Source organism: Pongo abelii, chromosome 13 (assembly GCF_028885655.2).
Source record: "Pongo abelii isolate AG06213 chromosome 13, NHGRI_mPonAbe1-v2.0_pri, whole genome shotgun sequence".
Lineage (NCBI taxonomy): Eukaryota > Metazoa > Chordata > Mammalia > Primates > Hominidae > Pongo > Pongo abelii.
Genome location: NC_071998.2, coordinates 89,293,874 through 89,767,424, shown reverse-complemented (window position 1 = coordinate 89,767,424; position 473,551 = coordinate 89,293,874). Strand labels below are relative to the sequence as shown.

Below are 473,551 nucleotides of genomic sequence, written 5' to 3'. Positions count from 1 at the left end.
AAAAAAAAGAACGAGGCCATGAGTTCGTCTGACACTGGATATTTCCATTTTACATGCTGGCCTTCATTCCAGCGGAAGTCCCTCCTACTTTGGAAGAGGCTGGGTGTGGTGGTGATAGTTTTAGTTTTACTGGTGTGTGAAATCCAAAAGTTTGAGCAACACTGTTCTGGGACACTTTTGTGATCCCTTCCAGCCCGTTGGTTCTATGAAACGCTATAAAAAGAAGGGGGAGTGGCTCCTCAATAAGTTCAGCATAGAATGACCATGAAACCCAGCACTTCCACTCTTACGTATATGCCCCCAGGGAACTGAAAATAGGTATTTAAACAAAAGCTTGTACGTGAATATTAATAGCAGCATTATTCACAATAGACAAAAGGTGGAAACAACCCAAATGTCCAATGGGTGAATGCACAAAATTTACATCCATTCAATGGGATATTATTCAGCCATAAAAAAAAAAAACAAAGTTGATACATGCCGCAACCTGGGTAAACCTTGAAAACAGTAGGCTAAGTTAAACCAGACACCAAAGGGTACATATTCCATGATTCCATTTATGTGGAATGTCCACAATAGGCAAATCCATGGAGACAGCAGGTTCATGGTTGTCGGGCTGGGTGGAGAATGGAAAGTGACTGTTTAATGAGTAGGGGGTTTCCTTTCAGGGTGATGAAAAAGTTGTAGACTTAGCTAATGGTAATGTACAACGTTGTGAATGTCCTTAATGCTACTGAACTGTAGACTTAAAATGGCTGGTTTTGTGTTATATACGTTTCCATAATTTTTTTAAAAGGTTTGCAGGGGGGAGGTTGTGGGCATGCCCGTGACCTGGCTGGTGTTTCGCCTTCAGTGAGTCTTGTTCATCTCTACCATGCCGTTCAGTGTGACAGGTGTGTGGCCCTTCTAGGGTCTTCCCTTTCCTCTCCCTCCCACATCCATGTGCCCCTTCGTCAGAGCGGTCTAGATAGACCTGATGGTCTTCAGCCAGTATCCCCAGAGCCCAGCACAGAAAATGCTTTGAGAATGAGCCAGCGAATGAGGTGGGGCTGCCTGGTCCTGTGGAGGGGAGAGGTCAGGACGTTCTCAGGGCACCAGCTCATTTCACCTGCTCCACGCCCCTTCACCGCTCCTCTGGTTCTCATTTCCTGTCTCAGCGTGGCTCAGAGCTTCTCTGCCTCTTGTGCTCACAGCTCTTCAGCAGGATAATTGTCTCCACTTTAATCATGACCCAGACACTCCCTTTGAGTCTGAAGATGAGTGTTCCCTGAAGCACCCAGGTGTAGGCATGGACACCCACTTGACTGACCTGTTCAGCTATGGGTGCCCTCGAGGCAGCTGAGGCTGCCCTGTGGACTCCCATGGACTCCCGCTCCCCTGCCTCAGCCACAGCCGTTGGCCTCTCCTTCTGCGCAGTCCTACCTTTCTTCTTCCCTTCCACAGGTGTCTGTCCCAAGACCAGTTCCTAAGCAACAGGCTGCAGGCTCTGCTTCACCTCAGAGCGCACTTCCCAGGGAACCCGGCCTGTGACAAGGGGCTTTCTGAACTGTTGGGTGTGCGTGGAGGGGAACCTTGGCGACGAAGAAAGAGCTAAAGCTGGAGGCTGCACACCATTGTCACTGCAGCTTCTGTGGGGTGACTTCATGGGTGTCACATGACTAGGAGGCTGTGTGGGGGTGCTGACAGCCTTTCTCAGGTAGGCGAGCAAGTCCATGCAGCAGACACTGATGGCACACCCTCGTCGGCATGGGGGATGCACCAGGGAGCAAAGCAAATTCCCTGCCCTCTAGGAGCTTGTGATCCACTGGCGTCACAACACCCCGGCTCACAGGGCTGCTGCGAGGACTCACATCGTTCAATGTCCAGCACAGTACCTGGCACATGGAGGTGATCCTCGGGCACAGAAACTTTTAATCATTCATTTTCTCACTGTTCCTTGGAGGGCATAGGAGCTCCTCATCAGCAGTCACCATGCCCCTGGAGCTGAGAGCAGGCAGAGGAGCTGGGATATGGACCTGTGGCAAGGCCTAGGGATGCACTGGCCAGACTTATTGCAAGAATAAATGGAAAATATTTGTTAATTAGGTAGCAATAAACACACATAATTTAGTTTACAAACCATAGTCACATAAGGAAGAATATGGAGCAAAGGAAAATGGGGGGAAGCGCAAAGTGCAGACTGTTTTTAGAGCCACGTGATAGGTCTCCATTGATCCCCTGTCTGTCATGAACTTGAACATAGGCCACTTATCATTCCTGGGTCACACTGACTTCGCTTTTAATTTAAAGTTTATTTTAAAGAGTTCACAAATCATTATCAATAAATTTTTTTTGTTGTGCAAGATGTAACACATTGATGTTTTTATGTCCTCTATTGAGAACAAGATCAGGGAGAGGTTTCACCAGAACCCTGTAAGAGTTCCAGGCTGTTGCAGAGCCCAGGGCTCGGGCCGAAGGAGCCCTTCTGACAGAAATCTCACACCCCGATAAAATTGCCCAAGGGGCTCCTGCTCACCTGCAGTGAGCTCTTCAAGCTTCTTGAGCTTTCTACTGCTCGGGGCATGGCTCTTTGCATGATTGATCACTCATAACACCTGTGTGGGGCTTTCCTAGCTACAGCCTTGCTACTCAAAGTGTTGTCCATGGACACTTGTAAGAAATGCAGGCCCTGCAGGGTCCTCAGGGGATGCACATGTGCACTGCAGCATGAGCGGCGGCGCATTCATCTTCTCAAGCACCATGTGCGTGTGAGCACTGTGATGCTGTTCCCTCCTACATTGGGGGAAGCAGGCTCTGCAGGCAAGATGACCCACCCAAAGTCACACAGATAGGCAGGGCAGAACTGAGACTCACCCTGGCTTCTCAGGTTTCCCTTCAACCCCAGTAAGTATTTCTTCTGGTTGTACATGCATACTTAATCCTCTCATCCACCCAGAGTTACCGTTATTACAACCCATGTTACAAATGAGCAAAGTAAGGTACAGAGAAGTAACTTGCTTAAAGTTGCCATGCCTTGATTAGACCTGATTTATTTGTGGAAATGATCATTTAGGAATCCTAAGCATAGTAGGTGATCTGCAGGGCAGGGTATTCATATTCATCCTGGCACAGTGGGGGTCCAGAATCATGAAACCTGGATTTGACTTCTACCTACACCATCGAGGGCTGAAAGCGCAGATCACCTCATCTCTGAGGCCTCAGTTTTCCCATCCATAGGATGGGGGGGTTAGCAAATGCTATCTGGCAAAGCTGTGGTGACGATTAAATGAGGTAATAACTGCTGGAGTATATGGTAAACTGTCAAATGCAGTGCACATGCTGGTTAGTGGCTTTATTCTCCATGGACCCAGCATGATGGTGGAAGAGGAAGAAGCTTGGAGAACAGGGAAGTTGCAGTAGGTGGAACTTCAGGGTTGCCATGGGAACCAAAGCTCTGAGGCTGATCAAGGCAGGAAATACCATCTGGTTTTAGACACCAAAAAGCTTCGACTCACACTGGACTTATTTCTGTAAACAGCAGAATTAACATCATCCTCTAGCAGCGACGTCAACCCAGGCAATCTGGAGATTATTTGTCTTTCTCCTGATTTCCATGGTCAGATCTGGACAAAGTGTCTCAGGAACTCCGTATTCATCGCCTGTCACTTCCAGAGAAATGTGGACAAGTCACTTAATAAGTCTGAGCTTAAATGGAAGAAAAACACCCAACCCCTTCTCTTCCCAGGCTTTGCAAGCTCAGGAGGAAAGCTGGAGGTGGTGCCCAGGGACAGCAGTGGGGAGAGCTAGGGTCCCAGTGGGTACTAAAGCTGGAAGGGCATTTGGAGAGCATCCCGTCTTTCCTCCAAATTATGGGAGATAAACACCCAGAACCAGATGGTACCAGTACAAGGTCACACAGCAGATCAGTGACAAAACGAACTTGTGCCTAAGTCTCTCAACTCTAAATGCACGATTTTTCCACTCCACCAATCATATCTTCCTTTGATGTTTGTTCCAGCATTGTAGTGATGCTCCCCAGGAAACATTAGACTTGGGATTTCTCAGGTTCCCTATGGATTCTACAAGAGGAGAAGCAGAATATTTCTTGAGTCCTACGCCTCCCGGGGATTTCACACAGGAAGCCATCGTTTCTTTGTTGTTTTCTTGGGAGAAACAAGATTTCTGTAAATCCATGAAACAAAATGGTTCAGGGTGAAATTTTAAAACTAAGAGGGCTATGCCTTAAAGTTTTCAAAATCTAGAGTAATATCCCTAGTTCAATGCAGCCCCAAATTTGGCAGAGGTCTCATGGGATGAGGGCTTTTCTCACGGGGCTGCTAGGAATGATTTAAGCAGACAGCATCACTGAGAATGTAAGCTCAGGGTGACATCTGTTGTGCTGAGCAGCCTTGCTTGCCCTCTCTGAGTCTGTTTTCCCCATGTACACTGTAAGGCAGGTTTGATGACACCATCTCTGAGGTTTCTTCCAGCTTTGACAGTCTGTGACTTGATAATCATTTTCTAAGAAAGGAAAGGAGATTCATTGCTCCTGGAGTCACCTAATGCTTTGTTCATCTGCTGACATGAACCTGCATTGAGAGGGATCAGCCCTGGGCCCTTCAGTGCTTGCCAACTGGGACCTGGGAGTTTCCTATGAATGGAGCTCGGAGGGAAAGGGTCTCTATCCAGTCTCAAGGGGAGGGCAACACCTGAGCCTGCCATCCCCAGTCATGGCCCCAGGATCATTAGCATGAGCTGGCAGGTGACACCCAAGGGTAGCTGCCAGGGCAGCTGTCCTTCCATGCTGTATTTACTCCAAGTCACCCCAATACATCCTCAGATACCCAGGCTGTGCCCTCAGCACCTCCGTCCTGTGTCCACCGGTGGGGTTCCAGGCAGCTTCATCTCCGGGGAGTGGAGTCAGGGGGCTTAGGAGCTGGGCAATCTCCCAACTCCTAGTGATGGGAAGCTACATCACTAGGGCTCTCTCTCACCTTCTGCCCCTTGGGATAGACAAGGTCCTCCTATCGCTTTTCCACTTGCTAGGAGCTATGGGAACCACTTCAGAGCTGTCTCAGGGGACCCTCTGAGCCTCTGCAGCTGGGTTTGGAGATCTCTGGGGTTGCCAGAGTGTGGAGAACCGCCTCAGCTGAGGGGAGGGAAGATCTGGAAAGCACTATCTGAAATTTGTTTCTAACCTGGTTCCCAGGGCACGAAAATGGGATGCTTCCGTCTGAAATAACTTGACAAATACAAAATAGAAAAGCTAAGATCCCCAAAGCAGAGAGCTCCATGTTTCCAGTCCAGCTAAGGGAAGGGGAATAACAATCCCAGCTGTGTGAGCCTGAGGAAGTTTCTTAATCTCTCTAAACCTCTGGATCTCTCAGTCTTCCCACCCGTAAAATGGGTATAATACATTTATCCTTCTATGATGGTTGTGAGGATTAAATGAGAAAAAGTATCCCCAGTGCCTAGCACTTAGTAGGTGCTTAAAAAATTTGTAAAAGTTGTAAAGCACTTCCATTTCCACTCTCCAAGTGAAGCTTCTTAAGGAAAAGTGTACATGGTAAATTGCATTTTACAGGCCAGACAAAACTGCAGCTCCAACAGGTGGGATGACTTGTAGAAAGATCACAAGTCAGCTCCAGTTAGACTGGTGTCTGTCTGACATCTGAGTTCAAAGCTCTTTCTGTCTTTCTACAACCATGATATGTATCACTTTCTGAATTTTTTTTAAATTAAAGGAATGAAAATGAACTTGAGGCATGTTTATTCGCTTGAGACATGACACCTGAGGAAGGTGAGAACTGAGAAATCCTCACTTTCAACATTTTTCTTGCTTCCTTTTCTTGCAGTCATGAGAGGCACCTGGTTTGGAAACCTGTTTTGTTGCGTGCATCTTTCCTTCATATTCTTCCTTGCTGTTTTCAGCTGTGGAGCTGTTTGTGCTGCCAATGTCTAGTATGTTCTCTAAGAAGTTAACACCCCAGAAAGCAAAGTCTTCTTTAGCGACGAATACTCAGCCTGGGAAACACAGGTAGAGAACATCCCTATCTGAGAAAGTAGCTTGAAATTGGGTCATGTAGAAGATCTGGAGAAACAACCAAGCTTCTTCCTCTCTACAAGTGTAGGACTATAGAATTGTAATCCAGGAAAGAGGGGACGTGAGAGAGCTGGTAAGTGGAGCTAAACTTCTTAAGACACAAAAAGCACAAAGCCCTAAGGCAAATAATAATAAAAGATTTGACTACCTAAAAATTAAAGATTTATTTTTAAATGAAGGGCACAATGTTAACAGACAAGGAGAAGTTATTTGCAGTATCTAAATCTGACAAGGAATTAATAAGGGATTAGTAGCTAGAAATATTTGCAAACCAAGAAAAGGTCATTGACAGAAACAGACACTTGAATATTTGACAAGCATAGGAAGAGATGCTCAACCTTACCGGTAACTGAGAGACATGCAAATTACAGTAAGAGTCCATTGTATACCCATTAATTTCAAAAACTAGGAGGGTGGATAATGCTAAGTGTTGGCAAGGATGTGGGTCATGTTCACTGGCATGGCCATCTGGAAAGCAGCCTGGCATATTTAAGGGAAGTTGGGTATGTGCCTGCCTGCAGTGTGCCCCCCCAGGCCTGTGTGCCCTGAGATGGGTCTCATCCTCCTCCTGCTGTAGGCTGTGTCATGGGAATTGGTCCCTCCAGCTTGCATTTCCCAGGCTTCTTGTCATCTGACTCCCACTGAGTGGCCCTGATGGGCTCCACTCTTTCCCCTCGCGGAAGAAGTCACTGTATGCTAGGCACTGAAGATACTTTTTCTCTCAACACTGAGCTGTGTCGACTTGGGGCAAGGACTGACTCATGAGTCTGGGACTTCCTATCCTACCATCTTGCTCCCAACACAAGAAATATGAGAAGTTCTGCAGACTGTCAGAGGAAGGAAGAAGCCAGGGTGTTCTCCTCCTCCCTTGGCCTCAGGTGGCATCTCCAAGCAGCAGCTGCATCCACAAAGGGCCAGCTGTGGCCAAACAGCTCAGCTGGGATTCCAACTTTACCAGCTAACCTCTCCCCTCTGTCCCTCCAGCTTGGGGAAGGGGGCAGTTTCCTGCTGTTGCTGTTGTGGATGGCTGCCTCCCCATCCCCAAGTTACTTCACAGCTCTTCTATCCTCTGAGTAATTAATTCCCTGCATTCAAGTCCCCCTGTGTTACGTACTCAAGCAGTTTCTACTTTCTGTTAGGCTGATGAATATACCTGTGTTCCAGCAGTCCCAAGCCTGAGTATATATCCTTCAGAGAAACTCTCCTGCAGGCCCCTAAGGGAAGATGTACAAGGACATTTACAGTGTTGTTTGTAAAAATGGAGAGTTAGCAGTAGCCTGGGCACTTATTGCTAGAGGAATGAATATTTTATAAGCATAGATAAATATGTGACATGTATCCAGCACATTGGAGGAGTGACCATGTTGGGGGTTGGGAGAAGAATGGGAATTAGGGATGAAGGGAAAAACAAAAGGGGAGAAGGGCCTTGCATAGAATGGAAGGTGAATGTGTCTCTAACCAAGGAGGTGGTTTGCTCAGCCTCTGCAAGTGAAGTTTAAAGCAGTGTACGCTCTATCCTCAAAGGATGGATGTGATAGCACAGGCAGAGGGAATAACATAAGAAAAGGAACGGAGGCCTAGAAACAGTTTATCCAGGGAACAGCAAGAAGTAGGATGTGTCTGGGTCCTGGGGTCTGTGGCTGGAAAAGCAGGTTGTGGGAGTCTCTTGGGGCTTCAGGAGCCTTATCAAGGATGCTGGACTCAGTCCTATAAAATCACAGGATGACAGCCACACTCAAAGGAGCTGGAAGATCTGTTGAACCTCTTGTGATTATAGGTGGGGAAACAGGTGCAGAGAGGGGTGGGGATTGGGACAAAGTCATGTGGGGCAAAACTGGTCCAGAGCCGGAATTTCCTAACTCTTGTTTAGGGAATTTCTAAGCCCCCAACTCTGCTGAGAACTGTGCTGGCTCTGGGGACACAACCCCAGCCCTCAAGGAGTTCCACTCATAGGAGACAGACACAGACTCAGATAGCCCTGACTGATGGTGAGATGTCTGTGACATTGGTGGCCCCCATGAACTGTGTCTCCCAGCATCCATGCCATTTTGAAGGCCAGCAGAAGAACTTTGAGCTGAGCCCAGCCCCGATTACAGTCATAAGCAAGTAAAGTGATGGTTATTCTAAGCCATAACATTTGGGGATGGTTTGTTATGCCAGCAATATATTACCAAAACATGCAGTGTCAAGTGAAGACTGGGGGAAAAGCTGGAAAGGACAGAGTACATGGAGGGCCAGAGAGAGTGAGAGCGAATTGGACCCAGCAGTTGCTGAGAGCAGATAGGCTTATAGGAGAAATTATAGAGAGTGTGGAAGACGAGTCTTGGCCATTGCCAACGAGTCTCAATAGATCTCTGAGGACCTACTATGTGCCAGGCCTTGGACTGGAGGGGAGACAAAGGATAGACACAGTGTGGTAGAGAGGCAGCTCTGAGTCTCAGCAGTGCTGGTGGTGCCAGGTGGAAAGTGCTCAGGGCCCCGCAGGAGGTGGAGGTAAAGAACTGGGGTCATGCAGAAGACAGAGGTGCCAACTCCTTGGAGAGACACCAGGAAGGCTTCACAGAGAAGGGAGAATTTTATCTGGGCCCTGAAAAGTGGGTGGAGTTTAAAGTTGGTGGGGAAAGCTTTCCAAGGGGAGGGTTTTGTGTGTACAAAGAAGCACAAAGGTCATGACATTCGGGCGGGCAGCAGGGGGTGAGAAGTGGCCAGTACCAAAGCGATCAGAAATCACAATGAGGGATGATCACCTTGCTTTCCATCTTGAATACACCTTCCAAACCACACCTATGAAAAGATCTTTTAAAATTAAAGCAAGCCCGAATGACACTCTGGTTATGTGAATTAGGGAAGAATGAACCCAAAATGAGTGAGATTCCTTTCAAAGTAGTTCACATTATCATCATGGGTTGGGAGACCCTAAATGCCTAAGAATAGACACAGAACATTAATTTTTCATTGATCATAATATTATTTTCATACACATTAAAAATGTAGACTTTTGGCAAGAAAGGTTTCACAAAAGGGAGAAGGGAGGTATGTGGAAGGGCGTGCCATCTCTTTTCTCATCCCTTTTGATCTACTGCCAGTCTTTCGGAGGGGGCCTGTTGGGGCCTCAGAGTCAGGGTGGGACGGTATAGCTTGTAGGGTAGAGGGCTCTGGAGACTCAAACCAGTCAGAACCCCAGCTTTGCCCCTTCCTAGCTGTAAAATGCTAAGCATGGAGTCCAGCACATGGTAAACGCTCAAGATGGTTTTTGTTGCTAAAATTGCTCACATGATCACTCATCCCATTTTAAAAAGAACCAAAGCCAAGGGGCCCCCAATTGTCAGCATAATGGGAATGGGGTGCAAGTCTCCTGTCTCCTCCTTTGACTCCCCTCTGTCTCCTCCCTCACCCTACCTGCCTTCCTTGCCCCCAGAGGTGGTGCCACCCATGCCAGGGTGCTGCAGTGAGAGGGATGGAACTCCAGGGCCTCTGACTCTCTTCTGGATTGTGTCTTGAGGACCTCCAGTGTGTCAGTAAATCAACTCACCTCCTCAGAGACTCACACCCAGCATCAAACAACGTCCAGAGAAGAACATGCAAGCCGCAGGTCTCCTCATTCGAAGAACCAGCAAAGAAACAGTATGAGGCAACAAGCACCCTCTTTCAACAAAGGGGAGTCAATAATATGAAAAGTTACAAAATCAGTTGTTTACTTAACCTTCAAGCTGTGGTGTGGTGGAAAAGATTGGCTGGCCGCTTAAATCCAAAATTACTGTCCAAAATTTGTCACTATTCCAGTGCTGTCTTGGGCAAATCGTTCAACCTCTCTGAGACCCCATTTTCTCTTCTGAAAAGTGGGCATACAGATGCCTCACATAATTGTTAAACATAACTACATGCAATGATATATACAAAGGGTAATATACCCTAGATTGCACTGAAAAGATATTAGCCTCAGGTTGGGGAAGGGCATGACCCCTGAAGCTGCCTGCACTTTCCTTTGCATGAGAATCTGTAGCTCCCCCAGACTCTTTTTTGTTGTTGTTAAATGAAGTCTTACTCTTTCGCCCAGGCTGGAGTACAGTGGTGTGATCTCGGCTCACTGCAACCTCCACCTTCCGGATTCAAGTGATCCTCCTGCCTCAGCCACCTGAGTAGTTGGGACTACAGGTGCATGCTACCACGCCCAGCTAATTTTTGTATTTTTAGTAGAGATGGGATTTCACCATCTTGGCCAAGCTGGTCTCGAACTCCTGACCTCTGCTGATCTGCCCACCTCAGTCTCCCAAAGTGCTGGGATTACAGGTGTGAACCACCGCGCCCACCCCCACACCAGATTCTCTAAAGTGTTCCTAACAGCTCCCCCTCCCGAAGTTTAGAGACACTGACATAGTTTTTTAAAAATTTATTTCTATTATAAGATCAAATCTAATATTGAGAAAGACCAGAGGAGAGATAAAAAGAAAATTGAAACAGGAAAAACAATAGTAAATATAGAAACCAAATATGGTGGGTTGGTTGCTGTTTTGTTGTTGGAGTTTTTTTAAATGAACTGGACTTGTCATCCTCTGCACAAACTTCACAAAAGGAAAAGAAGAAAAGGAGAAAAATAGAAACAAAAGCAATAACAAAATGGCAAAGTGATATAAGAACCTTTTTTTAAATAAAAGGAATATATGCTTATGGTAAAAGATAATTCAAACAGTATAGAAGGATATGAAGTGAAAAATAAATCTGTTCTTACCCCTCCAGTTATTCCTTATCCTTAGACTTATTAGCCAGAGTTTGCCACTCTTGACAGAAAGAAACTTTTTATTTATTGTTTTTTTCACATTGCAAGCTATGGTATCCATTTTCTGAAGGAGAAGATGGAATTTAGAAAATTCCCAGAGGCATCTAATTTGCCAAAAGATAATGAACATCATATGAAAGAATTAAGTGCTTTCCTGGATCCTGACAAAATAAAGATATCAATCAAAGAAACTCCCCAAAGGAAGTCCAGATGGCCATGCAATTGAACTTTATCATGCTCATCGGTTTGGCAATCCCCATGCCCTTGAAATACCCAGGAAAACTACCCAACAGAAAGCAATACCTGATACATATAGTGATTCTTTATAAAGCCAACCTAAAACTGGAGGAAACCTTATAAAACTGCTACCTTGTTCAGTAATCCTAATGAACACAGGAGCAAACTTTCTCCTCAACCAATCCTCTAAACATAGCCACAGATCCATCTGAATTCATGGGGTCTTGTGCAGGCAGGATAGTGCAATATCTTGCACAATATATGTGAGTGTCACTCATCATATAAAGTGGATCATCCCAAAGCATTTGACTATGTTGTAATTCCAAATTTCAGAAGCATGTGAAAAATCAATAGGACACTGCTACGGTCCCAGTGTTTGTGTCTCTATAAAATTTGTATTAAAACCAGCTGGGTGCAGTGGTTCACACCTGTGATCCCAGCACTTTGGAAGGCCGAGGCAGGCGGATCACTTGAGGTCAGGAGTTTGAGACCAGCCTGGCCAACATGGTGAAACCCCGTCTCTACCAAAAATATAAAAAATTAGCTGGGTGTGGTGGTGCGTGCCTGTAATCCCAGCTACTCGGGAAGCTGAGGAAGGAGAATCACTTGAACCTGGGAGGTGGAGGTTGCAGTGAGCCGAGATCGTGCCATTGGACTCCAGCTTGGGTGACAAAACAAGGCTCTGTCTCAAACAAAACAAAACAAATTTATGTTAAAACCAAATCCTCACTGTAGTGGTATTAAGAGGTGGGCCCTTTAGGAGGTGATTGGGTCATGGGGGCTCCACCTTCTTGAATAGGATTAGTGCCCTTATGAATGAGGCTTGATGGTGCCTTCTGTGTCCTCCTTCTACCATGTGAGGACACAGAAGGCGCCATCTACAAGGAACAGGTCCTTGCCAGACATCAAGTCTGCTGGTGCCTTGCTCTTAGACTTCCCAGCCTCCAGAACTGTGAGCAACAAATTTCTGTTTGTAAATTACCCAGTCTAAGGTATGTTGCTATAGCAGTCCAAATGGACTAAGACAAACATACCGGCCTTTACCTAAACCGCCTATACAATTTGAAAGGCTGAAATATGAAGAAATGGGCAAAAGGTAACTGAAATACCACTAAAGTCAGATGCCAGCCTATCTGTGTCCTTTGTTATTTACTATAACATAGAGTGGTTGTATGGGCAGGAGAAATAACTGATTTCATTAGGAAAAAGCAAATTAAAAGACTCACCATTGTTACTCAAAAAGAGAGGCTTGGAATAAGATTGGCACAACAGGATGCTACTGCTTTCTATCACAGCATGCTCCTGAAAACCAGGCCATAAATCAGATCCTTGAGAAGCAAATCCTATTTACCCAATAGGAATGATGTTATAATTAAATGAAGCTTGCTTTGCTGATCAAGGATTGGGCATTAAACTAATCCTATGTAACTTCTCCTCCCCTGCCCCGATGCAAGCTAACATGACAGCCAGCCACAAGGAAGAGAGACTTCTATGGCTCTCTCCAGCCCTCCACCACTGTCTCCTGGGCCTCAGCACCTCAGGAGGAAAGGGTAACTCTTTCAGCCTTGTGAGGAACCTCATGAAGAACCACACTAGGAGGTCTTCCCTGCCACACCGCCTCCCATGACTTAGTAAATGTTCATGTACTAGTGAACGGTGCACATCTCTTCATTGAACAGATTGCTGACTTTGTGCATGCCTATGGCCTCACACATGAAAAGGAACACAGAATTGTAAACAACTAACTATACAATGCGGTGTGACAAGCTTTTCTAGAATATGCTGAGATAAAAATGAAATACTGTATTCCACTGCATCTTAAACACCATTATTTTATGTATCAACAAGAAAGAAAAATAATACTTCCAACTATAAGATGCCATCAATGGCAAAGTGCATCCTGATTCCAGAGATGAATAAGAATATATGTGTTAGAATGGTGAAATGTGGTAATTAACTTTTAAAGAAGTGATAAGTATTATCTCTCAGCATGAACCAAGCCTTACTATGGATGCTGAGAAAAGGTAGCAATTATTTCTGCTGGAGTGACTGGAGAAGGTTTCACAAAGGAGGTGACATTTGACCTGAATTTTGAAGGATTTTGTCAGTGGGATAAAGAGTGGGAAAAGCGTTCCAATTCGAAGGAATAGCATGAGCAAAGGTATGGAGGCAGAAAAGGGGTCCATGTTTATGGGTCAGCTAATATATTCTACGTAGTTAGAATATAAAAGGTGTGGGGAGAGAGAGCTGGTTGCTAAAGCTGGAAACATTGGAGCCACATTGTAAATGGCTTATAATACCAGGCGTGGGAGTTTGTGCCCCAGAGGTTGTAGGGAGCCATCAAATGTGTTGAGCTGGGGGGTGACATGATTTGGAAAGGTCAATTTGGCAGGGTAAATGAAGGATAGTGTGGAGAAATGTAAGAATAGAGGTAGGAATAGATACAAGTGAGACTGCAACCAGCCAGGTTGGGGGTGGGTGGAGAGAAAATCATATACTCAGATCTTTGTGATGATGTCAGATTTTTAAAAGTGCAATAAGGGCAATAAGTGCCCAGGCTACTGCTAACTCTCCGTTTTTACAAACAACACTGTAAATGTCCTTGTACATCTCTCCTTAGGGGCCTGCAGTAGAGTTTCTCTGAAGGATATATACCATACAGCAATGGGAATAAAAGATCTACAATCATATACAACAAAATGGGTGACTTTCACGATGTTGAGTGAAAGAAGCCAGGCACAAAAGAACAGATGGTGATTCCATTTATATCAAGCCCAAGAAGAGGCAAAACCCAATCTACAGTGTTAGCAGAGTCAGCATGGTGGTCACCCTTGAGAAGGTTAGTGACTGGCCAGCAACATGACTTTTGGGTGCTGGTAATGTTCTGGTTCTTGATGGTTACATGGGTGTGTTCACTTTGGGAAAATTCATTGAACTGTCTGTTATATTTCAATAAAATTTATGAAACACACTTAGGGCCATGGAGAGAAACTGAAAGTCAGGATCTGGAATGGAGGTATCAGGAAGCTGTTGGACCCTGCAGGCGCTCAATCCCAGAATGACCTGAAGCGTTGGGATAATGCCATGGACCACAAAAGGGACTTTGTGTGGTGCATTAGGAGAAAGCATGGATGTTTGTTGAAAAGAATGCAGAATTTTCTCATCTCCAGGCCTGTAACAGAGACACACAGGATGTATTGGTGGAGAATGACCAGCAAACAGGAGATAGTGGAGCAAGCATAAAATGAAAGATGAGGAGACTGTTAGAGGGCACCTAGATGCTTTCAACGAGCTTATGTCTCCAGGGCCAGATGAAGTACTTGTCAAGACAGCAGGACACTGTAGCTGGGATCCAGAAAGAGCATCTGAAGGATCTTTGGGAGATGAGCAAAAGGGAGGGTTAGGTGGCAGGGGATGCAGCAAGGTTCAGGTTTCCTAAGAGCCTAAAATGGTGACTTCAGCAGTAGGGGATTTGGGTGTTTATTGTCAGCAGCGTTTGAGAAGAGCTGATTGGATAAATGATGTGTGATCACACAGAGGAGAGCAGTGCTCCCTAGGAGTGGCTGTGTTCACCAAGAGCCAGCCCAGTTACGACCACCCTTATTCATGGAGTTATTCATCTGACAGGTCAGAGAAATTAAGAGGTAGCATGTATCAGGGTTTCAGCAGGGCTTTTAGCAAGGCTTTTCATGATTTTCGGGAGTGCAAGATAGAGAAATGAGGACTGCAGAATGTGGAAGTTGGGAGCAATTTTCAGTAGGTTTAATTGTAGAACCAGAGGCGGCAGATGACCCCCAGTGTGGGCAGTCACAGGGAGTGTCTTTGGCATTCTCCTATTTAACATTTTGACTAATGCTATAGGACGAGAAAGAAAATCCTATTGTGCAATGACAATGGCATTAACTGAGAGAGATGGTGAATATGAGTGATAACAGACTCACCACGCAGGATGCCTTCAACAGGCTGCAACATCAGGACATGGTCAAAGGTGAAATGTTTCAATCCTATTCAGAGGCCTCCAAATTAAACGGCTGATAAGTAATGTTAGAGAGATGTGGCTTGCTGTTCTTTTGAAGTATCAGCAACAATAACCCCATAGAAAACAAACCTAGGGCTCTTAGAGAACCACAAGCTTCCTATAAGCCAAAGGGGTGATGCAGCTGCTAGCAAAATGTGGGTAAATCTGGACTATAATGACAGTGGGGACAGCAGTCAGAGGTCTGAGCACAGAAGGGCGGCTATGCTCTTCTACATCTTCCTTGGCCCAGGTGGAGGGTTTGGTGGTTGGTTCTGGGTAGTGTCTTTGAGGAGAGCCATGAGCAGACTCTAGATTTGTGGCCAGGGGAGGTTTGGGGGCATTTCTCCCAAAGAAGACTTGGCTAGAGGTGGAGAGTGAGGGGGTGCCTGGGAACTATCTCTGGGAAAGAACTGCCAAGTGTGAGAGGCAGCGCTGTGGACTCCTGCATTGCCATGGGTGAGAGGGAGTGCTGTGGACTCCTGCCACAGGTTTAAACTCGGTAAAAGCTGTAGAAAGGCCTACTGGTGGAGCCTAAGAAAAAAATGTGTGAAAACCTCATGAATCAAGTAATGAAGTGGGAACCTCAGCAGGCACTGATCTTGCCATCTTTAGCAGTAATATAATTATTTATTACATGCCTAATAAGTACCTAGTACTGTGTTAGGAACTTTATATGCATTATCTTAATAAGGGAGATAATTACATGTAAAGTGCTTTAAACAGTGTCTGGCACATGTGAATGCTCACCATGTGTTAGCTATTGTCATTAATCCTCACAATAACCCTACGAAAGAGGAACCATTATTGTTCCCATTTTACAGACGGAGAAAATGAAGCTCGGGAAGTTAAATTACTTACTCAAAGTTGCACCACTAATACTTAGCAAGCCAGAATTTGAGGCCACGGCTGCCTGACTCGAAAACTCACCCCTGTCCCTAAGGGGTAAAGAGGGACTCATATGTTTGAAGGGGTAGGAACAGAGGCTTCCTAAGGCTGTTCTTCATCTAAGGTTCTGTTCTAAAACTCTGCCTCTTGTCCATCCTGGGTCCCCTTTGTTAGTAATCTAATTGTTTTTGAAACCTCTAAATGAGAGAGGATTTAATCCCTGTTGCCAGTCTGTGTTGTTCCGGAGACCACCCAATTACAAGCTAAATGTCCTTTCTATGTTCATTCAGGACCTGTCCCACTGACCTGAATCAATCTTCCACAGTTCTCAAACCACATGAGGAGTATGGGTAAAGGAGGAGGCTCTGGGTTCTCTGTCCTGCCCTAGCCTTGCCGTTGACTCTTTTTTTTTTCTTTGAGATGGAGTCTCGCTCTGTCACCCAGGCTGGAGTGCAGTGGCCCGATCTCGGGTCACTGCAACCTCCGCCTCCTGGGTTCAAGTAATTGTCCTGCCTCAGCCTCCTGAGTAGCTGGGATTACAGGCCCTTGCCACCATGCCGGGCTAATTTTTTTTTTTTTTTTTGTATTTTTAGTAGCGACAGGGTTTCACCATGTTGGTCAGGCTGATCTTGAATTCCTGACCTCATGATCCGCCCGCCTCGGCCTCCTAAAGTGCTGGCATTACAGGTGTGAGCCACCGCGCCCAGCCGCTGTTGACTCTTGAAGGATTTAGTTATAGACGCTCCAGGCCAGACACTCTCCTCCCTGATAACCCAAAAGAGGACCCAGATTCTCTTTAATTCAGTGGAGTTCCCTGGCTAGCTCATTTCACTTCTTTCTGGTGTGGACCTCCAGCAATGTTCTTTGTCTCTTTAAGGCTGTCCTATTCAGTTCTATAAAGGCATCTTCAAGGAGAGGTAAGTAGAGCAGAGACAAATGCAGGAATTTGGGGTCAGACAGGACTGGGTTTGACAGGACTGGTCAGACAGTACTGGGTTTGGGCCCCCTCGCTGCCTTTGCCAAGTATCATTAGGCACACCATTTCATCAAGCTGGACCTTAATCTCTTAATTTGCAAAACTGGGATCCTAACAACATTTTCAGGCAGATGTGAAGATTAAGATGATGCATACCAAGGTGTCTGGCACAAAAGGTAGGTGTTTAATAAATGGTAGCTATTGTTATTACTCAAGCTGTGTCACCAGACCACATTTGATACCTGAAACCTAATTTTATGGTTTAAAAAACATGTCTTGTGAAAAGGGATATGCAACTTAGATTCATTCAGTTAGTCTTTTTTAGAGCCATCATTCATAACTTACCATTTTTAAAAAAGAAAAGAAATGAAAATAAATAATGCACTTCAAGAAAAAAAATAGGCTGCCAACTACTTGGTTGAAACAAACATTTCCATATAAACACGAATGAGAAATAACATGGGAGATGTTTGCAAAGATGGCATGTGTGTGCCTGTGTGTGTTTGTAAACCATACACACACACACTCTCTCTCTCTGTCACACACACACACAATTGCAGCTCCACCCTTCCAGTCTCAATCCTATATATTAGTTTGGTACAAAATAATTGCAGTTTTTGCCATTACTTTCAGTGGCAAAAACTGCAATTACTTTTGCACCAACCTAATATCAACCTTATACATATATATAGTTTGTTTTGTTTTAAAGAAGAAAGTGAGAGAAGACCTTGCTGCTGTTAGGAGTTAGAGTAGAGGCAGGCATGAATAACAATCAAATGGGGAAAATGGTGTTAAAAACTGGACCCAGTTCCTGGAAGGAGGCAGCTCTGGAGGGCAGATCTGAGCAGCCCTGGGTGGCACGGGGTGTCAGCCCAATAAGGAAGGAGAGCAGACAGCAGACAGAGGCCTGGTTAGCTTCCCAGCATCAGGATCCTGTTCAAAGGGACGGAGTGTCCTGTTGACAGGCAGCCAGCTGGACCATGGAGCCCCAAAATCCCCAGAAAGGAAGCGGGCACCATCTCTCAACCTCTGAGCTGGGGTTTAGAGACTGGCTTCTGTGTGTAGGCAGAGGGTTTGCGAGAAAATATTGCTAAGGAAACAGGATTATGGAAACAAGATAATAATTTAAGCCATGCAGGCCTAGGCTAACATGGATGTTTCATTACTTCCTGGAGGTGCAACCTGAGCACGTTGCTTTCTAAGTCTCTATTACATCTCTTAAAAGGTAGATGAGTTCAAGGGAATCAAGTGTTTTCCACATTCTGGGACTTGGCCAATGCATTTTATTCCAATTAATAAGAAGCACAATGATTAGCCAATTCTCATCCTCTCTTCTGCTTATACCCTGGCCTGGCCACCAAATGTGCTTATTGTAGTAGAGACTCCTAACAGGTATTCCTGCTCATGCTCTTTTCCCCTGCTAACGATTCTTCACTCTGCAGCCAGAGTGATCCTCTTAAAATACATCAGATCATGTCACTGCTCCACCCAGTAGCCTCCCACGGTTGCTGTTTCATGTGCCCTCCCAGAGCTGAGGCCCCATACAGTCTTACCTGCCTTTGACCTTGGATCCGATTGCTTTTCCCTTTGCCCACTCTGCTCTACCACATTGGCTTCCACTTTGTTCCTTGAACATGCCAGGCACACTCCTGTCTCGGAGCCTCTGCCCTTGCTGTTCCTCTGCATGGAACACTATTTGCCTGTCTCTCTTACTTACCTTCTTTATGTCTTTGCTGAGGAGTCACCTTAGTGTGTCTTTCCCTGACCTCCCTATTTCAAATTGCAGCCCCACTCTGCCAGTCTCAATCCTCTTTCCTGCTTTTTTGTTCACCATAGCACTTTTCATAAATGGGCATACTAACATATCTTCTTCTTCCTATTTATTGTCTCTCTTTCTCCACTAGAATGTCAATTCTACAAGGGCAGGGCTTTTGGTCTGGTTTTTTCCTTCCTATATCATCCTCTCCTAGGACAGTGCCTAGCAGGTAGTATGCCCTTCAAAACACTGGTCAAAGGAATGAATGATTATTATAAAGCAAGATGCTGGACCCCAGCTCTGGAGGAACATGCATTCTAGGCTGGTGACTGAGGCAGGAACTCAGACTCAGGAAGCACATCAGGGACGCAGTTACCCAAACTGTAATACCAGGCCAGAGTAAGATCTTGGAACCAGAGGGATGCCCAGGCATTAGGAGTGGGCTGTGAGATCAGAGATTGGCCTGGAGCCATGCTGATGGAGAGTGAGATTGGTGCCCCCTGGGTCAGGGCAGATCCCAGGTCATGCGTCTTGGGGCCAGGTCACCCCACCATAAGAGAAGACAGAGGGGCTGTAGGGCGGGATGCCAGGTAGGGCCTTCAACCCCCTAGTAAATGTCAGGCAAGTTACCCAGCTTTTAACTTATTCCCAGATGTAGGTGTCAGTGGACACTCTATATTGGCACAGCTTGCAAGGAGGACACAAATGACTAAAGGAAAGAATTAGAAAAAAGAAAAAAAACAAGTGAAAATGCTCATTCAGAAACCTGAGCTAAGGGTTTGAGGAATGGCAGGTGCCAGAAGACTATGACTGGAGGATATTTGTGACGTCAAGTGAGACAGCAGTTGAGCGAGTATCTGGGGATTACACTGTCCTTTGGACCATTTCTTTCCCTCCCTCCCTTCCTTCCTCCCTTCCTGGAGGAGATTCTTAGGTGAGTTCTGTTCATGCAAACCCTCCAGCTTGGGGAAAAGGAAATGCCAAGTGGAGCCGGGAGAGGTGGTGTCTACAGAAGCCTGGAAAGAGAAGTTAGGGCAGAGAGAATTTGGCCTGGTTTCCCTGGCGCTGTCCAAGGTACTTTCTAGTAGTTCTGCTCAGCCTCCACTCACATCTTCGTGCTTCCTAACAAGTCAGCCTGGATTCAGAGCTGCCCTTGCCTCACTCCAGTAGAGCTGGTGTGTGGCCATCATCATCATCATCCGGTCCAAATCCCTCACCATATGCCGGAGGGAACCGACGTCCAGAGCAACTGAGTCAGGGCAGTGCCCCTCCTGGAGAGGAAACTTGCTGTCCCACATACCTGGCTCCCACTGCACTGTGCACTGAGTTCGTGCTGGCTCTGGGTTCCGGTCCTTCAGTAGCTCTGTGTGCTTCCACTAGCTACAGAACCTCTCTGAGCACCACTGTATTCGCCTGTAAAGTAAGGGTGAGTAACACAGTATGCTTACAGGGCAGTTGTGGGGATTACATCATAAGGCGCACAGTAAGTACTCATCGAAGGTCAAACTTCCATTCTTGTTACAAGGTCGTCGATACCTCCCACAGTCCCTGGTTCAGGCTCAAGTATGTTTTGTGATTTGATGTCCTACTGTGTTCCTCGCATTAATCAGCCCCTGGGACTTTATAGATTAATGACCACGTTTCCCATTCTTGAAGTATGCAGAAGCACAAGGAACCCAAGGTCTTAGGTCGGCTCACTCGGGTACATCTGGCTCGGGAGTGCTTTGGCTAAGATTGGCCAGTGCGACCTGGCAGAGAGAGGGCCAAGTCCAGGGGCGCGCGGCCCCGCCCTGGCCTGAGGATAGTGCTCCCACCCCGGGAGACTTCTAGGGCGGGGCCCATCAAGAATGGGGACGCGGGGAGGTCAAATGCCTGGAGGGGGCGGTAGCGCACGTAAGGTTGGGACCCCAGCTTTGCTTGGGGTTGGCAAAGGGCGGTCGCTCTGTCTGGTGGGGAGGAAAGGGGTGTCCTCAGCCAAGGCCCTAAAGGCCGGGCAGCCTGGCACCAACGGGCGTTCGAGCACCGGTGGGCGTCTTCAGCGACCCCCGGGACTCGGTCAGGGGCTTGTGGGCGCCAGAGCAGAACGGGAGAGCGTAGGCTGCAGATGCCTCTGGGACGCCTTCGTGGAACGTTCTCCTGCCCAGACCTTCCCGGCCAGACCTCCGAGAAGCGGTTCCAAACCACCGTGCAGGTGCTACAGGCAGCGCTCGGCGGAGCGGCGGCGGCCACTGCGTGTGCCAGCGCGCGGTCCCGGTTCCCAGATCGCTGTCTCCGGGCGCTCTGGTGCCTGGAGGTCAGCGGTCGGCGGGCAGCGGCAGCTGGCGCGGCGGAGGGCCAGGGGCGCGTGTGTGCGTGTGCTGGGAAGGTGGCCCTCCCCGCGGCCGCCGCAGCGCCAGCGCCTCCCCCTCCCCCGGCGCGCACGGCTCGTCCCCGTCCCTGGAGGCGGCCCGAGCCGCCCCTGAGCAGCCTCGCCTTCGCCTCCCGCGTTTCCTGCCGTCCGCCCTCCCCCGGCCGAGCTCCAGGGGCTGCCGCCTAGCAGCTCCCGGCGGGAGAGCGGTTCAGAGCGCGCACGCGGGCGGGCGGAGGCGGCCCGGTGCGGGGCGGCCGCGCTGGAGAGAGGCGCGCGCGGAGACGCCGGCCCCCCTCTCCGCGTTTGCTGGCTTGCTCCCCGCCTCCCGCACTCCGCTCGCTCCCACCCCTTCCCGGCGTGATTGATCCGTCACGGGCGCCGCCGCTGCCGCCGCCGCCGCGGCCGTTCTGAGCCGAGCCGGAACCCGAGCCCAAGACGGAGCCGGGGCCCGGGCCGGCGCCATTGCGCGGGCGCCGCGGGAAGAGCTTGGCGCGGGGCGGCGGGCCGGGCCAGGCCATGCGGGCCGAGTGAGCCGGCGCCCGCAGCCCGCGGCGCGGCATGGCTTCCCCGCGGAGCTCCGGGCAGCCCGGGCCGCCGCCGCCGCCGCCACCGCCGCCCGCGCGCTTGCTACTGCTACTGCTGCTGCCGCTGCTGCTGCCTCTGGCGCCCGGGGCCTGGGGCTGGGCGCGGGGCGCCCCCCGGCCGCCGCCCAGCAGCCCGCCGCTCTCCATCATGGGCCTCATGCCGCTCACCAAGGAGGTGGCCAAGGGCAGCATCGGGCGCGGTGTGCTCCCCGCCGTGGAACTGGCCATCGAGCAGATCCGCAACGAGTCACTCCTGCGCCCCTACTTCCTCGACCTGCGGCTCTATGACACCGAGGTGAGTGTCCGGCTGCCCCCGCCGTCGGGGCTTAGGGGGGCATTGGGGTGGGTGGTTTGGACAGAGGCAACCTCCGGCCTTTGGTCAGAGCCCCGATTGACCGGCCCGCGCCTGCCGAGGGCAGAGAGGGCTGGTGCCCAGTGTTCACCCCCGCGGTCCTGCTGGGCTTGGCTGGCACAGCTGGTAACATTTGCCGAGCACCCCCTCCTCTGGTCTGATGTGTGTATGTGTGTGTGGGGAGGGGAGGGGGTGGGATAGAAGACTGGGGTCTCTTTTGACCGGAGAAAAAGGAGTGGAGAAGGTGCGGGCTGGACCCCCAAAGGCCTACATTGATTGTCCCTGTCCAGGTCCCGCTCATGGGGCTGCGAGGTACCGAGTGGGAGGAACAGGCGCATTGACTGCAAACTGGGCCACCCAGGGCCGGAGGGGCCGCGGGCCTGCTCACAGGCCCCCAGGGAAGCCGAGCCGCGCTTTGAGGTCCGGAAGGCTCCGGAACCCAAGGGGCTTGAGCGTGCAGCGTGGCTGGGCGCCTGGTGCGCGCCAGCAGCTCTAAGCCCGCTCGGCGCGGGCAGGTGTGGGGCCACCGGCTCTGCAGCGCTTCTGCCTGGACGTGCCCGGCGCTGCCTGTGGCCAGAGCGATTTCGGGAGACCCCCGCCTCGGGTTACTTGCTCAGAAAGTGCCCTGGCAGTTCTCGTCCCGGACGTGCAGTGGTGTCCGGCCGCGCCGCTCCTGTTGGCCAGGCGGCTGCAGGCAGTTTCTCACGGCTCAGGCTTGAAGCATCCTACCTAGCAGCCCGAGCACAGACTTGGAGAGCAGTCCTGAGCGGAGCCAGAGAGCCAAGGGCTTTCCATCCCAAGACCCCTCCCCACGCCCTCGGTTTGGGTTCTGCCTGAAGCCCCAGAGCGGACCTTCACCGCCAGCCCGGGGCTGGAGCGCGCGGAGCGGGTCTGGAGGAGCGATCGCTGGCCGCGCAAGGTCGGGTTTGCGAGTTTTTCCGGACTGGCGAGCCCCTGTGCTCCGGCCGCAGCGTCTGAGACGCAGCCTGAAGGGGGCAGTGATTTCCTGTGCAGTACGCTCGGTTGGCGCCTCTTCCATCGCGCGGAGCGGGGCCGAGGTGCTGGGCTTGATCCTGGCTTCCTGGGACTCTCCGGGCGCTTCTGCTGGAGTCCAGGTGCAGAACCCTTTTGGGAGGAGGGTCGCGCTACTGCTCTGGTGGTGCAATCTGGGCTTCCCCTCCTCCTTGGTCGGACCCTCTTTATGTCCCCAGAGAAAGAGCAGAATCTAGATTGTATCTTATTCCCTGCCTCCCCCGCTTCACCGGTGAACCAGCTTGCTCTGCGCTGTAAATAAAAGGTGAAGGAACCGGTGGCAGTTGGCAGCGGTACGCGCAGGCTGCTGCAGGCGGAGAGGCGTCCTCTGCCCCAGAGGATGCAAGCTAGCTGGCTGTGCAAGGCTAACCCGGTGTGAAATCATTTCCGAATGACATTCCTATCGCCCTCGTCTTTGCCCGAGCATCTCAAGTTCTGTGGGGGTACTTGTCTGGCACACATAAATGGAGACAGCAATGCAGTTACACGGAGGCATATCTTCTTGACAGTTTCTCTGTTGCTACTGCACATATTCTTCTGGAGGGGTCACTGCAAAGCCGGTCTTTTGGGGACAAACACATTTTTAGATAGGGCAGCCCTGCTTGCATCATCACCAAGTATTGTCAGCTGCATAATGTTTTCATCATCAGTTTCTTCCCTTTAGAAAGCTTCCCTGAAAGAGATTTCATACTGGCCTGTTTGTGGCAGCAAAGAGATGGGTGCTTCATTTCAGGGTGTGGGTTGAAGCCTTTACATTTTATTTTTCGAGTGTGTCTTGATGACTTTCTGAGTGAAAGGACCCAAAGTCAAGAGGATGAGACAGTCAGAAGACTCTTCAATTCGTGGGAATATTTAGAAAACAGTGGGAAGGAAGACAGAAGATAATTTTAGCTTCGTGCAAACAGAGAAGTGTCTCTAGCCTTTTGAAGGGGCCCAGAGCCAGGGCTTTGGGGTAGGTGGGGCCTGGGTTTTAGTGAGAAACTGGTTACTTTCCACCCTGGATGACCTTGAGCTGGGTATTTAATCTCTTTAAGCCTAGGTGGGAATATTATGTGTACTCTGCAGGTGACACACAGCTTAAGGAAGATAACAGGCCAGGGTAGAAGATGCCCTGAGCTGGCAGGCTCAGCGGCCAGTGCTGTGGCATGCTGTAAGCACTAAATAAATGTGTCCTGCTGCCTCCCTTCCTCCTCCTCCTCCTTTTTTTTTTTGTTTTTTGTTTTTGTTTTTTTGAGTTGGAGTTTTGCTCTTGTTGCCCAGGCTGGAGTGCATTGGCATGATCTCGGCTCACCGCAACCTCCACCTCCCAGGGTCAAGTGATTCTCCTCCCTCAGCCTCCTGTGTAGCTGGGATTACAGGCATGTGCCACCATGCCCAGCTAATTTTGTATTTTTAGTAGAGATGGGGTTTCTCCACGTTGGTCAGGCTTGGCTGGAACTCCCGACCTCAGGTGATCTGCTCACCTCTGCCTCCCAAAGTGCTGGGATTACAGGCATGAGCCACTGTGCCCAGCTCCCTTCCTTCATTTTTATTTCCTGTGAATTCACAAGTGGCCTTGTCTTTAAAGTAGAGGTGCTTTCTCCCTGAGCCAGAGTGAAGGAAGGATCAGTCTAGGTAATTTGCAGCAAAATCCAGAGCGATCTAAAGAATGTTTGTGGCTAGTGTTAGAGTGTTTAGGGTCTAGTTTATTCAGATTGGCTGTCTTTGTGGACACTGCCTAATTATTTGCAGGCTGTGTCACATTGTTTGTAGACTTGAACACAGGGTGGATGTGGTGAACAGATTTTGGCTGGATTTGCTGACATTTGCTGTCAATCAGTGGCCTCAATGGCCAGTGACTATGGGCACCAGTATGGACCTTTATCCATATGGTCTGCAGAGAGATGGAGATTTAGCAAGGAATGGGTTAATCTGGTCCCTGGGGACAATCTGTCTCAATAAAGGAGCCTCCTACAACCAGATTGACTCTCTTCTGTAAGTAGAATAGTGGTAGATTTTCAAAACCCCACTCAATGCCATGTGTTGGCAAAAATGAAACAGCCTAACAGAATACCTGTCTATCAGAACCTCTGCTTCTCTGGTGTAACACCAAATGGCTTCAGCAAATACTTGTTTATATATTCCAATGAGGATTTGAACAAGCAAGATGACTGAAAATACAGATAAAAGAAAGCATCAGAAACTATGTAGAAGCATAGAAGTTACTATACCAAGAACCTGGGCTAAAATTTATTGCATTGAGTATTATATTTTAGCTCTGAGCTTCCTGGCAGTCAAGGTAAAAAGGTAAATGTACCATATTACTTAATGTTTGATCTAAAAAATCTGAGAGACAATGACTTTTTTTTTTTTGAAAGAGTTGGGGGTCTCATTCTCTTGCCCAAGCCAGACTGCAGTGGTACATCATAGCTCACTGCAGCCTTGAACTCCTGGGCTCAAGTGATCTTCCTGTCTTCAGAAATGTTCTCCATGTGGTTGTTTCTTATTCTAGCCACACTAATAAAATAAAATAATAGCCAAGGAATGAGTTAAAGATAATGTTTTTTTTTCAATTTGATTAACGTTCATTGTGGAAAAGCTGAAAATTACAGAGAAGCATAAAGAAAAATAATTGCCCATAATCCATCTACACAAAAATAATAACATCTAATAATTAGCATCATTCCCTTCCAGTTGTCATTTTTTACTGTTTTATGTACTTGAGATCATACTCCATGTGCTCTTTTATGTTTTTTTTCCTTCAGTTAACATTGTATCATGGGTTTTTCCCCATGTCCTCAAATCTTCCTTGTAAAGATGACTTTTGGTGGCTGTATGCTATTCTATCCTGTGGGTGAACCACACGTATTTAATCATTCCCCTATTGTTGGACCTATATGTTTTCTCATGTGTTACTATCTTAAATCATTCAATAATAAACTTAGGGAAAGTTCAGGGAGCCAAGGAGCCCAGTCTAGGGGTACAACTGTCAGAAAGACCACCCTGATGCCAAGATCCAATGTAGAAATCCCAGTGATTGGTGAGCATGTCTTTTTTCTTGAGTGGCTTTGCCAAATATCTTTTCCCTTATTCACTATGCTTTAAAAAGGATTTAAAGGACTGTTGAATTGAGGCTGTGCTTCCTAAAAAGGTCTGAGTACAGCTCAGCAGGTGTTTACTGAGCACCTACTGGAGCTGTTGATGCTGCTGAAAGGTGTAAAACATAGCCCTGGTTTTGAGAGAGGCAGCTGGTGAATAGAGAACAGGGCAAGAACGTATTCATCATTTCTAATGCAAGGTAGAAAATGATAGTGGAGATGGTTGCATAATTCTGTGAATGTACTAAAAACCATGGAATTATACACTATATATATATAAAATATCACCCTTTTAAAGTGTATAAGTTAATTAAATCTCAGTAAGATTTAACTGTATTAAATCTCAATACAGTTAACTAAATCTCAATACAATAAAATATAAATTTTTAATTTTATTAAAAAATAAATTTATTTTTATTTTATTTAAAAATAAAAAGATAGGCTGAGTGTGGTGGCTCATGCCTGTAATCCCAGCATTTTGGGGGTGCTGAGGTGAGAGGATTGCTTGAGGCCAAGGAGTTCAAGACCAGCCTGAGCAACATAGGGAGACCCTATATCTACATAAAATAAAAAATTAGCCTGACATGGTGGTATGCGCCTGTGGTCCCAGCCACTGGGGAGGTTGAGGCAGGAGGATTGCTAGAGCCTAGGAGGTAAAGGCTACAGTAAGCTGTGATTGTGCTGCTGCACTCTAACCTGGGCAACAGAGCAAGACTCTGTCTCAAAAATAAAACAAAATAAAAATTTAAAATTTTAAAAAGAACGTGAGCTCTTTCAGGTTCAGGCTTACATCTTCTTTGCAGCTGCACCCCCCACTGCCCAGCATGCTGCCTAGCCCTTAGTAAGTGTGTTGTTTAGTACTCTTGATGCAAATGACAGAAACCCAACTTTAACAGGTTCATATAACTGAAAAAACCTAAGGTGTGCTGTATGCAGGCATGGCCGAATCCAGGGGCTCAATTGATATCTTTAAAAATATCTTCCTCTCTGCCTCTTGGCTTTGATTTCTTCTGTGTTGGCTTCACTCTCAGGCAGGCTCTCCCCATGTGGTGGCACAGATGGCCTCTAGAAGCTGCAGGTTTACACACTTCCAGTTTAGAAACTCCAGTAAGAAGAGTGTTTCTTTCCCAACTGTTTCAGCGAAAGTCTCAAGCTTATATCTCATTGGCTTGAATTCGGTCATGTGTTTATCCATGAAAAAGTCACATGACCCTGATGGGACAAGCCTAGAACTTCTGCCCTCCTTTCATGATAAGAGAGGGAGGTGAGGTCAGCTTCACCCAACCACCTGAACACAGAGTCGGGAAGAGGTGATTCCTCCAAGGAAATCAGAGGCCATTAAGAGTTTGTATGCCAGTGGGTCTGATCACAAATAGCCACAAAGGCAGGCAGTTGGGGAGTGCTAAATTGAAGAACGAAACAATGGAAGCCAGGGGCATTAAGAGAAAGGGAAGATCATATAGGTCCAGAGAGACCTCCAGGAGAAGATAAGCCTGGGAGAGTGAATATAAAGTTGACAGAGAGAGGCAGAGGCTCTGGGAAATGGACATTGGATACCAGGAAGGATCTCCAGATCAAAAGCAAAAAAGTGTGCAGTGTGTTTGGAGTGCACTGATGTTATGTTTTTGCCCAGATGCAGGGTTTGTAGAGGGAAAAGGTAGCTGGTGCTGGGTGTGGACGGCCTTGAATGCTGTGTCAAGAAGGTCGGACTTTAATCTGGAGCTGCAAGGAGCCGTGCGATGTCTTTGAACATGGGTGTGATCCTATCAGTGCTGGTGAGCATGTAGAGGCTGGACTGGAGACAGAATGAGCCTGGAGTCGGAGGGGCTGGGAAGCTACTCTAACAGTTGAAGGGAGTGGTGATGGGGCCTGAATGGAGACAGGAAGGCAGGAGGGGGTGTTGTGAAGAACGGGCAGCACTGAGACCCGACAGGGCAGGAGGGGCAACAGAGAGGGAACCAATGTCTGGGGAGGGGGTGTGTGTCATTGGCAGAACAGTCACTGGAATTAGATGCACCCTAGGGGAACAAGGAGAGAGGGTCCCTGCAGGGGTGAGGCCACGTGCTCACTTCACACCTGTCCAATGAGTCCTGGCCCTAGGGTCAGGAGACCTGGGTTTGTATCCTCATTTGGGCACCACTCACCTGCTTGGTGACCTTGGGGAGGTCTATTTGCCTCAGTTTCTTCATCGATGAAATGGGGCTGATATACTAACTGCCTTATCAGGTGCATAAGGGACAAATGAGATGATCCAGGTGACATAATCCAATCAATGCTCGGCACACTGTGAGTGCTCAGGAAATATCGCTGCTCTGTTGTTCCCATTGTTATTATTTCCGTACAATCTGGGGATCATTGTGCTGACCTCACAGGGCTGTTATGAGGAATAAGTCTAATGGGTGGGGCAGCTCAAAGCCTAAAGTAAATACAAAGCAGTGTGACGGGTCCCTTGTTTTCTGGTGCTGTGTTGCAGAGAAGGCATGCTGGCAGAAGAGGGTGCAGACACTGTGGCATTTATTCATGTGTGTCTCCCAGCGTGTCTTTCCTTCTGCCGGTGTCATAGCTGTTTGTGGCTTTCTCCCCTGCTGGCCGGCAGCTCTTGAGGGTAGGGTCAGTCTCATCCCTCAGGGCCTTATGGAGCTTAACGAGCAGCCTGCATGAGTAAATGGTGAGGAGCTGAACTGGAGGTGCATCGATTCGAGTCTGCTTTCTGAGTTGGCACCCTCTGGGATGGTTGGTCTTGTCACTTCCCCAGGGTCTTCCTCCCTCATTTAAGGACTGAGGTGGCACTACATATCAGGGCTAAGCAAACTGCTGAGCTGTAGCTGCCCTCTGCATGTGCCTACCAGCACCAAACCCTGAGCTCCCCAACATGAGGGCAATATGAGCGCCCCAGAAATTCCTCACACCTAGCCAGGCACCCACGGACATACCTTCTCTGTCCCCAAATTCCTTTTTAAAGACTGAGTTGGGGTGGTGGGTGGAACTAATACACTAAGGGCCTGTTTAATGTTTGGTATTGGGCTAAGAATGTTAGCATACTCACTTTATCTTTAAAGGGACCTTCTTTGTGTATTTGACTTTCCCTCCCTGTGGGCAGAGTAACATCAACTTCTTCATACAGAGATCTGAGATCTCAGCAGGGAAATTAGCAAGCTGGAAGCACAATATAATGATGCAACAGGGGTAGTAAACAGGTAGTATCTAGGATATATGTCTTTTGTTAGTTAGGGTAGGTGAGGCTATGCTGCATTAAAAACAAATCCTGAAATCTCAATTGCTTAACACAGTAAGATTATTCATTGCCCACACAAAGTCCAGTGTGTCAGAGGTCGTCCTGGGTGGCTCTCCTCCAGGTGGTAATGCGAGGAGCCAGGCCACTTTTGTATTGTGAGTCTCCCATCTTAAGGCTTCAAGAAGATGGGGATAGAGAAGAATCCAGAGGGAAGGCACACTGGACTTTAACCACCTTCACTTGCAAGTGACACATATTATTTCTACCCATATTCCACTGGCCAGAAATAGTCAATGGCCAGCCTAACTACAGAGGAGGCTGGGAAACATAAGGAGCATATGGATGCCATGGACACTTGTCAATTGGGGTCCTTCAGGAAGGAGATACCAAGATAGACTTGTAAGCATAAGAGATCTTGGAAGCCATCCCTGTGAAAGATAAAAGAATAGGTAGGGAAATGCTCTGTCCATGATGCTGTTCTGACACCTGTGGAAGGAGACGGGAAAGGAAGGAGAGTTGGGTAGGAAGAGCTCCAGAGCCAAGATTGCCCATTACAGGAGTTTCCTATCAGACCCAATGAGCCAGGCTCTAGAATCCCCATCAGTGATTGGCTGTGGTCTGCCGTGGGAGATCTTGCTCTTAGCTTGAAGGCTATGGCTGGTCTTAAAGGTGTTGCAGCTGATGACCATTAGCTGATTGCATCTCCTCCTGTAGGTTCTCTCTTTAAAGGAGGGTGGGGCCTACCTGGTTGGCTGCCACAGACACTGCCTGTTTCTTCTACAGTGCCCTACTACTTACTACACCTGGCCCTATTCTAGGCTCTGGGATACAGAGATGGATGAAACACAGATCCTGCCCTTGAGGAGCTCACTGTCCAACAGGTGATCAAGATAGACAAAAACAATTACACGTGGCATAGCCCAGCCACAGGAGGGGTTAGCAGAGGATGTGGGGGAAGGGAAGGCATTCCCCTTCTCCAGGCACCTGGTTGGTCATCCTCCATGTTGTTTGGGAGTAAAATGTAAGTGACTTCTTATCTCTAACTTTTTTGTTACTTATTTTGGTTTTAGGAAGGTGAGGAAATTAAATGGCACAGTTTGCCCAATGAGCAGCTGCATTCTATTACTTTCTTTTGTTCTTCTTCTCTAGCGTTATGTAACAGTGCACAGTGAGGCTGGTGAAATGCCTTCCTGTCTGTACCTGGCTTTCCAGGGATGCGCAGGGGAGCCAGGCTGAAACCATGGGTGTATGAGCCCCAGATAGGGTCAGCATCTGCGTTTGGTGCTGGGTTAGTTGCTGAGACCACAGGGAAGTCTTTGCTGTTCTCTGTGAATTGCAGCACTAATCGAGGATCCCCACTCCACTGTTAGCACCAAAAGGGCAGGCACTGGGTGTGTCTGGCTCCTCTGTGGTCCCACTAGGCACTATCTCAGGGCCAGGCACAGAGCAGGAGCTCAATAAATATTTATCGAACAAATAGATCTAAAAGCCTGGATTCCAGCTCTCCAGTTCTAAGAGGATTAATGGGCAGAGTTTTAACAAATGGAGGAAGTGCTTTGTATGCCAAGCCGTGTGGGGGTGAGCTTTCTGCTTGCTCTTTATTCATTCTTTCGGGTTCTTATTATTTAGTGCTTTCAGGGGCTCTGTAGTTGTGGTGTAAAAAGGGGAAAGGGTGCTTGGATGTTCCAATAGAAGATTTTGTGCAAAGCTGATGTCATTCTCTTCTTCTCTGACAAATATATGCAGCATCCTCCAAGGTACATCAAAACCTAGGAAATAAATACTTTCCGGCTTCTGAGAAGCATTATGGTTTTAGGAGGTCAGTTTATTGGAGCAATACGCTAACCAGTGGATGGAGGACTTAGGAAACATGTTCTGATATCTCACTCTCGCCTCCAGAGAGCATGAGAGCCAAAGGAGGCTAGACTGGGCTCTGGTCCTAGCAGAAATTGTGGGAATGAAGCCAGTTTATCAGCCTTGGTGAGTCAGGTGGTCCAGTGCAGATCTGGGCATAGTGAGAAAATATGTTCCCTGGAATTCCCTAATAGCAAGGCTTCTTCCAGGCTCCCTGCTCCTGGGCCAGAAGCTTCTGCTCTTTATTTTTCTATGGCCAGGACTAACTCAGGAACTGGGTATGCTCAGCTTGAAAGGGACCATCTCCCTGATGGTGACAGAATAGGTCTGGACCCCAAACTAGATAACCAAGATTGTGAGTAAAGGCCAGGCGCAGTGGCTCATGCCTGTACTCCCAGCACTTTGGGAGGCTGAAGCGGGTGGATCACGAGGTCAGGAGTTCGAGACCAGCCTGACCAACATGGTGAAACCCTGTCTCTACTAAAAATACAAAAATTAGCTGGGTGTGGTGGTGCGCACCTGTAATCCCAGCTACTCAGGAGGCTGAGGCAGGAAAATCGCTTGAACCTGGGAGGTGGAGGTTGCAGTGAGCTGAGATCATACCACTGCTCTCCAGCCTGGGTGACAGAGTGAGACTCCATCTCAAAAAAGAAGAATTGTGTGTAAAGTAAGAGCACATTGGTTATGAGCTGGGGTTTAAGAGTCTGAAAATTCTTGCCTGTGTGAATGAATATTGAACACTTTTTTGGGCTGATCGGGGCATTCTTTTGCCAGTTTTCTACTTTTCTGATTTTTTTAGAGTAGTCTGCATTGCTGGAAGGATGAAGTGTCATTGTCATCTAGAAAATTAGTGGTAGATCCAAAGTATTGAGTGAGTGGACTCATCTGTCTTCATCAATGCCCATGTTCTACAGCTGCTGGCGGAAGCAGACCCCCTTCTCCTGCCATTTGGCAAGGACATCATCCGTTACTGTTCAGATAAAATCTAGCCAAAGAAGGACTTTGTGGAGTGATGCATTATTGCTGCTCTCATGGTACAGGGTCAGGAGGTGGCACAGAGAAAAATGATATTTTTCACACTCTTCTTATGATCCACTTGACTTTGTTCAGAGAAAACTGATTTTGAAAGCAACAGCCATACTTATAATAATCATCACTGTATTATCCAAATCGTCTTGTTTCTAGAACTGCCATTCACTGAAGCCTTTCTGAAAAATGCCCAGAGTTGTTTCAGGGATGTAAGTAGCAGATGGGGACCCGCATGCCCACTCTGGGGCAGATGACCAGAGCCCGTGCGAATGCCCCCACCCAGTCCAGCTGAGAGTGACTTGGCTTTGATGGAAGGGAGAGTTGGCTTGGTTGTCACTCCACAAAGCATCCTCTGGAGCCCAAGTAACCCTTCAGAGGTCCTTCCTGGACTCTGGGAATTCTAGAAACTTTGGGAAGCCCTTAGAGAGCTTCTTAATGTCATGGTCATAAACAAAGGAAAAGGAAAAAGGAACATTTAGTTGCAGGTGGGTAGATGAAGAAAAAGCAGCTAGAACAACAGTAGCTCACTTTTATCCAGTGCTTACTATATGTCGGCACCTATGTCAGTGCTTTGCAGCATTCATTCATTTCGTCTTCACTACAGTCCTATGAGGTCCTTACTCTTCTTCTTCTTTTTTTTTTTTTTTTTTTGAGACGCAGTCTCGCTCTGTCGCCCAGGCTGGAGTTCAGGGGCTCCATCTCGGCTCACTGCAAGCTCCGCCTCCCGGGTTCACGCCATTCTCCTGCCTCCGCCTCCCGAGTAGCTGGGACTACAGGCGCCTGCCACCACGCCCGCCTAATTTTTTGTAGTTTTAGTAGAGACGAGGTTTCACCGTGTTAGCCAGGATGGTCTCGATCTCCTGACCTCGTGATCTGCCTGCCTCGGCCTGCCAAAGTGCTAGGATTACAGGCGTGAGCCACCGCGCCCGGCGGTCCTTACTCTTATCGTCTGCATTTTACAGATGAGGCTTAGAGAGCTTATGTGACTTATTTAACATCACAACCAACCAAGTGTCCGGCTGGGATTTGAAATCTGGATGGTCTGACTTTGATCTCTGCAGCTTACGCTCTGAGTGAACCACAATCTTCATATAGTTATTCTCCTCCCATAAAAGCAAGCGGCAAGTTTTTTTTCTCCGATAAAAACAAGCGGCAATGCTTTTTTTGCTTGCAAATTTCACCCCCAACTGCTTGCCTCTCTCTCGGATTCAACCCCACCCTCTCCCATTTCTCTGTCCACCCACTCAGTCATACACAGCCAACCCTGCACTCTCTACTCACTTTAAGTGTCTGTCTACACACCTGACTCACACAGATCTGCTCTCTATCCCCTGGCACCTGAAGAACTTGTCGCTTGCAGAACTTGTCACCTTCGGTTGTGTTTACTCAGAATGGTAGTGTTTATGTCTGGGTGTGTCTCCTGATAGACTCGGATCATCTCAAGGGTAATGGTGGTGCTTCCTTTATGAATTTAGGCTATACTTGCTAAGCACCTACTTGGTGTCAGGCTCTGGGTTTGTTACACAGTGTAGGGAGATAACTCCAAAATAGCTGTGCTTTCAAAGGCACATGGGGGAGGAGGCCCAGGGATCGTTACCATGCAGCATGAGGAGTGTGATGGTGTGGATGGGTACCCCCAGGTACAGAAGACAGTTAAGACCACTGACCCAGCAAACCAGTCCAGCGGCCTCCCAGCTTGATACCCTGCAGGGACTCACCATTGTTCTTGGGGTGGGAACACAGCTTCTCCCACAGCTTTGCAAGCCCTCTGGAGTCTGTCCTGCCCACTCCCAGCATTGCTGCTGAGCACTCTCCCTCTCTTCCTCAGGCCCAGCCACATGGTCCTTTCTGTGTCTTGGGTGAGTGTGCTCCTCGCTGCACAGGGCCTTTGCACAAGCTGTTACTGTGGCCTGGAATGTTCTTGCCACCTTTCTTCATCTTTTAAATCCTAGATCAAGTGTGCATTCTCTGTCCTCCCTGATTAGGCAAAATCCGCTATATCACGTTTTCTCTAAGAAACATGAACTTTCCTTTCTAGTGCTTATCACAGCCGCAAGTTAACTTTTGTTGGATTATTTGATCCCTATTGGTCTCCCTCCTGCTTCACAATGGGACTGTGAACTCCATGAGTGCAAGAACTGGTTTGTTTTGGCTCACCATAATGTCCAGCACACTTTCTAGCACATAGTAGGTGCTCAGTAACTATTTGGAGACTGAGTGAAGGCTGGAGGATTCTGAGGCCAATCTTGATGTTTATAAATGGCATGCTAGTTTGTTTTTCAGTGCCTGTGGGGTGTGGGGGAGACAGCTGGACACTGTAGAAAGACACTGGACATCGGTCAACCTGTGTGTGCATGCTGACACTGCCTGTCCTCTGAGCCCCAGTGTCCTTGTCCGTGAGATGGGGATGATACTCTCTGAGAGAGTTATTTTGAGGGTTGACCTGGAACATTCATGTAAAGCATTGAGCACAGGGATCCACACTGAGTAGATTTTATACTAAGTTTTACTGTTATCATTTTATTATAATGCATATGAAAATGTGAAATGCTGTGTAGCAGCATAAAAACTGGTTCTTATTTCAGTGGGGGACTGTGTGTTTGAGGCCAATGAAGAAGTTGTGATCTGTGTCTGAGCTTCATTGAATGGGGTTTTTAAGTTAAGGGGTGTTCTTAAGCCCCATCCATTTCTGGAAGGATTTGAGGTGCACCGAGAGCTCAGTAGTGAACCATCCACTGGCCCTTGGGGCTGGTGTCCCCAGTGAAGTCTTTATAACTCTGCTTTATAATCACTACTGGTTATTGTCCACTGCCCCACCAGGCTATGAGCTGGGCCAGCCCATGAGGACAGGCACAGCATCTGTTTGGTGTCTGCCATGCCCCAAAGCCTAGGACAGAGCCTGTAGGTACTCCAGAATATTTGTGAGTGAATGAAGGTCTCTGTGTCTGGAGCACCCAGCACAGCCCCTGGCGCATTGCAAATGCGTTTCGCATGAGTGGTGCTAAACACAAGGTAAAACAGAACAATTTTGGATAAAAATCACAACTGGGCCCCTAAGTGGAACAGAGAGAGAAGATGTTATCAGGTATCTGTGAGGAATGGATTGTTCCAGTTGAACACTGGATTTGAAGGCAAGAGAGAGATGCTCTGATGTTCCTTTGTGATGAGGACACATTTCCTTTTAGGCTCCAGAGACAAATCTTTTAGGTTAGAGGCAGGGCAGTTCAGTGGAAAGAGCTCTGGATTCTCCATGGGTGACCCAATGCTGATGCTCTCTAATGGATGACCTTGAGCTGGTCATTTAACTTCTCTGCACCTTAGTTTTATCACCTGTAAAATGAGAATAGTAATGTCTGCTCTGCTTTTTCATAGAGTTATTATAGAGATCGGAGAAAGAGAGAGAGAGAGGAGGGGAGAGAAATAAGATTAATGTGAAAGGGCTTTAGGAAGCTGTAAAGTGGTGCAGATATAAAATATGCCTGAAACACAAAGAGTAATTAATTCTGGGCCGTTCTCTCAGGACCACTGGATATTTCCAATAACATCTTTATAGAAGACACAGCGATGTCATTCATGTGAGTGATTCATTTAACCCCCTAATAAAGGAGGACACAGTATTAGCTTATAACACTCTGAAAGCAGTTCTTCAGGGGACTGAGGTTCTGTGACCCTAGCAGGCTGTCTTACTGAAGAATCTAGAACAAGAGGTAGTTAACGTGTTTCCTCTCAACTGTCAAATGTCTTCAAAAACCAATCATCTGTCTTTGGCAGGTGTCAGGCCCAAGGCCATCCACTGCCAGGCTATTGATCAGGGGTCTCAGGGCAGAAACTTTGGAGCATGAAAGTTAGTGAGGGCTGTCTTCTGTAAGCATCAATTTGGGATCCTGGCCATCGGCGGGACCTAGACCTCAAATCATGGGGGGTTGCTAGTTGGGTGGCTGGGGGAGAGCCTAGCCTACCAGCTTAAAATATGAAATACCCAGACTGGGCCAGTCCACTGCAGCCCAGGAGTGGGTGGCTGGAATGCCTGTGTGCTGGGCATTTTCATTTTCTCCAGAAAGAGCTTTGACTTCTCCAAGCAGATGTACAAGTGTTTGGTGGAGATCTCAGGGTTCTGGGCCAGGCAGTGTGGAAATGATGAGTCTGGCTTGAGAGTTTGGGGACAACAGTTGCTAGCTGGCTACCTCCTCCTCAAAAGGAGAGCAGCCAGGCTCCTGTGGACACTGGGTTTTTAACCATCAGATGGGCTTTGACCTGGCTGCTCAGAATTCTCTGCATGCTGTGGCCTGGAAGGCCCTAATTCCAACCTTGTGTCCACAATGGAGAAAACAAAATGACAGGGACAGGTCCTTATTGAATCCCTACTATGTGCTGGGCACTGTGTGGCTGCTTTCATATGTGCACCTGGATAGTGGCAAGGTGTAGTAGAAAGAGCTTAAAACTTGTGAGATGGAGAGGCCCAGGGTCAGCTCTGAGCTCTGGTCTGGCTCTGTATTCAGATGACATTCTAAAGCCCCTCCCCTTAGGAAGCTTTCAAGTCATTGAGGATCAATGGCCATGTTGTCTAAAGAACAGTGGGTCCTCTGGGAGGGAAAGGAATGAGAGTGACTCCAAGCCTCTGGGGTTGAAATTGTTAGGATGTAGTGGGGCCTGCGGGCAGGAAATGCAAAATGATCTGCAAGGGAGACCTTGCTTTGAGTGGAGGCCAGAGCATGGGCTGCTGAGGGCAAGGCTAGTTTAGAGATATAACTGATACTGGAGCCCCCTGCTACCACCTGAGGACATGGAGGGGCCCAGGGATGGCGTCTGTGTGGATCAGTGCACATGGAAAGTGCTCAATGCCTGGGACTGAAACCCTCAGTTTCTGTTTTGGCCCTGAGTGGGTGGCCCTAGAGAAGGAGGCCTCTGTCCCAAGATTGGCCTCCTCAGGGGGCAGGACCTCATCCTGGTTTCAGAGGAGACCTCAGGCTTCTGATGAGGCCATGGCAGCAAGGCAGAGCTGAAGGGAGCCGAGGGTGGCAGCCATGCCTGGCTTAGAGGCTGGGATTGAGGAACCTCGAGGTGTCCGGGTGAGGAAGACTCACTGATCTATCAACAAAGGCCACGCCGGGGGTCGAGGGAGAACTGGGCCACGTGTTACTGAGAGAAAGCCCAGACTGCCCTACCCCCCTCTCTTCTTTGAGCATTCCAAGGAATATGTCATTTGTATCGACCTGGTAAAGTCTGAAGGACAGTTGGTGTCTCATTTAGTTCTTATAAAATGGTTCCTCTGTTACCACGGTGTTACTGAATGAGGCATTTGGAAGAAATAGTCAACTCTAGCACTGCACAGCATTTGTAATTCTCATTGTTTAATTGTTGGTATTATTTTAACAACTAAACAACAAAAGAAGAATTCTTGCCCTTAGTCCCATTCATACCTGGGGAAACTGTGGCTCTGCATGGTGAGCTGGTGTGAGGCAGCGAGTCTAAGTTGGCCTGACTCTGAGCCCAGTGCCCTTGGCACCATCCACAGCTGCCGGGCATGTTACAGTCCAGCCAGATGGGGTCTGTGGTCCTGCTGTTTGGGGTCCTGGGATCCAGCCAGACTCCTGGGAGTCACCTATCATGGCTGTTCCCGAAGGCCCTTAGGCCAAACCCCAGAGGGAGTGGAAGGTGATAGATAGTAAGCTGTATGTGTAAACACTGTTGGCTTCATGGACGAGAATGCACTTTCTATTTCATCCTCCTAAGCACCTCAAGAAAGACTCTAAAGGTGGCCCAGGGAGGCGCTCAGAGTGGCTGAATGTTGGGTGGACTAATATCCATACTGCTGGCCACCACAGCTTGCCACACAGGGGAGGCAACCTCATGCTGGATATTGAGTTCCATTCAGGAGCAAGCTTGGAGCACCTGCCTCCTGCCAGGCCCTGGGCCATCCGAACTTGACTTGGGTGTGACCTCTGCCCTTAGGGAGCTCACAGGACAATGTAGGCCACTCACATGCAAGCAAGTGACCCTGGTAAGAGCACTTACTAGCTGTGTTAGTTTTGGGCGAGCCACTTTATCTCCCTGTGCCTCAGTGTTCTTCTCTGTACAATGGGGTGATAATAATAGTACCTGCTTCATATGACGGCTACCAAAACTGATAGTTATCAGAGACTGCTGAAGACTTCAGCCACTGCCTGATACATAGTAAGTGTCATAATAGTGTCAAATACAAAAATGCTGTGAGGAAGATTTGAAGATCCTCTTAGCAGAGGCTCCAGTAAGAACTCCAGCAGCACAAAGAGGAGGTGGTGAATTGAATTCTCACAGGGTGGAACCTGGAAGGGCCTTTCACTGCAAGCAACCTTTGAGCTGGCCTTGAAGGACAGGAGGTAGAAGATGTGGGAAGAACCCTGTGGGAGGAGGGAATTGTGCGAGCAAAGCTTGGAAGGTAGGACTTTGAGGGGATAATGCTGAGCCATTCAGATGTGGCCAGCACATAGGTGACTGACCGCAAGAGACACTGTGGACAGAGAGCTGAACAGCCTGGGAAACAGTCACCTTTGGGCCCGCAGTGTCTGAAAGCACATTTTTTAATCAATCAGTGCTCGCCGAGGGCCTCCGCAAGGTCCTGGCTTCTAGCCTTGCTGTCGGCAAAGAGTTTCCTATTGGCCAAAGCTGGAGAACCAACCCCAGTCACCTGAGAGCTGGGCAAGGTCACCTCCAGGGACATTGCAAAGACTAGGGCACAGGGCAAGAAAGGTGGATTAGGTTGACTTGGAGTTAAACCCTGGCTTTGTCACTTCCTAGGGGCGACAAGCCCTGTAACTCATCGAGCCTGTCATTCCCCCTGTGTAACAGGGAGATGAGTTTACCTGCCTTGCAGGGTTTGTCCATGAGGCTAGGATGAGAGTATGTATTCTGAAACACCCCAGCTGGAGCTAGGCACTCCACGGATGCCTGATAACACTGAATGGGAATGGGACCCATCCTTGTTTGACATCACTTAGATTTGGGAGTGAGTCTGCCCTCAGATCATTCTAATTTTAACAATCGAAAAATGACTCAGGGTCTTGAAGAGGGCCCAGGAGGGATTTTAAAGCTTACTCTAAGTTGAGTCTGTAGGTGGACATAATAGATGCAATCAGCTTTACGTTTCTCTTAATGGCTTTCTTGATGAAGGGAAGCAGTGAATAGCAGTGATCTGTGCTGGTATAACTGTCATGGAACTCAGCAGTGAGAGGCCAGGTTGGCAGGCCTGGCTGTGCAGTCACAGGGCAGAAGGCTGGTGCTGACTTCCCCAGGCTGTGCCTCTGGCTGATGGGCAGCCAGTCTGGCTGCAGAGGAAGTTGCCCTTTTGATGCAGGTGCACACACAGTGTTGGTCCCTAGGACCTGTCTCTGTCGGAGTGTGGCAGGATATCTGGTCTGGGTTGGGTTTCTCCTTTATTCCCTGATGGGCTAGGTCCTGGGTTTGGACAGCAGCGCTCCGGGGGCCACTGTCATTCTGGATTCTAGGGATTAATCAGCCCCTCTTGAGAGGATCACGGTCTTGGTTCCCAGCTGGGATGCAGAATGGCTTTCCTTCTGAGACTTGCCAGGTTCCAGCCCCTTGCTACCTGCCAAACATGACTTCTTCTTTGGGTGGAGAAGGGCAGGCTATTCCTTCTCTACACATTTGGATGGAAGAGATTCTGAACAGAGCAATACAGTGGTTTTCTCACAATCACTGATAAAGAAGCTGATGTATAAAGATGAAATTGGATTTATACCAAAAATAAATCAGTTTTAGGTGTTTAGCAAAAGAGGGCTGTAATGGCTTTGGGGGAGCCCAGGGGAAAGGAAGGATGTGTTCAGAATACAGGGTTGGATCTTGGAAGGCTTGGTCCTGGTTCCTGAAATTTGGGTTCTCTGAGACTCAGTTTCTTCACCTGTAAAATGGGGAAAGGCACCTGCTCCAACCTCTCTCAGGGTGATTTTATGCTTAAATTAGATAATGACACTGGAAAGTCCTTGACCAAAGTCAAGAAAGGCATATCTGGGATTGCTGAGTGTTTCCATGAGAGCCCTGCTGTGATAGGTGTCTGAACGTGTGAAGGAGGAAATCATGGAAGCTGCAGAAGAAGCAGTGTTGCAACGATAATGGGGACTCAAGTAGGTCTCATTTCAGTTTTAGGAGGAAATAGGGCAGTAGATGGAAAGATTGAGCTATCTATTTTTGTTTTTAAGTCACTTTGCAGGGAAGAAATTGGGCAGTTGGATTCTTTCGTTCTCTATAGTCAGAAGTCAGAATGTCAGGGTAGATTTAAGGCCCACCTGAAAAAACAAATAAATATATCCTGAAAAGAGTTTCTTGTGTGGTTTGGATGTGTATAAGAAGCCAATTTAAAAGCGTTCAGATCTTTGTATGGTATATGTAATGATAACTGACATAATAGCGTTAGGAAGAACATAACCGTGTCATAAACCCTATCATTTTGACTCTTTTGAAGAAAAGCTGGGCAAAGAGACATCAGGGATAGAGGATGATCCTGACTTTTTTACTAGCTGCAAAAGCTGCTTTCTGCATTCCAGCTCCTCTTGTTTGGATCTGTACAAGATCCTTCAGAGACCTGGAATGTGGGAATCCTGGGTTATTGTCTACATGCACTAGGCACAGGCATGAGCTTCTCTAAGTGAAAATGCAGCATATCCTACTATTAGCACCGCCAGCATTGTCAAAGCAAACACATTCCCCAGTCTTAGCCTCTTCTAAGGACTTTATAGGTAGTAAATCATCTACTTCTCACCAAGGTCCTATGAGGTAAGCATTCTCATTGCCCCCATTTTTCAGATGAGAAAACTGAGGCACAGAGAGGTTCAATAACCTGCCTAAAGTTACATGTCTAGTAAGCTGGGATTCAAACTGAGGCAGTCTGCTTCCAGGGCCCACATCCCTAAACGTTATACACCACTGTCTTGTGTCTGGCTTCCAAAGGGACCTCAAGAAATCAACTGGTGCAGTTGCCTGCCTTCCTGCAGATAATCTGATCGTTATCTCCATTTTACACATGAGAAAACTGAGGCTCAGAGAAGGGCAGAGGCTTGACTTGCTAAAGCCACACAATAGGATGGCACAGGGATAGGACTAGAACCGGAGTCTTCATGATAGTGGTGACCTCCTCCAGAAGTTTGCCCTTGCCTTTCGCTTATCTGTCCTGAATGTCCTTTCCCTTTCTGAGACAGTGAGGGCAACATCAATATCTGGCTCAGATCGGGCTCTTTCTTCTCATCTCCACACTCTGCACTCTCCCTTTCTAGAACCAGCAGGTGCTCCTCGTGTTGCCTGGCTCACCTGGCCAGGACCCTTCCCTGGAACGCCCCTCCCAGCTGTCCACAGAGGCCTGCACAAGTGTGATATGGAGGTTGGTGGGAACTATAACCAGCTGTGATTCCAATGTGGATGCTCAAAGGGTGGTTTGAACAATTAAGAGAGGACGTGATGATCACTGGGGTCACCCTGGGTTCATTTAGAGCAAGGCCTTCAGGACTGACCACTCTTTCTTTGTTGAGAAAATTACTAGACTGATTAGATCAGGGAGCTAGGTCCTAGCAAATGTGAATTCCATGAAGATATTTGACAAAATCTAATGATTTTTCAATGAGATAAAGATGGTCTATTTAGGCACATCTGTTAATTGTTGAAACTCCAAACCCAAAAGATATTCATCTGCAAGTAATCTGTGGTGGTTGTCCATGGGACTCTGTTCTTTGCCTGGAGATTATGTGTATATGTATATATATATATAATATATATTTATATATATATTAAATATATATTTTTATATATATTTTAAATATATATTTATATATATATGAAACCACATATTCTTTCTTAAATTAATGATTTGGATAGGTCATAAAAGTCATACTGATCAAATTTTGCTGATGATGCCAAGATAGAAGGATTAGCAAATATTTGAGGTGGCAGAGCCAAAAAACAAATTTCCTCTTGTTACATTCACCCCATTGCTCCAGGATTCCAAGATTCTTTTTTCAGGATTCACTGTGTCATTGGACACTTAGTTTCAGAAAACCAACTGCTTAAGGACAACACAAAGTCAATGAGCCTTAGAGGGAGTAGGTGTGAAAAGAGGCAGAGTCCCTTGTTGACCGTGACTCATTATGATCTCTGGAGGGCAGGGGAGCTGAGGTCTGCTGCTCAGTGTATGTGTTCATGTAAATTCAGACTACCCTGGCAGGCTGGAGCCCCCAGGTCTCCTGAGAAGAGATGTCCTTTGGGGCATGTGCTGGGGAAGGTGATCCCAGTGAGACCATTGAACATGCCCAGAGATGAGAGAAAACACTTCCATTGGTGGCTTTGAATTCATCTTAGATCCTTCCCCTTCACCCTCCTTCCTACAGATGTTTATTACAAGACCTCTGTGTGCTAGGCACTGTGTTGGGCATTGGTAGGTGGTCCCAAGCATTGTCCCTGTCCTGTGGAGCCAATAAGCTTTCTACATTGTCTGTGGGTGGTGCCAAGGACCTGTGGAATGGTGACAGACCGAGTTGTGGGAAATCCAGTCATTGCAAGGTGGGCAGCCTCGGAGTCAGGAGCTGGAGAACACAGTGGGGGCTGGGGGATGGGGTAGCAGATCCCAGAGCAGGCAGGAAACAGCCCTCTGGCCTCGACAGAGTCTCTCCTTGACCAAACTTTAGTCAGGCTCCTCTGATCCTCTTCTCAACCAGGCCCTGACCTTTGGGCTTCTGTGTCCATCTTTGCATCACCCAATTTTAGCAAGAATCCTGCTAAGTCAGTGGAGTGAGAATTCCCCACCCTCAATATCTGATCACCCCTGATATCTGATCAAATTCCTCGTCCTTCACCAGCCCCAGGTGACGTCTGATCTCTCTGGCCTGACTTCAGCAAGAAACCTGTTAAGTTGGTTCAGCCAGAATTCCCCCTTACACCTGACGTTTCCTCCTAGTAATATTCCATCCGTGACCTCCCACCCTGCCCCTTGGCTGTAAATCCCCACATGCCCTTATTCTGCTTGGAACTGAGCCCATGTCTAGACTGAGGTCTCTTGCCCCCAGTTGCAATAACCTCCTGAGTAAAGTTTGTTTTCACTGCTTTAACTAGTGTCTAGATCTGGCTTCTTTGACAGCCCTCAGCAGGAGAGGGCCAAGAGGACAAGGAAGTCTGTGGGTTGAGGCAGGGCAGGAAACCTGGTTAAAGTGCAGGGGAAGGTCAGAGTATGTCGAGGGAGGATCTTTGTCTTGTTTGTTTAGAAGCACTGACTCTGCTGAGGGAGGGTGGTCTGGGCTCTGCTGGAGGTACAGGGCTGGGGAGAGGCAGAGCTTGGAGGGCTGTTGTGGACACCCTTGTGTTTGGTTGATGGGTTGTGGGGGTGACAGGGAGGAAGCAAGGAGCCAAAGCTCTGTGGATGGTGGGCCCTTCACTGACTGAGCTGGGAGCCCTGGACAAGGGGCAGGGTTTGTGGCTGTTAAAGAAAACCGGAGCCAGACAGAAGTTAAAAAGGTAAAAATAGATTTTAGGCCTAGTGCAGTGGCTCAGGCCTGTAATCCCAGCACTTTGGGAGGCCGAGATGGGTGGACCACTGGAGGTCAGGAGTTCGAGACCAGCCTGGCCAACATGGTGAAACCCCAACTCTACTAAAAATAGAAAATTTAGCTGGGTGTGGTGGCGCATGCCTATAACCCCAGCTACTCGAGAGGCTGAGGCAGGAGAATCACTTGAACTCAGGAGGTGGAGGTTGCAGTGAGCCGAGATCACCCCACTGCATTCTAGCCTGGGTGACAGAGTAAGACACGATCTCAAAAACAAAACAATACAAAACAAAAAACAGATTTTATCCAGGGACTATTGCAATAGAGGAAAAGAGACCCCAGTGCAGATAGAACTGGACTCAGTTCCAAATACAGCGTGGACCAATGGCGAGCCATACCCCAAGAGCAGGTTGGGAGGGATGGGAAATTATTATGAGGAAATGTCAGGGGTAAGGGACAATTCTGGCTGAACCAACTAGGCAGGGTTCTTGGTGAAGGCAGGCCAACTGGGGAGATCAGACATCACCTGGAGCTGGTGGGAGGATGAGGAATTTGATCAGATATCAAAGGTGAAGGATTCTAGCTAAGACAACTTCACACGGGTCTTGGTAAACTTGGATGATGCAAAGACATGGAAGCCCAAAGGTCAAGGCCTAGTTGGGAAGAGGATCAGAGGAACCTGACGAAAGTTTAGTCAAGGCTAGGTGCAGTGGCTCACACCTGTAATCCCAATACTTTGTGAGGCCAAGGCGGCGGGAGGATTGCTTGAGGCCAGGAGTTTGAGAACAGCCTGAGCAACAGAGTGAGACCGCATCTCTTAAAAAAAAAAAAATTAGTTGGTCATGATGGTATGTGGCTGTAGTCCCAGCTACTTGAGAAGCTGACATAGGAGGATCTCTTGAGATCGGGACTTTGAGAGTACAGTGAGCTATGATGGTGCCATTGCACTCCAGCCTGGGCAACAGAGTGAGATCCTGTCTTTAAAAATAAAATAAATAAAATAAAAAACTATAGTTTAATCAAGGAGACACTGTTTGTCATGGGACGAAGAGATCCAAGAATGCAGAAGCAGAAGACCTGCCCATTTGGAGCTCATATTCTAGTGGGGAGATAGACACCTGAAAGAAATAATTCATAATTTAAATCAGAAGGTGTGCACTGAGGGCTTGAAGCATCATTCATGCCCTTATTCATTCAACAAGTATATTAGAGTTCTCTAGGGAACTCTAGAGGGTTCGGGACTGATAGGATAGATGTATACATGAAGGGGAGTTTATTAAGGACTATTGACTCCCACGATCACAAGGTGAAGTCCCACAATAGGCCGTCTGCAAGCTGAGGAGCAAGGAAGCTAGTCCGTGTCCCCAAACCTCAAAAGTAGGGAAGCCAACAGTGCAGCTTTGAGTCTGTGGCCGGAGGCCTGACAGCCCCTGGCAAACCACTGGTGTAGTTCCCAAAGTCCAAAAGCTGAAAAACTTAGGAGTCCGATGTTCTAGGGCAGAAAGCATCCAGCACGGGAGACAGATGGAGGCCAGAAGACTCAGCCAGTCTAGTCCTTCCACGTTCCTCTGCCTGCTTTTATCCTAGCTGTGCTGGCAGCTGATTAGATGGTGCCCACCCAGATTGAGGGTGGGTCTGCATCTCCTAGTTCACTGACTCAAATGTTAATCTCCTTTGGCAACACCCCTACAGACACACCCAGGAACAATACTTTGCATCCTTTAATCCAATCAAGTTGACACTCTATATTAACCGTCACATCAATGCCTCATTCTACGTTGATCAGGGCAGTTTTGGGAGGAGGTGGTGATGCAGCAGCTGGCCTTGAGGAAAGCCCAGAATTCCATCCTTGAGGCAGGGAATTCAAGCAGAGGCCACTGTGCTGATGAAATGCAGATCCGTAATAAGAGAAGCTTTGGATGGGGCAAAGTTTATCTCTACCATAGATGTTGCTTTCGTTCTGCTTTTGAGAAACGTTACTGTAGAGTATCGCACAATATTTGGTTTTGATGTTTTAGGATAGATGCATTATCTTGGAATCACAAGCCCCCTTTCCAGAATATATCAAGGAATTGATAGATATCGAGTATCATGAGCAGTTTCGGTTGGACTTTGGATTATAGCCAATATCATGCCAATGGAATCCGTCACCACTGATGGTTGGACCTTTCCCAGCTGGGAAGGGAAATGCATACTTACAAGGACATTTCCATCTTCTGAAAAATCATCCTAACAATAAACTCCTATTTTCATATTTGGAGAGTTTGCATTTTAAAAAAGATAACTAGTAGTGTTTTTATCTTATTATAGAAGTAATTTATGTTTATTGTAGAAAATTTGGAAAACGCAAATAAAGAGAGGAAAATTCAAATCACTCATAACCTGACTATCTAACACAATCACAATCACTGTTGATACCATGGTGATTTCATCAGACTTAAAAAAAATAGACTTCATATCATCTGCTGCTGTTACTTGAGTCCCACCCCCCACAACCAATTTTTTTTTTTTTTTTTTTTTTTTTTTTACTGTGGTAAAATGCATTCTTCTTTTTTCCTTTTACTGTATATCTTGAAGAGCTTTCTGGCTCTGCCAGAGTCTCTACTTCATATTTTTAAGTGCCTTCCCAAAATTCCACTAGGCCATAATTTATTTGGATAATTTTCTTTTCTTTTTTTTTTTTTTTTGAGATGGAATCTCACTCTGTCACCCAGGCTGGAGTGCAGTGGCGCAATCTCGGCTCACTGCAAGCTCCGCCTCCCGGGTTCACGTCATTCTCCTGCCTCAGCCTCCCAAGTAGCTGGGACTACAGGCACCCGCCACCACGCCTGGCTAATTTTTTTGTATTTTTAGTAGACGGGGTTTCACCATATATTAGCCAGGGTGGTCTCGATCTCCTGACCTTGTGATCCACCCGTCTCGGCCTCCCAAAGTGCTGGGATTACAGGCGTGAGTCACCACGCCTGGCCTGGATAATTTTCTGTTGTTGAACATGCAGGTTGTTTCTAGTTGCTGATTTTTTTTCTCTTCTAAACAAGGCTGCCGCATACAGCCCCAAAACAAAATAGATGCGCATCTCCATGATTAGTTTCTTAGAATCTAGCATTGGCTGGGCCAGAGGGGATGCAAAATTTAAGTATTTTAACATGTAGTCATCTCGGACATTTGTAGAGAGCTTACTATGGGCTTTTACATGCATGATCTCGTTTAATTTTCATAGCATAGGTAGGAGCTGTTATTATTCCTCCTTCAAGATAAAATATCAGAGGCTTAGAGAGGTTTAGTAACTTGGGCCGGGCGCAATGGCTCACACTTGTAATCCCAGCACTTTGGGAGGCCGAGGTGGGCAGATCATTTGAGGTCAGGAGTTGGAGACCAGCCTGACCAGCCTGACCAACATGGTGAAACCCGGTCTCTCATAAAAATAGAAAAATTAGCTGGGCATGGCGGTGCATGCCTGTAATATCAGCTACTTGGGAGGATGAGACAGGAGAATCGATTGAATCCGGGAGGTGGAGGTTTCAGTGAGCTGAGATCACGCCATTGCACTCTAACCTGGGCGATAGACCTAGACTCCGTCTCCGGGCAGGGTGGCGGTGCGGAAAGAGAGAGGTTTAATAACTTCCCAAGACCTCAGAGCTGGCCAGTGGTATAGAGGGGATGAAGCCCCCTGAGCCCACCACAGGACCTGCACTGGAATCCAACACTGTACTTCCTGCCGAGCTGTCCTTGGACAGCAGTGGGTGTGTAGACCCTTTCCTAGAGCACAGGACTGAGAATTATTTCTTAAAAAAACGAACAAACAAACAAACAAAACAATCAAAAGCTCTGTCAATTGGGCAGTTGATAAACTTTCATTTTGCATTTCTTTGTTTATCAGAAAGGTTGAATGTATTTAAATGTTTAATGAGCCTTTCATTTTTAGTGAATTGACTTATATCTCTTGCTTATTTTTTAAAATTTGAGTAGCTCTTTCTTGCTGATTTGTGAAACTGCTTTATGTGTTAAGATTGGTAAAATCAGGCCAGGTGCAGTGGTGGCTCACGCCTGTTATCCCAGCCCTTTGGGAGAAAGAGGCGGGTGGATCACCTGAGGTCAGGAGCTCGAGACCAGCCTGTTCAACATGGCGAAACCATGTCTCTACTAAAAATACAAAAATTAGTTGGGCGTGGTGGCTGGCACCTGTAGTCCCAGCTACTTGGGAGGCTAAGGCACGAGAATTGCTTGAACCCAGGAGGCAGAAGTTGCAGTGAGCTGTGATCATGCCACTGCAGTCTAGCCTGGGCGACAAAGCAAAACTCTATCTCAAAAAAAAAAAAAAAAAAAAAAGATGGTAAAATCCATCTCCCATCTCATGTGTGTGGTAAATATTTTTTCCAGTTTTTTCACTTGCCTTTAATTTTACATTATTTTTCAATATACGTTTTTTTGTTTGTTTTGGGTTTTTTTTTTTTCTGAGACGAAGTCTTATCCTGTCTTGCCCAGGCTGGAGTGCAGTGGCGCAATCTCGGCTCATTACAGCCTCCACTTCCCAGGTTCAAGTGATTCTCCTGCCTCAGCCTTCCGAGTAGCTGGGACTACAGGTGCGTGCCACCATGCCTGGCTGATTTTTAGTAGAGATGAGTTTTCGCCATATTGGCCAGGCTGGTCTTGAACTGCTGAAGTCAAGTGATCTCTGCCCCCCAAAGTGGGATTACAAAGTGCTGGGATTACAGGCATAAGCCACCGCGTCTGGCCCAATGTAGGGGTTTTAAACATCTTCACATAGCTAGATTTATATCTTTTTAGTTTCTGCTTTTGGTGTCGTGCTTAGAAAGTCCTGCAAATACTCCATGGCTTTATAAATAACCCACTTAGATCTCCTTTTGGTTACAGTAATGGTTTGATTTTTAAATATTTAACTCTTTACTATGTTTGGAATCTATTTTTTATAAAGTAAACTTCTAATGATACATATTTTTCCAAATGGTTAATCCAGTGCCCCAATACCATTTGTTGAATGACTCATTTCTCTGCTTACTTGAAATGACACATTATATACAGTTGGTCTGTTTCTGAACTTCTATTCCATAGGTATGTCTGATGCTTTCTGGGTCAGTATCCTGGTATTTAAGTTACCTTACGTTTATATTATACTTTAATATCTCATAAGGGAAGTCTCCTCCATGATGAAACTTCTCTTTGCAAGGATTGTCTTAACTGTTCTTGCCTGTTTATTCTTATGCTAGAACTTTAGAACCATTTTGTTGAGTTCTAAAAATAATAATAGAGGCCGGGCACAGTGGCTCATGCCTGTAATCCCAGCACTTTTGGAGGCCGAGGCAGGCGGATCACGAGGTCAGGAGATCGAGACCATCCAGGCTAACGGAGATCGAGACCATCCAGGCTAACACAATGAAACCCTGTCTCTACTAAAAAAATACAAAGAAAATTAGCCGGGCATGGTGGTGGGCACCTGTAGTCCCAGCTACTCGGGAGGCTGAGGCAAGAGAATGGCCGTGAACCTGGGAGGCGGAGCTTGCAGTGAGCCGAGATCGTGCCACGGCACTCCAGCCTGGATGACAGAGTGAGACTCCGTCTCAAAAAATAAATAAATAAATAAAATGATAGTAATAGAATTAGTATTTTGGTTGGAATTTGGTGAACTTAGAAATTGATTAAAGGCAAATAAATTTTTTTTTGCAGTATTGAGTCTTCACATTTGGAAGCAAGGTACATCTTTTCTTTTATTCTTACCTCTTTCATATCCCTCTGGAAGAAAATCGTAGTTATTCATTTGTAGGACAAGAAAAGATGTTTTTTCCCTCACTCATTGCTAGGTTCGTGGCTTAGGCCCCTATAACAAAAGATAGATTAAAGAGAAACGAGGAAATATACAAATGTATTTAATATAAGTTTTACATGACACAGGAGCCTTCATAAGGAAACAAAGGCCCAAAGATGCAGGTAAACTTGTGTATTTTTATGCTTAGGTTTGATGAAAAAGTGGATAGTTGTGGAGATAGTTGATTGGACAAAGAGAGTGTGATCTAATGGTAATAAACTGGGAGGAATTTGCCAAGGCCTGTTTGTTCAGATTCCCCTCTGTGCTCCTGTGTCTTCAGAGATAAGGATGTTCCTTTCCCCTTGGTATACAGAGGGCACCTCTCGATGAGGGTCTTCTGACTTGCTTCAAGAGAAAAGGGTGGGAAAAGCTCAAAGAGTGACTTCCCTAGGTTTTATGACCTGCTCCAGGGGAGAAGGGTGTGAGGAAGGTGAGAGTGGCCTTCCTGCTACTGCTGTTTTCTCAAATGCCAAGGTGCCAGATTTGGGGATAGTGTGTCCTGAAGGCTATCCCATCCATTCAACAAACATTCTTGAGCAGCTCCAATCATTACAGCCCTTTTCATAGAAATTCTACTTGTTTCATTAAGTTAATTACTCAGTATTTTAATCTTTGTCACTATTGTGAGTGATATTCTTTTGCTATTATAGTGGCTTCTCTTCTCCACAGGTATTTTCTAATTAACTATTGCTGGTGTGTAGAAAACTTGGATTTGTGAATATCACTTTCCTAGTCAGCTGCCTTATAGAGCATTCTCATTGGTCCTGTGTTTTCTCACAGGTTTCCTTGGGGTTTTCCAGGAAGACAGTCATATTGTATGCAAGTAGCAATACTTCTGCCTTGTCCTTTCCAATATTTTAATCTTGCCTCTTTGTCCATGGATTGAATTGTCATCATCTTTGGGGACTGGACTGGGCAGAAGTCACGAGCATCCACATTCTTGTCTACATCCTGAGTTTGATGGAATGATTGCTGTTTGCCTATTGCTTGGGGTACTGGCTATTTGCAGCAGACTTTGTCATGTCCTGGAGGTATCCTCTTTCCCATTTGCTAAGAGGGTTTTGTTCAAAATCAGAAATGAGGGCTGAATTTTATTAAATGCTTTTTCAGCCTCTTCCATACAAATGATTTGCATTTCAGAATTATTTCTGCAGGCAGGTGGACCATAAACACCTTGAAGTCAAGAACTGTCCTCAAGACCATCATAGACAGTCATTCATTCCCAACTGTATAGAAACCTTACAGAGAAACAACCATATGAAATTATCAGTCTTCCCTGCAGTAGGTACTCAGTCAACATGTATTGGAGCCCATGGGTGCAGGCTCAGTCACTGGCATGAATTTTAGGAGGATGTGAAAGAGAAAGCACTCTGAAAATTTGGAAGTGGGATGGCTGGGGAGCTTCACCTCCCCATATGCACTGATTAGGAGGCCATAAATGTGAGGAGACATTTCATTTCATCCCATTTTCCAGATGAGGTTAGTATCATGTTTGCCTCAACAAGGAACTGAATTACAATGCCATAGACATTTAAATTGCGGGCCATAAAGTGCTTGTCAAGTGCTAATTACAGCCTTGCTGGGCTCCTGTATTACCAAACTCATGATTCTGCCAGCTGCCAGCAGGGGCAGGCTTTCCAGCGAACCACCTCACAGGAAAGGTGCCTTCGCGTTGGGGCGCATGCTATTTGCGAAATTAGACTTGCTTTCTAAGTAAATAAGCGGTTAGGGTGCCAGTGGTTAGAGCTGGCAGTGGTTGGTAGTGTCCCCAGGATGGTACTAGTTGTTTTGGCTGAAAACAAGTTGTTCTAAAGCAGGTTGAAAACAATATGATCAAGGTGAAAATTAGGTCCAAAGTAATGAGTTGGCAAAAAGAAAAATCAATACTCCCCAGTACTGGATTTCCATGTGTTGGTAATTCTGGTGCACTCTTCATTTAGTCAACAAATATTAACCATCTATTATAGGTTATAGACAGTGGGGGATGATGGAGGGTGCATCAATGAACAAAACGAGAGTTCCGTCCAGAGAGCTTGCGTGCTAATAAAGGAGACAGACAATGCAAAAATAAATACATCTTAGATAGCTAGCTAGGTAGGTAACATGTTAAGTGGTGATGGCACTAGGAAAAAAAAACAAAAACAAAGGACAGTCAGGCCGTAATGATTTACGGGTGGGTGATTTCTGTTTGAAACTGGTGTCCAGAGAAGGCCTCTCTGAGATGGCGCTGGAGCAGAGATTGGATGGAAGGAGAGAGAGAGCCCTGTGGAGGTCGAGGCTGGAGGGAGAGCCACTGCAGGCCCTCAGGCCAGTGTACTTGAGGAGTTCGAGAACAATAAGAGGGCCCACAGGACTGGAGCAGAGTGATGGAGTGGGGCAGGGTCAAGTGTGAGACAGGGAAGGGATGATCCCATAGGGATTTCTGGCCATGGGACATTTGAGGACTTTGAGCAGGGAAATGACATGATTTGACTTATCTAAGGGCCATTTTCCAAACTCTGCTCTTAGGTATTTTTGGTTCATTTCTCAAAATTTTTTTGGCAGAGCAGGCACAATTGGCTGAAAATGAACGAGGTCTAAAGAGAGAAAACATAGCCAACAACCAGAAAAAAAATTCTGAAAAATCAGCAAAACTGCTTGAATGCCTATAAGATGTTGTAAACCTGTCTCAGGTATCCTCCAGTTATTAATATGTGAAAAGCCAATGACCAGGGCTCTTCATTTTTGACTTGATTGCTGTCTGAATCAAGCCTTCAGCTGTCTGGGGGCTGGCCAGTGTGCAGTTTGCCAGACACCTCCCTTTGGTCAAGAGCCTGGGTCTGGAGGCGTGCAAGTGGCCCAGACCTATCTTCTTGAGCTGAAAATAACTGCTGCAGATGGTAAGACTTGGGCAACGGTAGTGCAGTTGGGCTCCAAATAGTGCAGTAGTCTTCTTGGCTATGTGAAAAGATTATTTCATCTTTAGTGCTACCACTGTTGTTTTATGGGCCTGTAAGGCAGGGGAGGTTGAGGCTGAGGGCATAGCTTGAGTGGATGGCCATCTGAGGTCCCAGGTCCCAATCTGGAATTCTTTCAGTTGCATCACAAGAGACTTCTGTGCCCCCAGAGCATCTTGCCCATCTCTGTATCAAAGCATTCATCCTATAATAGTGTAAAGATCTGTTTCTGTGTTTGTCCAGCTAAATTGGGACTTACTTTAGTCAGTATGTTTGGGTTACAGGTAAGCTGCTGTGAAAAAGAGGCTCAAAAATATAGTGGCCTCAATAAGTTGAACACTTATTTCTCCCTCAGTCAACAGTATGGCTGGTCCAGACATCTCTGCTCCACAAGGTCATTCAGGGATCTAAGTTCCTTAACTCTTGTTGTCCCATCATGCTGTAGGATTTGTCTTCATTGATGTAGTTGCAATAGGCTCCCTGCCACATTTGTGTTTTAGCTCACCAGAAGGGGAAAAGAGGGAAAAAAAATTGCAGAAATCCAGAGCAAGCAACTTGTCCTAAAGCTGAAGATGGCTTAGAAGTTGTACATGCCACTTCTTTTCAATCCCATTTCAGAAATTAGTCACATAGTCATATCTAGCTGCAAAGGAAGCTGGTTATATTTAATCTCTAGCTAGATAATGGCGTGGCATATTAGTTTTCTATTGTTGCTATAAAAATTTACCACAAACTTATAGCTTAAAACAACACAAATTTATTATCTTATAGTTCTGGAGGTCTGGAGTCCAAAATGAGTCTTGCTAAGGTCAAAAGCTTGTCAGGACTGATTCCTTCTGGAGGCTCTGAGGGGAGAATTCATTTCCTTGCCTTTTTCTTTTTTTATTTTATTTTATTATTATTTTTTTTTAACCTAAGTTTTTTTTTAAATTTTTATTTTATTATTATTATACTTTAAGTTTTAGGGTACATGTGCACAATGTGCAGATTAGTTACATATGTATACATGTGCCATGTTGGTGTGCTGCACCCATTAACTCGTCATTTAGCATTAGGTATATCTCCTTATGCTATCCCTCCCCTCTCCCCCAACCCCACAACAGTCCCCAGAGTGTGATGTTCCCCTTCCTGTGTCCATGTGTTCTCATTGTTCAATTCCCACCTATGAGTGAGAACATGCAGTGTTTGGTTTTTCATCCTTGCAATAGTTTACTGAGAATGATGATTTCCAATGTCATCCATGTCCCTTCAAAGGACATGAACTCATCATTTTTTATGGCTGCATAGTATTCCATGGTGTATATGTGCCACATTTTCTTAATCCAGTCTATCATTGTTGGACATTTGGGTTGGTTCCAAGTCTTTGCTATTGTGAATAGTGCCGCAATAAACATGTGTGCATGTGTCTTTATAGCAGCATGATTTATAGTCCTTTGGGTATATACCCAGTAATGGGATGGCTGGGTCAAATGGTATTTCTAGTTCTAGATCCCTGAGGAATCGCCACACTGACTTCCACAAGGGTTGAACTAGTTTACAGTCCCACCAACCATGTAAAAGTGTTCCTATTTCTCCACATCCTCTCCAGCACCTGTTGTTTCCTGACTTTTTAATGACTGCCATTCTAACTGGTGTGAGATGGTATCTCACTGTAGTTTTGATTTGCATTTCTCTGATGGCCAGTGATGGTGAGCATTTTTTCATGTGTTTTTTGGCTGCATAAATGTCTTCTTTTGAGAAGTGTCTGTTCATGTCCTTCGCCCACTTTTTGATGGGGTTGTTTGTTTTTTTCTTGTAAATTTATTGGAGTTCATTGTAGATTCTGGATATTAGCCCTTTGTTAGATGAGTAGGTTGCAAAAATTTTCTCCCATTTTGTAGGTTGCCTGTTCACTCTGATGGTAGTTTCTTTTGCTGTGCAGAAGCTCTTTAGTTTAATTAGATCCCATTTGTCAATTTTGGCTTTTGTTGCCGTTGCTTTTGGTGTTTTAGACATGAAGTCCTTGCCCATGCCTATGTCCTGAATGGTAATGCCTAGGTTTCCTTCTAGGGTTTTTATAGTTTTAGGTTTAACGTTTAAGTCTTTAATCCATCTTGAATTAATTTTTGTATAAGGTGTAAGGAAGGGATCCAGTTTCAGCTTTCTACATATGGCTAGCCAGTTTTCCCAACACTATTTATTAAATAGGGAATCCTTTCCCCATTGCTTGTTTTTCTCAGGTTTGTCAAAGATCAGATAGTTGTAGATATGTGGCGTTATTTCTGAGGGCTCTGTTCTGTTCCATTGATCTATATCTCTGTTTTGGTACCAGTACCATGCTGTTTTGGTTACTGTAGCCTTGTAGTATAGTTTGAAGTCAGGTAGCGTGATGCCTCCAGCTTTGTTCTTTTGGCTTAGGATTGACTTGGCGATGCAGGCTCTTTTTTGGTTTCATATGAATTTTAAAGCAGTTTTTTCCAATTCTGTGAAGAAAGTCATTGGTAGCTTGATGGGGATGGCATTGAATCTATAAATTACCTTGGGCAGTATGGCCATTTTCACGATATTGATTCTTCCTACCCATGAGCATGGAATGTTCTTCCATTTGTTTGTATCCTCTTTTGTTTCATTGAGCAGTGGTTTGTAGTTCTCCTTGAAGAAGGTCCTTCACGTCCCTTGTAAGTTAGATTCCTAGGTATTTTATTCTCTTTGAAGCAATTGTGAATGGGAGTTCACTCATGATTTGGCTCTCTGTTTGTCTGTTATTGGTGTATAAGAATGCTTGTGATTTTTGCACATTGATTTTGTATCCTGAGACTTTGCTGAAGTTGCTTATCAGCTTAAGGAGATTTTGGGCTGAGACAGTGGGGTTTTCTAGATATACAATCATGTCATCTGCAAACAGGGACAATTTGACTTCCTCTTTTCCTAATTGAATACCCTTTATTTCCTTCTCCTGCCTAATTGTCCTGGCCAGAACTTCCAACACTATGTTGAATAGGAGTGGTGAGAGAGGGCATCCCTGTCTTGTGCCAGTTTTCAAAGGGAATGCTTCCAGTATTTGCCCATTCAGTATGATATTGGCTGTGGGTTTGTCATAGATAGCTCTTATTATTTTGAGATATGTCCCATCAATACCTAATTTATTGAGAGTTTTTAGCATGAAGAGTTGTTGAATTTTGTCAAAGGCCTTTTCTGCATCTATTGAGATAATCATATGGTTTTTGTCTTTGTTTCTGTTTATATGCTGGATTACATTTATTGATTTGCGTATGTTGAATCAGCCTTGCATCCCAGGGATGAAGCCCACTTGATCATGGTGGATAAGCTTTTTGATGTGCTGCTGGATTCGGTTTGCCAGTATTTTATTGAGGATTTTTGCATCAATGTTCATCAAGGATATTGGTCTAAAATTCTCTTTTTTTGTTGTGTCTCTGCCCGGCTTTGGTATCAGGATGATGTTGGCCTCATAAAATGAGTTAGGGAGGATTCCCTCTTTTTCTATTGATTGGAATAGTTTCAGAAGGAATGGTACCAGTTCCTCCTTGTACCTCTGGTAGAATTTGGCTGTGAATCCATCTGGTCCTGGACTCTTTGGTTGGTAAGCTATTGATTATTGCCACAATTTCAGAGCCTGTTATTGGTCTATTCAGAGATTCAACTTCTTCCTGGTTTAGTCTTGGGAAGGTGTATGTGTCAAGGAGTTTATCCATTTCTTCTAGATTTTCTAGTTTATTTGTGTAGAGGTGTTTGTAGTATTCTCTGATGGTAGTTTGTATTTCTGTGGGATCGGTGGTGATATCCCCTTTATCATTTTTTATTGCGTCTATTTAATTCTTCTCTCTTTTCTTCTTTATTATTCTTGCTAGTGGTCTATCAATTCTGTTGATCCTTTCAAAAAACCAGCTCCTGGATTCATTAATTTTTTGAAGGGTTTTTTGTGTCTCTATTTCCTTCAGTACTGCTTTGATTTTAGTTATTTCTTGCCTTCTGCTAGCTTTTGAATGTGTTTGCTCTTGCTTTTCTAGTTCTTTTAATTGTGATGTTAGGGTGTCAATTTTGGCTCTTTCCTGCTTTCTCTTGTGGGCATTTAGTGCTATAAATTTCCCTCTACACACTGCTTTGAATGTGTCCCAGAGATTCTGGTATGTTGTGTCTTTGTTCTCATTGGTTTCAAAGAACATCTTTATTTCTGCCTTCATTTTGTTATGTACCCAGTAGTCATTCAGGAGCAGGTTGTCCAGTTTCCATGTAGTTGAGCGGTTTTGAGTGAGTTTCTTAATCCTGAGTTCTAGTTTGATTGCACTGTGGTCTGAGAGACAGTTTGTTATAATTTCTGTTCTTTTACATTTACTGAGGAGAGCTTTACTTCCAAGTATGTGGTCAGTTTTGGAATAGGTGTGGTGTGGCACTGAAAAAAAATGTATATTCTGTTGATTTGGGGTGGAGAGTTCTGTAGATGTCTATTAGGTCCGCTTGGTGCAGAGCTGAGTTCAATTCCTGGGTATCCTTGTTAACTTTCTGTCTCATTGATCTGTTTAATGTTGACAGTGGGGTGTTAAAGTCTCCCATTATTATTGTGTGGGAGTCTAAGTCTCTTTGTAGGTCACTCAGGACTTGCTTTATGAATCTGGGTGCTCCTGTATTGGGTGCATATATATTTAGGATAGTTAGCTCTTCTTGTTGAATTGATCCCTTTACCATTGTGTAATGGCCTTCTTTGTCTCTTTTGATCTTTGTTGGTTTAAAGTCTGTTTTATCAGAGACTAGGATTGCAACCCCTGCCTTTTTTTGGTTTTCCATTTGCTTGGTAGATCTTCCTCCATCCTTTTATCTTGAGCCTATGTGTGTCTCTGCACGTGAGATGGGTTTCCTGAATACAGCACACTGATGGGTCTTGACTCTTTCTCCAATTTGCCAGTCTGTGTCTTTTAATTGGAGCATTTAGTCCATTTACATTTAAAGTTAATATTGTTATGTGTGAATTTGATCCTGTCATTATGATGTTAGCTGGTTATTTTGCGTGTTAGTTGATGCAGTTTCTTCCTAGCCTCGATGGTCTTTACAATTCGGCATGATTTTGCAGTGGCTGGTACGGGTTGTTCCTTTCCATGTTTAGCGCTTCCTTCAGGAGCTCTTTTAGGGCAGGCCTGGTGGTGACAAAATCTCTCAGCATTTGCTTGTCTGTAAAGTATTTTATTTCTCCTTCACTTATGAAGCTTAGTTTGGCTGGATATGAAATTCTGGGTTGAAAATTCTTTTCTTTAAGAATGTTGAATATTGGCCCCCACTCTCTTCTGGCTTGTAGAGTTTCTGCCGAGAGATCCGCTGTTAGTCTGATGGGCTTCCCTTTGTGGGTAACCCGACCTTTCTCTCTGGCTGCCCTTAACATTTTTTCCTTCATTTCAACTTTGGTGAATCTGACAATTATGTGTCTTGGAGTTGCTCTTCTCGAGGAGTATCTTTGTGAAGTTCTCTGTATTTCCTGAATCTGAATGTTGGCCTGCCTTGCTAGATTGGGGAAGTTCTCCTGGATAATATCCTGCAGAGTGTTTTCCAACTTGATTCCATTCTCCCCGTCACTTTCAGGTACACCAATCAGACATAGATTTGGTCTTTTCACATAGTCCCATATTTCTTGGAGGCTTTGTTCATTTCTTTTTATTCTTTTTTCTCTAAACTTCCCTTCTCGCTTCATTTCATTCATTTCATCTTCCATCACTGATACCCTTTCTTCCAGTTGATCGCATTGGCTCCTGAGGCTTCTGCATTCTTTACATAGTTCTCAAGCCTTGCCTTTCAGCTCCATCAGCTCCTTTAAGCACTTCTCTGTGTTGGTTATTCTAGTTATACATTCGTCTAAATTTTTTTCAAAGTTTTCAACTTCTTTGCCTTTGGTTTGAATTTCCTCCTGTAGCTCAGAGTAGTTTGATCGTCTGAAGCCTTCTTCTCTCAACTCGTCAAAGTCATTCTCTGTCCAGCTTTGTTCTGTTGCTGGTGAGGAACTGCGTTCCTTTGGAGGAGGAGAGGCACTCTGCTTTTTAGAGTTTCCAGTTTTTCTGCTCTGTTTTTTCCCCATCTTTGTGGTTTTATCTACTTTTGGTCTTTGATGATGGTGATGTACAGATGGGTTTTTGGTATGGATGTCCTTTCTGTTTGTTAGTTTTCCTTCTAACAGACAGGACCCTCAGCTGCAGGTCTGTTGGAGTTTGCTAGAGGTCCACTCCAGACCCTGTTTGCCTGGGTGTCAGCAGCGGTGGCTGCAGAACAGCGGATTTTCGGGAACCACGAATGCTGCTGTCTGATCGTTCCTCTGGAAGTTTTGTCTCAGAGGGGTACCCGGCCGTGTGAGGTGTCAGTCTGCCCCTACTGGGGGGTGCCTCCCAGTTAGGCTGCTCGGGGGTCAGGTGTCAGGGACCCACTTGAGGAGGCAGTCTGTCCATTCTCAGATCTCCACCTGCGTGCTGGGAGAACCACTGCTCTCTTCAAAGCTGTCAGACAGGGACATTTAAGTCTGCAGAGGTTACTGCTGTCTTTTTGTTTGTCTGTGCCCTGCCCCCAGAGGTGGAGCCTACAGAGGCAGGCAGGCCTCCTTGAGCTGTGGTGGGGTCCACCCAGTTCAAGCTTCCTGGCTGTATTGTTTACCTAAGCAAGCCTGGGCAATGGCGGGCGTGCCTCCCCCAGCCTCACTGCCACCTTGCCGTTTGATCTCAGACTGCTGTGCTAGCCATCAGCGAGACTCCGTGGGCATAGGACCCTCCGAGCCAGGTGCAGGATATAATCTCCTGGTGCACCGTTTTTTAAGCCCGTTGGAAAAGTGCAGTATTAGGGTGGGAGTGACCCGATTTTCCAGGTGCCGTCTGTCACCCCTTTCTTTGACTAGGAAAGGGAACTCCCTGACCCCTTGCGCTTCCCAAGTGAGGCAATGCCTCACCCTGCTTCGGCTCGTGCACGGTGCACTGCACCCACTGTCCTGTGCCCACTGTCTGGCACTCCCTAGTGAGATGAACCCAGTACCTTAGATGGAAATGCAGAAAATCACCCGTCTTCTGCATCACTCACGCTGTGAGCTGTAGACCGGAGCTGTTCCTATTCGGCCATCTTGGCTGCCAGAGCGACATAAATCTCCTTGCCTTTTTCAACTTCTTGAGGTCACCTGCATTCCTTGGCACATGGCCCCTTCCTTGCATCACTCAAGCTTCTTGATTCTGTTGTCACATCTCTTGCTATTCACTCTGATTTCCAGCCTCCCGCTTATAAGAACTCTTGTGATTACATCAAACCTTGCTGGGTCTAGGATAATCTCCCTGTCTCAAAATTCTTAGTCACATATGCAGAGTCCCTTTTGCCATGCAAGGTAACATATCCACAGGTTTCTGGCATTAGAACATGGATATATTTGGGGTGGTGTGCTTTATTCTATCTATTACAGGTGAGAAGAGGTTTTATTACTAAAAGAAGGAAAGGGAGAAATGATATCAGAGGAGTGTCTTCTTAATGCCTGCCACACAGATGCTCAGTAAATGTTGAATACAGCAACATTTGGTGGGGTATTGCCTGCCTTCCTCCATACCACCCTGAACTTCATTGGTTCAACCAGTATCTTTTTATAGAAAGCAAAAGGTGGTAGATATCCAGTGCTGGTCTTTAGGTGCATAGACTCTCAATCTGGGGCAAGGGAAATAAAGAGGAAGCCCCTAGGACAGATTAGCTGTCCACACTTGTTACTGTTAATTTCATATCCTTCCTGGATTCCACTCACCCACTCCCACCTTCAGAATAGACACATAGCCCTACACAGCTAAAACTGAGCCCATTATCTGAGGCCGCAAATGTGGCTTGTTCTCCTAGTTTTCCAGAACTGTCCTCATTCTGGTCACACAAGCTGAGGGCTTTGGCGTCATCTGTAACCATTCCTTTTCCTTGGCCCTCCTCTGTGTCCGCTGACTTCCTTCACATTTCCAGATCTCATGGTGTTCACTCCTAGCCTTTCTTCATAGCCTCACTGCTCATGGAACTGGCCCAGGCCTCATCACTGTGGTTAGTGCACCTGCCACAGCCGTTCGCCTGGCCTGCCTTCTTCTGGTTCCTCCTCCTTCAAGCCTCTTCCGTCCATAGTGGCTCCTGCTTTGGCCACTGACCAAAGCACCATTGCCATCCTGCTGTGCTTGCTGGGAAGTCGCCACCTGGTTCCCAGTTCATAGCAGGTGAAAAGATATCTGCGTTCACTCTCCATGTGTTTGACCTGGTGTGGGAACTAGAAAAGGCCCTTCCCTCTGAGTCAGAGCCCCCAGGTTCCATCCTCTGCCCTAGACCCTCTAGGAAGCCTGGGGAAGACACATGCTTCCTGTGAACCTCAGTTTCCAGCTTTGCTAGATGGGAGAGGCTGGCCAGCTGAACTTTCACTTTAAGATTTGGGGATTCCTTCCAAACTAGTCCTTGGGACTCCTGCCACTGAAGCCTAGGGAAGCAGAAAGAGAAGAGGGTGTAGAGAGAAATGAAGCTTCCACACTGTCCCCTCCACAATGCCCCTGTGGATGGCTTACATGCACAGCCTCTTCCATGGCCTCGAACTCTCCAGTCTCAGGGTCTCCCTTATCCTCCATGAGCCCTGTTCACAGCAGGAGTACTGACATCTCTTCAGCTCTGAGACCCAGCTAAGGGCTGTCAGTTTGGCCCCACCATGCTGGGCCACCACCTTGTAGCCTCTCTTCTTGTCTCATCTATCATGGACTCTCCTGTGCGGGCATCTCACTTCTTTCATCCATCACACCCGAGTCCTGTACTGTAGGTGTGTGAGATGCCAGGTGCCGCCCTGCCCTCTGCTACACAGGACTCCTGTAGTGCCTGGAACACAAAAAGTCCCATGGTGGGGATTTTTTATTACCTATTTCTGCCTCTCCCCCCACCCTCAACCCTCACTGCCCACCCAGGCACCCAGCACTCAGGGCCCCTAGACCAGGAGCCAGCACTTAGAAGTGAAAATGGACAAGGTGAAGGATCCTATGGCACCCCCAGATGTTCACGTGGCATTCCTGGTTTTCGTGATTGGGTGAGATCTGTTTGTTCAGAGTAATGTTGGTGACACCACTTGATTCCTGGGCTGTGTGGATGGATTTAGTGAAGTCACTTGTAAGAACAAGCAACTTAACTGAATCTGGACATGAGAATCCTGTGGAAGTTTGGATTTCCATGCCATTTAGCTACTCTATCTTAGGCTCCTTTTGTGTTCCAGGCACCATCCTGGGCACTGAAGTAGAGAACTGCCAAGGGAAGTTTATAAAACCCCACTGTTCCCTCTCTAGATGATGATGGAGACAGAAATGACCACACAGCCTGAACTGTGCAAGGCTAGAGGAGGGAGTCTCTAACTGTTAAGCAAAGTTTATAAACCGTTGCTCCTTCCCTAGAGGATTGATGTGGGGTGTGTGGACAGGATTTGCATTGACTGATGGGCCTCAAACGAGGCTTTGCCCTTAAAAAAACATTATCATTTATCTCCTCCTCAACAGGGCTCCTCGTGACCTTCAGAGGCAGCAGCTGAAGTGTTAGCAGTGAGCGTAGGTCAGACAAGGGCTTGTGTGTCGAACAGTGCTTTATAGGAAAACCACAGTGATAGTGGCAATTATGCAAGGCTTTCCATGTTCCGTTATGCCCCGTTTATTCAGGATCTTTAGGGCATCAATTGTACTCAGGTGCTTATTTTCAGGTACCTAAAATTTTCACATTTAAACACCAAAAGTGTTTTCTTTTAGAATATTGGCCATCCTGTGTATCTTTCTAAAATCTTTTTATTCCCTGTTTTTTTTTTCAACTTAGAAAACTTTTTCTCATACATATTCATGGTAGAAGAAAAACCAAGAAAATACTTATAAAGTATAATAATTTTCTTCCTTCATCTACTCCTCTCAGAGATAAGTCCTGTTAACATTCCACCTTCTAAGATATGGTGATTTTAATTCAATCTTTATTGATGACTCAAGATCTTCATCTCAGTCCTCATTAGTTGTTCTCTGCACATGTAGCCTTTTCCCCTCCATGCACTATGATTCTTGGTATAAAAAGTGCTGCACGAGGCGATTATCTATTTTGCTATTTTATTCTCTTGGTGCCAGCTGGCACTTTCTGCGGCTGTACATAAACCTTATATTCCTTTTGCTTCTCTATATGCACCAGGTCTTCTTGATTCTAAGATGCACATCTTCCCTGGACATTTTAATGTTTCTGAAACCAGGATGTATCTTGCCAGAGGACAAAGGAATAAGTTCTTGTGGACATTGTCACCGTCTCCGTGTACATGGGGTTTCATCTATTTCCCACCTCAGTTGCTATGGTCACTTATTTCATTGGAGACCTTACAGTCACTTGAATTTTAACTTACATTTGGAGTCCTAAATGATTGCTTATTATGTGTTTTAAAAGATGACACTATAATGAAATAATACAATTATTGTGAATGTAGAAGATTGCCTGTCTTGTGCCAGCCAAGATGATTAAAGGCAGTTGAAATTGCCAAATCTCCCAGAATAGATCATAAAATTTTCAGAGTTAAGGGAGGTGGCCGTGACCAACTTTTGTGTCATGAAGGAATATCAAGTGCCCGAAATTATTAAAAGCTTTGGACAGACTTTCAAGATAAACTGTCTAGTTCCCATCAGCAGATAATTTAATTAAGGAAAAGTGAAACAGCAAATAACCAACTAGGAAATTCAGATGAAAGGCCCTTATCTCCTTTATTCTTGGGTTTGCCTGATAATTATTCTGTTCATTTGAAAGATGCTGAGGGGTTCAAGGTCTTGCAGTTTGGGTCACAAACAGCAGGGTTTCAGCAGAATGTTGTGCCCATCTGGCCAAGACAGGCACTGACTCAGATGAACCCTGAGAATCTGGATCTGAAGAAGGCTTAGATTCAAACTTTGAGTGTAGTATTAAAGAAGAAAGTGGTTTGAATAAAACTATGCTTTTTGCTGGTCAGTAAAAAATATTTCTGTGTTCTCACTTAAAAGGGAAGTTCTGACACATGCTATAGCATGGATGAACCTTGAGGATATCATGCTAAGTGAAATGAGCCAGTTACAAAAAGACAAATACTGTCTGACTTCACTTATATGAGATATCCTGAGTAGTCACATTCACAGAGACGGGAAGTGGAATCATGGTCGCCAGGGCTGGGAGAGAGGGGAAATAGGGAATTGTTTTTTTAATGGGTATAAAGTTTCAGTTTTGCAAAAATAAAAAATGCTGGAAATTGGTTGCACAACATTGTGAATATGCATAACACTACTGAACTGTGCATTTTAAAAAGGTTAAGATGGTTAATTTTATATTATATATTTTTTCATCACAATTAAAAAGTATATTTCTGGGTTCTCTTGGTGAGAGCACCATCATCCACCCAGTTCTACAAACAAGAAACCTTTGATACCTCCTTCATGCCCCCACCCAGTGATCTCCAGACCTTGTAGGTTTTATCTGCTAGTTCTCCAACTGTCTGCTTTTTACCATCTCTTCCATCACAGTCCAAGCTACCATCATCTCGAGACAACAGCGGTGGTCTCTTAACCACAACCTCATGGACTTCTTGCTGTCCTCAAATTCTTTCTCCAGAGTGAACTGTTCAAAAGTCTGAGTGTATCAGGCCCCCATTTAAAAGCCTTCCTTGATCAGGCAAATGCAGATCAAAACCACAATGACGTATCACTTCACACCCACTAGGATGGCTAAAATCCAAAGTCAGATAATAACAAATGCTGGTGAGGATGTAGAGAGACTGGAACCGTTGTTCATTGCATGTGGGAATGTAAATGGTCTTTGGAAAACAGTCTGGCAGTTGCTTAAATGATTAAACATAGAGTCACCATATGACCCAGCAGTTCCACTCCTAGGTATGTACCCAAGAGAAATGAAAGCATATATCTACCTAAATACTTGTAGATTCATGCTCATAGCAGCATTATTTAGAATAGCCAATAAGGTGGAAAGAATCTAAATGTCCATCAACTGACGAATAGACAAACAAAATGTGGTAGATCTATAAAATAGAATACTGCTTGCCCATAAAAAGGAATGGGTACTGATGCATGCTACAACATGGGTGGACCTTGAAAACATTGAGTGAAAGAAGAAGCCAGTCACAAAAGATCCTGTGGGATTCCATTCGTGTGAAATGTCCAGAATAGGCAAATACATAGACAGAAAGTAGATTAGTAGTTGCTTAGAGGTTGGCAGAGATCAGGAAGTAGGGGGTGGTTGCTAAAGTTATGGGATTATTTTCCTGTTTTTCTTTTTAATGAAGGCAAGATAATATCTGTTTATTGGTGTCTTTTAAAAAATAGGTCTGGGTATATTTAGGTTGCATTTTCCATTTTTTAAATCATGGTGAAATACACATAACATCAAACTTACCTTCTTAGCCATTTTAAGTGTATGTACAGTTCAGTGGTGTTAAATACATTCATAATGTTGTACAGTCATCACCACCACCCATCTCCATCACTCTTTCCATCTTGTAAAACTGAAACTCTGTATCCGTTAAACCATAACTCACCATTCTTCCCACCCTCTAGCCTTGGCAACCACCTTTCTACTTTCTGTCTCTACAATATTGACTACTCCAGGTACCTCTGATGAATAGAATCATACACTATTTGTCTTTTTGTGACTGACTTCTTTCATTTAATACAATGTCCTCAAGTTTCATCCATGTTGTAGCATATGTCAGAATTTCTTTCCTTTTTAAGCTGAATAATATTCTCTGGTATGTATACACTCCATTTTGCTATTCACTCATCCGTCGACAGACATGTGAGCTGCTTCCACATTTCAGCTATTCTGAATAATGCTGCTATGAACATGAACACAGAAATTTCTGTTTGGGATCTTGCTTTCCATTCTTGCGGGTATATATGCAGAAGTAGAATTGCTGGACCATATGGTAATTTTTTTAGGGGAACCACCATATTGTTTTCCATAGCATCTGTATCATTTTATATTCCCACCAACAGTACCCAGGGGTTCCAATTTCTCTATGTCCTCATCAACACTTGTTATTTTCTGGACTTTTTTGGTAGTAGCCATTATAATGGATGTTACATAGTATTTGGGGTTTTTTTTTTTTTTTGAGGTGATGAAAATGTTCTAAAATTGACTATGGTGATGGTTATGCATATGTGTGAATATACTAGAAAGCATTGAATTGTACACTTTGAAGGGGTAATTTGTATATGTGAATTATATCTCAATAAACCTGTTTATTTTTAAAAAGCTTTCCATGGCCTACTGTTCCTAGTAGAAAGTCCACAGTCCTTCGGCTGGCCCTTCTGCCTGGCCCTCATCCTCCCCTAGTCCCATCTCAGCTGGAGACTGCACACGTGGCTTGCTGGCATTCTGCCCTTTGCCTGGCTGCACCCTCCCACCCCCGCCCTGGTCACTTGCATCGTTCTCCTGGTTGCATTCTCTTGGTTCTACCTTGTTAAGATTCGAGCTCAAACATTACCTTCTCAAGGTGGCCTTTCCTGACTCCTTGGACTAGATTCCTCATGATGTGTGCTTCTGGTTTCCTGCACGTACATGCCCCATTGACTGTGCCAGCCCCCAGCCCCTGCCCCTAGTCTGTTCTGCATCCTCAATCCCAGCAATAGTCCTCTACATGTATTTGTGGAATGATGAATCAATAACATCCTAGGTCTTAAGACTTATGGTATTAATATTCTGCCATTTTCCTAAAATGATTTGAAGCAACATAAAGCAAAACAAAACAACAGCTAATAGGATGACTTATAAAGCTATGTTAATTAAAACATTGTGCTCTAAAACCAAAAAAGAGATAGCCAGTCAGTGGAACAGAATAGAAACTCTAGAAGCCTGCCTGAATAAATACAATAATTTAATATATAATAAATTAGAATGTGAAATGATTGAGAAGAACTGAATTTATCAACAAAAGGTATTGAGGATGACTGGTTACATTTAAAAAGTTTAAATGTTACAACAACCTAATTAAAATGAGCAAAGGACTTGCATAGACATTTCTCCAAAGAAGATAAACGAATGGCCATTAAGCACATGCAAAGATGGTCAAGGCCACCAACCTTTAGGGAAATGCAAATCAAAACCACGAGTCACCACTTTACACCCATTAGGATGGCTTTTATTAAAAAACAAAAAAACACCGCAGAAGCAAACAAAATGACAAGTATTGGTGAGGACGTGAAGAAAATGGACCTTTCTGCATTGCTGGTGGTAAAATGGTACAGCCACCATGGAAAACAATATGGCAGTTCCTCAAAAAATTAAACATATAATTACCATTTAATCCAGTAATTCCACTTCTGGAAGGACACTCAAAATAATTCAAAGCAGGGACTCAAACAGATATCTGTACACCAATGTTCATAGCAGCATTATTCACAATAGCTGAAAGGGGAATCAACCTAAGTGTTCATCGACAGATGAAAGGATAAACAAAATTTAGTGTACACACACACACACACACACACACACACACACACAAAATGGAATACAATTTATCCTGAAAGAGGAAGGAAATTCAGACATATGCTACAACATGGATGAGGCTTGAGGACATACTGCTAAGTGTAATACAGAAGACAGGAAAAGACAAATATTCTATGATTCCAGTTATGTGCAGTTCCTGTAGAAGACCAATTCTTAGAAAATAGAATGGTGGTTGTTAGAGGCTGCAGAGAAGGAGGGAGAATTGGGAGTCAGTGTTTAATGGGTATAGAGCCTTAGTTGGGGGTGATGAAAAAGTTGTAGAGATGGATGGTGGTGGTTGTACAACAATGTAAATTTACTTAAAGCTGCTGAACTGTACATTTCAAAATGGCTAAAACGGTCAATTTTATGTTATGTGTATTTTACCACAATAAAAAAGGAATTAAGAAAGTTAAAATGTTAGCTTTCTGCTCCCCAACCTCCAATCTTTACAACAAAATCATTTCCAGCTTTAATATTTCAGTGTGAAAAAACTCATAAAATAGTAGAAGTGGCTACTAATATAACCATTGGATGCTGCAGGGCTTGCTAAGCATGATAGCAACGGGCAGCAACCACAAAAGCAAAGACTGGTAAATTTGAATACAAAATTTTAAAATGTCTGAAAATCAAAGCCACTGTTATGTTAAGTTGGGATCCCAGGAAAAAGACTCTGAGATGGAGAATTGCCTGCAAAAGTTTTATTGGGGAGTGCATGGGAAAGTCAACTGTGGCCAAAAGAGGATGGTAGGAGGGAGGGGGCAGAGGCAGAGATGGACCACCACTGTGGTTTCAACTGATGCTGTTGCTGATCTCAGGGAGAGCCCTGGAGCTGTAATGGCCCTTCAGGATGGTCCCAAATTGAGGCAGTGGGACTTGGCCTTTGTTTTCCTGCATCAGCCAGTCACTGGCCCTGGGCTGCCCCCTGAGATGAGGCAGCTCCCTGACACTGAGGGCAAGTTCCGGTAAAGGACTCAGTTGTTCACTGTCAGCAGCCGATATTCCTAGCAGCTGGGAGGACAGGCATATCAGCCCAGCAAAAGGGATTGAGGTGGAGCCCCACAGTATCCACTATATCTATAAACAATAACCAAGGCAGATATTTACAACACAGGCCAGATTTCTCGGGAAACTGGCTCCAAACAGATGTGCGTGCAGGAGCTTTATGTTGCAGGGCTATTCTCCAGAACAGTACCTGTAAGGGAGAGAGGGAAGCAGGATTGGGCACAGAGAGATTGAACTGCCACATAGCACACAGTTGCAGCAGAGGCCTCAGCTGATGCTGCAGGGAGCCCTGAAGCTGGGAGAGCCCTTCAGATTTGTCCCGAATCAAGGCAAGGGTGTTGGGTGTTTCTGCCCCTATGTCAAATAGTTGCTGGATGTGGGCTGCCCCTGGGGAGGGGACATAAATGTGGGTAACGCAGCTCACTTGACCGAGGGTGGCTTCTGGTCAGCAGCCAGCACTCCTGCAGCTGGGGGAGCAGTGCCCAGCTCCTGGAGGGGAAGGGAGGACCTGGACAGTGGATGGCAGCCCCACCCCACCCAGTGCTCCTGCTGCTGGCATCCACTTTCTCTGTTTAGTAAGTTTACCCCTCTGGCATATCTTCCCTAGAATTCTATGGTTTGTTTTCCTAGGAAGCTTACAAGAGGAAGTTAGAGGGACAAACTACAGCCCCCACTGCTACAGTGGGCTTTAGGAAACAGCTGAGACCCATCATCTCTCCTTTGCTCTCTGTTCTGTATTCCCTAGCATCTCTGCTGATCTAAGTGGCTTACTGGGTGGGCTGAGCCAGACCCTCATTCCTGAGGACCCTGAGCCCCTGGTCCTGTGTTCTTGTGTTCTTGTCAGACCATGACTGCTGCACTGTCTATTTACTTGTCAAAATTGGGCAAAGGACCACAGAGCACTCTCCCAGTGGATCACTTGGGCACCAAACGCACTCTTCCAGGCCCCCATCACCTAAGAGCAGCCCTGCCCCTCTTGATGACCAGGATCAGTTACCCCTACCAGGGCAGTGGCTCCTCTTCTGGTCTGCTGGGTTCTTGGCACAAGGGGCCTGAAGTAACCAGGTGGTCTCTGTAGCTGAAAGATTAATGGTACTTTTACCATTGTCTCACATGGAAAGCCTTCCCTCTCTGGAGCTCAGGCCCTCTAGACCTGTGCTGTCCAATATAGTAGCTGCTAGCCATGAGTAACTACTTAAATTTAAATAAAATAAGCCAGACACAGTGGCTCATGCTGTAATCCCAGCTACTTGGGAGGCTGAGGCCAGAGGATCACTTGAGGTCTGACCAGTCCGGGCAACATAGCAAGACCCCATCTATGAAAAAAACAAATAAAAATTCAGTTATCCACTCATACTAACCACATTTCAAGTGCTCAGTACCCACAGGCAATTTGTGCATTGGACAGTGCAGGCGTAAAATAGTTCCATGATGACAGTAAGTTCTTTTGGGGCAATGTCTCTAGACCTACCATAACCTAAAGCTGCAAGGATGTGAAGCATGAATTCTCCAAGTGGGTCACTGGGAGTGATCCTGAGTGGAGCCATTCCAACTTCTAGCCCTTGGTTCCCAGACCCATGTATTCTACCTGTTGGGCCACAGCACCATGTAATGATCATTCATTTAGATTGTTCCTTTGGGTTCATTAGGTTCCTTCCTGGAACATGGTACCCAGTCCTGCAGGGGATCATCTCCAGGCTGGCCCCCTCACCTGAGCCTTCAGAAGGCCATTCCATTGCTCCATCAAGCTGGTAGCTTCTGAGTGATTCGGTCTGTGAGAGGCTCCATAGTCATGTGACCACTGCTACCTTTCCTTTGCTGTCATGCAGTTTCCTTGGTTTGAGGTGATGTTACGTAGGATCTGCGTTAGTGGATCAAACACTCTGTAAACCCCAGACAGACAGTGGTGCTGGCTAAGGCTCTTTGGGCAGGACAGGTAAACCATACCAGAATAGGTGTAGATTACAGTCAAGATAAAGCACTTCCTTTCTGGGGTTGAAGATGTTCAAATGTAATCAACTTGTCTCCAAGTGGCTGGTTGCATCCCTCGAGGGTTGGTGTCATATGGGAACGCAGCTCTGGTCTTTGTTGCTGGCAGGTTGGACGTTCAGCAATGTGAGAAGTTAGATCCGCCCTGGTGAGTGGGAGTCCACACTTCATCTCCTCCAGGGCTCAGAAGCACATTAAGTGCTGCCTTTCAAGCAGCATCTAGTTCTCTGCTGCAGATGGCATGGCCTTGCTCCAGAACCCTAGGGTCTGTGTTGTGATTGTCCTATTCAGGCTTGACACAAACTCCACATGGTGTTTTTTCCCCACAAGATTCCTCTAGTACTGTAGGGTCTGCTGGGTCATATGGCTGAATTGTTAGGGCTGCTTGTGCTGCAGCCTGGACCTAATGCAAAGACCTTTTCTGCCCTGGGATCTACGCAAAGCTGGCAGCTTTCTGTGTCAGTCAGTAAATGGGTCAGAACAGTATTCCCAAGTATGAAATATGCTGCTTCAGGAACCTGAAGAGGTCTTCTTAGTGTTGAGAGGTGCAAGATGCAATAGTTAGTTATCTTTAATTTTTTTGTTGAGCAAGTGAGAGAGAGAGAGAGATTGAGAGACAGAGACTGACTCACTCTGTCAACAAGGCTGAAGTGCAGTGGAACGATCATGGTTCACTGCAGCCTGGACTTCCCAGGCTCAAGCGATCCTCCTATCTCAGCCTCCTGAGTAGCTAATACAACAGGTGCATGCCACCACACTGGGCTAATTTTTAAAAATTTTATGTAGAAACAGAGTCTCATTCTGTTGCCTAGTCTGGTCTTGAACTCTGAGGCTCAAGTGGTCCTCCCACCTCAGCCTCCTGAGTAGCTGGGACTACAGGTACATACCACCATGCCTGGCTAATTTTTTAAAATTTCGTTTTGCAGAGATGGGGGTCTCACTGTGTTGCCCAGTCTGGTCTCAAACTCCTGGGCTCAAGCGATCCTCCCACCTCAGCCTCCCAAAGTGCTGGGACTACAAGCTTGAGTCACTGCACCTGGCCCAATAATTAGTTCTTTCCTTTGACGAGAATATCTCAGACTTCTGGATCCCTAAATACTTCCCTGATGTGGTAGGCCCCTGAATCTTTGGAAGGTTTGTCTAGTTCCCTTTGGGTACATGTGTCTGACTCGGTGTCCAGCATACTTGCCTCTCTTGCTCCGCTGGCCCAGTGAACAAGATTGGTCTTTTGAGATAAAAGACCAATATGGTGTCCTGCACAATGTCCAGAGGCCCTTCAGACTGTTACTGAGAGTAGGAGGATTAACATAGCACTGAACAAAAACCATAAATATCTCCTGCCATTTGTTCTATGTAAATGCAAACAGCTTCTGATTTTTCTTCCCCATTGGATAGAAAATAATGGATTTGCCAACTTGGTGGCCACATATCATGTACCTGAGGCTGCGTTAATCTGATCTAGCAAAGCTAGTGCTCTGGGAGAGCAGTGTAATTGAGGTGCTACTTGGATGACTTTGCAGTGGTCCACTGTCATCCACCAGGATCCATCTGGTTTTTGAAGAGGCTAGGCTGGTGGATTAAATGGGAATACAATGGGGATCACTAGCCGTTTATTCTTAAGTCTTTGTGCTATTCTCTTCCCACCCCCAGCAGGATGCCATACTGTTTTTGACATAATATTTTGGCTCGGAAAGTGGGAGAAACAGTTTCAGAAGCTTCTGCTCGGCCTTGCTCAACTCTGATGGCTCTTACTCTATAGACAAGAGAACCAATGTGGGGATCCTGTCAACGCCCAGACATGGCCTTTCCAATCACACATTTGACAAGAGGGACGTACCACTGGGTGGGTCTGTGGACCTAGTAGACTCATTATGATCTGGACCTGGGCCGGGATGCCTTTTCTTAGCTATCCCTAGTATAATTCTATTCTAACAAGCTGGCCATGTTTGTGTCCCTGGGTAGCAGTATCGACTCAGACTGTGTATTTAACAGTCCTCAAAATGTCTGGGTATTTCTCTTTCCCCAGTTTATGGTTACTTGTATAAATTTGGGAGGTCCCTCTGGAGAAAGACAGAGGGAGTCATTGTTATATACATTTGTTGTGATGTTACAGGGTCTTTCCTCATGGGAACCTAGGCCTTCCTTCAGACGGAGGCTTTCAGGTCTGCAAAATGTCTCAGGTCCATAAACTGGACAAGGGATCATAATTTTTTTTTTTTTTTTAGTGGGGCAGCTGCTTTCAGCCTCCTGATCATTCATTTTTGATTTTTCAGTTTTTGGCTCCATAAATGAAGGAATACTTTTGTTGGCTGCCCATCTATCTTTCCCCGAGGAACACCATTCTGTTAACCATCTTCCTAGATCTCTGTGGACCAGGCCCCTGACTGCTATTCTGACCTTGCCGCTAATTATGACAGTTGCACCCACCTTGCTTTTGACAGTGAAGTGCTGCTGTCTGGCCTCTTAGTATTTGGGATTCTATCATGCCCATTGCTATCAGGAAGACCAGTTCTGTAACAGCGTTTTTTGCCATCATCCCCGGTCTGCAGAGGAGAGCCAGCACTGAATATCTCCATGACCCTGTGCCTTTCCTCCAGTTCCCTCCGCTCCACCCCACCCCACTCCACCCCTGCCTGTCCCCGCATGGTCTCCTGGCCTTGGTTAAATTTCCTCTCTAGTGAGTTTACTTCCATGAGCTTTGTGATTTCTCCCTCCACTGTCTTGATGACAGTTCTGGCATTTCTACTTCACTTAGCGTAGGCCAGGCTTGTAAGAGCCATTGTGTTAACTCCTTGTCTCAGGATACTTACCAGGGCATTATATTCTGTATCATGGGAGGGTCTTCTCATCATGATCAACCCATCCTTAATCAACCTGATGCTCCATCCCCCCATGAGCCACCACTCTCACAATTCAGTCCCACATATCACCTCTTGGCTCCTGTGGGACATGCTGTCTGGGTCGCACAGCTCTGGTGTGTGTTACCTTGTCTGGGCTTCCATGTCTGGCTGTGTTGTGATTTGACTCTAGTTTTTGGTCTGGTGGTCAGGAATAGATGTGGGGATACACATGCCTGGGGTGGGCATGTGTAATAGCATCTTTGGATCATCTTTAAGCAAGGTGACACCCTAGCCTGTGTTAGGGAGGAGTGGGTCAGTACTGCAGGCCCGGGGTTCAGGAGAATCTGGAGAGCAGGGTCTTCAGGTACATTGACCTGGTGTCTCCATTCCAAGTCTCAGGTCCCGTTCCCCAATTAGAGCCCTGATTTCAGCATAGCAGATTTGTCAGGGTTGGAAATTTACCCTTCTCTGGAGCCCTGCTCCCCTTTTAAATAGCTCCTGGGGTCCTCAGCTTTTTCTGCCCTTCATCTACGTGAGATGTGAGTTTCTTTATATGCTACTAAGAAGTGTCTTCAATTTTCACACTCCTCTGAAATTGGTGATTAATCATTCTCAGCCTCTCTTCATCTTTCCCCAGCACATTGATTGTACCCAGCAACAGCCATCTGATTCCAAGTTCCTTATGATCATTGCTTCACTCAAACCTCTCAAATGCCTGTGATAGTGCCCTCTTCCATTCCAGCTGGCCATGGTGAAAGTTTGAACAATTTCACTGCTTCAGCATACCACAGGCTATGAGTGTCCCACCTACCACCAACAGTGGAGTTCTCACTGCCAGCTCCAAAATCTCATATTAGATTTTGCTCTGAAAATGATTTCTGAAGCCAGTTCCTTAGGTTGGATTCCCTGGGAAACTGAGATTCTAAGATTTGTATGTAGGAACTCTTCTTTGGCAAGTGCTGTTAGGAATAACACCTGTAAGAGTGTGGGAAGCAGGACTGGAAGGGGGAAGAGTTGAAGCAGAAGTTGAACTGAAGCGGGAGAAGTTGAGCTGCGATGTGGTTGCAATAGGAGCCTTGACCAATTCTCCAGGGAGCTCTGGAGCTGCCTGAATCAAGGCAAGGGGTCAGGCCTTTGTATTCCCACACTGGATGCAGGCTGCTCTGAGGGACGGGGCCTAACCTAGACCGGAAGAGCTCCCTTCAGACCAAGGCAATTTCTGGAGAGACTCACTTGTGAGCCACCTAGCAGCTGGGGAAATGAGTGCTGTGGTCCAAAATGAATGATTTGGGCAGTGGCCTGCAGCATCCACTAACATAGTTATCACGGGCCAGGCACGGTGGCTCACGCCTGTAATCCCAGCACTTTGGGAGGCCGAGGCAGGTGGATCACCTGAGGTCAGGAGTTTAAGACCAGCCTGGCCAACATGGTGAAATCCTGCCTCTACTAAAAATACAAAAATTAGCTAGGCATGGTGGCATGCGCCTGTAATCCCAGCTACTCAGGAGGGTGAGGCAGGAGAATCACTTGAAACTGGGAAGTGGAGGTTGCAGTGAGCCAAGATTGTGCCATTGCACTCCAGCCTGGGCAACAGAGTGAGACTCCATATGGGTGAGGAAAAAGTCAACACATCTCAGTACACAAAAGGAAAAATAAGAAAGAGACGAACACTCCAAGGAACGAGGCGCAAAGGGCCCACAATGTAGGCTTCATAATGCCTCGCTCCAAGATGTCCATATCCTCATTCCTGGATCCTGTGAATGTTGCCTTCCATGGCAAAAGGGAGTTTGAAGATGTGATGAGTTAAGAATCTTGTGGCCGGGTGCAGTGGCTCACTCTTGTAATCCTAGCACGATGGGAGGCGGAGGTGGGTGGATCACTTGAGGTCAGGAGTTCAAGACCAGCCTGGCCAAATGGCGAAATCCCATCTCTACTAAAAACACAAAAAGAATTATCTGGGTGTAATGGCGCATGTCTGTAGTCCCAGCTACTCAGGAGGCTGAAGCAGGAGAATCGCTTGAACCCAGGAGGAGGAGGTTGCAGTGAGCCGAGATTGTGCCATTGCACTCCAGCCTGGGCAACAGAGCAAGACTCCATTTCAAACAAAAAAAGAATCTTGAGATGGGGATATTATCCTGGATCATCCAGGTAGGCCCCAGGTAATCACAAGGGTTCTTATAAGAAGGAGGCAGGAGGTCAGAGTGAGTAGTAGGAGACATGGGCATGGAACCAGGAAGTTTGAGTGATGAAAGAAAGGGGCCATGAGCCAAAAAATACAGGTGGCCTCTAGAAGCTGAAAAAGGCAAGGAGCTTCCTCTCAGAGCCTCCAGAAGGAACCAGCCCCGCCAAAACCTTGACTTTAGCCCTGTAAGACTCATTTTGGATTTCTGACTTCCAGAACGATATAATAGTACATTTGTGTTGTTTTAAGCTGATAACTTTGTGGTGATTTGTTATAGTAGCAATAGGAAACTAACTCAGACTCCATAGGAAACTCACCAAAGAATAAATACAATTGGCCAATAAAGGCAGTTAAAAATGTGGAACTTAGTCACAAATATGTGTGCTAGCTATCAATCAAATTAAAATTAATGCAGTAGGATACGCTTTTACTCTCAGGTTGGTAAAAGCAAAAAATGGTAATTCCCATTATTGATGAAGATTAAGGAAATATGTATTCTCATACTGGTGGAAGTGTTGTGTAAATTGATATAACTTTTCTGGAGGGTGATCTGAGAATATTTATCAAACAACTTTAAAACATGTATCTTGTTTGATCTAGAAAATTCATTTCTAGGACTTTATCCTAAGGTAATGGTGGAAGTATTATCTATTATAGTGAAAAGTGGAAACATCCTAAATGTTTGAGGAGAAAGAATTGATTGAATAAATATTGATATAGCTGTGCAATATTTATACAGTGTTTTCTGTATCCAGTTTTGACATAGAAAAATATGAGGGAATTATTGTTAGATGAAAAAGGCCAAAAATTAGTGTGTATAATATAATGCAGATTTCATTTAAAATATGCATATAAAATGTCTTAAAGGATATGTACCATAATTTTAATAGTGGTTATTTCTGGCAAGTAACAGTTTAATGTAGTTTCTAATCCATATCACAGGTCGGCAAACTACAGCACCATTTTTTTTTTTTTTAAGCCTGCAAGCTAAAAATGGTTTATACGTTTTTAAAACGGTTGTTTAGGCTGGGTGCGGTGGTTCACGCCTGTAATCCCAACACTTTGGGAGACCGAGGTGGGCGGATCACTTGAGGTCAGGAGTTCAAGACCAGCCTGGCCAACATGGTCAAACCCCGTCTCTACTAAAAATACAAAAGTTAGCTGGGCGTGGTGGCGGGTGCCTGTAATCCCAGCTACTTGGGAGGCTGAGGCAGGAGAATTGCTTGAACCCGGGAAGCAGAGATTGCAGTGAGCTGAGATTGTGCCACTGCACTCCAGCCTGGGCAATAGAGCAAGACTCAGTCAAAAAAAAAAAAAAAAAAAAGAAAAAGAAAAGAAAAAAAGGTTGTTTAAAAAAAAAAGAAGAAATAATATGGGACAGTGACTATATGGTCTTCAAAGACTAAAATATTTACTATCTGGACCTTTACAGAAAACATTTGCTGACCCTGATCTGTATCGTCTGATTTTCTGCAGTGAATAAAACAATGTTAACAATGTAAAACAAACAAAAAAGATGTATAAACATTTCCAGTGCAGTGCTTTAAAATAAATAGCTCAGCTGGAAAATTGTAAAATATGCTAAAGGGAGAACTGTAAAATGAAGACAGGAATGAAGTGAGTACAGAGAAATATATGCAAAAGGTCTTGCATGATTGCCAAAAGTGAATAAGAAATTTGGCCCTGAGCTTCCTAGTGGAAAAAGCAAGAATATATACAGGGTCTCTTTCATGACCCATAATATCTAAAACAACCCAGTGCCTCAAGACGTATAATAGTTTTTCTTGACTGAGAAAATACCACCATTGCAGCTTTATAAAGTGAATATTTCATGTGGTCAGACTTGGAGTATTTTGCCCAGAGTGAGAATAAATTGGCTTTGAGTACATGGAAGAAAAGTTCTTATGAAGTAAAGTCTTAAATTTCAGAGCATGACATCCCTTATGCTGCCCAGAGCTCTTGTCTATTTCCTTTCTGTTTCTCATTCGTTCCAGATAAGGGTCTTCTGGGTGAGTTGGGGGTCTCACGACTAGTACTAATGTGGCTTGTGATCCCTATGAGCCACAATTGTTACCACGGGACATTCATGAGGTCACATGTTGCCCCCAAGCCAGGGCTTTTTTCCTTCTGCATTACTTGAACAAAGTTCTCTGCACACACTGCCCTAGGGAGGAAGCCTACTCCTGAAGGATACTGGCAGTGGTTCCTTGGAAGAACCTGTTTTTAAGATGCCACATTGAATAAGGATTGGTCTTTGTGTGAGAGTGCTGGTTCCGCCTCTGGAGGGTTGACAGAGCGGTGGATGGGAGCAGGCACTTGTCTGCATGTGGAGACTGCTGTAGGGTATGTCCAGGTGACATCATCTAGTGGGAAAACTAGTCGGTTACTTGAGTTAGCCAGGTCACACCAGCATTCGTTCATTCATTCATTCATTCATTCATTCAACACAGTGGCTCTCCACTGAAGCTGTACCCATGGAGCACCTGGGGAGCTTTATAAATAAATAGGGATGCCCAGACTCTACCCCAGTCAGAATCTTCTGGAGGTGGGGCCCAGGCTTGTGTATTTCTAAATACCTCCGTTGGTGATTCTGGTGTGCATCTCCAGTGGAAACCGCCCGTGGTGGTAGACCTTGGGTTTTGGTGTTTGGATCCCAACTTCCTTGTTTATTAATCGCTTGACTATGGGTGGATGACTTATCCTCTCTGAACCTCACGTTTCTTGTCTGTAAAATGCGTTAAAAGGAATATATGTGAAGTATTTAGCATGCTGCTTAGCAAGCAGTCAGTGCCTAATAAAGGCTCTTGGTGACTGTATTAGTCCATTCTCACACTGCTATGAATAAATACCTGAGACTGGGTGATTTATAAAGGAAAGTTTTGTTGACTCACAGTTTCGCATTGCTGGGAAGGCCTCGGGAAACTTACAGTCATGGCGGAAGACAAAGGAGAAGCAGCCATCTTCTTCACAGTGGGCAGGACAGAGAGAGAGCAAGCAGGGGAAATGCTAGACACTTAAAAAACCATCAGATCTTGTGAGAATCACTCACCATCATGATTACAGCATGGGGGAAACTGCTCCCATGATCCAGTTACCTCCACCTGGTCCCACTTTTGCCATGTGCAGATTTGGGGGATTATAATTCAAGATGAGGTTTTGGGTGGGGACACAGTCAAACCATATCATTTCACTATCATCAGAATCACTATCACTGAGTTACCCGAGTTGGCCCTCACCCTGGATCCTGGTTCTAATAACTGACTGTTGATCTTTTTTGTGGCCACGTGTTTTTCATATTCCCTTCCCCTAAAACGGGGTCCCTTCCTTACATCTGAGTCCCTGGCCAGGGTTCCACAGGGGCTGGCCAGATAAATGTAAATGAATGAAGAGAACAGGCGTAAGGGAAACAGACCATGGCACACTGTGTGTTACGCCTGCTGGAAGGGTTTTTAATTCTGTAAAGAAATATACCCTCCATTTTTCTTGGAAACATACAGTCTTCTTGGTTTATGTTTTGTTTTTCACTTTTAATAGAGACATAGATACAGAGAAATATTTCTTTACCATAAGAAAAACAACACTTTGCAACCACAATGATAAATATCAGCTGACACTTAAAGTTGGGTAAAGCCCTAAAGATGGGGCATCATGGAAACGTTGTAGATGGGAGAGCCCTCCCCCTCTGCAGGGGCAAAGGCTGCTCAGTTCCAATTGATTGTTACCGCAGGGAAACGTGGCCCAGTTTGACCAGATCTACTGAGTTTTCAAGAGAAGCTGAAAATTTGGATTTTTAAAATGTTGGCTCAGTTTTTAAAAAGTAGCATTGTATGAGTCAAATAAAACATATTTCAAGGTTGAATATGGCCTAAGAACCACCCGTTTGCAACCTCTGATCCAGCATCTAGGGCCAGCTTTGCTCTTGCCAGCACCCCTACCCAGCTGCCTGTTAATAAACCTCCCTGCTGCTGACCCCTTCTTGTCTGGACTTCCCCATGTTTTTTGTTTCCATAATCATGTCACAGTGCTCTGCCCTCCTGTGGGGACACCCTCACTCCTAAATGTGTTTTGGAAATGTGGCTGTCCTCTGATAGGTTTCCTTAAGAATGGATGAAATGAGTTAAGGCATAACTGGTAATTGGCTCACTGTTCTTTGGCAATGGAAAAATATTCCTTGCCAATAATTTCTCTCAACACTTTTTCAGGCAAAGCAACATACGGGGTAATTATTTTTAGATCAGAAGTAATTTGGGTGTTATAATGTCAGTGTACGTAAACCTGGTAAGATTATAGGAAGGTTTTAAAATGAGTTTTGAAACTAGTGACATATAAATTAAATGTTGAAGTACTTGCCCACTTATTACTGAAAATATCAGCTCGACTGTTGTTTTTTTTTTTTCTTTTTATAATAAGACAGCAACACAAGGCTGGGATTAGCCCAGGGATGAGGCCTGTCAGATGTGACTGCAGCACCTTCCATTTAGTTCTTCTCCATGGTCCTGCATTTTCTTTAGGGATGGCCCCATCATCCATGCATTTCTGCAAGCCAGAGGCCTACAGGTCTTCCTCCACACCCCTTCCTCCTCTCCGCCATATCCACCCTAAATATCTCCTGGATCCATTTACTTCTCCTGCCCTCTGCCATTATCTGCTGTAGGCCACGATCACCCAGCTCTTTGGTGACTACACTGGCCTACTAATTATCTCCCTGTACCCACTTTGACCTCCTCTCGGTTCCTTCCATACCCTGCAGCCAGATTTTCATAACTTAAATCTTATATCATCCCTTTGCTTAGGACCCCCAGTGGCTTTGCGTTAGCTAGGATAAAGTCCAAAATCTCTATTATTATTATACTTTAAGTTCTGGGATACATGGGCAGAACGTGCAGGTTTGTTACATAGTTATACACCTGCCATGGTGGTTTGCTGCACCCATCAACCCGTGATCTACATTAGGTATTTCTCCTAATGCTCTCCCTCCTCTAGCCCCCCGTCCCCCAAAAGGCCCCAGTGTGTGATGTTCCCCTCCCTGTGTCCATGTGTTCTCATTGTTCAACTCCCACTTATGAGTGAGAACGTGCGGTGTTTGGTTTTCTGTTCCTGTGTTAGTTTGCTGAGAATGATGGTTTCCAGCTTCATCCATGTCCCTGCAAAGGACATGAACTCATCCTTTTTTATGGCTGCATAGTATTCCATGGTGTGTATATGCCACATCTTCTTTATCCAGTCTATCATTGATGGGCATTTGGGTTGGTTTCAAGTCTTTGCTATTGTGAATAGTGCTGCAATAAACATGTGTGCATGTGAAAGACCAAAATCTTTAACATCACTCTTAAGGTCCCACATGGATTGACTCCCATGCACATCACCACTCTTATCTCTTCCTTTGGTCTCCTTGTTCTCTGGGCCCTAGCTTCTGTACCTTTTCTTTTCTTTTAAAGCAATTTTAGATTCACAGAAAAATTGAGAAGAAGATACAGAGATCTCCCTTACACCCCCTGCTTAGACACATGAACAGCATCCTCCATTATCGACATCCCCCACCAGAGTGGTACAATCAATGAACCTACTTGAATACTTTCTTATTGCCCAACATCCACAGTGTACGTTAGGGTTCACTCTTGATGTACATTCTGTGGGTTTAGACAAATGCATAATGACAGGCATTCACCGTTACCATATTACACAGAATAGCTTCACAGCCCTAAAAATCCGCTGTGCTCCCCTATTTATCCCTGCCCAACCACCAATCTTTTTATTGTCTCCATAGTTTTGCCTTTTCCAGAATGTCATGTAGTTGAAATCAAGCAGTATATAGTTTGTTCAGATTGGCTTCTTTCACTCAATATGCATTTAAAGACCCTCCAGGTCTTTTCATGCCTCGATAGCTTATTTCTTTTTAACAATGAATAATATTCTTCTGTCTGGATGTACCATGGTTTATTTATCCATTCACCTACTGAAGGACATTCTTGGTGGCTTCCAAGTTTTGGCAATTACAAATAAAGTTGCTGTAAATATCCATATGTGGGTTTTTGTGTAGACATAAGTTTTCAACTCCTTTGGGTGAATACCAAGGGGCTCTGCTTTTTTTTGTGTCTTCATACACGCGATGTAGTTCTCTCCTCTTGGACTGCTCCCTACTCCCCACTGCCCTTGTCTAGTCCTTCTGAATTCAGCTCTGATGTCACTTCTTCAAGGATCTCTGCCTCTCCCCTTCAGATCTTCTTGTTGTTTCATGTCCTCTAACCCTCGGTGCTTTTCCACAGCACCCATCCGCTTGTTTGACTATTTGACTAATATCCATTTCACCACTAGTATGTATGCTCCATGCCAGCATGCTGTTGAGTTCCCACCATCTGGCACATAGAAAGCATTCAGCAAATATTTGTTAAGTGAATGAATGATGACGAAGATAATACTTATTCTTTCTCCCCATCATGGGCTCTTAAAGGAGCTCACATGTAAGACAGATATTTAAACAGACAACATGCTGGGGCTGAGATGGGCCATGACAAGGCTGTTTACCAGGTGCAGAGGGGCCCAGAGTTGAGGCACTTAAACAGTGCTTGACTCTGTTTCCATAGAGCCTACCGTGGTGTCAGGGAAGAGTGGACACCCACAATTGCTTGTTGATATTCACAAGTACCTGACCAGTGCAGCATAGGTCTGCTTTCCTCATCGTGTGTAGCTCTGTGTCTGTACACATTTTGTGTGAGCAGGTGAGAGCGATGTTATGGCTGTAAGACAGAAAGACTACTGAATTAGAGCCTGAAAACCAGAATGTAAGTCCCAGGATAGTCCTTGTGAGCTTTGTGACATTGAGCAAATCACTTAATCTCTCCAAACCTCAGTTTCTTTGTGGATGCAATAGGAATAAATATACCCACTCACTGTGTGGTTGGAGAGCAGAGAAATGAAGCATGAAAATGCTCAGGCAGTACCTGGCATACTACATGCATCCACTAAATGCTAGGACTCAGTTTCTTCATGAGTTAAAGGTCAGCACTGTATGCAGATTCTCCTCCCTTCTGATTACATAAAAAGAGGTGTGTGTGTGTGGGTGCACGTGTGTGTGTGTCTGTGTGTGTGTGTGCTGAAAACCTCAGGGAAGTCCTTTTAGGCACATAAAGACGAGGCTATGCTAACAGCCATTAGAGACAGAGGTTGGTTATAATATCCTGCTGGATTTTGAATTGATATCCAGAAAGAGAAGTTAGAAATTTCTGTTTTAGAGCTCAGGTAGAAAAAGGAAGACAGTTGAGGTAACCTTATTCTACCTAGGAATCATGGAGGTTACATTTCTTTAAATCTCGCTCTAACTTAATCTGTTTTTCAACCAACATTTACTGTGCATTTATTTATGTGTTATGTTTCTACCAATGCTCATTTTCTTTCAGGCATTTATTTTAAAACAGTTTCTTTTTATGGGTAAAGAAGACTAACTGCTTAGAGAAAGGATCCTGTCGTCTCTATAGCTGTGGTCCACAGCTCTGGCTGTGCTTTAGAAATAGCTAAGGGCTAGGTGTGATGGCTCATGCCTGTAATCTCAGCACTTTGGGAGGCCGAGGTGTGAGGATCACTTGAGGCCAGGGGTTTGAGACCAGCCTGGGTAACATAGAGACTCCATCTCGAAAAAAGTAAAAATAAAAACTTAGCTGGGCTCGGGCAAGTGCCTGTAATCCTAGCTACTTGGGAGGCTGAGGCAGTGGGATTGCTTGAGCCCAGGAGTTCGAGGCTGCAGTGGGCTATGATTGTGCCACTGCACTCCAGCCTGGGTAACAGAGCAAGTCCCTGACTCTAAAAATAATTAGTTAAAAAAGTAGCTGAGGAGTGTAGCCAAACACACATGGCTGAGGCCACCCACACCAATGAGGTCAGTATCTCTGGAGATGGGGCCTGGCACTGGTGTGTTTCACTGCTTCCCTGGTGATTTAAATGTGCAGCCAAGGTTGAGAACCACTGCTCCTGGGCATGGGGAGTGACTGCAGAGCCTGGTTGTTCAGACCTCAGAGCCCCTCTTGTGGCCACCTGGTAAGGCCACCTGGTGCCAGCTCTTCTCACCTGTAGTGCCTTGGAAAAGACCCATTGCCTCCAAATGTGAAGCTGGAAAATGACAGTGAGAGTGACACTCCACTGGCGGGAAAGTGACGCTTTCTCTGGGGGGAAAGGCTTTAGCCTACTTGAGGAAGACATCGGAAATGGGCTCTAGCCTCACTTTGAAGGAGAGCAGGGAAGAGGCGGGTGTGGGAGAAGGCAGAGCTTTTTCTAGAGTGTGAGGAGGCTGGGAGCTGGAGAAAAGCAGCTGCTCAGAGAGGTGAGAGAGGACAGACCTAAAACTACCGATTCAGGTGTCAGTCCCAAATCTGCTGCTTGCTGGCTTGAGCAAGTCACTAAAGTCTCAGGGACTCAGGGTCCTCATCTGTAAAATGAGGTCAACTTCTGCTGACAAGCACCCTGCAACTGGGAGGTTGTTGACTACTTCAATACCTTAAATGGATGAGCCATAGGAAGGGAGTTCGTGTTGGACCTGAGAGTGCAGAGTGGGGCTGGGAGGGAAGGTCCATGGCTTCTGTATTCCTAGGTCCTGAGACTGGAATTCATTGGAATTAACCAGACTAAACTAAAAAGTGGTTATCTCAGAACAGTGCCAGGCCCTTGAGAACAAAAATAATACACATAATGTAACTATGATACATACGATAATAAACTGACCATATTTTATTATGGAAACCTACAAACATATAGTAGACAGAATACCCCATGTACCTATCACCCAGCTTCAACAATTGTCCACTCACGGCAAGTCTTGTGCTATGACTATCCCAATTCATTTCCTCTTCTCCCTTATTATTTTGAATCTAATCTCACATGTTATATGATTTTGTTTGTATGTCTAAAAGATAAGTACTCTTATAAACCATGATCACACCCTTTTAAAAAATCAACATTAATTCTTTAATATAAAAAAATCCAGTCAGGGTTCAAATTTCCAATTGTCTAATAAATGTCATGTGTTTGAGTTTGTTTTTGTATCAGGCCCACACATTGTGATTGGTTGTCATATCTCTTACACATCTTTAAAAAAATTGTTATAGACCAGGAGTGGTGGCTCACACCTATAATTCCAGCACTTTGGGAGGCTGAGGTGGGAGGATCACTTGAGGCCAGGAGTTTGAAACCAGCCTGGAAAACATAGCGAGACCCATCTCTAATTCTTTTTTAAATTAGCAAGGTTGATGGTGTGTGTTTGTAATTCTAGCTACTCTGGAGGCTGGGACAGGAGGATTGCTTGAGTTTGGGAGTTTGAGGTTACAGTGAGCTATGATTATGCCACTGCACTCTAGCCTGGGCAACAGAGTGAGATTCTGTCTCTATTTTCTTTAACTTATTATCTTGATAAGCTGGGCACAGTGGCTCACGCCTGTAATCCCAGCACTTTGGGAGGCTGAGGCGGGTGGATCACCTGAGGTCAGGAGTTCAAGACCAGCCTGGTCAACATGGTGAAACTCTGTCTCTACTAAAAATAAAGAAACTAGCTGGGCGTGGTGGTGCATGCCTGTAATCCCAGCTACTCAGGAGGCTGAGACAGGAGAATCACTTGAACCCAGGAGACAGAGGTTGCAGTGAGCCGAGACTACACCACTGCACTCCAGCCAGGGTGATAGAGTATCACTGTTTCAAAAAAAAAAAAAAAGCAAAACAAAAAACCAGTGTGCGTATGTGTGTGTGTGTATAATCTTGATAAAATTTACATAACATAAAATTTACAATTTTAACCATTTTAAGTGTACAGTTCAGTGGCATTAGGTATATTCACATTGTGGCCAACCATCACCATCGCTACTCAATAACCTTTTCCATCATCTCAGACAGAAACTCTGTACTCATTAAACAACTCTCCATTCCTCTCTCTTCTGGCTCCTGGAAACCACCATTCTACTTCCTGTCCGTATGAATTTGAATGCTTTACGAACCTCATGTAAGTGGAATAATATAATTGACTGGCTTTTTAAACACAATATCTTCAAGACTCACCCATGTTGTAGCATGCATTGGAATTTCATTCCTTTTTAAGGCTTAATAATCTGCTATTGTATTTATACACCACAATCTGTTTCTCTGCTCATCTGTCAATGTGTACGTAGGTTGCCTCCCCCTCTTGGCTTTTGTGGATGATGTTGCTGTGAACATGGTGTATAAATCTCTCTTAAGCATCTTTTAGTATAAAGATTTTCCTTTCATTTCCCTCCTCTTTTTCTTTTTTTTCCCTTGGAATTTATTTGTTGATGAAACTGGGTCATTTGTCCTGTAGTGTCCCACTATCTGGGGTTTTGCCGATGACCTCATTAACTTTTGGGCTGGCAAAGGTATTTTGAAATTTGTCAATTATATTGTACTTATTGTGTGCCAGGCACAATTCTAAGGACTTAAAAAATGTAAATGGAGTTAACCCTATGAGATGAGTACTATTCTTTCAACTTCTGTTTTAAGGACAGGGAAACTGAGGTTGAGCAGAGGTTAAACAACTCGTCCTCGGTCACCCAGCTAGCAAGTGGCAGGGCCAGGATTCGATCCCAGGCAGCCTGGCTCAATTATTCCACACTGCTGCACAGGCTAGGGCATTATTCAGTGAAAAGGAGGTGATGATTTTGATTCCTGGGGAAACAGGACTGAAACACATGAAAAATTTTTAAAAAATAATGGAGACAGAAACTGTAGTTAAAAGAGGAAATATTACAAGACCACACCTGATTAGTTTCCAAATGAGTAACGTATCTTGTGAATGTCAGGGAAGAGTAATGGAAGGAGAGACCTCTTTATAGCTCTCACTGAAGTCAGTGTAAATCCAGACATATGAATTACTTCAGGGTATGTTATTAACATAGCTGTACATGCTTATTGTTGGAGAAAATATCCAAAATAGATGGTCATGTCATTGAGTGGAAATAAAGCAAGGTAAATGGCCACCTCTCTCTTCCCAATAGTCCCTGGATGCCACCTTTCCAAGACCTTCATATGTTTTTTGTAAAGTTTGTACATATTTTTGAAACAACACAACACTATCTTGGAAAATGGAGAAGAAAATAATTAATCCTACCATTCATTATGCCTATTTTTCTCAACCTGTTTTTCCTGTAGGCATAAACATAGGCATATTTTGTATTGTTGCGGCACTTTCAAATGGGGAGTCTTATTTCTAAGTGACTGAACTTTAGTCCCCGGGCTTGTGAATTGAGGAGGAACGCATTCTTCTTGTTTTGCTGCTGTTTGTATCCCACCGCTGCAGTCAATTTTGGGTAAAAGGAAAATGAAGACATTGTTGAGTGTTCTTTTGTAGCCATGGGATCCCTGGGAAGGACTAAATTAAGCTGGAGGCAGTGGGTGTGGTGGAGAAGGCATTCTCCTCCTTCCCTGTCACTCACTAACTCTTTGGGGCCATAAGGGGTGAAACTAGGTGACCACTCAGTCTTTCCAGCTTTGAAATTCCAGGATGCTTCGATTCTAATAAAATCAGTATTTTTTAACAAAGAAGAAAACTACATTTGCCTCTGAGCTGTAAAGGAGGCTCTAAGGTTATCTTTCTGAAAAAAGAATACATCTTTTGCAGGAGAAAAATTGGTCAAATTGAGTCTTCCTGACTGGTGAGTTAAATCAGTTAGATTTAAATCAAATTCACCCAGCTCTGCCCTTTCATCACTGAGAGACGAATCAGGAGAAATCTGCCTTTGAAACTGACCTGGATTTGGAGACATCCATCACTTTTTAATGGAACTTTAGGATGTGGACTTTCCTTTGGGCTCTGTGTTTTCTGTTGATGCCTGTGAATGAAGAAAAATGATAGCCAGCATGACCCATTTAAAAAGAATCATATTTAGGAAAATGGAAAGTAACTCAGATGCCTAGAAATTGGGGAATTATCACCAGGTATTAGTTCAGTGAGGTCATCCAAAAGGTAGACTATCAATACTGGAAGTTCTAGTCCAGCTGGTCTGTGGCTGGACACCAGACTGAGTCCTCTGGGAAAAGGGTCTTGCTAAACATCCAGGTTTCCAGGCCCCATTCTTGAAAGGTTCGTTCTGTGGGTTGGGGTTGGGGTAAGGCCTGGAATGTCGGTATTTAAAAGCTATTCAATTGATTATGATGCTAACTAAGCTGGGTTTGGTAACCCCCGATCTAGTCCAGACCCATCATGCGACAGAAGAAGAAACTGAGACTTGGAGAGGGAGAAGTGGGAGCAGTGACCTGTGGCAGAGCAGGGCCTGGAGAGGTGCTGTCAAGTACTTGCCACTATCATACCTCCCTTAAAGGGGCAAATTTGAAGGTGATGTCAAAACGTGGAGATGCATCTTTAAATGCCGTTGGGTGGTAGAAGTATATCCTGTATGGGCCGGGTGCGGTGGCTCATGCCTGTAATCCCAGCACTTTGGGAGGCTGAGGTGGGTGGATCACCTGAGGTCAGGGGTTCGAGACCAGCCTGGCCAACATGGTGAAACCCCATCTCTACTAAAAAATACAAAGATTAGCTGGGCGTGATGGTGGCCGCCTGTAATCCCAGCTACTCAGGAGGCTAAGGTGGGAGAATGGCTTGAACCCAAGAGGCAGATGTTGCAGTGAGCCGAGATCGCGCCACTGTACTCCAGCCTGGGTGACAGAGTGAGACTCCACCTATCTAACTATCTATCTATCTATCTATCTATCTATCTATCTAATCTATCTATACATACATGCATACACACACACACACACACACACACACCCTGTATGATTAATGATAGGGGAAGGGGACTTAATGAAGAGTCCACTTCTCGGGAACCGTGACCGTTGGCAGTTTTCTTTCCTTTTGCTGTAAACTTACTTGGAGAAAAAAAAACAACCAAACACTTAACAAATAATGACCATTTCAATCGACAGTGTATGGATGGTATTCATTCTTATATATGAGAATTGTACTTGAATAACTGGCATCTTTTCAGTGACTAACCTTCGTATCGGAGCCAGCGCTCAAGGTAATGAGGTCAAATATTTTAACATCACTTGAGTAGCAACTTTTACATTTATTTAACTTATGAACAAAAGATGGGATCAGAGAGCTTATTACCCTCTTGCATTTCTTCTCAATGTAATTAACCTAATTCTTCCTCGTGTTGGTGGAGCAAGGAAGGGAAAGTAGGTGGCCTATTCATAAAACTGGTACATCCAGCACTCAGTATCCAGGGGGATAGGGCACAACCTGTCGGGTGCCAGGCTCGGGGCCAGGTTCAGGTTTCGTGCAGTCTCCTCCGCCCCTGTTATTCACAGATAAAGAAGCGGAGAGTCAGAGCCTCATGGAACTTGCCAGAATCCCAGAGCTAGCGTGAGGTAGAGCTGAGATCAAACTTGAAGCCATCTGTTTCCAAAGCCCTCTACATCTTCTCCGGCAGCCACCTGCGCATTTCCTGGGCTGGGCTTTCTCTGGAGGAGAATGTGGAGCAGAGGAAGTGTCGGAGAAAGAATAGAGCTGTGTGAAAGGGTGCTGGTCTGGCATGATCAGGTAAATGCAAAATTGCTGAATCGCAGGGTCAGATGCTAGATCTGACAATGTACGAATGGGCCTGTCATTCCCAGTGATGGGCAGCTCAGTCCTTCAAAGGAGGCCTCTTCCTAGAGGTGAGCTCTATAGCACAGGGACCTTGCCTAGTCCTTTAGCATCTCCAGAAGTCCAGCACGTCACCTATGTTTGTTCAATTTATTTGGGAGCATACCCTAATTCAGAAAGGGTGTTTATTATTCCTTATATTGCAAACAGATATCCTCCCTGCCCCTTCTCATTGTGCCTGGTACTGCCCTCTGAGACAGATCATGGGGGACCCCTGGATAGGAAGTCAAGAGACCTAGGTTCTAGTCCTTGAAGATGTCACACACCCATTCTGAGCCTCGCTTTCTCTGTAAGTAAAACCACATTGCTGGCATTACTCATCACTGAAGGCCTACTTTTGATGCCCTGTGGGGACAAGATAGGTGTGGGAGGACCCTCTGGGAGATAGCTCCTAGAGAACTCTGCTAGCCTTGGGACCTTGTGCCAGCCCAGTGCTGGACAACCCATTGTAAGGCATCCTGCAACACCAGAGAGATAGTCTGTTGTAACATATGAGGAAGGGCCTCGGAACAATGTCACCCAAGACCAACTGAACCAAGACTTCCTATGATGTTCTTTCAGATGATAGCTTTAGGGCTTTTGAAGATGCATTGGAATCCCCAAGACCACCTCTAAGCTCGATAATTTGCTAGAGGGACTCAGAGTACAATAAGCATCCAGTTGTACTCACAGCTATGATTTATTACAGCAAAAGGTTACAAAGCAGAATCCACAAAGGGAAAAGGCTGGTGGAGAGAAGTCCAGAGGAAACCAGGTGCGAGCTTCCAGGAGTCCTCTCCCGGTGGAGTCACATAGGACACACTCAACTCCCCCATCAACCAATGGTAACAGCACTGTGAAGTGTTTCTACCAGGAAAGCTCATTAGAGTCTCAGTGTGCAAGGTTTTTATTGGGCACTGGGCATGTAGGCACCCTCTGCTTAACACATACCAAAATTCCACACTCCCAGAAGGAAAGCAGATGTTTAGTAGGAACCATATTGTCTGCACAAACAATTTAGGCCCAGTGAGCCATTCTTATCAGAGGATGGTGGGAACTCTCTTGAAGTCCAAGTCCCCAGATACCAGCCCAAGGCCAACCTCTCCAGCAGATCTTTCTAGGGACACAGTCTCAGACCTGCTGTGTTAACCCTTTTCCACCCAGAGAAAGTATTGCAGTGCTCATCAATAGGGATCCTGGAGCCAGACTACCTGGGTTTACATCCTGGCTTGCTGTTTGCTAGGTAATTGTGGGCAAGTTATTTAAACTTTATGTGCTTCCATTTCTTCATCTACAAAATGAAGATAATAATGGTACCTACCTCATAGAACTTGTGTGAGGATTAAATGAGTTAGTCTATGTAAAGCACTTAGTGCCTAGCACATAGGAAGCACCAAGTAATACTTACTAGCTTAGCTGCTGTTGTTATTATTACTATTGTTATTGAAGGTTCAATAGTGCTCAATATACATGCTTGGCTGCAGTAGGGGAAGTTCCCAAAGGAACTGTACTACTGTTAATTAGAAGTATCCTGCCCACACTGTGTCTGGTCCAAGGCAGGGCTGGAGAATGGGGTTTTCCCATACACAGGGACATTCAGAACCTTAGGGGTGGGGTGGGGACTCAGTTGCTGATAGTTTTCTGAGCACTGGTGAATTCACCCTGGAGAAAATCCTGATGAGAGTTGTTGATGGAGAAATAAAAGGCTGAAGGTGCAGGGTAGCCCTCCAATTTCAACACTCTGATGATAGTAACAGAGTGAACTAGACACCCTTCTTCTAGCTTCTTTCCCATGCAATGGGAAGAGCACCAGCCCAGCTTCTAGTTCCAGAGATGCCACCAGCTTGCTAAGTAACCTTAGACCAGCCCTGCCACTCCCCAAGGCTGGACACTATGCTTTTAGTCTTCCAGCTCTGACAAATTGTGCTTCTAGGAGCAAAGTAGGTTCACTACATGCTGGTTACCACCGCAGCCCGTTGTACCTTGGGCTGCACTTTGCCTGCTTGCCTGAGTCTGGTGAGGCATAACACTCACATACAAGTTACATGAAGTGGCTTATTCCCTACAGGTAGGCAACAAGGGTCAACAGAAGCCTGGGATTCATGGCAAGCCAGTCTCTCAAGGCTCAGGAAAGCTGTCCAGAATGAATGGAGTCTTGTCGGCATGTGCCTCACTTGGTCCGAAGCTGAGGAACCCCAGAAAATAGCCCACCCTGGGTTTTATACCTTGGGGTAACACGTATTGCTGGGCTAAAGTGCTGAAGGACATCCTCTTTCTAGCAGGGACAGGAGCAGGACCTAGTTGTTCTGGCCAGTCCATCCTTATATCAGAATGTTACATTCCCAGTATCTTTTTTTGTTTTTTATTTTTTTGTTTTTGAGATAGTGCCTTGCTCTGTCACCCAGGCTGGAGTGCAGTGGCATGATCTTGGCTTACTGCAGCCTCTGTCTCCCAGGTTCAAGCGATTCTCCCGCCTCAGCCTCCTGAGTAGCTGTGGCTGCCACTATGCCCAGCTAATTTTTGTGTTTTTAGTAGAGATGGGGTTTCACCATGTTGGCCAAGCTGGTCTCGAACTCCCAACCTCAGGTGATCCACCCGCCTCAGCCTCCCAAAGTGCTGGGATTACAGGTATGAGCCACCATGCCCAGCCCATTCCCAGTATCTTCTACAGTTATTCTTGAGAACTACAAGTGAGAAAGTGGGGAGAACCGGGTTGGCCCAAGGCCACCTGGAGAACTGTCCCGCACTAGAGGCCTCTCTGGGGCTGGATCTGGGTTAACATGCTGGCAAATTCCAAGGTCCCCATGTTAAACCCAGGGTTCGTTTTAGATTGACACAGGCAACCAAGACCTGCTTCAGTTCCCTGACTCCTTTCCCACTGTCTTATCCTTTCTGCTCTTTGCTGCCCACAATGTGTGTAATTATCCACCACATCTGCTTTGGAGGTCATGATTATGACTGGTCAGTGACCGTGTGTCTACGTTTGCCAGTGGTCAGGGCTGCAAGTGTGTTTGGGTGGCGTCTGCACCACAACTATCTCTGTAGACACCATCTTTCCCTACTGTGTGTTGGGCAATGTGGAGATCCAGATGGGTCATTGCTCTGCTTTCCAGGTGACAGTGCAGTGAGGGAGAGACAACAGGTGGCACTGGATGGAATTCTGGGTTGTAAGTGACAGAAACTCAGTTCTAGCTAATTTCAGGAGGGAAAAAGAATTGATTTGATCAGAACGGAATCATTCAGAAACTTTGGGGAAGGCTAGCCCCCGGAGGCTTAGGCAGTGTCACCAGGACTCGGCTCCCTTGTCCCCTCCCTTCCTGGGTGTTGGCTCTGTTCTTTTGAAGCTTTTCTCCTCTTGGTGGCAACATGGCAGTTAGCAGTTTTCAGTAATGCCAGCAAAGAAATGATACTTTTTCCTAACAGTAAACAAATGTCCTCAGATTGAGCTTCATTGGGCCTACTGGGGGCTGTGCCCATCTCTGCCCTAGTCCCTGTGGCCACAGAGATACAGTTGGCTCACATGGACTAAGGGTGGAAGAAGGGCAGTTCCCCAAGGGAAATATGGGTTCTCTTTTCAGGAAGAAGAAGGTATGAATGAATATTGAGCTAATTCCATCCCTCTGCGCAAGGAGCTCGTGGTCTTATCTGGCAAAGCAGGCACAGACACAGACATAGAAACAAAGGAAGGGGCTCCAACTAAAATAAAGGCAGAATAGACTCTCTTCTCTCTTAAAATCTTTCTATCAGTGAATTTCAGGAACAAAGACAATGGAAAGAATGTCCACTATGCAACTGGAACCATGACACCTCTGTGTGCCTGTGTGGGCACGTGCGTATTGAGCATGGCAGAGCAGAAAAGCAGATTCCGTGGAGGAAATGACTTTTGTCTAGAACCTGTGTAGCCACCCCTGTCACTGCCCCATCCATCGCTCTTGGGCACTCACTATGCCCTTGCATGCTGCCCTCGCAATTTCCCTCTGCCAGGATCTCAGCAGTGGCTGGCAGGGTTGGTGGGTGAATATCTCAGCTCCCTCTCCCCTCCGAGTGCCCAGTGGGAACTGCAGTTGCCCACGGCAGGGTCCTCCTCAACAGTGCCCCCTGGACTGGTTCCAGTCCCTTTTGCTTCACTTTTCCACTTCATTTCCCATGCCTTTTGGGATCACTTCCCAAATGCACATCTTTATCTCAGGGTCTGCTTCTGGGAGAGATCAGCTAAGACAGCCTGGAAGAATGCTTACGATGTGGATAGATGGAGGTGGCAGGTGGAGAGAGGCGAGGGAGACAGTGCAGGAGGAGGGACTCATGTGTGGGAAACTATGGCGATGAAACAGTGCACAGAGAACAGAGCAGAGGAGCAGTGAATTCAGCGTGGCCTGAGCAGCGCTTTTCAAATCTTTCTGACAGATCCACAGTAAGATGTGCATTTCATAATGTGTTACAGTGCATTCACACCTACACACACACACGCGCGCCTAAAACAGAATTTTCACAAAATGAAAACTTCCTATGCATGATGCACACCTATTCTATTCCATTAAAAATTCCTGCTCAAGATGTGCTAAAATAATATGATGTCTCACTCATAGGGTGGGATCTGCAGTTTGAAAACACTGGGCTAGAGGGAAGGGTGTAGGAAACAGAGTGGTGGGAGATGAGAAAGAAAGCTAGGTTAGACCAGACCTCAGAGGAGCTTGATGGTCAAGTTGAAACATTTGCACTTGACTCCATTGCAGGCTTTTGAGGAAGGACATGATAAATTCCTAGCTGAGATGCAAGAAGATTCTTAGGACAGCGTGGGGGATGGGCTGGAAGAGGCATAGAGACTGCTGAGGAGTCTGTTGCTAATGTCCAGCTGAGAGGCTATGGGGTCTGCGTTAGTGCTAGGGCAGGGGCTGGAGGGACGGGAGCAGATGCTGGAGGCAGTGGGCCTCAGTGGCTAATTGGACGAGGAGACTGAGGAAGGAGAGGAGGAAGCGTGGGGTTCCCAGCTGGCTCTCTGGGAGGAGGGGGAGGCCGTTACCTTCCTTGGTTGTTGATGAACTATTTATCAGGGCATGAAACTTTCATTAATATTATTCCAGTCTGAGAGTCTGGAAATGTCATAAAGGACTTGTTGAGTGGTCAAGCAGCTTGTACTTAATGCGCCCTGGAAGCAGAACTGTTCCCAGGGCTGCCGTAAGTGGGAAGTAGCCGTGCTGGAGGAGCCTTGCTTTTTGATGGATTTCATTTTTACCACTCCTCTAATCGCCCCTGTTCTCCCCTCGAGTGAGGCTGCTGGGGTCCCCCTAGCCCATTGACCTACTTACTGCACAATTAACATGGAGCCAGGCTCAGGGACTGTGGGGGTGGTGCTACCTTCTCTCCTTTTATTCTAAAACACTTACCTGGCCAGGGCCCTGCTGGATGCCAGGGATGCTATGAATAATTTGGTTCCTCCTCTTAAGGAGCTCACGGTCTTGTTTGGGGGAAGCAGACACAGAAACCAACATAGAAACATGAAAAGGACCTCTACCTAAAATTAAGGCAGAATGGATTCTCTACTCAAAACCTGTGCAATCAATAAATTTCAGGAGCAAAGACAGAGGAAGGAAGAGGAACTCACTTTATGAGCAGCACTATGTGCCACATGCATGCCCGTTGCTTTATGTACCTTGGATAACTTAGGTCCTAAAATAACTGAATCAGTGATTTATGGGTTCGTGGACCTCCCTCTTACCCCATGAGAATGCTGTGACAGGTATCTGAAGGAGGGGACTTTAAAACACAGATTTTTGGCTGGACGTGTGATGGCTCACGCCTGTAATCCCAGCACTTTGGGAGGCCGAGGTGGGCGGATCATCTGAGGTCAGGAGTTCGAGACCAGCCTGATCAACATGGTGAAACCCCGTCTCTACTAAAAAAAAAAAAAAAAAATTAGCTGGGCATGGTGGTGTGTGCCTGTAATCCCAGCTACTAGGGATGCTGAGGCAGGAGAATTACTTGAACCCAGGAGGTTGTAGTGAGCCGAGAACGTGCCACTGCACTCCAGCCTGGGCAACAGAGCAAGACTTCATCTCAAAAAGAAAAAAAAAAAAAAGAACCAAACCACAGATTTTTGTGTTCTACTTCAGACCTCTGGAATCAGACTCTGTAAGTGCCTCAATAGGGGTGGAGGGGAGAAGGAAGCCCAGGAATGTGCATTTCAGTAAGGCCTCCAGGCTATTCTTACGTGTGCTAAGAGTTGAGAATCACTGAGGAGGCAGATCTTACTATCTCCATTTTGCAAACGGGGAAACTGAGGCTCCAGAAATTTCAGAAACTCAGCCATATTCAATCTGTTAATATCTTACTCCACATTCCATGCATCAGACCTACTGATTAGCTCGTGTGTCCCTCAGGCACACACTGCCCTGTCTCAGAATCTCTGAGTCTCCGCAGTGTGATTCCGCTCACCTTGCAGAGCCTGATTCTGCCGACACTGCTCAGATGGAACCTCATCCATGAAGTCCTCCAAGATGCCTTACCCTCCTCCTCCTCTCCAGGGGGTTAGAATTCTCCCTGCTCTGGGCTCGCAAAACACAGTTTACCCAAAGCCTAGAATGATCCTTTTCTGTTTGTGGCACCTCTTTTCCCCCAGAGGGCATCTCGTACACTCCATGTACATCCATATATGGTACCTGGTAGGACTGTTCTGTCTGTGGTCCCTCAGCATCACGGAGGGTGGTTTCTGGCCAGCAGGACCTGGGGCATCAGAGTGGTTTCATGGAGGAAGGAGTATTTGCGCTATGCGTTGCAGGATGAGGGTAATCTGCCCCTGTATGCCACCAGCAGGTTTACTGTGTCTTTGGCAGTTAGCAGCTGAGTTTAGAGAGCAGAGTGAGATTCATAATGTCCACGACTAATGGAGTTTGTGAGTCTATCCCCAGGATATGTAAGGTTAGGGGATTGAATTCAGTTCAACATGTGTTACTGGTGCACCTACTGTGTGCTATAGGTACAGCAGATCCAAAAGTGAATAAGACCCTGCCCCTGCCCTTATCAAGGGGACTTTCAGCTGTTTTGAGAAAATTACTATCAGATTGTTTATATATATATATGTATATGGTTGTATTTTCAAAGGCTCAAAACTTTAAAAACTATTCAAATAAAATGGAGGTCTTAAAAGTTGAGCTTAGTGGAATTAAGCCAAGAATCCCTTTTAAATGCAAATGAAGCAATTGCCAGGGAAAGAGGTAAGAATGGAGTTTCAGAGACAGTTCAAGGTGATGGAAGACTACCTGTCCTGGTTGCCACTATGCTGTCTCTTTCTCTGGCTAGGAAGGAGGAATCGGAATGGTGGGAAATGCCTTGTTTTCTCCCAGGCTGGGCAGGGCAGGTCTCAGAATCAGCAGAGTGCCTCTCGAGATAACGCTATTTTTAATGAGACCACCGGGACCCTTGGAGCTGGCAGCTGGCAGTGACAATGCTGACACTGCAAGTTGCAAACCAGCAGCTGGATCTCTGGGAACAGGCTTCTGGGTCAGGGAAGGGGATAGTAGGAGGTGCTTTCTAAAGCAGAGTGTGGAAAACCAGAATTTTCTTGAACCATTGTAAGTGGGTCTTGTATTTGAATTTTTTTTTTTTTTTGTCTATGCATGTGTGAGAACAATGGTTGATGATTAGATATGAGGCTACAATTTATGCCAGGTTAATTAAGTTGTATTTGTAAGAAAAGTGTGTCGCTGCAAGGTGTGCTGTTTTTCCTCTCCCAGGGGTGGTGGGGGAGGCACTGGGTCCCTAAAGTCCATTTCCAGGGCAATGACAGTCTTCTGGCAGCTGCTATCTTCATTAGTGTGATGGTGCAGGTCAACCCAAACATGCAAGGTGGTGACAGATGGTAGCACACACAATGGACAATCTGGGTGACTGTGGCCTGTTTGTGTCATGATTGCTGGCCCATCTAGGAGCAAGAGGCCTTGCCAGGTGAGGACACTGCTTTGAGACATCATAGGTGCAGGCCTCCCAGCATCTCCTTCAATGTGCCCTGGATGGAGTGACCCACTCACCTTAGCCACTCATGGGCCTTCACAGACTCTTCTGGAAGGAGGAAAGGAGGGCCAGGGTGAGGGGTATGGAGAAACCAGCACTGGAGGTGTTCCTGGACCAAACTGAGCATCGGGCTGCTATTTCTTGTGGCCCAATAATGAGATGCAGATGAACTGGGGAGGAAGAGAGTTTTTATTTCTGTAACTGGTTATAGGGAGAAGGCCTGGAAAATATCACCAGACCAACTTAAAATTACAAAGTTTTCCAGAGCTTATATACCTTCTAAGCTATATGTCTATGTGTAAGTGTGCATTCATCTAAAGACAGAAGTGATTAACTTTTTAATCTATAACTAAGATCTGAGTTCGGAAGACCTTCCTCTGGAGCCTCAGTAAATTTACTTAATCTAAATGGGTCCAGGTGCTGGGGTGATTACCTTTATCTTGTCTCTTGCTAAATCACAGGTTTGGGATGTTCCTTTAGACCCCCAATAAACTTGTCTGTGGAGGCCTGGGGAGTTTCTTCAGACTCCCAATAAAACTTGTTTAATCCTAAATGGGTCCTGTTAAGAATTCTTTCATTATCTTGTCTTGCTGTAAGTCTCAGGAAAGGCCTATGCAAAACTCTTGGTGGGTTTTTGTATCCAGCCTTTGTATAAAGGCACTGGCTCTTTCAACTTTTAATATTTATCTTAACCACTCAGTCAGTACTAAAACAGGGCCTGCATTAGTGAGAGCTGGCCTGCCACAGAGAGGCCCTGGGCACTGGGTTCCAGCCCCATCTCTGCTTTGCTTCTCTGTCCTCTTGGGCAAGGTGGTTATTCTCTTTGGATCTTATTCTCCCTAGCTTTAACCTGATGGGTTTGACCTAGACTGTCTTCAAGCATGCTCACAACTCTGATGATTTGAGTCTGTGGTTTCAGACTTGGACCATAGGCATTTCTTAGGAATCCTAGGACAACCTTGGGGTAACTGTATTGTGATTATGTATTTTGTTCTGGGTCTTTCCTTTCAGATATTTTCATCTCTTTGTTCCCATTTTCTTACTCTTAGCTCCTCATTTTCCTGCCCACCCTTTCTTCATAAAGGATTTTGGAGACAGAACTGGGTTTGAATCCAGGCTCTACCACTCTGTCTGTATGACCCCGGGCAGGTTATTTAGTTTATTCATGCCTCAGTTTTCTCATATGTCAAAGGGGAATAAAAATAACACCTATCCTTAAGTTTTTGTTAAATGGAATATTACATGTACACTATCCAATGTATAGTATATTACTATATCATCTGGCCTATAGTAAGTGTATTAGATTTCTCTTGCTGCTGTAACAAATGACCATAAACTTAGTGGCTTGAACAAACACAACTTTATTATCTGACAGTTCTGGAGGTCAGAAACCCAACATGGGGCTTGGTGGGCTAACATCCAGGTGTCAGCAGAGCTGCTTTCCTTCTGGAGGCTTTAGGGGACAATCTTTTTTCTTGCCTTTTCCAGCTTCTAGAAGCTGCCTACATTTCTTGGCTCATGGTCCCCTTGGATCTTCAAAGGCAATAATGGCTGGTCAAATCTTTTTTACATAACATCACTGGGTACTCACCCTCCTGCCTCCCTGTTTCACTTTTAAGGATGCTCATAATTACAGGTCCACACAAATCATCCACTGTGAGCTCCCTACTTTAAGGGTCAGCTGATTAGCAACCTTAATTTTATCTTCAATCTAATTCCCCATTGCCATCTAACCTCACGCAAGTTCTGGGAATTAGGATGTGGGCATCCTTGGGGGGCCATTATTCTGCCTACTACAGTAAGCATTCAATAAATAATTTTTATTAATGTCATTACTCTCTCCTTTCTCTTAGGAAATAGGAGTGCAGGAACACAAGAAAGGGCTTGGGGTGGGGGAAGTTAAAGTTTCCCAAAGTAGCCAAATGTGTCTCCCTTTTCACATGCAGCACGTGCAGTCAGTAGGTAAGTCCTGTGTGTAGACTTTCGTACCAGGCAGCCTGTCACAGAAGGATTAGATTTTACTTGGACTCACTGCAGAGGCTGGGAACTTGGAGCACTTGGGCACAGGAGGAAGTTTTCAGTTCAATATCAGATGAAAGTTTTTAAGGGTTGCAGCTCTTCAAAGTTGGGATGGGTTGCCCTTGAAAGGAAGGCCCTCCCTGTCCTTGGAAGTTTGTAAGAAGAGGCCGGGTGAGCTAACTGTTTCCAAACGTTCCTCCCCTCAAGAATTCCTTGGCTCTACTATAGACCCATCAAACCAGAGTCTTCCAAGGAGGGCCCGGGACTCTGCATTTATGGGCAATTCAGAGTGAGGTATTTGGAGACATTTTAGTGTGGGTTGGGAGATTGGCCCAAAGGAACTTCTGCTTCTGAGATGCTTTGCTTCCCAAATTCTTGCTTCTGAAATCCATTTTTGCTTTTCAAAAACAAAATGCAGCACTTTGGGAGGCTGAGGTGAGTAGATTGCCTGAGCTCAGGAGTTCAAGACCAGCCTGGGCAACACGGTAAAACCCCATCTCTACTTAAATACAAAAAATTAGCCAGCTATGGTGGCATGCATCTGTAGTCCTAGCTACTTAGGAGGCTGAGGCAGGAGAATTGCTTGAACCCAGGAGGTGGGGGTTGCAGTGAGCTGAGATCATGCCACTGCACTCCAGCCTGGGTGACAGAGCGAGACTCCATCTCAAAAAAAAAAAAAAAAAGGAAAAAAAAGAAAAACAAAATGCAATGTCCATGTCAGTCTTGGTAGCCTCTTTGTGAAGAAATGACCTGTCTCCAAGGGCATGATTCAGTTTCATCTGAGACACTGGAGCTACACCCCAAGTGCGCTCACCCTGAAATGACCTGAGGGTCCCTCTCTGCAAAGTATAGGCAGACTCTGAGGCTCAGGGGGAGAGTGGCAGCCCCAGAATCCACTGCTCTGCCCACAGAGGTAATTTTTTGAAAATTCTTGGCCTTTCATTTTTGCCAGGTACCTTGATGGAGACTTGAAATTGGTTTTCTTTCCCCAGTGCATTTTTTTCTTATGAACTTAAATTGCCAGTATTTCTGGCATGACCTAATATGTTGTTATGCCACCCACATCATTTTTCATAATGGAGAAGGTAAGAAGCCCAGGACTACTTCCCAGGTGAGATCTCGACTCCTGTCTTGGAATCACCATGGCCCCATGTTGTTGCAGAAGCCCAGGCTCCACTTTGATGCATGGAGTCAGAACTGGGGGCATGGTGGGGTATGCGAGGGACACAGCATGGCAAGGCTAAAGTCTGCTTGTGAAGCAGGCTCCACAGGTGACTTCTAACACAAACTCAAGTTTGAGAACCGCCATCAATGCCCAGTCTCATGCGAAAACACAGCTAAAGAGAGGAATCCTGTACCCAGTCTAAGACCATGTTTGACTTCAACTTCTATTCTTATCTCTTCCATTTGCAAATACTCCAGCCACAGTGAACTTGTCGTCGTTCCTTGAACATGGTCTAAAGATTCAGAAGTTCCTTCTGCCTGGTCTGTCTATTTTTTCAGATTGTCACATCTGACTTAAAGACCCAACCTACAGACACCTCTTTCTAGAAGCCTGCCCTGATTCCACCTCAGGAGGCGGTCACACCTCTTGCCTCTGTGTGTGTCTTTCTTTTTGTTGAGTATGTTAGAGTTAGAGTTAGAGTATGACAGGTAAATGAGTCATGCTGAGAGTTCTAGGCAGTATTTCTGGCTCTGTCTCCCTCATGGTTGTTCTGGGAATAACTTGCTGGCAATTACTCCATTCCTCTCTCTCTAGCCCTCTGACTTGCCCCCACCCTCAACTCCCATCCCCCCAATCCCACCCTTATGGCCAGCCCACACTCTGGCACCTGGGAGTCACTCTCTAGAGGCCTGTGGAATGAAGGGACCACTCTTCCTGAACTTGGGTTTGGTGTGCCCACCCAACCTCAGTGGCTGTCCCCAAATGCCCTGTGGTTGCTAGAAGTTCTGGGTGTGCCAGTTTTGTGAATCCCTGATGAAAATAGAGACAGAGAAGTATGCTAATCAGGGAAAGATTGTCTTTATAGAGTACAGCTGATAAGATCATTTGCATATTCTGGTTCATTGTTGTATTTCGAGTAAGTTACATTATTCCTTAAAGGAACTGGGACTGAGTAGCCTGTAGGAAGATTTAGCAGGAGATGGGCTGTTGAGAGCAGGCCAGCTCTCAGAAAACAAAGCTAGGCTGGAAGCTAGGGATTACAGAGAGGCAGATGTTTATGTCAGTATAAGGGAGGGGCTTTGTGGGAGTTGCCGGAAACAGAAGCGGCCTCACCTAAATGTAGTTAAGTTCTCCTGCACTGGAGGTGTGCGAGCAGGAGGCGTGACACGGGGAGAGGCATGGGTCGCATGCGTTCCAGTTCCAAGGATCACTCGTTGGGTTGTTGCTTTCCTTCCCCCAACCCTTGATGTCTACACTTTTGATGGGGATAGTATAGTCTATTATTTCCCAGGGCTGCCATAAAAAACAACCAGAGACTGGGTGGCTTAAAACAATAGAAATGTATTAGCTCACAGTTCTGGAGGCTAGAAGTCCAAAATTAAGGTGTCAGCAGGGCCCTGCTTCCTCTGAAGACTAGGGCAGGATCCTCCTTGCCTCTTCCAGCTCTGGTGGCTCTGGTGTTCTTTGGCTTGTGGCACCATCACTCCCATCTCTGCCTCTGTCCTCACGCGGCCTTCTTCATTTTGTGTCTCTGTGTCTTATTCTCTTCTTACAGGGTTATCAGTCATTGGATTTAGGGCCTGTCCTCAATCCAGGAGTATTTCATCTCAAGATCCTTAACTGATTATATCAGCAAAGACCCTATTTCCAAATGAAGTCACATTCTGGGGTTCCAGGTGGACATGAATTTCGCGGGGACACTAGGCAATCCATTACAAATAGAATTTAAAAATTACACCCATGCAGCAGGCTCACATTTAGAAGTTCCACATTCTTTTTGGCTAGGCCTCTCTGCGTGTATAGACTGAAGTAGGGCCCAAAGTCGGCGGGGAGGCAGTTGGGAGGTGAGCTGATGCTTATTGTCCTACCCTACATCTATTAGGCACTCCTATAGTCAGCGGCAGTCTCGTGCATGCTGTTGGGGTCCCGACTCAAGGCCCCACTGCACTTCCCTGGGTGTCTGCCTCTAGGCCACTCAGCCCCGTGTGACAGCTCTGAAAATTCACCTCTGTGCTCTCTCAGGAGTGGCCAGTGTAACTGACCACAGCTCAGTGGCTGTGCACTGAAGCCGGTTACCATGTTCATGCTGAGGCCATGCTTTTGTTAGACAGCTCCCAACCGGCACTGAGCTGAGTGGGGACACAAAGGCAGAACCACTCCTGAGAAACACAGGACTTCTCTGATGGATGCCTTTAACTTGGAGACTCTCCATCCACCTTGCTGAGCACCCCTAAAAAGGCACTGCAGACTAAGGCTCTTCTACGTCACTCCCCGCCCTGGCTCCTGCAGTTGGGGTCCGACTTGCATTGTGGTCTGATGCTCTGTCTTCTGGTGATATTGAGGATGGGCCTTTTATCTGTTCTTATTCTTTTTTTTTCTGAGATGGAGTCTTGCTCTTGTTGCCCAGGCTGGAGTGCAATGGCGTGATCTCAGCTCACTGTAACCTCCACCTCCCGTGTTCAAGCGATTCTCCTACCTCAGCCTCCCAAGTAGCTGGGATTACAGGTGCATGCCACCATGCCCAGCTAATTTTTTTGTATTTTTAGTAGAGACGGGGTTTCACCATGTTGGTCAGGCTGCTCTCGAATTCCTGACCTCAGGTGATCCGCCTGCCTTGGCCTCCCAAAGTGCTGGGATTACAGGTGTGAGCCACTGCACCTGGCCTGTTCTTCTTATTCTTTGTAGTTTTTTGGAGAAGACATTGAGAGTTTTGGGTTTAAATGGCTGCCATTACCTGGACTGGCCAGCATCCACTTGCACCTGACATTTTGCCATGTTTTTCATAGCACTTCTCACACTTCTCACACACACCACCCTGACAGTGGTGTTCTGGAGCTGGCTGGTACTGGCTCATGAAAGCTGAGGTTAAATTCTCAGGAATTTTCCAAGCTGGGTGACTTCACTTTTGTTCCTTGAAATTGGCAGTGATAGGAATATTCACACCACGGATATCTACAAACACTACAAACTAGGGCCTCCCCAAACCCCAGCTGTTTATTAAACATTTACCAGCACACCACTAGCTATTTACATTTATGCTTCTCCACTAGCCTGTACCTCCTGAGGCTGTCCAGAGCTCACTGCACTTCTTTGCTCTTAGAAGGCCCCAGTGAATGCTGAGTGAATGAATGAAACCTACTGAGTGTTTCAGTTACTTATTGCTATTTAACAAACCATCCCAAACTTAGTGGTAAAAGCACCATTTTATCATGCTCAAGGATTCTGTGGATCAGAAATTCAGACCACAGCCGGGATGGCTTATCCTGCTCCATGACAACTGGGCCCTCAGTTGGAAACCTTGATGGGCTGAGTTGACTCAATGGCTGAGCTTAGCTAAGACTGTTGACTAGATGACCTGACCACAACCTTTCCACATGGTTTTGGCTTCTCCAGCATGATGGCCGGGTTTTGAGACAGAATCCCACGACAGCCAGGAAGCAGCTGCACAGACTTTATGAAACCTTGTCTTAGAGGTTCCATAGTGTCACTCTCACCATACTCAATATTGATCAGAGCCATCACAGTCTGCTCAGGTCCAGGAGGAGGGGACACAGAACCCATCACTCAAGGGGAGGAATGTTTAAGAGTTTTGGTGCCATGTTTTAAAGCTGCCACACTGAATAAGGCAAGGAATTCCATTTATTGAGCACCTACTTTGGGCCAGACATTTTACATACATTATCTCTACTTCTTCACAACTACCTGGAAGGTGTTGTTATTATTTCCATTTTTCAGTTGAGGAAACTGGAGGCTTAGAGAGGTTAAGGAGCTTGCCTAAAGTCACACAGCTATAATTCACCGTGACCCTTCCACTAGGACATACTTCTTTCATTTGTGAAGGGTCCTGGGGAAGACAAGGATAAATGATACCCAGTCTTGCTTCAGAGAACACAGAACAAACGCTACCTGGCATACATACCACCCTGGGGCATCTTAGTGTCTAGACAATTGGGGCTGGGTGTGAGCAGTCATTTTGCTTCCTACAAACCAGTCATGGCAATTTGTGCTGAAAGTGCTGAGTATTTGCTCTTGTCCAGGCTAATTCAGCTTCATAACCTCAAGTCTGAAATCAGTAGTGTAGAGTACTTTAAATTAGCTGTAAAATTTCAATCCAATTGCTAAACTGCCTAAATTATCAAGTTTGCTCATTGCTAGTTGAATGCATGCATAATTAATTTTTTCTAAAGTCTGGACTAAAAGCTGCTGAAATCAGATCTTTTTCTTGAATTAGATTCAAATGTCATAGTGAAGTGTTTGGTTTTATGATGTAATCCAAAGCCGTACATAAGTTTAAAGAACTTTTAGCTGAGATTTGTATTTGGGAGGGAGATGAGTTAGAGGACTCAATTACTTTAAAATTGAAATTACATTCTAACTGCGAGTGGACTGAGTCTCTATTAAATTCAAGTGTGAATCATAGTATTGTCAGACTATTCACATTATCAGGATTAATGGCTAACATTTGCTAAAATCTTTCAGAATGTAAGCTCTGTGAGGGCAGAGATATCTGTCTGTTCCATTCATTACCTGTTTTATCCTCAATGTGTTGAATAAATGGTTGCTGGCACATAGCAGACCCTCAATAAATGTTAGTTGAATGCATCAGTTAGCTAATGTGATCATAGCAGCAAATAAGATAGAAAGTTTTATTATCACTTTACAGATGAGGAAACTGAGGCTTAAGAAGGTTAGTTATCTTTTCCAGGGTCACACTAGCAGGAAGTGTGATAGTCAAGGCTTGAATCCAGATTTTGGGACTTTGTACCCTGTGCGGCTTTTTTCTTAAGCGTATAGACACACCACTGAGGTTCATGAGGCGTTTTCTGAGTTGAAAATCAACTCAGTCTAATTTTGGAAGTTCATGAGATATTTCTGAGTTGAGAATTAGTCTGATTTTGATGGATATCACCATAGTTTTTATATTAAGATAGCATTTCGTTATGTTTTCTTCACTCCCCAGCAGCGCTGTGCAGTAGAAATTCTTGTGATGATGGAACCGTTCTCTATCTGTGCTGTCTCAAATGGTAGCCACCAGCCACGTGTGGCTAGTGAGTACTTGAAATGGGGTTAGTGTAATAATGAAGGAACTGAATTGATAAATTAAATTTGATTTGAATTAATTTAAGTTTAAATAATAGTGACCTGTGGCTAGTGGCTGCCAATGTTGGACGGTGCAGCTCTATGGTTTAAAAGTATTAGTTGGTTGGTGTCCTCTTAAAAGCCATCCTATTCAACTCTCCTTTTTCATTTTTTTTAACAGAGACTTGAGGCCTCTCACACTGACTCCTTTCCTTTATTGGGTGGTCTTTGCTGGCTTGAAAATTTAGTTTCCCAATTCCTAGTGGTCTCCCAATTTTCTAAACAAATTCTCTTTGCTTCTCTTTTCTCTTTTGGCTATCTGTGTTTTGATCATTTCTCTACCCTCTTGCTGCTGAGCTAAGGAAAAGCACATGAAAGCAGGTGAAAATTAAGTCTGTCCTGCCTCAGTAGGTCTTTGGGCCACTGCTCAAGCTCCTGTAGTCCTCACAATGCCTGTGTCAGTCACCTGATGCCAGGTATCCACAGTCACGCCTCAGTCATAATGATGAAAGCAAGATCATGACATTAAGTACCATCATGTAGTGAATAACACCACCTCCCTGCCAACCTCTTCTCTCATTGAGTGATCTTGCCTATTAGGTGGTGTTATCTCCACTTTACAGATGTGAAAATTAAGGCCCAGAAAGACTAGTGCCAGGGGGATTTAAGTCAGGGTTTGACTGATTTCAGATTTAGGCTTGGCTGCCTTCTCTGGATGCTTCTCACCCAGTGATCCTTTGTGTCTGTTGTTCCAGGGTATCTGGATACCCTTGGCTGCCAGTAATAGAAGAGCCATGCAGAGTGACATAAACCATATAGAAATTCATGGGCTCACAATGAGAAGCCCATAGGTAGGGTGGGATTTGGAGTCAACTCAATCCTGTAATAGGGCTCAGTTATCCATGAGGCACATGAATACTTTTAGAAGCCCACAAAAGTGTTTTAATTTATTTTAAAATAAGAAGAAAAGAAAAACCTTGTAGATTGGAGAAAATGTTTTGATGTAATATTAATATATTCATCTTAATACCGATGCAGTATTAAAATGGAGGAAGGAAGGGGCTCAGAAAGGCAAAAATATATGGATCGTCATAATGCAACTCTCTTTAATAACCTCAGTGACCTTTGCTTGACAGTTTATTGTCCCAAATTTTCCAAGCACAGCCTTCTGGGAATTGTATGTTCTCATTGGCTTACACCTGAACCAATCACAATCAAGAAAAAAGGGGTGAGCCAATTGGTTTGGACCAAGGCACCAGTATTCCATACAGCATGGCTTTCATACATACATGGGGAAGGGGTGACCCCAAATGAAAATCAAGTCTATCTAAAATGTAAGAAGGAGTTGAATGCTACGTGGCAGACCATCAATGTCTACTACATCCAGTTAATATCTGTTGGCAGAGAATGTTGAAGCTATTGGAGGTAGGAGTGAAATGATGGCCTTTCCTTTCAGGCTTGGTTTTTATAATCTAGTCTTGAGGAAAAGAAAATGGCTTGTAATTTAAGGAGCTCCCAGCAGCAAATGTGCTTGCTTAGGCTGAATGATTAGAATCAACTTAGGTATAAATAAGAAGAAGACATTTTTTGGCTTATCATATGATCACTTCTGGTATTTTCTATGAAAATTATTCTTTTTTATTAAAATAGTAGCATAAACCTGGATAATCTCTATTTTTCTCTTTGTAAATAAAGAGGCACATCATTTTCGAGCATATCCAAAAATACATCAATATTAAGTACAAATGAATTCCTTTGCTCATTAAACCTCAACTCTTCAGTCTCTTTTTAGATTAACTTTAGTGTTTTGTACCAGTTGTGTATCAGAATGATCCCTTTCCTTACCCAGAATGGTTTTTTAGAATCTGAAGCTTTGAGGATTTCACCTTTGGTTCTGACTTAGACTTCGTTTCAAATTTGGTAACAAGTTTAACATTGATCAAGAAGGCAAGCCCTTCTCTGATAAAAGCAAGGCCTATAAAGGACACAGTGTGGAGAAGGACAGAATGGCCCTGGAGCTGCAGCCCCTGTAGGGGTCGGTGCACGCGCGTGCATGTTTGCACATGGCCTTTTCAGCTTCACAGGAGGAAGCTGGGGGATCCACAGGTAAGAGAAGCTGGCTGGAGGGGGACCCACACTCTATCATATAGCAAACCCTTGCCCTTCCTCTTAGGGAAAAACATCTCGAGAATGAGTTGGCAGGAGGTTGTTGGAGGCAGGGTGGTGTGTGAGGGGTGAGAAAGTTCCATTTCCAGGTGTGGTTTGGATCACACAGACAACAGACAGCAAAGTGTTTTCTCTGAGGAAAAGTCAAGTACAGCAGCGTAGCTAATAGAAAAGCTTTGAAAAAAGCCATGGATATACTTTTTATATAAAAGAGAAAGAAAAAGGTGTTGCCATCTAAAGTGGGCAATTTCACAGCAAGCTCAAGTGTTTTGCAGCCAAATGGTGCCCCGGAGCTGATAAAATCCCAGCAAAAGCCCAGGGAAGGCTGTCACTTCAGAAAGTGAAATTCGGAGGACGTTTGTAGCCAGCAAGCTGCTTAGATAATTAGCTACCCTGCCTTTTAAAACTGATATATTTCTTCATAACATATGACTTTAGGATACCTGGGGTCATTGCAAAAACCTTTTGTTTGGAGGAGTGGGTTTGGAGTCAGCGCAAGCTTCTAGTTCTTGCTTCGCTGAAGCTTCCCTGGTCTTTACCCTCCTCATCTGATAAATGAGCTAAAATTTAAAGGGTTTATTGTTGGCCTAAGTGGGATACTTTTAAACACACCTAAGTTATTCTTGTTGTATCTTATATCGTGTAACTTTTCAATTGCTAATTGTAACAGTGCTTAAGGGAAAGCTACATTTTTCTAAAATTTTCTGTGCTTTTTGAGATGTGTCCTTATTTGATTAAAAGCCATTTAGCTGCAATTGGAACATAAAGTCTTGAAACTGTTTTTTTCAGCAGAAAGTCTGGCTGCCTATGTCCAACTTCAGGCCCAATTGAACACGCCAATTTAAGACTCCAGGCTCTGCCCTGAAGAGCTGCGTGACCTTGGGCAAGTTAACTTCTTATCTGTAAAATCAGTTTTTTCCTTCTTATCTGTAAAATCTGTAAAATAGAGGGGCCAGACTAGATGGCCTCTGGGACCCCTTCCAGGTCATTTGGTTTCTGCCTTTTGTCATTGACTGAGCTTCAGGCTTGGGGGACAGACACCGAGGAGAATGGCCATAGGGCTTCACAGATCAGCCAGCACACGGACCGCTTCAAAACACCCTGATGGGTGCTCATCTGTCACCTGCCCTGTGTGGACACTTCTGTGTGACAGGTCGATCGCTCCTTCACAACATAGCCTTTCTCTGTTCTACCGCTTACACTGTTGGTCAGGTTTTCCTAATGAGACTAACAGACCCGAGTGGGGACAGCTTACAAAGCCCTCTGGAATGCAGTCTTTCACATGACTGTCCCAATGATTCCTGCATTAGCCAGAAGAATGAACAAGAGACTGGGGAATAGCTTGTCTCAACTCTCTCCATCTCATACACAGCACCTCAACCCTTGAAGCCATAGCCTGTTTCCTGGGTCCATGGCCCCTATTCTCCCTACCAAGCTTCTGGTGGTCCAGGCACCCTTTCTCAGGAGGGATTTGGCCTCTGAGGAAGATGATGGAGAGGGCCACAGCTTGCTGACTGCTTGGCCTCCGGTCTCACTAGCTTATTCACGGAGAAAGTCCCGGAGTCCGGGTGGGCTGTGAGTATCATGTGGACATCTGACATTGGGGATCACTGTCCCAAATCGGCCCACCAGTGGCTGAGGCTGACCTCCCTGAAGCTGATCCCACACCCTTATGGCTCAGGTGCCTCATCTTGTTTAGGAAGCAAATCTCAGAGACCATGAAACACAGGAAGCATCTGAAAAGCATCCGAGGTTCTCCTTGCAGTCCTCACTCAAGAAAGGCGGTTTCAAACCTAGGCGTTTCATGTTCTCACTTATTTCTGAAGCAGGATGATGTCAATGGTGTCTTAGAAATCACTTCCTTGTAACTTCTGTGCTGGTTCAGCCCTCCAGGAGCATCTGGAAGAGAAGTTCAAGACAGAGGCAGAAATTAGTGCTCGTTGACTGACTGAATGAATCCTTCCTCCAAAGAGGAAGCATTTTAGGCCACTGCATCGCAGAGCAGAGGATGCAACTCTACATAAACAACATGCAAATGCTTGGTGTTGCTTCAGATAATAAAAATAACAGCAAGCACTCATCTAGAACTTATAATGAGCCAAGCCTTTTTAAGTACGGCTATTTACATAATCTAACTCCAACCTCATAGTCCTAAGAGATATAAGTATTGTTATCCCCGTTGTACAGAAACTGAGGCACGGAGTTAAGTGACTTGCCCAGGATCACACAGAGAGCAAGCAGTAGATCAGGATTTGACCCAGGCTCTTCACTACCTCTCTACGATTTCACCTTTAGTTAAACAAGAGGTCCAACTCATTTTCTTATCCTTTTAAAAAGAATAACAGCTTTTCTGAAATCTTAATATAATTCACCTAACACACAATTCACCCATTTAAAATGTATAATCTAAGTGTTTTTGATATATTGATAGAGTTGTGCAACCATCACTACAGTCTGTTTAGGAACATTTTAATCACCCCAGAAAGAAATCCTGGAGCTATTAGCAGTCACTCCCCATTTTCCTCCAATCCACCCAACCCCTGGCAACAGGCAATCTACTTTCTGTCTCTTTGGATTAACCTATTCTGGATATTTCCTATAAATGGAATTATACAATATATGGTCCTTTGTGACAGCCTCTTTCACTCAGCATGATGTTGTCAAGATTCACTTCCGAATCTCTGCCCAGGCAGGTCCCATGGCTGCAGTGCTTCTTCTCCCGGTCAGAGAGCTCTCCCCTCTACTGTTCTCCCAGGGCCTCCCTATGCATGTTCCTGAGCCCTGGCTTCCCTGTCTTAAGCTCTGTCCCCTGTTTAAGGTACGTCAGGCTTTGAAGGCAGGCGCACTTGGTGTGAATCCAGATCACTACATATTGTGTGCTCCTTGGCTCCCTTTGCCTCTCTGAGTCTCAGTTTCTTCATCTGTGAAATGGGCAGGAACCAGTCCCTGCTTCTTGGGGTGCTCTGAGGATGAAAGGAGAGAGTTGCCTAAATGCATTCCCTCCAGACTGTGACTGGCCTGTGGGGACAGGAGAATATGGATTTGATTCATCTTAGGTCTGTCTTAAAGACGGAGGGAACCTCTGACATCATAGCTGTGCATGAGTCCTTGATGAAGAGTGATCCTAACCACACTACCTCTGTGTAGAGCCTTCCAGTTTGTAGGGGACGGTCACCCTGTTGTCTCATTTGACACTCTCAGCAGCCTGGCGAGGGGGTATCACTGCCCCTCCCAGAGAAGAGGCTCAGGGTCTTTTCCAAGACCCCCCAGGAGGAAGTGGCAGAGGCGGTTTCTTCCCAAGTCCTCATTCTCTCTGCCCAAGGTCTCCTGACACAGCTCTCAGGGCAGCAGGCTGCCTTCTCTCAGGGGCCTGGGCCACGCTGGGTCTGAGGACAGGCAACAGTTTCCACAGAAGGGCAGTGTGGACGGTGGTATCTCCTGTACGGTCCTGAGCCCTGAGCTGGGCATCAGTGACCAGGAGCTTCCTTCCCTGGGCAAGTGAGTGGAGGTAAATGTGGGAGTAGGGCAGGGGTGGAGCAGCCTGGAGGGAGCACAAGCGTGCCTTTGGGTGGGCATGCCATGTGGCAACTGGGGCGTGGGCTAGGTTGTAGCCCCCTTTGTGGGGCCCTCTGCTGGGGCCTTGACACGTCATCCAGCAGTATGTACGGGCTCTGGTTCCAGGTTCCCAGACAGTAGCCTGGCTGGGCTTGGGCTGCGCTTCCCGAGTGCAGGTGGCCAGCAAAGCCTCTGGAGGCTGGGAGGAGGGCTTACTGGCAGTTACACCAGGGCAGGTGATGGAGGAGGGGTTCTGTACTACAGAAAGCCCTGTGGAGCAACAGGCTGATCCCTCCTCTCCACAAATACACATGGGGAAACTGAGGTGCAGAGAGAGAAAAGCCTTTGCTCAAGGTCCCACAGTAAATTGATGCAAGCTGCCTCCCTGTCTGCCCCTGGCTCGGGGCTCCTACCTGGCCCACCACTGATTCTCAGTGCATTTGCCAGCGGCCGGCCTCAGCGTTCTGCAGCTCCCAGCTTCCTCTGCATCCTGTGCAGGCCAAGTTCCCTAGGCGGGCCCACGGAGACCATCACAGACCGTGAGGTCAAGGTGTCTGCTTGGCCTGCAGCTTGCTTCCTTGGCTGCTGCCAGCGGCTCCTTGCTGCCTCCTCTTCCTCTCTCTTCCCGAGAGACTCTCTTCCTCCCTACTCTGCCTCCTACCCTAAGTCTCTCTGTCTTTGTTACAACCACCCGCCCACCTTTTGTTTAACATCTCATTTCTTTTCTACTAGAAGACAGTATTTGAACAATTAGGATAATTGAAGTTTTTCTCTCCCACAGTTCTGGCCAAAATATATCCACCTCTCATGGAACGGGGGTGAGACGCCAGCATCCCAATGGGGGCCAAGTTCTCTAGGCAGGTCCACAGGAACCACTGAGGCTGTGAGGTCATGGTGTCTGCTTGGCCTGCAGCCTTGTGCTGAGACTTGTAGGCCCTGGCCCTGTCTGCTGCTAGCCTTCCTGCGCACGCTGCCTGTGAGTCCAAGGGGAGGCCAGATCTTCGTGGGACTCACATTGCACACCCCTCAGGACCTTGTCCAGCCCCTCCACAATGCCCAGGACCACTGCCATTGACCTCCCCTGCCTTGCCCTCCTTATTGTCCTTGGCTCTCCAGCCAAATGGAGAGGCTCAAACATCTCTGCACCAGCCAGGTGACCTCACAGGACAGACGGAGGGCTTGGGCTCTGCAGTTTGACTGTGCCTTTGAATCCCAGCTCAGCCACTTGCCCCATGTGAGACCTGGGAGGTTACAGAGCTTCCCTGTGCCTCATGTTGCCCATCTGAAAAATGGATATGAAGAAGACTGTGGTAGGCAGAAAAATGGCCCCCAGAGATGTCCATGTTCTCATGGCAGAACCTGCGGCTATCTTACTTTCTACATAGGACAGATGGGATTAGGTTAAGGATCTAGAGATGGGAGACTATCCTGGAATATCCAGGTGGGTCTGAAGTAACACAGGGATCTTAGAAGGGAGGCAGCTGCGTCAGAGGCAGAGAAGGAGCTGTGACAACAGAAGACGGGTCAAAGAGAGATTAGAAGGTGCTGCACTGCTGGCTTTGAAAATGGAGGAAGGGGCCATGAGCCAAGGATTACAGGTGGCCTCTAGAAGGTAGGAAATGCAAGAGAATGAGTTCTTCCTTAGTGGCTCTAGAAGGAATGCAGCCCTGCTGACAACTGGATTTTAGCCCAGTGAGATCCATTTTGGATTCTGGCCTTCAAAACTGTAAGACAATTATGCATTTTTGTATGTTTTTTAAAAAGACTTTTTTATTTATTTATTTTTGAGACAGGGTCTTACTCTGTTGCACAGGCTGGAGTGCAGTGGCACAACCTCAGCTCACTGTAACCTCTGCCTCCCACGCTGAAGTGATCCTCCGACCTCAGCCTCCCAAGTAGTTGGGATTATAGGCATGGGCCACCACCCCCAGCTAATTTTTGTATTTTTTGTAGAGACAGGGTTTTACCATGTTGCCCAGGCTGGTCTTGAACTGCTGCATTCAAGCAATCAAACTGCCTCGGCCTCCCAAAGTGCTGGGATTACAGGCATGAGCCACCGCGCCCCGCCTGAAGACTTTATTTTAAAAATAAATTTTTAGAGCAGTTTTATGTTCACAACAAAAATGAGAGGAAAGTAGAGAGATTTCCCACATACTCTTTGCCTCCCACACATGCACAGCGTCCCCGATTATCAACGTCCCCACCAGAGTGGTCCATTTGTTCCAGTCGATGAACTGACGTTGACACAGTGTCATCACCCAGAGTCGATAGTGTTGTACATTCTGTGGGTTTGGACAAATACATAATGATACGTAGCCACCATTCCAGAATTGTACAGAGTATCTCCATTGCCCTAAGACTCTTCTGTGTTTGTCTCTGTGTTATTGAAGCCACTAAGTTTGCAGTGATTTGTCTCAGCCGCCATAGGAAATTAATACAAGTACCTGCCTCACCACTGTGAAAAGTGAAAGAGGTGACGTCAAAGAGTACCACCCCAGGGCAGGCCACATGGGGCTGGGGGGCCACTGCAAAGACTTTGGCTTTGACTCCAAGTGAGACAGGGCACCGCAGGAAGGTTTTGAGCTGAGGAGTGCCATGGTCTGACATACGGTCTGACTCTGAGCATCCTGAGGACAGGTGTGGGTCGTAATCATTCTTGCTTCTCTTGCAACTTGCCTAGACTGCAGTACATAGCTAGCTGAACAAACATTTATTGCTTTCCTTCTTTTCTGTCATGACTGGGGGTTTTTGTTTGGTGGTTATAAAATATGGGAGTTAGCACTTTGGGAGGTCGAGACAGGAGGATCGCTTCAGTCCAGGAGTTCAAGACCAGCCTGGGCAACATGGTGAAGCCCCATCCCTACAAAAAAATACAAAAATTAGCCAGGTGTAGCAGTGTGTGCCTATAGTCCCAGCTAATCAGGAGGCTGAGGTGGAAGGATCCATTTAGCCTGGGAGGTTGAGACTGCAATGAACTGTGATGACACCACTGCACTCCATCCTGGGTGACAGAGCAAGACCCTGTCTCAAAAAACAAAGCAAAACACCAATAAAATAAAATAAAATAAAATATATGTGAGTTGCAGGTGGGATGAAGGAAGAGTCACCAGGTTCTTAAGTAGAGGATGCTCTGATAATTATAATATTTGGGCCATTAAAGAATGCATTTTTAGTTGGGATGCCTAAAGACCATTTTTTTGGTGGCAAGACACTTTTTTTTGTCTTAAAATCTTATAGTCAGTTGTTTTGTATTTTGATTAAAAAATTGTGCATTTTTCATGCAAGCCCATAAAGAATTGATTTTCAGATTCTTGATGTGACTGATGTATTGTATAGATACACTTCCATTCCTTCTGCATGAGGCTTTCAGCACCGGATATCTGTAGGCACATTATTACAGGGAAGCATTGATTTTTGCCTAGTACAATATGTCTTCTCTTTGAGGAAATGAAAATCATGACAAAAAGCCATTTTTCAAAATGACTTTGATTCTTGTAGTTTATGGTTCAGAAATGAGGCCTGGGAGAAGGGACCTTAATTTTCTGTGCTAATTATTTGGCTCCCGTTGTAAAGGAGCAGGTTTTTCCTGAAGGAGCCCTTAGTAGGCCCACAGTCTGATAGCAGCAGTGGCTGCTTTCAGTCTGCAGAATGCTTTGCAGTTCACAGCATGCCTTTCTGTTTTGCGCTCTGTGAACACTAGCTGACTGACGAGGTGGAGGAATCATATTCCATCTGTGGTAGGGGACAAGGGCTCTGAGAAGCAGAGTCACAAAGTCTGTCCAGACTGAAATAAGACAGAATGTGTGTTCTCAAGGCAAGAATGGATGGAGAACCACACGATGTGGATGCCATGGATACAGAAAAAGAACTTGGAACTGGACGGTGGGATGGCAGTGGTGCCCCTGCTTCACTCCGCAAGTCCTGGTTCCTTCTGTAACCAGCTGTAACCTCGGCCAAGCTGTTCAACCTCTCTGAGCCTCGAGTCCCCTCTCTAAGGTGGGGATAATTGTCCCCACGTGGCCCACTTCCCTGGACTGCCATGCATTCAACAGGAGATAATGGAGAAAGTGCTTCATAAATTGTGAAGGGCTCTTTATAAGCCAAGGGTAATTGCTGCGCAGATAAGAGCTTTGTAGAGTCTATAATTCCTGCAACATTAATAACAGTAATAGCTTTTTTTTCCCCACTGAGCCATTGCTGTGCCTGCCGTTGTGCCTAGTGTTTCACATGTTTAATTCTCGTGATGGCTTTATGAGGTAGGCACAAATACTAGTGCACCCATTTTGTGGATAAGGAAACTGAGACTCAGAGGTGGAAGGTAGTTTGCTGAGGGCCACACAGATAGCGAAGTGGGATTCAAACTGGGCTCTGTGTGACTCCAAAAGCCTCTGAGCCTCAACTCCCTCCACCCGAGCAATAATGGGTGCTGAGATGCGCCTGTGCAAGCCGCCAATTACAGATAATGAAAACATCTGCAGAAAGGAAGCATGAAGCTCAAGGTTACCTGGACCCAATGCCTCAGAGAAGATTCAAAACCTAATTCCCAGAGTTCCTTCTTACCTCTTCTGCTACCAAGTTATCAGCTATTCTTTTGTCCCCTGCTTGCTTTGGAGGAATACCATTTAAAAAATCAAGGGTGGGTTGGCAAAGAGACATTGACAACCACATGTAATGTGTGAATTTCTTTTTAAATCTACGATTTAAAACAACCCATAAATACATTTTTGGAACAACTGGGAAATTTAAAGTATTGATTTTATTTTAAATAAGATTATTTTAAAATATTCCTTTTTAAAAGGTATAGAGTAGTAATGTATGTAGAAGACGGTCCTTAACCTTAGGTGATACATCCCTGATATTAGAGGTGAGGTGGTCTTATGTTTTACACCCAAATAATTTGGGGCTGGGAGGGGGGAGAGAGAGAGAGAGAGAGAGAGAGAAAATATTAGTGATTGGTGAAAAGACAACAGGTATATGAGTATTAATTGTACTATCCCTTCAGCTTTACTATAGATTTGAAAAAATAAAATGTAGCAGTAGAGAGAAAATAACTCAAGGGGTTCGGGAGAATTGGCATTTGCTGACTGCCTCCTGTGGGCCAGGCTCTGGGCCAGACATCCACATGTACTATCTCACTGGTTTCTCGCAGCCTCTCTATAAGATAGGTGTTAAGTCCATTTTGCAAATGACCCAACAAAGCACAGAGAGGGTAAGTGACCTGCACAAGGCCACACAGCAGGTGAGTGGTGAGCTGGGGTTCATATGCAGGTGTGCGTGAAGCTTGGGAAGCTTTCAGCTAGACCACAGATGAACCCTCCTTTCTCACCCACACTGCAACCCTTCCTCACCTGGCTTTTTCATGATGGAGGTGCATACAGAAATTACTTTGTATATCCCAGTGGAAACCCTAAAGGCTCAGTGAAAAACATCATACACTATTAATCAGGGCCCTCAATCAGAAGCAAGAAAAACAAGGAACTCCAAGTATCAAAAGCTTCATTTGCTGACCAGAGTCCCCACAGGAAGGAGAGTTCTGGAAAAATAAATGTTGACATTTGACACCACAGGAGCACCAATTTAAAAAGGCACTTTAAACCAAAATTGACTTCACAAAAATCAATATTGAAAAATCAGACTTGGATTCCGATGAAATATCAGTCTCTTGATGTTTATTGACTTGGGTAAATGTTGGCATTTTACAGCCCAGAATTAAAATAATAGAATTTTAGAGCCAGACAAGACCTCTGAGATCATCCTGTTACCTGCCTGCAAATCTCTCTTTCTGGGCTGTACTTAATGATCTTGTTTTTATTATGTTTAATTATCCCTTCTTAAACTATGTTTAATTTTATAAATCTGCCTCAAATCTTGGTTCCACAGGTGCAAGGTCTAATAAATTTTTTCTGGGGCAGGGGTAGGGGGTTAAAATTTTATTTTGTGCTTATATTTGCCTTGCTTCTTACAGGTTTCTTTTATTACCTTCTTTTGGGTTTGTCTAATTTTATTATTTCTGTTTTCCTTTTGCTAGGGAGCTATAATGTTGCTATTCTTTTAACATTTACCCTCAAAATTGAAAATATATAATTTCTAAAATTTTAAACTTAATATATGTATGCTCATTACAGGCAGTATAAAGATCTTAGAACACTTAACTTCACTTTTCCCCACCAACTTATGTTCTTATTGAATGTTTTCTCTTTTTTCTTTTTTATAAATATTTTTTAAAAGAAAAGTCAGGCCAGGCCTAAACTAAAGCTGTCAGTTTATAGAAGAGATCATCAGCAAGAAGGGGAGTGACTTGCCTGAGGTCACAGAGTTGGGACCAGAAGCCCCAGACAGTCACACTGTGCCTCACTTTCTCCTCTGGGCCTGTCCCTTCTGGAGTCTTTCTGTCATGATCACATCAAGGAGTGAGGAGCACTTAGCAAAGGCTGATTCCCCAGGGCTGCTGGGGAGGTGGTAACCATGTTAGGCAGATGTCAACTGGAGAGAGAGGAGCAACAGAGACAGAGAGAGACACACTGAGAGAAGCACTCACAGAGGCAGAGAGGGAGACAGAGAGATAGAAGCATACCCAGTGACAGAGATAGAGAGAGAGAGAGAGAAATAGACAGAAATATTCAGAGAAAGAGACAGAAAGAGTCAGAGAGACAGGGAGAGAGACAGAGAGATGCAGCAGACCTTTTTTTTCCTTTGCATGGAAGCATCTTTTGTCATTGTTGCAGGGTAAGATGCAGAACATGTCATTAAATTAGAGATACTGTTGTTTCATCCTAACATGCTTTCATCTGCCTAATTAAATACCGCGCACAAACCCGCAACTATTGTGATTGAACAATCCCCACAAAGTCAAGATTACAAAAAGGGCACAAGACTAGTAATTATGCCAAGTGTGGTTCCCCTTCCGAGGGTGCCTATGATTAAGCCATTTAGAGGGATCTTGTGGAATAAAGGTGGATGCCCTTCATGAAGTCTGAGACCAGAGAACCACAGCTACTCTTTTTTGAGCACTTTGTATAGACCAGGCACTGGGCTAAGCTTTTTCTGTACCCATTTTTTATCCTCACAGAGAAGCCAATTGGATAGATGTCATCCCATTTTAATAGATGAGGAAATGGAGGCTCGGAGTGGTAAGGGGACTTGCTCCCGGTCACACAGACTACAGGTAGTGGGAGCATCACTGGGTGCAGATCTGTCTGGCTGTAAGTCCACTCTGGCCATGATTCTTCCATCACTGCCTGTGGCCTTGTTCTGACTCCACAGTGAGCCTGTCTCTGCTGTGACTTTAGTGTTGGGTTTCCTGAAGCTTTTTTTTGTGTGCCAGCAAATGGCCTGGGTCTCCTGCATTCACTAGAGGAGCGGTTAGGATTCCCAGGATCGTGGCTCGAGAGGATCTAATCAGAGAATCAAGGCCAAAGAAATCCCTTTAGGGACCCAAGTTCTCTGACTGTGCAGGAGGTTCCATCTCCCTTGTCATTCCTTCTGCTGAATCTTGGTATTTTTGTGTGGTCCACAGCAATGTCTCTAATGTGTATGCTTTCATTATGATTCCAACAAGTACAAAAATGTGACTATGAAAATAGAATCAGAAACCTTAGAGGTACTTGGGGCTCCCAGTCATTCAGTGTCCCTGCTCTCCCAGGCTGCATTTGTGTCTCCTTGTCTAGACATCCTCAACTCCTTTTAGGATTCTCTCCCTTAACTTCTTATGCTGCCTTTCCTTTCGCTGGGCCCCATTTCCCCACCCCTCCAGACCCTCACCTCCTTTGGGGAGCAGCTGGGTCTGGCTTTCCTTGGTACCCCCGAGCACCCAACCCAGAGCCGGCACCCGGTGCATGTTTGGTTTGTGGCATAGTTTAGCATTCATTCACACGCACATCTGACAGAAACTTGCGATCATCCATCATAAAGAGAATTTATCATGGTGGATTGGGAAGTTATTTAAATGCAATGCAGCAGGCACCTAGGAAAATTCTAGGTCTCATTTACATCTTCAGAATGTGAATGGAGGAGAGTGGTTAGAACTGACGTGCAGTACCTGGGGAAGCCTGGAATGTAGATATTTAAAGTGAAATACACAGTCCAAGGGATTGCAATTCATGGTTCTGCATTTTGAGGGCAGAGAAATTAACAAATGCCTAAATCAGAAACTTTAGTTTTAAAATGTGGAAAATATATTCTTACATCAATACCTCACTTATCCAGAGAACACAGATCCAGTCACTTCATCTATCCAAAACCCAGCTGACTCTGCAGGTCTCTAAACTGCCAAAGTAGAAGACTTATCTTTCTTTTTTTTTTTTTGAGACGGAGTCTCACTGTCACTGAGACTGGAGTGCAGTGGCGCAATCTTGGCCTACTGCCACCTCCTCCTCCTGGGTTCAAGCGATTCTCCTGCCTCAGCCTCCCGAGTAGCAGGAATTACGGGCATGTACCACCATGCCCAGCTAATTTTTGTATTTTTAGTAGAGAAGGGGTTTCACCATGTTGGCCAGGCTGGTATTGAACTCCTGACCTCAAATGATCTGCCTACCTCGGCCTCCCAAAGTGTTGGGATTACAGGCGTGAGGCACCGCATCCGGCCAACTTTTCTTGAGGCTCATTTGGTTTGTCTGGGAGCTCTGCTTCAGGCTTCTCTCAGTTCCTAGCTGCACCTGTGTTGTGCACTTTTCTTACCAGTTGTATTATCTTTGGTTTCCAGACTACAGCAAGTCAACCAGTTAGGAACGAGTGTAGGGTTGATAGCCAGCAGCAAGAAATGTCAGCTTACTGCCTGACCCGGAGGGTGAGAAAGGGAAGAAATGTCAAAGACCCTGAGGATTTGAAAAGCATGTTGGGAAATTAGGATGGAGGGCAGTGTAACATCCCATACCCTGTATCTTCCCTGGGGGCCACATGTGTTCCTGGCAGGTCCGTGGCTTGAAATTCATAACCGTTCGTTGGATTGGTAAGTCATTTAACCTCTCTGAATCTCAGTTTCCTTATCTATAAGATGGAAATAGTAATTTATCAGCTTTCTATGTGTCAGACACTGTTCTTAGTTCTTTACATGTGTGAATTTAATTCTCACAATTTACCATGAAAGAAGTACTACTTATCAGCACTAAGCAGTTGAGGCACAAACAGGTGCAAACTTGCATAAGCTTACCTAGTTCATAGATGACAGAACTGGGATTGAGAGTCAGGCAGCCAGGCTCTGGAGCCACATTCCGGACTGTGGCTTTTGTTCTGGGAGCAATGACCCTTCCTCCCACACAGAGCTGTTTAGAGGGTGAAATTAAATATGTATCAAGGAGTCCAGCACAGTTCTGGGCACACACTGAGTGGCCTGGAAGAAAGGATCTGGGCTATGTACAGCACCATGTGTTTTTCGAGAGCAGGGAGTCGACACCGATTATTCCTGGAGGGTGAGATTGGAGGCAAGGGAAGTGGGGAGCAACTTGGCGCCTCCTGCTTTATCCATGACTGTATTGTTGGACTCTTCTAGAAGCACGTTACCTTAGCAATTTCAAAACATCCTGGGGGTGGGGAGGAGAAAGAATTTTGAACAATAAGGGCATGTCTAAAACCTGCAGCCATGTCTAAATTCCATTTTAAAAGTTAGTCTATCAAACATGGCTTAAGTTGGAGCACTTAATGATATACGCTTTATTATGTAGAACTTCACTTCCGTGGAACAGCTGATGCCTTTTCACTGGTCTGCTGTGAATGCCACCTGTTACTGTGCTGAGATAGGCTTGTGGTCCTTCCTCCTTTCCTCAGTAAATCTCACACCAGGAGGACTCTCTGTGCCTCTGGGGTCTACATCTGAGCCATCCAGACCATCTGCATTGACCGTGTGCTCTAGTGTGTCCTACATCCTGCTAGGGGCTGGTGATTCAGGGGTGAGTTGGGTGGCATCCCTGCCTCAGGAGCCTATAAAGTGAGAGAGGCAGAGGTGGCCAGCCAGCCCGGGGCTGACCCAAGGTTGTCCCTGAGTGGGGGCATTTCTTCTCATGGAAGGATCCATCAGAGTGGTGTGTCAGCTGAACAGAGGGAGGTAAAGAATTTTGATTGAAAAGGCTACAGGACAGAGAAGCTGTTCCAGGTTGAGAGAACAACAGGCAGAGGGAAGGTTAATATACCCTGAAAGTCTGTTTCTGGGCAATAGCATCACTGAGACCTGTGTTAAAAAGAGCCAGCTCCTGGATGAATTGAGTTTACAGTCTCCATTTGTGGTCAAGTTCTATAGGGTTGATCTTCACATATGTCTGTCTGTCTCCCTAACCTCCCCAAAGCATCTTTTTATCCTTCTCCATTCCCATTTCCCCCCTTCTTCCCTCCACAGAAACAACAGCTATCTAGAAATTCTATTTTTCTCATCTCTATTGTTATATCTTACTGCAGATGTACATGTCCATAAACAATCTATAGTATTTTTAAGCTTTATGTAAACATCATACTATATATAACATTCTATAACCCATTTTGTTCTACTCATTTTAGTTTGTCTTTTATTTACTTAATTAATGAATTAATTTTTTTGAGACACCGTTTCACTCTTGTTGCCTAGGCTGGAGTGCATTGGCACGACCTCGGCTCAACTCAACCTCTGCCTCCCAGGGTCAAGCAATTCTCCTGCCTCAGCCTCCCAAGTAGCTGGGATTTACAGGCATGCACCACCATGCCCAGCTAATTTTTGTATTATCAGTAGAGGTGGGGTTTCACCATGTTGACCAGACTGGTCTTGAACTTCTGACCTCAGGTGATCCACCTGCCTTGGCCTCCCAAAGTGCTGGGATTACAGGCATGAGCCACCGTGCCCGGCCTAGTTTGTCTTTTAATAGGTGGGTTTAATTGGTTTATATTTATTGTGATTAGTGATATATTTCTACTCTTATTTTGAGCATTCCTTCTGCGACTCCCCCTTTTTCCTCTGCTGATGTGGTTATATCCTTAACACTTTAGCATATATCCTAAATAAATTTCTTTTTTCTACTCAAATCTAATGCTATTCAATATCATTCTCCTTTACTGAATCTGACGAGAATTGTAATCATGCCTCACAACCCACTAATACCTGTTCATCATTGTTTCCTAGAATTTTGTTTCCAAAATTTTTAATTGTTATTATTTTCGTGTTACAGTTAGTAGCTCATTAACTTTACCAACACATTTTCCTAATGCTTTTGCTCGCCACTGTTTTTTGTGCCCTATTCCTTCTTCTGGGTTCCCTTTTCTTCTGGCTGAGTTCATTCTCAAGTTGTACTTAGCGCATATGGTGAGTGCCAAGGATGGTCAACGCTCTTAATATTTGGATGTCTTAAAATGTCTCTGTTTTCCTCTCACTTTTGAATACTGCTTTAGCAGAGTTCAGAATTCCAGGCATGCAGTTACTTCCCTGCAGAATTTGTCTTTTGGGTCTCTTGTTGCTGAAGAGATGTCTGCTGTCCATCCAGTTTTTGACTCCTTAGAAACTGTCTTTTTCCGGTAACTCTTGAGGCCTATGCCTGGAACAGGCTTCCTCTCGTTTTTATCATATTCTTTTGGCCACATCAAGTCACAAGGCCAGCCCAGATTCAAAAGGTAGAAAAGTAGACTCTACTCTTTTTCTTTTTTTCCCCCTGAGGTAAGGTCTTTCTCCGTTACCGAGGCCGGAGTGCAGTGGTACAATCGTGGCTCACTGTAACCTCAATCTACTGGGCTCAAGCGATTCTTGTGCCTCAGCCTCCTGATTAGCTGGGATTACAGGTGTGTAATTACAGGTACAGCCACCATGCCTGGCTAATTTTTAAAAATGTTTATAGAGATTGGGTCTCATTATGTTGCCCAGGCTGGTCTTGAACTCATGACTTCAAGTGATCCTCCCACCTTGGCCTCCCAAGGTGTTGGAATTATAGGCATGAGCTGGTCATGGGTGCCAGCTCACCTTTTGATGGTAGGAGATTCAAAGTCATTTCAAAGGCTATGGGTATAGGAAGGGGTGAGTAACTGGCCATGTTTGCATTCCATCTGTCACAGTTTTCCACCTTTTCCTGCCATCCAGAGCGTGCAGCTTCCTGTGGGCTGAGGCAGCAGATAGCAGTTGGTAGAACTTCATCCCAGCTTTCCTCTAGAGCAGAGGAAGCCCTTCTCTACCTGCTCTGCTCCAACCCTTTGCTTCAAATAGTGAGCTTGACTGTAGTTCTCTTTTGCATTGATTGTGGCTCTGGTCCCCGCCTTTACTTGGGCATGCTATGAGTCTCTGTTACCCCAGAGAATTCTCAATGCCAGGCACCTCTGTCTGTATTGCACTCAGAGCCCATCAAGCCTGCAGCTTCATCTCTACTTACCATGTTGTGGTTTTTTTCCCCACTGAGAATTTTATTTTTGAGTAATGCTATGTCTTTAAATTTTCTATTTTTGTAGTTCAGCTATCATTGCTGTGTGTTTGTTACAGCAAGGAGGAGGAGACCTCAAAATGTGAATTTAATTTGTGATACCACCTTGGCTGGGATTCTTTTGTTTGCTTTCTTCGTAAAACAGTGCTTGTCACATTCTCCGGGAAACAGATGAGGCTGTGACAGCACATTAGAATGTACATAACTGTGATAGTGAGAACAAAAGCGCAGACTCTCTGGGTTAGAAAGGTCCCTCTATTGCTTGAATCCCTCCTCAGCCTATCACACAGGTGGGCATCTAACACCTGGACAGCTCCAGGGCTCGCTGACTGGCCACCTTTCCATTGCATCCAAGCATAGCCCGAGCTTTGAAAAAGATGTCGTTATTCTCCAGCTGGTGCCTGTCTCCCTGTAGCTTTCTGCCTCAGCCCCCCATATCCTAGTTCTGGTCCTTTCCTCTGGAACCAAACACACCGCATCTGTGCTCTCTGCCTCTGAGAGCCCATCAGAGCTATGCAGGCCATGCTGGGCCTGAGGGGGCCCTTCTACTGGCTGAACAGCTACAGGCTCTGCAGCCAAAACTCATGGGATATAATTGGCTGTCCTCTCTCCAGAATGGCTGACTCTGGGGACACTCTGCAGGTGGTCCCTTCTCTCTTCCTGGGCAGGGCCCAGATAGAGCCTCAAAGATGGGTTTGGATAGACCAACCAGAAACTGAGCAGGCCTGTTCTCCACGTCCTTGATTCTGGAATGAATCATTCTCCTGCTGTAGCCTCCAGCTATATTGTGAGATGAACTCACATGGCTGCTCGGTCAATTGCCATTCATTCATTCACTCCTTGGGTGCATCAGGGAAGCAGTGCTGAACAAGGCTGCCATGGAACATGGGGTCCAGTGAGGCAGACAGATGTAGTGTGACCACAGCCACGAGGGCAAGGTACACGGTGGTGGGAGTGTGCGTGGCTGGGGAACCTACCCAGAATTTGGGAGGCTTTGTAAGAAAGTGGTGTGTGCTCTGAAGAGCACTTTCTCGTTTTCTTAACATTTCCAAATCCAGATTCTCAAGAGAGAAAGTCTCTTCCTTGCCAGCTCATTCTTCCTGGGCCTGCAAGGTTATGGGTCAGCAGCTAGCCTATGGCTTGAGTTTACATACCTTGTCCAGTTAGCTATGCCTGGGATATATGAATCTTCCAATTTCATTCATTCATTCATTCATTCATTCATTCATTCATTCATTCCTCGGGTGCACTTGGGATGTGATGAAGGAATCCATAGCAGTTTTCATTGTTGGAGAAGCTCAAGTAGGAAATAGGTAGGGCAGGGATGGGATGGGGTGACAGTAAGTGTGGTGGCTCCATGGCTGAAGGAGACATGCAACTACAAGGGACTGTGACTGAAGCCTAAGACACCAAGGTGAGCAAGGGACAAGGTAGGCAGTGGAAGTGGCAGCGGCCATGCCACGCAGGGCCTTACAGGGCAGGAGGCGGGGGGTGCCATTGATCTTTATCCCAATCTTTATCTCGGGCTGGTGTTGGGGACTGAGGAGCCCATTGCTGGGTGGAAGTAGCCCAGTTGGGAGAGGACAGGATGGTGGTTCTATAGGCAGCGGGGAGGAATGACCTCCCTGGACACAGGAAGACTTGAGAAAGCAGTGGAAGGTGGGGAGAGCGATGTCAAGGAGGCACCTTGTTTTTTTTTTTTTTGTTTGTTTGTTTTTGATACAGAGTCTCATTCTTTCACCCAGGCTGGAGTTTAATGGCACAATCTCTGTTCACTGCAACCTTTGCCTCCTGGGCTCAAGCAAGTCTCCTGCCTCAGCTTCCTGAGTAACTGGGATTAAGGAGGCACCTTGTATTTGCTTTCTGTGGCTGCCAGAACAAATGGCCACAAACAGGGTGGCTGAAAACAGCACACTTTTTTTTCTCTCACAGTCCTAGAGGCCAGAAGTCTGAAATCAAGGTCTTGGCAGGGCCAGGCTCTCTCTGGAGTCCCTGGGGGAAACCAATCCTTCTGTGCCTCTCCCTGCTTTTGGTGACTGTTGGCATTCCCTGACTCGGGTCTGCATGGTTCCAATCTCTGCCTCCCTGGTCACATTGTCTCCTCTCTTCTGCCTGTCTAGTCTGTTTCTGCCTCACTCATGAGATTTATAGCCTACCTGGATATTACAGGATAAGCTCCTCCTCTCAAAAGCCTTCACTAAATCACATTTTTGCCATGTAAGGTAATATTCCCTCTTTTACCATATAAGGCAGCATTCACAGTTCCAGGAGTTAGGGCATGGGTGCATATTTTTGCAGGCTGCCTTTCAGCCAGTACAGTGCTAAGGACCTGACTATAGAAGTGAGCCCTCACGTAGTGCAGGCTGTGGGTCAGGCTCTGTGTCCTGACTGCTTCAGATGGGTTGACTCATTTTAAACCTCATGAAATAGGCACTAGTGTCATCCTCTCTTTATAGGCAGGAAACTGAGGCTCAGAGAGGTTAAATGGGCCCACTGTCACGCCACCAGGAAGCCACCAACTAGGAGTTGAGTCCAGGCAGCAGTTTCTGGAGCCCTTGGCAGGCTGCACTGCCTTCCTAGGCGGGGCGGATGGAGGATGGGTGCTGTTCACTGAAATGAGGCATCTGGGAGAGGGGTGCAGGGAGGACAGGAGTTTGGTTTGGGGCATGGTGAGCCACAGCCCCTGACATCCACATGCTTCTATGTCCCCTTCATTGCCAAGTGCAGCCTCCGTGTCTGGGTTTCTGACCTTGGCCATGGCCCCTCTGCCCTTTCGGCTTGTGGAAACAGCCTCCCAGTGCTTCGATGGCAAGCCCTCTTCAGAACCACTAGCGCCACTGCCCAGTGTCCTGGCTCTGAGCCTGGGTTTGGAGCCCTCAGTGTCCGCACAAACTGACAGGGCATCACAATGACTTTGAGGATGTAAGGGCTGTGCCACTGGCACCCAAGGAGCCTGGAGCCCAGCTCTGCCCCAGGCCACTCCCAGCAGCCCCACCCTTCTGAGGGGCCTGAAAGCTGGAGGCCCTTAGCGCCATCTCCCCTGAACCACGCCTTGCTCACTGCCAGAATCCCACCTTGGAGCCCTGCCCTTCAACCAGTCTTGCCACTCATTGCTTAGGGCTTAGGGCTCAGCCCACCCAGCTGCATTATAGCTGGGAGGGGTTAGGTGCTCTGTTATGTGGAAAAATCACCCAATGAAATGTCAGGAGACCATTCCCACTCCTCCCCCATATTCACTTGAAATATGAGTATGCTTTGGATTTCATAGATGGAAGGGAAAGGGCATTTGAGGTGCAAGAAACTGCGGGGAGGTGAGGAGCAAAGGCACAGAAGTGGGAAAAGATAAATTCTGCTTGGGAAATGCCAGCTGCAAGATGACTGTGATGTAGAGCACCTGAGGTGGGTGACGGAGGGGCTGGAAGCGGTGAGTGGGGGCAGAATTCAGGCTGTCTGGGATGCCAGTCTGTAAGAGATGGAATAATGGTTTTATAAGAAATGATTCTATGTCAATTGCAGAGATTCTCCACTGATGCATGTTGTTTGTACTTTTTTAAAATATCACAACATGGTTTATTATGTGAATTTTTTACAATACAAACAAAAAATACAGAAATGCAATATATGAATACAGCTAAATGCAGAATGGTGACTTTTTTCTCTTCAAGAGGCTGTGATTCCCATTTCTAGTAAAATTAAGAGACTGCATATAGGTAGAAACATGTTGGTCATTAGCTTCACAATTTTGCCTAGAAATGATCTGTAAATGCATTTTTCCCCCTGCTACTTACCATAAAGTGTAAAAAGGAGTTAAAGAAAGTTTCCTTGTTGGTTCCTACCATATGAAAGATGCTATATTCTATTTCAGCAGGGCCAATATGTGAACACTATCTAAATTAAATGTTACTACAAAAATGAAGTAGTAATGAGATTCTGGCTAAAGAGTGCACTAAATGAGAATAATATATATTTAAAGAATCCGAAACAAACAAACAAAAAGAGGTTGTTATAAAAAAGCTCTAGGTGCACTGTAAGCATATAGGGTTTTTTTTCCATGTGTATTTTTAAACAATGAAAGTGTCAAAACATAGGGTCAACTGTGTTAGACTAAATTACATTATTGTATATGCTGCATTGAATGGAACCTTTGTATTATAATTATCATAGAGAAGCATAGTTTGCATCATATTATGGCCTTTTATCCTCAATGAAAACCTTCCAGAGTTCTTTTATTTTGGAATATCCTGTAAACAATCAAACCGTCAGAACATGATTGTACAACAGTAAAATGTTTTCTTGCATTAAACTGAAGATAATCTGTTCAATAAAAAAAGAAAAAGAAAAAGTAGGAAAGGTAGAGCTGTTACTTTCTAAGTAACAACACCCTAGACAATTAAAGGCATCTTAATCTCCATCAAGAACAACAGCAACAAAACTAATGTTTGTCATGCTGTTAAATCCATCATTATAGATAAAACTGATGCAAATTGGTCAAATGGATCCAACAAACACTGATGTCCAAGCTGGCATATTGGCAACTAATACGTAACTGGTGGTCAACAGAGAGTTTAAAAGCTCTTCCTTTCTTCTTGTTCTTTTCCAAGGTTCTCAAAGAGTTCTGTTGTTCTAAAATACGTTGTTGAGCTTCCCAGTTTGCTTTCTCATCCTCTGATGACTTTTTTCCTCTAATTGTTTATGCTGTGCTTCCAAATTCGTTTTCATTTGCTCATGGTGCCGCTGGAGCTCAGCTTCAGAGTTCTTCAGTTTTGAACTTTTTCTTTGACCTTCATCTCAAACACCTGCTCCATCTCCAGCTCCATCTTCTTCATTTTAGCTACATGCTCCCTTCTTTCTTCTTCCATTTGTGCCAGAGGGCTCTTGGTCAGCTGCCCTTTATTCTTGTTGTTATCAATTCCATTATAAGTCACAGCTGCCAGTTTTCTGCTTCTGTAGTTCTCATAGTGGATATTATTAGTAACATCTTTCAAGTCCTGCATGGGTGTTCTTATCAACATATTTCTTAGAATTGTAAAATCACAATGTTCACCATTTTCAACTTCAGCAGTACCCCAAGGATACTGCTTTCCTCTGATCATTTTGCCATTAACTTCAATGATAGTATTACTACCTACCACACCAACAAGTAAATGGTCCTTTATCTTTTAAACAAGTTTATTTTCTTCTTTATTGTCTGTTTCTAGAAATTCATATATTTTAATTTTATGTTCTTGGATTTCTTTCATTATCTGTTTTTTAAACTGTTAGCATTCCTCTGGTGTGAGTGTGTCTGCTGTGGCAATAAGTGAGATGATACTCTTTCATGCAAACGCTTCATAAACTCAATATTCAATGGTTTAAGTCCATGTCCTGAAGGAGCAATGAAGTATAAACAACCCTGCACCCTGTTATCAGGCATCTGACGTCTGTTCACGCGCGATTCTGCATTTAGGTAGTCCTCAAATTTACTATCAATGTAGTCGATTGTAAGGCTGCCAGCAATTACTATTATCCACTGCATCTCCAAATCCTGGGGTATCAACTATTGTGAGCAGCAACTGAACACCACCTTCTTTGATTAAAACTTTGGATTGTTCCACCCACTACCATAGCGTGAATTCGAAACCAGATCTCTTAACTAATTTTCTGTATACTTGATTTGGAAGATTGGCAAATCCCACATAGGCTTCAAGGGTCTTCTGTTGAGCTACCGAGCGACATGGGGCGAGCAGCGGTTTGGATGCCGGCGGAGCCGGAGCCGCGGGCGAGCAGGAAGAATATGAGTCTTAAGTCTGAATGCCGAGGAATTCATGTGGATCAGTCGGACCTCCCATGGTGCTGCTGTTGACGCTTCTCTCCTCAGCAGCAGCGGCTCTCGCACTGTTTCTACTTTTTTTTTAAAAAAGGAAAGTGATCATAAAAAAATGATGATAGGCCGGGCACGGTGGCTCATGCCTGTAATCCCAGCACTTTGGGGGGCCGAGGCGGGCGGATCACCTGAGGTCAGGAGTTCGAGACTAGCCTGACCAACATGGAGAAACCCTGTCTCTACTAAAAATACAAAGTTAGCCGGGCGTGTTGGCACATGTCTGTAATCCCAGCTACTCGGGAGGCTGAGGCAGGAGAATCGCTTGAACCTGGGAGGCGGAGGTTGCAGTGAGCCAAGATTGCGCCACTGCAGTCCAGCCTGGGCAACAGAGTGAGACTCCATCTCAAAAAAAAAAAAAAAAGATAATAGACACCACAGTGCTTCTGATCTGCCAGGCATTATTACAAGCAGTTTGTACGTATTTACCCTTTAAATCCTCACATGAGGTGGGACTATAAACTAGTTCAACCATTGTGGAAGACAGTGTGGCAATTCCTCAGGGATCTAGAACTAGAAATACCATTTGACCCAGCCATCCCATTACTGGGTATATACCCAAAGGATTATAAATCATGCTGCTACAAAGACACATGCACACGTATGTTTATTGTGGCATTATTCACAATAGCAAAGACTTGGAACCAACCCAAGTGTCCATCAATGATAGATTGGATTAAGAAAATGTGGCACATATACACCATGGAATACTATGCAGCCATAAAAAAGGATGAGTTCATGTCCTTTGTAGGGACATGGATGAAACTGGAAACCATCATTCTCAGCAAACTATCGCAAGGACAAAAAACCAAACACCACATGTTCTCACTCATAGGTGGGAATTGAACAACGAGAATACTTGGACACAGGAAGGGGAACATCAAACACCAGGGCCTGTTGTGGGGTGCAGGAAGGGGGGAGGGATAGCATTAGGAGATATACCTAATGTAAATGACAAGTTAATGGATGCAGCACACCAACATGGCACATGTATACATATGTAACAAACCTGCACATTGTGCACATGTACCCTAAAACTTAAAGTATAATAATAAAAAAAAAATCCTCACATGAACTCGAGGAAAACAGTTCCATTATCCTGAATTACAGGTGAAGAAATGGGATGCTATGAGGTTAAATGATGTGCTGGGGTCTCATGGCTAGTCTGCTTATGTCACGCGGTTTGAAGCCTCAGTTAAAGATGTGAAGGTGGCAGGGTATCCTAGAGGCACTCCTTGCCATAGTCCCAAATGGCAGCAGCAGTCTCTAGACCCTTAGAAGATCCATTAAGGAAAGGAAGTGGGCCCCTGAGGAATCACAGTGATTGCCGACCTCAAGCTGGGCTTGTGGGTTTCCCCATCACGTTCATGTGGGCATCACAGTAGCTCTGTAAGGCAGGTGAGAGTCCATAGCCCAAGATGCAGACACAAGCTTAGCCTCAGGGTGGCGAGTGGCCCACTGCGGATCTGCAGTACCGTCCTGGGGAATGGCAGCTTGTACCAAAGCCACCTTGCTCCACCCTTTCTGAAAATCCCCATGTTCATGCTGAGAGCTGTGCTCCCCTTGTTGCCTCCAAGCTCTGGGGCTCATAGCACCTGAGACTGGCAAGGCAGGTGCAGTTGGAAACCTGACCTGGGGATGGCTCCTCCATTGTTGCACTGTACATCCCTGTGGAGGCCTCAACAGAAGGAGAGGGGCACTGCTGCCCTGGTTTCGTCTCATGGGCGTGCCCTGACTTGTTCTGTTATGCCTTTTGGCCTTGTCATGTACATATCTTGTCTCCTGGCTGATGGCAACTTCCATGTCATTAGGGGTGATGTGGCTGGGAGACCAGGAGGGCAGGGACCATGTCAGCCTTGGCTCTTGGTCCTTAGCTCTGGTGTGGTGAATGGGATATCGTGGGGCTCAGTCATTATTTACTGGATCAGGGAAAGAATGATTGACTCCTGGGAGTTGAGGGGTCTAGATTGGAGTACCAGCCCCGCAAAAAACTAGTTGTGAGTCCTCAGGAAAGCCACTTAATCTCTCCGAGCCTCAGTTTGCCATTTGTAAAGTGGGTGTGATAATGTTTGTTTTGAGTGTTACAGATGACTATCAAGGGGAAAATGTGTGACATATCTTTGTAACCTAGAAAGGGCCTTATATAAAGATCTTTCTCACCAGCATTATTATTATGATTACCATTGTTGTCTCTGTTAGTATGAGCATCCAGCCAGCATTAAAAACAAATGCATATGTAAGGACCAATCTTCCAGTGAGTGTTCCAATTTATGCAGGTGTTGGTCAATCAGTAAGCAATTTCTGAGGCCCTACTCTGCCCAGCCTTCTACATGTTGTGGGTAGAAGGAAAAAGCATGGCAGCACAATCTTCTGGAACAAAAGCAAACATTAGGAGCCCAAAGGGTGGCTGGTGGCTATTTTAGGAAGGGTGAGGGCGATGTTGAAGCAGAGACCAAGACATTGAGAACTTCGGTGAACCTGCAGTCTGTGACTCCATAGAGCTGCATGGATGTCCTGTCCTGCAGAAACTGTTGCTCAATAAAGCCGATGAAATGGATGTGTGGGAGGTTGGGTGGGGGAATAAGCAAAGCTCCTTGGCAGGAAAATGAGCTGGCATCTCAAACTTCAGTGTGTACCCGGATCATCAGGGATGTGTATTAAAAATGGAGCAGCCCTAGAGATTCTGATTTGGTAGGTCTGGAATAGCACTTGGGAAGCGGCATTTTAACAAGCCCCCAGGTGGTTCTGATGCAGTGGTCTGCATCTTTGAAAAGCACCACCCTGTGCCCGGGCGGGTCTCCAAGCCTCAGCTTCCAGCTGTCAAAACCCAGCCAAACATAGCTACTTAAAAATGCACAGAACACAATGAGAGAGCACACATCTGAATTCTAGGTGATATTTTCAGATGGAACGGGACGTTATTTTTGTCCATGTTGGTAGGAAGGTTCTTGGGGTTTAGTGAACCAGAGCGGAGTCTGTTGCTCCATGCTGCTCTAATTATGGTCCCTGAAGCTCTCAGTGGGAAGTAAGAACCAGAATATTCTTTCTGAAGATCTTGTGTGCTACCCTGGAAGGTCTGTTTTGCAAAATTAATCAGCTTTGGGCCAGTTTCTTATCTTGAACCATTTGAGATTTCTGAGCTGCAGTTGCAGAAAGCATGCTTAGGGAAAATCACATCTTTGTGTCTTTGTTTCTAGTGCACTGGTGGAGCCTCACTTGTGTGCCAGGCCCAGGGTGGGAGGCAAAAATCAGAGAGGTGATCCTTGCCCTTGAGGGAGGGCAAAAAAAGCAGATGCAGAGCTGGAGCTTGAAGGAGAATAAAAGAAGTGTTGTTGGAAGGCTCAGTAAGGATCTTGAAAGAATAATATCAACCAAGGGGAAACTGGATAAGAAATCAATTTCAAAATTTCCAGGATGAAACTGCTCCCTAAAAAGTAATTAGCGATATTAAATTCCTCCTCTCTCTACCATGAATGAAACTTGGCCATTGAGGAAACACAGTGGAAAAGTTCCAGACCAAATCCTTTGCCTGAGACTGTCCACCCAGATCTTAGTTGTAACAGGACAATGAGGAAGTTGCTGGAAGAATGATTTCCAGCCTTCAGGGATCTTGTTTATCTTTCTGAAACAGGGAATGCCTTGGCAAATGAAATGAGGTGCTCTGTAGGAGACAGGGCAGAGAGAGTGGGGGTATTTATTGACATGAAACCCATTTCTCTCTCAGTCCAAATTTGCTGAGCATTCAGTCTTCTTAGCAACACCAAGAATACCAGCAGTAGTCCCTTGGGGTGGCCAAGTCCTTGTGTTTCCAGAGCCTGTGTTTTCCTGTATCTGCCGGCCCTCCCTACAGCTTGATAAGGAATCACTACACTTTATAGACAGGATTGGAAGGCCCAGAGAAGCAAAGTGACTTGCCTAAGGCCACACAGCTGAACCCAGGCCATGTCTGCTTCTGACTGTAGCATACTGGACTCTCCACTACAGACTATGGCCCCACGTTGTGGAATCCAGCAAATATTTGGGTGTTTCAGGGAAGACTGTGGCAGGCACAAGGTAGTTTGCTAAAAAAAGAAACCGAGCATCTCCGTGAGAACTTGCACTCTCTTTCCTCCAGTTTTCTCCTCTCCCACTGAATCAATTAACAATTTCAAATTGTTCCCTAGTGCTTGGGCAGGTTTGTTTTAGGATTATTATGATCATCGTTATTACAGGGTGTGCTTCCTGAGCGATATTAAAACGAAGAGTTGTAGGCTGGGTGCAGTGGCTCACGCCTGTAATCCCAGCACTTTGAGAGGTCAAGGAGGGAGGATCATTTGAGCTCGGGAGTTCAAGACCAGCCTAAGCAATTTTTTTTTTTTTTTTTTGAGACAGAGTCTAGCTCTGTCACCCAGGCTGGAGTGCAGTGGTGCGATCTTGGCTCACTGCAACCTCCGCCTCCCGGGTTCAAGCGATTCACCTGCCTCAGCCTTCCGAGTAGCTGGGATTATGGGTGCCTGCCACCACGCCTGGCTAATTTTCGTACTTTTAGTAGAGACGGAGTTTCACTGTGTTGGCCAGGCTGGTCTGAAACTCCTGACCTCGTGATCCATCTGCCTCGGCCTCCCAAAGTGCTGGGATTACAAGCGTGAGCCACCGCACCCGGCCACCAACAATAAAAAAAAAAAAATTAACCAGGCATGGTGGTGCAAGCCTGTGGTCCCAGCTACTCAGGAGGCTGAGGAGGGAGGATTGCTTGAGCCCAGGAGGTTGAGGCTGCAGTGAGCTGTCATCACACCACTGCACACCGGCCTGTGCAACAGAGCAAGACTCTGTCTCAAAAAAATGACAATGAAAAAATAAAAGAAAGAGCCGTTCAAGTAAATCTTTCTAAAACCAACTCAGCAACTCAGCTAAGGGTCTTCCCTGTGGTCACATTGTTTGTGCTGTACTTGACTTTGACAATCGCAGGCAGCTGGGTCTTGACATCCACTACCCCACACTTGCATCTTCAGGCTTAGCCTGGCAGTGCCCACCTGAAAGTCACTTACAGCTTCCAGTAGGAGATGGGAACAAACCAGGAAACATTCACAATGACCAGCCCTTGGGCCATACTGGCCTTAACAGAGCTTCAAGAGACCATGGTGCCCTGAGGAAAATAAGAATAAGTTTTTAACAGAGCTAACTTTGTTGTTTTAAAGAACACCCTTCACTTTGAGACGGTGCCCTTCCTTCCCTCCTCCTCCTTCCTTCTTATGTCCTTTAAAAAATTAAATTGTGGTGATAGCAGACGTTAGGATTTGTTTATTGATTTATTTATTTCATTTATTATTTTCTTTTTTTAAGAGCCAGGGTCTTGCTTCATCCTCCAGGTTGGAGTGCAGTGGCATCTTCATAGCTTACTGCAGGCTCCAACTCGTAAGCTCAAGTGATCCTCCCGCCTTAGCCTCCCAAGTAGCTGGGACTACAGATGTGCACCACCATGCGCGGCTAATTTCAAATTTTTCTGTAGAGACGAGGTCTTTCTGTGTTGCCCAGGCTGGTCCCAAACTCCTGGCCTCAAATGATCCTCCCTCTTTGGCCTCCCAAAGTGTTGGGATTACAGGTGTGAACCGCTGCACCTTGCCCTTGTTTTGTTTTTTAATGTCCTTACTTGAGAAAATAAAATTTGACAATCTACATTGGTATTCTGATACGTTTTGTTTTGTTTGGAAATCGTGTGTTTTATGACAGTCTGAGCAGCACTGTTATTGTTGTAGAAGTTTGTATGAGGTCAGTGGGGCACAGGGTAGAAGCGGTCAGTCCTGTTTACTGGGATCAGGGAGGATTTGGAGCAGAAAGTGACATGTGAGCTGAGCCTTGGAAAGCACAGTAATAGGGTGCTCACCGGGGGACCAGAGGGCCATGAAAGCCTTTTGATCAGTGAGGGACATGATAAGCTTTTCATTTTAGGGAGATCACTCTGGAGGGAGGTGACCAGCAGAGTCACCTCTGCTGGTAGCAGGCCTGGAAGCAGAGTCACCTGCCATAGTGAGGCCAGACACAAGCATGTGGCGGTGTGGTGCAGAGGCTGGCATGGTTCTGTGGATACTCAGTGAGTAGAACGTATAGGACTTGAGACTGGCTAGGTGTGAGGGGCTAAGCAACGATGGAGTCTTGGACGGCTCCCAATTTTCTGCCTTGGGGAACCTGCAGAGGTGAACGTTGATATTAACATGAATGCAAATAACAATAGTCATGGTGACAGCTGATGTTTACTGAGCCCTTCTTTGTACTGGGCACTTGCTGAGCACCATGCCTATCCAGAAGGCTTATGCAGAGAAAGCAGGTTTCTCAGAGTCAAAATCTAGAGCCCCTCTCTCACCCAGTCACATCTGTATTCCGCCTTCTGGGACACTGACCACATTTTAGGGGAAGATGGCAAGTCCAGGTTTGGACCTGTGGGTCACCCAGGTGGAGATGTGTGGTCTGGAGCTTCAGGGAGGTGGAGGTTGGGATTTGGGGTCATCAGCCTACAGATGATGGTTGATGCTATTGGAGCGGGATGCTATTGGAGCGGGGAGGTCAGCTAGAAATACTCCCTGGGAAGAAGTGTTTTGCCCAGCAGAGAAGGAGGAGCTGTTCCATCTTTGCAGCCCTGACGCCTGTCATCTTAGCTGTGATTTGGGCCTCTGGTTGTATATTTCCTGCAGATGTGCCTGGAATCATTGAAATGAGAAAAGGGGAGATTTGGGGGGCTGCACAGCCCTTCGTTGTTCTTCTTATTTTTTCTTGAGCTTTTTATGATGGGTGATTTCAGATGTATGCCTCCGTAGAATGAGTAGGATAAGCTGCCTCCATGAGCCCATCCCCCAGCTTCAGCAATTAGCCAGCGCGTGCCTGCCCCTTTCTTAATTGACTCTTCGCATTCCCAGCCTCTGCATCCAGGCAGTTTCTATTAATACTTTGGAGATCCTGCTCTGCCCATTTCTCCTACTGCCTGCTTTAGGCAGACCGGGCTGGTCAGTCCTCAAACAGCCTTGTACGCACCCCCATCTCTCCCTGGCATTCCTACCTCACCTTCTAATTCAGACACTGTCCTGTCCCTCTCTTCTCAACTTGGGCAAAGCCTCCTGGTGCCACATGGGGTGGGGTCCCCAGGTCTGTTTTGTGTCCTGAGTTTACACCTGAGCCTCCTTGGGCAGGTCACTGTATACCCGTATGCCTCGCTCAGAGCCCGTCAGCACCACTGCATACTGTGTCTGAGGGGCCTGGGGCCCCATGCTCCGTAGGACAGAGGTGGCCCCCTCAGCCTGGGATTGAAGGTCATGTGTAATTCAGCCTCCATCGGGTCAGGAGAAAACACTGGCCCCTCACCTTATGTTGAAACTTTAAGATTACCCTTGTTTCTTGAGAGGTTTTGTTTTGTTTTCTCTGTTCATTTGCTAAACAGGCCTAGTGTGTCCATTGCAGGTCCTAGGTTGAGAGGACCCAAGGTGATGGAGTGAGGCCCAGCCACTATGGCAAGGCCCTCAGGGGGCTGCTCTAGCCTCCTGGTGTTCGTTGTTCTGCTTGGCTACAGAACCCTCCATTCCAACAAAATTTGCTAGAAGCCCACATATAAAATCTCCAGAAGGGAACCCTTCTGGTTAAATGGTGGTGGGGACTCAGAGCCCTGCTCAGTAGGGTCATGCCATGTCAGTCTTTCTTCAAGAGGCCTCCTGAGGAACTGAGTTTGAAACCCCTAGGTTGGAGTCCTCACCTTCAAGGCCACCAAAGATCCCACCCAGGAATGAGGCCTTCTCTGCCATTCCCCCGAGATGCAGCAGCTGGGGATGCGCGTCTTGTCTCCTGGTCAGCCTGAGCTCAGTGCCAGGCCCAAGAAAGATGGCACAGGCATGGTTCTTGCCTTCAGGTAGGTCTACTCCAGGGGGATAAGGGGGGAGGAGGCAGGGGAGCCATTTATGTCTATAAGAGGCTCGTTAATGAAAGAGTGAAAACCATATAGAGGACATGTGGTGTACTGTGATGGAACAGGGAAAATTCTGCCCATCTCACGTGGCCTGTGGGCGGGCTTGGAGGCTGGGTTGCTGTGTGATGCCGCCTCCTAGGTAGCGGGGTTCATGCTCACTGAATGAGCTTTTAGGTCCAAGTGTCTGCCAGCCATGTGGAAGCCCATTCCAGATGCTTGATCTGCTGTGTGCGCACCCCTGGTTGGGTGCTGCTGTGACAGCTGAAGACGAAAGTCCCACCCCACCCGCCCCAAGTTAGATCTGTCGTACAGACACTGGTTATGCACGTTTGGGGATTTTTTTTTTTCTTCTTCCCTATGTGAAGTTTTAGTTTTTCAGTAAACAGTAATTAAAACAAATGTACACAGAGACAACAATGCCGCATTTTAATTTATTTATTTCAGCTGACTGCACCCGCCAGCCTCCTAGCAAAATTCCTTTGTTTTCTTCTTTATGCACGATATTAACAATAGATCTCCCTGTGTAGTTTTGTGTTCACCCTGTTTCTAGAGAGTGTGGAGGATGCAATGGGTGTGGCATATGAATCTCATACCTTCTACCTGTAGAGGAGGTGATGCACTTCCTGAACTGTGGAAAATGAAGACGCTCCTGTCCTTCCTTTTCAAAAGCTTCCTCCTCCAAGATGTCTCTCTGGCCTCCTCAGTTCTAGTCACTGGCCTCTTCTAAGTAAGAAATTTTTCAGGTGGATGTTGTCATTGAATGAGCCTAGCTTAGGGCACAGCTCCTAGAACTTGCTTATAAGTAGGCTGGGCACAGTGGCTCACACCTGTAATCCTAGCACTTTGGGAGGCCAAGGCAGGTGGAGTGCCTGAGCCCAGGAGTTCAAGACCAGCCTGGGCAACATGGTGAAACCCCGTCTCTATTAAAAATACAAAAAATTAGCCGGAGGTGGTGATGCACGCCTGTAATCCGAGCTACTTGGAAGGCTGAGGCAGTAGAGTTGGCTTGAACCCGGGAGGCAGAGGTTACAGTGAGCCAAGATTATACCACTGCACTCCAGCCTGGGAGACAGAGTGAGACTCCGTTTCCAAAAAAATGAAAATAAATAAAATAAAAAGAACTTACTTATAAGTGAATACTCTCTTCCCTGCTTTTCCCAATCATCTACCCTTCCCCTCCCTGGCATTTTTTCTTATTGCTCTGAGTGCATTGCTGGAAATTTCCTTACCTGTGCCCTCACCCCAGGTGGCTCTGGGGATTCTGGGAAGGCAGTGATGCTTGCTGCCACTTCATCCTTGAGCCCCACAACCACCAAGATTCATGAGGTTGTGGGTGAGTGCACAGACAGGCTGGCCCCAAGCCCAGCTTCCCTCCTGCTGTCTGTGTGTCCTGGAGTTGGTTATGTAAACTCTTTGAGCTTCTGTTTCCAACTCTGTAAAATGGGGGTTGCTGTGGACATGCAGCTTCATGAGATTATGCTTGTGAAGTGTGCAGGATTTTCCCTGCCACATAGCAACCTTCAGGAGTTGAGTGCCGTTGTTATTATTTCTGGCTGCTCTTATTGCCACCCTAGCGGGCACTCAGCCCATGCATGTTGTCCCTGGCATGTTGTTTGTGATCGCAAAGTTCCCAGCATAAGAATAAAATTCTGTGTGCTCTGTTGTGCAGGAGAATACACACATTCTTTGCCATCTATTTTAGAGCAACATGTATGGAATCTTGGTGGGGTGGCCTGAATCCTAGGCTGACAGGGGTGGGGGCCTGCAGATCTCAGATAAGCTGCACCACTTGGGTTCACAATGCAGCGCTTGGCCCAGACAACCCCTGGGATCCCTTGTTGACCTAATATTTCCTAAAATATGAGTATCTGGAGACTGAGCACAGCATAGGGGTGGGCCTTATCAGCTCCTGCTGGGGAAGGCGAGTCAGCCCGGGGGTTTTATGCAAGGCTTCGAGGTGGTCGCCTGGCCTCCCTCTGTGCTTGCCTAAGGCTTGCAGGCTTTGGGGAGGGGAGCTGACAATTCCCATGCATATTGGGAGTAGGGATGCTGGTGGGAGGTCTCACCTGCTGCCTGCTCTAGCTGTTAAGAGGAGGGGGTCTTGCAGAATCTGTGACTTTGCCCCTCCAACCACGGAGGCAGCTGGTGAATGGAGGCTGTGTTTTGCAGAATGCAAGCGTAAGGATGGAAACAGAGCCCTGGGCGGCAGGGTCTAAAAGCCTGGTTGTCATGTCAACAGATTGGCCCAAAATAGTGAGAAATAGCAAGGGGCAGGTCCCCATATGGTCCTGTCGTGACCACATCACCCGCTCCTTCCATGGCAGGGCTGGGCTGGGCCAGGCTGTTATAGGAATAAAATGGGGAGGGGGGCTTTGAGGATATCCCCCTACCATTTCCTCAGGAGGGACCAGAGAGGGCAGGTGTGGTCCTGATCCTTCATAGCTGTATAAATGTGAAGCCCGAGAAGGGAACCCATAAGCCAGAGCCCCCATCCCCAAGGCTGTGCTGTGACTGCCTTTATTTCCCCCATTGGGAAAATTCAGCAAACAGGTAGGAGCACTCAGTGGTGCAGGTACAGGGGTCCTGAGGCAGTACATGGAACAGCTAACATCTCCCAAGTGTTCACTGGCGCCAGCACTCTTTCCAGCCCTTTGAATGAATGAATTCATCTGACCTTCACCATAACTGCATAATGTAAACACTATTATCATCCTCATTTATGGGGGAGGAAACTGAAGCTAAAAGTCTGCACAAGGTCCTTCAGCTAGTAAGTGGGATACTTGAAATCAGACACCTGACTCCAGAGCCAGACCCTTGACCATTAAGCTACAGAGATGTAGGAGACAGGGGCTCCATGGGCCTTCCCCAACAGAGGGTGCTGGCTTAGCCTGTGGAAGGGGCATCTCACCTGGCAAAGACTTCCAGAAGAAAGCAAGATGCATGGACTTGGCCAGGCAAAGGGGATGGGACACAGGTGTCATGGCAGAAGCCATATACCCTCTTAAGGGTTTGGGGACCTGTGGCTGGGGAAAGAGGACTTACGGCTGGGGGAGGAGACCCAGATCGGCTCAGCTCCATTGCTGTGTACTCTGGGCAACCTCCTTCTCTCGCACAACTCGTTTCCTTATAAATACAACCTCCAGCCTCCTGTCCATCCAGGAATTGGCCCTCTAGATATGGGGCCATTTTGTGCTTTTGTATATCATTATTTAGTTCCATTTTGATTTCTCTTTAGTTTTTTTTTTTTCTTGTAAAGTATCATTTGGAAAATGCTTTCCTGACCTGGCAGAGAACAAAGGCATGGATTCTCTCTCCCTACCAAGCTCAAAGAGTAGGGAGGAATGGGCTGGCCGTGGTGGCTCATGCCTGTAATCCCAGCACTTTGAGAGGCTGAGGTGGGCAGATGGCTTGAACTGAGGAGTTCCAAGACCAGCCTGGGCAACTCTGTCTCTACTAAAAATTACAAAAAAGTAGCTAGGTGTGGTGGTACACGCGTATGGTCCCAGCTACTCGAGAGGCTGAGATGAGAGGATCGCTGGAGCCCTGCGTGGTTGAGGCTGCAGTGAGCTAAGATGGTGCCACTGCACTCCAGCCTGGCTGACAGAGTGAGACTCTGTTACAGAAAAACAACAACAAAAGAATAGGGGAGAATGGATTTCTCCCCGATTTTACAGATGAGAAAACTGAGTTTCAGAGAGGCCTGGAGACTTGTCCTGAGGGAAGTATTACCTTCCTGATTGTTTTTTTAATTGTGACAAAATATGCACAAAATAAATTGACAATTTTAATCATTTTTTAAATATACAGCTCAGCAGCATTAAGTACATTTACATTGTTGTACGACCATCACCACTATCTATTCCCATAACTTTTTGATCATCCCAAACTGAAACTTCATACTCATTAAACACTAGCTCCCCAGTCCCTTCTCCCCCACCCCGGGCAACCATGGTTCTCCTTCGTGTCTCCATGAACTTGACTACCTTAGGTACCTCATATAGGTGGAATCATACAGTGTTTGTCCTTCTGTGTCTGCCTTATTTATTTTCCTGCTAGTTTTTTTTTAATTGCAAGAAAAACTGGGTTCAAATAGTTTTCAAGTTTTAGGAAGGTTTTGTTAAACCTAATAAGAAAACTGAGTAACAATTTCACAGCAAGGTTGCTATTCAGAGAAAAAAATAATACTTTTTTTCTGCATGAAAGTGAATGAACCCCAAAAAGCCCTTCTGTCTGCAGGATTTGGGAAAGTAATGTTTTCTTTGCCTTTGGATCTGAGAAAGGGCCCAGGAGGATGTGACAGATGTTTATGGAGCAAAGTTCTGGGGAGGGGACAGTGGGGGCGCCACATGTAGCCTTACTTTTCCCTGTGTCTGAGCAGGGAATGCCTCGTGGTTGGAACCTGGGCACCCTGCTCACGGTGGGCCACCCTCCTTCACCCTGTCCATTTGGCTGACTTCTCCTTATGCATCAAGACTCAGCACAAGCACCAAGCACCCCGCCCCTGCAGGAAGGCGTCCCTGATTCCTGGCACTACATCTGGTGGCCGGCTCTAGGCCCCACACTCTCTGCTGCCTCTTTCATTGTATGCTCTCCCATCGGCTGCGGTCTAAATGTTTCCTTCCCCCCAAGAGTCATATGTTGAAATCCTAGCCCCCAAACTGATGGTATTAGGAGGTAGGGCCTTTGGGAAGGGGGGTGATTAGGTCACGAGGGTGGAGCCCTCATGAATGGATTCTGCCTTATAAAAGAGGTGCAAGGGAGCTTGTTCTCCCCTCCCACCATGTGAGGACCCAGCCAGAAGGCGCTGTCCATAAACCAGGAAACCAGCCTTCACTAGACACCAAATCTGCTGGCGCCTTGATCTCAAACTTTCTGGCCTCCAGAACTGTGGGAAATAAGTTTCTGTTGTTTCTAATCTGCCCAGTTTGTGGTATTTTGTGATGGAAGCCCAAGCAGACTAAGACACCATTCTCTGCAGTGACTGTGCCCTCTCTCATCCCCGCTAGCACGTGAGCTCCCTGAGAACCGGGCTCTGACCTGTTTCCTCCTGTTTGCCGAGTGCCTGGCAGATCTCGGCCTGAAAGAGATCCTCAGTAAACACCTAGCACATCAAACTGAATAAATTCAGCATTCATGGTTAGCAAAGGGCTCGAGCTTCTGCCCGATGGGGCTCCCTCAAGTGCCATGGTTAGGCCTTCCCAGCATTACTTCCCTGTTATACAAAGGGAGGACCAGGCTTGTGAGCTCCCCTATCAGATGTGGCCTTTGACTTTCCCCTCTGGGGATGGGCTGCCCTGTGCAGGTCTGCACCTCTCTCTGGCCTTCCAAAGGCTGCTGCTCTTCAAATTTTGCCAGCCACCTGGTCGAGAGGTCCTGCCGAGGGGCTTCCCCAGAGGCGGTTATGCTCCTAAATGCACTGGTCCCAAACTGCTGCCTCAATGAGCCACAGGAACCTTCCCTGGGCCCCACCCCTCCAGCAAATTCCTCTCCCGGAGCCCCTCCCTTCCCCTCCCCTCCAGCACTTGGTGGTGTCTGTTTGCTGGTCTGTCCATCTAGCAAGGTTCCAAGCTGAAACCCCTTTGCCCCCTTTCCTAGGCAGGGAGAGGCCTCACATTCTTCCGTGAATCCAGGGGCAGCGCCAGGTGTCACTCCCTGTGCAGGCAGTGTGGTGATGGGCTTGGGGACCCCTTAGCAGGCTCTCAGCCATGGGGTGGGAGGCAGGCCAGAATTGAGTCCTGGGGCTAGACACTGGGAAGGTGCATTAGGACTTCAGATGTAGAGGAGCTGGGACCTGGGAGCAGGATGTTGAGATGGGAACACAGCTATGCCCAAGGCTGCTTGTGTAGCCTGGACCCCAGAACCCCCTTACAACCTCCAAGTGTGGGCGACACTGTGCCTGTGGGATCAGACCTGAGATGTTGGGGTGTTGGGGAAATCACGTCTGGGAGGGGCCTCTGAAAACAGGTGCCTGCAGCAGCTTGTGATGCAGAGAGGCGGAAGGACTTAGGCCAGGCTTGGAGAATTGGAGCCCTTGAGTAGAGTCCCTGGTCACAGTGATGTGTGACAGCAGCCCAGCCCTCATCTGTCAGGTGGGGGAGTGACCACCATGTCCCCAGCTGGAGGACAAGCGAGGCACATAATTAACTCCAGCTGAGTCACTGCAGATGGAGCGCGGGCACCTGAGGAATGAGTGTGGCCACGGTGACGGGGTGAGGACCCACCCTACAGCCCCCCTTCATCGGTGAGCAGGCGCCCAGTGGGTGTTTGCACATGGAGGAGCTGTCAGGATAGCTCTGGCCCGTGTGCTAGGAAGGACTCTCAGATTCGGGGACATGGCTCCCAAGGGAAAGTCGGTAGTGTGGGCAGCTGGCCAGTGCCTCACCAGCCTTGTGCCCAGTGCTGGACTCAGCGGTGTCCCCTGGGCCCAGCACCCCCTCCTGGCTTCTCTACCTCAGGGGGTCCTGGTGGCCCAGGCTCACACAGCCCCTGAAGGAAGCTAGGACTCCCTTCTCTCCCAGAGGCTGCTCTTCCTCTTGTTCTGATCTGACCCCTTCCCCCTGCTCCTGCCATTGCCCCTGGACCACTGCACTGGTCTCTCACCCCTCCCCACGCCCTGCCCTTCCTCACTTGAATAACGCCCTTCAAATGGCTGCCAGGGTCGTCGTCCCTGTCCTCAGCTCTGGTGATGTCATGATAAGGTCGAAGCACTCTTGAGAAGCTCCAGGGTTTAACAGGTGTGGAGCTTTTCTGTTTGGGATGATGAAAACCTTCTGGAAATAGACAGTGGTGATGGTTACACAACATGGTGAGTGCACTTAATGCCACTGAATTGTACACTTAAAAATAATTAGAATGGCCAGGCATGGTGGCTCATGCCTGTAATCCCAGAGCTTTAGGAGACTTAGGTGGGAGGATCGCTTGAGGTCAAGGAGGTCAAAGCTGCAGTGAGCTGTGATTGTACCACTGCACTCCAGCCTGGGCAACAGAGTGAGACCCTGTCTTCAAAAAAGAAAAAATAGATAACTAAAATAAAGTGGTAAAACAAAACAAAGGGAAACTCCCTATGGACTGAAAAATAAGGGGCAACCTCCTTAAGCTGGCACTGGCTGGCTCAGGGCCTACCAGAGGCTGCCCCAACCTCCCTTTCCAGTCTCACCCCTCGCATCTCCCATTCACCCTTTTAGTGCTCCAACCTGGAGAGTTATTGGACTTGCTGTTCTAAGACATATCCTCACTTTCCCTGGCTTTTTGCCTTCCCTTATGGATTCTCAGGATTAGAATCTATTCCTTCACTTGGTGAAATAATCATTTCTACAACACTCTCCTGATGACTTATCACTGCTTTCTGAGGCCTTTTATGCTATCTCTGGCCAGCTCTAAAGAGATGGCCTTATTCCTAAGAGCATAAGGTTTGGAGTATGATAGCCTGGGTTTGAGTGCAGGCTTCATGGCTTACCAGTCATGTAATCTTGAACTTGTCAGTTAAGCTCCCTGAACCTGTCTTTCCGCCTCTGTTAAATGAATGCTGATAACAGTATCTACCCCATGGAGTCATTGCAAATATTAAATATAAATAGTAAGTGGGCTAATGCATATAAAGAATTTAGCTTATTTCCTAGCACATAGGTCAGTATTAAATAAATGTTAGCTGGATATGTATAAATTGAACCAAAATCTGGCCTTGAGTGCAGACAAAAACATAGACTGGTAGGCTGGAAGAGATCTGAGAGATCATCTGTGGCAGTCATAGTAGGCTCCCAGGTATCTGGTTCTCTCCTCACTTAGTAAGTTGCGCTTTGTGTCCTTTATACTTGGGTGGGGCCATGCCTGTCTCATGGGCCATGAACAGTCAATGAAGTCGATTTAATTGCTGGCTGAGCCTCTCCAGAGTTTTCATTTTCCTTCCTGATTAGCAACTGGCTGCATTCAAGATGGCGGTTATTCCATTAGTTTGGGATCCTAGGTGTCTGGGATGTGTTAAGCGCCCCCCTTGCTTAAGAGAGGAATCAACTTTTCCTGGGGTGACCCACTGACATTTAGGGTTTGTTTGTTGCCAAAGTGTAGCCTGCTTTGCTTTGCAAACTCTGCTGAATGACAAATCTGCTAACTCAACATTTTTGTTTTTTAAGTGAAGCACAGATGAGGTGGGGTCACAGAGTGAGGCAGTGGCAGGTCTGGAGCTCATGTCCTATGCCTGACATAGCTGGTTTATTCTTTCTTCGATCTCTTTCCTCATCAGTCTCTCCCATCATTGACCTCCCATGAAGGAGACTACTGAGATGGACCCATTTGAACGAGTCTTGTTGATATCATGAATTGGTCAAATCCACGCCTCACAGGCCTTTAGCTAATGAATTCCCCAGTGGACACACGTCTTTCCTAGGAGTGGTAGGTCAAGTTGCTTGCCAAGCCATCCACCAGCACTTCATGCCTGGACCAATGCACCCACCTGTCCCTAGCCTCCTTCCTCCCCATTGGGTCTTCCTCCTCTGTCCCAGCTGCCAGAGGCATCTGTGTAAAGCAAGCACCTCTTCCCTCTCGGCACTCCCCTGGTGAAAGTGCTGCAGTGACTTCTTACTGCCTGAAGGAAAGAAAACCACACCTACCTGTGTTCAATGTTCCGGACGCACTGGCTCAAGCCAGTCCGAACCCACCCATCCCTTCTCCATCCTGTGCTCCCGCTAGTGAACACGATGGACCTTTTCTCCAAGGTGCCCTGCAACTTCCTATTTCCAAGCCTTCACTCTTGCTGGTAACTCAGCCTGGTGTGCCCTCCCACCACCTCAGTCTCTTGTTCCTCTCACAAGGCTCAGCTCAAATGCCGCCTCCTCCAAGAAGTCTTGGCAGAATATCTCAGTGCGATTTGAATATTCCTTTCTTTTTTGCGTGACTTTTGTCTCTGCCGTTGCTCCCACCTCTATCCTGCCCTGTGTTATGGCTTTTTGTTTGAATCTTCTCTTCCCTCCTGAATGGAAAGCTCCCTGATGGCCAAGACTGTATGTCACCTTTTATGCGTCTTCAGCATCTACCATGAGACCTGGTTCTTCATCACCCAGGGGGCGTTTATGGGATGAATGAATATTCTCTAACTCCAGGTCCAACCCTCCATTACACCATTTACTACATGTTGCTAAATTATTTCCATGTCTCTCACCCACTCCAGATTATAAATCCCATGAGAGCAAAGACCCAGTCTTACCCATCTCATCTTCCCCTACCTAGCTCAGGCACCCAGCCAATGTTGAACCAATGTGCCCCACAAATGTGGAATGGAAAGGAGTAGCAATGGCTTGGTGGCACACGTAGTTGGAGTTTGGTATCTCTTAAGAGGGCGATCCAGCCCCCACCCCCGGAGAAGGGCTGCTAACATGTGATATTTGCACAAACCTGCAGAAAAGAGCACCCCTCTCCTGATCGGCAGCCCGAGTACACTTTGTGTTTGTGACCCTGACTTTTAAAAATGTCACACCTGCATATGTGGGGAGGCTTACTGACAGCTAATTAGGAAACGCAGTTTGTATCTCCCAGTCTTTGAGAAACATTTTGTAAATTGGGTAATTGGCTTTAACAGTGCAGAGGAGAGATGTGTGCTATGGCTCCATCATCCTCAAATAACACAGTCTGCAGCCGGCCAAGAATTCAGAGTGACAGCTTCAGGGAGAATACAGAAATGCCAGTTTTTCTCAGTATTCAGGATGGACAGCCTGGCTCTCTGGAGACTTTTAGAAGCAGATGGTCTGTCCATCACCCCAGGGAAGGGGTGTGAAAAACTCAAGATGGCTGGAGTTAATAAGCTGTTTGGGACAGAGCTATGGATATGACTACTTTTATTTCAGGCTCTACCCACCAGCAGTGATTGTATCTGCCAGGCAGCAGTAATTTAGTCCAGCTAGGATGTATTAAACACCTGTTTGGGGCCAAACTCTTTGATAGGCAAAGGGGGACAGAGGGGAATAAGACAACCTAGTTCAGCAGGGCATGGTGGCTCATGCCTGTTATCCTAGCACTTTGGAAGGCCAAGGTGGCAGGATTGCTTGATACTGGGGGTTCAAGTCCAGGAGTTCAAGACCAGTTTAGGCAACATAGTGAGACATGTATCTACAAAAAATTAAAAAATTAGTGTGGTGGTGGTGGTGTGCACCTGTGGTCCCAGGTACTCAGGAGGCTGAGGTGGGAGGATCACTTGAGCCCAGGAGGTTGAGGCTGCTGTGAGCCATGATGGCACCACTGCACTCCAGCTTCAGTGACAGAGGGAGATCCTGTCTTTAAAAAAAAAAAAAAAAAAAAAGACAGCCAAACTCAGCACACCTTAGTTATATCTGGCTATATCCCTGAAATTCTGGTTTGACGTAAGTGTCTTGAATGATAGGAGAACACTTTTTAAAATGTAAGGCATATATACTTTGTACCCTTTCCCATAATCTTTTCTTGTCTCTCTCAACTGTCTTTACCCTTCTTTAATAGTTCCCCAGGTGTGCTGATTCTTTATGTTTCAAAATGCTTACAGCAGGCGTTTAAGGATGTTTGTTAGATGATGCGGCCTCTCTGTAGTGACTACACCTCTATAGCCCAGAAGTTTCATGCATGAAAGTTATTTCTTGCTTATGTCATTGTCAAGTGCAACTTGAAGGGGTGTGTTTGTTGGTGTTCTGGGAAGCAGATGCTCAGAGTTAGAGGGGCCCTGGGGAAATTCCTTTGAAAGGATATGAAGAGAGATGGGTAGGGTGAGCCTTCAGACTGTGCGGTGGGTCTGACATCAGGAAAGGGCATGGGGAAGGAAAGAGGCTTGGGTAGGAACAGTCCCTGGCAGCAGCGCTGCTCTAAGAAAGTTCCAGCTGGACCAGTGGGCTCAGAGATCACGTGTAGTCAAGTCTTACACTGGCCAGAAATAAGGAGCCCTTGTTCCTCTGCCATGCTCAGTCCATGGTTGGTGGGGTCTGGGAAGAGGGTGGCCTCTTCTGAGGCATACCCAAAGACACCACACCTGGAGGCTGTCGGCTCCTGAGGCTGCCCTCCTTGGGATGGTTTCTCTCGTGACATGGTGGTATCCCCTTCCAGGTTTGCCATAGGGATTTGGGATCTGGGGGGTTTCTTCCTGTTTCAGGTCCTTGCATTTTTTTCCCTACTCACACTATGGATGGAAAAGAGCACAGAATGCCCATGGAATGGTTTTACAGGCCAACCTGGGCATGGCACACATCGTCTTTGTTCATATTCCATTGCCCAAAACTCGGTGGTCACACCTAATTGTCAGGGGGGGCTGGGAAATGTAGTCTTACCCTGTGCCCGAGAAGAACGGAACATGGATATGATGGAGCATGGACTCTGGAACCTGACTCCATGGGTTTGACTCCCAACTCTGCCCCTCACTCACTGTGTGCAACTTGGGGCAAATTACTCACCTCTCTGTTTTTTCATCTATTAAAATGTGGATAATAATGGGACATGGTTCATAGGGTTGTTGGGAGGATTAAGTCAGTTAGTGTATATACAGCAATTAGAATAGTGCCTGGCACAGGTAAATGCTATGTAAGGGCTCACTGTGTTATTATTATTACTATTCTTGTTTCTAAATTTAACACTTCAGTAAATGTTTCTTGGGTACCTGTTCTGTTCAAATAATTTTTATAGGTCACATGAACTTACTGTTTCCTGGACAGCTCCTAGTACTTAGTAGGTGATTGAAAATGTTTCAATGAATTAGTTGCAATGGCAAAACAATATAGTGTATATTTAATTCAGTTGGATATGGTGCTGGGCTAATTTTGAACATGATTTAGCAATGATAAATGTTAAAGTCTGTTCTTAGGTTCAGAAAATCACCCACAGATGAACAGAAAGAGGGAAACTTCAGTGATTGAGAAAGCATCCTGGGTGTGGAAAGCTTACCAGTTTAAAAATGACTTTCTGTCTTTATAAAAGTAATCTGTATTTTTTTTATTTAAGTAAAAGAAGAAAGTAACAAAAAACCACTGAAATCTCATAACCTTTAACATTCGATGATTCTCATTCCAGACATCTCTCTATGCATATATTATAAAGAAATAATTTTATAAAATGAGATCATTATTACATCCTACTTTTGATCGTTGTTGAATTTTATTTGCATATAACAGGAGAAAATGAGGAAAAGTAAAATAGAAGGAATTGCTCACCATTAAACAATTTTGCCTTTGCAACAGAAAATATTTGTTTCCAAAATGTCTCTCCAAGGGTAATAAAAGATTATGAAAAGCAGTGAGGTTAAAATCCTGGCTTTTAAACTACAGTTTTCAATTTTAGATAGTATCGATTAAAGCCCTTCTATGGAAGAAGAGGAAATTAACAATCTTACAACTTCTCTTCCCTCCTCTGCCTCCTGCATTTTATGTTCCATTATTATCTTCACATTGCCAGTTGTTTCATGTTAAATGGGTCTGGCTCTCACTATCACTCCTTTTTTACCACGAGTCCTCCTCCATTCCTGAGATCTATATTTTTGATTCATCTTTTGATTGGCTGGATTTTATCAAGTAGGTTTTTTCTCCCCTGGGCACCAAGGAAGGATTGTCGGTGTTTTGCTACCCAAGATAATAGGTGCTGATTTAGTAGTTTTTACTGACAGCAATCTCTGTATGATGTAGGAGCCCAATAGAAGGTGTGCAGACTGAAGCCTCATTAACAGAAGTCAATACTCAGAATGCGGGAGGTGATCGTTTCATTCAGCTTGGCATTGTGGCTGGGAGTGCTCTGAACAAATCAATAAGGAAAAGACAACCCAGTAGAAAAATGGGCAAAGTCACCAGTCCAAAAGAGGAAACACAGGCTATAAGCATATGAAAAGATGGCTTAACCTCTTTAGTAATCAGGAACATACAAATTGAAATGTGATATCAAATACCCACAAGACTGGCAAAAATTAAAGCTGGCAAGGATATGGAGCAGTGAGATCTCTAAAACACTGCTGGTGGGAGTGTAAATGGATTGAACCACTTAGAGAACATGCAGCAAACGCTATGATTCAACAATTCAATTTCCAGGTTTATACCCTAGAGAAACTCTTCACATGTGTGCAAGGAGGCATGTATGCAAATATTCGACCATCTTGCTTACAGCAGCAACCAAACAAAATGCTGGAAACAGCCCAAGGGTCCATTGGCAGAGGAATGAACAAACAAACGGTGGCATATTCACACAATGGCATAGTACACAGCTATGAAAAATGAATGAACCGCAGCTATATTCAGCGGCAAAAATCTCACAAATGTAACGTGGAGCCATAAGGGCAAGTTTCAGGTGAAATGTATAAACACAATTCCACTTATATGTATGTTCAAAAATGAGTAAAATTAAATGATATAGTGTTAAAGAAACATGTACATATAAAACTGTAAAGAAAAGCAAAGAAGGGGCTGGCGCGGTGACTCACTTCTATAATCCCAGCACTTTGGGAGGCCAAGGCGGGTGGATCACTTGAGGTCAGGAGTTCAAGACCAGCCTGATCAACATGGCAAAACCTCGTCTCTACTAAAAATACAAAAGTTAGCTGGACACAGTGGCATGTGCCTGTGATCCCGTCTACTCAGGAGGTTGAGGTGGGAGAATCACTTGAACCTGGGAGGCAGAAGTTGCAGTGAGCCAAGATCATGCCATTGCACTCCAGCCTAAGTGACAGAGTGAGAGTCTGTCTAAAAAAACAAACAAACAAAAGAAAAAAGAAAGAAAAGAGAAGAAAAGAAGGATAAATGCAAAATTCAGGCCTGGGGCTCCCCCTGGGTAAAGGAGGGCTATGTGCAGGTGTGGGCACAGAGGTCTTCAGTGTAACTGTGATGCTGGATATACTGTGTGTTCACATTACTATTTTTCATACTTTATTAAGTTATTATATATGGAATATTTTCTGTGAATGAAATATTTCATAGCACATTCTTATTTAAAATAAAACAGTGCTCTGAAGTTAGACTACCTGAAATTGGGCAACTTATTATTTCTGAGCCTCAAATTCTTTATCTGTAAAAGGGAAATAACAGTACAGGTTGAGTACCCCTTATCTAAAATACTTGGGACTAGATATGTTTCAGATTTGGGGGTTTTTCAGATTTTGAAATAGCTGCATTATATTTAAAGACTGAACATCCCAAATCCAAATATTCAAAATCCAAAATGCTCCAGTGAACATTTTTATTGAGTATCATATTTGTGCTCAAAAAGTTTTAGATTTTGGAGCATTTTGGATTTCAGATTTTCGAATTAGGGATACTCAGCCTATACCTTTTAATAATATTGAGAGGCATAAATAAAATCCTTGACATCAAGTGCTTAGTACTGTGCCTAACATATATATATTTTAATTTTATTATTATTATACTTTAGGTTTTAGGGTACATGTGCACAACGTGCAGGTTTGTTACATGTGTATACATGTGCCATGTTGGTTTGCTGCACCCATTAACTCGTCATCTAGCATTAGGTATATCTCCCAATGCTATCCCTCCCCTCTCCCCCCACCCCACAACAGTCCCCAGTGTGTGATGTTCCCCTTCCTGTGTCCATGTGTTCTCATTGTTCATTTCCCACCTATGAGTGAGAACATGTGGCGTTTGGTTTTTTGTCCTTGCGATAGTTTGCTCAGAATGATGGTTTCCAGCTTCATCCATGTCCCTACAATGGACATGAACTCATCATTTTTTATGGCTGCATAGTATTCCATGGTGTATATATGCCACATTTTCTTAATCCAGTCTATCGTTGTTGGACATTTAGGTTGGTTCCAAGTCTTTGCTATTGTGAATAGTGCTGAGGGCACAGTATACATTAACTACTGTTGCTTTTCTGGGCAGGGTAGATGGAGGTATTTGGGGGACCATTCTAGGTGCTACATGCCCAAAAAATCTGTCCTCCAAAGGCTGTTTGTGAAATGACTCTTAGACAAGCAGGCTGTAAAACTATCCTGTATTGGGATGATTGGAAGTGCTAAGGGTAGTTTAGCCTGAAGACATCTCTCGGAGTCACTCTGCAGAGCTTAGCTATCTGATTTCCAGGCCAATGATAGGAAGAATTTTCTAAGAAGCAGAGCTGGCCGAGGACAAATTAGCTCCCTAGTGAGAGAGTGAGACTCCTGGCACTGGAGGGACAGACGTGAGGAGATACTGAGTGCTCCTGCACGGGAGGCCCAGAGGGGACTTTCTAACGGGGGCAGGTTGGACACATTAGCTTTTAAATTCTCTTTCCATTCTGAAATTCTGCATGGAGTAATTCCCAGTTTCAGACGGGTTGTTATTAACTCTGACATTTTCTTGGCATTTTTACATTTTAAGTCTCAGCAACATTTTCTTTGAAATTTTTAAATCAAAAAAGTATTTTAATTCTTTAAAAATGAGATTTAAATGAAAATGGATTTCATCTGGAGCCTCACTTTTTCATTTGAAAATTGATTTTCATGGCTTTTGGATCTGTTCCCATGTTTAAGTGCTGAATTTTAAGAGCCTATATGTGCCAATGGTGATTTCTCTGTGACAAGTCCTTTTAGGGAAGGAGAAGCCCTTGGCAGGGGAACAGCAGACAGGAGTTGTGAGGTGGTGACCATGAGCTACAGTAGAGGAGGAGTCAAAGGAAGGTAATAACAAATACCAGAGAGAAGAGGGAGGGAGGGAAGGCAGCATTTATTGAGCACCTACTATGTGCTAGAGCCAATGTCCAGGTGGCAAGACTGAAGACAGAGGTTAGGCCAGTCATGAAGCTTTGAGTTATTGCATGAGAGTATGAACTGTGATTAATTGCTTCCTGCCTGCTGGTCAAGTTGTGGCCATGCCAACCAGTGAGAATATCCTCTAGAAGTGAGTGGGGTTTCCGGTCGGGGAGGTGGGGTGGGGGGAAAGGAGAGCATGATAAAGCCTATAGCTTTCATCCAGGACACAGACCCCCACTTAGAGTGGCTCTGAGAGCAATTCATCAAAAACCAAATCACAGAAAGACAACTTGCTGTAAATAACTTCTCAGAATGATGGTTTTGCCCAGTGAACATCTCACTAAAAGCTGTCAGACAGACACCTTAAATGGGGTATTGAAAAGCTTCTGGCATTTCCCTGGCTCAGGCCAGGGCTGGTCCACAGGAAGAGGAGGGCAGTCAACAGCCCTTTAGGGGGACATCTTCAAGTGCAACATTCGAGAAGGGAAAATGTGAAATACGCATAACATTGACTTTAACCTGAGCGGGAAGGACAGATCCTGTGACATGGCTGTGGCAATGTGTCTGCAAGGAGTCCTTCAGGAAACTAAAACTTAGAGAAGTTCCCCAGTGATTTGGTGACTTGATCATCAGGTACATTCATGCGCAGTGGATTAACTCGCAGTGAGTAGCCTATAGCGTATATGCCGAAACGCCTTGCTTATAAAACATTCACCCACCCTTCCTGAGGCCAGAGACAAACACTATACTCTGTAAGGACCTCCAGGGTCATATTGGTGGTTTTCAAACATTTTTGCTACTAGCAATGAAGGCTGCTTTAAAATTAAGTGTTCTGTGGAGCTCTGATGCTACAGCTGAAGCAGTTGGGAGAGGAGCTGCTGGTTGAAGTGAAGGTGAGGAGTTCAGTGCTTCTTTCACTGCCCTATCTGCTGGGCTTTAGGCCCCTGAGGGGCTGAGTTTAAAAAACTCTTTAAGCTGATCCAGCCCCCAAAATTGACCTTTGGTGAGCTGGAAAGTCCATCTATTTGGGATACGAATCATGTCAGGTAAGAAGATACAGCATTAGAAATTAGGATGAGGGAAAATAGCGTCGAAAATGGGACAGATATATCCATGTTCATGTGATTTATTTTGTTATTCGCTGCAAAGTTGCTCCCTTTAGCGGATCCAGGGAAGCATGCTTGGTGCCCAGTACGTTGTTTCTCTTGCTTCTAGCCAAGAGCTCTGATCTGGAGGAGACCTGGGCTTGCGGCATTATCCTGGGGGAAATGGTCTTTTCTAGAATGCTGTTAGCTTTAACCTTCTCTTCTCCTGTTGAGTCTCTAGACTATTCGAATGCTGAGAGACTGGGAATCCAGAAATCCCTCTCCTAATCCTGGCAAGACAGTGGACAAATGCCTTGTCTCTGGTCCTCAGTTTCTGCATCTGAAAATGAGAGTGTGGGGCTAGATTAGCAATGCCTAGATGTTGGGATTTCACACACCAAGAAGGGGAGGGCCGTGGAACAGAAACTTACATAGTGTGAAATTTTTTTCTATTTTATCATGTCAGGGCATTAAAAACAAAACCTCTCTCATTTCTATCCTTTTATAACAGAAAAATATTTCAACACCATTCAACTACAAAGGACCTTATCTGTAAATTAAGGATCATTTTTCAAATGGAATTAACTTTAAGGAAAACCATACTGTGTCATTCTTATTTTTCACATTTTACCTGAGTGTATTTGCTTTCTATGCTGCTGTAACTGATCACCACAAATTTGGTGATGTAAACCACACCTATTTATTGTCTGACAGTTCTATGCCAGAAGTCTGGGCACAGTGTGGCTCCCCTGGGTCCCTTGATCAGGGCTTCATATGATCAAAATCAAAGTGTCATCTGGGCTGGGTTCGTATCTGGAGGCTCAACGGGGGAGATTTGCTTCCAGGCTCATTCTGGTTATTGGCAGAGTTCAGTTTCTTGCAGTTGTAGAACAGAGGTCCCTGCTTTCTTGACACGTGGACCTCTTCATCTTCAAACCAACAATGGCATATCAAATCCATCTCATGCTTCCAATCTCTGATCTTCCGTCTGCTATTAGGTAAAGAAAGATCTCTGCGTTTAAGGACTTATGTGACTACATTGGGCTTACCTATATAATAATTTAAGGTCAACTGATTAGTAACCTTCATGACATCTACAAACTCCCTTTTGCCATGTAACATAAAATATTCATGGAGGTAATTCCAAGGGGTAAAGGTCAGTGGGGCCAAAACTTTGCCTACCACACCCACTCTGGTGAAAATTCAGTCAGATAAATATTTGGGAACGTTGTAAGATTCTCCAACTCCAATACTGGTTGTCAAATAGTCTCAGATATTTTAGTTGACATATCCCAGTGTTTTGTATTTGTGAGAAGCTGAGACATCATTACTAATACAGAATCTTGCATGGACTGGATATTCAGAAAGTGTTTGCTGAGCAAACATGTATTAATAAATTTATTGTTGCTAATATTATTTTAATGCAACTTTGATTATAAATCCTGTGGTACTGTATTATTGTCATTAGCTACAGATTAGAAAAAAAGCCAAAGTCATTACAGAAATGTATTAAAACTATAAATGCTTCAGTAAATCATGGTAGATTCCAAAAAAAAATCGTGGTAGAAACAATTAAAACATGAACTACTCTGTTATTATCTGCTCATGCTCTGTTGGGGGTGAGAAGTGTTGCTTTCAATCAAGGAACAGGGATAATTAATAGAGGGCCCCAGAAGCAGTAAGAACTTAATCTTTCCTCCCTCCCTCCCTCCCTCTCTTCCTTCCTTTCCTCCTTCCTTTCTCTCTTTCTTTCTTGGGAAAATAAAGTAACTTGGCCAGTTTTTAAATTAAATTAAAAATTTTAAATTGAATTATTTACCGAAAATCTGTAGTATTCAAACTCCCTACCCTGATGTTGAGAGCTCTAAGCCTTCTCCCTGGCCACCTCATCCTTGTCACTCACTGTTGAAGCAAGCTGGGTTGTTTCTGTTCCCGTCTCACTTTTCCACCTCCTTGCCTGTATTCGTGCTGCTCCTCCGCCTACGATTCCCATCTCAAGTGTTCCCTCTTCCAGAGCCCTCCCTGGCTTTCCCTGCAGTGCCCACAGCCTGGATCTGCCTCTGTCCCACAGCACCGGCCACCATCCCCCACGGGAAGTGACCACATGCCCCGGCCTCACTGCCTCCGCCATCAGTGAGCTCCCTGAGGCCAGGAACCATGTCAGACTGAGTTCTCTGTCCCTGTTGGCACAGACATGGGTCACAGTTCAGAGGAGTTTCTCAAATAAATGAAGAGGGAGCAAGAAATCCTAGTTCACTCTGATCCCACATAGCGGTCACTTAAGGGGAAGGTAGAGAACAAGCAGAAAAAAATGAGGACACAGAATGGAGAGAAAGACAAAAATAAGGAGAGACGTGGAAGTGTAGAGCAAGGAGGAGGAAAGCAGATGAAGGGAGAGTGTCCAACAGATTTTTTTTTTTTTTTTTTTTTTTTGAGATGGAGCCTTGCTCTGTCAAGCTGGAGTGCAGGGCGCGATCTCGGTTCACTGCAACCTCTGCCTCCCAGGTTCAAGCGATTCTCCTGCCTCAGCCTTCTGAGTAGCCGGGTTTACAGGTGCGTGCCACCATGCCCGGCTAATTTTTGTATTTTTAATAGAGACGGGGTTTCGCCATGTTGTCCAGGCTGTTCTCAAACTCCTGACTTCAAGTGATCTGCCTGCCTCGGCCTCCCAAAGTGCTAGGATTATGGGCGTGAGCCTTCGTGCCTGGCCCCAACAGATCTTACTGAATCTTTACTGAGGCCCCTCTCCAAGCTCTGGGGAGACAGCAGTGAAAACGATGACAAAATCCTTGCCCACCTGGGGCTTTCATTCTAGTTGAGGAAATCAGTCAATCTACAAGTGAATAAAAAGTAGACAAGATGATTTCAGATAATTTTAGGAATTATGTTAGGGCATTAAATAGGGTGGCATGTCAGGGAGTGAATGGGGGCGGGAAATATTTTGGGGAGGGTGACCTGATTGATGGGAAGGAGTGAGCCATGCTGAGAACCAAGGAAATTGTGTTCCCAGCAAAGAAAACAGCAAGTGCAAAGGCCCAGAGGTGGGAAGGAAAGTGCTTTTGATTTCAAGGAACTGGAAGGAGGTTGGTAGGGCTGCACTTGGTGAGCAAAGGGAAGAGAAGAGGGAACTCAGGCCAGATTGGGAGGCAGCAGCTGGACTGAGTGGCTTCCATTGTGATAAGGAGTCTTAAGAAAATGACCCCAAACCTGTACATAATACAAAGATGTGATTCTGTGACCCTTTACCCTAATACTTAGAGCATTTTCCAACAGTCCTGCCTAAGGGTCATCTGACTGCGGGAATAGAACTTTGCTCAATCAATTAAGACCTAAACATTTTGCAATCCTCTAAAACAGATAAGATATGCTGGTTTTCAGTGATTTTCTTTTCTATCCCCAAAGGCTGTGGTTTTATTGCCCTGTAGGACATTAACAGTTTTGTATCTAATTTGGCAATCTTATCTTATTCCTTTTTTCAGTCCCGGTTCCTTAAATTCTCTTTTGAATCCACTTTGCCATCCTGCAGATCTCCTTATTAATGAGTTAAATAAAACTTTGACGTGTTCACTATCGATTTTCATGAGAATTATGTTTTTAACCTTTCGAGAGTTATATTCTGATAGGAGTTTGGGTTTTAAGTGCATGGAAAGCAGGAAGAGTGAGAAGAATTCATTGATGTTTGACAAAGGACCCTCAGACTGCTAGACGGTGGAGGGGTTGAACTTGCCCATGGGGAGGTAAGACACCCAGTAGAAGCCAAAGCCTCTGTCCAGGGGAGAGATGACCACAGGGTTTGACTGAGGGAGGTGGGGATGGAAAGGCGCTGAGTGAGCCAGAGCTGAATCCTGATACTCATCGTGGGCCCCTGGCCTCTTTCCATTCCCATGCTGGGTCACCGTGAACTGTTTCCTTGGCCAACTTGGAAGCTCCTTGGCAGGGGCTGCATCCAATTTTTATGTTTCCTCAACGTCCAGCCCTGGACTGAACACAGAGTAGTCCTTGGCAAGTGTTTGCTGAATGAATCTTCTCTTTAGATTTATCCTCATCATCATTTTTTTAAAGACTGTGGTAAAAATATATATAACCTAAAATTTGCCATTTTAACCATTTTCATGTGTACAGTTCAGTGGCATTAAGTACATTTACATCGTTGAGCTACCATCACCATCATCCACCTCCAACACACTTCCATCATCCCCACTGAAACTCTGAGCCTGTCAAACAATGAAGACCCCTTCCCTGCTCCCCCCAGCCCCTGGCAACCACCATTTCTACTTTCTTTCTCTATGAATTTAACTACTGTAGATAACCTCATATGAGTGGGATCATATAATAGCTGTCTTTTTGTATGGCTTATTCTATTTAGCATAATGTCCTCAAGGCTCATCCATGTTGTAGCATGTGTCCGAGTTTCCTTCCTTTTCCAGGCTGGAAATATTCCATTGCATGGATACACTACCGTTCCATTATCCATTCACCTGTTGATGGGCATTCATGTTGTTTCCATCTTTTGGCTATTGTGAATGATACTGCTATGAACATGGGTGTACAACTATCTCTTCAAGTCCCTGCCTTCGATTCTTTTGGGTATACTTCTAGAGGTGGAATTGCTAGATCATATGGCAATTCTATGTTTAACTTCTCCAGGAACCACTATACTGTTTCCACAGCAGTTGCACCATCTTACATTCCCACTAATAGGGCACAGCAGTTCCAGTTTCTCCACACCCTTGCCAATACTTGTTTTCTGTGTGTTTTTTTAATGATAGCCATTTTAATGAGTGTGGGATCATCCTTAAAATATAAATGGCCATGAAAAAGTGAGATCCCAGGGCGAGGCATTATGGGACTTTTCCTAAGTGTGCTCTAAAGGGAGATAGCTGGGGTGCTGGAGAGAGGTCCTAGATTTGGAGGGCACTTAGCGGGAGCAGAGACAGGATAGTGAGTATCAAGACCACACTCTTGGAGCTCACAGCATGGACTCAGGGCTAGCTTAAGGAGACTCCCCACCATGGGAGAACTGAAACCCAGAAGGTTTCCACGAGGAAAGATTTGTTTGTTGGGCTCATGCCCCTGGGGAAAAGCTGTTTCTAATTTGGACCTTTCTTTCTATGTGTTGCTTCCCAGTGCGACAATGCAAAAGGGTTAAAAGCCTTCTACGATGCAATAAAATATGGGCCGAACCACTTGATGGTGTTTGGAGGCGTCTGTCCATCCGTCACGTCCATCATTGCAGAGTCCCTCCAAGGCTGGAATTTGGTGCAGGTAAGATCTGAGCTACCTTCTTTTGTGGGGAGGTGTCTTTGGTTGGCCCTCAGTCTTTTGCAGGAATTATTCCTTGTACAATGTGGTTTCTGTGTTGCCTGGGTCAGGCCTCCTGGACTTTCTCCTGGGTGACAGCACAGCCTTTCACTGCTGGCCTGACCTGGCATGGCCCCCGCGGTGGGTCTCTAAAGGGCAGCCCTGATGCTACCACTGTGTATTTGAAGGCTTCAGGGCTCACCACTGTCTCCCTAGCCCAGCTTTCAGAGCCATTGATGCCAGTCCAACCTGCCTGCCCAGTGTTATCTCCTGCTCCTTCCACTTGCTCCACAGCACAGCCTTGCCAGACACCCTGCCTTTCCACACATGCGCCCTGGACCTTTGGGCCTCAGAGCCCTGCTCTCGCCGTTCCCTTAACCAGATGACTCCTCATCAATTCTCTGCCAAGCCTCTCTTTCCCACTGAAATTCTCTTTTGTCATCTAAGACTGCCTTTGTCCTCAGTTAAGTCTTTCCTGGTCTCCTTGCCAGTTATTCACTCTTTGCCCTGGCAGATTTTATACATCATTGAATGCTCCACCAACATGTATATAGTCTATTGTAGGTGAGACTTGCCAGTGTTAGCTGTTATTTGGGATGGGAAAGAAGAGTGTAGAACTGTATGACCACCAGGGGTGAGTGGTGGCCCATACACGTTTACTTTTTTGCTCCATCCATCTAGCCATCCATCCATCCATCCATCCATCCATGCATCCACCCATCCACCCGTTCACCTATCCATTCATCCGCACATTCACCTATCCATCCATCCATCTGTCCATCTATCCTCCATCCATTTGTCCATCTGTCTGTCCATCCATCCATCCATCCATCCACCCACCCACCCACCCACCCACCCATTCACCTATCCATCCATCCATCCATCCATCCATCCATCCATCCATCCATCCATCCATCCAACAAATATTATAGGCAACTTACTCTGTGCCTGGATTTTGGTAGGCACACTGGGGATACAATGCTGAACAGGATAGGTATGGTTTGCATTATTCTGGAGCTTACATTCTAGGAGGAAGACAGGCAAGAAGCAAGTAAGTAATTAAATAATAATATTATTAAGGTTGTATATGGAGGGTCTGCCATGTGCTAGACACTGTTTAGTATTTTTCTGCATGAACTCATTTAATTTTTATATCTGCTGTATGCTTTAGGTACCTTATCCCCATATTATAGATAATGGAACTCAGGCACAGAAAAGCTATATAACTTGCACAAGGACTCACAGCTAATAATTGTAGGGCCAGGATTTTAACTCAAGCAGTCTGGCCCTTAAGATAAGACTGTAGTAAGGAAACTTGGTTATGACAGAAGTAAACAGGGTGATGAGATATATAGTGACTGCCTTGGGGGGTAGTCAGAAAAGGTCTCTTGGAGGAGGTGACATTCAAGCTGAGACCCGAAGGGTGAGAAGGAGACCATTGGGTGAAGCGCATTCCATGTCAGTGAATGGAATAGCAAACGGAGGAAGGCAGCTTGTGATAGGAAAGAACCTGGCATATTCATGGAACAGAAAACAGGGAAGTGGGGCTGGAGCATGATGGGTGGGGAGCCAGGGTGAAGAGAGTGAGTGACAGGGTGAGCAGGAGCCTGACCACGTAGAGGATCTGTTTCATTTCACTTGCACTGGCTGAGGACCTCCTCTGAGTCTGGTGCTGCATGCATGGGGTGCTGGGGTGGAGCCCAAGCTTGCAGCCACGAGGGGTGGTGGGCACAAGCTATGGCAGGTGTGATGAAAGAAAGGTGGGGCCCAGGCAAGGGCCCCTCACTTAGCCCCGGGTCAAGGAAGCCCCAGGGCAGGTGCTATGGCAGGTGCATGAAGCTGGCTGCTGAAGGAGGAGAGGGCGTTGGACAGTTGGAGACATGGGGGAGAGCGCCGCTGCAGAGGAAACTGGGCGTGCAAAAGCGGGAGGTGGGAAAGTATGTGGGCTTGGGGAGTGCTGAGTCATTCCTTGTGGCCGGAGCAGGCCACACTGATTGTGGGTGGATGCGACAGGAAGAGGAGGCCAGAAAAGCAGCCATGTGCTCTGGTGCAAACCTAACCACAAACCTAACCACACACCTGAAAGCCAGCATGGCTCAGTGTGCCATGGGAGCCTGGCCTCATGCCCTCAGGGTGCCCAGGACAGCTGTGGAGACCTTGGACCAGTCACTTAGCTTCTCTGGGCTTGAGCTTGCTTTCCTGAACATTGAGGAACACATTCTCTACTAGTTAGAGCCATGTGCTGCCTCCCTGAGCCTCAGTTTCCTCATCTGCATAATCAAGGTAGTAATAGGACTGCTTTCATTGGTTTGTTGTATGGATTGAAAGACTGAAAAAGGATTAAAGCTGTGTCTGGCACGCAGTAAGTGCTAACTAAGTGTTCTTTGTGGTTAGTCCTGCCCTGTCTCCTCCCACTCCCCAAGATGAGTCCCCCGATTACTTGTCATTCCTGGTCTTTCTTGCATTCCCACCTTTTCTTACACTGTTCCTACCACCCAAAACATCCCATTCTTCCTATACCCAGTGTGTCAAGTGCTACCCATTCTTTGAGACCCAGCTTAAATGCTGCCTCCTTCAGGAAGCCTTTCCTGCCTGCTACTAGGGGACTGCTAAAGTAGGGCCCTAGAAAGCCTATCACTTCCCCTTGTTTAATTCTAGCAGAGCGTGTGCACAGCCCAGTGTGCCACTCCACTCTGCTTGTCCCTCTCTTAGGGTTTTGCAGATTTGGGGGGGTGGTATTTATAAATGTTTGTCTCTCCAGCTGGGCTGTGAGCTCTTTAAGGACAGAACCTGTACTTCTCTTTTTCCCTGTGCCTATCATTTCACAGTCTTCATTAGAAATCTTCTCAATGATCAGAGGGATGGAGGGAGATGGGAAGGGTTGGAAGGATCTGAAGATGGACACTTTGTCCAGGCATGAGAGGCTGAGGTCCCAGGGAAATCCCCTGCCCAGAGAGAAATCCAACTGATTCCACTGATTCTCAGTGTCACTTGGAACCACCTGTCCCTCAGAATTCCCTGAGGAGTTGCAGGAACAAGCATAACGTTGGAAACTCCCAGCTTGCAGACCACAGCTACCTGGCCTCTCCACGAGCAGGACAGCCCTTCAACCTAGAGGAGTTGATAAGACATGGAACTGGGTTACAAGATGGGGACTGTGTTAGTTATTTATCACTGGGTAACAAATCCCCCCAAATTTAGTGGCTTAAAACAGCAATATTATGTATTATTTCATTATTTCTCTGGTTCAGGAATTCAGACACACTGAATGGCTTGTGTTTGCTCCATGGTGTTTGGGGCCCAGCTGGAGGATTTGAAGGTTGGGGGCTGGCATCATCTGAAGGCTTGACTGGGTCTGGAGGATCTGCTTCCAATGTGGCTCCTCTCCATGTGGAGGTCTCCATAGGACTGCCTAAGTGTCCTCATGACAAGGCAGCTGGCATCCCCCAAAGTGAGTCATGAAAAGACCAAGGCAGAGGTGACAAAGTCTTTTAGGACTTAGCTTTGGAAATTGCATACTATAAGTTCTGCTGAAATCTGTGGATCACACAAATTAGCTCTTATTTAGAGAGGAGTAGTACCAAGGTATAGTGGGAGGTGAAGCTCACTGGGTGCTAGCTTGGAGACTGGATACTATAGTGACTAATGTCTGGAGGAAGGCAGGAACTCCAGTTGCCCAGCAAGGGGGACTTGATGCTGAGGCCCTGCCCTGTTTTGCAGAACTCCAGCTCATCCTTCAAAACCCTGGATACCACTTCCTCTGTGATGCCTTCCCTGATCTCCTTCTTCGCCCCCTTTCCCTCAGTGCCGCCCATCCCCAGCTCAAAAAGTAAATTAATTATTTCTTCCTCCACTACACCCTGCATTCCCAATAGGGGGTGATATCTTCTCCAAGGGAGTAAACATTGGTTCTTGTGGGGAGGCAAAAAAAAAATCTTACTTTTTTAATGTATAAAGCATAGATATAGATGTAGTACACAAACAGATCTATGCATGCCTGTGGTATTACAATTTCACCAGGGGGCAAGAGTAGGAAAAAACAGCCAGAAAGGCTTCTTAGGAGACCAACAGTGAAACGAAGGTTGAGAAACACTGTTCTACATCCTTCTATATTGTGTACAGTATTCTCTTATTAAATAAATTTCATGTCAATGAATTGTACACTTAAAATTGGTAAAGATGGTAAATTTTATATGTATATTTTACCTCAATTAACAAAAATAAAATTTTAAAAATGGGCTGGGCATGGTGGCTCATGCCTGTAATCCCAGTGCTTTGGGAGGCCAAGGCAGGAGGATGGCTTTAAGCCAGGGGTTTGAGGCCAGCCTGGGGAACATAGTGAGACCTCATCTCTGCAAAAAATTATAAAATTAGCCGGGTGTGGTGGCACACTCCTGTAGTCCCAGGAACTTGAGAGGCTGAAGTGGGTGGATCGCTCAAGCCTAGGAATTCAAGGCTGTAGTGAGCTATGATCATGCCACTGCACTCCTGCCTGGGCGAAAAAGCGATACCCTGCCTCTATTAAAAAAAAAAATAAGTGTTGTGAAAAATAATTTGTTCTATATGCCAGTCTTCTATATCAGATTGTGAGCTTCTTGGAGGCAGCCCTTCCCCGCCCCTTCTTCATCTCCTGGTTCCCAATGTCTGGTGCAGGGTCTGGGCTTACCGTAGGTCCTCACTGAGTACTGAAATGTGCTAAGTGCAGAGGATAGGCGGACGGAGGGGCCTGAAATGCTCCATGGCGGAGCCTCTCACAGTGTGGCCCTGACTGTAGGGTGGGGAGGGCGGTGGACCATGCAGAATCTCAGCCTCCACCTCCACAGAATCGCTCTGCATTTTCCCAGGCTCCTTGTGGGCGAAGATGCTCACACCCAGACAATACTGCCCTAGCATTCGCTACTAGACACTGGGGCTGGATCAACGGCTACAACTGGACGTGGATGGGGCATGCTGGGGGGCTTGGAACTGGAGGGTACTCAACAGTTTGGACTTCTCTGAGGACCTGGGAGGCAGAATGGTAGATGAGCCCAAGAGAGTGGATTTCTTCCAGGCTTGTGCAGCCAGGCAAGGAAGATATAAGAACAAAGATCAGGATCTTGATCTGGGAGTAGCCTGGGAGCCTGGATTCCTGCCTCCTTCTCACTCTCAGGAAACATAGACCCATTTATTATGAGCCAGACTCTGTGGACCTCCCAAGCCACCCCAACCCCAACACAGGGAGGCTAAGCTTGTTTCCAGAGATGGTGAAGGGGTGGATGGGTGGGTCTACAGGTGCCCAAGGGATCTGATGAATCTCTTAACTTACTCAAGACTGGGCTTCAAAACAGAGCTTCACAAATGGAAAACTGCGTGTAATTTGTGTAATTGAAAAGGAGCTCTGGCTGCCCTTTTTGGAGGAGCAATGCTTGCTGGACAGAGACAGCCAGGAATGCGTAATCAGTTGTTTCTGTTTCCTTGTGTCACAAAAATAGGGATTCACACACCAGAGGGGTGAAAATTCACCCTGGTGCTGAAACGGGTTAAATTTAACTTTTGCCTTTTGCTAGGCCTCTTGATTCATAGCTGCTGCACAGAGAGGCTAATATTGTTTTAGTCGTGATGTGAGTCACTTAGCCACTGGGAACCTGTTTCTCCCTCTATATGCAAGGACCTTCATAGAGTCCAGGGTCTGACATGCAGGTGAGATTGGCTCTGTCCCTCTCCAAACTGTCAGGGCCTGCTCAGGGTACAGGGCTCTGATCTGGGCCTCATGCTTGGAGGAACCCACTAGGGCATGACCCAGGAAAGCATCAGGGAAGGGTCAAGGTCTAGACATTGGAGAGCTGAGGGTGTTCAGCCTGGAGAGCACACGGGACACTGGGGAGGAGGGAGGAGTCCAGACCTCCAGCGTTGCATGGCTGTCTTTGATAGATTTTGCCAGTTCTCTGGTGCAAGTGGCGAGAAGCAGGAGCCCCAGCCGAAGTTAGCAGGGAGCAGGGTTTCCATCTCCTGCAAGCAAGCCCTGCCTCTGGAAGCTTCCAACATGGAGCAAGCTGCCTGGCTGTGAAGTCATGAGTTCCCTGTGGGCCAAGGTTCCCTGAGAAGTCCGGTTTCAGCCAGGCCTGCTGTTGGGGAAATTTAATACACAGAGTAGGCATAGACCAGGTCAGTGGCTCTCCAACTATATGGGAAGAGTCACTTATGGGGGTTCTTGGTAACAGTGCAAATTCTAGGGCTCCACTCTGAGCAGGTATAGGTTAGGGGATTTATCAGATCCCTCTAGGACTGTATTCCCCGCTGATCAAAACCACAGCCATTTCAGTACCAGTGGCTCAGGTGACTGATGCTGTTGGCCCCTGGAGACTTGCCAGGCCAGGAGCTCTCTAAGGCCTGTTCATCCCCCAGACACCTGGGCTCTTTAACAAATGCTGCTGGTCCAAAAAACTCCAATTGATGCTGCCCGTGTGGGAAAGAGGACATGGAGGAGGTCATGGGGGGATGCTGCCAGGGCAAGTATCCCAGTGCTGCTAGGATGAAGCTCACAGTCCATGGAGTGCACCATCACCTTGCCATTTTCCCAGCCCACCTCCTGCCCCTTCATGCTGCCAGCCTCAGTACAGGCTGCTGGCAGGACTATGCTCATTCTTCCTGGTGCAGCTTGGGTGTCCCTTCTTTGCAAAGCCCCCGATGGCCTCCCCTGTGCTTCCTGACCTGACCTGCACTGCACGTCCCTCCCAGGGTGTTTGCTATGTCTGCCCACCCCCGGCCTGTAGCTGCCTGAGGTTAGAATTGTGTCTCATTCACCCTGCCCCTTGGCCTGGTACAGGCCTGGCAGTGATGCCAGAACAGTGCTCAGAGTGTATTTGCTGACGGAGAGCCAGGTGCCTGCCTTCTAGGCCTTGGGTTGGTCCCCTAAGAACCAAGGGCACGTCATCAGAGTGTGCCAGACCTAAAGTCACCCAAGGACTCTCCAGCTGCAGCCTCTTGTTAAACGGACACAGAGGGAGCCCTAACACAGCCTTGGGCTCAGCCTCAGCCCGCATCTCCCATCTCAGGAACCCCCGCCCCCCGGTTTTCTAACTGATAAGTTTCCTTTGCAGTTTTTTTCAGACCCACCCAGAATCCTGTCCTCAGAGACCTAAGGGTGGCTTGTGTTTGCACTTTTTGGGGCAGTCCTGCAGATCTCCCACCAGCCTGATCTGTCCTGAAAGCATGGGGCCTGGGAAAAACCAGGAGAATTTGGAGCTAGGTGGGGAAGATGGAGACAGAGCATGGGAAAGGTCCAAGAGATGCTAGCGAGAGGGAGTTAGACATCCTCAGAGACCAGGACCACACTCCTTCCTGCTTGGGAGTGAGATTATCGCAGCTTCAGCTTGCAGACAGAAATCGTCTTGCTGATGAAAATAAAGTCAGATTCCTAAAGGGATAAAGGGCTGCTCGTAGGAAAACGCAAACACTATTTCCTCAAGAACTGCATCCCGCAGAGCCTGTCCTTTAAAAGACAGCCGTGGCAGATTATTAAATTGTAGATGCATTTCTCCCAGCGCTGTCCCCAGCCGCCCCTCGACAGCCCACCCTGCCTTGTGGCCCACCTTGGCACTCCCCACAAGGACCTTCCTGGGAAGGAACATTTCGGCTTGTGTCATGGGGCTGTCTCCTTGGAGAAGTTCATGTGAGGGAGTGGAGGCAAGGATGACTTTCAGATGGGAGGATGTTGACTCTGTGTGTGTAGAGGTATTGGCAATGGAGTCCCAATACGTTTAGGACTTGATTTCTGAAAACTCGAAAGCATGCCTGGTTTTGACATTTAAAAAACAAATCAGTGAGAACGCCCAAATCAGGCCTTTTGCTATTTACTGGATTCTGGCATCATTCTAAATGGTCAGTCAATGCCATTTTACTTCATAGGAACAGAAATTTTGTGATCTGACATGATTTTCTCAAATGATTATTTTATTAAACTGTAGGCTGTCTGAGAAATCAAAAGATTTCTTGTTGCTTAGCTGTGGCTTGTGGAATTTGAGGTAGATTCATGGAATGGCAGAGGTGGTAGAGGCTTAGCAGGCATTAGGTCCAGTCTCCCTGTTGTACAGACTGAAAAACAGAGACCAGATGGGGTAGGGGCCTTGCCAAAGTCTCACAGTAACAGCAACACTGGGCTCCGTGGCTCACCCTCCAGCACTTTGCAGCATGTGCCATGGTCTGATTTTCTCTCCCTTAGCCTCACTTTTCTATTATGTAAAATGGGAATAGCAATCCTGCCTTCTATGTTTTATGCAGTTGTTTTTTCTCCAAGGGAAAGCGCTTTTATAAACTGTAATCCGGTAGCTGCTGTTATGATGCCCAGGACTCCTTTGCTAGAAGCAGATCTCTGATTACGGCCATTGGAGTTTAATGCTTTGCAGGGACAACAGGGTTTTTTACTTTGACACTGCAGACTCTGAAAATAAGGAGTCAGGGATGGAATGGGGGCTCTTCAGCAAGATGCTCAAAGTACGCACAATGTCTGCCTCTCAGCCCCCAACAGTCAAAACCCACCCAGGCCAGAATCCCGCCACAACCTGGCCCATGTGACTGCCACACCCTTCCACAGAACATGCAAGTGAGCCTGCAGCCTTGATTGGAAACCATTTAGAAGCAACAGTACGATGAGGCACAGCTGGAAACTGTTGCTGCTGCTCTCTAAGAAAGAGAATAGAGGCCAGTAATCCAGCACGGGTTGGAGCCATTTCTTTGCACTGGTCTCCAGGGGGGCCATTTAGCACATTAATAATCTATGAGATGCTTCCACCTTCTGGATTCATTAAAAACAAGAAGAAAGGAAAGAGGAGAAATGATGCTAAGGGCATGCACTATGGGCCAAGCAGAGAGGGCAGAAGAGACCCCAAGGACCTGGGGACTTTGGAGGGTCCTTCCTGGCTGTCATCCGATGCCCAGTGCAGTCAAGCCTAGTGTTGAAAGTGGGCAGCATGTCACACATGAGGTGAGGAAAAGCTTGGTAGCTTTTTGTTTGGATACAGTTGGTAGAAGGAAGAAGGAACCCACAGAAGGGTTTTCAGGACAGAGGAGTCTGGGAGTTGGCTTGAAGCGGGACCCATGGTGGCCACGGCAACAGCATTCCTAGGACACAGGGCTGTGAGGCAGCTGAAGGCCACTGCAAAGGCCAGAGTGATGGAGAGGGGAGCATGTGGCAGGCTCCATGGCGGACAAAGTGCTGGCTGGTGCCTGCCCCTCCCACCTCATTTGCCCCAAATCTCCCAGCTCCAGCACCCAGAGTCCCTTGAAGCTGCTCAGCTGCTCTGTGCTCTTTGAAGGCCCCAGCCTTCCCCTGAGTGGTCCCCACTCCTGCAGGCCCACCCTCTCCTTTTCACTTTGAAAACCATGTCCAGCCTGTGGGAGCTGGCAAGTGAGTTGCTGGCTCTTCCGAGCCTCTGGGCATGTTACACCATGTGTCCAGCATCCCTTGTTACAGGATTGTCTCTACACCACAGTGTTATCATTGTCTCCATTTCTGCCCCCCCCATTTGACTGTGGTACCCTAAAGACAGTGGACATGTCTGATTAGTCTCTCCGTGCCTGGTCCCACTTACAGGGACCCAATAATGTGTGTGAGGGTTGGAGGAGGAGGTTCACTCCACAGCTTTCAGTTGGCCTGGGGTATCACTGCCCTTCATGATCCAAACCCCCACTCCTTTGGTGGAAGGGGTGGAGACGTGGTCCCTGCATCCAGCCTGGCTTGCATGGATCCTGGCAGCACCCACCGATCTTCAGGGGAAGAGAGGTTCTGTTCTTACTCATCCATCCATCCATCCATCCATTCATTCATTCATTCACTGACTGATGCTATATTTATTCATTCATTCTCTCACTCAACAAGTGTGGCGCCTGCTGTATACTCTCCCAGGCTCTTCTGGAGCAGTGCAAATCCACCACCCAACACCACCATCCCAAGAGAGGGAGACATGGCAAAGAGGCAGTTTGATGCAGGAGCCTGAACAGAGGACTGGAATTCCGAAGCTGCGAGTCATTTTCCCTCTGATGCCTCTCACTGACAGAGGGAACTTAGGCAAATTAGCAGCCCCCTCAGAGCCTCACTGAACTCACAGTATCAAGGAGATAATCCTGTCCACCCTTCTGGGGCTATTGAGAGCATTAGATGGGACAGGGATGCTGGAGCATGTGGGAGCACTTTGCAGACCGTCAGGCCCACTAAGATCTCAGGTGGTGATGTTACCGCCACTGTGATGCCACCCGGGCCCTGAAAATGTATAGGTCTCCATTTGTCTTCAGATCTAAAGTTGTGTGGATGAAATTAACTATCACCGACCATGAATGTGATTCAGAACAGTAAAATTAAAACAGAGAACTTACAGGAGAGGCAAAAGAAGCCCCAGGCAGCTGTTAGAGGGCACACGCACTCTTTCTGGTTTTCAGAGAAGCAGAGGTAGGTTAAAGAAGGGCTGGATGCTATCGAGGGCAGGGCGGTTACCAATCTATTCCTGCAAGGACCCACCCCATGTCTTTCCTGTTGGCCTGGTGAAAGATTCAATTTAAGGTTCTGACCCCTATTTTTAATTCAAGATCATGGTCTCTAAAGTAGTATCAGTTCCCAACATGTAACTCCAATGGCCTCATTGTTTATGCGTCTTTCACCGCCAGCCACTTCAACCCTTTTCTGGGAATATGTGGGCTGTAAATAATTCATTCTAAATAAATAAATCACTTGCGCTACTTATGGTACAGCTGGTGCTGCTAGTGATCGGCACAACTGCAGATTACATAGAGTTGAGTCTGGAATTACAGATTGCGTCTAGAAAGAACTGGAGAGGGAATTTGAAAATGAGCTCCCTCCAGGGACAAACATGTAAAATGGGATTAACACAAACCTAATAAGGTTGGGATGAGAGATAGAAATAATAAATGTGTCACACAGTGCTGGGCACCCAGCAGGCATGTAATCTTCTTCTTTCTTATTTCTTTTTCTTCATCATCTTCTTCTTTTTTTTTTTTTTGACAGGGCCTTGCAGCCTTGACCTCCCATGCTCAAGTGATCCTCCCACCTCAGCCTCCCTGAGTAGCTGGGACTACAGACACATACTACCATGCCCAGCTAATTTAAATTTTTTTTTTTCTTTTTGAGACGGAGTCCCACTCTGTCGCCCAGGCTGGAGTGCACTGGCACAATCTCGGCTCACTACAAGCTCCACCTCCCAGGTTCAAACGATTCTCCTGCCTCAGCCTCCCGAGTAGCTGGGACTACAGGTGCCCACCACCGTGCCCAGCTAATTTTTTGTAATTTTAGTAGAGACAGGGTTTCACAGTGTTAGCCAGGATGGTCTTGATCTCCTGACCTCGTGATCCGCCCGCCTCGGCCTCCCAAAGTGCTGGGATTACAGGTGTGGGCCACTGTACCCAGCCATCAATATTATTCTTAAAACATCATTCCTGTAATTGATGGGTGAAGGTTACTATTTTGTTGAGGAAAATTGACTAAAAATGGGCTTTTTTTATGGTGGTGGTTCTCAAACTTAATGAGTATCAAGATCCCCTGGAAACTTGGTAAAATACAAAAACCCACTAGGCATAGGTTGACCAATCATACCTGTTTTGGGATTGAGAGTGCCCCAGGAAGTAGGACTGTGAGTATTCAAACCAGGAAAGTCCCAGGCCAGCCGAGACAAGTTGGTCACCTTTGCCAGCTCTCGTCCTACTTCTAGGCGCCTCGTCCTCTATGCTGTGTGTTAGCACCCTAGGTGATTCTGAGGCACAGCCGTGGGTGGGAACCACTGCCTTAGAGTGTGAGACTGGGAAGATGCCTGCTGAGCCGCTGGGCAGGTGCTCTGCGGACAGACACACAGGTGCATGTGGTGGCATAGCACTGACTGCCCCGTCCCGTGTTGTGTTTGGTAAGGTGTGCCCATCTGTGCAGATGGGCAAATGGAGGGCCAGAGAACCAACATACCAATAATACCGGGTACACGTCTCAGGCTTGGGCAGATAGGCTGGGGTTCACATCCAGGCTCTGGTGCTTGTTAGCTGGTGCCTGGGTCAGGTTGCTTAGCCTCTTCCAGCCTCGGTTCCTGGTCTGGGGCTTGGTAGTGGCATTATGCTGACCCTGGATGCTGGTGCATTGCCTTCCTTCTTCCTCCTGTGGCCATCCACTCAAGGACATAGTCACCCAGGTGGCATCTTGGCCTATCTCTGCAGGTAGAGGCAGAGCCCTGGGATCTGAGGTCACCTCCATGGGATGAGCTATGTGGTCTTGGGGTATCTCTTGCTCCTTGTGGGCCCCTGTGTAAGAGGAGTGGGTTGGACCAGTTGATGGGCCTTGATAACCTTGATAATGTCGTGTCATTATGCCCTTTGGCTCAGAGCCATCAGTGCCTGCCTTAAGCCTGGCATCATCCCTCTTGGGCCTCTGCATGTGATTTCCCTGGGCTCATAAGGCCTGGTTTCCCCTCCATGTCTAGAAGCTGTGAGAAGGAACCAGGCAAGCACTCAGGGGCTGAGGCCACTCACACGTAACTCCACACAGAGTAGAGGAGCAGCCTTGCAGCTGTGCCAGGCCTTCAGCTTTAATGTCTCTTGATCTCCACCAGAGCTTTCCAGGTGGAGGACACCCCTTCTTCAGAAAGTGAGGCCCAGAGAGCTGATGCAGCCTGTGTAAAGTCATACCTCAGGTAGGGCAGAGAGCTGTGGTGCCAGCCTTTCTGGTGGCCTTCCCCATCTGGTCCTTTCCCCTCATGCTAAGGCATAGAGCCTGCTCCCCACAGCTCAAGAGCTGTTGCCCATGTTGTTCTCACTGCATGATGCCGTTTCTGCTCCCCCTCCTCGCCGGCTCAGTCCTCTGTATTTCCTGATATTTTTTTCAAGTCTTACCTCCTTCTCCAGGAAGGCTTCCTAGTCTTCCCCAACCCTGGTCCCAGCTGGAGGAGGTACCCAGCGTTTTCCTCACTTCCTTTGTTTTGCCCATTCCTCAATATATTACAATCCCTGATGAGGTTTCAGTGTCGCCTGCCAAACAACTCCTTCAGGCCCAGACAGTCCTTGCTCATCTGAGTCTTAGCAGTACCCCAAGGGCCTTGCCTCAAGTAGGTGCTCAGGAATTGTGACTGGACACACCTGTAGGGCCTGTTACAAAACCAATTTGTAACATGTCTATGGCCTTTGCCACGGGCCAGGCATGGTTCTAAACACTGTGCATAAATTAACTCATTTACTTCACATGCCAACCCTAAGAGGCTGTTATTCTCCTCATTTCACAGATGAGAAAACTGAGGCACAAAGAGATTTAGTGCCTTGCCAAAGGATTGCCCTTCTTAAATGGCTCCAGAGTTCCTGCTTGCAACCGCAAGTCTATACTGCCTGTCACACAGTATCATGTAACCCTCACTGTACTACTTGGGATTGAAGAGCAGGAGTCATCCCAGTTAGGCCTGTTCTCAGATTGGGGAAAATAAGATTCAAAGAAAGTAGAGTCTGGCCCTGCTTCTTGCTGTAAGCAGGCCACAAGGTGAGGTCTCCCGAAGGCCTCTAAGAGTGGCCTCTCTGGGGGCCGTGGAGGCTCTAGACCCCGGGTCTCTGCCTCCCTCTCCAGCTGTGTTGGCAAGGAACTTCCTGCCCGTCCATGGAGGACCCAGGCAGTACGTGTCCCCTGACACAGGCTGTGTTCTCCCTGTAAATCATTCATGACCCCCACACACCCACACATGCACACACACATGCATACATAGCACTTTTAAACTTATTACTCATTCAGTAACTTGTTGTGTATAAAAAATAAATGATTCCTTCAAACTCAGAAAATAGATGGACTGGTTGTTGGTGAAAATCAATAACTATGCTAAGTATTTCAAGAATAGTACTTGTAGTCCTACTCTGGATGGTTTTATAAGGAATAAGCTGATTTTTTTCTAAATAGAGCATAGTCTACATTAGTTGTGAATTATACAGAAGACTTTTGCTTTGAATCTGTTTCCTAAGACGATTACATTATTTATTATTTCCATGATGAAGAGATTGAGCCTTATACAGTGGGAAGGGTTCAACTTGAGAAAAACAATCCTAGGTTAGATAACGATCTAGACATTCATAAATGCTGATTTAAGCATAATTTTCTCAATTTTCCCCACGTTCCCATAAAAGCTATTACATAGTACTGTCTTAGCCTCTTCTAACATGATGTGTTGGCTTTGCAAGTATCAGGGAATGACTTCCTTCACATCCGGGGTGTCTTCTGAGACTCTGGGCCCATTCCTAGAGGATTGGGCACAGGGACCTTTGGCACAGCAAAGCTGTTTTGGCCCAATCCGCTGGCCCACGCTAACAAGAAGGCTTCAGCACCACTTCTTTGGGAAGCCTTTCCAGGGCATGCCTCCGGTGGATGCATCCGTAACCCCCGCTGCCCACAGCATGCTCACTTCCTCCTTCAGTGCAGTCTTGCCTGATAGTTACCATTCTCTCTCTGAAGTTGAGGCAGCATCTTCTTTGTTTGCGGGGGGAACCTTAGAGCCCAGCTTATGGCCCAGAATCCAGGAGAACCCCTGTGAATCTTTGGTTTCCATTTTGGTTTTCGGTGCTCTCAATCTTTCTCTTTAATGTAAGTAGCATCATGAATTCATAGATTTTCAAAAATACATTAAGTGTACTGTATTTCAGTAAGTTGGAGACATTATTTTTAATGCAGACAGTGTTTTTGCTGCTCTTTTTTTTTTTTTTTTTGGACAGGGTCTCGCTCTGTCACCCAGGCTGGAGTACAGTGGCATGATCTCAGCTCACTGCAACCTCCATTTCCCAGGTTCAAGCAATCCTCCCCCCTCAGCCCCCCAAGTAGCTGGGATTACAGGCGCACACCACCATACCCAGCTAATTTTTGTATTTTTTGTAGAGATGGAGTTTCGTCATGTTGCCCAGGCTGGTCTGAAACTCCTGACCTCAAGTGATCCTCTCACCTAGGCCTCCCAAAGTGCTGGGATTGCAGATGTGAGCCACCACGCCCAGTATTTGCTGCTCTATTTATGTTTCTACCTTTCCCCCAAAATTCTCCTCCAATTTTGTTATTTTGAAAGTTACTTTAACCTGCAACAAGAAGTTAAAGTACAATGAACATCATTTACCCTTTATCTGGATTGACAGTTGTTTACATTTTGCCATATTTGTTTTTGCTTTTCCTCTCTCTCCCCGCACCCCTCCCCCACACACACACGCTTGCACAGTCACTGATTTTTTTGTTGAAGCATTTGATATTAGTTTGCACACACAATGACACTTCACCCCTAATACATTAGCATGCATCTCCTAAGACAATTATATCATCTTACATAACCCTAATATAACCACATCTGAAAAATTTAACAGTGATACAATAATATTACCAAATATATGGTCCATATTGAGATTTTTCCAGTTGTCCCAAAATTGTCCTTATTGGAATTTATTTGAACACAAGCAAGGAACATGCATTGTCTTTGTTGCCATATATTTTTGGCTTTCAGGACAGTGATCTTTTTTTTTTTAGAAAACCCAAGCCAGTTGTTTTATAAAATGTCCCACAATTGTCATTTGTTTCCTCATGATTAGATTCATGAGTTTTGGCAAGAATACTACATTTTTTATGCTGTGTTCTTCCCAGTGCATCAAGTCAGGGGGCCCAGGATGTCAATTTGAACTATTATTGATGATACTAAATTTGATCACTTGGTTAAGGTGGTATCTTCCAAATTTATTGTAAGTATACATTCTTCCCCCTCTGTAATTATGAAGTAATCTATGGGGTGAAACGCTGAGACCATATGACTATCCCATTTCCTCACAACCTTTTACTCAATGGTTTTAGCATCAATTTATGATGCTTGCCTGCCTCAGTATCATATTGGTGTTGCAAAATGGTAATCTTCTTTTCTTTTTTTTCTTTCTTTTTTTGAGAGACAGTCTCATTCCGTCACCCAGGCTAGAATGCAGTGGCACGATCATAGCTCACTGTAACCTCAAACTCCTGGGCTCAAGGGATCCTCCTGCCTTAGCTTCCCCAGTAGCTGGGATTATAGGCACATGCCACCATGCCAGGCTAATTTTAACATTTTTTTGTAGAGATGGAGTCTCACCATGTTGCTCAGGCTGGACTCAAACTCCTAGGCTCAATCGAGCCTCCTGCCTCGGCCTTCCCAAAGTGCTGGGGTTACAGGTGTGAGCCACTGCACCCGACCTCCTTTTCTAATTATATTTCTTCTACATTCTTCTGAATGTAGCCAGCATTCTTCTCTCCAGAACAGCTTTCCCTTTTTTGACTCTTTCTTCTCCTCCTCCTGCTTCTTTCTGTTTCTCTTCCCCTGCTAATTTGAGCACTTAATATTTACCTGCCTTAGTCTTGGAATCAGCCATTCCTCCAAGGAACCCTGATTCTTCCTGGTAGGAAATTGTATTAAGAAACCAACATTTGGGTACTAGGTATACTTGTTGCTACTGGGGTTCATTCCTTCACAGTTGTTTTTTTTTTTTCAGTGGAATGAGCTTGAAAATATAATTTTTAATATCTTTAAAGTGTTTAAACTGTAATCTATGAGCAGATAATCAGACAAATATGGGTCATTCTATAATTTACCTGGCCTGAATTCTTAAAAAGTCCATATTGTGGAAAACAACAAGAACAACCACATAAAGCCAACCTAGACCTGTTGTAAATGAAAAAATAAAATAAATACCAACAAAAAGCAAGGCATGAATATTGATTGGGTCCTGAATTTTTAAAACAAAAGGGCATTTTTGGGAAATTGAAGAAATTTGAATATGGACTATGCATTAGATGATACTGAATTATTGTTCATTTTCATAACTGTGATAATGACATTATAATGATATAGGATAATTTCATTCTTTCCAAGATGCACTCTGAACTATTTAGTTATGAGGTGTCATGATATTTGTAAGCTAATTTCAAATGCTTCAAAAACAACATCATTAAGTGTATGTGTGTGCATATATGTATATGTGTGTCTGTGTATATATATATATATACTATATAGTATATATATAATACTAAATATAATATATACTATATATATTTTAAAAGAGAGAGAGGAAAGCAGATGTGGAAAATGGTGAATCTAAGTGAAAGTATTCCTCATGCTATTGTTTCAACTTCTTTGTTTTAAATATTTTTATTTAAATATTTTTGAGTTTATAGGAATGCTATACAGTGTTCCTCGTACTATTCTTTCAACTTCTTTAAATATTTTTCAAAATAAAAAGCTGTGAATGTGCCTGTGTGTGTGTGTGTATGTGTGTATGTGTATTTTGTGTGTACGTGTGTGTGCGTGTATATATGTGTGTGTGTGTGTGTATGTGTATGTGTGTGTGTGTTTGTATGTGTGTATGCGCACGCGCACATGTGCTGGGTGGTGGGATAGTGGAGAGGAAGAATATGTCCTCCTTGGCTGGACAGTGAAAATGTGTACAAAAGTCTCTTTACACATTTTTCTCCATGTGACTCTATTAGAAACTTAATATATTCCTAGATTCCTTTGTCCTGGTTTGTTTTCACTGTTTAGGGGTTAATTTTTTTTCTCCTTGTTGATTAATTTTATTTAAAAAACTATACACAACTTTTATATGATTACATAGTCAAATGTATAGCAGAGAATTCTTGGCTCCAATCTAAGCTCTCTCCATTCTGTTCCATGCCATCCTTATATAATGTGACCATTGTTATTAGTTTTTAATTTATCCTTCCAGTTTTTCTTATTGAAAATATGAGCAAGCGTGTGTGTATGAGTGTATGAGTATATATGTGTGTGTTTGTTCCTCATTTCTTCTTTTTATGCAAAGGGAGCATGCAGTCTACACTATTCTGCACCTTGCTTTTTTTTACTTAATTTTCCCAGATTTCACTGTATTATCATTGTAGAAAGGCATTCCTTTTTTTTTACAGATGCACAGCCCTGCTTTGTATGGATGTACCATAGTTTGTACAGCCAGTCCTCTACTGATGGACATTTGGATTATTTCCAATCTTTTGGAATAACCTTGGCCACATTGTCACATTTGTGCCAGTGTAAACTGGGTATGAATTCCTAGAAGTGGAATTTCTGGGTCAAAGGATAAATGCATCTATAATTTTTCTAGAAAATAAATCTTTGTTGAGAAAACTAATGAACGAACTTGATTAAAAAGAGCTGAAAGTAAAAGGCTAATATCTAAATGGAGACATAAAACAATTAGAATAAATAAATCTCTTTGTGAAAGAGGCTGATTTAAAACCTTTTTGGTGGCATTATCTCTAGTTCAGCAATTTTCATTTTCTTGCCCAAAGACAGAATAATTTCTCTTTGGTTTGTAAATTAAACATATGGCTCATGCCTGTAATCCCAACACTTTGGGAGGCCAAGGTGGATGGATCACTGGAGGCCAGGAGTTTGAGACCAGCCTGGCCAACATGGCGAAACCCTATCTCTACTAAAACAAAAATTAGCCAGGAGTGGTGGTGCGCGCCTGTAGTCCAAGTTACTGGGGAGGCTGAGGTGGGAGGATTGCTTAAGCCAAGGAGGTGGAGGCTGCAGTGAGCAGAGATCACACCACTGCACTTCAGCCTGGGCAACAGAGTGAGACCCTGTCTCAATAAATTAAATAAAATAAAAATAAATTAGTTAATTAAACATATAATTACAAAATCATGAAATTTTAGAGCTGAAATAAAAACTACCTAGAACAGTCTCCTTCAGGAAACCAAGGCCCAGAAAGGGGAAGGAAGGAACAGAAAGACTAAGAAAAAAAACCAAATTCAGTCCAATTCCATGCAGTTTAATAAACAGTAAGTGAAAGAGCTTCTTTGTAATAAAGCACGATGCTTGTTTTCAGTTTCTACGAAGAGTCAAACATAGAACTGTACTATTGAGAGCCCTGGAGATACCCTATCCGCAGCACGTGGTTCAGATCCCTGAGTGCTTTGCTGTCACAGTGACAACTCCTTCAACAGAACTCGGTGTCAATGGACTTTGTTTCACATCTTTTGTGTTATTCTAGGGCATTTCAGTGTAGTCATGATGAGACACTGGATCAGGTGGAGGGTTTGAGTGGCTGTGGGTGTCCTGGCTGATGATGTGAGTGGTCATGTTTGCTCAGGATAGTCTGAAGTTATAATCGTGGCATTGGAAGGATTCTGTTTAGATTCTGAGCAGGCAATGTGGAGAAGCGAATGGGTTTAGCCCTGTCAGCCATGAACTTCGGGGGCAAGACTGGGCAAGTCCCTTCTTTCTGGTCTTCCGTGTATAAAATGAGGAGTTGGACAAGCCCAGAATGGCACATAAATAAATGGCGCCCATGGTATTATTTTATCCTTCTATGCTAATTGTAGACATAACTAATAGATCACTAAACGCTCATTCTTCACTCCCTTAGCCCACTTCTCAGTAGCCCCCATCAACCTACTGGTGATACTGCATAGGTTCAGCTCTTTACCACAGCTGGCCTGAATGGTTACTTAGGGTTAGCAGGTAAAATACAGGATGCCCAGTTAAATTTGAATTTCAGATACACAAAAAGGTTTTTTGCTTTGTTTTTTAGTGCAAGAATGTCCCAAATGTTGCTAAATCTGGCAAAGCTATCGCTTAGGCCATTTCCATTATTTCTCTTTTTTTTTCTATGTAGCTGATTTCTCTTAAGGTAACTGCCCTCTCTTCTTGACACTTCTGATAGTGCCCATTCCCCAGTGCCCAAATAAAAGTCTAACTCATTCTATAATTGTTTAAATTCACATTATGACCTAATTTAATTGAAGGCGATAGAGATTTGGGTAGGAGACTTTTATTTCTGAGGACCATATATTCTGGTAAAAAACTCTTTGATGAACCTGTAATCCCATGTATCCCTGACTTTATCATTTTCATATCACTTTCTTGACTCTGCCAGTGCATGTACAACTTGTATTATTAACTTAATTAGTATGTTCCCTTAAATTGACTCATAATTTTATCTAAATGCCATGAATGAAAAATCAGTATCATTTACTAAGAAAGTAGTATAAAAGCAAATTAAGGGAAAGCATATCTCTTAAGGTATAAAATAGTCATCTGGGGCTCACTTGAAATCACTGAGTATGCTCCCTGGGATATAAAGCACACCACTGACTAATTCAACTCCCTGCTGATTTGGGAATCCCCTCTGTGACTCTGGCAGATGATCTCTGAGGATCTTCTTGAATACCTCCAGTGCTGGGGAACTCAGTACTTTGCAAGGTTTTGATTCACTCTTGAATACCTTACTGTGAACTGTTTCTTCTTCATATTGACCATATCAGCCTCTCTGAAACAGTTATACACGGACCCTGGTTTTCCCTCTGAGACCCCACACAGTAAGTTTGCTCCCTCTGCATTCGTCCATGCATTCATTTATTCAACACATACTTGAGTGCTTATTCTATGACAGCTTGAGTGCAATGACAGTACATGTGATAAGGTCTGATGGAGGTGCAGTAGGGGAGGCACCCCCTGCGTAGACTGGAGGTAGGAAGGTGTTCAGAAAGGCTTTTTCAGAGGAGAGTGGAGGAGAGCCTGCTTTGGGAAAGAAAAGGCTGGAGTGAGGGGGTGAGAGAGGACGCTGGAGCAATAGAAGAGGTGGAGAGGGAGCAGGCCAGGTGGGCCTCATAACCCTCATCTCCTCATCTTCTATTATAGCACTAGGACTCATTTCCTATAAAACAGGTTCATATCCAAGTTCTCAGTGTGTTTACTTATTTATTTTTGAAGTAGGGTCTCGCTGTGTTGCCCAAGCTGAAGTACAGTGGCACTATCATGGCTCACTGCAGAATTGACCTCCCAGGCTTAAGCAATTCTTCTGCCTCAGCCTCCCAAGTAGCTGGGACCACAGGCATGGCCACCGTGCTTGGCTAATTTTATTTTATTTTTTTCCATAGAGATGGGGTTTTGCCAAGTTGCCCAGACTGGTCTCCACTTCCTAGGCTCAAGCGATCTGCCCACCTCAGCCTCCCAAAGCGCTGGGATTCAGGCGTGAGCCACCGCACCCGGCCTCAGTTTATTTTTAACACAGCCCTGCAGAGTTATTCAGGGCAGGACTTATTCTCCCCATTTCACAGGCAAGGAAACTGAGGCCTAGCAGGTTGGTGGCGGGTTTGCAGCTGACCAGAGAAGCTGGGTCTGTGTGTTCCACAGGCACACAGCGGCACTCACTTCCGGGTGCTCTTGCCCATGCGCAGCCCCAGCCCCGCCCCAGCCACTGATCCTGGATGACCCTCTACCCCATGGAATAAAACTTCTCATTCTGGGAAAGCATCTTTGAATCTTTGAACTTGACTCAGCTAAGTTTCCTCTGGACTGACCATGAAGCACATTTCAGAGGTGTGGAGTCTCGTGTTCCACTTTCTTGCCTGTGGAAGGCGTTGGCTCACAGGGTAAACGGAACCTAGGATGACCCCTTCTTCTCGAGCCCCGGTGTCCCTGGGATTGGGGCTGTGAGGTGCCCAGTGACTGCCACCCTGCAGGCCCTCCCATGTCCTCTGAGTGTCAGTGGGCAGGTGGCTCTCAGGCCTCCTTGGCAAGCTTGGCCTGTCTGGTTGAGTGATTCCTTGGTACGAGTCTGCCGCTCAGAGCTTTGCCTGAGCTGTGTCTACTCGGGGGGGGGTTGGGGCGCAAACCCTGTTTTCCTCAGCCAGAGAAACCAGCACTTTCCTTCCTCCTCTGCTCTGTTTTGTGTGACAGCTGGGTGAGTTCCTGTCTAGAGAAGACAAGTGTGAAGGCATTTTGTGACCCCTCCTGTCTCCCTTTCCCCTCCACTTCTCCCGTGGCTACAGAGCAAACTCGCAGACAGCCCTCAATGAGCTCATAGAGCGGTCAGTGAAGTGGGCCTGGCTGCCCATCACTTCTCAGTGCCTCACCACAAGGGGAAGAAACAGTGCTGGGAGAACTGAGGGAGAGCAGGGAAGGCTCCCTGGAGGAGGTGTCTGTGAGTGGGCCTGGACAAATGAGTAGGAAGTATGTTCCCAGAAGTAAGAAATGCTGCATCCTCTCCCACTCAAAGACTCGAGCTGGGGCCCCAGCACCCCCCACCCCCGACAGATGTGATTTCAACTTGTGGACTGATCAGAGGCGCCATATTGACATGAGGAGACATGATTTCTGCAGTGAGGTAATTAAAAGGCAGTTGGCTTCACAGCTGTGATCACACGAGAACACTTCTTACCCCTAAAGACGTCAGCTGAAAGCCAAGTGCAAAGGAGCCAAGGAAACCAAAGAGGCTTCTAATGTAATTTGTTAATTTCCTGCATTTGTCACCTGCACAGCTGTGAGGCGAAAATGGAACATTTTACCAGAAGTTTAAGAGAAAATTAAAGACATACATTCTAATTGTACACAATTAGACAAGCAATACAATCATTATTATTTGTTTAATTAACAAACCATTTTAAAATAATAGATTAGGATTTGGAAATCCTGCTTTAGAATGATGTCCCTGCCTGGTGGCAGCCACTTGAGTTTGAGCGAGTCCTTTCCTTCACTGAGGCTTCTCATCTGTAAAATGGGTATGCTCCTCCCCTGCCTTCCCTAGGGAGGTGGAATATTGCAGGAAAGGGCTTTGTAAATTAAAAGGCCTTGTGTGATTGTAAGAAATACCATCTAATTCTCCTAACTTAGTTCTGGTAACTTTTAAGTCTAGAAATTGTGGTCTACTGTAAGCCGTCATTAACTGGGTGCTTGTGCTGTTCCAACCCTCATGACAGCCCTGAAATGGGAATGTGCCTGTCTGACCCCGGTCCATTTACAGAGGAGGAGACTGAAGTTCCCAAAGTTGGAGGAGTCTTCTGACGTTGCATAGGGAGGGGCGGAGGTGGCATTCAGACACAGCCTGTCCAAACTGAAACCCAGCATTCTTACCCTTATGAGCCACACTGCTTTCTCAGCATTGACTTGGTTTTGCCATTTCTCTAATTTACTCCCATTTTTGACTTAAAATAAAAGGATTTGAGGAACTAATAGTTGTTTTCCAATCTTCTTTACGTCAAGTAGTAATAGAAATGTTAAAGAAGGGAGTGAAGAAGGTAATAAAGAATCATAGAATGCCATATAGCAAAAACAATTCTATCTTAAAGAGCAAAGCATTAAATGACTTCACAATTTATCATAATAAATAAATGCTGTCTCTTAAACTGGGTGATAGGCAGCTTGATTTGGTTTTGCTATTATTCTTTAAAAGTATCTAACATGCTTATGTATGTAGTTTCTATTTGACAATAGAAGTTTAAAAAGAAAAATGTCCAGGATGAAGAATGTTTTTAAATATAAGTATGATTTTTGTTTCATATGTTTTCATTGGACCATCTTAGAGAATCAAAAGCATACTAACCCACTGATGAAGTATTGTTTTTTCTTTTAAATAAATTTTATTTTTTCTTTTCTTTCTTTTATTTTTCTTTCTTTCTTTCTGACAGGGCCTCACTCTCACTCAGGCTGGAGTGTAGTGGCATAATCCTGGCTCACTGCACCTTAACTCCTGGGCTCAAGAGGTCCTCTTACTTACCTCAGCCTCCCAAGTAGCTGGGACTACAGGCATCCGCCACCATGCTCGGCTAATTCTCTCTTCTTTTAAATTGCCCTGGTTGCTTTCTAGTCTTAGCCTCAGATGCCTCCCTGAGAAGCAGCCTGGAAAATTGGAGAGAGGACTTCATTCTAAGAACAAAAGTCCCAAGCCCTAGCCTTGCCATTTGCTAACATGTGGCTTTGAGTAAGTCACCTGATTTTGAGTAAGTCACCTCTCTGAACATCAGTTTCCTTATCTAAAAAATGAGGGTAATAAAGTCTACTCTACTGATATCATGGGTTTTTGTGAAGATCAAAATTAAACTAAAGAAGTAAATATGTTTTGGGAATTGTTAAGTCACAGAGAAGAATCATAGCACTCTGTGGAATGAGCAGGGACTTGTGACATTGGTCTCCCTGCTCTGCCAGTTGCTGCGGTGTGATCATGTGCAAGTCACTTATCCTCTCTGAGGCTCAGTCTCCTCATCTGAAAAATGCAGATCAGAATCACATCTACTTCATAGGGTTGTTTTGCACATTAAGTGAAGAAGTGAATGCTAAGCCCTTCATGCAATGTTTGCTCCACGGTACGTGCTCATTATTTCATAATTTCAAGAGGTCAAAATATCTAAGCTCAGGTCCCAGCTTTGCCTCTCTTTTTTCCTCTTTTTGAGAAGGGGTCTCCTCTGTTACCCAGGCTGGAGTGCAGTGGCACAATCACAGCTTACTGCAGCCTCAACTTCTCAGACTCAGTTGATTCTCCTGCCTCAGCCTCCCGAGTAGCTGGGACCACAGACATGCACCATAATGCCTGACTAATTTTTTGCATTTTTTTATAGAGATGGGGTTTCACCATGTTGCCCAGGCAGGTCTTGAACTCCTGGCCTCAAGCAATTCTCCTGCCTCGTCCTCCTAAAGTGCTGGGATTACAGGTGTTAGCCACCACACCTGGCTGCTTTGCCTCTTACTAGCTATGGGGCCCCAGGCAAGTCGCTATACCTCCCTGAGACTCGGTTTCTCCCACAGGAAACAAAGGCAATAATGTCTCCCTTACAAATTGTCACAAGTTCCCCATAAGAATATGCCGAGTGCAGTGGCTCACACTTATAATCCCAGCACTTTTGGAAGCCAAGGCAGGAGGATCACTTGAGGCCAGGAGTTTGAGACCAGCCTGGGCAAAATAGCGAGACCCCTGTCTCTACTGAATATAAAAAATAAAAAAAATAGCGAGGCATGGTGGCACATGGGTATAATCCCAGCTACTCAGGAGGTAGAGGCAGGAGGATAGCTTAAGCCCAAGAGTTCCAGGCTGCAGTGAGCTATGATCATGCTACTGTACCCCAGTCTGGGTGACAGAGTGAGACCCTGTCTCTAAGAAAAAGAAAAAGAAAAAAAAGACTGGCCACGGCAGGGGGTGGTAAAAACTGAACTGCTGTGCATTTCTGAGTGATGAAAAACTAAACCTCATTAACAGAAAGGAGAAATGATTGTTCCCCAAGAGGTTCTAGCCCAAGCTCTCCCTGACTAAAGAAATTTAAAATCGTACAGCCAGTCTATGCACGACATCCTAGAAGGCCTTTTGTTGGAGTGAGGCTTCCAGAACTCACTCAAACGCCAGGCATTCATTTGCCCTTGTTAACTGGGGAAATGCTTTGCAGCCGCCCCGCATCACATTAATCTCACCGGCATCTATGTTGAGGCACTTTTTGTCCAAACAGTTTTTTGCCAGGGCTTGAGCACAGCGGCGACCTGGCGCAGACCTGAAGTGGACCCGAGTTCCCAACACACACCGCCCGGGGCCTTTGTATACATCCTGGCACTGGCCACAAACAGTGTTTTGTCAGAAGCTTCCTGAGAAAGTTGCGTTCCATTCATCTCGGCTGAAAAGAACCCTAGATGACAAATACCTCCCTCATTTAATTACAGAAACAGTCAGCAAAGTCGTGGAAAAAGATTAAACCAACAGAGAAAAGAGCAAGCCTCAATCATTTTCTCATCCCTTTGCATTTGGCCTGAGTTCCTTACCTAGGACTTAGCAACTGTGGTCCCCCCTGCCCGATTATACCTGCCTCCTGAAAAAATGGTTTATTTTTGCAGAGAACCTAAACTCGGATGCCCCAAAACAGGTAAAGAATGAATTGCATTCAGGCAAGAATTCGTCAATGGCTTGGAATGTCATAAAGATCCTGAAGCTGGGAGATGCATTTACATTTTTCGTCTGGGTTCGTATCTGCAGATGGAAGTGAGGCACAATGGCAGTTATCTGCATAAATCAGATTAAATAAAACACACACCCACGCAAGACCAACAAACTCCTTAATCATTTTCTTCAGTGTTGGAGAAGCATAGATTTTTGTGGTTGCAGAGAATCTTTGAAATCTTTGGTCCAGTCCATCACTTTCAGAGATGAGAAAAACAGACATCTAAAACGGGGGAAATGACTTGCCCTTGTTCTCTCAGTCACAGGGACAGGGTTAAGCCTAAGTGTCCCGGCTCCCTAAAGAGGCCTTGTAGCTGCATGAGCTCACCACTTCTCTCTGCATTCAGGTGCTTCTTGTTAAAGTGACTCATGGTTCAATATGCAGGCCCTGAACGCTCATGAAACATATCACGGCAGGCTAGAGGCCTCCGGCTGGAGAGAGATGCTCATGGCTCTCTTCCCATCCCATGCTGCTGGTTAAATGTGTCTCCTGCAAAACTTGCTGTGTTTGAGAGGCCCTGGAAGCCACGGCATAAATTGTTCCCTCCCTGGTCTACTGGATGACCTTTCCGGGCCACAGTTTTTTCAGGTATAAAATGGATGATAATTTCTACCTTGGGTAATCTGTCTGAAAGTTTTTGTTTTGTTTGGTTTGGTTTGGTTGAGACAAAGTCTTGCTCTGTCACCGAGGCTGGAGTGCGGTGGCATGATCTCAGCTCACTGCAACCTCTTCTTCCTGGGTTTAAGCCATTGTTCTGCCTCAGCCTCCCGCATAGCTGGGATTACAGGTGCCCACCACCACGCCCGGCTAATTTTTGTATTTTTAGTACAGACAGGGTTTCACCATGTCGGCCAGGCTGGTCACAAATTGCTGACCTCAAGTGATCTGCACACTTCGGCCTCCCAAAGTGCTGGGATTACAGGCATGAGCCACTGCACCTAGCCCTATCTGAAAGTATTAATCACCAAGTCAGACGTGTTCATAAAAACTCTCCTTTGGATGGCTTAGACTGTGGCTGGCCGATTGGGTGGTTGGGTCATTTCTCCATTCATTCATCCATCCACTGTCAAGCAAGCTTTGCTCTCAGGCATGTTAGAGAATGAATTTTTTTTGAGTGAGTGTAGGATGAGGAAATAAAAACAAAAATCCTGTCCCCCAGGAAGATTGCAAAGGATCCCCCGTGTGAACAGACTCTCCACAAATCCAGTATCTATGAACTCTCTGGCAGTCATAATCACAGGGAGTGCAGGGGACTTTATGCGTCTGTAAAGTTTCAGAGTCCACAAAGTTTTTTTACATCCTGCCATCACCCCTCCAAAGCAGGCAGGGCAGAACTTACAATCTTAGTTCTACAGATGCAAGAAGGACTAGTGGCCTAAGTTTGCACAGCTAGGAAAAGACAGCATTGAGGTCCAAATCCAAGGTCTTTGGAGTCCAGGGGTCTGAATCACACTCAGCTGCTGCCCATCTTTGCCAGGATGTCTCTGGGATTCAGATTGAGGGGCTTGTATCATTTCTGAGGGGCTGTGGTGGTGAGGAGGCAGTATGACTTAACAATACTGGTTCCACTCCTCCATTTCTAAGTTGCATGATCTTGGACAAGTTCCTTTTTTCTTTTTATATTGTGGTAAAATGCACAAGATAAAATTCGCCATTTTAACCATTTTAAAGTGGATGAGTCATTGTCATTGAGTACATTCACAATGTTGTTCAACCATCACCACTATTTAGAGCTGAAACATTTTCATGCTTTCTTGGGCATGAAAGCTTTTGTGCTTTCGCCCCAATTTGCTTTGTTGGGCAAGTTTTTTAACCTCTAAGCCTCAGTTTTCTTATCCATAAGATTACTAACGGCACCTGCCACAGGGTTGTTGTGAGGATCAGGTGGGATAACTGGGAAGCCTTGGCATAGATAAAAGGTGATGGGTGGGGGGCAGTTATACTAAATTTGTATACTGAGAACTAGGTTATAGGATTTGGACAGGACCGTCTTGACGCTCTAGGATGAAGGTCAAAGCTGCTTCACCTTGCCCATATGCTGGCTTCAAGGCAACCACTCATCATGCTTAATTCTTTGTGAACTTGGTCCTTGACACCAAGATTCTGGAGGATTTTGCCACTCCTCTGGCCAGGTGGCCATGGATAGTGCAGGGGAGCCATCAGGCCCTGTGGTCTGGTCGTAGGTTGGGTAGATGGATGCCATCATTATCAGAAGCACTCAGGTCAGTTCCTGGGGTGGGAGTGAAAGAATGAGATGCTATTTAAGGATCTTCTGTGGGCCAGGATGTGCTCAAGGACTCACTGGGCAACTGCTCAAGATAAAGAGAATGCTGGTGATCTAGGTTTAGCCTGGCTACAGATTGGGGCAAGCAGAGGGGTGGGCAAAAACCCCATTCAGTGCCCAGAGCTGGCCAGTATGGGATGAGCTGGGCAGTCTTATCCACCAGCCCCCAGGGGCATGGCAGCACCACCACATTAGAGAGCAGTTTGATGGTACCAATCACGAACCTTAAAAACCTTCACACCACCTTGTGGTTTAAATGGCATCTGAACAATGCGAAAGAGGGTGCCAGGCCCTGCCACATATTTGGTTAAGTCAGACTAAATTTATTCGTGATTTTTCTAATACTTTTACCAAACTGACTTGAACTTTATTTTTGTAATATTTGAGAATATATGGTTTACTAAATAAATAAATGGCATAAACCAAAAATGAAAAAAAAAGGGTATTTGGCTACTCAATAAAACATTTGGTACCCAATAAAACATTTTTTCAGCTTTCCTTTGAAACTATCAAAACATGGAAAAGAAGCCAGGCACGGTGGCTCACGCCTGTAATCCCAGCACTTTGGGAGGCCAAAGCAGTGGATCACCTGAGGTCAGGAGTTCAAGACCAGCCTGTCCAACATGGTGAAACCCCATCTCTACTAAAAATCCAAAAAAAAAAAGAAATTAGCTGGGCATGGTGGTGGGTGCCTGTAATCACTGCTTGGGAGGCTGAGGCAGGAGAATCGCTTGAACAATCAGGAGGCGGAGGTTGCAGTGACCTGAGATTGCACCACTGCACTCCAGCCTGGGCAATAGAGCAGGACTCCATCTCAATGAAAACCAACCAACCAAACAAACAAAAAAACACACACATACATACACTCTCAAGGAACCAAGAGACCCCAGTACTCATTGATATTCTAGATGTTTAGAAGCTTCATTAATTACAAAGTAGATGGCTCTAGATTGAGAAAATCCTAAGCTTTGCTTCCTGGCATTCCAAACCTTGCCGCATAAAATAACAATTGTGTTGAAAATTAACAGGTAGACCTTTTCCTTTCTCCCCTACAATCTGAGTTAGACTCAGGACTCATATCAATTAGAAAATTGGATAGCTATTGCCTCTACCTCACAGTTGCTGATCTCTGAGACAACCAAATTGCTTTTTTCTCTTTATTCTCATCTATCTTTCACTAAACTCAAACAGAGCTATACATTCCTAGGGGGGAAAAAACCTGGATAAGAAGAGGAGGGGAGCACGCTAGATGTGAATTGCGTTCTGGGAAGCAGAGACTTCCCACGTGAAATTTTTTAGGCAGGAAAGAAAAAACCTAGCAGCAGTGCAGGAAGGGAATTTAATGTACTGTGTTGATCTAGAGTATTAGAAAATTGGGCACTGAGGGTAAAAGATGATATCACTTATTTAATGTAGACCAGCCTAAGGTGAAAGCCTACTAGACACCAAAAACTGTGCTTAAATACTTATTCTCCAGCCTTCTGAAAAGTATATGCAATTAAAACGTAAATAGAAAATAGGGCCAAGTGCCGTCCACATGTGTCTCTTGATAAGCCAAGCCTGAAAACACTTGCCTTGCTTTTGAAGATTAATAAATTTAAAACACCTTTGAAAAAGTACTTCAAAAATAATGAAAAAAAAGCACAGTACTCAGAAGAAGTGGAGGAAGAGTCCATCTCTGAAAATGATCTATTATAGGATAAAGAAGAAAACTTTAGAAAGATGTATAGCCTCCTCAATCGTATGCAATAAAACATGCTCCATGAAATAGCCTGCAATTGGAGGATGGGGCGAAAAGGGAGATGATCATGAAAAATTCATAGGAAACTAAAAATGTCAATAACACAATACAAATATGTTAAAGACAATAAGGCTTAAAACTGAGGCTGTTGAAAAGCAAGTCAGGCAACTCACAGAACAAAGAACCTGAATAGCTAACATGTCTGTGTATCCCCACTCAGCCACATTCCAGGCAAAGCGCTGCAAAATCAAACAATAATGAAGTACCACTTTATCTCTGAAAGACTAACAAGAATTAGGAAGTCAGATAATATCAAATATTGGCCAGGATGTGAAGAAATGAGAATACTTATGTCCTACAGCTAGGGCTGTGGATATAGTCGTTTTACCAGAAAATAGTGAAAGCTAATATGCACATACCTTGTAATAAAATACAGTAAAGTAAGATGCTCTTCTAGATTGAAGAGGACAAGGACTAAGAGATGCAATTATGAAAAGAAAATAGGACAGATATGGATTTAGGGAATGAAGAGACAACATACAGATAATCCTGTGGCCCAGAGGAGAGACAAGAATATATAGGAATATAATATAAATATATATAATAAACATACTATATATGCTATATTTATTATGTATAATATATACAATATTATAAATGTAGTATATGTAATAAATATGTTAAATATAAAAATATAAATATAAAACAATATACACAATATAAATATAGCATAGTCATTTTATATATGTTTTTTTTTTTACTGAGTTGGAAATACTTGAGTGTATAGATTGTATACAGGTCGTGTATAGGACTCTCTTTATCCCAAATAAAATCAAGAGTGCAATTTTTTTGAATTCCAGGAATAAGGGGAAAAAAAATCTTTCAGGCCTCCAGGCAGAGGAAACTGGGTACCTACAAATGAATGACAATCAGTGACAATCAAGCCAGCCCCAAATTTCTCCTCTGCGTCACTTCGTAGTTTCAAAGGGGAGAAATGGTAGCCCAAGAATTTCATGCCCAGCCAAATTCTGCCGTGTGTCAGTGCAATACAGGGCCATCCTCAGTAAGTTGTCAACCCTTTATCCTTCTCTAGGTACCTATTAAAAAGTACTCCAGCGGGCTGAGACCTGAGGCAAGATTAATTCACATAGCCAGAATAGAGAAGAGTAGATACAAAGTTGAAAACCAGCGGGAACAAAAGAAAACAAAAAAGAGAAGCATTAAAAAAAAGAGATGGTCAACGAGATGATAAATGCAAGGCCAAACATTTACTACAGCAATAAACATACATATTTTAAAATCTGTCCATATGCTTTTTTCAAGATACGTATTTAAAAACAATCGTAATAGAATACGAATAAAAGGAGGATAAAAAAGTGACAGGCAAATGCAAGCAAAAATACAGTAAGGGTTGCAGTATTAATAACAAGTGTGATACAGTATCAAACAAAAAGCAATAAAATGACAGGTTTATTTTATCTTGATAAATATTTCAATCTTCACTCGCTCAATGAATATCTATTAAGTACCTGTTATTTGCACTAGGCAAAAATATACATTGCTGAAAAACGAAGATATAATTGTGATGAACATTTATGCTCAAAACAGATAAAATGAACACATATAAAGCAAAAACAGTTGAAATACATGAAGAAATGGCCAGAGACAATAGAGAAAAATTTAACAAACTTCTCAGCCTTTGATAGATCAAGTAAACAAAAATACAAAGCGTATGATAATATAATTAGTTTGGTTATATCTATTATGCACAAGTAGTCTAATAAAGAATTCTATAGCTTATGACTATAGATTTCATCTTTTTTTTCCAGCCACCATGGAACTTGTACAGAAGTTGATTGTATAATAGGCCACAAAGAAAATCTCAATAAATTCCAAAAGCAGACACTGCACTTGCCAAATTCTCAAAATAATGCAATAAAACTAGAAATGATAACAAAACTAGGAATTAAATTTTAAAATACTCTCCGAAATAAATCCCTGGCTAGGAATTAACTCAAAGCCTCAATCACAATCTGTTCAGAAACAAACTTGGTTATGCGAAACAAGGCAGGAGAGCTCAGAAATCTTGGTCTCCAGGTTAGGGCCCTAATGCTAACAGCCCTGGTGATGCCAGATGCTGGGTGACTGTGCTAGGGGAAGAAGGCCTGGGGAGCATGTAGGAGGCAGGTAGATAGTCATCCATGGGAGAAAGTGCACTAGTGTTAGGGTCCTATAGACCCGGGTTCAAGTCCTGCTTCCACCTCTTATTAGCTATAGTGGAATTTTGGCATCTCATTTCGGGGCTGCAGTCTACTTATTCCAAACCAGGGGTGTTGAGCTTTATCTGTGGTCCTCAACCCTCACTGAGCATCATAATCACCTGGAAAATTTTTAAATAATACTGATGCTTGGGCTAGATGCCCAGAGATTCTGATTCAGTTCGTTTGGAGTGGGACCAAGTCATCAGTATTCTTTAAAATCTCCCCAAATAACTCCAGTGTGCCAAGAACCCCAGAGCTAGATGATTTCTCAGATGTCTGTTAGTTTTGAAGTCCAGCAGTACTACTGGGCACCTGCAGTTTTTGCCCATGGAAGAAAGTTTCAGGAGGCTAAAGCCAGAGAAATAGTGACGCAAAGCGATCTAATCAAAGCGTGCATTATCTCAAATGGTGCAGAAAATGTCAGTGCCAGTTAATATTTTGCACCCAACATGATTTAGACCCGGGGCACATATTGTACTCCAAGCCTATTGTAAACACAATGGGCCATTTATTCACTGAACAGTAACCACGGTAATTACCCACAGGGAAAACATATGAGGTTGTTCAAGCAACAATTAATTGTGGACCTGGAACTAATGGGACAATAACGGTAAAGTAGCAACCAGAGTGTGATTCAGAAATCACATCAGAAAGCCAATATTTTCCAAATTGTATTAGATAAGCATTTTTGGGGATGTGATGGTATATATAATGTCCCTGTCCTGAAATAGTTGCTCCCAGGTTTTTCTAATAGCTCCTTCCCCCACTGGTGAGCATAGGAGGCTTGCAGTGTTTTTAATCTTGTGAGAAGAATCACAGACAGTAGGTTTGAGGGGACTATAGAGAGCTTTATTTCTCGCACTCACTATGGGACCTAAATGTCAGTTGAAGGCAGGTGCGCAGACCTTGATTTGGTTGGAATGATCCTCTTTGTGAATATGATGGAAGCCACTGATTCTTTTTTTCAGAAAAATGTGCATGTCTGTCTGCACATACATGGCCATGCAAATCCTTTCCTACAGTTTTCAGGGGGTTCACAGACACTTTGAAGCCCTTCTGTTCTCACTAGATTGTGGTCCAGTCTTTGCTTGCACACCTCCAGACACAAGGATCTCACTACTTCTGATGGCAGGTTTTCCATGGCCAGACAACTCTGATGTGAATGTTCCTCAATGTGTCCAGTTGAAATTTCCCTCTCATTAGTCCTCTTCTACCAAGAATCTTTGAACACTGACAAAAGTCATTCTACCTTTGACCTTTACCGGTCTTGGGGTGTCTCGATCTCTGTTGGATCTTAGAAGATGGTTTCTACAGGGGCTCAGTAGCTTCAGGTAATGGCTGAATTACTGTTGTGTGGTCAGCTCCAACAGATAGGAGATCCAGCAATTCTAGAGAGTGGCTGTCTACCCTCTGAACCAGACATGGAAGGGGACAAATCTCTACTGCCCCCCACAAACTTTTGTAAGGGGAACGTGGTTCTAGGGTGACAGAAGAAGCAGTAAAGCAACTTCAGCTGGAGGCTGAGGGTACCAGGATGTTATTTCCCTGAATGCTGAAATTGGAACCTAGGATGTATCAAATCCAGAGCTGCTGCTGGGACAAGTAAAGGTTCGGGAGATGGCTGGTGGCAGCAAAGATTGAGCTTGTTTCATCCATGCCCTCTCTGGATCAAAGGTTTGAATGAAACAAAAGAAGAGAAGGAGGGAGGGAGGGAGGGAAGGAGGGAGGACAGACAGACTAGAAGAAACCATGGAGAAATTATTTTATAATCTCAGAGTAAGACAGGCCTTTCTTAAATAAGACATAAAACCTGAAGTCATAAAGGAAAAAAACTGATAAATTCATCCTCATTAAAAAAAACCATGATTACATGGAAATGGCACTATAAACAACATCAAGAAGCAAAGTACAAACTGGGAGAAAAATTAGCAACTTATATCATAAAGGGCTAATTTTCTTAATATAAAAGATCATTTCTATAAACTGATAAGGAAGACTACTAGTCAAATTAGAAAACAAGCAAAAAATGTGAACAGTTTCCAGAAAGGAACTACCAATTACTTTTACACATAGGAAGAAGCTGGGTGCGACAGCACACCTGTAGTCACAGCGACTCAGGAGGCTGAGGCCAGAGGCTTGAGCCCAGGGGTTCAAAACCAGACTAGGCAACATAGTGAGGCCCCTTCTCTAGACAGATTTTTAAATTAGCTAGGCATAGAGGCATACACCTATAGTCCCAGCTACCCCGGAGACTGAGGCAGGTGGGGATCGCTGGAACCCAGGAGTTCCAGGCTGCAGTGAGCTATGATAGCAGCACTGTACTCCAGTCTGGGCAACAGAATGGACCCTGTCTCTAAATAATAAATAAATAAAGATATATATAAATAAAATTAATATAAAAAATAGAAGAAATATTCAACCTCACTCACACTAAGAAAAATGCAAATTAGAACTATAACAAGATACCATCTTTTCACCATCATACTGCAAAGATCAAAAACTTTGATAACTACCTTCTGTGGCTGAGGCTGACGGAAGGAACAGAGATCAGAGAAAGTGTTATGGAAGAGGTGACATTTAGGTTGGGCCTTCAGGAACAGGCAATTAACATCCAATTTAACAACTTAACTGGCACTTAAAAGAAAAAGAAGAAATAATAAAGAGAATGATGGACAGCTTTGACTACCGAGTGTAAATTAAAATACACACACATAAAATGTAAAGGCAACACAAACTGAGATATTTGCAACAACTATAATAGCCTGAGTTTGAATGCTGTATATATATTTAAAGTATCTTCATTAAATTCAATCAGCAAAGCATTAGAATACCACTCAAAAAATAAACAAAGGACATGAAAAAGTTACTCCTAAAATAGGATATGCTACTAGTTAATAACCATAGGGAAAAGTTCAGCATTATCTATAACCATGAATGCGATATGATTCAGGGTTTTATTTGGTGATACATCATTATAAAATTAGACAGAATAACATTTTTTACTCCCTCTGTTGGCAAAGATGTGGTGAGACTGGCCCTCTAATCATTCCTGGCCAGTAAATTTGCAAACTGATAAAATGTTTTTTGGAAATAAGTATAAATCTTTAAAGACTCATATTCTTTATCTGGAAAATTTTACATCACAGACTCTATCTTATAGAAACATCCCAAAATATAAAACAAAAAATGCTATGTACAAAGATGCCTGTAGAATAATATGATGATAATGACAAATTAGAAATAATCAAAATAACCCCAAATTAGAAACGGTTCAGTAAATTATGGTATATTCATATGCTGGAATATTCTGCAGCTATTATAAGGTTTACAAAGAGTTTTTAAGGATACTGTTAAATGGGGAAAAACAGTTCAATTGTGCATGTAGAATGATTTCAGGATCTTTTTTAAAAAATCCAATCACTGTGCATAGAAAAAGGACTGGGAAGGAATAGACGATAACATGAATGATGGTTCTTTAGGGAGGGGTAGATCATTGGCTATTTTTTCCCTTCTTCCTCCTTATTTTGCATTTTTAAACCTTCCCTTCCATTATGATATGTTACTCTTACAATAAAAAAGTTTTAAAAATATCTGTCCCTGTGTGTTTATGCTCCAAGTTGAAACTAACAGTCTCTATTCCAGTAGGAAAGATGCTGGGTCACAGCTGCGAGGCTCATCAGTAAAAAGTGTTGTCTCTTTTGTGTTTTTCAGCTTTCTTTTGCTGCAACCACGCCTGTTCTAGCCGATAAGAAAAAATACCCTTATTTCTTTCGGACCGTCCCATCAGACAATGCAGTGAATCCAGCCATTCTGAAGTTGCTCAAGCACTACCAGTGGAAGCGCGTGGGCACGCTGACGCAAGACGTTCAGAGGTTCTCTGAGGTACGCTCGGCTTGTGTGGACACGGCCTGTCTTACTGCTTGCTGCTGTCATCTAGCAAAAGGCGATGTGGTTTAGTCAGGGATGGGTACTCTCACAGGGCTTTTAAGCATGTGTTGGTTAGTGCGATCAAAGCTGTTTCACCGTTGACAAAATAGAGCTGGTAGCTGAGGAATTTCACTGTGCATAGGACTGGTGGAAACCATCATCAGGAGTGAAACTTCCCTTTCATTCTTTTTATTGGCTACCTCGTGTGGCTTATTCCCTCACTGGCCCTGTGGGCTTGTCTTTGTTATTGATGCTGTCGTGACCATCTAAGATCACGAAGTTCTACCAGGGGTTGTTCATCTGTGAGGAGAGTTTTGGGGAAGGGCTGTCTTGGACTGAAGATGCCAGTGTCACCTTGGATGGGGTATAGAGTTTTGTTTGTTCTAAATGACTTACAAACACACCTTAATATATGGTAGGCAATTTTTTTGTTTTGTGTATGTGTTTTGTTGTGGAAAAAAAGAAAAGTCAAAATATGGGTAGTAAAAAATGTAGAAGTGTTGCTTTGTCCCAAGCCACCTGAATCATGCTTTCTCTCTGAAAGTTAACTCCTGCTTTCACTTAGGGGTTCATCTGCCTAGAACTTTTTCAATGTATTTATTTTAAAGCCAAATGACTTCATATCACGTATGTTTCTTTTTTCACTTTACAACAGATCTTAGAGGCCTTGATTAACCTCAAGGTTTAAAGGGACCTGGTGTTCTGTCAGATGTGTATATCGTAACTTACCGAGCCAGCCCCTCTGAACGTTGACCACTTTTCAATGGGACAACCGTACTCTCATGCCTAGGTGTGCGTCTTGGCAGTAGACTTCTAGAAGTGGAATTACTGGGCCATTTAAAAATTTGAGAAGGACTGACTTCCAAAAAGGCAGTTCTAATTTCTAGTCCCACCAACAGCATTTGAAAATTCCCATTTTCACATATCCTTACTAACAGTGGATATTAACAAATATTTGAAACATTGGCCTCACTCAGATGAGTACAAAATGGCCTCCTGTCTTTTTTCCCATTTGCTTTGTGCCTCCTACTTTCCTTTCTGTTCCCCTGTGTGCTTTTGATACTTGGAGCCTCCAAAAACACAAGACAAACCAAGTGTTCTTAGCAGCCCAAGAGAAACAAACTTTAGCCGTGTGGAGGATTTCCATGTGTGAGTCAGGGGTCTAGACAGACCTCAGCTGGAGCGGTGGGGGCAGACACACAGCCTCCTGCCAGCCTGGGAATGGGGAAAGGCCGGGCAGGGTGGCAAGAAAGTTGCAAGTAGAGCAGGGCTGGTAATCAGCAGACCTGGTTTCCACTGCAGCTCTGCACTTACCTTCTGAGGTTCTTGCCCCCTGTCTCTTCCATGGGAAGGAGAGACCACTTCATACATTGGCTGTGTGACCTTGGAGACGTTACCTTGCTTCTCTGAGCTTCGATTCCTCCCCTGTAAAATGGGGACAATAAATTCTTGCATGCCTCCCTGCAGGGCTTCTGCCAAAATCCAATGAGTAATGGATTTGAAAGAGCTTTGTAAACTGTAAAGTTCATACACAGAGAGGGTTGTTTTTGGAGGTGCGTGAAAAGTGGAAGTGTTTGGCCCCACTGTCTGTGGATATCCAAACAAGGCAAGCTTTTCCCAGGCAAGACTGCTCGTCATCTTCCCACCTCTCTGTTTCTCAGCCCCTAGGAGGAGGCACAAAGGGAACTTGACCTCCAGCGGGAGTGACTCATTGCCAAACGCTGAAGAGGCTTTTGCTGAAAGGCCGCCTTCATAGAGAAGCGAGAAATGTTCTAAAATGAGAGTGAAACAAGTGGATGGTGGAGGATAAGAAGGACCCATCCCATGGCCCCATTAACACTGGACTCTGCTAGGATTTGGAGAGACCTGCTTTTTTCTTTTTCTTTTTCTTTTTTTTTTTTTTTTAGACGAAGTCTCACTCTGTCACCAGGCTGGAGTGCACTGGCGCAATCTCGGTTCATTGCAACCTCTGCCTCCTGGGTTCAAGCGATTCTCCTGCCTCAGCCTCCCGAGTAGCTGGGACTACAGGCACGTGCCACCACACCCAGCTAATTTATGTATTTTTAGTAGAGACGGGGTTTCGCCATATTGGCTAGATGGTCTCGATCTCTTGACCTCTTGATCTGCTCACCTTGGCTTCCCAAAGTGCTCCCAAAGTGGCGTGAGCTACCATGCCCAGCCAGACCTGCTTTTTTCTTTTTTTTTTTTTTTTTTTTGAGACGGAGTCTCGCTCTGTCGCCCAGGCTGGAGTGCAGTGGCTCAATCTCGGCTCACTGCAAGCTCCGCCTCCCGGGTTCACGCCATTCTCCTGCCTCAGCCTCCTGAGTAGCTGGGACTACAGGCGCCCGCCACCGCACCTGGCTAATTTTTTGTATTTTTAGTAGAGACGGGGTTTCACCGTGGTCTCGATCTCCTGACCTCGTGATCCGCCCGCCTCGGCCTCCCAAAGTGCTGGGATTACAGGCTTGAGCCACCGCGCCTGGCGACCTGCTTTTTTCTAATAGCATCTTTGGCTGTCAGAGCCTGAAGGACCCTTAGAGACATATCTCCTACCCTCCTCATTTTGTAGAAGGGGAAACTAAGGCCCAGAGAGGGAAGGGGACAAAGTTCAAGGTTTCAAGGCACCTCTGAAGTCATGAAAGATTGTTCACAGAAAAGTCAGGACTAAATTTTGGGGTCCTGAACCCCTCAGTTCAGACTTCCCATTGCTCCTTCTTTTCTTCTCTAGCTTCCTGGAATTGCATGGGAACTACCTGCATGTAGCCAAAGAGGTTTGAAATTCCCACCAGACTGGTTCTAAAGGGGGTAAATTGTGAGCCCTGACATTGGTTGGGTGCCTTATAGATTCCCAAAAACTCTCACAGACAGCCACCCTGTAAGGAGGAGTGATGGTTCCCATTTTACAGATGGGAACTGAGGTTTGCAGAGGGTGGGAGGTCTCTTGCCCCAGGGCACATGCTGGTAAAGATCCCAGGCAGGGCTGGAAGCTGTACCCTCAGGCTGTTGCTGTGTGTCCTTGCTACATAGTCCTCACTGGGTAATCTCAGGTCTTGACTGTTGGGTAGCACATCTTTCCCCTTGCACAGCCGTGTCAGGGCCCTCAGCCAGGGTTTTAGGGCATCTCAGTGGGAAACCTCTTTTCCCGAGGACAGGATGCTGCTTGCTGGTATTGCTGGCAAGGACCCCTCTTGATTTAAATCTCTCAGGCCAGCTGACTCCTCTCTGTGCCCAAGGGTTTTGGCATCCCTTTCTCAATGTCTGGGCTGCGTCGCTGGAGTGCAGGCCCTGGAAACTCGCCAGGGGCTAACAGCTTTTCATGAGTGCAAGGAAACTGGATTCCTTTTATGAAACTGGTCAATCAGCAGCATCAAGCACTTCTGTTCCGGACTGGTGCACTGGAAGGAATGTCAAGTGAAAGAAATCCTGAAGTCAGAGGGGGTGATGGAGGGGCTTTACTCCCACGGAGCTTATTACTGTGGCATTGGGACTGTGGAAGGGGGTAGAGGGCTTAGGGCCATCCCACCTAGGGACCAGCTGCTCCTGTGAGCACCTCCAACCCCTGAGATTCAAGGTAAGCCCATGGTAACCCAGAGGCTGCTCAGGACTTGGGTCTGAGGTACTGATCTCTAGGCCCACTTTGGCCAAGCATGGCTGCCTGACCCCAGGCAATTCACTTTCCCATGCTGACCCTAGGATGTATCAGATCTAGAGCTGCTGCTGGGACCAGGGTTCCATGGAGAGAATTGGTGGCTGGAAAGTTTCAGCTTGCTCTGCCATGCCCCCTCTGGATGAAAGATGTAAATGAGACGAAAGAAGGAAGGATTTGGTACCAGACGGGCTGATCTCTGAGCCCATCCTTGCTAAATGATGGCTGTGAGATCCTAGGCCTCATAGAGATCCCCTTTTCCCTTGTGTAAAATGGGGCTATTTATCCTACCTCGCAGGTACTGAAGATGAGATGGTTAAGTGAGAAAACAGAAATGAAATATCTCTGCGTAGTAGGTGCTCACTAAATAGCCATTTGCTTCTCCAGTGATTCATGGGGCAAACTGAAAATGCAGGTCCATTCACTCAAAAAATCAGTGTGGCCTCCTATGTGCCATGGTCTGTGATGGGCCCTGTGCTGTGGAGGACCAGAGATCAATGACACAGCCTGGGGGTGAGTGGTGAGGCTTCCTGTATTGAGTTCTCAACTCTGGCTGCTCACTAGAATCACCAGGGAAATTTTGTTTTTAATACAAAATAAAGTGTACATTTTTGGATTTTCTTCCATTTCCTTTTCTTCACTTTTAATAGCCTTATTGAGATATAATAATATCTCATCCGTTGTTAATGTACAGTTCAATTGTTTTTTATAAATTTTTTATGTTGGCCAGGTGTGGTGGCTCACGCCTGTAATTCCATCACTTTGGGAAGCCAAAGCAGAAGGATTGCTTGAGCCCAGGAGTCTGAGACCAGCCTGGACAACATGACAAAGCCCTGTCTCTATAAAAAAAAAAATACAAAAATTAACTGGGCATGGTGGTGCACACCTATAGTCCCAGCTACCTGAGAGGCTTGAGCCCAGGAGTTCAAGGCTGCAGTGAGCTATGATTGCACTACTGCACATTTTAACTTGGAAGACAGTGAGACCCTGTCTCAAAAAAAAAAGTAGGTGTTTGTGCAACCATCGCCACAATCCAGTTTTAGAACACTCTTCATCACTCTAAAAATTCCCATGTGCCCATTTGTAGTCATTTTCACCCCCCAGCCCCGGGAATAGTTTTACCTTTTCTGGAAATTTCATATAAATGGAATTAACGCGCAGTCTTTTGCGTCTGGCTTCTTTCACTTAGCGCAGTGTTTGAGGCACATCATGCTGTGGCATGTGGCAGTGGTTTGTTTCTTTCTACTGCTGAGTGGTAATCCCCTGTATGGATGGAGCATCTGGGGAGTTTTGAAAATCCTGATGCCCAGGCCATCCCCAGAGCACTCATACTGGACGACCCTGGTGTTGGAGCCTGTCCAAGCTCTCCAGGTGGCTTCAGTGTGCCGCCAGCATTGAGAACTCCTGTCCTGCATAATTGGCTCAGAGTCAGGAGCTCAGGGTGGAAGTGACGCCCTCTGGTGGTGGGAGACCTTGAGCTCAAAGTAGCCCCATTCTACCTGGTGGCCTCGGTCTACTTGTGGCCCTCAGCAGGCCTGGGGACTGAGGAGCAGGATGAAGAAGGTGGAGGGAGGCCTTGGTCCAGCTCTGGGGGCCCCGCCAGATGAAAGACAACAGTGGGGGTGTGAAGAGTTGGGGTGGTCCACGAAGTCTGTGTTGGAGAGGGATAGGCAGGCAGGTAACCCGTGTGCACATTGAGGGGCTGCAGTAAGGAACTGGAGGGTTGTTGGGAGGCTATGGACAGAGCCAGAAGAGGGGCATAGGTACTGAGAGGCCAGGCCCTGGCGATGTGTGAAGACTCACTGTGGCATGGAGGTGCAGGTCACTGGAATTAGCAAGGAGCTGAGAGGCCAGAGTGCTGAGTGATGTCACATGGGCACTGCGGGCCCAGGAGGGAGATAGGGCTTGGCGTGGAGATGAAGGCAGTGGGCAGGGGATGCCTAGGAAGACAGCAGAGGGAGGCAGGGGCATTTGGGTCTCTCCCCCTTTTCAAGTCTTATGGTCTACCCAACAGTCCTCACCAAGTTATTCTTTGGGCTTTCAATTCTATGTTGCAGCTAACCAACTAAGTGCTTAAGTGCCCGTAAGCCAATCACTTGCTGTCTCTGGGTCTCAGTTTCCCTTTCTGTAAGCTAAGAGAATTGGGCCAGTTGACCTCTAAGATCCCTCCTAGCTCAAAGAATTTTGGATTCTAGGATGTGAGCTTACGGAGACCTGGCCTTTGACCCTGATCCTGCCACTCCCAGGGACATGGCCATGAGAATTACTTAGCCTCTTTGTGCCTCTGTTTTGTTTGTTTAAGAGACTAATTTTAGAGGATTTTAGATTCATAGCAAAATTGAGAGGAAGGTACGGAGATTTCCCATACGCTCCCTGCCCCCACACAGGCACAGCCTCCTCATTGTCACCATCCCTGTCAGAGTGGCCCATTTGTTACAACTGATGAATCTACATTGACAGGGCATCATCACTCAGACTCCAGAGTTTACATTAGGGTTCACTCTTGGTGGGGTATATTGAATGGTTTTGGACAAATGTGTAATGACATGTATTCATCATTATAGTATCATTACAGTATTTTCACCACCCTAAAAGTCCTCTGTCTTTTTACTGATCCCCATAGTTTTGCCTTTTCCATAATGTCATTTAGTTGGAATCATACGGAATGTAGCCTTTTCAGATTGGCTTATTTCCCTTCTTTAGTACACATTTAACTTTCCGCCATGTCTGTTCATTGCTTGATAGCTTGTTTAGTTTTAGTGCTGAATTAACACAGCTGTCCCTTAATAACCATGGGGGATTGGTTCCCGGACCCCCATAGGTACCAAAATCTGAGGATCAAGTCCCTGATATAAAATGGTGTAGTGTTTGCATATAGCCTACGCACATCCTCCCATATTCTTTAAATTATCTCTAGATTACCTTTAATACCTAATACAGTGTAAATGCTAGATAAATAGTTGTTATACTGCATTGGGTTTTTTTTGTGTTATTTTTGTTACTCTGTTGTTATTTATTATTTATTTTTAAAATATCCTCTATCTGGGCTGAGTGCGGTGGCTCATGCCTGTAATCCCAGCACTCTGGTGGCTGAGGTGGGCAGATCACCTGAGGTCAGGAGTTCGAGACCAGCCTGGCCAACATGGTGAAACCCTGTCTCTACTAAAAATACAAAAAAATTAGCTGGACGTGGTAATGGGCACCTGTAATCCCAGCTACTTGGGAGGCTGAGGCAGGAGAATCACTTGAACCCGAGAGGTGGAGGTTGCAGTGAGCTGAGATGGCACTACTGTCCTTCAGCCTGGCAACAGAGTGAGACTCTGTCCCCCCGGCGCCCCCTGAAAAAAAAATCCTCGATCCATGGTTGGTTGACTCCATGGATGAGGAGCCTGTGGTTACCAAGGGTCAACTGTATCCATTGTCAGGATGTACCACAGTTTATCAATTCACCTGCTGAAGGATATCTTGGTGGCTTCTCATTTTTTGCAATTATTAATAAAGCTGCTCTAAACATCCATGTGTAGGATTTTTTGTGGACATCAGATTTCAGCTCTTTGGGTAAATATCAAGGAGCTCCATTGCTGGATCATATGGTAAGGGTATGTTTCATGTTGTAAGAAAATGCCAAACTGTCTTCCAAAGTGGCTGTACCATTTTGCATTCCCAACAGCAATGAATGAGAGTTTCTGTGACTCCCCATCCTCTCCAGTATTTGGTATTGTCAGCGTTCTGGAGTTTGGCCAGTCTAATAGATGTGCAGTGGTATCTTGTTGTTTTAATTTGTATTACCCTCATGTCATATGATGTGGAGCACCTTTTCATAGGCTTCTTTGCCATCTTTTTTTCATCTTGAGCATGAGGATAATAATAGCACCTACCTCTTAGGGTTGTTGGGAGGATTCAATGTGTTAGGATACTTAAAGTACTAAGAAAAGTGCCTGGCTCATCCTCAGCATCATGCAAGGGGCAGCTGTTATTTTTATTATCATCCAGAATCAGGTTCCTTAGCCCATGGCTGGCCCCCATTCAGGAGCCCCACTGCATGGCTGAGTTTCTGTGCCTGCCATGAGCATGGCTGTCTTTCCCTTTTCTCCCTCCAAGCTCCAAGACTCCCCACCTAGTCACTGGTCCTCAGTGATCTCGAGGTTTCTGAGGCTGACCTTTCTGTACTGGTGACCTCTCTCAAGTGGCAGGCCCCACTGAGGTGAGGCCCTTAATCTGCCCAAGACCAAAAGGTCACCATCTGCAGAGCTTCCTCTTCAAAGCACCTGCCCTTTCAGGCCCTCCAGGGCCCTGCCTGGCCCTTTGAAACCTTTCCCCCTTGCTAAGTTGCCATCTGCCCCACCAAAAGGGCCTCAGGTCAACTCCTCTAAAGTTGCTGCTTACTCTTCCAGAGTAGTAGCCTGGGAGACACTCCTGCAGGGGAGGACAGGGAGACCCTGGGCTTGCATCTAATCTAAAAGCCACCCTTGTTAGAATCATCATCCTCTCCTGCTGCTCTGAGCAGGAACAAGCTCCTTAGCATGGCTCGAGACCCTTTATGGTCTCTCTGAGGCCTCCTCCTCTGTCTCACCTGCAGTCACTTCTTCCTTTGCCCCTTCGGTCCAGCCACACCTCCATGCTGGCTTCTCTCTTGGCAGGAACATCCTGCCCTCCATCTGCTCAGCCTCCCCAGCTGGCTCCAGGTGTGCCGTCTCTGTGTTCTTCCTCCTCATTTTTCTCCCCATACCAGTTCTTTGTATGATGCAGCACAAGACACCATTTGCTTCCTCATCTCTCACCCACTGTCACTGGATGGGAGATGAGATGATGAATGAGAGCCACAGCAGATCCCTGTGTCCCCTCACCCTGCATGCTCCCTGGTGCAGGTGTGTTCAGTGAGGATTTCAGTACATGATTCTTGATCCGTTAGGCCAGATTCTTAGGGACAAATGCAGTTCTTTCTCTCCTGTTGTCCTGAGTCCACCTGTTCCTGGGATGGTGAGATGAAGGTGTAAGGGGTGCAGAGAAACCCCAGCCCCAGCATCCAGGCTTGTGAAGAGTCCATTCCCTCTCTTGACTGCCTCCTGCCTGAGTCACCCGGGCCATCGGGAAGAGCAGCAGGGAATGATGGATGATTCTAACAAGGGTGACTCCTAGGTTAGGTGCAAGCCCAGGGTCTCCCTGTCCTCCCCTGCAGGAGTGTCTCCCAGGATACTGCTCTGGAAGAGTAAGCAGTAACTTTAAAGGAGTTGACCTGAGGCCCCTTCGGTGGGACAGATGGCAACTTGGCAAGGGGGGATGGTTGCAAACGGCCAGGCAGTTCTGGAAGAGTCAGCAAGTCTGACTCCTGCAGAATTCCACGCAGATCATGCCATCATTTCTTAACTTGAAGTCTTTCCTGGATGTGACATTGTTTGTTGGTAGAAATTCTTCTAGAGATCTCAATGGAAAGTTCTGGACCAGCCATTGGCATCAACAGTCCCCAGGAACCTGCCACGTGCTTACTTATAGGTGATGTAGATGTTGGGCTTTGGGAATGCACACACGGTAGTTTGTGTCCAAGTTAATTTTCCTGACTTTGTCATCCTGGGAGAATTTTTTCCTGAGCTGTTAATGCTTCAGAATCCTCTCTCTTCAGGATTGGGCAATACTGACTTCTACACCAGTGGTTCTCAAAGTGTGGTTCCTGGACCAGCATCATCAGCAGGACCACTTGGGCTCTGTCCCAGCCCCAGTGAATCAGACACTGTGGGATGGGCTCAGCTTTATGATTTTGATGCAGCTAGAGTTTGAGAACCACTGCACTGAAGGAATGGACAGCCTTCAGGTGGGACCACTGTGCTCCCAAGCTCACTTTAGCTAAGAACGAGGCCAAGCACACTTGGAGGGCTGAGCCACCTCTGAGCTCTGCCCTTGGCATCCCTTCTGGCTGCAGGATCACCTGGGCTGCCAGCGTATCTGCAGATCTTTTATCATTAGGAGACAGAGGGGACTCCCAACGGATCAGATTCTAATCCTAATGGTACTGGTGCCCCACCTCTGGCCCCAACTTTTATCTGAAGAACTTGCTAATGCTTTTAGGTGACTTGGCTGCCTGCCCAAGCAAGCATCCTCTCCTTCTCTGTGCTCTTCCCTCGAGCTCTGCAAGGGGCCAGGTCTGTGGGTCAGCCAGCAGGAAAAGCTTCTTATCTGTCTTGTCCAGACCTTGGTGGCTGTTTATGGCAGCCTCTTTGGCATTTGAAGGGTTAGGGTAGGTCCATTATTTCCCAGAGCATGGTTTAAATATGTGATATGATTTTTATACAATTTTAATACCTCTGTATTTGTGTTATTATACACTAGGAAAAAGTAAAATGATGACTAGCACATCAAAACTGTACTTCATGGATGTTATTGCTTAGGATGGAATCCCTGTTTAAAAAGTCAGACCGTTCAATTGAAAATACTAATTAATGCTTACATAGGTGGTGCACAGACATGGTGAAATGGCCTCTAAGAGATGCAGGAGTGACTCAAGTTTGGGGACCACTGGGATGAATAAAAAGCCCTTAGCTGCCTGTTTATTTAACTCATGAGGATAGATGGGTGAAGGGTGGGGAGTGGGACTGGCAATAGACTTCTCCTTGAAGCTCTGATCTAAAGCAGATAATCAATGGGAAAGGCATTTGATCAATGTCAAGAATCAGCCCCACAGGCCTTCAGTCTTCTGCTGAGGCTCCATAGGGACAGATCCTGGGGTTCAAGCAACACTTGTTCTTTCACATGAATGTCCCCCGTGGGAAGTGCAGCCCACTAGCAGTGCTCTGTCCTACCCACGCCTGCAGAATGGGAAGATCCCACCTAGGTGAGAGCTGCCGCCTGTCAGGGGCTCCAGTTTCTAGTTCTTCTGCCATCTTGGAGCAGTGTGTGCACATCTGGAGCATTTCCAGGATGTTTTGCTCAGTGGTGGCTGCCATGGCTAAGCCTGCTGAAGAGAAGACAGATGTCCAAGCTTGGATGCCTTTGTCTGGCTCAGAGCTCCTGCCCTCGGGACAGATGGCCCACTAGTCTCCTCCTCCCTCCACTCCAAAGCAGAAAAGATGGCTGTCCCATTTGTGGTTCAAAAGGAAGACCTCAGGACCTAGTGGATGGTCCCCCCTAACACTCCATACCAGGTCCTCAGAGTGGAGACCTTCTCCCCACTCCACACGGACCCCGCTCAGAGAGGCTAGGGTGACTGGCCGTGGGTCTGTGGTGCCAACGCCAGGCTCCTGAAGGGCTGGGTGAGTGTTGTACTCTCTGCTCAAGAGGGCATGTGATATTAGATAAATATATCCTCCACTCAAGCTGTGAGGATCCTGGAACACAGCGTTGACTGAGTGTGCCTTCTTCGAAACAGTCCACAGGAGATCCTTCAGGTCTCTGGGGGAAAAGGACCATCCACAGCAACCTCAGCGCCCTCACCAGGGACACTTCCTGGTGCCCCCTGCCCAGCCCCGGGCCAGGCTCCCAGAGCAGGACTCAAGCCTTGCGAAGCAACACCCCCCCCCCGACACACACACACATCAGGACCTTAGGAGTAGGAAAATATGATTAAAATCTCATCTGCCAGTTATTGAGAACCTACTGTGTGCCAGGTAGTTATGTTCAATTATTCAGCATGGTGTGGTCTCCTTTTTTTTTTTTTTTTTTTTTTTTTTTTTTTGAGACAGGGTTACCCTCCGTCATCCAGATTGGAGTACAGTGGTGCAATCATAGCTCACTGCAGCCTCAAACTCCTGGGCTTGAGCGATCTTCTGGCTCAGGTTCCCGAATAGCTGAGACTACAGGCACACGCCACTGCGCCTGGTTATTTTTATTTTATTTTATTTTTTGTTGAGACAGAGTCTCATTTTGTTGCCCAGGCTGGTCTCGAACTTCTGGGCTCAAATGACCCTCCCACCTTGGCCTCCCAAAGTGCTGGTATTACAGGCGTGAGCCACAGCACCTGGCGCTCTCTTCCTTTTAGAGAGCGGACTCACTCAGGGAGGATTAAGCAATGCCAGGGTCTCATAGCCACGAAGTGGCAGGTATAGACATGAACCCCAGTTTGTGCCTGCCCTTGTGAAGAAGAGGAAGCCAGGAGTCTGGGGCCAGTATCCCCCCAAGTCCCTGTACACCACCTACCACAGAAGCAGGGAGGTGAATATACAGGCCAATCAACCATGTCTCAAGGGGACCTCTTCACAGTCCTTTGGAATTTTTGCCATGGGATCCTGCATTTTATTTTTATTATTTTCTCAAGTTGGGAATCTCAGAGCAGAGCACTGTCCCTTCACGCTGCTCCTACCACCCTTCCCGGGACACGTTGTTTCTGCCGGTCCTCTTGGCTGACAGGGCAGTGCATCTTGTAGTGTGTAGGTTCCCTAGAGCTATTCTGGTACATTCTGGCTGTGGTTTCTCCCCCAAGGCCCATCTGCCAGGCTTGGGTAGTGCCAGAGCCGCATGAGCAAAGGAGTGGAGTTGGGAAGGTGTGTGGAACCTTCAGGAAACAGCAAAGAGTCTGTTGGGGCTTGATAGCTCCATGAACAGAATGAAAAGTGGAAGGATGAGCTGGGAGGCAAGAAAGATGGCGAAGACCCCTGCACGCCTCTAAGTTGAGACTTTACCTGTCAGCAGTCAGGAGCCATGGATGGTTTTAAAATGAGAAGCGAGATAGTAGCAGTCCTGAGGGCCAATTGGGAGGAGCAGACCAGAGGCTGTGAAAGCAGCCAGGAGGTTACTGCAGTAATTCAAAGGAAAAATAATAAGATTATAGTTACTTTCTTACCATAAAAATGTCAAGTTCTTTTTTGTGGTTATTTTTATTTTAAAGTATTAATTATTGTTTTTTAATTGTAATATGGATATGAACTCAATGCAGAAAACTTGGAAAACACAAAAGAGCACAAAGGAAAATTTAAAATTGGCCATAACCTACCCACTGAAAGGTCATCATTAACATCTAGGCTGATGTCTTTACCATTTTTTCAATGCACATAAATGAATGTGTGTAAATAAATACATGCTCTTGCTATCGAAATGGCTTCTTAGCAATGCAGGGGGAATGTTTTCCCAGGTCAGCAAATGTTCTCCGTGACTCCGTCAACATGACTCCTAATGGCTACAGTGCTTCTTGACTTGACCCCAGTCTGTGCCATAGCCCTGATGTGTTTTGAATTGTATTTGCCTCCAGTCATATTTATCCTACAGTCTGTTCCCTTTCTTCCTATATTCCAACAATTCTGAAAATATCCTGTCCATGAATGGTCTTCTTCTTTTTTCCAAAACTATTGGGATTTTTTTTTTCTTAACACTTTTTTGGCTGGCCATTTCAAGGATTTGGGGATGGCACAGGAGGTGGATGTGTGTTTGCTTTCACCATCTTTATCCAATTCCTGTTTAAACTATTCTACCCTGTGCATATGCCATCAGTTACTCAAGAAGGCCGCCATTATTGAACATGGAGGTAGTTGCCAATTTTTACTGATTATAAATAATGCAGTAAACTCATACTTTACACTTTTGTGGGAACATCTCTGATTATTTTCTGAAGTTAATTCCTAGAAATAGCATATGCACATTTTTGAACCTTTTGTACATATTGCCAAATTGTCCTCCAGAAAGATCATACCAATTTAGAGTTTCATAGCAGTATATGGGAGCATTCCCTGCCAATATTGTGTATTATTCTTTTCTGATTTTTGGCAATTGCTATTTTAATTTGCATTTTTTTCATTACTATTGAGATTGAATTTGTTTTTTACTAAAAATATTTCTCATTTCGGTTTCTCCTTTTGTAAATTGGCTGTTCATGTTGTTGGCACTTTTTCCTATTTGACTGTTCTCTTTTTTACTGATTTATAAGAGCTCTTTATAAAGTAAGGGTATCAGATAAGCCTTTTGTCACATTTGTTAAGATATTTCTCCATGTTTCATGTGACATTTAATTTTGTTTTTGATGTTAGTTGATCTATTGAAAAATTTAGTGTGTTATACAGTTAAATTTATCAAGACCATTTTTTTTCACCTTTCCATTATGCTTGGCAAGCTCTTCCCATCTCCAAAATTTTTGTAAATACACACCTATGTTTTCTTCTAGTATATTTTTTACTTCATTCTTCAATTTATCTGGAATTTCAGTATATGGTCTGAAATATCAGCCTTTCCTCTCCTGCCATTATAGTCACTCAATTTTTCTTTCAGCACTTAATATATCTTTTTCTGATTTACTTAAAATGCCTATGCTAAATTTTATCTTTAGAAAATAATATATTGCACTTTTGCATATGCTTTAGGCCAGTTCTGTATGATTGATCAAAATATAATGCAAACCAACATATATAATTTTAAATTTTCTGGTAGCCACATTTTATAAAGCAAAAAGAAACAGGTAACATTAATTTTAATAATATATTTTATTTAATACAACATATCCAAAATGCTATCATTTCAACATGTGTCACTAGGATTTCAAGCACTTGATAATCACATGTGGCTGATGGCCACTGTCTTGGACGGTGCAGCTTTTGACTGTTGCTGAGTTTTTACATTTTGTTCCATTAATCTGTCTATGCTGGAATGGGTACCTCAGGGTTCCTTTATAATATAGTTTAATGTGCAGCTCTCCTTTCTTTGTTAACAATTGCCTTCATTTTCACCAGTTTAATTCTTGGCATTTTTGTTTGAATTTTAGTTACTTTAATTAATTTGTAGAATAGTTGACATCTTTATAATACCATGTCTTCCCACTCATGCATATGGAATGTTTTTTGTTGGATCCTCAGAAAAGTTTTGTCCTTTTCTTCATACAGGTCCTTTCCATGAACAGTTAGGTTTATTATCAGGTATTTTACATTTATTATTGCTTTGGGGAATGGGATCTACTTTGCTAGATGTTTTTAAGTGGTTATTGGTGGGATATGAGAAAACTATTGATGTATATATCCACATCTTATGACTGGCTACATTGAACTCCTATTATTTCTGCTAGTTTTTCCTCTCTTAATTCTCTTGGATTTTCTAGGTAGATATAATAACATCTGGAGCAAGAATAAACTTGCTTTTTATTTTCCAGCATTATGGCATCTTTATTTTCATCATTTTTCATTGAGGCGGTACTGCATAGTGGTAAATGACAGTCATAGCAGAATGACCGTCTGGGTTCTAATTCCAACTCAGCTACTTGCCAGCTGGGTGACTTTGGGCAAGTTGTTTAATTTTTCTGTGTCCCTGATAATGGGGAAATGCTAATATAACCTTAGGTGTCATGAGTATTAAAACAGCTAACACACATAAAGCATTTAGGGCTTAGAACAGTGTCCAAAGGAGTGAATACCCACTATTTTATATATATGTATAATATATATATAATATTATTATATATTATTAACATATGAATAATATATGTTATTGTCGTTAATATTGCCTCATTCACCGGATGTTCTAGAGTTATATTTTAAAATAGTGATAACAGTGGGTATTCTTGCCTTGTCCTTGACTTTAATGAGAATGCCCTTAGTAAGGTTTGATGTCTGTTAGAAGAGCAGATATTCCTCATCATTTCAAGGGATGTTCTATTTTTATTTACTCAGTGTTTGTACCTATTTAGCTATGCATGCTAAAATGTCAGATGCCTTTTTGGAATTTATATTGATAGCTATGGATTTTTACTTTGATCTATTAGTGTGACAAATTATAGTCATCAGTTTCCTTGTATCCATTTGGTAACATATTCATTCATTTAAGACATATGTATTGAGTGCCTAGCTTGTGTTGGTCACCATTCTAGGCACTGTAGACACATCAGTGAGTGAAACAAAGTCCCTGCCCTCAAGGAGCTTACATTCTAGTGGGGGAAACAAATGATTTAAACAAATAATGAGCAAATAAATTTAAAATATGTCAGATGATAATAAGTGCTAGGGAGACAAAGTAGAGTTAAGGGAGTAGGAAATCTCATGCAGAGAGCGGTGAAGTCAAGGACAGCCTCAAAGAGGTGATGTTTGGGCAGCCACCTGAAAGCAGTGAGGGGCAGGTTATAAAGAGACCTGAAAGATGAGGGTTCCAGGCAGAGAGAACAGATGCACAAAGGTCCTGAGGTGGGAGGGACTCTGGAAGTGCTGGACCAATGTCAGGGAGGCTATGATGACTGAAACAGAGTGGGTGTGGGAGAAGTAGAGTGGTTGGTGTGGAGTGGAGGTGGGTCAAGAGATTTGTGGTTCTTTTAGGATATTTGTGAAGACTTTGGCTTATACTTTGAGTCAGTTGGGAAACTATTGGAGAATGTTTTGGGTTTTGTTTTTATTGGGAAAAAATTCACATACCATAAAGTCCACCATTTTAAAGCGTACAATTAAATGGTTTTCAGTATATAGACAATAATGTGCAACAATTACCACTATGTAATTCGAGAATATTTCATCAGTCCAAAAAGAAATTCCACATCCATTAGCAGCCACTCATTTTCTCCAGCCCCCAGTTGTTAACCTACTTTCTATCTCTATAGATTTGCCTATAATGACATTTCATATAAATGGAATTACAAAATATGTGGCATTTTGTGTTTAACTTATTTCACTTAGCATAATGTTTTCAAGGTTCATCTATGTTGTAGCATGTATCAGTACTTCCTTTCTTTTTTATGGACAAATAATATTCCAATTTGTGGATGTAACACATTTTGTTTATCATTCATCAGTTGATGGACATTTCAGTTGTTTCTACTTTTGACTGTTATGAATAATGGTGCCATGAACATTGTGTACAAGTTTTTGTGGGGATGTATGTTTTCATTTCTCTTGGGTTTACACCTAGAAGTGGAATTGCTGGGTCATTTGGTAACTCTACGTTTAACATTTTGAGAAACTGCCAAGCCATTTTCTGGTTTGCATCCATGGATATACCATTTACATTCCCACCAGCAAGGTGTGAGGGTTCCAGTTTCTCCACATCCTTGCAAACACGTTATTTTCCATTTTAAAAGAGATTATAACCATCTTAGTGGGTGTGACATGGTGTCTCATTGTGGTTTTGATGTGCATTTCTCTGATGAATAATGATATTGAACATGTTTTCATGTGCTTATTAGCTATTTGTATATCCTCTTTGGAGATATGCCTATTCAAATCTTTTGTCCAATTTTTAATTGAGTTGTTTGTCTTTTTATTATTGAGTTGTAAGCATTCTTTATATATTCTGGATTCGATCATATCAGATAGGTGACTTGCAAATATTTTCTCCCATTCTAAGGGTTCTTTTTACTTTCTTAATGGTGTTTTTTGCACAAAAGTTTTTAATGTTAGTGAGGCCAAATCTATCTTTTTTTTCTTTTGCTGCTTTTACTTTTGATGTCATATTTAAGAGACCATTGTCTAATTCAAGGTCATGAATACTTAAGCCCATACTTCCTTCTAAGAATTTTATAGTCAGATACAATCCCTGATCTTTGGTCTCTTTTGAGTTAACTTTTATATTTGGTGTGAGGTAAGTTTCCAACTTCATTCTTTCATATGAAGCTATTCAATTGTTCCAGGACCATTTGTTGAAAAGATTATTATTTCTTCATTAAATGGTCTTGGCACCCTTGTTGCAATCGACTGACCATTGTAGTATGGATTTATTTCTGGACTACTGGAAAGTTTTTTTTTTTAATAAGAGGGATTTTATCTGACTTAGGTTTTTAAAAGTGGTGCTTTTGGCACCACCGAGTAGAGGGCGGTGGTGACTTGAACTAGATAGGGAAAATCAACCAGATTCTAGATATTTTTGACAGTAGAGCTGACAAGATTTCCTGATGGAATGAATGAGCGTGTGAGCGATAAACAGTGAGGCATCAAAGATGGCGCCAAAGTTTTTGATCTGAGCAACTGGACAGAATTAGTTATCACTTCTCAACTTGAGGGAGAGTGCAAAGGAGCAAGTTTCCATGAAGGGGGTCAACAGTTTAGATACGCCTGTTGAATATCCAGATGGAGAGGTTGAATAGGCTATTGGATAAATGGGTCTGGCATTCATATTTACATTAAACCATATTGGCATTCCACTGTTTGTTATGCTGTTTGTTATTCTTTTAACCAATTCATCTATTTTTTCTGTAAGTACGTATGATAATTTATATTTTGCTGTGATTGTGCTTTGTCAGGTTTAGTTGTCAGGAATATTCTAGTTTTACAACAAGAGTTGGAAAGCTTTCCATGTTTTTAGGTGCCCTATACAGTTTATAGATACGAATTAACTGCTCTTTGAAAATAAAAAGGTGCGTCTATGAAACCATCCAGGATTTTACATTTTTCAGTCTGCCCTTTTTACAAGTTATCTTTGTAGCTTCTTCCATGCTTATTGATTTTGGCTTTATACTCCTTAAATGGATTTAGTAACATATTTTCCGGAAAATAGTCCATTTCTTTGGGATCTTCAAATTTATTAGCATATATTTCAGGACAATTTTTAAAGTCTCTGTTTTTTTGTTATATGCCCTTTCTTGTTTTTCCCACTTTTCCCCTCGATGAGCTAGTTTGCTTCTTTTATTGATGTAATTGTTATTAACATCTTAAATTCTGTGGGAAAGAAATGGTTACATTTTTTATTATTTTTTCAAATGAAATTAAACCTGGATCAAGCACTCCATCTGCCAGATACACTAGGGTCAGTGTCTCTGTCTTGAAGTATCACCCTTCTCTAAAATGACCAACAACTGTGGTGGGTTTTCTAATAGAAAGCTGGGAGAGCCAGCATTCTGCAGCCCTTGCTTCCTGCTGCCACTTGAGTGTGCTGTGGACACTGGTCCGACTGGTTACTGCTGCTAATCTAGGTTCCTGGTTACACTTCCTAGCATCCTCAAGCCCCTCCTACAGATCTAGAACTTCTGTTGGCTTTTTCTTTTCAGATATCCACATCCCCACAGGTCAGAGAGGGTTCCTCTTGGAGCTCTACTCCCAAATGGTCCTGTTATTCCATTTTGCTACATAATAGAGCTACATGTTTATCCTCCTTCTTAAAGCAGCTACTTGATTGCTTGAGGCGGTGGGGGAGGGCTACTTGCTTCTCCTTTAAAGATTACTCATCTTTTCAGACATTTCTCTTGCTAAAGAAGATAGCAAAAAAACACAAGTTAAGTCTTCAGTAGAGCATCCCATTATCTTGTTTTTTAACCAAAGGACTAGCTCTTGGATTCTTACTGGCTATGCTTTGATTTATCTACTTCTTAATTTATTTGCTTCTGCTTTTCTCCTGAACACTACCTTCCCTTTATATGTAGGTTTCTTTCACCATTCTTCTTCTAACTTCTTAATTTGCATATTTATTTTTTACTCTTGTTTTGGTTGCTATTAAGCATATTTAAGCATATAAATGTCTTTGATTACAGCTTTGATGAAATCCTATAGTTTCAGCTAAATAATATCTCATCCTCATTATAATAAAACTATGCTACAATTGTACTTTAAGTTTAAAATATCGGTCTTCTACTTCCCTAAGTGCCAACCTAGAAATGCAACAATATCTATTGTAAGTTACATAAATCAGTACACTTGTTTACTCTCCATCCCTCACTGCCTCTAATTCTGTATTGTTATAATCTGAGTTTTAATTTGATTTCACTCTTTACATTGTGGATATGCTTTTTTCAGTTGCTATTTGAGATGTTCACTTTATTTTGAAACTATACTATAATAACTATGATTTTAAGATTCAAATCCATATTTACATGACTAATTTCTTCTGACGTGAGTCAGTTTCATGAGTTATGTCTTTTGATTTATCTCTCTGTGGCATGAGTACATCTTTTGTTTTTCAAGAAGGTCATATGAGTTTTATATCTATGCTCTTGCATAAATCACAATTTCTCTCTGTAGCTTTGCCTATGAATGACAAGTTATCTAAGTATAAATTTCTGTGATCATAAGCTCTCTAGACATTACATCAATGTTGTAATAAAGTCTGATGCAAACTGATTTGGTTCCTTTGGAGATAAAGCTTTTTAGTCGCCTGTACCAGTTGCTTGTAGGATTCTTTCTTTATTTTTGATACTCATAAAGAAAAAACGGCACATAGCTGATTTTTGTTTTGTCTAAAATATGATTACATTTTTTTTCGAAGAATCTGGTCTTTCTTCTGATTGCATTAGTTTTCTTTTATTATATCTTTAATTATTACTCTTTTTTTCTGATATCTTTTTTAGAAATATCAATAATTCATGAGTGAACCTTTGTAGTTTATTCTCCATATTTTTGTTTTCTCTCTGGTCATTTCAATCTTAGTCTTTTTCCTTCACATTGTGAGAGAACATCTCAAGATTGTCCTCCACAATATTCATCAGTTTTTTTTTTACAATTAAATTCTGCTCCTTGTTGCTTCTAATGCTTCTTAAAATTCTCATAACATTATTCATTTCCAGTCATTATTATCTTAACTATGCCTGGTTTCTTTTATCTCAGTTTCTTTTATCGTGTATTTTATTTTTTAGATTTAGAATCCAGATTTTCTTTAACCTCCATGAAATACAAAATGGGTATTACAATTTACTTTTATTTCCTACAGCAATTCTTTTTAGAGATGATATTCTTTCTTTGCTTGCGTTCCTTGTTTGTTTCCTTTATGTTTCAGAAAGTTTTCATAGGTTCCATATGCATTTTATGCCTTCCATGACCTGGTATTCGCTTATAGCATGGGTGAATTCTGCTTGAGTCCCCTCATTGTTTTATCTAGATGCTGTTAGATTCTTCACCTTGGATATTCATCTGGAAGACTGAATGATGACATTTTATATGACCAGCCCAGGGACAAGCAGCCAAGGGATTAGGAAGCCATTTGGTGGTGTGGGCCTTTCTTGTTTAAATGGTTTCTTCATGAGTTTGTCAAACAGCTGCTCCAGATGTGCAGAGTTCCCCCTGGCCTCTGCCTTTGTTTACTTGCCTGCTGTGTCTGCAAGGTGCCTAGGCCTGTCCTAGGGAAACTGGACTTCAATAGGCTTTGCTTGTTCATAGATCTAATGACCCAGCCACTCCTGAAGGCTGTTGGGTTGCAGGTTGGGTTGAAGGCTGTTGGGTTGCAGGACTCCTTAGTGAGAGGTAGGCTCTGCACCGTTCTGTGGCCCAGCCTCTCCTCCAGTACTCACTCACCCATCAGAGGCTACGAGGTCAGTCTCGTCAGCACATCCACCCTCCCTGCAGCACCGCACTACTTTCTCAGGAAGGAGAGCCATGAGTCAGCCTTCAATCTGGTTCTGTTGGCACTGTACCTAGCAGAAATTCCTCAAAGTTGGTGGCATATTGATGGCACTCTCCTGTTTTCCAAGGCTGAAGCAGATTCCCCCCTATTTTTATATTCCCTTGGTCCTTTCTGTCACTTTCAGAAGGAGGTAGCTTAGGTGGGAGTTGGACATCTGTGCTTAGCTTTACCATCTTTCTCAAAAGTTTCATAGTTAACATTGTTTCCCATACTTTGTACTTTGGTATATAGACATTTGAGATTCCCTGAGCATTTCCTGTTCCGTGGCCCCCCTTTTAAAATTCCTCATATATATTGGCTCCCTTCATATCTGGTTTTATAGTTTTTCCTGGGCACTTTTCTTCTCCTTCTCAAGTTCCAGTTTAGCATCCTCTCGATCAGATGGAGAATTCTCCTGCCAAACATGGTGTTGCTAGTCTTGGGGCAGTGAGTTCTGTCCCTTGCCAGGGACTCATCATCTGGCGTCCTGAGCCACATCCTGGCCTTCAGCAATATTGATGGAGTTTCCCCACATCCTCCCTTCTCTGCCAAAGTTATGCCCTTTAAGTGGAAACAGAAGAAACCATTCCCCTGCCTCCAGGTTTCCATCCCCTTCAAAAGCCTTGTGCTTCACTAGAGAACCATTTTGGATTTCTTCTGGCATACCCAGACCCTCCTGGGTGAGTCAGCAGACGTGGGCAGCAGGCGTTGTGGGGAGGGGGTTGCAGAGGCTCCTCCATCACTGCTTGGCTGCCTGCCCCAGGAAGACAGCACATCACACAATTTGCCATATCAAGTCTGTGAACAGCTGCCTCCCTACCCTCCGTGGGGAGTCACCAAGCTCCACACATCTGCTCCTTCCGGGGGTGGTGAAAAGATTTCTCCCATCACAGGCACCTATGAATCCCCCTTGGGGTTTCGTGAGGTATAGAGTAGCATTCTCCTGCAGAAAGCCCGTAGGCAGCCTTCGTGAGAAGATATACCTTTCAGGATTTAGTATCAGTGGCACCACCATCACTTCCTCTCCTTCCCCCAATCCCATAGCATGTTTTCCCCACCTCCCCTTCTTGACTTAGTCATTTCTGATAATGAACATTGCCATTTATTGAACCTCAGCCATGGTAGACACTTAGCGTATATTAGCTTACCTTTTCAAGAACTCAAAGACAAGTTGTGGTTATGCCCTTTTAACAGACAAGAAAAAAAGCTCGGAGAGTTTCCTTACTCACCCAAGGTAGCCCAGCAGTGGGGACATAGCTGGCATGCTAGTCTGGAGTCACCTGACTCGAGTTCATGCTTTTGCCTCTTTCCCACAGCCTTCCTAGAGGGAAAAATAGAACCACAGGCTCTTTATCCTGAGTCTAGAACAGGGGTTTGCAAACTGTGGCCTATGGACCAAATCCAGCCCCTTGTTTTCATAAATAAAGTTTTGTTGGAACATAGCCACACCCATTCATTTGCACATTGTGTACGGCTGCATTTGCAACGTTGTTGGGAAAAAACATGTAAGTCCTGCAAAGCCTAAAGTATTTACTATCTGACCCTTTACCAAAAAAAAAAAAAAAAAAAAAAAAAAAAGGTGTCGGCTCCTAGTTTCCAGCGTAGGCTATTGTAGAAAGAGATAGACTCTGAAGTTAAATCCCAGGCTCCCTACATCCTAGCTGTGTGACCTTGGGCAGTTGACTCAACAGCTCTGAATCTCATTTTATTTACCCGTAAACTGGTCATAATTGTACCTTTTGGGTTTACACCCATGCCCGCAAGGAGTGATATACGTTTGAGGGCTCCACATTTGACAGGCACTCAGTAAATGAGTCCCCACTGTTGCTCCGGCCTTTCCCATCTATCATGGATGTGCAGCCTTCTGTAATTTTTCTCTTCCCTTCTGGAGCATTCTGGCAGTTCTGCCTAAGGACCCTTGCTCTTCTCTGATAACTGGAGCACAGAGAAAGCACAGATGCTCCTCCAGCCTCCCCCTTGAAACGCTGGGCACCAGGTGTTAAGTGACACCCACCTCAGGCAGATGCATAGGGTGTCCTGTGGTCTCATTCATTCCCTCATTCAGCCAGTGCTGACTGAGCCAGGCCATTACGCCAAAACCTGACAGGGGTTCAGACAGAGCCTTCAGGCCCTCCAGTTGCTCACAGCCCAGGAGGAGATGGACAGATTAACAAGCCGTAGCAATAACAGTAATCTTGGTGCCTCCAGATTTTGGTCCCCTTTGGAAAATTCCATTCAGACTCTGCAGAGTAAATACCTGTTCCCTGGAGTCTGAGTACTGCTCGTAAGAAGATACATTATAAAATCTGCTTAGTTTAGCACAGTTTCAGAACCTGCTCCCAGGCTGTCAGCCTGCTCAGCACTTTGGTGCAGTGTCCACCCCAAGACACAGTCGGCTCACCTAGCCCACCAGCTCCCTCCCAGGGCACACACTCAGCACCTCTACAGGATGGGGCTGGCTCCATGGGCTTCCTGGGAGGGGAAGGGCAGACTGTCTTTCCTGACCTTGAGGGAGCTGTCCAGAGTTTAGATCCTCTCCATACATGAGCAGCCCAGCATCCTCCCCCAGACACCTGGGCTGGCTGTGGGGCTGAGGGGACCTCATGCTCTGTGCTGCTGCAGTGGATTCTCTGGGCTGTTGATCACTGAAGATCTTCCCAGTTACTCCAGAGCAGGGCCGAGAAAGCAGGGCCTGGGAGGAAGAAGCAGGGGATGCCAGTGTTCAGAAGGGGTGAGTGCATCTCATTGGAGAATCCAGAAGGACTTCATGGAGGAAGGGCTGTTTACCATAGAGTTTGAAGGGTAAGCAGGACTTAGACATAGGAGGGCTGAGGTCCGGAACTTAAGGGGATTCGTGCATGCATGGTCAGTGGTGAAATGAATTACAAAGTATATCTTATAATCTTAGGTGAAAAAATATGGATATAAAAATTATACTTTGATGATTTCTACCTGAAAAACTTATATCTACAGTATTAACGTCCTGGCAAGAAACAGATGGCATCTTCAGAGCTGAAGTCCAATTTAGGGGAAGTACTTTAGGCAGAGGCAATGGAACCAACCAGGGCTACTGCAGCTCCAGGGGCTAGCAATGGTTGGAGTCACGAGCATCAAGTGCTCTGGAGGACAAGGGGAGGAGCAGTGCTACTGGAGTTGGGAGGAGCAGCTGCTTCACACGGGCTCTAACCAAGCCAGGGAGGAGCCAAGGCAAGAAATACCCTGAACTCTTTCTCGCCTTCATTCTGACTCCTCCTGGGGCCTCCCATTGGCTCTCTTTCACTGAGCTCCCATAGGCTCCCTAACTCCCACTGGGCTCCCATTGGCCATCTGACTCCTGCTAGGCTCTCACTGGTCCTCTGACTCCTGCTAGGCTCTCACTGGTCCTCTGACTCCTGCTAGGCTCTCACTGGTCCTCTGACTCCTGCTAGGCTCTCACTGGTCCTCTGACTCCTGCTAGGCTCTCACTGGTCCTCTGACTCCCGCTGGACTCTCACTGGTCTGCTGACTGCCACTGGGCTGCCATTGGCCCTCTGACTTCCACTGGGTTCTCATTGGTCTTCTGACTCCTGCTGGGCTCCCGTTGGCCAAGCCTAGCTGGAAGTCAGAGGACCAGGCCATTCACGTGCTGCCCTATCTGAAAGTTCTAATTCCATAAAAAAAGCAGGGCAGGGCAGGCTGGCGCATGTGGATGAAAGCAAATGGGAATAACCAACATGATGAGCTATTATACTAGTTGGATTAGTGTACTGGGCACAGGGATAGTTTTATCACTTTACTCCTTTCCTCACTTTTAATGAAGTTTAGACATTATTTTGAAAAGCTTAAAGTCTTTGAGTCACTATGAGGGTTCTACAGCAAGCAGCTGCGTTTCAGGCTCTCAGCAGGCCATATTGTCATCTGATAACTTGGTGGCAATGTAGTGGTTTGGTCCAAGCTGACACATATGTGGGTGGAGGGTTGGAGGGTGAGCCTGTTCAAGGTCAGTTTCACCAGGAAAGGGACTCTCTTGGGGCTCAGCACACAGGAGATTTGCTAGCAGTGCCCACAGGAAGGGATGGGAAAGGTGGGACTGGGTGGAGAAAGAAGCTGACACACAATGAAGTTGCAACAGGAACCTCAGCCAAGCTTGCCCATGGGGAGCTGTGGAGCTAGGATGGCCCTTCAGAGAAGTCCCAAATAGAGACCAGAAGGCTGGGCCAGTCACTGGGTGCAGGCGGTCCTGGGGAAGGTGTGTGACCTTGGATGAGGCTGCCTCCTTTATTCAAGGGCAAATCCGGAATGAGTGCCTCTGTCCATTGGAAGATTCTGGCAGTGCACCGTAATATCTCCATCAGAGGGCCCTTAGGAACAAAGGAGTTTAAGCTAAAGGGCCACTCAGACTGGAGCGCACTAAAAGGGTGTCTCTCAAATCTGGCTCTGCAACCGAGATCTCACAGCACTTTGTACAAACACAGATTGCTGGCGTCCCTTCTGTACCAGTGTCCGAATCGCTCTGTTGGGGCCCAGGAATCTGTATTTCTACAAAGCTCCTGGGAAGATGCAGATGCATAAGCAGGCTTGGAAGCTGCTGCCCTAAACTCTGAGCCCAAGGGTGGTTGATGTCGGGGAGATTTCCAGGTCTGTTTAGCGCTACCAGGCAACTGCTCTGTGCCAAGCCTTGTGCTGGGTCCTGGAACCCAGGAGCTAGGAGCCAGGATCACCAAAGATGGTGCCACCCTGGGGGTCAGGAACGGGGCTGGGTACTGCCTGGGAGCAGCCCCTGTCTTGGATTTGGAAAGGGTCCTGAAAGGGCTGCAGCTAGTAGCTCTCTTGGGGGCTTACTGTTCTGCTGCTGCCGTTAAATCAATGGCTTTGGGCAATATTGGTCTAGAGGCAAGAAACTGAGTTTGAGTCCCAGCTCCGTGCCTAGAAAGTTGTGTGATTTGGGGCAAGTCTCTACCCCTCTTGGGACCTCAGTTTCCCCAGCTGTCCAATGAGGGCTGGTGAGTTGGTATGTGGCAGCCTGGTTCTGATGGTCTGAGCTCAGCCTCTCTCAGACATGAGGAGTGGGCCTGAGAGTGTCAGCACTCACTCTGCCTGCTGGACAGAGGGCTCCCTTTGCAGACCTTAGGGCCAGGAGGTGAAGGTGGAGTGCATCCTCAGTGTTCTTGTCTCCTTCTTTTGTTACCATTCTCTGATTGTGATGCCCTTGCTTCCTGGATATGTCCAGTTCTGCCATGCTTCTCTTTCCCATGTGTCCTGATCGCTTGCTTTTTGCCAGGCTTTATATCCAGCATGGATACACAGAGAGGCCCCAACACGGTCTCAACTCCCCAGGGCCTCCCAGTCTGGAGAGGGATGCTCAAGCAGGAAAGCCACTCACTGGGTCCTCTCCCTGCAGGAACCACCCAGGGGCCAGGCCAGTGCCTCCACCCAAGCTCTTCCTCTCTTCTTCCTCTGCTCTCCCCTCCTGGATGTTTGGAAGTCAGAGAGACATGAGTTTCAGTCTTGGCCCTCTGACTTACTACTTGTAAGGCTTTGGGCAAGTGACTTAATCTTTCAAGACCCTCATTTGTGAAATGGAAACAAGAATGGGATCTGCTTTGTAAGATTGTTGAGGATGAAATTCACTCCAGAGTCAATGCTGGTGTGTCGCCTGTGGTCCCCTTCCTCCCTGAGGGCTTGGAGTGAGGGATGGGGGTGGGAGAGGGGGAGGGGAGGGAAGAGAAGGAGGAGAGGTGGCCTCTGGGAGCAGTTTGCACCTATGCCTTTTGCTGTCTGTGCCAAGGGGAGTCCCAGCCCTTCAGTTCCTCACCTCATTCCACACCCCAAATCTGAAGCCCTAGAAGAAGGGAGCCAGTGGAAGCCAAGAAGGGGGGTTTGCAAATGCTAGGGGCTTAGGATGTCAGAGCAGAACATGAGTTGAGGACAAATCACCCACTTTGGAATGCAGAACTGGAAAGAAAGCTGCTCATAAAAAGTGCAGTGATTTCCCAGGGTCTCAGAAAGGAGTCCTTTAAACTCCACCATGAAGTGCAAAAGTGGACAGTTTGATCCCACTGCTCATCCAGCTTATGGAGCGGCCTGAAGCTGTCCTATTTCTGCAGGGGTGAGAACAGGTACCACCTAGGCAGCTCCCCATGGGCAAGTTTGGCTGAGGCCTCTCTTGCAACTTCTCAGGTTTGAGAATTTGAGACCTTCCTTGGAGATGCAGCAGTCTTGTCTGCCCCTCCATCTGATGCCTGAATCCCTTCTACAGCCTGTGCAACCCACCTCTGCTTGCACACCTGTCATGGCGGGGAGCTCACTCCCACCTAGGGAAGGGCCCATCCTTCTTTGGCTCACTCTCTTGTTAGAAAGTTCTGTCTCTGAGGGAGCTGAAATCTACTTCCTGGTGGCCTCTCCCACTGGTACTGGCCCTTTCCCTGAGGCCCAGGTGCCACGCCAGTTGCCTGGGTTTGGTGGCAGTTCTTCAGGGATGCACGAAGTGATATCTCACAGGCCTAGACTTCCCCATGTGGCCGTCTGCCATCCCCTCCACCATTTCTCTAGAGACAAGAGCAGGGATGGGGCTCAGAGAGCCAGGGAATGGTTTTGAAGTCAGCTTGCTTTGGTGCTCTCAGGTGTGATTTCTTAATATCCGTCTTCTAGTTTGGTGTCAGAGGCTCACTTTGCATATTGCTGATTTCCTATAGAAGTTTCTATTCATCACCTTAACTATATAGCCTCCCTGTTTTATTAATACCCAATGTTTTTGTAAACAGTTTGGTCCCTCGAGTCTGGAACAATTAAAGCAATGGGCAGTTTGTCACAAGGAAAGCAATAAGGTCTGATGACTAATTTCATTCCCCAACAGCTCAGCGTAGCCTGACTTCACTGACTGCTCCTAGAGTGGGTGAGGTCCTTGGAAAATGAGGACCAAAGGGAAGACTGATGGTTGGGGATGCCCAACAGGAAATTTTTGTGCATTATCCAAGAAAGGTGCTTGGACCTGGTCCTACTTCCTCAGGCAGCCCCTGTGCTAGGCATCTGGAGGGGCAAGAGGTGTCCCAGATGGAAGGTGTGTGAGATCTCAGGACATTCTGTTTAGCCGAGAAGAGGGATCTTGAGCCCAGGATTGTGGAGTTCAGAGGAGAAGTCACTGCTAGCCTGAGAACAAGGGAAGGCTTCAAACAGCATGTTGGCATTTCAAGATGTATGGGATCTCAAGGTGAAAGCTTATTGTATCAGTTTCCTGTTCTGCTGCAACAAATCATCATAAATTTAGTGGCTTTAAACAGCACACATTATTACCTTATAGTTCTGAAGATCAGAAGTTCAAAATCATTGGGTCAATATCAAGGTGTTCTTGATTTTGGCTGGTTCCTTCTGGAGGCTTTGGGGGAGAATGTTTCCTTGCCTTTCCCACCTTCTAGAGGCTGCCTGTGAGCCTTGGTTCCTGGCCTCTTCCTCCACTTTCAAAGCCAGCAGCAGAGCATCTTCGAACAAATTTCTTCCCTGACTCTGACTTTTCTACCTCCCTCCTTCCCTTATAAAGACCCTTGGGATCATGCTGGGCCACCAGGATAATCCCAGATCATTGCTCCATCTCGACATCCTTAACTTCATCCCATCTGCAAAGTCCTCTTTGCCACATAAGGTAACATATTTTAGGGATTTGGACATGAACACCGTTGGGGGAAGGGCACAACTCTATCCATCACTGATGATTCTTTGGAATTTCTAAAACTGAGAAATCAGTTTTCCATCAGCCTGGCTGATGGAAAGAGGGATTTGATTTGATTTGAAAGCCAGAGCGGCCCCAGTTGCCTTCTTGAAATTGGGCCAAGGGTGTGTTTCTCCCCTACAGTATGTGGTTCTGGGAGACAGGCCTCCGAGGAGCAGTGGTGGGCTGGGGAGAGGAGCAGCCTGCAGCCTCCCTGCCCTCCCTCTGGAGGACTTTCATAAGGCGGTGATAGTGCTGAGAGCTGGCATCATGGGTTGGGTGTGGGGGCCTGTAGCTCTGCCAGGTGGGATCTCTGCTCCCAATTGCCATGTAGGCAGGCTGGACTCCCAGCAGGTAGGAGCTGCCATGAGGGCTTGATGTGAGTAGCTGGGCAGGTCTCAGGTCACAGGTGCCTGACACTCTCTGCCATGGTGAGGGAGGCAGGGAACTGTCCCCAGGGAACTCCAGCTGCCCTCAGGCCCCATATGTCCCCACAGGGGTGCCCCCAGAGCACCACAGCTCTCCCCAGATTTCTTCCTTCATTGGGGCCCTGATAGAGTTCCAGCTAGCGCTGCCCCTGGGACTCACCCCTGCGTCTGCAGACTGGGTCTTCAGCCTCAGCATACAGCCCAGCCCTTGCGAAGTTGCCTCATCCCTGTGAGACCAGCTCAAGGTGGGTCTAATGGGCTCAGAATATTAACATCCTCCATCTAAGAGTGGGTGGCCATGGTGCAGCCTCAGCATGCACTCGTCCATGCTCTCATTCACCACAATTCTGAGCACCTACTATATGCCAGGCACTACACAGGATCCTGAGATCAAAACAAACCGAGTGCTTCCCTCCTGGAGCTGACACATCCATGGGGAAGAAAATGTTACAGCCCCATACTCATGGTCACCGCTTTGCAAGTCAACTCAAAGTCAGTGATGCAGACTCCTGAGCCCTCCACTGAAGCTCCATGAGGCCAGTGTCCCTGTCCCAGGCACCCGCATTTCCACGATGCACAGCTTATGGTCCTCCACTTGTTTCCCTGCTTTTGGTAATTCTGGAGATGTAAGAAATACCATATATCTTTGGGACAGACAAATGGTGCCATCAAGTAGAGGGAAACTGGGGTTCCATTCCAGAGGCCTTGACATGTGATGTGAGCATCTAGATTGGATAGGAAGCCCAAACTCCTCCATGGGAACCTGCCCCGGGTGTATTAGTTTCCTGTGGCCGAAACAAATCACCACAAACTAGGTGGCTTAAAACAACAGAAATGTATTGTCTCATAGTTCTGGAGGCCAGAGGTCCTAAATGAAGGTGTCAGCAGGCTTGCCCTGGAGTCTCTAGGAGAGAATCCTTGCCTGCATCTCCCAGCTTCTGGTGGCTCCAGGTGCTCCTTGCCGGCAGCTGCATCACTCAACCCTCTGCCTCTGTCTTCACGTGGACTTCCCCCTCGTGTCTCTGTGCCCCAAGTCTCCCTTTGCCTTTCTCTTATAAGAATCCTTAACATTGGATTTATCCAGGAGGATCTCATCCCAAGATCCTTCAGTTAATTATGTCTGCAAAGACCCTTTTTCCAAATAAGTCACATTCACAAGTTGTCAGGGTTAGAACTTAGACCTATCTTATTTGGAGGTCACATTTCAACCCACTGGCTCTGCACTGTGAACATGCATGGGTCACACATGCACACACACACATACACACACACCTGGATACAGCTGGATATATACCCACAGGCATTCCCCAAGTACAGCTATTCCCCTTGTGCAGCAGATCTAATACATATTCAGTTACATACTTGCCCTTTACATTTTTTTCACTTACATTCAAATCTGGTTACAGATGATTAACAGCGAACTTATTTGTAGAAATCTAAAAAGTAGGTGGCTCCATTTTTCAAAAGGTATGCTCTCTTAATGAATGCACATCAGGTTTGGACAGGCAGAAATACACCACATGGATAAGTTTTTAAGCATATGCCCCAAATCTTTGAAAGACCTCACTATCTATCAAAGCCACCTTCTCCGTCATTAGAAAGCTGTGGGGTTTTTTGGCATTGGGCCAAAATCTAATTTCCTGAACCATCTTACCTGTTGGCCTGTTGGTGCTCCAGCACCACGGGGATGCGCAGAACCAGGTGCCCCCCACCCCCCACCCCCAAATGACAGCTCTCCTGTGTTTGAAGTCGGCTTTGGTCTACGCCTCTCCAGGCTAATTTTTTAATTAGCTTAAATTAATGGCAGTTCCTGGGGAGCTCCAGCCCCAGTAAAAGTGGCCTGAATTATTCAAAGATTTGAGTGTTTCAAATGCCTGTTTATCCTAATTAGCATCTTAGCTACAACGGTGCCCTCTGCCTCTAAGGAGCCATATTTTAACATGTTCCATATTTTAATGGATTTTCCTTGAATGAACTGTTTAATCAAGTGAAGACACATTTCATGAATGAATAGAAATAAATCTATAATTATACACTTTAGTCAGGTAAGAGGAGTGACATTTCGGCACAATTCATGGCTATATATAGCGCGTGCATTTGAATGACAAAGTAGGTTACCTCAGCTTCCATAGGAGAGCTGAGAATTCGCTTTGCTCTCAAGTTCATTTCGTAACCTAATTAGAATTTTCAAAGAGTTGTAAAGTGCATGTGGCGCAGCCCTGGTTCTCCCCATCTTTACCTGGATCTGTGCCTTTCTGGATGGTTCCTCTGCTGGTGCAGTAGCCTAATTAGGGAAGTTGTCTGGCCATAGAAGGCAAGTGCCTTGAGATCTCTGGAGCTCTCTGCAGCCTCCAGCCACTGGGTGTGAATTTCACTTGCCCATGGGAGCCTTCTCTGTGTGGGACATGTGGTCTGAATGCAGTAGCAAGTTGCTATAATAATATTCTGCTTCTCTCTTCTCCCTTTCTTGCTTTCTCTCTCACGTCCTCCTGCCTCCTTTCCTTCCCTCCATTTTCTCTTGTGTCATAGTCAGGGTCTGCTCGGAGTGCTAAGGGCCGGGAGTAGAAGGGCCTGGGGATTAAATATGAGATGTACCTACTAAAGGGGGCAGGAGAGAGCAGGGGAGCAATCCTGGTGCCCTGGGTCTGGAGGAGATGGGGACAGGGGGCTCGGGGGTTTTCAGGCAAGCTGGCAACCCAGCTGTAAGCTTGATGATTCTGTTGCTCTTACCCCAATCAGTAGCCACTTTAGCTACACATTGGAAACTCCTGGAAAGCTCTAAAAATACAGATGCCTGGGTCCTATCCCAGAGGTTCTGATTGGTTTAGGAGGCAGCTAGGGCATCAGCAGTTTCTAAAGCTCCCCAGGTGATTCCAACTAAAGTCCCAAAGTCTTTAGGTGACAGCAGCCCCAGCCAGCATCCTGACCACAACCTCCTGAAAGTCCCTGAGCCAGAAACCCCCAGTTAAGTTGCTCCCCATTCCTCACCATGGAGACTGTGGGGGACAGTGGACGCGTATTGGTTTAAGCTGCTACGTTTTGGGATAATTTGTTGCACAGCAGTAGAGGACTAATACAGATTATTAGTTGTCCTGAGTGTACCCCCAAGCCGATCACTTCTTGCCACCTCCCGTATCATATCATCTAGCCTCCAGAATCCCTCGCCTGGACCATTGCTGGAGCCCCTCCCTGCCCTTCCTCTTCCCCTCATGTCCCTGCCCCTCAGTGGTCCCACAGAAGCCTGAGCAACTGTCTCAAATCATAGTTCTAATAATGTCACTCCATCACTTAAAACCTCATCATGGGTTACCACTGTGCTTAGGGCCGAGACTTGATCCTTCACGTGAACTGGAAGGCCTGTCCGGGCTGCCCTCACCCACCTCTTTCTCAGTTCATTCCGACAGCCTCCCCCAAGCCCTGCTTTAGGCTCTGTATTAAGCCCGCTGGGACATGCTTTTAGTTTCTCCACCAGCTCCCTCCCGTCACAGGACGTGCACATGCCTGGAATCCTTCCCCCTGCCCCACCTCCTGGCCTGGGGCTGACTCCTCTGCTACAGCCTCTCCCTGGAGCCTGCCCCTGAACTTGAGCGTCCTTGTCTCAGTGAACATTTACACATTCCCTGGGACAGTCAGCTGATGAATGCCTCTTGCCCTCACTAGACAGAGATCCAGGACAGTGAACGGGTTTGGTCATCATTAGAGGCCCGGTCCTACCTCAGACGGTTTCTGAAACAGAAGAGATGTCAATATCAGAAATGAATGAGTGGGTGAATAAGTGAGTGAATGAAGGAGTGGGACTGGTAGGGACAAACAGAGCCCATTCTGGAAAATCCAAAGTGGTGAGTGGCTGCTCGGAAAGGTACTCAAGTCTAGAAGCCAGGCAGTGACTGGGCATGAGATAGAATTTCAGTCCCAGGAATGAAGCAAGAGCTCAGATTGAGAGACTGAGGTCAGAGAAGGTCCCTTTCCAGGCTGACTGAGGGCTGCACCCCAGGGCTCCTGACCTCAGGCCCCTCACCTTGCATCCATGGAGGGCAGGAGTGTCCAGTGCCAAGCAGGGGGATTCATAGGAGCCAGGAGTTCACTGGCCCTACCTGTGGGTAGCAGGGAGTTGCAGGGGATAGGAGACTGGCAGGGCATGCAGATACAGTCTTGGGGCCCTAAAGCAGAGACAATGTGGGTGGAGAGAACAGGCTGGCCCACACACTGAGGCGGCGGGTCATGCAGTGATTTGATAAACCCAAGGCTGGGTGATTCTAGAAAGAGGGCAGTGCCCGGCGTCCTCTGGCAGCTGTTCTGTGTTTAATGGAGAGGTGCAGGCTTCAGAGCAGGGAGGAGGCCTTGCAATGGAGCGGCACTGTGGCCTTCTCAGAAGTGGGGACCAGCCCCCCTGATGGGACAGTGCAGACCCACATTAGGCTTAAACGGGTCACATGGACTCAATTAAATGCTGAGTGAGAAGATTCTTCTGAGTCATCCGTTTACCTGCATTCCCTTCCCAATTCCATTTGCTTTCCACCTTTTTCTCTGATCTCCTTTTCCTCCTCCAGCCCCTCCCCTTCTCCCCCTATGTCTTGCAGGCCTGGATAAAGACTGCACTCCCATGCCTAGTGTGTGGACGGAGGTTGTGTGCTCAGTCAGTTGCAGGAACGAAGCCATTGTGATGGCTTTATTGGAGTGACAAGTCCCTGTCACTCTCTTCACCACAGCCCCGTGAACCAGCTGGGAGGGAGGTTGTGGGCAGACGCACTCATCTCTGCTGTTCAGACGGCTCATCTGACCTGGCGGCATTTTCTCCCTGCTCAGCATGAGTGGGGCTATCCCCACTGCTGGCTTTCCCTCAAAGCCACGGATTTCTCCTGGCTCTTAGCTTTATGAAAAATGTGGGACTTCCTAGAACTTGAAGTCTGAGTTGAAATATTAACATTCTTCCATTTGGCTGTTTGGTTCCCAAAGCTGCATGGGAGCTTGAGGAGTCATTGGTCTCATCCTTTGTGACCTTTACGCTCTCCATCAGCCCGTACCTATGGTCTCCCTAAAGGGTTCTTGGTCCCCGTCCTAGTCACACCTCTCTCCTCTGAGTGTGAACCACTTTGTCGCTACCCCGATAAAGGCAAGCAGAACTGAGCCCAGTGCTCTAGGTGTGGTCTGAGATGGACGACAGAGAGGGATTGTCCCTTCCTTCATTCTAGATGTGATACATTTTAAAAATAGTTCCTGGCCAGGTGCAGTGGCTCGCGCCTATAATCGCAGCACTTTGGGAGGCCAAAGCGGGTGGATCACTTGAGGTCAGGAGTTTGAAACCAGCCTGGCCAACATGGCGAAACCCCGTCTCTACCAAAAATACAAAAATTAGCTGGGTGTGGTGGCGGGCACCTGTAATCTCAGCTATTTGGGAGGCTGGGGCAGGAGAATCGCTTGAACCTGAGAGGTGGAGATTGCAGTGAGCCCAGATCATGCTGCTGCATTCCAGCCTGGGTGAAAGAATGAGACTTTGTGTCAAAAAAATATATATTAATTAATTAATTTTTTAAAAAGGAGCAGGGGGCGGGGAAGGGAGGGGGGCAGCGGTTCCTAGTTCCCTTTGTTAAAATTCCCTTTGTTAATTGCCTTGCTCAGTTAATACATTCTGGTCTCCTAGCCAAGGGGAAAATATCCAAGCCATTAAAATTTTTTTCTCACAATTATCAATCATTTACTTAAAACTTACCCTGCTTTGTTTAGAATGTGGTTCTCTAAACATGTGTCAGAATTACCTGGAGAGCTTGTTAAAACACAGGGTGCTGGACCCCACCCCGGAGTGTCTGATTCAGTAGTTCTGGGTAGGGCTGGACAGTTTGCATTTTTAACAAGTTCTCAGATGGTGCTGGTGTTACTGGTGCAGGGGCCACTGTTTGAGAACCATTGCTTCAGGGACATGCTTTCTGGCACGAACTCACATGGATGGGCCACACCAGTTCTTGTAGCGGGGGTGGGGAGGAGGTGTCAAGTCAACAACTATTGCCTCCAAGCCTCTTATCGCAGATTATTTATTCCAGGGGCTCTGACCCGTCCGTTCTCTCCATGCCAAATGTCTTCGGCTCCTTATGGATTTGTTCCTTGGCCAGGTCCTGGATCCGCTGTGCCAGAAGCAGAGAGAGTTTTTCCCCTTTGGGTAGCCCCAGAGGCCCTGGCCTTTAGGGAGCCCAGTCCTTCCTCAGCTCCTTTCCAGCAGCCCTGGGTGCCTGCTCACAGCGCTCCTCACTCCCTGTCAGTCTGTGTCTCCTGCCCTCCTGGGGCTCCCTTCCAGGTGAGGGGCAGCCTTCTAACCTCCCCTGCTCATCATTACCCATCTCTCCCCATCCCTCCCAGGATGCCCAGAGCTTTCAGCAAATCAGACTCCTGGTGGCTGCCTCACTTGTCCCATTATGCAGATTAGGCCCCCAGGGGCACCCCCTGCCGTACTCTGTGTGTGTGTGTGTATGTGAGTGTGTTGTGTGTGTGAGTGTATTTTATTGGGAATTGAGAGTTATTCCTTTCCCAGAAGAACATACTTCTATTTTTATAAAGGAGATTAATAGAAAAAAGGAAATCATTTTGCAGAAATGTAGTTAATGGCAAGACATTGGCTCTGGTAGTTTTTGTTTTTTTCTTTGTTGTTGTTGTTTTTTGAGACAGAGTCTTGCTCTGTTGCCCAGGCTGGAGTGCATTGGTGCGATCTTGGCTCACTGCTACCTCTGCCTCCCGGGTTCAAGTGATTCTCCTGCCTCAGCCTCCTAAGTATCTGGGATTACAGGCACGTGCCACTACTGCCTGGATAATTTTTATATTTTTAGTAGAGATGGAGTTTCACCATGTTAGCCAGGCTGGTTTTGAACTGACCTCAGGTGATTCACCCACCTTGGCCTCCCAAAGTGCTGGGATTACAGGCGTGAGCCACCGCACCTGGTCTGGCTCTGTTTTAAACAAGAGACAACTGCAGTTCCAGAAGGAAACCTAGGTATTTATAAATTTTCTTAGTAAATCTTCCATCAGTGCACTAAAGGGTCTTTCTACCCGCTTAAGGAGCATGTAAATTGTTTTCCCTTGTGAGGAAGATCTATTACATTATTTCTTTTCCATGCTTTTGTTACTTTAAAATGCCATTTATAATATTACTGATTGCCTCCATTTGCTTTCCCCAGAAAGTCCATTAGGATAAATACTTGAGGTGAGCACAGACTCCTTGGTGCTGAGATTATGGGCAGTGAGTGGCTGACCTCACTGACCATCTGTTCTGGCCTGTTCTGGTTCATCGGGCCTCCAAAACTGTCCACATCTGGCAGAATCCAGAAGAGCCAGCCAGGACTGGGAATCACACTTCAGTTTCCTCATCTATGAAATAAGGGGAGGGATGAGATGACCTCTAGGGTGTGTTTTGTCTATTCGTTTTGAGTTCTGACCACCTATAAAATATTTTATTCTGCTGTGTTTATATATAGCTTTCATGCACACATTAATACACACATGTGGATACCCAAGCTACTGCTGCCTTGATGCCTTGCCATTTGCCTGGGAATGATCACTCCAACTTCTAAGTGGTGTGTAGAACTTTAGAGTTTACAAAGCCATTCCACGTCTTCAGTGTTTTTGCTGAGCCTTGAGTCAACCCCATGAGCTACTTGCTGTATTGCCCCCATCTTATAGGTGTAAAAACTGAGACTTGAGAGTCTGGGTGGTTTCTTGGAATGTGGATGCCATGCAAGTGGAGAGCCAAGGCTTGACTGTGCTTTTCCAGGAGCTCACGCATTGAGCTCCTCCCAGGAGGGCCACATGTGCGTGTTTTCCCTGTTTAATAATGACTGTTGTTGCACAACACCCTCATGCTGCTCAAAACTCATCGTGGGACCCACCTGTATCCAAAAGGATTTGAGACAGCAGAAATAAACTCTAATGGAAAAGTTAACTTTTCCCCCTGTTGACTGGTTACCAATCTTCCATCAAATTGAGGTAAAAACGAAGGATGGCCAAGGATCACCCTGACTGTGACAGCGTCTTTCTTTTCTACAAAACATTGATCACAAGGCATTTCAAGCATTCAGAATAAAATAAACACCCATGGACTTGCTAGCCAGAATGATTACATGTTCACATTTGCTCCATTTGCTTCATATTTCTCTCAAAGAAGTAAAAGATGGCAGCTCCCATCACAGTCTCTTTTGTCTCCCTTCCTTGGTGGTGACCATCCTGTGACATTTAGGGCTAGATTATTCAAAATGCTCTGATGTATACATTATAACGATCCACCAAGTGTTGAAATAAGAAGTTCTTTTTTATTGTGGTACAATATACATAACAGAAAATTTATCATTTTAACCATTTATAAGGGTACAGTTCAGTAGCAGTAAGTATATTCCCATGTTTGTGCAGCTATCATTACTGCATCTGCAGAACTTTTGTTTTCATTCCACACTGAAACTCTGCCCATTAAAAAATCACTCCCCATCCCCTTCTCCCCTCAGCTGCTGGTAACCACCACTCTACTCTCTGTCTCTATAAATGTGACTAACCTGAGTATCTCATATGAATAGAGTCATACAATATTTGTCCTTTTGTGTCTGCCTTATTTCACATAGCATGATGTCTTCAAGGCTCATCCATATTGTAGCATGTGTCAGAATTTTATTCCTTTTGAAGGCTGAATAATATTTCACTGTCTGTATACACCACAATTCAGTTATCCATTCATCGAGCAGTGAACGTTTGGGCTGCTTCTACCTTTTAGCTGCGGTGAGCAAATGCTCTTATGAACATGGGTGTAAAATGTCTGTCAAGTCCCTGCTTTCAATTCTTTTGGGTATGTGCCCAGAAGTGGAATTGCTGGATCATGTGGTAATTCTACATTTATTTTTTTGAGGGGCTGCCATACTGTTTTCCACAGCAGCGGCAGCATTTTACGTTTCCACCACCAATACACAAGGGTTCCAGTTTCTCTGTATCTTCACCAACACTTGTGGTTTTGCTTTTTGGTAATAGCCATGCTAATGGGTGTGAACAAGAAGTGCTTTAAGCATCTTCTAAAGAGGAAGAAACTGAGGCCCAGAGAAGGGGAGAATCACACGAGAGGTTGAAGTCACAAGCAAGTCAGTGATAGAGCAGGACCTGGAAGCCGGATCCCCTAACCCCAACCTAGTTCTTGCTACTAAAACACAAAGTCCAGTGTCCATCACTATATGTCAGAGGGTGCACAGCCATGGCCACAGGCCAGATACAGACTTTAAGTTTATTTGGTTTGATCCTTACTTTCTTTTTTTTTTTAATTCAAAATAGTATCAACATTTAAAAATTAGGGGATTTTATATTTTAAAAGTCTAAATTTCTAATTTCTCCCCCCAAAAATCAGAAGGTCTGGTAACCCTTGACCCACGTTCTAACTCAGCAACCAACTGTTGCTGTCTTTTGTTTTGTTTTGTTCTGTCGAAACAAGGTCTTGTTCTGTCACCCAGGCTGGAGTACAGTGGTGTGATCATGGGTCACTGCAGTCTTGAACTCCTGGGCTCAAGCGAGCCCCCTGTCTTGGCCTCCCAAAGTGCTGGGATTACAGGTGTGAGCCCACGCCCAGCCCTATCATTCTGTAATATCCTTCCACACAGGCTAGTTCACACACTGCCTGGTCCTGGTAACACTGGAGTTTGCAGCCCTTTGCTTTTCACATCCATAGATATTCCTCATTCTGTGTGTGAGTAGACACATAGTTACGTTTAACATCATAGGCAGGTTCCATACTTCTTTCCTCTTTCCTCTACTCTGTATTGTCTTTGAATATCTTAGCTATTTCCTCACCATAAAAGTGAAATAATGTTGCAAATAAATAATGCAAAATATTAACAAAGACGTAACTGAATAGCCTGATTTGGAGACAGTGTGATGTGGTAGAGAAACACCAGCAAAGGTGCTAATCTTGACTCTTGCAGGAACTCCCTGGGCAATCTTAGAAAGTCTCTTCCCTGTCTGGCCTCCTTGTATCCATGTGTCAGTTGCAGGGTGGGACTGGGGGATCCTCAAGTTTTCATGGGGTGCTCTAGTTAATAATGTAAAAGAAAACCACTCACTTTGCATTGTCGGTAGAGAAAATAGCTTTGCCCATTTGACTTCCCCAGGGTGACCCCTCTGAACTGGCCCTTCCTGTGGTCCCCAGCACACCCACCCTCTGCTTTCTCTTTGCTGACAGGTGCGGAATGACCTGACTGGAGTTCTGTATGGCGAGGACATTGAGATTTCAGACACCGAGAGCTTCTCCAATGATCCCTGTACCAGTGTCAAAAAGCTGAAGGTAGGTGTGGCTAGCCACAGGGTGAATGGCAGACTCATCTTAATGCCCTGGGTGCCCAAATTACCTAACTATGAAAGAGCCTCAAGTTTGGTCTGGGTCTCAAGTTCATTTCCACCTTGGCATCCCAGACAGGAGAAGCTCCCAGGAATTGGCTTCCCTTGGCTTTCCCTTCCTTGCTGTCCAACACTGGCCAGAGGTGCTGGCTGCAGGTGCACAGTCACTGAGCACTTTCCTGATGGTTTTATATCTCTCAACGCAGCCTCAGGGGCAAGCAGGGCACACATGATTGTCATGTCTGTTTTGAAGAGTCACAGAGAGAGGAACTGTCTTGCAGAAAGCCCACAGCAAAGAAGTCTTCTTGTTGCAACTGAAAGCCCAGGCCCCTGACCACTGTCCGGTGATACTCACTTTAGGAACAGAAAGGGTCAACTAGAAGTTTCCCCAGTTGTAAGTCAGTCTCTAATTTTCATTTGTCCATTCATTCTGCAAACTCTCTCAAACAGCTTTTATGCACCAGACCCTCTCTTGGGCTTATAGACATCATTGGCCTCGACCTTGTCCTCAGGTTGCTCCCAGTGTGGTGAAGAAGACAGAGACCTCTCAGGGGAAACAGGAACAAAGGGGCCTGGGAACAAAGGGAGGAAGTGACTCATCCCACCTGGGGAGAGTGCTCAGACAAGACTCCAAAAAGAGACACCATTTAGTGGTGGAGGAAGAGAGGGATCCCTTCCTACAGGAGCCTGGCATGGTAGGAGGGAAGATCAGATGGTAGAGTAGGCATGCTCATCATGGCTTAGGATCAGCAGGAATTCCACAGAGGCAGAAGTACCTGGAGTGGGGTAGAAGGGAGGCTGAAACAGAAGTCAGTTCCCAGGAGCCTTGAATGCCAAGCTTAGAAGTTTGATATTTTATCCGGGGGTCTTCTTGGAGGTTTGTAAGCAGATGCCAGTGTCATCAGAGCTATCAAATTCCTCTTTCCCTCTCCTCCATTCCTTCAGGCCCTCACTTAAAGTCATTAGCATGGAGACCCCAGATGCCAGCTGCAGATATGTCCCTTCTGTCTTGTGTGGGTCCCAGGTTACACCAGTCAGAGCAGGTAGCAGCTTAGAGCAGTTGCCTTCTAAATCCTCTAGTTCACAGATAGGGAGCCCAAAGCCCAGAGAAGGGGAGCAAGGGAAGCAACATATCAGTTGTCTACCACCTCCTCCAGAGCAGATACAGAGCCTGCGGGTCACATTTCAGCCTTGGGAGCCTCTGCAGATGAGGACACAGTAGTCAGGGAAGGGCCTGCTTGACAGCCCAGGTGGCTGGAGCCAGGTCTCCCCCCTGCAGTGTCACAGGCTGTGTGGGGCCTGGAGGATTCAGGGATGGGGTGGCTGCTCTGCAGGAAGCATCTGGGGTAGGGTTGGGAGACGAGGGGAGGGCCTGCAGCTGCGCTGACATTCTCCTGCCACACGCAGAGGCATCTCCCTATGGTGGGCACTTGAAATAGCTCCCTGAGCTCCAGAGGCCCAGCATCTATGGACTTTAATGTTTAAAGAACCTCTGTGTGCAGAGCAGAGGTACTAGTTGAAAGTCAGCAAGAAACTGGAGATGGAACTGGGCTCTCTGCCCATCAACCAACCAACTCCAACAGAAGTAGCACCGACATTAACCATAATGAAAATAACAGCCGAAATAGCCACCTTTCCAGCACATTGACCACAAGCCAGGCCCTGTGCAGAGCCCTTCACCTTTATTTGCTCAATTCGTCCTCCCCAAAGCCCTCAGGTGGAGGGAATTTTTGTATCCCTGTTTCACAGATGTGGACTCGAGACTCAAAGAGGTTAGCAACTACCCCAAGACACCCAGCTGAAAAATGGTGGGTTGGGATTCAAACCCAGGTCTGGGCAATGTCATGGCCCAGCTTTCTCCACTGCTCTGCATGTACTTCTGAGAAAGGATTCCAGTATCACATAAGCCAGGAGAGCAGCACTAATGACAGAGTCCTCATCTGTTGGCAAAGGCTCCCCTCACCCAGACACCTGCACAGCTCCTTCTTGTACCTCTTGCAGTCTTTGTCCAGTCATCCCCTTCTCCCAGAGGCTTTCCCTGAACACTTTATTTAAAAATTGAAATCCCTGTTCCTCCAACTCCCACTTGTCCCTTTCTGCTAATTTTCTCCTCCATTTCACTGATTGATATCTATTTTCATTTCCTGGGACTGCTGCAACAAAGTACCACAAACTAGGTGGTTTATAACAACAGAATGTGCTCTCTCGAAGGCTTAGGACTCTTCCTTGCCTTTCTCTTGGCTGCTGGTGTCACTGGTAATCCTTGGCAGTTTGTGGCTCACCACTGCATCACACCAATCTCTGCTACACATGGCATGTCCTCTCTTCTCTTTATATTGTCTTTTTAGGACACTGGTCATGTTAGATAAGAGCCTCCCCTATTCTAGTATGACCTTGACCTAACTAGTTACATCTGCAATGACCCTGCTCTCAAATCAGGTCACATTCTGAGGTACTAGGGGTTATGACTTCAATGTATTTTTTGGGGAGACACAATTCAACCTCTAACAATATCTGGCCTTCTATTCATTTTACCTGGTATTTTATCATCTGTCTCCTCCCATTAGAATGTAAGCTCCAGGAGGCAGAAATTTCTGTCTGTCTTGGTCACTCTTCTGTTTCCCGTCACCTAAAACCCAACCTACTTTGCTCAACAATTTGTTGAGTGTGTGTGAATGAAATACCAAGTCTGGACAAAGCGCAATAGAGGCTACAAGGACATAATACTCAGGAACAATGGGAAGGTAGTTACTTTTGGAAAACTCAGAGGAAAAGCAAGTTTCTGATTTATTGTGGGATAAGATGGAGAAGGAGGTACAGAGGAGAGGCAAGAAAACCAGATATCAAGTAGTAGAACTGGAGTCTGCATTGGAGGTAGTAGAGAGCAGAATTAAAGCCAAGAAAAATAAAAATCAATAAGGTGGAGGGCAAACTTGAGATGCTTTCCCAGAATTCAGAAGAAATCGCCAAATAGATCAATCCAGTGAGATAAAGGATAACAGTTGTGGATACTGCAGAAGGGAGTTTTCCTAAGGGAAAACCAGGACAAAAGAAACAGAACCAAAATCCAAAACAGTAGAAGCAGTAGCAATGAGCACGCCTAACACCCAGATTTTGGTTCCTAACACCATTCTCCAGTAAAAGGAACCAGGCCTCCTTAGACAAATGGCTGGTTCTATGGGGCAGGAAATAGACAAGATGATTCTGGAGTATTTTGTAATACCAGAAGGTAAGGAATAACACACATACTGGTGGGGCTGTATCATGGAAGTACAGTTGCCAGTTGAATGAGCTCCCAATGGCCAAAGCTGGAACAATTTGAACACAAAAAATTAAAGTAGTATTAGAATATAACCCAAAGTATTAAATAAATCTCCACAGGTTTACTATTATGTAAATGATTGACTAATAAATGGGAGAACATAGGCAAATCTACTACACAGAAGAATTCAAAATAACTTACATAGATACTTCACACTCCAAAGAGGTAGGTCATAACTACACACTTCTTAAGTTACTTCCTTCCAAAGGGTACAGTAGGAAAAGAGGGGGGATAAAAAAGAATAACTTGACAGTTGAGAAACCTGACAAACGTTCCCTTAGCCAGGCAATCGAGGTCAACATCAGCAGTGATAAGTCACATTGAAAGCTCCCTTGACATGATGTGATGGAAATAACTTTACCTCTGTGGTCTTCTTCCCCAAATCCCATAACCCCAGTCTAACCATGAGAAAAACATCAGACAAATTACAGTTGAAGGCCATCCCACAAAATACCTGACCAATACTCCCCCAAACTGTCTAGTTCATCAAAAATAAAGAAAGCCTGAGCCAAAAGGAGCTGAAGGAGGCATGACAATTAAATATAATGTGATATATTCTAGATGGGATCCAGGAATAGAAAAAGGATGTTTGAGAAAAAGACTAAGGAAATCTGATTAAAGAATGGGTGTTAGCTAATAATAACATCAATATTTATTCATTGTGACAAATGCACAAAATACTAGTATAAAACATTAATAATAGGGAAAACTGGATGAGGGGTTGTATGAGAACTCTATATATAGTCTCCACAATTTTTCTGTTTTCAAATAATAATTTTTTTTTTTTAACTAGGAAACAAACTTAAGTGGGCTCAAGACAGACCTAGTACTATAGATTGGGCCATACAAAATTTCCATTATTCTACAGTTTTTGAACTACAACAATTTCATATGGAAATGTACAGACTACATGAGCAAACTAGCCAGCTTCTGCATTCTAGCAGAACTGGTGAAAAGAGAGTCATACTTACACAGGTTTTGCCAAAATTTTGACATACTTAGTGGAGAAAATCTTACAAATATCTAGGCCAGGAAAAAAACAAACTTCCCATAGAGATGCAAAAACCAGGCCACTCTCCGACTCCTCTGAAGCATTAAATCCCAGAGACAGTGGAACAACTGGGAGACATTCTGCACTGTATGGGGCTCACAGGATGTTCCAGCCAGGTCCCCTTCTTGAAGCTAATCCTGAAGTCTGATGTCAACCAGCCAAGAGCAATGGCATAATTTACACATGAGGTCATCATAGAAACGGCTAAGCAGGGATCTTTGGAACCCATGGAAGGAAAGCGAAGTCTAAATAATTGTTGTAAAAGTATATGCAGATGCAAAAATTACATATAATTTTACACATAATGCAAAAATAGATATGGCAATAGGCATAATTGAGATATAAAAATCCCAATTACCTTCACAGGCCTAAGAAGAGATGAATTTTTTTAAAAAGGGTGCTTAACTCCTGGTGTTAACTAGGAGAGGGACTCAAAAGAGACCATTTTGCTCATGAGTTTCATAATTAGGTAGATGTAAGCTAAAGAATGCTCTGAATGACTCAGTGGTAAATATACCATAATGCAAACAGAACCTGAAGCTGCAGAAACACAAAAATAAAACAAAGGAAATCTCATCCATGTTTCAAAACAGAAAGCAAACATGTAAACCAGAAAGCACAAAACAGATCAGTGCAGACCACATATAATGATTCTGACCAGAAGTTCAAATAGGCCAAACTCATTATCAAAAGGAAAAGACTTTCAGATTGTGTTTCAAAAAATGAACGCTAGCTATTTACATCAGATAAACAAAATGACACTGAAAGGTTGAAGGTAAAATGTTGAGCAAAGGTCTACCAAGCAAATCAATCTACAGCAAGAATCCCAGTATTCATATCAGACCAAAGCGTGTTCAAGGTACAGGTGTCAAACAGGATTAAGGAGAGTCCTTTTCTATAGATAAGGCTTCAATCCACCTTGAGAATAACACGCTCATGGACTATTATTGCTTTAAATTACATCTCACTGAAATAAAGAAAGAAAAGCCTGTTAAAAATAGAGACGGAAATTGACAGAAACACAATAGCATTGGGACGCATAACATCTCTCTCTCTCATTCTTGGACAGTTCACCCAGGCAAAAAAGAAGGCAAGAGCACAGAGGAATGGAATAATGAAATTAATAAGGCTGATTTAGCAGATGTGTATCAAAATTTGTATCAAGAAAGTCAGGAAATAAAACCATTTCTGTGTGATGAAGTCACGAGGCCCTTTAAGCTCATTCCAAGCCTGTTCTGAACAGGGGGTGGCTAAGGTTTAGCTGTTTCCAGGTGGGACTGGGAAGCCGCTCTGCATAGAGACCACGTCCTGGGCACTCATAGGGAGAGTTCCAGGTGTCAGATTTCCCTTTCTGGACATTTCAGTTGCTTCATGAACCTTCCCCAAAGTGGCCTTCTGCCCTGTATTCATATTTCCATTTTTTGGAGGAATTGGTGGTACATTATTTCAACCATGGGGCATCCACAGACCCTTATGTCTGGAATTGACATGGGAGGGGCAGTTGCCTCAGTTCAATCCGGGTGCTCTGGAGACCAAATATTTTTGTGGAAAGAGCAGGAACTTTTAAAGAAAATCTTTTATTGTAAAATCAAACAACAATTTGAAAGCCACAGAAATCAAATGAATGTCTAAATGAATCATAAGGCAAACAGCACACAGGTCAGAGAACTTTGTCAGATACCCCAAAAGTCCCTTCTATTCACAGCCCCCTGCCCCCACCATCAGGAACCCTATGCCCTACTTTTACAGAAATCACCAGCATTCTTTTTTCCTTTTTTTTGTCAGAACTCAGAAAGTATAGGGAATGCTGTTCTAGTTGTGACCCTTTTTTTATTGTAGTAAAATATATGCGACATAAAATTTACCATTTTAACCATTTTTAAGTGTTCGATTCAGTGGCATTAAGTACATTCACAGTGTTGTACAACCATCCCATTATCCACTTCCAGAACTTTTTCGTCATCCCAGACAGAAACTCAGAACAGGGGCTTTGTGTGTGTGTGTGTTGCTTTGTCACCCAGGCTGGAGTGCGGTGGCGCGATCTCGGTTCACTGCAACCTCCACTTCCCGGGTTCAAGTGATTCTCCTGCCTCAGCCTCCTGAGTAGCTGGGATTACAGGCGCCCTCCACCAGGCCTGGCTAATTTTTGTATTTTTAGTAGAGATGGTGTTTTACCATGTTGGCCAGGCTGGTCTCAAACTCCTGACCTTAGGTGATCTGTCCGCCTTGACCTCCCAAAGTGCTGGATTACAGGTGTTAGCCACCTGTGCCAAGCATAACAGGGGCTTTTGAATCAAGTGGACCCGGGGTTGGACTCTGTCCCCGCCTTGGTGTCTTCCTCTGTAGAGAGGGCACTGGGCCATCCCAATTGTGTGATGGTCGCCGTATGCAGACTGTTGGGCTCTCTCGGGGGCTGAAAAATCAGTAGTTGATATTATGTTCGAAACTTGAGAGATGCTGGAATAGAGAAAAGACTAAATAATAAAATACTAAATAATAAAATCAGGGAATTTCAGGGAAAGAAGCCTTGGAACTCTCTATCTTTTAATGAATATCTTAAAATAATAACAAAGGACTTTCTAAAATCCAAACTTTGACACAGTAAGCAAAGCTGAGAGATTGTGAGCAATTCATTTAGAGTCTCTGGGCCCACAGAGCTTCCCTATTGCAGGTGAATTTACCAGAGGAGACAGGAGCCTTGCTTGCCTGCATCAGCGCTGTGCCAGCAGCCACCTCTTTCCAGAGGGCTCTTCTCTCTCTCCATCTTATCACAGCCTCTTCTTCTGACCTCATCCAACGCTTCTGCTTTAACATCAAAGGAGGACACTTTTAAGCACTCCCTTTGTGCCCACAGATTCATGAATTCACTTCATCCCCACAATAACTCTACAATAGCAGTCAGCAAATTACAGCTCATGGGCCAAATCCGGCCTACTCTCTGTGTTTGTAAATAAAGTTTTATAGGAACACATTCGTTTACCACAACGTCTTTGGCTGCTTTTGTGCTACAGCGGCAGAACTGAGTAATTGCAACAGAGACTCTACGGCCTATAAGACCAAAAATATTTACTATCCGGACCTTTATAGAAAGTGTTTGCCACCACCTGCTCTGAAGATAGGTACTATTATTATCCCCATTTTATAGGTAGAGAAACTGAAGCTCAGGAAAGTTTAATAACTTGCCTGAGGCCAGTTATTATTAAGTGACTGAGCTGAGATTCTAGCTCAGCAGTCTAGCTACAGACTGGCTCTTAACCTCCACGGCATGCCTCCCAGCTTCGTGTCCACCCACACTCCTCAGTCAGCAGAAAGATTCCTGCATAGCCTCTCAACATTCCAAGGTTACTCATACCCAACATTTTTAAATGACCTGTCTCCCCCCATTTCTTCTTGGTAACAAAACAGGAGTGAACGGGCTTTGCAACTTACTTGCCTTAAGTGGAGGAATGGTTAAAAAAAAAGTGCTAGGGAATGACAGAAAGACACAGATAAGCAGAAGCTCTCATCTTTATTTTTTATATTGATGCAATATTTGGGCCCCAGTGCAACATCATGAAGACCCTCTAAATTGAGCCAGGCTTTCTACTCTTAAAAAAGGAAAAGAAAATATGTCTCTGCCATTTAGAGCCATGTTTGGCTTTCTTTTTTGAGTGACTCACAAAAATAGCCCAATTCTCCAACAATATTAGTGGGGATCCTTATGCCTCATATTAAGGGGACAGCTTTGACCAGAAAAGCTACTCGACTAGTCAGCAACAACTGAGTGTCAGCAGAGAGAGGAGGGAGACAGGATAAGCCTAAGGTAAGGCCTTTCCAGAGAGGGAGGTGTCTTCATTTCCCATTGCTGCTGTGACAAATCTGAACAGCTTCAAGCAACACAAATTTATCTTACTGTCTGGAAGCCAGATGTCCTACATGGATCTTGACAGGCCAACATCAAGGTGTCAGTGCGGCCAAGTTCCTTCTGGAGGCTCTAGTTCTAGTATCTAGAGGCCACCTGCATCCCTCAGCTGGCAGTCCCCTTCCTCTGTCTTCAAAGTGAGCCATAGTCAGTGGAGCCTTCCCCACACTGTATCACTGTCTCTGCCTCGGCCATGTTTAAGGACCTTGTGAATACGTGAATACATTTAAGGACCCTGTGAATACATTATCACCTGGCTCATCCAAGAAAATCTCCTTATTTTAAGATCAGCCGATAAACAACCTTAATTTCATCTGCAATGTGAATTTTCCCTTTACCACGTGACATAACATACTCACAGGTTCTGGGGATTAGGATGTGGCCTTTTCTGGGGGGCTGGGGGAGTGGGGACAGGGTCTCACTCTGTCACCCAGGCTGGAGTGTAGTGGTGTAATCACAGCTCACTGCAGCCTCAACTTCCTGGGCTCAAGCAATCCTCCCACCTCAGCCTCTCAAGTAACTGGGACTACAGGCATGCACCACCATACTCAGCTTATATATATATATAATATATATATATATTATATATATTATATATATATTATATATATCTATATATATTATATATAATATATTATATATTATATTTTATATTATATAATATATTATATATTATATTTTATATTATATAATATATTATATATTATATTTTATATTATATCATATATTTTATATATAATATATAATATATAATATATCTTTTATGTATAATTATATATATTATATATAATATATCTTTTATGTATAATTATATATATATTATATATAATATATATTTTATATATATTATATATAATATATATTTTATATATATATTATATATATATATGTATATATTTGTAGAGACAGGGTTTCTCCACGTTTCCCAGACTGGTCTTGAACTCCTGAGCTCAAGTGATTCTCCTGCCTTGGCCTCCTAATGTGCCGGGATTACAGGCATGAGCCACTGTGCCCAGCCAGGATGTGGCTATTATTCTGCCTGTCATAAGACAACTACAAAGGTAGGTTTTGAGAGGACTGCCCTCCCCTTGCTCCATGGGAAAGTCCCAGTGGGAACTGTGCTCTCCCTCTTGACTCTGGCCAAAAAAAAGTCCTTAGGCAATTGACCCCCTTTTTCCCAACCAGATAGGAGAGACCTGATGAGAACTGCCACCCCCATAGGCCAGGAGTCCATCCTGACTGCCTGAAACTGAAGTTCATACAGACACCCCAAGGGGATACAAAGCTGCAGAATAAACATGATGCATCCTTCTCACAGGCCAGGTTTGCTCAGAGACATGGAGACGAAAAGGTATTATTTTTAACTTACGACATAGATATATTATTAGAGTGTTAAATATACATGAATTTTCAAGATACAAGAATAAACTTTAAAGAAATGCCATGCTTTCCACTGGGCTGCTGTGGGCTATTCCCTCTTCGCTCCCTTCCTTGAGAGTGAAGCGTATGCTTCCTGCTTCTCTGCCTTTACGGACATTTCCAGTGGGGGGTGGGGTCTAAGTAAGACAAATTTTAGCTAAATAAAAGGGACTACTCATTCTGGGTGTGGTATCAGTTTGTCAGAGCCAGGAGGGACTTTGGAGAACATTGTAGGCTAAACTTCTAGGGCCCACTCCAGGTCTACAGCCAGACAGTTGGGGCACAGGACTGGCCTGGGCTTCCAAAGCCTTAGGCAGTGCCTGCTGGCCCAGGTCATGGCCAGCCTCTAACAGCTCAGCTGCCTTAGGGGTTTATAGCCTCTCATCTCTTTATATAGCATTGTGACATTTGAATTTTCAGCAGCCCAGCACAGTAGGTGGTCTGCGAGGCTAAGCTCTGAGAAACCAGGATGCCATTGAGTGGGCCTAGACAGATGCGTGGGTGGCAGGAGATTCCAGACAACCCAGAGGTCAGGGTCAGGCTCAGGGTTGAGCTTGACCTTCCTTGCAAGATTCCATGCTCTAGAGGCAAGGAAGGCTGGCTGGAGGGCATGGTCCCTAATCTTCCTCACCTCTGCTGTCCTGCACTTTTAAATGCACACCAGCGATTTTAGTGGCTCAGGATTGCATTTGCCATTTATATCCTTTCACTTCAACATCTGCATGACTTTTCTCGATTAGCTGTTGCTGCAGATTGAGTGCTGAGCTCCAGCAGCTCAGACCCAGTGGGGTTTGCCTCCTCAACTGGGAGGCAGTAGATAGGAGCGAGGGGTCAAGCACTCAGGCTCTGGGACCACACCCACCTGGGGCAAGGCCAGTGCCGCCACCTCCTATTTGTGTGACCTGGCATCTTAGGTTGAAGTCCCTACAAACAGAGCCTGAGATGCTTGGGAAAGTGATTTATTGTGGAAGTACTCTTAGGAGAAGGGGAGGGAAGCAGGATGAGGCAGGAGGAGCTCTGTCTTGGATGGATACCAGTTTAGCCTGGCCCCACAGGGGTCTCCGGAGCACAGACAGCACCACAGAGCTGATCCTAACTTTCAGCAAGGGGGCTGGAGTTTTCCACCAGTGTGAGTCAGTTGTTGGTTGCTCTCTGTGGGGTGTGGGGCATGGCATGGCTCCCATGGCCAGGAAGCTCCCCTTAGCTAAGGGCAGTTCTCCAGAGAAGGGAGTGAGCTGTCAGCAGCCCACCCTCACTGCAGCCAGGGCGGGTGTACCAGCCCCAAGGAGGGGACTGCACCTGGGAAGGTTGCTTAATTCTTTGGACCTTGCTTTGCTCATGAATCTTTCCAAAGTGAGCATAATAATAGCGCCCACCTCCCAGGGTGGGCCTGACGGACTGTTTAGCACAACAGCTCAGAAAGGGCTTGAGAGTTGTTATTTTTATGGTGTTAGGGTTGCTTGCAAACTGGGGGTACATGCTAGTTCTTTGAATTGGGTTATCCTTGCTAAGTGTCATGTGCGTGCGTGAGTGTGTGTGCGTGCCTCTGTGTGTGTGTGTGTGTGTGTGTGTGTGTGTGTGTGTGTGTGTTTAGCTCTCTTTAAGCATCCCAGAGACAAAGTGGTTCTAGATGAGGGATGAGACGGGGTCAAGAAAAGGGAAAGGAAACCTACCCAGGGTTTGGCAACATTAGACTCCTCTCCAGGGGGAGTTTAGTGGGCCTCTCCCTCACTCATCCTGTCACTGTTGGGGGTTTGGGCTGAATACCCCTCCCCATTTTCCTACCCCATTCCCATCGCTGTTTCCTTCCACTTTTGCCCCTTTCCTGTGATAGTAGCCTCTTGAGGGTGTGAACATAGGTCTCCATGTATGGTCTCCAACCGTAGACCTGGCCATCTCATTTGCCCCAACTCAGGTCCTCTGCTTTCACTCCAGGAAAGTCCCTGCAGAGCCAAGTCCCTGGAAGGGCACAGGATTTTCCAGACCCTGCCCTCTGCCACGTTTCCAGTCCTTTGTAATATCACAGCTCTGATCTGTCAGTCATCCTCAGGGATGGTTATGGCTGCCCCTCTCTACTCCCTACTGCTGCCTAAACTGCCCCAAGCCCTTTCAGCATAAGAGAATGGGCCCATACCCAGGCAGGGGGCAGGGGGCTTGTATGAAAGCAGGGGCTACTGCTATTCCCAAATTTCTTCTTTCTACTCTCTGGACTTTCAGGAAAAGATACAAGCTATGCAACATTGAAAAGCATGATTCTGGAACTTTCATGAGAGCATGCACGTGTGTGGAAAAACTATTAAGATTCCCCAAATCCAAAACGTTTCCCCTAACCCCTGAATCTTCCAGTAAGTTGCTACTTCAAAGGAGAACCCAGTATATCTGCATTTCCTGCCCTCAGGACACCTCCTCGTGCTCTAGAATGCACATACCCTAGTTTGAGAAGCACCTCAAACTCTTTATACTGCTCTATGGTGCCCCCAAGATCCCAATCCAGCCTCACCCCCCGTTTGGCCTCCCCCCAACCCTGGATTCCGGGCTGCTCCTCCTTCCTTCCAGACTTGGCAGCGTCTTGCCCCCTCTTTCTCACCATCTAGAAGCAGAGTGTGTGTTCACAGCTTCCTGCAGCAGGCATGACCTGGCTGTGCATAGGATCTTTCTCCAGGGCCCTCTAATGGTCAAGGAGAACCAAAATGAGAGCTCTGGCTTTCATTTTGGTTCTTTGGAGCCCTGGGAGAGCTTGTACCTCTCTGGGAAGAGATTAGCTAGATGGGGGATCCCATGGGCCCCATCCAAATCTAACAGCCTGGGAGCACTGAACCAAGTGGTCCTTGCAACTTGGTTGTCATAGCAACAAAGACACCAAATGGTCCACAAGTGGCAGAGCTGGTTGTTTAACTGTCAGCAGGTGGTCAGGAGGTCAGCTATGAAGATGTGTGTCCCTCAGTCTACTCAAGAAGTGGACGTGGTGAGCCCAGGGTCTAGACCATGGGGCTGGCCAGATATTAGTGCAGTGAAGATTATGGCTACTAGTGACCAAATAAGCAGTGTAGGCCAGGCATTGTGCGTGATGCTGCACATTGGATTAATTCACTTCATCGTGCATTCAACACATATTTGTTGACATATGTGTAGTGCCGTGTTCTGGGAGCTGGGGACTTACAGATAAGTCAAGTTACCCTTACTTCAGTGGGGAAGACAGACAAGTAAGTGGACTTGAGCCACGTTGGAGGCAAGCACAGGGTGGTCCAGGCTTACAGCGGAAGAAGTGGCCACCAAGCCTGATGGGACAAAGAGATGGTTTCTCAGAACAGAGGAGCCTGGGCTAAGGTAGGAAGGGTTAGTAGCAGCTGTGTGGGCAAAGTAAGTGGGAGGAGAGGGAAGGGCACTCTGGAGGGATAGACTTGCGGAATGGGTGGGGGGCAAAGTGGGAATATGAATAAATAAATGAATGAGTGAATGAATGAATGAATGAATGCAGTCCTGTTTTAGGACTCACTGCCAAGGCAGGGTATGAGAAATGTGATAGAGAATTGAGCACAAGTCAGTTGGTAAAGACTGCATAGGATCTTTACCATCTCTATCTTTAGCACATCTTGAATGTGCTAAGGAGCTCAGTGTTTGATCTGCAAACCTCAGGAAGCCATGGACAGATTTCACACAATCAGACTTGAATCTAGGAATGAACCCTTCCTCTGCTCTGTGGTGATGGGTGGATGGGGCAGGATTCATGGCAAGGATGCAGGGAGGCTGTTGCTGTTCACTGAGTAAGAAATGATGGTAACCAAACTCAGGAAAGTGGGGCTGGAGGGTTGGGGCTGATTAAGGAGCTAGTTGTGAGCAGACAAAACCAACAGGTTCCGGTTATGGCTTGGATGAGGGTTGAAGAAGAGGAGTGAGTCTAAGATGACTCCCAAGTTCCTGACATTGTCAGAAATGGAAAACACAGGAGGAGGAAAGGGCGTCTTGGGAAAGCTGGTGGATTCAGCTTGGGACATGTTGCGCTGGAGGTGCCTGAGAGAATCCAAGTGGAAGAGTCTGGTGGGAAACTGGAGAAAACCTGAGGCTGGGGGGAGAGATTTGGAGTCCACAGCACGCAGAGAACAGTTGTGGCTGGGGTCATGAACTAGGTGGCCCAGGAAGAGTGATGGGAGCAAAGAGCTAAGGACAGAATACCAGCATTTAGGGATGGGCAGAAAGGTCAGGAGCTGATGATGAGGAGTATGAGCAGGAGTGGCCAGGCAGGCAGGAGGGGAGCCAGCAGAGAGCAGCATGGAAGCCACCGGGTGAGTTTCATTATGATGAATTGACAACCACTGGGCAAGGTAGATAGGATTATCCCTTTCTCAGAGATGAAGGAATTGAGGCTCCAGGAGATTAAGACCCAAAGTTTTCAGCTAATCAGAGGTGGAGCTGTGATTTGAACCCAGGTCTCTGACTTCAAAATCTAATAAGCTCTTTTTACCATACCATGTTTAGCAACACACGGTTTGGCACAAAGTAGATGATCAATAGATACTTACTGGATGAAAGGATGGATGGATGGATGGGTACTGTCAGCAGCAAAAAATGCTAAAAATTTTTAACAAACAAGCAGAAAGATCTTGGAGCATGCCTGGAAGCAAGTCCACAGAACGGAAGCAGCTTAGAACTTTTTATAGCATTGCAGACGTGGTGATGACAAAGGCTTGCCTTCCTTCCACTGCTCTGTTAACGATCTTTTAAAGTCCTTTCAGAGCCAGTGTTTTTTTTCCCCTCTTCTTTCCATTCTTGCTTGCAAACGAAAGATGATTTTAGAATCCAGGCCTTCTTTATTTTGCTAAAGTACATGATGAGTAAAATGGCCTCTCAGTCAGCACTTTCCAATTTTGAAAGATGCTAAAAACTGATCTTTAAAAGCATATTTTTCTACTTTATGCATCAAAGGGCCATGAGGCCTGCTGGAGGGGATGGATGAACAGCAGGAAGGTGGCACCACCTGCAAGGCTGGGCCTCACAGTGGAGGGCAGGAAGCGGCTGGGTTGGGGAGCAGGTGTTTGGGCCAGGGCCTGGCTGGTCTCCTGGTGGCTGCCTCACCCATTCTCTTTCAGCCTGTTCTTCTCCATGGGGCAGGACCCAGCTGGATCCCAATGCCCCAGAAAGCAACGAAGACCCCATTTACCTGACCCAGGAGAGCCTCTGGCTGATGCTCAGTAATTGTCTGTTGAATGAATGAATGAGTCACAGGGGTCGCTGTACACATTTGTATTAACCACACTGAGATAATGAATGTAATCCCATGTATAGAGCTTTCAAAAATAGATTTTCCTTAGAAATAAAGGTGGACACTCACTATGTGCTAGGCACTGTGTTAAGCACTTTACAAGGACTATTTCACTTAGTCTTCCCAGAAATCCGGTAAGGAAAGTACTACCATTATCCTCATTTTGCAGATGAGGAAACTGGGGATGAGATGGAAAAGGAGTGACCAGAGGCCACCCATGGTTTGTTGGTAGAGCTGAGATGCGAACAAAGCTCAAAGCGAGTCTGAAACCTCTTAATTGGGAAGCTCTGTGGGCTCCAGGAATTTCTTGAGGGATTAACAATCAAGAAGGTAGAAAGGGCTAGAACACTGTGGCAGGGCAGCAGAGTGTGGTTGGCTGGGGTCTTGTCTCTGCCACCAACTCCCCAGGGGCCTTAGAAGCTCCTTTCTCCTCATCTGGCCTCAGTTTTCCTATATGTAAAGTGAAGAAGAAGGTTAGATGATGCCTCCACGGACTGCAGGGTTTGCCTGCCCTGGTGGGAGGAGAACAGGGGAGGTCGCAAGGCCCCTGAGAGCAGTCAGCTTTAGCCTCCAGCCTGTACAGACTTGCCCTAGGGCTTGCCCATGAGACCGGGTGGACTGACTGCAGGAGCCACAAGAAAGCCAGCCCTAGAGACGGCTAGAGAATCCAGGCTGGGCTGGGGTTGGGGGTGAGGTTCTGCCCTGCCCACCTGCCCAGGCAGAGCTCTTGGCTAAGAGCCAGAGGTTCAGGAATGTTGTCTGCCACAGCCTTGAACCCTTTATGGGGTGCTGAACATCTACTCACCTTCATGATGTGTCCTTCCATCCACAGGGGAATGATGTGCGGATCATCCTTGGCCAGTTTGACCAGAATATGGCAGCAAAAGTGTTCTGTTGTGTAAGTAAAACAGTTGTATCATTCGTGTCTTTGGGGAGGTTCACAAAGCTTTTTCCCATACTCATTCTCTCCCTGCTCAGTCTGTGAGTGGGATCATAGGACTGGAGCCTGGGATCCTGGAAGCAGAAGAGTTATGTTCACTGTTCTTTCCTCTTTCCAGGGAGCTAAAACCCCAGGGCTCAGAACAATACCATCATCGAGGAACCAGGGACCTCAGTCTAACCCATCGTCTAAGCCTTGTTGGCTAATTCTAAGTCTGCTCAACTTAGCCAGAGAGATACCAGAAATCAGGGTTGAGGCTGAAGTGACTCAGACCCCCTCCCTGCCCTGTAGGTAGGGCTCAGAGTCTTAGGTTAGGGACAAATTATCAACTATTGATTTTCTACTCCTGAATCCTTTATAGCTGTCTAGTATGTGACAGGTGACAAAGGTGACCTTTTTATGCCTTATCTCATTTAATCTTTTCAATAACCATGTGAAGCAACTATGATTTTCCCATTTTACAGATGAGGAACTAGAGCTCCATAGAGTAAAGGGACTTGTCCAAGGGCCCTCAGCCAATTCATGGCAGAGCCAAGGCTCCATCCCCATTCACCTGATCCCCAATCTAGTCTCTAAAAAAAAGGTTTTCTCCATATGACTTCTAGCTTAAGTTAGATGTAGGGGACAGAACACAGGAACTAAGTCAGTTTCCATTTTGATGTCCCAGCTCCCAATCCTCCCCATCGTGTCAGGAGAAAAGTCAACAAAATGAAAGCCCAGGCAGGTGAGTCACTGTCTGGCCAATAAGCTTCACCTTTTAGACTGAGGTCATTCTAGGCGTAGTGTCTGGTGATGGGCTGCAGATCTCTGTCCTCTCTGATCTTTTATCTTTTTGTCAGTAATGTGGATGAGGTTATAAATAGGAATTCTAGAAATCATGAAATGCATTGGATGACAGAGTTTGAGTGCAAAGAACTTTAACAGGTTGGAATGTTTGATTAAATCCAAGCAGAGTAAATCGTCCTAACATATTATATTAGAACAAATGAAGCTGCCTAAGTCCAAGTGGTAGAGGGATAGCTGAGGAGTACTGTGTGTTGAGAAGAGAAGGGACTTTGGATGTTCCAGATGACCCCCAGTTTACTACAGGGTCTGGTAACTAAGGTCATCAGCGTGAGCACAGTGCCAGAGAGCCGAGGTGACCTCAAATTGCATGTCTACATCCAGGGCAGGGTAGTCCCTCTGCTCTTTGCTGGAGAGACCCCACCTAGGGAGACCTGCGCAGCTCCTGGTGGCCTGTTTTGGACAGGTGTAGGAATTGAAAAGAGACAAGGAGTGAGGACAGAGCCATGGCTGGAAGCCGTGGTCACGTGTGGTTATTTGAACCTGAAGGCTCAGGAGCAAAACGAGAACTGTCAGATCATCTTCTGATTTAGCCGGGAGGAGGGAGAGGCTGTGAGGCTGACATTTCAGGGGATCTTGGATGGAGGTTGGCGCTCAGGAGTCGATCAGCTTGGGCTTGAGTCCCTGTTCTGCTACTTATTATTGAAGTTGGGTGTGTTGTTTACACTCTCTGAGCCCCAGTTTTCTCATCTGTAAAATGGGGATTATAACACCTGTCTGATAAGATTGTTGAGCAAAAACCCTCTGCATAGTATCTGATGTACAGTGAACCCTCAGTAAATACCGGCCATCTTTTTTTGTTTGTTTCTATTAGGGTCTCAGGTGTCCAAAGATGGAATGGGCCACCATTTACTGGCAAGTTTTACGGGTAGATTCCACAAAATTGTGTTAAGCATTCTATTTATCAGTGGAGAGTAGCAAGAGGTCTTTCCACATTGAAATTGAAGGAGGACCATGAGAAAAATAGAAAATATAGAGTGAATAGATTTAAAAATTTTACTCCAAAACTCGTAAAACCTTGCTCCTTACTACCTAGGGTCCAGAAATAACCCACCTTAAAAAGGAAAATAATGGTCCAAATTTGAGAGTGTGCTTTCTTTCACAAAAGAAACTTGGTGTCCCCTCTCCAGTATCCCCAGGGCCTTGCAAGGAGCTGGCGCATGGTGGGTGATTGGTGTTGATCGAATGAGGAAAACAAGTAACGTCAGAAAAAATAAATTAATAAAAATGATCCATGAAGATGCCACACCAGGCCCTGGCCACCTCCAGTTTGCAAGAAACATAGATGGGCCTTATGTTCTGATTTAAGCCAAACCAAAGCCCAGGTGTGACTGTGATCTCACTCTGTCATGCACTGGGATGAGTTTCCAAGTGGCTTTCCCAGCCGTGGTTTCTGCTTCTGAACAGACGGCATGGCTGTCTTCCTCTCGACCCAAAGCCCCCTGGCTTGTCTGCCTTCCACATGGCACGGGGACACCATCCCACCTTCTCATCCCATTTTCCTCTTCACTCTTGTTAGTCTTGGCATTTTGAGATGAGGTTTCTCTTAGAGTCTTCACTTGCTGCCCCATTCCAAGGAGTTTCTCAGAGGCTTTGGGCTGGGTGTAGTGTCCATGTGTTGGGTCCCCAGATGGAATCTGCCCTCAAGGACTTATGGTCTTGTCTGGTTAGGAAGGAGTTCTTCTGGAAGGTCCAGAAGGTCCTAAGGAGAGACTGTTCAATGTTTTCACGCTGGATCAAGACTGATAAGTGAGAGAGGGACGAGACGCTCAGAGCAGAGGCCCCCGAGAGAGCCTTCCTGTCTCTATTGGAGTCAGAGCAGAGACCACATGGAAACAACCATGTCTCTGCCATCCAAATGCTGCCCTGGAAACTTTACAGCGTGTTGCTGTGTTCTTGAGATTGGAACTGCCACCCAATGGGATCGCAGACTCCAGCAAATGCAAGGCCTATTTATAGCCCTGTGGCAAATGTTCATTTTGGCATCAGCACAGTATGAGCATGGCATGTTGCTTTTGTCTTCTCCTCTGTCCTCAGTGGTCTGTTCTAAATTCTCAAGCACTCTAATGTGGGTTCTGGTTTTAGCTCTGCCAGCTGTGTGACCTCAATCAGGTCACTTTACATCTCTGGTCCCCAGCTGCCTCATCTCTGAAATGGAAGCAACGATCCCTACCCCGTCTGCTTCATGGGGTTGTTGAGAGGCTTAAATGAGGCCACCAAAGGGAAAGCTTCATCCCAACTGTTAACTGCCTTACTGATGCGAGGGTTTATTACTATTATTGTTGTAAACCTTAATATAAAAAGGAAATGTCTTTCTTGCATGGGGAGTGGAGGAGGCAAAAGGAAACTTAATTAAATGATGAAATTAGATTTTTTTTTAAAATCGTGTCGTGGCTACATGTCTACAGCTAGTAGGAACCAAAGGGGTTCATGGGGCTGAAGCGTGTGAACTCAGGATGGCCCACTCTCGTGCAATAGTACCCGTTTGTCAGTCATAGGTCCTAAGACCACATTTCTACCAGATGCAGAGAAAATGGAGGTGTGGTGGCTCATGCCTGTGATCCCAACACTTTGGGAGGCCAAGGCTGAAAGATAGCCTAAGCCCAAGAGTTAGACCAGCCTGGGTAGCACGGCAAGACCTCATCTCTACAAAAAATTTAAAAATTAGCTGGGTGTGGTATCATGTGCCTGTAGTCTCAGCTACTCAGGAGGCTGAGGTGGGAGGATTGCTGGAGCCCAGAAGTTCGAGGCTGCAGTGAGTCATGATCATGCCACAGCATTCCAGCCAGAGTGACAGAGCCAGACCCTGTCTCAAGAAAAAGGAAAACAAAAATCAAGGTGACCAAATAAATTAGAAATGCATTCATTCGGTCAGTCCACAACCATTGATTGAGTAGCCCCTGTATACCAGGCACTGTGGAAAGCCCTGGGACTCCAGGAGAGAACTGGCGTGGCCCCACCCTCCCAAAACTCCCCATCTGGCGGAGGAGACAGAGAAGCATACCAGTGCCTAGTTAAAACTCATGTGTCCAACAACCTCAGCCCTTCTGACCACAGGAGTACTGAAATGGAGTCCTGGAGGCATTTCCGCAGTTGCATTAGACAATGGATGATCTATCCAAGCCCAGTCTACCTTCCTTGCAGGAGAGCCTCGCTCAAAGCCTGCTTACTTTTGCTCTACAAATATGCTTAGCAATCTAGGCGCCCTACTTTCCAAGCCTATAGCAGTTTAAAAGCAGCAAATTCAGAGTGAGGGAGAGGAACTTGATGATAGTGAAAAATGACAGTGTAGAACTGACAGCTAGAAAGGAGACAAAAAGCCATGAAAAGTGGATCCAAAGTCTAAGTACAACTGTCTGGGGCCATCTGGTGTTTGGGGCAGTCTTCTCTAAGCCCAAGAACATAGCCCAGAACAGTGACTTATGTTCAGAATGAAACTATGAGTTACCAGGAGGAGAAGAGAATGAGAAGGGGCAGCTAAAATGTTTCCGAACATAGTGTTTGCCATGCATGATACACAGATTATCTCATTTAATTCTTAAATCAGTACAGTGAGGCAGGCTTTGCTTTCCACTGTCTGTCCATGGGAAAAGTGGGGCTCCAGGAGTTGTGTGCGTGAGTTACCTGGCAGGCATGTGGCAGAAAATCTGCCATTTGACTGTATTATTTTCTTTTCCCCAGAAGTTCAGAAGCTATGTTAGAAAAAGTTTTGTCTTCATCAAAATTGACTGATGTTCTAAATAAAATGTATTATCATTCAAATGGAATAAGCTTCTGTTTTCTGGAAAACTCACTTACAAGAAACAGCTACAACAGGACAGTAGCTGGTTGAAGAACTGTCAGAGCTGATCTGATTTTCTCCTCTGAACTTCCTGCTCAGTGCTGCCTCTTAATTAATTACCACATGGTCTTAATTATCACGTGTGAAGAAAATCTGCCTTTGTGTCTGATCAGAAGGCCTTTTCATATCCTCACTCTGCGTTTTGTTTTTGTTTTTGTTTTTGTTTTGAGACAGTCTCACTCTGTCACTCAGGCTGGAGTACGGTAGTGTGATCTCAGCTCACTGCAACTTCTGCCTCCCAGGTTCAAGCAATTCTCCTGCCTCAGCCTCCTGAGTAGCTGGGATTACAGGCATGTGCCACCATGCCCAGCTAATTTTTGTATTTTTTAGTACAGACAAGGTTTCACCATGTTGGCCAGGCTGGTCTTGAACTCCTGACCTCAAGTGATCCCCCCACCTCGGCCTCCCAAAGAGCTATAGGCATGAGCCAACGCGCCCAGCCACTCTGCGTCTACTGATTCTTACTTCCTCATAAGTGGAGCTGTCTCCTTGCTACAACCTTATAAGATTGAGAAAACTTCCAAAAATGTTTTTGTTTTGTTTTGCTAAGAGGGGAACTTCAAGAATGGACTTCGAGTCTTGTCCCTTTGACTTACCAGCTATAAGTGTTGAGAAAATTTCATCTATAAAATTTAGATAATAGTGCATACCTCATAGGGTAGTTGTGAGAATAAAATAATATATAAAAATGGCAACACACGTAATGAGACCTCAATACACATGAGATCTCTGTCAGTAAAAGATGAGAGTTGTGAATGAGAGTTGTGAAGTCTCACAGGCTCTGCCATTGATTAAATGACCTGGGATTACTAGGGTGACGCTTTTATTCAAAAGTCTAGTCCCCAGCCAGGATCTGGCATTTCTTTTCTTTTTTTTTTTTTCTTTTTCTTTTTTTTTTTTTTTTTGAAAACAAGTTTCTGTGGACTAAATTTCATTCATTAGAGAGAAGCCCTGGAGACTGCCTGCTTTTCTTCAGCTGGGATTTTGTTAGGTAATTAAAATACGAGAGTTTTCTGTATTTTCCACGACAGTTTTGTTTGGGGCAACATTGTAATGTAGTTGCTGGAAAAATGACTGTGATCTGAGGTTGCATTATGAGAAGTACAGTGTCTAAAATGAGGGAAGCGAAGGTCCTGTATCATCGAAGGAGTCTAGCGAAGAGACAGTGTGATCACTGCCTTGAGATAGTTGAAGGGGTCTTTTGTTAAGCAATGTCTATTTAATCTTCAGATGCTTTGCTGAACCAATGGGTGGAGACCACAGAGAGGGGATCTGAGCTTAAATCAAGGAACAAATCTTTTAACTCACATGTACCCCAATGAGCTGCTCCATACTGAAGCCTGGGCTTTCTCAGGTATTAAGGGTGTTTTAGAGGAGTAGCCTTTGGACTTGGGATGAGGGGAGTGCCCCTCTGACTGTTAGACTTGATGGTAACTTTTCTCTAACATATAGGAGTTGTTGGGAGCTCTGGCCTCACTTCTGTGGACAGACCCTCACTTTAGCCTCCTGGACCCTAAGTGGAAGGCAGCAAGAACCTTCCCAGAGTCCAGAGCAATCTCAGGCTTCTCTCGCTACACCCTCCTGTCCTCTCACATCAACCCTGCTGTAGGCCAAGGGGTGCGACATGAATGGTTTCCCAACATCTCCTTCTAATGTGGGTGGCTCCCCAGGGATGAACGGAAGGATTGTTTAAGGTTTCAGTTTAGAATGCGGGCAGTCCATCAATGCACAGAGGAAATTTCCATCCACCCCTGCTCTCTGTAGTCACTTCTGGGTATTTTGTTTACTTACGGGAACATGACCACCACTTAGAAACTTTATTCCGAACCCAATTTTGATGGAACCTGACAGTCCTACAAACTGGGACTTTTCTGCTTGAATCAAAGCTATCAAAAACCATGATTTTCCTGATATAAAATAATGACAATAAGAATTAGAGTCAAGTAGGGGTGCATTAGAACCTTCTGATGACTTTTTTTCTTTAAATGGAAAGCAAGCAGTGTAGCTTTGTACCCTTAAAGTCAGCAGACCTAGATCCAGGTCTGACTTTTCTCTCTGACTGTTTGACCTTGGAAAAGTTACTTTCCCTGTCTGATTTTCAGTTTCCTCCTCTCTAGAATGAGGATGATAAACCACCTCCCAGAGTGAATGTGAGTGACAATCAAATAAGATCCATGTAAGATATAAAAATGTAAGGGACTTTTTTTAGGATCTGAATTTATACACTCTGTGTTTTGGATAAAGATTCAGAGAGACTTCTCGGTTTGCCAAGTGGCATCTTATATAAACTACACACTTAGATTAAGTTATCTTGGCCCCTTAAAAATTGTTCCCCCTGGGTTGTGTTATGAGGCCTCAGCTTTTAGTAAAGATCTATACAAAAATTAGCTTTATGAAATCTCTTTGTTGTAGAGGTTGTGTTGATACTAAACTGGCTAATTTGAGAGTATCCTCTCCATATGGGACATTTTTAGGGTTAGAGACTAGAAAATACTTTGTTTCCCCAAAGATCTGGTATGTTTTCTCCTTATTGATAATGAGAGTTGTGTAAATAACCTTGTTGCCCTTTTCTCTTGGGCTGCTGGGAAGTTCATGGTGAAATTGGCAGCTAATGCTGAATATGGTTAGAACCTTTGGTCTGTCTACATTCTGTTCCTTCTATCTTCGGGAAACATAATTTATATTTTTCTGGGCCCTTATGTTTTAATTTGTATTCAGTACTTATTATTTTATTATACATGTTATCCATAAACTACCTTGGATCCTTTGATAAATAACAAGGAAGAAACCAAACAAGTAATTAAACATTTCCTGAATCCTCTGGGAAGAGGAAGCCTTCCTCCCCACCTATCTTCCAGGGCACAGAGCCTTGAACTGTGCGACTCTCGGTGCCTTCATAGTCACTCCATCTTTTGCAGGCATATGAGGAGAACATGTATGGTAGTAAATACCAGTGGATCATCCCGGGCTGGTACGAGCCTTCTTGGTGGGAGCAGGTGCACACGGAAGCCAACTCATCCCGCTGCCTCCGGAAGAATCTGCTTGCTGCCATGGAGGGCTACATTGGCGTGGATTTCGAGCCCCTGAGCTCCAAGCAGATCAAGACCATCTCAGGAAAGGTCAGTGCCTTGGTCCCCATTTCAACCTTCCACCCCACCTCCTTTGATCACCTTGTCTGATGACATTGGCCAAAAGTGCACATTTATTGTCCCGTGTCACTTTGAGCAAATCACTTGACCTCTCTGAGCCTCTTGTACCTGTAAAATGTGGTATGTACAACCCTCCACTGCTTACCTCTCTAGGCAACTGTGAGAACCAAATGAGGTAAGGATATTGTGAAGCACATAGCACAGTCAGTACACATGTTATGTATACATCTATGGATGGAGTCCTGGCATCAACTTCAGGGCCCTTTAGACTCTGCAAAGGTTCATCCCGTGCTCCTCTTACCTAAGATGTCATTCTCAGTTGTGTTGGTGCTCTCCTGGAGGAGAGGAAAGACGCCTTAAGTAGACTTTGGGAAACACATGCTGTAGAGCTGCCAGACTGCGTCAAACCCCAATTTTGCCACTACCACCTGTGTGACCTTGAACCTGTGTTCTCCAAGCCTCTGCTTCTATATCTGTGTGGATATATATTTTTAAGGGCCACTATTCAGTCCACTGTTGTGATCTTGGGATGTCCCTTCTATAGATGTATCTTCTATATCTCTGCTTCTATATCTGTGATAACCCCCTTCTGGGGATTATCAGGAGGATTGATGGCAGGTGGTGCAAGCCACTAGCATGGTGTCTGGCACCTTGATGCTGTCACGACTGTGAGCGGGACATTGGACAGGGTGTGTCAGCCTCAGGGCCTCTGCATGCTTCCATGAGGAGTGTTACTAATTCCTGCCCTGCTTATCTCGTGGGGCTATAGCGAGGACCAAGTAATATAGGACATGTAAAAGTATTTCCAAAGCACATCATTGTCTATCATTGTAAGTCTTATCAAAGATCAGGTGATGATAGCCCTCGTAAAGGTGGTAACATCCATTTCTCAATTCTGAACAGCAACCAAAATTCAACACAGCAATGCACATAATTCTTTTCTGTGTTCAGATAGTTAAATTATTCACTCAACCCCCAGGGTTCTTACAGACCAAATTTTGTATCAAGAAAAAGCTTTATAATAAAGAAAAATATATGTATATAATTTTATGTATTAATCTCAATTGGAACCAACTCTACATGAATGATTTATCGATTTGTCAAGAAATGGCAAATCATTGGGACATATTTTGTAAACAGCTCTTTAGCTTGTACTGGCACCTGGTTTGAAAATGTTGAAAGAAATATTTTCATACGAAAATCAATGCATATATAACATTTTTTTTGAGATGTTGAATAATGAGCAGAAATAACTCATTTATTCAGTAAGTGTTATTTTTAAAGGTGTCAAATTTTGCAATTTATTAAGATCCTTGGGTCCAGGGATACCCTGTATTTTAATCTAAAAATATCATAAAATTTGAGGAAAACACAAAACCTAAGGGAAAAAAATATCCATGAAAGCAGATGGTACAATAACTAAATGGAGAGGCTTCAGGAAGACCAAAGACTTAAATGGTTGCACAGGAGATCTGTGAGGCTGTCAGGATGAGAGCCATGAGACACTACAGGAAGGACCTCCCTCGGATGTAGTTCTAAGGGTGTGGCTTTCAGCCAGGGTGGGAGCCATGCAGGGCTATGTGCAGGACTGTGAGCAGTACACGAGAGTGCATTGTAGGAAGATCATTTTTTGTAGTGTATTTTGGAGGAAATGTTTTGGCATTTGTAACAACATCCCCCAGATCACTGATTTCCCTTTTCTAAATTTTTTTATTTGGGATTGGTGAAGAGGCTGACCTCTTGCCCATCACTGTCCCATGCATGGGACACCTTGGGGCTGTTCACCCCACGGTTTTGGGAAACCCACTCATAAGCCCACCCCCTGGAGGGGACAGGACCATTGAGGTGGCTTCCAAAAGTCCAGGAGACCCAATCCCTGTTCCCATGGTCTTTGAAGCCAGAGGAAGCATTTCTTACATTACCCCACAGTTACGAGATGGTTAAAGTTACACAAGGAAATTTGAAGCCTCTTCGCTTCTTGGAATCAGAGGGTCCCAGAGCTGCTCTTAGACATTATGGAGTCCAGCTTCCCATCAGATTCTCAGATCTTCCAGTAGCAAAGGAATTCTCTCCCTTAATTCTGCCACCCCTAGGTCCCACTGGAGCTACTCAGATCCTATTGACCCATCTGTCCCACGTAGTCCTTCAGTGACCACAGAGTCACTGCTTCTCCAAACTAAACAGCGCTAGTCCTTCCAATTGTTAGTTCACAGGTCCAGGGCTGGGACTAAGCCTGAAATTTAAAAGGGTGCCAGATACATTGATAACCAAGATTAAACAAAATATGTTAATGCAATTAAAATAATGCCAAAAAAAAAAACCCCCGTGATGAACAAATTGTCAAAATTTTAAATAAAGACTGGATTCACAGGACAGGGATTAGGGTGAGGAAAGTGAGGTGAGTCATGCCAGTGCAAGGTTGGATTCTATCTTTATTTAAAATTCTGATGTTTTGTTCATCATGGATTTCTTGCATTCATTTTTATTTTTAAAATATGTTATTAAAATATTTTTATCTTGATTACTGATAGGGTTTAGCTCTGCTTCCCCAGCCAAATCTTGTCTTGAATTGTACTCCCATAATTCCCATGTGTTGTGGGAGGGACCCGGTGGGAGATAATTGAATCATGGGGATGGTTTCCCCCACACTGTTCTCGTGGTAGAGAATAAGTTTCACGAGATCTGATTGTTTGATAAGGGGAAATTCGTTTTGCTTGGCTCTCATCCTTTCTCTTGTCTGCCACCATGTGAGATGTGCTTTTCACCTTCTGCCGTGATTGTGAGGCTTCCCCAGTCACCTGGAACTGTGAGTCCAATAAACCTCTTTCTTTTGTAAATTGCCCAGTCTCAGGTATGTCTTTATCAGCAGCATGAAAAATGGACTAACACAATTACCAAGATTTTTTGACTCTCCATTAAATTTTGCACCTGAAATTAGTGCTTTATTCACCTCACCCTAGTACAGCCCTGCACAGGTTGTATTTGTCAAACCCCTCCCCATGCTCAGCCTGCTCCTTTGTTGTACTTGCTTTTGTTGAACATTCTCTCTAGAGGGTGTGGGGCCCAGAGTTGAATAAAGTATTCCTATTTATGGTCTGACCACAAGCCAACTTCTCCGAACAGGCTTCAGAAGTCTATGGTCAAACATAGTTCTAGAGAGTCAAGAAATGTTCCTTGAATTTGAATTTGCATTATATATAGCTGCTTGGGGCCATGGTCAACATGGCACTGGCTGATGGATTGATGCCTGTATTTTGGGATCCATCGATGTCCATGAAATCAAGCAAACACTTGTAAAACCACAGCAAGTGTATGGGCTCTTGTCATCCTCACTATTGTACAAATGGAAAACCTAAGAGCCAGAGAGGGGAAGGGACATCCCAAGATCATGAAAGTGGGTTGAATAGTGGTCCCTAAAAAGATATATCCACATTGTAACCCTTGGAACCTGGGAGTGTGACCTTGTTTGGAAAAGGGGGGTTTTGCAGATGTAATTAGCTCTCATGATAAGATTTCCTGGATTAGCCAGGAAGGCCCTAAACCAATGACAGGTGTCCTGTATGAGAGAAAGGCAGAGGGAGAGTTGACACACTGAGAGGAAGGCCATGTGAACAAGAAGGCAAAGACTGGAGAACACCAAGGATTGCTGGCAGCCACCGGCAGCTAAGAGAGGGGCATGGAGTGGAGGGATCTCTCTTAGAGCTTCTAGAAGGAGCCAACCCTCATGATGGGGTTTGGCTCTGTGTCCCCACCCAGGCTCTCATCATGAGATTCCCTGGATTACCTATGTGTCAGGGGAGGGACCTGGTGGGAGACGATTGAATCATGGGAGCCATTTCCCCTTTGCTGTTCTTGTGATAGTGAATGAGTTCTCATGATATCTGGTTGTTGGAATGTGTGTGACACTTCCCCCTTCACTCTTTCTCTCTCTTTCCTTCTGCCTTGTGAAGAAGGTACTTACTTTCCCTTCTGCCATGATTGTAAGTTTCCTGAGGCCTCCTCAGCCATGCAGAACTGTGAGTCAATTGAACCTCTTTTCTTTATAAATTACCCTGTCGCAGGTGGTTCTTTATGGTAGTGTGAGAATGGACCAATACACCTGGCAATGCCTGAATTTCAGCCTTCTGGCCTCCAGAACTGTGAAAGAATAAACTGCTGTTGTTTTAAGCCAGCCAGTGTGTGGGAACTTGTTGGCAGCCCCACAAATCTAATACAATCACCCAGGAGGTAGAGGAAGATCCAGGACTTGAAGCCAGGACTCATAATCCCAACTCAGCGCCCCTTCCCCTCTGCCATGCTGCTCCTCTAGACCTGTGACGTGCTGAGGGACACATCCAAATCAGCTCTTTTGTGGCATCTCAGTGGGCCTCTGTTGTTAAGTGACACACGGGAGCACAGAGTGTGGTACTCAGAGATCTGGTGTGGATCCTGCATTCATACCACTTAATCTGCAACCTCAGCAAGTCACATTCTTTCCCTGGGCTACGTAACTTCTAGGGTGCTTTCACAGCTCAGTTCTCTAACTTGGTATAACTATGGTGTGGAGTTATTACAGCAAGCTCTGTGACATGGTTATAATGTTAAGTCATGTAAGTGCAAGGTTGGATTCTGTATTTAAATTTTTGATGTTATGTTCATCATGGGTTTCTTGCGTTAGTTTTTATTTTTTAAACATGACACTAAAATATGCTTATCTTGATTACTGAGATGTTTTGGCTCCCCTTCACATTTTGTACCTGAAATTAGTGCTTTATTCACTTCATCCTAGCACAGCCCTGTACAGCTTGTATTTGTCAAACCCCTCCCCATGCTCAGCCTGTCCTCTTATACTTGCTCTTGTCAGATCTCCCAGGATACAGGTGACTCCCGACAGACAAAGTCACAGAAAAGGGCAGAACAGTGGCCCCTCCTGGATGCATTCTCCAAGGTTCCCTCCTTTGTATCCCTGTGTCTAGCATCAAGCTGTCCCCAGCTCACTCATTAGCACCAGGAGTTTTCTGGTAGGAGGAATAGCAAGGTCACGGGCTCCCTCCAGAAGCACGTTCTTCAGTCCTTTCCCGTTGGACTGTCCTGCATTGGGACGTGGACCTTCAGGCTTTCTGAGCCCATTCGGAGCTCAATCTTCTGAGACCTCATGAAGACAGCCCCTGGACCCCTGCTTTGGGCCCAACATTGGCTCCTTCTCTCCACTGAGGCTCCCCATCACTATTCTGCTCCCACAAAGTGACTTGACATTGGTGATTTCAAGTGTCAACTTCCATTTTTCAAATCCTGTTCGGTTTGTTTCCTTTGTGAGCATTTATAATTCTGGCTTGATTTCTCCAGCGATGGCTCAGCCTCTCCAATAGGGACATTCTTCTCCTGTTACTGTGCCCCTGCTGAGGCTCAGTGCTGGGCCAAGGCCCCAGATGAGCTGTTCATAGCACCCTGAGACCTCTGGAGTAGCCCTAGCCCTCCATCAAAGGCACAGGTCCATCCTTTGGAAGACTTTGTAATGTTTTCTGGCAAGAAACTTCTGTGACCACCCATGATCATTTATTCAACCCAGCAAATCTAGTGATCCTTCCACTTAGAGCCAATGACCCATGAAAATCTGCACCCATCTCATTACCACTGCGCTGTGAGCACCGTGACAAAGAACTTGGAGTTTTAGGGAAGCACTGAGCTTAGCATGGAGGAAGGAAAGGTGCTGCGGAAAAATAGGAGAACTCCCCAGAGAGCCCAGCTTCACAGCGCTGCTCTCTCCCCTACCCCCCACAAAGCTCCCATTCCTTGCTGCTCCCATTCCTTGCTACTCCCCTAGGCACTCATGGCACTGGGAGAAGGCACTATGTCAGAGGGGGCATGGGCTCAGAAGGAAAAGGCTGACTGGCCCATGGAGGGGCCACTGGCTAGACTTGAATCATGGCCCCAAGACTTCCCAACTGGGTGACTCTGGCAGGTGGCTGGTCATCTATACCAACATCCATACCTCTCCTCCCCTCTTCTAAGTTCTGTAACACAACAAACCAGAGTTCATAACACAACTCTGATTTTTAACTCGGTATGTTGCCACCTCACTGGAAAATGTATTATACATTTCCCAGCCTTCCATGCTAGATATGGCCAGGATTGCAAGTCTGGCCAATGAGATATAAGTAGAAGAGTTATGTGGGACTTACAGAAAGGCTCTATTAAAGGGGGATATGGCCTTTCTTTTTCATTCTCTTTTGTGTTGACTGGAATGTGGATGTGATGGCTGGATTTCTAGTAGCCATTTTGAATCATTAGGTACAAGGTGACCTTGACAAGGAAGCATCATTCTAGGATTGTGGAGCATAAAAATAGGACCCTGGATCCCTTATTACCCTGGGGAGCGACTGTCGTAGCTGTATTGCCCAGCCTCCCCACAGACATCTTTTATATGAGAAAGAAATAAACTATCTCATTTAAGTCACTGATAATTTGTTTTTTCTGTTACAGTGCAGGTGAACCTAAGAGTAATATAGTGATGTTGTGCAAGTCATTTAACCTTTCCCAGTTTTTCTCTCATCTGTAAAATGGGGATAATAATATCTCTCGCACAGATTCGTAAGGATTAGATGAGGTTATACAGTAGAAAGTATCTTACCAAGTGCAAACACATAGTAGGTGCTCAAAACAAATTTTATTTCTCTTCCTTTTCAGGATAGGAACCTTAAAGGTAGGAGGAAGGAGTAGTGAGATCGATGAAGAGTTTATAACCCAGGTCATGTGAGATGAGGAGCAATGGAAGGATTGGGACTACTTTTTATGGTTTCGTTAATTATTTTTATTGAAGGAGAGCACCCATGTAACTACCACCCAGGTCAAGAAAAAGACTATTTGTAGCAATTCAGAAACTGCCTTTATGTGTTACTGTTAATATCCACTGGCAGATGTAACCATTCTTCTGACTTCCTTTGCCATTCAGATGCCTGCTTTTGAACTTTTGAACTCCACAGCGTTTTTTAGTATCTTCAGATTTAGGGAGTGTATTAGTCCTTTCTCACACTGTTATAAAGAGACACCTGAAACTGGGTAATTTATAAAGAAAAGAGGTTTAATTGGCTCACAGTTCCACAGGCTGTACAGGAAGCATGGCTGGGGAGGCCTCAGGAAACTTAGAATCATGGCAGAAGGCAAAGTGGAAGCAGGCATGTCTGGAGCAGAAGGAAGCAGGAGGAAGAGAGAGAAGGGGGAGGTGCTACACCCTTTTAAACAACCCGATCTTGTGAGAACGCACTCACTAGCATGAGAACAGCAAGGGGAAAACCTGCCCCGTGATCCAGTCACCTCCCAGCAGGCCACTCCTCCAACACTGGGGATTACAATTTGACATGGGATTTAGGCAGGAACACAAATGCAAACCATACCAGGGAAGATTCATCTTTCTGGTAGTTATTCTAGTTCACCCTTAAATAAACACCATCTTCTGTCTTTGCCACAGTTTCATCATTCTGCCTTTGCCACAAAACCTTGCATCAGGGCATGGGTGAGGCAAAGGCAGAAGTGAAATGTGTTAATTTTTCTCTTCTTATTCAGTCATCTGTACAGTTTTGATGTTCTCTGTCTTCAGTTATAGATGTGGTATCATTTCGTATAGAATGTTTGTAGCTACAAAGCTAGCTAGTATGGTTTGGGGAGACTTGGGAAAGTTAATATATACACAGCCTCCTTCATCTTCAGCTACCTGGAAGTCCTCTAACTGGTGTGTTTTAATGAACAGAAATTCTTTAATAGAACCCACTCAAAGGCTATGAAGATATTTTCCTATCTTGTGTTTTAGAAACTCTATTGTTTACCTTTCACATTTAGATCTATAATTAACCTGGAATTCATTTTGTATAGGATGTGAGGTAATGATCAAGATTCCTTTTCTTCTTTTCTTTTTTTACATGGATATCTAACTGACCCAACATCATTTATTGAAAAGTCCATCTTTTCCCACAGTGTGCCACCATATTACTTTTGTCATAAAGCAAATGACTTTATATATTTGGTTCTGTTTCTAAACTTTATCTTTTTCTTTTCCATTGTTTTTCACCAAAACATCTTAATGTCTGTAGCTTTATAATAAGTCTTGATAACTACTCATATAGGTTCTCCATCTTAGTTCTTCAAAACTATCTTGGCTATTCTTGTCTCTTTGCATTTCTATATACATTTTTAAAACAGATTGCCAGTTTGTACACACATACGTACATACTTTCTCCGGTTTTTATTGGGATTTTACTGAATCTGTAGATCAATTTAGGGAAAACTGACATCTTAATATTAAAGTCTTCCAATCCATGAATTGTGTATATCCCTGTATTTAGTTAGGTCTTCTTTAATTTCTCTCAGAAATGTTTTATAGTTTTCTGTGTAGAATTATTGCACATATTGGCTGGGCGCAGTGACTCACACCTGTAATCCCAGCACTTGGGGAGGCCAACGCAGGTGAATCACTTGAGGTCAGGAGTTCAAGACCAGCCTGGCCAACATAGTGAAACCCCATCTCTATTAAAAATACAAAAATTAGCCGGGCATGGTGGCACATGCCTGTAGTCTCAACTACTTGGGAGGCTGAGGCAGGAGGATCGCTTGAACCCAGGAGGCGGAGGTTATAGTGAGCCAAGATTACATCACTGCATTCCAGCCTGAGCAACAAAGTGAGACTCCATCTCAATTAAAAAGAAGAAAAAAGAATTATTGTACTTATTTTGTTTGATTTATTTCTAGGCATTTGATATATTTTGGTGAACATATGTGCACATTACTATTGGGTGCATACTTGGGGTGGAATTCTGAGTCAGAGTAGCCATATGTTCAGCTTTAGTAGACTCTGTGACAAACAGCTTTCTAAAGTGGTTATACCAATTTACACATCCGCAAGCAGTGATTGAGAGTTCCAGTTGGTTCACATGCTCAACAACTTTTGGTGTGTCAGCTTTTTAATTTTAGCCAACCTAGTGGGTGTGTAGTGGTTGGTGTCTTGTTTTAGTTTAAATTTGCATTTCCCTGATGACTGATGAAGTTGGACATGTTTTCATATCTTCATTGGCCATTTTGATACCCTTTTTTGTGAATTGCCCATTCAAGTCTTTTGCCCATTTTTCCTGTTGGATACTCTGCCTGTTTCTTACTGATTTGTAGAATTTCTTTTTAGATTCTGGATATGAATTATTTGACAGTTATATGTATTATTTATATCTTCTCCTATTCTGTGGCTTATCTTTTCACTCTCTTGATATATTTTGATGACTAGATATTCCTAATCTTAATGTAATCCAATTTATTAGTCTTCTTTGTGATTAGTATATTTACACCTTGTTTAAGCGTTTTAAGGATGGGGAGAAAAAAAGGTCGGAAAATAAGAAATGAACATATGAGACACATGGGATATGTTGAAAAAGTATAATATATGTATAACTGTGTCCTGGAAAGGGAGGAAAGAGAGAGTAGGCAGAAGCAGTATTTGGTTTTGTTATTTTAGTTTTTTCTGAAAATCACCCTGTCTTGATGATTTGGTTTGGATGTTTGTCCCTTCCAAATCTCATGTCGAAATGTAATTCCCAATGTTGGAGGTAGGGCCTGGTGAGAAGTGATTGGATCATGGGAGTGGATCCCCCCTGAATGGTTTAGCACCATCCCTTTGGTAGCAAGTGAGTTCTCACCCTGAGTTCATGTGAGATCTGGCTGTTTAAGGTGTGTGGCACCTTCCCCCTTGCTCTCTTGCTCCATTCTTGCCATGTGCCACACCTACTCCCCTTTGGCTTCTGCCATGATTGAAAGCTTCCTGAGGCCCTTACCAGAAGCAGATGTCAGCACCATGATTCTTGATTCTGCACCTGGAGAATCATGAGCCAATTAAGCCTCCTTTCTTTATAAATTATCTAATCTCAGGTATTTCTTTATGGCAATGCAAGAACGGCCTAATACACCCACCCATGCTCGTGAAGATATTTTCCTATCTTGTCATTTAGAAGTTTTGTTATATCTTTCATATTTAGACATAGAATTTACTTGAAATTAATTTTATGTATGGTCTGAAATAAGATATTTAATTTTATGAATAATCAATTGATTCAGGACTATTTATTGAAAAGGCCATAATCCCCCATCCCACCACTCATGCTACAGTGTCACCTTTGTCATAAATTAAATAACTGCATATAGTGTGGATATAGACACAAGCTTCTGAACTTCCATTTATCTTCCTTTGGTCTACTTACCTATCTTTTAATCAATATCACCCTGTTTTAATTACTGAAGTATGATTTGATACCTTGTAGTATAAATCCTTAATCTTTGTTCTTCTTTAAGATTTTCTTGGATGTTCTTGGCACTGATATCATTTTTCATTTAGATCTACTAACACATTTACACTTCCTACTACTTTTTTCCTTCCCACATTTCTATTTTTCTGCTTATTATTACTATTATTTTTCTGCCAGAACTTCTCCTTGGTCTTTCTTTTACTGTGACTCTTCTGGAAGCAAATCTTCTAAGTGTCTGGCTGTCTGAAATTTATTTTACCTTTAATATTGAGAGATGTATTGACTAGATAGAGGATTTTAGATGGCCTATTATTTTCTTTTGGCACTGAAGATGTCATTCCATTGTCTTCTGGCTTCCATTGTTTCTATTAAGTCAGCTGTCTGACTTATTGCTCTTTTGAAGTAATGCATCTTTTTTTCTCTAGTTACTTTTAAGATTTTGTTTTTGATTTGGTCTTTGGCAGTTTTACTACACTGTGCTGAAGTGAACTTTCCTTTGTGTCCATCTTGCCTGGAGTTCATAGAGCTCCATAGGATTTCATGAATCTGTGGATTGATGTGTGTTGGAGAAATAGAATAGTATCCTTTGAAATATTGCTTCTGTCTAGTCTCTCTTTTCTCACCTTCCAGGACACAATTATCCATATATTATACTTTTTCAACATATTCCATGTATCTCTTATGTTCATTTCTTATTTTCCAAACTTTTTTTCTCCCTATGTTTCAGCCTGAATACAAACCTGTATTCAGTTCACTAATCTACTTTCTGCTGTGTCTAATATGTTGTTTCGCCTATCTGTTGAATTCTTTATTTCAATTGTATTTTTTATTTTTAGAATTTTTATGTTTTTTCTTTTATAGTATTCAGTGTTCTGATGACATTCTGCATCTTTTAATCAATTTTCTTGAACATACAAACCTTGCTATTTTATTTTATTTTATTTTATAGATAGATTCTTGCTCTGTCACCCAGGCCAGAGTGCAGCAGTGTGATTTTGGCTCACTGCACATCCCAGGTTCAAGCAATTCTCTTGCCTCAGCCTTCTAAGTAGCTGGAATTACAGGTGCCCGCCACCATACCTGGCTAGTTTTTTTCCCATGTTGGCCAGGCTGGTCTTGAACTCCTGACCTCAGGTGATCTGCCCACCTCAGCCTTCCCAAGTGCTGGGATTACAGGCGTGAGCCACCGTTCCCGCCAACCTTGCTATTTTAAAGTTCATGTCTAATAATGTCAAGATTTGGATCACCTATGAATTTGTTTCCATTCCATATACTTTTCTCTTCTTTTTCTTCCTTGCTTTTCTTTTAAAACAATTATCTGGCCCTGTTTCCTGGTGTACCTAGTACATTTTGATTAAATGCATTGTGTATGAAAAACTGTAGAGGCTACAGATAGTGTTTTCTTTCTCCAGGGAAAATGTATTACTCTTCAAGCAAGTAGTTAGAATAGTGGCAAATTGCCTTAATCCAGTGAAGAACTGAGATGATTCCAGGTTCGGTTTTAGTTTTTGTAAGGCCCAGTCTATTTTGGTTTGCCCTGATTCCTAGTGTTTGACCCTTCAATGCTCTCAACTGAAATCCTGGGATATTTGCTGACCCTGGACTCCAATTTTTATTTTCCCAATACTATTAAACTCCAAATAGTTCTGTTTGTTTTCTTGGCTCTTTTGCTTGGCTTCTCAGCCTCTTGCTTTATGCAGCTTAATTATCAAATATTTTAAGTAAAAATGCCAGTCTTAATACCAGGCTCACTTTTTTATGGTTCCTTTTACTCTGGCACCTTGGCCATGCAAGTCTTGCTACCTTGGTAGCCCAGAACTACAGTTTTTGGCTTCCTATCCCTGAGGGACTGCTGAAAACTCTGATCCAATGCTTTCTGTTTCTGTGACTAACCTTCTTACTTACAAATCAGAAAATGCCTCAAAAGGAAAACAGCAAAGAATTTGGGGCCCATCTCAAAGCATTTATCTTCTCTCCAGAATGATGGATTCTCAATCCTAGCTGTCCTGGTTGTTTTCTGATGTCTTTGAAAAGCTATTTTAATATTTTATTCTGCTTTTCTAAATGTTCTTGATGGGAGCTTTGGTCTGATATATGCGATTTCATCATAGAGTGGAAGTCTGAACTGAGATTATTTTGCTTAAAAGAAGGAGAATGCATTAGAAAAGGGGAGGCATCTCCCTGTCTTTGGCTCTTTGAGGGGCTGTTGTGTATAAAGGGAGCAGACGTGTGTATTGTGGCTCCGCAGGAACACGTAGCATGCGAATACAAGTTTCAGGAAGAGAGGCGCAAACTCTGCATCTGGAAGAACAGTCTCCTCAACATCAGCCATTCCCTAAGTGGAAAGTTCTGCCTGAGAGACATAGTGAGCTTCCCAATACTGGAGGAGTATAAGAAGAAACTCAGCAAACACCTGGAAGTTGCTACTGAAAAGATCTAATAATTATCCAATAATCAGATTGCAGGAGGGACTTCATCAGTGGTTACCAATTTTTGTATGCTTGAAATCTGAGAAGGTTTTTAAAAATACAGATTCCTAAGTTAACTCACTCACTGATATACTGAACCAAAATGTAGCCCTGGCATCTGTTCTTTTGTTTGTTTGTTTTTTGTTTTTGAGATGGAGTCTCACTCTGTCACCCAGGCTAGAGTGCAATGATGCAATCTCGGCTCACTGCAACCTCTGCCTCCTGGGTTCAAGCGATTCTTGTGTCTCAGCCTCCCGACTAGCTGGGATTACAGACACCTGCCACCACGCCCAGCTAACTTTTTGTATTTTTCGTAGAGATGGGGTTTTGCCAGGTTGGCCAGGCTGGTCTTGAACTCCTGACTTCAGGTGATCCACCTGCCTCGGCCTCCCAAAGTGCTGAGATTATAGGCGTGGGACACCGTGCCCAGCCCTGGCATCTGCATTTTTAACAAGCTTCCCAAGTGATCTACAAACTGCAGCACAGGAACCAGCAAACTAAATATTCTCTCATGTACTTCCAAATGAGACTCTGTGATTCACACCTCCCACAGGGATGCCAGCGAGAAAGTCTGCCAGTTTCACCTCTGTGGGGATCAGTTGCAGATGTGGAAGAGAATGTATCCTTCTGCCCTCTCTTCTGTCCATGAGGCCCCCCTCTCCCAGGAAGAAGGACTCAGCTCGTTTCTGTTGGGATGACAGACTCATAAAGTTTAGTCACATTGTAGGTTAGCAAGCTTGTGTGGGCTAGCCTTGGAACCTAACCACTATTTATAACATAGTGTCTGTGGGAAAATATGTTCCAAGTTCCAACAAATGCCTTTAAAAAATATGCGCAAGGCCAACCTATCAGTAATTGGGACTATCTGCATAAGTTATTTTGTCAGAAACTTTTAGCATCTCACGATAAACTTGACCTCAGAGGATGGTAATTAATCAGCATTCGGTGTCAGCTTTACAATGGAAGAAATTCTTCTGCCCTGAATAATTGGAGGCCTGCTTTAAGAACAACTATTACTTTTTCTCCAACAATTGTGAGTGCGTTTCTTCCTGCTGTCATTGTCTTGCCCAAGGGAGTTGGTGCTGGCATCGCCTGGGAACAATGATGAATGGCCTGGGATATCATGTGGCAGCAACGACTTCTTTAACCTGGTGCTTGCAAAGACAGCAAGAACTGAGGTCACCGTTCAGGGCTTAGCTACACCTGTGTCCCATTCCAAGGACTCTACCCACAGAAATCTGGTAAAGAGCCGTGTTTCCAGTGTTCTTGGCCCTCCTCCTGATCCTTGTACCTGGGAAGGACAGTTTTTTGAGATAGATGAATTTACAAGTGGCATATGTAAAGTTTATATAGGGACTTTTGTTGACCTCAAGGCCAAATCCAGTAGACAATATGATCTTGATCCCCTTAGTGTCCCACAAAACAGAACAAAACTATATCAAGGAAGTTTAAAATTACACTCAGTTACCACGTGGTGAGACCACACTGGGAATGTTCACCTCAAGTCTGGACCTCCCGCTTTTAAAGGATCATAGAAACCTTGAAGGCTGCTCCAGTGTCATGTTCTGGTCAGGGAGGTGGTGTAGAAATGTCATCTGAATGTAGTCATTAGGTTGAACAAGGGAATTCAAAAATGGACACCACCAACCCTCAAATGCCATTGCGTGCATTGGAGAAAGCTCATAGGAGCAAAATCCAAAAGAGAAGTCAAAGGGGCCTCATTTCTGTGATGCTTAACGCAATTAATTAGAGAAACACACATCCAAGTACTGTTTAAATCCTTTTAAAATGGTCAGTAGTTAACAACCAGAAATAGACACAAATCACATTTTAAAAAATCAAAGAAAATACAGCCAAGTAGTAAAAGATGGAAAAATAACAAGGAGACACTAAAACAAAACATTAAATGATGTGACATCAGCATAGCAAGATGGTATAGGAAATTCACCTAACATAATTAGGAAATTCACCTAAAAAATTAAGATTGCTGGTTAATATTTAAAATAAGCTCATTCTAATCATTAAAGAAATGCAAATTAAGATTAAAAGAATACTTTTTTCTTAACAAATATATATGTATGTTTTTCTTAACAAACTGACAATTGAGTTAAAAATTAAAATACCTATTGTCAAGGACGCAGGGAAATGAATACTTTCATACACAGTAGGATTACAACTTTTTGTATTTGGGAAGAACAATTTTGCTCCTTGTTTGCAAGGAATAGGTGTGCTCCTGTGTTTTACAGACAGAGAAACTGAGGCCTAAAAAGGGCCTAAACAGGTATCGTTTGAGATTCTGGTGATACCTCAGTGATCAAGACAGATCACATCTCCAACCTCATGGAGCTTAATTCTAGGTGGGTGGGGAGGGAGGAGTGAAACCACAGACTATAAGCAAGTAAACACATAAGGAGGAAAATTGCAGGGAGTGACAACTGCAATAAAGAAGATAAAAACCCCTGGCCTCAGGCTAGGGGCTTTTACAACGGGTGGGTCAAGGAAGCCATCCCTGAGAAGTGACAGGTGCTGACATTTGAATGCTGAGAAGTATCATGCCAAGAGCTGGGCAAGGAGCTTTCTGGCAGAGAAACAGCTTGTGCAAAGCCCTGAGCTGCAAGCCAACTTGATGTGATCAAGGGACCCAAAAGGTTTAAAGAGAGAGAGCTTCATAGTGGACTGTTTCCTCCTTCTCCAGGCAGAGTGAAAGTGGTGGGGATGACTATGAGCTTCAAGAGCCAGTGGGCGTGGAGTGTGGGTGGGTAGAGGAATGTGAGTAACAGGACAAACTCAGGGAGCAGAGCTGGGCTAGAAATGCTGGTCTCTTTGAGGAACCTGGGATTTAGGGGGAGTTTCTGCCCACTGTGTATCTTGAGTGATGAGCAGAGTGGTGGTAGCTAGAGAGGATGCATTTCCAAGGAAAGCTGCAAACAGATCAAACAAACCTGAGCCTTCCAGGAGGACCCTGAAACAGGAGGAGGCAGACTCCTGGCCAGGACTCATTCACATTTGGTCATGCAGAATTCATTGCCTGCAGGGTCCACAGCCAGAGGCACTTGGCATTCAGCCCCAGACATCTGTGTGGGTGACCCTGCAAGAGACTTGGCTTCTTGGCCCCGGTGGGCTCCAGCCATGGAAGACACAGTCTTTAATGGCCCAGCTCCACCACCTTCCTTAAAAACACTAGACATGGCCCAAACAACTTGTGGTAGTTTTCAAAAAGCAATTACGACTTTAGAAATCAAAGAGGAAAGAAGTAGCCAAGATGAAATGGGAAGGTAGTCTGGTGCCGCCCCCCCACCGCCCCAACACACACACACACACACACACACACACACACACAGAGGCTGTGTAACCTTGGACATGTCTCTGCACCTCTCTGTGCCTCAGGCTGTAGACTGACTGAGTGCCTGTGACTGTCCCTAAGGGGCCCTTCTCAGTATAAACTGACAAAGAGTCAATTGTCCTGTGTGTGATTTTTCCCCAAGGAGGGTTTTTCCAAAGACCAAGCCTGGGCCCTGATGACATTTCTGGCAGAGGAGTTCAGAAGTGATTTGAAAAAAGACCCATGAAGGAGCTGAGGGTAATGGGTCCCCCAGGGTTGCATTCATCTGGAAGTGCAAGTTCCAAGGTCTGGAGTAAAAAGGCAGTTTCGTTACTTTGTGGCCACAATCAAAATGTTAACATCACCAATGAAATTCCTTTATGAAATTCAGCTCAATGGGAGAAAAAAAAAATCTTTTTTTCAATGCTGGCCTATTCAGACTGTTATATTATGGAAGGTAGATGGAATAGCAGGAGGGATGGATGCTGCCTGACACCTGAGCAACTGGGCCTTGCCCTGGGTCCCGTGCTCTAAGAGGTCCTCATTCAGGAATCTGCAAGCCACGGACACAGCCCACTCAGACCTGCACCCAGACTGTGCCCTGAATTGTCAGCCCGTAAGCTGGAGCCACTTCCAGGGTCTAGGGAGCCTCTTGCCCCAGTTCTTGAGGGTAGACTGTGCCTTTGAGGGTACAGGGAGCTACTGATGCTGGAAGGGGAAGGAGGTGTGGACTGAGCCTGGCTGGGCTGCAGGATGGAGAGGGGTGGGAAGGGAAGGGGAGGGGTGGGAAGGGAAGGGGAGGGGTGGGCTGAGCAGCACATGGTCAGCTCCCTCTGTGCTGCTGAAACTCAGAGAAGTCCCAGAATTCTGAATTCCAGCTTGGCCTTCCAGATCCCTAGGAAGGTGTATTTTTTGTGATGAGGAGATAGAGAATATTTTTGAACACTTTGTTCATGTGCTATAACTTTAATATTCAGACATATGGGATATGGGCCTCTACCTCACCCCAGGCCCTGCAAGTTTAGAGGGAAAGGCCTGGTTAGGGTGTATTATCCCCTCTCTCTAGTCTTGCCAAAAGACAGGGTTTAAATCTCAGTCTTGTCACTCACTAGCTTTGTGGCACTAAGCAGGTTGACCCCCCTGAAAATGGGGGGTCTGTAAAATGGGGACAATAACAGTACCCACCTTATGAGGTTGTTGTGAGGGTTAAATGGGATAATGCACATAGAGTCTAGCACTGTACCTGGCACCCTGTGGGCACTGAAGAATAGCAGCTCTTCTCAGCATCAGGCACCTGATGTCCCTGCCTAGTATAACTTGGGATTCCCCCAATCCCCTGTTTTTCCAGACTCCACAGCAGTATGAGAGAGAGTACAACAACAAGCGGTCAGGCGTGGGGCCCAGTAAGTTCCACGGGTACGCCTACGATGGCATCTGGGTCATCGCCAAGACACTGCAGAGGGCCATGGAGACACTGCATGCCAGCAGCCGTCACCAGCGGATCCAGGACTTCAACTACACGGACCACACGCTGGGCAGGATCATCCTCAATGCCATGAACGAGACCAACTTCTTTGGGGTCACGGTCAGTCCCACGCCTCTGGGCTGTTTTCCTTAGTGTTCCTTGTAAACATGCAAAGCAAAAGAGGGGCTGTTACAAGCTTTCTGTTATGCGATCTGTTATCTCTGATCATTGAAATAACTAATTGCAGGCCCTAGGATTGCAGGGCTGTTCAGACAAGGGGCAGGTGCAGCGTGTGCTCTCGGACACATTGGGAAAATGCTTCTCTATGACTCATGGATAAGAAAGGGCATAGAGCCAGGTACTTGCTGAAGGTAGGCTTTCACTCTGCTACAAAAATGGTTGAAAAGCGTTCTATCCTTTAGGCTATTTACATTTTAGAGCAGTGGCTCTGTGCTCCCTGGCATAGTACCTGGCTTCAGGCTGCTAAACTACCTCCTGTTATGAAGATGTGAAAAGTTTTTTTGTCATTGAATGTAAACAATTAGCATACACAGACAGCCTCTTCAATCTCCGTGTGAATTTAGGATGAACTATGTATGACATGGTGCTGTAAATTATTCCTCTTGTGGACTAATTTTGGTGACCATCTTTCTGTCTCTGCAGTCTCTTAAGCAGATTGACTATGATGCATGCCACATTCAAGTTTAATTGCGTAATAAAACAGTTTTCTTTCTGTTCTTGAAAAAAGAAAGAAAAGAAAAAAGAAAGGGCGTAGAGGCCGGGCATGGTGGCTCACGCCTATAATCTCAACACTTTGGGAGGCCGAGGCGGGTAGATCACCTGAGGTTAGGAGTTCAAGAGCAGCCTGACCAACATGGTGAAACCCTGTCTCTACTAAAAATACAAAATTAGCTGGGCGTGGTGGCGCATGCCTGTAATCCCAGCTACTCCGGAGGCTGAGGCAGGAGAATCACTTGAACCCAGGAAGCAGAGGTTGCGGTGAGCTGAGATCATATCATTGCACTCCAGCCGGGGCCACAAGAGCGAAACTCCATCTCAAAAGAAAAAAAGGGCATAGAGAGTTGACCGCGCACACAGTGCAGGCGCAGTTTACCAGATGGTGGGCTGGGGTGAGCCAGGAGAAGCTCTGGACCCCAAATCAGGTTCAAATCCTGTGCCTTCATTTACAGGTTACCTTCTTTGAACTACAGTTTTCATTCACACAATGGAAATCATACTTACCTTGTAAGCTAGTTTTAAAGATTACACATTACACAATACAACTTGTTAATATTTATTGAGCAAGCTACTTGCTCTGAGCCTCAAGTTTCTCATCTGGGAAATGGGGATAATAATATAAATCTTGCATGGAAGTTGGGAAAATAAGCAATGATAATATGGCTAATACTTCCTGATTGCATATTATGTGCTAGACATTGTGCTAAGTACATAATGTAGTTAGACTCAATAATGTATGCTTAGTGGTGGCACATAGCAGGCACTCAATAAGTGCTATTGTTACTGTTAATAATGATTACACTGTATCCTTATGCCATCCATAGGAAATAGGTACTCTTATTATTCCCATGAATAGTGAGGAACCTGGAACTCAGAGTATTTAACTACTATAGCTAATCAGGGTCAAGTGGGATTTGAACTTGGGTCTAGCTCTTAATTGCTACAGAAGGTGGTGACCTTCTGGTAATGGACCAAAGTGGTAGTTATTTATGTCTCATAATGTATTCGTCAGTGCCTCTGCTCCAGAAAATATGGAAAATTCATCTGAAGAATAGGTTGAGGGGGCTAAAATGCTGTCCTGTGTTCTAATTTAAAGATTCAGAGTACAGTCAGTCTGTCTTGAGGAATTAAGGGTAGATAAGCTGAGCTAGCTGGGGCATTTCTTGAATATGCATATTCATGCATGCCTGTGCTGAGGCTTGTATTGTTGGTCTGGTGGGCCGGAACCTGTGCAGGTACTAAAGGTGTGGATAATGGTGTGGATGCCAAGGTAAGATGGGCTCCCTGTCCTAGAGCCTGTGGCTCACAGGCAGGGGCAAGACCTAGACAAAAACAATGAGAGGTTAAAAGTGCTTGGCACTGTGGGAGAAACTATTTGAGCCCAAGCCCGAGCCCAGAGGTATTTTTGTGACCTTTAGTGAAAAAGTCAGGGTAGGTTTTTTGGAAGAGGTGGCATTTGACCCATGCCTTGAACTGTGGGCAGGAGTTAGACATGAAGACAGGGGCTGGCCAGAGGGAGCATGGTGAGCAAGGGAGAAATGCAAGAGGGAGGGAGGGAGCATGGTGAGCAAGGGAGAAATGCAAGAGGGAGGGAGGGAGCATGGTGAGCAAGGGAGAAATGCAAGAGGGAGGGAAGGACAGTTAGTTGGGCTGAAACACTGGGAAGCTGGATGAGGAGGCTGGGAAGGGAAGTTGGGGTCCAGTTCTGGAGGGACATGCTAAGGAGACTGGCCTTCATCTTCCAGGCCAACCATTCCCAAAGTGTGGTCTGCATCATCTGGGAGCTTGTTAGAGATGCACATTCCCAGGCCCCACACGGGCCCATTAAATCAGAACCTCTCGGGGTGGGGCCCAGCCATCTGTGTTTTAACAAACCCTGCAGGTGGTTCTAATGCACACCAGGGTTTGAGACCAGTGCTGGGGGGCAGTGGGGAGGCACTGAGGTGGCACTGAGGTTTGCTCAAATGAAGTCGATTTCCAAAATCCCTGAGCAGAGCCATTCTGGACTAAAGGCTCTGAAAAATTCACTCCCACAATGTATTGGCGAAGTCCATTTTTGTAGCACAGCCTAGATTCAGGCTGGAAACTTTAACAGCTTTCCTCAGACCAGTAGCTTAAAGAATTATTTTTATTCTCAGAACTCCTTGTTATAAAATCTCACGTGGAGCCTGGTATATAAAACAGATTAAAGAAGAGCTTCGCAGTTGAACAGAGAAGGAGCCCTGAACTCTGCCTGTTCAGCCCCTTCTTCCTGCAGCCCCCTCCCCACCCCTGCAGCCCCTGAGATCCCTCCCTCAGAAATGCTGGACAGAACACCCATCAGCATACCTCCAAAGTCCTTTCTCCTCATCCTACAAGTTCATGGACTGAGACTCAGAGAGGGGTGGGATTCGCCCAGGGTCCCACGGGTAGCATTTTGGCAGGGCTGTTTCAAAATGAATTCAAAGTATCCAAAGTTGAAATGGATGAATAGAGAGCTACAGAATCTAGAAAGCATTTTGCCATCCTTCATAATCCTAGAACTCTGCATTTTGCCTAGGTGCCTGATAGATCTTAGTTGGAGATCATTTATAACCACTTCTAAATGCTCCCTTTCATCTAAGCCAAATAATACATAATCCTTACTTGATGAGCAATTAGATAGACTGCCTGAAATGTTCTCCATGGCTTGAGAATGAGTTTCTTTTTAATGGGAAATTCCTTGGCACCTATTTATGTCTGCTTCAGCTTGTGACTCAGAACTCAGTGAACATCAGAACTGAAAGTCGTCTTAAATATCCTCAAATTCAATGCTTTTGTGGTGTAGATGAGTGTCTGAGGTCCAGAAAAGGAAAATGACTCCTTCAGAGCCACGCAGCAAGATGGTTTGGCAGAGCTGGAATGGTAGCTGGACAGGCCCTGCCTCCACCCACTCAACACCATCTCCCTTTTCTTTGCATAAATGCCCCTTTAGTGGAGACAGACCGCAACAGTGAAACAGTCCTGCACTCCATGTTACCTTCCTCCTATCCCCTTCTTTGTCACATATTAATAGGTGCTTGTCACTGGGTTGTAGACAGGTTTCGTTAAAATTGTCTTCTGGTCACAGCAAAAAGGACATCTTCTGACAAAATAAAAAGTGTCTCTGTGGTCCAAGGAGACCAGAGAAGGCCAAGTTCAGCTATAAATAAAGAGTTAGAAAGGAAAACAACATGGGAGGTGGAAATAAATGGAAGCATTTTCCATTTGCTGAAGGATTTTCATTATACAGCACACACAGTATCCATTTTTCCACTCTTAGGCAGACATCTTAGTCTGGGTGCCCCCTCATTTAGCATGTTTACTATATGGGAAATCGTTTAAACACATTAAATTAATTATATCCATGACTCAATTTCAATTGATTCAATATGCACACTCTCTGCCGGGAGCTGGGCCTGTGGTCCCGGCTTGGCATGTGGATGAAGAAATGTCTTCCATGCATCCTAGGTTGGGAATCCACCTTAACTCAAGGCGAGTTCTGTTTTATCTTCTTAGAAGCTCTGCTCCCAGGGACTCTCCTCAGGGAACACTCTGAAGTGGGATTCCATGTCCCTATGGCCCACCGATGACTTGGGGGTGCCGTACATCTCTCTGATGTTCAGCCCTGGGATTGGCCCTCCATGGTTTAGAAGTCTCAGGATGCTTCCCCTCCTCCATCCCCCTCTTCTGTCAATTATGCGACCAGGAAACTCAGGCTAGAATTGGCTATTTAAATCTCAAAAGCCCAGAGCATTCTGAGAATCCCTTTCTCTGAAAATGACAGGGCTTGGAACCCAGCTCAGCAGAGCTCATCATTAGAGCAATGATTCTTAACCTTCTAAAGGCATGAGAATCTCCCAGGGCACTTCATTTAAAATTCAGGTTCCCTGGCCCCACCCTATAACTTCTGATTCTGTGGTCTTATGGTAAAGCTCAGGAATTCACATATTAAATAGCAGTCTGAGAGATTCTTAAATAGCAACCTGAGAATTGCTTGGGGCCACAAACACACACACATTTTTGTGGTTTAAACCTGTCGGCAATGGATTTGCTCCTACATTCATTCACTCCTCTAGCAAGCTCTGCACTGGGTGTATGGAGTATAGAGAGGAATAACATATGGTCCCTGGCCCCAAGAGCCCCTCATTCAATAGCAGTGGGAATAGACAAGTAGAGGAACAATTGCTAGGCAGTATCCAAGATCTGCCCAAGGCCTCTGGAGGAAAGACCAAGGAGCCATCCTAACTTGCTGGATCAATAATTGCAAGGTAGCCATCCTGTGGGGAACCCTCCTGTGCATGTGGTGGGAGCAAGGATGCAATACCAGGCCCCTCTTCCCAGAGCTCAACATGTCAGTGCGCTGTGGCTGAACAGACTCCTTCATTTGGCTTTCCTAATCAAGATGCACTAAATTCATCGTCAGGAGACCATAACCTTTCAGCACATGCTTGGAAACACTGGCTAAGCCTTCAGGTGAAAATCAAAGCCTTATAGTTCCTCAGGTGATCGTTTTTTTTAAACTCTTTCCAGTTTCCAGTCTCTCTTTTTTTTTTTTTTTTTTTTTTTTTTTGAGACGGAGTCTCTCTCTGTCTCCCAGGCTGGAGTGCAGTGGCGCGATCTCGGCTCATTGCAAGCTCCACATCCCGGGTTCACGCCATTCTCCTGCCTCAACCTCCCAAGTAGCTGGGACTACAGGCTTAAAACAAGGGTGACCTCCCAGATCTCAAGGTCAGCAAATCCTCTGGGTACATCAGGCTAAGATATGATGGCTGTTACCAGCAGTATACCCCGTTTGGTAAATGTATCTTCTGATTTGTCTTTTAAAAGGACAGCACATTGAGATTGTGGTGCCTATGACAGCCTAAATTTACAGAATCAGCTGGGCGCAGTGGCTCCTACCTATAATCCTAGCACTTTGGGAGGCTGAGGTGGGTGGATCGCTTGAGCCTAGGAGTTTGTGACCAGCCTGGGAAACATGATGAGACTTTGTCTCTACAAAAAAATACAAAATTTAGCCGGGCATGGTGGCAGGTGCCTGTAGTCTCAGCTACTTAGGAGGCTGAGGTGGGAGGATCACCTGAGCCCAGGAGGTTGCAGCTGGTTATGCCTCTGTACTTCAGCCTGAGTGATAGAGTGAGACTCCATCTCAAAAATGAAATAAAATAAATTAATAGACTCTCATTTTACCTTATGAAAATTGAATCCATGCTTTTCCAGGAGTTCCTTAGGGCATGTACACTGGGTTTGGATGGGGGCTTTTAGGTGTCAAGAGCATTTGACCATAGGGAAATTAAAAGAGGCTCCTGGGGAATGTCTTGGATTATGAGAAGAGGGCTCCATTCTTGCTAAAGTTTGCTGTGACTGTCCCTCATTCTTGGTGGGTGTACTCTATGTGGGAAAGATCACAGTTGGAAAGAGGGTGACCCATTAAGTTCCTCCAAATAATAGAGCCATCCTTCATCCTCTGCCCAGTGTCTCTCAACCAGCAGCGGGTCTGGACATCCTAGTGTTACATCTGTCAGGACAGGCTGGCACCCTTAGGTTCAGGCATTTCACCTCCGATGGCTGTTATCTTCTAATTGGTCTCACCAAGGTGATGAAGAATAGCAGATGGCGATTTGCAGAGTTTATTGATCCATTTGCTTTTGTTGCTGGTGAAGAGGGATCCAACCTTAGCCAGTATACCCCTTAAAGTTTCTGCAAGATTTTAAAAAAATTATTTCTACTAAGACTCAAAAAATGCTCCCCCCACCCCCCAGACAAGTCACCACCCCACCACCCACCCTACCAACTTTTTACCTAAAAAGAGGACATCATAGAGTTAAACTCAGTTTGGTTGGAATTCCAAGTACTCCAAGTAAAGTCAAACTAGGTAGCTAGAGAAAACCAACAGGTTCCTCGTTCCAGGGGAATTTGCAATGTTGGCTCAAACCCACCTTTATTTCATACCCACTGTTGCCTTGCCCTACTGTGATCCTGGAATTTGTGCACTTGGTTTTTTAAGTCAAGACATAATTTTACACACACACACACACACGAGTTACATATCATCTTGTTAGAGTTGTCCCATCTCTCCTGCCTGTTTGATCTTTTGGGGTCCTGGTTTCACTTTCCAATGTAGAGACTAAACTTCAGGCCTCCCACCAGCCAGACATTTGTGTCTTATATTTGATATCATCATTTACTCATAGAAGTCTGTTTTAGGTTGAATCTGGGAAAGAAAAATACAAGAAACAGGGCACTGGGAACTCCATCCAGAAATAGGGAAAACTCTACCCAGTCAAGATTTGACACCATTTGGGGCTGGTCATTCTTCCAGTTGTGACTCTGTCCCCCAGATTATCCTGATTGTGCCTGTTTCTTGACTTTGTGCTCAAGGCTCTCACTGGAGAACTTGTTAGAAGCTCTGAAATAGTCCAAATGTGGTATAACAACTGGGAGCCCTAGAACACGGGGCTTGTTCCAGTGACCCCATGCTAGCGTCCAATGCCACCCCACGGTTTCCTATTCTGAGGTCCCTTTTTCATGTTCCTTTCTTGTCTGCTGCCCAGGAGCAACAGAAAACCCATCCAGAACTTTCTCTGTACCTCATGTGTCCCCAGCACATACCAGACCCAGGTAGTTCCAGTGAAATTGCGTCACACACAAACTTAACGTAGGAGGTGATTTGAGACTCTAATCTCTCTCCCTCCATTCTCTGGCTAACCAGCCCACCCTCAAACTCAGAAGAAATGTACCATTGCCCAGGACATGGCAGTGATCAACTACAACAAGAATTGCAAATTTGAAAAGTCAAGTAAAAAGAGGTCACAGTGTATGTATCTCTTAAAGCTGTGTGACCTTGGAGAAGTTATTTATGTCTCTGTGCCTCAGTTTCCTCATTTGTAGAGTGGAGGTAAATATTTCTTCTTTCAAAGTGTTGTTGTGGGAAATAACAATGTTTAGTACCTAAGAACTACATCATCATAGTTGCTATTATTATTACAACTGCTATTAAGATGGTTACTTTACAAAGAACAGAGTTTGTGTGGGTCTAATCAAGACCCAGCAAACAATCATTGCATACCTATGAGGTACCATTCTGTTTCATGTATATAATCTCATTTCACCCTCTCAACAATAAACAAATCTATTAACTTGTATGAAGGCTGGAGTGGTTTAATATCCAAAAAGAACCAAGTAAACTTTGCCTCTAAGCAAGAACACTTGAGTTCTCTCCTGTGGCCATTCACTCTAGGGATTTGAAAGTTACCTTAATGTGGAAGGCGTCTGCTCTCAGCTCTCCCTCCTCTTCCTCCCTTTTGACTAGCTCAGTGCTCCAGCAGCCCTAAGCATTACCACTCAGCATTATACTCAAAAGCTAATTGCAGCAGATGCTGATGGTGTCCCATCCAGATCTCCTGAGCTCAGTTTCAGAGGGCTGCTTAGGTTTGCCCATCCCCCAGCTGCTGCAGGTGCCCCTGCTAATGGCTCACACCTGCTGCCTTCCCTACAGTCCCTACAGGATTGGGCGATTGGTGCCTCCTGCCTGGGGGTGCCTGGGAATTACACCCACACCATCAGCCTGCAGCAATGACCGATGCATTGGTACAACACCCAGTGCAATTTACCCTCCAGGGCTTCCAACAAGAACAGGCTGAGGCTCACCTTCATCTTAAACCACATCTGAGCATGGCCTCTTCCTTTTTCTTCTCTCCCTTACAGGTTTCTTCTAAGAACACGTCGTTAACAAATTACTAACATGTGATTCCCTGTCCTAGGCTTTGTTTCTGGAGGACCCCATCTAAGACACCCATGTGTATTTATGGGAAATTTAAGCATTTTCAAGAGAAAATTTTTACTATAACCTTATAGTTACCATATGTGTAACTTTAGAACCAGTGGTCCTCCTTACCTCCCCCCACACCCAGTTGGAGGGTTCTGAACTCTTCTCCCTCATCCCTGATGCATTTTGCATGCACCCCTGCCAGTTGCAGTAGCCTGTAGGAGAGCCATATTCGTCTCCTCCAATGAATTAGTATCTCCCAGATTTGCAGGGACCACAGCCCTTCCTTTCTCTGATCCCCTCGTACATTCACCTGGCCCTTTATGCCTGGTAGAAGCTCAGTAATCCCTGGTAACCTCTAGTCAATGTTGTTGGATTAAATTCACAAGTGATTGAGAAATTCAATCACTTTTCTACTCTGTTGCCTTCCAGGCATCTATAAACTAAAAAGACTTTTTCAACCCAATAAATAATCAGAACTGACAACAGAAGTATTAACAGGACTTAGATTTCTTGAATCTGCTAATAGTGATTACCAAATTCTTGCTGTGATACCTGGTATCAGTAATTCACACAAGGTCACGTGCATGTGTGTGTGTGTGTGTGTGTGTGCGTGCGCATGTGCATGTGCACGTGCACGCATGCGTTGGAGGAATCCCTTCCTGAGGCAGCATAAAACTCATCCCTTATTCCCCTCCCAATCTCTTGTTTCTCCCATAAGAAACTCTTTGGGGCTCAAATCCCAGGGTTTCAGCAGCAGAAGCAATTGCTGATGGGCCCTCTGTGGCTTCAGATTGTCAGAAACATTTTCGAGAGGTAATTGCTAGTAATAACAACTATAATAATAATAATCCTTGCTGTGTGACTGCCCTGTTTACAGAGTGCATTTATAGTCTCTCCCATCTTCCTTCCTTAATGCAATTACATTTATTCACTCATACTAATAATAGTTATCAATTAATGAGCTCCTACTGTATCCCAGGAAGCATTCTAAGCACTTTTCCCCTATTATTGAATATGGTGGGGACGCACAATTCCCAGTCCCTGGTACACTCCTCCAGTGAGCTGCATCTGGCTTGCTCACCTATGTCAGGTCTCTCCCCTCCTCTCTCCTTCCCAGTGAGACCTAACCTGACACCCTACTTTAAATTGCAACTCCCTCCCCATCCATCCAGCCCCCCTCTACTCATTCTTCTCCACAACAGCTAGCCCCATCTGACATACTACATATTTTACTTATTTATTGTCTGTTTTATTTTCTGTGTTATCTCTAAGGCTTAGAACTGGGTGCCTGGGACATAGCAGGTGCCTGATAAATATTTGTTTAATGAACAGATGATTTAAATAATTAATGACCATGTCATAGATTAAAGAAACAGGCTCAGCAAAGTTCAATGATTTACTCAGGATCCTACAGGTAGTAAGTGAGAGTTTATGCAAGGCTACCAAGTCTGACTGACTCAAAGTCCATATTCTTAAGCATTTAGGTATCCAATTAATTCAGCCAGCATTCCTTGCACCTCCAGTAAGCCAGACCAGGGCCAGGTAGGAAGTAAGATGTAAGGTTTTGCCCCCAAGGGGCTCACAGTGGGAACAACCAGGTGAGATGCATCAGAGAGAGAGCAGGTACTACCATCCGCATATTAATAGTGAAGAATGTAACGGTTCCCCTCTGCACTGGATTATTTGTGTGTCTATCTGCCTCCTCCTGCTGGACTCTGAGCCCCTTGACAGTGGGGCCTATAATTCTCTCTCTACCCCTGGCGTCTACAAGACCCAGCTCTTAGTCCATGAAATATATTTGATGATTGAATGAATTAGAAAATTATAGCTCAGAAAGGCAAAGTAGCTATGTTGGGGTCCCACAGTGCATAACTGGTGAACCTGGCTCAGAACTACATTCTACGTCTTCTGATCTAAATGCAAGTGTCTCAAAATCTTGTGCTGTTAGGCGTTGCTTGGCTGCCCTTCCCCCTTTAATTTAAATACAATTACAAATGACTGCAGACAATGTACAGCACAGGAAAGAAACCTACTCCTTCTGCTGTCAGATAAATTTGAAAGATCAAAATAATGTGGTTTAGCAATTTGTTTGAATTGATGCCTAACCTTCCAAAGCTTGCAAGTTTGACTTCATCAAGTCAGGGAAAAAATAGCTATTTCCTTAAGAAAAGCAGTGTGGGGGAGTGTATCAGCTTATGAGAGCTTCAACAGAAGGTGCAGGCTCTGTCTTTATCCTTGGGAGAAACAAAGAGGAGGCTCCTTGGAAGGAGCCAGGGACATGGCGGTCATAGCAATTACCATAACGACAGATGTCATGATAATAGGAATGACAAACAGTTTTGAATGCCTACTATATGCTGAGTGCTATGCCAAGCTCCTAGATGTATTATTTCACTTAATCCTCGCATTCACCTGTTATGGATTGAATCGTGCCCCCCTAAAAAATCCATCTGCTGAACTGCAACCCACAGTAGCTCAGAATGTGACCTTATTTGGAAATAGGGTTGTTACAGATGTGATTAGTTAAGATGAGGTCGTACTGAAGTAAGGTAATCCAATATAACCAGTGTTCCTATAAAAAGGGGAGATTTGAAGACAGCCAGGCACACAGGCAGAATGCCATGTGATGATGAAGCAGAGATAGGGATGAGGTTTCTATATCATCAGGAGCGCCAGTGATTGCCAGCAAACCACCAGAAGGTGACTGATCCTCCCTCACAGCCCTCAGAAGGAAGTGGCCTTGCCAACAACTTGATCTCAGACTTCTAGCCTCCAGAACTGAGATGACAAATTCCCACTGTTTAAGCCACCCAGTGTGTGGTACTTTGTGATGATGGCCCAAGCAAACTGACACATCCCCAAAAAGTGGAGACTGTTATTTATTGTCATTGTTTTGCAGCTGAGAGGTTAAGGAGGTAGAGGATTAAGTAATTTAACCCTCTCATTCAACCTGAGAGGTTAAAAAATTTACCCAAGGTCACAGAGCTATTGAGTAGAGAAGCTGGGATTTGAACATAAGCCGTCTAACTTTCAACCCTCACTTTTAACCATTATCCTACACCTATAAAAGCTCTCCTCCATTAGAGGGCAAAAGAATCTAGCCCGAGAAGGACAATGCGGAAATAAACCAATGAGATCAGCACTTCCCACCACCCCAGTTTCCAGGGGGAGCTCTGTGGCTCTCCCTAACCTGCTGAGTAAGAGGCAAGGCTGAAGCCAGGCCCCAGCCCCTTGGTTCTGGGCCAGCCTCACTGAAAGCTCTGGCCACAGCACTGGAAGAGACTCTTTATATTGTACTCACATTTCCCTTGATCAGGAGGAGGGAGGGCAGTTTATAACCTCACCTGCCCTGTTCTAACTTATTCATGTGTTTCAAAATAACATATATTAATACATATTTATTTTGGATTATAAAAATAATCCACATCCTTTGTAGAAAATGTGAAAAGTACAGGCACGCACCAAAGAGAAATCAGTCTCCCAAAACCTCATCATTCAGACAGACTCATGGGACACTTCACATTCAGATGTGATCCTTTTTATTTTAATTTCTTTATCATTTATTTTGGTCCCTCATATTATAAAACTTTTTCCATGACAATGGTTCTCAATCTTCTTAACCCTATCATTTTTTAAATTGTGATAAAATATGTATAAAATAATGTTTACTGTTTTAGTCATTTTTAAGTGTACAAATTCAGTGGCATTAAGCACATGGACCATGTTATACAAGTATCAGCACTATTTATCTCCAGAACTTTCTCATCATCCTAAACTGAAACTGCATACCCATTAAATAATAACTCCCAGCTGGGTGCAGTGGCTCACGCCTGTAATCCCAGCACTTTTTGGGGCCAAGGCGGGTGGATAACCTGAGGTTGGGAGTTCTAGACCAGCCTGGCCAACAGGTGAAACCCTGTCTCTACTAAAAATAAAAAAAATTAGCTGGGTGTGGTGTCACACGCCTGTAATCCCAGCTACTTGAGAGGCTGAGGTGGGAGAATTGCTTGAACCCAGGAGGTGGAGGTTGCAGTGAGCTGAGATCATGCCAGTGCAGTCCAGCCTGGGCAACAGAGTGAGACTCTGTCTCAAAAAATAACAATAATAATAATAATAACTCCCTTCAGAGGAGTTTTTATTAAATGGGTTATTATTTATTATGGGAGAGCATATTTTATTTAGCTATTATTTATTATGATAGAGCAATTTTATTTAGCTGTACATTTATTTTTTAAGTATTTTTGAAGATATCATAGGTAGTTTGCTAATTTTAGAGGGAAATAATGGTATTTGCAAGCTACCGCTAACCAAATAGTTATTAGCCCAGCAAAAGTCTGATTGCTTTTGCATACAGAAACCTAAGAATGTACATTTTTAAATGTTGAAAATATAAATAGCAAATATTTTCAAGTAAATAGTATAATTAAACATTAGTGATAGCCCCACTATTGAGGAAAATACTCAGAGATATGTCCAGATACTATATGAAAAACAAATCTGAAGATTACATGCATTTCTCTTGGTGCGAGACCAGAATCCCCCCTCTGTGTGTGTGTCAAGGTATGTTAGCCCAGGAGCCTGCTAAGAAGGAAGGAAGTTTTCTAAAATCAGGAGAAGACAGCTGACATAAATTTCAGCCGACAGGATGGCATGGCTGTGGGCCCTGATGGACACTGGCTCTGCCTGTGTGTGCTTATGCAGAGGCTACTCACACACACTCGATGTGACACTCTGTGCTCGCCTGGATGAGGGCCAGACCTGTGTGATGGAGAGAAGGACACTTGGAAGAGCCACTTTCTCATGAAATTCTAACCACCACTGCCACCTCCTTCTTCTTTCTCAATGGGATTCAGGCTTCCTAGAATTACTGCCTAAACCAGTAATTTTAAAGTAAAGACCTGGAGTCTGGTTAGGGCATTGTAAACTGTGGAAGTGGGGAAGTGGGAGACTATAAGGGACTGGAGGGGGGTGCCCACCTTTGTCTTCCTAAGAGGTATGAAATGGTTAAGAGTGTGGAACCTGGAGACAGACTTCCTAGGTTCACATCTTGGCTCCACTTGCTAGCCGGGTAAACTTGAGCAAGGAATCAATCTCTCTTCATCTCAGTTTCTTATCTGTAAAACATAGATAGTACCTTAGATCAAGCTCCTTGTAAATAGAGATGGGACATCTGTGCAGAAGGTTTGTCAGAGAGCATGCTCTGGATACACCTGTAGGGAAGTGAAGGGGACAGAACTGGGCAGAGCAAGAAGCTGACGGCAGTGTGGCTACAACTGAGGCTCCAGCTGATTCTGGTAGCTCTGGAGCTGGGATGGTGCAGAGGCTGGGCCCAGGTGTCCTCTTATCCACTAGTCACTAGCCGTAGGAGCAGGTGTATCCTTAGGCAAGTCAGTTCCTCATGGTGGAGGGTAATTCACAGTAAGGAAGTAGGCTGGGACCTTTAGTAGCCAATATTCTCAGGAGCCGGGGAATGATGGTGCTTTGGCCCTAAAGAGGCCAAAATACTGGGCAAGCCCCCTAGTAACCCCTATAGATAACAACGGGGCCTACCTTAAAGGGCTGTGGACGATTAAAGAGGTTTATACACGTTGAGTGCCTGGGACACAGTATGTGCTGAATTAGTGCAAGGATGACGAGGAAGAATATATTTGGATGCCAACTTCACAGTCTTCTAGACCCTCAAACACCTACAATTAATTTTCCAGGAGATTCTGTGGTTGGTGGGTCCTCAACCAGCTGCTTCAGTTGGATTCTTGCAGCTCTTGCCATCTTTGGTAATTCACATTCTGACATTCATATGCACGCAAACACACTCACATGCATGCATGCACACACACATCCCTAAATATGTGGTCTATGGGTATCCATATTCATCATGTATACAGCCATGTATCAATGTATTCCAGGAGTTTTCAAACTTGTTTTTCAAAGGAGATTTTACCTAGAAGCCCAATATGAGTGTCCTTCATTTAACATTTATGTTAGTATTAACATTGCATTTAACATTACATTTTCTTTTTCCAATTTGCTCTTTGGAAGACTTTGCTGACTGTCCCTTTGGATTTAAAAATTAGTAAGCAAATTTCTGCAGTAACAAAGAAGAAGCAAAGCCTTCATGGGGAACCTGGGTCAGAGCTGTCAGATCATCCCACAGGAGGCAGGCCCTGGAGGACAGCCTGGCAGCAATGGCAGCTTTTCCAATAGAGCAACAGGTGCCCAAGAAGGAACCATGGTAGCTGGTATCCAGACCCATACTGTTTATTTTAATGTTGCATGTTTATTTGAATGTGCACTGTAAAAATATAACTAGCATTTAAGGTAGCGAGATAAGCATTCTTTTTTCAGTTTTTTTTTTCTTTTAAGGCAGATATTTAGTAAAGGAAAGCACAGATGGCGGGTAGATGTTGTGAAAACCATGAGGGTGGCACACGTATGACAAGGTTTGGGAAACAGTGACCTCCTTATTGCTTTATCTTTATCTTAAAAGTCACTGTGGTCATCCCCTTAAAAGCTTAAGAAATGAATCAGAAGAGAGTGGGAAAGAGAATGAGAAAGAGAGAGAGAGAGAGAGGGAGAGAGAGAGAGAAAGGAGAGGGATCCACCAGCAGCAGCAGCAGCAGCACATTGATTTTCTTGGCCAGCTTGTGTAGTTACCAAAGCAGCAAACAGTACTGTGCTTTTTACGCATGAGGTTTTTGTAGTAGGGTTAATAGCCTTTTTGTTTAATGCCGTTTCACTTCATTCCCATGTTTTTAGTAATAAAAAATGGTGGCAGGCCAGAGAGTGGGTGTCCACTGAACAGAGCAGAGTCAAACTACTCTTAGAAACATGGCCCTCAGACCCCAGCAGCACAATGTAGAAATCCTTGAATTCACCCTCTTTTGCAATCATTTTGACTCCAGTTAATTCATTCGCTTGCACGATTTAACTTCTACTACCAACTCCTTGAGGGTAGGGTCTTTCTGAGATTTATCTGTTTTCAGTTTCTAGCACATGGCCTGGACTATAATTGAAGTTAGTGAATAGACACATCAGAGAGATTTTTATCATCATCCCTGTCCGCTACTTCTTGAATGTCTTCTCAGGGTTTTATACATAATAGATACACAGGAAGGACTGGCTGGCTGGTTGAATGGATGGGCAGATGAGTAGAGTGGTGGAGACATGGGTTGGGGGATGGGTGGAGGGGTGGGAATGTGAGTAGATAGTTGGATGGCTGAGTGGAAGGAGTGAATGGTGAATGAGTGATAAATATGTGGGTAGGTGTATAGATATAGATGGATGGATGGATGGATGGCTGGATGGATAGGTAGATGGATATAGATGGAGGGATAATGTGTGGGTAGGTAAATATGGATGGATAAATGGGCAGATGGATGGATGGATGGATGGATGGATAGATGTGTGGACAGGTGGATGGATACAGATGGGTGGATGGATGAATGGATACGTGGGTAGGTGGATAGATGTGGATGGATGGATGGATAAATGAATGAGTATGTGGGTAGATGGATGGATGGGTGAATGAATGAATGGATGAGCATTTAGGTAGATGGATGGATGGATGGGTATGTGGGTGGTGGGTAGGTGGATGGATGGATAGGTGCATAGATAGATGGATGGATGGATAGATGTGTGGATGGTGGATGGATACAGATGGGTGGATGGATGGACGTGTGGGTAGGTCAATAGCTATAGGTGGATGGATGGATGGATATATGGGTGGATGGGTGGGTGGATGGATGGATGGATAGTTATGTGAATAGATGTATACACGGATGGATGTGTGGGTAGATGGATGGATTAATAGATGAGAAGATGGCAGGTGGGCAGATAAGAGGACAGACATAGATGAATGAGTGGATGAGTTTGTGGGTGGATGGATGGATGAAAGGACAGATGTGTAGATAGGTGGATGGATATAGATGAGTGGATGTGTGTATGGATGTGTGGGTAGGTGGATGGATATAGATGAATGGATGGATAGATGGATGATTATGTGAGTAGATTGATGGACAGGTGGGTGGGTGGATGGATGGAGGGATGGATGGATACATGGTGGATGTATTGATAGATGATAGCAGGTGGATAGCTAGGCAGGTTGGTGGACAGGCATAGATGAATGGGTGGATGAGTTTGTGGGTGGAAGGGTGGGTAACTGAGCTAGTGAGTATGTGAACACTAGGCCTAGGAGAGGTCATTTCAGTTCACGTGTCTGCTGCATTTTAATCAAAGCACGTTTCTCTAGAAGGATCTTCAGAGGCAATGGCCCTGATATTTTGACTCCTTTTCTGTACAGGTCCTGACCTCTACAAAGTGTTTGCCACATTTTCTGATGTGAGGTCTCATCTTGTCATCTGACTCGTGGAAATACGTGTTTTATCTGATGCCTTTATTCCTCACTCACACTTCACCCTTTCAGTGTGAAAGGGCCTCATTAAAATCTGTCCTCTACCCAGTTACTTTTTGAGAAAGTTCCTTGTTAGGGCATTTCTGCTGTGAAATGTATCACACCGACCCATGTGAGTGCCAACCTGAATGCTAAAGACTGTTATTAGCAGATTTAGCCTAGAGATGTTTCAGAGTTGTCAGTTCTGATGTTCATAGGATTATATTTTCAAACATCATCACACATCCTCTGTGACAGACTTGATTACTGTGATGAACTAGTTTTCTTCTTTTGAGAAATGTTCCAGTTGCAAAAATGATTCTGAAAGTATTTAAGCAAAATTCTAGGCAAGAGTGAAGTGATGCTGTTTCTTTTGGGCAGCTCATTTAGCTTGCTGGGGGAGGCAGCTTGGTGTAATAGGAGGAGCACGAGGCATGGAGCCTACAGATCAAGGTTGCATGCTGTCCCCAATGTCTTAGCAGCTGGTGACCTCCGCAAGTCTCTAATCTTTGTGTTATCTTCTGCAAAGTGAAAATAATGACCAGGGACCCCTCGCTGGGTTGCTCTGAAGATGAAATAAGGAAGGTGCACAACGAACTGTAAAGTGTTGTGGATGATTGAAGGATCTGTGGTAGTAGGAGAAAGAACGCCATACCATATATATATATATATATATGGTGTGTGTATATATATATATGGCATATATATATGGTGTATATATATGGTATATGTGTGGTATATATATATATATATGGTATATATATATGGTGTGTGTGTATATATATATATGGTTGTTGTTTAAATAACAGAAGAAATCAGATATTGACAGTGAAGAAATTAACTATGTGTCCTAGGACTCATAAAACACTCTTTCTGGGCCATGGAAGGTTTATTATCAGTGATGGGACCACAGGTAAAAACTTGGTACAACCACAGAGACATGACTGTTTCCCTTTGTTCATTCATTTATTCTACAGACATTTACAACCACCTATAGTATGAGAGGAATAGGGGTGGCGGCTGCTGGCTGTACAACTGTGAGCAGGGCAGATGTGATCCCTGTACCCAGGAGGAAACAGATAAAAACCGATAATCATCTGAATAACCATTTAAATATAAACGGTGAAAAGTGCTTTGAAAGAAAGTTACAGGGGTGCCCATAACATGGAGGCCTGAAGATGAAATAAGGAAGGTGCATAACAAACTCTAAAGTGTTGTGGCTGAGTGACAGACGAGGGATCAGTAAAGGCTTACCTGAGAAGGTGACTTTGAGTTGAGATTGAAGAATGAATAGGAGGTAACTAGGCAAAGTGGGTGGAAGAGCATTCCTGGAAAAGGGAAGAGCAGGTGCAAAGGCCCTGGGGTTAGAGAAAGTGTGGCACCTTTGAGAAAGCCAGTGTGGCTGAAATAAAGTGGGATGAGCCTGCTGGAGTGGTGGGTGGAGGCCATGTTATACTAAGACCAGTGGAAAGGTGTCTAGCAAGGGAGCAACCTGACTGCTGTTTTTAAGAAGCTCCCTCTGGCTGTGGTGGGGAGAGCAGGTCAGAGCAAAACAACAGCACCTGCAGGGATGCTGGTATCAGCCATCTCAGTGATATTGGGTATAGAGAGGAGCGGATGGATTCAAGGCACACTTCAGGAAGAAAATTGATAGGGCTTGGTGTTTTACCAGTTACGACAGAAGAGAGAGGATGATGGAGGGTGTGCTCCTAATGCAATTACTTCCCATTTTGAACTGAATGGTTCTGAAGTTATATATACTGTGAACATTACTATAGTAAATTAAAGAAATACATCAATAGATTCTACAGTATTTTGCACACTTTAAGCATCTGGATAATCTGAAAATTTACTTGGCAGCCCAGAGAAAATGGAATGGTACAGCTCTTTGGCCTAATCCCACAGGAAAACATTCCACTCATGCAGAAGCAAAGATCAGGTCCAGAAGGATGTTTGGCAAATACACATTAAAAACTGAGAATATGGAGTGTGCAGAAGAGCTTTGCTCTGAGCCTGGCCCTTTAGGCTTTCATGGTCTATGGAGGCAAACATGATACCAATGGGCAGAACCCACTCCAGCCTAGGTCTACACATGAGGTTATACCAACATTAAGAAAACCTCCTTGTGTGCTGCCCCTACCTACAGAACAGCATGACCTCAAGACCCACTCCCCACAATTCCCCTAGTCTTTCCTGTGTCCCTGGAGGCATCTCAGGGTCCTCACAAACTGTCCTTGTTTGGCCTGGTGGCACAGCCTCCTTGGTGACTCTGCCCACAGCCACTTGTGGAGGCTGTCACCATCTTATTGCCAGATCTTTGTTCCCCAGTGCCCCAAAATGCATGGGGCTTATACAGGGCTGCGCTGACCTCAGTCTTCTCTAGGGAAGAAGGCTGTTCTGACACTTGCTGTATCACACTTGGTCAACTGGGCCCAGTGGTGTGTTGGAATTGGTGTATATCAGCTGCTGAGAGCCGATTGTGCACATCTCTTCTCAACTTCTTGTTCTATGATGTTACGTTAGTAGCTTGAATAGGCCATGATCGAGTATTTATGCCATGGTTATGGGTAAACACTACAAATCAGAGCTTCCTTCTTCTCCCCTTCAGAGACCTTGTTGTTGAACATTTACCAGCACACCACTGACTGGCCCAGAGTTCAGCTGCTTGTGCCCTGAGCCCCACCATGTTCCCTGTTGTATTAGGGTTCTCTAGAGAGACAGAACTAATAGGATAGATGTCTATATAAAGGTGAGTATATTAAGGAGTATTGACTCGCATGATGAAAAGGTGAGGTCCCACAATAGGCCATCTGCAATCTGAGGAGCAAGGAAGCCAGTCCAAGTCCCAAAGCTGAAGAACTTGGAGTCCAATGTTCGAGGGCAGGAAGCATCCAGCATGGGAGAAAGATGTAGGCTGAGAAGCTAAGCCAGTCTAGTCTTTTCACGTTCTTCTGCCTGCTTTTATTCTGGCTGCATTGGCAGCTGATTAGATTGTGCCCACTCAGATTGAGGGTGGACCCACCTTTCCCAGCCCTCAGTCCCAGACTCAAATGTTAATCTCCTTTGGTAACACCCTCACAGACACACCCAGGAACAATACTTCATTGGATTGAAGGATTGCATCCTTCAATCCAATCAAGTTGACACTCAATATTAACCATCCCACCTGTGAACATCGTCCCTCTGTCTTCCACCTAGCCACCCTCTCCATAAGGTTCAGCCCTGGTCCCTGAGATCAGGACCACATTGTCTTCTGAGCCCCCACCTTCCACAGAAACATGCCCAGGTATCAACACATTAAACATCATCTTTGTCTGGGGGCTGTGGCCCCAGGAATCATCAGACAGAAATGAATCAGGCAGGGAAGGAAAGAAAGGTTGAAGTAGACATCAAAGAGGGCTTGAACGTGTCCTGTCCCACATGGGCCTCAGTTTTCTGGGCCTAGAGGACATGATGTCCCAGTCTTCTTTCTCCTCAATGCCCCAAGCTTGAGGGAATAGTATGTAACTTAATCTTGAATATGTAGGAAAAAACATATAGGATATTGCCTAACATAAGGTAGAGGCTAGCTTGAAAAAGTCTTGAGGTTCAAGGCCTTAGAGTGTGTACTGTTAATTACTTTCGTGATTCATCACCTGCAGACTGTGACTCTAGTATATCCTTAGTGTAAATGTATGAAGAAGGCAGTAATTTTGTACATGTGTATGTATGTGTACATCTCTTTACATACATGTATATACTTACAGACCCATGGCATATAATAAAACAGTGACCTAGATTCTCTCTCAAGCATGCAGGATCTTTATAAGCCGTACGTAGTGACAGTTTAATCCACATAACCACTGTCAATTCTCCTTCACTAATTTGGCAGAGTCCCTGCAGCATATGCAGCTCTGCAATGCTTTACGCAGCATACACAAAATTCCCTGTTCATCCACCAATCTAGTAATTCCATCAACTAGTTTATGAAGAGCTGCTTCAGTAATTCATGTTTAATGACCTTAGCTGCTGGACAGATGTCTTGAGAATTAAAGTCTCCTGTGAACAGAGTATCCTGAGCTTCTAAACTCCAGTATAATGGAAACACGTCCCATTTCTCCCACACACCCGCAAAGTGATGGGACTTGGAGCAGACATCCAGCCTGGGGTCCTCTCCTCGGGCTCACACTGCCCACTCCAGCCTTTATGAGTGGTGGTGACCAGAATGCAGGCCATGGGATTTACCTGACAGTCCTGGGTTGGACAGTCAGTCGGCCTCACGTGGGGCTGAGTTCTGTGCCTCAATTCATCTGTAGGATGGAGGAGATGGTGCCTGGCGTGGTCAAAGAGACCCTCAGATCGCTGAGGACTCGGGACTCCAAAATAATGGAAAAGAAAAGGTTTTATGATGAGAACCAACATTTACTAAGCTCCTGAAGTACTAAATTTCCTCGGAACAAGCCCTGTGAGGGAGATGTGATTAGGACCATCTTATAGAAGAGGAAACTGAAGATCAATGGGTTGTGTAGCTTGTCAAATTCATGCAGGTGGGAAGTGCCAGGATCCTGGTTTCTGTGCTGGGGTCAGCCACCTCTAATGCTCTGTTTGTTTTATACCCCTCTTCCACCTTCCCACCCACCTCAGTGGGATTTTTAGAACCAAAGTTTGCACTGTCATGCCAGCCGTGTTTCTACAGAGAGATATATACAGCGATCATCTTCAACTCCTCCCTTCCATCTGCCAAGCCCTGCTGACTCCACCCCCGTGAAATCCCAACCACCACCCCTTTTTCTCTGTCCCCTCTGCCGCTCATTCATTCTGGCTCTCATTCTCACACTCACCAGATTAGCCTTCCTAAATAATCTCTGGCCACGGTACTCCTTATTAAAAACCTTCCTTGAGCCAGGTGCAGTGACTCACGCCTGTGATCCTAGCACTTTAGGAGGCCAAGGCAGTGGATCACTCTGAGGTCAGGAGTTCAAAACTAGCCTGGCCAACATGGTGAAACCCTGTCTCTACTAAAAATACAAAAATTAGCTGGGCATGGTAGCACATGCCTGTAGTCCCAGCTACTTGGGAGGCTGAGGCACAAGAATCACTTGAACCCAGAAGGCAGAGGTTGCAGCGAGCCGAGATCACACCACTACACACCAGCCTGGGCAGCAGAACGAGACTCCATCTCAAAAAATAGTGATGATAAAATAAAAATAGTGATAACAAAATAAATACAAAATTAGCTGAGGCAGGAGAATCGCTTGAACCTGGGAGGTGGAGGTTGCAGTGAGATGAGATTGCACCACTGCATTCCAGCCTGGGTGATAGAGTGAGACTCTGTATCAAAAAACAATAAAAAATAAAAAATAAATAAACAGACAAAACCTTCCATGGCTCCCCACTGCCTGTAGGTTACAGCCTGGCATTTTAGGAACTCCACCACCAGGCCATACTTGTGTTTCCAGCCATTTCTCTGAATTCTGCTCTTACCCAGAAGGCATACTAGCTACTCTCCCACACACGCATCGGAATTTCCAAACTTCATAACTGTGCTTATGTGGGGTTTTTTTTTCTATCACCTTTTCCATCATTTATTTATTCAACAAATAATTTTTGAGAACTTACTATGTGCCAAGTACTGTCCTGGGAGCTAGGAATACAGCTGTGAACAAAACCAAAATGAATCCCTTTCTTCAGAGAGTTTACGGTCTAGTGCCAGGAGCAAACGATCAGTTCTTGCCATATTAAATGAGAAAAGTATACAGTTTGTTAGAAGACAATGGTTGCTATTCCAAAAGAAAGAAAGAAAGAAATGTGTAGGAGGATGAGGAGGATTGGAAATGCTACCAGTGGATGGCGAGAAGAGAGAAGTTTTAAACAGGCTGGCCAGAGAAGGCCACATTGGGAAGGTAACGTTTGAGAAAAGCGTTAAAGGAGGTGAGGGAATGAGTTGTGCAAGCAAGTAGGTAAGAGTGAGCCAAGCAGATAAGCAGTCAGCCCAAAGTCCAGGTGAGAGTATCTGGAGTTCTGAAGTTGGAGGCTTCCACTTCCCACTTCCAGCCAAGATGGAGGAGTAACAGGGACCAGATTTACCCTCCTGCCGTAAACAAGTTAAAGAAAAAAAAAAAAAAAAACAGTCCAAATACTATGTGAAATGTCAGTTTTCAGACTTGGGCTACAAGCAGTAGAGGAGAGTGACCCCTCAGTGGAGGAGCACAAAGGAAGTGAATCTTACAATCGCCCAGATGACCATCTGGAGGGTTTCCAGCACAGGAAGGGGGAACCCAAACAGAGCCTTGCAGTCTTGCTGAGTTGCAGAGACAGAGTTGAGAATTCAGAGACGAAGGAGGCAGAAGTTTGCAGGCAGAGTACTGGAGAAGACAGAGCTGCACGGAGAGGGAGAACTATGCAGGTCTTCAGAGGGGTCTGCTCACACCCTCAGCTGAGTACATACTGGCACATGTACGGAGGAAAGCACTTGAGACCAGGGAAAGAACCAGCAGAAAGGAAAAGACAGGCAGAAGGATCCTCAGAGCTCAGGCAGGGCTGGGACTAGTTCATGCTCCCACCAGGTTGGGTGGGAAAAAGTTTAATAAATCACAGGGAGACTACTCAGAAGGGGGTCGTCTCAGGACTGGGGTGAAATGAACCCTAGACTAAAGGCAGCTCTGGTCCCACCTAAAAAAGCTTAAAAGCAAGACTCAGAAGGGTCAAACTCCTTCCAAGTAACTTAATTATGTCCCAGGCAGAACTTAAGAATATTTCAAGGAATTTTTTTTTTTTTTGAGACGAGTCTCGCTCTGTCGCCAGGCTGGAATACAGTGGCGTGATCTCAGCTCACTGCAATCTCCACCTCCCGGGTTCAAGCGATTCCCCTGTCTCAGCCTCCTAAGTAGCTGGGACTACAGGTGTGCACCACCAAGCCTGGCTAATTTTTTTATTTTTATTTTTATTTTAGTAGAGACAGGGTTTCACCATGTTGGCCAGGATGGTCTTGATCTCCTGATCTCGTGATCCACCCGCCTCGGCCTCCCAAAGGGCTGGGATTACAGGCGTGAGCCACCACGCCCAGCCTCAAGGAGTATTTTTAAAAGCTAACACCCAATTAAGGGTCTGACATCCAGTGAAAAATTATCAGGCAGGCAAAGAAGTTGGAGTGTGTGGGCATGACAAGGAAGCCAGTGTGGCTGGAATGGTATCAGCAAGGGGGAGGGAAGTTAGAGACAATGTCAGAGAAATCTAGATTGCATCATCCCAGTAAGCTACTTAAAAGGACTGTGGCCAACTCAGAAGTCAAGAGAAGACATCTGTTTTCTTGCCTCCTCTTCCAGACTGAAAAGCTCCGCTGCTTTGTTCTGAAGTCCCTGGGAAGACACTGAGTGAATGGCTTGTCCTCGACAAGCTTTGGTCCTGTCTTCCTGTAATCCACTGCCTGCAAGATGTGTGACCTTGGAAAATCTTCCTAACCACAATGCCTTGTTTGCCTAAAATTAATCATAGTGTATCGCCTACTTCTAAAGAGAGTTTGAAGCGGTTCTCAATAAAAGGCATGTACACAGCAAGGTCACTGACACAGAAGTCAGAAATCTAAAACCATAAAATGTGATGACAAAAATATATACCAAAATCTGGCCGGGCATGGTGGCTCACGCCTGTAATCCCAGCACTTTGGGAGGCTGAGGTGGGTGGATCACTTGAGGTCAGGAGTCCAAGACCAGCCTGGCCAACATGGTGAAACCCCATCCTCTACTAAAAATACAATTGGCCAGGCATGCTGGTGCATGCCTGTGATCCCAGCTACTCAAGAGGCTGATGCAGGAGAATCACTTGAACTCAGGAGGTGGAGGTTGCAGTGAGCTGAGATTGCGCCACTGCACTCCAGCCTGGGCAGCGGAGCAACACTTTGTCTCAAACACACACACACACACACACACACACACCAAAAACCTGGGTGAGTTTTTAACTTAATCATGAAATAACGTGAACTGATTGTCATGTGATAGAGAGAAATGAACCTCAATCTCTTCCTCTGTAAAATGGAATCAATGGTCTTTGCCAGCCTACCCAGAAAGCTGCCTCAAGGATCACCAAAGATGTGGATGAGAATGTATCATTCAGGACTCTTTCGGTGCAAGTGATAGGAAACTGTACTTAAGCAAAGGAGCAGTAAAGTCTAGGATGAGGTTTCTCCAGCTCTCCATCTCTGGGTCTGCTTTCTCCTGGGCCAGGTCCATTTTCGGCCTATGCACAGTTGCTTCTGCTTTTCATCATGTCAGCACCAAGTCCAGCAAAAAAGGGAACCCATTTTCTTAATAGCACCAGCAAAATCCCTGCTAGTCCCGTTAGTTTTGATTGGCTGGCTGACTTGGGTCATGTGCCCATTTCTGAACCAATAACATAGTTAGAATAGTCTGTATTGATTGGCTTAGTCCCAGTCATGTGATCCATCCCTGCATAGAGCCAGCTTCACAGAACTTCAAGGCTGAGCATGGGGCCAAGTGGGTCTCTGTGTTGTCTCTCTACTTTACTTCTTCCGTACACACATTTTCTGCCCTGCTCTGGTGCTCTAGGAGGCTGATCCCATGAGGACATCCCCTGTCTTCTGGTTTCTGGTTCAATATAGGCAAGAGATTGGAGTCCAGGAGGAAGGAGATTGGTCAGGTTCAGCCTTTGCCTTCCTCCCTGCTTTGGGGCTGCGTCTCCTGAAATAGCTGTACCCCTCCATGGCTGTGGCTTCTCCTTCTTGTCTCCCACTTCGATGAATCTCCAGTGACACTATTTCCTCCTTCCACTCTGAGGTATGGTAGCAACACCTGCCATTGCTGGTCTATGGGCACATCACCTTCCCTTGTCTACTCCCTCAATCTGCCCCCTATCCTGCGAGTAGTTTTTAATAAAGTCTCTTCTTTTGAGCCATCCAGAGTGAATTATGTTTCCTCCTGTGGCCCTGTATTAGTTATCTGTTAAGTCGTAACAAATGATCCCAAAGTGTAGTGGCTTAAAACAACAATACATATTTATTATCTCACATAGTTTCTGTGGGTTAGGAATTCAGGAGTGACTTAGCTGTAAGGTTCTAGCTTGGGGTCTCTCGGATAATGCAGGCAAGATGTCAGTGGGGACTGCAGTCATTCTAAGGCTCACTAGTGCTGGGAGGTTTGCTTTCAAGATGTCTCCCACAAATGGCTGGCAAGTGGATGCTGGCTATCAGCAGGACTCAGTTCCTCAGGACCTCTCCACAGGGCTGCTTGAGTGTCTTCATGATACGGTGGCTGGCTTTCATCAGCATGGGTAATCCAAAAGAAAACAACTGAGGCTGCGGCATCTTTTTATGACCTACTCTTGGAAAGCACACACTGCCATTTCTCTAGAAATATCCTACAAGTTACACGGGCCAGCCCTATTCAATGTGGAAGGGGATGATAGAATTTGGTAGTGACCGCCAGGAGGCAAGAGTCATTTGGGGCCACCTTAGAGTGTGGTTATCACAGACCCTGGATGACACAGTCTCTCAAAACCATCCAAAGGGGGATGGGTTGTTGAGCAAGAAAAATAAATGTGCACTCTGAAGTGCATTGGCAGCTATAAACCAGGTACAAGTCCTGTAAATATAAGAAACTGTGACTCTTGAATTCTCTAGCAGTTCCCATAAGTTGACCAGAGGGCTTAGAAGAGCCATAGTAAATGGGAAAGAGGACGCCCCCAAGCCCAGGCCAGAGGTGGGAGGGGAGAGGAGAGAACTCAAGTGGTTCATTGATTCATCTTCTCCAGCTTCTCCTGACCTCACTCCAGCCCTACAAACAGCCTAAGACACTCGACTGTGTTTGTTCATAGTCTGCTCCTGACATCTCACAGCCTTCATTCTGGTTTCTGCCACTAGAAGAACCTCCTGACCCTCCTCAGGCGAACACCGGGGCCATCAAAGCAGCAGCCCTGCCTTCCCTTTCTCTTTCCTTTTTTGTTAACACCTGTATCTTTTGTGTGTTTGTTTTTGAGACAGATTCTTGTTCTGTCACCTAGGCTGGAGTACAGTGGCACAACCTCTGCTCACTGCAACCTCCGCCTTCCCAGCTCAAGCAATTCTCGTGCCTCAGCCTCCCAAGTAGCTGGGATTACAGACATAGGTTACCACACCCAGCTAACTTTTTGTACTTTTAGTAGAGACTGAGTTTCACCATGTTAGCCAGGCTGGTCTTGAATTCCTGGCCTCAAGTTGATCTGCCCACCTCAGCCTCCCTCGCAAAGTGCTGGAATTACAGCATGAGCCACCATGCCTAGCCTGCTAACACTTGTGTCTTAACGGAAGATATTTTAGCTGATGGAAGATTTTTAGGCTTTGTCCGTGAAACTAATAGTCCCCCAACTCCCTTGTGGAGCCATCTGGGTTTCTAGTTGGGGAGTTGAGCCAAAAGGGAGAATGGGTTCTCAATCAGGCATGCCAGGGACACCTGCCTGCCAGCCCAGCCCACTGTTTCCAAGGTTGGGGGCTCAACTGGTGACTCATCAAACTCAGAGCTGAGCACTGTGAGATCCAGGAGAGCCTGAGAGACTGTCCTAGCCAGTACTCCTTGCCCTCGCTCTAACACACACTTGTGCATACACACACTGGCAGATGCAGGCTCACACACACCATTTTGCAAATGGAGAAACCTAGACACGGAGCCAGCATGCCATCTTGGGATTGCTATTTCAGTGCCCTTTACACCACTCTGTGCTCTAAGTCCTGGATAGGTTATGTGTCGCACTGCGCAGACTCTGAGTAGGCAAAGCTGCGTGATGTTCTCTTTGCCTAAGCATGACCTGTAAAGGGGATGGATGCCCTGGCTCAAACCTTGGCAGGAGGGCCCTGCAGCTGACAGAGTGTCCACACTTCTTAGCCTGGGATTCAAGACCTGCCTCCCCACCCATCATGTGCCAGCCTTCTGAGCTCCTCACGGCCCTATGTATGTCCTCTCCGTTTCTTCATTCATTTGTCCATCCATTCACCTACAACTATCTATGGAGCACCTATTACGTGCTAGGTACATTTCTAGCATTGGAGTACAATTGTGAAAAAGCAGACAACCTCATCCTCCAGTGCTGCCTCCTACATGAAGCCTTCCCGGGCCTGCCCTGAATGAGTAAGCTAAGCCAGAGGAAGCCTACAGCCAACCCAGGGTAGAACTACTACTATGCTTCTCCTCCTTTCCTGCTGGGGTTGGAGGGGAAGTAACTGGCTTCAGAGTTCCGCAGACCTGAGCTCGGATCCCAGCTCTGCCACTCAAAGTCATAGCTGTGACCTTGTGACTCAATGACTCACCTGTCTGAGCCTCGTTTTTGTCAACCGGGAAATGGGAAGGTGGCAATATCCACCAGGCCTGTGGCCCACCTGGTTTGCCCAGGTTTGGAGCCTTTGAACACCAGAGGAGACCAATTAGGTACTTGGCCTTGCAGTAGGACCAGCGCTATGGAATGCCCGTTTGCTCTGCATGTTATACCTAGAGCCCAGCACAGTGCCTGGCCCAGAGGAGACTGATCCCAAAAATGTGATGAAAGAATGAGTGCACAAATGACTGATGGAATGAACAAACACATGTGTACCAAGCATAGACCTCCTGAACTCTGGTTGGTTTCCCCTGCCCTTAAGGTAAAGTCTAGGTTCGATTTTACTTTGTTTAACCTCCTTCAGGTACAGAAAATTTAGTTACTTTCAGTCATCAGTTCGTGACAGTTAACATCACTGCTTCAGGGAAGGCTCGGCTCTGTTACATTCATTCATTCACTCACCCATTCATTCCTTTTCATCCCCATTTCTCACTGGCATTCCCTATGTCTGTCTAATTGTACCTTTTTTGGTATATGGTTTTGCAAAATGTGCATTATTATTTGTATTTATGTAAATGTATTATATATATAATATATATCCTCTTTTTTCTTCCTTTTCATTAAGCAGTGTGCTTTTAATCTCCATCCTTCCATTACATCTAATCTGCTGGTTATGATTCTCTCTAGGTCACCTCCATCACACACAGACACACAGACACACAGACACGCACACACACACACACACACACAGCTGCATTGAGCAGCCTTCTAAATGTCCCCTTAATGAGAATTTCTTAGGCTGTATCCCAGGAGTGGAATTCTGGGTCAAAGAGTATGTGGACACTTAATTTGACTAAGTAGTGCCAGATGCTGTCCTGAATGCCTGTTCCCGTGACATCCCACCAGAAGTGCCTGAGGCCCCTATGTCTCTGTCTTCACCAATACCTAGAACTGTCTGTATTTCTAAGTGTTGCCATGTATTAGATATAAAGCAACATCACTTTGATTTAATTTTCTCTAATTTCTAATGACATTAAGCATCTTTTCATGTGCCTGCTGTCTCGTGGTTTTTCTCTTTTGTAAATTGCTTTTTCAGATGCTTCACCCATTTTTTTGATGGGGTTGCTGTCTTTATATTGTTGATTTTCAGGCGCTCCATGGATAATCTGAGTGTTAAGACCACGTTGATTTTAGACCTTACAAAAATCTTCTTTCATTCTGTTGTCTGTTTGTCCAGGATGTCCTTTGTCTAGGAAATGCTCAATTTTGATATAATCAAATTAATCAGTTTTTGGGCTAACGGTTTGTGCTTTGGAAGTTTTGTTTGAGAAGTTCTGCCTCTGGGTTTCGAAGATATTCCCCTACATTTTCTCCTGTTAGCTTTACCTTTCTCATTTAAGCCTTTACTTGGTCACGTATCCACTCTTGTTTATGGAGTTTGGTAGGCATAAGTTTTGCTTTCCTTTATATAGTCAACAAATTTTCCAACTATCATCTGTTAAACCATTAAACATCCCTTTGATTTATGGTGCCACATTTTTGGAAATTAAATTTCCTTCCAAAAATGGGCTTACCTATTAACCCTTTATTCCAGAGGTTTCGAAACTTTCTCAGTTTAAAGCACCCTTAGTGTCTCAGTAATTTTTTCACAGCATTTTTTCACACAATATTTTTTTCTCTAAGCCAAAAGAAATACTACAAGTTTCTAAGCAGTTAGGCCCAAACAACTAAATAAATATTTAAATCCTGACAACTTAGTAGCCATTCGAAAAAGTAATGCACAGAAATTGAAACAAAAAATAAAGTTTTAATTTTATTCCTGAATGACTACAATTCCTTACTAATGGAATAGGGAGCTGGACAGCTTCTGAAACCTTGGGATAAGATTGTACATTGTTTCCTGTTCCTCGTCGATTTTTACACATTGTTTCCTGTTTCTCGTCGATTTTTATACATACTTGCTTTTCGTCACAGCAACCACTGAAAACCCAGTTTCACAAAGAGGTGATGTCATCAAAATGATGTGGCACAATCTAATGTTGAGACTGTGAATTACTTCAGGCTACTAGTTCACATGGTGTATGATCAATGTTAAATATCACTGTTTCCCTCGGAAATGTAAAATATGCCACAACACCCCTGCGAGTTCACTCTGGTACCCTGGGCCACCTCGGGGCCCAGTTTGGGAACCGTGGTTCTGTTCTCTTCTACTGGCTTGTTTGTTTTTGAACCAAACCATCTGTTCCTCTTAGTGTGGCTTTCTAATATGCCTCAATATCTGGCAAAGCAAGAGATCTCCCCTTTCCATTCTTTGTTGGTGTGACTTTGCTACAGGCCTTTCTTCACCTGCTCCCTGCCTGCCTCCAGAGCTTTATCTCTCTTTTGCCACCCTCCAACCCAGAACTATTTCTGCTTCCTACTCTCAGCCTGCTTTTCCACCTCCAGGCCTTTACACAGGCGATTCCTTCTTCCTGGTACACTCTCACCATCCCCAACCTTCCCTTTTGCCTGGTGATCTCTCCCTAGTGCTTCTGGGCTCACTTTGAGAAACCCTCTCTCCAGGAAGCCCTCTGTGAGCCTGGCCTGGATAGATTGCCCACATCCCAGGCCCTCTGCCAATCAGGGCACTCGTGCCTTTGTGCTGTGGTTATCTATAGGTCTGTCTCCTCCACTAGACTGTGGGCTTCCTGAGGGCAGGGACTAAGTCTTGGGGATTGTTGTATCTCCAGTACCTGGCCTAGTCTGATGCACAGCTAGTACTCAACAAAAAAGTGTAAATTCCCGGCCACACACTCTGCATGAACCCAGCGCTTCACTCTTCTAAAAGCCCTGCACATGCCTTTGCTCCTCCCACCAGCCTGGGAGCAGGGATGAGCACAGCCACTGGGGCTCTGGCAGGAGAGTCAGTTGAGGCCGGCTGAGGCTGGCATTCCAGGTAGGTGAGGCTCCAGGTGGGCAGGTGCTGAGCCAGGCATGGGAGAACGGAGGGGCTCCTCTGCTGGCTGGAGCTCACCAAGGACTTGCATATCCAGAGGGGCAAGGAGGGCCAGGTGGGGGGATCTAGGGCATCCCTGCAGAGTGTGTGGCCTCCGCTCCTCCGAGACAAGAGTTCAAGAACCCTTTTTGCCCTTCCTTTCCCTTCATCACACCACCACCCCCACTGGCCTTATACCAGACCTTGCAAGCCAGAGAGTGTCTCCAAGATTTGGACAGCCTCCTATCTGACCCAGCATCTTACGTACAACCTGATGTCAGCTGCTTGGGAGCCAGAAACGTTGTCAGGAGGCTCCATCCCTCAGTTCGGGGATGCCCACAACTAACCTCAAGACTTCTCCAAATTCCTGGAGGACTCGCGCTCTCCTGCTCCTGCCTCTGCTGAATTCACTCGGGAATTGGACCACTGCCTGATCCCTCAGGTGTTCCTCCACTCAGAGCCACATTGATCCATGCAAGATATGCAGCCTCCTCCTCTATTTCTACACCCATACAAAACAAGACACAAAAACTGTCCTCTCTGACAAGGCCTTCTGAGGGGATGTCAATGAAGATCTGGGGGCCAGGCAGAGCGGGGTTGTATCAGAGAAAGTAATTGGAGCAGCATCAAGCTGAACATGAGAAGCCCCTGACCTGGGCCCTCCCCAGCCACCCTTGGGTGGTCTCCACCTCCCACTCCTCTTTGCCTAACGGTTTGCACTTTGAAATTTTGTTTGAGAAGTTCTTCCACTCCTCTCAGGCCCTGTCCTCAGGAGGAAAATGAACTCCAGCCTATTTTCTCAGCAGAGTGGCTGGCCGCCCCCGACGGCCATGGTCTTTCCCAGAAACACATGGAGGTTCTTTCTTTCACCCCAGGAGTCACCAAGATCGTCTGCTCTTTAAGAGAAATTCTGGTCCCAGCTTTAGATCATATCAACTTTATCTCCTTACACCCTAGGAGACACTGCAACCAGTGTGACTGGGGGATCCCAGAGTAGAACCCAGGAGGCCCACCTCCCAGCAGGACACCCTTTCTGAGTCACCAAATCTTGTCCATTTGTCCTTTCCTATTTCTCTGATCTGCATATTTTTCTCTTTCTGCCTGAGCCCCCTTGCCTGGTGCCTGGACAGCTGCTGTACCAGCTGCCTAATTTGAGCCCTGCTCCACCGCCCCCCCGGGCCAATCTGCAGCCCACCCTGGCTTAAACCGAAGATTCCAACAGATTGCGAATTGCATCTCTCAGACTTTCAGGTCAGCTGGTCAGCAATTTGGTTTTCCTGGTGGAGCCTAATCTATTTAACAAAAATAGAACCTACAGTAAAGCAAAACTTAAATACTTATAATCGTAGGGATGCTTGCATCTGCAAATGACCAGAAAAGAAGGAACCATGGGTGGGGGTGGTGAGGAGCCTGGGCAGAGGCTTGGTGATGCATGGCTCTGTAGCTACAAAGCTCCCTTGGTTCAGCCACCCACCCAGGAACCTGGGCAAAGATGCCAGTCACTGCTCTGGTCAATTCTCCTCTGCCAACTCTGTAGGCATCCCCCTCCATCTGTCTGCCCAAACCAGAAAGCTGGGAGCCATTCTTCCCTGTATTCACTCCTCACTTCTGGGGTATCTTTAAGGCCTGTTGATTCCACCTCCACTTCCTTCCCATTTATATATATACATATTGTGTTGTTGTTTTGTTTTTTGTTTTTTGGATTTTTGGTTTTTTTGTTTTTGTTTTTGTTTTTGTTTTTGTTTTTTGAGACAGGGTCTCACTCTGTCACCCAGGCTGGAGTACAGTGGCACAATCATAGCTCACTGCAGCCCTGACCTCCTAGGCTTAAACAACCCTTTCACCTCAGCCCCCTGAGTAGCTGAGACTAGAGGAGTGCACCACCACACTTGGTTAATTTTTTATTTTTTATAGGAACAGGGTCTCGCTATGTTGCCTAGCCTGGTCTTGAACTCCAGGCTCAAGCGATCTCCCATTTGGCCTCCCAAAATGCTGGGATTACAGGCATGAACCACCATGCCCAGCCTCCCTCCCACCTCATGCATCATCTACTTTGCTCCACCCACATCATCCTCCTCTCCCATGGATTCCACAGCTTCCCACTGGCTGCCTTGCTTCCAGTCCTTCCCCCATGCCCATCCATTTTCCACAAAAGGGAAAGACCTCATTGCACCTGCTACCTCCTGGCCAACACTCCTTTTGTGGCCCCTCATTTGGGGCATAAGGTCCAAAGCCCTGCCTGATGCGGCTCCTGCATTCTCTGCCTCCCACCAGCCCCCCTACCCCATGCACACCACCCACAGCAACCTTACCCTCCTTTCTAGTCCTCCAAATAGCCACACTGTCTCTTGCCTCTAGGCTTTGTATGCACTATTCCCTCTGCCTAGAACATTTACTCTCCCATCGTCTTTGCCTGGGTAACATGGTCATTCTTCTCTGCACCTCTAAGCCACACCCTCAAAGAGAGTTGCCCTTCCTCTGTGCTCCCAACCCTCTGTACCCACTCTCTCTTAGCAACTCACATTACCTTATAATAGTCTTACAAAAAAAAAAAATTCTGTCATTTCTGTTAGACTGGGAGCTTCTAGAAGACAACGATTTTGGCTTAGTCATTGTAACACTGCAGGGTCTAGCATGCTGTGTCCCGGAGCAGGCACTCAACAAACATTGTATGTGGCCAGTTGCCCCCTCATTTTATCAATGAGGAAACTGGGGCCCAGAGAAGGGAAGGAACACAATTATGAACACACATGGAGTTGGAGACAGAACTGGAACTAGAACCCTGAACTACCCACTGTAAGCCCCAAGCCCTTTCCGGTTTAATTGTAAAGAAATAGTCTTAGCCAACATCATTTGGCCCATGGGATGCAGGTCCCGAGGGCCCAGCAGTCTCCAGGGCATCTTGCTCTCCCAACCTGTGATCACCTTCAGGCCTCTGTGACAAGCAGCTCCTCCACCTTGGGCCACTCTACATGTCTCTCAGTCCTCTTACCCTGTGGAGGTAACTGAGCAAATGCTCTTGGCTGGTGTCCCTTCTCTCTCCTTTGTGGTTCTTCCTGAGAGATCCTGCTCCATGGCCCACCAACACTGGGGAACCCAGTCCATTCAACTCAGCTCAACTCAGTGCAACTTAAATAGTCCTGCATCCTGCTTCTTCCCAGTCCTTGAAGAGGAAAGAGCACTTTCCTGCCCTTGGAAGCTTCATTCAGCAGGAGGCAATTACCATATTCAGCTCAGGGTGTGGAGGAAGGAGCCGGGAGAATTGCCAGTGCCAAAGAGGACATGAACAGGGGAGGCCACTTTAATTGGGACCTAACATAGGAGGCTTGTGCTTGGAGGACCAAGTCCCAAAACCACATGGTAAATGGAGAGGAGGAATCCAGTCTGAAAAACAGAAGCCACTCTAGGCATTTCAAACAGAGGGGATTTAATACAAGGAATTGTTTAATAGGTGATGGGAGGAGGAAGGAGTACAGAAGGAGCACTGAAGCAGTCAATGGATACCAGCTGCAGAAAGAAACAGCTACTGCCCCTAGGGCTAGGAAAATGAAAGGACAGAGATGAGTTTTTCAGAACCCAGGAGCTCAGAGGAGAAGCCCTGCAGAGCTAGTATTCTGATGTCTGAAGAGGGGCATGTCTGCCCAATGTCTGATGGCCTCTCAAAGGGGCATAGCAGGGCTGGTGCTGAAAGCACAGAAAGAAGATGGAGGCAGGACCCTGCCTGACAGGAACAGGAGAGCAGGGACTCCCCATTGTCCCCTTCCACTCTACCTCAGAGCCTCCTGCTGGCGGAAGCTAACAGGACAGAGTCTGGGAGATGTGGCTTGTGGATCCCTGGCCCTAGCATCACAGAGCAGGATAGAGAGGGCAGGCTTGGGAGCTCAGAGACAGTAGGTAGATATTTGGCACAAGCCCCTTCTCTCCAGCTAGTCCCATTCTGATTTGTAGCCTCCTCGCTTGTTTCTGGGAAGAGATTATCACCCAGTTGTGCAGGTAAAAACAGGGCATTTTGCACTCACAATCTTAATTTGGAAGCCAGAGAGGACTGGCTTGGTTACGGGTGTGCTGGAGCCAGCTCCTGCAGGCTCCAGAGAGAGCTGAGAGCCAGTTGTTAAATTATCAGGAATTTGTGAGCCAGCTGTTAAATCATTGATAGCTTGAAATCCACCAGGGTGGGTGTATTTACACCATGGAAATTGGCAAACACTACAAATCAGAGCTCTTTTTTCTTCTCCCCAAAGAGCCAGCTGTTAAACATTAACCAACACATCCCTGACTACCTATCTTTCCTCCTCCTCTGCCTACTCCTACTATACCCACACACCATCCCGCTAGCCCAAGGTCACGTGATACTTACTCCCATTCCCTGCAGAGAACTCATTTTCTGATCAATGACTCCTTCTTGCAAAGAGGAGGGAGAATGGCATCTTGTTAGAAGCATGAGCTTAAAGTTGACACAACTGAGGTGGGTCCCAGTCCTTTTGCCTACTTGTTATGTGACCCTAGGCAAAGTCCTGACCTCTCAGGCTCTCGGTTTCCAGTTTCCTCGTCTGTAAAATGGAGGTAATCATACATACATACCTCATTCCATTGAGGGTGTTGTTGAAAATCTATTAATAAAGGAGAACCCCAGGGGAAAAAAATCTTAAATAACCTACACAAATGTTTCAGCAAAGCTAAAAGTAGCTTGCACAATATCATCGCTGCACGTTTTGCAGAGGGAAGCCTGAGCACAGAGATGAAAAGGCGCTTGCCCCAGCTTCCCTTCCCAGAAAATGGCCAAGTTCAGCCTGAATCTGTCTTCTGACTCCTTGTTCATTGCTCTCTTTGTTATTCGACTTTGAGGGGGAAACAGGCTTATGTTTGCACAGATAAAACAGTAAATAAATTAATCCGTAAAATTATTAGTAAAATAGTAAAAAAATTAATCTATTTCAAGAGAGAGTATTAATTTATTGCTGATGATGTTGCTATTTTTGCCGGTAAAATGTGCCTCCTTATAACATCTTTTTAAAAAGTTTTTAATAAAGTTTTCTTGTTATTAAAATAATAACCATTTATTATAGAATATAGGTAAAGTATTAAAAAGTAAAAAGAAAAAGCCATAATCACACTCCCAGGACCAACCAGTGTTAACACTTTTACTTTGTGGGGGTAATTTTTATGTAATTGCGAGTATACTGTATATACAATTTTTATCTTTTTTTTTTTGTTTTTTACTTTTTTAATTCATTATAGTATTAGGAGAAATAACACTAGCTGCTGTAACCAAGTTATCTGAGAATCTTGGTGGACTAACACAGTAAAATTTTATTTATCTCTTATACAAAGTCCAAAGTGGGTCCTTCTGGTTGTTAGACAGCCTTTCCACGTGATCATTCGTGGACCCAGGCTCCTCTGTCTCATGTCCCCACTGTTCCTTAGGCCTCAGGGTTCTCCGATAGATCCTATCAATCTGGTTGACAGGGGAGAAAATGGGGAAGCATGAAGGATCAGGAACTTGTGAGAGGTTTTCATGGGCCAGGCCTGGAGTACCATGTCCCTCCCACCCACATTCCGTTGGTAGGACTGTCACATGGCCGCACCCAACCGTCAGGAAGCCTGGAAAACCTAGTCTGGCCATGTGCCTAGGAGGAAAAGGAAATGAATTTGGTCAACAGCTAGCCAGCGACTGGCACAATTGGAATATCACTTGTTCCAACCTTTGATAACTTTTATAATATAATACTTAAGTCTATAGGACTTAGATCAAGTCACCCCCTCATTAAAACCCTTCAGTGGCTCCTCTTGCATTCAAAATGAAGCTCAGCATCCTTGGCATGGCTGGTAAGGTTCTGTGTGGCCTTGCACCTGTCCACCTTGCCAATCACATTTCTTGCTCAGCTGCTCTTCAATGACCATTTACAGCTTTATCGGCACTGTTTCAGGTCCTTGGATTTCCCAGTTTCTTTCCTGCCTCAGAACCTTTGCACTTGCAATTTCCTCTTTCCAGGTTGTTCTCCCCCTTGCTCTTGGCTCAGCCAGCTCCTTCAGGTTTCAGTGCAAATGCCACCCTCCTGGAAAGGCCCTCCTTGGCCTCCAGTCTAAATTAGGGTCTTCCTGTAGTTTTCTCTCTTGGAGCTCTGTTCTTTTCCTTTATGTCACCGATCACAGTTTGTAATCCTCTATTTATCCGTGTGTTTATTGCTTAATGTCTCTGTCTTCCACCAGACCCTACACTCCATGCAATCTAGGACCATGTTGATTTTGCTCACTGTTTGATCTGGTGCCTGTCTGGCACATCATAGGTGCCCAACAGGACTTGCTGATTGAATGCACGTACCCTAATATTTCATCATGTGTCTGTATTAAAATTTACTTTACTTTTCCTGTACTTCTTAGACATTCATTTACACCTGATATTTTGTTGTTCTAAATAAGCCTGACTCTCTTATTATAATAAGTGGAAGGAAAGAGAGGCAGTTGCTCCACCCTTCCTGGGCCATCCACCCAGCCATCTTCTCTGGGTCCCCGCTTCCCTCCACTGCACACAGCCCCACCTTAGGCCACCACATGCTTTGTGGAGGGTCACTACTTGCACCCTCTGAGCCATCTGGTTATGGTCCCTCAGAAAGATGCCCCTGCATCCTTATTGCCCATCCGCTGAAGGCTGGCAGTGGGACAGACTCCACCTCCCATTCTGCTCCTTCTCTCAGTTTCCTGCAAACCTACTGCTCTAGGCTCTATGAGTGCATCAAACATTCCTGAAGGCTTGTGTCTAACAAAAGAATTTTTGGTGTAAGAAAATATTTTAAATTTTGTGCAAAATCTGGCCTCTTCTGTAGCTCAAGGGGACATACAGAAAAAAAAGGAATATTTTTTAATCTTTACAGAACATGTGGGTGGATATACTCAATTATTTGTCTCTCTCTCTCTTTTATATCCTGCCATCCCTGTGGAAACAGAGGGCACCTTCTCCTTCAAGCCTGCTTCATACAGATCTCCACCCTTTATGCAACCCCTGACAAGCAATTTAACCCCAGTGTTTTCTCAAAGTCTACATTGTTTCTTTGAGACCATTGCTGTCCTGGGAGGAGGGCTGGCAGCAGAACAGTCCACGATGGGCTTGGATCCCCCACGCAGACATTGATGTGCTGCCCCCTCCAACAGAACTTACCAGGGTCCCCCATGGTCTTTGTAGGGGCCTTAGGAGAGCTTTCCCCTTGGCTGTCTGAAGGTTCACTGGAAAATCAATTTCCAATTGGAGAAAAGGCATTCACATTTATTTTATATATATACATGGGAGCCTTCAGAATGAAGACCCAGAGATACAGGGGAAATTGTCCATTTTTATGCTTAGGTTCAATAAAGTCTAGACAACCGTGTAGAAATGTGATTGGACTAAAAGGCTCTGATCCAATGCTGATAGACTGAGTGGGGAACCCAGCAAGGCCTGTCTGTCTAGGTTCTTCTTGACCTCTCTGAGCACGCATTCCTTCCTTCTGGAAGCACAGGGCTCTCTCTGGAATGGGGGTCTCATGACTTACAGTCAAATAAGGTAAGTCACATAATTTCTTCATAGCCAGTTTTTACACAGAAACTTGGAGGGAACACTGGAGTAATATTTTTACATTTTATGGCTTTTTTTTTTTTTTTTTTTTTTGGAGAAAAGGGGTCCTGATTTCTCTGACCTGCTTTGGGGAAGAGGGATTGGAGTTTCTGTGATTGGCCCCAGAGGAGCAAGGGACTGAAGGACATGAGGCCAGGAGAAGGTCAGAGAAAAACTTTGGCTTCTGAGGAGACTTCTGAGGCCTTCGTTTTGGAGTATTGTTTTCAGAGCCCTAACACCCTTCAACTTCCATTAACTTAAGACATTCTCCTGCCAGTGTGATGTGTCAGGACAGATCTTATTTCTCACAGCACAAGTCAAATCCTCAATGAGGATGCATGCTCACACCTCCCAAAGGCAAACTCAACAACCCGGAGATAAGAGTGCAGTCTAGAGTCATATTTAGGAAGAAAATGTGGTCTGCAGAGACTAAGTACACTGTGGTGTACTGTGTACTGTGGTCTAAGTACACTGTGGTCTGCAGAGACTGTCCCTCAGTAGGCCCAGGACTCCAGAATATTAATTAGGCTGAGTCCAGTGAGTCTTCACTCAGAGTAGCTTCAGGCCCCTGCCCAGGCCTATAACACTGGCTGAAGCATGAAAGCTTCCCTTCTTGCCTCTCCGACCCTACACCAGATCATGTTCTCAGGGAGAGTATCTCTGCCTTCCACTGTGAAATTAAAGAAGGAAAAAAAAGAGGCCCCAACTAAGGGCTTAACCTATAATACTCATAAACTTGTTGGAATGAATTTTACTCATGCTTAGTAGCTAAGTATTAAAGATGAACAATGAAAACAGAGAATTCATTTTTCTAAGAGGAGGCTGTTAAATCCTACTGGCTTCTACAATCCTTAGTGTCCATTTTACTCCCCACTAACTTTTCTGGGGATTCTGAACTGACATCAGATGGGATTTTGCAGCCGGGTGCAGTGGTTCACAACTATAATCCCAGCACTTTTCAGGGGAGCCAAAGTGGGATGATCATTTGAGGCCAGGAGTTTGAGACCTGCTTGGGCAACATACTGAGACCCCTATAGCAACAACAAATACATTGTTTTAAAAATTAGCTGGTTGTGGTGACAAGCACCTATGGTCCCAGCTACTTGGGAGGCTGAGGTAGAAGGATCACTTGAGCCCAGGAGCTTGAGGTTTCAGTAAGCTATGATTGTACCACTACTCTCTAGCCTGGGCAACAGAGCAATACCCTGTCTCAAAACAAAACAAAAAAAAATGGGATTTTACTAACTCAAGGCATTACAATAACAGTTACCCTTTACGGTAAGTTACCCCTTGCTGTGCCCCATCCCTGGCTATTCTCATTTCATAATTATCTTCTTTAATTCTCAGAAACAACCCTGAGAAATTTGTATTGTTCTTACTATTTTTCAAGTAGAAGAATTGATGCTCAGAAACACTCAATGAGCGTCCAAGCTCACATGGAAGGCAATATTTACTCTTGTTGGCAAATGCCAAAACTTAGGATTTTGTCTGTAAGTTACCCTATACCTTCTGATGATTTCGCTGAAGGAGAAAATGCAGCTTTATGGCTCCCAATTAAACCTGAACTATTAGTTTGGATTGACTTTTATGAAACAGGCTGCTTTCTTTGACATTAGCAACTTCTCTTTCAGGGGGAAAAAAAATCCTTATAAGTTATCCACTTGGAACTTTCCCCTCCGTGATTTTATTTGTATTCCAAATCTGCTCTGTGGTCATTCTTATAAACTCCTTGGAAGTTAGAATCCATTATCAATCACCATCCGGTGGAGAAAACACAAACCACTTCAGGCACTTCAGAGGGAGAGTTCATACAGGGAACTGGTTACAACTTTGTCGGAAGGGATGGTGGAGGAAAACAGGTAGAGACTGTTATCGCAGATACAATTCTTCGGAAAATTGCCGTGCCCCTCGGACAGGAAGAATGAAAAGGAAAGTGATGTTTCCATTGCCCCTGAAATGCCTGAAGTGGTTTTTGTTTTCTTGACTGGATGTTGATTGATACCGGATCTTACTTCCAGGGAATTTATAAAAATGACCACAGAGCAGATTTGGAATACAAATGAAATAATGGAGGGAAAGCCCAGGTAGACAGGCCTCCGAGGCTCCTGCTGCTGCTGTTTCTGCTGCTTTTGGGGCCCCATCTCTGGCCACCGAGCATGCAGCCAGGGGCCCCCACACTCCAATGGTTCAGGAATCAGAAGCTGCTGGGCCCTATAGACACCTGCAGTCACTCGTAGCTCCCCTTGCTGCAACCAGAGCAGAGGAAGGAAAAAAAAAAAAAAAGCTTTTCCCTCATGCATGCTTATGCGTTCTTTCTAATCTCCCATGACCGCTTCCCTAAATGGAAACCAGCTGGCAGGGGATTCTGGGAAATGTGGTTTCAGGGCTTCCAGTCCCTGCCACGCGGAGGAGAGTGTAGAAGAGTGAGTGTGAACTGTGAGCCACTAGACAGTTATCAGCCCCCACCCCGGCCAGAGTTACCAAACTCCCTTGCCTCAGAATTTAACTCATCACCTGGATTGGTCTCAAATGAATGTGATGATTCTGTTACAGCCCTGGAATTGCACAAGACAAAAGCTTAAGGAGAGTTATGACATTTATCTCTACATAAAGACTACATGTGCTGGGAGAAGTGCAATCTTTGTGGGAGGGAAACCAAAAAAAAAAAAAAAAAAAAAAAAAATTCCAGCTCCAGCTGGGGTATTAGGAATTGAAGCTGGCCTGGCTCCCCTGGCTGAACTGCAGGCCACGGTGGCTCTGAAACCTTCTAGTGGCAGCATTGCCCCATCTGTTCCCACCATGCCCTGTTGCTCAGTTCCTTCAGGTGGCAAGAAAGAGCCAGCCCCAGCGACCTTTGATGACAGGGTGTCTGAGACAGGGTTACCCAGGAAACAGGTTCTGAGACAAAGATTTGCATACAGGAAGTTTATCAGGAAATGTTTTCAGGAACAGAAGCTGGAAGGGAGGAAGCCAAGTAGGGTTGGGCAGCGGGAGAAGTCAAAATGTGATGCAGTGGCAATCATGAGCTCAGCCAATCCCAGGGGACCTCGGGATTCCATGGTCCTTCACGGCTGTCCTGAATTGAGGCAGCAGGGTTAGATCCATGACCCTTCACACTGATTGCTAGCTGCAGGTTGCCCCCAGAGAGGGGGCATAACCTGAACTAACATAGCTCTGATTGGGTACAAGGCATCTCAACAGGAGCCAGATGCTAGCCGCTGGGGAGGAGGGCCTCCATCCTGAGCGGGGTGTCTGGGCACACCCCTGGCATCCACCACACAGGATAAGAGGAGTCAAACGGAAGACAGGCACTGCCCTGGGCTCGGTGCTCAGCTACATTTGCCATGCACTCTGAGCTGGGGAGGGACAGAGTCTGGCCACCACCCTCTCTGAAACCACCATCCTCTTACACCTGGATTACTGAGCCAGAGCCTCCAGAGTCTCTGCTTCCACGTTTGCCACACTACCATCCATTCTGTACCCCACAGACAGTGCGATCTTCTCCAACCTGAAATCACATCACAGGCTGCTCCGCTTCACCTCCCCACCCTCATTGCTGTTCATTACACTTAGAGTCATGTCCAGACCCTTTGTCGTGGTCTCTGGGTGCAATGTGACCTGGCCCCTGTCCACCTATGCATCTGCCACCACCCAGCCACCACCCTGCCTCCCTCACTGTGTTCTGGCCATGCTGGCCTTTTCTGTTCCTTGAACATTCCAATCTCTTCCCCATCTGAGGGACTTTGCCCTGGCTTTTCCCTCTGGCTGGAATATTTCCTTCTTTCCAGATAGGTCTCGGCTCTCATATAACGTCTTGAGCAGAGTCTTCCCTAACTACCCAACTAAAGCAGCTCCCGTAGTAAATTACCTGGGTGTAATGATGTGAGTGCCTATAATCCCAGGCTGAGGCAGGAGGGTCGCCTGAACCCAGGAGGTGGAGGCTGCAGTAAGCCAAGATCGCACAACTGCACTCCAGCCTGGGTGACAGAGTGAGACCCTGTCTCAAAAAAATAAAAAATAAAAAAATGACTTCCCTTTCCGATCACCCTTTTGATCTTCTCATAGCATTCATCACTAACTGAAATTTCTTAAGCATTGGAGGACTTGTTTCTGCTATCCCTCCTAATCAAATAAAAAGCTCTCCAAGAGCAGGCATCAGTCTCTAGAAGGGTATTGAGCACGCAGTAGGTAAATGTTTTTGGAATGTTGTAAATTAACCACCTTTTAATAAGGGGGACACCTATTGGGCAGAATTTCTTGAGAACCACCTGACTGGCCTGTGGCCTCCCTCATACCTGGTCTTGTCAAGGCTGTCTTGGCTGGCACAGTGGTCTCCTATCCAGTCGGCAATACTTAGGGTAGCAGGGATGGCTTCACCAGTCAAACCCAACAGATGCCATGGTGACCCTGATGCAGACCCTCAACATAGCCAGTTGCGCATCCGTGTCTCCATCAGCGCTTCGTCACCCCAGTCATAGAAGCCCTCCACTTTCTCTCATCGGTAGGCAGAATGCACAGTGGCTTGTGTTGTTTGGGAAGTAAGTCATTTGGGGGCTGATGATTCTGAGAGGTGAAGACATCGTGGCTGGGGGCCCAGTGGTTTCCACTTTGCCAGCTGAAATCACATGAGAGTTGAAACTCACTTCCCAACGACTGGAAAGCTCTCTGGTGCTTAACATCTTTTGATTTCAGCTCCCCACTCTTAAACATGTTTAAGTAAAAATTACTACTGCCATTTGCGGAGCACCTGTCCTATACCGGGACCTGTGCTTGGTCCATAATTCAGAAATGTTCTGGAACTTGCCTGAGAGAGGACTGAACCCAGTTTGTGAGACACGCTGGCCTACTTCCACTGTACCACCTGAGAAATTAAGGAGAAATCAAGGAGATGGGAGGAGTTCCTGTTAGTAAAAAATAGTTATTTTTAGTAAAATAAAATATGACAGATCTTACTTCAAAGATGGACTAGTTTTGTTCACAAAGTAAAGGAAGGCTCTTCTCACCCTCACTCCTGTATCATTCCATGGAAGCTTTTAATACCATTCCACACACTTTGTAATTTCACTAATAAAGAGTCTGCAGAATTTGTGCACATTTTAAATCTAGACGCCTGTGGAATTCTTCAAAGCTTGGCAGAAGATTGGTAAATTAGATCTCCATCCTGTCAGACAAAAAAAAATTTCTCCTTGTGGACAATTTTTCCCACTCAGGCAAAGTGGTCCATTTACATAAAAATGATCCTTTTAGAAGATGTTTTGTGATTTTCAATTGTCCCTAGAAATAAAAATCACAGCTCCTGTCTCACCTTGGTTGAAGTGTTTTCACACTCCAGGGAGTTGCTTACCGTCACCTGAATATAGAATTCGGTGGGCGTTAGTTTCAAACTGATACTACTCACAGCTGTCTTCAGGGTTTCAAAAAGGCGTCCAGGTGGCCTTGGAAGGTGTTTCTCGTTCTGGGATCAGGCCGAGCGATCCCCCTTTATTCTGGAAGCTGCAGGGCTTCAGTCTTTAGGTTTCTGCCTAAGGAAAAATGCTTCCTGGGGTTTTCTCCCAAGACTTCAGTGGAACCCAGAGTATTGTCTGTGCTGTTGCCTGATGACACACAAGCATAACAGTGAGAGAAAAGCAGGATACCTTTAAAACCATTTCTTTTCTTAATTTCACAATAATGAAAAGACAGGAAGAAACTTATTTCTCGATCAAGAGCAACATGCTACAGTGAAGTAGCATGGACATTAAAATTAAACCTACGTTTGAATCCCAGCAGCCTCACTTACAATGACCTTGTGTGAAGTCCATAACCTCTCTCAGTTTCAGTTTCTTGATCTGCAAAATGGGGGTCATCCCCTTATCACTTACGTTTGGCATAAAGATTCAGTGATATAGTGTGTGTCAACTTCCTCGTATGGTTGCAGAATTTTAGGTGGGCCATACGTCGGAAAGAAGAGATGACATTCCTCTAAATTCCTGGTTTATTTAGCCAAGCATTTGGAAGCCGGCAGGGCAGATGCAGAAGATGACGCTATGTTTAGCCCCCAAGGTCCCTAATGAGGGGCACTCAGCTGCCTGTGACACTAGTCAGGTCTTGCTGGCTCAAGAAGCTTAGTTTTTTGCTGCACCAAAGCTCAGTTATAATTGGGACTGACGTCACCATTCAGGAAAAACTTAGAAAAACATTCTCTGTTCCTAATAAGAAATACCAACAGACCTCTAGCACCCTTCTGGTCCTGAAGCCAAGCAGACTCAGCAATACCGCATATCTTTATGGGTGGGGCACAGGGAGTGGAGTCAGGGCTGGGCCCAAAGGGCCTCACCTTTGCCGTCATCTTTCCAGCACCCCAGAAGACTTTGTCCCCATTATAGCACGGACATGTGGGTGTTTAATTAATAGTCATGGTGATCATGATGATGCTTATCTTGGCTTCAATTCACATGTGTTAGTTCCATTATTGATTTTGTGCTCCTCAAATTAACCAGATAAAGTCACAACCAATTTAAAAACAATTAGTTTGATTGTCATCTGTGGTCCAGCGGGAATCTGTTTTTCCTCCAGTATTAATAATCGCATTGTACAGTTAATGAATTGCTGTGAGATCAGTGGCGTTTGGGCTAATGTGGCATTTCTCTTTTATTCTTGTTTGATTTGTTTTGTTTTGTTTTTAGGGTCAAGTTGTGTTCCGGAACGGGGAGAGAATGGGGACCATTAAATTTACTCAATTTCAAGGTAGGCATTTTGATGCTTATTCTTTCTAGCTGATAAAATTTAGATTCGGGGATGTTGTTTTATGCAATATAATACATCAAAAGGAGTGCAAGTGTGATGTTCCAGATAAAAGAAAGCAGAGCCAACTGAAAACACTTCTCTGAAAACATTCGTTTCAACCTATTTGGAATATTTTTTCTCAGCCACATCATGGTGAGCCCTCCATCTCCATGGGTTCCACGTCTGCTGATTCAGCCAACTAAAGACTGAAACTATTCAGGAAAAAAATGGATGATTCCGTCTGTACCAAACACGTACAGACTTTTTTTTCTTGTTGTTATTCCCTTAACAATAGAGTATAACAACTATTTACATTGTATTAGGCATTGTAAGAAATCTAGAGATGATTTAAAGTATATGGGAGGATGTGTGTAGTGTATAGGCAAATACTACCCCATATTATATCAGGGACTTGGTCGTTGGGGGATTTTGGAATCCTCAAGGGATCCTGGAACCAAGCCCCCCATGGATCCCTAGGGATAACCGTGCTTCCCTGGCCTATTCTGTCTTCCCGCGTGACTCTGAAAGGTTTATGAGATTATGCGTGGTGGGGATTAAGTTAGTATTCTGAGGATCTTTGTGTTGTTGTGGGGTTTGGGGTGTTTTTTGTAGAGAAGGGGTCTCAGTATGTTGCCCTGGCTGGAGTGCGGTGGCAATCCACAGGTGCATTCATAGCATACTGCAGCCTCGAACTCCTGGGCCCAAGCAGTCCTCCCACCTCAGCCTCCTAAGTAGCTGGGACTACAGACATGCAACAGTGGCACCCAGCTGTTTCTGGTTTTGATTTTAGAAATGTTCAGACTCTAAAGTAGAGAGAACAGCATCATGAACCCCCATGTGCCCAATACGCAGTTTCAATCATTATCGACATTTTGCCAATCTTCTTTCATTTTGACTCACTCCATCCCCCCTTTTTTTGCTGTAGTGTTTTAAAGCAGCTCCTAGACATGATCTCATCTCATTCTATAAATACTTCAGTATGCATTTTTTTGGATAGGGATGTTTTATAATATAATCACAGTACTATTATCACACCTAAAACATTAAACAATTATTAATATCTTTTAATTTCCCAGTCTATGTGGATCCCCTGATCATCTCAAAGATGTCTTCACAGATGATTTGTTGGAAAATCCACACAAATTCCACCCATTGCATCTGCTTGAAGTATCTCTTTAGTGTCTTTTCATCTATTATAACCCCCCGCTTTTTACAGAACATTTATTTTTTGAAGAAACCGGGTCATGTGTTCAACTTTCTGTTGCTGTCAGAAGGGCCTCAGCAACCATCCAGACCAATTTCTTTGTGTGATGAGGAAGAAACGGAGGTGCAGACAGGGGCCGTGTGAGGAGCATCCTTGAGAAACAGGGCTGGGCGTTCCTTGAGGCAGACCAGTATAGCCATTAGCGGGGTGATTAGCCAAAACGACTAGATGAACCTCTCATCAATACAGTGTTCTTGAGCAGCCGAGTGTTTCTGGAAAACCCAGAAACAAGAGTGGTGCCTGCTGTGCCCACTCACTTTGAGCAGATCCCAGCGCCATCCAGGGGAAAGCAAGAAATTAAAGTGAGTTATTCAGATTCATTCAGACAAATCCCACCAGGTTTTAGATCAATCAGGAGAGGTGTTCTTCAGCGCTATCGCTCTGTAATGCAATCTTGTAGACATACCCATTCGTCTTTCTGTGGCAGGTAATTGAAACGCATGTCAGCTCTCTGGCGTGCACAAAAGATGTAATTTTAGGCAAACGTAATTATTTTTCCATTTGTTAAGTTTTACTTCTTCATTGGTTGAACAAAGTAAGCATCTTGGCAAAGATACTTACTTTTTTTTTTTTTTTTTTTTTTTTGAGTGATTGCAACTAAATTCTCTTGTCTCATTTCCAGTTCTCAAAATTATATCATTCTAAGAGAGTATTTTGTAAAGTAAGGATTGGCTGATCACAGCTACCAGTGCATGCCAATTGTATTGCCTTTTTTTTTTTCATACGTTAGGTTTAAACACCAGCTTCAGTCACTATTTAGGCATAACTGGATTTATAAGGAAGGCAGTACAGCAAACAGCAGTTTAGAGCTTGCGCTTTGTGGGTCGACCCACCCGAGATCCAGTCACTTACTCACTGTAGAATTTCAGGCAAGCGACTTCGCCTCTCTGAGCCTTGATTGTCCTCATCTGTAAAATAGGAGTATAATCCTAACTACCTTCATGGAATATGGGAAAAACTAAATGAGAAGGTATGCGTATATTTAACTCTACATACAATATATTTATATATATGTATATATATATATATTTTTTTTTTCTCAGCAAGTAAGTAGCAATTATGATTAGCACCTTGTCAACATTATGACACCTTTCTGGGGCAAATTCAGGTTTCCCTGAAGTGCTGAAACCCCCTGGCTGCTTTTTTGTCTGCCATTTACCCCTAATAGCGGCTCCCTGCACTTAATGATGTATAGGAAGTGATACAGGGCAGGGCCTTAGCGATGATCTCATTCCAGAATTGATGGTATAAATGAGGAAACTGAGGTCCAGGGATGAGTAGTGTCTCCCAGGGACACACAGCTGGCTAGTGGCAGAGCTGGGACTGGACCTCAGCTTGCTCTTCTGCACATTCCCATGGGCACCCAGGCACAAGTGTGCTCCCCTCACCCTCTCTGCATTTGTGTCCAGCTTTTCTTGAGGGTCACAGCTGGGCCTTCAATAAAGGCCAGATGCTCCTGTTTACATGAAATTTTTTTTTTTTTTTTTTTTTTTTTTGAGACGGAGTCTCACTCTGTTACCCAGGCTGGAGTGCAGTGGCACAATCTCGGCTCACTGCATCCTCTGCCTCCTGGGTTCGAGTGATTCTTCTACCTCAGCCTCCCGAGTAGCTGGGACTACAGGCTCGTGCCGCCATGCCCAGCTAATTTTTATATTTTTAGTAGAGATGGGGTTTCACCATATTGGCCAGGCTGGTCTCAAACTCCTGACCTCGCAATCTGCCCACCTCGGCCTCCCAAAGTGCTGAGATTACAGGCGTGAGCCACTGCGCCTGGCCTATATGTTTTTTTAAACAGACATTGATCCTCTTGCTCCAATAGAGGGACCTTGTGTTATTTTAGGACTGAAATGAGCTACCAGAATGCAGGGGGCATGTGCGTATCAACACAACAGTTGGTTTTCCAAATGTAAAGGGTTTCAGAGGTGCCTTATCTACCAGGACGGATTATTGAATAGGCCGTCCAAGCTGTGCAATGAGCCATCCAGGGAGTTAACGCCTCCAGGAGCAGCCCTGTGTCAGTGATGGATGAGAAGGGGAGGATAAATACCCCAGCATCCTTTCCCCTTGGGTGAGGCAACTCCCAGGTGTGTTTGGCTCTTTTCCCAGAGCTCCCACAGTGGGACTGAGCCTCGGTTGCCCACAAAGAAACCTGCTCACTCATGCACCTTGTCCTGGCTCCCTTCCCTGCCTCACTTCCCCACACCACCAACAGTGCATCCTAGGATCACTTTCCAAATAAACTGCATGCCTTCTTCCCCTTGTCTCAGGCAGGTGCTATTCTTAGGGAGCCACCCTTGGCCATAGGTAAGGCAGGTATTAGCATCCTGTTGGGCACACACCTCAGGCCTGAACCCCTTTCATCTCCAGGTTCCATGCTCCTCCCTGATGCCATGGCTGATTTTCACGACACCACGTGTAGATGAGGATGAATACTAGAGAATTGGCTTTTTTCCCCTTAAGAGAAAAAAAGTATCCATATTACTGCCGAAGTCTAAACATGGCTCTGAATTTGCAGCAGGGAAGGAAGTTGAGTGAAGCCGTGATTAGAGCCTTGTTTATGCCGTTCTTAGAGAAAACTCAGCATCTGCCGCTCCAACTCACCGACCCTGCCTTCATTAGGCCTATTTGTAAGAATCTCGGGGAATGATAATGTGCTTGAATTTCATACTGCTTCTATGCAACATAAAGGGCTCAGGCTTTGGAGTTTTATATTTTGGCACCTGATTTGAAGGGAAGGGGTCTTCCTTCACTCTAACGACATAATTGTCATTCAGAACGTACCTAGTGAAAGGGAGACTTGTCCTTCCCATTTGCAGGCATTAATTACCATTTGGTCTTCAGGGTAACAGATACGGTTGTATTCAGTGCGCATTTCCTGAGCATCTGCCAGGCGCTTTACCAAGTCCTTTGGAGAAAACCAAGTTGAATAAGATGTAGTCCCTGATCCTCCAGGGCTTCATAATTTCTCTGGCCGAATGCCAGTGCCTATGAAAGCAGGAAGATTATTTCCCAGAACCTACTAGAATACTTTCAGGGCTAGTTTGACCCTACTTTGAGACTCTTGAGGCTGAGTTTTAATAACCTTTTCCTCTGTCAAGGCCTGCAATTGTAGCTCGCTTCACCAAGTCATGGGTCTGGAAAGGCCATTTCGTCAGACTGTCACTCAACTTGATATAATTAAAGAATGGAGTCATAGTCCATAATCCTGCAGGATATACTAGCAGGGTTGTGGACAAGCAGGAACCAGAGGACACACAGGAATGTGGACTCTTTTCCAGCTTGACCCTAGCCTTGACACCTCCCAGCCCTCATGTTCCAGGATTTGCCTTTCAGGGAGCCTAAGAAAGGTGGCCCAAAAGACAGCATATTTTACAAATACTGAGTTTCATTGAGCCATCGACTCTCCATGTTGAAGGGAGCCCTGATTCTCCTATACAACATTCCCACTGCTTGAATGCCTCCAGTGATGGGGAACTCATTCCCTCTCATGTGGAAAGTATATAGGCTTGAAGCAGACATGCCTGATCATTGGCAGACAGGCAAAGAAGCTTAGTCTCTTTGAGCCTTCATTTCAGTTAAAAATAAGTAAATAAATAAAAGATGATCATTTTCCTTGCCTTGAGAGTGACTGAGAACCTGATGACGTGAGGCTGTGATGTTCCTGTCTCGGTGACTGGCACAGAGAAGGGTCATAACAACTGTTGGCTTCCTTCTGTCTTGGGCACTCTTAACAGTGACCCCAGATTTACACTCTCCCCCAGGAATTTCTTGAGAAAAGTGCAGTCGTGCTTCTTTAGGACACAATTCGCACACCTCATTTCATGGGCAGTCATTGTCATTGGTCCATGAAAGACCCTCTTGTGTGTCCATTTATCCCCCTTATTTCCCTCATTTATTCCCATATCCCACTCCTACCTCCCCCAAGGAAAGGCAAACACCCCATATTGTGTTTGTATGTGTGCTTGCAAGATGCGTGTTGCTATGTACATCAGTGCCACTGGCTTAGGTATCTTTTCTGTTCTGTTTTGTTTTTTCCACTCAACAGTTTGTTTCTAAAGACATCTCCATGGTCCTGGGTGTGCCTCTAGGCATGGCTCCTCCCTGCTCCCTGCAGAAACCATGGTGGGGTGCATCCATCACTTCACCCATCCAGGCCCTGGGACGGACACCCAGGTCACTTTCAACCCTCCACCCTCACAAATAGTAAATGTCCTTATACATGTTCCCTTATGGACCCAACTGGAAATTTCCTTAGGACAGGTTTCCAAGAGCAGAATTGCTGAGTCAGAATCTGTGTGCACATTGAACATGCCCAAAACCTGCCAGGTTGCTCTGCAGAATGGCCATGCCCATATCTACACCCACTGGCAGAGGATTTCTGTGTCCCTACCTACCACCCACATTTGGGATTTCCTGGATCCTTCATTTTGACAGTCTAAAAGTATAAAGTAATATATTGTGACTTTAGGTATCATTTCTCTGATTCTTAATGAGTTTGGATATTTCTTTCTGTGCTTATTAGTCATTTGTTAATTGTCTGTTCTGATCCTTTGACCTTTTTTTTTTTTAAAAAAAAAAAAAAGAAAGAAAAAGACAGGGTCTCCCTCTGTTGCCTGGGGTGGAGTACAGTGGCACAATCATAGCTCATTGCAGCCTTGAACTCCCAGGTGTAAGCCATCCTCCTTTCTCAGCCTCCCAAGTAGCTGGAACTACAGGAGTGCACCACCATGCCTGGCTAGGTTTTGTTTTTGTTTTTGTTTTTGTTTTCATGGAAGTGGCAGTCTCGCTATGTTACCCAAGCAGGTCTCAAACTCGTGGCCTGAAGCGATCCTCCCGCTGTCTCAGTCTCCTAAAATGCTGGGATTACAGGTGTGAGCCACCGCACCCAGCCACCTTTGACCATTTTTATTTTGAATTTACTGTCTTTTTCTTGTTGGTCTGCAGAAGTTCCTTACATAAGCTAGGTATCAATCCCTTATTGGGTTTAGGCTTTGCAAATATCTTCTCCCATTCTGTCACTTGTCTATAAACTACCTTCAAGTCCTGGTTGAGCAGAAGTTCTTAATTTTGATGTAGATAAACCCTTTTGGTTTTTGTCCTAAGGTTTGTGCTTTTGAAGTTTCTCAACAATTATTTCCTGTCACTCCTAGCAAGTGACCCCCTACCTGCCAGGTGCTGGCTGGCACTGGTTGGGTATGGGGGTTGGTGGGGCTGAGTGGGGTAAGATGCAATCCTTGCCCTCAGGGAGCCCACAGCCCACCCAGTGCAATGAGGAGCAGACACAGACAACAGCAAGGTGCGATGCGTGATAAGGGATGGCACAGGCAGCTGTGGGCATTCAGAGGAGGGCACTCAGGTCTACCTGGCAGAATCTAGGAAGGATATCTGAGAGCAGTGGCATCCAAGATGAATTCATTTTTTTTTTGAGATGGAGTCTTGCTTTGTCACCCAGGCTGGAGTGCAGTGGCACAATCTCAGCCCACTGCAACATCCGTCCCAGGTTCAAGCAATTCTCCTGCCTCAGCCTCCCAAGTAGCCAAGATTACAGGCATGTGCCACCATGCCTGGCAAATTTTAGTATTTTTAGTAGAGACGGGGTTTCACCATGTTGGCCAGGCTGGTCTTGAACTCCTGACCTCATGATCTGCCCACCTCGGCCTCCCAAAGTGCTGGGATTACAGGCATGAGCCACTACACCCGGCCCCAAGATGAATTCTGAAGGACCTGAGGGGGGTTGCCAAGAAGAAGAGAAAAAGTGCTCCCAGGGCAGACAGCCTGTTATATATGACCTGAGTCCCCTCAGGTACTTAGCTCTTGTCCTTGAGCCAGTTTGCCTAGATCGATGGACACATCTACCCCTGGCAGTTACTATACCCTAGGGTATTTGGCCAATGTCCACCTAGCCTGTTAAAAATCTCAAAACAAAGGTCAGTTAACTAAACTTATGAAAAATGTGGCAATAGCATATTGTTTGTGACAGTACAGCACAAAGTCTGTCTCTGTTCTATGCTGCTGAGAGGTAATGCTGGGAGAGGGAGAGGGAACAGATTGGGATGGGGTGGAAGTGAAAAATCACTTCCTGAGAAATGGCTGTTCATCCTGGGGAAGAGCAGAGTTGAGGCCCATGGTTGCCAGGTTCCAAGTCTGAAGGATGGTCAGGAGCAGGAGCCAAAGTGACCTGGGGCCCCAGCACAGAGCCAGGACCCATGAGGGAAAGTCGCATAGAGCAGGTTTTAGCTTGGAATGAGGAGGACCTTTCCAAGCAATTGCAGATCATTGAACAGGAGTTTGGGGTCACAGAGATCTCCCATGCAGCCCCCTCACTTAGCAAGATCCAGGTGGGGGATGGGACTTCCCCAGGGCTACTCAGAGTGACCGCAAAGCCAGCAGCAGCTCTGAGGCTTCTGTCTCCTAGCTCAGAGCTCTTTTCTATGCCTGAGTTTGGGAGGGGGGTCCTAGAATTGAGTACATTTATAGAATCTTTTATTTTTGTTGAGCCAAGATCATCTTTTGTTTCATACCCCAGAGTTATACATTGTGTCTCAGTGTGCGTGTTTTCAACAACAATCAAATTCTAAAGGACACATTCTGGCTCCCCCAATTTGGAGCCAGAACCAAGTGAGATGACAAGTCTACCCCTGGCAGTTATTACACCCACCCCAAATAAGATTGGATACAGACTGGATATAGACATATCCAGATACAGACCAGTTGACCTTGTTTGCACAGTGGAGTTAACAACAAGCCCAAGAGTTAAAAGCTGAGAGGGCTGTGTGCCTATCATGGTTACCACCTGGCTGGACTGTGGGTGAATGCAAGAATACAGGGGACACAGTCCTTCCATCTGCAGACCCAGGAGGCGCCCTGAGCAGAGTGCAGGGGATGAGACCTTATACTGCCTGAGACAACAGAAGCGAGGCTGGCCAGCAGGAATCAAAAGCCCTGGACACACATAGGGCATGGCTTCTACATGAAGAGCTGTCATGCACAGAGCCCTGAGTCCACAGCAACTAGGACACTGGGAGGGGAGGAACAGTACTCAGGGAAGGCTTCCTGGAAGAGGCGGGTAGGGTTTGGACAAGTTAACTTGTTAAAGGGAGGGAAAGCCACCTCCCAAGTGGAGGAACCATGGTGGGGAACAGATGGCAGGAAGAAAATATGAAGAGTGCTTGGGAACCTCACATAGAGCCCACAGTTACTTTCATCATGAATAAAATAGCCATAATTTGTTGGACACTTACCGTGAGTTAGGTTCCAAGCTAGGAACTTGGCATATATTCTCATCTTTAACCCTCCTATCAATTCTAATGTTCCCAGTTTACAGATACAGTCATGCAAGATCTGAAATTGTGCTTTAAAAAAAAAATCTCTGTATCTCTGGCCCCTAGCCCAGAGCCTGGCACATAATGGGTGTCCAGTAATGTTTGTTGAATGAATGAATGAAATGATAAAACTAGAGGATTTAGTATCACATCTCTCCAGCATCCAGGATGTCCAAGGCCACCTGGCTTGAGGACATAGGAATGACTTTAACTTTCCACCACCTGCAGTGCTGCTTTTGAGAGATGCTTTATCATGAAATACCGTGAGCTGAGCCTGGCACGCAGTAGACACTCAACAAATGAGGGCTGAATGATTGGCAGCCCTGCTCAGTATGGGGGTAAAAGTATGCTGAATTCAGAACTAGGAGACCCATGTTCAGTTGCCCGCTGAGTCGCTGCTGAGCACGTGGCTCTGAGTGGATACTTAACCTATTTGAGGCTCCTCCTGCCTCTTTAGACCAGGATGAATTATGCCCAATTCATGGTTTGCCATGAGCATTAAATGCAGGAACTTGTGAAGCGCCTGTGAGCCTCCAACATTGCCCCCAGGGAGAGATTATGGTGATTACGGTCGGTGGGAAGCTGAGTATTATTTCAGTGCCATGGGACGGTGCATACAGCAGGGCATATGAGTCAGAAGGGCAGGCTGTGTGGCCGGGGTGCGGTGGGGTGCCAGCCACACCATTCCCCAGTCTTGATGATTGATTCTGATCAACCTGCATATTTCATGCACTGCCTCCCTGCATCAAATAAATAAATCAGGGCCTCCTCTGAGCAGCAGGACCTGATTGGGGCATCTGCAGGGCTCAGGACTTCAAAAGGCCAGAGCAGGGATGCTGGAGCCCCCAGCAGATTCTGCTAATGTGACATTTAGGGGCCGGGTGGCCCAGGTAAGCAACAGCCGCTTGCGCAGTGTGATGCCCCCTAAGTGGCGAGGACCCTTGTGGGGAGAAGGAAGTGACTTTTACAGCCTCGTTTCCACCACCCACGGTCAGAGGAACACAGGCAGAAGTGTGGCCCAGGGGATTCCCTCTTCTGTTTTCTGAATGTTTCTGAGGGCCAGCAGTGCACCTGCATTTCTGCAAAGAAATTCCCTTAGAGCTAGAGCCCCAGGAGGCACTTCCTCAGGGTGCGCCTTGGAATTCCTATATAAACTCCAGGCATTTTGCTGGCCAGGGTCTGCAGCTCTGGAAGGGACCCGCCTGCACTTCACAGAGGCCTTCATCTGGGGATGGGTGGATGATCCTCCTCTTTGCGCTTCCCACATTCAGGAGGCACAGGTGGTCCATGAAGTGGGCACCCGGCACAAACTGTCACCTCTCAGGAATCCCATCGAGGCACCCCCATGGGATGCCATGTCAGGGAAGAGCATGGGCTATGGAAAATGTCCAGGGTTTGAGTCTGGCCTCTATTCTTATTACCACTGGGGACCTAGGCAAAGCCACAAGCTGTCTGAGCCTCCATCTCCTTGTCTTTAAGGTGGGACTGAGACCACCTACTCCACACACTGTTTTAGCTAGGCAAGAAAATGTACACAAAATAGCACTGATCCAGCACACTATAGAGGCTCTGTCAGTACCCCCAGCCCTTCCTACCTGCTCCCCACCATTCTCAAGCCTGCTCTTCCCTGGGGGCCCTATCTCTGCCCTCAAACTCACTGCCCCTTGCTCCATCCTTCTAACCACAACCTTTCCCTAAATCTGCTTCATCCATGGTCACTGGTATCCTCCCAGATGCCAGATCCTCAGACTCTGCTCAAGGGTCTTCTCCTAGCCTCTCTGTGGCATGTGACACTGCAGCCAGCTCCATGGTGAAGGTGTGCCTTTCCTTGGCTTCTAAGATGCCCACTCCCTCCCAGCACCCTGCTCCTGCATCCTGGCCAACCCTTCCCAGTCTCTGCTCTGCCCAGCCCAGGGGTCAGGGCTCCTCCAGAGTCTGCACTTGGTCCTCTCCTCTTTTCACCTGGCTCACTTTCCCTGGGGGTCTCATTCTTGCTTCCAACCCCAATTCCCAGCTTCCATGCCGATGACTCCTGCTCGCCCCCCAGCCACACCTCTCCCTTCAGCTCTAGACCCAAGAGCATCTCTGCCTTGATGCTCCACAGGCATCCCAGGCTCAGCACATCCAAGATGGAACTCATTATTCTTCCCCTTGTATTTGAACCCCTCCTGGGTTCCCCACTCAGGGATGGGAACTGAAACTCCTCATCCCCACCAGAACCTTGGATGACCTTGGTCCCCCTCTTCTTCATCTCCCATTTGATCACTCAGTTGTCCTGATTTTACCTGGAAAAAAGAAACCTTGCTTAAATCTGATCCCCATCTCCATTTCTTCTGCCACCACTCTGGGCCAGTCCTCATCATCTTTATCTTTGACAATGACCAAAACAATGAACTAAACACACCAAGAACTGTAAGGATGGGAGTAAATTTGAATGCACCACTTGGGTTTAAAAACACACTGAACAATTGCAAGGAGCCAAGGGCAGTGGGAGACTATGCGTAGTATGACACAGCAGAGCAATGTGGCTCCTGAAAGATGCTAATTCAACCTGAGGATGCATATAATAGCAATGTATACTCCAGAATGAGGGAGGGGATGGTGGCCTCTACTTGCTGCTGACCAAATCATGCCAAAAGTGCACTGGTCAGTCCTTGGATCTACACTCTACAGAAAGACTGACTTTGTGGAATGTGGCCCAAGGAGAGGCTGGGGTGGGGGAGCAGGGAGATTGAAGTGCTGTTCTGTAAAGAGGAGGTGGGGGCTGGTATCAGCAGACTGACCTGTCTTTGTCTTCAAGTATCTGGGCCTATCCTAGGGAAGATGGAGCAAAAGTGGTCTGTGTGGTTCTGGAGGGCAGAGCCAGTTGAGCAGGGGGAATGTTACAGGGAAACATTTCAGCTCAGTGACCAGGAAGAACTTGGTACCACACAGAGTACAGTTGTAGGGAGCCTGGGCTCCCCATCTTTGAGGTGTGAAGCAAAGGATGGACAACCAATTGATGAGACAGAGACAATAAAAGAGAATGTTCCAGCCTAGATCAGGTTAGAAGTTTTGTGATTCTAACCAGAAGAGGCATTGGAGAAAGGGAAGCCTGCAAGAATATATCCAGGGCCTGTGAGGGGAGCAAGATCCTGGAATAGGAGCACCCAGACACAAACCCAGATCCCAGTCTAACTGGCCACTGTCTTTTGCTCCCCACAGACAGCAGGGAGGTGAAGGTGGGAGAGTACAACGCTGTGGCCGACACACTGGAGATCATCAATGACACCATCAGGTTCCAAGGTAAGGCAGGTGGGCTTCTCAGAGGAGGGGGCCTGCCCAGTTGCTCCCAAGCCTGGACATTGTCTAAGGGTTAGGGACAAGCTCAGCATCCTTGGCTTCATGGGGTCAAGGGAACATCCGCAACACATACACTCAATCATTGAGCACAGGGCTCCAATCACTTGTATGGGCTCCAGCACCTGACATGGGTCACTAGAGTTTGTATGAAGTGCACACTGAGGTGTTTAAACCATTGGATGGCCAGGAGTAATTCTTTTTAAAAGTAGCCCTGCTAAATTTAGGTCTATCTTCTCCTGTGGCAAAAAGTTTGACTGGGTTGGCAGTAAGGCCTGTCTATCTTCTGCTCTTCCTAGAAGATTATTTCTTCTCCTCTGCTAGAGAACTCCTCTTCAGCTTCTATAACCAGCTCAAATGACACCTCTTCTGTGCAATCTTCCTTAATTGCCGTCCAACTGAGCTAATGACTCCCTTCTCTTTGCTTCCAGTCTTTTCTCTCTGACTCTCTTATGGCCACTGTCACTTTACATTGATATTACTAGGTGATTCAGCTATGAGCCCCTGACTGGATCCTATTTGACTTTAAATTCCTGGCACCAGCCAAGGTCTGACGCATGTTGGAGACTTGGTAGTATTTAACGACAAAATGAATTGATCAAGTGGCTGGCTGGATGGATGGATGGATGGATGGATGGATGGGTGGGTGGGTTGGTGGATGAGTGGATGGATGGATGGTTGGGTGGATGAGTGGGTGTGTGGATGGATGGATGGATGGATGGATGGATGGATGGATGGATGGATGGATGAATGGTTGGTTGGGCAGATGCATGGATGGGTGTGTGAATGGGCGGTTGGATGGATAGATGGATAGGTGGGTGGGTGGGTGGGTGAATGGGTAGATGGACAGGTAGATGGGTGGACAGATGGATGGTTGGGTAGATGGATGGATGAATTGATCAAGTGGATGGATGGATGAATGGGTAGTGGATAGATAGATGTATAGGAGGGTGAGTGGATGAGTAGACAGATGGACAGCAGATGGACGGATGGACAAACAGACAGTCTAGTCACTGAATAGTAATAGAGAAAGCTGCCACATCCATATTGTTACTTTGATTCCACTGGGTCAGCAGAAATTGAGACAGCTGGCTTTCTGTGCCAGGAGCTTTTAAGTTCCTTCTTGAAAGCAAGGGCAACAGAGAAGGCTCTTCCACAGACCCTTTGATTAGACTCTGTCATGTTCCTATGTTTCCACTGGACCTGAGGGATTCAGCCTTGACAACATTGCAAAGCAAAACTCCAGTCAGCCTGAGAACCAGAGTGGTCTCCACACTCAGGTGAGCCTCCCTATCCCAACTGAGGGAGCTGTCACCGAACATATTGTCACTTATTACCTCAAGGATGACAGCCCAAATTCACACAGCCTGTTGTAACCACCAGAGCCCTGATCCCCAAGATCAGCCTGTCTGCTATCGGACTGGGGAGATCAGGGTTTACTGAACAAGGACTCTGGGTTTACAAATTAAAGAAAAGATTCAGGCGCCAAACAAATAAAAGACACAAAACACAACTTACAGGAAAAACATGAATTTGGTGAGGCAGGGACCAGTAGCCAGGACAGTGGCTAAACAACAGTCAGAGGGTACCAGGTCTTCATTGGTGATGCCCAGGCCCTGCCTTTCAACCCCAGGCTCTGCCCACAGGCTGAGAGAACACAGGAAGCAGCTGTGCCAGGCCTACTTCCTGCTTCTCAGACCTTCCCCACTACCCAGACCGTCAATAATCAGCCTCTGAATACAGAGCCCAGGCAGGTCAGGGCAGAGCCCAGGCCTTCTATCCACACCAGGCCTGGGTTCTGCTCTCAGCCTCACTCACTTGGACCCCTACACTAGTCCCCAGTGAGGCTTCTCACCGCTATGCTAGCCTTCCCTTCTCAAGTCCATTCTGCCCTCAGCAGCCAAAGTGCCCTTGCTGTCATACCAGACTTAAGATGCCACCTCTGCTCAGAGCCCCGCACGTCCCCACTGCTTAGAGCGAGGGGGCCTCACTCTGAGCTGTGGCCCCAAGGCCTCCATGAAGGGACCTCTCCTCCCTTCTCTGTCTCCTCTCTCAATTCCTCCCAACTAAACTGCTTACAGTTCTTCAACTGTCCTGAAACACCACTGGGCCTTGGCTCATGCTGTGCCTTCTGCCCAGGATGCCCTTTCCTTCTCATCTTCCTGGCCAACAGCCAACTACTCTACTCATCCTTCGAGACTCAGCTCCTTCGTCGCCTCCTTTCTGTAGCATTTCCTGACTCCATCAGGCAGGACTGCACTCTGCTCCCTGCTCGCTCTCAGGCCTCCTGTCTGATGTTATCACATCACCTGGACCCCAGTGTCACTGGCAGCAGTTTGTGTAGTGGTTAGACCATAAGCTTCAGGGTTAGGCAGATCTGAGTTCAAATCCTGCCACTTACTAGCTGTAAGAGCCACTTAACACCTAGAAAACCATTGCCCCCTCTGTCAAATGGGAATAATCTTAACTACCCCTGAGGCTGTTGGGTGGATCAAGTGGGAAAATCTCTATATCTTGCTTAGCCTGTCATAGGCATTCAATAAATAGGATTGCTTATTAGTGCTTCTTTCTTTTTTCCTATGGCTATTGTGTAAGTTCCCTGAAGGCAGGGACAGTGTATTTTTCATCTTCGTATCATTGGTGCTCAGTCCCAGGCCTGACAGATGGGAGTTCAGTATTAATTGTGATTAATCATCATTAATGATGAATGAATGAGTGAATGGCAATGAATGGATAAATAATGAATGAATGGACCAGATGAAAAGCAAGAAAGAAAACTCAGGACTTCTGCTGTTACTAATACTCATGATAAACCAAGCATTTGGTTTCCACAAAGTCTTAATTAATATACCCCTTGTGGAGCCATCATTTTGCAGGAAGAGAAGAAGGAGTAAGAAGGAGACAACTTTCTCTTGTCTATTGTCAATTTTCTAGAGTTGTTTCTACACAATAGGCCCCAAACCCAGTAGTGATCATATCACCTGTGAACCAAACCTCAGTCTTCTTTCTCAGTGTCCATAGAGGGGCTTGTTTCCAGCCAGGATCTCACAGATGCCCCAGGACTGTTCTTGCATTTGGTAGCCAGAAGGCACCTGAGCCAGGTGTTTGGGGAAGGGTGATGGACAGAGGGGGAAGAAGCTTCCAGATGGTGAGCTTTCACTTCTGGAAGCAAGAAATGATGTTACCTCCATCTCCTTGTGTCTGCTTTAGCCCAGACTTTTGGCCCTTGATGCCACTTTTCTTATTATAAATGTTACTTTACATGGAATTGCTTAAGGCTCCACATTAACCATGCCAGCAGGTTCCTCGCTGTTTTCAAACCTGGCAACTTCCCTAAATTTCTTAGATGGGTCAAACTCTTTTAATCCACCGAATGTTTCTTGCTCTCTCTCTCTCTCTCTCTCTCTCTCTATATATATATATATATATATATTTGTGTGTGTGTGTGTGTGTGTGTGTGTGTGTGTGTATGTGTGATGGAGTCTTGCTCTGTCACCCAGGCTGGAGTGCAATGGCATAATCTTGGCTCACTGCAGCCTCCATTTCCTGGGTTCAAGCGATTTTCCTGCCTCAGCCTCCCAAGTATCTGGGACTACAGGTGTGCACCAGCACACCCAGCTATTTTTGTATTTTTGGTAGAGACGGGGTTTCCCCATGTTGGCCAGGCTGGTCTCGAACTCCTGACCTCAAGTGATCCACCTGCCTTGGCCTCCCAAAGTGCTGGGATTACAGGCATGAGCCACCGCGCTCAGCCAAAGCCACTGAATATTTCTAAACACATTTGAACTTGCTAGCAGTGTCTTAAACCCAGATGTTCAGGGGATTTCTCACGGCCTGCTGCCACATCTGCCCCTTTCCTGCTTGTCTCCTGGGAAGAGAGGCATAACTGGGACCCTGGTGGGGCTCCCAGATTCCCAGGCTTGGCTACTTTGTAACATCCGGCTGATTCCACATACCCCTACTGGAGAGAAAATCCCTGAAGTTTCACAATTCCACAGCAGAAACCTGACCTAAAATAGCAGCTAAGAAAGAGGGATCCGCAGGAAGCTGGGGGAGTCCCTGAATCCCTCATCCCAAACCAGTCTATGCCTGCTAAAACTAAAACAGCACTGAAAGATGGATTTGCTCTGAAACCCTCAGGGTTCCCCCGAGTTCCTTGTGCTCTTGAATAACGAGCAGCGCACCTCTGCAGTCACATAGAGAAATGGAATCCCACAGTTCCAGGCCAGTTCTGGCACAGCAGGGAGAGGAAGGTAGCTTCTGCCTCCCACAGTTACTCAGAGTCTTATGGAAACAGAAAGCCAGATAGAGCTTTTAAAACACAATGACATTGAAGCAGAAATTCTGCAGCCAAAACACATATATGTCACCATGGAACCGACAGGCAAGGTGTCCATCCTGTTGAGGAGGGATCATTTATTGTGTATGTGTAGGAGCAGAGATCTTGAGGCCAAAGCCAAGTTCTTCATCCCCGAAGGCACCCACTGGTACCCACTCACATCACCCAGCCTTGTGCTTCCAGGCCGTTGTTGCCTTAGGGGATAAATGGTGATGGTTTTTCAATAGTGTAATTAGACCAAATCAAATTCTAGTCTTCTAATGGCTATTAAATGCATCACAAATCCTTTATTGATTCTATTTAGAGAAAGAAATAAGTCCTGGCTCAGGCTCCCTGTTGGGCAGACTGGCCAACCGCCGGATCTGGCTCACCCGGTAGATAGATGTGCCTTGTGTAGAGTTTGTGCACAGGGCCTGGCTGGATGTCAGGGACACTAAGGCAAAGGTGTTCTTGGGGAATGACTTGCACTGGGTCCCACTGATGTCTTCTCTTGATCCTCTAGGATCCGAACCACCAAAAGACAAGACCATCATCCTGGAGCAGCTGCGAAAGATCTCCCTACCTCTCTACAGCATCCTCTCTGCCCTCACCATCCTCGGGATGATCATGGCCAGTGCTTTTCTCTTCTTCAACATCAAGAACCGGAATCAGAAGTAAGCCACCCTGGTCCTCCTCTGTGATGTCACTTTCAGAATTGACAAGCCTATGGACACAGTATGGGAGTACCACACGACAGATTCCCCAGGGACACAGAAGTCTGCAGGGCAGAGTTTCCCAAAGTGTTTCTCAGTTGCTAGGATGTTGTAGGTGTCACATGCATGTGAGTATGCGTATGCGCGCGTACACACACACACACACACACACACACACACACAGAGGCTGGGCTGCTGGTTGCACAGAAGTTTAGTCAAATAAGTTGGAGGAAGTTAAATAAAATCGAAGAGTCCAAGTCCACGGGCCTTCCCAGAGCTTTCGGTGTACTCCTGTACTTTGTGGAGGTCCAGGAGGAGAGATATAGAAGACAGAATTCCCCAAACTTCTTTGCCCCTATCCTCTAGCATCGCTGGGAATCACCACTGAAGGGGGTCACAAAGTCCAGTGAAATGGACTCCCATTGGTACAGTTCATTATGGCCAGGAAGCCCTCCTTTCCATCATCCCGTATGACCCTCCAGATAACTCCTCATTTCACAGAGAAGAGTCCTGAAGTTCAGCGATGGAGTGCTGCTGTCCACTCGTGGCAGACTGTCTTCTTGGTTTCTTGTCTTAATTTCTTTTCCCCACCACATGCCATTAATTCTCCAGAGGAGAGAGGCTGACTTAGTTATTCTGGTCAGTCATGGGTAGAACAGGCCGCCACTCCAGGCGGTGGTTTTTATCAAGTGCATTTTGCTTCTTTTGGTGTCCATAGCAAATCCCTGAACCCAGCCCCAAGCCTTTCTGTGGAATGAGCAGGGGTGCGGAGCGTGGGCCGTCATGGGGACAGCCACAGTGACCACCTACATGGTGCCATGCTCTGCCATGGTGCCCAGAAGCCACATTGCATGAACTCGTGGGCTGTCAGGAACAAGTCTGATTCTGAAGAAAACAGTTTTTTTGGTTTTTGAGATTTTTTAATTTCTCCCTCTTTGCAAAGAAGGAATTTGGAGGCTCTAGACTTTTGTGTGTGTGCTTGGTTTTTTAATTAATTTATTATTTTTTAAAATTAATTAATTAATTGATTTTATTTTATTTTACTTTTTTAAGAGACAGTCTCACTATACTGCCTAGGCTTTTCTCAAACTCCTGGCCTCAAGTGATCCTCCTGCCTCAGCCTCCCAAGTTGCTGGAATTAGAGGCATGAGCCACTGTGTCCGGGGCTATTTTGTTGTTGTTTGGCTTTTTTTGACAGCAATTGCTTAGGTCAAACCTATTTCCTGAAAAACAGAAAAGAGTTTTCTTCTCCTGTTATTTTATTTTACTTACAACAAATAGCACGTATACTGCCGCAAAAAAGAAGTGAGGCAACTTTTGTCCACTCCATACAAACCTTAAATGCTGAACATACCTCTTAGCACTTGGCACAGGCCTGGGCACATAATCAGCTCTCAAAGTTAGATTGACAGCCCAGATGCCTTGAGAAGTCCCATCAGGACAGCAAGTTGCCCCATCATAAGACTAAACTCATTGAATTCCTTAATTACCCCCTCTTGGCCTCCTGGGGGAAGGTTACCGTTACTCTTTTCAAGAGGCTGGCATCCAGGTAAAGTTTTCTGTTTTGTTTTGTTTTGTTTTTTGACTGGCTTGGCTATTTAAAAATCTGCAGAAAGATAGAAAAAAAATATTGCTATGGTTCCCAATCCCTCCCCCTACTTCTCTCTTCCTAAATCCATCCTATAAGGCCCACCTCCTCTGGGAAACCTGCCCCAACCCCCAGGCTCTCCCCTCTCCTGAGTGCTGTATTAATAAGAATGGAGGCACCTAAGTAGTTCACGGTTTACGAAAGGACTTCCAGCGTCATCTCAGCTTCATGTGTGTCCAAGGCAACAGGATCAGTTATCTCATGTACAGGTGAGGAAATTCAGCCAGGCTAAGTGACTTGTCAAGGTGTCACTTTTATGGAGTGGCCGAGTCTAAGCCCTGGACCCCGTGCTCCCAACTTGAAAGCCGGGGTGCAGTTCACAGAGGAAGAGCAGCAGCCTTCTTATTTCCCTCTCCCTTTGATGTGTTGCATGTTTAAAATGTGAAGGGTTAACAGAACTGGAGAATGCAAAGGAAAATGTTGGGGAACAATTGGCTGTAATTGCAGTCTGCAAAAGAGCCCCTCAACCACAGGGCGCCTAAAACCTGAAGCCCTTCCGAGCTGATTGTGCTGGGGGAGCCAGGCACCTACCAGCCCACTGATGACCCTGGCTTGCTGGGCAGCTGGGGGCCACCACGGGGTTCCGGGAGGAAATGACAGAGAAGGATGCAGAGTCCGGAAGTATAAAGAATGCTCCCTGCTCCCCACTGCAGCCTAGTGAAGACAGGGGTAGTGGATGGGATGGGGACTCTGGTGTCTCCCTCTGTCACCCAGTGACTGGGAGAGGTATTCCTGCCCACGTGTGTGGCTGTCTTTGTGCACGGAACAGTGTGAGCTTTCCTAAGCAACCCTCGAGACTCACAGTTAGGCCTCCTTGACATGGTCTACTCAAGGCTGGGGAGTGTGGTATGGGACTTCCTCCTCACTGTGGGGAACGTGGCTGAAGTTACATGTCACATTCTCTAGATTTGACATGAGTTCTCAGCTCCAGCCAAAAAAAAAACCTGTTGACTTAATGCTTTTGTTTAAACTGAAAATTCATGGATGAAGAAGCTGATATGACAAGCTGTCCCTAGGGAAGTAATAGGTGAACTTGACAAAGGAGGCAGGGAAATCAACAATTAGAAATATATAGTTGTCTGAGGTGTTTTAGTGAAGGGCAAACAGTAGGTGGGGAGGGGGGTAGAGGAAACCAGAGCTTTTCATTATTTCTCTGTAAGGGGAAGGTTCCAGAGTGAGCACCCAGGTGTTGGGGAAAATCTGACTAGAAATGTGGGACTTCCTGCTGATGTGTCCCCTGAGGCCCCATGGCATATTTCTGTTTCTCTCTCTCCCCTCTAGCCTGAGCAACAATATATATCTAGCAGGCGTTTAGAAAATACCTGTTGAAGGAATAACTAAATTAACCGTTCTGTTAAATCTGTTGTCTCTTTCTTTTGTCAGGCTGATAAAGATGTCGAGTCCATACATGAACAACCTTATCATCCTTGGAGGGATGCTCTCCTATGCTTCCATATTTCTTTTTGGCCTTGATGGATCCTTTGTCTCTGAAAAGACCTTTGAAACACTTTGCACTGTAAGTCATTCTGCATAAGCCAGTGGTATATGATAGAAAGTTTCCTTGGTGACCTCAGTCATCAAAAACGCAGATGCAAACCCAGAAATACAGGAAAATACATGAACAGGCAGGGAACAACCCATTTAGTAGTTCTTCAACTCAACAGGGAAGAACGGTGTTACTGTCAGGCCAGCACTGGGTATAAATACCACCTACAAAGTTAAGATAATGGACTTCCAGCCCGGGCAACATGGTGAAACCCTGTCTCTACAAAAAATGCAAAAAAATTAGCCGGGCATGCTGGTGTACACCTGTAGTCCCATCTTCTCAGGAGGCTGAGGAGGGAGGATTGCTTGAGCCCAAAGATCAAGGTTGCAGTGAGTTGTGATCGCGTCACTGTGCCCCAGCCTGGGAAACAGAGAAAGACCCTGTCTCAGAAAAAAAGATAATGGACTTACCAGGCCACTGTTAGAAGAGAGCCCACTGAGAATTGACAGAGTAACATAGAAAAGGAGGGGAAAAATGTTATCATCCAGAAAAGCATCAGCACCAAGGGTCAGAGTCAGGGTCAGGATCATTTAAGAAGGAGCAGATCCTCCTATCTACCTCAAAACCCATCAAAGAATATGATGATAGATCTTTGTATGTCTGACTGAGTTATATGGTAAAAGCTATAATTGTTATTTACTATTTAAGTGGTGTTTTCTTAAACGGTTTTTTCCTCACTGTTCCCCTAAGGAGCATTTTTAGACATTTTTTCCTAATGATTCCTCTTATGAAAGTTTAATACCAGAAATATAATGTGTATCTGTTTGTGTACTTTATATATATATATATATATATATATATATATATATATATCTATGGTTGATACATAAAAAAGAGTAATGTTTCTTCACATTCAAGAACCAACAGTTGCCCCCAAGGGGGCTGTATCATCCCTGTTGAGATATATATATATATTTAATGAAGTCCAAAGCAGTGTAACTAATTTACTATACATTAGAAAGATTATGTTTAAAGTTAATTAACATGTTAAAAAGTTTAATGCCTAAAGAAATGCCTTTTATTTATTTTTGTTTTTTGGGTATTTTTGGAGACAGAGTTTCACTCTTGTTACCCAGGCTAGAGTACAATGGTACAATCTCAGCTCACTGCAACCTCCGCCTCCTGGGTTCAAGCAATTCTCCTGCCTCAGCCTCCCGAGTAGCTGGGACTACAGGCATGCACCATCACGCCCAGCTAATTTTATATTTTTAGTAGAGATGGGGTTTCTCCATGTTGGTCAGGCTGGTCTCGAACTCCCGACCTCAGGTGATCTGCCCGCCTCGGCCTCCCTCGTTACTTTTTAAAAGGGGGTTATGTATTAGCAATCACTTAATAGTTGTATGGAACTAACTCTCAGTTGAAAATATCATGAACTTACTTTTTAAGAATAAAGTAATCAGTTGAGATGTATTTCTGGACATTGACTATGATCTGTCCAAATGGGGTTAGCCAGCTGGGTCTCTTTAGAGTCCCACATGCAGTAATTCATCCAGTCCCCTGCCTGGAAGACCAGAGCTAGAGGGGATGGTCAAAAGATCGGTGCTGAGTGGATTCATCCAAAAGCCACTCCTTTGTTGGTGCTGTTTTCTTTCAAGACATTGAGAGCACTGTGGGCCCTTTTTTGCAAAGCAGCCTTTTTTAGACTGCGTTTGTTGCTCACAAGCCTCAGTGTTGCCCACTGCTGGATGATGAGGGCTGAAGGCTAGCAGTGAGGGACGCTTAAATGAAGCACACTTTAAATGTGCTGCAAGTCCCCACTCACACCCCAGACTTTGAGGACTGAGTCCAGGCCAGTCCCTCTGCTCTGGGACAGCACATGGAAAGAAGGGAAGCCCCCCGAGGTCTTACAGTCTAGGGGATTTTGCTCCCCGGATGTCTGCAAATGATTAAACTGGACTGACTATTACACATCATCGAGAAATTGTTCCTGTTACCAGTAACTTCACTGTGAGCTGTCTAGCCAGGGAGAGGTCTACAGATACATTTACTTTATCCTCAATTGGGCAGTGCCTTGACAAGTGTGTGGTCGAGTCCCCAGTAACTGAGGGGGTAGTGAGGTCATTGGTGTGTTCAGGCCCCTCTCCTCTCCTGGAGGGACCTGCATGGCTGTCAAACCCCAGTGCTCCAGGGTCACTTGGTTCACTCTTCCCACTCAAGAGTTTTTCACTCCAAGCCTGGCACTGGCTCATTCCCACCAAAAGACCAAAAGAGTGTGGCCTTCTGACATGAGACTAATTCCCATTATTCTGCCCTTCTGGGAGTGAAGAAGGTGAATACAAAAGATGCAAGTCCCGGGCTTCACTGTGCCTGCAGTCAGCTTCCAAAGAAGCCGAGCTGCTCAAAAGTCCTTGTGGGTGTGGTTCAGTGGGGTTGTTCTCTAAAGAGTATGGCCTCCTGGGGCAAGGTGCAGTGGCTCACGCCTATAATCCCAGCACTTTGAGAGGCTGAGGCAGGCAGATCACCCAAGGTCAGGAGTTCAAGACCAGCCTGACCAACATGGAGAAACCCCATCTCTACTAAAAATACAAAATTAGCCGGGCGTGGAGGCGCATGCCTGTAATCCCAGCTACTCAGGAGGCTGAGGGCAGGAGAATCGCTTGAACCCGGGAGGCAGGGGTTACAGCGAGCTGAGATCACACCATGGCACTCCAGCCTGGGCCACAAGAGCGAAACTCCATCTCAAAAAAAAAAAAGGGTGGCCTTCTGGCATGAGAATGATAACCAAAGTACATGGAAGTCTTGCTAGTTTTAGTGGAAGTGTGAAGGCCACTGAGTCTCTGATATTCCTACATCAGCATGACTTTTGTGCCCTGAGATGCCTAACAGTTTCATGGGCATACAATTTATTTATGGTCAGCTTTCCTGGGCAGTGGTGAGGCCTGAATAAAAGGTTGCTTCTGAGGGACCCTGATAAAGTTAAACGAGGAAAGTGAGGATTTCTCTCTTCCATCTGTGCTTAGGCTTCCTCCCCAAGTTTTAGGACACCGTGATGATTACAGTAATGGGAATGGTACTGGGGCCGGGTGCAGTGGCTCATGTTTATAATCCCAGCACTTTGGGAGGCCAAGGCGGGTAGATCACCTGGGGCCAGGAGTTCAAGACCAACCTGGCCAACATGGCAAACCCTGTCTCTACTTAAAAATACAAAAAATTAGCTGGGTGAGGTGGCGGGCGCCTGTAGTCCCAGCTACTCAGGAGGCTGAGGCAGGAGAATGGTGTGAACCTGGGAGGCGGAGCTTGCAGTGAGCCGAGATCGTGCCACTGCACTCCTGCCTGGGCGACAGAGCGAGACTCGGTCTCAAAAAAAAAAAAAAAAAAAAAAAAGATACTGGGGGCAAGTTTGGCAACTCCAGTTTCTCAGTGGCATCCCTGAGGGGCAAGGGGCTTGCCTTGTTCCCCAGGTTGAGAACCAGTGGAGCAAAAACCCTACCCTTATTCTGCCATGGACCCAGTCCTTCCTGGGGTCCACTCTGCCTATCTCCTCATCACTTGCTATTGGACACCTGGGAATGCCTCAGCTGTCCTGAGGCATTCAGTCTTCACTGCAGAGATTCCTGCAGCAGCCATGAAGGGCTGCCCAGCCTTTAGAAACTCTCTCCTTCCCAGAAAGAAGTTCCTGACATCTCGCCTTGTTCACAAGCCAAAGGCTATGAAAGCACAGGTGCTTTCTCAAGTTTGACCTGAATTCAACAACCACAGGGTGACGCAGGCTAGGGAGCAAAAACAGGGACATCCCCCACACCCAGGGCTTTTCTTTTTAATGAAGCCTGACATTCTATTCTGGGAGTCACGCTCATTTGTGTGAGGGGAAGGTTGTCCTGGGAAGCCGGGGAAGGCTGGTATGAATAAATCATAAAGCGCTTTACAAATCAGCATCGGCTCTGAAGATGAGGGCCTGAAAAGATGTTAGGGCCCAGTTCTTGCCGCCCCTGAGAATTAATTTATTTGCAGTCAAGGCTGTTTTAGAAGCTCTGCAAAGGGGAGTCCACATGCTTGACTGTGGGGAAAAGGCATAGATTATCTATCCCGGACTGAACTGGGTCAGCACAGAGGTGTACATGGGTTAGGGCTGGGGCCATTTATTTACTAATTCTCAATATCGCCCAGGAAGAGGAAGTGAAAGCTCTTGAATTTAGGGCCTAAGTACCAGTCCCCAATGGGTACAATTTGGATTGTATTCCACCTGCTACTCCAGGGTGGGCAGCTCCTTACTTTCACTTGGTGCCATGGATTCTGTTCTTCGGACCTAGAAGGCTGCTCCCAGCAAACTCCCACCTAGTGGGGAGCTGCAAGGAGAAGCAGGCCCGTATGGTGTAGTGATCACGGATCTTCCAACAACAGCCTGCATTCGACTGCCACCTCCTCCACTTACTAGCTCCTGACTGCGGCAAGTGACTTAACCTCAGTTTTCTCATCTGTAAAATGAGCACAACAGTTTTCCCTCTGCAGGATTGCAGTGTGGGTTAAACAAGACGATTCAGACAAGCCGCCTGGAACTCAGGGAGACTGCTGCATGGAGGGATGTAGGAGGAGGGATAGGCATCACAACTTGTCACCTTGCATCCTCGTCACAGTGTAATTTCCTGGTGTCCCACACTGGGTTCTGTAAATCTTAAAGGACAGGAGACAAGGTAGACCATGAGGCCAGGGTCAGACGTGGCACAGCCAAAGTCACAGTTCTGTCTGCTCTGCTGCCACATACATGCCGCTTTTTTCTCCCTTTTAGTTTTCAATATAGCAGCTTAACACAGTGAGAAACCATGAATACCACCTCAGGCAGAAACCTACGACAGTCACAAGATTAGGCCTCTCTAGGGGCTACACCTCTGCTCGGATGAGGGTGGGTGCGTGTGTGAGTGCGTGCACACAGATTCACACACACACAGTGCTACTGCTAGGGACCCAGTTTCTCTTAGTTCCCATCCCCCACTCCCTCTGACCCTTTCCAGAATCTTCCCAGCCTGTCAGTGCCAGTTTCTGCAAGTCTTGAGAACAGCTCCAGCTATACCCCGTGCTGTCTCCCTGGACACTGTGTGGGTAGTGGAGTCACCATAGCAACGTGGCCCCTGTGGACATGGAGCTGTCTGCAAGGACAGTGCTAGACGTGGACCAGGGCCCCAGTGCCAGGGGGAAGGGATGGACCCCCGCAGCTGAGCTGACCTGGCTCTGGGATCCCAGCCCCTGTCCGCCCAGACAAGGAGCCCGGCAGGTGGGGATGAGAAAAAGCACTTGCCTTCCTTGTGGATCTGAGGCAGAAACCCCAGCTTGAGCGTGGGAGGAGTAAGAAGGGACTTTGCAGACAGGATGAGGAGGCTCCAGGTGGACCTTAGATCCCAGTGTGGGCCTCACGCGGCTTCCTGGGCTCTCAGAAGCGTTCCTGGGCGTGGGGTAGTAACAGCTTCCTGTTAACTCCCGAGTCTGTGCCCTCAGCCTCTGCGATTCACCAAGGCCAGCTTTCAGCCAGGGGCAGCCTTTCCTTCACGACCACCTGACAAGGCCAAGTTCACTGTCCCCACCTGATGGAGCAGAAAACTGAAGCCCTGCTAGGCAGCAGGGAAGAAGTTTAAAACTAGCTCTGTGGGACCACAAAGATAACTGAGATGTTTCATTAGAAAACAAGACTATTCCGATTTTTTATTAGCTGGCTTATACCAGAAAAAAAAAAAAAAAAAAGGTCAACTAAGTTCTTAGGGCTCTGGTAACCACGTATCCCAGCCAATATTACCAAAATTTTTGTCTCAGATTTTTTTAAATTAAGATATAATTCACATACCATAAATTTTGCCCTTTTAATGTATACAATTCAGTGGCTTTTGTTTACCCTATTTAACAACTCTGAACCTTAGTTTCCTCTTCTGTAAAATGGGGATGATAATAATAGGGTTGTGAGGATTAAATGAGATCATGTATGTAAAGCATCTAGTGCCTGTCACAGTAAGGCTTCATACATCTTAGCTGTTATCATTATGTATGAACGAATGATGGGACTATGTCTGGATAATTGTGTTCACTTCTGGATACCATTAAGAGAGACACTGATAAAGCAGAGTAAACTTGGGATGAAGAGGCTGGGAGGCCAGGTGCGGTGGCTCGTGCCTGTAATCCCAGCACTTTGGGAGGCTGAGGCGGGTGGATCACCTAAGGTCAGGAGTTCGAGGCCAGCCTGGCCAACATAGTAAAATCCCATCTCTACTAAAAATACAAAGATTAGCCAGGCGTGGTGGCAGACGCCTATAGTCCCAGCTACTCGGGAGGCCGAGGCAGGAGAATCACTTGAACCTGGAAAGCAAAGGTTGCAGTGAGCCAAGATCGTGCCACTGTACTCTAGCCTAGGTGACAGAGGGAGACCCTGTCTCAAAAAAAAAATAAAAAAGAAGAGGCTGGGAAAACCGGTTGATGCTGGCCAGCTTGGTGTAGGTACCCATGGCAACTTCTGGCCTTCTGTGGCCTTGCTCTACCAAAACTGGGGCGGGAACAGACTTGGGTCCTTCCTAAGTCAAAGCCAAGCTGGTGGTTGCCTCTGCCACCTTGAGTACTGAAAGGGGCTTTGCTGAAAGGGGCTTTGGGGCAGCCAGCAAAGGAGGTAAGAATGACACAGACGGGATCTCTGAGGATGCTGCGGCCATGTAGTGGTTGGAATCTGGCCTAAGAAGCCAGTTCGGCCCAGGGCTGCCCTGAGGGACACTCAGAAGAGCGTGGCTCAGCTTTAGCTCTCAGCTGCCTCTACTTGCTGACCACCCCAACTCTTATCTATTTTTCTACTAAAAAAAAAGTACGTATATTATAAGCATGGCACTCAGTGAATTTTCACAAACTGAACTGAGCTGTGAATCCAGGATCCATATCAAGAAGCAGGACCTTATCGGCATCCCAGAGGCCCTCCCTGTCTCCTTCCAGTTCCTATCTGCCCCAACCCTCCTCCCCTTGCCAAAGGGTGGCCCCCATCCCAGCTCCTGCACGCACAGACAGTGCTACTCAGTGTGCACTGAGCCACCTGGGGGTCTGAATGGAATGCAGCGGGTCTAGCAGGGGGCCTGTGCGTTCCTGACATACTCTCAGGGGGTGCTGATGCCACATCCCCAGACCGCACTTGGAAGAGCAGGGATAAGATTAGTACCTGATGCTTTATTTTTGTGTTTGTCTCTTGGAGACTGATTGTGTAAGATAAATGGAAGCACCAGAAGCCTGGTCTCCTGGGGCCCAGCTGTGGGAGGGAAGGAGCTCCTGGGCTGGAAGACACGGGAGTGTGGCCCCCGCCCTCGAACCTCGGGAAGCAGGGCAGTTCTGTCGCAGCTGGCAGGGCAAGGTTCGAGTCCCAAAGCACCCCTTCGGCCTCTTCACTTTGCTCAGATGGGTGACAGCTAGGCAGGGGTGGGGCAGGGGAGGCCCAGACACTGGACTGGGGAGTGCGATGCCCTCTTCCTGCCCTCCTAGAGGTACTGGGATTTTCTAACTCTAACTAGAAAGGTAAAGGCTGCCTAGGAACACCCACTTGGCCTCCCAGTAAATTCAAGTCTGGTAGGAATTAATGGAACATTTTTAGTTAAAAGGCCATAAATCTGTGGTTTTGTTGTTGTTGTTGCATGGGGATTTCTTTTTGAGGCAGTTGAGAAGTAAAACAATGTAATAAGTGGATTTGGGGCTGTTTCTGCAGGTGGGCTCTCATGGCTGGCCACGGTAACATGCTTTGTGATTTCAGAAGGCAGCAGGAAGGCTGGGCTAGGAGATACCCACAGGGTTTGGTGGTGGCCTTGCCTGGCAGGTCCAGACCAGCTCGAGGAGAGGGACACAGGGACTGGCTGTCACAGGGCCTGACTGGGCCAACTGGAGTCCTGGATGGGGAACAGATGCCCGCTTGATGACAGTGGCCTCCCCACCCCCAACTCCCTTCCAGAGGAGGGGGCTGAGTGGGGAACCAGGGACTCCCCGGACTCCTGAGCCAATAAGCAGATGATGGCCTCCCTTCCAGACACCCCACATGTGGGCCACTCCAACCCCTGGCTCTGCTCAGCACTCTTGTTGCCACAATTCATTCATTAATATGATAACATTCCCAGGCACCTGCTAGGCACAGAGCATGGTCCTTGAGGAGCTGGCAGTGTAGATTGCAAACCTAAGTAAACAAACAGTTCCCATTTACTATGTTGTGTACACTGGCAGAGACAGGCCTAGGGGAGTGTGTAAGGCCAAGAAGCAAGGGACAAATCAGGGAAGACTTAAAATAAGGGACCCCTCTGAGTGAGCTCCAGTTATTTCTGGAAGTCCTAAACGATACACCATACTTGCCCACAGAATTCTCGGCAGCTGCAATCACATGGTGTGGCCACTCTGTCCTTCCTCTCTGGCCCTGACGCCCACTCGTCCACGTCTTCTGTCCACAGAGCTGTATGAAGGTACACAGCAGCCCCCTCCACACCACACCCCACCCCCTCCTGCCACTACCCATCTGAGAATGCTGCGTTTCCAAAAAGCTCCCCAACGTCCAGTCCTGAGGCACCTTCTGGGGTTGTGGGGGAACAGGAAGAAAGGCCTCTTCCTCATGCTGCATTGTTCTGTGGCCTGAGCCAAGGCTGCTAAGGGCAGTTGCGCACTTTCTGCACTACATAAGGGTGTTGGCATCAGGGGCAGGAGCTGAATTTTGGCCTGTGATTGGATCTTTGAGCCAAGTTCTTGGAGTTTGTTGGCTTCAAGGGCCTTGAGGAGTGGAGTCCTTCAGAAAGGGCCCAGACGGGGTGCCTTTCAGAAATTTCTCCTCCCAGAGGAGAAATGTCTCTCTGATTTGCCCCAAGGCTTCTAAGATGGCCCCTAGGCCCTGACTTGGGTTCCAAAGTAGTCCTGTGGGTCCCGAGTCACCTTTGCCCCCTGTACCGTTCCCCCAGAAAGCCTCTGCTGTACTCTAAACTCCAGAGAAGATTTTCTGTACAGGTCTTACCCAAAAGACCCTGAGCAAGACAGGGTCTTCTGGAGTTGTTTCTAGAGGCTGCTCTTCAGAGTCTTATAACTTTAGGATTTATCTGTCGCCCCTGCCCTAGAAGACAAGACGGGCCCTGGAGACCTCAGGCCTCTCAGCTTCCCCACCTCAAACCTCACAGTGGTCTGGGGCTTGCTTTGGGGCGCTCTGGGAGTTTCTTCCCTCCTTCTCACTATTGATCACCTGGGATGAGCAGTCAGAATGAAATAAAAGGCCCTTGAGAGAACCTTTTGGACAGCAGGAAAGTGACTTGTCCCTGTGTCCAGCCAGCCACCAGGGCTTGCTTCTCCATCTGACTTGTTGGCCTGAAGCCCACATGAATCTGTGGCAACAAGGAGACCCGGAGCGCAGCAGTCCCGTCCGTCATCTATCAGAACAGGCCTGCCAGCAGAGGTTGTGTGTCCATTTTCATGTTGATCCCCAGAAGGGCAATGAAAGCCCTTCACCCTGCCAGGCATGCTTCATGAAATCAATGGAGCAAGCGGCTGAGCAGAATTGTTCTGGGCATAGATTTTTCCTTCCATTTGGAGATTTGCTCTCATTTCTTTTTCCTTTTTCATAGCTGGGACTAAGATGGGCACTGCCTGCCTAAAGTTTGTCTTCCCCCCTGGATGTATTATGTTCAAGGCAGTTTGCAGAGGGGGCTGAGTACCTGATGGCTAAGGGGAGAAAAAGAAAGATGTTAAATCAGAAAAACACACACACATAAGACTTTAGGAGAAAAAGTGAAGTAGCTATTTGGTGTTGATGAATCAGTAGAGACTTGTATTGGTGGTAACATACTGGATAACAGAATCAGTAGAACCCTTCAGATGAAACCTTCTAGTTTATTTGGCATCATAGAGCCACATAGAAGGGAGGTACCTGGGATGTCATTAAATGAAACCTCCCTCAGTGCAGGAAATGCCCCTGCAGCATTCTGATGGAGGGGGAGAAAGGGGGGGTCTTCCAAGCTTTGCTTGAATATGTGGAGTGATGGGGAGCTCACTACCTGTCAGACAGCATGTGGAAGGGGCAGCTGAGGCCATGAACTCAGCCTCTTTTGCTATCAAATGCTCCAGTTCTCTCTGTAGTCTTCCTTTAATTTGCTTGCTCGGGCTCAACTTGCACATCTGTGGTGACAAAGAGTTCATGACCTCCTAAACTGGCCCATCCAGTCTGATTGTCTCCTCTTGGCTCCAGAGATTTAAAGGTGGGCAAAGCAGGCCCTGCCTCCCAGTAGCTTCATCTAGTGGGAGAGGCAGACAGGTAATCAGATAGATGTCATCTCTGTGTGACCAGCAGAGCAGAAACATGCTAGAAGGTAGAAGTCATGAGGAGGAAGTAGTCATGACCTCCCGGCAAGGTCTCAGTGGGCTTCTCAGAGGAAGTGGCTCACAAGTTTGGATTTCAGAGGATGCATGAGAAGTTGTGAAGAACAAGGAGTGGCATTTTGGGTGGAGGAAACAGCGCGTGTCAGACCCGGCAGCATGAGCCAGTGTGATGTGAGGGGAAAGACTGAGCAGGGCAGGATGGCTTGAGAAATATCAGAAGAGGTAAGGCGGAGGGGGCTGCGCCCTGCCTGCTAAGAATTTGGAGTTTAACCTGAGGGCTCTGTGGGGCAGCGATGGGTTTAAATCCCAGAAACTTAAGCTGGAGTAACACTTAATATGGGGACTCACTGTGGAGCCCTGGCAGTAGGTGTCTGGTGACTGTAGGCAGGAACGCTCCCAAAGACAAGGTGGTTGGTCAGTTCTCTACACCAGACAGCAATGGGATGCAGCATTGAGAGTCTCCAAGACAACCCCCAAGTTCAATGATTCACTAGGACTCTCAGGGCTCAGCACACGGTCATACTCACAGCTATGACTTATTACACTGAAAGAATACACAGCAACATCAGCAAAGGAAAAGGCACTTGGGGAGGCGAAGTCCAGGGGAAACCAGATGGCAGCTTCTGATAGCCCTATCACAGCGGAGGAGCACAGGACACGCTTAATCCCCCCAGCAATGAGTAGCGACCACATGTGTGAAATGCTGCCTAGGGAAGCACGTTAGAGATGCCACGCCCAGGGTTTTTAGTTGGGGGATGGATATGTCGACAACGTCTGCCTACTACATAACAAATTCCAGACTCCCAGAAGGAAGGCAGTGTTCAGCATAAACCACGTTGTTTGCACAACCAGTTCAGGCACAGTGAGCTGCTCTTATCATTGAGGGGATGGTGGGAACTGTCCAGAATCCAAGCTCTCAGATACCAGCCAAGGACCAACCTTCAAATCAGACCTTTCTAAAGATAACAGTCTCAGGCCTGCTATGTTAACTCTTTTCTGCCCAGGCATCCTCAGCTATTCTTAGCTTTTAGTTTATGGCAACATATTGCAGTTTCCAGATGCCAGATTAAATTTATATTATTGAATTTTAACTAACTTGACTAATTATATGATTGAGTGAATTTAGCCCTCACAAAATAGACAAGTGGCCTGGAAATGATTGTTTCAAAGAAAACCTAAGTCAAAGCAAATACTAAGAATGCTTGCACACAAGATGCAATAGCTCTTGCCTATACTCCCAAAACTTTGAGAGGCCGAGGCAGGAGGATCACTTGAGTTCAGGAGTTCAAGATCAGCCTGGGCAATATAGCAAGATTTCGTCTCTACTAAAAATCAAAAAAATTAGCTGGGGATGGTGGTGCATGCCTGCAGTCCCAGCTACTCAGGAGACTGAGGTGGGAGGATTGTTTGAGCTCCGGAGATGGAGGCTGAAATGAGCTGTGATTGTACCACTGTACTCCAGCCTGAGTGACAGAGCAAGATCTCATCTCAAAAAAAAAAAAAAAAAGGAATGCTTTGCACATCTGGAGTGACACATCTCCTCAAAATAGATCTTTGTCAGCCACAGGATGAGGTAAAAATGCTGATATTACTTCCTCTTTGTCCTTTTTAAAATGCCCATGGTCTGTATATGGTCATTTGTAAAATCAAACATGTTCAAGAGAACATTATCAAAAATGCTGTAGACCATTGGTCTTAACAGTCGTGTCAATAAATTAGCTTTACAAGTGTGCTGAGGTCCCCAGAGGGTGTTACAGGTTGGTCAGCTACCCCCTCTGGGTGTGTCCTGGTCCTTTGACATCCGGCTCCTAGGTGTAGACGAACCTGATTTGGGTTGAGGAGACTCCATCTGAGGAGGAGGCAGCAGCAGGATTCGGGGAGAGAGGCCTGGACCGGGACAATGCATCGAGTTCCAGGCTCAGCTCTGGAGCCGTGTGGCATGGTTAAGGGAAATATCTTAAATGCGCTGGGCCTCAGTTTCTTCACCTGTTAAGGGATTTCCTCGCTTAACTGACACCTCCAAAAAATCACCTTGGAGTCTGTTATTGTTGTTGTTTCTTTTTATTGTTATATACTTTGCCTCTGTCCTAATAATACTTGTTGAAGATGAACAAATGAACAAACAAACAGATGAATGAGTGAATGAATGAGATGAACTGTCAAGTCCCATGCATCTCTGACAGATGACAAATGTATTATCTGGTCATTGAATATGCTCAGGTCTAAATTCTCTATCATTGGCTCTTTCCCCCTCCCTGTTTTGTATATTTTTCTCACATCCTTTTATGATCATCTGGGTAATAATGTGGCCATTCTACATTCTTTCTAAAGCAGTGTGGTTCATTTTTACCCATCTGATTTCTCCTTGTTTGTGAAATTTAAAAAAAAGAAAAAGAAAATAGAAGGCTAAACGCCCACCTGTACCCTCGCAGCATTCATGCTTCACAGGCCTGTGTTTCTGAACAAGTGCTGTGATACTGTTGTCCTTCCCTTGATTTAGTGGGTCGGCCTTGCAATCTAAAAATAGTTCCTATTTTTACAAATAAAATGGAAATGCAAAATGTTCTGTCTCTGAAAACCTGGAGAGTCAAGTTGCCGGAAAGGGAGAAGCAGAATGAATCCGTAAGGGGAATGGGCTGGGAACATTTCTTGGAAACTTCCTACATGTGCTGGTGGCAGCCAGCCCTGAACTAGAAGGGGCCTGGGGAAGCCAAGCAAAGCTACTGTGCTCAGTTCCTCTGGATGCAGAGGGCCTGAGCTGTCTGCTGCAGCCCGGCTGCCTCTCTTTTTCCCCTACCACATCCACCCTTCTGCCTTGTGTTCAGCCAAGGCAGGTTGGAACCTTTCAAAGGAAACTAAGCTCAACAGAGCTGAGGGAGAGCAAAGACCCAAGCTCAGAGCTGCAACTCATGGGGCATGTGGCTTTTCTGTCCCAGTGAGTGGGAGGCCCCAGAACTCAGTGGTGCACAGCCCAGGGCTGGACCATGATGTGGGGCCCACCTGGAGATGTGCAAGTCTCCTGGGTATTAGAGAGTGTCCAGTCTAAATGGTGAGGGTTGGGGGGTCTGGGAGTGATGCAGTACAGGTGAAGGTAGGCGTCCTGGAGGCCCCTAAGACCTAACAGGTGGTGGCCAGCCTGTTCCAGCCTTCAGGGATCCTAATTGTAGGCTCCTGTCAGGGCCAGCTCTTCCCATTAGCCACCAACCCAGGGCTAGGGGTCAGGGCACACGTTGGTCCTGGGGAATAGGTGAGAGCCAGACAGGGCCTCAGTCCTATCTTAGCACAAGGTCTAAGTGTGGGCTCAGCGGCCAGTCTGGCCCATGCTGACTAACTGACCTTCTGAGGTGACACTGGACAGTAGTAGCCACATGGCCTGTCCTTGTGGGGAGAGGGCTGGGCAGCAGGAAGAAGGAAGGGTGGAGGGGAAGTGAAGGCCAGAGGGCTGGACCATCACCTTTTGGTGGTATCTCAGCAGTCCTGGGGGCCCTCTGTGGCTCTCCCTCTGTCTGGCTCTCTCTAGGCCCATCTAAGGCACGATTTGAATCTTGCACTCCTGTGTGCCTAGTGCCCTGGGTCTGGTAAGTGGCTGATAGAACTAAATGCCTATTGAATGGAAATTTGATTGAAAGATGCCAATGAAACTCAACGATATGCAGAGGGGAGTATTTGTCCCCATCATAAAGAGTCCCCTTGCAGGGTGGTCTCATACCTGATGAAGTCCGTCTACCTAAGGAAGGTCAATGCCTCTGTTTTCTCGTGCTCTAGGTCAGGACCTGGATTCTCACCGTGGGCTACACGACCGCTTTTGGGGCCATGTTTGCAAAGACCTGGAGAGTCCACGCCATCTTCAAAAATGTGAAAATGAAGAAGAAGGTAATCACTCTCCTTCTGTTTCAGGGTATTAGTAGTGTTCACCCAGCATTTATCTAGCAAGTATATACTATATTCCAGGCAGTGAGCTATTTGCTGGGGATCCAAGCTAAACACAATCCCTGCCTCCTGCCACCTTCAGCCTACTGGGGAAATCAGACAGTTAACAAAGCATTTACAATACACAGTTATCAGGGCTGGCTGGGGACATGTTGGGGGTGCTGGGGTACAAAACACTCAAGGGAGGCTTCACAGAGGAAGTGCCATCTATGCTGGGGCCTGGAGGGTGAGTGGGAGTTAGCCAAGCCAAGGACATAGGGATGCTGGGGACCTTGTCAAAGGAACCATCCATGGCAGCCTGGGGATGGGAGGCGGGTGGTCAGGGGCTGAGAGAGGCTTGGTGTGGCTGGGCCATAGGGTTCGTGGGGACAGGGTGCAGGAAGAGGCTGGAAGGGAAGGCAGGAGCCACATTAAGGAATCTGCACTTTAATTTATGGGCAATAGGGAGCCCTGAAAAGAGAGGAGTGAAACAGGGCTGGTATCTGATTTAATGATTCCATTTTCAAAGAGGCCCTTGTAGGACAAGAGCTCAGCCTTCACACCGTGGACTGCATTCGCCACCCGTGCGGTTTGGTATAGACATGATGTTGCCAGACCCTGACTCTTAGTCACAGAGAAACTTTGTCCACCACTGTCCTCTTTAACTCTTGCAGTGGTACTAGATCTCCCCTTTCTTCTGGATAAAATTTGTGGCAAGTCTTGTGATTTTGAAGGTCCTCTGGTCAGTAACTATTATAATATGTAGAGTCTATTGTTATATTCAAAACTTCAAACAGCATTGATTGGCACAACTTCTCCCTCTTCCAGCTCAGGCCTGCAGCAGGCCGGCCACCTGCCTTGGGAGGAGTATGGGCTGGCTGCTTCTGTCTTTGGCCAGCCTGCATTCTTTCCCCATCATCCCATCCACCCAGGTGTCCAACCCCTCCGGAGCTGGAATTAGGAGTGGTGGAAAGGGCAGGAAATACCTTACTTGCTCAGAGCTGGCATTGGTTTTACTGGGCCTGGCGAGGATTGCGGTGGCCCCTTTAGACTCCTGGGGTGCTTTTCTGAGTCCCTCATTACTGGGACTTTCTCTCCTGCTGTGCTCTTGATGCAGGTGAAATGCTCCCCCAATTGGCTATTTGTGGCTTCTTCCTCTGCTCCTGAGCATCCTTCAGTTCTCCACCCTGGGATCACCTCACCCCTCCAGCTAGTCCTGGACAGGGCCACACAAACTCTCCCTCACCCATGACCCACATCTGGGGCGCAGAAAGCATTCCTGCATCCTTTGCACCTACAAACTCCAGGACTGAAGGTTGATGTCACTGTAGCAGCTGCCTCTCTTTTGTTCCATCCTCAGAGCAGCTGGCCAGTCCATCATCCACCTTTAGGTTTCTCAAGCAGGAGTCAGACACCAGTCCACAGGGTCCTCCAGGCCACGGAGACTCCTATCAAGCCACCCAGTGATCTCCTTTTCACTGGAAACCAAGGCCTCTTCCTTGATTTGAGGTTATGGAGGAAGCATTCCCTCCCAGTCCACCCATTTCTCTCACCAGGGTACCATGACACCTCTTACCAAAAATCCTCTTCTCAATCCAGTTCCCCACCCATCACACCCTAACCCCCTGCACACACTCTTCAAATCCTGATGTGGGCGTCACCTGTTTACCGACACCTCCTCAGCAGATCCTCACTGTGGGCTCATCCCAGAGGAACATGGAGCCTGTTGTTCTGGTTTTTCATCCGAGCCTGCATTTTGCTCCCTGGTTACCTGGCACCAGTGGCAAACAGCAACCCAGCCCGAGCAGTGAGGTCAACAGGCTAAACAGAAGGCTGGAGTTCTAGTCTCTGCTCCACTGCTGATCTGCCGTGTTAGACAAAGCTCTCAGTCTTTCAGGACTTCTGTGTCCTCATCTGTAGAATGCGGACACATTAACATAGTATTGTCCCCTTAGCTGTGATTCTGTGGGTTCCCGCCTGGTGCCCTGGTGATACGTCTCACTCCTCAGGCCCCCCACCCACCTCTTCACTGCCAAGGTTCTTCTTCAGGACTGCAGCCCCCTGTCCTCTCCAGATGAGGTGGAGGTATATTCTGTTCTCTGCCCCCTACCCCACACCCAAACCACCTTAGGAAATCCACAGGCTGCATTTAGAGGGGGGAAAGGGCCCTGCTCTGCCACCCTGTCCCTGTGCTCGCATGGAGGGGCCGTCTCTGGGCCCCGGCAGCATTTATGACAACTCTCCGTAAGATGAGAGGCCTGGCCACCCCAGTGTTTCTCAGCTGTGGCTGCACACTGCAATCCCAGAGGACCTTTTGAAAACTACAAGAAGTTGCCCAGGCCAGTTGAAATGAGGGCTTTGGGGCCGGAGCTGAACATCAGTAGTTTTTCAGCTTTCCCTGGTGATGTTAATATACTGCCGAAGTTGGGGACCTGTGGTCTAGGTCAGGGCTTGAGTGTGGCTGCCCTGCAAGCTGTTAGAAATGCAAGTTCCTGGGCCCTGCCCTGACCCTAATGAACAGGAATCCTTGGGAGGAGCCCAGGAGCCTGTGTTTTCCCCATCCCTGGCCAAAGCAAGCCAAGGCTGGAGAGCCACTGGCCTAGGTGGCTTCTGGGGCCCCTCCTGTTCTGCTCTTAAACCAGGATGACAACTCCATCCAGGTTTGGAAGAAGCGCAGTGTTGGTTCCTTTGTGCTAATATGGTCATCTGTGATAAGGAACCTGCCTTTATGCTCTCTAACATGACTGCCAAGCAAGAACACACCAACTGTCTGGCCGCAATCGACAAAACATATCAGGAAAACGGCAGGAGTTCAGTTGTCTGGAAGCTCCCTGTGGGGATGTTGTGTGGTCACCAGAGGCCATGGGCTTTTGCTCACTTCCTCCTGCACTGCCTGAGCTGGGGGAAACTCGGTCCCCGCCAAGGGTCTGGGCCAACTCTGAGAGCTCAGGCTTGCAGTGGGTCCAGGCATCCAGGGAGGGGGCTTATCTGAGAAACAAGCCCCCCCCACACACACACTTTTTTAACTTTTTTTAACTTTTTAAACTTTCTTTACTTTTTTTTTTTTTTAACTTTTTAAAACTTTTTTTCCACTTTTGTTTTTAAGGGTAATGATGTCAGAGACAGTGGGGATTAAAACAGTCTCTTAACGGGTATGAGGTTAGAGGACTAGAAGGTGACAGAGGTGGACATCAGAGGATGGTAATTGTGTCACTAGGCATCTAGAGGAAGATGATTGTGATGGTGAGGAGGGCCTCAGGACCAGCGGGGGAAATGACGTCAAGGATGGTGAGGGTGATGTCAGGGACAGAAAGGGAAATGAGAGCGATAAGCTTCATGCACAGAGGGGATCAGGGCCACCTCTATTGAGTTAATGACACTGAACTCTCCACTTAAAAATGGTTAGTTAAAATGGTAGTTTATGTGCATTTTACCACAATAAAAACAAAACTGTAACAATAAAAACCAACTTGGTTATGTAAAAAATTGGAACTGTGAAGAAGAGCCCAATTTTGAACTACACCTGTCACAACCCTTTCAAAACAATCTGGTTCCCTGATTGAGTGTGTGGTTTGGGTAAAATATAAATTTCTCTTCTCTACCATACCCCCCTGTAATTTGGTTGGTAAATAATACTTAACCACAGCACCACAAACCGGCTCCTGGAATCACTAGAAAGCCCAGAGTGACCCCAAAGAGTTTCTCATACTGGAATAATGTGCTCATCCAGCCTTCATCATTTTCACAACAAAATTAGTACCAAATCTTGTACCGAAAGCCTTTGGCAGTTCATATTGTTCGTTTGTATTGTGCAGCCATCATCACCATCCATCTACAAACCTTTTCATCTTCCCAAACTGAAACTCCATACCCATTCAACACTAACTCCCTCTTCTCCCTTCCTCTCCCCACAGCCGTGCCCACCACGATTCTCCTTTCTATGAATTTGACTCCTCTAGGAACCTCATATAAGTTAAATCATACAATATTTGTCCTTTGGTGACTGACTTGTTTTGTTTCTTTTAAAGAAGTTTAGACTTTTTTTAGTGGCCCCCTTATTTTTTTTTTTTTTACTGACATATATACTAGATTTATATAAATTTGCAAATGCAATCATTTGCTTTTTTTCAATGCAGTTTTTTTATCCTTTTCTTCTTTGCATAGCTCCCACCCCTCCTCCCTCCATCCATGATGGCTTGCCCTCCCCAAACATACATACACACACAAACTTCACCCCATATGCCCTGTATGTCCACATTTTTGAAAGCATTAAAGGAAAAGAAGGCTATTAAACACGTGTGACTTATGCTTCCAAATTTCATATTTTTACAGCATGTTACTTTTTTTCTAAAGACCAATTGTAAAATCTTTTTAAATTGAGGAGGTTTATTACAGTCTTTATTTTGCCTCATACTAGGACCAAATGGAAGTGTTGAGGCAAGAGTAGAAATTTAGAGATGACACCTTCTGTTCTGGGGGCAGATGCTTTTTGAGGACAATGGAAGTTCACTACAAATATGACTGGGTTCTGTTGCAGACAATAACATGACTGGGAAAAGCACCTGAGGATAAACCCTCAGACTTTCATCTGGGCTCAACTTAAGGAATATGCCGAGGGCTCTTAGCAGCTATCCTGCAGCATCCGCCACCTAAAGACAACAGGAGAGCTGAGCCCCAGGGGCACCATCCATGCTGTATTCCCCCTGAATGGTGTTCCCTGAAGAAATGAGTTGGCCCTAGTGGAAAGCCAGTCTGAATAGGTCAGAAAATCTCAAGTTTTTTGAAAAAATAAAGAAATGCCCTTTTCTCTTAACCAAGCATCAGCCAAGTTTTTCTGCTAAGAGCCAGATAGTCAATAGGTAAGACTTTGCAGGCTCTTCTGTCATGGTTGCAGCTACTCAACTTTGCTTTTATAGAATGAAAGCAACCACAGACAAATATGCAAATGACATTCATTTAAATGAGTGTGGTAAAGGTGTAAATTTCTCTTCTCTACCTTACCCTCCTTGTAATTGAGGGTACACTCATTTAAACGAGCAAGGCTACATTCCCATAAAACTTTATTTGCAAAAATAGATGGTGGGCCAAATCAGTAGTTTGCTAATCCCTGCTCTAAACAACTCAGAAGTCACATTTAGTAAAAATCGCTGGATCTGTTGAACAGTTATTGTAAGCCAGGCTCTGGTAATCTAGTGTGGCATGTGCAAATATTATCCCCATGTTCTAGATGAGGAAACTGGTTCAGAGTGGGAAGGGAATTACCCAAGATCACACAACTAGTTAGTTCATTTCAAACTTAGATCTGATTCCGGAACCAGGTGCTTAATCATTACTGGGTGCCTTTGCTCTCATCTGCCACTAAGTACCTCCTACCCACAGAGAGAGGACTGCATGTGATAGCATCAGTGAGCACTGACATAACCCAGAGAGAAGTTCAGGCAGCATTTAAGAGAAGGAAGGAAGTCAAAGAATCTAAGAATAGGGAGATGGCCTTGCCTAATGCAAGGGGTCTCTGGTGCTCAGATCAGTGCTTTTTTTTTTTCTTTCCTTCCTTCTGTTTTTATTATTTAAGATTATTTTAAATCACCTCTACTTGACACTGTATTTTGTATTCCCACGGGTGTACTTGTATAATTTTCGTTACTAGTCTTCCCCACAAACATGCATGTTTCTTAGGGCAGAATGTTTGTTTTGTCCGCTGTTGCATCCTCAGTGCCTAGAACAGAACCTGACTCAGGGTAAGCACTCAATAAATATTTCTACAATTAATAAATAAAAAGTGATTCATAACTACTTAGCCTAAACCCATTCAGTCACAAACAGTGGCTACATGCCAGGGTTTGTGAATGGTGCCAAAAGGAAAATAACCATTTCCTCTCTGATTCTCAGCATCTTCCCACCATGCACCCATCCACACATGATGATTAGTCTTGTGTCTAGTAGAGCTTAGGTGCAGTATCACATTTGGCCCCTAGATGTCACTGTGTCTTACACATAAACACAGAATCACTAATTGTCAAAAACCCAAGTAATGGTAGCCAGCTACCATTTGTTGATCATCTTCTCTGTGCCAGACACTGTACTAAATGCTTTCCGTGCCTCATCTCATTTTATTCTTATACTAACTGTACAATTTAAGGATCACTGACCACACTTTGAAAAGAAGGAAACTGAGTCCTAGCAAAGTTAAGCAACTTGTTCAAGATCACGCTTGACAAGAATTGGGATTAGAATGAGGTCTTCTACTTCCAAAACCTGTGTTCTTTCCTTTATACCATACTTGGAGAATAACACAGAAGCCCTCCTCTCTCCCTCCCCCTGCCCCTGCCCATTTTACAAATGAGAAATGCAGAATGAGAGCAAGGAAGTGATTGGCTCATGGTCACACAGGTAGCAAGGAACAGAGCCAGAATTCTAACTCATGTCCACTTAATTTTAAATCCTTTAGAATTCCACTGCCCCAGCCGGGTGTGGTGGCTCACACCTGTAACCACAGCACTTTGGGAGGCCGAGGCAGGTGGATCACTCGAGGTCAGGAGTTCGAGACCAGCCTGGTCAACATGGTGAAACCCTGTCTCTCCTAAAAATACAGAAATTAGCTGGGTGTAGTGGCACATGCCTGTAATCCCAGCTACTCAGGAGGCTGAGGCAGGAGAATTGCTTGAACCCAGGAAGGAAGTGGAGGCTGCAGTGAGCCCAAATTGCACCATTGCATTCCAGCCTAAGTGACAAAGCAAGATTCCATCTAAAAAAAAAAAAAAAAATCCACTTCCTCGGACTTCATATTTGAGCCATTAAATTGGAAGGATTTACTTTATGACATTTACAAGAGGAAAATTCTGGTGCTCAGCTTTTAAAGCCGTCTATGCCCCTTGCAGGGTATGCCTAGATTCGTGGAGGAGGAGGAGCTGCTGGGGCTCAACCTTGAAATCAGGGTAGGTGTATGCCAGCAGAAAGGTGCAGGTCAGACCTTCCAGGGGTCAGGAATAGCGGGACAAATGCCTGGGGGCTCAAACAGCCCCATGTTCAGCATCACGTAGATATGAGGCTCCTTCCAGCCCATCCCCTAACTGCTAAGCTCCTTAGGCGTTTTGCCCCAGTTTCTCAAGACTGGCAGGGAGTTGCCTAGTTCCCCAGAGGGTGAGAGTTAAGCTGGGTTTCTGCAAAGCACCAGCAGTTCACCATATCCTTGAAAATCTCAGAGCGGGTTTTGCCGGTGCCCTGCCCCCAGGTAAAGCGGTTTTGCTGGATTTAATCTCCTTGGCAGTCACTGAGCCAACACTTTCCTCGTGTTTTTTTTACATTCGGTAACATAAAGGCCCCTCGGGTTTTTATTTCTCCTTTAAAAATGGCTTTAATCGTTAAAAACCAAACCTGGTGATATTTCTTAAGCTTCTGCCTGAGTTTTGTTTGTTTTTCCATGAGTCTCTTCCAGAACTACTTTATCACATTAGCTTTTCTGGAGAGTGAGGGGATATATAAACATGAAGTGAATGAAATACAGGTCAGCTTTGGCACCGAAAATATTTATCCCCCGGCCGATCCCTATCAAACAGACGTAAAGTGGGGTAGGAGTCTCACAGAGTAATAAAAATATCCCAGGCTGCAAAGAGGAATGGGAGTTATATTTCTTCTTTTTATATTATTTCATGTCGATTCAATTCATCAGACTTTTAAGTAGCTACTGCATGCCAGGCCCTGGTAGGTGCTGAGGGAACACAAATAAAACGGGCTTGCTTTCTGTCTAGGGCTCCCCAGTTTACTGAGGAGGGAAGACGTGTATACAACTTAATATAGCTTCTGATTGTTGCTGTAAATGTTTGAGGATGTGAATTCGGGAGAAAAGAGAGCTCGGTCCAAATCCAGGCTTCATCTCTTATTAAGTTTATTATATTGAACAAGTTACTTAGCCCTTCTAAGCCTCAGTTTGCTCATCCATAAAATAAGAATAATAACAATATTTGCCTTTATGTGAGACACTGCCTCTGAAACCATCAACCCAGAGGCAGGCACAGAGTAAGTGTTCATTAAATGTTAGCTATTCTTCTCATTGTTGTTACTATTGTGGTTCCTCCTGATAATTAAGTATGTGGACAAAGCGCTATGGAGTAATTAGTTGTGCTGCAGGAATTAGAGAGGACTTCATGGAGGAGGTGACAATTGATCGAGATGTTTAAGGATTATTAGAAGTTTGCCAAATAGAAAGAATAGGGTGTTCCAGACAAGAGAACTAGCACCTACAAAGACCTGGCGGGTGAAAATCACAGCTTGGCTGGGGACTAGGAGTGGCCAAACTTCAACAAAATGCACATGTGTGTTTGGAGAGTGATAAGGTCAAGCTTGTGAAAGGCCTTGAATGTCATGCAGAGGAGCTTGGCTGGATTTATCCTGTGGGTGATGGGGAATCGCAAGAGACCCTCCAGCTGGGGGGTTCATGATGCAGATTCCCCCATGACCTGGGCCCCCAGCTGCTACGTGGGAAGCTGTCTCTCACATCGGCTCCCCTCCGCTCCTTCCCGCTCTGTAGATCATCAAGGACCAGAAACTACTTGTGATCGTGGGGGGCATGCTGCTGATCGACCTGTGTATCCTGATCTGCTGGCAGGCTGTGGACCCCCTGCGAAGGACAGTGGAGAAGTACAGCATGGAGGTAAGCCCTCCATGCCAGCAGGAGGGAAGCCTGCAGATGCAGCCCCTGGCACATGAGGACAGTGAGGCTGCACAGCTCCCAGACTGCCCAGTACCCCACTGGGAACACTTCATCAGTTCCATTTCCTTCCATTTGAGACATGTAATTCCAGGGAGGCCAAATATGAGGTGTTGTGAAAGAAGTTGATTTTAATATTAATACACGCAGAATGAATGGGAAATGTTGGGCTTTTTAAAAGAGTATATTCTTATACATTGTAGAAGCCTTCATTTATAAGATCCATCACTTGAGAAATGACATTGCATATTTATCTCAATTTTAAAGTAAATCTCCTAAAAAGTGCTACTAGGGTATAAACATTCTGAAAGCTCCTTCTAGATACTATATTGTTTTCAAAGTGATGGGCAATATATTTCTTTTCACACACTTGATATCAGATATTTGTTGTTAAAATAAGGAACCTCACATAAAAGTACTGTTAAATACATTTTTTAGTTGTCTTGCAGTCAGCCTTGCCCTGAACTCGCACTGGTCTTTCTAGGATTCTCCAGATTATTTAAGTTTGAGTCTCTTAGGACGTTGTAGTTTTGTTGACTTTCATTTAGAATAGTTAGACTGTCTTTGCGGGATACAGCTGAGCTGCAGTGGGGTGTGCCATTTGGTAGCATTTCTGTACAGTGTAACAAACTCTAAGAAAATGAGAATCTCTGTTTCTCTCACTGCTTTATTAGAGAAATCTTTTGTGGGAATTTAGTGTGAATTCTTACACTAAACCAGAAATGGTCATTCTATGCACTGAGGGCAGCGCCTTTTGTCCTTCTAGACAAGAAGGTTTTATAGAAAATAAGATGCTCAGCCTCATTTATCTCGAGACAGAGTGTTTACTCAGCTTGGTAAGAAGTTATGCATTCAGAGCAGCAGCAGAGAATGCCATTTAGGAAAGAGGTTGAGAACTATGTCCCTCCACCTGACCACCTTCCACATATAAGTGAGACTCCAGACAGTCACAACCAGAACTGGCAAGGAGGACAGACCCGACACTGGCTGTGCCCACGGGCCAAGGGGGCAGGAACTGAGTCCACTCGAGCAGACAGGCTATTTTTGGATGGGGGGAACATCTGGTCACCATTCACCCTGCAAGGTAGGCAACAGAACAGCTGGATGGGTCCCAATTCATCCCAAGGGAATGCCCCCTTCATCCCAAGGGAATTCCCTGCCCACCACCAGAATTTAGAAATCCAGACAGGATGTCAACACCAGGAAGAGCTATCATTGGCTAACTGGGCCCCTGAGCTAGGGAGAGACTGTGGCGGTGATAATAACAAGCAATGATGATAATAAGAGCAATGATGATGATGACAGCTGGCATCATGTGTTAACTCATTTAATCCTCACAGCAATTCTAGGAGGTAGATGCTGTCCTTAACCTCATTTTACTGATGAGGAAACAGAAACCCAGAGAGGCTGTGTGACTTACCCAAGGTTACCTAGCAGGTTAGTGACAATACCACTAACTACCCTCTCACCTACTGCCTAACCCTGCCTTTCAACACCTGGGCAGCTCTTAGCAGTTTTACAGGCTTTCTTAAACCTTTGTTCATTGGCCACAGATCTGGGAAGTGAGTAGGGTAGGGAAATGTTCTCCCTTTCTACAGATAAGGAGAAAAAGGTAGAATAATGGGCAGACTGAGGGCCCAGGAGATCAAGCAATAAGAGCAGGGTGAGTCAGGCAGAGTTTGTGGAAGGCCTGGAGCTGGGCCAGGTGGACAGAACGAGGCACAGTGGCTCAGTGTGGAGCCCAGCAATGGGCTAGGGAGGCTGAATGGCTGCCGCCTCTATTCTAGATGAAGGTGGGAGCTGAGTATTCACGAGGGGTTCCCAAGGCTCCAGCTGTGGCGGGGAGACACCGGCAGTGCCAGAGTCAACAGACTCTGGAAATGGGGATGCCTGTCCTACCGGACCATTTAGGCAAGGTAAACGTGTGCAGTCTGATGTGTCTAGCTGATGGTTTGCTATCATGGCTCTTACTTACCTTCCTTTTGTTCTGTAATAAGCACTGCTGCTATCAATGGCTCTGTGCATAGAACCCCAGCACATTCCGGACTTTCCAAGGCTATGGTTCTCAAACTGAAGAGTCCCGGGGTGCTGCAGAAGTGCCTTTCTGTGTAGATAAGGAAACTGAGCCTGGAAAGGTGCTGTCCAGGGCCCAGGGTCACCCAGATTGTCCAAGGCAAGGCCCAGATAGGCTGTTCCTGTGTCTCCCTCTGGGGTGTGCTGAGATTTCTCTCAGAACCTTTTCTGGCAGGTGCCTACTTTTCTTCTTTTATTTTAGGGTTGGCCTGTCCCTCTGTTGCTATGGTAACAGAACCCTTTGATCTGTCCACCCACAGCCCTGTTTATTGTCCTTTTTCTGCCAAACAGCACCAAGCTGTTGGTTTCTCTCAGACCCTCCTCTGTCAGACACAACAGGGTAGTTGAACAATGTGCCCAGGGCCTGAGGTATCCTAAAGTCTCCTTCAAGGGGCTGTTTTGTCCAGGACCTCCAAACAGAAAGCCTAGGCTTTGGGGAGAGATGATGAAAGACCCTTGTGGCCCATCCCTCCCTCCCTGTTACCTACTTCAGACACCCTTGTGTGCTCCAGACTCTGAGCACCTGAGGATTCCAGGCATGGGCCTTGCAATATGGTACACATCCTAGCCTTTGCTCATGCTGTGTCCCCTTCCAGAATCTTCTCTGCCAAGTATACGACTTCAGCTTCAGCACCAGTGTTACCTCCTATGGAGAGGTGTTCCTGTGTTTACTGGCTCCCCTGGAGTCGAGAACCTGCTCTGCCTCGCTTCCTCCCCCAGCATCCCCAACATTCCCCAGCAAGTCAGAAGTCTCTGCTTCTCCAGGACAGGGCCACGTCTCAGCCAGCCCCCACACAGCCCACCCAGCACCCCATGGCTGGCATCTTCCATGGGAAGACACAGATAGTCACAGCCTCATGGCAGCCTGTAGGCAAGTGGGGGAGCAGACTAAACCTGCAGATGAATAACCCTATCACTTCAGATCACTGTCGACTCTGAAAGCAGTGAGAGGGAAATAAAAAGAACCCAGGGCTTGAGAATAACAGGAAGGACCCATGGAAGCGATTCACCCTGAGAGAGCATACTCAAGGGTCCTTGGAATGCAAGCCCCTAGAGGCCTACTAGGGGCAGCCCAGCCCCCGATCCTTATTCATTTCTGTGCCATAAATATTGATTGATTGATTTTATTTTTATTTGGAGACAGAGTCTCACTCTGTCACCCAGGCTGGAGTGCAGTGGCACGATCTTGGCTTACTGCTCAACCTCCATCTCCTGGGTTCAAGTGATTCTCACGCCTCAGCCTCCCAAGTAGCTGGGACTACAGGTGTGCGCCACCACGCCTGACTACATTTTGTATTCTTAGTAGAGATATGCTTTCACCATGTTGTCCAGGCTGGTCTCAAACTCCTGGCCTCAAGTGATCCACCCGCCTCGGCCTCCCAAAGTGCTAGGATTACAGGTGTGAGCCACCTCGCCCAGCCATGTATATGTCATAAGTATTTCTGTAGCACTTGTCATGTGCCAGGCACTGTTCTAAATGCTTTACAAATATGAACTCATTTAATTTAATCTTTATAACAATCCTGTAAGGTAGGAGACATTTTTGCCCCCATTTTATAGATGAGGAAACTGAGACACAGAGACCTTCAGTGACTGGCCCAGGTCATGCAGCCAGTGAATGGCAGAGCCTGGATTCCACCCCAGGTGGTCTGCTTTCAACCATGTTGCCACCCAACTCCACATAAGGGTGGAAAGGGTCCCTGAGGTGGGGGACAGAGGTCCTGACTTCTGGTTTCACTGCCTCTTTCCTCTTTCAGGGGCTACACACAGCCCCTCTCAGGGCAGGCTGACTGTGTGGCTGTGGTCCTGGAGCCTGACTCCATGACGCCCCTGCCACTGCCAAGCCTCCAGCTATGGCTCAGCACCCCACAGCCTCCTCATGCCCCAAAGTGATTCCAGCCTCACTCTCACCTTTTTCACCAGCTATGCATCAGGCCCTGTGCTGGACTCCAAAGAGAAGCAGTGAATGAGATGTGGCCCTTCCTTCAAGGACCTCTTAGAGCGGTTAGGAAGACAGACAAGTCAGTGGCTAATTCGCAACCCTCATGGTACAGGGTGCTGTGGAGCCCGAGGAGGGATGCCAGTCTGGCCTCATAGGGTCAAAGAAGGCTTTTCAGCTGAAAGCCAAGGAGGCCTGAGCTGGTGTGGGAGCTGGGAGGGTCACTCAGGCAGAGGCCGCTGCATTTGGAGAGCAGGCAGCGTGTCCAGTGAACCAAGTGCTGAGAGGACACAGGCAGGGAACACAACACACAGTGCTACTCCGGTGTACATCGGCACAACCACTTGGAAAACTATTTGACATGAGTCATGTCAAGGATGCACATGCCCCACAGCCCAGCCATTCCACTAGGACACATCCCTAGGGAAGGTCTCACGCATATGCCCAAGGAGACCCAAGCCTGGGTGTTCACAGCAGCACTGTTTATAACTGCCAAAAACTGGTAGCATCCTAAATGGCCCACAGGAACAGAATGGATACGTGCATTATGGTATTTCATACGGCTGTGGGAGTGAATGAACCACAGCCACACACATCAGTTCGAAGGCGTCTGAACAACACAGCAATGAACAAAAACAGCAAGTCACGCATGAATACCCAAAACAGGCTTTCACACGCTTCAAGTTCAAACACTGGAGAAACTGAACAGAATATTGTTTAAGGATACATACATAGGTAGAAAACCATGTTTTAATAAAAGAAGAAGGCAATTGTTAACACAGAATTCAAGATTGGGGTTACCTCTTGGTGGGCAGGAGAGGAGGATATGATTGAGACAGGCACACAGGCCCCGTAAGGTTCTGACAATTCTGTTCTTCAAATCGTACATATACATTATATCTACTCTTCAGAAAGTATGATGTGGGGTTTTTTTGTTGTTGTTTTTTGTTTGTCTGTTTTGTTTTGTTTTGTTTTGTTTTGTTTTGTTTTGTTTTGTGACAGGATCTCACTCTGTTGCCCAGACTGGAGTGCAATGGCAAGATCACGGCTCACTGCACCTCCCCTGGCTCAGGTGATCCCCCAAGCTCAGCCTCCCGAGTAGCTGGGACTACAGGCATGCACCACCACACCCCGTTAATTTTTGTATTTTTTGTAAAGATGGAGTTTCCTCATGTTGCCTAGACTGGTCTCCAATTCCTGGGCTCAAATGTTCCACCTGCCCTGGCCTCCCAAAGTGCTGTGATGACAGGAATGAGCCACCATGCCCAGCAGATGTATTTAATTTTTAAAATTTTATTTATACTTACTTAATAGACTTTATTTCTGAGGGTGGTTTTAGGTTTACAGAAAAAGTTAACAGAAGTACAAAGAGTTCTCATGTACCCTCCACCCACCCCCACCATTTCCTGTTATTAATATCTTGCATTGTCTGGTACATTTTTTCAAATGATGAACCAATATTGATACATTATTCTTCACCACAGTCCATAGTTTACATTAGGGTTCACTGTTCTACGGGCTTTGCCAAATGCATGTCATGTAGTCACCATTACAATATCATACAGAGTAGATTCACTGTTCTAAATATCCTCTGTGCTTTACTAATCCTTGACAACCACGGATCCATAGTTTTTCCTTTTCCAGAATGTCATATAGTTAGAAACATAGAGTATGTAGCCTTTTTAGACTGGCTTCTTTCATTTAGTAATATGCATTTAGGGTTCCTACATATATTTTTGTGGTTTGATAGCTCATTTCTTTTTATCACTGAATAATATCCTATTTCCTGGTATCTCATTTCTTTTTATCACTGAATAATATCCTATTTCCTGGATGTACCACAGATTGTTTATTCATTCACCCACCAAAGGGCATCTTAGTTGCTTCCAAGTTTTGGCAATTATACATAAGGCTGCTACAAACTTTCATGTGTGAGTTTTTGTGTGGACATAAATTTTCAATTCATTTGGATAAATACCTAGGAGTGCAAGTTATGATTATATGGTAAGAGGATGTTTAGTTTTGTAAGAAACTACCAAACCGTCTTCCAAAGTGGCTATACCATTTTGCAAACCCACGAGCAATGAATGGGAGTTCCTGTTGCTCCACATCCTTGCCTGCATTTGGTGTTGTCAGTGTTTTGGATTTTAGCCATTCTAATAGGTGTGTACTGGTATCTCATTGTTATAATTTTCAGTTCCCCAGTGACATATGATGTTGAGCATCTTTTCATATGATTACTTGCCATCTAGTGAAAAGACTATTCAGATCTTTTGTGCACTTTTTAAATAGGTTGTTTTCTTATTGTTGAATTTTGAGAGGTCCTTGTATATTTTGGATGCAAGTCCTTCATTAGATATGTGTTTCATAAATATTTTCTCTCAGTTTGTCTCTTTATTCTCTTACATGGTCTTTTTCAGAGCAGGAGTTTTAAATTTTAATGAAATCGAGCTTATTACTTTTTTCTTTCATGGATCATACTTCTGATGTATCAAAACACTCGTTGCCAAACACCAAGTTACCTTGATTTTTTTCTATTATGTTTTATGGTTTTACATTTAACATTTAGGCCTGTGACCCATTTTGAGTAAAATTTTGTGAAAGGTGTAAGGTCTATGTCTAGACTCCTTTTGCGTGTTGTCCAGTTGTTCCAGCGCTGTTTGCTGAAAAGACGATCTTTTCTCCATTGTATTACCTTGGCATCTTTGTGATAGATCAGTTGACTGTATTTGTGTGGGTGTATTTCTGAGCTCCCTGTTCCATTACATTGATCTGTCTATTATTTCATCAGTCCCACACTATGTTGGTTAGCATAGCTTTATAGTAAGTCTTGAAGTCAGGGAATGTCATTTCTCCAACTTTGTTCTTCAGTGTCGTGTGAGATCTTCTGGGTCTTTTGCCACTTATGTAAACTTTGGAATTAGTTTGTTGATATCCACAAAATAATCTGCTGGGATTTTTATTGGGATTACATTGAATGTATAGATCAAGTTGGGAAGTATTGACAACTTACCAATATTGAGTTTTCTGATCTATGAACGTGAAATATTTCTCCATTTATTTAGATGTTTTTTTATTTTCTTTCATTAGAGTATTGTGGATTTCCTCATACAGATGTTTTACCTAATTTGTTAAATTTATACCTATTTCATTTCATTTGGGTGCTAATGTAAATGGGATTGCGTTTTTAATTTCAAATTTCAATTGCTCATTTCTGGTCCAGGCATACCTCACTTTATTGCACTTTGCAGATTTTACATTTTTTACAAATTGAAATTTATGGCAACCTTACACTGAGCAAATCTATAAGCACCATTTTTTCTGATAACATTTACTCACTTTGTGTCTCGGTGTCACATGTTGATAATTTTCGTAACATTTCAATCTTTTTATTACCATTATATCTATTATGGTGATCCGTGATCAGTGATCATTCCTGTTACTATTGTAATTGTTTTGGGGTACCACAAACCATGCCCAGATAAGAGGGCAAACTTAATTGGTTAAGCGTTCTGTGCGTTCTGACTGGTCTACCCACTGTTCTTCCATCTCTCTTCCTCTCCTTGCCCTCTCTGTTCTCTAAGACACAACAATATTGAAGTTAGGTCAGTTAATAACCCTGCAGTTGTCTCTAAGTGTTCAAGTAAGAGAAAGAGTCACAGATCTCTCACTTCTAACCAAAATCTTGAAATGATTAAGCTTAGTGAGGAAGGCAGGTTGAAGGCAGGTTGAAAGCAGAGATAGGCCAAAAGCTAGGCCGAGTGCACTCAACAGTCAGGTTTTGAATGCAAAGGAAAAATTCTTGAAGGGAATTAAAAGTGCTATTTCAGTGAACACATGAATGATAAGAAAGCAAAACAGCCTTGTGGCTGATATGGAGAATGTTTGAGTGATCTGGATAAAAGATCAAACCAGCCACAACATTCCCTTAAGTCAAAGCCTGATCACATCTCAGTGAACTAGATCTCTTCAATTCCATGAAGGCTGACAGAGGTGAGGAAGTTGCAGAAGAAAAATTAAAAGCTAGCAGAGGCTGGTTCATGAGATTTAAAAGGAAAGAAGTCATCTCTATAACATAAAAGTGCAAGATAAAGCAGCAAGTGCTGATACAGAAGCTACAGAAAGTTATCTAGAAGATATAGCTGAGATCCTTGATGAAAGTGGCTACACTAAACAACACATTTTCAATGGAGATGAAACAGGCTTATGTTGAAAGAAGATGCCATCTAGGTCTTTCATAGCCACAGAAGAGAAGTCAATGCCTGGCTTCAAAGTTTCAGAGGAAAGGCTGACTCTCTTGTTAAGAGCTAATGCAGCTAGTAACTTTAAGTTGAAGCCAGTGCCCATTTCCCATTTCAAAAATCCTAGGGCCCTGAAGAATTGTGCTAAATCTACTCTGCCTGTGCTCTATAAATGGAACAACAAAGCCTGGATGACAGCACATCTGTTACAGCATGGTTTCCTGAATAGTTGTAAGTCACTTTTGAGACTTACTGTTCAGAAATAAATTAATTAATTAAAATATTCTTTTCAAAATATTATTGCTCATTGACAATGTACCTGGTGTATTAGTCTGTTCCCACACTGCTATGAAGAAATATCCAAGACTGGGTAATTTATAAAAGAAAGAGGTTTAATTGACTCACAGTTCTGCATTGCTGGGAAGGCCTCAGGAAACTTTCAATCATAGCAGAAGGCAAAAGAGAAGCAGGCACCTTCTTCACAGGGTGGCAAGATGGAGTGAGTGCAAGAAGGGGAAATGCCAGACGCTTATAAAATTATTAGATCTCGTGAGAACTTACTATCGTGAGAACAGCATGGGGGAATTCCGCCGCCCCCCACCATGATCCAATTACCTCCATCTGGTCCCACCCTTGACATGTGGGAATTATCGGGATTACAATTCAAGGTGAGATTTGGGTGGAGACACAGCCAAACCATATCACCTGATTACCCAAGAGCTCTGATGGAGACGTAAAAGAAGATGAATGTTGTTTTCATGCCTGTTAACACAATATCCATTCTGCAGTCCATAGATCAAGGAATAATTCTGACTTTCAAGTCTTATTATTTAAGAAATACATCTTATAAGACTATAGGTGCCATAGATAGAGATTTCTCTGATGGATCTGGGCAAAGTACATTAACCTTCTGGAAAGGATTCACCATTCTAGATGCCATTAAGAACATCTGAGATTCGTGGGAGGAGGTCAAAATGTCAACATTAACAGGAGTTTGGAAGAAGTTTATTCCAACTTTCATGGATAACTTTCAGGGTTTCAAGACCTCAGTGGAGGAAGTAACTGCAGATGTGGTGGAAATAGCAAGATAATTCGAATTAGAAGTGGAGCCTGAAGATGTGACTGGATTGCTGCAATCTCATGCTAAAACTTTAACAAGATACACCAAATAGTGCATCTAAGAGAGATCAGGATCAGCTCAGAGCCAGGAGGGACTCTCCACGGTGGGGAAAATAGATCTTCAGTGGTCCACATTCCCATCACAGATGCCTGAAATACTAGCCACAGGAGAGCTCCTTAGTACTCACAGGCCATTAACTTAGTATAGGGAGCTGCCTGGAGTCCATACAACTGCATTTTCCAGAGGATTTCACTCTGGGTCCCATTCACTCACCCCCCTGAAACCCAAGCTGCTGCATCAGGACACCATTTTGAGAGCCCAGCACCCACCAGAATATATCCTGCTCTAAGGCCCAAAAGCCCCTGCATCTATACATACTGAAGCCCAACTGACATTCCCCCACATCCACCCAGAGGGCTGCAGCATTATGACACCAGCCATAACTTGTGGCACAGCCGGGTCCTTAGGACTCTAGCCCACACAGTGTCCTATGCCCCAGAGAACATCAATGTACCACACCAGGAAGGCTACCCCCAGGATGAAGGGACCCAAAGCATGCTCTCCCCAGAGCCTGAGAATTGCCTGCCTGGGGATGCCAACAACCCCTCCTCCTCCAGCAGCAGGACCCTCATGCACCTGCAGACACCTTCAGGGATCTTGAGGTCTGTCCCACTCACCATAACCAGCATCCATGCACACCATCCATGGACCTGAGGACAGGTCCACCCTGCCTGCTGCCATCACCACCCACATGTGCTATCTGGGAATCTGAGGATTAGTCCACCCTGCCCATGACTGGCATCCATGAGCACTTCATAGGTGCCCTAGGGCTGGCCTTCCCAGCCTTCCAGCACCACCCACCCAACCATTACCACTACCTGGTGGCCTTAGGACTGGCCAGCCACCTCTTCTGCCACCAGAGGTGCCTATGCATGCTGCCTAAGGGCCCAAGGACCATTCCACCTAGGCCCACCATTGACACCACTGATGTCCACACGCAATACCTGGGGACCTGAGGACTGGCACACCCGGTACACAACTGCCACCACCAGTGCCCCTACATGCCACCCAGCGGCCAGCCCCAGGACCAGCTTGCCTGGTGTCCGTATCTCCAGTAAAGCCTCAACATAGCCTCCACTAATAATTACAGCCTAAGCTACTGAGAAATTCACAGCCATCACTGATGTTGATTACAGCCAAACAAAACATACAGAGACTACACTACTAAGCCCATTCACAATCAAAGCCAAAGTACCCTATCCAGCCAACACTATAGACACATGTACAGGAAAAATTATTTCCCCATGAAAGTCAATCCCTAAAATTGGAAGAAGCAGCTGTTATACCAGATGCACAGATATCAATGTAAGGATACAAGAAATGTGAAAAAGCAAAGAAACATGATACCTCCAAAGGAACACAATAATTCTCCAATAACATATTCCAAAGAAAGGAAATCTATGAAATGCCAGAAAAGAAATTCAAAATGATGATCTTAAGGAAACTCAGTGAGATACAAGACAACACAGATGGACAAACACAAAGGAGTTGGGAAAACAATTTGAGATCTGAATGTGAAATTCAGCACAGAGATAGATATCATTAAGAAAGGAACCAGACAGAAATCCTAGAACTGAAGAATTCAATGAATGAAATTTAAAAAAACACAATTGAGAGCTTCAGAAATAGACTAGATCAAGCAAAAGAAAGAATTTCTAAATTTGAATAAAGCCATTTCCCAGATAAGCAAAAACAGGAAATTCATCATCACTAGACCATCCCTACAAGAAATGGTTAAGGGATTCCTACATCTGGAAGTGAAAGGATGGTATCTGCCTTCATGAAAACACACAAAAGTATAAAACTCACTGGTAGAGAAGAGACACAAATAAGAAAGAGAAAGAAATGAAATGTTAGCACCATTGAAAACCACCAAAAAACAAAGGTAAATAACAAAAGAGGAATAAAGGAACAAAGGATATACAACACAATCAGAGAACAGTTAACAAAATGACAGGAGTAAATCTGTACTTATCAATAACAACATTGAATGTAAATGGTTTAAATACCTCAATTAAAAGACATAGACTGGATGAATGGATTTTTTTTAAAAAGCCAACTATAAGCTGCCTACAAGAATCTCACTTTTCCTGAAAAAGATATAAATAGACTGAAAGTGAAGGAATGGATAAAAATATTCCACACAAATGGAAACCAAAAGCATGCAGAATTAGCTATACAAGTATCAAACAAAATATACTGTAAGTCAGAAACACAAAAAGAGACAAGGGAGAACATGACATAATGATAAAGGAATTGATTCATCAAGCAGACATAACAATTGTGAATATATATGCACCCAATGCCAGAGCACCCAGATATATAAAAACAATTATTAAAACTAAAGAAAGAGGTAGACCCCAATATAATAATAGTTGGGGATGTTAACACCCCACTTTTTAGCATTGGACAGATAATCTAGACAGAAACTCAACAAAGAAGTGTCAGAATTAATGTACATTGTAGACCAAATGGACCTAACAGACAGTTATAGAACGTTTCATCTAACGGCTACAGAATACACATTTTTCTCATCAACACATGGAACATTCTCCAGGACAGACCATATGTTAGGCCACAAAACAAGTCTCAACAAATTTTTTTAAATCGAAATCATATCAAGCATCTCTCAAATCACAGTGGAATAAAATTAGAAATCAATAACAAAACGAACCTTGGAAACTGTACAAAAACATGGAAATTAAACAACATACTCCTAAACAACCATTAGGTCAATGAAGAAATTAAGAAAGGAATTTGAATGTTTCTTAAAACAAATAAAAATGAAAACACAACATACCAAAACCTATGAGATACAGCAAAAGCAGTGCAAAGAGGGAAACATATAGCAATAAACACCCACATCAAAAAAGTAGGAAAATTTCAAATAACCTAATGATGCACCTCAAGGGACCGGAAAATCAAAAACAAAATAAATTCAAAATTAATAGAAGGAAATAAATATCAGAGCAGCATTAAATGAAATAGAGACTAAAAAAATACAAAGCATGAAGAAAATGAGAACTTTTGGGTTTTTTTTTTTTTTGAGAAGATAAAATCAATAAACCACTAGCTAGACTAAACAAGAAAAAAAAGATGAAAATAAAGAAAATGAGAAACAAAAAGACATAACAACTGATGCCACAGAAATACAGAGGATCACTAGAGACTATTATGAACAACTATATCCAACAATTTGGAAAACCTAGAGGAAATGGGTAAATTCCTGGACACGTGTGACCTACCAAGATTGAACCAGAAAGGAATCGAAAACCTACACAGACCAATAATGAGTAACAGAATTGAATCCATACAAGAAGTCTCCCAACAAAGAAGAGCCCAGGACAAGATGGCTTTATTGCTGAATTCTACCAAACTTTTAAAGAACTAACATAATTCTTCTCAAACTATTTCAAAAATTTGAAGAGGAGGAAATTCTTTCTTATTCATTCTACCAGGCCAGAATTACCCTGATACCAAAACCAGACAAGGACACAATAAAAAAAGAAAACTGCAGACCAATATTCCTGATGAACATAGATTTAAAAATCTAGATGAAAAAATCTTCGCTGGGCACGGTGGCTCATGCCTGTAAAACCAGCACTTTGGGAGGCTAAGGCAGGCAGATCACAAGGTCAGGAGTTCGAGACCAGCCTGACCAACACGGTGAAACCCCATCTGTACTAAAAATACAAAAAATTAGCCAGGCCTGGTGGTGCATGCCTGTAATCCCAGCTACTTGGGAGGCTGAGGCAGGAGAATCGCTTGAACCCAGGAGGCAGAGGTTACAATGAGCCAAGATCATGCCATTGCACTCCAGCCTGGGCAACTGTGTCTCAAAAAAAAAAAAAAATTCTTCAACAAAATATTGGCAAACCAAATCCAACAACACATCAAAAAGATAATACACCATGATTAAGTGGGATTTATCCTAGGGATGCAAGAATGATTCAACATAAACAAATCAATAAGTGTAATATATTGCATTAACAGAATGAAGGACAAAAACCTATGATTATCTAAATCAGAAAAGCATTTTATAAAATTCAACATCCTTTCATGATAAAAAAAAAACTCAACAAATTAGGCATAGAAGAAACATATTTCAGCATACTAAAGGCCATCTATGACAAACCCACAGCTAATATCATACTGAATGGAGAAAGGCTGAAAGCCTTTCTTCTAAGAACTGGAACAAGACAAGGATGTTCACTTTCACTAGTCTTCTTTAACACAATACTGGAAGTCCTAGCCAGAGCAATTAGGCAAGAGAAAGAAATAAAGAGCATCCAAAAGGGAAAGGGGGGAGTCAAATTGTTCCTCTTTTCAGATGATATGATCTTATGTATTTTATAAAAACCTAAAGACTCCACCAAAAGTACTCTTAGAACAGATCAATAAATTCAGTAAAGTTGTAGGATAGAAAATCAAGATATAAAAGTCAGTAGTATCTCTATACACCAATAACAAATTAGCTGAAAAAGAAATAAAGCAATTTCATTTATAATAGCTACAAAAAATGAAATGTCTAGGAATAAATTGACCAAGGAAGTGAAAGAGCTCTACAATGAAAACTACAAAACACCAATGAAAGAAATTGAAGAGAACACAAAGAAATGCAAAAATATCTCATGTTCGGTGATTAGAAGAATTAATATTGTTAAAATGACCATACTGCCCCAGGCAGTCCACAGATTCAACGTAATCCCTATCAAAAGGTCAATGACATTCTTCACAGAAATAGAAAAAACAATCTGAAAATTCATATGGAACCACAAAAGACCCTGAATAGCCAAGGCAATACTGAGCAAAAGAAATAAAGCAGGAGGCATTCAACTACTTGACTGCAAAATATACTACAAAGCTATAGTAACCAAAACAGATGATATTTGTATGAAAACAGACCATAGACCAATGGAACAGAATAGAAAGCCCCTAAATAAATCCATGTATTTATAGCCAACTGATTTTTGACAAAGGTGTCAAGAACATATACTGGGGAAAGGACACCTTCTTTATAAATGATGCTGTGAAAACTGGATATTCATATGCAGAAGAATGAAACTAGACCCCTGTATTAGTCTATTCTCACACTGCTAATAAAGACATACCCGAAACTGGGTAAATTATAAAGGAAAGAGGTTTAATAGACTCACAGTTCCACATGGTTGCGGAGGCTTCACAATCATGGTGGAAGGAAAAGGAGAATCAAAGGCACATCTTAAATGGTGGCAGGCAAGAGAGCTTGTGCAGGGGAACTCCTATTTATGAAACCATCAGGTCTCATGAGACTTATTTACTATCACAAGAACGGTATGGGGGAAACTGCCCCCATGATTCAATTATCTCCACCTAGCCCCACCCTTGACACGTGGGGATTATTACAATTCAAAGTGAGATTTGGGTGGGGACACAGAACCAAACCATATCAACCCCTATTTCTCACCATACACAAAAATCAACTCAAAATGGATTAAAGATTTAAATGTAAGCCCTGAATATATAGAACTACTAGAATAAAATGTAGGGGAAATGCTTCAAAACATTGGTCTAAGCAAAGATTTTATGGCTATAACTTTAAAAGCACAGACAACAAAAACAAAAATAGACAAATTGGACTATATGAAATGAAAAGACCTCTGCATAGCAAAGGAAACAATCAACAGAGTGAAGAGACAACCTGTAAAACAAGAGAAAATAGTTGTAAACTATTTATCCAACAAGGGACTAATGTCCAGAATATACAAGGAACTCAACAGGAAAAAAATGAAATAATTTGATTAAAATGAAGACAAAGGATCGGAATAGATATTTCTCAAAAGAAGACATACAAATAGCCAACAAATACATGAAAAAGTGTTCACCATCACTAATTATCAAGGAAATGCAAATCAAAACCACAATGAGGTATCATCTCACCCCGGTTAGAATGGCTATTATCAAAAAGACAAAAAGTAACAAATGTTGGCAAGGATGCAGAAAAAAGAGAATTCTTACACACTGTTGGTGGGAATGTAAATTAGTACAACAATTATGGAAAATAATGTGGGGGTTTCTCAGGAAACTAAAAATAGAACTACCATATGATTCAGCAATCCCACTACTGGGTATTTATCCAAAGGAAAGGAAATCAATATATCAAAAGGATGCTTGCACCCCTATATTTGTTGCATTATTCACAGTTCCTAAGATATGGAATCAACCTCAATGTCCATCAGCAGACAAATGGATAAAGAAAATGTGCTGTATATATACACAATGGGATACTATTTAACCATAAAAAAGAATGAAATCCTGTCATTCACAACAACATGAATGAGCCTGGAGGATATTATGTTAAGTGAAATAAGTCAGGCGCAGAAAGATAAATACCATGTGTTCTCACTCATATCTGGAAGCAAAAAAAAAAAAAAAAAACCTGAGCTTATGGAAGAAGAGGGTAGAATTGTGGGTACTGGAGGTTGGGAAGAGTAGAAGATAGGGGAGTATGGGGAGAGGTTGGTTAACAAATACAAAGTTACAGCTAGACTGGAGGAATGAATTCCCATGTTCTGCAGCACTGTAGGATGAATACGGTTAACTATGATTTATTATATATTTTCACAAAGCTAGAACAGAGGATTTTGAATGTTCACAATATAAAGAAATTATAAATGTTCAAGGTGATAGGAATGCTGATTATGCTGGTTTAATTATTACACATTTTATACACACACCAAAATATCAGTCTGTATCCCATAAATATGTACAATTATTACATGTCAACTAAAAATAAAAGGAAAAAAATAACTTTCATGAATGGGGAGTTGCTTCTTATGGAAAAGCAAAGAAAGTGGTTTCTTGAGATGGGATCTACTCCTGATGAAGATGCTGTGAACATTGTTGAAATGCCAACAAAGAACTTAGAATATTCCATAAACTTAGTTGATAAAGCAGCAGCAGGGTTTGTAAGGATTGATTCCAATTTTGAAAGAAGTTCTACTGTGGGTAAAATGCTATCAAACAGCATTGCATGATACAAAGAAATCATTTATGAAAAGAAGAATCAATCAATGCAGCAGACTCCGTTATTATCTTAAGAAATTGCCACAGCCACCCCAGCCTTCAGCAGAAACCACACCGGTCAGTCAGCTGCCATCAATAAGGAGGTAAAACCCTCCACTAACGAAAAGATTACCACTCACTGAAGGCTCAGATGATCATTAGCATTTTCAACAATAAAGTATTTTTAATTAAAGTATGTATATTGTTTGTTAGACATAATGCTATACTGCACATTTAATAGACTACTGTATAGTGTCAACATAACTTTTATGTACACTGGGAAACCAAAAATTTGTGTGGCTCACTGTATTGAGATATCCACTTTATTGCAGTGGTCTGGAATCTAACCTGCAATATCTTTGAGATGTGCCTGTATAGGAAAGCAACTGATTTTTGTATATTAGCCTAATATCCTGAAACTTTGCTATAGTTACCTATTAGTTCCAAGAGTTTTTGTGTTGATTCTTTGGGACTTTCTATATAGACGATCATGTTATTTGCAAACAGAGACAATTTTATTTCTTCCTTCCCAATCTGTATACTTTTTATTTCCTTTCTTGACTTACTGCATTAACTAGGACTTCTAGTACAATGCTAAATAGGAGTGGTGGGAGGGGACATACTTGCTTTGTTCTCAGTCTTGAGGAAAAGCATCTAGTTTTTCACCATTAAGCAGGTTAATGTATCTTTTCTTTTCTTAAAAAGTTAAAAAAAAAAAGCCACTATGAAATAGTTTTGAATAGTTTTGATGGCCAGAACTGAGGATGCCTTTGAGGAAGTTAGAGGAAGGTCGAATGATGACTCAGGCAGAGCTAAGATTGTTAGGGATCTTGTGTGCTAAGAAGAGGAGTTTAAACTTCAAAATTAAAGATATCTCATCAGGGGAGTGACATGATCAGCTTTGCCCTGGCTGCACGGTGAGAACAGATGGAGGGGCGAGGCTGGAGGCCCAGTGATAGCTGGATGTTTTTGCAGTAATTCAGGCAAGAGCTGATGGCAACCTAAGCCAGGGCCGTCACAGTGTGAACCGAGAAGTGTGTGGATTTGAGAGCTATGTAGGAAGCAGACATGACAAGACTTGGTGATTGATTGACTCTAAGGGGTAGTGATACAGGGACAGGGAGGGCAATGCTCAGATTTCTGCCTGGGGTACCTGGGGAACCTCTTCATTAAGGCAGGCGTGGAATGAGAATGAGCTTGGGAGGGAACGTGGGGAATTCGTTTCTGGCCGTAAGTCTGAGTCACCTGAGGGCCTTCTAGGCAAAAGGGCTAAGAAGATGGGATGCAGGGTCCCAGTGGACAAGAGAGTAGTTTGTCCAGTTGGTAGAGATTTGTGGGGAAGGAGCTAGTTAGTGCATTGAGGACAGAGTCATGAGAGTGAGTGTAGTAACCCAGAGAAAGTGGGTGCAGTGAGAAGTGAAGAAGAAGTCCCCACAGGAGCCCCGGGAATCACTGAGTAATTAAACAGCCATGCGCACGGGAGGACGAGCCAGGGAGGGAGAATTTTAAGCAGTGGGATGCCAGGAGAGAGAACCATCACTGGTGATGGGACAGGAGAGAGAGAGAGCTGTCTCCAGGCAGATGGTCAAGAGAGAGTCGTTCACAAATGGGAGAATTTGAAAACGGAGAGTGAGGGCTCCAGAGACAAATGCCCCAGACTGAGGCAAGGACTGACAGGTGTCCTGTGAACTGGCCCTGTGCTCAGTGCTCCTGCGTCCCATCTCAGCCTTTCCTCTTCTTTAGAGTCTGATGGGGAAGATTGGCTGTTTCTGCATTTCAGATATAGCAGGTGTAGATAAACCTGCCAAGTATGTTAAAAAGGTTTTTAAAATATGATTTGTATTCTTGGAAAAAAGGAAAATAGCTCTCTTTTTTGAGCACCTACTCTACTTGTGGTGACGGTGAGTAGGTGTTGGACATACGGATCTGAAGTTCAGGGAGAGGTGTGGGCTGGAGACGGGAGCTCAGATGGGGTCAGCTTATGGATGGCAATGACAATCTTGGATGAGGGCACCAAGAGCAGTCAGAGCGATGGAGAAGAGAAGGGGACCAAGGACTCATCCTGGATCCTGCCCATGTTAGGAGGCTGGAAAGGTGGGGGAAGTGACAAAGAAGACCTAGCAGAAGCTCAGCAATAGGAAGAAAATCAGATGAGTTTGGTGTCTTGGAAACCAAATGAAGAAAGTGTTTCAAGGAGGAAGTTTTGATGAACTGCGTCAAATGCTGCTTTTAGATCAAGTAAGATTAGGACCATGAATTGACAGTATGTATGTGTGAGTATACGCACACACCTCCATATGGGATTTTTTTCTTTCTTTTTTTTTTTTTTCTTTTTTTTATTTTGACGGAGTCTTGCTTTGTCGCCCAGGGTGGAGTGCAGTGGTGCAATCTCGGCTCACTGCAAGCTCCGCCTCCCGGGTTCACAACATTCTCCTACCTCAGCCTCCTAAGTAGCTGGGACTACAGGCGCCTGCCACCATACCCGGCTAATTTTTGTATTTTTGGTAGACACGGGGTTTCACCATGTTGATAGGCTGGTCTCAAACTCCTGACCTCATGATCTGCCCACCTCGGCATCCCAAAGTGCTGGGATTACAGGTTTGAGCCACCGCGCCTGTCCAGGATTCTTTTCTTTTAAGGAAAATAATTTGAGATAGTTTTCCCCAAAAGTAAACTCAGTACATACAGATGGTGTGATCCTAGGTGGAGGGTTGTTCGTTTTTTCCCAAGCCTTCCTTTCATAGCAGGCCACCATTTATGCCTCCACCTGACCATTCTAAAATGGTCTTGAAATGGAGCGACATGGCAGACAGCACTCAAGGTCACTGAATACTGAACACCCAGGTGAGCCATGGAACCACAAGGCAGCCACTGTGGCAGGATCCTAAGGCTGCCTGCACACCCTGAAGTTTTCTCTCATCCTGGTCCCCACAGGATGCCAAGCAACCTATGTCAGGAATTCCCTACACTCTAGCTTCTGTGGCTTTCTGGCCATTCGAGCAGTAATCAAGTTAAGGGCAGTTTGGGACAAAGGGATATTTCAGAACTTTCCTCCAGCTTCTGTGGTCTTACCATTCTTCTGTGGAAGCACACAGGGGATTTGGAATCATGGAACTACACTTGGCTTTGAGCCTGGTGGTTATACCAGTTATGTTTCTATGGAAACAGATATTGGAAGAGGCAAACACATAGAGTTTTAAATAATTTCAACTCTTACCTTCTATCTCCCTCTACAGCTGCTCTGGGGGAAAAAAAGTCAGTCCTAAAGCAGGCACTTTCAGGAAACAGCTGGTATCTTCATAAAGCCTGTCCAAGCCCCACTTCACACTACTCATTTGAAAATAAAGAGACATCGTAATGGCCTGAGTAGGGGGAGTGCTGGAGACCAGGGTCTACCCTGCCCAGTAGGCTGTTCACAGGTGGCCTGGTGGCCAAAGGCTTTGGATGCTAAGGGTCACACTCCAAGTGATGGGTCCTCACTGCTGGAGCCATCAGCCCTGAACAGTGAGTGAGGCTGGTCCTGTCACACATAGTTATCCATGGTGCCCTGGATGGCCAGGCTGGGGCCCCAGCCAGATGCAGACCATGGTCCAGGCAGGGCAGTGGAACTCCACAAGGGCCATTGGTTGGTCCATTACCCATGGGCTGCCTCTGTTAGCCTGGCCAACTCCTCCTAGGGAGGGCCGCACCCCATGGAAATTCTGACCACATCATTCTCCTGTTTAAAATTTTCCCCAGCAGCTAAAGGATGAAGTCTGTACTCCTTAGCTCAGCTCAGAAGGCCTTTGATGATCTGTCCGGCTTGCCTCCCTAGCCTTATCTCTCACAACCCCCTTCCTTGTTCCTTGTGCTCAGCTACCCTGAGCTATTGTTACCTCTCCAAAGCATCCCACTCTCTTCCTCTATGCCTGCGCACCTTCTACCCAAAACACCCACCTTTCCACTCCCGATATGCAGTCTTCATATGTAAAATCCCTGCTTGACCTTTGAGAGGCAGCTTAGAAGCATCTCCTCCAGGGGCCTGTGGACCACATGGGCTACCTGGACGGACACCTGTGTCCTGTGCTTCCATCTCACGCTGTTCACCCTCATTCTGGTCACAGAACTGATCATTGTCTGTGTGCTGGTCCCCTCTTGTCTGTGACCTCCTCAAAGGCCATGGCCATCTGTGTGTCCCCAGCACCCACCACCAGGGCCTGGCTCAAAGTAAGTATTCAGTAAATATTTATTGACTAAATTATTCTCTCCACCTGGAGCTCTCCCCATGCCTCCATATGTCCAATTTCGACCCATCTGTCTGGGCCCATTAAGCCGGCTTCTCGAAGAAATGTCTTTGCCGAGTTGCAATTTAATTTAATATTACACCCTCACCTTTTGTCAAGAGCCCACTTCTGGGGCTGAGGCTGCCAAGTGAAGCATGATTCAGCATCTACTACGAAGGATGTTGTTCAGTTTGTGTCCCTGAGATAAAGATCCACAGGTTAGGTCCTCATGGAACTGAGTGCCAGGAAATGGGCTGTGCTCTCTCCATAAACTTGTATCTACTTCCTTCCTTCCATCAGGCAATCGTAACTGGATAAGCCACTCTGTGTTCTTTTTAACCTTGGCTGCCAGAAAGTTGGAGCCAAATTCAACGCTCAGCCGCAATAACCATCTTATCTCAGGTTCCTGGAGGATTATCTCACCTTCTGATCATTCGTCTTTATTTTTAACTGTCCTGTTGCATTTAGGCTTTTAACGTGTGCTGTCTTGAGCCCTCTGGGAGAGGAGGCAAGGTGTAAATTCTAGATTAAGTTATTAAAACAAGAACTTCAGGTGAGATTTAATTGGAATGATATGCCAGAGAGACATTTTAAGGGTGTCCACAGCCACGCGCCTTCTGGCATGGATCCTGGCCCAGCCTCGGCTCGGCTCAGCTCTGCAGTCAGCATTGTGGGAACAGATGTGTTTGGGCCCAGTGTATGGACAGAGTGGCTCTGCCAGCCACAGCCGCGATTCTGGAACATCTTGTGTGGAAAGGCGTGTTGGATTCATGAGAGATTGCAGTTGATTTCATCTTCCTTGTTGGCTTCCCTTATGTCTGTGGACAGCATGTGGGGCCAGCCAGAGGCCCATTAGGACACAAATCACAAAAGACAGAGCCACAGCACCAGGGCCAGCCCTGAAGCTGGAACTTCTCCATCTCTACCTGTCCAGGAACTCTTCAGGGCATGAGCTGTTTGCTAGAAATTCTCAAGTGTCATGAACAGAATGATTGGAAACTTGTGTGACATCCTGGCTTCTTCTGACCACTGTATTTGTCTTGTTAAAGCCATTTTTGTTTCTGAGCAAAAAGAGCCTTTAAATTTTTATTATTTTTAACCCAATGCCACACATCCATGTTGGCAGAAATACAGGCTGCAGTCCCCATGAAGACCTTCCCTCTTTTCTGTGGGTAAACTCCAACCAACCTACCTCTTGGTAGATGGTTCATCATCAGGGTGCTCCTTCAGCGTTTATGGGGTACCCATTGTCTGCCACGCTCCCTTACATACTGCATGTCTGATGAGCAAGATTAGATATGTCCATAAAGGGTGGTGTTACCAGCTTGCTGCTGGTAGGTCTGTGGTTGGTGCTATCAGAGAAACACACAGGCATGAGCCAGGCGTGGTGGCTTATGCCTGTAATTTCAACACTTTGGGAAGCCAAGGCAGGAGGATCACTTGAGCCCAGGAGTTCAAGACTAGCCTGGGCAACATGACGAGACCCTGTCTCAAAAAAAAAAAAAAGAGAGAGAAACACACACACAGAATAGGTTGTAAACAACAGCAACAGTACCCTCTTGATGACATTTGCCTCCAAACACTTGGTTTTAAGTTTGAGTTACTGTGCTGAGACACTGGGCTTAATTTTGTAAAGTATGAACTAAGAGTGAATCTGGGTTAATGTCTCTCAGAGGGCAAAGAAGTGAGAGAGAACATGCATTAGTCAGGGTCTGCTAGGTTTTGCTGTAGTAACAACAACAACAAAAACCCCTCACTGGATTAAAGCAATAAATGTTCTTTTTTCATCGTAGCACTTGTCCACTGAGGACCAGCTGCAGCTTCCCCCCACCGTGGTGTCCTCCCCCTGGGACACAGCTGGTGGCAGAGGGAAAGAGTGTGCGGCAAGGTGTGCACCGGCTTTGAGCTTCCACCCCAGAGTATCACATGTCACTTCTACTCATATCTCATTGCCCAGAATGCATCATATGTCCATGCCCAAGTTCAGTGAGCTGGGGAAGAGCAATCCTACTATGTGCCCAGAAGGAAAGGGAGAACCAGGTATTGCTGTTCAGCCATGATGACTACAATAGCATATTCCCCTGGCTTTTGGTTGCTGTACAAATACCACCCCATTCACTAGAACGTGAGCTCCATGAGAATACAGGGGGAGGGAGGGTTGTGTTTTATTCACTGCTATATCCTCAGCATCTGAAAAAGTACCTGGCACATAGTACATACTCAATAAATAATATTAGTTGAATAATTGAGGAAACACACCTTAGAGAAATCTTGTTAGATCTATGGGCTATTCTCTGAAAAATTTTGTACCTGTTCTGCAGACTCTACTACCAAATCACATCCTAATCCATCACTTCTGTCTGTCTCCACTGTTGTGACTGGGGTCCACACCACCATAATCTCTTATCATCTGCCATTCCAGAGTTGGGGCACGATGAGGCAAGGCTACAGGTGGTGCAAAATGAGCAAGTGGTTTGATGAATAAAGAGCCATTATTATTGAAGCCACTAAGTTGTTTGTGGTGGTGGATGTAACCATTCCAAGGCAGACTCCAGCTCATTGCTCCTTCCAAGTCATTCTCTGCATGGCTGACTGGCAGACAGAGGGATCTTTTTCTTTTTGTTTCTTTTTTTTTTTTTTTTTGAGATATAATTCACATTTCATAAAATTCAGTCTTTAAATGTATACCCTAGTGGTTTTTAACATATTCATAAAGTTGTGCAACTGTCACCACTATCTTATTTGAAAAAAACTTTGTCACCCCAAAAAGAAATCTTCTTTCTTTTATCCATCACCCCTTCTTTTCCCTTCCCTCCAGCCCCTAGCAACCACTCAGCTATTTTCAGCCTTTATGGATTTGTCTATTCTGGACATTTCATGTCAGTGGAATCAAACAATCTGTGGCCTTTTGTGCCTGGCTTCTTTCACTTAGCGTAATGTTTTCAAGGTTCCTTCATGTATCTGCACTTTATTTCTTTTTATGGCTAAGTAATATCCCCTTGTTTTAATATATTGCATTTTGTTTTTCCATTCAACATTTAATAGATATTTTGGTTGTTTCAACTCTTCTTGACTATTATGAATAATGCTAATATGAGCATTCATGCACAAATTTTTGTGTGAGCATATGCTTTTAGTTCTCTTGGATATATACCTGTGAGTGGAATTGCTGGGCTACATGGTAACCACGTTAACTCATGTTAACATTTTTAGAAACGGCCAATTTTTCACAGTAGCTGCACCATTTCACATTCCCACAAGTAATATATGAGGGTTCCAGTTTCTCCACATTGCTGCCAATCCTTGTTATTTATCTGCCTTTTTGATTATCGCCATCTTAGTGAGTATAAAGGTTTCTGGTGGTTTTGATGACAATGACTATCAAATGACTAATGACCAATAGTGCTGAGTGTCTTTTTACGTGCTTATTGGCCATTTGTGTATCTTTGTTGGAGAAGTGTCTATTCAGAGACTTTGCCCATTTTTAATTGAATTATTCATCTGTTTGTTGTGGAGTTGTAAGAGTTATTTATATATTCTAGATAGTAGGCCTTTGTCAGATATATAATTTACAAATATTTTCTCTCATTCTGTGAGTTGTCTTTGCATTTTCTCAATAGTGTCCTCTGACACATGAAAAATTTTAATTTTGATAAAGTGCAATTTATATATTTTTTCTTTTATTATTTCTGCTTTAGGTGTCATAGCTAAGAAACTATTGTCTGATCCAAGCTCATGAAGATTTACACTTATGTTTTCTTCTAAGAGTTTTATACTATTTGTTCTTACATTTAGGTATTTGATCCATTCTGAGTTAGTTTTTGTACATGGTATGAGGTAGTGATCCAAATTAATTATTTTGCTTGTGGATATATAGTTGTGCAAGCACCACTTGTTTGTTTTTCTCTTTGTTTGTTTTGGGTTTTTTGAGACGGAGTCTCACTCTGTCACCCAGGCTGGAGTACAGTGGCACAATCTCAGCTCACTGCAAACTCCTCCTCCCAGGTTCAAGCAATTCTCCTGCCTCAGCCTCCCAAGTAACTGGGATTACAGACACCCACCACCATGTCTGGCTAATTTTTGTTTTTTTAGTAGAGACTAAAAAAACAGGCTCTTGGCCAGCCTGGTCTCAAACTCCTGACCTCAGCCTCCCAAAGTGCTGGGATTACAGGCGTGAGCTACTGCCCCTGGACACCACTTGTTGAAAAGAATATGCTTTCCCCATTGAATAGCTTGTAACCCATGTTGAAAATCAACTGACCATGGATGTGTAGTTGTATTTCTGGATTCTCAATTCTATTCCACCAATTTGTATGTTTATCCTTATGCCAACACTATGCTGACTTGATTATTGTAGCTCTGTGGCAATTAAAATTGGAAGTGTGAGTCTTCCGACTTTTTTCTTCTCTTGCAAGATTGTTTTAGCTATTCAGGGTCCCTTGAGATCCATATGATTTATAGGATCATTTTTTTCGTGTCTGTCAAAAAGGCTGTTGGGATTTTCATAAGCGTTGATTTGAGTTTGTAGATAATATGGGGAGTATTGCCATCTTAAGAATATTGTCTTCCAATTCATGAACATGGGCTATCTTTTCATGTATTTAGGTCTTATTTAATTTCTTTCAGCAATTTTTTTTTTTTTTTTCCGAGACAGAGTCTCACTCTCACTCTGTCACCCAGGCGGGAGTGCAATGGCGCAATCTTGGCTCACTGCAACCTCCGCCTCCCGGGTTCAAGCGATTCTCGTGCCTCAGCCTCCTGAGTAGCTGAGGTTACAGGCAACCACCACCATGCCTGGCTGATTTTTGTGTTTTTAGTAGAGACAGGGTTTCACTATATTGTCCAGGCTGGTCTTCAACTCCTGACCTCAGGTAATCCATCTGCCTTGGCCTCCCAAAGTGCAGGGATTACAGGTGTGAGGCACCAAACCCAGCCTTCTTGGTGGATTCTTTAGAATTTTCTACCCATAAGATTATGTAATTTGCAAATAGAGAGTTTTGCTTCTTTCATTCCAATTTGTATGCTTCATATTCCATTTTCCTGAATAGCCAAAAAATTCTCGAATAGACTTTCAACCTACTTATGTCTTTGAATCAAAAGTGAGTCACATATACAACAAATATAGTCATATCATGTTTTTTTTTAATTCATTCTACCAATGTCTGCATTTCAATTGGAGTGTTTAATCCATTTTATGTAATTACTGGAAAGGCAGGATTTACATCTGCCATTCTGGAAGATACTTTTTTTGTTTTTGAGACAGAGTCTCACTCTGTCGCTCAGGCTGGAGTCAGTGGTGTGATCTCAGCTCACTGCAACCTCTGCCTCCTGGGTTCAAGCAATTCTCCTGCCTCAGCCTCCCCAGTAGCTGGGACTACAGGCACGTGCCACCATGCCTGGCTAAGTTTTGTATTTTTTAGTAGAGACGGGGTTTCACCATATTGGCCAGGCCGGTCTCAAACTCCTGACTTTGTGATCCACCCGCCTTGGCCTCCCAAAATGCTGGGATTACAGGCGTGAGCCACTGCACCCAGCCAGATATTTTTTTAAATGCACAACGTATCTTACTATTTTGCACTTAAAATTCTCCCATTTAAAATAAAACCCACATTTCTTACCTTGCTACAGGTCCTACACAATCCAGTCCCCACTCCATATCTGACTTCATCTAGTCCCTCTCCCTGTGCTCACCCATCTTTAGCCATGTGGGCCTTCTGTCTGGAGCTCTAACACTCCAACTTTATTCCCAACTTTGTGCCTTTGCATTCATGATTCTTCTGCCTGGAACGCTCTTCCTCCAAACCTTTTCAGGTCTGACTTTTTCCTGTCATTCAGATCTAGCTTAAATGCCACCTCCCTGATCACCAAATCCCTAAATGTCCCCCAACATTCTTTCTCACCTCCCCTATCTCTCCATCACATCGCTTATTCCTCATTCTCTCATCTATATTCTATCATCCACTAGAATGTGAGCTCCATGAAACAGGGCCCTTAACTGTCTTACTCAGAGCTCTTTCTCCATGGCCTCCCACAGGGCCAGACAGACACACAGCTCAATATATGTTGGTTGAATGGATGAGTGAATGAATGAACAAAGGAATGCGTGCATGAATGAATGGATGGATGGATAAGCTTCCCTGGCATGATTCTTGTCAGCATTGACAACAGCTGAGTAGGTAATGCGGTTGCTCAGTAGCTGGATTGAACTACTGGATGAATATGTTGATACTAAAAAGAAAAATAAGTAACGTTTTAAAGGTGAAGAGGAAGTTTTGTTGTTGTTGTTGTTGTTGTTTAATGATTTCAAAGAGAAGCTTGACTCATGGTTCTCAATCCTGCTACATCACCCAGAAAAGATCTTTTTGAAAATACTGGCCCGGGTCACACCCCCCAAAATATCTGATTTAACTGGCTTAGAAAGGGCCCTGTGCATCAGGAATTTTTTAAAGTTGCCATGGGTTCTGGTGTGAAGCTGGAGTTGAGATTCTCTGGTCCAGACTCTCACAAATCTCTAGGAAGGGCCCAAGACTGTACCTTGGATACCAGGGTGATAAATAGACTCAGGACAATAAATTTTTAAGACTAGAAAGTAAGAGAAGAAAAGGCTGAATCCAGAAAATCTGAAGTCCAATTGGTCCCTGCCAGCCAGAGAAGATGATGATGACAAAAGAATTACAGACTCAGAGAGAGGCCTACCTGGGGAGTTCATGTGTGCGGACCCCAAAGAGCTACACAGGCCCTCTGGTCTCATATTTTTCTGAAAATCCTTGTGTTAGCATTTGAACAATTGTTTCCCCAGTGGAAGAGAGAGAGCAAGGAAGAGGAAAGAAGGAAGTTTTCTGTGAGGTTTCTATTTCTGCAGCATTGTTCATTGCAATGGGAAGACAGAGGGTGAGCAAGTTCCACACCAGAACTTTAGGCAGTTTTGTTTCTAAGTGCTCTACAATTGCAAGGAAACCACTGACTACAGAAACCAACACGGAAGAAAAAAGGACAAGGGACCCACAGTGTCTGGGCACCTCAGCACTCATGGTGACTCGGAAAGGAACCGCCAGCCCTGTGGTGGGATGTTCATTCTTTTCTGCCCTTGTTTAGCTTGAAATTTCTCCCTAAAGCGATAGTGGATTAAGCTTCAAATACTGAGTCGTTTTGTCCTTGACAAAGGATGAAACATTTAACATGCCCCAAAGATGCTCTGTTCAAGTCAGAGGAGGCTGAGACAACCTGTGAACCGCCCCTCAGGGGACAGCAGCCAGAAGAAACACGATCATTGCTGGTCCTGCCCAAATCTCATTTCCCAGCCCACCCACCCATACTCTTGCCCTTCTCTGGACTGGTACCCCAACTCCAGGCTTACCCCACTCACATAAAAGCACCCAATAGTAAGCAAACACATATTATAATAATAACAGTGTCTCACATTTCAACAGCATGGCAAAGTTCACAAAGCACCTTGACATCCCCATTTTAGAGATTCATCAGAGGAAACTAAAGCTGAGTAGGTGACCTGGCTGGCCTGAGATAACCTTGCTTGCTACGCATGAGAACTGGAACCCAGCCCAAGCCTTGTGGTATTGGATGAGTCAGTATCCCTTCCACTGGGATTGATCCATTCACACTTCCTGCTTCTTTTTGCATCAGTCCCTTTGTTTTCTTTTTCTTCATTGATGCTTTCAAAATTATTAGCTTCCAATTGTGCATAATGTTCTCTTATAAATGCTTAAATCTCTTTCACATCTGTGATTATCTGGTTGATGGTTCATGAGAGTGAACAGATAGATATTCAAATCCAGCAAGTTTAGATCTGAGAGCTTCACCTTCCAGTGCAGCTTCATCCTTAGTACTAGATCTACTCAGCCTTCTTCTAGGATTTCAACAAAGCTGCATTGTCTTAGGAGTAACAATAGCAAAAATAATCACAGCAACAGCTTTTCTTGAGTGCATGCTATGTGGTAAGCACTGTTCCAAGTTGTTTGCTTTATCAACTCATTCAGCCTTTACAACAACCCCATGTGGGAATTACCATTATTATCCCCAGTCTACAGATGAGGAAACTGAGGCACTGAAGGGTTAAATAACATGCCCATGGTCACACAGCTGGTAAATATACAGCATGTAGTCCTTAGTGGTTAAGCAAGTGGACTCTGGAGCTACGCTTAACTCCAAATCCCAGTTCAGCTACTTACTGTGTGAAGTTAGGTTAGTGTAGTGGGCTGAATTGTCATTCCCCCTAAAAGATGTCTGCATCCTTACCCCTGGACCGGTGAAATGTGGCCTTATTTGCTAAAGGGGTCTTTGCAGATGTCATTATGTTAAGGGTCTTCAGAAGAAATTATTTTGGATTACCCGGATGGGCCCTAAACTCAATGACAGCTGTCCTTATAAAAAATACACATAGAGGGACACAGACACAGGGGAGAAGGCCAGTGGAGATGGAGGCAGAATGATGCAGCCACAGCGTGGAACGCCTGGAGCCACCGGGAGCTGGAGAAGACATGGCAGGATTCTTCTCTTGAGCCTTCAGAGGGAGCACAGCCCAACGGACATCTTGACTTTGGACTTCTGGCCTCCAGAACTGTGCAAGGATTAATTGTCTATTGTTTTAAGCCACCCAATTTATGGTAGTTTGTTACAACAGCTCTAGAAAATGAATATCATTTCTGAGGGCTTCATTCTTACAATGGGCCTAGATAGGAGAAGCGCCCACTTTATGGAGCTTTGGGGAGGACTAGAAAGGATGCCTGTAAGACTTGCCCACACGCGGCACCTGGAGAGCACTTGATGAAGGTTAGCCCTCATACAGAGCATCATTTATTACCCAGCCTTTGGCTGCTCTGCCCTGAACCCTTGCAGAGCTCACGGAAGCCAGCCCTTCACATTGCCATCTTCTTGTGTCTGACTCGTTGCCACTGGGACCCCTGAGCCCAGCCCAGCGTGTTCCTGGCTCAGGAATCTCAGAAGAATCAAATCTGACTCCCAGACCCAGGCTGCAGAGGCCTCTCTGAGCCATTATTACCAGGGCTGCCAGAGCGAGACTATGAACATCCACACGTGGCGTTTTAATATTTCACCCAAGAAGTCATTTTCTTCCACGATTCAGACACAGAAGGCTCGAAGAATTAGAGTGAGAAAGATACTCAGGGCCTGCATGATTTCCGCCGATGGGCGTGGAGGATTTTCCTGTGTCTGTTCAGGCTCTTTCTTTCTTATCTGCGTCTTACAGCAGACGGGAAGCCGGCTGACGAGAGATTGCATGTTCATACCAATTATTAAAAAAAATATATGGCAGGCTTCTGGAAATGCATTCACATGCCAAGGAAATAGAATGCACTCACTAGCCCAGGCCCCTGCACTGTGTGTGCTTCGGAGGAACAGTGCGGCAGCTGTAAACACAATGATACAAGGTTTTGGACCAGATTCTGCCACCTCCCAGCTGTGTGACGTTGGGTGAGTGACTTAACCTCTCTGAGCCCCAGTGCCCATAGGGGAAGTTCATTCGTCCCTCACAGGTTTACTGTGAGCGTTATTAACTGAGATAACATGTTCAAGTACCTAGTTCTGAGCCTGGCACATAGAAGGAGGTCAATCAGTGTGATTTCTGTTTCCACTCCCTGCCCCCAGAATTTCCTGACTCCATAAGAAAACTGACATAACTACCCTGCCAGCCTCCCAGGTCCTGAGGTGCACTGCTGCCAAGAGCAAACGTGCAGGATAGATTTATACCTTCCAGTGCACTTCCATGGCCATCCACTCATTTAATCCTGCAGACTCTGCTGCAGAGAGTGTTCTGTTTCCATTTTGCAGGGGAGCACCTGGAGGGCTCTGAATCACATAGGTAGCAAGTGGGGCTCAGAGGTGAGAAGCCAGGCCTGCTAATCCCCAAAGCTAGGCTCCTTCATACCCCATGCTGACTGTCAAATGAGCTGATGGATGGGAAATTGCTCCATAAGCGACAGAGCTCTATCCCAGCCTGAGGGCTGGACTGTTGTTATCTCCAGCACCTGTCTGTGATCAAGGCTCTTTGCTACCTTTTTGTCCACGTGTATTGTCCTCACTTCCCCCTTCTAGGCATGAGCAGGTTGGATCAGTCTCATTCGGCTCATTCCAAGGCAGTCTGTGAACTTGCCGCACGTGTGGTTAAAACGCACGCATGCTCCCACTCGCGCTTCCCATGCGCCTTCTCATGCTCCACGGTCTCTGCCCCACCCACACTCGCTGGCTCACACATCCAGGAGGCGCTCAGCACAGCCTGTCCTCTGTTATGAAGAAGACTTCGTGGAGCTCAGGTGCACCATAGAGCCACTAGACAGACATGTGTCATTCATTCATCTGCCAAGCCCACATTTACTGGGCACCCACTATGTGCCAGATGCTGGAGCCACAATGATGGGTTAGGTGCAGCCCCTGCTCTCAGGACTCCCCCAGTCCAGGGGGACAAGTTAATTGACAATGGCAGTGTAGGTGGCAAGTGCTAGAATAGCTCCGCCCGGGGCCCTGTAGAAACGCAGAGGAGGTGGCTGCTCATCCTGCCTTGAGAAATGTTTCACAAAAAAAAAAAAAAAAAAAAAAAAAAGAAGAGGGACTTTTCCCCCAAGTCTTCAAAGAACAAATAGGATTTGGATAAAGAAAACAGAAGCTGTGCAAAATAGTTCGTCCTTTCCTGAAAACGTTAAACAGAGTTACTGTTAAGACCCAGCAAGTTCACTCCTAGGTATACACACAAGAAAAATGAAAACATCTGCTCAAAAACATAGACATGAATGTTTATAGGAGAGCTATTTATAATGCCAAAAAGTGGAAACAACCCAAATGTTCATCTGCTGATGAATGAATAAACAAATGTGGTCTATCCATACAGGGAAATATTACTCAGCTGCAAAAAGAATGAAGTACTGACGCATGCTACAACGTGGATGAACCTTGAAAACATTATGTTCAGTGAAAGAAGCCAGACGCAAAAGGCCACATATTGTATGATTCTATTGGTGTGAAATGTCCCAAACAGGCAAATCCATAGAGACAGAAACTAGATTAGTGGTTGCTTCGGGCTAGGGAAGGAGAGTTGGAGAGTGATTGCAAATGGATATGGGTTTCTTTTGGGGGTGATGAAAACTATGAGATAGTAGTGCTAGTTGCACAGCATTGTGACTATATTAAAAACTACTGAATTATACACCTAAAATGGTTTAAATTGTGAATTTTGTGCTATGTGAATCTTACCTCACTTTCAAAAAGAAAAAGACAGGAAAAGATACATAAGGACATTGCAGGTAAAGAAACAGTGAAAGCAAAGGTAGAGAGAGGGGGACATGCTCTTGGAGAAGAGCGAGCGTCCAATACTGGAGCATGATGCACTATATTTTTCTTCTGTGGCTTCACAGCTTTAGAAGGCTAAATGATTGTCGGGTCCAATACCTGTAGTATCTGTTAGATGTTGTCGGTTGCAAGTAACTCAAACTGGCATAAACAATAGAGGGAATATATTGGCATCTTGAAAAGGTCCAGCAGTAAAGTGGACTTCAGGCACAGTTTGATCAGGGATCAGCTCCATTTCTGTGATTTTTTTGTCCCTGCTCTCCTCCATGTATGAAATATGTCATTACATTTGCTTCTCAGATGTCATGGAGATATGAAAAGAAAGATGCATTTCCACTAGAGTGACTTTAGAGGGTTTCTTGGACAATATAGAATTTTTGCCAAGTCTTCAAAAGATGGGTAAAACCTCAAGGAGTCGATATTCCAGGTAGATGAAACCCCTTGAGCAGGAAAATGTAGGGTGTATCTGGAGAAGAGTTCAAGAATTGGTTGGATCTGGCAGCTTGCAGATAGAAAGTAGATGCAGGGCTGGAGGGAGCTTGGACTTTAACCTGGAGGCACTGGAGAGCCATACAGGAAATTCAGCAGTGGAGAACGTGATGAGCTCTTGATAACACCTACTCTGGTTGTCAGAGAATTTTATGAAATTATTTTTACTTTTAATAGATACGATAATATTGTGGTTATGTACATTCATGCTGAAGTGTCATGGAGTCTGCAATTGACTTTCAAACGGTTTAGGAGGGAAAGTGTGCATATGTGTGTGAGAGAGAGAGAGAGAAGAAGAAGAAGAAAAGGAGAGGAGAGGAGAGATGGGGAGGGAAGGGAGAGAGGAGCATATATGGCAAGATATTAGCCATCACTGACTCCTGGAGGAGAATACGCAAGGGTTTGTTGTACTGTTCAGCTTTTCTGTATGAGAAAAAGAAAAGAATGAGAGTGGGAGAGACAGACCACTCTGAGAGAGGGACAGGTTCAGGAGGTGGTACAGTGACGGGGCAAGAGAGAGTGAGCCCCGAAGGGCAGGGCCGAGATGCCCCATTGGTGAGATGCCTCAGAGGCCCAAGCCACAGGGCTCAGGGTGGGTGAACGTGGCTAGGGACGTGTATAGGCACAGTAGCCCAATGACTCTGCAGCTTCCAGCCCAAGGGTCCAAGAGGACCCTTGTGCCTGGAATAGAGCTTGAAGGCAGCAGAGGAGGAGAAGGAGCCCCCAGGCAGGGCTGCTTTTGCTCCCTCCATAATTAACGATTGTCTGTGTGACTAGGGGTTGAGTCATAGAATTTCAGAGCCGGAAATCACCCAAGAAATCTAAGCAAATCTCTCATTTTCCTGATGGGGAAACCAAGGCATAGATTTACCTGGACTTTCAGAGTCAGATAGGTGACTAAGGACAAGCTACCGGTTTAAACCATTCCTACAAACACCCTGGTGACTGTCCACAGCAGAAATGACCTGAGGAGACACCAGTTTGCTCTGCCCTTCCTTGGTGAATCTTTGAAACCTTTTCTGAGTGCATATGTCATCAGGGAGCTGCTTCTTGAGTGGGTTGCCACGTGGGGTTTCACTCGGGCCAGGCATTCGCTGGTCTAGGGGCTTTATACATATTGGGCCATTTAATCCTCAATCCTATGGACAGGTGCTATGTCTAGCCCCATTTTATAGATGGTAATGATAAGGTTACATGGTGGCCACAAGGTCACCTCATTTGTAAGTGGCAGAATTGAAATTAGAGCTCAGACAGCCTGGCTCCAAAGCTGGCACCTTTAACCACCTTGCCACCCACCATACCCCCTATCTCCTAGTCGACTGGACTTCCCCACATTCTCAGTGACTGGCTGACTGATGAACTGATGTGTTTATTGTCCAGGGAGAGGGTCACCAGGCAATTCTGGCCCCAGCCTCATTGGTATGTCTGCAGTAAGTCAAGGCCTATTTATTACTCATAGAGTATTTTGGGGGTCCGTGATAAAGAAAAAATGCAAACTTAATTTCACTTCCCTGCTACACTGCTCATTCTTTTTTAATAACCCTCTCTTATCAGCCTCCTGGCAGCTTTTGCACTTGCTGTGCATGTTAATTACTTTATTAATTACATTGATATCTTTGGTTCTGCCCAGCATTTCTTGGTACTTTTTGTTTGCAATGTGCACCCATTTTGCCTTGTTCATTGGCATACGCGGGCCTAGTTCCCATTTCTAAAAGGGATTCTTTGAGCCTTGATAAACACATGGCTTTCAATTAGTCGCACAATCATCATTTCCCATTTTTCAAATCAGCCACGTCACTAATAGAGTGTTTTTAACATTCTCCCAAATAGAGGCTGTATTGTTAAGTTTCTGACATTGTTCCTCAATCCTTGTTTTCTCTCCACGTCACAGCTCAAAGAACCCCATATACCCTAGCACAGAGTGAGATGCTAGACACTAAGAAGTCTAGGGGGAGGAAGCAGGGGAATTGAACCCTGGGGCAGACGGAGACAGGGGTTTGTGAGATGAGGCTGGAGGGTGGCCTTGGACCAGGTCCTGGGAGGACCTTAAATGTGACCTTGAGAAGTACAGACTTTATCCTAAAAGCCAATATTCACCCAAAGTATATGGTTTAGAATATTGATCCCATTAGCTGTCCCAAAATAAAAGGGAATGGAAGATCATATGGTCTGAAGTTTAAGAAATCCTCAAAACTACATATCGGCCTCTTGGAAATGTATAATATACTTTTAGCAGGTTAAAGGCTCTGGAAAGTTCTGCAGTTTTAATTTTTTTTTTTTTTTTTTTTGAGACAGTCTCACTCTGTCACCCAGGCCGGAGTGCAGTGGCGCAACCTTGACTCACTGCAACTTCCACCTCCCAGGTTCAAGCGATTCTCGTGCCTTAGCCTCCCGAGTAGCTGGGATTACAGGTGCACACCATCATGCCTGGCTAATGTTTGTATTTTTAGTAGAGACGAGGTTTCACCATGTTGACCAGGCTAGTCTCAAACTCATGACCTCAAGTGATCCACCTGCCCCAGCCTCCCAAAGTGCTGGGATTACAGGCATCAGCCACTGCGCCCGGCCTTATATTTTTTAGTTAATAAATGTAATTTTAATTGTTAAAAATGTTTAAATTCGCATTTCCAAAACTTCTTTGGCCATGGGACCATTAGCCAAAGAAGTTTTAGAAATGGCCAATTTAAAATTTTAGCATAAAATTATTCTAAGGAGTTGAATTCAGGAAGTGCTGCTGGAGGGGCCAAGGAGCCACTGTGGGTTTTGAGCAGGTGGGGGCAGGCTTAGGTTCTGTTTTAGAAAGTGACACCAGCAGTCGAGAGGATAAAGGGCGACTGGAGGCAGAGGTTTGAGGAGGCCCCCGAACAGTTCCCGCAAGACATAATGAGGATCTAAACCACAGGTTTCAAATGTTTCCATGTTTTCTTTCCATTTTACTTCAAGCTGCATTGTTGTCTTAAAATTGGAAAATCAGTGTTGCTATAACAAATCATAGCACAAGGATTTTACTCAGGCATAAAATCTGAATGAGAAAGCAACCTGCACAGTCTTCCATCTTCAAAAGAAGCGTTTAGCCCAACAGGGTATTGAAACACAGTAGCCATCTGTTTCTGCAAATCCCCAGAGTTCATCGAGGCTTTCCAATCACACAGACCCAGATTCAGGGCCCAGGCCCACACCTTTGTAGCTCTATGACCCTGAGCAAGTAGGCTTTACTGCTCTGTGCCTCAGCTTCCCCATATAGTACAAAGAGGAAATAATACTTTTCTCACAAAATAGTTTCAAAAATTGAATGAGGTGACATATACAAAGTGCTTAGCAAAGTACCTGACTCGCGATGACATAAAAACAAATGTAATTGCCCTTCTGTATTGGCCAGGTCCAATAAGGAACCTCTAAATCTCAGCAGCTCAGTGCAACAAGGGTTTATTTCTCACTCACACAAAATCCAGCTGTGAAGCCAGGTGGTTCTCCAGGGCAGCCATCTTCCATGAGGCAACTCTGTGGTCTGGACCACAACACAAGGCAGCAGGCCAATCTTGCAACAGGTCTTCAGTGCTTCAGCCCACAAGAGTCAAATGTCACTTCCACCCACAGCCCATTGGCCAGACTTAGTCACATGATCTCCCACCCCCATCACCTAATTATAAAAAAGCTCAGAATATGCATGAGCAGATGGGATGTTGGTGGCATCAGCCTCTACCACTCTCTGTTTTCTTTGGTCAGTTCCTTGAGCCTCCCTGAGCCTCAGGTTCCTCCTCTGTAAATTAGGGCTAATACTTCCTGTCCTACCTTGCATGGGATTATTACAGGAGCACATGAGATTATATATGTGACAAATGCTAAACTGTAGTTAGAGGCAGTTATATGCTCACTGTTTTGCTGTGCCAAAGCTACGTCACATTCTTTGGTTCATAGAAAAAAATGTACAACTTCAACTTTCCTTAAATCTACATTCCTGTTCTTATTCCCCCAGCCCCATCTTTCCTCTGGATTGCCCACTCCCTTCTCTCATTTGGCTCTTCCCAATTACTTGTCATGAGATCATTAAGGTTGCTTATCAGTAGCCTTTGGTAGCCCATTTCTGGAATTTTGCACTAGGCTGCATATCCTAAAAGGTCATGAGGGATGAGATGACAAGGAGGTCACTAGAGTATTTCTCCTGGGCAGCAGAGGAAAATATTGGGGGTTCTGAATCACAGGATGCATGGGCCCTTAGGTTTTTGAAGAACACCAAAGAGGTGTGTGTTTGTGCTTGTGCATGTATGTGTATGTGTGAGAACATCATGTGCATGTGTGTGTGTGACTGTTTCAAGCCCCAAAATTCCATAAATGTGGACATTAACCATGCAATCTGTCGAGCTCCATGCTGTGATTTGGCTGCCAGACAACTAAGGCAAGTTCAGGAACAGCCCCAGGTGAACAGGGTGCTAGGCATGGGAAGGGGACAACTGTCTTGCCCTACTCAGATCCCCTTGGAAACCTATAGTTGGCTCAGAGGGCACAACTGCTGTCTCTAACCTCAGAATTGCTGTCCTAGGCCAGGCGCGGTGGCTCATGCTTGTAATCCTAGCACTTTGGGAGACCGAGATGGGTGGATCACCTGAGGTCAGGAGTTCGAGACCAGCCTGACCAACATGGGGAAACCCCATCTCTACTGAAAATATAAAAATCAGCCGGGTGTTGTGGCATGCACCTGTAATCCCAGCTACTCAGGAGGCTGAGGCAGAAGAATTACTTGAACCCAGGAGGCGGAGGTTGCAGTGAGCCGAGATCACACCACTGCATTCCAGCCTAGGTGACAGAGCAAGACTCTGTCTCCAAAAAAAAAAAAAAAAAAAAAAAAAAAAATTAATTGCTGTCCTAGAGCCAAGGGAAGAGCCCCAGAGGACAGAGCCTGGGCCAGTGGAAAAAGTCCCTGAAGTATAGATTTCAGCTCAAAATAAGGAAGAATGTTCACATTTGAGTCCAATCTAACCATAAATGAACTGGGCTTCCTTAGGAGGTAGTGAGTATCTCATCACCAGAGGTATGCAAAGAAAGGCTGGACAGTGGGCCGTTGGCAGAGACTGTACCCTAAGGAAGAGACATGAGAGAAGACACTTGAGTCTCTTCAAGCCCAGAAGTTGTGTAACCCTATAAACTAGAATAATGTGACCTCAGAAGACTTATGTGTGTGTGTGTGTGTGTGTATATGTGTGTGTATAAAGTTTATAGGTTCATTTCTGTATATTTGTTGCCAGAGGGTGTATGAGAGATGAGTTGAGAACAGGTTTATAGTTATAATGAAATCGGAGCATCCTGAGCATCACTGGTAACTCCGTCATCAGAGGAGGATTGCAAGCAGGCAAGAACCTGGCCCAGAAAAATGAGCCCCACTGCAGAGCACAGAAGGGGGGATGCACACTCTCCCATGGCCTGCTGCTACCCAGGGATCCCCACACACCGCCAGCAGTGGCCACAGCAGCCATTACAGCATCCTATTTTGGAAGAGTCTTTGCAACATTGCACTTTTGTGGCTCCCAGTGTGCTCGCCTCTCTGAATGACAACAGGAAAAAGAAATGAGTGTATTGTTCTGGAATGCACTACTGTGGAGGGGTGTGTGTGTGTGTGTGTGTGTGTGTGTGTGTGTGTGTGTGTGTGTGTCAGCTCTGTAGTCTTTTGTCTTACTGTGCTCTTGCTTCATACTAAGAACAGCCCTCAAAGCAGGTGACCCCAGCATTTCTCAGAGGAGAACCTGGGGCTCAGGGTGAGCATGTCACAGTCCTGGGGCCAGACCCTGGTTCAAGTGCAAGGCCTATGGCTGTCTGTTACACCAGGGCGCTGCAGTGTGCCCAGGCTGCCTTTAGCTAAGGACATGCTGTCAAATCTAAGATGTAGCAGGGAACAGGAGAAGGAACACTTGAATTCATCCAGGCAGCAGCCTGCCTTCCTCCGTGTGAGCTGGGAATCCCAGAATTAGCCAGAGTCCCAGGGAGGAGCATGAACAACAGACAGGGCCCTGAGCCTGGAGTCAAGATGCTCGAGGTTCAGTTGTCGTGAATTCTTGATGCGTGACCTTGGGTAAGTTCCAGCCCACTCCTGGGCTTAGCATTCTCCTGTGCAAAATGGGAGGGAGGCTGATGGCCCTACTAACCTCCTAGGGTGCTTGGGCAGCTCTAATGAAACTGAAAACCTTGACATTGAGTGCACACACTCAGCTTTAGTAGAGTAGAATAGCTCTGTCCAGGATCCCGCGCGCTACAGAGTCCTGATTTAGGAATCTTCGCACTCTAGTTCTGTCACCTCTCCATTCACGCCAAGCTGGGCTTGGACTTGACAGCAGGGAGTCACCATGAACAGCCAACCAGGTTGTGCACTGAGTTCTCAGCAGAGCCCTGTGAGAAGGTGATGAGAGACACAGCCTCTGCATGGCCATGCCAGGGCTGAGTGGGAACAGCTCAGCTGCCTCAAGGTCTGGGCTGGGAGGTCTAAGGGCTGGTTGGGAGGGATGCCAGCCTGGCCAAGGACTGGAGCTGGACAGCTTGGGCAGGGCCCTCTGGGACCTCTACTCACTTTGGGGGCCACAGATCTGACCCCAAGCCCAAGGCCAACTACCACCCTCTCCCCCACAGAAAGGCTCCTTGGCCAGAGGATTCTGGCCCAGGGCAAGATGCAGCTGGGTGGGGCACTTGAACAGGCACTCCTAGGCCAGGTAGGAGCTATGGGGAAGAGGGCTGCCCTTGCCAGCTCAGGGCCACAATCAAGTCTAATTTATGGCAGGGCTTTCCATCCTCTTTCACATCACAGCACACAATATTAGCACAGCACCCTGGTGATCACAGAGCCTGCTCATGGCTGGCAGTGCCTGACCTACCCATGTGCCCCAAGGCAGAGGAGAGCACTGTCATGGGGCCCTTCTACCCAGTCCTGCCACACCATGACCAGAGCACACTGTTGGAAGATCTAGATTAGTGGTTTAGAGTAAAGGTTTGAAGAGGAGTTAGGTGGACCTGGGTTCAAGTCGCAGCTCCACTGTCCTTCACTCCTGTGTAACCTGGAGTGGGTCACTCAGCCTTACGGAGCCTCGTTTAATGATGTCCCCTAAAATGGGGTGGTGCTAGCACTCATGCCTGCGGTGGTTGATTGGGTGAAATGAGACAGTGTTTATAACACACTTAGCACAGAATCTGGCCCACAGTGAGCAGTTAGTAAATGTGAGGGGGTCAGAGGAAGTACAGATGACAGGGGTGGGGGTGATAGCAGAACAGGAAAGAGTCCAACAACACAGATACCTCTAACACAGGGTAAGTCCTCCCGAAAAAGACAGGAAGGCAGATGTTTGGGGCAGTGGATGTGGAGGAGCCCCAGAGGCCTGGAGGAATGGATGCGAACTTCACCGTGCTATGAAGAAGGGTATCCCAGGGCAAGGAAACCCCACAATAAGGGCACCAGGAGGAGAGATGATGGACTGTGTCATAGGAGGAGAGATGATGGACTGAGTCATGGCTGAGACTGGGGCATGGGGACAAGGCTGGACAGGTATGGGGGGGTCAGATCATGGAGGGGGATGGGGGCCAGTATCGTGGGGCCTGGATGTCTTTACTGCAGTCTGCGGAGTCGCTGAAGGTCTTGGAGCATGGGATTAGCACGGTGTGGATGATCACTTAGAGGCAACATAGAGGAGGAATGGGTTGGGAAGAGACGAGAGAGGAGACCAGGTCCTGACCGAGGGCAAGAGCCTGGGGCAGAAGGGAGGGCAGAGGGGAGAACTTCACACAGGTGCGCTCACCTGCATGTGGCAAGCGGCTGGATGTTGGAGCTGGGGTGAGCATCGAGGAATGAGAAAGGCTGGAGAGATGCCAGGTTCTGGTCTCATCTGGGCAGACAGTGGGCTGCCTTCTGAGCTAGCCAACCCAGAAGAACAGCAGGTTTAAGGGAGAAGGCGATGAGTTCAGACTGGGAGAGGCTAGGCAGGAGTAGAGGGTGCCCCCGGTACCCGCTCTGGGCCAGCCCAGAGGGCCTGGAAGTAGAGGACCAAATAGGGTCCTCTTGGTGGACATCCGTCTGGCCACCAAGAGTTCCCTGGAAACGACGGGGGAGCAATTCAGCAGAACTAGGTTGGAGAGCGGTGGGAGGGGAAGATGATGGATGGGAGTGTGAGGACTCCTTTTTCAAGAAGCTCGCTGAAGGGGAAGAAAGAGGGGACCAAGAGGCTGAGAAGCAGAAAGCAGGGAAGGAAGAGTTTCAGGCCAGGGCTGGGCTGTGGCCCTGGGCAGGGGAAGGGGGCAAAAGCACACAAGAGAGAAGGCAATCAAGGAAGCAAGTAAGGGCGAGGTTCGTTTCTCTCCCAGTCATTTAGTGCTAGGTATAAGCCACACAACTGTGCCGTCGTCATGTTCTTACTTTATTTCTTCTCCGGGTTTAATTGACAGCTCTCAGGATCTTACTGTACCATGCCATGTCTGAGAGACCAGGTTCCTCTTCAGCTCCTTTTGTCTTTCTCTGTCTCCTGTCATCATTCTCCCCATCATCTGCCTGCTGGGTCAGGGTACTACAGTGGCCCCCGTCCCCCACCTTGGATCTGCCTGCTACTGGTGGGTCAGGCTTGTCCCTGGACCACAGGAGGAAAGCAGGGCTCCACTCTCAGGACAGAGGTGGTTCAGCCACTTGTTGCACCCACGTGCACCCCCGGGCAATGCCACCCTGATGACTTCTGCCAGGTTGGGGCACGAGGGGTCCAGGCTGCCCCATCCTGCTGAGGGTGGGGTACAGGCAAGAGCCCAGAAACCAGGCCTGGGAGTGTCTGCTCCCGTCTGATGTTGCTACCACGGAATCACTGAATGTGGGCATGGAGGGGGCCTCTGAGGAGAAGGGATTTGCTTGCCTGAGGTCAGCAAGCAGAAATGCCCACTCAATAATGCGGCTTCGACAAAAATCGGGTGATCATGTGAATAGTTTCTTGTCCCGCGTCAGCTGGGACCTCCTGGGTATTGAGATCCAGGAAGGATTTCCTCAGACCCCCAGGGCCGAGTCCTGGGGAGGTCCTGAGCCTACTGGAGACTCCTGCCGTTTCCCAGGCCTTTCCTGTAGGCTCCAGGTCCTGTTCCTGGGTCACAAATGCACAGTGGTCCCCTTACCCCTCAAGCAGTTCCTGAATTTTAGTAGAACTTCCTGAAGGTGAGGAGGAGCAGGCACTTTCCACAAGAGGCGTGGCTCTCCCAGGGGGCATCTCATCCGGCTGCCAAAACAGCTGCTAGTTCCAGGTTCTTTTCTGCGCCTGCGTTTCTCCACCTATAAGAGAAACTGGATCAGTGCAGAAGCCCGTTCGTGTTTGGAAATGGGGAGACGGGAGGGAGATCAGGGCTGTCACAGTGACTAGAGGACATTCATGGCCTTTAGTACGCGGGGTCCAAGGGTTCTGTGCACCCCGCCCAGCACAGAATAGTCCCTCACAACAAATAATTGCTCTCTGCATCCCCAAAGATAAGTGGCTGGAAGTGCCCATGTTGAGAAACCCTGGTGGGTGATCTTACATGTCCCTTCGAGATCTCTGATTCTGGGAAAAAAAAAAAAAAAAAAAAAAAATCACCCAAACTTGTAATCATAACATTCTACAAAAAAATTCTTACCTTGAAATGACAGCTTCTAGCTTTGTTGCCTCAGAGGTGCGGGGCTGCTGCTGTGGAGATAAGCAGTCCAGCCCCTGAGGGATCTGGAAGGTTCCTTCCAGCTCCAGCGCTCTGTGGCTCTCTGCAGCAGGAGATAATAACGATGCTTTCCACATCAGGAGCAGGCTTTCCCATCTCTCCAGCCTGCGAGTCACACCGCACCTCCTTCGATCATCTTGCCAGCCTTGGGAGGTTGTAGATGAGGAAGTTATCACTCGGAGAGCCTGGGAGACATGTGCAAAGTCACACAGCTGGCAAGAGGTGGACTTGGGATCTGAGCCCAGGGCCCTTTCCCCTCCCTGCCTAGGCATCCTTGTTGGCACCCCAGAAGAGACCGTGCTGACTCACCTGCCTTCCCAGGAAAGGAGAACCATCTCAAGACTCTGAAATGCAGTCTGGAAAGGCCAAACACACCCCCTAACACACACATACCACACACACACACCACACACACATATCCCCAACACACACATTCACACAAACTCACATTTACATGCACACCTACACTCACCCCCAGCAGAAAAACCTACCAATTTTACCATATACTTTAAAAATCAACTTTGGAATTTAAAAAAAGAAGAGGTAGGGATGGCCCAGGGAGAAAGTTCTGCATGCCAACTTCTGGGAGCTGGTCAGAAGGTGGAAAGCACCCCCTCCCTCAAAGGAGCACTCCTAGGAACCCTTTCCACCCACAGCAGAGCCCCGTGATCAGAGGTGAATTGCGTGGCCCTCCTCATGTGCACCGTCTGGACTCCCCACCCTCCCTGCCCGGGCCTGTCGCCTCGCCCAGCCCTAACCGCCCTGGCCAGCCCTGCACAGGACACACAGAAGCACATGATTGTCAAGGTCTGGTCCAGGGTCAGAAACACACAGAGGAGCCCTGTCAAGTCTGGCCTTGTGCTAAGTCATCACTCTGTGTCAGGTGTGCAGGTGACAAAGAGAATCTGCGTTCTTAACCAGACTGCTTCTAAGCTGAGAACCAAATGTTACCCTAACTGTTTAAAATCCTTTAAGGCCTTGCTGCCCAAAGGGTGACCCCTGGATCAGCTCCTCCCCTGGAACTGCTTAGAAATGCAGTATCCCAGGCCCCACCCAGGACTGTGCACCTGAATCTGCATTTTAACAAGCTCCCCAGGCAGTTTGTGCTCACATTATCGAGTGAGAAGCCACGCTGTCCTCTCGCTTATCACACTTCAGCCTCTCTGGCCACATGAGGGTTCCTAAAATATGCTGATGTCTTTGTATTTCAGGTTCTTTTCCCTTGCCATGCCCTCTACCATGTGTGCTCTTCCCCTAGCTTTTCACATGGCTGGCATTTCTCATCCGCCAGGTCTCAGACTAAATGTCACCAATGCAGAGTAGCCATCCCAGGCTACCTGATCTGAAACAACTTCCCCCATTAGCACCCCTCCAAGTGCCCGTAGTTTCCTTTAGGAATATTTATCACCGCTTGTATTCATAGCTGTACTGTGTGGTTTGTTGAATGCCTGTGTTTGTGGAACAGTCCCCGTTCCACTGGAATGTACCCTCCAAGAAGGCAAGCACCATGTTGGTCTCATTCATCCTGTACCCCCACACCAACATGGTGCATGACACACAGCAGGCATGTGACAAATCCTCATGGAGTCGATTTCGAATGAATGAATGTAGGACAAATACAGTCATGAAATGTAGGACAGATAGAGTCATCTCCCAATGACTCAGACTCCCATTAACTACACTGTAAATCAACCCATGGGCTCCCTTCACAAATGGGAAACTGAGGTCTAGAAAAGGGCAGGGATTTGCCCAAGATCACCCAGCAAGTCTGTAGCAGGACCAAGGCTTTTGACCTTTCAGGCCTCAACACCTCCACTTATGCTCCAACTCCCTGCCTGTCAGTTTGTGCAGCCGGACAGAGCGGGATATTTGCAGGGGGCACTGACCTACATTGTGAGTAATTGCATTATGCAGAGGGACTCTCGGGCCAGCTGCTCTCCTTTTGCCGCACAGATGGGAGAGGCTTTCCCGGGCAGCTTCTGCGTGCCTCCTGCTGAGCAGCAGCCTGACCAGAAGTCAGGTGTGAGCACTTCCATCTTCTGGCCGTCCCAAACCAGTGTGGCCTCACTGCTGGACACGGTGCCCTGCTAGGCAGGAAAGAGCATTTTATCGGCCTGAGTTCAGCTCACGGCACCAAAGCGCAGCCTTCACCCTAAAGCTCTGGGGGCTTCAGGGGAAGCCACTATTGAATGTTTAACAATAAAGTTCTTCCTTCCTTAAATAAGCACTTTGCAGTTTATAGATCCCACATCTATCTCCTCCGATTTGACACAATGATGCATGTGAGAGGAGGGCACATCAGGGAAGGCTCATGGTGAAGGAGAAAGGAGTGCTGGTTTGAGAGTCACACACACCTGGGTTTAATCTCAGCCCCAAGACTTACTAGCTGGAGGTCTTGGGCAAGTTACTTCACCTCTCTGTGACTCTGTGTGTTTCCTCACCTGTGAAATAAGTATAACACCTTGTTGGATTTTTATGACTTCAACAAGATGACGGGTGTAGAGTTCCCAACCCAGCAATGAGCACATCATTGTCACTCATGATAAGGCAGCTGTTGGTGTCCTTATGGCTGATGTTATCAGGTGAAGTCAGCCCTGAGGCTGCCTCTCAGGGGAACTGTCCTGGTCTTACTGGAATGGGAGAGCCATGAGGACAGGGCTCTTTTCTATCCAGGTTATTGCTGCATGCCCAGAACAGTATCTGGCAAATGGTAGTGCTTAACAGTTATTCACTGAACGAATGAATGAATGGATGAATGATTTCTTAGGCAATTGCCAAAGAGAGCAACAAGAAAGAAAAATAAAGAAAAAAAGTGGCCGGGTGCAGCGGCTCATGTCTGTAATCCCGGCACCTTGGGAGGCTGAGGCAGGCGGATCATCTGAGGTCGGGAGTTCGAGACCAGTCTAACCAGCATGGAGAAACCCCGTCTCTACTAAAAATACAAAAATTAGCTGGGCGTGGTGGCGCGCGCCTGTAATCCCAGCTATTCGGGAGCCTGAGGCAGGAGAATCGCTTGAACCCAGGAGGCAGAGGTTGCAGTGAGCTGAGATTGCACCATTGCACTCCAGCCTGGGCAACAAGAGTGAAACTCCGTCTCGGAAAAAAAAGCCAGTTGAAAATTTTGCAGGCCAGCTATCCAGAGCAAGAAAAACATTCTTAGGGCAGTGCAAATACTGTCCTGTACAGAAGAGAAGAGGCTGAGGCCTGGACTTAGGCCCTGACCCTGATGTCTGCAGGGGTCAGTGCCCTGTGCTCGCTGGCCCTGGCCTGCATGGACAGTCCACACTGGGAACAGGCCGAGTGCAGTGCCCAAGTATAGCCTGAGTACTTCCCCAACAGCTGCTCCAGAAGTGGGGGAGTCCCCTATGGTGCTTGGAAATCTGGCCTCATGTAAGGCCAGTGGGTGCCTTCCAGAGTAGCACAAGATGCTGCTGATAGCTTCACCGTTTCCAGCCCCACCGATCTATGGTAGTTGGTAGTTCTGTGTCCCCAGCAGAGGATAATCCACCAACCACCAGGCTGGACCCTTCACGTGGCTCTTTGGTGCCCTCTAGTGGTGCCTTGGTGCACAATGACAAGGAAGCACTGGGGGTTGGGGGGTGGGTAGCCCACCTGCCCCTGCAGGTTGCATGCTCAGGTGCATCTCTCCCCATGTGTGGCTGCACAGACCACTGTGAACTCCAGGCCCAGGTAGAATCTGGATGGATTAGACAACGCGTACAGCTTGTACAGTCTGCTTTGTGGTTCAGTGCAGGAGTCACTTGATTTTCTTCCAGATGCCCATCCCCAGCCTCACAGGAACAGGAACATCATCACTCCCAAAACTATCCCAACCCCTGCCACTGTGACAGGGAGATGGGGCTGCATGAGGACGACATTAATGACCAGAAGATTTTTGCAGTTTATTTCTGGATCAGTGCCTGGGTATGGGGAAGGTGGGTGTGGGAGCAGCTCGGCCACCCCAGGGCCACTGACTTCCATGAACTCCCAGTGGGCCCATCATGTTTGCTACCCTCCTGACAGGACTGTGCTTAAGGCTGCTGAGATGGGTGCGGAACTGAAAGACCAAAGATAAGAATTCAGATTTCAGGATTCAAGGAGGTCAGAGCGGTGAAGGTGGGGTTGGGGGGAAGGGGAGCAGCTAAGAGAAAGGTAAAGGTAGCCAGGCTGGAATGTCAGCAGCACAGGGGGAAAGACTGGGCTAGCAGCACTTCTGTGAAAACTACCTGATGGGTCTTGGTCCAACCTGAAGGAACACATGAACCACTGGTGGAAGATTATATAGAAAGCCAAGGAGATCCAGAGAAAGAGGTCAAGCTGACTTGCTCAGCACTGCCTGGAGTGCTGAGCTCCATTCTAAGCCTGTAGGAGTGGTAAATCTGTAGAGCAGTGGTAAACCCCAGCAGGTTGACTGACAAGGTGGCCTACTGGAGGAAGGCACAGTGGTGTGTCCCCTCTCTGGAGATCTTCCTTCCTGTGGAAGGTGTGCAGACTCAAAGAGAGAGCTTGGAATTATTCTGGGGAACCCCAGGGGAGAGATGAGCCCCAGTGAGTAGAGGTCCAGGAGGAGAAGGCTGTGGCTCCGTGAAAGCACCGTGTACTACTTCACCAGGAGCAGGAGGGAGGGGCTCCCTGCCACTGCAGTGTGTAAGCCAGACAAGCCTTGTCAGTTTCCTGTGAAGAGCACTTCATCCCATTGAGCAATGCTGTATGACACAACTAATTTTCTCCACACTGAGAATCTAAGATTCCATCATAAATTACTGCTGTTCATTGTAGAGGAAAAGACAGGATCGCCGTTAATGGGTTTGCCATTCATGCATAACTGGAATGGGTCCGTGCTACTGCATTCTGATGTCAGCTTGATTGTCACACATTGGAGAAACCCAGATTCTGCCACTAAGTCAGTTGACCTTGGGACCAAGCCAGTTCTGTCACCTTAATTAAACCATGAAAGGATGTCAGGAAACCCCCACTGCCCTTAATAAAATGCAGCCCAGCTCCTGGGTGGGTAGCAGTGGAGGGGAAATCTCTACTCCTGGCCACTCTGACTTTAGTTTCTGGAGATCACCTCCCTCCAGGGTGTTTCTCACTGCAGAGCCTTCAGGAAACCACATTATCCCCTCTAGCACTCCAGCCCAAATGTGGACTCAATGCACATGGACCCAAAGAGGTTGAGCTAGGGCTTTCTGTGGCTTGGGACAGCAAAAGGCAGATCAAACCTGAGAGAACACACAGCAGGCTGATCTGGTCAAAAAATGGCCTGAACCCCCAGGTCCCACCCCTCCTAGCTCCTCCTGCTTCCATGTGGGAGCACCATCTTTCCCCCCAGCTCACAGAAGCCCAGGTCATTGCCTGCTTCAAAGGTCACACCTGGAGAGCAAGACCAAAAAAAGTTTCCAAACCCCACCTGTCTAAGACCTGCCTTCTACCCCTGGGTCCCATCAAAGTACCCCTTCTTCCTAGTGACTGACCCTGGCGATGCCCATGCCTTACCTTCAGGAGTGTGGCTTTACCCTGGGCCTCAACAGCACAACTCCATCAGAATATAACATCCTGAACACAGTTATTTGGTGATATACTCTCAGTGGCAAACAGATTGCAGAGGAATCTTCAACTTTACTTAGTAAGTTTGTGCTTGACAGTTGTATGGATGTATCAATTTTGCAACTATTTAGTGTCTAATATAGGACTGAACAAATGAGTAAATATTTTGATGTTGTTTGAAGGCAGGGATTCCACTGTTGGAGAAGAGTGATGAAAATATGGAAAGGGGAAGGCAAGCAAGAACTGGGCAGTGTTGGATCTTATCTAAGACAGACAGACAGATAGACATTTATTTTAAAAAGAGCTTAGAAGTAGTGACAACTTAGGAACAGTGAGACAATCAAGTGCCTACATCTTGGTTTCTAAACACCATTCTCCACTAAAAAGAACAAGGACTCCTTGGAGAAATGGTTGATTGCAAGGCTGGGAGCAAGAAAAGTTCAAGGGGTGCTAGAATCATTGTGCCAAGAAGAAAGAAAGTGCTCAAAAAAATTATGGTGATGTGTGGAAAAAACATAGAAGGCAGCATGAAGTTGTTTTCCACTGGCCAAATCTGGAAAAATTTAAGCATCAACATGAATAAGATAGCAAAGGATTATAAGACATTGAATTAAAAAGGAACATACTAGGCCAGGCATGGTGGCTCACGCCTGTAATCCCAGCACTCTGGGAGGCCGAGACGGTCGGATCACCTGAGGTCGGCAGCTCGAGATCAGCCTGGCCAGCATGGTGAAACCCTATCTCTAATAAAAATACAAAAATTAGCCAGGCATGGTGGCGGGCGCCTATAATCCCAGCTACTCAGGAGGCTGAGACATGAGAATTGCTTGAACCCGGGAGGCAGAAGTTGCAGTGAGCGGAGATCACGACATTGCACTCCAGCCTGGGTGACAGAGACTCTGTCTCAAAAAAAAGGAACATACTGATATACATAAATAAATGGGAGGAAAGGAAAGCTCTTCTTTGCAGTAGAATGCCAAGTGTTTAAGTAGAATGGTAGAGTTAGAAAATCACCATTTTGCAGCTACCAAAGTAATAAATGACTCAGATAAGAATTATCAATGGTTGCTGAAACCACTGTGTGAACGTTTGTGGGGGAACAGGATACTTACACAGTCTCAAAGTAGCTCCCACAGATTATTTATTAATTACAAATGGGAAATGATACCTTTGAAATGGATGTCTGACAGACATCATATCAACCAACTGATCACAGGTAACAGCACAGAGTGCCAACGCATCCCCCTGATGTGATTCTTACTTATGTAGGATTCCTGCCAAGAATACATAAAACCTGAATATAAAACATTCAGGCTACTCCAAATTGAGGGACTTCTACAAAATAACTGAACTAGATTTTTCAGAAACAATGACATGAAAGACCAAAGTAGCTGAAGAATTGTTTGAGATTAAAGGAAACCAAAGACACATAAGTGCAATAATGATCCTGGATTGGATCCTGCATTGGAAAATCCACAGTTGCTTTAAAGGACATTATTAAGCCAATTGGCAAAATTTGAAAATGGATAGTATATTAGATAATACACTGTATCAGTGTTAAATTTTCTGAATTTAGTAAGTGTATGTGATTGTGCAGGGGAATCCCTTGTTCTTAGGAAATATATGCTAGGATATTCAGGGGTGAAGGGTCAGGATAGCTGCAATTTACTCTCGAATGGTTCAGAAAATAATAAGTGTACAGTAGATATTGTTTCATTCCCTGGGTGTCTTTTTGTCTTGTTGCCACCATCTGGCCAATTATCTCCCAGAGTTTCCCAATTCAAGTTCCTGCCAGAGAGAATGTGCTCAGGAAGGATCCTCTCCATCAACCCTCATTAGGCAGAGCACGTTGTAGGAGGAAACCTCATAGGTATCTGACAAGCCTCTGGATTGGCTGCCTGGGGTCAGGTGCCCATTCTTTGTCCAGTGAGCTCTGGCCAAGGATGAGTCATGTTGTACACAATCTGGCTGCCATCACTGCTCCAGCAATGGGGCTGTGGGCAAGAGAGTCTCCTCAGAAGGGTTTGGCAGGCCCCAGGCTTGGGCAGGCCGGTATATCCTATATCTCCAGTTGCACAGAGGTAACCCCAGAGATACCTGAAGACCTCCTGACCTAACTTTATACCTCATTCTCACAACAAATATTAGAGGTACTTGCATTGGGCCAGGTTTTGTGTTAGATCCTAGGGGCACAGAAGTGACCCAGTTCCTACCCTCAGGAGCTCTGACTCAAATTGGAGAGGCATGAATTATGCAGAGAACTGGAGTGCAGGGTTGAATTGCTACCAACAAACAGAAGGCAGTCAACGCTAGTTGAGGCCTGGGCTCCACACCTTAGGAACACAGAGATGGGGTCCAAAAGGCCCGCTGAACAGTGGCATTGGCTATGGCTCACAGGAGGGAAAAGGGCTCTCAGATAAGGACCCAGTTGCTGGAAGAGTGTCCCGTGCCATCCCTGAGTCTCTGTTTTCTCTTTGCACAGCCGGACCCAGCAGGACGGGATATCTCCATCCGCCCTCTCCTGGAGCACTGTGAGAACACCCATATGACCATCTGGCTTGGCATCGTCTATGCCTACAAGGGACTTCTCATGGTAGGTGCAGAGCAGGAGACAAAGTTGGGGGGGACACTTCTTTGTTGGGTCTCTGTCTCCCAGGGGCCTCCACCAGTGTAAAAATAAACAGAACCTCCATGACTAAGCAGTTACTCTCTGTGGACTCAGTGCCTGCCACGTGCTATCTCAGTTCCTGCAGCAACCCTATAAGATAGGTATAAATAACATCCTCATTTCACGGATGACACTGAGGCTTGGTGTCTTGCCCAAGGTCACCAGCTGGTAAGTGGCAGAGTCAAGATCTTAACCAGAGAGTAACCTAAAAACTTGTGGCTGTGCCTCACAGCTGTCACTGCACTTCTCCCAGGAAGAGCAGTCTGCCGGCATCCGTGCATGTTCATGTCCAGCATTTCAGCGGACCCTCTCAAGTCCATGGAGGTGGGCGGGATCATCCCCATTTAATAGATGAGGAGGGTAAGCCTCAGAGAGGGTAAATGATTTGCCAAAAGCTACCTAGTAACCTCCGAACTGCAAACCCAGCACTCTTTCCACTTTACTCACCTTTTAAAATCAAAGATCATGCTAGGTGCTGTGGCTCATGCTTGCAATGCCAGCACTTTGAGAGGCTGAGGTGGGTGGGCCACCTGAGGTCAGGAGTTCGAGACCAGCCTGACCAACATGGGGAAACCCCATCTCTACTAAAAATACAAAATTAGCTGGGCATGGTTGCGGGCGCCTGTAATCCCAATTACTTCGGAGGCTGAGACAGGAGAATCGCTTGAACCCAGGAGGCAGAGGTTGCAGTGAGCTGAGATCAGGCCATTGCACTCCAGCCTGGGCAACAAGAGCGAAACTCCGTCTCAAAAAAAAAAAAAAAAAAAAAATCAAAGATCACATACCAAGCCCACGTTGTGAAATTCCAACATTAGGAAGAACTTGAAAGGTCAGCTCCACCATATTTCAGCCCAGGTTGATCCTTGAATCTTCTCTCCTATATCCTATATAAACCATGCTTCCACATAAAGCCATCTAGTGACACAAAGCTGGTCACTGCACCCTCCTCAGATCTTCCCACAGGGAGGTTAAGTCACCATTCACCCCTGTGTGACCCCACTTAAGAGGCCAAAACTGAAGCCCTCTCCGAAAGTCAAATAAACTGGAATCTCTTGTGCTGCTCAAATGCATTCTTACCTGTTGCCGCATCAGAGAAGTGTTAGTGATTGATCCTGTGTCCTTTGAGATGTCATGCCAGAAGGGCATGTAAGAGGACCCTAGACAAAGATTTGTCCCCACTTCATACCAGTTGACACCTTTTTATGGTTTTCCATAGAAGTCTTTTGAGCTCCCATGCAAGCAACAGGACCACTGGGCTGCAATCTGAGCACAAGGTAATGACCCTGGGGGTGTCCACAGGAGGTACCCAATATAGAAATAGGAAATTGAGGACTGGCCAAAGGTCCTGGGTTTGGACAAGGACACACTCATAGTCATGAGAAACTTGGAAGAGCTCTCAGCAATGGGTGGCACAGACCTGAGGGCAGAACCATCAGCCCCAAGCAAAGTTGCTGGAAGGCAGACTCCATCTCCATGTAAAGATGGATTCTTGTAACAGGGAGCCCTGTCCATAGATGCCATGGAGCCCCTAAGAAGGACAAGCTCCCTGTCATGGGAAAGCATGTCGTGTCAATGACCTGCGTTTCCCCTGACCCTGGTTGAATAAATAGAGAGAATCTGGACTCTCTCCATGATCCTTCCATCCTTAATGTTCCTTGATTCTGAGACTCATTCCGTGAAATTAGATTATGATGAATCATACTGACATCTTTAAACTGGATTTATTTGTAATGTGTTGATCATTCATTACCTTCTCCCACCTACTTCCAAAGTGGTTGGAGATGAGAAATGACTATATGTCTTCCCGTGAAGCTAACAGCTTCAGCCAGCTCATGTCAACAAAAGCTATATTTGATAGCACAAATGCTTTACCATTTAGAATATGCAAGGAACTGTCCCCAGCATCCTGACCCTTAAGGTTTATGACTAAAATCCCACTGCCACCCCCCTACTCCTTCTATTTTAGAGCCACAGAATCTCAAGGCTGGGAGAAGCACCCACAGCCCTTTGGGTCCACCCCACTGTCAGATGTTTTGGCCCCAATCCCCAGCCCACCCTGAGCATCCCCCAAAGCATTCATTGACTAACTGCTTCTATACCTCCAGTGATGGGGCGCTCACCCTCTTCAAAGGAGCCTGTGCCATTCATGGATGATGTGTTAGTTTCCTTTGGCTGTCATAACAAATTACCACAAAATAGTGGCTTACAAAACAAACAGAAATATGTTCTTTCCTAGTTGTGGAGGCCAGAGGTCCAAAATCCAGACACTTGTGGTCCCTCTGAAGGCTCTGGGGGAGAATCCGTCCTTGCCTCTTCCGGCACCTGATGGGTTCCAGGCATGCCTTGGCTTATGACCGCATGACTCTAGTTTCTGCCTCCGTCTCCACGTGACCTTCTGTTCTTCTCCCCAAGGGTCTTCTTTGTGTGTCCCTTATAAGGACACTTATCATTGGATTTGGGGTCCTTCCAGATAATCCAGGATGATCTCATCTCAAGATCCTTCATTATATCTGCAAATACCCTTTTTCCAAATAAGGTCACATTCACAGCTTCCAGGAATTAAGATACGGACATATCTTCTAGAGTCACCATTCAACCCACAGATGGAGTGCTTTTCTAGAAAGTTCTTCCTAATCCTCAGCGGAAATGTTCCTCAGTGTAACTTGTGCCCATGAATCCTCATTCTACTTTTTGAGGTCCTAAGAACAAGTTACTTTGTGTTTCCTCCTGACACTCTTTAGAGATTTACAGCCAACCACCAGGTCCCCAGAGTAGCCCACATTTATTGTGGAAACCTTCACAGTGGCTTGGTGGCCCATTGGTAGCATGGCTGTTAGGATCTCTGCTCACTGCAACCTCCGCCTCCTGGGTTCAAGCGATTCACCTGCCTCAGCCTCCCAAGTAGCTGAAATTACAGGCATGCACCACCATGCCCAGCTAATTTTTATATTTTTAGTAGAGTTGGGGTTTCACCACATTGCCCAGGCTGGTCTCAAACTCGTGACCTCAGATAATCCACCCGCCTTGGCCTCCCAAAGTGCTGGGATTACAGGTGTGAGCCACCACGCCTAGCCTGGTTCCCCATTTTAAAAGGAATTTTTTAAAAGGAATAAATCAGGCTGTGAGATAACACATTTAGAGAAAGGATAAAGGACAAGGGAGAGGAAAACAATCATGGTTGTATAAAATAAGATCAATTTCAAATAGCTTTGAACTTAACCTTGGTACAGAACATTTCAGTCTACAGAGTGCTTTGACATCCATCCTCCCATTTCATCCACACACAAACCCTGTGACATAGATATTATTATTATTATTCCCAGTCCACAGACATTGAAAGTGAGGTCCTGAGAGGTGAAGTGACTTGCCCAGGTCACCCAGCCAACAGATGGCAGAGCAGATTCCATATCCCCCGGCCTGGTGTCCAGCCCTGCTTCTACCATACAGCGTTATGCTGCCATCAGATCTCTAAACACAGGTCCTCAGTGTGATGTTAAATGGTTCATGCAGCTGTCAGACGCCTGAAGCTGCCCTGCTGAAGCCAAAGGGAAGAGGGGCCTTTGTGAGAAGGCCTATTGGAGGGGCTGCACTAAAGCAGAGGTCCCTGTACCAGTCAGCCATCTTGGCTCTTCCTCCTGCCCACCACACCACCATTCTGCCCTACACCCACCTGCACTGTCCCTGAAGCCCGCCCTCCCCTTAGACCACCCATAAGGGTTAAACCCTCGACACCCTGCTTCAGATCATAGTTGGCCTCTACCCTGTCCATTTCTGTCGAGACATCTATTGGTTAGGAGGAGAGCTGCAAGTCACAGAAAAACCCAAAATAATAATGGTTGAAGAGACAAGAAATGTTCCTCTCAGGTAAACCTAGTCCAGAGGTAAGCAGTCTAGGGCTGGGGTAAGGCTCCCAGAATCTCAGCTCCTTGCATCTTGCAGCCCCCACATCATCATTACACAGGTTCCACATCATAGCCTTGTGATCTAAGACGGATGCTGAAGCTCCACCCATCACATTCCACTCCAGCTGTTAGGAAGGAGGAAAAGCAACACCTCTTCCCTTTAAAGACACTTCCCAGAACATGTGCACACCACTTCTATTTACAGGCATTGTACAGAAGCTAGCAATACGCCACGCCTAGCCTCTAGGGCAGCTGGAAAATGTAGTCTGTATTCTGGGTGTCTATGTGCACTTGGGGACAATTTAAGTCTCAGACACAAGGGATCTGGCTTAGTTTAATAGAAAAAAGACTGGAGTGAATTTCTAAAAACACAGCCCATTTTTGCTACCATATTGCTGTGTGGCCTTGGGCAGACCTCTTCACCCTTCTGGGCCTTAGTATTCCCTAGAGAGTGAGGGAGAAGGCTGAGATCTTATCTGAAGTTCCCTTCCACTGTAGCCTTGGGCAGGTCTGTGCATGAACCAGTCATAGGGATGCAGGAAAACTGGACAGCTGTCACATCCCCAGTCTGCATTTGCTCGGCAGGACAACTCAGCAGGGCCACAAGTGGAGACAGATGGTGACATCCAGAAGACCTGGCTGACAGCAAGGCCCCCAACCCTCCCTCCCTGCAGCCTACCTCCTGAGTAACCCTCCACTCCACAGCTTCTCAAAGCAGCGGGTGTGTGCCGCCCCTTGGTAACGATCATCTCTTCCCTTTCTGTTCACTATTTCAGTTGTTCGGTTGTTTCTTAGCTTGGGAGACCCGCAACGTCAGCATCCCTGCACTCAACGACAGCAAGTACATCGGGATGAGTGTCTACAACGTGGGGATCATGTGCATCATCGGGGCTGCGGTCTCCTTCCTGACCCGGGACCAGCCCAATGTGCAGTTCTGCATCGTGGCTCTGGTCATCATCTTCTGCAGCACCATCACCCTCTGCCTGGTATTCGTGCCGAAGGTACAGGCGCTGGCCCCACCACCTGGCCTCTGCCCTCCGACTCCAGCACAGGGGCATTGCTGGCTTTTCTCCATTCTCTAAAAGGTTTACCCATTCCTTTTTTTTTTTTAATGATGAAGACAATTCACATTATAGAAAATTCAGAAAATGCAGAGTAGTAAAGGCCAGGTTTTTCAGAAATCTCCCATAGTCCCACCACCCAAAAATAATCACTGGTGATGTTTTGTTGGGGTGTTCTTTACTGTTAATGTTTTTGATGTGTTTCCTTCCAGCCTTTTTCTTAATGGCTAGGAAATGATGCTTTTTTTTTTTTTTTTCCTCACTCTGCCACCCAGGCTGGAGTGCAGTGATGCGATCTCGGCTCACTGCAACCTCAACCTCCCAGAATCAAGCGATTCTCCTGCCTCAGCCTTCCAAGTAGCTGGGACTACAGGCTTGCACCACGACGCGCCTGGCTAATTTTTTAATTTTTTATGGAGACGGGGTCTCCCTATGTTGCCCAAGCTGGTCTTGGACTCCTGGGCTCAAGCGATCCTCCAGCCTTGGCCTCCCAAAGTGCTGAGATTACAGGCATGAGCTACCTCACCCAGCCTATGGTGATACTTTTTAAGATATGGCCATAACTATAGTACACATTTTGTTCTTTGCTTAATGTTTTGTCCTTTGTATTTTCCCACATTCATAACTGTCATTGAGAGAATTTCCTTAATTTGCTTGTCCACTTGATCTTATATTGGTGAGCACTGGATTTTAGAAATGAACATTTTTTCTGCATAACACAGTTTCCTTTTTTCCAATTATTCCTTTAATGTGGAGTCACAGTAGTAGTATTGTTGGGTCCAAAAAAATAACTGGTTTTAGTAGCCACTTATGTGTTCCATTTACTTGAAGGGCTGACCTTCAGGACCACCTTGAAGAGAAATTTTTCAAACATCATCCTACCTTGCAATGGGTGGGTGAGCCAGAGGCCTTTCTTCTTAGGAGCCCCTGCAGTAGGGTGATCTGTGTCGAGGGAAGCCTGACCTAAGTGAGTCTCAAAAGTAAAGGAAGGTGGCCAGGCATGGTGGCTCGTGCCTGGAATCCCAGCACTTTGGGAGACCAAGGCAGGAGGATCACTTGAGGCCAGGAGTTCAAGACCAGCCTGAGCAACATGGTGACACCCCATCTCTACTAAAAATACAAAAAAAAAAAAGCCAGGTGTGGTGGTATGCCCCTGTAGTCCCGGCTACTCGGGAGGCTGAAGTAGGAAGATCGCTTGAGCCTGGAGGAGCAGAGGTTGTGGTGAGCTAAGATTGCGCCACTGCACTCTAGCCTTGGTGACAGAGTGAGACCCTTTACCCGCCCCTCCAAAAAAGGAAAGAACAGGACACGGAGTTGCAAAGCTGGGATGGGGTTACTGACCCAAGTGGGAGGCATCTGCCTCAGAGCAGGGGAGAGGAAAGATCACCTGAGTCCCTTTCAGCAAACAGGCTACCCATGGTGCCTCCATCCTCCTGGGCATGCAGTCAGCCCCCAGGCACTGTGAGCTCTGCACTGGAATACCTCTGGTGTACACGCCTTAGTCGTCCACACCTGCCCAGACTAACAAAGAGGCCAGATGATTCTTTAAGCCAAGCTTCAATTGCGGCACTCTGCTCTGTCATGCCCAGTAGCTCCCCATTGTCCTTCTGGCTCTAGGATCAAGTTTCTGATGTTGGGCTGGCTCTCAGGACCCTCGGGTCTCCTCTAGTCTCCCCAGAGAACCCTGTCCACCACCACCCAGCCTGCCCTTCCCCTTCCATTTCCCCCAGGCCTCCCTGCATTGCCAGACGCCAGTTCTTCCCTTGGAGTTCCCTTCCCCCCACCATCCCTCCAGCCCAGCAGGCCATGGCACTGTGGTAGGCTGTCCCTGATACCCGCTAGCCTGGTGAAGATTGAGTCCTTCCTTCATCCCCATCCCACGCCTCTGGACCATGAAGTCCCAACGGGCAGGGGCCATGGGTCACTCAGCTCCTGCTTCGACTGGAGATGTTTCTAGAATAAGCGGGTAAGGGTCAAGTGGCAACTTTTTGTTTTCTATACAAAATGTTTTGAATGCAGCTAAGCGATGCCCAGACCCCTGACTCACGGAAACTGTGAGATAATAACCATGTGTTGTTTTAAGCTGCTAAAAAACAAGCTTTTGTCAGTGACAGAGCTTGTTACCAGCCTGCTTCCAGAACTCATCAATGGTTTAACAGAGGCGTTCGCTCTCCTCTATCTCTTTGTTGTCACAACTGTTGCCCTCGGGGCTTATTTTTTCCACAAGGAGCAAGGCCTAAGGCAGCGTGCTAGGCAGCTGGAGTGAGGCCTCGAGGGCCCTGGTTGGGATGCAGGTGACATCAGGGTCAGGAGACTAGACTCTTAGTGACCAGGAAGGACATGGAGGCTTGGTGAGGGGAAGGGGCCTGCCCCAGGTCACACACAAGCGAGTAGCAGAGTCTGGCCTGAGCCTAGGTCTCCTGACTCCCAGCCTGTGGCTTTCCTGGGGCCTCTTGTCACCTCCAGAGCAGGATCTGCTGGGAGAGTCTGCCAAGTGGGATGGGAGGAAGGACCCAGGGCTGTCTCTTCAACCCCGCCCCCACCTTTGTCCTTTCAGCTCATCACCCTGAGAACAAACCCAGATGCAGCAACGCAGAACAGGCGATTCCAGTTCACTCAGAATCAGAAGAAAGAAGATTCTAAAACGTCCACCTCGGTCACCAGTGTGAACCAAGCCAGCACATCCCGCCTGGAGGGCCTACAGTCAGAAAACCATCGCCTGCGAATGAAGATCACAGAGGTACCCCCCTCTGCATCTGGTAGCTGGGCCCCGTCTGCCACTGAAGCCCCTCTGACCCTGTGCAGGGACTCTCAGGCTCCTCTAGACCATCCCTGCAGCATGACCGTGCAGTCTTATCAGCTGCAGTTACAGCTGCGAGAGCCAGGGGTGACATAAACCACATAGAGGCATTTGTCAGAATCCAACACGAGCTTATTGCCCACCTCGCCCAGGCTCTTGGAGGCCAGCAACACCTGATTCAAGCCATCCCCAGACAGAAAGGAACTCAGAGAGATCTGTGAGCTTCCGGATTATCATAGCTTCCTACGTCAGTGTCTCTTTATCTGTGTCTCTCTCCCTCTCAGTTTTTCACTCCCCCAGCACAACCCAGCAACCACCACATCTATATGATGTGCAAGAGAAGAGAACGTGAAAAGAAACTTCGAGAGAGTGCTGCAGCAGACCTCGCCTTTGTCCTGAGGGTCCTCAACTAGTTCTTGAATATTCCAGAGAGACCATAGCCAGATTGCCTTGTGCCCAAACCAGGCTTGGCTTGTAGACCAGGGAAGGGAAAACAAATTACCTCCCCTCCTCTACCCCTCCCTTTGGGTTGGAGGTATGCCTGGACCCATGCTCTGCAGGCTGTGTGTTGCTTTAATAGAGGAATTCTGATTAGGGAGGGGGACAGGAAAGGGACCAAGGAAAGTACATTGGTTACAATGCTAGCTAAACAAGGCCCCAAAATAAAGTGGCCCAGAGAAAATATGTTTATTTCCCTTTTACCTCATGGCCATGAAAAGAGAGGGCCCGGGTGGAGCAGCTCTGCTCCCCAAGGTCATTGCTGGGCTCGGTTCCTGCCCTCTGGTTTCCCCCAGTCTCCAGGGTGTTCTCTTCATTCATAGGGGGAGAGCTGGGTGGACGGCATGTCCTGTTCACAGTGTCAGGAGGGGAAAAGATAGAAAGTCCACGTGAGGGATTGCCTTTTAAGCAGTAACACCAAAAATTGTGCATATTTTGGTTCTGCCCTAGTCACATCAGCAAAAACTGACATGAGCACACCTAGTGAGAGAGGAAGCTGGGAAACGTCGTCTCTAGCTGGACAGCTGCAAGGAAGAATTAAGACATAGGGTTGCCAGATTAGATACAGGATGCCCAGTTAAATTCAAACTTCAGATCAACAACCAATCATATTTTCAGTAAAAGTATAGCCCGAATAATACTTGGACATACTTATACTAAAAAAGAACTCAGTATCTGAAACTCAAATTTGACTGGACATTCTGGATTTTTATTTGCTAGATCTGGCAGCCTTTTGAGGAGCTCACCGAATTCTGCCACAGAGAGCCACCACACAGTTGTCTGAGCACCTAAAGATGACTGCTTTAGGATGAGGCAACCCACCATCAGCTGCCAGAGCAAACTAAGACGGGTTTCTGTCCCCCAGAGCCCATTACGGGCTCTGTTTCAATATCAGACCTCTCATGATGAGTACTACCATGTCACTGTGCGTTTCGCTTCTACTCGCACACTTCAGCAATGAAGAGTTCACTCACGTTAGGAAACCCAAGCCACTATTTAAAACTCTAAAATGTTGTGTTATTTTTCCCGGGAATGAATCACAATCTGGCCTCCTGTTGTCCCCACCCTTTGATCCTACTCCTGCCATTTAAATCACATAGAAAAGAGTATCTCTCTCCCTCCTCCTCCACATGAAGACATATTAAACAGTTTCATGGCTGTGTTCCTGACATGAGAACAGCATCTGATAGTTTATCAGGTCTCCTCCCGTACACTACAGCAGGAGGCTGTTTGGAAAAATCCTCTAACCATGTTTTTCCTGTGCTCTTGCACCAACACAACGGTCAACACAGAAGACTTCTGTGACCAAATGTGTGTGGGGTTTTCCCTACCAATGAGCAGCAGGCACCCGCTGGGTGCCTCCAGTTCAATTCCAATACTACGTATCTAGAGATAGCTTCAGATCCCACAGGTTGAGGGCTCAGTCCCCAAGGCTCCACCTGACCCCCACCCCACCCTCAGATACCAGTCACAAGTCAGGACTCTGGAACTTCTGACCAACCAGCTTCAAGTTGGGACTCCCAGGATCCTGCTTTGGGTTGAATTAATTTGCTAGAGGGGCTCACGGAACCCAGGGAAACACATTTACCAGCTTATTACCAAGGACATGAATGAACAGATGCACAGAGCGAGGATGGGTGAAGGGGTGTGGAACTTCCCTGTCTCCCTGGGCCCCATGCTCCGGGAACCTTTACGTGTTCAGCTATCCGGAAGATCTTCATACCCTGTTCTTGAGTTTTTATGGAGGCTTCATTACACGAGGCATGATTGACAACTGTGTAGAAATGTGATTGGACAAAAACGCATGATCTAGACCCAGCAAGGCCTTTCTGTTCAGAATTTTCTTGGCCTCTCTGTGGCATTCCTTCCTCTAGGGTATGGGGCAAGACTGTCTCTGTGATAAAGGTCTTTTGACCTACAATCAGATTACAGTCCTGCCTTGAGCAGGTGAGAAAGGACAGGAGAAGGTCAGAGAGAGTGATTCTGTTTCATGAGGCCTGCTCCTGAGGCCTAAAATGCCCCAGCATTATAACAAAAGACTCTTACAAGAGATACAGCAGCCAGGAATCATGGATGAAAGCCATTCTATTATACAGATATGATAATATCACAGATGTTCACCACCCATCCCGACTACCACCCCCAACAACTACCAACACTCATATTGCCCAGGTTTCTCTGGGGCTGAATTGCCCCAGGACTTGCACCTGATTTTTGTATAACCTGAGAATGGGCCGGGTGCCGTGGCTCACACCTGTAATCCCAACACTTTGGGAGGCCAAAGTGGGAGGATCGCTCGAGCCCAAGAGTTCGAGACCAGCTTGGGCAACATAGAGAAACCTTGTCTCTAAAAATAAAAACGTGGGGATAACTGAGACCCATCCTGATGAACTCCTCTGAGTGAGCCCCTGCACAGAGTCTCCATGATAGTGTGAGGCTCAGAGCTCGCAAGCCCTGCATGTCTGTCCTCCCCACTGTGGGTCCTATTGAGTATCAGTAATAGTAATTCTAAGGCCAGGCACAGTAGTTCATGCCTGTAAACCCGGCACTTTGGGAGGCCAAAGTGGGAGGATTGCTTGAGCTCAGGAGTTCAAGACCAGCCTGAGGAACATAGAGAGACCCCATCTCCATCAAAAAAAAAAAAAAAAAATTAGCCAGGCATGGTGGCGTGCACTTGTAGTCCCAGCTACTCAGCAGGGTGAGGTGGGAGGATCGCTTGAGCCTAGGAGGTCAAGGTTGCAGTAAACTATAATTGCACCACTGCACTCTAATCTGGGTGACAGAGTGAGACCCTGTAATAATAGTAATATTATTATAGTAGCAAGTTGCCCTTATTATGTGTCAGACACTGGGCTAAACTTTCCATGTATTATCTTGTTTGATCTTCACAACCTCCCCCTGAGGTAGGTACTATTATTACCCCATTCTACAGAAAAAGAAATTGAGACTGGGTTCTCACAAGCCAGAAGAACATCACCGCAAGTAAGAGGCAGCCTTGGGTTTGCATGAGGCCTGTCCAGAGCCTGAGCTCTTATGCTCTCCCTGCCCTACCTCCCTGGGCTTGCTTGTCTGCTTCATCAAGGCCCAAGCCTACACTGAACACATAATTGCAAAGCCCAGGTCCCTCTTATCATAGCTTCTCCTTGAACAAAGAGTTGCCAGGATCCTTCTGCATCTCCTCACCAAAATGTAGTAACCCCTCTGATTCTCAGGGCACTCCTGAATACAGGTAAAGGCCCAGCCCTGTGAGCTACCTTTTGGCCCTAGTGGCCTAGCTGCCAGGGCTGGGCCAGGGACCCTGACTCATCTGGAACCTTTGTCTTCTAGCTGGATAAAGACTTGGAAGAGGTCACCATGCAGCTGCAGGACACACCAGAAAAGACCACCTACATTAAACAGAACCACTACCAAGAGCTCAATGACATCCTCAACCTGGGAAACTTCACTGAGAGCACAGGTAAGAGAGCCAGGGCCCCAGAATGTGGTAGGGACCTTGGTTTCAAACACCAGCTGTTCATCTTCCATTTTTTAGATGAAGAAACTGAGGCTCAGACAGGGCATGGAACTGGTCTGAAGTCACACACACAGAGCTGGAGCATCTGGAACCTCTGTCTGCTGACCACAGTTCAGTGTCCACTTTGAGCCCCACCCTGCCTGGGCCTGGGGCTTCGATTTCTCATCCTTCGGCTTCCAGTTCCACACCTACACACTGGGGCCAGCACTCCCAGTGTCCTGACTCGGGTCAGGCACATTTTATTTTCCCTTTTGTTCTTAGTGAATAGTTTACCCTTTCTTCTCTGAACGATATTTCACAGTTGCAAACACACCTCATCAATGTGCAAGAAAAGAATGGTCAGTTAGTTATGATAGAATGCTTAATCTTACCACCCACTTGGGAATTGCAAGCTACAGTAACACAAACCTGCCAGGCGCAATGGCTCATGCCTGTAATCACAGCATTTTGGGAGGCCAAGGCTAGAGAATCACTTTGAGTCCGGGAATTTGAGATCAGCCTGGACAACATAGCAAGACCCCATCTCTACAAAAATAAATTTTTAAAAAACACACAAACCACTTTTCCCCACCTTTTGGAAAAAAAATTTTAAAGGTTACCAGAGTTGGTAAGAGTATTTGGAAATGAGCATTCTCCTGCAATGCATTAGAAGTCAGTCTGGCACTGTCTAAATGCTCCATGTTAAACCTCTTGACCTGGCAGTTCTACTAGCAGGAACCTGCCCCTTGCAAATACTCCCAGGTGTGCAGAGATGAACACAGAGATGTTCATCACAGTGCTGTCTGTAGGTGAGAAAAACTGCAGTTAAATGTTCATTATTTGGGGGTGGTTTCATTAATTAAGATATAGCCAAACATGGCACATTTTATAGCTATTAAAAAGTGAGGTGGGTCTATTTGTGCAGATATGGAAAGATCTCCAGATGAAAAAAGCAAGCTGAAAGCAACATTATGATTATGGGACACACAAATGCATACACGTGTGTGTGAATGCATTTTTTAAAAGGTTTAGAAAAACAAACACCAAATTGCTAACAGTATTCACTCGTGTGAAAAGAAATGGTATCGTGGAAAGTGAGTGAGAAGGGACTATTTTACATTACTTTTTTTTTTTTAAGATGGAGTCTCACTCTGTCACCCAGGCTCGAGTGCAGTGGCATGATCCTAGCTCACTGCAACCTCTGCCTCCCGGGTTCAAGCAATTCTCCTACCTCAGCCTCCTTAGTAGGTAGGATTACAGGTGCCCACTACCACATCCAGCTAATTTTTGTATTTTTCTTTTTTTTAGTAGAGACAGGGTTTTACCATGTTGGCCAGGCTGGTCTGGAACTCCTGACCTCAAGTGATTTGCCTGCCTCAGCCTCCCAAAGTGCTGGGATTACAGGCATGAGCCACCACGTCCAGCCACATTACCTTTTTTGTATTTCTCTATGGCTTGGATTTTTCCATTCGCATGTATTCATCAATTTGTTATAACATTATTTTAAATCAATGAAAAATCTTTGTTTATTTATTTATTTTTTATTTTTTTGAGATGGGGTTTCGCTCTTGTTGCCCAGGCTAGAGTGCAATGGCACGATCTTGGCTCACTGCAACCTCCACCTCCGAAGTTCAAGCAATTCTTCTGCCTCAGCCTCCTGAGTAGCTGGGATTACAGGTGCCTGCCACTGCACCCAGCTAATTTTTTTGTACTTTTAGTAGACACGGAGTTTCACCATGTTGGCCAGGCTGGTCTTGAACTCTTGACCTCAGGTGATCCACCCACCTCAGCCTCCCGAAGTACTGGGATTACAGGCATAAGCCACCATGCCTGGCCTTTTATTCTGATTATATAAGTAATAAGTGGTCTTATTACAGTAGCAATATTCTATAATTAATATTATATAACATGGTTATTGCAAAAACGTTTAAATTGAGATAACAAGGAAATTACAAGAATAAAAATTACTTCTAATAACTTTAGTATCTGGTAGAAGTGGGCATTTTAAATTTGTGGGAAAAAATGAATTATTCAATAAATTTCATTGGGATAAATGGGTAGGCATCTGGAGCAGAATAAGGTAGATCCTAAACTCACACCTACACAAAAATTAATTCCAATGAATAAAATATTTAAATATAAAACATGAAAACATGAAAGTACTAGAAGAAACCAAAGTAAAATTTTTAAAAAATAATCTCAGAGAGTGGAGGACCTGTCTCAGTTTGATGCAAAACAGAAATCACAAAAGGAAAGGTTGATAAATTTAGGTACAAAAAGAATTTCTTTCATAATGCAAAAGCCATGATAAGTACAGTCAAAAAATCAAACAAAGCCAAAAATTAACTCAGATAACAAGCTTATGCCCTTATATATAAGGAGAAATGATATGTAACAATACAAAAAGTATATATAATTATATACCAATTAGTAAGAAAAAGACCAACATCTCGAAAGAAAAATGAGCAAAAGAGAGTTCTCATAAAAGGAACTGGAAATCGTTCTTACACTTATGAAAAGATGATCAATCTCATTCCTTATTAAAGGAATGCAAATTAAATCTGCAATGAGATACCATTTTTGCCTCAAAGACTGGCGAAGATCAGAGATCAAAAAGCTGCTCAGAGTGCCAGGAAACAGGTTATAAGAGAGGCATTCTCATATGCTGCTGCTTGAAACAGAAATCATTCAGACCCAGCAATCCCACTTTTGGGATTTATTCTCCATGCCTTAGTCTGTTTTGTGCTGCTATAACACAATACTGCAGACTTGGTAATTTATAAACAACAGAAATGTATTTCTTACAGTTCTGGAGGCTGGGGAGTCCTAAATCAAGGTGCCAGTAGGTTCAGTGTCTGGGGAGGGTCCAGCCTCCACTTCTGAGATGGCACCTGGATTGCTGCATCCTCTGGAGGGGAGGAACTCTGCATCTTCAAGTGGCAGAAGGAGCAGAAGGGGCAAACCCACTTTCTCAAGCCCTTTTATAAGGGCCCTAACCTCATCCATGCGGGCTCCGCCTTCACAACTTAATTACCTCCTAAAGGCCCCACCTCTTACACTATCATATTGGTCATTCAGTTTCAACACATGAATTTGGGGGGACACATTCAGACCATAGCAGTATGGATATACAGTCGATTCTGCTGATTCACAGTAGTGGTAGTTATGTTCTTTCTGTAAAGCCTCCATCAACAGTGGATTGTGAGTACTGAACCATTGCTCCTATACAGGATTAGTTCCCGGGAGTCTCTCACAGGCTGACATCACAAGCTGACATTTTTGTCCACCAATCAATATATAATTTTGTTGTATGCATGTTTCTGTTTAAAGACATCTTATTTAGGCTGAGCGCAGTGGCTCAAACCTGTAATCCCAGCACTTTGGGAGGCCGAAGTGGGCAGATCACAAGGTCAAGAGATCGAGACCATCCTGGCCAACATGGTGAAACCCTGTCTCTACTGAAAATACAAAAATTAGCCGGGCATGGTAGCACATGCCTGTAGTCCCAGCTACTCAGGAGGCTGAGGCAGGAGAATCACATGAACCCAGGAGGCGGAGGTTGTGGTGAGCCCAGATTGCACCACGGCACTCCTCCTGGAGACAGAGTGAGACTCCGTCTCAAAAAAAAAAAAAAAAGACATCTTATTTAATATATATGGTTTAATTAGCATTGCACTCACGGCCAAAAGCACTATAGCTCATGCCTGATGGAAGCTTATCTAACTCATGTATTTTCTCTCCATAAGGCACATCACAGCCCTCTTGTGCTTAGGGACACTAGCCAGCACTTCAGCGCTGTGCTTAGGGGCCATTTTAAACAGCAAACTCACCAACACACAGCACAAAATGTGAAAAACGTGTCACTAAATAACCTCCAGGAAGATACTTATTTACAATATAAAAGCTAAGCACTAAGGCAGTGCATCACCTTGCTTAACCTCAGCTGGGAACACGTGTATCAGGCAATTCACATTTTCCCACACTGTGCATGTCAGCAAATGACCACAAAAGCATTGAAATATTGATTTGGGGATTACAAATAAATTTTAGTCAGAAGAAGAGTTCACAAATACAAAATTCATGAATAATTAGGATCTGTACTCACATAGGTGCAAAATGACATACATATAAGGTTGCCCACTGAAGCAAAAACAAATACCCCTCCAGACCACATGAATCCAAATCTCGGGTGGGAACCTGATTTTTATATTTCTTTAAATCTCCTTGTATGGTCCTGAAGCACAAAGAGAGTTGAGAGAATTTAAATCACCATATTTTGTGGCTACACAACATTATTTTGAATGGAGGTCCTATAACTTATATAACTAATCCATTATTACCAACTTCAGATGAGTTCCAACATTTTAATATTATAAATGATGCTGAGGTTGAGGCTGGGCGCAGTGGCTCACACCTATAATCCTAGCACTTTGGGAGACTAAGGCAGGTGGATCACCTGAGGTCAGGAGTTCGAGACCACCCTGACCAATATGGTGAAACCCCATCTCTACTACAAATACAAAAAATTAGCTGGGCATGGTGGCATGCGCCTGTAGTCCTAGCTGCTCGGGGCTGACACAGGAGAATTGCTTGAACCTGGGAGGTGGAAGTTGCAGTGAGCCAAGATAATGCCACTGGTGGCAAGATCTGAGTGACAGAAAAAAAAAAAAAAAAAAAAAAGATGCCGAGGTTGAACATCTTGTATATATCTTTGCACAGATCCTTAATTGTTTCCTTAGGATAATTTCGAGAAGTGGAAATTCCAGGTAAAAAATAGCTCCTTTTATGGTGTTAGACACAGATCAGCAGTGCCCCCCAGTAAGATTATGTCCATTTATTCTCCCACCAGCAGTTTACTGACTATTCTTTTTCTTTGCAGTCTTTGCTGCTCTATGAAAAATATACCTTGGAGGTTTTTTGTCTTACATCCCTATGTGCCTGTGAAAAAGAATGTTAGAACCTCTTGTTTCTAAGTTGTGTTTCCTACATTAGTCGACTTGATTTTCCCCTTTTTGTTCTTGGAAAGGAGAGCGCGGGGCATGCCACACACATCCCCAGCACATTGCTTCCATCCCTGACTGCTGGAGGCTTCTCAGCTCACTGCCTTGGTCCCGGGAGAGCCGCTACACAGACCTCAGCTTAGAGAACACAGAGGGATAATGGGCTCTTTTGCATTCTGTCTCCTGGGGCATCAACCTACAAAAAGTTGCATTGTTGATTTTTAAAAACTAAGTTAACCGAACGTGTTGTGGTATTGTTTTTTTGCATTCAGATGGAGGAAAGGCCATTTTAAAAAATCACCTCGATCAAAATCCCCAGCTACAGTGGAACACAACAGAGCCCTCTCGGACATGCAAAGATCCTATAGAAGATATAAACTCTCCAGAACAGTAAGTACCTTCTCCTTGAGAATTATAACTGAAGAATAAATGCATCACTCCCACACAAGAGTTTGCAATTTGCACCATGTTTTCACATCCATTATTTTATTTGCTTTCCACAGCTATCCCATGATGCAGTCCAATTACAATGCTTTTTACAGATGAAAAAACTAATATTCAAAAAGGGGAGGTGACTTGCCAAACCTCACTCAATTGCTACGTGCAGGAAGTGGGACTTGAACTCAACATCTGTCCAACATCAAATCCCATGTTCTCTACCGCAGCACGCTGCCTTTGTTATGTGTAAAATTTAACCTTGCTAAATGCATTTACTTAACAGTTTACTGAGACCTCCTGTATGTCAGGCATAGGTGCTAGGGTTACAGCAGTGAAGAAAACAGACTAAAATTCCTATCTTCATGGAGCTTCCATTCCATCTAGAAGGATGATAGCTTAATAAAAAAGCAAGACATGGCATGTCAAACAATAGGAGCTTTGGAGAAAAAGCAGAGAAGGGGGTCAGGGAGTGTCATTTTAAATAGGGTGGTCAGAAAAGACTCAATGAGATGGTGACATCAAAGCAAAGACCTGAACATCTTTGTTAGCTTTGTTCTCACAGGCAATTTTAGGCCTTCCCATCTTATAGCACATTGGAAGCAGAAGTTAGAAATACAAACTTTAAAACTTGGCCTCTGAAAGTGACAAGCAATGAGGAACCAGCAAAAGCAGCCAAATCACCAATTGCAGCATCATTTGGGGCTCCTTAGTATTAGAGCTAATAGCCTGTCAACCCAACTAGCTCCAAGGCCTGGCCAGCTTACAGTCTAGGACAGTGAGTGAGAGTTACATGGAATTTGTCAGCAGTTTGCCTAGCAGTTGCTTCCAGTAGAGTGTAAGCACCTTGAGAGTAAGGTATTTGTCCTTCATGTGTCCCCTGCACCGAACACAGGTTCTGCCAGTGAGTAGGTTCTTGACAAGCATTTGTTGAATGAATGAAAGGTGAACAGGATCCTAACAGACAGAAGAATGCTCTGACAACCACAGGACCCACCTTGCCTAGGCAGATAGCCCTGCCCTGGGTGCTTGGACAGGGCGCCCTTTTCCCAGGTCACAGTTTATTCTTCCCTTTTTGTCCTGGACTTCTTGCCAGCATGATCTTGCCTTAAGACACAGATTCAGCTGACATTATACAGGTCCAACTTTAACTTCAGAATGAGATCTCCAACACTGTAGTTCCATGCACACCTGTGAGGTGTCTCTTGGGAGGAGTCTTTCTGGAAAGTGTGGGCAGCACTTCATCTGTACCCATCTATCTCAGGACCCACCAGTGACCTAAATGAACCCCAAGGGTACACCCAGTTGGGATAAGGCTGCCCCCATGAATTGACTTGCCTCCACCACAAAACAATGTGGTTGAACAGAAGCAGCAAGAATTCCAACTTCCCCAGTTCTGGTTTTGTTTCCATGGGGAAGTTACCTGAACTCTGTACTCTTCCCTCTTCTTTATAATGGGAATAGCAGTATTTCTTTTGCTTATTGGGTTTCTGTTAAGCTCTGGGGTTTTTGTTTTTCGCTTTTTTTGCGCGTGAGTGGCCAGGCACTGGGAACACAAGAAGGCATAAGAACTCAGTCCCTTCTCTCAAGGAATGCGGTATGAAAGTTGCACCCATGGAGAACTGTGCAAGAATGCAGCTGAGCCAAGCAGAGGAGCAGTCACCTGGGCACATTTGCCGCAAGCAGCCTTTTCAACAAAGTGACATGACAGCCATTAAGACCAAAAGAGTGTGGCAATGAGAAGGGAGTCAGAGGGCAGCTCCCTTTTCCCTTGCTGCTCCTCCATCACGTGCTAACCCACACCCAGCTCCATCTTGCCTCCGGCTTTTTCTGGCTTCATTTCTGAGTATTTACCTAGGGTTCTGCTTAGCAGAAGAAGGGTTCTCTTAGCAGAGAGTGAGCACAAACAAGGTGATATTTAAACTGGATCTTGAAGGAAAGACAGTTCGTCATGTCAGGAAGCAGAGAAAGAGTCTTCCAGACAGGGAAACAGCAGAAGAGCACCCAGGAGCAGGGTTTCTAGGGAAACTGGCTGCCAGAGGGCAGGGCTTACAGGTGGAAAGGATGGAAGATTCACCTGGAAAATTCTGATCCAAAGACGGAACTTAGGGAGCCCCAAATATCACATCAGTGTCCTTTTTTTCCCTTCCTTGGCTTCCTAGTGTTGGAAAGATAACACTAGTTACCAAAGAAGCTGGAAGAGCCTGTGGGAATTTGCCCAGCAAGAAGAGATGCGGTCCTGGGCAAAGCAGAGGCAGACGAGAGAGAGGAAGGATAGAGGAGGCGAGAAGTCTTTCAGGGACGGAACTGAAAGCCCTGTGGAGGTTTGCAAGAGTAGAGAATGAGAACTATCTGGTTTGCAGCAAAGCCCTGTTAGAAAGGTAAAGCTTTGTCCTTAGTAATACAGACAGTTCCCAACTTACCATTTTTAAACTTTACAATGGTGTGAAAGTGATACACATTCAGAGCCGTATTCAGTAAATTGCATGAGATACTTAACACTTTTTTATAAAATAGGCCTTGTGTTATATGATATGGCCCAACTGTAAGTGTTCTGAGCACATTTAAGGTAGGCAAGGCTCAGCTAGGATGTTTGGTAGATTAGGTGGATTAAATGCATTTTTCAACTTACGATATTTTCAACTTACAATGGGTTTATGGAAATGTAACCCCATTGTAAGTCAAGGAGCATCTTTTCTGCTAGGACATTTATAATAACCACCAAATCCTGGACCAAAGCTCAAGAAGACTCATCTCCCTTGTTTATTCCAGTCTCCCTGGTCATTCCCAGGGCAGTAGCTGGTACATATGGGCCCTCATTAAATACCTGCTGGATTGCTGAATGGTTAAGATGATTGGATGGACAGATCTTGGATTCAGAGAAAAATATGCTCCTGTCATCAGCTTTTTTAGCCAAAGCGAGTCCAAGGAACTTTCTGGTAAGCCCCCAGCTAGCCTTCACTAACACTCCTCCCTCTCTTTCTCTCCAGCATCCAGCGTCGGCTGTCCCTCCAGCTCCCCATCCTCCACCACGCCTACCTCCCATCCATCGGAGGCGTGGACGCCAGCTGTGTCAGCCCCTGCGTCAGCCCCACCGCCAGCCCCCGCCATAGACATGTGCCACCCTCCTTCCGAGTCATGGTCTCGGGCCTGTAAGGGTGGGAGGCCTGGGCCCGGGGCCTCCCCCGTGACAGAACCACACTGGGCAGAGGCGTCTGCTGCAGAAACACTGTCGGCTCTGGCTGCAGAGAAGCTGGGCACCATGGCTGGCCTCTCAGGACCACTCAGATGGCACTCAGGTGGACAGGACGGGGCAGGGGGAGACTTGGCACCTGACCTCGAGCCTTATTTGTGAAGTTCTTATTTCTTCACAAAGAAGAGGAACAGAAATGGGACTTCTTCCTTAACATCTGCAAACAAGGAGGAGCTGGGATATCAAACTTGCAAAAAAAAAAAAAAAAAACAACTAGACAAGGAGAGAGGCACTAGAACTCCAGCTGGAAGTCACAGAGTGGCTCAAGCAGCCTTGGGAAGAGGCAAGGGGCTTCTGAAGAAACTGCCTCTGCACACACATCACTGGCTGTGACCCCTCAGGCTAGCCCTTCTCCACTCTGGGGGAGGAGGTGGGAAGGGCCACCAGGCCCCCAGCTGCCAGGCCAGCCGACCCCAGCCTTCCTGGAACAGGGAGTCTGCAGGAGCGCAGACAGGCTCAGCCCTGGGGCAGGCAGGCCGAGGGCTGCAGCACTGGAGCAGGCTGACTTACATGCTCCAGATGGGACCTGTGTCACCCAATGAGATGTTTGTTACTCTGGTAAATGCCACACGTTAACACAATAACACCCATTCCTGGGACCGTGGGGATTTAGGGCACGTCACTGCAGACACGCTCTGCAGCATTCACCGACAGTCTGTCATGCACCCACCACGTTGGCCATGTCCTTGTGTTCCTATCGGATGCTCCCAGTAACCAGGGGGACCAGCCGAGCTAATCATGGAATGTCTGTTCCCAGCAAACACGATAAAGGAAGATTGTGCACTTTAACCTCTCTCATCAGGGCCCAAGGGCTGGCTGGGATTTTTTTTTTTCCCCACTAACTTTGTTTCTGACCAAAGTGAATTGGAGGCATTCTGCTAAAAGACATCCCTGTAGACACAGGGGAGAGAGCTGCTGGCTGAGGGCTTCCCTTGGCTTCCAGAAGGCAGCCTTCCATCCAGACAAGCCAGTGAGCTCTCCCCTTGGGATCACTGGGGTGATCAGTCAGCAGATTGATTCTCATTCATAAGATCATTCTTCCCTTTAAATTGAGCCCCTAAGAGCACTGGCCTGGGAGTCAGACAGACCTGGGTTCAAGTCCTCAGTCCCCTGCCCACTCCCTACGTGACTTTGATCAGGTCACTAGTGTCTCTCTGAGCCTCAGTTTCCCCTCTGTAACTTGGGGTTGAAATAACACCTGTCCTGCCTACCTCACAAGGTCACTCTGAGGATTGAAACTTGATCTTGTCCAGGAAAGCTTTGTACCAAACAGTGAAGCCACCCTGATCCGTGAGGTATGAGTATGACTCTGACCTTCAGCCCTCCCTACAGCTGGGGGTTTGGCCCAGAGAAGCTTCCAGCACAGCCCTCTACCCAGAACATCCGGGCTGGAGGGAGGCTCCCAATGACTTTTCTGACATTCCTAGACAGGTTCATTCTCTGCTCAAGAAAGGCCTGAATGACAATGTCCAGGATGTCTGCACAACTGAGCAGCTCGCTCACTCCCTAAAGAAACCTATTGGCAGCTTCAACAGGCAGGCAATAATCTCTTCCCAGAACCACTGCAGTCAGGAATAAACTGTTTTCTCCACCAGGCTTTGACAAAAGGGCCCACAGGAATCTTACCATCGCCAACATTTCAAAGCACCCTATTTCACGTAGCATAGCTTTCTGCTCCCCTTCCCCAAAGAGAGGTTATGGAGGTACTGTAGCTTTTAGGGAAAAAAAAAATGTTAACACATCACAGGTCAAGTTGAAGTCATTCTCTGTTTAGGCACTAAAAATCGGTGTTGTCACTCACTGTGTATTACCAGTATTTACTTGCTTTCTTGATTTCACCAAAACCAAATTTAATTTAAAGGACCACATTAATTTTTCAAAGGGAAAGAGACAATTAATTGTACATAATGTATACACACACACAAAAAAAATACCTGTAGAAATATTATTCCAGCATAGCAGGAAAACAAACAAAAGTATTGGACTGTCGGAGGTGAGCCTGTGCGTCTGTAACCCTTTGTGACTCCTGAGCGTGCGCCGTCTTCTAGGTTAACTCACGAAGTACATTCTCTGTCTTACTGATACTGTAGGTTCACCCATTTTTTTTTAATTTCCTCGCAAATAACAAGACCCACAGAAGTGACTCTAGCTACTTAATGGTTCTGTTCTTTTATATGCAGCAAACACACCGTCCATTTCTGAAGAGGCTTCGGCCTGAAGGCATTTTCCAATGATGTTAGTGCACAAAACGCTTTAAATTAGACTGGAACTGCCAGAATCAAATGTAAATGAGGAATTTCTCGTACCCCTACTGCATGGTATCGATTTTTAATAAATTGTTGCAAATTTGTTTTTATGAATAAAAGGAAAAAACCTGTCGTCTTTAATGCCTACTCATCCCAAAATGCAGGTCAGATCGGGCCATATTCCTCCGCTAAGAAACTCAGGGGACAATTCTGGGGTTGCCTGCTCGGCATTGTCCCTTCCTTCATAAACTGCCCATCCCAGCCTCCTGCTGACAGCGGCAGAGCAGCCCTGTTACCAGGTGACCCCAACTTCTGGCCACAGCTGATTAATTCGAGGGTGGGAATTTGACCCAGGCTGGGCGGGTAAATCACTTCCTTAGGATTCCTCCGTGTAGAGAAATTTAGTCTGCAATGAAACAGAAAAAAAAAAATGGAGCCAACAGAGAGACCATCAGGACCAACAGCTGAGTTCTGATGGTGTCTGAGTACCTGGTTAGCGGTCCCTTCCTGCGCTCCTCTGAAAGCGCAGCCCTGATTTTGGGGTAAGGAAGGGGACCTATTGGAAGGGAATCTTGCTCCCACCATCCTTGCTCCCACTCCCGGACACAGTGATTGGTTCAGGAATATGCTCGTTATCCAGGACCAGCCAATCAGAGCACTTCCCAGGGTTTCTGCCAGCTGTTTTCAGGAGGTTTGAAGGCACTCTGCACCCTCCTCACCTGCTCCGTTGTTCAAGACTTCCTTGGATTCTCTGTTCTTCTGATACATTGCCCTTTTTGACTAGGTTAGTTCAAGTTGGGTTCCCATCACTTGCAATCCCAAGATTCTTAACTAATATGGAAAACCCACGACCTTCTCCAGCCCCAACTCCCCTTCGGGGCCTTGCCAGCCTGTCGAGATTTGGCCCCATGCTCCTTTCTAGCCTCATCATCCCACTCCCCTGGAGCCTATGGAGCCACCCCAAAGTCTGTTTTACTTCTCCAGGGTGCTGAGCCTCAGCTGGCAGCTCCAACTCATCTCCCTAGATCCCCTTCAATGGGATCTTCTCTTCCTAGCTCTGGACTGAGGACATTCCCCCTCTCTACGGCACTGGATACATGCCCACGCTGTCCCCTCCCCATTCCGGACCCTGAGCTACTTGAGGATGGGACTCATGTCTGCTTCCATGACGTTCCACTGGGCAGCAGTTCCTCCCTGTGGCTCAGAACCGGCTTCAATGAGGCTTTGCATAATTGAACATTTTGGCCGAGGCTTGTCCACATTGGTTGCTGGGTCTAGAAGGCAAAGTAAAAGCAGAGGTGGCCACAGCAGGCTGGGGAGGCCCGAGGTTCATGTGACTGGGTGCAGTCCTAGAAATGGGGGCACTGGACTCAGACTCCACTGGAGGGCTGGTCCCAGGCTGGAGTTTTCCAGAACATGGGATCCTCAATGTGGAGCCTCCCAAGGAGCAGGCTGTCTGAATCCTGGCCCGAGAGACCCCTGCTCCGTGCCTGCTGCTCCACACCACTGCTCATACAGCCTTCCTACGGGATGTGGGTGGTTCAAGGATGGGAAACAGGCCCAACATGAAGAATACGTACACAAGGTCACCTAATAAGGCTGTGGCAAAGGCAGGAACAACCAGAATCTTAGCTGGTCTTCCTTCTCTACCTGACCCTGACTCAGAAATTAGAGCACAGAAGGGTGGCAGCGGTCATCTCTCCCAGCCCCTCCTAGTACAGTTGGGGAAACGGAGGCCCAGCAACTGGAGCCAAAGTCAACCAGAAGGTCACGAGAGGGCCAGCATGGAACCCAGATGTCCTGGTTTTGAGATTTGGCTCTTCTCAGTCCCCTTCCCACACCTGTTCTACCATAGGTAGTGCAACCACAGCGGTGAGATGCTGCCCCATAGAGCAATTTCTCAGCTACCACAGACTGAGAAATCTTTATATAGCCTCACTAAATATGGAGTCAGCCAAGACAACATTTGGTCTTTCCTCTTAGCACGTCTGAAAGAGAGAAATGCCCCAAGTGTTGAAGATGCTCCTTGTCACATCACTGAAGTGATGCCTTGCTTGGCCATGAGCAGGAAAAGCCCAGACAGCAATGGTGCACTTCATTCCTCTTCATTCTTCTTCAAAAGCATCTGTCTTCCTTTTGTTATGACTGGCTCATTTCTGAGTTAAAAACAAAATAAAAGTGTTTCCCAACCTCAAAGACAGGCTTTCTGGAGTTGAAGCCCTCTTAGAAAGCTCTGCCTGGGGGTCTCCTCACCCTGGGGTGTGGCGACAACACTGGGATCCGCTCTGAGGGAAGAAGGGGAGAGGTTTCTGGAAACAGCAAGCCTGGGGCACCAGCCAAGGCCTCCCCTTCCAGGCATTTCCCTGTGCCCAGCAATTTCTTCTCTACAAGCATCAGGATCCACAGGCCTAGAAGCCAGTGCCGGGGAGAGGAGGTGGTGCTAGGTAGACTGCAAAAAGCAGATTGGCGGCCATCAGCACCTCTGCCTGTCCAGCAACCACCTCTGCCTTCCTGCAGCTCCTCTGGAAGCACTGCCCTACTTTTGGGGGAAAGCAGAAGGGAGAAAATCTGGAGGGCCGCCCTTGCTTCCATTGCTGGACACAGGATTGGTTCAGGGATATGCTCATTAACCAAGCCCAGCCAATCAAAGCTTTCTCCTGCCGTTTTTAAGAAGTTTGAAATCTTGCCCTCCACGTGGAGAGCAATGAAAAGTGGGAAACCGAGCTCTCATTGCATCATTTAGGCTCAAAGACCAGTGATACCTAAAAATACATCCATCCTTGAGCTTGTAGGTTTTAAACTAATACATACCCTTTTCTGTTTACATAGAGTTGGGTTTCTGTCACTTAGAACCAAAAGAAATCTGTGGGATGCAGAGGGGTTCACTGTTGTCTGAAACCCTCCTGGTATTAAGGAGACATGCAGGAGATATTTCCCTGGCCTCACACACACCGCTGAACAGGGAGGTGGGTAAGGATACCCAAAGGGAAGATGGGGCTAAGAAGCCTCAGGAGGCTAAAGAAGGGTCAAGGAGCCAGGCTGAGGGCTGGAGGGCTGGCACCAAACTGCGTACCCAGCATTTGTCACCTGCCTGTCCCCTACCCCCTTGGCTTGTCACCCCTTACTTAGCCTTGAGGAGCAGGGTTTGTAGGTACTGGACAGTAAATGATTAACACACTCTCTGGAAGAGAAAATTGGTCCCTCCTCTGCCCCCACCCCACATCTGAAACCCCTGGCAAATCCCAGGGGCTCACTCCACCATACTTGGTTTGCCCTGTCCGTGGTCCTGCCCAGAGATGACAATTCACTGTCTGGTTCCTCCAGGTCCCACCTTCAGGAGCCCCAAACCCTCAATGGGGCATCCACTGAGCCCCTGATCTTTGCCAAGGCCTGTGCTAGGTGCCAGGTGAACAGTGAGTAGGATATAGGTCTCAAGAAGCTCACACACTAATAGGAAGACAGATGCTTAATGAAGAAATGACAATAGCCTGTGATAAGCACCTGCTCCAGACTGGACATGCCTCCTGGGGGACATAACCTCCAAACAGGGCTAGTTTTGGGGGTTTGCAACCTATACAGTTTTTAAAGGGCCTCATGTTCGGCTTAATGCTCTACTGTAACTATTTTGAAATTCTAAATAACTTTTGAAAAGGGGGCTTAGAATTTTATTTTTTTTTTATTGACTTGTTTATTTTTGAGACAATGTCTCACTCTGTTGTCCAGGCTGGAGTACAGTGGCATGATTACAGCTCACTGCAGCCTTGACCTCCTGGGCTTGAGCAATCCTCCCAACTCAGCCTACGAGTAGCTGGTACTACAGGCATGCAATACCACACCTGGCTAATTTTTTATTTTTTAGAGAGATGAGATCTCTCTAAAAAATAAAATATTTAAAAAATTTATGTTCCCCAGGCTGGTCCCGATCACCTGGGCTCAAGCAGTCCTCCCACCTCAGCATCCCAAAATGCTGGCATTACAGGCATGAACCACTGTACCCAGCCCAGGGCTTAGCACTTTAATTTCATACTGGCGCCCACAAATTATGTAGCCAGTCCTATACCTAGACCTGAAAGTGAGAAAAAGCTAGCCAGCAAAAGAGAGAAAGAAGAGGAGGGGTGAGGGAGAGAACTAGCAGCCCAATTCTGTAGAATGCATGCACCTGCAGGGGCTGCTGTTGCTGCACCAAGGACACCTAGGTTGTTGTGTGTTAATCACTTATCATGGAACCCATGTGACTTCAGATTGCTGCATGAGCAGACAGCACGCATCCTGTCTGTGTGTGATGACGTGAGTTACATCTCAAAATCATCAGGCCTGAGTGCAGATTCCTACACCTTCACTTACCTGGCTGTATGGTTTTGAATGATTCCACCTCTCTGAGCTTCTGATCCCTCATCTGTAAAATGGACATGATACCTCAACTCAGAGCTTCTCTGACAGCCAAAGAGGCTCATGTAGGGGAAAGTGCCTTGTGAACACTAAGCTTATATTTGTGCTACTCCCAGACAGGAGGAACGTAAAGTGAGCAGCTTTAGTAGGTACAATGGGGCAGCCAACAGCCTAATCTCCTCACAACAGACTGCATCTAGGAAGAACGCCATTAGGGAAAACATCCTGACATGCTATGTTAGGTGCAAGGTGAGATTCTAAAGACAAGGCTAAAAGAGAGACAGCAGAACAATTCTGTTAGAAAAAGAACTAGAAATTTGGGGTTAGAAGGAGAGAAAAATGAGAGGAGTGGGTGATAAGTAACAGGGCAGTGTGGCTAAAAACTTTTAAGAATAGGGATGTCAGCCGGGTGTGGTGGCTCATGCCTGTAACCCCAGCACTTTGGGAGGCCGAGGCGGGTGAATCACCTGAGGTCAGGAGTTCGCGACTAGCCTGGCCAACATGATGAAACCCCGTCTCTACTAAAAATACAAAAAATTAGCCAGGCATGGTGGCACATGCCTGTAACCACAGCTACTCAGGAGGCTGAGGTAGGAGAATCACTTGAACCTGGGAGGTGGAGGTTGCAGTGAGCCGAGATTGCACCATTGCACTCCAGCCTGGGCAACAAGAGCAAAATTCCTTCTCAAAAAAAAAGGAGAGGGATGTTGAATATTTGATTTTAAATCATTTGTGTTGCATGAAGTAAAAGCCTCTCTCTTCCCTTTATTTCACTCCCTCCTGCAAAATGTCCCTAAACCTTAGGTTACACTTACTACACAAGTAAAAGCTTTGTGAGTTTTAGTGGAAATAAAGAAAAAGAGTGAATTCTATGTTTAGGTAGAGACCAGAGTAAGGATAAAAGCAGCAGCAGCCACAAGTTGCGGAGGGAAAAATATGTTCTCTGGCCAAGCACGGTGGCTCACACCTGTAATCCCAGCACTTTGGGAGGCCAAGGCCAGTGGATCACTTGAGGTCAGAAGTATGAGACCAGCCTGGCCAACACGGTAAAACCCCATCTCTACAAAAACACAAAAATTAGCTGGGCATGGTGGCACGCACCTGTAGTCCCAGCAACTCTGGAGGCTGATGCAGGAGGATCGCTTGAACCCAGGAGACAGAGGTTGCAGTAAGCCAGGATCGCACCACTGCACTCCAGCCTGGGCAACAGAGTATACATGTATATACAACATATATGTCATATATGTTGTATGTATGTGTATATGTTATATATAATGTATGTATGTTATATATGTTATATAATGTATATATGTTATATATAATATATATGATAAATATGGTATGCTTCATATATTTTATATATATACTCTTTGCATAAGTGGGAATTTGGAGCAAGAGGTGACCATGAGCCCATAAGCTCTCCCAAAATTCACAGAAGCATTGGAGAGGCACTGGTCTTTTCCAGAGCCAAGTATGGGAGGAATAGAAAGTTAGGATTAATCACATCTAGATCTCATAGAGCATAGTCACCCTTACTTCCATCTAAGTTACATAAGCAACAGGAAACATGTCATCCCATAGAGCCATAAATCTCAAACATCCTGAATACAACAGTAGAAATACTAGAAAATAAGACCAGCAATAAAATGGTCAACTGGATGGCAAAACAATCTCCACACTCAAAGCTTTAGGAATGACATGACATCAGAGCAGCTGCCAGCCTGGAGGCTCTGGCAGTGTTGAAGAGCTATTAGCTCGGCCATCTTTGTTCTCCAAGGTTGTGGCTGTTCTTGGCTACCCTAGTCCACCACGTCTGTAACTGGAGAAGTCTGGCACTATTGTGAAGTTAGGGTTTTTGTGCGAGAGAAGATACATCTGATTTCCCTCCATCTGAATTCCAATGGAAAAGACCCAAAACAGTGTTTCTCAAACATGAAAAAAAAATAGAGAGGGCCAGGCATGGTGGCTCACACCTGCAATCCCAGCACTTTGGGAGGCCCAGGAGGGAGGATTTCTTGAGGCTAGGAGTTCAAGACCAGCATGGGAACACAGTGAGAGACTGTCTCCACAAAAAAAATTTTTTAATCATCTGGGCTTGGTGGTGGGCCTGTAGTCCTAGCTACTTGGGAGGCAGAGGTAGGAAGATAGCTTGAGCCCAGGAGTTCAAGGTTGCAGTAAGTTATGATTGTGCCCCTGCACTGCAGCCTGGGCCACAAAGTGAGACCAGGTCAAAAGAAAGAAGGAAGTAAGGAAAAAAAGAGAGAAGGAAGAGAGATAGGAAGGAAGGAAAGAGGAAGGCAGGCAGACAGGCAGGCAAGAAGGAAGGAAGGGAGGGAAGGGGAGAGAGAAAAAGAAACGAAGGAAAGAAAGAAAAGGAAAGAAGGAAGGAAGGAAAAGAAAGAAAGAGAAGGAAGAAAAGAGACATATGGACACCTTTTTAGTGTTGAGTTAAATTATTTTTATAAAGAAAGTTACTGCAGTGAGCTCTGATTGCACCACCACACTCCAGCTTGAGCAACAGAGTGAGATCCTGTTGAAAGAAAGTGGAAAGAGACAGAGACATATGGACACCTTTTCAAACTGTGTTGATTTAAATTATGAAATGTGCTCAAACTAGATATAAACTTAGGCTTAGAGCATTCATATAAAATCCAAACAAAATAGCAAAGCCAATAAAAATCATGTTAACAACATGGATGGAATGGGATAGATGAGGTTTTGCCGAAAAATAAGTGGCAGCTCACCACACGAGCACAGCTCTGACTGCTGCCGGGCATGTTCCTGTGACTTCAGCCAGCCTGGTGTGATGACTCAATTATCACACTGCTTTTCTTTATTTAAACTTCTGTGAAAACTTCATTTATTCAGCGTGCTGCAATATCACTGGGCTGTCCCCGGACTCTAACATATCACTTCCCTATTAAGGCCACCTTTGTTTGTTTTCTCTTGTGAGCCATCGACAATAGTGGGGCCATCTGATAATACACACAATTGGAGTCATGATTGAGTGCAGATGCCCATTAAGCCCCAGGCTAAGTGCTTTGCAAGCATAATCTCATTTAGCTCTCACAGGGACCCCAGCGCAGAACCGCCCTTCTGCAGCTGAAGGCACTCAGGCACAGCGGGTGAGTGCCGTCCTGGGTCACACAGCTGGGATGTGGAGTGAGTCACAATTTGAACACAGCAGCCCCATCCAGAGTAGACCAGCTTTACCACTTCTTTAAACCCTAGTCACAATTAGCTGGTTTCAGATGACCCAGGATATACTTTTTTTTAAAGATTATCTTGAAATAAAAATCCCTCGTTTTCATTTTATAGAAGATTTGCAGACCCCCAAGATTCACCCAGGGCATCGTCTGAGGCTCTAGGCCCCAGTCTGAGAGCCTCTGGCCCAGGCAATGTGACCATGAGGAGCCATTGAGCAAGCCAGTGGCTCAGAGCAATGCTGGGAGATACACTCCAGGCCCCTGGGCTCCTCAGGCTGACTCATAAACCAGCCCCTGGGAGATCCTGGGCCTCAGGGACACCTGGTTTTGAGGGCAAGGGAGCCTGGGGGAGCAGGGGCAGCTCCATGTTGAACAACAGTGACAGTGGCAGTGATGACGGCAGTACCAGAGCTCCTGGGCGGCTATGACAACAGACACCTGCCATGGCTGTGGTGGCCACAGCTCTGAAGGTGCCAGCCCCTCGATGGAAGTGGAAGTGGAGGTGGGGAGTTGGTCAAAACTAACTGAAGAGGTAGGGCGACTTCCACATCAGGAATGATGCCGATTCACTCAGGGCTGGAGGCTGGCAGCTCTGCCACAGCAGAGAAGAACCTATGCAGACGCAAAACCCTATGCCCAAGTTGCCCATTGACTAGATGCCCCCATCCCAGATCTTCACCCTGGGCCACTCAACCAGGCCTCCAGGATCTAGCAGAAGGACTCTGCCAGCATCTCAGGGCAGGGGAGGCAAGATGGAAGGTGTTCACCCCATCTGCAAAGAAAAGCCAGTTCTGAGTTGTTTCTGTGAAATAAGAGATTATAGACAAACGATGAGAAAATGGACTGAGAAGAAGAAAGGGAAGAAAGTGGGGAGGGAAGAAAGGAGGAGGGAGGGAGGGAAAGTTTTGAGATTGGAGTTGTGTCAGAAACCTGCACATTCAATTCCTTCTCTCTCTTTAATTCTTGCTACAATGGCCCAGCCAATCAGAGGAAATCCATATCCTCTTCCATAAAGATTATTCTATCTAGATGGTTTCTGAAAATTAGAGAAAGTGTCCCACACACATCTCTAAAAGCTCGAGTCATTTCCACTGCTCAGGTAAAGGGTGGAGGGAAGAGAAGCAGCTACAGGCCACCATCTTCTCACTAAGTGTGGAGAAGGCCACCTGGGGTTAATTCTGACTCAGTAGTGCAAAAGCCAAGTTGTCTTGGATTTGATTTTAGAGCTTCCATTCTGAGTTCAAAGGACCTTCAGATGTGGGCCGGTATCTCCATGCAGGAGCTGCTGGAAGTCATAATTTCACAGGATTTCTGCAGAACCAGCGCTACAGCATCCACTTTCTCTCACTAGTCACCCCCACCCCAGGGAAGAAGAGGAGGCAAGTGAGAGCAGAATTCATGAGGAGCAGCCATCTCTTCTCATCCCATGGGGAGCCGGGAAGGCTTAAATAAGTTCCCCTCCCTCCATAAGATCAGGGGTAGCTTAAGTAGTCTTCCAGACCCTTTCCCCTTCACCAAGTAAGGGACTGGCAATGCCTTTCATCTGAAAACTTCAGCACCATTGAACTGCCCAATGCCCAGGCCTGTGTTGCTGGCAGGTCAAGAAAGAGGGCTGAGTGGAAGAGAGGAAGACTAGGGTAGCTAGTGGCATTCCCACAGCATGGTTTGGCAAGGAGATGTGGGTTTTCCATGGGTTGCGTGGGCACTGAGGAAGGTTGGGAGAATTTCATCATCCTAAGAGGCTGAGAAAAAAAGTAGATGGATGAAGTTCAGTCAGAACTTGCTCACCAGAGGATTGTGTCAGAAGGACCCACTGGAAAGCCAGCACTCAGACCCCTGCCTGGCAGAGGGAACAGACAGCCAGATAGGAACAAAAGAAGTGATGCCAGCAGAAAGACTGTAACCTCACGCAGGGAGTCACAGAAAGCAGTGTTCTGATACCTCTCCCCTCTCCTGCCTCCTTTCCCTGATATCTGAGAGAAAATAGAGAACGGGAGAGCAAACCTCATCACCTCCCTCCCTGCCCCAAGCCATGGAAGCCTCAAGTGCCTGCTTGGGAAGAGTGCACATTTTTTTTTTAAACATCCAGAGACTCTTTCCTTTTTATGGCTTTATTGAGATAGAATCCATATACCACACAATTCACCCTTGTAAAGGGTGAAATTCAGCCAGGCATGGTGGCTCACACCTATAATCCTAATGCTTTGGGAGGCCAAGACAGGAGGATCCCTTGAGCCCAGGAGTTTGAGACCAGCCTGGACAACATAAGGGGACTCCATCTCTACACAAAATTTAAAAATTAGCCTGGCATGGCTGATGCACGCCTGTAGTCCCAGCTACTCAGGAAGCTGAGGCAGGAGGATCACTTGAGCCCAGTAATTTGAGGTTATAGTGAGCTATGATTTTGCCACTACAACAGACTGAGATCCTAAAAAAATAAAATAAAATGAATTAAAGTATACAATTCAAATTTTTTAGTATATTCACAGATTCATACAATCATCTCCACAATCTAACTTTGTAACATTTTCATCACTCCAAAAAGAGTTAGCTGGCAGTCCCTATTTCTCCCCAAGTTCCCCCAGCCTAAGCAACCACAAAATCTACTTTCTGTCTCTATAAGTTTGGACATTTCACATAAATGGGACCTTGCAATATGTGGTTCTTTGTGATGGGCTTCTTTTACTTAAGATAATGTGTTCAAAATTCATGTGTTCATTATCAACATGAATGCAAGATAATGCATTCATATTGCAGCATGGATCAGGCTGCCTCACCTTTTATTGCTGAATATAGTCTGTAGTATGTATATACATTTTACTTTATGCGATTATTATCCATGTTATCAGCTGGCAAACATTTGAGTTGTTTCTACTTTTGGACTATTATGAATAATGATATTATGAACATTCAAGTTTTTGTGTGGACATAATGTTTTTGTTTCTCTTGGGGATATAACTAGGAGTGGAATTGATGGGTTGTATGGTAACTCTAGTTTTAACTTTTTGAGGAACTGCCAAATTTTTCCACTGCAGCTACAACATTTTACATTCTCATCAGCATGTGTGAGGGTTCCAATTTCTCCTTATGCTCACCAACATTTTTTTTTTTTTTAAATTCATAGCCATCCTGGTGGATGTGAGGTATCTCACTGTGGTTTTGGTTTGCATTTCCCTGATGGCTAATGATATTGAGCATCTTTTCATGTACTTATTGGCCGTTGACATATCTTCTTTGCAAAAATGTCTGTTCAGAGCCTTTGCCTTTTATTTATTTATTTATTTTTGGAACAGGGCCTCACTTTGTCGCCCAGGCTGGAATGCAGTGGTGTGATAACGGCTCACTGCACCCTAGAATTCCTGGGGCTTAAAGCAATCCTCCCACTTCAAATTCCCGAGTAGCTAGGACTGCAAGCGCAAGCCACCACTCCCTAATTTTTTTATTTTTGTAGAGACAGAGCCTCCCTGTGTTGCCCAGCTAGTCTCCAATTCCTGGGCTCCAAGCGATCCTCCCACCTCAGCCTCCCAATGTGCTGGGATTATAGGTGTGAGCCACTGCATCTGGTGCCATTTTCAAGTTGAGTAATTTCAATTCTTCCTATTGAGATGTAAGAGTTTGTTATGTATTCTAGATACAAGTTTCTTATTTGATCCATGATTTGCAAATATTTTCTTCCATTCAATGGGTTATCTTTTCATGTTCTTGAGGGTGTTCTTTAAAGCATAAAAGTTTTTAATTTCGATGAAGTCTTACTTTTTTCTTTTATTGCTTATGCTTTTGCTGTCGTATCTAAGGTTTTGCCTAACCCCAAATCACAAATACTTCTGTTTTTCTTCTGAAAGTTTTTTAGTTTTAGCTCTTACATTTACGATCCATTTGAGTTAATTTTTGTGTAAGGTATGCGTACGGAGTGCAACTTCATTCTTCTGCATGTGGGTAGCCAATTATCCTAGCACCATTAATTGAAAAGATAATTCTTTCCTCCACTGAATTGTCTTAGCATCCTTGTGGAAAAATCAATTGACTATAAATGCAAGGGTTTATTTCTGGATTCTTAATTCTATTCCATTGATCTAGATGTCTATCATTTGTCCAGTGATTCTTAGTAACTGAACATGAAGGAAGAAGCCTGAGATATTATTAAGGGAAGCTACAAGTGGGAAAGAGGGTTCCACAGAGTCCAGCTGGTCACTGGGAAAAAGTCCATCATTTTGCATTTGTGCCTCAAAGAGTTAAGACTCCTCCAACCACTTCTAGTGAAGGAACATTCCCAACCCATATCATGTCTGCTTTTCCAAATGGGGTATATTGAATGATCCATTTCCCTCAGCTGCTATCATAAATAAGTGTTGCATTTTCTTAAACTATTTTTCAGCACTGATTGTGATTATTCTCTTTTAATCTGTTAATCTGGTAAATTACATTATTAGATTTGCTAATAGTTAGATATATTTGATGCTTACATTTCTAGGATAAACCTAACTAGGTCATTTTTTATTTAATACATTACTAGATAAAGTATGCCATTATTTTGTTTAGGATTTTTGCATCTAAAATCATGAATAAATTTGACCCTTTTTCTTTTTCACTCTGGCTTTGGAATCAAGGTCACCACTAGCCTCGTAAAATGATTTGAGGGGATGTTGCCTCTTTTTCTAGTTTCTGAAAGGGTTTGTATAAAATTAGAATTGTCAGTTTGTTTGTTTTTAATTGAGATGGGGTCTCACTATGTTGCCCAAGTTGGTCTTGAACTCCTGACCTCAAACAATCCTCCTGTCCCGGCTTCCCAAAGTGCTGGGATTACAGGTGTGAGCCACCATGCCTGGCCTAGAGTTGTCAGTTCTTTGAACGTTTAGTAGAACTGTTTTGTAGGTTGATTTTAATCTACTAATTCAGTTTCTTCAACTGTTACAGATTTGTTTGGTTTTCTTTTTCTGTACAAGTGAGTTTCATAAGTTTTATTTTCCTAGAAACGTGTCTATTTCATGGAAGCTTTCAAACTATTGGCATAAAGTTGTTTGTAGTACTTATTTTTTTAATCTGTTGCATTTGTAATTATGTCCCTTTTTCATACGTTATATTGTTATGCATCCTTTTTCTGACTTAATTAAAGTTACAAGGTTGTATTTTATTCATCTATTGAAAAAATACAAGTTTGGGTTTGGTTGAGCATCTCTACTGTGTTTTTCTATATGATTTCATTAATGTGTGCTCTTATCTTTATTATCTTCTTGTACTTTGTTTTCTTTGCTACTTAAATTATGGTCATTTGTTTGTGGGCATGACATCATTATCTATTAAAATATAAGTGGGTATCTTAGTCCATTCTGTCAGGCCTCTGAGCCCAAGCTAAGGCATCATATCCCCTGTGACCTGCACATATACATCAGATGGCCTGAAGTAACTGAAGAATCACAAAAGAAATGAAAATGGCCTGTTCTTGCCTTAACTGATGACATTACCTTGTGAAATTCCTTTTCCTGACTCATCCTGGCTCAAAAGCTCCCCAACTGAGCACCTTGTGTCCCCCGCCCCTGCCCGCCAGAGAACGACCCCCTTTGACTGTAATTTCCACTACCTACCCAAATCCTATAAAACGGCCCCACCCCTATCTCCCTTCGCTGACTCTCTTTTCGGACTCAGCCCACCTGCACCCAGGTGATTAAAAAGCTTTATTGCTCACACAAAGCCTGTTTGGTGGTCTCTTCACACGGATGTGTGTGAAACATTCCTGCTGCTATAACAAAATATCTTAGACTGGGTAATTATGATTAACAAAAATTTATTCCCCACAGTTCTGGAGGCTGGGAAGTCAGTCCACTGATGAAGGCCCTTTCAGTGTCAAGGGAGGATTTGCCCTCTGTTTCCAAAATGGTGCCTTATTGGTGAGTCCTTACGTAGCAGATGGCAGAAGAACAAAAGGGACTTGGTGCCCTCTTCAACCTCTTCTGTGAGAGCACTAATCCCATTCATGAGGGCAGTGTGCTCATGATTAATCACTTCCCCAAAGGCTCCATCTCTTAATACTATCACATTGGGTATTGTTTCCAATGTAATGAATTGTGGAGGGACACATACATTCAAATCATAGCAGTGGGCATTCTCTTAGGCCCAACGATTCCACTTTAGTTCTATATTCTATATTAATATTAGAAAATGTCTAAAAAGATATATGTATAAGGTTGGAGGTCAGTTGCAGTGACTTCTGCCTGTAATCCCAGAACTTTAGGAGGCTGAGGCAGAAGGATTGCTCGAGTCCAGAAGTTCAAGACCAGACCAGCCTGGGCAACATAGTGAGACCTCGTCTATTTTTTTTTTTTTTCTAAAGATGGGCTTTGCAACATCATTTATAACTAGAAACAGTTAGAAAAACCTGAATGTGAAGATACAGTCACACTATGTGTCAGGCCTCTGAGCCCAAGCTAAGCCATCATATCCCCTGTGACCTGCATGTACACATCCAGATGGCTGGTTCCTGCCTTAACTGATGACATTCCACCACAAAAGAAGTGAAAATGGCCTGTTCTTGCCTTAACTGATGACATTGTCTTGTGAAATTCCTTCTCCTGGCTCATCCTGGCTCAAAATCTCCCCCATTGAGTACCTTGTGACCCCAACTCTTGCCCACCAGAGAACCCCCCTTTGACTGTAATTTTACTTTACCTACCCAAATCTTATAAAACAGCCCCACCCCATCTCTCTTCGCTGACTCTCTTTTCAGACTCAGCCCACCTGCACCCAGGTGAAATAAACAGCCTTGTTGATCACACAAAGCCTGTTTGGTGGTCTCTTCACACAGACGCGCATGAAATTCGGTGCCATGACTCAGATCGGGGGACCTCCCTTGGGAGATCAATCCCCTGTCCCCCTGCTCTTTGCTCCGTGAGAAAGATCCACCTACAACCTCGGGTCCTCAGACCGACCAGCCCAAGGAACAGCTCACAAATTTCAAATCCGGTAAGAGGCCCCTTTTTACTCTCTTCTCCAACCTCCCTCAGTATCCCTCAACCTCTTTCTCCTTTCAATCTTGGCGCCACACTTCAATCTCTCCCTTCTCTTAATTTCAATTCCTTTCATTTTCTGGTAGAGACAAAGGAGACACGTTTTATCTGTGGACCCAAAATTCCAGCACTGGTCACAGACTAGGGAAGGCAGCCTTCCCTTGGTGTTTAATCATTGCAGGGATGCCTCTCTGATTATTCACCCAGGTTTCAGAGGTGTCAGACCACGCAGGGATGCCTGCCTTGGTCCTTCACCCTTAGCAGCAAGTCCTGCTCTTCTGGGGGAGGGGCAAGAAGCCCAACCCCTTCTCTCCATGTCTCTACCCCTTCTCCGCTTTTCTGGGGGAGGGGCAAGAACCCCAACCCCTTCTCTCCGTGTCTCTACCCCTTCTCCGCTTTCCTGGGGGAGGGGCAAGAACCCCTCAACCCCATCTCCTTCACCCTTAGCGGCAAGTCCCACTTTTCTGGGGGAGGGGCAAGAACCACTCAATCCCTTCTCCTTCACACTCAGCGGCAAGTCCCACTTTTCTGGGGGAGGGGCAATAACCGCAACCCCTTCTCTCCATGTCTCTACCCCTTCTCTGCTTTTCTGGGGGAAGGGCAAGAACCCCTCAACCCCATCTCCTTCACCCTTAGTGGCAAGTCCCGCTTTTCTGGGGAAGGGGCAAGAACCCCTGAACCCTTTCTCCTTCACTTTAGCGGCAAGTCCCACTTTTCGGGGGGAGGGGCAGGAACCCCGACCTCTTATCTCTGCGCCCTGATCCCTTATTTCTGTGCCCCGACCTCTTATCTCTGTGGCCCAATCCCTTATTTCTGTGCCCCGACCTCTTATCTCTGCACCCCAACCCCTTATTTCCACGCCCCAACCCCTTCTCTGCTTTTCTGGAGGGCAAGAACCCCCCACCCCTTCTCCGTGTCTCTACTCTCTTTTCTCTGGGCTTGCCTCATTCACTATGGGTAAGCTTCCACCTTCCATTCCTCCTTCTTCTCCCTTAGCCTGTGTTCTTAAGAACTTAAAACCTCTTCAACTCTCACCTGACCTAAAATCTAAGCATCTTATTTTCTTCTGCAATGCCACTTGACCCCAATACAAACTCAACAGTAGTTCCAAATAACCAGAAAATGGCACTTTCAATTTTTCCATCCTACAAGATCTAAATAATTCTTGTCATAAAATAGGCAAACGGTCTGAGGTTCCTGACATCCAGGCATTCTTTTACACATCGGTCCCTCCCTAGTCTCTGTTCCCAATGCAACACATCCCAAATCCTCCTTCTTTCCCTCCCACCTGTCCCCTCAGTCCCAACCCCAAGCGTCACTGAGTCTTTCTAATCTTTCTTTTCTACAGACCTATCTGACCTCTCCCCTCCTCACCAGGCCAAGCTAGGTCCCAATTCTTCCTCAGCCTCCACACCTGCACCCTATAATCCTTTTATCACCTCCCCTGCTCACACCCGGTCCAGCTTACAGTTTTGTACTGTGACTAGCCCTCCCCCACCTGCCCAGCAATTTGCTCTTAAAAAGGTGGCTGGAGCTAAAGGCATAGTAAAGGTTAATGCTTCTTTTTCTTTATCCCAAATCAGATAGCATTTAGGCTCTTTTTCATCAAATATAAAAATCCAGTCCAGTTCATGGCTCATTTGGCAGCAACCCTGAGATGCTTTACAGCCCTAGACCCTAAAAGGTCAAAAGGCCATCTTATTCTCAATATTCATTTTATTACCCAATCTGCTCCGACATTAAATAAAACTACAAAAATTAAATTCCAGCCCTCAAACCCCACAACAGGACTTAATTAACCTCACCTTCAAGGTGTAAAATAATAGAGTAGAGGCAGCCAAGTAGCAACATATTTCTGAGTTGCAATTCCTTGCCTCCACTGTGAGAGAACCCCCAGCCACATCTCCAGCACACAAGAACTTCCAAACACCTAAACCGCAGTGGCCAGGCATTCCTCCAGAACCTCCTCCCCCAGGAGCTTGCTACAAGTACCAGAAATCTGGCCACTAGGCCAAGGAATGCCCACAGCCCAGGATTCCTCCTAAGCCATGTCCCATCTGTGCAGGACCCCACTGGAAATCAGACTGTTCAACTCACCTGGCAGCCACTCCCAGAGCCCCTAGAACTCTGGCCCAAGGCTCTCTGACTCCTTCCCAGATCTTCTCAGCTTAGCGGCTGAAGACTGACACTGCCAGATCACCTTGGAAGCCCCATAGACCATCATGGATGCCGAGCTTTAGATAACTCTCACAGTGGAGGGTAAGTCCATCCCCTTCTTAATCAATATGGAGGCAACCCACTCCACATTACCTTCTTTTCAAGGGCCTGTTTCCCTTGCCTCTATAACTGTTGTGGGTATTGACGGCCAGAATTCTAAACCTCTTAAAACTCCCCAACTCTGGTGCCAACTTAGACAATACTCTTTTAAGCACTCCTTTTTATTTATCCCCACCTGCCCAGTTCGTTCCCTTATTAGGCCGAGACACTTTAACTAAATTATCTGCTTCCCTGACTATTCCTGGGGTACAGCCATACCTCATTGCCACCTTTTCCCCCAGTTCAAAGCCTTCTTCACATCCTCCCGTTTTATCTCCCCACCTTAGCCCACAAGTATAGGACACCTCTACTCCCTCCTTGGTGACCGATCATACACCCCTTACCATCTCATTAAAACCTAATTACCCTTACCCTGCTCAATGCCAATATCCCATCCCACAGCACACTTTAAAAGGATTAAAGCCTGTTATCAATCACCTGTTACAGCATGGCCTTTTAAAGCCTATAAACTCTCCTTATAATTCCCGCATTTTACCTGTCCTAGAACCAGACAAGCCTTACAGGTTAGTTCAGGATCTGCGCCTTATCAACCAAATTGTTTTGCCTATCCACCCCATGGTGTCAAACCCATATACTCTCCTATCCTCAATACCTCCCTCCACAACCCATTATTCTGTTCTGGATCTCAAACATGCTTTCTTTACTATTCCTTTGCACCCTTCATCCCAGCCTCTCTTCGCTTTCACTTGGACTGACCCTGACACCCATCAGCCTCAGCAAATCACCTGGGCTGTACTGCTGCAAAGCTTCACAGACAGCCCCCATTACTTCAGTCAAGCCCAAATTTCTTCCTCATCTGTTACCTATCTCAGCATAATTCTCATAAAAACACATGTGCTCTCCTTGCTGATTCTGTCCGACTGATCTCTCAAACCCCAGCACCTTCTACAAAACAACAACTCCTTTCCTTCCAGGGCGTGGTTGGATACTTTTGCCTTTGGCTACCTGGTTTTGCCATCCTAACAAAGCCATTATATAAATTCACAAAAGGAAAGCTAGCTGACCCCATAGATCCTAAATCCTTTCCCCACTCCTCTTTCCATTCCTTGAAGACAGCTTTAGAGACTGCCCCCACCCTGGCTCTCCCTGACTCATCCCAACCCTTTTCATTACCCACAGCTGAAGTGCAGGGCTGTGCAGTCAGAATTCTTACACAAGGACCGGGATCACATCCTGTAGCCTTTTTGTCCAAACAACTTGACCTTACTGTTTTAGGCTGGCCATCATGTCTCTGTGCAGTGGCTGCTGCCACCCTAATAATTTTAGAGGCCCTTAAAATCACAAACTATGCTCAACTCACTCTCTACAGCTCTCATAAGTTCCAAAATCTATTTTCCTCACACCTGACCCATATACTTTCTGCTCGCCGGCTCCTTCAGCTGTACTCACTCTTTGTTGAGTCCCCCACAATTACCATTGTTCCTGGCCCGTACTTCAATCCGGCCTCCCACATTATTCCTGATACCACATTCCTGACCACCATGACTGCATCTCTCTGATCCACCTGATGTTCACCCCATTTCCCCACATTTCCTTCTTCCCTGTTTCTCACCCTGATCACACTTGGTTTATTGATGGCAGTTGCACCAGGCCTAATCGCCACACACCAGCAAAGGCAGGCTATGCTATAGCACAAGCCACTAGCCCGCCTCCTAGAACCTCTCATTTCCTTTCCATCGTGGAAATCTATCCTCAAGGAAATAACTTCTCAGTGTTCCATCTGCTATTCTACTACTTCTCAGGGATTATTCAGGCCCCCTCCCTTCCCTACACATCAAGCTCAGGGATTTGCCCCCGCCCAGGACTGGCAATTTGTCTTTACTCAACATGCCCTGAGTCAGGAAACTAAAATACCTCTTGGTCTAGGTAGACACTTTCACTGGATAGGTACAGGCCTTTCCCACAGGGTCTAAGAAGGCCACCACGGTCATTTCTTCCTTTCTGTCAGACATAATTCCTTGGTTTGGCCTTCCCACCTCTATACAGTCCAATAGCAGACTGGCCTTTATTAGTCAAATCAGCCAAGGTTTTTTTTTCAGGCTCTTGGTATTCAGTGAATCCTATATATCCCTTACAGTCCTCAGTCTTCAGGAAAGGTAGAACAGACTAATGGTCTTTTAAAAACACACCTCACCAAGCTCAGCCACCAACTTAAAAAGGACTAGACAATACTTTTACCACTTTCCCTTCTCAGAATTCAGGCCTGTCCTCAGAATGCTACAAGGTACAGCCCATTTGAGCTCCTGTATAGATGCTCCTTTTTATTAGGCCCCAGTCTCATTCCAGACACCAGACCAACTTGGACTGTGCCCCAAAAAACTTGTCATCCCTACTATCTTCTGTCTAGTCATACTCCTATTCACCGTTCTCAACTACTCATACATGCCCTGCTCTTGTTTACACTGCCGGTTTACACTGTTTCTCCAAGCCATCACAGCTGATATCTCCTGGTGCTCTCCCCAAACTGCCACTCTTGACTCTTAAAGTAAATAAATAATCCTTGCTGGCAAGACTATGCTGAACCTCCTTAGGCACTCTCTAATTAGATGTCCTAGGTCCTCCCAATTCTTAGACCTTTAATACTTGTCTTTCTCCTTCTCTCATTCCATTTAGTTTTTCAATTCATACAAAACCGTATCCAGGCCATCACCAATAATTCTAAATGACAAATGTTTCTTCTAACAGCCCCGCAATATCATCCCTTACCACAAAATCTTCCTTCAGCTTAATCTCTCCCACTTTAGGTTCCCATGCCACCCCTAATCCCGCTCAAAGCAGCCCTGAGAAACATCACCCATTATCTCTCCATACCACCCCCAAAACATTTTGGCTGTCCCAACATTTTACCACTATTTCATTTTATTTTTCTTATTAATATAAGAAGACGGGAATGTCAGGCCTCTGAGCCCAAGCTAAGCCATCATATCCCCTGTGACCTGCACGTACACGTCCAGATGGCCGGTTCCTGCCTTAACTGATGACATTCCACCACAAAAGTGAAAATGGCCTGTTCCTGCCTTCACTGATGACATTATCTTGTGAAATTCCTTCTCCTGGCTCATCCTGGCTCAAAAGCTCCCCCACTGAGTACCTTGTGACCCCCACTCCTGCCCGTCAGAGAACCCCCCCTTTGACTGTAATTTTACTTTACCTACCCAAATCTTATAAAACGGCCCCACCCCTATCTCCCTTCACTGTTTTCGGACTCAGCCCGCCTGCACCCAGGTGAAATAAACAGCTTTATTGCTCACACAAAACCTGTTTGGTGGTCTCTTTACACAGACGTGAGTGAAACTATGGAATACCATAGTTAAAAGGAATAAGGCAAATCTAATATCTATTGACTTGAAAAGAGCTCCATGATATAATATTAAGGGGGAGGGGATGCAATGAAGAAAAATAGGGAAAGGATGACATTTTTGTTTTAAAAATTGCATATGTTCACGTATTTATATCCCTATATGTAGTCCCACTGCATGCAGTCATAGCCATTTAGCCCTAAGGAGCCACTGCTAATTCCATCCAGAGATGAGATCCTTCAAAGCTGGGGAAGCCTCATCTCCAAGCACATAGGTGCTCCCTACCTTCATAGACAGCCTCCAACCATAACCTCAGGGCATCACTTCCACCCTTTACAAGTCCTAAGACTGGTTTAAGTGAGAAGTTCTGAGAGGACAGGGTGGGGAGAGGGGTTGGGGCTCTGCAGGCCTTGAGAACCATAATGACATTCCCAACCCATGTCCTCTCCCACCCTTTCAAGGCCATTGGTTGTGAGTTATTCATACTTCTCCCTTCCTCAGGGAGGCTTGATTCTGCCCAGCCTTCCTTGTGCTCCCCAAAAGTACCTGACACCCATCGCTGGCTTCCCAGACAGCCAATCTGATTGACTTCTTCCTCTTCCCGGGGGAGCTTCTGTATCTCTTTGCGGTACTCAGAGTATCCGAGGTCCCAGGTTAAACACAAATGCAGTGTCTGTAAAAAATCCCATGCATCAACTTGAAGCAAATGCCTTTCCCAGTAAAATTGTTCTACTTTTCCACGTAGCTTTGCAAAAGTGATATTTTTCCTCTCCCCATTCCCTAATTACCCCAAAATATGTGCCAAAGGGGGAAGACGTGACTTGGCAGGGCAGATGTCCCCATTGCTTAGCATCTCAGAGAAGAAATTTACAAGATGTCTGCCTTTGTTTGCCCTGCCATCAAACCTTCAGTTCTGACCATGAGGTTTCTGAAGGAGCACTTCCAGAGGTGAGGAACTGGATAGTGATAAATTTAAGCCTAGAAACTATGTCATGGGCGACACAGTTTAAGGAAGACTTGGGGGTAATGGGGAAGTATGGCATGACAACTGTTAGTTACTTCCTAGGGAAGCCATCATATATAAAACAAGCTGTCTGGCTGGGCGTGGTGGCTCACGCCTATAATCCCAGCACTTTGGGAGGCCTAGATGGGCGGATCACGAGGTCAGAAGTTTGAGACAAGCCTGACCAACATGGTGAAACCCTGTCTCTAACAAAAATACAAAAATTAGCCAGGTGTGGTGGTGCTTGCCTGTAATCCCAGTTACTCAGGAGGCTGAGGCAGGAGAATCACTTGAACCTGGGAGGCAGAGGTTGTAGTGAGCCAAGGTCGTGCCACTGCACTCCAGGCTGGGTGACAGAGCGAGACTTCGTCTCAAAACAAACAAAAAAACAAAACAAAACAAAAACCAGGCTGTTTTACTCTTCAGTTCTCCAAAGGATCAAAGGAGGACAAACTGCAGCAAATTCCAAACAGACAACATCAACTCAGTAAACATAACTGTTTACATAATAGAACGCAGAGCCTGGTGAAGAAGGGACCAGCCCATCACAGGAAGGGTTCCAACAGGGAGACTGGAGAGGGAATGCCTGCAGAGGGTGAGAGGTTGAAATGGATAAGCCCAAAGACCCATGTTGCAGAGGTTGCAAGTTGATGACACGCATGTCATTTGAAGGAACAGATGTGTTTTCTTTACTAGCTCAATGTTTGCCTACAGTGTTTTTGTGCTTCTTCTTAGTATTATCATTATATAAACAAAACCTGCATTTCAAGGTTCTCTTGTAAAACATAACAGAGCTGAGAGCCTCCTTTATATGGGATATATGTTCTTCAGTTCACACAGCCTCCGCCACTGCCTATTAATACCCAGCGTCCAAGTATCAATTGACATTTGTTATTCTGCCTGCAATGTAGAGCTTTTTTCCCTTACACTCAGCCCACTTAACTCATATATATTATTACCTGTATTCTCTCTGTAGGCATTTGAGTGGCTTTTGTTGCATTCTGTGGTGTCAGCCTTCATGTGAAATAGTGATAGAGTGGTGTTCACACTTCTCCCTCTTGCCCTGTGCCTTCTGTCATTGTGAGCTGCCCTGAGATTTGTAGCGTGTGTGAACAGAACAGGAGGTCAACAAAAGGCACAGCTCTGCAGCGAGAGCCCCAGGAACTCAACAGAAATGAGCGAGGCAGCTGCTTGAACTTGCCACTGACAGATCATGAAGCCACACCACCTCTTCAGGCCAATGGCCATTTTACATTTTGAAAGGGACATTATTTCTTGTTGCAGAAACATTACTATCTAGTTGACTCCTATCTAAGAGAGCACAGAGCCTCCTGTTACTTAATGAAAACAGCAACAGGCAGAATATGCACCAGACAGAAAAACTAGCTTGTCTGCTATCCTGGAATAAAAATAAATAAGAGTTTGAACTACCCTGGAATAAAAATAAGAGTTTGAACCACAACCTGAATCAAAGGAATGTTGAGAGTTTCCTATTAGCTCAAAGGTTCCCAGAATTCATAATAATATTGTTAAAATGGCCTGTTCCTGACTTAACTGATGACATTACCTTGTGAAATTCCTTCTCCTGGCTCATCCTGGCTCAAAAGCTCCCCTACTGAACACCTTGTGACCCCCACTCCTGCCCACCAGAGAACAACCCCCCTTTTTTCCTTTACCTACCCAAATCCTATAAAACGGCCCCACCCCTGTCTCCCTTCACTGACTCTCTTTTCAGACTCAGCCTGCCTGCACCCAGGTGAAATAAACAGCCCGTTCGGCTGTTTTTGCTCACACAAAGCCTGTTTGGTGGTCTCTTCACATGGACGCGCATGAAATTTGGCGCATGAAATTTGGTGCCGTGACTCGGATCGGGGGACCTCCCTTGGGAGATCAATCCCCTGTCCCCCTGCTCTTTGCTCTGTGAGAAAGATCCACCTACACCCTCGGGTCCTCAGACCGACCAGCCCAAGGAACATCTCACAAATTTCAAATCCGGTAAGAGGCCCCTTTTTACTCTCTTCTCCAACCTCCCTCAGTATCCCTCAACCTCTTTCTCCTTTCAATCTTGGCGCCACACTTCAATCTCTCCCTTCTCTTAATTTCAATTCATTTTCTGGTAGAGACAAAGGAGACACATTTTATCCATGGATCCAAAACTCCAGCACCAGTCACGGACTAGGGAAGGCAGCCTTCCGTTTGTGTCTAATCACTGCGGGGACACCTGCCTGATTATTCACCCACGTTCCATTGGTGTCTGATCACCACGGGGACGCCTGCCTTGATCATTCACCCACGTTCCCTTGGTGGCAAGTCAATTGTGGGGACGCCTGCTTTGGCTGCTCACCCACATTGCAGCCCAGGGCTGCTCCCCACCCCTTTTCTCCATGTCTCTACCCTTCTCTTTAAAGTTGCCTCCTTCACTATGGGCAAGCTTCCACTCTCCATTCCTCCTTCTTCTCCCTTAGCCTGTGTTAAGAACTTAAAACCTCTTCAAACTCTCACCTGACCTAAAATCTAAGCGTCTTATTTTCTGCAACACCACTTGGCCCCAATACAAACTTGACAATGGCTCCAAATAGCCAGAAAATGGCACTTTCGATTTTTCCATCTTACAAGATCTAGATAATTCTTGTCGTAAAATGGGCAAACGGTCTGAGTTGCCTGACGTCCAGGCATTCTTTTACACATTGTTCCCTCCCTACTCTCTGTTCCCAATGTGACTCGTCCCCAATCCTCCTTTCCCTCCCACCTGTCCTCTCAGTCCCAACCCCAAGCGTCGCTGAGTCTTTCTAATCTTCCTTTTCTACAGACCCATCTGACCTCTCCCCTCCTCCCCAGGCTGCTCCTCGCCAGGCCAAGCCAGGTCCCAATTCTTCCTCAGCCTCCGCTCCTCCACCCTATACTCCTTCTATCACTGCCCTCCTCACACCCAGTTGGCTTACAGTTTCGTTCCGCGACTAGCCCTCCCCAACCTGCCCAGAAATTTCCTCTTAAAAAGGTGGCTGGAGCTAAAGGCATAGTCAAGGTTAATGCTCCTTTTTCTTTATCCAACCTCTCCCAAATCAGTTATAATTTAGGCTCTTTCATCAAATATGAAAAACCCAGCCCAGTTCATGACTCGTTCAGCAGCAACCCTGAGACGCTTTACAGTCCTAGACCCTAAAAGGTCAAAAGGCCGTTTCATTCTCAATATACATTTTATTACCCAATCGGCTCCTGACATTAAATGAAACTCCAAAAATTAAACTCCAGCCCTCAAACCCCACAACAGGACTTAATTAACGTCACCTTCAAGGTGTACAATAATAAAGTAGAGGCAGCCAAGTAGCAACATGTTTCTGAGTTGCAATTCCTTGCCTCCACTGTGAGAGAAAGCCCAGCCACATCTCCAGCACACAAGAACTTCCAAACGCCTAAACCGCAGTGGCCAGGGTTTCCTCCAGAACCTCCTCCCCCAGGAGCTTGCTACAAGTGCTGGAAATCTAGCCACTGGGCCAAGGAATGCCCACAGCCCAGGATTCCTCCTAAGCCATGTCCCATCTGTGCAGGACCCCACTGAAAATCGGACTGTTCAACTCACCTGGCAGCCACTCCCAGAGCCCCTAGAACTCTGGCCCAAGGCTCTCGGACTGACTCCTTCCCAAATCTTCTCAGCTGAGCAGCTGAAGACTGACACTGCCCAATCACCTCAGAAGCCTACAGGACCATCACAGATGCTCTAGGTAACTCTCACAGTGGAGGGTAAGTCCATCCCCTTCTTAATCAATATAGAGGCAACCCACTCCACATTACCTTCTTTTCAAAGGCTTGTTTCCCTTGCCTCCATAACTGTTGTAGGTACTGACGGCCAGGCTTCTAAACCTCTTAAAACTCCCCAACTCTGGTACCAACTTAGACAATACTCTTTTAAGCACTCCTTTTTAATTATCCCCACCTGCCCAGTTCCCTTATTAGGCCAAGACACTTTAACTAAATTATCTGCTTCCCTGGGCTACAGCCACACCTCATTGCCGCCTTTTCCCCCAGTTCAAAGCCTTCTTCACATCTCCCCTTTTATCTCCCCACCTTAGCCCACAAGTATAGGACACCTCTACTCCCTCTTTGGCGACTGATCATGCACCCCTTACCATCTCATTAAAACCTAATCACCCTTATGCCGCTCAATGCCAATATCCCATCCCACATCATGCTTTAAAAGGATTAAAGTCTGTTATCAATCCCCTGCTACAGCATGGCCTTTTAAAGCCTATAAACTCCCCTTACAATTGCCCCATTTCACCTGTCCTAAAACCAGACAAGGCTTACAGGTTAGTTCAGGATCTGCGCCTTATCAACCAAATTGTTTTGCCTATCCACCCCGTGGTGTCAAACCCATATACTCTCCTATCCTCAATACCTCCCTCCACAACCCATTATTCTGTTCTGGATCTCAAACATGCTTTCTTTACTATTCCTTTGCACCCTTCATCCCAGCCTCTCTTCGCTTTCACTTGGACTGACCCTGACACCCATCAGCCTCAGCAAATCACCTGGGCTGTACTGCTGCAAAGCTTCACAGACAGCCCCCATTACTTCAGTCAAGCCCAAATTTCTTCCTCATCTGTTACCTATCTCGGCATAATTCGCATAAAAACACACGTTCTCTCCCTGCTGATCCTGTCCGACTGATCTCTCAAACCCCAGCACCTTCTACAAAACAACAAATCCTTTCCTTCCTAGGCATGGTTAGGTACTTTTGACTTTAGATACCTGGTTTTGCCATCCTAACAGAACCAGAATATAAACTCACAAAAGGAAACCTAGCTGACCCCATAGATCCTAAATCCTTTCCCCACTCCTCTTTCGGTTACTTGAAGACAACTTTAGAGACTGCCCCCACCCTAGCTCTCCCTGACTGATCCCAACATTTTTCATTACCCACAGCTGAAGTGCAGGGCTGTGCAGACACAAGAACCAGGACCGCACCCTGTAGCCTTTTTATCCAAACAACTTGACCTTACTGTCTTGCCTAGCCCTCAAGTTGGCTTGCGGTGGCCACTACCGCCCTAATACTTTTAGAGGCCCTTAAAATCACAAACTATGCTCAACTCACTCTCTATAGTTCTCATAACTTCCAAAATCTATTTTCTTCCTCCCACCTGACGCATATACTTTCTGCTCCCAGCTCCTTCAGCTGTGCTCAGTCTTTGTTGAGTCTCCCACAATTACCATTGTTCCTGGCCCGGACTTCAATCTGGCCTCCCATATTATTCCTGATACCACACCTAACCCCCATGACTGTATCTCTCTGATCCATCTGACATTTACCCCATTTCCGCGTATTTCCTTCTTTCCTGTTCCTCACCCTGATCACACTTGGTTTATTGATGGCAGTTGCACTTCGCCACACACCAGCAAAGGCAGGCTATGCTATAGCACAAGCCACTAGCCCGCCTCCTAGAACCTCTCATTTTCTTTCCATCGTGGAAATCTATCCTCAAGGAAATAACTTCTCAGTGTTCCATCTGCTATTCTACTACTTCTCAGGGATTATTCAGGCCCCCTCCCTTCCCTACACATCAAGCTCAGGGATTTGCCCCCGCCCAGGACTGGCAATTTGTCTTTACTCAACATGCCCTGAGTCAGGAAACTAAAATACCTCTTGGTCTAGGTAGACACTTTCACTGGATAGGTACAGGCCTTTCCCACAGGGTCTAAGAAGGCCACCACGGTCATTTCTTCCTTTCTGTCAGACATAATTCCTCGATTTGGCCTTCCCACCTCTATACAGTCCAATAGCAGACTGGCCTTTATTAGTCAAATCAGCCAAGCTTTTTTTTTCAGGCTCTTGGTATTCAGTGAATCCTTTATATCCCTTACAGTCCTCAGTCTTCAGGAAAGGTAGAACAGACTAATGGTCTTTTAAAAACACACCTCACCAAGCTCAGCCCCCAACTTAAAAAGGACTAGACAATACTTTTACCACTTTCCCTTCTCAGAATTCAGGCTTGTCCTCAGAATGCTACAAGGTACAGCCCATTTGAGCTCCTGTATAGATGCTCCTTTTTATTAGGCCCCAGTCTCATTCTAGACACCAGACCAACTTGGACTGTGCCCCAAAAAACTTGTCATCCCTACTATCTTCTGTCTAGTCATACTCCTATTCTCCGTCCTCAACTACTCATACATGCCCTGCTCTTGTTTACACTGCTGGTTTACACTCTTTCTCCAAGCCATCACAGCTGATATCTCCCAGTGCTATCCCCAAACTGCCACTCTTGACTCTTGGAGTAAATAAATAATCTTTGCTGGCAGGACTATGCTGAACCTCCTTAGGCACTCTCTAATTAGATGTCCTAGGTCCTCCCAATTCTTAGACCTTTAATACTTGTCTTTCTCCTTCTCTCATTCCGTTTAGTTTTTCAATTCATACAAAACCGTATCCAGGCCATCACCAATAATTCTAAATGACAAATGTTTCTTCTAACAGCCCCGCAATATCATCCCTTACCACAAAATCTTCCTTCAGCTTAATCTCTCCCACTTTAGGTTCCCATGCCACCCCTAATCCCGCTCAAAGCAGCCCTGAGAAACATCGCCCATTATCTCTCCATACCACCCCCAAAAAATTTTGGCTGTCCCAACATTTTACCACTATTTCATTTTATTTTTCTTATTAATATAAGAAGACGGGAATGTCAGGCCTCTGAGCCCAAGCTAAGCCATCATATCCCCTGTGACCTGCACGTACACATCCAGATGGCTGGTTCCTGCCTTAACTGATGACATTCCACAACAAAAGAAGTGAAAATGGCCTGTTCCCGCCTTCACTGATGACATTATCTTGTGAAATTCCTTCTCCTGGCTCATCCTGGCTCAAAACCTCCCCAACTGAGCACCTTGTGACCCCCACTCCTGCCCGGCAGAGAACAACCCCCTTTTTTTCCTTTACCTACCCAAATCCTATAAAATGGCCCCACCCCTATCTCCCTTCACTGACTCTCTTTTCGGCCTCAGCCCACCTGCACCCAGGTGAAATAAACAGCCTTGTTGCTCACACAAAGCCTGTTTGGTGGTCTCTTCACATGGATGTGCATGAAAGTTAGTAGCTGACATTTGTTAAATGCTTCTTGTGCTAAACACTTGACACGTTTTATCTCACATAGTCACATAACAACGCTATGGGATAGGTGCCATAATTATACAAAGAAACTCAGGCACAGAGAGGTTAACTCTAAGTTAACCTTGACTGATAGAGTGAGTGATGGAGCCAGAATTCAAATCCAGGCGACCTGACCCAGAAACATTAGAAAATATATGAAAATACTGCCAAGATTTGATATCTAATTTCCCATGGATATTTCTTTTGTCTACCCATTAAATGACTTTGCCACATTTCTTGCCAAGCACACCAAGAACATAAAACACAGAAGTCTAGTTTTTCATTTTCTGGGTTTTAAATTTATAAAAATTAAACTAAAAATAGCCCCCATGTTGTCTGGAACTGAAGTTCCTTCTGTAGAATCTGTTTCACATTCAGAATTTGAGATGGAATATAAAATAGGAGAATGTTCAATGTCTGCAGTGTTGGGTATTTTGCTCAAGTTTCTGTACCTAAAATGCTGTGCTTGGCATGCGGAACTGAATTTCCATTATGTTCAGTGAAGCAAGATTTGACTGACGGAGAGGTCATTTATTACAATGATCCTGCCAGGTAGCTTGGGGAGACCATTTTGGCCTCTGAGATCATGTTATATTATGAGGTATTCATGTAAAACTAAACTTTCTTTCTCTTTCCTCTGGTTTCCAATAATCACCGTCTGAATCAATGTTTATAGAAAAACTATCAGTGAGAAATCCCATTTGCAAATGACTTATAGTTTTAAGTGAACCTAATTTCTTTAAAACATATGATTTGAAAATCCTGTGTCAAATAAACATAAATAATGCTAATTAATAATGATATTATTCAAAAATAGATATGTGAGGGAATATATATTTTCCTAACAAGAAAGCCTAAAATTTTAACATATGTTTAATAAAACTGTATAACCACATTCCTGTAAGTTACTCCTTCATTACTAAAAGAACTAAAATTATCCCATTGTAAGAGAAGAAAATATTGTGACTTGGAAGGCAACTCGAAATAGTTTGAAGTATAATGCTTTATTAGTGCATGTAATAAACTTATACTGAACACAAATACATGATTTTGCTGATAGAAAATCAGTTTCTCATGCTTTCACTAAATGAATGGGTTAGACGAACATTTAAAATATACTGAATTTAAGGGGGTCAAATTAGTAACCTGACTGTTTTGGGTAGACAGGGAGTAGTGCTTTGTGCCTCTTTTAAGCCCTTGACAAGAGTTTGAGAACACCAAGTACTGTGTCCCGGAGGGCAGGTCCCACAAAGGCCGCAAGATGTCGCTTTCTGACAGCCTGTTGCTTGCAGCTAATCCTACCACAGCAGAAGGAAAAGAAGGTAAGGAGAAGTGTTGACCATATTTTGATGTAATAACCAGAAGTGCACCTGTTAGGATATACAACAATTGATGCATCCAGATCGACAGAGATTCCCTTATAATACCCCTAAACTTAAAACGTAAATCTTTTTTTCTTCTTCATTTTCTTTTTTCCCTGGAGCAACCCTGAGTATGTTGGTGTTGGTACAGATGTGGGATACCGAACTAAAATTTTTCCATCATTACTTTCAGTATTCACAGACATCTGGCAGGAAGCCCTGAGGAGTATTATAATCCCTATTTTACAAATGAGAAAGCCAAGGCCCCTAAAAATTGCAATTGGCAAACGAAAATTCCAGTGGCCATGTTTCTTGACACCCAACACCCCAGCTGAGGCTTATGCACTCTGCCCCTCTCCCTAGTCCTCATAGGGAGGTGGTTGGGGGCAGGCCTTGACTATTTTGCTTTTTTGAAATTGATTTAAAATATTTTATACTAAATTGTCTGATATGAACCCATATTTATTTATGTGTATAGAGCAAGGCTTCAGATAAATCTCGTGGGTGCTCTAAGCCACTTTGGGCTATGTCTGGAATGGGTTTCCTAAGGAAGCTCACTCCATTGTTTAGGGTGTGTATTAGTTTGCTAGGGTTGCCATAACAAGGAAGAGATTGGGTGTCTCAAACAACAGAAATGTATTCTCTCACACTTTGGGAGGCTAGAAGTCCAAGATCAAGATGTCAGCAGAGTTAATTTCTTCTGAAGCCCCCCTCCTTGCCTTGTAGGTGTGTCTTCACATGGGCTTTCTTCTGTGTGTCTGTGTCCTAATCTCTTCTTATAAGGACTCTAATCAGATTGCATTTACCTTAATTATCTCTCTGAAGACCCCATCTCCAAATATAGTCACATTCTAAGGTACTGGGGGTTAGGACTTTATTTATGGACAGAATCTTGCTCTGTCACCCAGGCTGGAGTGCAATGGCATGATCTCAGCTCACCGTAGCCTCCGCCTCCCGGATTCAGGCAATTCTCCTGCTTCAGCCACCCAAGTAGCTGGGATTACATGAGCGTGCCACCCAGCTAATTTTTGTGTTTTTAGTTGAGATGCGGTTTCACCATATTGGCCAGGCTGGCCTCGAACTCTTAAACTCAAGTGATCCGCCTACCTCTGCCTCTTAAAGTGCTGGGATTACCAGCGAGAGCCACAGTGCCCGGCCTCAGGCTTTAACAAATGAATTTAGAGGGACATAATTCCCCCTGTTACAGGGTGGAAACATTGAGAAGCCTGCATTATCCCTTCCAACTTTTTCCCATGAGAATGATAGAGTTCTAGTCTGTGTTCTTATATCTACAGCATCAGAGAGTTTAACTGTGTCTTTCTTTCTCTAAGAAAGCTTCTCAATTAATCTGCTATTTGTGTATGACTCCTTGGTTGCATTTTACGGAAGTGGAGCTGGGAGAAATGATTTCTGATCCCCATTCTTGAGGTAAGGAATTATATTCAACTTTAAAACAACTTAAATACAGGAACAGATGTATACTTATAAGTACATTTTTTTCCTTAAAAAAGAAGGAAATCCTGCCTATTTGGGACAACATGGATGAACCTAGAGGACATTATGCTAAGTGAAATGAGCCAGACACAGAAGGGCAAACGTTGTATGATACCAGTTATGCGAGGAATCTAAAACAGTTGGACTCAGAGGAGCAGAGAGTAGAATGGTGGTTGCTGGGGGCTGGGGGGAGGGAGAACATGAGGAGGTGTTGGTCAAAGGATATAGTTTCAGTTACTTGGGATGAACAAGTCCTAGAGATCCACTGCACAGCATGGTGTCTAGAGTTCACAATACCATGGCGTATACTTAAAAAGGTGCTGAGAGTAGATCTCATGTTAAGTGTCATCACGCAATAGCGATAATAATTAATAGTAACAGGAAACTTTTGGAGGTGATGTATATGTTAATGGCATTAATTGTGGTGATGGTTTCATAGTTATGTACTTATCTCCAAATTCATTAAAGTGCATACTTAAATATGTATAAATTTCTGTATATCAATCCTACCTCAATAAATTTTAAAAAAAGAAAAAAGAAAAAGGAACTCTGGACCAGGGATGGTGGCTCACACCTGTAATCCCAGCACTTTGGGAGGCCAAGGTGGGTGGATCACTTGAAGTCTGGAGTTTGAGACCAGCCTGGCTAACATAGTGAAACCCTGTCTCTACTAAAAATACAACAATTAGCCAGGTGTGGTGGCAGGTGCCTGTAATCCAAGCTACTTGGGAGGGTGAGGCAAGAGAATTGCTTGAACCCGGGAGGCAGAGGTTGCAGTGGGCCGAGATCATGCCACTGCACTCCAGCCTGGGCGACAGAGTGAGACTCTGTATCAAAAAAAAAAAAAAAAAAAGAAAGAAAGAAAGAAAAGAAAAGAAACTGGCTGGGCACAGTGGCTCACATCTGTAATCCCAGCACTTTGGGAGAGTGAGGCCGGAGGATCACTTGAGCCCAGGAGTTCCAGACCAGCATGGGCAACATGGCAAAACCCTATCTCTACTAAAAGTACAAAATTTAGCCAGGCATGGTGGCAGGTGCCTGTAGTCCTAGCTACTCAGGAGGCTGAAGTGGGAGGATCACCTGAGCCTGGGAGGTTAAGGCTGTGGTGAGCCATGATCATGCCACTGCACTCCAGACTGGTGACAGAGTGAGACCCTGTCTCAAATTAAATAAATTAAATAAAATAAACTCTGTAGCCATTAAACAGTAATTCCCCATTCCTCCCTCCCCCAGCCTCTGGTAACCTCTATTATACATTCTGTCTCTACGAGTTTGCCTTCTAGGTGCTGCATCCATGTTGTAGCATGTGTCAGAATCTCATTATTTATAAGACTGAGTAATATCCCATTGCGTATATACTACAGTTTCACTTTATATATGTAATCATCTAATTTACCTAAACTCTATTTTGATAAATGGTGCTATGGTGTAAATGTTGGCATCCCACTCAAAATTCATATGTTGGAACCTAAAACCCAATGTGATAGTATTAAGAGGTAGAGTCTGTAGCAGGTGATTAGGCCTTGAGGGTGGAGTGCTGATGAATGAGACTAGTGCCTTAGTAAACGAGGCTTGAGGGAGTCTGTTTGCCCCTTCCACTGTGTGAGGAGGCAGCAAGTAGGTGCCATCTTTGAAGCAAAGAGCAGCCCTCACCAGACACTGAATCTGCTGGCACCTGGACCTTAGACTTCCCAGCCTCCAGAACTGTGAGCAGAGGTTTCTGTTGCTTATAGAATACCCATCCTAAGGTGTTTTGTTATAGCAGGCTGAATAGACTAAGACAGATGCTATAAGATTAATATATAAACTTAACTGAATATGTACATTTTTGTTTTTCAGAACTTTGTACTTGGCTCTATTGATGCGCCTGTCCATGTGCCAAAAACACCGAATTCTATTGCTCCTGTAATTCTATTCACTTTCTTTCTAGCACTTAGGAGACTCTGGAGGTTACTGTGTTCATTTACTTCTTTACCTGCCTATTACCTACCTCCTTTGACTAGAATGAAAGCTCAATGTGAGCTGTGACCTTGTCCCACTCATGACTCTATCCCTAATATTTTAAATGGTGACTGACAGAAGGTGCTTACTCAATACTTGTTGGCCAAATTACTAAATGTAAATGTCTGGTAAGTTAAATCCATTCTAGTTGTCGTTTTTCTCCAAAATGTTGGCTACTCTCACTTGTTTACTTTTGAAAAAGTAAAACTTAAAGCTGGGCACAGTGGCTCAGGCCTGTAATCCCAACACTTTGGGAGGTCGAGGCAGGAGGATCATGTAAGCCCAGGAGTTTGAGACCAGCCTGGGCAACATAGTGAGACTGCCATCTCTACAAAAAAAAAAAAAAAAAAAAAAAAAAAATTTTTTTAATTAGCCAGATGAGGTGGCATGTGCCTGTAGTCCTGGCTACTCAGGAGGCTGAGGTGGGAGGACTGCTTGAGTTCAGAAGGTCAAGGCTGCAGTGAGCTGTGATGATTGCATCACTACACTTCAGCCTGCCTGGTCAACAGAGCCAGACCCTGTCTCAAATAAAAAAAAAAAAAAAAGGAAAAGAAAGGGAAGGGGGAAAGACAGGAAGGAAAAAAAGAGTATGTAAGAATCATTTTAATAGGCTGCAAAAATTCCTATCAACCCCTCCAGGAGGTAGAGCTACTTATAAGGGGGGACTGAATTTAGCAACCCAATTCCAAAGAACAATGTGTTGAAATGAAAAGGAGCAGCTTTATAGCAGAGAAATCTGGCAGACCCTACCTTATCCAAGTGATTAACTTTTCTTGTTATTAAAACCACCACGCCCAGCCTTAACATCCTTTTAAAATGAGAAAATTTAGGCTGGGCACGGTGGCTGATGCCTGTAATCCCAACACATTGGGAGGCCGAGGTGGGTGGATCACCTGAGGTCAGGAGTTTGAGACCAACCTGGCCAACATGGTGAAACCCTGTCTCTACTAAAAATACAAAAAATTAGCTGGGTGTGGTGGCAAACACCTGTAATCCCAGCTACTTGGGAAACTGAGGCAGGAGAACCGTTTGAACCTGGGAGGTGGAGGCTACAGTGAGCCGAGATTGTGTCACTGCACTCCAGCCTGGGCGAGAAAGCAAGACTCTGTCTCAGAAAAATAAATAAAATAAAATGAGAAAATTTAAACTACACAATTTAACAGTATAGGAACCGTGCAGATATCATGTACTCTGATGTTGTGATGAGACGGGCACCTCACCTCTGTGGTAGTCTCCCCCAAAACATAACCTCAGTGAAATCATGAGACAAACCCAAAGTGATAGGTATTCTACAAAACACCTGACTAGTATTCTTCAAACTGTCAGGACCATGAAAAACAAGGAAAAACAGAAATATGTCACAATGCAGAGGAGACTAAGGGAACACGATGACTAATTATGGAATCTTGAATGGGATCTTGGAACAGAAAAAGGCTATTAGTAGAAAACAGACAAAATCCAAATAAAGACTGTAGTTTTGTCAATAGTTGTTTTTTTTTTTTTTTTTTTTTTTTTGGAGAGGGAGTCTCGCTCTGTTGCCCAGGCTGGAGTGCAGTGGCGCGATCTCGGCTCACTGCAAGCTCCGCCCCCTGGGTTCACGCCATTCTCCTGCCTCAGCCTCCCAAGTAGCTGGGAACATAGGCGCCCGCTACTACGCCGGGCTAATTTTTTGTATATTTAGTAGAGACGGGGTTTCACTGTGTTAGCCAGGATGGTCTCGATTTCCTGACCTCGTGATCCACCCGCCTCGGCCTCCCAAAGTGCTGGGATTACAGGCGTCTGCCACCGCACCTGGCCTTGTCAATAGTTTTCTACCAATGTTAGATGTTTATTTCTGCCAAACATACCAGGATTAAGCAAAATGTTAACATTAGGGAAACTGGATGTAGGGTCTACAGAAATTCTCCCATTGTCTTTGTAACTTTTTCTAAAACTATTCAAAAATAAAAAGTTTTTTTAAGCCTATCGAGGCCAGGCATGGTGGCTCAAGCCTGTGATCCTAGCACTTTGGGAGGCCGAAGTGGGTGGATCACTTGAGGTCAGGAATTCAAGACCAGCCTGGCCAACATGGTGAAACCCCATCTCTACTGAAAATACAAAAATTAGCCGAGCATGGTGGCCTGCCTGTAGTCCCAGCTACTAGGGAGGCTGAGGCAGGAGAATAGCTTAAACCCAGAGGTTGCAGTGAGCCGATATCGCTCCAGTGCACTCCAGCCTGGGTGACAGAGCAAGACTCTGTCTCAAAAAAAAAAAAAAAAAAAAAAAGTCTATCGAGAGTTTGATTGAAAATGTATTAACTGTATGGATTAATTTGAGGAATGTGGCATCTTTACAATATTAACTCTTCTCACTCAGGGACATATTTGTTTTGTCTTATATCCTACTATAAAGCAATAAGGTATTCATTATGTAAGTCATTTATGTAAGGGATGTTGTCCATTATATTTTCCATTTGTTTGCTGCTGGAGACATCTATACACATATGCACAGTTTTTTAAAACAGGCTACCACTTGAGTTTTTCTGGTGTACGTAATATATTTGTAATTATAATTATTCTTTCAAATATTTATCATTGCCTAGCTAGAAAACCTACAACAAATAAGGTATGCTGTTTGTTTTATTAAGAGGTTTTAAAAATCAGGAATGAGGCCAGGCACTGTGGCTCATGCCTGTAATCCCAGCACTTTGGGAGGCCGAGGCAGGTGGATCACAAGGTCAGGAGATCCAGACCATCCTAGCCAACATGGTGAAACCCCATCTCTACTAAAAATACAATTAGCTGAGTATGGTGATGCGTGTATGTAATCCCAGCTACTCGGGAGGCTGAGGCAGGAGAATGGGGATTGGAGAACATGCCACTGCACTCCAGCTTGGGCGACAGAGCGAGACTCTGTATCAAAAAAATAAAATTAAAAAAAATAGAAAAGAAACTGGCTGGGTGCGGTGGCAGGAGAATCGCTTGAATCCGCGAGGCGGAGGTTATGGTGAGCCGAGATCGCGCCATTGCACTCCAGCTTGCGCAACAAGAGCGAAACTCTGTCTTGAAAAGAAAAGAAATATTTTGTCCCACATTCTGTACTAAGAGCTTCACACATATTATTTTATTTAATTATCAAAACAACTCTAAGGGTAGACAGGTGTAGATCCAGGTTTTGTGGGGATTGGAATTATCAAGGGCCTTCTGATTTTAAAAAAATTACAAAATTATGAACACAAAATTAGGTATGACGATGGTTATTTTGAATGAGAAAATAAATTGTAAATTATAACAAATGAAGAGCTCTCTGGCATTTAGGAGAAATGCTCCCTGGTTGCAACTTCCCACCTGTTAGACTACAAATCCCAGCGACCCATGCAAGTGAACATAAA

General features: G+C 45.6%; 1 protein-coding gene and 1 long non-coding RNA gene across 4 annotated transcripts; one reads left to right on the top strand and one right to left on the bottom strand.

Annotated features, from left to right (window-relative positions):
• Window positions 1-21,251: 21,251 nt before the first annotated feature.
• On the top strand, window positions 21,252-434,916 carry GABBR2 (gamma-aminobutyric acid type B receptor subunit 2). Of its 2 annotated transcripts, XM_024252745.3 has the most exons (19): window positions 21,252-21,960; window positions 158,646-158,783; window positions 194,519-194,689; window positions 233,869-233,970; window positions 249,809-249,874; window positions 257,519-257,719; window positions 275,147-275,383; window positions 320,663-320,723; window positions 332,553-332,633; window positions 337,529-337,679; window positions 340,750-340,882; window positions 354,962-355,069; window positions 363,633-363,755; window positions 414,076-414,186; window positions 418,940-419,164; window positions 421,782-421,964; window positions 425,850-425,979; window positions 431,288-431,405; window positions 434,441-434,916. In XM_024252745.3, the coding sequence occupies exons 1-19, from the start codon at window positions 21,640-21,642 to the stop codon at window positions 434,604-434,606; spliced, it is 2,826 nt and encodes a 941-aa protein (XP_024108513.1). In that variant the 5' UTR covers window positions 21,252-21,639; the 3' UTR covers window positions 434,607-434,916. The 2 variants fall into 2 exon arrangements, with proteins under 2 accessions (XP_024108513.1, XP_054376328.1); XM_054520353.2 differs by lacking the exons at window positions 21,252-21,960; window positions 158,646-158,783 and adding an exon at window positions 180,662-180,932.
• On the bottom strand, window positions 422,740-460,385 carry LOC129047949 (uncharacterized). Of its 2 annotated transcripts, XR_008509874.2 has the most exons (4): window positions 460,232-460,385; window positions 459,144-459,274; window positions 457,728-457,854; window positions 422,740-422,871 (listed from the first exon to the last, which is right to left on the bottom strand). It is a non-coding gene; the product is annotated as an uncharacterized LOC129047949 (long non-coding RNA). The 2 variants fall into 2 exon arrangements; XR_008509873.2 differs by having other exon boundaries at window positions 459,144-460,385.
• Between the last annotated feature and the right edge of the window lie 13,166 nt (window positions 460,386-473,551).

Bases quoted from the DNA above. Each gene is read 5' to 3' on its own strand.
- GABBR2 (XM_024252745.3), top strand. From the start codon at position 21,640: ATGGCTTCCCCGCGGAGCTCCGGGCAGCCCGGGCCGCCGCCGCCGCCG. The intron at 158,784-194,518 runs GTAAGATCTGAG...TGTGTTTTTCAG, and splicing joins AAGGCTGGAATTTGGTGCAG to CTTTCTTTTGCTGCAACCAC. The intron at 275,384-320,662 runs GTCAGTCCCACG...TTTTGTTTTTAG, and splicing joins CCAACTTCTTTGGGGTCACG to GGTCAAGTTGTGTTCCGGAA.